Source organism: Anopheles moucheti, chromosome 3, assembly GCF_943734755.1.
Source record: "Anopheles moucheti chromosome 3, idAnoMoucSN_F20_07, whole genome shotgun sequence".
NCBI lineage: Eukaryota > Metazoa > Arthropoda > Insecta > Diptera > Culicidae > Anopheles > Anopheles moucheti.
This window is the reverse complement of record NC_069141.1, coordinates 24,947,394-25,485,229: the sequence shown is the minus strand read 5'-3', so window position 1 is coordinate 25,485,229 and position 537,836 is coordinate 24,947,394. Positions and strand designations below refer to the sequence as shown.

At 43.4% G+C, this 537,836-nt stretch overlaps 33 protein-coding genes across 40 annotated transcripts; 15 read left to right on the top strand and 18 right to left on the bottom strand.

Moving 5' to 3' along the window:
• The first annotated feature begins 50,416 nt into the window (after window positions 1-50,416).
• Window positions 50,417-53,445, top strand: LOC128304837 (dynein axonemal heavy chain 1). The gene is made up of 2 exons (XM_053042076.1): window positions 50,417-50,560; window positions 50,632-53,445. The coding sequence occupies exons 1-2, from the start codon at window positions 50,417-50,419 to the stop codon at window positions 53,443-53,445; spliced, it is 2,958 nt and encodes a 985-aa protein (XP_052898036.1).
• A 16,022-nt stretch (window positions 53,446-69,467) lies between these two features.
• LOC128303334 (protein ABHD13) lies at window positions 69,468-75,761 on the bottom strand. The gene is made up of 3 exons (XM_053040259.1): window positions 75,233-75,761; window positions 74,401-75,163; window positions 69,468-70,085 (listed from the first exon to the last, which is right to left on the bottom strand). Exons 1-3 carry the CDS (start codon window positions 75,384-75,386, stop codon window positions 69,977-69,979), a joined length of 1,026 nt encoding a protein of 341 aa, XP_052896219.1. The 5' UTR covers window positions 75,387-75,761; the 3' UTR covers window positions 69,468-69,976.
• Window positions 75,762-76,373: 612 nt separating this feature from the next.
• LOC128302465 (nuclear pore complex protein Nup50) lies at window positions 76,374-79,551 on the top strand. The gene has a single exon (XM_053039294.1). The coding sequence runs from the start codon at window positions 76,399-76,401 to the stop codon at window positions 79,147-79,149; it is 2,751 nt and encodes a 916-aa protein (XP_052895254.1). The 5' UTR covers window positions 76,374-76,398; the 3' UTR covers window positions 79,150-79,551.
• Window positions 79,490-82,233, bottom strand: LOC128302466 (DNA repair and recombination protein RAD54-like). The gene is made up of 4 exons (XM_053039295.1): window positions 82,116-82,233; window positions 81,538-82,046; window positions 80,974-81,469; window positions 79,490-80,905 (listed from the first exon to the last, which is right to left on the bottom strand). Exons 1-4 carry the CDS (start codon window positions 82,116-82,118, stop codon window positions 79,547-79,549), a joined length of 2,367 nt encoding a protein of 788 aa, XP_052895255.1. The 5' UTR covers window positions 82,119-82,233; the 3' UTR covers window positions 79,490-79,546.
• A 1,562-nt stretch (window positions 82,234-83,795) lies between these two features.
• On the top strand, window positions 83,796-90,865 carry LOC128303202 (ER degradation-enhancing alpha-mannosidase-like protein 3). Of its 2 annotated transcripts, XR_008287387.1 has the most exons (13): window positions 83,796-85,038; window positions 85,223-85,369; window positions 86,208-86,360; window positions 86,440-86,593; window positions 86,657-87,220; window positions 87,288-87,377; window positions 87,446-87,698; window positions 87,765-88,033; window positions 88,099-88,333; window positions 88,404-88,499; window positions 88,574-88,746; window positions 88,986-90,713; window positions 90,810-90,865. XR_008287387.1 is itself a non-coding variant. In XM_053040071.1 (12 exons), exons 1-12 carry the CDS (start codon window positions 84,869-84,871, stop codon window positions 89,091-89,093), a joined length of 2,412 nt encoding a protein of 803 aa, XP_052896031.1. In that variant the 5' UTR covers window positions 83,796-84,868; the 3' UTR covers window positions 89,094-90,859. The 2 variants fall into 2 exon arrangements, 1 of the variants encoding a protein (XP_052896031.1); XM_053040071.1 differs by having other exon boundaries at window positions 88,986-90,859.
• Window positions 90,866-130,456: 39,591 nt separating this feature from the next.
• Window positions 130,457-215,806, bottom strand: LOC128303488 (E3 ubiquitin-protein ligase TRIM9). Of its 2 annotated transcripts, XM_053040458.1 has the most exons (10): window positions 214,928-215,806; window positions 151,582-151,677; window positions 151,069-151,200; window positions 150,710-150,811; window positions 146,599-146,758; window positions 145,570-145,602; window positions 141,903-142,042; window positions 135,969-136,107; window positions 130,988-131,221; window positions 130,457-130,872 (listed from the first exon to the last, which is right to left on the bottom strand). In XM_053040458.1, exons 1-10 carry the CDS (start codon window positions 215,804-215,806, stop codon window positions 130,583-130,585), a joined length of 2,205 nt encoding a protein of 734 aa, XP_052896418.1. In that variant the 3' UTR covers window positions 130,457-130,582. The 2 variants fall into 2 exon arrangements, with proteins under 2 accessions (XP_052896418.1, XP_052896419.1); XM_053040459.1 differs by lacking the exon at window positions 145,570-145,602.
• LOC128303487 (restin homolog) lies at window positions 132,202-135,193 on the bottom strand. The gene is made up of 4 exons (XM_053040457.1): window positions 134,981-135,193; window positions 134,261-134,920; window positions 132,345-134,188; window positions 132,202-132,256 (listed from the first exon to the last, which is right to left on the bottom strand). Exons 1-4 carry the CDS (start codon window positions 135,191-135,193, stop codon window positions 132,202-132,204), a joined length of 2,772 nt encoding a protein of 923 aa, XP_052896417.1.
• Window positions 215,807-219,904: 4,098 nt separating the features above from the next.
• LOC128300819 (zonadhesin-like) lies at window positions 219,905-224,098 on the top strand. Its single transcript, XM_053037018.1, has one exon. The coding sequence runs from the start codon at window positions 219,905-219,907 to the stop codon at window positions 224,096-224,098; it is 4,194 nt and encodes a 1,397-aa protein (XP_052892978.1).
• Window positions 224,099-225,245: 1,147 nt separating this feature from the next.
• LOC128303841 (barrier-to-autointegration factor) lies at window positions 225,246-225,819 on the top strand. The gene is made up of 2 exons (XM_053040918.1): window positions 225,246-225,383; window positions 225,464-225,819. Exon 2 carries the CDS (start codon window positions 225,482-225,484, stop codon window positions 225,752-225,754), a length of 273 nt encoding a protein of 90 aa, XP_052896878.1. The 5' UTR covers window positions 225,246-225,383; window positions 225,464-225,481; the 3' UTR covers window positions 225,755-225,819.
• A 923-nt stretch (window positions 225,820-226,742) lies between these two features.
• On the top strand, window positions 226,743-250,685 carry LOC128301611 (striatin). Of its 4 annotated transcripts, none has more exons than XM_053038183.1 (7): window positions 226,743-226,813; window positions 229,633-230,680; window positions 246,550-246,751; window positions 246,836-247,063; window positions 247,205-247,384; window positions 247,667-247,720; window positions 248,348-250,685. In XM_053038183.1, the coding sequence occupies exons 2-7, from the start codon at window positions 230,327-230,329 to the stop codon at window positions 249,493-249,495; spliced, it is 2,166 nt and encodes a 721-aa protein (XP_052894143.1). In that variant the 5' UTR covers window positions 226,743-226,813; window positions 229,633-230,326; the 3' UTR covers window positions 249,496-250,685. The 4 variants fall into 4 exon arrangements, with proteins under 4 accessions (XP_052894143.1, XP_052894142.1, XP_052894141.1 ...); XM_053038182.1 differs by having other exon boundaries at window positions 247,163-247,384; XM_053038181.1 differs by having other exon boundaries at window positions 247,163-247,384; window positions 247,667-247,783.
• Window positions 250,686-258,125: 7,440 nt separating this feature from the next.
• On the bottom strand, window positions 258,126-260,338 carry LOC128302086 (syntaxin-5). The gene is made up of 3 exons (XM_053038810.1): window positions 259,548-260,338; window positions 259,191-259,471; window positions 258,126-259,113 (listed from the first exon to the last, which is right to left on the bottom strand). Exons 1-3 carry the CDS (start codon window positions 260,107-260,109, stop codon window positions 258,634-258,636), a joined length of 1,323 nt encoding a protein of 440 aa, XP_052894770.1. The 5' UTR covers window positions 260,110-260,338; the 3' UTR covers window positions 258,126-258,633.
• A 340-nt stretch (window positions 260,339-260,678) lies between these two features.
• Window positions 260,679-261,750, top strand: LOC128302205 (transmembrane protein 147). Its single transcript, XM_053038966.1, has 3 exons — window positions 260,679-260,835; window positions 260,961-261,102; window positions 261,170-261,750. The coding sequence occupies exons 1-3, from the start codon at window positions 260,759-260,761 to the stop codon at window positions 261,638-261,640; spliced, it is 690 nt and encodes a 229-aa protein (XP_052894926.1). The 5' UTR covers window positions 260,679-260,758; the 3' UTR covers window positions 261,641-261,750.
• Window positions 261,713-264,127, bottom strand: LOC128302204 (uncharacterized). Its single transcript, XM_053038965.1, has 8 exons — window positions 263,886-264,127; window positions 263,700-263,809; window positions 263,551-263,617; window positions 263,035-263,457; window positions 262,888-262,965; window positions 262,624-262,819; window positions 262,012-262,555; window positions 261,713-261,935 (listed from the first exon to the last, which is right to left on the bottom strand). The coding sequence occupies exons 1-8, from the start codon at window positions 264,023-264,025 to the stop codon at window positions 261,850-261,852; spliced, it is 1,644 nt and encodes a 547-aa protein (XP_052894925.1). The 5' UTR covers window positions 264,026-264,127; the 3' UTR covers window positions 261,713-261,849.
• Window positions 264,128-264,750: 623 nt separating this feature from the next.
• On the top strand, window positions 264,751-267,140 carry LOC128300815 (glutamate receptor ionotropic, kainate 5-like). Its single transcript, XM_053037014.1, has 6 exons — window positions 264,751-264,772; window positions 264,873-265,582; window positions 265,649-265,775; window positions 265,869-265,977; window positions 266,041-266,845; window positions 266,925-267,140. Exons 1-6 carry the CDS (start codon window positions 264,751-264,753, stop codon window positions 267,138-267,140), a joined length of 1,989 nt encoding a protein of 662 aa, XP_052892974.1.
• A 190-nt stretch (window positions 267,141-267,330) lies between these two features.
• On the bottom strand, window positions 267,331-269,497 carry LOC128302334 (pre-mRNA-splicing factor CWC25 homolog). Its single transcript, XM_053039133.1, has 2 exons — window positions 269,402-269,497; window positions 267,331-269,330 (listed from the first exon to the last, which is right to left on the bottom strand). The coding sequence occupies exons 1-2, from the start codon at window positions 269,417-269,419 to the stop codon at window positions 267,450-267,452; spliced, it is 1,899 nt and encodes a 632-aa protein (XP_052895093.1). The 5' UTR covers window positions 269,420-269,497; the 3' UTR covers window positions 267,331-267,449.
• A 316-nt stretch (window positions 269,498-269,813) lies between these two features.
• Window positions 269,814-270,970, top strand: LOC128302388 (translocon-associated protein subunit gamma). The gene is made up of 2 exons (XM_053039200.1): window positions 269,814-270,141; window positions 270,233-270,970. The coding sequence occupies exons 1-2, from the start codon at window positions 270,006-270,008 to the stop codon at window positions 270,652-270,654; spliced, it is 558 nt and encodes a 185-aa protein (XP_052895160.1). The 5' UTR covers window positions 269,814-270,005; the 3' UTR covers window positions 270,655-270,970.
• A 241-nt stretch (window positions 270,971-271,211) lies between these two features.
• On the top strand, window positions 271,212-275,505 carry LOC128300192 (REPTOR-binding partner). Of its 2 annotated transcripts, none has more exons than XM_053036175.1 (3): window positions 271,212-271,507; window positions 274,646-274,727; window positions 274,868-275,505. In XM_053036175.1, exons 1-3 carry the CDS (start codon window positions 271,460-271,462, stop codon window positions 275,080-275,082), a joined length of 345 nt encoding a protein of 114 aa, XP_052892135.1. In that variant the 5' UTR covers window positions 271,212-271,459; the 3' UTR covers window positions 275,083-275,505. The 2 variants fall into 2 exon arrangements, with proteins under 2 accessions (XP_052892135.1, XP_052892134.1); XM_053036174.1 differs by having other exon boundaries at window positions 274,865-275,505.
• Window positions 275,506-277,453: 1,948 nt separating this feature from the next.
• Window positions 277,454-280,239, bottom strand: LOC128304039 (uncharacterized). The gene is made up of 2 exons (XM_053041161.1): window positions 280,228-280,239; window positions 277,454-279,406 (listed from the first exon to the last, which is right to left on the bottom strand). The coding sequence occupies exons 1-2, from the start codon at window positions 280,237-280,239 to the stop codon at window positions 277,454-277,456; spliced, it is 1,965 nt and encodes a 654-aa protein (XP_052897121.1).
• Window positions 280,240-285,289: 5,050 nt separating this feature from the next.
• LOC128305051 (uncharacterized) lies at window positions 285,290-294,470 on the bottom strand. 2 transcript variants are annotated; one of them, XM_053042334.1, is made up of 8 exons: window positions 294,243-294,470; window positions 289,994-290,310; window positions 289,308-289,386; window positions 289,107-289,221; window positions 288,806-289,040; window positions 288,263-288,636; window positions 287,027-287,354; window positions 285,290-286,965 (listed from the first exon to the last, which is right to left on the bottom strand). In XM_053042334.1, the coding sequence occupies exons 2-8, from the start codon at window positions 290,102-290,104 to the stop codon at window positions 286,741-286,743; spliced, it is 1,467 nt and encodes a 488-aa protein (XP_052898294.1). In that variant the 5' UTR covers window positions 290,105-290,310; window positions 294,243-294,470; the 3' UTR covers window positions 285,290-286,740. The 2 variants fall into 2 exon arrangements, with proteins under 2 accessions (XP_052898294.1, XP_052898295.1); XM_053042335.1 differs by having other exon boundaries at window positions 288,263-288,474.
• An 11,342-nt stretch (window positions 294,471-305,812) lies between these two features.
• Window positions 305,813-381,367, bottom strand: LOC128305049 (venom dipeptidyl peptidase 4). The gene is made up of 16 exons (XM_053042333.1): window positions 381,338-381,367; window positions 342,766-342,861; window positions 337,421-337,535; window positions 337,210-337,304; window positions 334,471-334,598; window positions 332,847-333,058; window positions 331,561-331,720; window positions 316,226-316,339; window positions 311,755-311,878; window positions 310,605-310,719; window positions 309,574-309,688; window positions 308,843-309,457; window positions 308,241-308,593; window positions 308,049-308,167; window positions 307,449-307,634; window positions 305,813-305,863 (listed from the first exon to the last, which is right to left on the bottom strand). The coding sequence occupies exons 1-16, from the start codon at window positions 381,365-381,367 to the stop codon at window positions 305,813-305,815; spliced, it is 2,628 nt and encodes an 875-aa protein (XP_052898293.1).
• LOC128305052 (testis-specific serine/threonine-protein kinase 3-like) lies at window positions 341,799-342,740 on the top strand. Its single transcript, XM_053042336.1, has one exon. The coding sequence runs from the start codon at window positions 341,814-341,816 to the stop codon at window positions 342,738-342,740; it is 927 nt and encodes a 308-aa protein (XP_052898296.1). The 5' UTR covers window positions 341,799-341,813.
• A 51,810-nt stretch (window positions 381,368-433,177) lies between the features above and the next one.
• On the top strand, window positions 433,178-448,556 carry LOC128303194 (neurogenic protein big brain). The gene is made up of 6 exons (XM_053040061.1): window positions 433,178-433,347; window positions 433,840-434,006; window positions 435,562-435,688; window positions 444,667-444,874; window positions 446,447-447,228; window positions 447,355-448,556. Exons 1-6 carry the CDS (start codon window positions 433,181-433,183, stop codon window positions 447,758-447,760), a joined length of 1,857 nt encoding a protein of 618 aa, XP_052896021.1. The 5' UTR covers window positions 433,178-433,180; the 3' UTR covers window positions 447,761-448,556.
• Window positions 448,557-449,613: 1,057 nt separating this feature from the next.
• LOC128303226 (neurogenic protein big brain-like) lies at window positions 449,614-473,836 on the bottom strand. Its single transcript, XM_053040104.1, has 6 exons — window positions 473,652-473,836; window positions 470,932-471,098; window positions 469,534-469,660; window positions 451,257-451,464; window positions 450,365-451,194; window positions 449,614-450,261 (listed from the first exon to the last, which is right to left on the bottom strand). The coding sequence occupies exons 1-6, from the start codon at window positions 473,834-473,836 to the stop codon at window positions 449,967-449,969; spliced, it is 1,812 nt and encodes a 603-aa protein (XP_052896064.1). The 3' UTR covers window positions 449,614-449,966.
• Window positions 473,837-476,097: 2,261 nt separating this feature from the next.
• On the top strand, window positions 476,098-478,512 carry LOC128302064 (leucine carboxyl methyltransferase 1). The gene is made up of 5 exons (XM_053038785.1): window positions 476,098-476,486; window positions 476,553-476,736; window positions 476,832-477,183; window positions 477,259-477,453; window positions 477,531-478,512. The coding sequence occupies exons 1-5, from the start codon at window positions 476,271-476,273 to the stop codon at window positions 477,565-477,567; spliced, it is 984 nt and encodes a 327-aa protein (XP_052894745.1). The 5' UTR covers window positions 476,098-476,270; the 3' UTR covers window positions 477,568-478,512.
• Window positions 478,480-481,061, bottom strand: LOC128302062 (very long-chain specific acyl-CoA dehydrogenase, mitochondrial-like). Its single transcript, XM_053038783.1, has 4 exons — window positions 480,943-481,061; window positions 480,388-480,580; window positions 478,829-480,310; window positions 478,480-478,754 (listed from the first exon to the last, which is right to left on the bottom strand). Exons 1-4 carry the CDS (start codon window positions 481,032-481,034, stop codon window positions 478,614-478,616), a joined length of 1,908 nt encoding a protein of 635 aa, XP_052894743.1. The 5' UTR covers window positions 481,035-481,061; the 3' UTR covers window positions 478,480-478,613.
• A 914-nt stretch (window positions 481,062-481,975) lies between these two features.
• On the bottom strand, window positions 481,976-484,006 carry LOC128302063 (very long-chain specific acyl-CoA dehydrogenase, mitochondrial-like). Its single transcript, XM_053038784.1, has 3 exons — window positions 483,737-484,006; window positions 482,395-483,663; window positions 481,976-482,329 (listed from the first exon to the last, which is right to left on the bottom strand). Exons 1-3 carry the CDS (start codon window positions 484,004-484,006, stop codon window positions 481,976-481,978), a joined length of 1,893 nt encoding a protein of 630 aa, XP_052894744.1.
• A 442-nt stretch (window positions 484,007-484,448) lies between these two features.
• LOC128304425 (very long-chain specific acyl-CoA dehydrogenase, mitochondrial-like) lies at window positions 484,449-486,481 on the bottom strand. The gene is made up of 3 exons (XM_053041613.1): window positions 486,212-486,481; window positions 484,863-486,131; window positions 484,449-484,802 (listed from the first exon to the last, which is right to left on the bottom strand). Exons 1-3 carry the CDS (start codon window positions 486,479-486,481, stop codon window positions 484,449-484,451), a joined length of 1,893 nt encoding a protein of 630 aa, XP_052897573.1.
• A 510-nt stretch (window positions 486,482-486,991) lies between these two features.
• LOC128305932 (very long-chain specific acyl-CoA dehydrogenase, mitochondrial) lies at window positions 486,992-490,668 on the bottom strand. The gene is made up of 4 exons (XM_053043573.1): window positions 490,478-490,668; window positions 489,234-489,663; window positions 487,770-489,032; window positions 486,992-487,693 (listed from the first exon to the last, which is right to left on the bottom strand). Exons 1-4 carry the CDS (start codon window positions 490,540-490,542, stop codon window positions 487,553-487,555), a joined length of 1,899 nt encoding a protein of 632 aa, XP_052899533.1. The 5' UTR covers window positions 490,543-490,668; the 3' UTR covers window positions 486,992-487,552.
• Window positions 490,669-491,145: 477 nt separating this feature from the next.
• On the bottom strand, window positions 491,146-495,968 carry LOC128305589 (leucine-rich PPR motif-containing protein, mitochondrial). The gene is made up of 4 exons (XM_053043113.1): window positions 495,832-495,968; window positions 495,501-495,682; window positions 495,088-495,433; window positions 491,146-495,015 (listed from the first exon to the last, which is right to left on the bottom strand). Exons 1-4 carry the CDS (start codon window positions 495,966-495,968, stop codon window positions 491,379-491,381), a joined length of 4,302 nt encoding a protein of 1,433 aa, XP_052899073.1. The 3' UTR covers window positions 491,146-491,378.
• A 97-nt stretch (window positions 495,969-496,065) lies between these two features.
• LOC128305592 (DNA-directed RNA polymerases I and III subunit RPAC1) lies at window positions 496,066-497,166 on the top strand. Its single transcript, XM_053043115.1, has one exon. The coding sequence runs from the start codon at window positions 496,160-496,162 to the stop codon at window positions 497,141-497,143; it is 984 nt and encodes a 327-aa protein (XP_052899075.1). The 5' UTR covers window positions 496,066-496,159; the 3' UTR covers window positions 497,144-497,166.
• A 38-nt stretch (window positions 497,167-497,204) lies between these two features.
• LOC128305591 (nuclear pore complex protein Nup58) lies at window positions 497,205-498,984 on the bottom strand. Its single transcript, XM_053043114.1, has one exon. It carries the CDS (start codon window positions 498,891-498,893, stop codon window positions 497,394-497,396), a length of 1,500 nt encoding a protein of 499 aa, XP_052899074.1. The 5' UTR covers window positions 498,894-498,984; the 3' UTR covers window positions 497,205-497,393.
• Window positions 498,985-499,308: 324 nt separating this feature from the next.
• LOC128305593 (protein SCO1 homolog, mitochondrial) lies at window positions 499,309-500,412 on the top strand. The gene is made up of 2 exons (XM_053043116.1): window positions 499,309-499,396; window positions 499,465-500,412. The coding sequence occupies exon 2, from the start codon at window positions 499,477-499,479 to the stop codon at window positions 500,302-500,304; it is 828 nt and encodes a 275-aa protein (XP_052899076.1). The 5' UTR covers window positions 499,309-499,396; window positions 499,465-499,476; the 3' UTR covers window positions 500,305-500,412.
• An 8,777-nt stretch (window positions 500,413-509,189) lies between these two features.
• On the bottom strand, window positions 509,190-534,721 carry LOC128302432 (ras-GEF domain-containing family member 1B-like). Its single transcript, XM_053039254.1, has 10 exons — window positions 534,557-534,721; window positions 529,899-530,003; window positions 523,877-523,999; window positions 523,499-523,695; window positions 523,195-523,318; window positions 522,833-523,123; window positions 522,567-522,710; window positions 518,136-518,440; window positions 517,689-517,852; window positions 509,190-510,289 (listed from the first exon to the last, which is right to left on the bottom strand). The coding sequence occupies exons 1-10, from the start codon at window positions 534,719-534,721 to the stop codon at window positions 510,219-510,221; spliced, it is 1,689 nt and encodes a 562-aa protein (XP_052895214.1). The 3' UTR covers window positions 509,190-510,218.
• Window positions 534,722-537,836: the final 3,115 nt, after the last annotated feature.

Below are 537,836 nucleotides of genomic sequence, written 5' to 3'. Positions count from 1 at the left end.
GGTAAGCAATTATTAGGCGGGAGTCGAATTTAATCATTATTTAACGTAAAATTATAATAATAAAAAACGAAATCGTGCTACTGTAGGTGGGGGGAACCCTTATGAACGCGTGTAGGACGAGCTCCCCATTGGTATGTCTCTCGATCTCTGGCGCTACAGCAGAGCAATTATGTAGTTATAGTAAAACAGAAATCGAAAAGTACTATCTCGTCAAATAAAGAGAGTCAGTTTGCGAGCAAACAAACATTAAACAACAAAACCACCACACAATAACAACTTGTTTTGTGTTTATTCCGAAATATATTGTTTTCGTTGGTTGGCTGTTTCTCTTTTGTATTTTATTTGTTTTATCAAATTTTCTACCCAATTTTATTATTTATCTCTAATAAATTTCTTTCTCTTTTTGATTTTTCTCTTCTTTATTTTTTAACCTAACAGCGCATTTCTTTCTTGTTAAACCTTTTTTTAGCATATCTCTTGGTAAAGTTTGAAAGAAAGACGCCCCACAAAAAAAAGTCACAACATTGGAGTGAGTACGCAGGTGTAACGAAGCTGTGACGTGAGTACACACCTACGTAAATATGTATAAGTGAACCTTGTCTTCCCGCTGAACTAAATTGTACATTGAAAGCAAAACCGAAACCGATTACGAAGCTTACCGATCCGTTGTAGAGTAGAGCAGAGAAACATATTAAAAAACGTTACATAGGGCGTACCGAAGCACATGCTACTAGAATATTAAACCGCATCAAGAATTGCAATTGGCTGGTATTACAATTTGCATTCGCTTTTCTTTTTGGTTTGTAAAAAAGAAAACCCCGAACAGTTTCCTCTAGAAAATGAAATTTCTTAACGTAAGAGAAACGCTAAAGGATAAAAACAAACACACACAGCTCCAGACACGCAAACACAACAAAAACCATAACTAACTTCCCACAAAACCCGAAAACCGTGTACAACTCTTGCTAAAATTTCATGCAAAACGGTGCTATCTTCTACTTCTGTTATCTAAAACCCGAGCACACTTTTGTGACAATAAGTAAAAATACGATACGAATGAGTAAAAAAAAACCCGGCAAGATGCTCACGGTGCTTAGAATTACAACACTAGACCACAACTGTGCCGGTGTTTGAAAGAACAGGGAAAGAAAAACAACAGTTAGAACTCAGAAGAGGAAAACAAAACGAAAACATCAGGAAAAAGGAAAAAAAGATAAAAGAAAAAAAGGAAAGACACATTAACATTAGTCAAAAGGATCGTATTGAAAGACGTATATTTTTCTTATGAAAGTAAAACACTATCACGATTTCATCCTACTAAGGCTCGAAACGAAAAAAGGGAACCAAACGGAGAGGAGAACACAATCGTACCCGTAAATTAGAGAGCGATCGTTTATAGTTTTAAAAGTTGTGAATTTAAATCCAAACCTACCCAATACCCAATGTCTCTCTCTCTCCTTCTATCTATATCGCTCTATTTCACTCTATTTTCTTACCCTGTTGTGTTACACTGTTAAATACTCGAAGCATAAGCAGCAGAAGTCAGGATGAAACTAACGAGTTTCCGAAACTTCATACAATGCGTTGAACAGCTTTAAAATCGGTGAAGTGTTGGCCAACTGGTAGAGTGTGTAAGTAATAGTTTAGCAAACAATTAGAATATTTTCATTTCTATTAATTATTTCATATTAGAAAGCTTTATATTTTATAACTACTTTGTTCCCTGCACCAACAAGCGATCAAGCCAGAAAGAGAAGAGTTTCTTGGAGGAGGATGTTCAGTTTTGATACTCACCATAGATGGAACGTCTGTTGTGGTCAATATTTGGAAAAATGTGCAATATTGTTGTTCACCGAAGAGGCACTAATGCTTTAACGGAACAGCTTGATGCATGTGATGGAATCTAGCCTCCGGCAAGTGTACTTCACTCAATACACAGCACCGTACAGCCCACCATTTGCCGGTTGACTGAAGTTTGGGCCTGAATTTTTTACTTCGACTGCCCGGTGAAATATTTGCTCAATTTCACTCATGCATGAGCAAGTAGCGCACTACTAGGCCGCGGACCTTAACAAAACTAAGACTATCGCCACAAAACAGTATGCTCTACTGTACAATCGACCAGCAAGGGTGGCAAGCAATGGATGCATTTTAATATAGCCGTTTTTTTGGGCCTTCCCAATATCCCCCCAAGGAACCGGGAGGTCATGGTGCAATATCTATCCTGTTGTAGCACGATACCACCACCGCACGATGGTGCGATTTGCATTGATTTCAAGATTGTTTTCCGGCCTTCGGGCCATGGCCGGATTTGTTCTGCATGTTGCACGGTTCAGTGGCGATCGAGGAGAGCAGCAATTGAAGGGTTTCGTACTAGCCTCTGGAAGGAAGAAAGTAAACCCCTTTTGGGCAGTCAAGCTACGGAAACTCTTCGCTGACTTTATGCTAAAAACCCGGCCAAAGAAATGCGGAAGAGATTGTTGTTGAGTTTTGAGACTCCAACCACCGATCTCTCACCGACCCCGTCGGCGTGCTGTTCCGTTGGCACAATCGCTAAACAAACCACTGAACCGAAACCCTTTTTGGCCGGAAAAGGAACGATCCAATACGAGAATTGCGAATCCTTTCGTTATTTTTCTTGTTCCGCAAACACTGTCGGCCACTGTCGGGCTGGGTGCCTGTTCGTGATACAGCTGTGAACACAACGAACGCCCCTCGTATCCCCATCCATCATTGCGTACCCCCGCGCGTTGGCAGCATAAATATGGAATTATAAAATAAACTTTTTAATTAATGGCATCATACCCGTGGGCTCCATTCAATGATGGAGCACGCGATTCCGGTGCCATTTTTCGTTAAAGTTTTGCTTCCCCAACTAAACGCCCCGCGCTCCCTTTGAGCCAAATGTGCTGTTGCATCAATTTAGCTTGTTATTGGAAAAAGCTTGCCTTCCGGACGGTTCATACTTTGCGATGTTGTTGTAACTATTTTGCGGAAAAGGAAAACACGGCTACACGGAAGTTGCCGCTCTCGCATCGCCTGACTGTGAAACTGTAAATAATTGTACGTTGTTGCGCAGCGAAGTTTACGGCGAAATCACTTTTCGATGCAGTTTTAATTCGGGGAAAAAGGTAGAGTTTGATGAATGACACGCCGTCATGGTTTTTGGAATGGTGGAACGGTTGGAAAACTTGTAATTGGGGAGATGAAATGCGGTCGAGTTTTCTCACTATACATTCTATCGAAATATTAATCCGTGGAGATAGAGAAATTGTTCTATAAGCAATCAATTGTTAATCTACAAAGAGTAATCTTAAAAAGTCCTACTTACAACTATTTAGAACAAGAAATATGATTCTTTAGTATCAATAATTTAGACAACAGTTATGACAAGTTCTTGCTCTTTCCTTTAAGGCGCAACAACACCTTTTTTTCTCGAATGTGTTCCAAGATCCAAGAAGGCTTCGAAAAGATGATATCCAATGCTTGCTTTGTTTTATTGGCTCTCCGAAGACGTCATATTGGAGAAAAGACTGATGAATCCTATGCCTTAGGGCATCTCTCGTATGGCGTTCAGAACGCACAGTCTACTATTTACTTGAACATGGTCTGATGCACACAAACAACATTACCAATCCAATAGAATATAAAGACAAGTATAGCTAACTTTTGATATGAAATAATATGTTCGCAAATCTTATTAATCTGAATTGCTATCTTGCGAATCTTGAAGTGATTGTGTGGGGAGGTGAAAAGAATGCTAGCGCAAAGATACCGTATCGTGCCATCGCCGTTAAGAATCCCAGACCGATTTTAATCCTGCCTTACTTATCAAGCCAGAACCGAGCGGTATTATTACCAGCTGTTTGGTACAAATTTTTGCACCGCGTCACGAACAAATTGCTCCCATCTGTAGTGCGCGTCCTTTTCATCAACAATAATGATTACAGTATCGCAAACGAAGGTAGGAAACCACTCGTGGAAAGGAAATCTACCGCTGGGTGGAGGCCCTGAAAGTGAAAATTCATTGAGGCATTTTAATCTTATCGCTGGTCACCATTTCGGCAATGGCAGTACAGCCGCGAAAGATCACAGCCAGAGTCCCGTGGTGTAATTTAATTCCATGCCCCTAATTCTAAGATAAAGATATCATTCTGTGCTTTCATATTTGATCTTTTTTTCTGCCTGCTTTCTTTCTCATTTCTGGCCTCGACTTTCACTGGCCCCCAATCCAAACACTGAACAAAAACCCTGGTGGTTTGCCTCAGCTAGTAGGGAGTATGCCAACTGGATGGATGAGGGTAGATTTCCTCATCTTTTTCTTGGCTCTTTTCCCGGATTTAAAGTCGCTTTTATTTCCATTTTTGCTGTGTGTGTGTGTGTGTCCTTTTCTGCTAACGTGGACAGATCCTTATTTTAGCGTTTAGCACCAGGCACCCTACCGGTTTTAGCGTTTGTTTTGCTCCCTTGTACCACCGACTAAAGGTTGGTCTAACATTTCCAAAGCATACCGAGCCGGTGGTTGAATTGAAAGAATCGTGGAATGGAATGGGAGGTCACGGGAGGGACAAGAATTAACCACAAAAAAGAAAATCAGCCCCATGAGAGGGTAGTTAGCAAGAACGTAAAAATAAACCGAAATGATTTTTGGTCCCCCCCGGCTGGGAGGGGAAAACAAATAGCGAAGGCTTTGCGGTAATCTTTCTGGCGCGGAAGATCTTCGTAAGATAATTCTAATTTTGTGAGAGATTTTTTGTAGTTTTAGCGTAACCAGCGCAGAATTTTGCGGAACAAGCTAGAATTTGTGCATGAGAACTAATTTTGGAGTTCTTGTAGTTCTATAAATTCATCAATTTCTTACAACTTTAATGGGAAATCTTAAAACTGAATATTCCAAAACCTTTTTCCGTGTATTCAAGACAATATTAAAAAATACAAAAAACTCATGCTTAATCTACATTTTATCTCTATTTCCAATCACAAAAGATCACTAACTTTGAGCAGGAAAATTAATGAAAATATCTCAAAGCTCTAATGCAGCTCAATCGCAATATAAGCATATTGTTCTCGTTTGGTGCACTTCCCAGTATGAAGATAACGATTATCATTTCATATCATAATCGTTCCACCAAAGAACAAACAATGAAAAGGCTTTTTTTTTCTCTCCCACTGCTTACAAAGCAGTAAAGCAAAGCTTGATTGTAAGCAGCTTAAGACAATCTTCCCTTTCTTTGCTGCAGAGACACTTTTCTTCTGCACGTCGTTGCACACTTTGATCTTGGACAATCGCCTGAACGTTGGTATCTCATTCGACAATCTAGATTGAAAATCCAAGCAGCAGCAGCAGTAATTATTCTCAAATCAACGACGCGAGCGCGATTTACTGTTACTTGCCCGTTGCCTTCGCCTTTCGGACGTCAAATGGACGCGGTCTTGAGCTATGCAATTAATTTACTTTCCTTTTTTTCTTGCAAACAAGCAAATGAAAATGGACTTTTCTCACTAGAAAGAATACAAAAAGCAAGAAAAAATGCAATCCCAGTCATGATAGTATTTACTTACACAACCAAGCAACCCATGGAGCTGTTGCTGTTGGTGTACAAAATGGGGGCAACTAACGATACGTTGCATGCACTTAATCGAGTAATTGATTTTCTATCATCCCCTTTAGCTCGACTTTGTGACCCGGTAAAATCAGGCCAACCAATTAACACACACGCACTACTACCAGTAGAGGGAGCACACTGGGGATGAAATCCTTTTCCCAACGGTTCGCGTGAAGTGCTTTCCCAACCGGCTAAATGCATCACAAAGCCTCCTTTAGCTCCATACATAGTCCCATCCAATCCCACCATCATCGGTTTGTTGGCGATCGCAGCAAACCTTGACCGTTTACTGATGTGTGCTATTGAACTGCCGTGTTCGGGGCAGTGATGGAAGACTTTATAATTTGATTCCCCGCACGGATGGTACGCGCCATTTTTCTCTCAAGTTTTCCCCGAAGGGAGCGCACCACTTCCCAACCGTGGCTCTGATGGGAAATGGTCAGATACGCGACGAAGGTGATGATGATTATGATGGGATGGATGTACCGTTTTTCACACCCTTTCCAAACGAACCCGGACAGCGTCAATAGTAATCAAGAATTCAATTATGAAATTTCGCACCCATACGCACCCCCAACGGCTGCCACGGTCCTCGGCCACGTCTTGCTGCGAATAATCACATCGTAATCATTTTAGAGCCCGCCTCATACCGGCCCCTCCCTGCACTAAACCGTCCACAACTATCAGGACGATGATATCGCTCGGGAACGCGCTTCTCAGCGTCCATGCACACAAGTACACGCTGGACCACTCAATTTTCTCCGGCTTTCGACGAAGATTATGAAAGGCCGTCCTCGACGGCAGTGTTTTAGCAGCATTTTGCCTGAAACATCGACCATTCTCGAATCGATACATCGATGATGATGTGCTGTTCGCGAATGATACAGCCCGGGTCTTAAGATAATTCAATTTACCATTGTCTCTTTGCTAGTGGAGTTCTTCAAGCGTGATATCGGGTTGGCTGCAAGCAAACCAGACCGCTTTTAGCTGGACTCTGCCGGGGTGTATTCAACTGCATCCTTAAATGCTTAAACATAAATCTAATAGGTTACCGTCTTATTTAATCAAACTAAAAAAACATGTTTATGAACCCAAACGTCACACAAACAACTCAAGTCGTCTAATTCGTCCACCAGAAATCAATCACCCTGGCCCGATTTTCCATTGCCGACGCGGGAATTATTATTAATGAACCATGTCTCGATCGTACAGCTGTGTCACGACAGGCAGGACAAAAGGTTCCGCCCCGGGGGAAAAGGACACCCCACCCTGCATTAAAATCCGTACAGCCCTGCACGAAAGCGAAACATAATAATGGGAAAATCTAATAAGCGACGCAACAGATGCCTTTGGTGTTTCTTATCGATTGCTTCACATCGACGGAGCGAATTTATCGAAGGCAAGGTCTTCAAACAACCAATCCCTGCCATCCACGCCCAGACCGGGAAGCTTTTGTTCCACCGAAAAGCCATACGAATGAAGGGAATTACTTTTCCGATTAGCATAGGAAGCCATGATGTAGATGCTTTCTGCACTAGCACAATGTGGGTACGTTGGCGTTTGAATAGCTTTCTGAGGGATCCGTGCAACAATGTGGTAAATGTGCTGGAGGTGTACAGAAAAGACAGTCGTGGTTTGTTCGGATTGTGATTCTGCAAGATGCAGTGAGATTTTGTGAAGATTTAATCTCTTTTTTAAGACGTTTTGTATGCGCCGAACACGGTTCCATATGGCTTTTATAATATATTTTATCCCTTCCGGAGAAGGGCTTGAGCGGCATACGTGACCGTAAAGTGCTTCAGGATTAAAGATTGGAAAAGTTTACCCAACGGTGAATGAATCCTTGCACGAGATGGACACTACTATGCGAAAGTGCAAGTAGTGGTCAATCTCGTCTGTAAGCGGGACAAGACAAGATATGATCCCAAAGTCAGCAAGACGAGAAAGAGTGAAGAAACTTATCACTGGAGATGATAAGCTATTGCTTCGAGTTTCCGAAGATCGTCAGATCAGAGCCATTGGATTTTTTCCAATTCTCAAACGGAGTATATCATGCGGACAATTTTTATACGAAGGGATAGCTGATCATCACAGTTCAGGAAATCAGAAGAACTTGAAATATTACCTTCATGCTAGTTTAGCATTTGCCTTTTTTAATTCATACGTTATAGCAAGAATGTTTAATCTCCTTGTAGATTCTCTCATTTGGCTTGATCGTCTCAGACACTCTTTTTTATAGTTTGTTTCGTTAATAAACCCATAAAACATTAAAATTTAAACAAAGAAAAAACTCATTCACACAAATAGCTACACGTAGAAACGCTTCTAGAAGGAACTTTATCAACACTCTTTCCCAGTAGCAGAACACACAACATGAAAAGAAAATCACATGAAACAAAACATGAAATTTCCTCGTGCCTTTTTAATCAAACACTTTTCACCGACACTACGCCACGACTGAATCGGGCCGTTAATACTTTACACTAACACGCACTGCAACACACATTACTCGCTGTAAAGGGAAACGTGTTTTCTCGTGAGCCAAAACAACAAAAAGCTCTTTCCATCACTATTACTCATGTTGTGTTTCGCGAACCAGTATGTCTCTGTAGTCAGATTCCTCTTCTAGTGCTTTTGTTTAATTTTGTACAAATTGTTATAAGACTTGTAAAGGAAGAGACACAAATCCATCATCATCTCATCCTCAACACCCAAAGCAAAATATGCACACACGTAAACGTACATATGTAACAAAAAAAAAAAACAGGTGGAGAAGAAATCGTAGCCGTACTGTAAATACGATCAATGTGTATTGGAAGCAAAATGACACTCATTGGCACCGGGTGGCCACGATTTGGTCGGATTGGTGTGTTGCGAGGTTCACATTCGAAGCCTCGAAAGACACCCACCAATACGATCACGATCACGGGCTACGGTGTGCAGCGACGGAAGGCTGGTGGTTTAGGATAAGGATTAGGCTTAGAGAGACACACACCCACACACACACACGCAAATATAACTACCCATAATCACACACACACACACACACACACACACACACACACACACACACACACACACACACACACACAGCATGTGTTCGATCTGTACAGCGAGCGACACAGAGGATGCAGACAATGTACGCACTCAAAAAGGACCCGAGAATTGACGAGCTAATGCAATCTGCCGACAAGAGCAAACAAAAAAAAAAGCTGGTGAGCCACGATCTACTAAGAGACGATCGCCACCTGTCGGTGATTGTAACATTTAAAACAAAAACAAAACAAAAAGATTATTAGTAACGAAAGTAGAGCTTTGGAATTTATGCTTGGCAGGTTGGACTGGATTTACTTCAAAAATTGTGCGCAAACCTACCTACAGGGCTTAGAGTGGACGCTTTCGGTATCGGAAAGCTGCAGCTCAAACCGTGACGACCGTGATTGTAAATATGCAATAGATAGTGAAATTAACAAACAAACAAACGAAGCATGAAGAAACTCCCAAAAAACAAAAACCGCGAAACTACAATCCGCAATGTGTAAGATATGGTGTATTATATCGAGGTAGAACGCTTGTTTGTCTGTATCGGTTTGTTAACTTATCGTTTCGTGTTTCCTTTTTTGTTAATTAAAAATAATTTTGGTTAATTCTCCATAACACTGAACTGACACTATTGGAGACAACAATTTTGAATCCTTTTTCCCCGCAATTAAATATCCCCTAATTTTTGTTGTATTTCACAGTTTACTTATCAAGTTTTTGTATAAAAAGTGTTCAAAAAATCATATCAAATGATCGGCTAGTTTGCAAACCATTCGTTGATTCTGTTCAAAAAGCGTTTAAAGATCATTTTAAAAGAGGCAAACGCTCACACAAAAGCAAAATCTAATTCAAACCCAAAGTGTGAAATAACGAGCCACATGTTTGGCAGTTTGCTCATTCCAAACCCACCCGATGTGGAGCATAATTGGATGGGTGAGCGTAGAAGAGGAAAAAAAGGAAAATATTACATTTAAGCAAACACACCTTAGAGCCGTGCTCTAAAACTCGACTTGATAATCAATTTTTATATAAGACACACCCCCTTACGAGACTTATACCGGATACAAAACAAAATAAGGCAACGCAGTGAGAGTGCAGAACTCGCATCTACTGTAGAGAAAGGATACATAGCTTAGTAGTTCGTACATATATTCACCACTAGTAAAACCCAAATAGGAGACAAAACTGATCACTCCACTCGACTCCAGGAGCGGGGGTGGCAAACTGAAACTGTGCAACAGCCCCCGGGCAAGCAAAAGATGCATAACCTATCATATGCTTTCAATCCCTTTGGATAGGAAATTATGGAAGGCTGCAAAGATATCCGATAAAGGCAATGGCATAATGTTATTACTGTGTCGTAACTTTTACATGCGAGAAAGAAGAGAGAAAAAACAACACGAAACACTACTCATTCATGCAACACGAACGAACAAAAACATACATAAAAACAGATGGTAAATAATGGAAGTAAGCAAACAAAGCCGGAACATAAACAAGATGGTATTCATATCCCCCTCAACGAGTAGGCATATATAAAATCCCGACGGATAACTGATCTAAGTAAGTTGAAGAAGTGTGAAGATTAAAGAAAATGTTTATTAAAGCAGTAATACTTTATTAAAGCTACCGTAGAATGAAAATATTGACAAAACAAAAGCATCATTTAAAGAAACCTGTCCACGGTAGACGATGTTGTACGGACATGGAAAGATGACGCAGAAAAACCCCCATACACACGCTGTTAAAAAGGACCAACGCAATCAATCGTTCACCGCCGAAGTCGAATCCGCGCCTCACAGCAGGCTGCAGGTGAAACCTTCGACCGATGGTAGAGCGATGATGACAAACTAATAAAAAAAAACAAACGGTAGCTTAAATAGCAGTAGAAACGCATCGAGACGGTGGCAACGGTGTGAAAATACTATCGTAGTGTGAAACCAATCTAGTGATCATTTTCTCGCCTACTGCGGTGGGCAAGAGCAACGAAATGATGCCGCCGGTGTCCGTACGGTCGAAGCGGCTGTATGGAATCAATTTTAGAAGCGTATAATAAATTTATCAGTATCATTTTAGACGATCAGAAAATTTGCAAATTACAATAGAGAACGGAAAACAGTGTTACACCAAACCGCTGTATGTTTCACAACCAAACACTACAAACCGGGAGGGGCGGAAACTATCACAAAACTCACACGTGTCCGGCATATGTGTGTAAAGGCCCTGTAAAGGAGCACTAGGAAATAACCATCAATGTAACATAATTGCATTTATGTTTATGGTTTTACTCCATAAATTAAACTATAAAGATACAGGACAGAACATGAACAAATGAGCCACCCAGAAGGAGGAAAACTGAGATGCAATTTAAAAAAAAAAAAACTTGCAAAAATACCAACAAATCAATATCCGTTGCCCATCTGATGCACAGTTCGTTTCACACAACCAGCAAACATTATAAATTGTTAGAGTTTTAGCAGGTAAACAAGCAAACAAAAACCAGAAGAGGAAAATCCTATAGGAAGGGATTCTCTCGCACCCTCTTCAAGTGACTCGAGCAGGGAGTTTATGTGAAACTTATACACACACTACCGATTGAAGAGTATTGTACAACCCTCTAGCTAAGAATTCCACTTCACCTTACGACAGTCGAAACCTCCCTCGAAAAACACAAAAATCAACGCACCGATCGTTCACAAAAGTCCGTCAAACTGCAGCACTAAAACAAAAGAAAAACGTTACAATATCATTAAAAAAAAAACAAACAAACAAACATCACTATAGCAAGTTGTAAATGACAGAGAAATAAAATGTGGTAAGAAAAGCTCTACGCTTTGCATTGACGAAGCAAATGGGAAAACAAAAACAAACCGAACAAATGCATATTTTCTTTCTGTTTTCCCTGCTAATCCAATTCCCCTTTTTGGTAAAAATGGAAGATAGGAAGAGATAGGTTAAGAGTGCAAACACGATATAAGATGGAAACAAAACGCGGGAGGGGGCGAAGTGAAGGCTCAACACCTAGGGGAGTGGTAAATGAAAACCTGTAAGCTTCTATTGAAAAAAAAATAAAACCAAATGGAAATACTATTAAATTAATATAATTTCATGTTGATGATATGTTTTGCTTGGGGGATAAATTATTAAATGCACAAAATTGGGGGTAAGTACATTAACTGTATGAAACGTTCATTTAAGATTGGAATAATCATTCATAATAATCATAATAATCATTCCTATTCTTTACCTTTGATTGTGTAGGCCAACTGCAAGTGCACAGAGACACACACACATCCACAAAGAACGAATGATAAAAATCGACTGTGTTACATGATTTTAATCACCAAGCCTTTTGCATTTTGCCAGCTTCATATCCTGTCCTCCTGTAAGGATGATTAAAATTTTAATCCCAAAATGCTCTGCCAACAGTGCCAGAGCGCCGCCGCCGGCTTCGAGATTCCAGGGTTGTTTTCCTTTTTTCTCCCCCCCATTTGTACCATCCCTGTGCGGCACATCAGCCACAGCAAGTATCGTGCCTTACGAGAGCTTCATTCGGTGTGCTAAATCCACCATCACGCCAGAATCGGAATCATTCCGTGGTGCGCACAAGAAGCACCGAATGCTTTGCTACGTGGAAATCGTTCCACTCGAAGGATTACCTCAAAGTGTGAAGTGATATAACCATCGCTTCCATTGCTGTGACAAACGTGCCATCGCCTTTTGCTCAAGAACCTCTTGCAGAAAGTTTATCTTTCAATGCTGCTTGCTTTCCCGGCGTCTTGCCCGTCCCCATTTACACGTTCACCAGCGGACGAGTGTCCCCGTTATCCTTCGCGATTAATTTCTTACAACACCGAAACTCTTGCTGCAACCAGCGTTCCGGAAGATCGAAGATGGAAACCCATGGCTCCCTTTCCATGCTGCATTCACGAACCGGCCCGGGGAATGTGCTGGGATTTATTTCCCTCGCTTCGCTTCCATTTTCGTACGTTTCGTTTGTTTTCCACCAGTCGCAAACATCAAGATAAAGGAATTTTCACGTTCCAACGATTTGTTATCAGCTGTGGCGTCCTGGATTTGGCTCTGTCTTCTTCGTCACACCACCTTCACAATCGGGCTTTGATAGACACACACACACACACACACACATCGATACGGACGCGCACGGCTGTCCGGACTAAATCCTATTGAAAGGAGATAAAAGCCTGTATCCGAAAAACGACCAAATAAACGATTGCAAAAGGACTTCGGTGTAGCACTTACCTTCACTCCGACCAGAGATTGGCGATACTTTTTTTAGGTTTAAAAATAACTGCACGAAGAAGCCGAACTGAACTGAAAATACAGCAATGCAAATTAATTATTGTCTTTCGACTCTTAAATTCGCGATTTTCGTTTCGCAACAAGCACCATCCGAAAGTATTTTTATTGATAAAACAATACGTAAGTATAATGGGGGTGTATTATTTGAAAAACGTGGTAATTTAGGAACATTCCGTTCTATGAACTCCATCCTCACCATGTCGATCGTTCCACGCACATTATTTTCGTATCTTGCGCATGCGTTTAAATCTCCACCAGTCGATGAAAAAAATGCGTCTCCGAAATTCCATAAAAAATTGCCGTCGTCGTCGGCTGATACGAAATTCCGTACAAAACGGGCCGTTTTCAGATTTCGACACCAAGAGAGCATGTATTAGCGGGAGGTAACATTTATTCCCCTCCAGTATGCATATTGCTGATCCGCTCACGCGTGTTAACATTGCCCGCGATAGGAGAGTTTCTCACACGTTGGCCATTATTACAGGGGTTTTGGGGACTATATTGACATGTTCAGCGTGACTTTGTTTGGCTCGTTTTGGTATCTCATATAATTGTCTCATTTTTCTCTTATAATATAATATAATATAACCATTGGCAAGTTATCGTTGCCAGCAACAACTTTTGACGGTCATTCGATAGCTCCATCGAACTTGTCAACGCATATAGCATTTCCCGAACAAAGCAACACCGAGCTGGACTTGTCAATACATACGACGCCAACCCTGCAACGCACACCATCACTCTCTTCAAGATGAAGTATCCCCTCCCTCATTCGCATACCTGGCTTATCACGCAGGGGAATCTTATCACGCGGTGCTCTCATTTATCATCGGCAGCTGATCTCGCTCTCACCATTCCTGGAGAGCGACCGATACGATCGCCGTGTGTGGCTACGTGTAGCGTGGGTGTGTGATCTGTATCCACATTTTACTCAGGCGAGGGGAACTGTTTGCTCTTCGGTATGATCGCCTTGTGTGGTTTTGTGTCGCGTGTGTGTGGGCAATACCCACATTTTGCTCATACTGTACAGTACGATCCCCTTGTGTGGCTATGTGTAGCGTGTGTATGGACAACTGAGATAATCAGCGGCGGGTTTGTTTTGGTTTTAATGTGAGCAAGAATTGTTGCGCTATAATTATCACAAAGTTTGTTAAAAAGTAACGTTTATTTTCATATAACAAAATTACTTTGTTGTAAAGGCAAGATTGTAATAAAAAACGAACAAACAAACAACTGAAAATACTAACAGCAATGCAAATTAATTATTGTCTTTCGACTCTTTAATTCGCGATTTTCGTTTCGCAACAAGCACCATCCGAAAGTATTTTTATTGATAAAACAATACGTAAGTATAATGGGGGTGTATTATTTAATAAACGTGGTTATTTTTGAACATTCTGTTCTATGAACTTTATCCGCACCATGTCGATCGTTCCACGCACATTATTTTCGTGTCTTGCGCATGCGTTTAAATCTCCACCACCAGTCGATGAAAAAAATGCGTCTCCGAAATTCCATAAAAAATTGCCGTCGTCGTCGGCCGGTACGAAATTCCATACAAAACGGGCTGTTTTCAGATTTCCTACACCAAGAGAGCATCCAAAACAGGAGGTAACATTTATTCCCCTCCAGCGTGCATATTTTGTCACTTGGGCCATCACTACGCATACCATCAAATTCATCTCACTTACACTAGCGATGGTGCTCACGGGTTTGATGGTATGCGTAGTGATGGCCCACTTGACAAAATCTGGGGACATACATGTTAGCTCTTGAAATACATGCTCTCTTGGTATCGCAAATCTGAAAACAGCCGGTTTTGTATGGAATTTCGATCCAGCCGACGGAAATTTTGAGCGAGAGATGAGGGAGACTTCCCATTTCATCCATCTCACTTGCGCTGCCGATCGCTCTCTCACCTGGTTATCCAGTTGCCTACTTGAAGGTTAACGATCATACCGGTAGATAAGAATTATTCGGCTTTACTTGCTCCTTTTTTCTGTTGCCGATTGCGTTTGAATTTCTGCTTCGCATTGCACATGATTTTCGCAGCTTCGCATTTGAGTTTATCAATGTTTAGCAAATGAGTAGAGAAAAAGTCCAAACAAAATGCCGAATTGTTTATATATTTCCTTGAATTCTTCGTATTGGTTGAACAGCCCCCAAACGGTTTTATTGAATACATGAGTTTGTAATCAAATCGAACCGCTAGAAAGACGAAAGAACGATTGATGTTTTAAGTACGAGGCACTCTCACTCGTAAGCTTTGGATGGCAAACAGGTGGCTTTGGATTCACTGTCCGGATACAACTCTCGGGCCGATATAATGCCCCAAAGTGTACGATGACGCTGGTGCTACTTTGACTTCCGGAACGTTGTGTCCGTCCGGTGCAACCAATCGAGATACCTGAACGCTCCGAAGCACTCAGTACATCTGTAAACATACAACAAACATTCATATAAAGCTGTGCAAGAATATCCCTCATACAGCAGTTTCGCTTGATGCTTCATACTTTGCGTGATGATAATCGTGGTACTCGGAGCTGGGAAAGAACGGCAAATGGTAGCCACAATGATCCCGAATCGTGTTAAAGATCACCAACGGAAATCAGATGGCAGTGGTGAAGATGTGCGCCTTCTCGAGCTGTATGCCGATCATCGGCGGGATCATGTTGCTAATGATGTGCTCGATCGGATGCTTTGACTTCCGGAACGTTGTGTTCGTCCCGTGCAACCAATCGAGATACCCGAACGTTCCGAAGCACTCAGTACATCTGTAAACATACAACAAACATTCATATAAAGCTGTGCAAGAATATCCCTCATACAGCAGTTTCGCTTGATGCTTCATACTTTGCGTGATGATAATCGTGGTACTCGGAGCTGGGAAAGAACGGCAAATGGTAGCCACAATGATCCCGAATCGTGTTAAAGATCACCAACGGAAATCAGATGGCAGTGGTGAAGATGTGCGCCTTCATGAGCTGTATGCCGATCATCGGCGGGATCATGTTGCTGATGATGTGCTCGGCAGTAAATAGCGGTCCAAGCAAACGGTGCCGTCCATTCGTGGTGCTTTTTATGGACCAGTTTGTACAATGTGGCTTGAGGTGCAAGAATCGATGCACGTAGTAAAATCCTATCTCGGCAAAGCACACACACGAGCAGAACGCGCAAGATCACACCCATCGAGGGTAGCGTGCATACGTCCGGCACCGAACCACGGATTGTTCCATAGTAGCCAGCAAACGTTAACGGGATACCAATCACTGTTTGATTGACAAGATTGTCTTCATCACCTGCCACAGATCGTGCGATTCTATCGGTTCAGTTTTACCTGGTTGCGATTTGTATCTACGCAAAAATTGGCTGTGGAACAGAACTTTCACATACGGTATGCGGGATGTTTTCGCCTAAAAGTCGCGACAGTTGGTTCGCTGCAGCAGATTCTTCTACACAATCTGCTTCTACACATCGCCGAAAATCTACACAATGGAGTAGAAATCAGTCACCACACCTGAGCCACCACTTCGCATACCATCAAACTCATCTCACTTCACCTCACTTACACAAGCGATCGTGCTCATGAGTTTGATAGTATGCGTAGTGATGGCCTAGGTGACAAAATATGCACGCTAAGATTACATTAAAATAAGTTAAAAACAAATGTTTTATGTGACAAAAAAAAGGTATTTTCGACCAATTTTTCATCATTTTGCTTAAATTTTGTGCTATAAACTAGCTCATCCGTCAAATTCTTCACAAGGTTTTGATGAATGTTGGACGGAGATTATTTTGTAGGGTACTTTGTTGCTCGTAGATGGAAAAAAATAAAAAAAAACAATTGCAGCGTGAAAAGACTTTCTTGTACAATAAAATTTTTAATTTGATGTAATGTATTTATTTATAATTTAGTTATTTTTCTAGACTTGTTGCTTCACTTGCAGCGTGGAATAAATTTGCTCATCCCTATTGCATTCCATACTATCAAACCTGCGATAGCGATCGCCAGTGCAAGTGAGATGGATGAAATGGGAAGTCTCCCTCATCTCTCGCTCAAAATTTCCGTCGGCTGGTTCGAAATTCCATACAAAACCGGCTGTTTTCAGATTTCCAACACCAAGAGAGCATGTTTTTCAAGAGGTGTCCCTCCAGCGTGCATATTTTGTCACTTGGGCCATCACTACGCATACCATCAAACTCATCTCACTTCATCTCACTTACACTAGCGATGGTGCTCACGGGTTTGATGGTATGCGTAGTGATGGCCCACTTGACAAAATCTGGGGACATACATGTTAGCTCTTGAAATACATGCTCTCTTGGTATCGCAAATCTGAAAACAGCCGGTTTTGTATGGAATTTCGATCCAGCCGACGGAAATTTTGAGCGAGAGATGAGGGAGACTTCCCATTTCATCCATCTCACTTGCGCTGCCGATCGCTCTCTCACCTGGTTATCCAGTTGCCTACTTGAAGGTTAACGATCATACCGGTAGATAAGAATTATTCGGCTTTACTTGCTCCTTTTTTCTGTTGCCGATTGCGTTTGAATTTCTGCTTCGCATTGCACATGATTTTCGCAGCTTCGCATTTGAGTTTATCAATGTTTAGCAAATGAGTAGAGAAAAAGTCCAAACAAAATGCCGAATTGTTTATATATTTCCTTGAATTCTTCGTATTGGTTGAACAGCCCCCAAACGGTTTTATTGAATACATGAGTTTGTAATCAAATCGAACCGCTAGAAAGACGAAAGAACGATTGATGTTTTAAGTACGAGGCACTCTCACTCGTAAGCTTTGGATGGCAAACAGGTGGCTTTGGATTCACTGTCCGGATACAACTCTCGGGCCGATATAATGCCCCAAAGTGTACGATGACGCTGGTGCTACTTTGACTTCCGGAACGTTGTGTCCGTCCGGTGCAACCAATCGAGATACCTGAACGCTCCGAAGCACTCAGTACATCTGTAAACATACAACAAACATTCATATAAAGCTGTGCAAGAATATCCCTCATACAGCAGTTTCGCTTGATGATTCATACTTTGCGTGATGATAATCGTGGTACTCGGAGCTGGGAAAGAACGGCAAATAGTAGCCACAATGATCCCGAATCGTGTTAAAGATCACAAACGGAAACCAGATGGCAGTGGTGAATATGTGCGCCTTCATGAGCTGTATGCTGATAATAGGCGGGATCATGTTGCTGATGATGTGCCCGATCGGATGCTTTGACTTCCGGAACATTGTGTCCGTCCCGTGCAACCAATCGAGATACCCGAACGTTCCGAAGCACTCAGTACATCTGTAAACATACAACAAACATTCATATAAAGCTGTGCAAGAATATCCCTCATACAGCAGTTTCGCTTGATGCTTAATACTTCGCGTGATGATAATCGTAGTACTCGGAGCTGGCAAAGAACGGCCAATGGTAGCCACAATGATCCCGAATCGTGTTAAAGATCACCAACGGAAATCAGATGGCAGTGGTGAAGATGTGCACCTTCATGAGCTGTATGCCGATCATCGGCGGGATCATGTTGCTGATGACGTGCCCGATCGGATGCTTTGACTTCCGGAACGTTGTGTCCGTCCCGTGCAACCAATCGAGATACCCGAACGTTCCGAAGCACTCAGTACATCTGTAAACATACAACAAACATTCATATAAAGCTGTGCAAGAATATCCCTCATACAGCAGTTTCGCTTGATGCTTCATACTTTGCGTGATGATAATCGTGGTACTCGGAGCTGGGAAAGAACGGCAAATGGTAGCCACAATGATCCCGAATCGTGTTAAAGATCACCAACGGAAATCAGATGGCAGTGGTGAAGATGTGCGCCTTCATGAGCTGTATGCCGATCATCGGCGGGATCATGTTGCTAATGATGTGCTCGATCGGATGCTTTGACTTCCGGAACGTTGTGTTCGTCCCGTGCAACCAATCGAGATACCCGAACGTTCCGAAGCACTCAGTACATCTGTAAACATACAACAAACATTCATATAAAGCTGTGCAAGAATATCCCTCATACAGCAGTTTCGCTTGATGCTTCATACTTTGCGTGATGATAATCGTGGTACTCGGAGCTGGGAAAGAACAGCAAATAGTAGCCACAATGATCCCGAATCGTGTTAAAGATCACCAACGGAAATCAGATGGCAGTGGTGAAGATGTGCGCCTTCATGAGCTGTATGCCGATCATCGGCGGGATCATGTTGCTGATGACGTGCCCGATCGGATGCTTTGACTTCCGGAACGTTGTGTCCGTCCCGTGCAACCAATCGAGATACCCGAACGTTCCGAAGCACTCAGTACATCTGTAAACATACAACAAACATTCATATAAAGCTGTGCAAGAATATCCCTCATACAGCAGTTTCGCTTGATGCTTCATACTTTGCGTGATGATAATCGTGGTACTCGGAGCTGGCAAAGAACGGCAAATAGTAGCCACAATGATCCCGAATCGTGTTAAAGATCACCAACGGAAATCAGATGGCAGTGGTGAAGATGTGCGCCTTCATGAGCTGTATGCCGATCATCGGCGGGATCATGTTGCTGATGACGTGCCCGATCGGATGCTTTGACTTCCGGAACGTTGTGTCCGTCCGGTGCAACCAATCGAGATACCTGAACGCTCCGAAGCACTCAGTACATCTGTAAACATACAACAAACATTCATATAAAGCTGTGCAAGAATATCCCTCATACAGCAGTTTCGCTTGATGCTTCATACTTTGCGTGATGATAATCGTGGTACTCGGAGCTGGGAAAGAACAGCAAATAGTAGCCACAATGATCCCGAATCGTGTTAAAGATCACCAACGGAAATCAGATGGCAGTGGTGAAGATGTGCGCCTTCTCGAGCTGTATGCCGATCATCGGCGGGATCATGTTGCTAATGATGTGCTCGATCGGATGCTTTGACTTCCGGAACGTTGTGTCCGTCCGGTGCAACCAATCGAGATACCCGAACGTTCCGAAGCACTCAGTACATCTGTAAACATACAACAAACATTCATATAAAGCTGTGCAAGAATATCCCTCATACAGCAGTTTCGCTTGATGCTTCATACTTTGCGTGATGATAATCGTGGTACTCGGAGCTGGGAAAGAACGGCAAATGGTAGCCACAATGATCCCGAATCGTGTTAAAGATCACCAACGGAAATCAGATGGCAGTGGTGAAGATGTGCGCCTTCATGAGCTGTATGCCGATCATCGGCGGGATCATGTTGCTGATGACGTGCCCGATCGGATGCTTTGACTTCCGGAACGTTGTGTCCGTCCGGTGCAACCAATCGAGATACCTGAACGCTCCGAAGCACTCAGTACATCTGTAAACATACAACAAACATTCATATAAAGCTGTGCAAGAATATCCCTCATACAGCAGTTTCGCTTGATGCTTCATACTTTGCGTGATGATAATCGTGGTACTCGGAGCTGGGAAAGAACAGCAAATAGTAGCCACAATGATCCCGAATCGTGTTAAAGATCACCAACGGAAATCAGATGGCAGTGGTGAAGATGTGCGCCTTCTCGAGCTGTATGCCGATCATCGGCGGGATCATGTTGCTAATGATGTGCTCGATCGGATGCTTTGACTTCCGGAACGTTGTGTCCGTCCGGTGCAACCAATCGAGATACCCGAACGTTCCGAAGCACTCAGTACATCTGTAAACATACAACAAACATTCATATAAAGCTGTGCAAGAATATCCCTCATACAGCAGTTTCGCTTGATGCTTCATACTTTGCGTGATGATAATCGTGGTACTCGGAGCTGGGAAAGAACGGCAAATGGTAGCCACAATGATCCCGAATCGTGTTAAAGATCACCAACGGAAATCAGATGGCAGTGGTGAAGATGTGCGCCTTCATGAGCTGTATGCCGATCATCGGCGGGATCATGTTGCTGATGATGTGCTCGGCAGTAAATAGCGGTCCAAGCAAACGGTGCCGTCCATTCGTGGTGCTTTTTATGGACCAGTTTGTACAATGTGGCTTGAGGTGCAAGAATCGATGCACGTAGTAAAATCCTATCTCGGCAAAGCACACACACGAGCAGAACGCGCAAGATCACACCCATCGAGGGTAGCGTGCATACGTCCGGCACCGAACCACGGATTGTTCCATAGTAGCCAGCAAACGTTAACGGGATACCAATCACTGTTTGATTGACAAGATTGTCTTCATCACCTGCCACAGATCGTGCGATTCTATCGGTTCAGTTTTACCTGGTTGCGATTTGTATCTACGCAAAAATTGGCTGTGGAACAGAACTTTCACATACGGTATGCGGGATGTTTTCGCCTAAAAGTCGCGACAGTTGGTTCGCTGCAGCAGATTCTTCTACACAATCTGCTTCTACACATCGCCGAAAATCTACACAATGGAGTAGAAATCAGTCACCACACCTGAGCCACCACTTCGCATACCATCAAACTCATCTCACTTCACCTCACTTACACAAGCGATCGTGCTCATGAGTTTGATAGTATGCGTAGTGATGGCCTAGGTGACAAAATATGCACGCTAAGATTACATTAAAATAAGTTAAAAACAAATGTTTTATGTGACAAAAAAAAGGTATTTTCGACCAATTTTTCATCATTTTGCTTAAATTTTGTGCTATAAACTAGCTCATCCGTCAAATTCTTCACAAGGTTTTGATGAATGTTGGACGGAGATTATTTTGTAGGGTACTTTGTTGCTCGTAGATGGAAAAAAATAAAAAAAAACAATTGCAGCGTGAAAAGACTTTCTTGTACAATAAAATTTTTAATTTGATGTAATGTATTTATTTATAATTTAGTTATTTTTCTAGACTTGTTGCTTCACTTGCAGCGTGGAATAAATTTGCTCATCCCTATTGCATTCCATACTATCAAACCTGCGATAGCGATCGCCAGTGCAAGTGAGATGGATGAAATGGGAAGTCTCCCTCATCTCTCGCTCAAAATTTCCGTCGGCTGGTTCGAAATTCCATACAAAACCGGCTGTTTTCAGATTTCCAACACCAAGAGAGCATGTTTTTCAAGAGGTGTCCCTCCAGCGTGCATATTTTGTCACTTGGGCCATCACTACGCATACCATCAAACTCATCTCACTTCATCTCACTTACACTAGCGATGGTGCTCACGGGTTTGATGGTATGCGTAGTGATGGCCCACTTGACAAAATATGGGGACATACATGTTAGCTCTTGAAATACATGCTCTCTTGGTGTCGAAAATCTGAAAACAGCCCGTTTTGTATGGAATTTCGCACCGGTCGACGACGACGGCATTTTTTTATGAAATTTCGGAGACGCATTTTTTTCATCGACTGGTGGAGATTTAAACGCATGCGCAAGATACGAAATAATGTGCGTGGAACGATCGACATGGTGAGGATAGAGTTCATAGAACGGAATGTTCCTAAATTACCACGTTTATTAAATAATACACACCCATTATACTAACGTATTGATTTATCAATAAAAATACTTTCGGATGGTGCTTGTTGCGAAACGAAAATCGCGAATTAAAGAGTCGAAAGACAATAATTAATTTGCATTGCTGTTAGTATTTTCAGTGTGGTTTCATTCGTTTGTTTGTTCGTTTTTTTTATTACACTCTTGCCTTTACAACAAAGTAATTTTGTTTTGTATTTCGTTCGTATGTTTGATGAATGGGGTAGTTTTTCGTATTCCTTCCCTTCAGGAGGAATTCAGGAGGAATTTCGTACCAGCCTACAGAAAATTTGAGCGAGGTGAAGGATCCGCCCGCAATGATGGTCCAGGGACAATCCGTCCAACGGCTTCACCCCGTGGAAACAGGAACGGGTACTGTAGTGGACACATCATCTGGTTGGTCATTGGTGGTTGGTGTATACATAGGCCCCGTTCTCCGTATGCTAGAGAAGGGCCCCGAAGGGTTCCACAAAAGGGTTGTTTAACCGTCTTATCTACACTACCAATCAATCTCTATGCGATCTGTATTTGAGAAATGGTATAAGATGAAGATAAGTAAGGACATAACTCGAAAATCACTTACCCTCGTTTGTACGCACGACGCAACTTCACACGTGATTTCCATTTTTTACTCTCAACCGATACGCAACGCACGTTGATATATTCAACCACATTTCTTTTATTTCCATTTACTTGAAACTTGATTTTGTCACATAAAATCCTGTTTACTACCATCTGCTGATGTTGCTCTCGCTTGCTCTCTCTTTCGAACAGGATTACGTGTAATATTTTACAACGTTTCGTTGCTGCATTAGTATGCAACATCTGTATGTAAGTAACGAAAACGAATGAAAAAGAGTCAAAAATAATTGTCCAAGTAAATGCATTTCATTCTACCGAAAAAAACCACCATGAAAACTAATTTCGAGTGATCATTTTATGTCTTTATTAGCTGAAATACTGTTATATACACTTCGTATGGTTCGTATGGTAACATCGTACAAACCGAAATGGTCACCAAATATGTTCTTTGAAATATTATGTGAGGTTGTGTTTTTTTTCTTTCTGTTTACTTCTTTCTGCCTAAAACAATCATCCCGACTCAGTGGTCAATTCGCTGCTCGCCTCGACCGGATGCTATCTAACGGAGTCGAACGAAAACTTCCCACAGATCAATGGTTCAACTTCCTTTTTTTCCCCCATAATGATGGGACAGGAAACAGAAGAAGGAAACTTTTCCCATCCCACACCACGGTACGCCATCACGGTTACGGATGCCGGTGCAATGATCGATAAGCAGTTAATCTTCATCAAAAAAGTAAGGAAAGCGAATAATTATTTCCTGCCCGCTTTCCGGTTTCATTGCCGTCCGCCCATGACGCTCGACTCCCTTCGCTCTTTTGTTTCGGTAAAAAAAAATATTTCCACCCCTCCATATCGTTTGCAAGCGATTGGAGAGAAATATTTCCCAGCAACAACGAAAATTCCTCAAAAACGATGGAAATCTATCGCAAAACAAGGCGCACAGAAAAAGAACAGCAAAGAAAGAACGGCATCGATGGAGCAAAAAAAATAAAAACAACAACAGAAAGTGAATTCCACCGTTGGTCTGTTTGATGGCAATTTTTTTTTATTTTTGGGTGCTTATTTTTCACTTCCTTCCGGGATGGTCCACCCACCTTTATGTGGCTAAAATAAAAATTCCCTCCCATTTACGACCCACATCCGAGCGCGGGGCGATGATGAATCGCCATCACATCGCAGCCCATTCCCAGCCGGCTACGGTTGTACTAGCTCCGTCATCCAGGCAGCCACAAAGCTTCGGCCAAGATGTCGAGTAAATCTTGCGAGGATTTTCGGTAATTCCCTGTCCCCCCACTTGCTGTACCGTGCCAACTTCAGGTAACGCACACGGGGGTAAGGATTTTCCAAATCGGAAAGGCGACCACGGACGGCACAAATTGAAATTGATTACACCCAAAACGATACCGGGGGACTGATTTCCCGTCACCCGGGATCGTCACTGAAGGTTGATCTTCGTTACCTTTGTGGTGGGTTTTGTGGTTTGTCTGTTTTTTCTTGTTTGGTTTCTTCGCCTTTCTTCTTCTAACTGGCAACTTTGTTTTGGACTCTCCCGGTTTACCCCGGCGTTTCATCCGGGCAAGGGCTCCGATTATTTGGCACGTTTGATGGGCAATGGATTACCGTCACCTTACCGATGGCAACCGGTTCCGGCACGAAAGTTTATGGTGGTAATATGTTAGAAAATGAGCTCCGTGAGCCAAAACCATTAGGGCATTCAGCAATGGTGTAAGGGTGTAGGGGGGGAGTTCCTAACGATGCATCCGGTTTCGACTTGTTCGGCACAGTACGAATCGCTTCTAAACGGACCCTGTTCGGGACGGATGGATTGCTGCTGAAGGGATGGGGACGGTCCCATTAGTCGGGTGGATCCACCAGCTGGCAACAACGAGTTACAAACAGACATATCATTTTATCTACCATAAAACGGTGGCAAACATGCGAAAAAGAGATTTCAAGCGTGCTTTTACGTGGCTGGATGTGGAATATGTGTCGCTGTTCGGGTTATTGTTAAATACAACAATTCTGCGATACTTGAACGCTATTGCTATTGCTAATATATAGAAACATTTGTAAGATTTAAGCGGTCTAGTGGTTACGTTTCACTAAAGAATCGCGTAAAATAATCAAGAGCTTTCGAAGTATGGTTAAATAATTTCAAGTTATACAACTGTTCCTACAATAAAATAGTGGAGTGGAACGATTTACTGATCGTAAAGCTTAGAGTTGATAGCATCTCGTATAAGCATTCAAAACATTGCAATCAAATCAGTTGGGTAGCTCACAAAAACCCAATGGCAATGGGTTTTGGCTTTGAAACGAAAAATAAAAGCTGTGACAAGTGTCACACCGAATTAGCAGTTTCCATCAGTTCTTTGTAAAGAACGACCTTTCTAATTTTTTATTCCAAGTCTAACAAGTTTCAATACACTGTAAAGCTCGAAACAGTACGATATCGCTTGCTTGTAAAACGATCATTTCCCATATAACCTTTCATGCACTGCTCAAAAGCTCATCAACGTTACAACCGAGATGGTGTTAAAGATTAACGATGCAAAGAAAATCATCCTCCGGGTTACTTACTTCCAGCAAAGTTCCCCTCCATACCCGCACCAACCGAGGGAAAAGTTCATCAAAAGCTTGCAAAAAGAAAGCGCTTCACCGGAAAAACACATACACACGTGCAGCCGTCGCATGGCTCAGCCAGCTCAGACACATGTCCGGCGGCGTTGGCCAGTAACCGGTCAAAAGTACGTGGTCAGAATGTGATTACGACCCAGCATCACCGATGACAGCCAATGGCCGATAAAATCCGATTTTGCTACTGCCAGAAAGTCAACCGGACCGTCTGAGCGAGGCTGAATCGTGCCCGCGGCATTCGCACAGGACCCGGGGGTCCGGTCCGGTGTGCGCAAAAAAAAAACAGGGAATTGATGGAGATAGATTCGGTCCGTTGGTCGCTAATCGAATAAATTGCCGGCGGAAATAGTGCGGAAAAAGCTTTTATTATTAATTGAAACCTTTGTCACTTCCGAAAGCCCCGACCAGCGGAAGCGGGCGGCAGGTACGACCTGAGAAGGCAGCGGGATGGACAGGTCGGACAGTTGACAGGCGAAAGTGTTAGTGCCTCCGTTTTCCCACCTGAGCGGGTCGGTAAGTAATCCTGTGCCGGTTTCAACGGGGATGGGTACGCCAGTGGCCACGCAGCGCAATGGGCGGGCGGATAGATTAGTGTAGAAACATTTTCTGACCCGGCCAGAATCGGTCCGAGTGCCGTTGCTTCGAATGATACCTGCGTCATGAATTATTCAGCTGGACCGCATTAGGATCGAGCATTAGTGCGATCCCGTCCAATACCGCGGCTCGAATGGCGGCCAATTTAGAATGGTAAACCCGGTCGCGATTGATTCGGTGCGGGTCGTTTGCGTTGGCGATTGAACTTTGTTTTCCAATCGTTGCGCTCCACGGTGGTGGCGGCGGCGACGGTGGTCATACGTCATTAGACAATTACTGCAGAGTGTGCTACGCAATGGCACACGGCTAGCCAAACAACGCCGGTCAAAATGTCGAACAGCTGTGGTTAAATTTTAAATTAAACATTCCCGTCGTTTCGTCAGGTGACATTTGTGTTTTACATTGAGGCAATCGCTGTTGTTTTTGTTGTCGTCAATACAAGCAATTGACTTTGGAAAAGTGGTACAAAGTCGTCACAGATGACCCGAACGCCATGCGGGTATTAATTGAAAGAGAAATGTGTACAAACTCAGTTAGGTAATTGACATCTACAACTAACTATCGAAAGCGAAAATTAGCAAATTATTTTAAGTGAAGGCATCTTTTGCCTTCCGATTCGGTGCTTCCATTGATTGGTTGTTGTCCCATGTAAAGGTATCTTACCAAGGTAGGAAAGTAACTACCTCGATGGCGTCTAATGATGCTCTAATCATCAACAGTATTACTATTAATATAATCCATCTCTTAGACAACCACACTCTTTCGCTGATGAATATGTCCTAACGGACTATCCGGCATAGGTTCAAAGGCTTGAGGAGTTGTTAGTCCGTAGGCGCTTCGGTGAATCGGGCAGTTCCCTGGGTGTAATGTGCCTTCTGCATACGAGTGGGATTCTGTGGCAAGAAGTGGGTTCTCCATGAAGATTCTCTCCTCTAACAATCCAAAGACAACTACACTATTAGCAAAAGGATAATCAAAAGAACGTCTTCTGGAGGTGCCTTAGAACAATATCTCTCAGGAGTTCTTTCTTTACTTTACTCGACAAAAAGAGATTTTATTGTCGTTTTCGAATTGAACGATCCATATTCCAAGACTTTCAAGTGGCAAAAAAGAGTTCTTTTATAGATAGTGTACAAGCTGAACTGCCAAGGTTAAATCTAAAATCCTTCACACTTCCTGATTCTGTTCAAATATCGATAGCCAATTCCAATTGACACAATAACAAAGCTACCAGAGAGAGCTCAAACATGATATAGTTTCTTGTTGAGTAGAGTTCAGAAAGTACCCTACATCAAGATCTAGTTCTTCATACGGAAATCTAGTTCTATTTGAATTGAATTCAGTCAAAGCTTCGACTTCACTAGATAAGATCGAAAATTCCCTATAGAGCTCAACATCTATTTCGTTCGGTCCAGAAATAGCGAATTATTAGAGACCTCTCAGTCCTATCTGAATCAATTCCAGACACACCTCTGACTGCTCCAGACAAAAATCTAAAAACCCAACATTTAACAAGCAACCAGAGACAGCTTTATCCGACTGAAATGATTTATAAAGTTAGCTAAATGATTGGATCGAATCTTCCTAACATTCGCAACAGCTATTGAACATTCTGTGTACACTAAATGGTATTCACTTCGTACCCAATCTTAGCATGCGTTGTATTACATCTTCTTCAAAGCAATAATGTTCCACACAACTTTTTCCACCCAACCGCACACTCACAATCGTGCGCCGGAACCGGCTAACGTTACACCGGTGGATGAGCTGTTTTTTTTTTTGTTATTTCCTGCCCATTAAATATGAAGTGCTTCCTGCTCGTGTAAGAGTTTCATTCGCTCATGAATGCTTAACTTGCGGTCAGCTCATCCACAGCCCAGAATCGCCAGAATGGAATGAAAACAAAGCAACAAACAACATCGAAAACAGGCAACTAATATCATCCGAGCACATAAAAAAGGGCAAATCACGATCCCCCAATCCGTGAACCTACGAACTACGGGAACGGTTTTCTTCCAGCCGCTCTTGTTCTTCGCCTTCTCCGCCCATCAATGTGCCCATGCCCATGCAAAAACGGCACAATTACTGCTGGAGAGTGAAAATTATTCAACAATTCATGGCAATTCCGTTCCCACCTGGTTGTGATATGGGAAGAATTAAAATTAGTGCCCATCAACCGGACAACACGGGCCACAGAGAGAGAGAGAGAGAAAGAGAGAGGGAGAGATAGAGAGACCGGCGTACACAGTCACAGAGCCCTCTAGCTCACGCCAGTCCAGCATTCGGCGGTAGCATAAGTAATCTTTTTCAATTTACTCCGTACCGTCGGAGCCCGTGGCCGTGTGGCCGAATCGGTGGATGGGATTGAGGATTAAAAATTCATACAACCTTTGTTTCGCCCGGCACACCGAGCAGCTTCTGCGCGGAGCCGGTCGTTACATGCATGCAGGTGAATTGTACTTACACACTACACACACCGACCCGTGCCAGCATGTGGAAGGAAATTGTAGAAAGTTATTTCGGCCGTATTTTATCCAGTTAGATTAATTATTCAGACTAATTCTAACCGCGCTAACCGAGCCCGGACTCTCGCTCGAGCGTCAGAGATTGTGGAAGGATTATGGTACCCTCGGCAGACTGTACTCATGTGTGTGTGTGTGTGTGTTTGTGAGGGTCTACATATGGATGTGTAAAAGATCCTGGTTCTCTCTTTTTTTTGGCTGTTGAATTGTTGTTTCATCTCCTACACTGCTCGTCGTTCGGGGCCCGCCACCATCAGCAATAATTTGCACACTTGTATTACATCGCAATGGCATCATTTTAGTGCTTCCGGTTAGCAAACTACCTTCGCAGTACTTAAAATTTGTGCTCAAATAGTAATTGAAACTGGAAAGCTTACTACCACAGTAACCCGATGGCGAGCTGGAAGAATATTCTTCTGAGAATTTAATTGGGGGTTTTCAGAAATAAAACAAACTGCTGTTCAAACACAGAACCAGTTTGATTAGCACCGGAGTTAAGTTTGGCGTGTAGATTAAGCTAAGCTTATAACTAGCAAAATTTTGAGTAAGTGAAAAATGGAATGTTATGTTAGTAAATGTAGTCTGTTGAAGTCCAATTAGTCAAGTCATAGTCATTTTTTTGGATTTATTTCAAATAGAACTACTGAACTGGGCTACATACAAACAGTTGTGGAAAATTTCACTCTTTTTCATGTTTTTCATGTGCAGAGTACGATGAGGAACTTTGAAATTGAAAGTAACTAAGTAAATGGGGTGAAGGTGGAACAAAGAAGACGTCTCCATTAGTTTCTCATAAGTAAGTACGATAAATGAACATACTTGTGCCATTTTCGTAAGCTTCGCACGAGAGGCCCACCATTTGTTTAACTTTTTCAAATTTATTTTTAGATTATTTTCAATTTGATTGTTTTAGAAATTTTACTTACTAACACTAAATAACAATAACCTTTAACTCTTACTGCAGGCAAGAGCCGAGTCGATGTGTAAAATAAAACGGAATCGTGGGCTGTCACCGGTAATGAGGGAAATGTATGCCAAAGCGTTAGCGGGCACACCGTTCATAAACGTTCGCCAGTGCCAAGGGCATCCGATGAGTGGTTCGCTTTTCTTTCCTTTTACGTCTCTATAAAGGTAACATGAAGTAGTACAGAACTGGTGCTTCTTCGAATGAATTCAATTCCACAAGAGAAGGTGAAGTAGAGTAGTACCAAACAAACCAGAAAAAAACCCTTCTCCGGTATGCACAGCAATACACAGCAAACGATCAACATTCCGTACATTTTTACTATCATTCTGTTTGCTGTTATTATAATCACCTTTCATGTTTGTGTTTGTGCAAGAAAATGCGCAAAGACGGTGCAACACAGAAGTGATGCGATAGATGCACATCGATGCAACGCTATCGAATGGAACGTTATGCTGCGGGAGGGAAACCGACCTCACACGCCATCCGTTCATCCCGTGCAAGCTTGTAATGAATTTTAACTTTATCTATTCACTACCAAGCCCACTTCGACAAGTTCCCATCCACTCCAATCCATACAACCAAACGGGGGAGCCTGTGCATCGTGCATCATCATGGGATGCAGATCGTTGTAAGCGATTGCAGCTGAAAGGTTGCACATTGTAAAAAATAATAATAAAAAAAAGTCCATCACCATCACCACCACCACCAAGCAGAATGAAAGCAATAGAGGCAGCGCAGTAAACAATAATCACAAAACGGAAAACCATTTTCCACAGAATGTGCACATTTTCGAGAAACCTAACAAAACAGCACGGGGGCACAAAAAAACAACGGGCAATGCATTCGATAAGGCACGTTCGAGCTGTGTTTGCTGCAGGGTGTGTTTTAGACTTCGCTCCTCCGCTGTTTTCCTCCTGCCGTCCGTATGGTGAGACTTTGAGGACAGTTAAATTGTCGCCCTTTTTTCATTACATGTGCCCAACCGGCAGCCGTGGTGGCAGTGGCCAACGACAGTGGCCAAGGGGTGAATGGCTCTCGTCAGCATCAATAAAGCATGTGAACAAGCGCTCTAAATTAAATGGAGCATGTTTGAGCAAGCAGCTAAACCCCGTACAGCCCCGTCGCTTTCAGCCCTACACAAGGTCCGGTCTCGGAGCAACGGAAACACTAATAGAAACTAGCGAGAGAAAAAAACAACACCAAAGTGTGGCCAAAACCGATGGACTTTCGGAAACCATCTCTCATATCTGTGCCAAGCCAGCGTAACGCCCAACCAAAACGACCATCGTACTGGAACGGTCGACAACGGCTGGAAAACGGCTTTCCCAACGAGGGAAAACACTCCCATACACACAAACACACGAAACCCCTCCAAAAGCTCATCAAGCTCGGTTGTCCAGCTGCTTTTCCCTCCCCGTAGGCACCCAAAGGGGGAAAATATGGCAAGTCCTCGTTGTTATTTAGTTTGGTTTTATTTCTGCTTTCCACACAGTTTGTGCGCCATTTTGTGGGCGCGCGACCCGATCCGGTGCATTCGCTCATCATTGTGGTGGAACAAATTGTGCCTAGCTGGCACCAGTCCGTGAGCAACAGCATTAAAAAAAAACGCACGCGAATTCCCTACATGACGCTCTGTTTGGTAGCCGCTAACATATTTCCTTTTGCTCATCAGCATTTAGAGTGCTCATAAACGGGCTTGGGGCCACGAAGGCACCTGACGATGCTGGGTTAGCCTGATCTTTTTAGGTTGTTGTTTTTATGCGCTCCATTACCAGGGATCAGTTGATTTGTGTGCGTGCAGCAGATGAAAATGAAACGCCAAAGTTCATCGTGTTCATGTACGCTGCACGTCGGAACGCGATTGGTGGGCTATTTCTACTGAATTCTTCAGAAAAATTCATCCCCTTCCCTCCCTCGGTCTTACCTGCACCAGGTCTGATAGTCAATTTCGCGCCTAATGAATAGTGTTATGTTTCCGAGTGTTTTTCCCCCTTCTGTCATTTAACCTTTCTTTCCAACATGTCGCTCGTCATGAACGTAACATAAATTGTGTATACAGCCACTGGCAGAATTATTCACACGGAATCAGGTGCAAATTTGATGTCGTGTAAACCTGCACCAAGTTTTTACAGGTTTTGATGCAGCGTTGAGCAGTTTTTACGTAGGTTTTTAAAATATTTGTTCTATTCGTTTTATGTTTTAGCTTAGAAAGAGTAAACAACGGACATGAAAAGTTGCACTATTTGGATGGAAAAATATCAAACAGATCATTCCAACGTACAGACAAATTAATTTTAAAAATATATAGTTAAATAGAACGAGTAAATCTATAACATAACTTTGCCAATTCGAATAGTGTGGCGTAGTTGATCAGATAATAAAATTTAATATAAATTTAGTAGGCCATGCTATGGCACTTTTGTTGGCAAAGAGAATGGAGGCGCCTCGTACTTCACGAGTACATGCGATAATATTATTTTCAAAGAAAGCTAACAAATATTGAGACGATAATTACAAACTTTATTTATATTAAACTATTTCTTACATTGGTAAGAATTAATAAGAGTTCTTTTATTTGAATATAACTTCCATACCTTGCCTTGGTTTTGATTCGGTTATTTGGTAACTAAAAAAAAACGACCTGATGATGCGTTTATAGCACGAGTTGAGGATCTGCCCAATTCGGTGCAAACTCTTAAAGCTTTCTTCCAACTGCTATACTCAAGAAACTTTCGTCACCGGATTATTAAGCACGTAAGATTATATGGTTTTAAATAACATTTTCATCATGTTTTAAGTCTAGATCTTGTTCAAGTTTAAGCTTTTCAATGAAATCAACTGAAAAATTATCATCTTAAAACAGCATTACAAGCTTACGGTCTAATTATTTGTATATAGCTGCTACTATGCTCTTTACTTTGGTAAACATTTAAATTTTTTTGGACATGGTTTCCAGAACAATATTTCTTTTGTTGCGTCACAAGCTGTAAATCCTTATTCTTTGATCACTTCACCTATCATTTACTCTTTCTACCATGAAACTATCTTTTACAACCACAGAAATTAACTTATTGCACGAAAAATTTCATCAACAAATTACACAGCAAAGTTTCATGCCAGTATAGTCAAAGAAATGCTAAAATTTGTGCCATTTCCCTTCCACTAAATGCCCTCAAACGTTGACTTCCATCCGTTCGAAGCACACCATTGCAGCGTAATATTGCGTCGTAGCGAACAAATTTTCGCCCAACCAAACCCGCTGCGGTTTGGATGCGAAAATTTAACCCGTTGCCACCCAACATTCCCCAAAAAATCTCCCCAGCGCAAGTGGGAAGCAGTGCAATAATGAAGAAACTTTATCTGTCCCTATACCCTCCCGTGCCGTGGTGCATCGCTGTCGAACACCGTGCCTGACTGGCACGATTGCTGCACTTACTCAGCAGAAAGGGTAAATGTTTGAGAACCTTCTCTTTTTTTCTGCTCCTTCCATCGAACACTCGCTTGGCAGGTTTGAGTTTGGCGAGAAATCACCCTGAACCGTAGGCCGCAACTTTGCGTATGAAATTTCACTTAACCGGGCCCCGGAAGCCGGCAAATCGTTCGAGGTGGCACAAGTATGCAAACTATGTGTTCGGAGAGCTATTTCGGGCTAACTCGCGTCCAAAAACTGTCCGTTCCTTTGAAGGGATAGTGACTTCGATCGGGCACAATGGTACTTTCTAGCTATCGTTGCAAGGCTCGAACGTCCCGAGGGAGCTTATGACCAGGCCCGAAAGACAATCTCGTTGCATTTTTCAACCTCCCCCGAACCAGCAACCGACCACAAATGGTGACAAACGGTACCGGTATTGCATTCCCGTCTCCGAAATCCATCACGTGACGATGAACAGGAGCTATTTCTGTCGTTGAACATTTACAAACGGTGCGCAAGGTGGGATGGCCCGGCAGGAGGGATCTTGCCAACGTCCATCATCTTCTTCTGCTGGGTCTCAGGTTGAACGATGCAGATATGGGCAGTAGCATCGTATGACTTTCGAACCCAACCACAAATGGTCAGCTGAGCCGACTGGGTAATACAAACGACATACCTTGGACAAGAGGTCCCAAAACCCAATACGACCGCAACCGGTTTTTTCCTTTGCAACCATGCACCTTTTGCACTTGGAAAAGCTGCAAATTGGACGCAGTAACAGAAATCTACTTTGAGCCGTTTTCTTCTGTTCATCACATCACAAACACACACATACACGTCAGCTGCTTTGACCGCAGAGTGACAGTTTTTGATGGAAGCCCAATTTCTTGAGCCTAGCAAATGCAGATATTCGATGGAAATGGATTTTCCCTACCCCCTCTCCCCCACCACTAAAAAACGTTGACGGACGCTGACAGACTTTGTATTGGGGAACTTAAAAAGCGTTTCACCTGTCTCCGCTTCCGAACGCTGCTGCTGTCAACGGAAATAATTAGTTTCTGTGGGGGCTTTTGCACCTGCGGTTTACAATTGCATCAATCAGGGGGTCACATGCAGTTGCAACCAATTCAACTTTTATATTCGAAGCTACGGTGAACCAGTGATAGAACAGACTAAATGATCAACGAAATTATTTGAAGTTTAAGCTTTGTTATTTGTATTAAAATGCAAGCGTTGGAAAATGAAAGTTACGTATATTATTTTAGCAAATAAACTACAAGTTTGAATTAATAATTTATTAACTATTAATTTATCTTTTATTAATGGAGACGCCCAGTGATTTTACAATTGCACTGCTGGATTTACAACAACTAGACCAGTATCAACTACAAACTGGGCCGCTTAACCCTTATCTAGGACAAATTGTATTCAAACCTCGAATATAAATTTAGCAGGCCATGATATGACACTTTTGTCAAAGTATGTTGCTGAGCCAAAGATAATGGAGACGCCTTGTACTTCACGAATGCATGCGTAAAGATTTCAAAGAAAATTAGCGAATATTGAGACGATAATTGCTAAGTTTCCATTGCTAAGAATTTATAAGAATAAAATAGAGAATTGATAAAAATTTATAAGAGAATTAAAGAGAGAGTAAAAGACAAAACCAGACCGTTCTAACGAAAAAAAAAGGTAAGGTACAGACGAAACATGTTCCAAATGGCATCACGTAACAAAGGCAACGCAATAATAAACGGCTTACATACATACAAGTACACATGTACGAGCTACTTCATTCATCTGGCGAGAAGACAAAAAGAATGCACAAAAGGAATCATCACTTGCTGTCTTTTTGTGAGCCACGAACAAACAAAAACTCGTCGAGACATGTTGTAATGCACAAAGCTGTACCACAAAAGACAATGACTCGTTACTGATTATATAATACAGTTGCAAATGATGTACATTATCGGCTTAGAAATTTTACTTTATATATCTATTAGTAACATGATAAATTAGACTTTGACACTATTTTAAACTATAAACTTTTAATGCAAATTGCAACAAATATCAACTTTTCCAATCTACATCAACCAACAGTATGTAATACTGCAAGACACAAACTATCGAGCTCGGCGAAAGCAAATCCTATTCACACTAACTACAAAAGCCTTTTAAGAATGCGTACCATTTCAATCTCGTTCTATTAAAACGAGTTCCATCGCATGACAAGCAAATGGCAACAAAAGAGGATACGCTTGGAAGAAAAGGTATCTACGCTGGTTTTTGCCTCAGTTGAAAGACAGAGCCAAACAGGTCAAACCCAAAAAAAAAACACGCTGAATCCATGGAACGCTCCCGGGTGATGCATTATATGCGATCGCTTTTCGAAGCACGGCTTCGAATAAAAGGCGGAACGCATGAAAAATTTCCCTTTGCAAATATTGCCTTCAAGATTATGCATTCACATTTCATAATTCACCGTAGGGAAGCAACCAGAACCCACGCTGTCTGTTTGACTGTCTTTCTACTGTCTTGGCCGTCTTATTCTTATACTATCTTTGACGCAACACTCCACGCAAACGGAAGCCTCCAATTGGACGAATACGAGGACAATACCCTTGCTCACACATAACTACAAAAAAACAACATCCGATTCAAGTCAAATTCCTCAACACCTTACAGCAGCCCCGTTTTTATTATTTTTTTTGTATCCAGCAGGTGGTAATAGGTGGAGCATAAATCTTTCTCCAAAAGCGTCATCGCTCGGCCGAAGGATTCGCAATGGCGGCGGATTCGTGCCGCAGTGGCAAAACGGAATGGGGCCATTTTAAAAATGGAACCACCAGGATGGGGTTTTTATGCAAACATTGTTTACGATGCCGAGGGAAACAACCCCCAGTGGGAGAGGCGCAGACTAATGTGCAGGGGGCACGTGTGTGCAGTGGGGCATCGGTTGGGGGAAAGCACGTAAATGATTCTCCGGCAAATGGACCGCATGTCTGCCTTCTGCTTATGGGGTTGTTCGGGATGTAACTGAATGATAAAAGGGTATTGTTGTATCATCAAAATGTTACATTCTTCGCTTTCTGGCTCATTATAATAATGAATAATAAAAGATACTGTGACGCTCACGTGTCTTTGTTACTGGGGCAACAGACACACGAATGCACACATTGCGGTTCGTGTGACAGGGCTAGACAAACTTTTGCCATCAGAATGTTCTCCTCGATATTGGAAGGTGATAAGCATCAACGAAAGAACAAATGGGGACATCAAATTAATTTGTAGAGTGTGTTAAAGAAAATTGAATTGGGTAAAAGTGATTAATGTTTAATGATTTAGCTTCAATATCAATTGATCCTCGAAGATTAACAGTTGAAAGTTAAAGTAAAATTATTTGTATAAAAATTACAAAATTACAAAAAAAAACTCATTTGTTCATCACTGTACGGAAGCTACTGCATTACTTGCCAACTCCAGTTGTATTCGCCACGTGCACAATACAATACTTTCCACATTGGAAAGCGTCAAAGCCTCCCAGTTAATACTCTCCCACAAGAGCATATAAGCCTACACCATTCGCAACATTCGTGGACACAGAATGGTAATAATAGGGCCAGCATAAACAAAAGTCCATTCCAAACTAATACGTTTCAACTACTTCTACTTCACTGCGCGAGAGCAAGCCCTTCTTTCTATTTGCGCCAAAATGTGCGCACCACCACTACCAGCACTGCGCCGTTTACTATCCTACGTTTATTTCTGTACCTCGCTCTTGTGCTGCTATTTCGCTTCACTCCCGGCCTACTTTTCCCATCATTTTTTTACAGCCCATCGCCCTACTCATCATCATCATCATCATGCACGGTACCCCAGACACGAAATTGTTTATATTCCGAAATACCAGCTCAGCTCGAAGAGTTTTTCCCGAGTGTCACACCGGGAGCACATAATTTGGGTCGCTAAAAACCCACCCACCCCAGTGCTGAAGAAAAGCTGAACCGAAACAGTGCACCGCCCCATTCCTCCCCGTGCAACGCAACATACATCAAATGATATATTCACGTTTTGTGCCAGCTTTTTATGACACCATCAAAGTATGCTTTGGCGGAACGAATGGTGCGAACAAAAGGGGTGGAAATAAGGGAAGCATGGGGCAAGGGCGAATGGGGTATGGGAGGGGCATATCCTACACGTCCATCGTTTACATCCTCGTTTTTTTTGGGTTATAAAATGGTGCCCATGTGTGTATGTGTGTGTGGCCATGCTTTTAGATGATCACGAAGCGCGTGAATAAAATACGTCCTCGAAAATGAGCATAGATTAGCGGGCACCATTCGAGTCGCTTATTTATGTTGCACTCCTCGACCACACTCGTGTGTCTTGTGCCGCTTTTTTTTGTGTGTAGTTAGACTTTTTGTTTAGGTTCATTCGTCCTTGGCATCGCACAGGTGTAACGACATACGGATGGTACACGGTCATAAAATCCACTGGGCTAGAACCAAAGGCGTTCCAAGAAACCGTACACCAGACGGGACTGGTTCCATTTCGACTGACATGTTCATTGGCCTCCGATGTTGTCCGTGGGAGGGTGGATGGGTAGACAATGTGTTGGGGTGGCAAGAAGTACGTGTGTCATCCGTAAGAATTAGCCAACTTTGGATACCCTCCCTGGCTGGCTTTGGTTCTTCGCAATGGAAGTAGTGCGGCTGCGGTACGGTGAAATTAGGTAGTTACACTCTTTCACCCGGTTACAACGACAGCACGTAAAACGGATGACACTGTTCGTAGTGCTTTTCTTTGCGGCACGGCACGTCAAGCTCGCGGGAGAAGCAGCATCAACGTGACACCGTGCCAACCGCATTTCGGTTACTCATCAAGCACAAAAACCCCACGGCTAATGTACCCAGCACCGGCAAGCAAAAAAAAAAACCGAGATCTAACGTTGTCTTTTGGCCTTTAGATCTCCCACGTCAAAAGAAAGCTTTCCGTGCGCCGTAAGCGGGGAAACTCCACCCCGGAATGTGTTACAAAAGATACATCCGACATGTGTCAAGCGTAAAGGGGCGACTCAGAGTGCTGAGTGACAGCGACGATGAATCCCTTCAAGTGGCGTGCTAATACATATTAAGGTTTCAGATACCGGCCAAATCGGAGTTGAAGGATTCCCGGTTGGGTGCTCATCATTGTACTACGGGTAAGAATATTTAATCATTGCATTGAAGGATGGATGAATGTTCGGAGTTGCACGATTGTTTTATCAGTTCAGATAAGCTTAGAACGCATTTGCTATTCAACGGTCGATTAAACTAGATTCCAGTATTTCACCATAGAGGGCGCTTCACGCATTTATAGAGCGATCGAAGGAGGCGGAGATTCCCAGTCAACTATGGATAATATCCGTTGAGCTTAAGGAGTGAACAAAGCGGACAAACAAAAATGTGGTGTTATGTATAGCAATCATGCTTCCTCCAAATTTAAGGGAATATTTTTTATACAAGAGAATACATACTTTTGAATCGTTTTGTAAGTGTCTGGTAATTCCTTTAATGTTTTTTGGTCGTCGTCTCGATTCAAAAATTAATGCATATTGATTGTGCAAATAAAATATTATGGTTCAGATTGATTTTAAATAAAGAACCTTTTAAAGAATCCACATAAAACTAAGAGATTGTACAGCAATACAACAAACATAGAGAGTAAATCTCATATAAGTAAAAGTGCATTTAAATTCCTTACAACACTGCCAATCAGCAGTCTTAAAGGTAGTACGAATAAATTAACAATTCTACTCGTTACCTGGTTGCAGCATTCAACGAAATCCTTATCAAGTCGGCCACAAATGAAGCAGAAGAGGAAACACACAACTAATTGAAGGATAAAATGAAGAATTTGGTCTTTTACCACCTTCCTGTCGTGCTGCTATGAGGAAATGTTACGGAAAAACAGCAGCATATTTAATAATATTTTTCTCCTCCTACGGGGAGCCATTCCTGTGAAGAGCACGAAAACGGGAAAACGAATTTCAAACAACAGCCAGCTATCAAGTTCTACCGGCTGCAAGCCAAAAAACCGACGAATTCGCGATATGCCTAACACCGTGTTTAGGTCTCGTGATCTGCCGGGTGCCCCCGAGGGAGTATCCGGCTGTTTCCTTCGAGACGAGAGCTCCAACGATACGAAGTCTTGTGCGGTGGTCTTTGTGGAACAACCAGATAGGCAGGGTGGCAAAGGTTTCTGAAGAACGACGCAAATTCTACGCAACATGAGACATTCGCTGAAATGTGCCTCAAGCGAAACCGTGCGCTTCGTCAGCCGTTACGCTGCGTTGTCATTTACGTAGTAACAGTGAGCAAGACAATTCCCAACCAACACGCAACGAAACGATGCTTGGGTTTCCGTGCCTGGTGCTCATATTTCCCAGGGTCTTTTGCCAAAAATAAAAAATAAAAAAATCTCGTCGGATGTTCATGTCTGTAATGTTACCGTCATTGATTCCGCAACAGCACAGAAGTAATGTTATTTTAATGACTTATTTATAATTTCATATGAATTTTGCTTCTACCCTCGCTTTTGCATCGCTTCTCGCAATGGCTGCAGTGAATTTTCTCGGGAAAACATTCCTCGACGGTAATGGAGAAGTTTTCCCAGGTTTGGAAGCACACAGCGCATAAGGCAGAGGACATTCCGAATGTTTGTTTACCATTTGGTAGGAAACGGAAGCATCGAAAACACCACCGGATAGCAGATAGATAGCAGCAGCAGCAGCAAGAAGCAAAACAAAAACATAACCCCATGCTCCTGCACATGAGCGCCTCCCCTCGTATGGCTCCATAAACATAGAGAGTGATATCACCGATCCACTCTTGTAATGTACCCGTGACACAGCTCTGCTTCCGTTTCCTGCTGGGTTGGCACGTGGAATTTCGATCTGCTCCCGTGCTGGTTCACCGTATCAACGGCCGCACTGAGAGATTGGTGAGCTATGGGGGAATACGAATGGGATTTAGCCTGCGTTATTATACTTTTGCTATAAATATTTCACCATACGGCAGGCAGGAAGTAATGTTAAGGATTATGTTATAGCGATGAAAGGATCCACTGTGAATGATATCAGTAGGAAATGGAGCTGAGCGTGTCCACATCAATCGGCATCTGTTGCCGTAACAAGATTGCCGAGATTTGGACTCCATTTGGTAGTTTGTTACTGTACTTTATACAGCAACAATGGGATGTTTGGGAGCATTTGTAGTCGACTTTTTTTAGTGAGATAAAATATACACCCCCCTTGCATTAAATAATGATTATTATTACACTAAAATCCGCTGCTTTCAATGTTCAAATGTGTTTAAGGGCCAAGGTCCAAGACTTGAGTTATACGTTCTCAATTGATTTTGATAACTAACCAGTGACTTATTTAGACATTTTGATCACTATAAACATTGAGAATATCCATTTTTATGGCATGGTCCGGTTGTATATTGGTAGCGGCGTCAGTCTTCACACGTAAATTAGAACTTGACTCTGTGTGGCAGGCATACTCCTTTACAGGTTGTCTAGCCGATCATTAAAAGAAAGAGAGATGTTTTTATAATTTTAAAACCAAACATCCATCCAAGCACAAAAAAGGAGGAACAAATGGATATTAGACACTCAAACGCTCAGCCGAGCTAACCTCTGATACACTTCCTTCCCAAGTAACTCTTCAAACTACAACCCTACAAGTAATACCCAAAATTGATGTAACTAAAGCCAGATAGAGGCGTTCCTTTCTCCCTGAGTCGCAACCAAACCACCGGTATGCATAAATCCATCCTGCAAGAATGAAATTCATTTCGGGCAACTGTAACGTATCGAATATCAACCCATCCCAATGGTACAACCGGGTCTCATGTTTTACCGAAACATAGCAACAGTGCGGCAACTCAAGTGGATGAACCGTACGGCAACAGCTACTGGACTGTGCGCTGGCAGGATACAATTATCCTTCTTCGCCATTATTCAATTAAAAATCTACCCGTTGCACTTTGAGGAGTATAGGAGCACTGGGTGTGTGTGTGCTCGGTGCATTCCTGCCGGAGCATACCGAAAACAGGCAACCCCTGCCCGTAACATTGTAACGAAGCTTATTGTGTTCGATTTCGATGATGCATCCCGAGTGCCACCCAAAACAAGATTCGTTGTTTTGATCCAACCAGCCATCATAACGAATCTACTGCCCCTCACCCCAATCTCACCCCAAAACGCTCACCACCGCAAGGTGAAACAACGGAAGGCGCACAGTGAGCTGACCAGCAACGAATCGAATCGATAAGAAATGCATCGCCACTCGCCATCAGGGACCGGGTGCAAGCGCCGTCCAAGCGCGATTTGCATTTCGCATTTCGTCCCGAATGCAACACACGCGCACTTACCCACACACGGGGGTCCTCCGGAACTGGAACCATGAGCGGGAATGGGGGGCTGGCGATTTGCAAGCAACGCAAACATCTCAAACACCCACCTTCTGGAGCACCTGTGTGCACACGCCGGTACGCTTGCCCGTATGCTGATGAGACGAGCCGAACCGAGTACGTGTGGTGATGGACGAATTTACATCCACTGCCAGTCATGCAGCAATAACCGGAAGCCAATATCGATCGGTTTCGGTGAAATTCGTGGAAGAAATACAAAGTACTGCTGGCGGCTCGTCCGACACACGCCAACGCCGTCCCAAAACCGACCACCGTCAACGGGGCGGTACCGGCCGTGCCGACTTTTCGGTCGCTCGGTGGTTCGGATGTTTGTACTGACTTTCGATCTGGCTCAGCCAAAAGATTGTTGATCTAGCACAAGACTGTGTATGCAAATGTGAAAGTAAATAAAGCAACCGGGCGAAAGTCATCCGTTTCTATTGACACAAACTTGTACCATGCTTTTGTACTGGTTTCTCTCTCTCTTTTTTTTTTTCTTTACGTCATTTTGTTCATCATATCCTTTATGAGAAACTGGAAAGCTTTATTGCTTTCACGTTCGACACGTCTCGAAAGTTTGCCGGTGTGTGTGTGTGGAGCGAGATTGTTCCGGTGCGATGGGGTATTATTTGCTGCCTGATTGATATTTTTGGGGTAGATTGATATATTTGGCTGTTAGTGATCACGTATTTACCAAGATCGAAAGTTTCAAAATTGTTCTAATAAACTGTCAACAAAGACTGGAGTTCGAAGTCATAATTTGTTGGGAGATCTTTCTCAGTTTAAGTTCCTCAAATTACCCAATATGTTGAAAGTTTTCATCAACTTGAAGTGGACAAGCCGGATATACATCGACTTGAAACAGTGGAGGATCAATCCCCTTGGAGGCCCAGGGCGGAATTATAGTTGGGGCCTCTAATTTCAAAAACGATGGAGGGAGGGAAGGAGAACATTGAGGGGACTTGAAATGAGACAAGTCGAAAAGCGCAGTAAGAAGGGGCCTACTCCGCCTACCGTTTGATTCGCCGCTGGGCCACCCCAAATCCCCATCTTCGAATACAATAACGGAACCAGCTATATCACCACCAACAGCAGTTACCACTGTACCTGCACTCTTCTAAATGGAGCTACAACCATACGTGCGCCAACTTCGAGAAGCTGCACGTGGTGGAATTTACAACTACAGCATTCAAAGAGCACTTTGCCATCGAATTGGTTCGATCGCAGTGCTTCCGGGATATTCGCCATGCAACACTCAGTTATACTTCTTCGATCTTAACTTAACTTTACAAAACATTCAAGCACCAGTAGTTGATGGTGGACATAATCGATATTGTCTGTCCTGCAGCGAGTATTTATCACTCGCAATCTCCTAACTCGGATGTTCAGTCATACATATGAACGCATGTTTTTTCGCGATGAGCTGCGCCTTTGTCTCTTTTCACGTATACCAGGTATAGACCAGTGCCGGAACAACGCACCGACTGCAGGTGAGATAGGTCATGTACAGTGGAGGATCAATCCCCTTGGAGGCCCAGGGCGGATTTTTTCAAGGGGGAGCCATAATTTTGCTACGGCATTATCGGTGTTAGGGAGATGTACTTCAAACATGATGAAACAACACCAGCAAAGTCTCGGAAAGAAAGCTCCCTTGCGTACATCTCAGAGTTCTGTTGCGTAGCCCTGTAAACGGGCTTAGTAAGCTACTCTATATATAAACGTTTGTATGCGCTAAGAAGAACCATAACGCCACTACTTGGATCACATTTTCTACGATTTACGTACATTTACCATTCCTGATTAGTCCAGCGCCTGCTACGATTTTTCGCCTAAGGTACAGTTTTCAATCGGTTTACTTTACGGTAACAATCAGAGAAATTTCTTAGAAACCTGTTTCGCTCATGTTGAAGATTTAGGCGATGAACAACACAATTGTTTTCAGATTTGCGAAACCAGGAAAGCATGTTTTTCAAGAGGTGACACCTGCAGTGTGGAATAAATTTGCCCATCACTATTGCATTGCATACTAACAAATTCGTGAGAGCGATCGCTAGTGTAAGGAAGATGGATGAAACGGAAAGCATCTTTTATTTCGCTCAAACTTTCCGACGGCTGGTACGAAATTCCATACAAAACCAGCTGTTTTCAACTTTCCGATACCAGGAGAGCATACCACAGAAGAGGTAGCACCTAGTACAGCAATTTTGCTCGAAAACCACCGAAAAAACTGTTTCAAAAACTACCAGTTTCCGAATGTTTAGTACCAGGAGAGCATCCACGGGAGAGGTAGCACCTAGTACAGCAATTTTGGTCGAAAACCGCCGAAAGGTATGCAATGTTTAAAGACTAACTTTCCCGTTGGTCGTGAAAAATTTCTTCGAAAACTACCAGTTTCCGAACGTATAATACCAGGAGAGCATGCACGGAAGAGGTAGCTCCTGGTACTGCGCCGTAAGGTATGCAATGTTTATGCACTAACTTTGCAACCAACTTGCAACGCAATGCGCCGTAAGGTATGCAATGTTTATACACTAACCTTGCAACCAACTTGCAATGCAAGTTTGGTGCAAGCAAGAAACTTGCAGCAAGATGGCGCGCAAGATGGCGCCCAACTTCGTACTTGCATGCAACAAACTTGCTTGCAAACTTGCATGCAAGTTCTTGCAAGCAAATTCTTGCATGCAAACTTGCATGCAAGTTTGCATGCAAGTTTGTATGCAAGTTTGCATGCAAGTTTGCATGCAAGTTTGCATGCAAGTTTGCATGCAAGTTCTTGTATGCAAGTTTGCATGCAAGTTCTTGTATGCAAGTTTGCATGCAAGTTTATATGCAAGTTCTTGCATGCAAACTTGCATACAAACTTGCATGCAAACTTGCATACAAACTTGCATGCAAACTTGCATGCAAGTTTGCATGCAAGAATTTGCTTGCAAGAACTTGCATGCAAGTTTGCATGCAAGTACGAAGTTGGGCGCCATCTTGCTGCAAGTTTCTTGCATGCACCAAACTTGCATTGCAAGTTGGTTGCAAGGTTAGTGTATAAATATTGCATACCTTACGGCGCATTGCATTGGAAGTTGATTGCATACCTTACGGCGCAGTACCAGGAGCTACCTCTTCCGTGCATGCTCTCCTGGTATTATACATTCGGAAACAGGTAGTTTTCGAAGAAATTTTTCACGACCAACGGGAAAGTTAGTGTTTAAACATTGCATACCTTTCGGCGGTCTTCGACCCAAATTGCTGTACTAGGTGCTACCTCTTCCGTGGATGCTCTCCTGGTACTAAACATTCGGAAACTGGTAGTTTTCGAAGAAATTTTTCACGACCAACGGGAAAGTTAGTGTTTTAATATTGCATACCTTTCGGCGGTTTTTGAGCAAAATTGCTGTACCAGGAGCTACCTCTTCCGTGCATGCTCTCCTGGTATTATACATTCGGAACCAGGTAGTTTTCGAAGAAATTTTTCTCGACCAACGGGAAAATTAGTGTCCTGGTCCTGGTGCAATTTCGTTTATACTTTAAAGTCACAAAGTCGATATTCTTCTCTGCATTTAATTTATCACATAGAAAAAAATGTTTTATATAACCAAGGAAGATATTTTTGATAAATTTTCTACCTTGTAAATTAATTTTTTTTTTTGCTATAATTTAACTTTGTTTTAAAATTTTCAAAAATCGCACAATAGGCACAAATTTATTGGGGCCCCCAACACGAGGCCCTAGGCGACCGCCTACTCCGCCTACCGTTTGATCCGCCGCTGACTTGAAAGGACTTTACGAGCTAAGTCGTCCGGTGTCATTCTAATTACATGACCAGGCCATCCACGGTAGTGAGTTTAAACTCTTCGTAGTAGTGGCTTCTCTATTGACCTTTCAAAAACACGAGGTCAATAATGCGTCTGAGCATCTTCCTCCTGAATGCGGCTGAAAAAGTAAATCCCTTTTGGGCAACGTCCATACCTCAGAGGATGTGACTACAGGAACAACAGTGCATCTTTCATCCTATTGAGAGAGAGAGAGAGAGATCTTCCTTAGTACCTGTAGGTACCTTTACAGACCGCACGTACATTGTTACTCCCCGTGAAAAAAGTTTGACATAATGTCAAAAAACATAGCAAAACACTTCAAATGCTCGATCAACTCTCTGGAGATAACTCCAAAATCAAACCCAAGCTTACCTTAAATCCTTGCAGATTTGGTATTAATGAAAGATAATCTAATTCCTATCCTGTTTTATTTTACATTTAATTTGACTACAGGTATCCGTAGTCAAAATATATCCCTTGCAGCAGTTTTAACTTACAAATATTAAATAGTTAATATGCTTTAATAAGAGTAAATTGTTCTATCTGAGTTGTGTTATAGTCAGATATCGTGTTATAAAAATTACTTTAATCATTACAACATGCAATAAAGTATGCAAAATAGAAGGAAACCAAAATTTCGTAGGTCAACTTAACATAAGTTACAAACATAAAATCACAACAAAACAAGTAATGAAACAATTTGAAATGAATTCTCTTTAAATTTCTCTCGACAATTAAGGTTCTATAAGCGTACGACGTACGTACTTTGTTATAAATTTTCATCGAACTTACGATAACAATTTAACACGAATCGCACGGAAGTTTGTTGCAACTGTGCCGTTCTTGGTACTTCATCACTTCGGAGAGAAATAAATGCAACATTCTTCCAGCGCGCTAATTGTAACAATCGCAATACTTATACTCCACCAATCACATTTCACGTCGCCTGTTCTATTCAATCGTGCCAATCAAATATGTATCATTCCAACCAAATGCTCTCGATTGCTTTGCATTCGTCAAACATAATTGTTCCGCCAATCGTTCAAACGAGCGATGGAAGGAAAAGCGATGACTTGGCTGTAGTAACGTTTCCAATGCAAATGGCAAAGATAAACACAATTTGACATTTTGATGGTAAAAGTGGTTACGATCACAAAACGCGGAACGGAAACACGCGCACACACACATGAATGCCATGTGTGCGTGTGTTGGAATTTAGGCGGAAAAAGAAAGCCCGCACACGTGTCACGGCTTTACGTGCCGCGTAACGGAATCCTTCGCATATTTCCTTTTCTCCTTCTTATGCTTTGCTTCCCGAAATGATTGATATTCTTTGCCGGGAATTGCTTACACATACAGGTTTGCATGAACGACGCTAATTGAAGCATTATTATTATTCCGAGCCGTCTTGCCGCCCGCTAGAATCCTTTTGCCTTTCCCCTATGTGTGCTCGACGGTTGGACCATTTTCTTGTCGATTTCCTACGACAAGCCGGTTTTATCGACAAAAACTTTCCAAAGCCCGGGTGCTTTGAAAAGCGGGCAAACTTCCGTTCCCGTTTTGTCGTCGTGCCGACCATTGTTGCCAGGTGCGATACAAAAGGATACCGTCGAACAAACCGGAAACACCGGCAGCACTCCGATGGTGGAGAGATACATACATGCTTCCTTTGTAGATCGTTCAATCGGTTGACGTCGGTTTGACAATGGCACGATGGCCCTTTTTTTTCGTCATCGTCGAATGACGCCAGCCAACCATTTGGTGGCCACCGAAGAAAACGTGCGGTTTTACTCGAAAAATCTAAATCTGTTCTAAAATGTTGAGCCAAGCTTTTGTTGCGAAATGGAGGGGGGAGGGGGATGTCCCCTGTTTCTCGCCCATTCCCATTGCCGAGTGTGTTCTGTCAAGATGACTGACAGAGATCGCCCGAACCATGCGCCCGAATGCGCCTTCCACGAAGCGTATCAAAGCGAACAAAAGTGTTCAAAGCGCTATCTGCAACAAAAAAAGGGGAAGCTACCGCTCAGGAAACCTCATAATCGATATGAATGATATGAGAAAAGTTAATAAAACTAAATTTTCCAACTTCCAAATCGAAAATCTCTACCCACAATGACCGTGTGTGTGTGAGTCTGAGTATCCACATACAAGAGAATAGTCCGGTAAAGTTTAGCGATCGATGCCGGGTTTCCCATCAGGGTTGATACCTTCTTGAATTCTTGGCGATTTGTTTCGTTTCCATAAACCTACCACCCCATTATGATTCTTTTGCCAAACCAACACACCAACTCCCCGACGGAAGGGAACAAAACTTCTAGACTACGTTACACAAAGTCGGGTTTATCTTCTCCACAGACCCACAGATCGATGGACAGCTAGCAGAAGGGCATGGAGCAGCAGGGTTCTATCGTGCGGAAATAGGCCAGATTTCCGGTGCTGCTGCCGTGACGCTCCTTTGATACGGGGTGCTAACTGAATGGGAAAAGTTGATGCGAGAGCTTTTGCGACAAGCAACACATCAAGTGGGATTTGCTTAACACAGCCAACCCGTCCGATTCAAATGAGAAGTGAGTGTGTGAACTTTGCGGAGATGGAGGTTTGAATGCGGTGTCCAATTAGGGATGAACAATTGATGCGTTGTGCAGTAATGATTGTTATATGCAGGTGAAATTATGTAAACTTGAAAAAGATGCCGTAACAATACAAAACCAAACTAAATCGGAAAAAATAAGCCAAAATTCCAATCGAAGTTTTTCTTGGAACATTGTTTTAAATGCTCACAAGAATGCATTGAAGTTTTCAAGAAATATGAGAACTCTCAGATTCAATACTCAGGTCAAGAAATAAGCAAAGTAATTTAAGACTTGCAAATAATTAATGAACATTTTGTATTTCTAATCACGGAATACACAATAGACAACAATTTGTTGTAGGAAGCTTAAGTGATATAGCTAAGGTTAGAAGAAACAAAACATAAAATCAGATTGTATTTTAAGAGCAGTAAAAGCTCTCCAAACGATTATCGACATCGATCACTTCATCTCCAAAAGATTAAGCAATGCATTTTTTATAGAATGCTGCGGAGTGATGCAACAAGCCCCAATCTAAAACATTGCAAAAAAAAATTAAACTCAAACATTCGCACAATGATAGGTTCTTAAAACAAATCTTACAGCACAACGGAGAAAATAAAACATGCAGTAATTAGTTGCGATAAATGAACAATCATAAAATAGTTATAAAAGGAACACAAAACCTAAGCTAATAAATACAAGAAAACAAATCATCAAACATCATAACAATATTTGCGTGAAATGTCGCTCAAAATTCAATAGAATTGAGCATCTTTGCAGGGCAACATTTATTTTGCCTAACAGGCCCATAAATTCTATGAAATACAGCTAGTACCAATTTCAAGCTTAAGTCGTGTTTAATTAACTGCATTATGGAGATGGTTTTTGCTCTTTTAAATCTAATATCATCTACATAAATGAAGCAAGAAGTTTAATTAAAATCTTTTCTACTCTCCCCTGCCGAGATGCTTACTCAACACATTATTCACATTGTAAACGTACCGTTCGCGCAAAGGTGCTCTTCCGCAATACTACGCTATCTGCTGCTATCTGGCGCATTACTTCACTCAAGCGTCATTTCTATATGTTTGCCTCTATGCCTTCTTTTTACTACTGCTAATCGGATAAAGCGCACCCATTGTCAAGAAATCAACCGGGAACGCTTTACCAGCAAGCCATCCGCTTGGTGCTCTATCTAGCCGTAAGGAATTTATGAAACAAAATACAACAACACACAACAAACTCGACCAAACGAAAAAAAACAGCTTAGAACAATCTCGAGCAAAACCCAACATACTTTAACCGGGAAAAAAGCAAAAGCAACAGCAAAAAAATGACCATTTATGCGGTTGGAAAGTTTGTACCTCGCACCGGCAGCATAACCTCGGACCGGTCGCACTTCCTTCTGGGTGCCCGCAACAAAGGGATAAAGAAAAATCGCCACAACAAACACAGAAGAATCTTTGCACAGATCCGTTTATCTTTGAGCCCGCCCCGTCCTTGCTGGGGCCGCAGATATTTTTCCCAAACCGGCAGAAATGCCCCTTACGCACCCACCCACACACACACACACCGCCGGGCAAAGGAAAATATAAAATGTTTCGCCACAAATGGACAGCCTTTGATTGGCATTGTTGAGGCATGTTGTTCGGGGTTTACTTGTTCTTCCGATTTGGCCTAGCCTTCTGGCTGCATCCGGAAGGTCCGGGACCCGGCCGAAAGTAGACGGTGGGACACGAAGAAGAAACAGAAATACCGACTTTAAAGAAAACCCAAAATACACAACCGCAAAAACCAACTCAAAAGAAATAGAATAAATATTCCTTGCCCGTTAGTTCCCTTCGCAGCAATGTCCTGTAGCGCCCGGCCCCTTGGTGGCCCGGCTTGATGGGTTTGTTTCGAACCATTCGTTTGATGTGGGTGAAAATGAGAACAAACGGTAGCGCCCGTTTGTTCTTTCCTATTTGTGGCCCCTTGTGCAGAAGGTGCGTACCATGGTGGGGAAGAAAAGATAATGTTCAAGCACTAATTTAATCAAAAGATTGGGTGAATTTAAAGTAGGCCTGCTGTTTTCTTAATTCAAAAGTGTTGATTTTATGTTTAACTTTCCTATGTAGTGGCATTATCGCTTGCATTCGGCCAGGAATGGTACGGCGCGTTGTGGCGTATTTTACACAAACCTAATCCAATTTGTGATGGCACTGTGTGAAGAGTGGCGCTTTTCGATTGTTAGATGCAAAAAAAAAAATTAAAATTTTCGAAAAATAGAGTAAATATAAACCAAAACCTGCAGACTATACGCCGGTGTAAACGTCTCTTCATTCTTCGTGGACATTTTAGCTTGTATTTTAACTTCTTCGTAGTAGCCATTGGTTCTAGCTGTCAGTGGCCTTGCAGGCAATACAGAGCATTCAACGTACACGATGCGTCGGCAAACATTGCGAAGCAGCGCGCAACCTGAGCTAATCCACATGCCGTGGCACATATCCCTGCCGGATGAGAAGACAAACGCGAGCAAAGAGCTGATAAACCTGTCGTCAAACAATTTGGCCAACAACATTTCACGTGTAAGATAAAACCCATCACACTGCGCATCAACGTTGCTAGTAAAAATTGAATTATTCCTTACCAATTGCAGGCACCAAAATGCGAGAAATATCAATACATCTCCAATTTTACCCTCCAGCGTATAGACGATGCAAAGCAGTTGGGCGCAGTGTTGCAGAAGAAAGGAATTTACAACTCCTCGTTCCATTTATCCATGGGCGAACAGATTGATCTAAACTCCACCGAACATTTCTTAGCGCTGGAGATGTTTGACGATTGGGATTATGATACGTTCGATCCCGAAGCTACGGCTGTTTGGAGGAATATGAACGCACTAGCGATTCTGCCTCCTTACGCTGACTGGCAACGAGTGCTCGTTGTCAGCTATGAGCCGGGTTTAAACCATTGGGACGTGACACCGGCAGGTACGTCCACATCTTATCGAATTCCGCGCCTCCAATTGTACTTTCCCTTCGAAGATCCGAACAAGTTTGCGGATCGCAATGTCGCTGCACGTAAAACCCGTGAAATGGCCGAAAATGCTATCCGCTTTCGGTTTCTCTGTAAACATATTTCCAGTGATGGATGCTTTGCACCGGGTCGTCAACTTGCGCAAAGCATACTGCGACGTGCTAGTGAAGAAACTCATAGCGTATTTAAGCAGCTGTACGAGAGCTACCACATTGCGCTGGCTGTAGGGAAGCATCTCAACCGCGATAATTCTGCGGTAATCAAGCAACCGACCATTGGTTGCTTAGATTCAATGAGATACATCCCTGTAGCAGAGTATAACGCTGCCAGTATCGAACCCTCGTTGGATTGTTTCAGGCGCAACACTTTGCTTTGTGACCGAAACGTGTTCCATGCGTTGCGTTTTGTTAATCAAGAGTGTGAGATAGTGCGTAGGTTGCCACTGTTTATCGTAGCAAACGAGAAGCCTATCCCGCTGGAAGAGTACGAAAGGCAAAACCTTACCCAAACGAGCAAAACGGTGAAGTACCTTCAGAACACGTGGATCGAACGTTCGACCATGCATATGCACCGGCTATTATCGCGCATTGGCGAGGGAACGTACAATATAGCTGTAGCTAGCTGGAAGATCTATTCGTTAATGAAGCTGAAACGACTTGTCGAACAAGTGCTGTATCGGATGCAGGATGCCCTGCGAGATCTCCTGCTGGAGTCAACCGCTGCGTACGTTCATTATCTCGTGAACGATTGCAGCGCCATATTAGAGATTGGAGACGCCTACTGTTGGGATGGTAATCTCATCGACAGTCCGTTCGAACCAAAGCGTCCCGCTGTGTTCTATCTCACGCTCGAGATGGGTCAAGAATCTCCGCACTACTCAACCGATCCGGATGCGTTTCCCGAGACGCTGCGCTACATAATGGACGATATCTTAACGGAATGTCATTTCATACACACTATCGAACCGTCCTTGTTGCAATCGCTAATATTCGCTGAAAACGTCTTCTTGTCCTCTGTAGGGCTGCTCGATCCGGTAATTGTAAAGCGTCGAGCAGCATTACTGGAGTATTACCAGAAATCTCTGCTCCCTCTGCGTGCCTATGCCACACGGTACTCAGCATACAGAGAGCTGTTCTTTACCAACGTGAAGGAATTTGTGGAACAGATTAAGAACGCCGATAAAACATCTTCCGAGATTAAAGAAGACATTGCACTGCAGATTCGCATGCGGGAAAATTTAGAATACACTGTCCCACTATGTATTGTAATTGGGCCGTTCTGGGTCAATGTTCAACCACTACGGGAAGCTTTAATTCGCAAGCGTCTAGAATTGACCGCAGCCCTGCTTAAGATGCTGACAGAAAAGTTGCGCCTCAAGACGGCAGACGTTATTGCATGCTATAACGCCATCAATGAGCGGATGTGTGAAAAACCAGTGTCCATCGAGCACATCTACGACATCCGGGCGTATATGGAAGATGTGCCGGAATTAGTGACCCGGCTGGAGGATCGTATGCGAAGCATCCTGTACGAATACGAGATATTGGAGGGCTTTCTGCACAATCTACCGGATGCAGACTTTCAGCAGAAGTGGAACGCACTCGCCTTTCCCCGGTCGGTGCTGAAGCAGATGGTCTCGGTGAAGGAATTCCACGAATCCGAGGTGGACCGGTTCCGCAAGCAACAGTTTGCCGATGAGGCCGCCTTTACCGCCAGCATCGAGGACATCAATGCGTATATCTCCAAGTTTACCACACTGTACGATGTGTCCAAGGTGTCGGAGATGTCGGTCGAGGTGCGGCGGCTCTGGAAGACACTGCAAGAACTGATCGATCAGGGTCACATCATGAACCGCCGGCAGGAGCTGTTTGAGATGGCACCGATTAGTTTGAATAATTTATTCGAACTCCGGACCAATTTCCAAGCCTACCGGGAACTCTGGACGGTGGCGGCCGACTATTTAAAGCTGGAAGAAACGTGGATCGGCAACCCGTTGGTCAGCGTTGACCTTGACGGTGTTCGCAGGGGGTTACAGCAGACGCACGATAGTCTGAAGGATTTGCTGCCACTATTCCGGGACCAGCCACAGCTGTTGGCCGTTGTGGAGCACTTTGTAGCGGTGGTGGAAGCATTCCGACCGAACTTGGACATTATGGAGCTTCTGAAGTGTCCCTACCTGGAAGCCATTCATTGGGGCCAGCTGGCAAAGGAAATCGGCGTCAAGGGCAAACTGTCGGTGGACGTTGGGTTCGATGTGTTTTTGGAGCATGGGTTCCGGGATCATCTGGACACGGTGCGGCGGGTTGTCGTGAAAGCGGAACAGCTGCGTTCGGAGCAAGAGGCACGTTGGGCGGAAGAGGAACGCATTAGACGGATAGAAGAGGAATACAGACGTGCTCGAGCAGAACGGCGACAAAATCGAACCGAGATTTGAACGCTTACCCATAAGTAGTTTTGTACAATTGGCTGGATTTGTGTGATATTTTAATAAAGATTTGTTCACAAAGAAGTCGGTGGGTTCATACAAGCACAAATTAACATAGCGAAATGGACATTTAAATTAATTTTAACACGTCCGTTAGTAGTATGGTATGGTTGCCCTTGCTAGTGACCGGAAGATGACTATGTTATTATGACCCTAAAACTATTAGTAAAACCTTTTTTTTTTGTTCAATTTGTTTGCCTTTTTGTCTGTTTGAATAAATTATACACTGAAAGCATAAACCACTGGGCGGCTCCATCGTTATTATTGAGGTAAAAAATCTCGAAAACTTGTGCAATTTAGACAATCGTAATACAATACAAAAAAATTCAAAGCATTGAAATTAAAACAGTACCGATACAATGTATAATGTTTGTTAATTATTTAGGATTCCTATTCGTATTTCTTTGTTTAAATTTAGAAAGTTCATTAACATCATCATTTTGTTAGACTCGTTCGACTAGCAAATGCCAGAGTATACGCCCGAGTGTAACGACCCAACCAAACGAACGGGTATCGAGGAAAAATAAAAATAAAAAAGAATTTGCCAAATAAATATCACCACACACACACAGCCACACCCACAAAACGGGGTTTGTGGAAAGTGCCAGGATGTTATTTCCTCGAACAAAAAACTCATCAGACCACCCACCTTCACACCGAACCAATCATTCCCATGGTGTGCTGTGGTGGAAAAAGTTTTCTCCTCCCAAAGAAAGCACAAAAAAATAACAACCCAACCAACAAATAAGCGGATGATAAAAGTGAATGTGAAGCTGGTGGGTAATCTCGAGCACCGGGAACACCGAACCCCGCCGGGTTGGGTCATCGTCATGGCTGGCGGTGGTGGTGTAAAATCCGGCCAGCTAGTTATATTTTGGCTGAGTTTGCTTTTATGTGCCTTTATTGTTGTTATTATCGCCCGGTGGATGTAAAATTTAACATAAATATTTAATGAAAGGCGTGCGCCAGGAGCGTGTGCCGTAAATTGGGTAGGAGGAGGTGAACCGAAACCGAGGAATGGGTAGACGCAGACGACGAAAGTTGTGTGATTTTGAGGGTGCGGAGGTTGTATGACCGGATTGTTGAATTGTGTTGCATTATATTTTAATGCTATTTGGGTTCCCATTTTTTCGGTCGTTAGTTTTTCACAAGTGCTTTTATTTTTGGCAACCGTCTCTTTCCCTATTAGATGATTTTCACAATCCACACCCCTCACAACCGCTGCTGAAAGGAAAGGATTGTTGGGAGAGAAAGCAAAAGTTCAGTTTCACACACAACCATTTCTCACACAATGAAAGCGACCATAACACGTTTTAGTTACCCACTAATTAAGGTTTTTGGGTTAAAATCGAAAGGGGTTTTGGTTTTTTTTTCTTCATTGCTTTCTTTTTCTCATTTTTCTTTTCATTATTACCCTTTTTTCATGCCAGCTCTGTGTCTGATTGAGCTTGCAGCGTTGGCGTTGACCATTTGGCTCCTTATCTCTCTGCCATTTGGGTAACGTTTCCCCCGTCTTCGGAATGTGTTTTTACTCACTTTCATATCTTCATTAACTGGTTAACAACACGATAGAACGTAATGAGTTAAATACTCCAACACAAAAAATGTAAATAAAACCGTGCACCATTTAAAGGCTTAAATGGGGTTCGTTTAAACGCGTTAAGCTTTAAGCTATATCGATCGATTTTTTTTCCTTTCTTTACGTTTTTTTGTATCGCTTATCTTAATTATATTGATTTCTGCATTTTACGTTTCTTGCGTTCCTTCGAAATTATCTATTCATTGCTTAATTTGATTGTTTCACTCAATTTTTATAGTTTTAAAGGATTAATAGAGATTCTGATTTATAGATTTAAAGTTTTGTGGTTAATTTTGAAGACTTTTCCCTAGTTCATATTTTTTTATTAAAGTCAGAGTTTGGATAACCAGTAAAGCCGTTTCCGTGTTGCTCCTACATCGAAAGCAAATTTAATATGCATCAACCTTTGTTCGCGTCACGTTCGGCGCGATTCTAAAATATTCCAGCAAGAAATAAAAAACAAAACTGGCATCATTCTAATGCCGCGCTCGCTTGGCAAAGCCCGCTGGATTATTAAATATTAAACCCGTCCGAAAGGCAATACGACGCAATCTGCATCGCAATCGAGCCGATGAAGCGAGCGAATGCAAATAAACTTACATGCCAACTCGTTGCCAGTGCGATCCCAGTGGAATTGAAACCGGGTGCGCTTCGCAGAGTTGAAGAAAAATCTCAACACCAAAACGGACACACGTTCACGTGAAACATTGTGCCCCTGTAGCGTCGATGCTGGAAGCTTTCGTACCTTTTAAGGACGGTGGGTAACGATAATTATACAATTATACAATCGCAACAGCTGTGGCAGAGTCGTGGCAAGTCGACGGGGCTTATTAAATATCTTTGCCCTACTGCTCGATGGCTCAAGTCTAGCGCACCAAACGAAACGTGCCACCGCCGTTCGACTATGATTGGGGCGCCTGTTAAGATTTTCCCAAGACGCACACTGAACGTCTAACTGGCCCGGCTGGTGGCGTGGAAAATCACTCCCTACCGAACTCCCTACCGTGGGTGTGTTGAGCAACAACACTCAGAGCAAGAGCGTTTCATTTTACAGCTCCACATTAACGTTTTAGCAAGGAAGACGGGAAACAGCATATCCATAATTTCCTTGTCCCTCGCCGGCACCTACCCACACCCACGGACCCTGTTCCGATTTTCCGCGTCCCTTCTGAAGCAGAAACGCCACCCTACCATCCGGTGCTAATTATGTTAATAAATATGGGGAAACATTTGTCGCCAACCTTTCAATGTCTTTAATCGTGAACGACTAGTGCTAGTGCCAGCCAAGTTAAACTTTTCAAAAACGTGATTTTGAAGAAAATTTCATAAACACCGAAGCTGAAGTAGACGTAGGGGCGTGCGTTTAATGAGAGTTCATTGATATGCAAAAACTGCAACGATGAAAAACAATAAACAATCAGAAATATCACCCCGGAACAATACTACAGTTGGAATGATGTGCCAGTCTTTAAGAATGTTTTCTAATGCAATATATATTTAAAGTTATCAATCTTTGCATTAAAACAATTTCATTTAAATATTGAAGAGAAACAAATAAAAAGTACAGTACTGTAAAGTACTACTATGCTAATTAACAACATGGAAAAAATCCCTTTAGTAGAAGGTTTATTAAGTTTAGAAAAAGAAAATAGAACAATAATGAAAACAAGATGATGAAGACTGTAAAATGATCTTAATAAAGTGTAGAAGATTGCTTTCAATAAAACTGCAAATAAAGCTGCAAACTGCAAAAATAAATAGAAAACGGGAAACATACAAAATAATGTAATACAATTCAAAAGACACAAGATTGCAAAACAGCATTAAGAAAGAAAGAAAGAGATGAAAAAAAAGAAAAAAAACAAGAAAGAAAACAAGAAGAATAAGGAAAGAAAAAAAAGGACAAAAAAAGAAAGAAAACCTCTACTCGCTCTCTTACGCCTTAGTTTAGTTTTCTTAGTTAAAAACGAGTACAGAAGCACGCCAAACGAAGGAAATAGCGCACAACACCACCACCACCTGCCGCTTGCTGCGATTGCTATAATAAATTAATCAATAGGTGTGACGGGAATATTAATTAAAGCCCATAAAATCGGAACAAAATTAATTACACAACTGCCACCGGCACGCATTTGCTGCCCGTGCAAAAACCGGTGTCAAACGGGTATTTGCCATCGAAAACATTTCGGCCCAGCTGCCGGATGGAAAACCGCCGGTGGACGTTTGTCATTCCGAGAAGGAATTTAAGTGTTAGGCCCAACGATCCTACCAAGTGTGTGTGTGTGTGTGTTAGAATGCTTTGCTGGGGAAAGAAATAATCATAATAATCCTACTTGAAATTTTCATTTTCTCAGAACAATATTTTGCCATTGGCACGGCTAATTACGGGAGCAATATTTACTGTGCACATAAGCTGAGAATAGAGCCTGAAAACACAATCGCTTAATCCTCGATTGGGCCTTTTTCTAGCAACCATTGCTTGCTTGGCCCACAAAGTGCAAGTGCGCCCAACCACCGTCCTTTACACGTTTTCCGGACAATGTAATACAATTACACGTCTCTCTTACAAACTCGATCCCACTAATTAGTGTCTTGTGAAAATTGTACCGAAGCGGTGAACCCTCTCACCGCTCAGCAAGAAAAAAGAACTTCCAACGAACGAAACGTTGTAATAACAAATGGGAAAGTGTAAAACATCAAAAATAAGAAGAAGAAGAAAAAAACACTTGGACGACTTCGAAGAAGATTCGACCCGAGTGAACGCGCAGCCTGCTAGACTGATGAGCGAACAGCAAGAAACCCAAAGGAAAAACTTTAAATACCCATCAAAGGGAAAACTTTCCTTCGGTTCAGCCTCTTGACAAACCGTCCCCCATCCCGTCCTGTATGTTGCGGCCGTCACGTGCTGTCCGTGTTCTTTAAACGGTATCCGAAGACGGTGTCGGTTGCTGTGTACGGGATGATGTGATGCAACTTGCTCTGGTTTTCTCTTTTTTTCCCTTGCGAGAAGCGTAACGTGACCACCAGTGGCCGGGCAGGGCCGGTGGTTTGGGAAGAAATAACTCTTTTTCTCGTCAACCAAGTCGCACACAAACACGAACCCACCGCAGGACATGTTGTGTCCCGAGGATGCATGCCATGCCCCGTGGATGGCAATTAGGCGTTGGTTTGCGCCCTGCAGCATGAAGCCGAGGCCGGACCCCTGGAACGGAACACGGATGAAAATGGAATTAAGTTCGTATTTAACTTCTTCGCAACACGACTGCCGAAACTCGACGCGCTCCGGAGCTGTGTGTTTAAGATTCAATTTTCTAATTGCCGTCGTAGCGTAAGTATGCGCATCGTGTAGCACGTGCCCTGTGTTTCAGTTTGTTCGCACAGTCGCCAGTCGGCTCACTGCTGTGTATCGCTCCCTGTTGCATGAGACCAGCCAGGCTGGGATGGAAAGTTTCTCGACGAGACGAGTTTGTACCAGGGCTTGAGCCAAACTTTGGCCTGCATCGTTTGGAATTGCTGGTGCATTCGTGAGTGATGCGTTCCATTTTTGAACAAAATAAATTTAATATCATCATATGTCAGTAAATAATTAATCCAAACATACATTTTTAAATGTCCTTTTAACTGAAATCTTTCTATGACAATTTCTATGACAACCTCATGTCATCTTTTGACATTTCATAGTATATGGTCAACGGTTGCTTCGATGAATTATTGGATAAATATTTGTCAAAAGCCTCCAATGGTGTTCAATGCCCAATTACAAACGGAAAAATCGTATCGTGTACCTGGATTGGAGTTCGCTAGATGTTCACTTGGAGTTCGAATGGATAGTTCCATGGTTTCCGAGATCTGACATTTTAACTAGTGTTTAACTTAACTTTCTGAGTCCTAAGTTTCTTGGTCAATTTGAAGCATTCTGAGTTGCCAAATACGCTTCAGTGTGTAATGAGTAAGTTAAAGTTAATATAAGTTAATTTATGTTGCGTTTACAAGAGTGTAAATTAAATGACAGTAGTTTATTAACTCCCGAAACAAAAGAGCATAGATAAATAGGTATGAATCAGTGGAGGATCAATCCCCTTGGAGGCCCAGGGCGGAATTTTTCAAGGGGGAGCCATAATTTTGCTACGGCATTATCGGTGTTAGGGAGGTGTACTTCAAACATGATGTAACAACACCAGCAAAGTCTCGGAAAGAAAGCTCCCTTGCGTACATCTCAGAGTTCTGTTGCGTAGCCCTGTAAACGGGCTTAATAAGCTACTCTATATATAAACGTTTGTATGCGCTAAGGAGAACCATAACGCCACTACTTGGATCACATTTTCTACGATTTACGTACATTTACCATTCCTGATTAGTCCAGCGCCTGGTACGATTTTTCGCCTAAGGTACAGTTTTCAATCGGTTTACTTTACGGTAACAATCAGAGAAATTTCTTAGAAACCTGTTTCGCTCATGTTGAAGATTTAGGCGATGAACAACACAATTGTTTTCGGATTTCCAATACCAGGAAAGCATGTTTTTCAAGAGGTGACACCTGCAGTGTGGAATAAATTTGCCCATCACTATTGCATTGCATACTATCAAACCCGTCAGAGCGATCACTTTAGTGTAAGGAAGATGGATGAAACGGAAAGCATCCTTCATCTCACTTAAACTTCCCGTCGGCTGGTACGAAATTCCATATAAACCAGCTATTTTCAGATTGCCGATGCCTGGAAAGCATCCACGGAAAAGGTAGCACCTAGTACGGCTATTTTGGTCGAAAACCGCCGAAAGGTATGCAATGTATAAACACTAACTTTCCCGTTGGTCGTGAAAAATTTCTTCAAAAACTACCAGTTTCCGAATGTATAGTACCAGGAGAGCATCCACGAAAGAGGTAGCTCCTGGTATTGCGCCGTAAGGTATGTAATGTTTATATAGTGTATAAACATTGCATACCTTACGGCGTTTATTTCGTGTATAAACATTGCATACCTTACGGCGTTTATATGGTGTATAAACATTGCATACCTTACAGCGTTTATATAGTGTATAAACATTGCATACCTTACGGCGCAATACCAGGAGCTACCTCTTCCGTGCATGCTCTCCTGGTACTATACATTCGGAAACTGGTAGTTTTCGAAGAAATTTTTCTCGATTAACGGGAAAATTAGTGTTTAAACATTGCATACCTTTCGGCGGTTTTCGACCAAAGTTGCAATCCCAAGTTGTTGCATGTAAGATGTTGCATGCCAGATGTTGCGCAACATATGTTGCGCGACATATGTTGCAAGCCAGATGTTGTTCAACATATGTTGCGCAACATGGGTTGTGCAACATGTGTTGTGCAACATCCTGGTACTCGGCTGGTACCAGGTGTTACCTCTTGAAAAACATGCTCTCCTGGTATCGAAAATCTGAAAACAGCTGGTTTGTATGCAAAGTTGGTGTGTAAACATTGCATACCTTTCGGCGGTTTTTGAGCAAAATTGCTGTACTAGGAGCTACCCCTTCCGTGGATGCTCTCCTGGTATTATACGTTCGGAAACTGGTAGTTTTCGAAGAAATTTTTCTCCACTAACTGGAAAATTTGTGTTCTTGGTCCTGGTGCAATTTCGTTTATACTTGAGAGTCACAAAGTCGATATTCTTTTCTGCATTTAATTCATTACATAGAAACAAATGTTTTTATATAACCAAGGAATATATTTTTGATCAATTTTTTACCTTCTTAATTAAATTTTGTGTTATGAATTAACTCTGCTGTTAAATTTTCAAAAACCGCACAATCGACACACATTTTTTGGGGCCCCCAACACGGCGAGGCCCTAGGCGACCGCCTACTCCGCCTACCGTTTGATCCGCCGCTGGTATGAATAGATTTAAAAACTCGTTGTGAAAGTCTTCCTTGAGGAAGTTTTGATTTACGAACATGGCGTTTGCTGATAAATTATTTACAAACCCATATTTTGCATTTTAATCCTGCTTAAAGTTTAATGCGCACTAATAGCACAATTATTAACTCCAGCAAATTTCCATCCTATTAATCTACCATGATAAAATCCGTGAAAAGCTTGCTAGCGTTTTATGGCATTGAGAGTATGTTTTGCAAGTGAAAGGTAATTAATTTTCACTCACTCCTAACAAACTTCAAACCTCCACGGGGATCACGGACGGGGCTTAATACAACAAATCAAGTCAACTAATAAAAACCAACCAAATACGCTCCCAACTTATTTAAACCGCTCCCATTTGTTGAACAAAGCCATGAAACTTTTTGATCCTTTCACTGGTGAAGGACAAGCTTTTGTACAGCGGTGGCGGGTTTGATCAGTAAATATGGGTCGGGAATTTGTGTACCTCAATGGAATTATGATTGACAAAGAACCGTCATCCTCAACTGCACACTGCACCTGGCACTCGTTTTACAGTGCATTTATTTACACAAACACACACACACACACACACACGGAAAGTTAATTTAATTTTCATAATCAACACTAACAAATCACTACAAAGCGTTCGGGTTCGGAACTCCGTAGGTGTCCCGCTAGCGCAAACATTCGGGCCTCAAACATAACAACTATTTTGTTTCTAAATATAAAGTGGTATGGTTTTTTTTAGTTTGTTGATTTTTCCACTACAGTTTGCTGTGGCTGACGTGGTTGGTTTGGACGTGCACTTTGTAATGCAATGTTCCAACCGGTACACGACAAACTGGCAAAAACATATCGAGCTGTGTAGAGCTCAAAAAGGCACAAAATCAATGCGTCCAGCATCAAATCATCCCCCGTCAGTTGGGAGTATCACATATTTGTATTTTTTGCGCTCCCTGTTCAAAGTGCATCCTGTGTGGGCCCTCTGCCCACCTGCCACTCAGTTTGACCAGTTTTTGGTGACATATTCCACTAATATGTACGGCAAGCGGGTTCAGCTATTTTGTGGTGCTTTTATTAAAATTGATCAGCTTTGGCTGGTGCTGTTGCCCCTCCAGCTCCAGTGGCCAGCCGCAAATAATCATTGGACAAAGTTTAATTAATTGTGCATTGAGTTTTGAGTTTTGATGTATTCACAAACACTGTTTATCAGAACGCATGTTCAGGTTATTACATCAATAAACAACTTTAACTAACCGTTGTATACTCGAATGATGTTTAATGCATTAGGTGCACAGCACAGCAATTTCAACTGTGATTGTATAATTTTCAATGTTTCATACGTAGAAACAGGCTTAAATCATCCAACAATTTAAGCTCCTACATGTTATGATTAATTATGGGAGTGTTTCAAATATGCTTAAATAACTTAAATAACAAGTTTATCAAGTAGAATCAAGTTTACTGGTGTTTTATCAAAGTTGACCAGTTGAAACGAAGCTTCATTAGCTCGAAGCTTTACTTCTATTTCTATTTTATTGAAATTTTTTTGTCTGAAGTATATCGTTTGCTGTGGTCTGAAGCATATCCTTATTGCTAGTTATATTATTGTTTTATTTTAAATTTTTATAGAATGTATTAATGGGCTAGGAAACATTATTTGATTATTTTTGTAAAGTTAAATGATTGCTCCACTACTTCCATAAACCTTGGTAATAAATACTAACCCCACTGGTTTTAAATGTTTTCTTCGCGACCCATACGGCCTGCAAGTATTTTTTGGTTGATTAAACATATCGCCCAATACTTCAGCAGTTCTTCGAATCACCGCTGCAAATATGCTGCAAATTGCTCGTTGTAACAAAACCGTACCAGGGTCCACTATCCATTTCATTAGCTCTCCGCCCAGGTTTTCCCGATCGCGAAACTGATTCGATATTTGTCCCGCTGTGGTCCTGCGGTTACATTGACTGTTTGCTGTCGTTGAATGAAATTTGATTGGTTTTTAATTCTGGTATCGGATCCATTATTTTGCTCAGTCTATCCATCTCGGGCTTATCATTCGAACCGGAGGGCGTACATCGCACGCGCGGCCCAGGGCCGGGAGCGTCCGGGTGTGTCCAACCACAGAAGATGCAATCGAGATGCAACAGCAGTGTATTATGCACATTTCAATTAGATAGATCAATTCGTGCATATCCGTCCATGCGTCGAACGGGTCCTGCAGGGACATGCTGGTCAATGCCGCAACTCACTCGCCCTCCCACCTTGTCGCATCCCGCATCCGTATACCACCACTCGTAAAGGGCGCACGTGCCCTTTGCTCTTAACTGTGTGCGTTCAGGTGTGAGCCAGTGGGCCGGGCGGCCAGGCAAATCCGAAGTACTTATCCGAAGTGAATTTAATCAGTGCATTCCGTTTCGGTTCCGTGCCCCCTCCGTGGTTGCAATGCATTTCACCAACACACACTCGCTGCGATACTACTCTGTCAGGCAGAGACAATATCGGGCACGCAAACACGAAACCACCCAATTCCCGTGCTCGTGCCCTCACCGTGCCAAATGCGTAACCTTCACTAATGTCCTGCGCGTTCAATTTTGCCTGCAATTACTCGGAGCAGTGCGCTGGAAACGGTTTTACCGTTCGATGCGCCTGGGGTTTTGATAATTTTCCGAAAGGGATGGTCACCACGGGATGCCGTGCAGCGCACTCGACCAGACAAACAACACAGGAGAACCATCGTTTAGGTGGAAATTAGGGGACGCGTTGCTATAGAAACGAGCATGTTGTTGGACGCATTGTAAGTTATTCCGACATTAAAACAAACTATTAATAACCTATTTAAAAACATATTTACATTTTTAAATTGTAAATTAAATATAATCGAATAGATTCGGTTAGACATCCCTTAGTTAAAATGTGTGTGTGTGTTTGTGTTTGGGAATGTAAGTTATGCAAATAAATATAAAAAATGAAGTACATTGCACTATTCTATATAAACAATGATGCTGTTTTTAATATTTGTAATAATTTTGTAGTCATATTCGTAACACTAATACCATTTATAATTATAAATTTATAATATTTTACAATTAAACTAAATAACTAAATAATTAGTTATATTATAACTAAATAATCCAAAAATATTGAATATTTCTACTTCTTCGTTATCAGAACAGCAGCCTCATGAGGTCTAGAGGTCTGCAATTTCTGACGTTCTTTGCACTTTATTTACGCGTAGCCGAATGTTGGGAAGCCGAAGTGGGTCCTCTCTTAGGAAATGTCACGCTTATGAAAACTTGGTTACTACTAACTAGCAGTATTTAATTATTGTACAACTGACTGAAATTGAATACTCCAAAGTGAATACTAATTTGCTCAGTATGATCAGCACACAATTAACTTCTTCAACTTCCCTTCCCGAAACAATCGGACAGTGTTACAACAATCGATCAAACCCAAAAGCTCCGGCTGCCCCTTTTGCCCTTCACTCAATTTAAAGACCACCCACATCCAGCCGACCGTGTGTTGCTTTTAATCGTAGATAATTCAGCTATCATTGCCTGCAAAATTGTGGCTTCAGCGACACCGGCCATCAACAAGCAGTTGCCCACCCAGGATTCGAATAATCAAGCCAATTAGCCCGTGTAGAGTTAGAGTCATCGCACCTCTACGTCACCCAGTTGTCGAGCATCTCTCACCCATACCCGCATATCGTAACGCTTGGATAGCAGGTTTTCAATTTCAACAAATCATTTGCCTCGGAAGCTGCTACGCAAAAACATGACAGTGTGTGCCACCATCACCCGGAAACCATGCGTCCATGGGGTTTCAGTGCACATCAAACGAAACCATCGTCACCACCATTACCGAAACCTCCGTTAGAGCTCGGACCAATTAGGTGGACAGTTTGCAAAATACAATAATAATGGCACACTCCAAAACTACCGGACCCAGCGCTTGTTCAACAGTAATACGGCAGCGAAGAAAAAAAAAGCTCCCCATAGTATAAACAAGTTCGCTAACTTTCATCCCAACTTGATCCACCCGGTCCGCCCTGTGACCGTAAAGCTCTTTTCGCATGCAACGTGTATAAAACGTGTGCGGTGGTTGCATAAATAGTAAAACTATCTTATACTGTACCGATTTTTTTTTTGTTTGGTCCGTGTGTGCCCAACGAACTTTACGAAACGAAGCTCACTCATTCCCCCTTTTCGTACGAATCAGTTGCCCGTTTGTGGTCAGGACATTTGCAAAACCATTGCAGCAAGATGAGCCCAAAGAAGAGCAATACGTATACGTGAAGCTATGTAGAAAACTTTTCATCCTGTTGAGAAGTTTAGCTCCTCTTTTTTTGAGTACTCACACAAAAATACGCTTCACGTATGCCACACTAAGCAAAATCGGACATATTGCTGCTCCGGTTGCTCAGCGGTGGCAGGGCCCATTAGTTAGTGTGGAGAGAAGCGATAAGCGAGAAGAGTGGACGAGCTGGGAGGAGCGGCCTGAGTTTACATTTTACAAACGCACGAGAGATGCTAATTAAAATGCTTACTGTTGCCATTTCAAAGTGACTACACGTGACCACCGTCTATGGGTGGGAGAGTTGCCAATGTTTGCCCACCGAATCCGAGTACGGGCGGCTGATAATATTACCGGACGAACGATATTATTTTTCTATCGTGCGAAAACTATAAAAAAACACTCACACACGAAACAGTGTGTGCCGGCGCATAATTTTGCACACCAGTGGCGTACCCCGGTCTCCCGCACCGGCGGCTGACTCAGCACCAGCACTCCTGGCGAGAACTTTTTTGGGAGCCTTATTGATTTATGAGCCTTCTGGTAGTTTCTGTTGTTCGGGTGTGATCATTATGCCGGGGCTGTGTGTAGAGTTTATTTTTTCACAAGTGTAGCTGTTTTATGGCGCTTTCTCACTTTTATGGACAATGAGGGGATTATGATTAGCAAATTAAGCATGTTCTCATTTGTTTCCGAGGGCGGGGAGAAATATTTAAAACATCCTTACAGAGGGTATCCTTCGTAGAATCAGGGTTGTGTAGCAGTTACCTCGGATGTGGGACCGCCTAGTGGTTTTGTGATAGTTTTGCCGGTCTCAACACGACAGGTTGTTGTAGCCCTAACCCCATACGATTACTGGACCTCCAAACCCGGTAAGTACAGCCATACTAAGTTAACTATAGCACCTGACCAAACTTTGACTTTGGTATATTCATTGACATATTTGTCCGAAATATTAACTGAATTTATAATAAATCTTATCATCGCATGTACGTGGGAAGCCTTCAGTTCCGATTCCACTCATTTTGGTGCTTTGCCAATGACCACCGTGGTGGCAGTTCCCTGCCTTCAAATATTACTTACAACTTTTGACATTTGCTCTCTGTTCGCTAGCCACTTTTTAAGTACTTTTGTTGACTCTATCAACCACCTCGACCATATTCTCCCAGGACTGGCTTTTACGCCTCATTTCAACATTTTTAAAATGTTGATTCTATCAGTGTAAGTGTTTCGAGAGTTATTAAGAGGCCTTAGCGAAACTGAAACACTCTCTCTGTCCAGGCCCTGATGGGATACATTACATTATCCGCTCCGCTGACATTACTATTTAATCTTTAGATGTCCTCTGGTACCTTTCCAGAAATATAATTATTATTTTAAAAAATAAATTGGTTCAACCGCGTTGGACACCTCTAACGATTATTACTACCTGTCTCTTGTTTCTCTTTAATTCCTATAGGACCCGTCACAATTTTTTCGTCCTGCTTGTACTGTATTCGAAATCAGTCTAGTTAAATCACTCTATTCTTCGATCTATAATATAAGCAATTCAAATTCCTAGTCCCATATGCCGTCTAACGTTCTGTCCGAAACACCTAACTCTGGCAGGCGCTCAATGAAAACACTGCCATTATCAACACTCACTACCCTTGGTGCAGGTTTAATTTTTAAACAAAGCGCGAACAAAGTCTTTGTCAGCAGGAAAAGTGAAAAGTTGCTGCGTTTTTGGCTTCCACAACCAGTCGAGTTGAGAAAAAAAAACCCTGCCCCGGACAAAAACCTCCTTCGCACAGTGCTGGAATAGATGGATTGCACTTTCAATAACCGCCTGATTGCGCACCGCTGTCGATGCAGACCGGAACTTTCGCTGCAATAGTACACCGCGCACTGTTCCATTAATAACTTACAGGCACTGCATGGCACAAGCTCTAAAAAGCAACGAAAAAGTACCTTCAAAAGAAGCTTAAAATTTGTTCCACCCAGCAAAAGCGCCGGGCCAATTCATAAAAGTATCCAAATGGGGAGAGCTTTTTTTTTGTTTTGTTTCTACCATTTACCCAAGAACCTGTTTCGGTTTCGGTTCACTCTCGAAACGTAATGCCACTGTGCGATACTTTGACTTCGTCAAAAAAAAACATATCATTCTTTTAAAAAATATCATTCCACTTACAATAAACCGACGGTGTCGAGGTGAAAATCGTTTTCCGTTCTTTTGGATGGAGTAACGAAACCTTCAAAAGAAGTTAGCATATGAAGGAGACGAGAAGCTATTGGGCAAAAAGAAGAAGGGAAGCTCTAATTCTCTTCCTTTCTCTCTCTTTCTCTCTGTATCACGACTTACAAAGGGAAAGTTTATGCAGTGGTGTAATACATCCCCATTTCGTCTACTTCCTGGTGCAGCAACCAAACCACTACAACATGCAAATACCAGATAGATGTAACAAAGAAGCAACGGGAAAAAAAAGAAACGAGTATGAAACAAAACTGTGGACTTGCTTCACAAAAACGGATTAATTGTAATATATTTTCACCACCCGTAGGGGATGGAGTCCGGAACGAATTCGTTGCGGAAAGTTCGTCCAGCGACCGGGCGTCTCCACCTACCGATGACAATGACAATGATGATCGGGGAGGACGGGGGAACGGAAGAGATCCGTGCCTTGGAAACGGATTGGACGGGACTCTAAAAAGTGCACCTGGCACCGTAGGGCCAATGAGCAGAAGTCAGTTTGTGGATGAAAGCAGCGCACGTACCTAGTTCCGCGCATTGAAACTGGTACAATTACGTTCTTTTTGCCCTTACTTCTACAAAAGTAAGTGTTGTTTCCACTAAATAAAAAAAAAAACCACCCGAGCGAAATAGCGCCTGTAGAGGCGATTTGGTAAAATTGCTTCATTTTCCTTTTCTACAATAGGTTTGGTGCTAAAAAAAACTTTGTTTCAACCATTTTCCTTCCTTCGCAGAACGGTGTGGCTGTGTGTGAGTGTGAGCAAAAGATTCGTTCCGACAAGGCAAATAATGTTAATGTTTTCTTTTTTGTTCCTTTTCTTCTTTCCAGCCGCTTTTTCCCCGAGGATACAGTGGTGTTATGCTGGTACTTTTGTTACATCCTGTGTCAAAACTAGGTAGGTAACGCGGCTCCATTTCTTCCGACCACTTACACCGCTGTCGCTGTGAAAAAGAAAATGCAACATTATTAACAATTCAATAAGCAATATTTCTAACCACGCTTGTACCTTACCTGTGGAGCGAAGAGAAATTGCGAAAAGATTTATCTCAATGCATCAAGGAGCAGTGGAGAAAGAATTTTCTTTTCTTGCATACCAGCCAACACAAACCAAGCAGGCGTTAAACAGTAAATCGTGCTGTGAAGAAATCTTTTACATCAGTTCCAAACCGGTCCAAACAAAACAAACCCGTAAAAGTGTGTGTGTATGCCTAATTTCTCTTGTGCCACCATTCACCGATACAAATGAAGCGTACAAAATGGTGATAAAGTATCGATGGAAGTTAATTTCATTTACACTATACGCCACACCCTTAGTCGCACCATTTCCCTGTGATGTTAACTTCTGCCCTCATGCCCATGTATTTTGTAAAAAAAAAAACACAGCAACCTGCCCCACGAAACGAACGAAAAATCGAACTCAATAAATAGCATTACACGGCACGAAGCGTTAGTCAATATTTAATAAGAACCGATGCCATCCGCAGGGCCGTATATTGATTGTGCGTACAAAGGGCGCCTTTACATCGTTGCCACCGGGGATGAAATTCAATCATTGGCACCCTCACCGTACCCCAGCCTGCCGCCGTCAATTTATCTTGTCCCGTGGTGGGAAGCGTGACGCACACGCACCTAAATCTTGGCCCAAAAACAGCAACAGCACATCTGAAGCACGCTGAGGCCGGCCGGCTAAACGCAAGCTAATAAGAATTTTATGTAATTTTCTTTCGCCTGCCAGGCATCAGGTAACAGGTTTAGGGGGTTTTGCGCTGTGTGTAAAGCTGGCCATAGGCCCTTAGAATTGTTACGGTCGGAAAGAAAACTCGCGGCACAAAACCAGCCTGCCAGCCTGCCTGACCTTGGACATTGGCTGGTTGTAGCGAATCTTCCCTGAAGGAAGAAGATGTTACACTGACGCGTAATTGAATAGAGACGACTCGAACGATAGCGCACGATAACGAAACGCAAAAATGATTGGAAATGGATAAGGAAATACTTTAACGCTAATTTATTATTTTAATATTGTTATTATGCTAATGCTCAAAACTTTAACCGCTTATTGTTTACTGTCTCTCGTGGGGGGCGTGAATGATGGTGCGGATGTCCGTTACGGTTTGTTTGCAGAAATCCCGTGCTGTTCCAAAAGTCCCTCATTGCGTTCCCCTTATGGCCGCAGGCAGGTGTGTCGATGTGGCGCTTGTTGGCTAGATTCTAATTGTTTGCGGGGCGCTACAGCGTTCGCCGCGAGCAGCGTAACTTTTTGCGGTTAGGATGAACATTTCGTAGGCAAGTTAGGCACCCCGGCGACGGTTCCGCAGTAATGTTCCGTGCCGACAATCGCGTTAAGTCATCATCATCATTACCGGGTCAATTGCTAGTCTATCCATCAACCCTCCCTCAACCCGGGTATACCTATGACCCGACATTTTTGGCAAGCATCACGGTATCAGGCCTATGTGCGGTGGTGTGCCGGCTCGTAGCGCAAAACGTAAGGCAGTGGCAGTGGCCTCACACTTCCTCAATGTTTGGCCACACGTTGTGGCTTACCGGGGGCGTCTGTAGTGGTCCTTTGGTTTCTCTACACTCCTTAAGAAATTGGGCTACACCCTGGTAGTACCTGTAACGGGTAGGGGCGGAAAAAAAGGGAAACGTTCGGTAAATTCGTGCGTAACCATTTTCACCACAAAGCGCACACAATCACGGCACATTATTCATATTTAAATGAGCCCCCCTTCCCCTTCATTTTCCCCTATTTTCGGTCGTCCTGTAACAGCAAGCAAACAAAAACCCAAAATTTAACTCGCAGGAAATGTAATAAACTCAAACTCCGAAACCGCGCATACTCATGGGAGTGGTGGGTAAATCTGTGGAAACTTCACTCGCTACAATCCAGCGAAAAGCAGTCGCATTTGGCAGGTAACGTCGCTTCCTAGTGGGAGCTAAATAATGGGCAACGATTAATCATTACCCATCGCTCACCATGGATCACGCATTTTCCGGTGCAACTCGCGGCCGGAAAATCTGCCGCGATGTTCCAAATTCCCGAACAAGCGAAACTCGATGATACCCGCCCGACCCGGTGGTTGCAGGGCGCTCGATTGGAGAAGTTAATTTTCGACATAAATCATCTCATTATAGAATTAATCGCAAACGGACAGGTGCTGCTAGTGGAGCTATTCGGGCAACAAACACACTGTAAAGAGCCGTAAAACAATGAACGTAAAATAATGTTCCCTTAAAAAGGTGCTACACTGTTCTGTATCTTTTAACGTGCAATAATCTCAATTCAAACGAACTTTAACCCACACACGCCTCGCTTGGGAACCCAAATTCCACCAAAGACCAGGCGTCTCCATCAAAATGCGAATCCATTTCCAACTTTTTGTTTCTAGCTAATCTCTAACACATCAACAGAGCGTCCATTGTCCAAGGCTCCAGCTGAATAAAATGGAGAAATTAGAGCTAGCCAGTGTAATAATCTCACATCCAACTGCACCACTGAACGGCAAGTGTGTGAGTGAGAAATTCCCGTTCTCACACACAACCCCGGAGCGGTCTTCACTCTAATCCGATTACCTGATGCATGCACATTAACCGGGATAATGTGTACACGCTCGACCGCAGCCACGGTACATTAAGCGCCCAACCGTACCGTAATGGTCGGGCGATAGTACCGTCTGTCACGCACCATTATACGACGGTTACATTGAAATGTGATCCGCTCGCCGGAAGCCATCTATCGATTCGAACGACATCACCGAGCGTAGCATTCAAATGCGCGTAAGCAACGCGAAAGATGGGTTTGATGTTTTATTCACCTTCCAGAACTCGCTAAGCCACGGGCTACGGGTAAGATGCTGTAGGATTAATGTGTGTTAATGGCGACTGTTCTGGTTGCGGATTCTCTCGGACGCGCTTATGGAATTTCCGAATTTCGGAAGCGGATAAAAGGATCTTTCGCCCATACTATGCGCAACGACTGAGGTAAAGTCACATTTAGAGAAATCTCACATCCAAAGCATCTTGTTATATGATTAAAAAATACATTTATGTACTTTAATAGTTAATTATGAGTAATATTGTCAAACATATCGGTTGGAACTCTCAATGCTATAGTGGCAGCTCCAGAAAATTGGACAACTTATGGAGCCCATTGTACTTTACTCGGCACTCTTAATTCTGCGTCAACGCCTGTCTGCACTCTCCTAATCTGGATGTCCCAAGCCTTTTCCTCCTTTCCTAAATCCCTCTCTCCAAACAAGCCACTTTCAGCATTATCCATTTTGTAAACCTTTTTATTCTTGAATGACTATTATCGTCTATTCGATGTTCGATATCGCAGTATTCCGGTTCCATATTGTTCTCCGCGATTCATTTCAAAACTTTCCTTTCCTTAAATTAAGCAAACCAATATTAGACAAAACAAATTATTGATTATGTAATATAAATCCTAAAATATTAATAAAAAAAAGCAACATTCTGATTCTGATTCCCAAAATAAATAAACAATCCATTCCGACCGGAATAAAATGAAGTTAAAACAGGTTGAAGCCCACTCAAAAGTTCTGCCCCACCTTCACCACAAAAAGGAAGCCCCTGGCAACAATTACCCTTCTTTCTACAATGTTCTTTTTTACTATTATATTAACCTCTTCTGACTCATTCGCTCAATGCATCTCCATTAGAGGCTTATCATCCGGAGACGTTTGTTGCACAAAAAACCACGTGGCATCCATTATTCCTGTCACCATCGTGGGGACATAGTACGAACCGCGATTGATGATGAAAAATGGGGTTCAAGCCCGCCGAACGCTGCAAACAATGAACAATGTAAAATTAATCCCGTCAAGTGTTGTAAAGCCGGCCCTCCAACTCGTACCGAAATCTAACCATTATCCGAACCTTTCCGGAAGGCGGATACAACCATTTTCGGAAATGAGTACGAGCGCCGGGAATAAATGTGCCGAACGGAAAGCAGTACACGGATAGAGACAGGTGATGTGCGCTTTCCATTTTGTGACAGAAATTTCCTTCGTCAGCATTAATGCCATCAAACGTCACCGTGCACACCCATTAACAAACAGGATGGGGTGGCAGTTAAAATGTATGCTCCTCCCTTCCGTCACTCTCGCTTCCATCAGTCCCTTTGCACATTAACGCACACACCGCGCTGAAGGAAGGAACCCTTTCAAACAGTCCCCGTTACGTACGTGTGCGGTACGGTCCTTCCTCCTTTGACGTGCGCACTCACATGCAACTACGCGCCCGAATCGATGCCCGTTCAAGCGGAAAAAAGGGAAATCACAACAATCATTTCAATTTATGTAAAAGAGGATATCAAGTGATGTAGAATAATCCTATCAATGGCCTCGCTCTCTCTCTCTCTCGCTCTCTCGAGTGCTCGAAATACCGGAAATCATCGTTGGAAATGGTTTTGGAAGCATTCACCACGGCACGTGCAGGAATTGAGGAGGTGATGATGAGCATAAACACATCGGAGCAGAATAATACTGCAGTGTCTGCATAGCGGCGAGGAAGCATTAACAGATTGTGCGTTGACGACGTATTAGTCCCGTATTGGCCCCCGGACGTTGAACGAGACTCGCGTTGTAGCAGCGCATTGGGTGCGAATTTCCTGCCCCATTAGCAATGGAGATGGGGCCGGTTTAATTACCATTGTGTCAAAATATGCTTTCTGTTCACTGTGCCATGGTTGGCATGGTGCGATTGATACATTTGGCGAACGGAATAGTTGATCTATGATGAGACAGTGATCTACGATGAAATAGAATGCCTAAATTTGGATGAGATATCGTCAATATACGGGGCAAGGAATATAACTCGACGCTCAAACGCAATGAAGTGGACGAATTGAGTAGTAATGTAGTAGACGGCAGTGTCAGCAAATATCTGGGTTAAATAAACCTAACGAATTCACATCCTAAGGCGTACATTCATCGCATCTGTTCATGGCTCTCCAGAGATATGTCCAACATTTATCACTAGCCTGGGAACCAAATGACTTTTCATCAGCTTTCTGTGACACAATTTACTAGGACTGGATTAGTTAAGTGTAAATTTCAAAGCTTTCCAAAGCTGTTAAAAATCCCACATCACAGTATGATGCATTTCGGTTTTTAGTCCAGAGCTAAATAACGCAAAGCTCAGCTAAAATGGTAAGACGAGATTGAATTATTCATGCATCAATGAAACAAGTTGAGGATAACAAAAAAGGAGCAAACTAAGTCCATCCCGTTATTGTAGTACCTTTGTCCCGATAAGTGTAAAGTCTGTCGCAGTTTTAGCTCTTAGTCGTAAATTATCTATAAGTTAGGTTTAGGTTTAAGTAAACATTTTGTGCAACCCTGCGGCAGACATTATTATCTGGCTAAATATAAATATAAATATATATTAATCCAGATTAGATTCCAAACTAAAATTAATAGTTTGCTTGACGGCGTGTGCTTGAGCACGATCTTAAATAATATAAAAGTATGAAACACGTATTCAAATATTCAATTAACTTTGATTCCGGGACAAAGCACGAAACAAATAAAACAACTAACTATAAAAACTATATAATACGCTTGGCAAGTCGAAATATTGTTATTATATCTATGGTTAGGTAAACTTATTAGCCTTATAAAGATTATAGATAAATGTATGGGTGGCCGAACAGCGTAAACGATTCAGCTTTCCTATCGATATATTATTGCTAATGCTGTCTTGTTGCAAAAATCAATCGAAAAATGTAGACGACATTGCGTGACACAACGTCTGCATACACGCATTCCATTACAGTGGAGTCCCTTCCTTTTCCCCATCCTTGTTGCACAACTTTACTCTGCTCCATGCTTCTATGCGCCGTAAAACTATCTTTAGAACGGTCGGACGTGGGGCTAATAAAATATGAATTTCGATCGGAGACTCACCCATTCACAGCCCACGTGTCGTTATGGGATCCACCAACAATTTGCAGCATCTGTTTGCGGGTGCTGCCACATCGCGTGTGCAACATCGTCATCATCCTCGGAGGCACTAGAGTGTCGGCCAGGCCGGAAACGAACAGTATCGGGGCGGAAATGAACTGAATCTTGTCCACGGACAGGTACTGGTTTCGGTAGAGCAGCAGTGGCAAATATTTCACTGCCGGGTGTATCAATTCCACCGCCATGTCCGGTATGCTGGTGAACGTGTTCTCCACAATCACACCCATTATCTTCGAACCGTACACCGCATCAGCGGCCAGATCGATCGACACGGCACCACCGAGCGAACGGCCAAAGATTATTATCTGCCCGTGGTCTAAATCATGCCGGCTAAACAGATGATCCAGTATCGAACGAGCATCGGCAAAGAATCCCTTCTCGCTCGGTGTCCCCGTTGACAGACCGTACCCACGGTACTCCACCATCAGCACGTTGCACTGTAGCGTATGGTAGAAGCCGCTAGCGTTTTGCAACCGATGGCCCATATTACCGGCGTTTCCATGGAAGTACACTATGGTCGGTACGTAGCGACCCTTGTCGCCTGGATGCCGAATCCAGAAGGCGTGCAGTGAAACGGCATCTCGCGTCTTCAGGTGTAACGTTTCGTAAGGCAATCCGTGCATCGACGGAACGGGTATAAATATGCGCGAATTGGCCGGCAGCTCTGGATGGTACAGAAGGTTGTCTTGTGCGTGGTACAGAATACCTACAAAGGTGACCAAATAGTACAGATTAGTAGCTCGGCATCCTTTGCCGATCGAGTGCGTATATTTACCCGAAACTGCAAACAAAAGCAGAAGAAACGCAAAAAAGCCACCGTACACCATGTAGATCAGGAAAGCGGACAACAGAGCGGCGCCACTGGCGGCCCATATCCGCATCGCTATTCCGGCCAGCACCCGCACAATCTTCCAATCGCGGAATGACATTTCGGACGGCTTTGGTTTCGACGGCTAACAAGGAATTAATTCACTGTAAGGATAACTATTACGGACGCACGTGGAATACGCAAACAAAACCGTCGAACCGAATCAACACATTACGAAAACCTAGCCCGAAATTGGGCTTAGATTGTTAGCAGAATTTGACCGCTGGTTGGGATTTACGTTCGGTAACGTTTGTAGAAGCAGATGCATGGCCATCGTTTGAACGTGTGTACATGGCTTTCGGGGTTCGTACCAACGGAGTAAACTGCTCGTACAAACTGCTAACGTACGCTTACCATCCGAACATTCGATTTTCTACAGAAAAAACTAAACTTAAGTAAGAAAATGTCGTTACGAAAGTAAGCTATTTTCGTTCGATTGGTCGCGGACTGTGTGGCACGGCAATGTTTGTTGTTTTTTCGATTCTGTTCTGCAGCACGTTGACAGTAGCGCGTGTTCTAAATGTTCTAAATCGTTCGGTTGTGTACTAAAACTGTTACTTTCTCGTTGTGATTTTGCATTTCATTGTTATGTTTTTATTTCCATCTTTTCGAAACAATTTGTAGAATTTAAGTTCCCTTTGAATAATTTTTTAATTGTTTCAATGGAAACAAATCAAGTTATCGCCATTTTGTCATTCACTCTGCATTCTTTATCAACAGTTTAATAGTTTTCAAATCATTTCAAAGTCTTAAAAATTATGCAAATCAATAATTATTTAATTTTCCATCGGAATTACTCAATAAATTCAATTTTCAAAACACTTGCCGTCAATGAAACTGGCCGATTTATAGCCAAAAAATTGAGACCGCCAAAACACGCCATGCACACTGGAATTGACAATGATTTGACCGGCAAATTTTGACAATGCCATTTCTTGACGTTCCACTGCCAGAGCTCGATTATTGTTAACGCGATCGCTTCACGTTTTCGTTCTTGAAAAAGTAGGAAAAAGTGCTACACAACGCTTGCAATACGCGTCGAACACCCCGTACCCTAACTAAACCCTTTCGAAATGGCTAAACGCGGCCCGCAGTCGTCGTTAAACCATCTGAACTGGAATGAAACGGACGAACCCGAGGAGAAGGGCGAGTTTGCGAAAGCGAGCGACGATATCCTAAAACATCGGGTCATCAAGAAGGCACGTCGCCGGGTTGCAACGGATGCTGCAGACAGTACAGCACCAGCCGCATCGACATCCGTGTTTGGTGCGTTTAAAGGATTCGCCTCGACCCCAGTGGCGAAAAATGTCGACAAGCCGGATGGGGCGCCAACGTTTTCCTTCCTTTCCAGCCTCGGTGCCGGTGCCGCCAAAACGAACGGAAACGGCACGGCCACCGTATCGTCCAGCGGTTCAGACAGTAATGCAGCCGGTTCGACAAAACCAATGTTCTCGTTCGGTTCCAATCTGGGCACGATCGCTGCATCGGATGCTAATAAAAAGATGTTCACCTTCGGCACAGCAAACGCACTGAAAGCGGACAGTACGGAGGGAGCCAAAAATGCGTCATCCACCTCATCCGGTTTTGGCATATCATCGTCCAAGGATGGTGAGAAGGATGCAGGCAAGGGTTTGTTCAGCTTTACCAACACGTCAGCAAATGCCGGAACGATGCCAACCTTCTCCTTCGGCTCGGTACCACCGAAAGCGACCGATTCTCCGAAACCGGAAAAGAACTTCACATTTGGCTCTCCAATCGGCAACAAAAACGCGGAATCAGACACAACGGCAAAGTCTACCTTCTCGTTCGGTTCCATTGCAGCTAAAACGGGTTCCGGAGAGGCCGACAAGAAGATGCCCACGTTCGGATCTCCAATTGCAGCAAAAGACTCTTCCCTGAATGCCGCTTCCTCAACGGGCATGTTTAACTTCGGATCAAATGCTGCCAAATCGGACACTGGGGGTGATTCGGAGAAGAAAACTTTCACATTCGGCAGTTCTCCGGCTGCGGCAAAAGAAACGATAAACAGTTTGGGCAAAGGTACCTTTTCGTTTGGTTCCGTTGCGCCCAAATCGGACACATCCGAGACGGAAAAGAAGGCATTCGCTTTTGGAGGTTCGCCAGCTGCAACGAAAGAACCGGCAGATGCTGCACCGACCAAAAGCATGTTTTCCTTCGGATCTAATGCGGCAAAACCGACAGCACCCATCGAAATACCCAAAAGGGCAACCGTCACATTCGGTTCCCCCGCAGGGATAAGGGATACGTCCGGTACTTCGCTAGCCTCTCCAAAGGGTACTTTTTCATTCGGATCGATTCCGCCAAAATCGAACGCAGATGAGGGCGCAGTAAAGAAGCCATACTCGTTCGGCTATGTTTCTACTGGCGCAAAGGACACGGCAGTTACCTCTCCAAAGGGATTTTCTTTTGGGATTCCACAACCCACGAACAGCAATTTGGCTGGAACACCGACCAAACCAACCGAGAGTGAGAAGAAATCATATTCCTTCGGAGTTACTTCCCCGTCCAATGAAACCGCTGCGGATAAGAGTAAGGAGACGGCAACATTCGCTACGCCGAAGGAAAACAGCGATGATACGATAAAGAAAATGTTCAGCTTTGCCTCGTCGACAGCAACACCGAAAGCGGGGCAGGATACCGGGAAGAAAGATGAGGAAAAGAGAACTGTTTCAGCTCCGTTCGCAACCACCACCAAACCGGCGGCATCAGTTACTCCCCAACCAGCAGTAACAGGCGTTGAAAAAACGTTATGCGTTAGAAGCAATGTAATTGCACTGAACAAAGCATTCATTGCTTGGATTACGGAAAAGACGAAGGAAAATGCCTACTGCAGCTTGCTACCCGTGTTCAAAAGTTACGAAACATATTTCGAGGAAATTACGAAAACGGAACAAAGTTGCACGGCCGAAACCAAGACAACCACCGTTGCGGAAGCTGCAAAACCATCCTTTGCGACGTCGAAACCGGACAATGCAACAACTGCGAACACATCGGAACAAACGAACGCGCTGGCAAACAAACCAACAACCGACCAGGTTCCGAAGGAACCCGAAAAACCTAAGGAAAAGACGGGCTTTTTCTTCGGTACTTCAGCAGCGAAAGAATCACCGACCACAGTGCAGCCAGTGGTACCTGCTGCTGCTGCTACTCCTGCTTCGACCGGTTTCATGTTCGGGGGTACGGCGAAGCCACTAACATTTGGAGCATTCTCGACGGCCGGCAACACCACCAATATCACGGCGACGACCAACAACTTATCGTCGGTGTCCACCACGTCACCGTCGTTCTTTGCCGGTGCGTCCACCTTCGCCAGCAAAGCCCTGTCTCCCGGTGGGTTTACGTTTGGCAGTGTCGTTAAGCCACCGGTCCCGGATAGTAGTGCGGCCAACGACAAGGACAGCGCAGGGGGTGGTGATGGTGGTGAAGCCGATGAGGATGAACCACCGAAGGTAGAATTCACACCGGTCGAGGAAAAGGACAGTCTATACTCGAAGCGCTGTAAGCTGTTCGTCAAGGCTGGCGGATCATACTCCGACCGTGGTGTGGGCACCCTGCACGTAAAGATGGTGGACGGTAAGGTGCAGGTGCTGGTGCGTGCTGATACGAGTCTGGGCAATATTCTGCTTAACATCATCCTAAACGATTCGGTACCGCTGCAACGTTTGGGAAAGAATAACGTCATGATGATCTGCTTGCCGACACCGGACGCCAAGCCACCACCAACATCGGTTCTGCTGCGCGTGAAGACTACCGAGGAGGCGGACGAACTGTACGAAAGTTTGTTGAAGTATAAGCCGAAATAGATAGGACGCTTTTCCCCGAATGACGCTCACCCGTGTTAGGTAATTCATACAACATTTACATATTAATATAACATACGGCATACATAACAATGAAACTGATATAGGAAGCGGAGCATAGTTGTAGAGCAATCCTTTTGTGCTTGGTGTCAACAAGGGATAACACAGCGGCACAGGCAGGCAAGCGCGGCCATATCTTCCGGAATAAAAACCTTCCAACTAGACAGAGGGGGATCGTCTCTTCGACTCATCGTTACAGATTGGGTCTCCCAGCGAGGCCCCAAGAAAGACAACTCAGTTATAGCGCCAAAACGACAAAGAAAGGAAAAATTGTTCAAGGATGTGTAAAATACGTACGATTTCTTTAATAAAAAAAGATCATCGTATTGTTGGCGTTGAGTTACAACACAAAATCGGCATCTTTTTCATCATCCGCCTCTGGTTCGTTGTCGTCCTCCTCATCACCGTGTGCATTGTTTTCCTTGTCGTCGTCATCCGACTCATCCTCCTCGTCGGCTTGTTGCTCCTTCGCAGCCAGTGCCTGCTGGCGCCTCTGTTCCGCGAGCTGCTGTTCGACTACGGCCGAATTCGATCGGTGGTGAAAAACGAATGAAACACACCCGGTTATATCCCACGACTTGGACAGTATATCATCCGGAATGCCCTTATTGTTGGCGCAATGGTACCAGTGTACCAGATCCGACATGCAATCACTGTCCTCGGGCGGTAGCTTCATCTGCACGCTATTCGTACATCGTTTGCAGCGGAATATGTCGTGGGTATCGGAACGTGTTTTTTCGTCCAGCTTGAATAGATCCTTCAGATCGTCCTGTGTAAAATGACGCTCGCCGTCCTCGGCATTATCGACCACGGTTGTTGAAAGAGCTTTCTTGTGTGTTTGCCGTTGGAAGATCTTCTCCTCGATCGAACCCGTTGCCAAAAGGCGATAGATGAAGCAGGGTTTCTTTTGTCCATCGCGCCACACGCGTGCCATCGCCTGTTCGTCATTGGCCGGGTTCCAATCGGGATCGAACATTACGAGCCGGTTGGCACCGATTAAATTCAACCCACAGCCACCCGCTTTCGAGCTAAGCATGAAGATGAAGTCGTTAGAGTCTGGTTTGTTAAACTCATCCACTACTTTGCCTCGCTTCTTAATCGTCATCGTGCCATCAAGACGCACATAACCGTAGCCACGCTTCCGGCACAGCTTCTCAAACAGATCGAGCGTTTGCGTGTAATTCGAAACCAACACTATCTTATCGGTTGTGTTCGTTTTTATCGAGGCAAGCATGCAATCCAACAGCATTAACTTAGCGCCCAGCTCTGGACGCAGTTCGCGTGGACTATAGTTATCCGGCAGGATGCGGGCCGCATTTTCGAACCCATCTGCACGCTCCTGTATCTTATCGTACACCAGATCCGGATGATTGCACAGTTTCTTCAGCGAGGTGATGTTAGACAGCGCCGTTAAGCTCGCTTTTGAAGCAGATTTTTCCATTACGCTGCAGCGGATGGAGTCAGATTGTAGGAAGCTCTTGTAAAGGGCTGTTTGAACCTCGGTCATACGCACACACACCACCATTTCAAACTTCACCGGAAGGTACTTCGTGAGTAGCGCGCTGGTACGACGGATCATGCAACGGTTTACGAGGGCAGCGAGTTCTTGCAAACGCTCGCCTGCCTTTTCCCGTTCTGTGTCCGTGGAATTTGCATCCTGCCCCCGAAGAATCGGATTTTCAAACTGTTTCCGGAATTCCTGCAATTGTTGGAAGGGAAGCATTTAATTCGATTTCTCTGTCTGCAGGAATGCTGTGTGAATCTTACCGCAGTTGAACCCAACATTCCCGGGTTAACAAAGTGCAGCAAGCTGTAATACTCTGTCAGATCGTTTTGAATTGGCGTACCGGACAGCAGAACCCTTCGGTGTGTCTTCAGACCCATCAGTGCCTGATAGGTAAGGTTCTCGCAGTTCTTCAACCGATGTCCCTCGTCGCACAACACCGCCCCAACCTCGGAATTGTTCAGAATGTTTGCATACAACCGGAAAGTTTCGTAGCTAATTATCAAAACAGGAGTGCCGTGTCGTTGGCTTTGATTGGCCATGTACTGTTCCAGTTCCTTCGTCGTTTGCTCTTTCGATCCTCCATCGATCGATAGACAGTTCACGCGACATCCGAGCCACTTGCCGAACTCTTTGTACCAATTTTTTACTAACGAACTTGGACACACGATGATGGCCTTGTTGATGGTAGGTTTGCAGTCCGGGCTTTGTCGTAGCAGCGTCCACAGCAAGGTGATACATTGCAGGGTTTTACCTAGCCTTTTAATGGGCAATAGAACACATCAAGCATACCGTCTGGTAATGCACGGATACTAGCCAAAACTTACCCCATTTCATCGGCCATAATGCACCCATTGAAATCGCCTTTCGCACCGGTTACACAATCGTACATAAATTTCACACCTTCCCGTTGATGCGGTCGTAGAATGTTGCCGAGCAGAGGATCCACCACCACGTGTACCTGTATCTTGTTCTTGTCCATTTTAAGCTTATCATGTTCGGACAACTCCGGCGGACTAAACAGCACGAGAGCATTGCAAGCGAAAGGATCATGTAAGGCACGCCGGGCGGCGGAGCGCTTCATGCCCAAACATCGGGTCGAATGTTCCGGTACGTAGTTTGCGATCGGTATTTTGAACGGTTGCGTCAATATTTTCATGATCATTAGCTCGTGTTCGGACACCGATAGCTTCGGGGTGGGTGGCTGTTCCGAGCCACCCTTTTCCGACACACGCTTGCGACATTCCCGCTGGCGTTTTTGGGCCGACAGTGGGCTTTTGAACGGTGAGTGAACTGCGTTCGACGGTGCACATCGCTGCGGTACAAGGCTTTTACGCTACAAATAGAGAGTGTGGTATATTGAACGAAGCAATGCAATAAGAGGTCCTCTTACCATCTTGCTTACCATTTTATTCACGCTAAGTTGCCTTGGGCTAAACAATAGCTAAACAAATAAATAACGCTCGAAGACGAATACATCCAGAGCGGTTTGTTGTGCTTTAGAACCAGGCGTCTACTCTTTCGCGCCGTATGTTTTGACAATTGCGCAGCAGGTTCGTTTGGGGAACATTGCAGCCAACTTGATGACATTTCAATTCTTCTTCTTTATCTTAGTCGAGGTATTGTCACTACTAAGACTACTTGCCGGCTACTAAGGCCATATGTCCTAACTTTCTGTGATTACTTATGATGAAAGAGTACTTATGACAGTGGAATACTATATGTTAAGCCGAATCACCGTACATCTAGACACGATTAATTTTAAGAATAATATTGATCTTTAATTATTTTGTCTGTCGAAAGATTAATCGGATTAATCTCTTTGTCAGCTTGATTGCGCTCTACGCGCGATTCTAAACCGAGTTTATAAACGCAATTTGTGTCAACATTGTTTTATTTATTTATTTAAATTCCATTATGACGGCAATGCCGTATTTTCAAACAACATTGTTTTATTTTTCCGAAAAATCGTGTGCATTCAAAATAAATCTACAGTGAATAATCCGTGCTCTTCCGTGAAACGGACTGCTGTGAAAAAGCAAGTGTGAAAAAGATGAACGAAAGAAAATTCTGAACATCTTTTATCCCTTTTTGGTCCTAAAAACCGATTTTGACAGTCGGCGACTAATCATTCTGTCAAAAAGATTTACAGACATCAAAGATTAACAAGAGATCAAAAAGACAACTAAGAAAGTTATTTTCGATCAATTGTTTACCTTTTTAGTTAGATTTTGAGATATAAATTAACTCTTCTGTTTAATTTCCTAAAAATCGCATATCTCTAAATCTTCGTATCTCGAGAACTGCCTGTACTTTTGTCCACCAACGGAAAAGTTAGTACATACCACATTACATACCTTTCGGCGGTTTTCGAGCAAAATGGCGGTACCAGGTGCTACCTCTGCCGTGGATGCTCTCCTGGTACTATACATTCGGAAACTGGTAGTTTTCGGAGAAATTTTTCTCGATCAACGGGAAAGTTAATGTTTAAACATTGCATACCTTTCGGCGGTTTTCGAGCAAAATGGCGGTACTAGGTGCTACCTCTTCCGTGGATGCTCTCCTGCTACTATACATTCGGAAACTGGTAGTTTTCTAAGAAATAGTTTCTCGACCAACGGGAAAGTTAGTGTTTAAACATTGCATACCTTTCGGCGGTTTCCGAGCAAAATTGCTGTACTAGGTGCTACCTCTTCCGTGGATGCTCTCTTGGTACAATTGGAAACTGGTAGTTTTCGAAGAAATTTTTCACGATTGGGTTCGAAGTTCGATTGGGGAACATTGCAACCAACTTGATGACATCGCATTTATTTATTACTATCACTTGTTAAAAATTTCCAAACTGCAACACAAAAATGTAATTATTTGTTCTCTAAATGCAGCTAAAAAACAATTGCAAACCTTTTATCCTTGCACTCAATCAACGCTCCATTCAATTGTTATTCGGTGAAATGATCTGCCACATACGTTGCACCTCTTTTTTTCACCGGGACCGCTTGAGTCGCACTGTCATTGTTAGCTGTCACAATGAGAAATGGCAAAAATAATCGAAAATAACACATACGCACGCACGACCAGGAGAAAGGCTCGCACAGAGAAGAGTTCGGAACGAATTCTGTACAATTGTGAAGGACGGCATAAAGGCTGAATAATTTCAAGCCTTCTACGCTGCTCGATTGGCGATAAACAGTTCCCAGTCTGTCCGGGTTGTCCAGCTCCTGTGTACCTTTGCAACACCGACAAATCCATTCCGTTGGTTTAAGATTGCGAGTGATTGTAGTTTTCTTCGCCTGGGTTAGTGGCCGAACAACACACGGGTGAAAACATCATCATCGTCATCGTCATCACCAAAAACAAGGGCATCTTCCAAACAACAAGCCCTTCCAGCAGTGCACGTATTACTATCCTACGCTTCGGTGTGTAACTGCGTGCATTCATTTCACGGCCACCAACATGTCCGTTTGTGGTACCGTTTCCTGATAGTACGTTTCGCAGCAGTAGAGCCAAGTGGTGCGGTGTTGGCCGACGTGTACTTGTGAGTCGTGGGAAACAGGGAAGTTAATGAGAGCATGATGTGGTGGTGCACATAATGAAGATTCGAAGCTATGCTGACCCGTGGTTGCTGTGTTTGGACGGTGAAAGAATCAATCATCGGTGCAGCGCCGGGGGTGGTAGGGCTAGTAAGAAGAACCGTGGTGGTGGTGGAGGAGGAACTAGAACAAAAAAGCCGTAGCAATACAACCTAGCGCTCTCCGTATCTTCTCGACCTGCTCAACACATTGCCACACCGTATCAGATCGTTCCGTTGGTTCGCGAACGCTGTACAGCAGCATCTAGCAACGTTGAAACGAATGGTAACAGCAGCTAAGCAAATACCCGCAAACCAATAGGTTACATCGCGCCATCCACCGCACTGCGCCGCGTACTACGTCCCGTCCCGTCGACAGCGAGTGAACGAAACGTAGATTCTAGCTCACAACATTCCCGCGAGAAGGAAGGTTCTAACCTGTGTCAGTTGCGTGGCATTCGGGCTTGCGTTGCGTGAATAAAGTTGCTGTTGTGGTCCGTCGTGATCTTGCAGCTTCTTGTTCTGGAGGTATCAGCGGACGCACTGCCCAGTAGTGAGAGTGTACAGAGCAGTAAAGAATAGACATTAAAATGCGGACAGTTAAAACAGGGGGTGGGACCATCTCGCACGAGCTGCTCACCTTCATAGCGATGGTGTCGAGTGTGGTGCTGGTGCTGGCCGCCCTTTCGATGGCCCTGGCTGATCAAATACCGACCGTACCTACGCACAACATGTCCAACAAGGAGCGTAACGAGCTTAAGTAAGTAGCCTCTATCTAAATTACCTCTATCTAATAATTTGGAAGCAAGAATTTAAACTAATTCATGTCTTTCTGTTCTTTTCTTTCCCATATTGGCACTTTCGGGCCCCGGTTCCGGGGCCGGGCTCGAAGGGTAACATTTTGAATCTCGCCTCACACACGCTTCCCCACAAAAAACCACCAGAGAGGAAGCCAGGGAAATGTTTTACCATGCGTACCGGGCGTACATGGACAATGCCTACCCGGCGGATGAACTGATGCCGTTGAGCTGCACCGGCCGTTACCGTGGTGTGACACCGTCCCGAGGCGACCTGGACGATACGCTCGGGAAGTAAGTTAATTAGTAGTGGATTGGTTCGCGAGTTTGGGAGTTCATAGCACAAGGGTGCTTACGTGTAATGGGAAAGGAAAAAAAAAAGATTACGCCCCAAGCCAGAATGCGACGTGTTCCCTAGCTCCCATCTTTCGTCGTGTGGTTAATTTGTACGATTTGTTTCTTTATGCAGGTGTGTTATGCATACGCATACACACCAAAACCCGGGACCTAACACGTTTGTTATCGGGTCCGGTACGAGTGGAACGAACAATACCCTCTTATCTTGAAACGCTTTTTGGCTGGTGAATATACGCGTTGACCGCCAGCACACCCTCTCGAGCAATGCGTCACGGTGACGGCCGTGCTTTATATATTTTTTTTGCTCCTTAAAATGTTTACTCAAAGTTTTTTTTACTGTACTTTTTAATCTGTTGATGTCGTAAAACGTTTGTCATTGGTGTATTTTTCGCCTTTGACTTGAGAGAGCTATGCTTTACGATGGTTTAGCAAAAACATCACGTTAAAATCATGGTTTGACAATGAGTGTTATAGCGAATAGAACGCTGTTTTTCTTGGGAATTATGTCATTTCAAAATGTCAATGCCTTTTCCATTTCCGACGAACTAATAAACCATGCAGTTACATGTGTAAATATATGAAGCTCATTTTCCTCGAAATACACTGCAAACATATGAAAGCATGCGATGGAATAAATCAAATATTGAACCAGAATTATTTATCAATCCAGGAAAGCATTGGTTTCGTGATTAGGGGTGTTTTGTCAACAAAAATAAAAACAGTTTGGATGAACAAAATACAAGCTAATGTAATATTGTGCATCAATCCATTTAAGCTTCTCAATGACCTTGGTGGACACACTGGATACGTTGGTGGTGCTGGGTGATATAGAAGAGTTTGAACATGCCGTCAAGCTGGTGATCAAGGACGTAAAGTTTGATAACGACATAATAGTGTCGGTATTTGAAACTAACATTCGCATGATCGGGTGAGATTGGTAGTGGTTTTTGGGGGGAGGGTTTATGTTTTGCTCATCGTTCACTAATGATTTTCCAAATTCCTCACAGTGGTCTGCTGTCTGGACACATTCTGGCAGAGTATGTGCAGAAGCAGGCGGACGTAATGACGTGGTACCGTGGCGAGTTGCTTGAGATGGCGAAAGATTTAGGCTATCGGTTACTGCCAGCATTTAACACTTCCACCGGAATACCGCACGCACGGGTAAGCTAAACGGAATGCTGTCTTTTTGAATGGGAAGATATTTAACCATCTGCTTCTTCACAGGTTAATTTAAAGCATGGCATGAAGGTTGAAGCATTGCGACATTCGCGTGAAACATGTACGGCTTGTGCCGGTACGATACTGTTAGAATTCGCAGCCCTTTCTCGGTTGAGTGGCGAGCCTATCTTTGAAGTGAAAGCCCATGCGGCAATGGATGCGCTGTGGAAGATGCGCCACCGTAGCTCGGAGCTGATGGGCACGGTGCTTAATGTACATTCCGGCGATTGGATACGGCGCGAATCCGGTGTTGGAGCCGGTATCGATTCGTACTACGAATACTGCCTGAAGTCTTACATTCTGCTCGGGGATGAGCGTTATCTGGCACGATTCAATCGTCACTATCATGCCATTATGAAGTATATTAGCCAAGGTCCGATGTTGCTCGATGTGCAGATGCATCGGCCACATACCAAGACGCGCAACTTTATGGACGCACTGCTTGCCTTTTGGCCCGGGTTGCAGGTACTGTCTGGTGATTTAAAACCGGCAGTACAAACGCATGAGATGCTGTACCAGGTGATGCAGATGCATACGTTCATTCCGGAGGCATTTACGTTTGATTTCCAGGTACGGTGATGAGATGGAGAATTAGTACAGAGGAAAAATACTAATTCTCTTGTTTTCTTTGTCATAGGTCCACTGGGGTCAACATCATCTTCGACCAGAATTCATTGAATCAACGTACTTCCTGTACCGAGCCACTGGCGATCATTATTATTTGCATGTATGAATCATCATCTATCGCATAGATCGTTCTCTTCGTACCTAATATCCCGTTTTGATAATTTTTAGGCGGGCAAGAAAGCCCTAAAGGCACTTCAAAAACATGCCAAAGTTCCGTGCGGTTACGCTGCCGTGAACGATGTCCGGACGGGCAAACACGAGGATCGAATGGACTCGTACGTCCTTTCGGAAACATTCAAATATCTCTTCCTGCTTTTCTCGGATCCGGCGGATCTGATCCTTAACATTGAAGACTTTATCTTCACTACCGAAGCTCATCTGCTGCCACTCACGCTGGGACAATTAGGCAACCATACATTCAGTAAGTTGGAGAGGAAAAAATCCCTCTTCTATCGATCATCGATCACTTTTGTTCGTTGCATTTCAGATGGTGTGCGCGATCAGGACGAGCAGGTCCATATGCTCGATTACATGCGTTCCTGCCCTAGCCCGAACAAGTTATTTCCTGAAACAGTCCGGCGTCCACTCCGTGACCTCGTTACGGGAGTCTGTCCGCGCATATCGAGTGCCAAGCGACTTAGAGCGGCTGACTTTCAGGCAAGCAATACGGATCATCTACGAACAGTTTATGACATGGGCATTACGATGGTTTCTCTAGGCGAGGGCAAGGTTCAGCTGCTGCATAGCTTCCACAATGTAAGGCGCTCGCGTGCTCCTTACAATGTATACATTGTACTGATCGGAAGCCATTCGTTTTACAGGCCAAATCTCCCGAGGACGCCGAACGCGGCCTTATTTTCATGCAAGAAATGGTGGAGCTGTCGAACTCGAACTCCATCCCCAATACACAGCTGCAGGCAGTCGCTTACAAGCGGGACGGTGATCAGGTACTGTACATCCTTGAAGCCGGTCCCAGCCACTTCGGAATGGAGCTGGTGAACGATCTGTCCGTGGTGCAACGGGCTGTGTTTGCCAAACCGGCAAAGGTTTGTGCTGGTAAGAGAATCGTCGAGAAAATCGAATCTAGAAATGAAACTAATAACACTTCCCGCTTGTTGACAATTAGCACTGAAAAATGTGGACGAAATACGTGGAAAAATCGTCATCATCGAGCGAGGCGAATGCACGTTCGTCGATAAAGCGAGACGTGTACAGACGGCGGGTAAGTGTGCGAGGAAAGTTTGGTGAAATGTTTTTTTTTTTATTGTTTCTAAAACTGGCTTACCGTTTTCACAGGTGCTGTGGCGGCAATCGTGTTCGACAACACGCCAAACACGTCGATCAACAATCAGCAAATGTTTGCCATGTCCGGTGACGGTCGAGACGATGTGCAGATCCCGGTCGTGTTCCTTTTTACCAAGGAAGCGGAACAGCTTATTAAGGTGGTTAAGGAGGAGCCCAACGTGGAGGTATTTGAATAATATAATGAGTTTTTATTTTGGCGGGGCGGTCCGGTGGCATGATGGTAGCGGCGCCGGTCTTCACACGAGCGGGCCGGACCAAAATCCCATCCGGACCAATCCCCCGTAGCAAGGACTGACTATCCGGCTACGTGGTAAAATAAGTCAAGTAAGCCAGAAATGGCAGGCAGGACCAGAAGTTTATTTTACATAAATAATAATATACTTTATATCTCCACGTTCGGTAGCTCACACTAATGTCTGTCACCGGGCTGAAGGAAAAATTGGCCAAGGAGCAGCGGGCAAGCACAACGAAGACTGACACGAAAAGTAGTGACGCTAAAGCGACGCCATAGTAGTAGCAGAGCAGAGTAGAACCGTTACTAGCCAAACGTTACACTGCTGCCGTGAATCCGCGTTGCCAAGCAACGGTGTGGTAAGGCAACAGACAGGTTGTTATTTCCGTTTCGACACACTGTGTTTCTTTGCCGGATCTGGAAATTTCATCCCGTCACTTAGTGCACGTTCACATAAAGTGTACGGTTACATCGCGAAACATACACACGGGCGCTTAAACGTGCGCACATACGCAACGGGTTAGATAGTAATGAATTTATTAGCAAATTGTCGTACCACTGGAAAGAGTGCGGTTCAGAATGGTGAGAAAAAAGCCCTTCTCTAGGCTAATAGGTGAAAAGGAAAACGGATGGCGCTGGTGTTTTTTATACTTGCTCTAGCAAAAGATAGAAAAAGGTAGATACAAATCGAGCGCATGGGCGATTGTGGAGGATGAGGGATGCATTCAAGTGCATTATGTAGTATTGTGGTTTATTTCTTTGTTATTCGTTTCTCATCCTAAAACCGAAAAGTGATACATTAGTGTAAAATAGTTAACTAAAGAATGAAACAAAAAAACACGTAAAAAGGCGTAGGAACGAAATGGAAAGTGTGTGGTGTACAGTCAAAAAGCTCTTTAAACAAAATGAGACAGGGCAGGGAAGTAGCGGTCCCTCTCGAATGGGGTGATTTTTGCTTTTTTGTTAGTTCGATATTCATTCCTTTCTGTGCAATCATCTCTTAGCCAATCAATTGTCATTTAATTGTTTTATGTTAAACGCTCATCAACACAAACGAAAGTGCACAAATATAAACACACTCACTCGCACGTACGCAAACATATCGTAGGGTTATTTTTTCAAGTTGCAAACGTATTAATTTTCTCGTTGAGTTGTTAAGTTTGTGCGTCAGCTTTTACTAGTGACTTTAATTACTTACGCTCTACTACCGTTTGTTAATGTTAATCCGAGGGAAATTGTTTGAAACATTTAGAACTTTCGTATTCTATTTGTTATACATTACATGTACACGAAACAGATTTACAGCATAGAACGATGGAAAACAGATGGCAAATGTTTTCTGTTTAGTACTCCTCCACAGTTCTAATTGTTTCGTTCTATATCTTCATCACTTCTTTCTTCCTTTTTCTTCATTTGTTGCAATATTCGGATGAGATGAGCAAAAAAGAATAAACAGATAGGCTAATTGAAAGCAGAAGAATGTGCTGGAATCCGTCGTTAGAATCAAATTTTCCCAACATTCATCCAATGTGTCCAGGATGTGATTTAGTGAGCGCGAGTTTGTAAATAACTATTTTGTACGAATGCCAGGGCCAGCTCCAGCATAATGTGGGTCTGTGGAATGGGCGCCACATGCCAGGTGCATGTGCAGTTGAGCGAAACACTAGCCGTAAGTAGATTAAATTTCATGAAACATGTTGCAATATATAGCGCAGTTGATATAACTGAGCGTCTGGATAGGATGTAAGAAAGAGTCCTCTCGTACGAGAAATACGACGGAAACACGCTGGTACGGAGAAAACCCGCGATAAGGCGGTGTGTTTGTATTCCAAGCCAGCTACCAATTCCGGCGTGCGACGACACACCCACTGTGAGTGGGACTTTTGTCGCGTCCGTTCGGTAAGAGACGTAATGCATTATTGTTTACTTTTCCATTTACGGATGATGAGATTAGTTTCTGTTTGTTTCTTTCTGTTTTTTCTCCCAATTTCCAAGGTAAATAATGTTGTTTAGTTGTGTAAATAAAAACTACAATTTTATATCAAAACTAACATTCTTCCGCTGGTGATTCGCGTTCATTGTTTGATGACAATATCGATAACACTCGTACTGCAGTACTTTCCAATTTAATTTTCTTCTTTGAACAAAATTTAAATGAAGCTTTTTTGTCCCTTTCTGCTCATGTTTTGTTCTTGTTGTATAGAGTTTTTAATTCGAAATTCGAAAGAACAACGTTCGTAGTCTCGTTCCCCGGTGAAATAATTGCTAATTAAGAAACTTCCTGCCCCCGGAAGGCAAACGGACTGCAACCGGGATGTCTGACCAGGCATGTATCGTCGGGCGTCTCATTATGTATAGACTACTGTCTTGGGCAGTTTGTACAAATCAAGTCATTACCGCTGGGGCTACCAAGTACGCTTTGTTTTCCCATTACACAATGGTTGTTTCTAGCCGGATACGTTTCCTGACGACGGTCAGTCGAATCCAACCGTGGAGGATGGGAAAGGAAAGGAGCAGGATGTGTCGTTTTGTTGAGCGTTGGCATGTTTAATTTGAAATTATCTTTGTACGATAAAGGTCTACAGAAGGTAAGGTATACTTTTGGTGTGTTGTAGTTTACGTTGCTGCAGTGGAGGATCAATCCCCTTGGAGGCCCAGGGTGGAATTATAAATGGGGCCTCTAATTTTCAAAACGATGAATTGGGGGGCACTGAGGCCCTTGAAATGAGGCAAAGCTAAAGGCGCAGTAAGAAGGGGCTCCTGAACTCATTTTGAATCATCCCACGGGTAGTTCGCGGTCAAATTTCGCCAGGGGCCTCTTGTGGCACGCTTCTCAGTCGTCATTGCATTTTATTTTTAAGCGCTTTTCCTTTCGTCGAAGCCTCCGCGCATGCGATCGGACACGCCAGAAGCGAGCAGTTTTGTGATTTCTGACACCAAGAGAGCATCCACGAAAGGAGATAACATCAATCTGATCCGCACAAGGATCCGCCATGCTTGTACATGATATATTGATAACGCTTTCTCACATAATCAGTCGCTGTGATGCTATTGATCAATTAGAGATCTTCTCCTATTGGCTATTAGCTACACATACTATCAAACAAGGGCCCTCTCCGGAGAGCGATCGATAGAGTAAATAGCTCAGATACTGTGGGGAGAATCCTCCGTCTCATTTCATCCATCCAGTTCCTACAGTGCGTGTCATAACTGTACAGCAGGTAAGTTTTTTAATTAATTGGAGTAGGAAACATAGAGTGCCACTATTTCCGAAGACATTATGTATTGTTTATTGTTCAATTATTTCACAACAATTATATCTCTTGTCGTCATGGAATGTCCGGGGGTTTGAAAGGATTCCATTCATAAATATATTTCATAAATATTCCACATTGTTATTTCCATAAACATAAACTTGGGTATAGTTATGGTACGCGCTGTGCTGTTTGGACGAACGGGAAGAGATGAAAGATCAGTTGACGGATCAAGCGCTATGATCACTAGAGGGAAGGGTATAGCTATATGAAATGCTACCACGTGGTACGGAAATTTATGCTACCTCTTCGTTGATCATGCTCTCTTGGTGTCAGAAACCAAAAATTCCATCGTTTCTGAAGCATTTTCGACGGACGGAACGGCGCAAAATACGAAAAAGATGCAGGATCCGTTTTGCTTTTTCCCCCACACTCTCATGCGTTTGATAGGAATGTGAAAGGAATGTGTTGTTTTATGAACCTTAATTGTCACATTCCGGTCACCAAAGAAATTGAATTTATGGGTATATATGGGTATGTGCCTTGCCTTGTTATCACTGACAACTATGAAAGTAAATAAACGTGAACATGGTTTGTTGCTACATACTATTCAGTGCCAGTGCCAATCTTCTTATCCAAATTGCTGAGCATTTGGATTGGGTAACATTACCAACGGGTTTGCTGCGCGTACGAAGTGTTTACCGGATGCTGTACTTGCCAGGATGTGCCGAAATATTACGCCCCATTGCCCACAAGGAAGGATGCATGTTGTCTTCTTTGACGATCACCAGTTGGTTTTCTTTTAGGGATGATCGACCATTGCAATACTTGGTTCGCGCTTGCAATTGCTGTAAGCATTTTGCTGTAAGCAAGTGAACCGTAACTCCTTTCATGCTTTCTGCCCCCATACGCCACTTGTGATGCTTCTGCGAAAATGTGTATCTGCAGATTTGTAACCGAGTGTTGTGAAGTGGAGAGCGGAATGCGTAAATCCGTATGCGTATAGTGAAGAGTGAAACCTTAACCATTCATGCTGTAAGTGCGATGGAAGTTCGCTATCCCAGTCCCATGCCTTTCCATCCTTCTTAAGCGACCATAGTTGCTGCATGAATAGTTTAGCGACGATTATCGTTGGACCCAGCAAGCCGAGAGGGTCGAAGATCTTGGCTACAAAACTATCCGCTTTATCAATACAGCTGACAAAACACTCTAATGCGTTTGATAGGAATGTGACACCGACAGGCAGACATGATTAATGCCATTATGCGAGAAAAAAAAGCTGGCCAACTTCAAATTTCGCGAGGGACCTCTTGTGGTACCCTTCGGGGCCCCCTCTAGCACAGGAGACTGGGCCTATGTATACAACTACTACACACATTTTTGGGGCCCCAACACGGCGAGGCCCTAGGCGACCGCCTACTCCGCCTACCGTTTGATCCGCCGCTGAGAGGCCCCAATTATATTTCCGCCCTGGGCCTCCAAGGAGATTGATCCTCCACTGGCGTTGCTGATAATTAATGTCAACTGAATTGCATTGGTTTAAGGCTCTTTACAGTGCTTTATTCCGTTTTTATTACACTGAAAATTGCTACAATCAATTACAAATGCTTTAGATGTTGTAAAATACTATCGTTTCCACTTTTTTAAATCCCCAAAGAACGAGTTTTTCAAGACTTACACCAACGCCCCGGTCAGCGGATGGACGAACATCTTCTTAGCAGGTGCTTCCGACAGGATTTAATTAAAACTTTTTGATGAGTTATCGATTGATGCAACAGTCTCTGGCACAAGGTTGTACGTTGAACTTGAGCGATGTTGCAGGCGAAGAAAAATATTCCACACAAGCTCAAGAATTGCTTCGCTTGCTGGAAGGAATTTTATAATTTAATGAAACTTTCACATTGTGAAACATTGAGCCATATCGTTTAGTTATGTTTTAATTTTATTGCATTATTTTTGCTACACAGAAAATTATGTCCTTCACTCTGTTTTACGTTTTTTTTTACTCATTGGTTTATTGTGTGTTGGTGGAAATGATTTTTGCATTTTTGTATCATTGTTTGTAGTTTTTTTGATTACTTCTAGTTTTAAATGTTTTAGATCATATTAAGTTTAATTAGGCTAGCGAATTCATTAGGTGATGTTGATATTTTTCCCTCTTTGAATGAATCCCATTTTTTTCTTTACATTTTTCATTGCATTTTTCAGTGAATGCAACATACATTGCATGTGAGCAGAAGGAAAAGCACCATAATTTGCATGCGAAACAAAACGAACCGTGTGTGTGTGTGTGCGTGTGTGTGTAGAGTTTTCTTTGGCCCATTCACCCTATCAACAACAGGCGAAAATGTTGACAGAAAACAAACAGTGGCACAAAAGTTTGTACCATGCCTGTGTGCATTTTATTTAATTACCACAGTTTGAGAAGAACAATGCACAGAACTCCACACACACACTCACACAAACACAAAGTGTCGTGGTAAGACTTTTATTGTGCGGTGTTTTCAATAACTCAACCCGTGTGCGCGGAAAGCATCGCGTCGACAACAGCCTTCCAGTACGTACAAACAAATAACCAAAGCAGAGTTGAGGCAAAATTAATAATAAAGTACATCGCGTACCCGACCGGCCGATGTGGGTAAATATTTTCATCCATTTTACTTGTGTCCCTAGTGTGAGAGGGAGTTGTTCCAAATCCTTCGGCACTGCACTGTGTACAATTGTGAAGCATGAGCTCAATTTTAATGTTTTATCAAACATGCACATCGGCGGCACACACTATTTGCATACGTTCTGATGCACAAGCAAAAGTGGAAAAGATAGCTCCAGGGAAAAGCAGTAATAAGTTTCCACCTCCCCTCCCCAGCAGCACTGCACATGATGTGCATGATGTCGTGCGTGGGAATGAACGCCCGGAAGAAGTTTCGTAGAGACACGACCGTGTGCCATTGTACGGAACGCCGTTCATCGCAATCCGCCGATCCGGGATGAGTTTAGGCGTAGGCACAGCGCGCACTGCACTTGTGGCACATACTCGCCTTTCTTGCGCCCAGCATGCCACCCGCACCGGAATTCCCCAGACACCGGGAACGGGGTGTTTTTACATTGTTTAGCAAACTTTTCATGTCATCATTATGCTGCGCCTTGTCCGGAGTTTTTCCTCGCACGAGACTATTCCGTACACATGGCGCAAGCTGGTAAAATATGAACTGAACAGCTAAGCGTGAGTAATGCGCGAGTGCGGTGGTGGTAACTAGTGGTGTGGAGTTTGTTAAGTGTTGGCATTGAGTAGATAAGAAAGGTTATAATACGAGATGGCCCATTCACTGCAGGAAAACTAGAAACATCCTTGCTAGGACCCATTATTGTATTAAATTATTTAAAAATCCCTGGAATTTCTCTTGGAACTCCTCTCAAAAGTCTCAAACATCTCAACGAGCCCAAACGAGTTCCGTACCAATTCGAACGATCGATGGAGTGTACCATGCTTCAACAATTCCATTCCTCAAAGGTTTCGAAATTCGTTGAAGCATTGCGCCACCACAAACATGCACCTCCAGACAGCACCTGCAGACAACAGCGCCAGCAGCGTTGACGCTATTCATCCGCGCACGACGAAGGGACGTAATTTTCGGGTTGCCTTCAAGGGTTCGGGGCTACCCGGTATCTTGCTGCGCCAAAATATGTTTGCCTCTGATCGCATCATATGCACCCGGGTTCGAGGTCGCTTTCCTTTCCTTCGGGGTGTGTTTTATCTTCGTTCTAGTACTCATTCGGCAAAACCAGACGGTCGCTTTTACACGGGACATGATTTGAGGTGTTTCAATGAAGACGACGAGATGTGCTTGAACCGGTGTGGCTTTCATGGTCTGTTACTCCCGATGATGCATTATTACGGTTCTCATTTTGAGTGCTCAACATTCAGGCGCTTCATTTCTTTGATATCATATTTGAGAGACTTACTATTTGTATAAATATTCACCAATTTGCTTTCAATTCTTACCAATTTCAGGACCAATGCTCGCTCCTGGAATGTACCTCACGGGTGATGGCTTTGCCTCTCGTCCTTCTTTGCCAATCACTCGCGCCCGGGATGGGAGATTTGTTTGCCCAAACGTCTTGGAAGCAGTGAAAGCTCTCGTACCCCCGTAAGCAATGCGGAAGAATGCTTTGTGAATCCTACAACATTCCGTACCATCGTCCTTCAGTGGCATTCTTTCACTGCTTCGGGACCAAACTATGAGGTATGGCAAACCGAAGGCGAAACTTCACACAGCGTGTAATATGTACCGGTGCATTCGGCGTGCTGGAATAATTTATTGCACCTCATAGCGCTGGTACTGAAGATGAAGCATAAAGCAGAAAATCAATGAAGCATGCTATAGGGCAGGGTACGATTTTATGTGTTTCGTTTTTTCTCAGAAAATAGCATCTTCTGCGAAACTCCAGTATCGATGTATCGTTAGACGGTGGGTGCGATTGTGTGTGAAGTATTGAATATTTGGAGAACAGAGGCAAAATGGAACAGCTCTAACAGTTTGCTGGAAGTTGACGCATGAGGGTACGAATATACAAATAATAATTCATACGCGTAGTTCTCACCACATCATTGGAAATGTTTTAAAAATTCAAAATTCTTATTCTCTTTTGATGTTTGGGCTGTTATTTTTTTATTCTTGAATTTGCATTTAATCATTACTTTGCTACAAAACATTTTTTTATTCGTGACTTCCTTCTGATTGTATCTACTCTATTCTGAACTTGGCTGTAACACACTATCAACTATCAAAACTTACGACCACTAAATGAGATTCGTTCTCTGTTGGGCGCTAGATACGCTAATTGCATACTTTCAGGCGAATTTTCATTTTGACAGGTTATCAGTGGATTGCCATTGGTATGGAATTGGTAATGAGCCTCAATCAAAAATTTACTGTTTATCATTAATTTTAAGTTAATTCAAGTCATTTTCAACATTTCTCTCTTGAGATAAACGACCAATAACCATCATCTACCAGGCGCCTCCATTGAGGTCTTTAATGTGAAGCTTCTACGGGAATATTAAATGTCTTTAAAATTACATACGTTTTGTTACATTTATCAGCACAAATATTCAATTTCTAGAGCTGTAAATGATACCATTTGGTTGGAACTGTTCATTAACTGTCCGAGTTTCATGCATTTTCATGCCTCTCATGACAAAGTAATATCACTGCAATATCACGCCACATTCGTCCCGCTCTAAATCCGATCGATCGACAACATTGCACTCGTAAAAAAAAACGAAAGCAAATAGCGCCACTAAAACCAAATCGTCACCCAATTTTCAACGTTATTCCACCAGCATCACCATTACGCCACTAGTGGTGCAAAACAGTTTTACAGCGAAATCGGAGCACTTGTTGTGCCGCCAACCACCTCGCTGATCAAATCGGCTCAATTCAATTGCAAAAGTTCGACATCCGACACCAAGGGGTGTGTTTTTTTTTTCAAATTGTTGCAGCAACAAATGCAACGTGTTACCACCGGCTGCAAAAGGGACGAACGAAACACGAAACGTTCCAAAGGTTGCCGGAGCAAATAAAATCTAGCCCCAACAGCTTTTGGGCACCGAGGGCTCAAAAACCCCGAATGCAAATTGAAACACCCCCCCCCCCCCCCCCCCGTTCCCTATTCTGCCCTGCCCGGTATGCCCCGCTGTCAACGTAACACGCAGCCCAATTTTAACCAGAATTTGAAACAGTTGAACAATTGCAATTGGGGAGTTGCCTCTGTTCTGCTGTTGATCTTGGTGTAAAATTGAAAGCCACTCTGCTGTTCTGCGGGGATGAGAAGCAGGAGCGAGAGATAGTGGAGAGGATTTTATTGCGCTGAATGAATTTACAGTAATTGTCACAAACTCTCGGTACGAAAGTCAAAGTGGGACATCAGCCAAAAAAAAAGGGAAAGCAAAACTATTTCCACCCATTATACTGCCTCGTTCGTCCGAAATGTTCGATCAAAGTCAAACACGAAACTTGCCACCGCTGCTAGACAGCCACTAGCGGAATATGTCTAGCGTATAGTTTTAAATGAATTCTGGCCCGATTAAATTCGGTCCGCCTGGTCCACGGTGTACCGGGTTGACATCCTTTTGCAAATGTAGGGAAAAATGGGCTTTTCACGAATTTTCGCATCGGTGTTGGTTCGCACTGGTGGAAAACTTTCCCAACCGAAAAACTCATTCAACTATCATCAGCCGAAAAGCAGACAGAACCCAACTGGTTCGATACGGCCAAGAATTTCAATGTGGAAAACAATTTTCGGCTGGAAAACAGCCTTATCGCGCTGTTGCGGCAATCGTTTTAAGCTGTAATTGGATATTTCGCGACTTGAAATTGTTTAAGCAAACGAAATGTTCAATTAGCTGCTATAGCAAACAGATGTGTATTTACATTGAATCGAGTGTCTATTCTTAGGCATAAGATCAATAGAGATAGATAATAAATTTGATACCGATGTTATTCAATGTACCTGTTGTAGTAGGATATGTTGGGATTGCTTTTTCTTCGTACCATTAGCTTTAGTTTGGTATAAGTAGGAAAAAATAATACACTCAACTAGTGTTGTGACCAACTACCTCATTTTGATGAGCAGAACTGAGCAAAATCCTCAATTGAATGAGTTGAGAAATGAGGTCCCTCTTTTCCCCACTGTGTGAGATGGTATCGTCAACTGCCTCAACTTTTGTGAGGCTCATTTGAGAGTTGAGAAAAAGAGGGCCCCCTTTTACTCATTGTGTGAGGTAGTATCAAAGAGCCGCCTCGTTTGCTCTGAGGCTCATTTGTTGGATTCTTTCGTGAGGTCCTTCTTTTTGATGAGGCTCAGTTGTGAGTACTCTTTTTTTGAGTCCTACTCAGAGCACTAGCACCAAGACAAATTTAACTACTCGTTCACGCCACACCGAATCGTGCGTTGGCACTCGATCCCTTGCCAGCTAGACGCTTTGTTCTAATAATAGCTAGCCTAGCCTTGACTATTCTAATCATAAAAATACCTAATAAGATACCTCATCCAACAGAAAAAGAAATGCTCACTCACTCACACAAATGAGCTGAGTGAGTGAGACCTTCAGCTACTCATTGCGGAACATTATACTCAACCAGTATATGGAGGAGGCGCCCAGTCGTTCACCTCCGTGATGCTTTAAAGGTGCAATGTCAAGCGGTTTTGGCATCCATAGCGGAGGATGTATCAACTCCATCATTCCAACTCTACTAGGACCTAGTTTATTGGAGTTTTTTTTTTGACGAATTTTGACATGATTGCGCCTCGAAAGATTCTTTTTAATATGCCTTTCAGAAAACGGCGTACATGGGGAACGTGTTTAAGCTTCCGCACCGCCGTCGCTCGTGCTTGATTAATACAGGAGCTGGTTGGATGCGATGTTGGTGAGTGCGAGACGGAAACAATTCTACGCAAGATATTACTCCATCCTTTAAGTCTACTACACACAACACGAAACACAAACCACTCTGATTTTATTGCTACTGTATGTGATTGTTTGGGTAACATTTGCAGTTAGAGATTTGTATCGCAGTTTTCCAGAAAAATACTGTTTATAATTAACTGATTCATGTGTATTTTGGGTCTTCCTTATCGAATGAAATCCACTTTATGAAACAATGTAGCAACTTTACCCCGAAACTTGTTCGCTTCAGGCAGCTTCACCAGGTAGCACTTACAAACAAATCACACAATCTCACAATCCCTCTCTTTATTAATTCCCAATGGAAACGATATTAAATTCTCTAATTGTTTATCCACAGCCTTTTTTTCTTTCTTCCTAGCGCACCTCAAACAGAGTGCCGAAATGAGAAAGGAAGATCTCGTTTCTCGGAAATAGCGGTGCTATTTACGGAGTAACGCATTCCCTTTGATGTTGTACGGTTGGCTTTCAATGTTTAATTTGTCTTCTCCGGAAGCTCAGGTTTGGCTTCCGGATGTGGTACATCTGGAGCAAACGCGAGGGAAAATCCCATACACCCGATGACCGTTTCCTTCCTCACAGCGAACGCAAAAGAGCAAGAGAATATTAAAAATGCTCCAGCCGGCGATGATTACCATCATCATCATCATTCCGGTGTTGGAGCCAGGGGTTATGGATTGGTGTCCGGTTGAATTCCAATTTTAATGATGGGCAAGTTGAATATATATTGAATATCACCTCAAATAGGGGAAATATTCCAGCTAAAGTGTATCAGCATGAATCCCAGGTGGCGCTGGAGTGAGGTAAACTTTGTCCCACGATTCGTCATGAATCGTAATTTCACCTCCACAAAAAGGTCATCGAAGTTTTAGGTATTGGCATCTATTTGGAATGGCAATTACCATTCATCTTCAACATACTGGTCATCGTTTGGATGATATTAACTTTTTTCCGGAAAGCAAATAAACTGGTGACCTACGATTGGTGTCATGGTTCCGTTAAAAGAAATTCGAATCTGTGTTTTCTTCATTCACAAAGTATTCAAATCTCATTGGCCAACATTTTATTACCAGCAGCGTAATTGATCTAAGATGAATGATGGCGGCCTGTCCGGGCTGCTCGATGACGGCGTTAACGGGTGGCCCGATTTGAAACAAAGTATGAAAATTGTCCTTAGTTCGAATTAAAACGGTAAGTAAGTATTTACAATTAGTAAGTATAAGTAAGTTAGTATGAGATATGGACATATTTTAGTTTTATAAACTTGAAATTTAAGAAAATTAATTAACGAAATGATTCCTGCAAAATATTATCTCTATAACATACTACTGAACGTTCATCCAAACATAACAAAATGATTACTTTATTGCAGTTCACCTCAAACAATCCGCATGGCAAAGGCCTACGCCACCAGTGAGAAGCGGCTGTTATTGGCCGAAAAATAACAAGATATCTATTTCGATTTCACTAGCAAAAATTGATTTCGAACACACAATATACAAATCGCATGCCAATCAACGTTGCGGCTTTCGGTCGACGCGTCGACAACAGCAGAACAGAACGCACGTTGGTGCCTGCCGAAACGATGATGCCGAAATCCGATTGTATCCCATTTATATTTTAAAAGAAAGAATCTCCAATATGCCTACCACTGCATAACAAAGAGAGAGAGAGAGAGAAAGAGAGAGAGAGAAAAAAAAAGAAACAATCAATTGCAAAGCGGTGCAGTCCGTATCATAGCCGGCAGCTTCCGGTGTACCGATCGATAGCGTGCTCTTGATTTGACCAGGAAAAGTCATTTACTGTTGTAGCGTGCGTAGTGTCAAGTCCACGCGCTCAAAAGCTACAGCGATATATGAACCGATGGAGGAAAATCAAATTTTCTCTCGAACAAAACTTAAAAAAAAAACCGGACACACACCATCAAAACCACAATCCGCGGGCAACGCGGTAGGCCGAGTTGCTTTACCGTTGTAGCATTTCTCCTACTGCTCCTACTTTCGCTGTGTGTATTCGACGCAGTTGGCGTTGATTTTTCGCTTCCGGGATTTGTTTGGTGGTGCGTTTCGGTTTCGTGATACGACTGCAGAAGCGGCGATACACTCGTACGCAGCAGTAGGCGATGGATTTACTAACAGTCGGTCGAAGAAAAAAAAATGGAAAACGTGCACACCATTTTGTTTGCGACGTTGAGAATATAAGCAACAATAAGAAAAAAAAAGAGCTGCATCAAAAATAGGAAAGGAAAAATCCATCCGTGCAACCGTAAACGAACTTCGATTCGTACAGAATAGCAAAACAAATCGGTCCGTTTATGGTTCGTTTACTCACCGAACTTCGCTGGCAGCGTCAAACGCTGCTGACAAGGAATTGAATCAAATGATTGGTTTCAAAGCCGGAACTGAGACCGAGCTCCCGGATGCAATAATACTGGGCGCGTATGTACGTGCGTTGTGGATGCGATACTTAATGAAACAATACGAATGTGCTATACTACTGAGTGTTTCTTATTACTTATCAATTAACAGCAGAAATGTGCAAGGGAACTGCTTTCAATTCTTGCTCTGTTTGTCCCTGAAGTACTTTAATAAAGCTAAGTTGGTTGCAATAGACGGTAGAGTTATTAATTTCCATTGTCATTTTTTTCATATTGGCGATATTTCAATCAACCTTTCCAATATCGAATCGAAGGTCCAAGTTTAGTCAATTGATAAGACTTGTCACAAATAATGCGCGCTCGCTAATACACGACTGGCCGGACATTTAAGTAACATTTGAAGTTTTCTTAAGCTGATTTCGAGCAGGAGTGTCAATAGGAAAAAGGAACCAACTAAAAAATGCACCATGTCATACAATATGCACTAGAAGCAACCAGTATCAATTTATGTGACTTTGTATATGCAATCAAACTGTATCTCCACAATGATGCTTGTAGGATAGAATTCCACACTTGCCACCCCGGGGACTCGGTGTCACCCGGTAATTATAAGATAGTTAAAAGTTTCTCCCAGGTTTCGGTCGAAGCGTACAGACGTGGCCACCGGAATGTGTACTGAACAGCCGGAAAATTCGGAAAACTTAGCCATCTCACCCTCCCACACACAACTACCGCCCTTGCGCTCGCCGTCAACAACCGCAGTAACGAAAAATGAAACAAAAGCTCACCATTTACCATCAACGTCAGCCAGCCGTCGTCAAAATGGCTTTTTGAGTTGAAAGTTATGAAATTTCCACCTAACCGCCTCATAAACTTCCCTCTCTCTCTCTCTCTCTCTGCATCCCGACACGTCATATCACACTGCAGCCGGAATGACGTGGTCCAATTGTTTTAATTTGTTGCTCCAAAACTCCGACCATCGTTGGTGGTATGCTTGCGTCAGGAGCAATAGGTCGGACGCCGCCGGTGCCCATCATCGTCGGGCCACTCCGAGTCAGAAGAAAAACACAATTGCAGCACATTTCAATGCTGGCATTCCTTTCATCTCAGTGTATATATGTGTGTGTGTGTGCGCGTTTTTATTTTGCTTTATCTTGTTATGCTTTGCTTGTTGTTACGGTTAGATTGGGGTTTTGTTTACTTCCGGCTCACAATACAAAAGCCCGTCACTGTATGGCTATTCCGGTCCTATCAGCGCGTGGAATAGCTTTTTTTTGCAAAAATCCGTAGCTAACCCAGCACTAAATGGAAGGAAGGAAGTATAACTAATTCATTTCCTTCCGTTAATCAACCGGAAAAGTTTCCGATCGAATAGCACGCTTTTCGAGGATGCTTTCGCATACGAGGAGGTGGGAGAGGGGTGGGGAAAAGGAAAGGAAGTTGGAGGATATAGCGGAGGTAGGGGAAAAACTGATAGAGGGAGAGTGGGATAGGAGGAAGCAAAGAGAGAGTGAGAGGGGGGAAGGTATGTGTTGTTGTAATTGATTTTATTAAAAAGTTTCATTCGATGCTTTCTAACGACCTGGCGAACACGAACGAGTACACTAAAGCGCCCAGAACACGGTGGGCAGAACTGTGCTTAACATAAAATCAATTACATTATTCTTTCATCCAAGTAAGCTATTTTGTGCGATGCCTTCCGGGCTGGTGTACGACGACTGCTGTACGTGTGAGTAGCTGGCGCTGTACAATGTTGTGCACATGATTGGCTATTTGGGGTTTTATTTTAGGACAAATAAAAATCATGTATTATAATAATTGTTTTCCTTTTTATTCTACATTTTTGTTGATGTGATTAAGATGTGATTTTTTCTTTTTAACTAGTAAGATTTTTTTTATATATTCTTCCATTCACACGAAACGACAAGGCAGCACTGTTTTCCATTGTTTTGTTGCTATTTAAGCAGTTTGAAAATAGTCCTTTTTGTTTTAACAATATATAGGAATAGTTTCGTTATACACTTTTTTAAATAATTTTTACTTTTCTATCTTCTATTTTGGTGTAAATGTTTTAATTTATGGTGGTAACGTTTTACGTTACATTACAAAACGAGAAATATAAACTACGAATTGAGTGTAAATTAAATAATAAGTGTAAATAATTCGTCTAGCAGTGAAGAAAAATGTGGAATGAAAAGAAATTCAGTTGAATTCAATTCCCTAAATTAATTCGAGAAAATATATAGACAGAGTAACTAAAACATTCAACAATTCCTGCTCAATAGGTTAACACTGATCTAATTTAGGGTGCATTTGGGAGAAAAACATGTAAAATCATCCTCACGTAACATTTGCGCTAGACACTGTAAGCGATTCAAAAACTGGACCATCAACAGTACAAAGCCCACCGAAAACAAGTTAATGCATTATATCGTCGAAAGCTCGCCTGGCCGCGTTCACCAACTCGGAAGGGTCATCAACAGGAACAGGAACGCGCTGCTCCGAGTCCCATAACACACGATAAATGGTTGGCGAAAATTTTAATGGAATATGCAAATTGATTATGGAGTAAACTCTTGATTCGACTATTGTTTTTCTCGCTAAAGCGCTGTGCTTAAAAGCGACACCGGCCCGTACGCTTTACACCTTTTGCCCGAGTCCACCGTCATTCTCATGGGTAGTATTTAGCCCATTTCCCAAGCCCACATTGTGGTTCGCGGGAAATTTTGGTAAAAGTCCTCAACCCCCCCGAGATCCCCCGGACGGGTTGTGTATGGATGTTGGTGTTGGAGCAGGACGAGAAGTTTCTATTGTTTTCTGCCGGGTTTGAACCAAACCAGTCTACTTCTTCCACTTCTGTCCTGCTCTGATGACTGGTGATTGAGTTACGCCCTTAGGAAGGAGGGAGTGCCTCGTTGCTGCTGCTGATGATGATGGCGATGGCGATGATGATGTTTGTGGGTATTGCGCAAATTGCATAAGGTTAACCGCAACTGGAGCAAGCTTTGGGGTTTGAAATTCTCTCTCTCGCGCACTTTCCTTCCCCCAAGTACCCACCAAGTGTGCATGTTTGATTTTTCCAAGCTTATTGTTTTATTTCATTCCTCGCTGCGATGGGGGAGCGTTGGGGAAAAGCACGAGTGTTTATCAAAATGCAAATTTGATACCAACCAACAATGGGGCTCTAATTGGAAGCTGTGTGGAAGCTGCCCTTGCTATACAACTGAAGGCCCATAAACGGATTCAATGGGGTTTTAATCAAAATGTACTTCTCGGCTTCGGGAACGGTTTGGGCTGGGCGTGTTTTTGCTATTGATTTAGAATGCTTATTTATTTCGACGATTGTTTTGCAATGTTTTCTTTCTTTTGCCAGGCCAAAATAAGCAAGTTTTCCCATTTGGTTGCTGGATTTTTCATAGCATAATAGCAAAGCAGCATAACCGATCGATGGTCTCAACAAGTCGCTAGTCTCCGAGGTGTGTATAGTGGCGAACGAGTGTTAGCAATTTCTATAATGCATGGCGTAATCTGTTTGACGATAAATTATTCAATTTGTAGCAGTCCGTCTGTGGGCGGACTGGCGATGAAGACGTCGGCGACGACGGGGACGTTCCCGGGATAAATCGGCACCCGGGATGCTGGGCGTCTAGACAAAATAACATTATGTACCAAGCGAAATCAAACGGTACGACGAGTGGTAGCCGGGAATTGCAAAGTGCAAAGTGCTCCCTCCGAATCGAGCGTACACAGGAGCACTGGAACCACCAAAAAGGTCGAAGGCTGGATGTGTACGGGTACGGGTTATTTTCTTTCAGACATCAGAGCAAACGAAATCTTTCCCGGCCACGTGCCAAAGATCAAATAGCGACAGCAAAAGCTTCGTTTTTTTTTGTGTGGAGCAAACAATAAACCGGCAAGAAATCGATCGTAACAATCGGGTGGTACAGAAAGGTAGCTTCAATTCAGCATCAAGAGAAAACGATTATCAAACAAGGGTTCTCCGCGTACATTCAATGGGTTTTGGAAAAGGGGATCATTATGGTGCACTTGTATTAACAGATGAATTGAAAAGATAAGGTATAGATGTTCATTTAGAATGTAAAAAGTAAATAAATGAAAGAAAAAATGTTTTTAAACATTCAATTGGATATGTGGAATCGTAGAATGGAATATGGAAGAAAAATCTTTTAAAAGTACTCTTTATACTAAAAAAAAACATACCTTTTATCCTTGCTAAGGCTTCAAAGGAAGTACTTACACCTTGGAGAAATAAGTCAATTTAGTATTACTAAAACCATCTAACCGAATGCTTAAAGAGATTTTCAAAAAGATTGCTGAAAAGAAAATTACTTCAAAAAGCAACACTTTCTTAAAGATATTTTTAAACAAGCTTTATCCCGCTCATCAAACATGTGTAGCATTTTTTGTACAAAAATTGCTCAATGCGTGAAACGCATTGATTAATTCTACGAATGCGAAGCAGAATTGAATGATGTGAAGCATAAATTTCAATGGAATTCATGTAATTCAAATTACAAACAATGAGCGCTTCCAGAAAATCACTTCATGTTTACCACCTTCCATGGAAACTCTCAGCAGTTTCGATTGCATTCGACATTTGGTTAATGCAATGCCTCATAGTTCATTCAAAATTAAGCTTCCATATTCCTTATAAAAAGGCTTTTTTAAGTAATGTTATTTACCTCAATATGTCCTACAAATATGACAATAAAAAAAAACACAAACTTCAATATAAATATAATATTATTATATAATATTTGCTCCTTATTAAGCAAAGATGATCATAAACCAGCAACGGCACTATCCATACTTACCTTCGGCTTATCTAGCACCCGACCAAGTGCAAGTTCTGCTCTATGCGTGCATTCGGTGTTAAATCTACCGCATAATCCCATACAGCATTAAAGCGCATAATTATTTCCCCTACACTGGCTACGTGCATTGCGGTGATCAAATATTAGCATAAGCAAATTAGATACGAGGATTGTGTAATCGCATCATGCACAATCGGACCAGCGGATTGTTCCTTGTTCTGGCATCGAGCAAAGATTCCAAACCACACTGTTGTGGTCTTAAATGTCAATGTCAATAGTAGGCTTTTTTGCGTAGGAGTTTTCGACTTTCCGACGATCCGTTCTAAATAATACACGCTAAAAAGAAAGCTGGTTCCAGTGATGGAAAGCCCACACAAACCTACACGGCGTCCTTGAAGGTCAGACCAAAAATACAGCTCCATTGTTCCATTTGAACGATTGATTGAACGTCACCGTGGCAAATGTGTTCGCTGAGATGCGGTTGTGGACAAAGAGATTTGCCTGCATGTTACAATCTAATTTTCGTCGGAAATGTGTCGCTCTTGTCGCACGTTTTCGCAATTATGCTAATGCGTCTGCCATGCCTGCGTGCCGTGTGAGTCTTTCACTAAATCCTGCCCGAAAGGCATCGCATCTGGCAGGTTCTACAATATTCTTCTACAGCACGCCTGAAGTGAGCCAGTGAGCCGTCTCTCGATGTGCGACATATTCGTTAGCAAACCATACCTGCCATAGGTAGTGTTTGTAGTATAATAATTGAATTGATATTGAAATAGCTCCCCCTACACAGAAAGATACACTGTTCGTCAGTACGAAAGCATGATTGCATCATGATGATGTTTCCTAAGCTCATTCGCTTCATTAGCTTGCAGTTACGCACAATCGCTTCAATGCACACAATTGCCGCTGCATTTGAGCTGTAGGAAAGTAGTAGGGAACAAAAAAATCCTTGATGCTTTGTTCAATTAAAGCAATTGAGTGGTTTTATGACTACCAATCAATGTTAAAGTTGAACCGATCAACGTTCAATGAAACGGCATTAAGCACTACCGATGTTGGTAGGTAATCTGTTTTTAACGATGCAGTACGATTGAGCAGGGCATGATTTACGAGAATTGTAATGGGACAAATATAACAGTGCTTTATCAGAGATTAAAGAAAAAACTACTCATAATAGTACCTAATCCATGAAATTAAGTTCTAAATTCACTTCACATTCAGTCAATCTTCTAGATCTTCTAGATCTTTTAGATTTCTACAACGTAGAAGGATGAATCCTGATTAAATTGTTTAATTTTTTAGTATCATAAGTTTGTTATAGAACAATTTGCTATGTTAGCTTAGTTAGCTGATAAATAGATTGAACGAATGAAGCTTAAGCCTCGATTGTAATGGTAACTGAGTGAGTATAAGCTATAATTTTACATATGTTATCATTTATCAATTCTTCAGCCTGATCGTTAATTATCTTATTCTTGTTATATTTTGTTATTTCTTGAGATCTGTTCTATATGTGGCTATTTTATCTTTTACTTCCTGGCGTTGCGATCACCTCGTCCTATCACCCGGTACTCTGCCAGGGGTGTCGAAACGTCAGGGACGTCAAACGTTTCGTCATAAAAGTTCCAATTGAAGTTTAAATTTTAAAGCCTTTTATGTAGTAGTAGTAGTAGTGCCTTTTATGTTAGAGCTTTGCAAGCCTGTTCCTCAAAGACTTTAAAATATGTTGATGGACAACACAGGTTTGTTCAACTTTTATCCTAATCATTTTACGACTGTTGCTTTCCCAACCTAACAACGAACCGTTTATCCATCCTAGTAGGTGCAATATAGCAAGCCATGCCGGTACAGCAATTCAAGCCCATTCGAATGCAATGCCGGCCTCTAAAAAAACCAAACTGCTGGTAAATTAAATCTCCAATCAATTTGGAAAAGCTGGCTGGCAAAAATATTGACACCTGATACAGGTGGTCCTGCGCCAGCAAACACGAAACCAATAACGGCAAGTAAGGAAAAAAAGAGAAACAATGGAGGCAGAACATGACACAATCACGCAAGATAAATGGAATCCCATCACAGCCACGATCACACACCAAACGGTACCAAATTGATAACGAATGCCGGTAGTGGTGTGTGTCTGCAGCTGGCAGCCAGACTCGGTACGAGCTGTTCGCCCCGTTTCCATTTCCGGGCCGCTATAATGGCAAGCACAAGCAAGCGACCGAACAACAACTGCATCAACCCACCGTGTGCAGATCGAGAACCGTCTGTCGGGATTAATAGTTGCACAATTAAATCCCCATTTGTCATTTCAACGGAAACTCGACTGCTCGAGATACACACACACACACACCACCGGGTACGCCCGGGTTGCCCGGTTGCTGCGCCGGTAGCAATTAGAGATGGGCAGGACTGGCATCAAAACGCCGGTACGCCGTGCGCTGGTGCTGGCCCTGGGTGCTGGGATTAAAATATCTGCCACCGTGGCGAGGCCCGTGCCTGCTAGCGACATCATTATTTATTTGGATTAAAGTGACTTTGCTTTGCAAGTGAAGTAGTGAATTTTTCAAATTCTGCCACTGTTTTTTGTTTGTGGACGTAAGGCAATAAGGTAAGTGAGTGTTCTTTTTTGTGTTGATATTGGCTGTTGGCTGTGCTACAGAAAATCGAAACAAATGATTTGCTCAATGGAAGGTAGAGTTGCAACAACAAAAAACGATTTCTATCGGTTTTATCCCGGTTCCTGGCGCAATGTTTGTATTGCGGAACGAGTGATTAATGAAACCGTTGACAGTGAGTACTGGGAAGATGGTTTAGAGTTCAGCGACAATGACGAAACGAGATGAATTTCGGGCGAATGGATCAACAACAATCAATTTCTTCATGTTACAGACATCTCAATAAATGTGAAGGTTAAGGGTACGCAATTCATTCATTTCGAAATTATAATTAAAGGCTAAACATATAAATCATGAAGTAAGTCAATTCGGATACAGTTAAATAGTCAAAAAATGCAAAAATAGTTGAGAAAAAGATTTCAAATATGTAACATCGAATAAGATGTCGAAAACTCCCAACAACGAATAGAAAATATGAGTACAATGAAACACAATTGTAACATGAGCTAGTAAATGTTGATCTCCCTACAGGAGTGTTTTAAAATAACTCAAAAGAATTACTCTTTCGAATAGAAAAAAGATCAGCGGTAACTATCAGTATCAGTGGAAAGGACAAAAAATAAAATTAGATAAATAAAAATATTCAAATGCATGTATAATGGACATAAGCTGTTAAACAAAATTAGGTACATGATACATAATACACATCTCTAAACTCAAGGCATCTTTAAATTATTTGAAGGACAGTCGCAAGCAATTTGAATTTGGAAATTGCCCCTATTCTATGAAACATTCATTGTACTATTATCTAACAGTTAACAGATTCAAGATAAGCACTGTTTAACGGTTAAGACAACACTAGCACTATTTATTCTTGCGATCGGCTTCATCTTTGATTCAGATTTAAATCAATATTACCCTTCCACCTCGCCCACGATACCAACCAGAGAACCAGGTCAAAAACACCTGATTTTTCCTTATCTCCCAATCCACCGATTAAAAATTTCCCATCCTCCCAGCGTGCTTTATCATCATTCATTTCATTCCCCCGTTTGCGTGTGGCGGATCGCCATTGCAAGTCGGCACAAAATTTCACCCCATCAGAAGCAGCAACATATCCCAGGGCGTATTCCGGTGAGCGAGCACTGGATCGCCTGGAAACAAGGCAAGCATAAATCGATGTGGTGATAGCGCGAAGTAATTAATTTCTGGATAATTTATGATCTGTATTATCGCCACTTGCCACAGGCAGTTCCTTCACGCGGACCAGGGATTTGCGCGGTAGTGTTTTTAAATGATGAAACCAACCGCGCTCCCCGGAATTGAGGATGAATACCGGTGCGTGGATTCCGGTAGCGATCGATACGCACGACTCTTAATCTTCAAATGTACATAAATTTTAATCCAATCCATCATTTCCGAACGGAAAAGTCCGAAATGCTATCTGGGGGATGGGGGATGGGACACGACGGAACAAAGTGGCCAAGGCAGGCAGGGCAGTTGATGAAATATTGAGTGCACGCTACGCGATGCCTTTTGCTGATGGAACGCCGGAATGGAATAGAACAGGGGAACAGTTAAATCCCGTACATGGGGGATTTAAGAATCATCTGCCAACAACAGAACAAAAAATGCTGTTCATAAAATTCATATTCATAAGCTAATCATAATAAATAACATCCAAACAAACAGCACTGGGTGTGTGGGTTACGATCGACCGGAAAAAAAACACAGGGACAGCCATTTCATCAATTTGCCTCCGAGCAAGAACCCTTGCCAGTGGAAACTGTACTGTGTGGCTATTTCGAGCAGTGTCGTCCTGCGTCCGTATGGACGATGAAAACAAAAAAGGAATCACCGGTAAGGATTAAATATCGTCCTCCCTCGTCCTGTACTAACACTAACATGCTCGTCTCTTTTGTCTCGTACTCTGGGACAATGATCTGCATTCCCGAGCCCGTGCCCTATCGGTAGTATTTTCGAGGGTTTAATTTTGTCTTTCGTTGCGTACCCTCTTTGCGCTGGGGTGGATTTTTGAGTGATTTTTATCCCAAAGTTTCCATTCTTCTGCCGGGAAAACCCGGCACAGGGTGTACTTTTGCTTTCTAGGCTTTTAAGGGATGAAGGGATGAGTACTTGCAGGCCACATATGTTCAGCATGATATGATGTATCGAGTGTCTCGAGCGTGTGTTTCGCGTTGGTTGAATGCGGTTGGGTGCTAAGACACGGAAGGCACTTTTCGGAGTTGTTTATCACTTTTGAATCTTCGCTGCGCATTAATGATTTAGTAGCTTGAAAGGAGTAGATTTCACCCAACTCGGCAACAATTCGGTCCGCAGGGTGTACGCATGAAGGCTTAATACTTGTAACAAACACTTTTTTAATCACTATACAGATAATAATTTATATTTTCAGAGTGAAACCAGCAAGGAACATGGTTGAGATTTTATTAATTTTCCCGAAGAAAACAACATATAAATAGTTCCCATTTTAATGTAACTCTAAATGAAAATACTGCTACTGTAACAAACTTTAAACAGCCGAAAAATTCCGCTCCACTCATATCGATCGCAACTCCTCGCTCCGCTTGACAACGCTGTTCCACTTGTGGCTTTCTAAAAGACATTCGACAGCGAATAAAGACACGGCGCGGGCGAAAACATCTGGCGGATTATTGAAATGTTTTGACAGACCACTTCAAAAAACCGCGACCCCCAAAGTCGCGTGCGGGCCGAGTGGCTCATTAAACCATCACTCCATATCGAGACCAGCCTTGAAGACATGAAAGCTAGTGCAAATAAATAAACTCGAACACAAAAAGAAAGCCACGCGGGTAAAGTCCTGCACCAGGGTTTTCTGATCAATAATCAGACCCGGCCGTCTCGGCAACTCAACCGCACGGGACCGATAAGGGCTCGTTCAACTAAAAAAGGTGCACCTTTTTCTTTAATCTTCACTCACCACGGCCATGGTGGGTGAGGCCGGCACTGGTTGTGAAAAATTCTGTTCCATCAGTCAGAACGCGCAGTACCGGCTTCGGGAAGTTTAATTGAAAATGCAAAACTCATTACGCGTTGATAATGGTGGTCACGTGTCGTGACGGTTTTTTGGCGCCGAGGCTTTAAAACCCCGGATCCGGAACGAAATTCGGTCGGCTTTGCCTTGCCCTGGTTGAAGACGGTTTCGTTTTTGACGAGGGCCACACAGTTGGAATTGGAGGCGAGGAATTTAACGAACGGAATAAAGTGCTAAAGTGAACGCATTTTGTGCATTTCAAATATGAAACCATTTTAAATGGTTTGTTTAACACACACAAGTACTCTATTTGAGTGAAGTATTTACGCATAAACAAATCCCTATGGCGTTGTTTTTTATGGATTACTGTTAAAAGTCGTATCTCAGATCTGTTTCGTATTTATAACATTTCTTTTTTTAAGTTTTTAGTTATAAATTATATTGTATTCCACTAGAACACGTTGAAAATTTAATGTTTTTAATCAACTCAAATGGATAAGAACCCCATGTAACATCGAAGTAGGCGAGAGATGAATGTTCCCCTAGGGATTAATTGAGTGCATGTGTTGCTACGATTTACAGAAAGGCATCTAAGAAGGCCAATCGAGACTTTTATCATAAGAAATATCATGTAAGTTTTCTAGAGAACACTTATAAGCAAAAGGGGGGTTTTGTTAAGATTTACAGAAATAGAGATAAGAGCAATAACATCCAAGATACAAACAAAACACACCTACAAAATGGAAGTGTTCGATGGCACATTTATAAAACAAAATCACACCAGTGTGAAAAACGAAACATTTGAATCACTGATAAAACAACTGGCTGTTTTCCACAACACTCAAAACGATGTGATAACGTGCGCCTGATCTCAAGAAGTGTTTGGTAAACTTTACCAAACCGTAAGAAATACAATCCACACGCAATAATACCCCCTCCAAGATGCTCAAAAGGTGTTTCGTGATGTAATAAATAGAACCTTAATCTACCACCGAGGCTTTAAGCGGCCGTTAAGAAATTGACGAAGTAGAGGCGGCTGGCAGCACAAAACCTTCACCGCAAAATCACGGGTGTGCGCGGTTTCGGCGCAGGGAAAGAATACGCCCAAGTGCATGATTTATTTGCGCTATTAAACTTATCTTCAACACCGCGATTGTGCGTGCAAAAAACAGAGGAGTAGGACTGTGGAACACCGTGCAACTGTCTCTCATGGTGTTTTGCATTCGTTCACTCTCATTTCGTACGTTTTGGACCTATGGGAATGGGTTTTTTGGGCCAATTTTATTGCTCTGCTTCGAATGAGCGCTTTCCGTTCGCTTTAAAGTGATCCGACCTCAGGTCTAAAACAAAACACCGACCATAGCGACCAAAAACGAAGCGCAGACAACCGGCAGCAGCAGGTTTTGGGCGCCTGTTGAAAAATAAAATAAATTTCAACTAATTACGAATGCAAACAACAATGGCTACATTTCATCGGGCTTTTCACTTTCCTTTCTTGTGCTGGATGGTGCTGGATGCTTGGTTCTTCTCTTCGAAAGCAGTACCTAGTTCGGAGAAGGAAAGGTGTTTGCCGAAGGATACCACAACCTTACGCACGTGAAGGGGAAAGATTTTCCATTACGAAAATGATGAAAAATTACTGCCATAAAGCTGGGCAACTGCTCACCTCGACATGAAGCGAGGTAGAGGAACGAGTGCGTTCACCTGTACGTGTGGAGCTGTCCGGGCAGATGAGTAGAGTAATTTTATTTAAGTTCGTACTCCACCGTTATGGATGGTAGTTTAAAGATGCTCCAGGGAAATCAACGAGCAAGTTACTGCTACTAAGCGACTGAAGAAGCAACAAACACGAATGGATGGCCAGTTATTGCCAGTCTATTATTGCGGCCAGTCTATTATTGCGTAGGAATGATTTAAGAGTGAATTGGAATCATTTTTTAGAAACTTAAATATAATATTAAATATATTATTCTAATGTAATTAGATTATTTATTTGATTGAAAATGCTCTAATATAAGTCATAATATTTTCATTATTAATTAGCTTTTAGTTTAAACCAACTAGCTCATAGGGTATGGAGAAATATAGAGATTCTGGACTGTTATGTTCATGGATGGTTTACTTTAAAATAGTTTGAAACAAATGGCCTAAAGGAACACGTAAGATGTTTGAGTTCCACCGCCAAAAACGAAACATGATGGATCGCATGGCTAAGCCAATAATAAACGGCGGGGGAAGGTTCTGCTCTATGTTTGGTGGGACTGAAAAAAAAATAGTTATTGTGAGTTGCTTCCATATAACCTAACCACAGTAAGCCATGAACTCTACTGTCAACAACTGAAATTAGCAAATGGTAAGTTACAAGCAAATGCTTGTGTTACAAAAGGAATGCTTTTGCATCATATAGGGCTCCCCAGGCAAATGTACCCATTCGACGCCCAAAATTCATCCATTATCTTCGCAACATTCTTCGCCGTAACTTAACTTGTCATAAGTTTTCCACCCATTTGCACCAATGCACCAATTACAAAGCGTGACACCGGCCGTTCGAGTGTGTGTCCATTCCCGGTGACCTGTTTCACGCCCGGCCAACTGGCCAACTTTTTATCAACCTGCGGCTCATCCCATCGCCCATTGCACTCCTGGGTCACAGTCATAGACCACCGGTTGGGACTTAATTAATACTTCACTAAATTATATCGCACTGTGACAAATTAATGGAAACGATAAATTTTCCGACTTTCACGCGAGTCTTACCGTTCGTGTTTGGTGTTCGCTCCCAACCTTGCCCTCGGTACCTCGGTGTGTTTGCCACCTCCAGCCCCAACTCTAACCCATCGCCATCCCGCTTTACAGATCTAAGGGGTGAAGATTTATATGCATCCATGGTTCACGTATATAGCATGAAGCCGAGTTGATCCACCGAAGGAGAATGGTGAGTGAGGGAAAACCGACCAGAGGAGGACGAAACTCTTCCGTGTTCCGAGCTGAACGATAAAGAGGCAGAGCGAAGGGAGCGGTAAAGCAGACGTTGTTTGTTCAATTTACTGTTCCTTGCATGCAATTTCCCTCCCAGCTGGGGAATTGTCTCGAAGTCTCCCGGTCGAGAATGTTCCATTGCTTTGGGTGTCCTTTTGCAGGGTCATACGCCAGACACACACACAAAGGGGTTACGAGTGGTTGCCGCAATGCCATAAGGTCCGATAAGGCTTATGATTTAGTAAGTGTAAATGGCAATTTATTCCAGCGTGTTTCCCTGGCTTTTGCCGCTCCTGCTTCCGTTCCGCGGGGGGGGGGTTTTGGCCGCTCGAGAAAACTATTTGCATACTGCTGCACCATTGTTTTGGATGGAACACAGGTTTGTTTGATTTCTAATGAGGAGCCGGTTGCAACGGTTGCATCGTTTGTTTGAGTTTCTGTACCGGCAGCGATGAATGAAGGTTTCGATTTGTTGTTGTTCGAGAGGGGTTGAACAGAAGAACAGACCAGAACGGTATGGCATCAATAATTATGCAAACATTCCTCATGCCCTTGATGCGTTTTCCGGGTGGATAGGATAAGCGCGATTGTGGACGGAGAGAAAGGGACTGCAATTTCGCCCTGCATCCACTGCACGGTGAATGGGAAGATAAATTTAAATATTGGAAAGTATGAAACGGCTAAGCTACCTGGAATTTGGTGTTATTAATTCAATTTAAATCAAACCCGGCTGTGTGCAGTATGATAGCACGAGTAGCTTAAAAGTGTTTCGATCCAAAACGAATAGGAACGCATGTTGGTGCAGCTATATTAATTAACGCTCGAACAAGTTGTACACGATGCTTTTAATTTTTCAATTTATATGCCAAATAGCACGTGTGCTCACTATCAATATGAAAGACAGCAGCGAACAGCACACAACATCAACAGAAGAACATCAAAATGATTGAATTTGGTTTGAGTGTTTAACACTGAGAATTTACTTCATGGGCAATATATGGACATGATTCCAAAAGGCTCGATCGTCGGTGATGGTTTGTGCAGCAGAATTTCATCCTCATTATCTATCAACACTACTGATCGTGAAGGTAACCATCTGTGACATTTTATTTAAAATCGTGCTTATTTAGATACCCATTTCAACGCACACTAGACCTTAAAACAGAGCTAAGCGGACTGCACTTGTCAGTGTCACTGTCACTTAGTTTGACATAATGGAAGGCCTAGACGAGATTCTACAAAGCTTTGATAATCGTGGTAGTGTAACTCAATATACGAAAGCAAATGCAATGCTTATTACTTACAGTATATCCAGTAACTAATTCATCCAGAACGATATCGTCGCTTTAAACGCTGAATTTATCTCTCTTTTTCTCTATGTATTCGTTTTTCCTTGTTGCTTTCTCCATTTCCACTTCCAATATCCAATCAACAAAACAAGAAAACGAATTCCGTGCGCAAAATGCAATTAAAATTGGATACGGGTATTATGGATTTTGCAAAAAGGATACAAAAATCGTTTGGGAAACCCATATGAAATCGGGTCGGGTCAATAAAACAAACAAAAAAAGGCTCTCAAAAATGGCTGGACGAGAATGGTGTTGTTGCTGCTTTCCACCCGAACCGCGGGCAGGCACGATGGCACTAACTTTTATTACACCGATGTCAGCACCCATTATCGGACGGCCATTTATTCCACCGGCCACGATGATGATGATGATGATGATGCCGACAACAAAACTGCCATTACTGTTACCGCTTTCATTCGATTTGATTCCGTGTCCTGGGTCTGGGATGGTTGTTTTTTTCTCTCTTTCTGTGTGTGTGAAAAGCGAGTGTGTTATATCGCGGTTACGTAAACTGGCACCTGGTCGGGTCATCCAGGGCTGGTGGTCTTGGTCATTGCACCACCAAGGCAAAAAAAACCTGCCGGAAGCCGGAAGTTTTCCATTCGTTTACGGCGTTCTTTTTCTTTTGTGTGCATGACAGCAGTGTGCGGGCTGGTGGCCCCAGCCATTGACCAAACTTGACTGCAGTTGACTGTTTTTCCGCAGAAACTTTTGACAGCACTCTCTCACCATGCAATGGAAATTCGCTCGGAAGGATTTCTGCCGAAGGTGCAACTGCAAGCTTTTGCAAAACCGTCTCGGCTTCGTATTGTGCACACCAGGGGCCAAAGGATGGTATTTAATTTTCACTTCAACGTACAAAACTTATCCAACGTGGTGGTGGAAAGCGCCCGCAACGCCCGGTGCAGTTCGTTTGCAACCGATTGTGTGTGTGCAATGTTTGTGACGAACCGAACGCGAACCGTAGGCAAAATGGTTGTGTGGTAAAAGTTGTAAAAGTTTGGCTTGAAAAATGAAACATAGCGGGGGTTTGGGTAGGGTTTTAACATATTTAATTTTTAATAGACAGCTTGGGGCTTGTTACTTGACACTGTTTCACTGAGTGTTCCACCGGTGTGGAATTGCTTTGTGGTGTATAGTGTACAGTAAATATCGTTTTTTGCTTCAGTTGTTTGTTTTAAAAAAAACATGCTATAAATATGTTATCTAAATCATCAGATTTATTATTAATTGATGAGTTTTCTGAGTACTATGGGAAATTAAATCTTCTATTTATATTTCTGTTTCTGAGGGGAATCATACTCGTCAGGTGTCAGGGCGGGATGGCTCGGTGGTGTGCCGGTCTTTACACGGCAGGACTGGGACAAAATCCAACCTCCCGCAAATTGAGTCAAAATGACAGGCCTAGACCTATTGAGGTTGTTGTGCCGGTTAGGAGTAGCAGACTCGTCAGCATCCGGTGGGGAAATTAGAATGACACCGGACGATCCAATCCGTAAAGCCACATGGACATGGTCAGAGGAGACGTTTGGAGACTCAAACTAAGATGAAGTGATGATCACGGCCGAAATAATTGATTAATGATGGCGCTTGATCGTGAGAGGTTTTGGAGGGCTTCTCCAGGACAAGCCTAAAATTAGACAAAGTTTTGTTGATGTTAGTTCATTAATGCGAAAAAAAAGGATAAAGACATTGACATAAATGCAGTAATTCCTTCTAAATTCAATGCTACAATGGCTTTACTGTACTGGTGAATACACAGGTATATTTTTTTGTAAAAATCTTCCTCATTTTAGGATAAACTTATTTAAAGATAAAAGCTGGATTTAACCAATTATGAATTGAAAAAGATCCAACAATGCGTTTGAAAACAATTCCAAACCCATGGTAGGAAACATTCAAACATTAACGTGATACAGAATTTGTTTTAATTATTTGGAACATATACAGGAACACTGTTACTCAACAAAAATAGTACACCGTGTAGAACACGAACCAGGCAAATTTCCCTTTGTTGGAATAGATATTCCATTTCTAGGAGGCTTGAACAGCGTGTGCCAAAATTAGTGTCGAAAATGTTGATTCGTAACCGCTTTTCTAATCATTTGGGAAAGCGAACAACATGCTGGCTCTCCCATATTTCCCGGTGGTACTTGTCGTGCCATTACTCCCCATTCTGTAAGGCATCAGGTGACATCATTAGCACTTGGTGGAAGTACATTTCTTCCCTCTTTCTACCTTCGTAATGTGCTCCACATCCGCTTCATTTTGGTCCGTACGTGTGCCATATGTGAAAAAACTTCCAAGCGCGTCACATCCACGCGCGGTTGAACAGACGCTTGAAAAAGCATGTAAAATTTAATTGAAACATGCTGTCTCGTCGTAGTCGTCACCAGCAGCAGCAACAGCACCATCATCAGCCAAATCGTTGGTAATGGCGATGGTGGTACGCAATCGCACTCCCTTCTACAGGTTCCAACCGTCCTCACTCACTACGTGTCCCGCGTGTAAGCTTCAAGCAGCACTCAGGTGTTTTTTGGTTGGGTGTTCTGTTGAGACGTGGAAAATTACTTAAAACTTGAAAATTTAAACACTTACCCGCATGTGAGCCACATCCACAGCTGGAGCTTTCTTCACACGTGCGCAACGATCTTTCCGGTTGCTGCTGTCACACGCTCGTGTGGAACGGAGCTGTGTGGAACCAACCGACGAGAAGTGAATGAAGTTTGATTTTATGTGCTTTCGATCCATTCTGGGTTTAAGGCTGGAGGATAATTTTATGAGTCGATTTACTTACTTTCCTCGAGTGCTCTGCACAGTCGCTATTACACCGATTTTGGGTAGCATGGGTTGTTTATTACTCATGGTGGTGGTGTCATGACAACAGATAATGGCCTACTGTGATACCGACTGTTGCTTAATTTTACGACGATGCCAAATTTGCTGCACGCATAAAATTTAATACGCATGTGACGCAAGTGTTGTAATCATTTTTTGAATCGAAAATTATGTTAAGCAAGAGCAGGAACCCTTATTTTTAATAGGATTGAAAAGACAGCTCCCTTTTACCACCTTTCAATTTCTCCTTTCTTTGGGACTTTTGTGTGGGAAAACCTTTTTCATCTACAGAATCTTTAACGGGTGGGGCAGTTCCAACACTTGTACCGTATCTGTCGTTTGCTTCGGTGCTTAGCATTGGAACTGTATTTGGCAATAAATTGACAACAATATAAATAAACTCTATATGGCATATGTTCCCTTACCAAAAGGCCTCTTGTGAATGATAGAAAATATCAAAGATCGTCGTAAATGATTCTACCGTTAGATGCTATAATAGAAACCATGCTTGTCTTCACTTCCGTAATATTCGCCAGCGATTGCCATTGCGATACTCGTGGTATTGTTTTCTATCACCGACTGAACCAGTAAAATGTCCTGCCTGCGTGTTGTATTGTGATGGAGTATTGTGTTTAGTATTTCGATTGTCACAATTTTTGCAAGTTTGCAAGCCGGTAATGATGTCGATCGGTGGGGAAGATCGATGAAACGGAAACCATCCTGCATTTCGCTCAAACTCGCCGTCGGCTGTTACGAAATTTCATACAAAACCAGCTGTTTTCAGATTTCTGTGAGAGCGATCGCCAGCGCAAGTGAGATGGATGAAATGGGAAGTCTCCCTAATCTCTCGCTCAAAATTTCCGTCGGCTGGATCGAAAGTTCTATACAAAACCGGTTGTTTTCAGATTTGCGATACCAAGAGAGCATGTATTTCAAGAGCTAACATGTATGTCCCCATATTTTGTCAAGTGGGCCATCACTACGCATACCATCAAACCCGTGAGCACGATCGCTAGTGTAAGTGAGATGAAGTGAGATGAGTTTGATGGTATGCGTAGTGATGGCCCACTTGACAAAATATGCACGCTGGAGGGGAATAAATGTTACCTCCTGTTTTGGATGCTCTCTTGGTGTCGAAAATCTGAAAACGGCCCGTTTTGTATGGAATTTCGTACCGGCCGACGGCGGCAAGTTTATGCGCATTTTTTCATCGACTGGTGGAGATTTAAACGCATGCGCAAGAAACGAAATAATGTGCGTGGAACGATCGACATGGTGCGGATAGAGTTCATAGAACAGAATGTTCAAAAATAACCACCTTTATCAAATAATACACCCCCATTATACTTACATATTGTTTTATCAATAAAAATACTTTCGGATGGTGCTTGTTGCGAAACCAAGATCGCGAATTTAAGAGTCGAAAGACAATAATTAATTTGCATTGCTGTTAGTATTTTCAGTTGTTTGTTTGTTCGTTTTTTATTACACTCTTGCCTTTACAACAAAGTAATTTTGTAATTATAGCGCAACAATTCTCGCTCATACTAAAACCAAAACAAACCCGCCGCTGATTATCTCAGTTGTCCATACACACGCTACACATAGCCACACAATGGGATCGTACTGTACAGCATGAGCAAAATGTGGGTGTTGCCCACACACACGCGACACAAAACCACACAAGGCGATCATACCGAAGAGCAAACAGTTCCCCTCGATACAGATCACACACACACGCTACGCATAGCCACACACGGCGATCGTATCGTTCGCTCTCCAGGAATGGTGAGAGCGAGATCGGCTGCCGATGATAAATGAGAGCACCGCGTGATAAGATTCCCCTCCGTGATAAGCCAGGTATGCGAATGAGGGAGGGGATACTTCATCTTGAAGAGAGTGATGGTGTGCGTTGCAGGGTTTGCGTCGTATGTATTGACAAGTCCAGCTCGGTGTTGCTTTGTTCGGGAAGAGCTATATGCGTTGACAAGTTCGGTAGAGCTATCGAATGACCGTCAAATGTTGTTGCTGGCAACGATAACTTGCCAATGATTATATTATATGAGATATATGAGACAATTATATGAGATTCCAAACGAACCAAACAACGTCACGCTGTACATGTCAATATAGTCCCCAAAAACCCTGTAATAATAGCCAACGTGTGAGAAATTCTTCTATCACCGGTAATGTTAACACGCACGAGCGGGCACGCTGGAGGGGAATAAATGTTACCTCCTGTTTTGGATGCTCTCTTGGTGTAGGAAATCTGAAAACAGCCCGTTTTGTATGGAATTTCGTACCGGCCGACGACGACGGCAATTTTTTATGGAATTTCGGAAACGCATTTTTTCATCGACTGGTGGAGATTTAAACGCATGCGCAAGACACGAAAATAATGTGCGTGGAATGATCGACATGGTGCGGAAGGAGTTCATAGAACAGAATGTTCCTAAATAACCATGTTTATTAAATAATACACCCCCATTATACTTACGTATTGTTTTATCAATAAAAATACTTTCGGATGGTGCTTGTTGCGAAACGAAGATCGCGAATTTAAGAGTCGAAAGACAATATTTACTTTTCTTTTCTTTTCTTTCAGATGTTGTTTTGTTATGTAATTGTGATGCTTTTAAATGTTTGCATGACTGTGCTGTAAAACTTCTACTAAAGCAGGCGGCGATTTATTGGTTCGGGAGTTGTTTTTTTTTGTTTCTTCTTATGTCAGCGCTTCTTCTTATGTTATATGAAATAAAACGTTATTTTTTAACAAACTTTGTGATAATTATATCGCAACAATTCTTGCTCAAACTAAAACCAAAACCAAACCCGCAACTCATTGATCCTCCACTGCATTACAATGACAGGGATACAAAGATATTTTACAAAAAAAAAACTTCAAATGCTGCATTTGACGTCCATTGAACAATGTGTCCTTTCGGAACAACTCTAAACCTTTCGAGCTACCATTCGTTTCCGCCATGCCCTTTGTTGAGCACCATAACAATTTACTTATTCATACACTAATTTGATCATCTTCGGGAGCTACACCCTTCTTCAGCTTCTGATTGTTATTCCACAACCCGTGCTCTAACCTCCGGCACAATAAACTTTTCCCCATTTTAAACCCTACCCCATATCCGATTGTGTCCCGGAAATGGCCGTAGCAATTGCCGATAATTATTGCTCACCGAAAATGGCCATAAATGCCAAACCGGGCTGCTTCATCGCAGCCAACATTCATCATCTGCGGCTGACATGTGACAATTCGCAAATGTAATTACCCACATTTGCACGTTTGTGGTCCCCTCGCCGTGCCCGCCGCCGTGCCCGAAAATTATTGTCTAGTGTCATTTGTTTCCTTCCATTCTTTCCAAACCATCGTGTGATACAATTTTGGACAGAGAGAGAGAGAGAGAACAAACAAACAAAAAACCCCCTGACAACATACAAAGACCCCCCAACAAAATACCTTTTTCCTGCCGGAATCCGACATGGGGACACCGACTGGGACATCTGGAGCAGGAGTGCAACCCTCCTCTATCCGATCGTATCGAGCTCGGCTCATCCTCCGGGCAATCGCAATTGACGGGTTTTGCCGGTACGATGCTTTTGATTTATAATTTAATCATAATTACATCTCACGGCACAGCAAAAATCCCTTCCATTAGGCGGAAACACATTCCATGCTCAATCTTGCCGCTCATCTCGTGGCCACCGATAAGACCCGGCCTACCAGTATGGTGGTATCAAACCGGGTGCGGGAAGGATAGGAAACAGAACAGAACGGTGAAGGCGGGGGTACAAATTGTCCAATAAATTTCCTGACCAAACTGGACGGTATATCTTGCTCGCTGGAGGGGGATGTAAACGCCATCGAGGGTGGATTCGGCTATGGTTTTAATGTTTGCTTCTGGTGGTTTTGGCCACACCAGCGGTAGGCTGGGAGGTGCACGTTTCGGGCCTGGGCGTGTAATCTTTCGGTTTAAATCCCTCGAAAATTGTGCAGCGACAGCGATTTTGTTCGCTTATTTTGGCGGTGGTAGCAAAACAATTGCCATGCAAATAAGCAATTTCATGTGCAACAGCTGTGAGTAATGAGGGTTTATGGGATAGTAAAAGGTAAATTACTACTTACTTTTTTTCTACAAAAGGTTTTGTTACTTTAAAATCAGCAAGAATGGAGTTCGTGCGTCCTGTAACATTTTTTATTCTTTGTTCAATGTTTATTAACGTTCAAATCACTTCTTATACATTTAATGCCCTAAAGAACATATTTCAAGATAGAAATAAATAAACCTAGATGAATCAAATGACCTCAGACTGAGAACATTAGAAATTGCGAAAGAGAGTAAGTCGCCTGAAGTGAAACAATTTAAGAATTATTAGAATTTATTACAAAGATATGAGCAATACATGCAAAATAGATATAAAAATAACACATAAAACAAAGAAAAGAGTTGGCTAAATTGTGTTCAAATAAAACCCTTGAATGAATCCAAAGAACTATTCGTGCAGATGGTCTCAAAACGTTTTTATTTTCTATAAAAAAAATCAATTTGTTCGTAATGATACATCGTACCATTTATTAAGCTAATCATTTTAAACGTTAAACATCTCTCAACACATGTCACTAGCAGGAAAACGCGTCCTATACGAAGGATTGCTTGTATCTTCGCAATCATTTTCCCTTCTCAAATGGTGCAAAGGATATTGCGAAAAGAGCACCAACGCTAGAAAGAAAGAGTGAAATAAACGAAAAGAGAAAAGGAGAGAGAGAAAGAGAGATGGTGGAAAGGAAAGAAAGCTGACCTCGAAAAAGGACAGATTATTAAAAGGTACGACACATCGAGTGGAAACGATGCGGTGTTTGATTGTACCAGCCTACTACGGTTCTGTGGGAAATCGAAAATATTCCACACCCACATACGCAGACTCACACATGAGAACGTAAGAATAAAAAAAAACATGGAAAAAGAGAAAAACATGCAATTTAATGGAAAAAATGTCCCCAATATACCTCACACACACACACACACCCTAATTCTCTATTCTCATAATTGGATTACAAAACATTTTCCGCCCGTAGTGTTATGTTTTCCTTTTTTCATCTCCTTTTGGCTGACTTCTATCAGAAGTTGTTTGTGTGTGTGTCCAGAGCCCTTCCTTTTTTTGGCAGGAAAGACACTTGTTTTTTGGCTTTAATGTGACTTTGGTCCAATTTTCTGGCCTACAAGCATCGGAGGATGGTTCAGCAATTCTATTTTGACCATGGATAGGCCGGCCGTGGCGTAAGCTTAAATCTTACACCCAACTCTAAATTGTTCGTGGTAAAGCAAAAGCCAACAACCATTGCGACCGGGGAAGGGGGTGGTGTCCGGAGGCAGCTGTTGGGGGGAAAACATTACCGAAGGGTAGAAGGATAACAACAGCAACTACACGATAAAAAAGGGATGCTTACCCCGGGATGGCCAGCTTAAGGTCAATGTTATTAGAAAATTCATCCCCAGCGGCGTAAGGATTTGGTCACATTTGTTCATTTGTGCCGCCTCTTCATTTACACGAACCATCCCGAACAGAGGGCGGGAAAGCGGGTATGATGTTGTGCCATCCTTCCTTCCTTACACCCGATGATACGCCGGATGGACCCCCTGAACGGAGAACGGATTAATGTAGATTTTAACGCGCCACCCACTAGCATTACCCCGCTGCATAATTTGGTCCTATGTGTCTCCCCGCGGCACACAGCACACGCGGCACAAAAATCAACGAAAGCCGACCATTTTCAAGCTCCCGGACCCCGTGCGGAAAATGGTTCCTGCACACGCGATAAAAATGCGGGAAAATGGTGTGTGGTTGATAAAACGTAAAGCACATACACATTCACGAATGACAAGGGATAATCATCACCGGGACACGGGGCGATCCCGCTAGCTCTCCGAAACCGTGTTCGAGTGTCGCTTCGTACAACGTAATTCCCGACCAGCGTAGTGAAATGAAATTTTACGCCCCACTGCACTTTCACATTATCTCTCATCTGTTGCTTTGCACCGGACAACCAACAAGGAAGGCACCGGTACACTGCCCGGGCGGAAGGGATGTGGAGGATGTGGAGCAATGGCAACGGGGTAATGGGTTTGTACTTTTCGCTTTTCGTTTTATTGCGCGATGGTCTTAGTGCCGGCAAGTCGACCTCACCCGCCCGGTTCACAGGACGTGGAAGGGGATCATCGTCAACTCCAGCGAAGGAATTGCAATAACAGACAGACGGGACTGGCCAGAAGAGCTTTTACGGAAAATGAAGCGCATTTTCTTGCAGCAGCGTAGCAACTAGCGACAGATTTCTCTCCCATTTGCTAGCACAGGATTAGGCGTGAGCTGGGCTTTGCGAGATGCGAATGATTCTGCAGTATCTCACAGCAGTGAGCGTGACGTGAAAGCTAAAGCACAAGCGCCTGCTTTGCACAGGCCAGGGGAGAGTAGTAGCCATGTTGATTAACGTGTCGTTTAGTGAAAAGTTTACGATATTTCTGTTTTTATTCACTGGTGTGTTGTAATGGAACTGGCAGGCTGGAGCACGTACACTTCGCACATTTTGGATAACATCAGCAGCACTTTTGGAAGAATTAAAACGTTTGTTCATGCGCAATTATTGACTACCCAGTCTGAATTTTAACGTTTACTAAGGCAACAACGATCGGATCGTTTACCCGTTTCCGCAATCCTTGATTATTTTAATACTCCCTCGTCAATACCCAAGTGTTTCGAGTTTTTATTGTCAATAATCTTGGCGTGGGGCTTGATTGGGACCTCACCTTTCGCCATCATATCGATATCATCGTTGTTTGAGCTCGTAGCATTCTAGACCTCATAAAAAAATCGCATGGGACTTTTTTCACCACATCAAGGTGCTCTTTTGTTCGCTGGGCAGGTCGAGACTGAAGTACTGCTCAACAATCCGGACACCCTCAGCAAGGATCAACATCGATCGCATCGAGCAGGTTCAGAGGTCTTTCACCAGATTTGCCTTTCGCAAACTCCCTGGCCTACCTAATTACGAGGCTAGATGCCAGATGCTCAAACCTCTTTCATTGCTGCCCTGCTTTAAGACTGTATCGATCTACTGTCCCTTGCATTCCCTCCGTATTCGTCCTCTTTTAAACATCCCTTCATCGCGCATCCCTGTTGGTCGAAGCAATCCTTTGTTTCGTGCTATGCGTCTGTTTAATTCCTCGTGTCATTTTTGTTTGATTTACACCTCACTTTGTCGTCCTACCGTAACCGTCTTCGACCTACTTTGTAACTACTTCCCCTCTTTCCCTTTCTGTTCTCTTATATAGCTGCCTTTCGGTTTCGGTCCTTAAAAGAATTGATTTAATTTCGAAAAAAACTTCAATTGTTTAAGATTTTAAATATGTTTTATTTTGCTTATCATTGTGTCGTTACCAAAGGATTACAAATTTCATCACTACACTGCTGCTAGAATAGTGCGCGTATCCGTAAATGTTGCCGTCTGCCGTTTGTTATGTTTGCTTCACGAAAAGCTCTACTGTTTTTGAGTTCATTTCATACGCCTTCGAATTCTCTACCGGTGATGTGTTTTTCTTGCAGATTGGTTCCATTCATCTATCCCGCGGAATTTGCTGTTCGAAATGCTTCCGGTTACCTGGGGGGGTTTCATCTGTTTTCTTTCACTTTTTGTTTGTTTTTCTCGTTGTTGATAATTGTTTCACGTGTAGATTTTCCGCTAAAAACTATTTCATTATGCGCTTATGGCTTGATCTCACAGTGGTTACTCTATCAAGAAGCTCTTTGTTATTTTCCATTCGGGTACGATACACACGGTGTCAGGTTGACTTACGGTTATACGAAAAGCGGGCGAATACATTCCGGTACGGGAGTTTACTACAACTGCCACTGCTTGACTTTCACTATACAGGTTGGTTGATTGATTGATCGTAGCATTTTGTTCGATTCAAGTTTACCAACGTTAGCTTTGATTTGTTCCGATTGATTGATCTAATTGCATTTCTAACGATGATCGTTTATGTTTGTTTGTTTTGCTGTACGGATTTTACTGCGCTACCGGTATAGTTCAAACAATTGTCTCATCTGCTTCGTTTTATCAGAAGTTTAACTGCCTGTGAGTTTTTCGTTCGTTTTGTTGCACTTTTCTTCTACTTAGTGGAGCACATTTAGGAAAGTTTCCGTTGTTTTTTGTTTTCATTTACGGATAATGCGTATTCCCCACGATACGCGTCGCATTTCGACGATTCGAATTTGTTCGCGTTCCGTTTCCATTAGCTACTTCGAGATTTGCAATAAAATAACTTAATTTTAAAATTACAGTTCACTTTACACTTTGTACAAAATGAATGGCTTATCGCTTTCCATACTACTATCGATTTTTTCTGTTTACCTCTGGCTGTACATTGTTGGTGATTATGGCTAAGAGTGCGTGCCATTCTCCCGTGACATTACTATAGTGAATAGCCGAATCTGGTTAAAACAATTGGTTTAATTTTAATAACTGCTGCTGCAAAAAACGTGATAAGCATGTGCTTGTAGTAAGTTTGTTGAGTATTACGAGTCGTATTCGTTAGCTTCCATCGGTTTTTCAAAGCGACATTAATCTATTCCAAATTCGTCCTTGCTTCCATAACCTTTGCTTCTACTCGTGCCAGAGAGCGTTTGAGCGCAAAGGAAGAGTTACAAATGCATTTCAATTAGTTGGCGCATTATTATGTACACAGTATTCATATCATATCGATTTGTTTAAAACAGTTGCAAAAAATTAACTTTCATTGCCGTAGTCTTTGCATTGGGGATTCATATATTTAAGCCCTTTTTAAATAAAAACCCCTCCCGACTGTTGTGCGCTATAAATAAAAGGCAGTTTTTAAGCCCGGAACAACGAAAAACAAAACAGTCACACAGTCACAACGGCACCGTAACTAATGATAAATATGATTGACCCCCCTTTTTGCACATCGACTGGAAAACAATAAAGCAAGATGCAAAACTGTGCAATAATGAACCACAAATAATTGAACATCACCACATCAACCCTTGAAGCGGTTGCACCGGGACAGTAAAATTCGTTTAATACGAAACGTGCGCGTTGTTGGCTTTTGTTTGTTGAACCAATAATTGGATAAACGTAACCCGTTAATGCTTTGCCAGTGCCGAAAATTGACAGTCGGTCACTATAGTGACAAGTTCGGAAATAAAATCGACACCCACTGCGTGCCGATGGTCCATGCCACACACTCGGCTAGTGCGCTGCTGTACCACGGCAGACAATTATAATGAACGTTAATTCAATATGTGGTTCTTATACTGGGATTTCTGCTTTCCGTTTCGACTTTTACCCTTTTTGTCCGGTTTTATTCCTACCCTTTTGCCTTGCACGTACAATTTTATCGCAATGGAGTGCGAACCGTATTAATCGATTTCGAATCGATTTCACACGTCCCGTTTCTATAATGGTTGCACCAGTTATTTTGAATCTCATCCGTTGCGTGGTAGTTGTTTGCGCATTGTTTTTTTTTTTTCTACTTTCCAATCAGAGCATCATTTTATTTGCGATTATTTTATCATTTTTTGTCGTTTCGTTTTGTTTTGCTCCTTCACTGGCCCTTACCTGGCCAATTAATAAATCGCCAACGGCCGGATACCGGTGCCCAATCATTTGCGACTCGTTATATGCATGTTTATCACGAGTGCTGAATTTTTCATTCAGCATCATTTAATCATTATTCATCGATAAAAAAGAAGGAAACACGGCTGACCCGGTTAATTGTATCGTGGATTGATTTTTTTGTTGTGAGTGCTAAATGTTACTGCAAAAAATAAATAACGCTACAATACGCTGAACAAACGATCCACGCAACTAACGGTTTCGGAATGTTCATCAAAAAATGTTCAATTATAACACTTTTAGTCGTGTTTGCTATTTACTTCCCATCAGCTGTGCATCACAAAGCGCTAAAGCAGTACACGGCACAAAGCCAAGTATGCAAATATGCTGTACATTATCTTGTATCATCTCGAAGTGCAAACACTGGTTCAGTTTTGCATTAGCATAGCCGCGATTAATCGGCCCCGGTCCGTACCGGTGTATTATTTTTCTGCATTAATTGGACATAGACCGGGTGGTGGTACGGAAGCTGCGAAACAGCATCATAGGACACGTGCCCTTAAAAGTAACAATTTGCCTCTTATTTGCGGTCTTATTTGCTCGCGTGTGTTGTATGAAAACAAAAACCCACAGAAGAAGAAACTACCCATTGAGCACCCTTTTGACCTTACGAAAGCCCGTTTGGAAGGAGCCGGCACACAGTGGTAGAACGGTTGAAACGAGAATATGCAAATATGGGCTCATCTCTCCCCGATCCCAGTGGCCAATTCGGTACATTTCTATTAGCATTTGCGCATCGAAACAGCGCTTTTCCTTCCAGCGATCGGATGGTGGGGACGTTGCGAACAAAATCGTGGGCAGTGATTGAAACCAACCGATAAAACGATGGCGTTCCGGTTCGAAGTTCAACCGTGGGAGACACATCAGTTGGTCGGCGATGGAACCGCTTACATGTGTGACCGTTTTTTTTTTGTCTTGTTTCGTTTAAGATATTGTTCACATTCTTACCGACATACGATGTGTCAATGTGATTACGGTACGAATCTACCATTTGTTTTATGCATGGAACGTTCCGCTGGAGCTTTTATTAACAAGGAAGAGGGTTTTGCACAGAGAAAAAAAAGAAACATTACTCCATTCCGTAAACATTCCAATTGATCATATCCCCCAAAAAGATTATTTTTGATTTGTTTTTTCCTCTTAGTTTAAAACAGCTTCTAAAACTTACTGGTGCTTTTAGAAGAGCAACTTTCTACACGCCACATACACTACACAAACCTACCTTCACTACACTCCGGGTCAAACGTTACTACCTTTACCGTGTAAGCGAACGTGCGGGAAGGAACGTGTGAACCCCGATCGATCAGATTGCCGGGTCGGGCAACCGATTTCTAGTGATAGTCCATGCGGGGAGCATCCAGCCCAGTGTGCAGGGTCAGTGTCACGCCACGGTTGACGCTTACCGCCGGATAGAACACACCGTACAGATCGCGGAACGCTACCGAACCCTGCGGCATCTCGTTGACGATGAAATGAAGCGTGTGCCGTTCGAGGTCGAGCAACACACCGACCGTACTGCCGGTCGAAATGCCGCCCTCGACGCGCCGCTCGTGCACGCTGTTATGCTGGAACCAGGACCGCTGCCTATCGATGTACATCGCGAAACCCTTGTCGTCTTTGCCTGTACCAAGAACCGGGTTAAGAAAACAGACAAGAAACACTCACATTAGCTGTGTGCCCAGGTCGTTCCAGGTTGCAGAGCTGCGTTGCGGCAGCATCCCATCACGGCGACTTACCAAGCATCTTATCGCGGGCCACATCTAGCCGCGCCACGCCAAATGCCGGATCTGTGTCGGCAGTGTACTTATCGATGGTGAACTCCCAGTAGTGCACGCCCCGGGAAAACCCAACCGAACCGAGCGCAACCCGGTGCTCCCAGCCGTCCGCCGATACGGTTTGGTTTTCGTTGGAAAAGTTCAGCCCGGAGCAGGGACCGCCGCTAAGGACCGAATCGAATGTAAACCAGGCAACTGGAATGGAAGGAAAGTGGTTATTCATTTTGCGCGAGGAAATCGATACATCGTTACGGGTGGCATTGGTTGTAACATAAACGAGAGCCTGCAGTCAACCGATTCTACAGTATTTTGTAAAACGTTGAAACATAAATTCTTGCAACACTTCAATTCACCGCAGCTGATAATTCACGGAAAACGTCCACTTCTCGCAGCGAAATGGTACAAGTTTTTCTTCGCAGTTTGTTTGATGCTGTCCCGAACCTTCCATGCCGGAAAAACGATAGCGGCCGAAATCAGTAATATGGCAGTAGTGGGAAAATTTATTCCAGCATACGATACCCACCGTCACCACCGGGGATGCTCGGCGAAGCATATAAACATCCCTTTTTAAATTGCGTCCTGCTGCTGCTGCTGCAACGCGGCCCTATCGTACACTAACCATTCATGTTATTTACAGACCACGATCGATGTGAAGCACCGTGAAAAAGGCATTTAAGCAACAAACACCACACCTGAAAGGTGGAATGTGTACGCAGCAAGAAAAAAAAAAGTTAGATCCACCGCAAATACATCGTCCCAAAATGGCGTTACATTAAACGAAACGGGTTGAAATGGGAATAGATACGGTTGGACGGTAGCAACATGGAGTTGCGTCGAGCATTAAAGGTACGGGTAGAAGAATACTGTGGTAGCAATTTTCCAGTTCGTTTTAAGCATCACTGCATTCGATAAATACATCACCGATTGGGGAAAAATGAATGCTAACCGCCATTGGGGATATATCCTCTTCAATAGCATGAGTGATAGTGTGAGTTGCTGTCCGTCTTCAACTGAAAAATGGAATGGAATCACATAAATCCCTCTTATCTGCATTTAAACGGCGCATAGTGCTGAAGTTAACTTTAATTTGTCGGGATTATTCAAATTTATGAACGTTTTGTTTTATCATCCAAAACCACAGTCAAAGTACGGACTATTCCGGATGAAGCGTACTTTTAACTTTCTCGATTTATATTTTTCGCATTTTCCATCCATTTAATAGTTCGGCGCCTGTAACAATGCAAAGCTTAAATTTATCTTTGTAACTTCAAAATGGTAAAAAGTGTCAAATTCCTCAAACAGAACCACCCTACCGTACCTCTGAGCATCCGCTGTTTTCGAGTGTCTGTTATCGTCACTTCCAACTGACGGCAATTCGTGCACCGGGATTGATGGTCTGGTATCTAGCATGTCCGTCCAAAGGCTCGGTCGATTCAGATGGCCCATATGACTGGCGGTTCGGCTGCGGTTATCCTCATCCTGCTGCACGTTCATGCTTTGGAACGACTGTACCGACTGGTGGTTAGTACGGTTCGTCAACTCCATGTTCATCATGACCCGTGCATCCGTGATGACCTGCCAGCACTTGGTCATGCTGTTGGCCAGCACCGTCACATTACGACCGAGCACGGCATTCTTCCGCGTGATGACACTACAAATTTCCTGCAGCAACACGTACAGCTCCGCCAGTAGCAGCAACTCTATGCCGCCCTGTGCTATCTTGAACGCTATCGCCTGGATACAGTCGCATTCGCCCGTACCACTGCTTCCGAACAGTGCCATCGATCTGCGTGCCTTCAACGTACAGCGTTTGTTTAGATTCTCTTGCAATTCTTCAAGTTTTTCGAGTGAACTGTCCGGTTTGATGCGCCCAGCTGATGCATCATCGTTCGCTTCGTCGTCGGTGTATGCTTCGTCCTCCGGTTCAGACTTAATTTCCTCCGTTTCTTTCTCATCCTGCTCACTGCCCAGCTCTTCCTTGATGGAAAGTGGTTCAAATTGTTCTACGTCGTCACTGATACGAACGCTCTTTCTTGATTCCTTGGAAAGATTAATCTCCAGGATGCCTATTGCATCTTCCTCATACACGGCCAGACGTTTCCGTAGTTCAGCAAGCTCATCCTGGCATGCACGAACATCATCGAAAGCCATCGAAACCGTTGCTTCATCCGTCGCCTGAGTGTTCTGCAGCTGCTCAATCAATGCGTTCTTTTCGGCCAGCTGGGATAACAACGAATCCAACTTAGCACTATCGTCACCAACTTCCTGCTGCAGCAGAGGCATAGTGAGAGGAGCCTTATCCATGGCATCCTGTAACGTCTTTATTTGCTGTTCCCTTTCGTGCAGCTCCTTTTCTAGTGTAGCTATTTTTTCCAGTAGTTTTGCATTTTCTTCCCCACTACTCGAGATCACTGGCATCGCATTGGAGGCATCCTTCAGCCCGGAAATGATTTGTTCCAGCTGTGTAATTTTGTTGACCTTCTCTATACAACATTCTGCACCTCCACCAGAATCAACCGGAATCGAAATACTAGGCACGGAACGCACTTTTGATTGAAGTTCTGCGAGAAGAGCTTGGTGTTTGATTAGGTCTTCCCGAAGCTTTCCATTTTCCTCCTGTATTGCATTTAGTTTCTCATTTGCTGCCAGGAGCTCCAGCTGTCCCACGGCCACATCGGACGGTGAGTCACTGGTTAGCTGGTCTAGTTGCTGTTTCAGTCGTCCCAACTCCTTACAATCAGCCATGGAAGTTTCACGTAGAGCGGCATACTTCTCAGTTGTATCCATTAGTTCTCGTTGACACTCTGTTAATTCCTGCCGAAGGTCCAACACCTGCTGTTGAACTGCACTTTCCCCGGCGACTGTTTTTGTTACACTGGTACTTTGGTCTAACTCTTCAAGGTGTTGCTTTTGCTCATTGATACGTATATTAAATTCTTCGATTTGTTGTAAATGTCTGGCGCAGTTTGGACAAGCATCTGCCAACTCAAGATCTACCTCTTCATGCGGGATTCCTTCTATGATCGTTTCAGAAATGGTTGAATGAGATCCGTACGGATCATCCGTGGATTCATCGAAAAGTCGATCATGGGAAGATCGATTCAAGGTGTGCACTTGACTCTTCAGTTGATTCAACTCAAACGATTGCTTCTCATACATGTTCTACAAGGTTTGAACGAAAGCGAAATAGTTAATGCACTCGACACTAGCAACTCGTTATGCTCTTCAACTTACCACCAACATTTCAATTTGTTCCTCACACAATTCTCTACGATGTAGCTCGTCTTTAAGGTTCTGTTTTAGTTCCACCGCCCTCAATCGGTACTGTTGTGCGCGCTGGGCTTCTTCTGCCAGTTCCCGCTTCTGCTGCGTCAGCTTATCATGCTCGGCTTTAAACAGAGTTAGCTCGCTTTCTAATCGATCATAATCTTTTGCTTTAAACTTGAGAAAATTATTTTCAGCCTCCACGTTCACACGATCACCTTGGTTGTTAGCATCGGCAGAATCTGCGGCAGCTTGCAGTGCTTTAAGCTGATCCCGTAAGATTTGCATTTCCTGCTCAAGATTTTCATTGTAGTCCCGTTGGTCAATGATCATCTGGCCAATTTCGGCAAGTTCCTGCTCATCAAACTGATTCGTTTCCCGTTGCAGATCGTGACACGCACCGATCCGTTCGATTTCGGCAGCGAGCAGGTGGTTCTCTTCTTGCAATGCATTGAGTTTTCTATCGAGCGATTCAGTTTTTTCCATCAGCTCTTGTTTGATCTGCTCTAGCGATTCGATCGAGCTGTGCTTCTTTTTCACCTCATCCCTCAAGCTAAGGATGTAGTCGGCTAGATTATCGGCATCGAGACGAACTAGAATCTCTTTCGTTAGTTCTGCCCCGGAGAAGAACTGTTTGGAAAATAAGATTACTTAAGTGTGCACCAGGCATTGGCTAATGAGGAAGCTTACGTGGAGTGGAATTTTGGCAGCTTGCGATAGTGCACGATTGGCGACATCCCCGATGAACTGCGACTGCTTCAGCCCATCTCGCGACCAGGCACGGTAGTCGTAGCAAGAGCTGTACGATTTCAACACACCATCACTACGTTTGCGACTCGGTAGTGTTGGGGCTTCGTTCGGGAACGCAATGCTGAGGAACTGTCTTTGGGTGGTGTACGACATCTTTTCCCAACAGATGCAAAGATTCTGTTCACGACGAATGATGAACACTCTAGCAACACCCAGTACCCATTAATCCAAGACTACTACGTAATAGTGTCATTTCATAAAACCCCAAAAAACATTGGTTACTAAGCAACACTTTTCACCGCCCTGCCGACGAAATTACTTTTTAAATAGGCTCATACTTTCATCTCATTCGTGCAACGAGGGCCCACCAACGAGCAGGGCAAAAGTGACACTAATGAGAAGACGGTATCATTATGTCCTTGGCAAGAACACACTACTTATGTGGTAGCTTGCATACTCACCCGAAAGAATCTTCCCAAGCAGCATTCACTTCGCTTTCGCGGAGTTCTTTTGGAGACAAAAGGGCAGGCAAAAAAAAAGCAATTTTCTCCACCATAAAACAGCAAAGACACGTGCTGCACACCGAGGGTTTAGCTTCCGTGCCCGTGAACAAGTGCTTAATCTGTGTTTGCAAAATACGACCACCACTGTTGCGATGGTATGCATTTGTTGTGTTGTGTTGTGCGTCCCTGTTTGGGGAGGAGAAGTCAGTAAACACGATGCCGGGCGCCCAGCAGAGAAATGCCACACTCATCCGTCTCGGAATAATCCTGCATCCCTTGGCGGTGTATGGGGTTTTGTTTCTTTTCTCCTTCCGTTCTTATACTGCTCTGCGAACCTCACTAGCTCTTCACTTTATTTCAATCAACCACCACCGTCACGATGTGTGTGCTTAGAGCGTTACGTTGCAACAACCGAACCGACTTACCTTCTGCCGTCTGTAATCCAATAAGCTCGGAATATTCACCCTCGCCGGTGTTGTTGAAGGCTTTAACACGTGCGTTGTACATGGAATTGAAGTGCAGTCCGTCGACGGTGCAGATTGTTTCCTTGCCGCAATATACCTCCTGCAAAGAAGGGCGAAAATGTTGAACGAAGAGAAATAAAGGATGTGTTTTTAAAACAAGCGTTAGTATAAAATGCATTTCATTGCACGTACTACAAGTTATTTATACTTTATATCAATTTTATCGGGTTTTCATACTCAATATTCTTTTAACTTAGTAAATATCTTCTTCATGTAACTTTATCATTTTACGATTGTATTTTTTTTTTTTTTTGAAACACTTAACATTTGTGCAACAATCTCTAAAACGCCCACAATTGTGCAATACCGTCTGACAAGTTTGGTCATGAACTGAATATTTATGCTTCTGTCGATTCACTGTCTCCGGTTGCAGCACTTCAATTGCACTAAAGAGAGGGCCCGAATGGTACATTGATGCAGTCAGTCTTGGGCCTGGCTGGTTGACTCAAGAGGACGAGTTTTGAATTTTTAATTCCCCTCGGTTGAGCTTTAAGCAAACCTTTGCCATTCACCAACGGCACGGATCGATGTTTTTCATCATTATCCAGCGTTTCGGGGTGAAACTCGAGCACAACAATATACACTTAAGAGAGTAAAATGTGTTTTTTTCTTCTCCATTGCGATAGACGACACAGGTGACTCATGTAAATTTTATTCCTTTTCCTACTGTCTACAAGATGACTGGGAAAAACCCCGAAGTGTTTTTTTTTTTTGCAATTGTAAGCATGATCAGACGGAGTAATATGAAACAATGCTCACATCCGGAGTATGGGAGTACGACACACGGAAAGGTGAAGTTCCAACGATTCAAACGGTATGTGACTGGGGTTTAACATTAATTACCATGAATCTTGTTTTTCCGTGGCAATCTATCCTCGGAGATCTTGTTCTAGCATTTCTGGCATTCTTGACTTGTGTTTAAACCTAGCAGGATAATTAACCCTGCAGACAAGGGACCTGCTAATAATAATTAATAGATAGAAAAAGTACAATAATTGAATCTAATGGTGATCAATCAACATTGCTGTGAAGAAATAATAGCAATTTGCAGGTGATTGACGTGGTCCGACTCAAGTTTATGCAATCCAATAATATGGGATCAACTGCAACCAGGATCACTTTGGACCTTTGCAATCCAGAACCACTTCTGTAACGCAAATAGTTGGAGTCAGAACGATCTAAGTGTCTTATAACTCTCTTCGACCCTACAGTCACAGCATTTTGAAGCATTTATTACATTACCAGTGACCGGAAAAATAAAATAATTTTCTAAAATGTTAGGAGGGAAAAACAGCTCATCAAAACTGACTTTTGTTTATCAATTTCGCCACAGTATTTTAGTTGCGATATTAAAATTATCCACAAAAAAATCATAAAGTACTAAAAGAGCTATTGTAAAGATTTCAACAAGCACAAACATTAGAGTAAAACATTAAAATCACTCAAGAAGCATAAAGCGAAAAACATTTCAACATATTTTAATAAAATAAAACAAAAAAAGCTTATAGAGAAATTAATGTAAATAAGAAACAAATAAGAATATTCTAACATCTCCACTTGAGCTCAGTGCGGCCAAAAGCGATTACGACCTACTTTATCAAACATTTACCTACGTATGCGGTAACTACTATATCTACACGACACCCAAGTGCATAACCGACTCCTTGCTGTGTGTCCTCTGGAAGCAATTTTGATAAAGTGCCGTCATGGAACAACCTGCTCCCCAACAACATCCACAACTAAAAAAGAAACAACCTTTCTCTCCCGTTCGAATATAACCACCATTGGAAGCGTTATCGCCCTCGTGCTTAGAAGAACCGTGCCGTGTCTGGAAAGATGCAAAGTTCTCCGACCGCCGAACAACGTCACTTGACATGATACGGTCGGTGCATGGCCTGCAGCCATTTCGTAGCAATGTTGCTGCTCTTGTGCGCCGTTGTAGCCGTTGTAGCCATCGTCGTCGTCTGCTGCCATTGCAAAAATATTACACCAGCTACCGTCAACCGTGCGTCAGCAGAACGGACGATAGACCGGGTGGGTCGGGGCGCAAATATGGAGCCCGAATGGCATTCCATAAGATATGAAAATCGCTTTCGCTGTGGTCTCAGCTCAGCAGGGAATGGCAAGGAATGCATGGTTTGCACACACACACACACGCCCCCCAATAGAAAAAAGGAGCAGAAACCCAAAAAGGACGATTGCAGCACGCGATAGCAGTTGGATGGTTCCAATGGCAACACAATGTGTGTGGTTTTGTGGGCGCAAGTGGGTTTGTATGTGCAATATTTCTTTATTTTCCGAGCGGAATAAGTTTTTTTTTGCTCTTGTTATTCTTGTCTGCGCACTGTTCTAATGCTGATGGAGTGTCAGACCGGAACCGGAACAAAAAAGGGAACCGGCCCACACAATCATCGTGGTGTGTGGGTGTGTGTGTCATGGGGATCTCCCCGGATGAGGATGGTCCCATCGGAGTCGTGCAAGGAATGTCATATTACTCTCGCCAAAAAAATAAAGCCATTCGTTCATACCGGTTGCTATTGTTGGTTGAACGAAAAATGAAGGATTTTATGCACGGCTGCCATCCCGGGGACGTTGATTGTTTGTCGGTCGAGGTGAGAATCAACTTAAATTTGAATCTTCTTCCCAATGGGGGAGGGAGAGTTGTGAACAGATTTGTGGTGAGTTTGAATTTTGAATGAATTTGCAACAGAACATATATGCTTAGCCAGACGTTTTCCACCGAGAATTTAAATTCAGACATATCAGGCTGCTCCATCTTGTCAATGTTGTTCTTATGAAGAACACAACCAATAATATGTTAATGCATTTTTAAAGGTTCTATTTACTAAACAAATGTAGCCAATTTTCAATACTCATGTTTTATTTTCATTACATCGCCTAACATCCTCTTTATATAATAATGTCCTATTATTTCCTTCTTTTACTATCTTTGTGTTAGATAAAGTTAAACTATACTTAGAATAAAAGTTATTTCTATTAAGCTATTTTACAGACAAAATTTAATACAAACGAAATAAAATAGAGTAAGCTAGTCTTAACTATTTTTTTTTATTTGTTCATAAATCATTATAGTTTTCAGAATATAAAAAGAATAATAAAAAGCTATAATGTATTATAAAAAATGTAGCAAATTGTAGCAAATGGACGATTATTCATGAAAAGCATCAATGCTGGAACCCAATTGAAGACACAGATATGAGATATTGTTGGATTTTGATTATATTTATAAATAATATAATGTATCGATTTTTAGCCAGTTAACAACCAGTTCAACTTATTGAGGTACTGCCTTTACCGATCTTTACAATTCACTACTGCAAATAAGCTACCTTTGAACCCAAACAAGAACCATATAATAAAGTTACGTTGGCTACACGGGTGACAATTGGCCAGTAGTAGTGTTTTCTCCCATTGTTTCCCTCCTTCAGCTGACGCAAGAAAACTACCGCCCTATTACTCAGAACAGAATGGGCCACCGGAAGTGGTGAGGCTACTTACGAAACGACCGCTTTCACAGAAAGGTTTTCCCTAACTTGGCATAGGGGAAGAAAGGAATAAAAAATAGTTAACTCAACAACAAAAAAACCTAGGAGTGCTGCTAATTTACCATGTTGCCCGAGTTTGGGAGTTGTCCACTACCAACCGACAGCGACGACGATGGACATTTGCTGCGTGCGCGTGTAGTAACATCCCCCGTTTGTTCGGGGTGGATGAAAACCCCTTGTCCACACCACAATGAGAATGTTACAATTTTCCTTTCGCCCAAATACCACACGCGAACGCGAACACACACACACACACTCACCGTCGTCGTCATCTTCATTCATTTGCCACAAATGCCTTTGTCGTTGGAATGCATTAGTTTTCTGTCGTCCCAAAAACCCGGAAGCCATTTTCCCCGAGGGGAAGCATTCCACGTGTATGAACCCCCACGGGTGGAGAAGGGTGTCTCACATGGGGTCACAGGTGAGGTAGAGCGGTGGTTCCGTCCCGTAAGCGGACAGAACGTTGGGGTAGCAATTTATGTGCATTTTTGCCTCTAATGATCCGTACAATGTCGACGTACAATGTCGACAACCCCTCCACAACCGGGTTTGTTGATGGGCAGGCAAAAGGTCAATCCCTTCGTAGGGCACCGAGTTTCGGACAGCTTTTAACCGTGGCCCTCGGCTCAGAGATGGTGCTGATAATGCCACACCGATGTTGTGGCTACGGTTTGACGAAGGCACTACTTTCGAGGCACTTTCGAGGCGGTGAGAAGGCGTCTTGTTCAACTACAGCAAACTCACGTACTACTGCACCGTGCGAGGTGACACTTTGATGTGTGGCAGGACAGGCGGGGTTGAAAAAAGAAAAAGAAATGGAAACCCGTTTCCAGGATTTCGACGCATGCGAAGGATGCCAATGCCGAGCCCGGGGGTTGGTGGGTTTCCGGTGGGATTTCAAACTTTACGACACGCACCATATAATGGAATTCATTCCGTACTGGGCATATTTCCGTGTGAGAGATTTCATGTAGAACCAACCAACCGACATGGCGAGAATGCAGTCACTTTGAACGTGGTGGAGGCTATATTGTGTTATTCGAATACGTTTTATTTTATTCCATTCGTTTGCTAGACATTTGGGCTCAACTCGAAAGTCAGCTGTATTTATGTGCATTTTAAGAGGATACTATGAATGTACTAGTTGTATGTGCATAGTGAGCAGACTGAGCAGGCATGAATGAGTTTGTACACCAATGTCTCCCTAAGGAGGCCGTGCTTTGGTGTTTTCCAGTGACAGCTCGTGATGACTGCGTTTACAGAGTATGGCTGAAGACTTTTGCCAAACATAAATGGTATACCATTCAAGTGTGTTTGTCTCCCAAAGCTGCAAGTCTCTCCAAGATAGCGGTCCCTTCAGCTTGCAGGTTAGAGAGATATGACTGTAATTCAAAACTCCATAAAGAGTTGGAAAGAACTCTTTGAGGAGACTGTCAACTCACTCGCAGCGAATGAGTTATGCCACTAACACTACCATAAGTTATAACTCTCGGTTGTTATGGTTATGGAAGAATTGATAGTCGTTGCAAAGAGTTATATCATCAGGAGCTTCCTTCAAAGGTAAAGGTAGGTAAAAAGTTCGCCCTTTCACGCAACTCCCTCACTCTGAGTCAATACATCTTAGTGATTTGATCTTCCGATGACTAGAGGTTGCGATTAATAAATGAATACATTAAGCTACCGTAAAGACTGTAAGCTACTGTACGGCTTAAAGTGACATAAATCAGATCACATCCTACTTTCTTCGTCTGAAATGTTGATTCACATCAAAGACAATCGGTGAGCTTTCTCCTTTTGCGATGCAACGCTGTCTCGATTATAGCCAACATCAATGGAACTACATCCGTAACGAAACATTGTCCTCTAGTAAATAAATCCCCAAAGTCATCAGCACTGGCTTGTCTGAAGTTTCTGATGCTTCCATTAACGCTCGTATACGATAAATCCTTGCGGTACACCGTGTGTGTGCGGTGTTCGAAACCATCCGACTTACAAAGCCGATTGGCAATTGCAAAAACCCTTACCCCCGGGTGTCGTCGGATCGGCGTTGAGACATCGTTGTGGATGTCTTTCCTTGTGCCGAACACTGGAGAGTTACACAATTTCCACAGATGGAAAGCAACAGACACACACCACCGATTAGGCAAAGCATCTGTTTCTGATGTGGTTTTAGCGCTTCCTTCCCTTTTATCGAACCCAAGCAAACACACACACACACACTGCAGTTCTGCAAAGCGCAATTGGAAAATGTGCAACCGGTAACACTTACCCGAAACTCGCCTCCGTTCCCATCGTCCAGCTCGAGCACATATCCCTGTACGAACGAATGGCTTGGCGCCTGCCATGCAACAGTTACGGAGTTATTCTCGGCCGAACAGTCCTCCGGGATGATGACGGGTGCTAGGGGCACTGTGGAAAACAACAACGGGAGTATTAGCAGTGGCGGGATGATGGCGGGAAATGAAAGATGAATTATTTAAATTATGAAGCGTTTGCGAGAGCATTCCAGCGCTGTTGACTGCAGCAAGTGCCGTAAGGAAGCTGCTACATTCAACAACAACGACAAAAAAAAACGGAAACGGTGAGATGATAGTGCCGTTGAGTCGGAAAAGCTTTTCCAGCTAATGGGAAACCCGTGCGAACCGAGGCATGGAAATGGAATGGTAAAAAGTAAATGGAGCAATTAAAATTTAACGTAATCATAAATACTTTAAAACTATGCTCATCGGGCGGAAAATCCTTCAATGTGTGTTCGCGTTTTTTAATGTTCGTCTCGAGCGTCTCGTCGAGTGAAGCATTACATTACATCATTATAATACCGGGGGAGACGAATAATGCGATAAAAAATAACAGATAAAAACGAAGTAAAAATATGTTTTACGCTAGATTTAATGAAATTAAAATGAATTTGAATTCCAAGCGCTTTGCCTAGCGATTTATGGCGCCAGAATGTATAGCATGTTGTGAAGTGAATTTAATACGAGATAATATTACAAGCCTTCCAAGGTTCGTTTGATCTAAAATATTCATAAGTAATAAGACGGAAGTCTTATGCATAAGGAATTGCCTATCAGGCGAGGAAAAAGCGCCTAAAGGTATGCAAAGAATGCTACACAACCAGCAGATCGTTCATTTTTCGATGTTTCAAGAGCCGTCTACTTAGATGTGCCGTCTCTAAACCTTTCCTTCCCAAACACCAATAAAAGTGTTCCACAACTTATTCCAAAACAAAGCTTTTTAATAATTCAAAGTAATTATTCAACTTTATTCATGAAACAACAGAAATGTGTCAAAAACAAAGCTGAATGGACAAAACCTTACAAAATTAAAAATCACACCTAAATCAGGTGGACCGTCAACAACCTGCCAAGTACCGGGCCAACCCCACAATGTTGCAATTTTCAACTCAACAACTGTAACAACCACAATCTACAGTACTGTGCTGTGTCCGTTCTGGTGTGATTGAATGCAGTGAATGCTGCCGCTGACGCTTGAAAGTGCTTCTGCCTGTGCGATACGGTTCAATAATGACCGGTCAATAAATCACCAGCCACCGCCACCAGCTTGCGAAACGGAATGGTGCAAAAAATGAACCACAAATGAGGAGAAAAAAATCCGTTCTTCCACATGGAATATTTTGCTTAACGGATGGGGACACAACAAAAAAAATAACACGACATGTTGCTTTTACGCATAAAACACACACACACTTGCCGGTGCTGCTGCTGGGCGGGTTTTGGTAAAAACGACGACACTTTATGCATGGGTCGTCCGGATCCCGGTGAGATACGCACGTAATACGCAACCCGTTATACCGCTAAGTGGCAACGGAGTGCAACAATGTCGTGTAACTTCACACTTTATCACATCCGGGCATAAAACCGGAACACCCACCGAACGTATGCGGTGCGCACTCTGCCTCGTATCGTTTACGCAGTGTGGCCGGTCTCGTCCATTCTTGGCGAGAGTTTTCTGTTGTCTTTTTCGGTGACCATACAGCGCAGTTGTTATCAGTGGCAGCCGGTGGCACTGTAGGTTAGTTACGCTGTACTAAGCCCGCATGAGTGGGCTACCGTTTAGGGACGAGTGCGTTCCATTGCAGGTAAGGTTGATTGGTACAGGGAGCAACAAAAAATATGCAACACCCGCCTCTTATGAGCTTTACGAGAAGCTGTCGCATGGTCGTTAAATCGATACCGATTAGTATCTCTAACCACACCGGGAGATGTGCAAAAAGAAACCAATGCACCTCTCCATTTGTGAGTGGTCGGCCTATGGAAGAGAAGAGAAACATTACCCAAATACCCACACACACACCAGCATAGAGACCATCCTTTCCATGTTGTAACGAAAACCTTCGGCGGTGACAGACATGATCGATGAAGCTTTATTTTTCCGTCAACCAGTACGGGTGGCCACAATCAGTGCGGTTTAGGCGTTGTCAATGTTTTTGAAGTGGCGAGTGGATTTTTTGCCCGTCCGGCCGAGCCGCACATGTATGCGCATTCTCTTGCTAGAATGAGAGATTGGACCTTTGCTTTTACTGGTCTAATCAGAGGACCATGTGGCCACAACACGGTACTGTAAATAACGATTGAAGGTACAAACAGTGTAAAGAGCTGATGAACAGTGATGAAACGAACGAAAAACGCCATGGGAATTAATCCGTTTGCAAGGAAAAATCTCCATACGAATCGGAGAAGATGGAAGTTTGATGTAATTTATGGCGAGAAAAAAAAACGATGTCCCCCTCTGCCTAAATTAAACTATCTCAAGAATAAAATTCTGAATGCTAGGACAAATACAAATAGTAGCGCAAATAAACAACACGTCCTTTTTCATCCTGGATGTTAAATGTTAAGTAGCTAACAGACAATTGCGCCGAAAAGTTCGTATCGATCTATCAAACGCTCTACTGATGGGGAGTGTTTTGTGATGAAGAATTAGCAATAACAAAATAACAACACCAAAAAAAAAAAAGAACAAAGTGAAAAAACCTTCAACAGCACATTTGCAAATTGAATCCATTTATATCGAGTACATTCGGTTTAATTTCGAACAGACAGACCCGCCGAACGGGTGTCGTTGTGTTTGAACAGCCCACCGTTGCCACCGAATGTTGACACGCTGATCGAACGTGGATGGAAAGTACACCCACCACCCGGCGCAAACTACCGAAACACACATCGACCGAAGGGTGTCAAGAGGGTGTTTATGTCCACAGGGTTTGCCTCGTGTTCCTTTCTTTTTTCCCCTCTGTACGAGCTGGAGAGGGTATTAAAAGAACACGATCCTCAGCCCGATAAGAGGATCCTCTCACCGGATGTGTGCGAAACCCGGGTAGCTCTCACAATGTACGAAAACACGAGGATGTTTTTGTTGCGCTCAAGTGTTCCTGCCTCAAACAATGTCACCGCTCCTAGCGAAAGGCCTGCAACGAGTACACGCAGCTATATGTGCTTGCGTTCAGTGCTGAGAACAGAGTGCATTCGATTTTCCCCAGCGCAAGGGACACAAAGCAAATCCTGGGTCTATTCGCTTCACGTCCCTGCAACGAATCGGATTGCTAAGGCTTATGTGAATACGATGTTTTGCACAATCAGTTAACAACAAGTATTGTGCAGGCGCGAGCGTTCGAAGCTGGATTAGATTGTAGCGAGTGGTCGAAACAATTTTGAAGCGCCAATAAAGCGTTGCATGAATGGTGAATATTTGTGGCATAGAATGCTATCTAAAATTTAATAACAAAAGCGTACAAAGTACCCCCGGAATGCAATAAATTAAGCAAGATGAACAAAAAACTTCAATGATATGCTCAAACTCAACGAAACCGTGAAATTAAATCACCCCAATAAAAAAGGAACAAAAACCCCCCGCGGAATGGAACAGCAAAAAAAAACAACTAACAAACAGAGGTGTTATCTACGTGTTCTCACCTGCCGGTAGCCGTTCTTCGCCCTCCTTGGCGGCTGCATGAAACGAGTGAAGAAGGATAAGAGAAAAGAACAGGTTAAGATTACAGATACACGCCCGTCACACGGTTACAGCCACTAGCCGATTGTATCTTGCGTGTCTCCCTCCAGTAGCGAATGTGCAACTCTGTTTGCTCTGTAGCTGTGATGTGCATTTCCCATCGATCGCAACCTGAACCGGTGTGCAATTAACGCATTCATTCTGGGAGGTTTTTTTTGTAAATGTAAATTTCCTACCGACACCCATTGGTCCCAACCGATCGCGTACATGTTATTTCCATAAAAGCCTTAAAAAGCCATTGCCTCAGCAGTGCGTTTCTCGTGTGTGGCTACTTCATGAGTTAATTAAAATTCAACGTGCCATCGGGTAGAGCCGCAAATTACCGTGCCGAATGGCATCGATGTAAATCAGGGGAGGGAAAACTGTCCAACGACAGGCTTGTTAATATTAGCGCATTTCGCGACGAGAATTGAGAATAATTTATACCGACGATGCTCACCTGTGCTTGTGTTGCAAAGTGAGGTGGTTTTGATGAGGTTTTCTTTTTATGGTAACAACCAGTGACAAGACGTGCATGTTGCACATGAAGAATTCTGTAAAACTACAAAGTATTAGACATTGCGTTAGACAAGGAATTCTTCTTCCTTTTGGCTAGACTTGATCATTCCGCGATGCCATAAGATGCAGTCCTGATTTTGAAGGCTTCGTACAATAAATCAGACACTTCTCTAGCAGCTACTGTAAGCCTTACTTTAACTCTACCCAAAGCAAAGCTCCAAATCCGAATGTTGGTCTGCGTGAGAAAATCTTAATTCCGCCTTTAATTGAACACGAACTATGCAGCTCGTGCATTGTTTCGCCCAGCAGGGGTGGTTGTGTTCTGTGCGCTCCTTAACACACCTTGAATAAATTAATTCCACACCCACCGTGTGTTCTTATGGTGGTGTGGTGAAAGTCACGCCCGAACCACCATGCGCATCATGCATACTTACGCTTCATCTGTATGAAGTTGAGGTTATCGATGGCGCGAATCACCGACGAGTCGTCGAGCGTGAGATCGATAATTGGCGATACGCGTGGGGCCGCATTGGTGACCTCCTGGTGCCAGGTCATGTCCGTGTTGGCGACGCGGTTAATTAACATGGAGCCCACCTGCAGCCGGGAGTACCGAGAAAGAGGAAGCAGAAAAGAAAGGATAAGATTAATACATCAGCCAAAGCGAAAGACGTTGGAACGGAATCGTCACCCGGTCACCCCTCCGGTGGGCCAGATGGAATAATGTTTATGTTTTTTAACCCATCGACACACCAAAACCCCCTGTCGGCAACACATTTTTTGCGTTACTTTGCTAGCGAAATCATCAACAAAAAACCACAAATCGTGGGGCTCACTACTTTAAGGCTGTTGTTGCTGCCGGGGTACAACCTTTGCGCACCTTGCAACGTTTGCGTAACTGCAGCCGAAACGAAGACACCAGGACCAACTGAAGGCCGCACTGTGTTCACTGCCACAGGAGACGTATCTATTACGAACTCGATGTCTCTGTCTCTTTGTTTGATTTATTTCTTGACCTTTAGCGAACCGATGTCGTCCTCCATCGGACCGGTATTGCTCTCTATTTGAGAAGCGCCTCGCGTGTGCTTTGGGCGCGTTATGCTATTCACCTAAATTCCCTACCTTCACGAAAAGCTACGGGTACCTCTGTGAATGCGGAGCGCACGGCGTCAACGGTAAATGAAGTGTAAAAAGTCGTGGCTGCGACGAGAACTCCATATTTGGAGGAGGCGTTGAAAATGTCTGTCAAATAGTGTTGAACCACTGGTGCGCGCTGACGCCGAAGGTTAGGCGAGGCGAGGTATCACGAGTCGAACTTCAAAAAATGCTGTCCACTAACCGCACGTGAGATTTTTTTTTTGGTTTCGTTATAAAGGCTCTGAAATTAAACCACGTCATGTTGGTCGGTCGATTGTGGATTTCGTTATGAAATATGGTTAGGAATCGATGGCTGGATTTTCTCACAATAAATCAATCCTTTTGTGTGCTTACTAAGCAAATGCATATGTGAAAAATTGTTTAGTGCACTATGAATAGTCAAAACGTGTAAAATAGATGAATTTAATCTAAGTTTCTGTTCATTTTAATACTTATTGTCAATAGAAAGGAATTATTTGCATGTGAAAACTTGCTATAAAGAACACTACTTGTGTATATTAATGTTTTAACATAAACCTACTCCAAGTCTTTCTGATGTCCAGGGACTTCCAAACGTCTAAACTATATTCAACTCAGGGTAAAGCATGTATGTGATTAACTTGCGAATTAAATTAGACGCACATGATTGAAGTATTGATTACCGAGCACCCAATAAATCCTACTCGCATCGGACAGCATAAAAGCGCCGAGTAATTAAAGCGACTAATAATGTTTCACTGTCAACGTTATGCTTCACCTGAGCCAAAACCATAAACGGTTCGGTTTTCGGTTGGCATAGGCTGTGCGATCGCTGCAAAACCACAACCAAAGCGGAGGAGCCGCTTTGCCCAGCTCGGGTGTGACCACAGAAATCGATTGCCAGCTGCAAAGAGCAACATTCCGGCAAACGATGGACAACCATTAGGACACACTTGGTGAATGATTCAAGCGGAAACGCCGTGACTTGTGGTGGCGGCACACTGATGTGTTCGCTCCGTACTAATGTGCCCCGGGGGCAGCAAGTCTATCACACACCACCCCCCATTTCAAAGGGCTGGTTGTTTGGAAGGGGTGCATTCGATAATTTCTCCCGGGAACCCGGGGAGTCCAGCCGGAGCACTGCTGCATTCCCTTAATGGTACATAATGGAATGGAAATTATGAAATGGTTTGAGTAACACGCCACACACTAAACATGGTTTGGGAAGGATTTAAAAACGCTATGGCCATGAATCAATATAATGAAAATGCTATTTAAAAGTGATTTAAAACACTCCTAACTTCCAAGAAAGTACTCCTTTGGAACATAAGTATCTGCATTTAAGTATCTGCACAACAAGCGCCACCATGTGTAAAGGTAAATAATTAGAAAAAGATATGCCAAATTCAACAAACAAGCTAAGTGCGAAATTCGAAACGAAAGCTATATTTGTACAAATGTGTTAACACTCTAGCTGAGGACACCACACTCTTTAGCACTCCATAAATCTATACCACCGACACCAGACAACCTACATTATCGCTCCGCTCGCTAATCGAAACCGGAAAAGATACCTACACGCCAAACCCACACACTTGCTGCCAATTTTATCCCTCCCGGCTGCTCGAGCGCGTCGGGTTTTTCCAGTTGGCCACATCGCAGCCAGGCGATAACGGGTGGAGAAGGGAATTAAAAATGCATTTTAATTAGTCGCGAATGCGCATCACCCAGCCGAAGCGCAGAGCGAAGGTATTAGGTGGTTTTCACTGTTTTTTTTGCTTCAACCAAATCGAATGGTAAACGATTTCAGGCGATGTGTAAAACTTTCCCCCAAACAGTTCCTGCGATGTAGACTGTGGTCCACCACAAATGGTGGATCGTCCTTATGCTTATAATAGGGCATTAGCTTGCCGAAAGGTACGGATTGATTGAATGACTCCATGGTTAATTAGATGGAGTGCTATTAAAATTGTTTAAAACACTTTGAATATTTTAGAGCAGTTTGATAATATTCTGATTTATATTAGAATATTTAAGCCTTATGTAAACATACCACATTTATTGAAAATACCACAACAAAAATTCGAGAAGCAATAAAATGGTAATACTTGATAAATGTTTACCTCATAGGCTTTATTTCCTTCGGACAAGCTCATGAAACTATTCATTTCCATCCGTACCAGAAAAACCATTTCATCCGAACCACAACCGTTTTCCTATTGCGAACGGAACATAACCCAACGAGTGCGGAAGTGGTTGCCTTCTGCTTTTGAAACCCACACACAAACTCTCCATGCTTTGATGTTGTTGTTTTGGTGAATTCTATCGGCCATAAGGGCAGACAAAAACCCACACACGCATGAAAGCGCTTTTCCGCGTAAGTCGGAAACAAAAGGAACCAAAAAAAGCGAATCAACCGATTTCACCACCAATGCGTAGTGAGAAGTATCCCGGCAAAAGGATACGGCATCTCCTAACTGAATCGTTTTCCGGTACGCTTTGGTTAGTGTTTCCGCTCTCGATTCGGATGGGAAACTTTCCATCCGAAAAAACAACTATACAACCACCGAAACAACACAGAAAACCATCCACATTCGTCGCGGGTAGAATAAACAAAACGGTAGCAAAAGTTTTCCCAACAAAACCAAACATGATCTTGGTGGGGTGATAAAAGGGAAAAAAGGGTTTTTTTTTTCATTAAATAGTTAAGAGTGTAAAGGATGGAGTAAATATAAAGCAGAAGAGTGAGTGATGGAACATGTAGTTAACTAAGAAATTATAAAACTAAGCTTTTAACAACAAACATGTTTATATGATGCGGAATAATTAAATTCAAAATATCAACATTTTTAACCTATAAACCTTTTAATGTATCAAATACCTTCGTATATTTGAGGTTTCAGAAAACTAAACCTTAAAAACAGCTTTTCATACAATGTTTAAGTGTTTTTCTTCCAAAGCAAAACACACATTCGATGGGATTTTCCATTCGTGGTCTACTTCGACGTATGTGAATTCGCTCCAAAAACAAACAAACCCGATCGTACAATAACTCCAAACGTTCCCAACAATCCCATACGCCCGTGACGCTCGCAGGAACCCTTAACCATTTTATGGATTTTTCTTTCGTCCATGTGACGCCACCACTATCGCATGCGGACATCTCCGACATTGGTGGTTTGTTACATTCGTACGGTTTTACTGCAATGTTGCAAATCGTAAAAATGATATCGAAACGATGGCCATCTGAACTTGTTTGGGATAGAAATGTTTCATAAAGTGCTCGAACATTAAATTCTAACAGTACTCCCCTATGTCCTATAGGACATAAAGATATGAAGTTGAAGTTTACTCGACAAACGATGTTATTTCATTCTGTTCTTTCAAAAATAAACCGTTCCTAAAAAGATAATATTTTTTAGCACGAATTACCTGTAAAAATGCTGCACTATCCGTTTCTTTTAGTGCTTCGATGCAAAACTGGATGAGGCCGGTGGTTTGCTGAAGTTTCCCAGTACAGCTTGCCTGTTGATCCTGCAAACGCAAAGTGCAAACGTATTAGTGTTTCATATAGTGTGTAAACAAGCTACACATCTCAAACGCTATCTATCGCTTCACTATCTAAAGCACCAAACTTTCCCAACCAACCCCACCGGGATCCGGTATTCATTAGTGGGCTTGTTTTGTTGGACATCATCCACCACCGTAAAGCAGCTCGCGCGCACTTATCAATCCCGTATCGCAAATCAAAGCGTATCCCCGTATCCGGTTTACATCCAAATCGATCTTACCTTCAGTGTGCGTATTTTGGCTTCCTTATCGCTTCGTATTACATCGAGCAGGACGTCCCTTCGGGCGTTAATGGCCGCTATCAGCGCCTCGCACTGTACCGCAACCAACCGCTCGAACTCGATGCACGAATCCTGAAACGAATCGAACGAATGCGTATGAGATGTTTGTACCGAAAAGGGGGGTGGAAAACGATGGGAAAGACACACGTGGTGCCACCGAAGGGGGGGAACCTGATTTGAGGAAACAAGCATTTTCAGGCCGAACAAAGAACAAAGGATCGGCCATCCAGCCAGCATATCGTTTTTCAAACGTTGGATAGAGTATTTCCCATCGAAAAGCGAAACGGCCGGCGATGCAGTGGGATCCCCTTTCGCGGATTCCCGTGCCGGAAAACTAGGGAATATAGTTAGAGTGCGGCCTTTTTTGCTTGCACAATCGGGAAATGATATGGGAAGCTGGACCTTTGGTTTTGGGTGGGGTAGGTGGTTTCTGTAGGTTCATATAGGGCTCACCGTCACTTTATCGCTCATTCCTTTCAGTCTTTGGATGAATTCGGTTGTAGAACGCGCCTTTTCCGAGAGCTGCTGCAGATTGTGAGATAATTCAGTCTGTAAAGGTAGAGTGAAGATGTAAAATACCCACATTAATATACATATTATATGTTTTAACTATATAGTTAACTTTAATATATTTTGTTTAATGTATCATCTTCTGAAAATTTTCCTCAGTGTTTTAAATAAAAAAAAAATCATTTTTGCACCTTGAATGAATCCTAATAACTAAATGAGATGGAATTAGGATGCAGCATAAGTCAATTAGCTTCTGTATGCATTTTACCGTCCAGGAGCAAGGATAATAGCATTAAATTCATTTTCGTTTACTGAGGAAAAATGTGTTTACCATGGAAGAAAGTTATGGAATGTTTGCTTTCACAGCAAGGAAAACCGATGATAAAACTGATTGCAACCCATTGAAAACACTTTCCAACCATTCGGCTTAATGAAGGTTAGTTAGAGCCGGTGCGGAGGTAAGCACATCCTGGCACTAAAGAAGCAGTTCTGCGTGATGCTGCTAGCAATGCGTCAAGTGGATGGTATGCTACCAGACAGCATTCCCTCCTCACCGGTCGGTGTGGTGTGTGCTGAAACGAGTAATTAAGGTGCCAGACAGCATCAATAAAATTAGACCAGCCCGAACGTATTCGTGTTACCACCGGATCCGTTCACGACTCCCGGGTGCTGCATCTCTGGAGAAGATACAGCGGCACATTCCCAAGCGGTTACAGTCGCTGCATACGTTTGCAGACATTAATTTGAAATTACACGCAACCGATGTCGTCTGCCTGCCTAGCTATCTACGCACAAACTGGGGTTTGCCATGGAGGTACATCACTACAGGCTGTTGCGTACATGTCACGCTGAAGGGGTTTTCCCTAGAGCTGATAACCCCGACTACGCACTACGCTAAGCGGTTCAACCCCAACCAGGATCGACAATGAGTGAATGACATCCTGCTTCGTCTACAAAGCCGACTCCACTTGACAGGAAGGAAGATTATTCGGAAAGAATGTACAGAGAGGGTTCGAAATCTATTCGATACAGTGCCAAGTGCGCGGATGTACACACTCTGATGGAGGAACTCTTGAAATTAACGGATAAAATATGCTGTTGCTGAGTTTCGGACCTTTTATTGAGCTTGTGCAAATAAGAAGTTTCTCCAGGTCTCCAGCGCTACTTGACCCTCTTATCTGCTTCATTATCGGTACAAGAACCTCAAGAGACCTTTCTTTTACTTTATTTCTCCATGACTGCATGGTCCGTCCGGCGTACGGGGGGGATTAGTTCGGATGGGATTTTGTTCCGATCACGTCGTGTGAAGACCGGCGCCACCACCCTTGACCCTCTTATTTAAATGAATATTTTTAATGACCCAATAATAAGTTACGATGTTCGGAAAAAAATGGTCCCAATTCTTAAACTTTCCGTTACACGGGGGAACATACCAACAATGCACGAATTTTCTTTATATTCATTCACAAATTTATTCGGTTACCCGCATTTATGTTCATAAAATGCCTTCATTAATTTACATGATAACAGCCACCAAAGCCATAAAACAAAAGCTTAAACTAAACACACACACAAGTCTCTTGAATGCATAATGAACTGCCGTATCTTGGCTTCCCATCGGGTAGTAACGAGATTCCCAAAAATGTGAACCAGTTTGTGAACTGTTTGGTAACGAGTGTTCCAGTCAGCAAAAACACAACGTACCGGAAAAGTTTGGTACTGGTAAAAACTGGCACTCCAATAGTGCCGTAAGATAAGGAAGCTTCTTGTTCGGTGTGCGCGGGAAAAACTCAAACTATTCGTCGCTAGCGAAACACAACCAAAAATAAACCTGTCCCATTTTCCTCGCTGTCTCTCTTTCCGTTTCCCACGTTTGCGGACACGATTCTCATGATCTGGCATGATAAAAATGGAAATCATCACTAAACACGCGCAAAAACATCAAAATTTGCAAGGCGTGGTAAAGTCTTCACCGCTACCAAACCGAACTGGCCAGGCGGCCTGCTAATACAAGCGGCAAATACAAAAAGGTGCTACCAAAAAAGATGATAAGAGAGAACGATAAATTGTGCCAATTTTTGGACACTAATTTGCCATAATTTCTATTCTCTTTTATGGCAACATTATATCGTGTCGTTGTTTGAAGCGACTCAGTATCTACCAAAAAAAAACAAGCAACCGTCTGCACCGCTTGAACCTATCAGCTGGGGCAAATAATGGCTCCAAAGCAAAGAATGTCGGTCACATGAATAGTAAATTGTCTAATTAACGTAATTTTGTATTAACTACTTATTATACAATATCACACAAATCGTCAAACTTTTCCCACTCTTTGGTACAATTCATGATGATCGTTCAACTCATGATCACGTAGCGACTACACTCTTTTTGCCTAAGTGGGTTTATATCGTGGTGTTAAATTCTCAACTCTTCGTTCGTTAGAGTAACAGCAGTCAATCCTAATTTACCACCTCCGACAAAAGCCAACCGTTGTTTGCAACACTTTCATTATGCATACCTGTGTTTCTTAACAGTAGCTTAAGAAACCGAACCACTTTCCACCATCATAAACACACTAGTAATTAATTTTATGCGAAACATAAGAACAAAACTACACAGAAATGTAGTAAAATTATCATAAGAAAGAGAAATTTGCTTCAAAACATCTTCAGCAACAAACGAACTCACGATTCCAATTGAATCATAGTCCTTCATCCAACTGTAGCTGTCGCAGACAGCCTGCAGTGTTTGCATCTCATGATGATGGAAAGCACTTGAACAACGCACGTGTTTTCTTGCTCACCTCTTCGTATTAGCTATTGACACAAATGAAATTCTGACACACGCACCAGTGGAAATTATTCGGCATTCCAATAGTTTCCGTACGCGAGTCAGGCCAGAGTTGGTCGCAAGGTCGCAAAACGCCAGTATGTTTGTTCTTTCATGCTCCGATTTTGAGAGACCCACGAACGAAGTTTTGGGGTTAGAACGAAGACGGTAAAGATAGCTGAGCGAAGGCATATTTTTGTGTATCTTTCGTAAACTTACGCACGCGTACAGAGAGAGTTCCACGAATCAGCACTATATATTTGCCGCGTTTGAAGCTCGTTTAAGCTACCGTAACGTAACCATTCTGTAAAAATTTCTGGCATCGCGATCAATACTGAAAGCTCCAATAAAAGTCCGCAAAACTAATGACACTGCCAAACCCAATGCAGGTTATTAAAGCAAGGTTGATGTTTTTCAAAACAAAACATTTCCAAACGCATTTTAAATCATATTGGATAATATCGTAGCTATATGGCTTATATGGTTACAGTTTCGCTTCGTTCGTTTCCAATTCCATCCAAACAAAATCTGTTTTCATGCACGAACTGTTTGCGCAAGTGGCAAACGGCTAGCGTATCTGTGTACTCCCTATAAATGAATACCCCACGGGTAACGGCCAGCTATTCCCGCTTATTCGCCATTGGCACGGTGTACAATGGCACGGTTAAGAACATCGCTGTTTCTTCTGTTGGGCTGCGTGCTGTTTCAGGTAACGTTGAACCAAAAAAAAAAATAAATCAAAATCGTCCACGTTACCTACTACTAAGGTGTACTAAAATACTAATCGCTCCCATTTTGTGTGCGTGTGTGTTTTTCGCTTTTCTTCTAGCGCGCGTTCACTGAACCACGGCCAGAGTTTGGTTCGGCCGGCACGGTGCAGTCGAGTTTGACCATCAAAAACACTGCCAACTCGATCACCCCTTTGCTCGACGCACTAGACGATAAAAATACTCTTGTACTAAAAACGGACTACTCAGTGCTCGTCCAGGTACTGCCCTTAATGAAATCGCTCGGTACGCAGGTGGCAACGCTAGGCCCGCCGATAACTAATGCGATTGTTACCGGTGTGCCTAAGAGCGACGGGAACTACGACGCCGTCTTCAATCCAGTTGTGAGCGCGATCGATGCGATGCAGAACTTTATCGACACCGAGCAGAAAAACACGCGTAGCACCTTGAAAACCATGCTCGGGGACGATATCGACCATCTGTTTGGTGATGCATTTGGCAACATGGCTCTTGCACTCTCGCAGGTGAAATCTACATTGTTGCGTTTGAAGGGCGCTCTGAAAACTGCCAAATTGGCGAACGGCCGGGCTCAGGTCGATCCGTCCATCGTGACGGACGTAGTGGCCGCTGTTAGCTATTTCAAGGCAACCATATCACCGGTGGAGTTCACGGTACAGTCCACCATCGACAACATCGAGTTTGCCGATTACTTCCTCTTCGATCTGGAAGATATGAACAATGTGCTGAAAGGCAACCTCGTCACCTACACAAAGGATTTCTCCGATGCTATAAACAACGATGCCGATCTCGTCAAATCGGCAGTCCAACAGATGGAGGACACTTTTAAGCCGACGAACGATGGTTTGGCTGCTGCCACGTCGAATGTTGCCTCGTCTACCGAATACACGAACGGGGCCGCTAAGGCAGTGCAATCATTCCAGACCGGTTTCTCAACGCTGGCAACATTTAGGACCAACCTGCCGAAGGCTGTTACGGATTACCTCGCTGCGACAAACACGTACTTCACCCAGTACACAGACATCCTAGTGCCGCGGTCCTACGAGGCCATCACCTTCCTGATCAAGGTGCTGGTTGCGGGAGGTCCCTATTCGCGATTCTGCTTCTTCAAGTTTTCGCCCCGGCTTATCAACTACTACGCACTGCTGGTGAACGATGTGGAACGATGCTACAATCAGGAGTCATTCCGACTATCGTACATGTATGATGTGGCTACAGCGGTTGGCAAGCTGATCCTGTTCGATGTGGAAGACCTGATTGACAATTTAACGGCGTGCAATGCAAAGTCCCCACCGGGCCCATGCCTTACTGCTGTAAGTATTGAGCAGGGTGTCTCCTCTCCGAGCATAATTAGGATCCAAAGGGGTGGAAAACAATGGCGTCACTGTACAATAACTGTCTATACACTGATATTTCACAGATCGGACCATACTACATCGCGTTGGCGGATAAGACAAAAGCGAAGATAGCATCGTTTACAGCGTATGTAGGTTACGAGAGCACCGCGAGTGTAAAGCGTCTTGGCAGCTGCATCGTTACCAGCAAACTGCATAACATGCACACACTCACTACGGCCGTAAGCCAGGTCCAGCAGTGTCACGATCAGGGTCCACAGGCACCGTAAAAAAATGCACGATTTGTCCCGAAAATGCTTCGGGCATCGATCAGTAAGTGCGATTTCCCGACACACGATGGCTAATATAAATGATCGTTGTATCTATCTAATGTGTGTTTCTTTTTTTACTTTGTATACTCCTACATTACAACCAGTAGGTCTACTTTCAAAGCATTTGTATTGTGTATTGCACATATTTAGACTGTATGACTATATGACTAATATGAAATATACAACTTATCATTTGCGTGGCGGTTCTCCTTAGTGTTCTTTTTTTGCGTTTGGTTTAATAAGCGGAAGGTCACACTCTGGCCTGGCATCCCAAACCATGAACTGACTGTTGGACTGTATGCTAAAATAATTATAGTAAACCATTATATGGCAGATATGTATTAGTAAAGTGGTAACCCAAGGAGAAGCTTAGGATTTGTGACAACGTTAATAATAAGAATAGAAAAATATACGAAAAATACACTCGACAATACGAAGCCACATATAAAAAACCGATTCAAACTGAGCATGAGTTAGGGTTAATGAAACGTATGCTATTCGGCGCTCGACAATCGCCTAATTTACAACCCTGGATTTGGAACTTCACTGTCTTCCCACAAAAGTAGCAGTACGATCTAGTCGATCTTTACGCATAAAACAAATAAATAAGTTAAGCATCAACCGTTTTTAATACCAGAAATCAATTTAATATTATCAAGGACGAAATCATCGTATTAATAAACTTACTCCTGTATGCCTGTAGTTAAGTCGGTTTAAGTATAAAAAGTTTAGTTACATATTTTTGGATAGAAAATAAAATTTACTTCTACCTTATATTAATGCAAAACGATTTACGACCTATCGCAGCAAACATCACCAGAAGCTAGGATGAATTAGCTAGAAGGCCCCCCTCCATGTGCAATATTGTGTGTTATTTAACTACATTCCGGATGCGTTAGGTTTTGTAATTTTTGAGAAAAAACGAACACGATGAACTGCCACTGCCAAAAGGGGGCACGAAAAATAAAACTGAGTGAACCCATTTGTCAGCACATGTGGTGGGTTCATGCGTTGAACGACCATAAAGCTCAAAATCTGCCAGCGGTGCAGATGAAGGGAATCAAATTTTACGCCATTGATTAGAAGATTTACGACTATTCCCATTCATTCGAGATCCATTCCCGAAGGCATTAGACGAAGGCGTCGGAAGCGAAGGGCGATTTTCTTTGTACTTAACGTCAATGACCTTACGTACGCGGTTAGTTGATTTGTCTGAACACTGCTTTGGCTGAACCCGGAACTAGGTCAAACTGTTAACGGCGTGGAAATATTTTATCAAAATGGACGCATTGAACTTTGCGCAAATGGATGAATGCGGTATCATAAAGAGGGAATGATCAAACGACGAATAATCATGTATCATCGTGAATGAACTTCGATGCAATATTAAATCATCATAATATCAAATTATCACTAATATTAAATTATTGAATAAATTTAAATATAATACAGTATAAGGACAGATCACACCGTAAGGTAGAAAGCTTAAGCTTTCCGCCTGTATCTGTCATAAAATCCAGGTACCGGACTTAATAGTTAAGGGAGTCGTAGACATAAAGGAAAAGTTTTGTGGAACCAAAAATTGATAAAAGTTTAAAAATTGAACTTTGAATCCAATTCATTTAAAGCAATTTATAATTCTGGCCATAAAATAATCTTGTTTTTTATTGTTTTCATTAAAAAATGTATGTTTACATTTTTAACACACGACAAGCATGGCCTAATCTGGTTCAGACCAGCTACCAAAATGGTTTATTTTGACATTTGTCAAGCAGTGCACCGAAGCTTAGGAAAGCTTTTTTTTTTGCTAGACTTAACTTGGCTTGTTCTTTGTATGGGAAGCTGTAAGCGCATAAACGTCAAACTACATACAAAAAAATTGGCTCAGGGTATATTCCGGCCATAGTTAGAAAGAAATCATGTTATAATAAAAAATCAACAAATACAACGAATACATTGTAAATGCAAACTGCAAAAGGAATTAAATTGAGATGTAGAAATGAACTGAACGCAGCAGTAAAAATTGAAGAAATAAAACGACAGCAGAAAAGACGTGTCGTTATAAAATGATCTATCTGCATTCATGTTGATTTTTTATTTACTACGTTTTCAATGATATGACTTGGCCGAATTGCTTAGCAGCTTGCGTTATGCCTCAATAATTTGCAAAAATATACGAAGGCATGGCAACTGATCGAACATCGAGGAGCAAGCTGAGTAGGCGCAAAATTCATACTACAACTACATACATTTCTCTTGAGCGCAAAAGTGACATTTATTGAAGCGAAACGGTACGGCCTGATGAGTTTTTGCTGGTTCAGCGCTGATGAAATGTTACCTCCATATGCCGTAGCATTAGCATCGTCTTAAACAATCGATCGTATAGAAAAACACAATTTTCACCCAAAAATACACAGCTTCCACGTGCACTCGTGCAAACCTAATCTCCGATTCCAACGCCTACTATTCATATAATCCTGCTATTCAATCATAACCATCTCATACCGCAACACGTGCGTATACATCACAATCAAATGCGTTTAAAATAGAACACATAGAGACGGATGATTGTGTATCCTTCCGCACACAAAAAAAAAAAACACCCCCGCGTCCATTATTCTTATCGGGGGGTAATAATGAGGGGTTTGCAAAAATAGCCATATTCACTTTTAACTGCGCAAACTTTGTACCATTTGGCCGACCATCCCGACAGGGCAGGGTTCGCAGGGACCGAAAAAGGAACTAAACAGCGTTACACCCGTTCGAAAGGGCAAGAGTTCAACCATTAAAAACTTTGCCTGCCATGCTTTGGGAAGAGATTTTTATTTTTCTCACCCACAAGATGAAAGGATCGAGACAAGGGTGAAAAAGTTTTGCTACCGTTCCTTGATTCGTTGTGCGAATTGTTTGCGAATGAATGGTGGAGAAAATCGAATGGCGTTCCGAGCATTTGTATGTAGATTCGGAAGCTGTTGTAGCGATAAAACAATCATTAGTACAAGTTTTAACGATATCCATCATACATCAAATTATTATAGTTGATGAGGGTTTCCTTTTTTCCGTTTTTTATTTGGAAAAAGATATGGTAAATGTTTTTAATTGAAAAACGGTAGTAAGGATAATTCTATCTTCTTAAATTTTTCTAACTCGTAAATATGTAACTGTTATTGTTGATATTCAGCTTTGACTAAAACATAAAAATATTATTAAAACAACTGTCTTACTATACAGATTTTTACTATTTCTAACTCAAACACCTAACAATTAAATGGAAGAAAAAACATTAACTTCGCCTTTATTACTGAGAAAGGAACTACATCAAACCCGAAGTGATTCGATCAATTCGAGTACTGCTGCTTCCAAGACAAATTGCTTTTTTCTCCACTTTTGGTCCGTAAAACAATTTAACTCTCGCCCAAGGCGGGCAACACATTGACCCACCTTTAAAACCGAAATCGTCCAGCTGCTTGGGAAACGAATGAATTGAAATATTCATTTCCGTCCTGCCACCTTTTGGGGCCACGATGGTCGTAAAAACGTGAAACAATAAAACACTCTCCAGTGGCCACCACCACCACCGCACCGCGGGAAAACAAAAGTTCTCCCGCGCTGCATTCCAATGTTGTGAAAATTCTGCCCCACCAGTTCCCCCCCGCTTATTCCACCACCCAAGGTAAACACACGGAAAAGCCCATAAAATCTACGCATTCACTTTATGGCTCACTATCAGCTGCTTGTTTTTCATTCGTTTACCTTTAGCTGGGTTGTGCATATTGTCCCTATTTTTTATGTGCGCGCACCCACCCGACCCACACACACACACACAAGCGGTTGAGTATAGTGAACTGGCCATAAAATATAATTCCGCATGCTTTTTTTGTTTTGTTTTGGAACACCTTACCAATGGCTCCCCCGAGGATGGAGGGTTACTACTACCTTCACGGCCACCGGCAGGACTAAGGCATATTATATGCTCAGCTGCCACTGTCCTCGGTCTCACTGGCACGGGCAAACACGTCAGTTGATCGCTTTTGTTTCGCTTATGTGGCAAAACATCAGCTCAGCTCAGCTCTGTTGCCGACCGTGGCACAAAATCCATCGAGGGCACACACACACACAGTTCATATTGAAAGCATAAATTAAATTTTCATATTTTATTTCTCAATTTTGTGTTGCAAAAGTTGCGCGAACATATCGAAAACGCTGGTTCACCGCTCGCACTGTGGCATTCCCGCTACGCACGCACGCACGATGAAGTGCGAAAACTTTCGTCATTTGTTTTGTTTGCTCCCCCTGCTGTCCGAATGCCCGAAATGGGGGAAAAACAAAACAAAAGCGTAGCGCAAAGAAAGCGCAATCATTCGGTCGGATGTTCATTCTTCCTTGCGGCGAAGCTTAAGATACCCGTAAAGCACACACCGCTCCACGAGGCACTCTCCACTAGAGCTCGGTGACGTTATGACATCGAAAAGTTGGAAAATAAGGTACCAACGTTATAAACCTTCCACAGAAATCACATCATGGACTTCGTAACCATTTACCATTTATGCGCTACCTTTGCGTTTAGTTGTTTACACGCCTTTACACCCCCCGTCGTGCTTCGCAAGCAAACACGGCATTGTAGTTACAGCGTGTTCCGAAGGGATAAACTTTTCCAATGTCCTTTTGGTTTTCCGCCTGCCATGCCGGAAGCTTTCTCGGGCTACAATATACTCGGGCGCTACACACCTTGGCAAAATAATTCCTTCATGCATATGCTTTTCTTGCCACATACTTCCCCGGCAGGAGGACTTTTCGTGACATACGGCCGTAAAAGTTAAAAGGTGTATAATTTCCCTCCCCCGTTCGGTTTGGGGCATTGTCTTATTTACGTTTCAATGCTATTGCGGATCGGGAATGGTATTAGTGAAGAGGAAATCGAAGAATAGGGGTTAACGTTCCAAATGAAGTCTGTTTGTTATTTTTGTTCGGACCTTTTGGAGGAAGAATTCAATTACAACAGTATTTGGTACGAAAAAGACAAACAGAATTTGGTTTTAAGAGAGACCATTAACTACATATTTTAGTTTAAATATAATTTGTTTCAAGTTTAAGTATAGCCCTTTGAGGCAAACAATAAATATTTGACATTATTTCTTCATGAAAGCTGTTCGGAAATCCATTCCAATACTGTCGTTTAACAGCGTAGGAGATCAAATAAATCAAACAGAAACAAACAAATCATTCTGCATGGTTATATTTTATGAAAATACCACGATCTTCTTGAATTAATACCAAAAAAAATTGAACTAAAGTGCACAGAGTTTGTAATGGACCTGATCGCCATTAAACCGTCATTAACTGGCAACAGATAGATGAGAATTTTTTAATCCTTTTATTCATTTATTTCGACATTTCGATAAAATAGCGGTGCAATAAAATAGCATTAAATATTCAGTTAATAATTTTAAAATGTTGTTATTTTTTATGTGTTTTTTATGTGGTGGGGACGTCCCGGTAGCAGTGCCTAACTTCACACGACAGGACCGAGGAAAATCCCATCCCGACCAACATCCCGTACTGGACTGACTAACCCACTATGGGTAAATAAAGTCAAAATAAACAAAACAAGACAGGCCTAGACCTCTTGAGGTTGTTGTGCTGATGAATAAGATGTGTTTATTTTTAAAAAATTAATTACATAAATGAATTCTAAAAAATAAAAAATGAAAATAAAAGTTATGTGTTCATTTAAAAATGTTTAATTGTTAGTATTTCAATTAACATAAATAAGATTCCCAAAAAAACAAACCGAAAGTACTTATACATAGTAAAAGGAGTTGTAGAAATTGTAACGTAAAATTACAAAACACAAGCAACACAAGACACAGCAGTGAATCGTCTGCAAACAGTCCAAATGCTTGAAAGTTGATAATTAAGCACGATAGGAATATGATCACATTGACCCCAACGCGGCAATCATGCTACAATAAATTGCTCCACGATCATTTATAGCTCACCCCCGCACCCAGTACCGCACCGTACCGCATCACCCAACCACACTGATTTAAATCGACCCCGGGACAATCCGCTGATCGACCCAATTGAAATCGTGAGCATCAATCAAAGAAATTAAAATTACATAAATCGAGCAGTAAACGATAAAAATAGCCCTAGCAGCGAACTGCACCAAACAGGGCCGTTGTAACCGGTACGATCGTGTGCTGCCTGGTATCTTAAAGTAATCATAATTCATAGCATGGTTCGTTGTTTTTCTTTCTTCCTGCTCCAATAGATCCAACGGCTGTAACGGCCGCATCGATCGGCAGGCGGGAAAGAGCGGAAGGAAAAGCTGTCGAATGGAAATGAATTGACGTTGCATGTAAATTACGCGCGCGCGAGCCTATCAGCCAATGTTGACCGATGCTGAATGATGTCGGGTCAAAACGCTATCCGTTGTAACACAAAGGAGCGAAGGTAGTGAACCAAAACAACAGAAAAAAAACAAGCCAAACAACGAGACCCTCTCTCAAACGAGACCCTTTTTCCAAAACGGCTCACGTCTTGGGTGTGGTACATTTTGAGGATTGTGGTCGTGTTCGGTTGATTACCTTTTTTTTTGCCTTCATCGTTTCATTGCGCGGGAATGGGTTTTTTTTTCTTTTTTGCTTATTTCCTTTTTTACCCATCCTGGCAAGTAAATCACGCGACAAACGCCCAATGCTGTGGGCTCTTGGGGCTGTGGCGGAATGCTAAAGTAACCCAACCAATGCTTCGAATATGATTACCAGAAAGGGGAGGCGGTGGGGGTGGTCTAACCCACCAGTTTGGGGTTCGGTGATGGAGAAACGCGAGCGGAAACGAAATCGAATCGAAATTCCATGCCCGAAAGCAACGTGAACGCCACCGTAATAAGGTAAATCAAATAAAGCATAATCGATCCCGTGCGATATTGTTACAGAAAACGAAGCGTGGCGCCGCTTATCGGTGTGTCCCCACTCGGTGCCCTTGGTTTCCGTTACTTTTCCATCCCCCCTCCCACCTCGGTGTTGCCCGATACGAAACATATCAACATTGGCCACCGCACCGGAGGCAACACACATCACTCCCGCGCACACACTACACACACACCCCCCGTGGGACGATGGAATAAATTGGAATCGTGAGCAAATTTATGCTCTCTGCTTCTACTTTTTTTTTGGAGTTCAACAACTCTAACATCGTTTGGAAAGTTCCATAAGTTCTTCTGCTGCCATTTTCCCGTGGCACCCGCTGCCTACGCCGCCTTCAACTTCCGTTCCTTTCAGCTCCATGCGCGTCTGATAGCGTGTGACGGTGTGATTTGAAGGCATTTCGATAAATTCTGCTTCCATTCCGTTCTTTTCCATCTTTCCATCACCTTAAGGTACAACAGCAGCAGCAGCAGCAAATAACGAACAAAAAAACATGAATAAAACGATTCCCATATTCGCTAATCTTTTCGTGCCTTCGTTCGGGCACCGGCGATTTCGCAGCGAACCACACCACGCGGCGCGGCCATCCACAGGCAGTGTGATAATCGGTGCCGAGGGAAAAGCTGAGCGTAATTAATGGAAATGTTACCTGGTTTCATCCATTTCCACCGGTTTTTGGGGGATGGTACAACAACAACAGGTCGCGCCGGGTGTTAAGTAGTGCTCGGGGTTTTTACCAGCGGGAAGTCACTTTGCTTAAACCACCAATTTCATGGTAACCACCTTTGATTAAAACGGGGAAATTTGCTTTGGAACACATTTCGCTAATTGATAAAAGTTTTATTGCATTTCGGCGATTGGCAGCAGACTCGTAACGAGTTGCATTGACTGATGCAGAATGCTAATTGATTCGTAGTTTGAGAGGATGTTTTTTATAGTTATCTTCAATGTAGAAATACACAATTTTTTAGATGTTAGTCAACGATAGAGCAACTACATTACTTCCTAAATCAACTCCCAAGACTTGAAAGATTTTTTTTAAATTTCCAGCACTATGGCTGAGCCATGTATAATAGTGTTAGGTAATGCAGTTTTCGTGAATCTGAATGAATCTTTAAACTGAATGAATGAATCGGAATTTCTATTTCGAACACTCATGAATCCTCAGAAATTCATACTCATGCTTCATCCTCAGAGAAGTTCATGAATCTCTTCGGAAACATAAATTTGGCGCATTTTTTACGATTTCCGCGTCTAAAATAAGAAGTTTTATACAGATGAAGTTGTTATTAGCACTGCAAGCATTCTTAAAGCTAGATTGCTTAATCCCAATCGGGCTGAATTTTATTCTAGTGACAGTAATTTTACAATGCCCTTGGAGTAATCTCATCTCTGAAGAATCGTTGATTCTCGAAGATTCTCGAGGATTCATGAATTTCTGTGGATTCTCTGAGAATCTTCCTCGAGATTCATTAATCTTTTCAGTATCGACTCATGATTTGAATGACTCTTCGCAAAAGATTCATTACGCACAACACTAGTGTATAAGGGACTGTAAGAACTTTCAGAAAGACTATTGCTAATGTCTAATTTTTGTTGGACGAGATGTCCAACAGAGATCAATTATCAAAGTGATCGTATTATCACTCATCCCAGAACATAGCTAACAGTAATTTAATTTGCTTGTTATTTACTCTCAATTTCTGTTCAATTAACACAAATTCTAATTTTATTTCGCTTGTTGCCACAGCATGAAGCGGCTTGGAAGCACCAAACAAACAAAGTACCTTGAATTTAAATAATTTATTATACCTAGTTACCGATTGGTCACACCCGCGACTACCAGCTTAAGTGATCCTTGCTAGCGATGACTCTCAATAAAATTATGACCAAAAAAAAAACTGAGCTGGTCATAAAAGACATTTATAGCAACAGTCGTAAAAGCGTTACTTAAGTGCGGCTGCTCCTGCCATTCTGATAACGCAAGCCGGATGGGTGCCGGGTAGCGTTAGTTTAACGAGTCAGACCCCGAAGGCTTTTTACGCCGAGAAGCACAGTTGGTTACAGTTCGTTTCAAGTGCCCGTACACCACCACTTTGGCTGGTTGGCCGTGTTGGTTGGGATCGGCTTAAAACGACGTGTAAATATGTCGTTGATTTTTTTTACGACGAATGGAAATTATGCTGCACAGCAACAGCCACAGAGCCCCGCAAGCTGCTGTAAAGCATACACACCGTCATTTACGTCATTAATTTCCTTCGTCTTTTGAATGCCACGGAATACGCACACCAGCATCATGATGGCCGGACCATTTATTGAATCAAATATTAAATTAACTTGTTCGCCGTGGGAAACCGTAGCCAATGCGGTACGCTGATCCAAACCACACGATTCGGGACGGTTCGTTTGGGCCGTCAAACCGATGAACCACCGATCGGTCATCGTTTGTTACGATTTTGGTCCTCAAAAAAATGCCGTACGTTTCGACAGCAATGCTGGAGTGCTGGAAACATATCGAACAACAGACAGTGAATGGAAAGAGTGTGGCATTACTACCTCGATGCTGCATAACAGGGCCAACGTAGGGCACCTTGGCGTTCGAATGTTTGCCTTCTCGCTAAGCCACAAAACCAGGCGATGCATGTGATAGCTCATATTACCTTCTCGAAAACGACGATTCCATGTCTCTCGGGTAAATACTTTTAGAAATCCTTTCTGAACCATTAGTAATCTCTGTCTGAAGCATACGGAGAACACACGGAACCTTTAGTTTTCTTCCTCTAAAAACAGAAATACAAACCAGAACCCATTCCCTCGATACATTTAACACGAATTTACGCCTCACCGATGAGGGGTTTTCCTCTTCAAATTTTTCTCATCCGTCCCGACGTCGTCTTATGCCATGTGACCGCAACAAAAAGTGAGGAAAAATACAGGGAAAGTGCAGTCAGTTATTATTCATGCTTCGTCTGACGACTTCATCGAGTGCAACGGCTTCCGTCTAGCAGCAGCAACGGCAGCAGCAAAGACATACCTTTTTTTAGTTTTGAGGTTTTTATAAATCATCCCGCTGTATTAACACGCCACGCTGCGAAACGGCTGGTTTGAGTCATCCCCAAACGGGGAAGTTAAGCCACCCCAAAATAAGCCGCCTAAAATCACCCTCGGATGGGATAGGCTGGTGGTTGGTGTGGTGGTCTGGATACACGCTCTTTTTTCCCTAATTCCAGCACCGTTTTGATAGCTTAATACCCAAATGATCCGTGACCCAGGCACCGTCCCATGCACTCTTCACCCGTATCGAAACCTGGTTACATGTGATAGCAATTAGGCGCCGAAAAGTACTTTATGTTGCTGCCGAACCGAAACATGCCTCTTGACACGCGAACCGTACGAAACGCATCGTACGGCTAAGGCCCGTGGAAATGAAAGATTGGAACCCACGTGTTGTTCTTCCTTCGTAAAGTATGTTTTCACTAATGGCCTCACGTAAATGACTTTGGTTCTTGTAACGACAACATACCACAGCTCTGTTACAAACGTTCTATTAAGCAAATTGGTGTACTTTAAGTAAGATAAATGGGTGTAGTACTTGATCTTTATATTATAGTCATGCCGTACCTGTGAAAAATCTAGACAACTACACTACACTACAACTACTACATGTGATGTCCACCAAATGCGTTTCCATTCACAATGTAGCAGCACAAGCAATAGGTCGAAACAGCGCTACATTCACGCCCCGTCTCAATAGCGCTTCATCTTGCCGCGCACGGTAAAGCGGAAATATTACGACCTTAATGACCATTTGCTCCACACTCCGGTGTTCTACACAGCCGGAGGAAAAACAAAACCGCAGCATCTAAACATCACTTCCCACCTTTCTACGCTACGCCACAATAACTCATCTGCACCGCGCGCAGTGCAGCCGAAAGAGTTACAAGAATAGCGCCTATTGCCCATCCGTCCGCCATGCCAACCGCATTTTCAAACGCAACATTCTAACGCGGACCCAGAGCGATGGGTGCTTACAAAAAGGCCAGGCCGCGCTGCACATAAATATGGAAAAAAAAATGTAATAAGATGTAAACAGCCCACCGTTGGATGGCCCTTGGGAGCAAAACAAAAAAAAAAGGAAGGAAACCGAAGCACAAACACGGCGCATCATTTTTCCCGGTGGCAAACGGTGCCTCCTGTCCTTCTGCCGCTTCCTGCTGGGCACGTGTGGGCGTGCGGGCCAGGGTCATGGATGGCACGTGCTGTCGAGGGCATACTTGGGTGAGTAGCATAATAATAATTGGCGGCATCGATGGCGCGTCCCCGTTGCCCGGGGGGATTTCTTAGCCCATCACAGCCAGACAAAGTCGACACGGTCAGATCGGTTGATGGTGGTGCTGCCGCCAGTGGAAAGTTGCCATGGAGAAGCGCATCGAAGAGCAATATTTACTTGTGTCTTACTGTTTTCCTCCATCTTCACTCGCTCCGTTTTGTTTCTGCCTTTCCGTCCTATGTCCATTCAAATTATTTCCTCATCATCTGACGGGTGTGGGTGTACGCCACACATCATAAGACACTTCGCTGCACGTTTGTTTCCGGCGAATTGAGACACGAATACCGGGCGAAGAATTGGATCTCGCTGTCAAGCAAGATGGGTGAGTGTGTCGTTCGCTTTTGGGGGCCACAATATTTACTTTTCCGATGATATAGTATTTACACGATACAGATACCTATAAATAGTAGATTTAATGTCAAACATTGACAGATTGATGTGGATCAAATTTTACCTTTCAAACAGATTTAATTGTGGCACTTTGGTTAACTTATTTGTAACATGCTTCTACTGAATGAATTAATGTGATGCAAATATGGGCGACTTAAATTACAAATTATGCTACCAATTACAGCAGTATTCTTCCGCCTTGTTAAAGCAACATTGAGAAGCAACATGAGCGCCAGGCAAGAGAAGAGCAACGGATGGCAAAAATAATTACGCGCTGAACTGGGACCGAAGTTATCTTAACGCAGCATCTGACAAGTAGATTGAGATTATGGCCACAGAAAGGCAAGCTGGTAAGCTGCCGAAAAGCAGCGAATCGACGAAGCAACGATAATGAGAAGTCCGTTTGTTTGCTGCTGTTGCAAATCACAAGACAGCTACACACACAAACCCGTCCGACCCCCCCTTGCAGGAGGACCTTTCCACAATCAACATATCGCTCCTTTGGTAACTTTGCCCGCAATTTGTATCATAAACGACCAACAGACTGACCCCAACTAGGAGTGGAAAAAAAAGATTGGTTCAATCAGCCGATGCTCGTGCTCGATAGTGTCAACCGTATCTTTCATCATTTGACAGCTGATGTTGGAGGTGTTGGTTGATCGCCGATAATGTCAACTAGGCCCCCTCTCCCCGTGTTTGTTGATTTTGTTGCTTCGCTAATGGTTTTATAATCACTCGTTTACAACAAACTGTAGTTTGCCGCCTTCGTGTTTTGGAGAATGTTTCGATTGAAAGTTACAGCATGTCTTCACGTTTAGTTGTTCCAAATGGAAGTTAAATGAATCAATTTGTTTTGACTTGCTGTCGCTTCTGGTTAGTCCACTTCTCCTATCTTCACCTCCTTCTGTATCGTCCCAACAACCTCAAGAGGTCTAGAGAGGGCCTGCCATTTCTGACTTTCTTTGACTTTATTTACCCGAATAATTGGATAGTCAAGTCCTGAGTACGGGGGATTGGTCCGGATGGGATTTTGATTCGGTTCGTTCGTGGGAAGACGATCATGTCACAGGGCCGCCTCCACTATCACGATGCCTTAATATGGTTTCCAGTATCTTACCTGGAGGATAGTGAAATGTATAAATCGCTATACAGTTACTAAAGTAATAACTTACCACAAATGGCCTTTATTTACATGTCGTTTAGACATATCATTCAAAGAAGTCGTTGAGCGAAGCACAACTTCTCCTCGGTCAGACATCATACCACAAAGGAATCATCCGTGCATCAGTTATTCCATCTAATTACTTAGCGTCGTACGCCGTAAAATATCGTCGTTGTCTAAATAATAATCATTCGAGTGACCCACCAGCCCAGGTTGGGACCGAAACGGCAAATACAGCTTCTCGTCCACACGAAATTGATTCCAATAAATGTAATTAATAAAAAAACAACATTGACGCTAAATCGCTCGTTTTGCTCGCAAAACAGCAAACATTCTCTACCATTGCGTGTCTCAGTCAGAGTTCCTTCAGCGTGTGTCTGGCTCCTTCCAAAAAAGGGAATCTTTAGAAGCGTTGGCTGCTTCCGAATGCCACGACGCAAGACAACTCGGCGAACAAAAGAAAACTCCATTAGTGTAATTAAATTCCATGCAAATATTACAACCCATTGCTAATGTTTTCCATCCCTGCAAACCCCCCCAAAATGGAAGGGACCTGCCCCGTCCGTTGGCACTACTCACCGGACTCGGGGAGTGTGTGCCCAAGCGCGGCATAACAATCGGACCATAATTCACTCCGCTCGCTAATGCTTCTTTCGCAAGCGCGCTGCGTTCGCTCAAGGGATCGATGCAGTTAAATATGGTTCCGTTTATGCTACGGTGGTGATGGGCTCTTGCTGACGGACTCCCCGGGATCCGGCCGTGCGGGCGCTCTCATTGCTAACTAGCATATTAAGCCGTTCAGTAGGGGGGTTTTAGCTTTTACGAATACTCCTGGTGGCGAGCATCAAGTGAACTTCCATCCAGCGGCTAGTGAAGCTTTCTGATTTATGTGCAGCGTGTATGGCCATGAGCTGAATTACAACGCATGCCCTTTCCTAGCAATCATCATCACACAGTTCCTAAACACTAACGGCTTTGCCGATGTCATTAAGCATCTGGACATGTGTTGGAGTTTTGCGTAAATAAAACTATCAAACAATCGCTAGAAGTTAAGCAAAAATCAACACTTTATCGTAAAAGCTTAGCAGAAACTCTTAATACATCAAACATAGCTTCAAAAACAACTCACAAAAGCAAAACAAGAAACGCCAGAAGGTGATCCCAAGACACGACTGCAAGGATGAAACTTTTCGTACCACCATTTTTCATCCCAAACTTTAATCGCTTGCGGGTTTAGAGTGCAATCGTAAAAATTTCCCCTTTGGAATCAACCCCAAGTCAAATGTTGAGTATTTTAAAGCCATTCCTTTATCACAACCCATGAAATCCTGTGCAAAATTTTCCTTACTTTATGCTACAATCCGTAAGCAAAAATGTTTGCTTATATTAATTAGGCCTAATGTAAATTATTCTTTTACACTATATAACAATTTCCCAGACATTTTAATAAAACCTTACAAGAAGTTAATTTAATTAAATTTCGGATCATTCAGAACGGAAGGGACCACCTTTTTCGCTCGTTACAGCAAAGAGAATAATTAATAAATGTGTATGTCTGTTCGTTCGGTGCTTTAAGCAGGAAACCAACGTCGCAAGCAAATCCGGGAGGATAAAATTTGTTTAATTTTCAGCATTTCTGTTGTCTAGCTCTCTTCACGGCATCGAAACTTTACCATGTTACGATGTAGTGCATAAATGTGTACACTTCTTCACTGCACTTCCATTTGGAACGAGCATCAAATGTGAAGACACAGACGTACCGTCCATAACGGCCGAGACGAATTCCACGCTCCGCGACGAGTTTTACACTGTCCTACGCAAACGCGAATAAAACAGACGGAAAACGCGTTAACACAGCTCCCCACCCCTCCCCCCATTGCCGCTTCGTTCCCAACCGTTTCAACTTTACACTCCAAATGCCCCTCGGTGCCGCCCGATGGCCGCGGAACGGTGAAAACGGTAATAATAATTTTATCTCCTCTCCAGGAAATGTAAATAAAATTATGCATTTGAAATCAGTGTAAATATTATGATTTCCGACCGGCATCCGTCAGAGTACGGGTGCCTATGGACGTGCTGTGGCTGGTACGTAGCACACGCTACCAGTGCAGTGCAAACGCAACTGGACGGAAGCTTAAAAGCAGCATAGATTTCCATAGATTGCCCACCCGTCCAGGCGTGCAGTACTTCCGAAAAGACTCGCGAAGAATTCACCGGTGCTCCTTTGGAGCACGCCACCGTACGATCAATCCGCGGAAAAATGGCACAAACAAAGCGCACATCGGATGATTCATATGCAAATGCACACAATTGCAACATTGCAATTGACGGATGCACACGATCGGGACACATCACAGCGTCGAAGAACCAGCCTCCAGTAAAGGCTCGCCAATTACACAAATATTGATCGACGATTCGCGACTGTCGCAAATTGATTCAGTCATCCATCAGTTGTGAGTGCCTTTAAGGCAAACGGCTTTTGCGGCTTTTCGTGCGGATGGCATTTCAGTGCGCTGGCTGTCTTTCACACGCTGACTACGTAACTCAGGCTTGCAGAAGCAGTTTGCTCATGGTGCTTTTCATCAACGAATTGATTTGAATGTGTTTTTTGTGACATTTTTTTTGGCATGGACGCATACATTTTTATTTTTGCATGGACGCATGATTTTTAAACAAGCGAAAAATAAAGTTTAATAATAACCCCTGGCGTATTGATATTGTAACTTACTAAAAAAAATAATTTACTTATTTAAAATGTTACTACAAATTTTAACAATCAAGATTTGCATTGAACAAAGCCTACGCAATGTCTGGCGTGGGACTAACTTTATTAACTAATTAACTAATTAATTAGTTAGTTAATTAACATTGGTTAACATTAACATTAATTAACATTAACGATCTAAGCGTTATTGGACGCTCACAAAACAGGATCGGGATAATTATATTAAATTTGGGCATGAGATACATATGTTGCATTATTTACCAAACCAAACCAAATATCTTTAAATGAACAAACTAAATAAGGAAAAACATATTCAAAATGTCAGAATAATTTGAACAACAGATTTTAAAGAGGGGTTGAAATATTAAAAAATGAATAAATGAATGAATGAATGAATGAATAAAAATGAATAAAATGACAGAACTGATTTCAATCACTGTTTTTTTCCAATTATTTACAAACACTTTAAAGCAAAGTCTTTGTAAAGATTTTCTTTTCGCATGTAGATTTGTTTTTTTGGCCAATCATAAGACGCATACAATGTACACTGCATTGAACCAACCATTTGTTAAAAACTTCTCCCATTCGTGTCACATCCTTGACACATCCAATTTACAAACCAACATGTCGCAAAGCGAATAAACATCATTATCAACAAGTCTAAACAACCCGTCAAAATATGTCAATTCATTTCATCCACTCTCTGTCTCTGGCAACGAGTCTGCAACGAACGGGGATAAAATAAAAAACACACACACACCCCGTGTTTGGCGCGGCCGTCGTCTGTGTGACGTTTTGAAGCCACTCGAAAGGATCGGTTGAACTTTTGCTTGCGGCAATCGTATTATGTAATTCCCGTCATCCGTGCAACTCGGGCTCGGGTTTTTGGTTGCAATTTCTCAATTTCCGTTGTCAAAGTTTGAATGTTCGATCCGGTGAGTTGAGGTTCGCTTTTTTTGTTTGATTTTGTTGTTGTTGTTTGCTGCTGTTCGCCCCTGTTATCGATTTTGCGAAGTTTTCCGATTTTCTTCTGAACGGTGATGCCAAAAAAAGGGTACCACCGTAAAGACGGTACCGGAAACGGGCAACGGGGAGGGGCAAATTGGACAGGGTTGGCACGGTTGATCTGTGTCCTCGAGAATCTGTGCAAAATCTAGGTCTTGCTGTACCCGAAAGCCACCCGAAAGGATAATATCAAGCTGTCAACAGTGTGACCGTCGTAGAAACGTCTTTCCGTTCCCCCTCATTCTTAACCGTTCGATACATTTTTTTTCATGCGCTGTCCCGAAGTTCTTCATTCGACCCTTTACTCGTTTCGTTTTTAACCTCAACTCGGGCGTAGACGGCTGTGACAAGATGTAGCGGCAGTGTAGAATAGTGAAGCTGCCCGCAAGGCACCAACCGTAGAGCGCTGCCCTCTGTTTGTGCCATCTCAGGACATGCTGTTTTATTACGCCAGTGTCATACAGCATCCTTGTCGTTGTTATTTCATCACGGGATTAAGGATCCCGATACCGGGAGTGACGTACAAAGACGTACAATAGTTTAACCAGTACGTGATGGTGGTCATTGTTTGCGATTCTATTTCCTTCACTTATCCTTATCACCGTTCAGGCTCCTCCTCGTAACGTGCACAATGAGCGGTAAATAATCTTATTTTTTGTTTAAACATTTTGGACAAACTCAATCATTTCTTGCTGGCACACCGAAATCTCCTGGAAGTGGATCGGATGGATTTTCATCAAAGTCCTGATTGCATCCCAACCAGACAAACACAAAGAGTTACCCACAAACAATGGCTGATACAACAGTGGCGTTCGAAGGGGAGCAAGATATGAGCGTAATTTATTCACATATTGCTTCACACCACAGCATCTTTATTCAAAAACATAACGAGTACTATCGGCAGCAAGGCATCCTCTTCTGCATGCAGCAGAATATGCAATGGTTCATGTTATTACCGCATTCATTTCACCGAGATAATCTGCACCATGGCCACGGTTCTACGACGTGATCAACGGTTCTGGCTGAAACCAGAACCCTGGAAGAGGATGAGCAGCTCAGCTCAGGGCAGCCGATAGTGAAACAGTATCGTACCGGGGCCCGTGTCACTTTGTCGTCTCGGGGATCATCAGGCCCTGCGCGTGTGCATGTGCATAAAGATTATCATTTAATCGGTCGGTTCCCCGTTCCCCGTTATAGCTTCATTGTAAATGCACTCGAGGTCGCCGGACAGGCGCGGTCCGAAGCGTTGACTCACACACGCTTTTGCTAATGAAATGATCCGCACTTGGATGCACTTTTCCTTAGCTATCGATTTGTTCTTCCGGCATGTCCGTTGCTGATGTACGCGTCTCGCTCGTGGAACATGATGCCGACGCATTGCGATTCTGAGCAGTGCATTAGGTTATTCTCGTTATGAAACTAAATTAATGGCGCCTCGTGAAGAGATGGTGGCTGTTGTCTTTACCATCAGACAAGAAGGTTCTCCTTTGTTATGCTATATTAGAGCACTGTCGCTGTCGCTGTCGCTGTGGAATGTTTACTGTAGATTATCTTAAAAGAGGACACTTGGTAGGTATGTTTGCATTGAATCAATCTTGGGCCACAGGTTATTTTTATTTACTTAGGAAAATGAATATCTGAGTAAAGATCATCTGAGGATTTATGTCTCAATTTATCAAAGCACTACAAATTTAAAAAAAATCGGAAGCACAAGAAACAAACTATTTAGCCATGGGACATTTAAGGGTAGGCGACCCATCAGTGATAAGGGTAATAATTAAGCTATCACCCAAAGAGATACTGCTTCAATTTATGGATTCTGTAGGTATTTTAAATATTCTATAATTCGAACATCACTTCTACGATTTTTATCTGCTCTGACGACTTTAAAAGTTTTACTAAACAACCTACTTTATTATTAAAATTTATTACGCATCCTGTCTATAACATGGCAACTTTATTCATCCCGACTAGACAAGAACAAAACCTACATTAAATCCTATTTTTAATTCACAACACATTACCACAAGGTTACAAGCTACAGTTGTTCGGCGTAGGAGAAGACCCCCCAATGACGGTTGTAACGTACCGTCCCCGTCTCCGGATGGTATCGCATGCAAAAGACTACTTTCCTACGTTGGAAGATTAACTGTTCACATTAATCAATCAATTAAAAAAACATGGGCTGCTCGTGTGGTAAATGCGTACGATGTCAATGCTTGAGTAAATCTGCTGCTGTAAACGCTTCCAGGATGAGAATGATAAATAATACCATTTAAATTAGAACAACTTGGTACAAGTCCGCCCGGTCAGGTTTTTGTTTTAAACATTGTTGGATAACTATTTATCAAAACCAACGAATGGGATGTGAAGTCCTTTTACATGAACCCACACTCACCCAGAAAGCGATCAGTGGCAATGCAGATCGTAAAGAATCGTATTTATAACAAACATAAAATGATTTCAACCTCAGTAGGTGATACGGCGATACACTGCAAACACCAAAGCCACCCAGTTAATTCACTTAAGCTGCAAAAACTGATTCCACATTTTGCCTGCTTCCTGCTATATCTTGGTGATTTCATTTTTACACGCTCGCTTCCTCCCTTTCGGACTGACTGGCAATGATGGTGGTAATGATCGAACAAACCCAACCAGCTGTTTGTTTTCCTCTTTTTTACACTCTCCGCCTCATTGACGTTCATTGGTGGTGCTTCACGCGGGATGACATCTTAATTTTATCATCGCCTTAAGATGTTATTATTTTGCCGGGGTATTTAACGACCATTTTTGTGATTTCACCGGTATTTCTTTTTTTGCTTTGCTTCACTTTGCTTGTTTTTGCCAATATTCAAAACGTGAGACGGATTTTTTTTTTGTATTTCAAAAAAAAAAGCAGCGACCTTACCGTTTGACCAGTTTGTCCAACTTGGGCAGCTTAGAAGAGATTACGCCACTTTGCACGACACATTAACACCACCGGCTTTAACATTGTTTTCAAAGCTATTGCAGTCAACGTGTTTTTTTATTTTCGTTCTCTGTTTAATATCGCTAGGGCGTATATTTGCTGGGCCGCGTCGTTTGAAGCGAAAATTCCATTGCCAATGTGGTGAAGGTGTCGAAAATACCGTTGGCTTTTCATATCGATTGAATGGACGACAGTTTCGCCCCACGTTTAAGACGGGGCTAGGTGGTGGTGTCATTTGCGGTGCGTGAAATGGAATGGCACTTTCGGCACACACTTCTGTCTGAGCACTACCATCGAGTGCCGGAGGCTGTTGGTGGTGTATAAGATGTTGAGGCTTTGCTATAGTTGCAAAATTGACGCTCCAGAGTTCAATGCAAACTGGTGAAACATAAGAAAGAGGTGCTTAACGATGCTTGCTTGCGGTGCAATATCGGATATTGACTGTTGTCTGAGCTCCATTGTCCAGCTGGCTGGCTAGACGCGGTATTGAATTGGATAGGATTTCATACTCTTATAAGGTGCGTTATTCAACTCTCAACTCTATAAGGAGACATATTAGGAACGTTTGTTTTGTGAATTTGCCTCTCAGTTCAAGGCTAATAGCACTAGAAACTGGAAACTACCCCGCAGTAACTCACATTGAACTTTCCCCTGAAAACGTTTGGCTTTGAGTCTCAATTACCAATACCAATAAAATGTGTAAAGTTCGTGAAAATACTCCAATTTAATATTTAAGATAGTTGTCCTGTTAAATCCCTAAAAAATGATCATTTTCTACAGATTCCTGAGAGTGTATCTCTACTTAAACTAACTTACTAATATAATACCAAAATACTAGTTATGTAACTATGGGTAAATAAAGTCCAGAAAAAGTCAATACCCCAAGACCAAATAACTCATAATATATAAATACTGCAAACAATTCTAACAATGACATTAATTTGTCTAATATTTCTGTTAAATTAGCTTTATTTAGAACGTTTCCGGAACATTTTAAAAGATTCTATATTATTAAGCAAGCAATCTGATTACCCCATGAATGGTTTAATCACCCATTTCCATTGTGTCAACGATGGTGAATGTGGCCAGTACCCAAATGACTTGTTATCCCTATCGTTTTGCTATGTTATGGATGCTATTATTTGCACACGTGGCACGTGAATATGAAAATTGTTGGACTAAAATAGCTATAATGGACACTTAACTATGAAATGGAACCCGTCCTAATAATTCGACACCCACTACTACCAAAAACAGCTCACCCTTGTGCTGTGTCGCCGGCAGGAAACTCAAGAAAAACGCTCGAACACCCTTTAGCCAGCGACAACCCGCACACGCCATTGCCTGTGAAGCGTGTCAATTTCTTCAGCTCATTAAAATGCCGTTTAAACGACACTAATTAACTTTAGCTTTCGGTACGCTAGCTGCGCAACCATACCCATGGCAGACGTCCCAGACAAGATGCACGGCGAAGAATGGCGCTGTTGCTGCTTCGACGCTTTTTGGCTAAAGTGTCTCAAAACGTCTTTTCCCACCTTGCCCGGATGTGTTTAGTCAGCCGAGGCGCAACCGTTGACGACTTAATTCAATTAGCCGCTATCACATTTTGATGGCGAAATTAATTGCAAATTGCAAGCTTTCCATCAGTGAAACACCCGAAAACCTGCTCCCACAGGCTGAGCCCGTCGATGAAACCGTGCAGTTGTGCTGTTTTCGCTGCTGTCACGCTGAAATGGAGCGCGGGAATGTACGTGAACAAATGCGAAAGGATACGAGACCCGATGAGGATCCGCTGCTGATCAAATGCTATCGAATTGCTTTTCATCCCGTCGGAAAAGGATGCTGATTTCCCATTGTAACGCCACGAGCCAGTCTGGAGGGTGCCCAGGGAGGAAGCGGCAAGCCAGGAACGCTCGGTCCACCGGTGGTAAAAATCGACTGAAGTGAAATTTTCAATTTCCGCCCATAATTACGTTTTCCCAGGTGCCGTCTCACTCACTGCCGTCCAACAAATGCGTGTAGCGATGAAAGGCTATCGCTAAAAAAAAGCTTCCAGAATATTCCTTCTTCACTCACAAAAAAACCGGAAAAGCAACAAGCAAGAGGGGGGGGGGGATTGGAGAAAATGAGAAAATAAAATAAATCTAACCACGCGGAAGTACCCCAAGTGCCATCGTAATGGGAAAGTGATTGCCCCCAAGGGGTAGAAAGGAAACCATTCGGTGGCCAATATTGGGACGGTGAGCTTTTCATTCGCTAATTTTACGCACCGAAATTGGCGAACCAAACCCGAACACGGGCGGGGAGCGGCCAGAGTTATCATCTATCGGTGGTTGGGGCAGTATTGGACCGTTACATTTTATGGCAACACAATTCGATTTCATTAGGTAAGTGCGTTTTAGGGTGCGGGGCAGCTTTGCTAGGGCACAATTTCACTGCGTTCTGTCGTCGGGAAGTTATTAGAAATCGAAATCACTCGATTAAATCTTTATTGGATGAAAGCTTCATCAGTTTTCTCTGTTTTCGATCGTAGAAGTTTCTATATAAGGTTGGTTTTGCCCTCGAATTTTAAAGCTCATGTTTTTTTTTGGAAGCTTTTCCATGTTATAACATGGCGCTCTTTACTTAATCGGATTTTCAACTAAACTAAGTAAATCGTATAATAAATTAAAGATTAATAATAGCTATTATTAATGTATGAAGCGGAAAAAAACATTCAAAATATCAGGACAGATTTTAAATTACAATAAAATTTACCGAAGAATATCGAAGAAAAACAGCCAATTGTCCACCTTAACAGTTTACTAATTTTTGAAGAATGTTTAATAATAATAGAAAACTCTTGGACCCTTTTTGAAACATTGTATCCTTCAAACAACAACACTGTATCCCAATCACTCGCTCTGACAAGACCGAAATACAATTTTGTTATCCTTGATTTGGAATTAATGAATGAAAATAGAACTTAATAACTCGCCCCTTACGGATGAGATCTTGTCCCAGCCAGCACCATACTGCATGGTTCGATTTTGCCCAACACGGCGAGCCACAAATCACCACCGACGCAACAGGACCATTGCGAGTTCGCTCACCGGATGCGTTTGGTCAATATTTACCCCGCGATGCATTGCCAATGCTGTTTGCCAACTGCAGTCGGCACTCGGCAGTAATAACACCATCCGATGACGCCATCGTCGTCAGAATAACGGCCGCAGTGCAAACGCAGTGCTGTCACTAGCTGGCCGGCATAACCGAGCGCGGGGAACCGGCCCCTGTTTGGGGATCGTGGATGTTGATTCGTCGTCTAATTACGGTTAGATTCAACGGCTTGTAAAACGCCAGAGCCAGGGAATAACCGCCCGTCCGAGTGTCCGATGGACGGCCGATATGTTTCCGATCGGTTTCCGGGCTCCGTGTGTGCATTGACGCGTGAGGACGTTTTGTGAGTGTTGATGGTTTGGCATCGAAACATCGAAATGCATGCTGCGGAAGCCGTTCCATGGAGCAGCATCCGTTTTAGAATCATACCAACTCGGTGGTGTGCATTGCCATGGCAAGGTGAAATTGCAATTATATCAACCCTTTTATCCACGCACACACCCACCCACACTATTCCGGATTGACTTTACCTCGGGGGTTGTGCTGGCAAGCCGCTGATACCGCTTTACGACCTGCTTGCTGCGTAACGCTTTTGTAGCATAGCTACATAATCAATAATTAAGTGATGTCAAGTGGTATTGCAGGCACGCATTCCATAGCCACGCCACGGTCGCTGAACACTGAACGCTTGGACCCCCACAGTGCCAGATGTTTAATTGATGAGCATGGATTATGGGTTTTGATGAGCGTCATTTAATTACTGAATTTAAATATCCAACGGCCGAGCTGGGGACTAATTGGAAAATGTAGGAACGAGCAGTAAATCACGGTGATGTATCTTTTTTAAGCGAATTAAGAATAGCACCAGGGAGATCAAAAGCACAGAATTCGAATGAAAAATATTTCAACTAAGCCCTCAAGCCAAAGTACCACTCACACACATGGTATTTTCGTTCTCTCCAAGCTAGACGAAGCTGTTAAAATATTGCTCATTCATATCCTTTTACTCCACAAAACCATGTAGACCAGAGTGAGCCGATTGGAAAGCAAGGTCAAAGACAGCAATAAGCCATCATTCAAGAAACGTCCCAACGACGGTGTCAAGCGGCGTTGCATACCATGCAGGCGCACTGCACCGTAAGCAAATCACCATCAACGGCTTATCCATGTTATCCAATGGTTTATCACTGAGCTTTACCTTTTGCCGGGTGTCGCGTCGCACACTTAATCTATTTTATTCCCCGGGTTCCTACCCATTACCAACACTACCAACGCCGCAGACACGAGCATTCCAGCATTCCCACCGACCAAGGGACAGACGCGCGCGTTTCACATTCTCACATTTTTCCGATGGTTATCGAATGGATTTTTTTTATGCTTGCTTTGTGCCTCCTCTTACGCACCGCACCGCACCGCTCCGCTCCGTGTCAATATGGAGCGATGGCGGCTAATCCCTTGTTGAAACGATAATAATCAATATTCACCATGGCATTGGAGCTGTCAAGAGGATATCAAGTTTCGACACGGGGCCACCACACCGTACATTGAAACGATTCCACACTAGCCGCCAACGACGGAGCCGAGAGTGTGCCGATCGTTCGCCTTCACGTTGGCTCTTCTTGATCTTGGTTTGTGGGTCACCTATCAGCGGGGTTCGAGAGGGATTTGGGAATGGAATCTGTCACTCTGCTCCACAGATTTACAGACGCAGTTTGACAGGTTGGGTTCATTTTTTTTTTTGACTTCGTCCGTCCGTGTTAAAAAAGACCACTTTTACTTTCGGTGTATTCGGTTGCCATTACGTGTCGTATCGAATGTTGCTTTTCGGCTAAGTTGCATGCTAGTGCCTTTATTGGCCAATTTCGGTACACTTGGGTTGAGTGTTGCTCGGGAAAGCTTATTTAGTCCAAATAATTATTCGTAATAAGTTAATAAATAATTCGGCAATGCAGGAAGAACATCAAGCTTCGTTATAAATTATATGAAACGACTTCATTTATCTGATGACATTTACATTACATTTAAAAAGAAACAGTTTGTAAATATATCTTCACTTGCGGGCAGATAATAATTTCAAATAATTTCTAACGTACTAAATAATTCAGCACCCAAAACTGTCCAACGTTGTTGGAAATTTACACATGCATAACGCTGGTAACGAATTCACGGAACCATTTCACCATGTTTTCTAATTAAAGCTCAAATACATGACACCGAAACAAACAGCTCTCGTTCACAGCAACAAAGCAAAAAAAAAGAACACAAACATTAGGTTGTTGTAACAGAATATGCTCTGTGTCGAATAAAAACGCTTCAAAGCTCTTCCTGCTTCTTAGCAAAAGGACTCTGCTGGCAAAGCTGCCCGCATTTCGGTGACCGTTCTCCCCGATTGGGACGTGGGGGGCTGAAGGACCATCTGCTCACTCATCCCCCTCAAACCCAAGAGACAGTCCCACACAAGTGGATGGTTGCCCGTGAGTGGGTGGATTGGTTGGAAAAGTGATATTTTAAAGTGTCCTCAAATATTCATGATGTGGAAAGCTGTAAGTAGTAGTAGCAGGGACCTCCCCCGTAGCAGCAGTAGTAGCAAAAAATAAACCATCACATAGAAATGGACCCATGGCTCCATCAATTTCACTCCCGTTACCCAATTTTGGCTTCCGTTTCATTTCCGGTGCCATCGTGTGGAAGTGAAAATGGGGTCGGAAAAAAAATCTCACCCTCCCCTGCAGGATCCCAGCTAAAGTTGTTGTATGTGTGTGTGTGTGTGTGTGTGTGTGTGTGTGTGTGTAAAAGCGGAAAATAGCTCGTCCTTTGCACACATTTTGCACCCACATCTTACAACGTGACGCAGGAGCGTGGAAAAGTAATGGCGTTTGGAGCGTTTCGGAACGCTTTTTTTTATTTTCGGCCCGGCGGCGTTCAGCAACTTTTCACAACCTGATGAAATGAAACAAATAGTAATCACCTCTTCCGAGAATTGGGATCCACACCGTTAAGTGATACATACGACCATCGCCCGAACGGATGGGAAAAGCACTGCAGCAAAGAGCAGCGAGCCTTCAAAAAAACCGCACGACTCATCGCTTTGCACACAACAGGATATGCGACCAACACTTTCACCCTGCCCAGGCAAACAGGACATGCATTACGCGCGCGCTGACCGGAAAAATGGCATACGAACGGTGGTCCTGCCCCGTGCCGGGAGGGGGTGGAGGTGGGAATTTTAAATAGCTTCATGTGAGGAAAAATGCCAACAAACAGCTTTGCCGAAAGCAGCACGACACCTCATCATCCGGGAACAACAACGGCGAGAAAGTAAGATAAATGGGATCACTAAAGAAAGCATGGCTCGTGTGTAGCCGGAAGCTGTTAACGCAAAGTGTAGCGTTGCATGGGTTTGCATTCTTGCGAGCACGGCACGGACAAGCGTAAGGTGTCGTCCATGGGTCCATGGCGCCATGAAGAACATTGCAGTTAATATGGAATGTCGGACGGCAAGAGGCCAAACAATGTGTATTTTTTTTGTACGATGCAACGCAAACAAAACCTGTTGTTCGCAATGTGCTAAAGACGCATTTGGCAGTGATGCAACACTGCACAAAGTAGCGAATTTTGGTCACAGTTTCATTTCCATATAATCTTGGATGACGTCAGTTCAATTCCCCATACGAATGCAATTTATCAATTTATGCATCCATATTTATAAAAAAATCAACTGAATTTAGGTAAATCAGAAACAAATATTTCAAACATAACAGAATTTATATTAACAGATATGCCTTTTAATCCTATTTTGACTGCTGTCGTTAACTCCTGTCCATTTAACAAAGCTCTTATATGAAATGTTCGACACTATCATTCAAAAACTAGGGTATGATCGATCTACTTTTAGAGATTTTACTCAACTAAGTAGTGTTGTACAGTGAAAACACCTAAAATTGTGCAATCGCTATCTTCAGAATAATTGTTACAAACAAAGTCACTTAAACCAAGGTTTATTCGGAGATTCCAGATATCTGATTATCGCTAAGGATATTATAGATATCTGGATGACTAGTTGAAGAATGAAGATGACAAGATATTGAGAAAGAGATCCTACATAGGTATATAGATATTTAGTTGGCAATCCTAGATGTCTAATACATATCTGAATATCTAGCTGAAGTTTAGAGATATCTCCAAATCATTATCAAGAGATTGGTAAGTTGAAACTGAAACACACATAACAAAATAGTATTGCAAAATTTAAAATATTAGCCAAAAACGTTCGAAACATTTAAGATTCGTATTGTTACTAGTAAAAATTTTTGCTCTTCGATGCCATCTTTTTCCGGTTTACTAGTTCCCCAGTATCAACCTACCCTACCGCTATCCTCAATGGAACCTTTCTCACAATCAAACGGATGCGGATATTTCATTTACATCCACCGACTACTGCGGAACCTTTTCCGTAATTAGATTCCTTTCAAGGAAAGTCAACGAGCGACCAAACGTGCTACGGCAATGAAACACAAACATAGCGCTGGCAGCAGAAAACATAACAAGCAAAAATTACAAACTTTTCAGCCCGTGCCGTAGCCGGGAGGAACATTTTGCATCTTTATACAATTCGAAACAAGTTGATACGGCAGCCAAAAAACCATTCCCGTTGATGCTAGACGAACATCCTGTGTGTGTACCAGTTTGCCGTGGATTGGATGCAGTTGGAATTTCAATTTTTGTTGCCGCTACACAATGCTGTAGCAAAAACTAACAGGCACATTCACCTTAAAGAACGGGTAAAGATACATCCCTTACCGATAGACGCGAAGCATTCATTCTGGCGTACTAGGGCCGCCGATGTAATTTATCATTGTGTTGTGGAATTAATAAAATTGTGTTGCTTAGGGCACTTCTGATGCTGTTTTTGAGGATCGTGATAAAGTTACAGCGCCACAGCAACGAAACATCATCAAATCCTGAAGTAGCTCACCATCAGTAGTTGCCAACGATGCTAAATTGAATCTTGAAGAAAATTATCCTTCCTTTAAGACTTTTTTTCCTTCCCCGAAATGAACAGGATGGAAAAGATTTTCCTGCGAGAAGTTGGATTTTTTCATTAGAAAGCGTTAGCACACCACGCTGCAGACGAGACCAGCTTGATGCAGAGCCGTGGTGCACTTTACTACATTAATGGAATTTTAATAAACATGCAAAAAAGCAAAACACATCATCATTTTCTTGATCTAACGGATGGTGATGAGCAATGTTTCTCCGTTCACCGGTTGTTGCAAACGGCAAAGGATGTTATCTTTCAACTTATTTGCATTACCAACTGTTTACATTGCTTTTGCTCTCCAGGAAATGTTCGCTCAAAGCTTCGAGTTTTTATGAGTTTAAAAGTCGGAAGATCAGAAGAAATTTGCGATATCAACATTAGCGCGAATGAGTTTGCATGATTCATTACATACCTGAAATGAAAGAGAGAATAAAAGAAAACATATTAACACAGGAAGATATTACAATTGATCATAGTAAATATACGATATTTTAGAAGACAATTCTCATTTACTATTTCTCAAAACATTTTTCTATTCCATTTCAACTATTGATCCCCATCAAAAGCGATTCACAAATCCTCAGACGAACGGAGTACGTAATCTCATAGACGTAGCGCTTGCTTCCGATTCCGGCAAGAAGATTAGTATCGTGTTTACGAGAAATCCGTTTGTTATCTATTTTCGTTTGATCGAGCGCACGAAAGAGTGGACGTACAAAAAGGGAAAAGCAGCACAAAACACGGAAATGCTACAAACGAGTTCCGGTTCGAAAACTCATCCACAGACGGCATCATCAATTTTCAGTCCAACATTGAAGCGTCCCGTTACCCAGCGCGCGCTCTCTAAAATTACTCAGATAATCTGCAAACGAGCAGCAGCGGGCGAAAAGTGAAATGAAAATTTCCAATTGACGTGAGATGGTGCTATTTTTTCGCACTTGCGGATCACTACGGTTCGCAACACTATCCACTAGACGTAAGGAATCCAGCATCCGGAGCGAATGATAAAAGGAACACATTTCGAGACATGAATGTCGTTGAAAAGGGATACCATTGCACACGGGGATTTTTTGTTCGGAAAAAAGAAACGAAGCGATGCAGTGCAAATGACAGTTTTTCGCATTCGAGAAGATCTTTTCAGTGCAGAAATTAAATCTCCCAATGGCACACCGTACACAAAGACGTGTCGTGTTTCCTTTTTTTTGCGATCTAGAGCCGAATGACATCTCGTCGGGAAACAAGAGTATGCTAAAGATTAGTGAAAATGTTCTTTGTTTATAGGCTTTATATAGATGCAATGGACTATTTCTACAGCCATTTAAATCGCTGCAGTTAAATACAATCAATAATGAAATATGTACTTCCTGTCGTATTTATTCGAACAATCATCAAACCGACCGGATCAATTGACCGAAACCAAATAAATAAGCTAACGAATTAATCCCCCCACGAGCAAACACACACTCCACAGTACTGTCAATCCACTGTCGCACTGATCGCACGAAACTGGGTTAATTACTCCGCACACGTACGGACACTTCGACGAAAACGCGCATTGATCGGTCGGTCAATAAATTGTCATCTTAATTTATCGCTTTTCCCAAACCGGCCCAAACAAAGTGACAAATGAAGTTACTCAGCAAAGAGAGTGGCACAAGCGGATAGTGTAAAAATTGGCCTCCCCAAAAACTCCACCGTCGGTGGACACTAAATCACGCCAAACTATCCGGCCCATAAATCTATTAAGATCAATCACTCTGCAATAAATCTTTCAAACTGTCCCGTCGGCCACCTTTTCCCCAAAGGAGGATCGTACCCCGCGCACCATCGGCCGGGGAAAAACAAATATCCGCGCCCCCCTAGAGATGCACAAAGCAATGCAATGGCCGGGTTTTGTGAGCGGAAAAATTATCTCACCGGCTGCCAAACCCGCCTTTGAAGCATATTTTGAATTCTTTCAAATGCCGAAAAAAAAAACGGGACGGGAAAAAAACCCTCTCCTTCCTATCGTTTGGAATCCAATTTCGTTGAATTTCCCAATCAACCTTCCTTCCCGCTTGGCGACAGTTTGTTCCGGAAAAATAAAAACTGTCCGGATGCCGGTCGCAGTAGTGGTGAAAAACCGGTGGTCCGAGTGAGACGAGAAAACGAAATTGGATACGTTCCCAGTTTTGGGTTTTCGCTTGCTCTTTGGACAGAAATATCAAACCAGACTTTATCTTTGCGCTCGACGGTTTTAGTTTGCATTTACGTTCTTTTCATGATTTGGTCCCAGTTTTTGTGTTGGAATTAATCGTTTTCTTTTTCTGATCTAACTACTCAATTTTCCAAAGTTCAAATCAATTACTCCAAGACGTAGAACTTACTGCACACACTCACAATATAGCTACTAGAAGATGTTAATGCATGAAGAAAATAGATTTCTTTTTGCCACCAATCATCGGTAAACACATATCTGCACCCATAGACGGGCAACCCCAAAGAAAACACGTACGAGAAAAGGTGGCCAAACAGTAGTAGCAGCAGCAGTACCACCCAAAACACAAAACGGAAGCAAACGAGGAAAGGAGCTTGTTGTTGCGGTTAGAAAAATAATAAATAAACTAAGCTCCATGCATCTTCGCCATTTCTTCCTGCCCGTTCCTGTCCCAGCGCAGCGTGGAGCAGCAGCACACACTGCAAGGAAAATGGAAAATTCGATCAAACAAGCGAAACGGTCCCGAGCGCTGAGAAAAATGCCTCGTGTCGTGACGAACGAGTAATGCTAGTTTATTTTTATTTGTATGTATTTTCACTCTCCCCCCAAAAGCACCACACACATTGGTGTTGGCGTGCAACGAGCTTAGGAAATGCTACTCTGTAGGAAAACATAATTCATACCAACTAGTGTTGTAGCTATAAATAAATCGGTACGAAAAACATAATTCATTTATTGATTTTTATGTACATTCCAAATTTTATTGCTGAATTCCATGACTGCTCTTAACAATTTGTAGCCATGTAATAATAAATATCATTATTTATAAAACAATTCCGTATTATATTCTAACAACTTAATAAACATGCGCTATAACTTTGCGCACTTTTTTATGTTGGAAATTAGAAAGTGTAGTAAATTGTAGACGAAATATATTAATTAAATTATTAAATTCTTTAATGCATTCCATAAACAATGCAAATTCCTATTGAAATTAGCTACCGATCTACACATGCTTCATATATAAATATTTTTGAATAACAAAAACATTCGTGCATGGCATCATCCAAAAGGGTAAATATTGTACATTGAAACAACACTTGTTGAGCCCTTATCACCATTAGCGACCATCAGTACAGCATCCATCATGATGTGCTTTGCATTCATGACCATAACTCACCGCTCACTCATACTTCCTTTTGCTTTTACACACACACACACACACTGAACACCGTACGGAATGAATTATTCCGACAAAAGGCAAACTACTCCTCTTGCCGTGCGCGGCTGCTGTTGGGGGGCGAACGAAGAAATGGAGAAAAATTATCCACCATTAAGAGCAACCGGCAGCATTGATCCGTACAGCCGATCCATTGTTTACCTTTCACCGTGAGTAGGGGGCACACAGTACCGCGCGACCGGGTCGCATCAATCATCATTTACTCAAGAGCCGCTGGAATTGGACGTTGCTGGAAGGGTCCTCTGCCGCGCTCAGTCTCTCTACGGCGTTGGATACCTTGCCCGACACCTTCCGAGTTGCCTTGCAAGACGAGATGCGTACTATCGCTCGATGTGCCCCCCGTACACGTACAACATGGTTCGTGTTGCTCCAGGTGACTTCGGCTGGAGATAGTATCGGGCAAAGAAAAAGAATAACCTCGCCCATTATTCGTTATCTTCGTCAGCGTTCGTTTTTTATTCCACCCTTAGGCCTACGAGCATCCCAGCTCTGGTGTAGTTATTTATTTTTCAAAAGATTTATAAACAATACACAGCAGTTAAACATGATTGGATGTATTCACCCGGGGCAGATAAGAGCCAAGCAAAAAAAAAAACAAAACAAGACATCCAATCGAGAGGGAATATCGGCAAGTACTTCAACCTGCGTGACAAATCGTCCAAGGGCGTATAGAACCTCTCCACAACCTGCAGGTCTCAAACCGACATTGGATCATTCCATATTGGTGGGCTCTAAAAAATAATCTCGTCTAACCACCACCGACCATGCTTGAGAAGACAGACGAGACTCCATTTACAGGGGGTGGAGATCTATAGCGTTGATCGCAGAAATGTTGGGAGTTACATCAGTAAGATAAAAACTATCCAGCCAAGCTTTTCCGGTCGATCCGCTTAGGTGAAACAATCGAAATGCATCATGTAAAATCACCGGTGTCGGCAGCCACCGAGCATCATGATAATGATGATGAAGATAAACTAGCTCCCCCTGCCGGATTCAATTGCAAACGTGCGGAAACGACAAACATCTGCACGTGGGCAAACCCCGTGAGGAAACCCCAATGATAACCCAACATTATGAGGAATGGACGCCAACCGTATCGTTAAACAAATCCCACTCGCAAAAGCTTCGTGGACCTCTTCGCCACGGGTACGGGTTGGGCATGTCATCTCGCATGGCTACTCCTTCCTGTGGCTCCTTTGCGGACAGGGAGCGCGTAGCGAATCGAGCGGATTATTTGCTACGGTTCAATGCTGACAAATGGCACCGTCCCCGTACATACTTCACCGGGTGGGACCGAGGGACCGAGAACCGGGTAGCTTCATCCCTTTATACTAATATGCCGTCGGAAGTTCGGTTCGCTTCCTGAAGAACACTGCTAAGTTTTGAGACTTGCGTCGCGCAGAAGTTCTTCGAGTGCTCTACGGTCAATACAATATTCGATCGATCGAATGCTCACGGGTGCGCCACGGGGACGGAAGTTTTGGCAACATTCCAATCCCAAAAGGACCACGTGTGTATGTGAGAACACACATATGGACCGTTCAGGCGTACCTAACGTGACTCTACCCTTGACATCGAATGGAGGACAATGATTTATAAATCGATTTTCCTCTGTGTCGGCAAACCCAACCAATCGTGACCGAATGTGCGATCCATTAGTGATCTTGATATAATTGCACTTGAACTTATGGTTGCCGTAAGCGTTTCATAATATGTTCCCAAAAGATAACTAAAGCTGTTCATTTAATATACCGCATTGCTTTGCTGCAAAGTCAAGCTGCAAATCGATTCGAAATTGTCAATGCAATCAGTAGGTATTCTTGTTTTCTATGTTGAAATAAATTCTTATACGCAGCATTAGTTTCTCCTTTCAGATGGGTCACTTAAGTTGAAATGAGGCTAACTCAATTGAACAGATAGCATCAATAATACAAAAATATGAGAACGGGGACTTTTTGTTATTCTTATTGCTCTTGTCTTGTATTTTGTTATCGATTACTCCATTACTCCGTTAGTTAGTCCTGAAAGGAAGCTGCGTAACACTAAGGTGGTACACGTGTTAGGTTCTCCTTCGACAGCATCGAAAAATGTCATCCACAATCATGTAGCCCGGCCTTCCAGTCAATACAACTAATCATAATTTATGTATGTAGTTCAGCTTTTCTTCCCCAGTTCCCGAGCCTTCGCCTATCCCCACGGTGCTGGTAGAGAGCTGGAGCAGTAGTTGAACTTGTGAGAACTTTTTTTCCCTCCCCATCAAACAATACTCACATATTCGATCTGCGTCTCCAATTCCCACACCATTAATCTTCACTCGGTTCTTTTTATTCACCCCCCCACCACCATAGCATGTCTCTTTGGCAGCTGAAGAAGCATCACACCTATCAAGCTAGCACGCGCCTTACGCTCCATAAATCGTATCGTATTTGACTTATTGAAGAACTCACTCAGCCACCTTAGCACTCCCAAAACTCCCGCTTCCCCATTGGACGTTCTGTTTTTTAATCAATCAATCCCGCGCGAACGGGAACACTTCCCCGAAGCCCAGACACATCAAACGAAACCACACAACGGAGTGTGTCCAGTTTTGCTCGCCGTGAAAAGTTCAACGCAGAAATAGGTCATTGTGGAGCCCGGTAGAGCATAAATGGATGCATAAACAGCGCCTCATCCCGTGGGATCCGCAGTGCCCGCGCGCTCTGTAACCCGACAATGGATCTGTGGGCTGCAATAAATCATCGCCGATCAATCAAAACTGATTGGCCCGGGCTGTGCACCAGAGCTCCACCACCATGGTGGGTGGACCACCATCAATAGTGGCTTCAGCGCCTCTAAATACATCACACAATACCACCACTTCAGCGTACTGACGCGATCGATTACCCAGCGCGTTATGTTACATTCGTGGGATTGGAAATCAATAAGAGCAAATCAACGATCTGTTGAATTTAGCAATAAAGCGCCCTAATGATGATCAAATGAAATAGTGGGAAATAAACAACGTTGACAATGTGCAATCGCGCAAAACGGTGCAAGATATATAGAGCATATAAATTAGCTGTGCGTATTATTGCGTATTATATCTTAACACTTTCATAAATATATTATGAAACGTAAATGTTGAACTCCAAGTAAAAATTATGTCAGGTTATTAATAATGATAACTATACGAAGAACCCAATATAATTTACAGGGTTTAACTATTCATTTTTAACTGGCTGCCCACATGTTTTTTACTCGGATTTTTAATCGAGAGAAGAGATTAAATCGCTTCAGCCCGAATCATGTAAGTTTTTCAGCCACATGTTAATAAATCCCCTTTGAAAGATTGGCTTAGATCAGAAGCCATTTGAACTTCGTTTATACAGTGTTCAAGTCAATTTTGACAAGGGGTATTATAAATATGCGGCCAAAAAACTGCCATGAAATTAAATGCCCCCGATAAAACAATCTGATGCTTGCATTCGAAAATACAAGCCGATAGCTAGTGCCGCTGATAAAAAAAGAGTGTCGGCAGCCAGTCAAAACTGAATAGTAAAACCCTGTATAAGCACCCAATATTATTTGTTGACATACTCTAATTATACTACTTCCATCGACGTACCAAACAAAAATCAGTTGATGTGCAAATAATCAAAGAACTCATAAAAGTTTTGGAATGTAAGCTGCTGAATTTTAAAAACTATTCACTACTCAGGTGAAAGGATACCGAGTGACCATCAGACTGCCCCTACATCAATCTTATGTATTCATGCTTTACTAATAAGGATCACTTTCTAGATTCTACGTTCACTACGGGCTCTCGACATTGTCCTCAATGGTAAATTGGTTTAATTTCCAAACTGTAGAAAAAAAAAATCAACCACGTCCAGCAAGAGTCCGGGACATGAGGAACCAGGACAACACCGTGCGCCATAAAAGGTATCCTACCGGTCAGTGCGCCGCATTGGTCACGATATCGCGAACCGGGCACACGATTGACCAGGGGTAACCATGCAACCGTGGTCCACAAGAACGCTACCTCCCCATGATAAATATCGCTGTCAGCAACACGATGGGACAATCCCGCCCGCCCGGGTGGGCAATTGAAGGATAGCGACCAGGACGAAAAACGAGATCAGGCACAGCAGCTTAATGAGTGCATTGTGGCCGAATACCGCGCCGTGGTCGTGGGCAGTGATTCGATTTCTCCCCCCCCTCCCCCCCCCCCCCTCCATCCCTCGCATACTTTCTCTTCACCGTGTAAACCCTTTTTGCTAACCGATTCCGGGGCGACACATTTCTGATGCATCGCAAACCATCACTCCGTCGTTTCGGCGGTCTCGCGCGGCGTGACTCCTTCCTGGTAAAGGTATAGAACCAAGAAGAAAAAAATATATACCAGCAGCAGCAGCATACAAATCGGGAGGGGGAGAAGAAAAAAAAACTATCCCATCGTTTCGATAATGATGCGCCAAAGAACGCGCCATATACACGTGCATGCGCCCCCCCACACGTCTAAGGGCGACGACGTGCTCTATATGGGCAAGAAGAACGATGCAATGAAAAACGGTCAGCAAATTATCGATCCCATGACTTGCCTGCCCAGATCAAAAGGGAGTTCTACCCCTGTAGTGGGGGGGGGATGGTTAAGGATGGGGTGGAAAGCTTGTCGGCACAAACCGGCAGGTAGTCTCGCGTCAAGAATGTCCATGGCGAAATGAGGGCTTATGGTTCTTCTAAGCGAAATTGTTCTTTGTGTACCTGTCCAGCGAGAATGAAGCAAACAAATTGTATCCTATACGCTAGCCAAGCATGCACTAAGACTAAATGTTGTTGTCGTAGTTTAGCAAACAACTGCAAAATAAATTTTAAAAAACATAACGACACAATATTTTGTTTATATAGTAAAATATATTATCATTTTACTTCCAGAGAATACACCTTCGGTAACTAATAAATCAGAAGATTGTAATGCGGAACATGAATTTAAAGGTAAATCTTATACTTTTAAAAACAGCTCAGGTTTCTATCCTCAAATTTGACTATAAAATAACAAATAATTCTTTCTATATTGCCCCAAGTAACAAAAACAGACTCACCCAAGAATCAAAACATTGTTCAGAAACATTTTCTTTTGACATTCCAAACATTCCAACGATACTAAAAATGATGAGATATTCCGAAAGTGTCGTTCTGCAGACAAGACATCACAGGCTCACGTCTAACGATAATTTGCCGTGCACGAATTTGACGATGCAGTTGCAATTCCATTCACACGCCAGCACAAGGAGAATAACCTCCAAAAAAACCATCTCGCCTTGGAACGTTGTTTTGCAGATAGGGAAATTCGATATGCCCTGGCTGAGAATGCGTGTATAAAAAAGTGGACAATAGATACGTAACGAATTCGTCTCTGATCTGTAAAGTGTGATTGATAAAGGACAATGCCTCTCGCGGCACACAACAATTGCATCCGGTAGTGGTGCACGGTAAAGGATAAAGGATAAACACAGACATCAACCTAAAATTTTGGCTTCCCTTCCTGCGGATAAACGGTTACCAGCATCATCTCACAAAACAATGGCACACAATATCCCCCTAAACACTTGAGCGGTTAGGCACACAGGCTTACCTTTTGTTTTCCAACACACTGCCAACATTTCCTTTTGGAACCATCATTATGTTCCGCCCCGCACAGCACCGGCGTCATCTGCACGAGGCTTAACGAAGCGCTCGCTGGTGGCACACAAAACAATTCGCGCGGATTGCAGTTGAGCTGTTTTCTTGGTCCAAATTTTATCTCACCATCCATCCTCTGGCAGGCAAGATCTTGCGGCAAAACAGCGCGATAACGGACATACGTCTCGGTTCTCACGGTTCCCATGACCACAAAAGCGCGCCACAATAATCTGTCCTATCGTTGAGTCTACTCACTTCACAGCCCGGTTTCAGGTGTGGTTCCATCCGAATCCGATTGGCGATTGGCGCAAGGGCGGGGAATGGTAACGGAAAAGAAATTGTTCAACGCCACAATACCACTGCGGGTTGTGGTTAAGCTCCTACACCTGAATGTCCAACACTCATCCCTCCGGTCTAATCGCAAACTATCCCGAATAGCGACCTAATCCCGCCCGTCTACGAGGAGCACGCGCTTATGTCTCATCAGAAATGTGCATACCCAATGAGGCGGTCACATCAAACCCGATACATGGCCTCGCTTCGGCAGTAGTTCACACATGCCGTGCCAAAGATCTACGATTCCCGATGCGCAAAATGGTGAAAAGAGTGTTTGAAACGATGTTGCGCGAGACCCTTCCAGACCTTCCAACCTTCATCGCCGAGCAATTCATCGAAACTCAGCACTCAGCGGCCACCCGCGCGGCAGGCAGGGCAATATCGATTAGTGCCTTTCGCTGATTAAATTGTTAACATGCGAAAATGTCTCTATCGCTGTTCCGCCTCGAATTCGAATTCACCAGGAATCCTAGCAGGAGGTTAATTAATGACTCACGAATTTTCAGACACATGCGGCATCGATCTATTATACAGCGTAACCCAGCGTTCGCACCCCACAAAACTGGCCTAAATTGTCCCACTTTTACTTCGTATCATGGTTATCCTCATCGCCATGAATAGCGACCAAATGAATGGTGAAGTTCGTGCTATTCATGTGGGATTTGATCATCTTTCATAAAATTTTCCTTTGACTAATGTCCTAATTCTAGCATGTCTTAATGGCGCCCCCAGTACTATGGATATTTTAAATGAATTAAACAACTTCATCGAATAAAACAACTGCAAAAACACAAACAATTACAAAAAAGAGTTTCGCTAGTTTTTTTAAAAAATAAATTAAAAACTTCCCAAACTAAATGGGATCATTTGGGTCGAACAATAATTATTGGAACCCAAAGACCAAAAGACTTAACCCGCCCACTGCCGAACATTAAGCGCAACCCACATCATGCGTAGGGATTGCGTTACCCTGTACGACCAGCAAATTTGTGAAAGCGAACCACCACCCCTGGTTGTACGCCGGACGAAGCGCCAAATTGCGAAACATTGGATATTGAAAATTCCTTCCAAATTAAGGTAAAATTGTTTGCCCCTTCGCCACATTCATTTGTTCCGCGATGAAATGCTTGTACATTCCAACATTCCGTACCTGTTCATCCGACTCATGTTATGCACGTTTTAGTCCTTTTGTGCATTTTATTAACACTCACACATGACATGATCAACAAACAAAACAAAAAATTACACATTCACAAATTATTACACAGACAGGAAACGGAAGGGAAAACCATGTTGGATTTTATGGAAAACAAGCAAACCGTCGCAAAAATGCACCAGAGGTAGGTTGAGTTTTATTTTTGGTAATGTTTGCAACACACGAGCAAACATCTCGTTTCGTATCGAGCGAGTGCTGTTTGAAATGTTGCAAAATTCAATAATGCATATGTAAATCAAGCTCCAAATTATACGCTCAAGGGGTTTTACTAGTGCTTGCGTCGATGTTTCTGTGCCTAGAAAATAGTAGCAGCAGGTGTATAGTGTACGTACGCGAGAGTAGAACGATTGCTATCATTCGCTTGATATCGACCAGAACAAAACCCCTAACGTGTGTACATCGTGCCGGAAACTGCATACTAATTGCGATGAGTGCACATAATGAATACGCGCATGAAAATTAATACATGACAATATGTTAAGCCTCTGCCAATGGACACAGAAAAAAAACATAACAATAGCTGCTAATGAGCTATTGGGAAATGATCGATTATGTATTTATGATGTGTTAAACATTGATGTCGAAGCTTAATAATAGGAATTTTATAAAATATAATGATTTATGCAATAAAGAGACTTATGAAAATCTTGTTTTTGCTGTGCTGTAACGCACATACAGTGATGGAAATATGTATAAAAACAGAAATGTTTTTAACTAACTTTGAAATCATTTCAATAACTCGAGACAATAAAGGATACTTAAACAAAAAAAAATTAATGTAATACAAGACCACAACGATGGAAGGTAAATCACCCCATTTCTACGAAGGAAGATAAAGAGAACTAAGACGATTTGCAGTTTGCAACGTCTTTATTCACAAGGAATAAAAATAACAATCTTTACAAAACTGATATCTCTGGCAACAAATTTTGAACGGAGTACTTGAAGAAGAAATCAACTTAACAGGATTATAATTTTGATATGTAGAAAATATTATTAATCGTGCAATTAATGTGAGAATTTCTGTATGGTTTATTTAAATGTAAATTAATTCAACAACAAAAAGTTTGTTTTCTACCATTTGTTTCCATTTACTGTTTGCCATTTGATATTACCTAAAACATGCAAATTATGCAACAAAATTATTTCGGCTTTTGCTAAAAACAGGCAAAATGGAAACAAAAACCATAGTCCCATAATAAATATTTCCATCACTGTGTCAATGATACATAAAACATCATTTGTGTATTTATTGCACATCGTTAATGCTTACATTGTTTAAGAGGCATGAAATGAACACTAAAGAGATATATTATATTGCAAAAACATCTGCTTTACAACAAAAAGACTACAAGTAGAGATATAATTGCCACCCAAAACCCCATTCACCACCAACAAAATCAAACACTAACCAAACAATTGCATTAAGAACCACAGTCAGGAATGGTAGAATGTAATGGATAGCCCACACAACCGACCCACGGCAATATCTGCAATTATTCAGCCTTCTGCCGAAACAACTAAACAACCTTCACTCGTGCCATGCTGTTCAGCTGTCCGTCTATGGTCCATTTAATCTCGATTCCACACACACCCACCCTCGGCCTACACCGACATCCCGCTGGGCTGTAGATAATCATCTCCAAATGCAATGCACCACCGCATGCATCGTGCGGTTAAAAAGGAAGAGAACAAAAATGCTAAACGAAAATCCACAGCCCATCCATTGATGCAGCATAATTGAAAACATACAAATATGCTGCACGTTTCCTTTCCGGGGACCATCTTCTCACTGCATTGCTGGCACAATGTTGCCGGTCTTACACTACATTTCTCATGATGTGCGCCGCTCTGCTTCGCTCTTTCACATCCTCCTGCGCTCCGGTCCGGTGACCGAAGACGAAACGGTATGATGGCGCGCGTGCCAACACCACACCATGCATCCCCTATTGTGTACACACCCCGCGTGTCAATGAGAGATGCAGAGATGCGGATGCAGACCAACCAGCAGCTGCTGCAATGGCAGGGCGTTGCCGTGATTTCATACCGAAAAACCAGTTGCACTTTTCGGAGGTACCCATGGCTAGAAAGAAGGCACGAAAGAAAGATGCAAACATTTTTCCTTAAATATTAGGCCTTAAAACAGTCATTCCCCCGTCATAATGTCGTACAACATGCGCTTTAACATCAAAAGCAAAACGGCACCGACACCGGCGACAGAAAAGATTGTGCGCCTTTTCGTGTGCCGTAAAACTTGAATTGGACAAAGGTTTGCGAGCGGTGGTCGTTTCACTTCGATGATTTCACCTCCGCGTCGGGAATCAATAAAACGTCTCAATACCCGGCCAATTTTCGAATATAGATTCCAACTTTATTGCCCACAACAGCCAACATTGGTCTCCTACCGGTTCGGGCGCGTGTTGTTGCTGGCGGTGAATTGATTCATACGAAACGCAATAAATCATCATATTAAGAAAATCCGAAAAAAGAAATCATAACACCTCCCCGTATAAAGCGAACGGCCCCACGGCCAACACAAAACATCGTTGTTTCAACCTTTGTATACCGGCCGGATTTATCATTCGGTACGATTAAAACCGTTAATATGACATCATTTATGGGGCAACGGCAGGCGGCGACCATGTGGCGTTCGCCCATGCTGTCACCAGCCCGAAATGAAATGGCGCACACCGCGCGCTGTTGCCGCGCGTGCCCCGTAAAGCTGCGCGAGAGCTATTAAATCACGATCGGGGACAGAAAATGGGCCCAAACGCAATGAATTATTGGACCTCCCGGTCTTGGCTAGGGTGTATTGGTGCAGTGGACAGTTAAAAAATCTCGGGAAAAGACATAAATTCCATTAAAAACTATAAAGATAACGCAGCAGCACAGGGCCGAGTCGATGGGTTTTGCGAGATATGGATCCATATCGAACCACCCTACCCGGGCGCACGTTATGTGGGTTATTGATTGATTGATGTTTTTTTTTTTGCTGAAGTATTGAAACCCATAAGATTTTAATCAATTTTAATTAATTTTTTACTGCAATACAAACACACGCTCAAGCACGTTTAATAGGTATTGGCTCAAGCAAGTCCTGATTGGTATTGAACTACGGTATTGGGAATGTCGTGCCTGTCTCTGATAAGCACTTAACCTCAAAGCTAAATACTTAAAGTGAATTAGCTATCGTAAAGTTTTGTTTGCATCTTGAGCCTTTTGAAGTTGATATAAATGTGTTGGGGTCAAACAATTATATCGTACACGAGGTATTAGTGTTATCTAACTATTATGAACAGGAAGAGCTAAAGGATTACTGAGTATGCCCGGGATAAGGCAAATTGCAAGGAGGAAATGCCTTGTAAAATTGTAAAATTGTGTACCACTCAACACTACGGCGAAAGCCGTCATTATTTAATTATAGATAAAAAATTACCCGACTTTGCGGAATTGTTTATTAAACAGCTATCTATAAAAATGCGTTACAATCACAGGAGTTCCAGTGATTCTAGTGACAATTACACGTAAATGTTTAATGATGGTAACGAATATCGAATAGCAGTATCATTCAAGATTATTTTAATTTTATCATGAAAGTAGGTACAACCTACTAGGTTCGTTCCGCTTCTTAAAGAAAAGAACCTGGTTCCGTTCCGTTCCGAAAAAATGAACGTTCCCATCACTAATTCGACGACCAAACAGTATCGTACTTCGACGTTTGGTCCAGTACGCCGAAGATTCCTTCCTCCCAACATAAGAATTGACTATCCGTCAAAATAGTCAGTAAGACATTCCACTCCTTGCACCGATTAAAACTAAGTGTCAATTTTATTACGTAGAAAGACGCCATATTTCACTGATGAAACTACCTAATTTCTACATGATCATTATTGCAGTTACGATAAATGGTTTTAAGGGTCAATTCAATCAAAAATACAGCACCGTATTCATCCCATCAGCGTTGCTGAAACCAAACGAATTGCTTTACTACGTACGTAAACAGCCATTCCACTCCACATTAATGTTTGAAGTACGAGCAGTGATACGCAAACGGATACGGAATCCTAATTCTCACTTCATGAACGGCGAACGTGCAATAAATTGCATCGAGAGATGAGTTCTGATCGAATCGTGGGATTAGATAGTGCTGCCTCTTGTTAGCATAACCGGGAGAAGCCACGAGCGAACCAATTTAATATCCATATCATGGCGCTATCGTTCCTTATTCCAATGCTATCAATATTCCAAGAAGCCCTCGTCTCATCGAGCTGCAAAGCAAACAAATATAATCAAAACATGCCCGGATGCTTGCCGATGCCGGGCGATTGGTATCGGTGGGAATTGCATGGTCGTTGAACCACAGATTATGGGATATCCATTGCTAGGATTAATCTTTACTACCAAACACAACTTAAAACCCTCAACAAGATAAAATCCATTCAATCAACAGCACGCTTCCTCCCGAAAGGAATAAACTATTTGTATTTCGGTGGTTGTGGAGCGAGAAAAAAAGGTTCCATGCCTCGTAAAATAATCCGCACAATAAATCACATAAATCACATCACAAAACACGCTACTGGACATTTAAAAAAAATACTATTGAACGTTGCTCCACCATATTTACCCCACATTGTCCCCGTATTTGCAATAAGCTAAACTGGGCATGTTAACGTGCGTGAAATGAAAAACTTCCCCCATCCATCCACCACTGGGAAATTTTGTCTTGAAGAAACGGTCAAAACAACACCGTCACGATAAAGCATTGGCCACCGAACCGAACGGCACGGAACAGAAACAGAAGAAGGATAATTCAACAACAATGTCATCTTATCATCCATTCCGAGGTGTCTGTTTGTTGATCAACTTTGGCGAGCCGTTTCCCCTACCGTCGTGCGCAACCCGCGCGCGGCGGCGATGGACGCCGTTTTCGGTTGAGAAAGAAAACAAATAAATTACATGCCGCATCGCGGGCATGCGAAGCGCCCGGGAAAATCTGTCAAACATACCCCCAAAGCCATACACCACCGGCAGCGTTTTGTAGCTACGGCGACAACACGTACGTGACATCCTAGCAGCTACACACAACAGGACGCAACTCTCAACTTTTATCGCAGTCCTGTTTTTAAGTTCTTCGTCTCGGGGATACAGTTTTGGCTAGTAGGAAAACAAAGTACGGCTTCCAAAAAAAAAAAAAAAAATAAAATAACATCAGACCTTTATGTAATGTGGAAGAAATGCAAATGATTTTCTTTTGAGGAGTGTTTTTTTTTTCGTTTTTACCACCAACAATCGATTAGAGCGCACATCTTTAGCATAGAAACGTCGGACATCTCTAAAAAAAAGGCGGAAACCTTAACTAGCAGACCGAGTAAGCAACCAGACCGAAATAAATGAGCTGATGATCATTAGTTTTGTTCCGGGTTTATTGTAATAAGGATATTTTTTTCCGTCCACCTCCAAAGCTTGTTAAGCAACGTGTTCGCTTTTTCTTACACTCAATGCAAGGAGGACGTGCAAGGATCCTTGTTTTTTGCTTTACCCTGAGTTAGCTAACTAAATTATTTATATCCCTGCCGATGGTTTGCTGTCTGCATCCTGCAAGCCCCCGCCCGTCATCATCAGCCCGGCCTACTCGTTGAAAGATCATTACCGAAGTTCCGGATTATGCCGGCCCACCGCGTTTGCAGCCGTAGCTCCAAGCGCCTTCCTGCGAAGGATGGATTAGATGCAGTAGATCTTTTTCTTGGGCAAAACAAAATCAACATCCACACACACCTACATCTATGTACGTTTGCTTCCTGAAAGCATCGCCTTTTGTGCTGTGACCATGTGACCTAGTTCTTGGAATCAGTCCTCTCCTGGTCACGGCACCACCCGTGCTCTCGCGGAAACAATAGCACCGGAACTGGCACGGAAGCGAATGGCAGAAACGCTTGGCAAAATGCTGCTCAAAGCAAACAATATGCTTCAAACTACACAGATTCTCCGGCAGCCGTAAGTAATTGATTGGTGAGCCACTCGGTTTCGCAGGACGAGCGCCCGCCGAAGTCGGTAGTAGCGCTGGATCATTATTAAGCAATTATCGTTGATTAATGTTTGGCCAGATTATTCCGTCTATTTTGATTTTTCCTTCCCATAACACAAGCGCACGGTACGGCAGGGAGCACCGGGATGCTGATTCGCAAGATAATGAATCAATTTGGCGATTTTAGTGGGAAAGTGTGTGGAAAGGATAACGCGCTTTTTAACGATGCAGAACTAGCTTAAAGTGGCACTTTTCTTTAAAGCACAATGATTAATGGACGAAACGACAATTAAGACACGAAACGAGACGATAACATCTACAGAGCGTCCCATAATTTTATTCATAAAATATGCATCAACCAATCAATATAGAAGGATGTATTTTATTCAGCAAAAAACCCCTTTCGAAACATATGCAACATTAATGGGGAGTAATATTTTCTTTACCTACCACAAAGATTACAAGACAATAATCGTTCGGACCTATTGGAACACACACAGCAGCAGTCGTGCCCCACAATTGAAGCTCTATATTTGGGTTTCCTTTCATCCTGAACGAAAACAATTGCAATCGTTTGTTCACAGACTGCTGTCGCATAAAATATGTCCGAGCGCGAAACAAAAAAAAAGGGACAACAACAATCGCCCAACAACAACATCCGTCCCTACGTCTTACAGGAAAACGGCAAACCTTCACTCTGCTACGGTTACGGTGGTAGTAACCCACCATTCCGGGGCATCCTTTTCAATGCGAAATATCAAGCAATCATTCGTCCTATCGAACACAAACAATTTATGTTCCACGAATAATCACCCTCAAGTGTTTCGCACAGAAGGCGCTCTGCTATCCACCGGGTTCGGCTCACCATCAGCGTTTTGCCCATCGCTTTTTCTATATTCCTTTTTTCCCGAACTCTCCATTCCATCCTGGCAACAGACGCATCCGTATAACGGGGATGCTTAGCTCCCTCTCCACGACACAGGACGATCGCTCTTCTGTGCACTACCGTTGGAGGGTGAGCACTGCACGGTGACTGTGAAACATTTATGCAGCAGCGAAAAGGCACCTTTGGAAAACCACTTACGACCTAAATTTTATCCCTCCGCAGGATGGCGCACTTGCCATTGACAGCACACGGTGGCGCACAACAGGCACAACGCTGTTATGTTTTCAGAGCGGTAGTTGCCTACGAAAATCAGACATCACGAGCAAGCGAACGCAAGGGAACCAACATTCGGGGTGTTCGGGTAGTAGCAGATGTTGGTGAGCTTGAAATTTTTCATCCAACACGGGTTGGGAAATTTCTAGAAACGTGATGTAAAGAAGAATGGTGCGGGAAAATGTAAGATTGGGCAGTATTACCGATATCAATAAAATAATGATCATAAATTATAAAATTCTGATAATATGAGAGATCCATTTTACTTTTACAGGGCTTGACAATAGACAGGATACGTCATGCCTAACTTTACGGTATTGCGTGAACTAGGTATGGAATCGTGTGCAGAATTTATTTTGGATTCAAGAGTTGAAACTTAATTTACAAAATTTTACGAAATTTCAAAAAAATGAAGATCAAGAATTAAAAATTATGTAAAATAAGGGTAAATTCTTGTATTAAGTTTTTATAAAATTTAATCGTCAAAAATTTCATCATCGGTTCTTAAATCCGCATATGAGAAAAAAGCATGGCAGTATTGTCGTTCACAAAATTGTGCATTTTAGCCATAGCGAGCCATAACCATTCATATCCTATTTATTGCCAAACCCTTTAATAATTTCATAACTGATTAGAGCTGGATATCGAGCAGAAATTTAATTATTAATAAATTTTATCACGAAGGTTTTAACGTAAGGCTACTAAGGACAAACAACCAACTGCTGGTTAATTGAATTTTAGCATGTAAAATAACGTGATAAAACAAGTGGAAGGAAGGAAATATAAAATTAGCTTTCACTACAAGTACTAACGAAGTTAGAAAAGAACCTCGTCATTTCATATTTTTATGGCGCAATTCAAAACAAGAATTGTACACAACGTACACACACACACACACTGTAACTGCGGAAAATGCACCTTTTATCGCGCACTGCCGAAAACCTTTCTCTCCTTGCTCGCGGTTGCAACAACTGTGCCGCCAAGGGCTGAACAGATTTGGGATCATTGACCCCATTACCGGTGGTTCGTGCCAGCGTAATTTCAGCTGGGTAATAAAATTTTCTTGTCCACTTTCCGTCCCTTTTTTCCTCTTACCCAAGGCGATTACTCACACACACACACGCACACATGCAAACGATATCCTGAAAGCATTCATCTTCCTCTACGGGGCTTTACAATGTTCGGTTAGAAGGAAGGAAAATCAACCTATTGGTACCGGGTATTCCTTACACCGGGCAGACTCTTCTGCATCATCAATGTTCACTTTTGAGGGGCAACGAATTTCACCGCTCGCCTCTTACATTTTCCCGCAACAACAAAATATCCTCGCAACAAGAAGGGGCGAGAAAGAAGCATCACAGCCCCGGTAAACCGATGTGGAAGCGAAACATATTTTCCCGCTTTCCGTACCGTGCACAACGGCACACATGCAACCCTCCTTGCCTTGCAAGGGACAGGACACAACCGACAGGAAGATCCCGTTTCGGCGAAACACACACAACACCCGGTTAGGACCCTTTTCAAACGGGCTTCATCACAGCACTTCCTCTATTCCCGAGCGGGTGTGCCAGTGTTGGCCGTTTAGCAAACGGCCTTACATTCCAAACTTCCCACCCGGAACACGTTTTGCACCACCGCTATACACCATTCCCATCGCCGCCCTTCCTTTTCAACAAAAAAAGGACATGCACTACACACACTTGTAAGAGAGACTTGCCAGATTGTGCAGAAATAGTTGCTGAAAGCCAAACATTCATCGCCCTTTTTCGTACGTCAGGGAATAGTTGCTTGCTGTTCCCCTTGGAAGAGAGATTGGAGGAGTTTTCCCTTTTCACCTTCAACCAACGCCACCCTGTACGATTGATTTCAACAGTATCTGTAGGCGTAATCTCCAACGGTGGCGCATTGTTTATCTAAGGCCCATGAAAAGGACCTCTGGGAGTGATGTCCATTGTTTCTGCTCCTTTCTTAGCCTTTTATGTCTCAAGGAGAACTGCTTCCGGGAACCTTTTTCCGGTGCAGGTTTTTTTTTTTGTTTTGCATTGATGTGTGTCCCGTCTATCTAATGGGTTTATCTGTCCGCAGAGACATTCACCTGCCAGCTGTGGATTAATATTTAAAACCCAGTTGAGATAGGGATCCGGGGATTGATGTAAAGCACAAAGCGATTCCTTTGATCCAGCGAGGGTTAAAACGAAATGAGAGAGAGGAGGAATGAACATGGAAAGGCTGTCGGTCCTTGATGTTGCTTGAGTTTTAAACTGACCGAAACAATTGAAACTTTTTGATTGATAACAAATCAACTTTTAAATCGTTTTTTGTTGTTATTCCTACCACAAAATCTCCTCTGCATTCTCACATATAATTAGCCAAACATACTTCTGCGCATTTTCCTCTCAATCGTTGCTAATTAATTTCCGGTCTTTCGCTCAACTCATGTTTCGGAGGTGTTTATTCATGTTATATATAATCCCAACTTAGGTGTTCTGAGTTAAGAAAGTTCTTCCGGCTTTACAACACCTAAGTATGTATCTTAATGAGCAATCGTGTTGTCGTTTGTGACTTTCAATCTAAGATAGCTTAGATTTTGGATGACTTCGGGTCGATCATCTTCGCATACATCGGCAGGGTCGCTAGAGATACTACCATCATTTGGGATTTTAATTCGTCAATATTCCAACTCCAAGAACTCCAAATTTCCCGAATCTTCTATGAACATCCTCTATTGATATAGAGGTTCCTCTAAGAATTAAATTCTGAGTCTTGAATAGCCCTTTTCGTAGATCGGGAAGGTAAAAGAATAAATCTCTCAACCAGAATACTATCCCATGGTTATACCAAAGAATCCGGAGAGTCCCCAATCACCAGGAATAAGATGTTAGTCATCGGTATTTCTTGTCCACCCTCAAGAATTCGGATTCTTAAAGAGCTCCGACCAACCATTAGATGAGAACATATTTAACGTTCTACTCAGGAACTGCAGATTTCAGATTTCTCATATTGGTACGTTACAACAAACAAGTCTTCAACATTATACTAACACGGTGACCCACAGCAAACATCAAGTTGAATATCAAACAACTTTCAATCCATAATTCGCACCCGGAACCGAAACACCTCAGCAATTGCAACGGTCGCGTTGATGAACTCATTAACACTTTCAATCAATAAAAGTCGCTCTAAGCCGACTTAACCACTGATTGCTTCTTTACCGGGTTGATAGATACGAGCGGGAAAATCATTCCATCCAGAAGCCAAAAAACACAACAGACCATCTCGTCCCCCAGCATTCGCCTGCGCTCGGTTCGGGAAATTCAGCAATGGTTTTTCCATTTCCTTTAACTCTCCGAAATAGAAAACTCAATCAGACACTCTAATCCAATTATTGCAAAAGCCAACCTTTTGCAATGGGGGGGTTGGTTTTCCCTTACAGCCTTACCTTACACACGCACACTCATCCCCGTTTCGGCAGGATAACTAACAAACTAACACTCCATTTCCGCAAACAGGACTCGAATCAGCACAATTTTCCCCTTTGCCGTATCGGGTGGACCCCAATCGAAAAACCGCACCATTCTACGGTACGGTAAACTATCGAGCTTTCGAGCGCACCGTCCCTCTGTTTGTGCCAGCGGTCCTGAAATTACATCCCCCCAACCGAACGAGATCGTAAGGTACGGGAGCCTCAAATCAAGCGAAAAAAGAGATGACTAAGAAAACGGACCAGGTTTTTCTGGTGCTGGTTTGGAAAAGATCCTTATCTTGGGCTTTAAACTGCGGCAGCGCAGAAAGAAGGCTCCATGTGAAGGGAGCCCCGCCTTTCTACTTCAACATAACGTGCAACAATTCAGCGTGCAGCGTGTCCTCTTGTTACGATCAAGCGTAATGGGATTTCTTGCAAATTGTACAATATCTATTGTTGATGCCTTTCCGTGACGTTCTCGACGAGTGTCATCATTTGATGCGAGTATTCTTCTCTCAAGCAATATAATACTCAAGTGGAAGAGGCACAGACAGTATTGCTTCCAGAGCAGAAAAAGTGCATGTCTGTACAAAACCAAAATCAACACAAACTACCCTTACTTTCGGTAGGGTGCTATTCTTCCATTCGAACTTGCAATGTCGCAAAAACTTGTCTTTTAGTTAAATTATACTACCGAAATAGTACTTCCCACCTGTTTTTTTTTAATGAAAAATGTAAAGAAAATTGTTTTTCACTTCCACTTTCGAATCGATCGCCCTTGAAGAACTACCCTCACGGAAAGGAACGTAATTTTTTTTTGTTAAAGTTAATTCAATTTCCTTCTCATACCAAATACAGTACTCTGAATGTGTTTGGTTACAAAAAAAAAAGCTGTAGGGCAAAAAATACTAACCATCGGAAAAGTAACAGTGTTTGTTATTTTAAATTGGGGATGCAAAATCCAGGGAGCACAGCACGAAATGTTTAAGATGTGCTCGATAAAAAACTTTACTTTGCTTCTGCAATCAGCAAGGCCAGATGGGTTTGCTAATTTCAGTTCACCGAGGGTGCATCGCATTCGTTATGAATTGGTTTGGCACCTAGTGTTGCACTTGCAGGGGCCAATTTATTGTTTAAAATCTCTTCACTGCGCACCAACCAGGCAAGTACTCTTGAGATGTTCGATTGGTTCCGTCCGTGCATTTGCAACTGTTGAAAATTGAAACGTTCTCACCGTGAGTGATTCAACTCAGTCGTCGTTCAAACTATTCAATTAGTTCTCTCGTTGAGTGGTGCAACCGTTCCTTGCTTGTTATCGTGCGTATTTTTACATTATCGTTAATTGTTCAAGGCAACGCCTAGTTTTACAAACAAATATATTACAACCTTTGTCTAAATATGAATAAAACTTATAACTTAAGCGTTCGAAACATATAAACTATTCAACTCTGACTTGAACGACATATTCCGATAATAGAATGCTAACTACTTTAATTTACTGGCCTCTCGAGTACGCACTTAATAGTATGAAACAAATAAATTGCCTTCAAGTGTACTTCAAAGCTCACCAGCTCGAAAAACATTAATAATTTTACACCTCTCACTAATCGATGGGAGCAAATGGGACAGCTTCAGCAACTGCCACTGCCACTTAAAAAACAATCCTTTCAATTACGTACCGTGATGAATTATGATTGGTAATTTATTGTACACTGCTTTTGATTAAGCTGAAGGGGTTGACAGTTGGTTCTCGCTACCAAATCTCACATCACATTATCACGAACGATCGACCCTTTGGAAATGGACCCTCTTTGTGTGGTATTAAAACACTACAGAGTATCCATGCTGGAATCGATGGAAGAAGAGCAATTGTGTGATCGTCTATTAGATAAAACACAAAAGTTGCCATAAATCAAACAATCTTCCGTTAACAAACTTCCAGCTTCCGGAAAAACGGCAATTTCACGTTCCCCTCGAAGATTCGTTCGATTTTTTCAAAAACTCCAACCAACAAAAAAAAAACACCCGCCAACATGGAGCTAATTCTTTCCAGTGAGTTAACTTTATTAACTTGCTTCGCAACGGAGCAGAAGCACGGGCAGAAGGAACAGAGACTATCACACCCAGCCATAATCGCACATCCGCGGCCAGCGCTATATAACGCTCACGGGGGTCTACAAAATTCCCTTTGTGTGGTTTTGCATTCCGCCCGGCTTTCAGCTTTCCTCGACATCATGAAACACTTCTTGACTTCTTTGCCACTTTGCACCGACACCGACATTCAACCCACTTTTATCTCAAACCCAATGTACGACACAACTCTCTCCCCCTCCAAAAAAAAAAAAAACATGACATTAAACGCAGCAAATGTGACATTCTGGAAAACCTCGTCCTGGGGAAGGTCCTGCAGGTCCATAAAAGCCTGACCCTCAAAGGGTATTTTCGGCAGACTGCAGTAGTTGGCAGGCGCACACCACGCCACGACCACGAAACTACACCAGGCGGCAGTCCACCATTATCCTGCCACGTAAAACTTTGGCCAAATCAGACGAAAACCATACGGCCTGCTACTGCCTGCGGCTCGTCTATTTTCCTGGCCAACTGGTTTAAGAAAATAGTCCACCACTGCTCCCATAGCCACACTGTCCCAAAAACCATGAAAACACAGACCATGCCACTTGATCAGCACGCAAAACGGGAACACAGGAACAGTGTACATCCGACCCGACTCGACTCCAATGCAAACGTTCCGCCAAGCGCTAAGGACCGATTTGGTGGTGGTGGAAAAATTTATATTCAAAAGCAAAACTTTAGGCGTATTATTCTACCGCTCCGTGTCTCGTTTCTGTTTGACTTCTTGTTGTTTTTTTTTCCTTTCCTTTAAACGTCAGACCACACGGAGTAAAAGGAGACTCGGTTGCTTCGAGCCGTACATTTATTCGGCCGCTGCAGACAAGTAGCGACAGTAGGAAAACTGGAAAGGAAAACCCATGGATGTAACATCCGACTGGAGGTGATGGAAAATTGTCGACGAAAATTCTACCTCTCACACACTCTCTCTCGACGTTCCTCCAAGATCCTTTCTCTTTTATCCTGATCAATTGACTACAGCAAGGAAGGCTTCCCAGGAAACAGCCTGCGGATGGGCGATAAACGTAGCAAAATGGAGAAAAAAAAGTCCGCAGAGGCATTCCCGACAGAACGCAGCAAAATAAGCCACACCAGGACCAGAATGTAAAGTGGCGCAAAGTAGCATAGAATGGATGGGTTTGCCACGACCGTTGGAGTGATGAGCTTTTCTTTTACACACGATACATACACAGGGTTTCCGATGGATATAGTGGCAATTGCTGCGTGAAAGTGTTCTGGTTAAAATTAGTAACTCATTCACGCTGGATCTCCATCAAAAATAAATAGAATAAATTTATTTACTTCTACTGTTGGACGCTTTATATCACGTAACATCCAAGGAATTTTAGAATTTCTCACCATCTTAAACTTTATTATAAAATAATGAGAATAGGGAAACGATTTTATCAACTCACGATGTTCTTTTTATAAGAATCCCTTTATTTTCCCACCATTGAAGATGACAACTTGGAAGACAACGTTGCGCTCCGGATATACGGACATCCACAAACGGTTATCTACAGCGAACCAGCCAACGACACGTTTGGTATCGGGCCGAGAAGCGAAAATCGAATCCATCTTCACGTGCCAACGAAACTGTTCGCTTAAGAAAAGCAAATCCTTCACTTCAGCACGTGTTTCAAGCAGCAGACGAAAACGAAAACGATATTTTACGTTTTACACCATTCTCGACCCTTACATCCGGTGCAGAGAGTTAAACACACACAGAGAGAGAGAGAGAGACGCTAAGCACAACACAACGCAAGGAACTGAAACCGGAACCGGATTTCTTCATGCCGTGACGCTGCGCAGAAGTAGCCGCCACGTCCTCTGCAGTGTGTGTTGCTTGAGGAAAAAAAGAGATCCCTCCACCCGTCTTTCTTATCTTGGTGATTCAAAAATTTACATAATTTTTGTTCTACTCTTCCTGTTTTCTTTTGCTCTGTTTTCACCAATTTTTAATCCCTTTCCAGTTCCTGCTTTTCCTCCCGCTCCTTGCAATGCCATTTCGCCTTCGGGCATGCTGGAAAATGGATGGAATGTAGATACCTGCAAAGGGAGGTATTCCAAAAAAAAAAGCTGTAGCCGTATCTTCGAGGCCAGAACGTACCGAAGCGTTCTCGGGCAGGTGGTTTGTGTTTTGCATCTTTTCTTTCGTTGTTTCTTGAAAGACAACATCGACCTAATTTTCCTAACGTGAACATACACACCCCAACCATACAGAGGGACCGAGGAGTGGTGGAGACACGACACTAACTCGGTGTTGGTGTTACGGAACCGCGATTCATCTTATTTTGGGTTGCAGCAGGTCCTTTTGCATACCCCTGCTATAATTCCGTTACCACACATTCGCGCAAAACCGATATGCTGTACGATTCGCGCCGTGGGCACACGATTATGCAAATTTACCCACCGGTTTGGCCCGCCGTTTGAAGGAAGACAAATTGAATACACAAGGTTTGACCGACATAATGTCGACCACCTTTAGGCGCCAGCAAACTGGAGCCGCTGTTTTACCATTTGCTATAATGTATGGGCAGACGTGCGGTCTTGATTTTATGGCTTAAAGCGATTTCTGTTTAAATTGTTTAGGGGCAAAACTTCTTCGTTTTGTGTTTAAAATTGTTTACGGAGAACAATTTATGAAACTTTTTTGAAAAGTATCAAAAGATGCTATAAAAAATCAATGACTAGATATATGAACATTTTTTTATTGATTATTCTACCCTTTTATATTTTATGTTTTTTTTTACTGCAAATAAAAAAAAACATACACAAATCAATATTTTTACGAATCAAAACTCACACTTAGAAGACACGGAAAATCAAACACAAATTCTCGTTTGATGCCCATCTTAAATTTTAATGCTTGTATGAGCGCATTCGTTTGTGCCAACAAACCGATAGAAGCCATCCGGATACATACTCCCGACGAAAGGAAACTTCATTTTGAACACATTTCAAACAGCACACCGAGCACACACACACACACACGCGGAGGATTAGTATGCTTGCTCGGTTGAAAAAGCAATAAAATGCAAAAAAAAGGTCTCGTTAAAAAGTAAACTTCCCTTTTCGCAAAAGTACTCACACCCGGCGCAAGTACACAACGCACATGACGTAAAATCAATGCGCCATGAATTTTATGACACTTTGGTGCGAAATTGATGTGCAAGATATATATTCATGTAAAAACCCCTTAAACGCAAGTTGTCCCCTTCCCTCACCCGACTTGAAGTCGCATTGGTCCGGAGAGCTGCAATGCCTGGAACGCAAAACTTCTTCCACAGCTCACCGGGGGAAGCTTTGAGCTGTGAATAAATACATAAATTATATACAGCGAGAACGGGACCAGATTTTTGCGACCAAATAGTAACAAAACCGGCAACGAAAAAAAAAAACACGCGCCCTTCAACGGTCTTCAAGTCTTTTGCCGTTATTTCCGCGAGTGCATAAATCATCCTAGAGATCGGGTGTGTACACGGCCACGCATCGCTGGGACTGTGGCCGTGTATTATTTTTTGGATTTTGTTTGTAATCGAGACGGGAGACATGCAACACCCTACAGATGATGGAATTTTACTCCGAGCGCATAAATGCATACAGTTCCCAGGCTTGTGACGCGTGAAAAATTACGATTTGGAGTTCAGAATACGCATTGTACCATGATATCATTTATAGAAAATTAATAATATTAAGAAAATAACTTAAGTGATTGAAACTGAGCTCGCTTTCTATGCAACTAGTTATAAATTACAGTTCCTAACCAATAAAACAATAAACATACGATTGTCTTTGTAATAGAAAACATATTCCGTCCCCTTGTTTGTAGAGCGTTTAGCTACAAAGCCACCCCTACACACTCGCCCAAATTATCATCACGTGTCACGAAGTTAGAGACGTTTGTCACCGTCATAATTACAGCTTACGGTAATTGTTTAATTCGATGAGAACTCTTTCACTGTGCTAATTTTATAGCCTTACCCCCCATTCTTGCCACCATTCTCGAATAGCTTCTCAGGAGAAGAATGGAGTAACGCAAAGAGTTGTTAAACAATTGGACCCTTGAATTCTGGTGGAACGGCCTTCCGTGGTAAAATTTTCCACCCGGACTCGATCGGGCAAACCAGCGACCCCTCGCGCTTGTTACGGTTACGGACATGCTCGCACACACCCAAGACATTTCTGTTTCGCATGGTTCAACCGCCAACCTTAGACACCCGAGCGGACATACAGTTGGACAGTTCGCTACACTCCCCGAAAATTTCACTCTTTCTGCTTGAATACACAACGCAACAACCCGCCGGCCACCGGAGATAAAGCGAACGGTACCGCAATGTTGATGAACTTTCTCACGGAAGTACGCTGCGTGCTGGGATCGAACCGGGGACGCACCGTTCAACTTCGTGCCCCTAAGGGCGCGTACGATGACGAACGAAGATTAAGACGATAAAATAGGGGCACCCCATCTTGGTGCGCCCCATCTTTTTACCAAACAAGCAGAGGAAAACAGACAAAACAAGCGAAGTAATTAAACTGTCATGAACGATCAGCTCGGAAGGGTCGCGCGGATTGGGCCACAACCGGTGGTCGTGACAGGCCGGAAAGGTGTGAAAATGTCGGGAAGATATTGGCCGAAGCCAATCGAACGCTCAAGCCACCGAAACCCATGACCATTGACCATGACCAACCGTTCCCAACTCCCCTGCTTTTGAAGTACCATTTCTTCGCCGTAATTGCGACAAATCTGCCCGATAATAATGCAAACTGACAGCCAACATGGTCCAACACTCTGTTTGGTCACTCACTCATCATGTATGTTTGCGATTGGTAAACATGCCAATTTACGTCCGTTGTTATTGTGCTTAACAATACCCCGGGACATGATTATTGCTTTAGTAAAACAAATACTGTTGATGGCAAGATAAATAATAAGTAATCTTTCAGCTTAAAAGCCGCCAATAACTCCCATATTTTTGTAGATGAACACTGAGTCAACTCAGCTCAGCTCGCCTTATCATAACTATCAGTTAAAATTAAGGAAGAATATTGCTACATTTGTGTCCAGTTTCTCTAATTTGTAACAGTGTTGAATCTTCCAATATTCATGAAATTCCCTCTGAAGCTCCATCTAAAGTTCGCTGCGAACTGCCAGTTTTCTAAATGATTTTGCACACTTCATCACCTGCAAAATCAAAACAAAAATCACCCTTCTCGTCAGAAACTGCCATATCCATAGGAACACCACCGTACACATGCTGTTTGTTGACGGCAAACAAATGCAAAACTGCAACTTCCCAACCAAAAGCCGCTCCTCCGCTCCAGTATGCATTTTAATGTTTGTTTTTAAATGTACCAAAAATGCACCAGGCGTAACGCTGCACCGAAAAGAGTATTGAACCGAACGCACGGCGACGATGGGAAAGGGATGCGCGATAATTATCCATCCGGTGAACCGGTTTTTTCTCCCCAAACAAACTTAAAAAAAAACAACGCCTCACTGACGCGATGCTTAGCGGTTTCGTGTTTGAATGGTTAAAGGTATTTTTGTCAGTTATGCAAGCTACTTGCTCCCTTGAACCCCTGAACCTTCTCCCCCGAAGGTTCCCAAAGGGAGTTTAGATACCTTTTTTTTCTCGCGGCTTTTATTTTCGTTCGTGCCGATCGTACGATGGGACAACAGGTTTATCCTTTTGCTTTTCATTGTTCACTTTCCATCCGACCTCGAAAAATGCCTGCTGTAACTCTACAGTTCCCTACGCCATTAGTACGCCTCGGCGAAGTTGTCTGATCATCGCTCTTTGAATGATTCAAACTGGAGTGCGGAACGGTAGATAAAGAGGTTTTTTTTTTTTAATCCTAAATCAGGTAGTTGGTCTTCCTTGAGAAGGAAGTGAAATTGTTGATGTGGATAAACAAGAAAAAAAAACACCTCAAAAACCCATAAAACATTCTCAATGACTCATCGTCTATTTGGGACGGAGGAAATAAAAAAAAGTGGTACTTTAACGTACATAGGCTTTACCTGACCTAAATTCATTCCCCTTGCAGATAAAAGGATAGTCATACCTAGCTCAGCTCATTAGCCAAACTAGCGGCATTTCGCGATCCCTCGAATGGACATTCCATGTCAGAAGTGATGATGCAAAACCTGAGCAGTATCTTGCATAAATGCAAGGTACATCAATATTAATTAAAGTAAGTCAGGATGAAAAGGGGATATTGCATAACCTTTTTGTTAAGGGAAAGGAAAACATTCTTCTCCCTTTCGTGATGTTTGACCTCAGGAAGTTTTGCCATTTCTGACTTTCCATGACTTCATTTACCCAAAGCTGATAATTCAGTGCCAAGCAGAAGGGAACCGACTGAATGAGGTTTGATATCAGCTCTGATATCCTTGTGAAAACTGGAGTCCCTAGCACCAAATCACCGAAGACTTACTGGTGTGTCTTGTAATAATTAATGATCTTAGACAATCATAAACCAATGATCCAAATTATTATAAAAAAAACATTTATTTGAAGAACTCTAGGATTTTCAAGACATCTATGGAGAAGACTGTAATAACTGAGCAAGCTGATAAGTATGATGTCGAGCACGAAGCATGTTCAAAACCAACGCTCGAGAGTCGTAGTATGTCTAGACTGGTAATAAAAATATTATGCAAGAATTGGAATTGCCCATATTTTTTCCACCCTGCCGAGACCGACTCGAAACTAAAAACATCGATGTGCTCGATAAATAAACACATCGATGATGGTAGATTTCAAAACAAACTCCAGGTCTTCTATCTTACCTATAATACTTAAATTTCTGAGATGAAGAATTGTTTCTCGCATGTTTAGCTTCTAGCAGAACTTGGAACTCCAGATCAATAATCAAATGGCTCTTAAATTTGTGATTACGGCAAAATGGTCGACATCTTTCCACAGTTTAAGCAATCAAATGTTCAAGCTAATGTTTACGTACCTTTTGGGCTTTGCACATCGCCGTAATGGACTGCAGATCGTGTGACTGGTGCCGGTTGTCGCCGATGCACTGATTGCAGATGGGCAGCTTACACCCCATGCAGTACATGGTTAGCGGTTCCGTGTGCTCACCGCAGATCGACTCCCGCAGCTGGCAAGCGCCCCGTGGCTTCGTGAGGCTGTGCTTTGCCAGCGGTCCACGTGCCGGGTGGCACAGTTCCCGGCAAGCATCACAGTACCGGATCTCGCACTGCTCGCAGATGACGGTCGCCACCTTCGGTGGTTCGGTTTCGCACATCTGGCAGCGTAGCGCTTCCCGCTCGCAGAACCGATCCACAATCGACTCCATCGCCCGGTACAGGGGCAAATTGCGCGCGCCAAGCTCGTCGAAAAACACCAACTTCCGGCAGACGGGACAGGCGAGCGAGTAGACCGACCCACCGGAACCGGCCGGAGGGAACAGCAGTCCCTGTAGGTTCGGTGTGCCGGCGTACGAGCCGGGCCGGGACGTGCAGCAGATAACACCCGAGTCGGCCTCGCTCAGGATGCTCACCTTGTCGGCCTGGTCCTGGTCGGAGGACACACTTTCCGTTGCGCTCGAGCTGCCGGTACTCGCCGCAGACGAGGACGAATGTTGCGAGTGTTGCTGGTGTATGTGGGCGGCCGCAATCGCGGGATGGCAGGGTGGATGTCCCGTACCTGCGGCCGACGAACCGGCCGAAGACGACGACGAAGCGGTGGACGAGGATGAGGATGCCGACGATGAGGAGGCGGTCTGAATGTCCAGAGCGCAGGCGAGACACAGGGCGTGATAGCAGGGCAGCAGTACCGGGCTGGCGTAAAGCTGCTTGCACACCGGACACCGCAGTTCTTCCTCCATGCCTACGGACGACGGTTGCCGCGGCGGGCACTGGCGAACTTGGCGATGATGTTCCGGACTCGCCGGTGTCCACGGAATACGAGCACACGCAGCAGAAGCCCACGAAGGTGCTTAACCATTCAACACACTCGCAAACCTGGTTTGTGGTCCTGAAGGACACAAAACATTCACTGCACTTATGGAGAAGCAAATTTTAAAACACACACTTACACCCACCAGGATGCACACACCTGGACCTGGTGCTGAGATAATCTGGATCTCTTCTAACACTGCCTGACACACGCGTTGCAAACACTTGCAGTAAGCCCCACCTTACACAGGACTTCACTTTCACAGAGAACAGGCAGAACAGACCGGCCTGGTTGTTTTTCTTTTTACGAAGGGGGGGATGGTATACACCACACCAATCAATTTATATGCAAATCATGGCACCCCACAACACCAACCACAAACATAACGCATAAACACACCTTACACAAACTCACACTTTTCACCGAAAAAAAAACACTAATACATCCTCTCTCGTGTACAACACGAACAACATTCACCTTGCTTCTTCCAAGCCTTTTCGTGAACGATGGAAAATTGACATTACCATCACAGCGTGCGCTGCCACCCCCGGTTACTTCGATTAAGGGATCGAAAGGAGAATTTTCCTGTGGACGTTATTCCGCCTCGGTTGCTTTGCGGTTGTAACGAAACAGGACTTCAATCAACCGGTAGAGCGTTGATTTTCCACCTTAACTTTCTTCCCTCTCTTTTTGGTTGTATCTTGTGATTCTCGCTATCAGTAAACCACACACACAGGCGCGGAAAGACTCGGGAAATGATCGATAATATTATTACGGTTTTGTTTGAATTATCCTCGTCGATGCGTTTGTTTATCTTGCTGAGGAAATATCTCGGAGCGGGTTTAGAAATTTCACTGTTTCAGCACAAAACTTCAGTGAATCGGTTGCTGAGATATCACCGTCCGGCTATCGGTTAATTTGAATTCTTATCCGGTAAACACCAACTGGACACAATTCACGCAATTCTTATTCTGGCTTGTGAAAGATTTCCCTTTTCAAAACATTACCATTGCACATTCCACTGGGATCCGATCCACTGTGACGATACAGCCGGTACTCTATAGCGCAGAAACTTTGCCGTCTTCACCGGTTCCATCATAAACAGGATACACTATCGAAGAAAAATCCCGACAGGTGCAGCCACTTCCAGGATGCACCCAATCTTCTCTACGATACGATAAACTTCACCCATACGGCGCACCCCCGTTTTGCATTTGTGCGCCTCTGCTCGCCCGCAGCCCCCGTAAAACAAGGGCAGCAAGAAAATCCAAGCGCACGCGCGCTTTTTACACCGCCCGATATGCACGAATCGATGGATGATGCCTATGGCTGGTTGCGAGAGATTTTCCTGTACCGCGGCAAACGCGGCAAACTATTGTACGCTCGTGCAGCTTCCGGACACGCACAACTTGCCTCGGCGAGCTTCTTCTTACTACTGCGGGCGATGGAAAAACGGCACGGCATGCACAACAACTGCGTTCATGCTGCACTCTCGCGGCGAACCCGAACTTTTAGCAGCTGCCATCTACCGTGCATGCCAGACAGAAACAACAGGTCGGACCCGAACGGGCGCTCCCTTCTCTTTACGCCAATGGCCAGCAGGAGAGTCGTGAGGCCGATTGGTAGATGATACACCCGTCGCCTGTCTGCAAGGGATACAATTTTATAAATTTAACGAACGTGATTTGGACTTATTTGATATTAAGGTTAAAGATTCTAAAAACTGCTAAAATTCTTAATTAACTTTAGATAACAATAATAAACCTCTAGGTTTTACTCCGGACAGACTACAGCTAGGGCAGAATGGAAGAGTCTATCTACAAGTTCTAAAATATTTTGTATGGTTTTCTTAGATTTTGCAGACCTCAAACACTGTATAAACTATATTATTCCGATACACAAATGAATCGTTAAAACGGATGTATGGATTTCTTCTGTTTGGCGTTACGAGCAGACCTCAACGTGGTCATTTGCATGTCAGTTCAAATCTAGCAAGCCTATTTAATTACGTAGCCGAATATAGTCGGAGGATTGGTCTGGATGATATTCTATACCGGGTCCTGTCGTGTAAAAAGCGGCGCCGCTACCTATACACCACAGGGACGCAAGTGGTTCAGGGATAAATAAAGTTTAATAAATCAACCTTAACTACATCAACTTAATTCTATTAAAATTAATTACATTTCACAACAAGGTTAACTACGTACCATTTAACATTAGGCTGTGTCACTGCACTAGTAATTACGAGACACTCCACGAAACTCGCAACTCGTTCCAACAGTACTTTTCATGTTTCCTATCAAAACATAATAATTATGCATTCGTTGCCTTACAATAATGCGGTTTTTACTCTTAAAAGCATGATAGATGATTTCATTTTTCTGTCACTCCCTAGTACCTTCGCTTACTACCGAAAACAATGCCACCGGAAGGAAGAAAGTAGATAAATGAGCAGAGCGATCGGTTAACGTTCAACCATCGCCGCAGCCATGACACACCTTTAAAATTTATACGTTACACCAACCGTCGGCGCATACCATCTCGCTAGCACAAGAAAAGATCAGCAAGACGCCATAATCGTAATAGTATTTTTAGGTCCATTCCGCCACCATTCCGTTTGCATAAAAAGCCAATAACCGATAAAAATCTGCCGCTTCTAATGAACATATTGTTCACTGCACTCGGAAGGAAGGTGCCCTCGGTCTCACGTTTCACGAGATTTGCCGCCCAAGATAAGCGAGGGAACGTCGGGAAGGGTAGGAAGATAAAGCGTGGGTAGGAGAGACCTATGCAGCTACGTAGTTTAAAGTGCTTCAACCAGTGTAAGTCACCCAGTTCCGGGAGGTTTGGAAAAGATGCGTCACATTATTAATGGCACCGAAGCACCATTTAAGGTGAAATGTCATCATCTTCGGTTGGGGAGAGCGAAATTTAAACCGAAGGAGACCGTGCCAAGGGTAGCGTACCGGGCATACGGGACGTAAGCAAATGCACTTCTGCAACTGCGTCGTTACGCTAGCCGGACAAACATGGAATTGGATTCAGAACCATTTATAACGACCGTACAATTTGACAGCGATTATTTCATTCCTTGTTACAGAAAAAAAAGCTCTGTTATTGCTCCAAAGTCTAGACCACCCATTAAGCAGGGTGGTAAAATTCGCACAGCATTTAACAAATCTTTTTACTGCAGGGTGGGTGTGTCTTACGTGACTCTTTTTTTCCAAGTGCCCCATGCAACCTTCCTCAATTGTTACAATGTGTTTGAAAGCATCATTTAAGCTAGAATTTCAAAATACACCCACAGGAACCACTATGACCGGAATGCCTCCCGCAGACCGCTCCTAATCGGAGTGGTGTTGTTCACAAATAGAAAACTTCCACTCATCAGCGACACTATTCTTATCGCACGCAAACTTGCTGCTACTTGGTAGCGATAGTGAAACCGATCCATCCGGCTGATCGCTAACGAAGGTAAAGGCTAGACGCAACGACCTATCGATAACGCATCGCGTCCTTGGTAGCAACATTGTAAGTGCAATTTTTCGCGTAATCTACAACTAATATTTACTATTGTGAGTTCCTGTCTCTCGATCCCCCTAGAAGAAACCCGTATGGTGTCTGGTTAGTTGCCTAATCTGTACATTTGACCTGGTCCACAGAATGTGAAAGTTTGATGTTTTTGAAACAAATTAATTGAAGAGCTTAACGTCCTAAGATTATTGTTATACAAGTCTCACCCAATACTGGGACACTTTCCCATCCCACCTACCTTTCTCGACGCAACGCGTACGATAATTTATACAATGTGTTACATTGTGTTCATCCTTCAACCATCGCTTGCCGGGTTCTTTATAAGGATCCGAACCAGGAAGAACTTGCAATCAGTAGTGTCCATCCGGAGAACACTAATCATCGAGTGCAATTAATCGAACTGCTTCCCGTGATCGTGATGTAGAAAGTGATTCCGAATGCGCTAAAACAAATGAAGTGAAACAATTAACAAGTGTCCAACAATTGTGAACAAATGAAACTGCAACCAACTTACCAGCACACCTTCACGGTGGTTGTTCTGCTGCTGCTGCTTGCTGTCATACTGCCACATTACGATTGCCTAGCAACAGCGAACCATGGTAGCAAATCAACGAAACATTCCGTCAAGCGAATGATCCTACTAGATCGTACGCCCGTGCTACCGGATAGGGTACGCTTGCTAACGGAATGTATCGACGGAAGCGCTAACTGTACCCGCACCTGTCCCGACAGTTACACGCTCGATGAACGGCAGCAGTACTGTCGTCCCAAGCGCCAGGACGGTATCTGTCCCCCCGGCTACATTCAGCGTGCCGGAGCCGGTGGTGCTGGTGGTTGCGTGCTGGAAGAAATCCAATGTCCACCGGGCAGCACGCTGGAAGGTAGTCGGTGCATTGTCCGCAGCTACACCTGCCCATCCGGTTACATCCAGCGGGGACAGAGCTGCGTACGGAACAACATCTGTCAGCCGGGTTACCGGTGGGAGAGCGGACTATGTTTCCCCGCCTCGGCAAGAATCTTCTGTCCGCCCGGGTACACGGAGCAACATCCCGGTGGAAATTGTGCACCGGCAGCCTGTTCGGATTGTTGCGATTGTCGCGATGAGGTGGTGGCCACGATTTGTCCATCCGGGTACGCCAGCCAGTGGGGTCGCTGCGTCCGTCACCAGCAAGCATCGCCAGACTTAAGGATACATTCCGTCACCTATCGGCTACCGGTGGAGTGTGGCGCTGGTCAAACGTACAACGGTGGTCAGTGCGAAACGATCAGTACGGTTGGTCGGCCTGTATGTCGGGCGGGCCACTTTTACAACGGTTCGTGCGTGGAGGTGGCTAAGTGTATGCGTGGTACGCTGAACAATGCGTGCTCGTGCGAGCTCGAGCAGTACGTGGCGAGTTCGTGCACGGTGGGCAAATTGCAGGACGGACAGTGTGTGTTGGCACGGGCTCACTGTAGGGCACCGGCTCGCCTGCGGAGTGGGGTGTGCGTGCGGGAGGTGAAAAGCCGTACCACCTGTCCGGATGGTGGAGTACCGTTTGAGAAGGAGTTTTGTGCGCTGGAAGCACCACGCTGTGGCAGAGGTTACACGCTGGATGAGCATGGTCTGTGCCGGAAGGTAACACCACCTTGCGCGTTCGAGTGTGGGCCGTATCAGCGGCGCAACCGTTGGTGCGGTCTGCCAGCCAGCTGTCCGGAAGCATACACACTAAGCGAGGGTGGACACTGTGTTAGGGAAACGGTCCGACCCGCCTACACCTGCCCGGAGGGAACGGTCGAAAGGGGCGAACAGTGCGTCAGTGTGACTCCGATCTGTCGCTCCAACTTCCGGTACGAACCGAGAATGGATCTTTGCATCCGGTGCGAAGAACGGTATATGGCGTGTACGCGTGGGAATCTCACCGATGGACAGTGCATGTGGAGCGAACCGGCCTGTCCAGACGGGTACGAATGGAGAGATAGCATGTGTGTGCGGAACGGCTCCCGGAAGTTCCACTGTCGGAAGGGATACGAGCATGGCGAGCAGTGTGTGCAGGGCGAACTGTCCTGTCCGGCTGGATACGAACTGCAGGGCGAGAGTTGCATCGTGCGGGAAGATATTCACTGTCCGGAAGGTTCCTACCCGCTGGATGGCCGTTGCACCATCGCCAAGGAGTGTCCGGATGGGTTCCAATACGGATCGGACGCTTGTGTGCGGGAAACACGACGGCTAGTTAACGCCACCTCACCGACCTGTCCCGCTGGCTACGTGTACGATGGTGATGTTTGCGTTCGTCGCACGGTAGTGGAGGCCACGATCAGCCGCAAGGAGCCGCTTTGTCCCGATGGGTACGAGCGTGGACGGGACGAAAGTTGTGTGCGATCGGTGCGCACGTTTCCCGTGTGTCCACCACGGACGATCTACACCGATCGCACCGATCGGTGTTACTGCGAGGTGGATCTAGTGTGTCCCACCGGGTACGAACGCACCGGGACGGACTGTACGTTCCGTGCGGCTGGATATAACTCGCTGGTAAACTTCCTCAATCCTTGCTACGGAACGTTCTGTGGCGGTGGCGCTTACTGCATCACCCAGTGCACATTCCCACCGTGTCCGTTTGAACCCTGTGCTGCCGATGGCCCGGGACTTACGGCGACATTTGGACCACGCGCAACACGCTGCCTAACACCGGGAGCAACTGATGAAGATTGTCCACCACAGACGGTTATTGGACTCGTCTGCCCGCCGGGTTACGAGCGCGTTAACAGTTCCTGTCTCGCGTACTACGACAAGGTGTGTCCGGAAGGATACGAGCTAGACGGTGGCGATGGGTGCACACGGATCGTTCATCACGCACCCGTATGTCCGCCAGGGTACCGTCCCGCACCGAGTGCTGGTTCTTGCATACAAACCTCCTGTCCGACTGGTTACAAACTCACCGGGATCGGAATGACGTGCGAAAAGCGTGAACTTCGCTCACCGAAAGCGTGCCAGCCTGGGTGGGACTTCTTCCAGGGCGCATGCTACCGGCGATCGCTCTGCCGGAACGGAACCGTCGAAGGTGCGTACTGCGTGGAGCGAGAATTCACCCGTCCCACCTGTCCGGAAGGTTACGTCCAGCGTGGGGAGGACTGCGCAACGGAAGGATCCTGCCGGTCGGGTGGTTCAGCGCTTATCGATGGAATGTGCGTACAAATCACAGAGCCCGCACCCTGTCCGGATGGAACATACCGGCACGGGAAGCATTGCGTTTATCCGGACGCACCGGAATGTGAAGATGTTCAATACGTGGCCACCGCATGCACTTCGGAGGTAGACGCGCGAGGAAACTGTTGGCATAGAACTGCTCCAAAATGTCCCCAGGGTTTCCGGATGCGGGACGATCTCTGTATTGCGTGTCAGACGGAGAAACCCAACTGTCCGTCCCACATGACTATTGGGCAGGACATGTGTATAGCGGAACGTATCACCTGCCCCGAGGGTCACTTTCTACGAGGTAGACACTGTGTCACACTTCACGTAACTCGACCACGTTGTCCGGCTGGAGAATACACACTATGCAATGGGTTCTGTATCGTATCGTACGCGCACGAATGTAAAGGAGCCGAGTATGGACTGGCAACGTGCAGTCGAGGATATATGCACAAGGGCAGGTGTGTGGAGCCTGGACGTTGCGGGGATGCGGACCACACGCTCGTTAAAGGTGAGTGTTTGCATCGAACGTTTAGCGATTCGTCCTGCCATGGAAAGGGCTCTCGGATTGGTGAGCTGTGTATTGGCGGAACACCGCAATGTCCTTCAAACTATGCGCTGTGGGGAGGTCGCTGCTATAGTTCCCACATAGAAAATGCACAGTGTTCGGCTGGCGGATCAAGCTGTGCCGATAGCTTCTGTCAATTGGAACCACCGCGATGTGCCTCTTCGGGAACCATCTTCGATGGACATGGTTGTCGACTGCTCGTTACCAGCAAACCATCCTGTCCCACCGGAACAACACCCGATCGGTATGAGCCAAAATTCTGTCAGCTAAAATCCGAACGTGCCGTTTACAACTGTCCGGCCGAGTATTACTACCAGAACGGCGTTTGCTTGAAGAAACTCTACAAAAACCCATCCTGTCCGACGGACTACAAACTGCGCAATGGTGCTTGTGTAAAGCGAGTCTGCACCAAAATGTCAACCGGATCATCGTGCGCAATTATGTCCCCAGCGGCAAGCACGGTGGGAAGTGTTTCCTGTGCTCAATGTTTGAACGACACTGTTAGCACGATCGGCCCATCATGGACGCCGAACCGGGAAAGTGTGGATCTATGCTGTACGGTATACTCACCACGGATCTGCAACGATGCGGGTGTCTGCCACCATGAACAGGAACGGCTTTGCGGTTCCTTCTGTCTCACGGAGGATGATCGGATTTATCTGACGGTGTCACGAACGATGCACATAGGACCACGACTGTACGTTGCTCCAAACCAACGCAATGGAGTGAGTGATTATGATGAAGATGATGACGAAAATATGGAGGATAATGACGTTGACTCACGAGACTGTACGCAATGTGAACTTGGACCGGCCAATTGTCCCAAACGGTGCAGTACGTACGATTGCGAAGACGAGGACGGGGATGGATGTAATTTTAAGGAAGCGTCCACGTTTTGTGCCCAGTACAGGGAAGCGAAAATCTGTGAACATTTGCGTCAGATTTTGTAGGTAGAGACTTGTGACAGGAATAGAATTTCAATAGAGGGGTTTTTTCTAGTAACAAATTACCGGGTATGGTGCGCAATAAAGAAAACATTGTTTACTTACGTTGAAGAATGTTGCAATAAAAAACAAACCGAAACTGCCTTATTCCTGAACGAATCTCATGCAAAACTTATTCTAACTTTATAGTAAGGTAGTAAACAATACTTTGTAAAGTGACATTAAATTAAAAAGAATTTATGCCCTTATTAGACGAGAGATTTTCGGTTGTCGTCTATCTGTCAAACTGCGTCCGTGTGGGGGGTTTGACACATAAATGCCGTCCTCTCGTGTAATAACGCTAGCTTCTGCAAACATGATTTCGTCTGTCACTGGCGAATAATTTCATATTTAAATTTTTCGTTTTTCGTGGGTGGAATGAAGTTTTTAAATGTAATTTGTTATTCGTTTGTTATTCTTATTTTTAAGTTGCTATAATAACCCAAAAATGTATAGTACATTCAATTAAGATATATGATTAGCATAGGCTGCGAAATTGCAGTTTGAAACCGCAAACACTGATAAGAACTCCCGCTGATCAAAAATGGCAACGTTGCACTCAGCCGCTCGTGTGGCGTGATGGCTGGTCTCATTACCGTGTCCTCCTTTATTATTAGCGGTGTCACTTTCTGCAACAGGAGCAAGTAGGAGTCCTCGTCCATTCTGGCAAAATTAAGCCAGTCGGTAGGCTCCAGTCGCAGCTCTGTCATCATGTTTGTGTGTGATAACATGTTCCGCTTCAAAAACATTCATTTGCACCATTTTTCGCGTTTCTTCGGCATCGGTTGGAAGGCAAATAATGCCGCTACAGCCAGCAAAACGTCCTCTTCGATATCCATGCTATATGCGATAGAAAAGCTCACTCAAAGGAAAACAACGCGATTGTAAACAAACCGCCACTTTGACAGATAAACGACTGTCCGAAGCAAATCGGAACCGAGCGTGCTCGATTCCGATTTTCGGACCGTCGTTTATCTGTCAGACACGCGATCGGCAAAAATGACAGATAGACGACAACCGAAAATCCCTCGTCTAATAAGGGCATTAGATTCAGCGCCTAATCGGTTTGACGTTTGGCGATTTAACGAAAGCAATTTGAACGTAACTGTCAAAACTGTCAAGCAGCTCATATCACGCACAAAAAAAAACAACGCGGAAGCGGTCAAACGCAAAACACAAGCTCTCCAAGCAAACGGAAGGTATTTACTAGAATTGCTACAATTGTGGCGCTTGATTTGTGTTTCCACCCTCGGTAAGTTCTTCTGATTATGTGCATGCATTTTTCGTGTTTCAAAATCAAGTGTTATCTCAATTTCTTCTGCTCGCAAACAGCATCTTCATCGCATCGACATGTCGAGTACATCGCAAAAGCATAGAAATTTCGTAGCGGAACCGATGGGCGAGAAACCCGTCACAGACCTTGCCGGTGTGGGCGATGTGTTGGGCAAGCGGTTGGAAGCGGCAGGCTTCGATCGGGCGTACACGGTTCTCGGGCAGTATCTAATCCTAAAGAAAGACGCTGAGCTTTTCAAGGAGTGGATGAAGGACACCTGCGGAGCAAACTCGAAACAGGCGGCCGATTGTTACCAGTGCTTGAGCGATTGGTGTGACGAATTCCTGTAAATTGCAATCAATCAGTTGCATTTAAGCGCATTTTGACAAACGGATAGCAACGCAGAACGACAGGACGGCATCAGGAAATGTCTTCATTGGCCGTGTTGTTCCTGTTGGTGTTGAAGCGCCTTTTGTCCCTTCACGAACCCATGACTGTTGGTGAGAGCTGCAACGGGCTAATTTTGCTTCTATGTAATTAACAATGACGAATGGATTATTTACCGCAATTTAAATATTAACTATATAAAATCTCGGATAGTGTAAGTGAATGGCCTGGCATGCGTGTTTATCTGCTCCGAAAATAATGTTTATTACTCATTGTTTAGATTGTTGTGGGTGACGCCACTTTCAAGTAGGGATTTTTCTAGCATGACGACACAGCACCACGGGAATGGAACTCGGCCCCGGTATATACACTGAACAGACGAGAAAAGGTTATTTCAAGCTTTTACGTGTATTATAAAATGGTAAACGGATTTTTTTACAAAGATATTACGAAAATAAAGTTAATTTTTCAAGGTTAAAACGGAATGTTCACCAGCAGTTCGGTAGGTTGCGCACAGTCGCAGGCTGTATTGTTGTCATCCAAACAAAATGACTTTATTTTCGTATGGTTTATCGTAACTTTAACCCGCTTTTGTGATATACTCTTGAATAACGTGCTAATAGATTGCGAAAGAAGGCATACATGAAAAAACGAGAATAATTTCGTAGCATAATTTTTTATTCCAACTCGCCATTGCTGCACGCAGCTGTCAGTTCGCCATAAATTTCGCCCCGTTCAAAAATCGTCACCATCGTTCTCTTTTGCTCGCACACTTTTTGCCGCACGGTTCTGTCTCGCTCACACACTGTCGAGCTTCACTCGCGACAGCACCAAATTCGCTCGGTCCGGTGATGGTGTTGGTGACAACCGCTATCCCATGTAGCACCTAGACGATGGTGGTGTTGGTGAACCCAGTAGCCAGTTTGCTCGAAACAGGAAAATCCGTACGGAAAAGAAGTTCCATCAATAGAGCAGAGCGAGTTAAAATCGGAGAAAAAAGGCTGATCTAGTGGGGAAAAAAGGTCGGTTTGCACTTTTGGTAGTAAACGTGCACCCGAGTTTGTGCGGTGTGGAAAATTTTATCCTATCTGTTGTCTGCCAGTGTAAGAAAAGGCGTGGAAAAGTTGTGTGTGGTACCTTTCGCGATGGACCCAAATGTTGGAGCAATGGATTTACGGTAGAGGGTGTGCTGCTTTGTGAAAACCGATGTGGCGTTTTTTTCTTCATTTCGGTCATCTTCCGCAATTTCCTTTCGCCGTGTTCTTCCCGTAGAAGGTGGTACTAGGGGTTGAGAAAAATGGGTGTATGATTACACGGGGAGTGTCACCCTGTGTTCAGGCGGAGGGTGTTGAAGGGTGCGTAGAAGAAGAAGAAAAAGGAATTATTCAGATTTACGGTATATTAAGTGAAAACGAGTGTGATGTGGTGGGTAGAGTAATGTGTGGATGTGTCATGAAGAGAAGTCACCCCCTCCCAAGCTGATATCTTCTACAACTCCCGATTCCTCTGGTCGGATTGGAAGGAAGAGCAAAAAAGCTCCTATCCCAACTACGGAAGTCATTGCTGGATTCAATCGATCAATTCGGAGCCTCAGTAGCATCTGCTGCCAGATACACTTGAACTTTGATCGCAGAGTACCATGAATGAGCGAACCGAGCGCATAAAGAGTTGTGCAGAATTGCAACCCCTAAGATCGGGTGTTGAGGGATTGCAGCGCTCCAATCGTAGCAACCCGCTACGCCGTACATGCCTCGCTGTCTGTGTGTGTGTGTATGTGCGTGTGTAGAACGCGGCTCCCTAAAGGGCCCGAACATAGACACACATACACACTCGTTGGGGCAGAGTGTATTCCTCGATGTTCCGAACTCGCGCGAGGAAGCGAATTGAAACACACGCCTTTGTGTTTTTCCTTTCTTTTTGCCCTCGATTGTTCACGGCTCAGTTTCACGGTTGACACCGTGGCGCTATCTCATCGCATCCGTTTGGCATGAGCGCGACGAGCGCGGTGGTGTTCTGAGGAGCGCGCGAGGATCCGCCGCGAGTTGGTGTTGGTTAAGTGTGTGTTTGTGTGTGCGTCAATCTGGTTTTTTTTTCGGTGGTCACACATAAAACCCTCATCAAACCACTGCTCGGTGTGTAAATCTGGGCAAAAACCGATCTTGTGAATGCATTCTTCCTGAGTATGTAAGGGGATGAATTTTATTCTTGGACACTTCGCGATTTTCTAGCGATAGGATTAGGATGCAACGATTTCTCTACTATTGGTATGTCAAGAATTGCAAGCTCTGAAGCTGACGGTGTATTTTTTTTTCATCTCATGAATGACAAACGAATTCCCGACGATGATCCAGAGCAGAGTGGAGTGGAGTCGGAACATTAGTTATATTGCTCGCTTGCAGCAAATTAATGAATGGAGTCAATGCTTTCGCGCATGGAGGATTACTTTTACACACCCCATCCCCTCAGAGAGCACATACATCCCTCGGTGCAATGCGTTGGTATGTTCCTCCGACTAGATCCACAGTTTATTATTGAGTTAATTTCTAAATGTTTCGTAGAAACGTCATCCTCCTCATGCGTGACGACGAGAAACCACAGGGCATTGTGTAATCACAATGAGCACACACGACACACACGCCGAAACCGTTTCCTTACGATGCCACAGTCCAGTGTAGCGTGTGTGTTTGCTGTGCTGTGGATGTATGTGAGTGCAGCTGAACTCAGTCGCGTATTATAGCGTGAAATTCGCAATCAGAGCAACCGCTGTCGGCTTTTCTGCGAGTAGGCGTCTACGCCTCCCCATGGGTGCAAAACAACGATTGTAACATTGTGAGGATTAATATTTGTATCACTGTTGGAAGGAGAGGAGCAGCAATATTTGCAGTGCCCAATCACTTTTCAGTTTTGTGGAGTAATTCTAACCCGTTCAACGTCAACTTGAAAAGAAAGTCTTAAGCTTTTGTCGCTCCCAGAAAACCGGATCTAAAATGGACCATAAAATCATACGCATTAGACGAGAAAAAGAGGCCGAATAGTTCCCTTCTGGTGATGGTGTCGCGAGAGCTTGTCATATCAATTTGGAACATACTGAACGGCTTCTTCACACTTTGGTGCAGGCGAAGCAGTCGAGTTTACCCCTAGAAGGATTTGAGGCGAGAGCGAGTGACACCCCATCGGAGGGGTGGTTTCCACTGTTGATCGCCTACTTTTCTGCACGCTTTACCACCATCGTGTGTGTCGCGCTAATCAATACTATACACCTTTCTCTGCTAATGTGTGCTTTTTTTCTATAGCAATCCAATATGTCACAAGGTTTTTCCAGGCAGCTAGAGTCAATATGTAATCGAATTTATTTCTGTTTTTTTGCTTGCTAGCTCTGTTGTCGGAATGAAGTTGTGAAAGGAAAAGCGTGTTTGATGATGGAGCGCATAAGTGTATGTGTGTTTGTAGCTCTTCACTCAAGGTTGTGCTGTTTCTGCCTCTCTCTTTCTCGTTGTGTGGGTTGCGAATAGGTTTTCTTCTTCTGTTATCTACTTTTTCCACGTAAAATTTTGTCAGTGCGTAAGAGGTGCGTGATTTGTACTATCGAAGCGTTACGTGTTACGCGACGTTACGCACGTGTGTGTTAGTAGTAGTGTATCAGGTGGTGACTATCACAACAGCGTAGGCCGTGTGGAAAGGAAGAAAACGAATATGAATGGTTGCCATAAAACAACAGTTTCCCAACTATCCACCCATGCCCGTACAGACACTCCAGTTATTCGTATTTTTCCATTATATCGAGAATTGTTATTGATACAATATTTTGTGTGTAACTTTTATTTTAATTATCCTTTTACAGGCGATCGTGACAGTGAGCTGTAGTGGAAAGCGTGAAATCGGCGCGTGTGTGTGACCGGCATCTCCCCCCTCGGGGATAAAGGAAGTTGCAGAAAGGCACCTTCTTCCGATTGCTGAACACGTAGACGAAAATTTTCAATCGTGCGTTCGTGTGTGTGCGCGTATGTGTGCTGTGTTGTCCTTTTGTGCAGAATGCACGTGTAAAAGTGATCCCCGTTGTGACGATATTCACGTAATACGTGCGAACGCGTGAGAAGTGGCAGAACACTTGTTTTTTTTTTCTCTCTCGCCTAGCAAAGGTTGATGAGTGTACGCGTGTGCTAGAGCGTACGTGTGTAGTTTTGTAACCCAGTGTGTTCGAATGTCACATTATGCGTGCAGATTAGAGCAATAGAGTTGAAGGGCCAGTTGTGTAGTTGTGGAGTGAGCACGAGAGCGTGAGAGAGAGTGAAGTTTCAGCCGCATGAAATTGTGTGTTTTTCACGGATGAATTGTGCTTATTGGTGAATAATTATTGTTTTGCTTAAGAAAACCCCATAACTATTCCCTCCTTCTTCTTCACAAGAATTCGGTGCGTGTAAAGAATTCGGTGAGAAGCGTTGCGTGTGCGTTGTGTGAGACCTCTCTAGCGTGCGTGCGTGCGTCCGTAGTTGGAATCATTTCGTTTTGCTTCTCCGGTGAATGGTGGACATGTCATGAGAATTAATCGTATCGAAGATAGAATGGATGACAACAGTTCGCTCGGTCACCAGAACGGTGGCGGAAGTGCAGTTGGCCAGCTGGGTGGTATTGGTGGCGGTGCGGGCAGCGGCCAGGGCGGTGGAACCGGCGGGCTTGGTGACATGAGCAACAGTGGTGCCGGCAGCGGGCTGGTAGGTAAGGGTGGAGCGGCCGGCGGTGGTATGTCCGGTGCCGGGAACTGCGACGATCAGAACAACAAAACGCCGACCCAGTACTCGATCCCCGGCATACTGCACTTCATCCAGCACGAGTGGGCACGGTTCGAGCTCGAGCGATCGCAATGGGACGTGGATCGGGCAGAGCTACAGGTAAGAATGGCCAGAAAATTTTACCCTTTACTAAACCGGCTCTGGTTGTCCCGCAATTGTGGGCTTTACATGATATCGTTTAATTTCGAAGTGTTTTAGACATAATTAAGGGCATCGGCGAATGATATCTGGTCGAATTGTCTACTATCAACAACTCATTACAACACTCACGATTATTTATGCTACTGATGATATTTTTAATGGATTGACACTGTTCAAAGGACATTGTGGACCGAAATCTACATTAATAATGCATATGATGAATATTTGATTAATGATTTCTTTTCATATTTTAGTTCATTTTGATGGATTATGTTTTCTCTGCAATGCCTGATGAAAGGCCTTCAAAAGGGCTGCCGTGTAGTGATGGGTTCTTTCGAGTGCATCTACAGTTCTATCTGACTATCCGGTTACGTGGTAAAAATACGTCCAATAAGCCAGACATAACTCCAAGAAGGAATCGCTAGTTCTGTCCGGATTTGTACGAACACACTGGAGTCGTCAGAACCGCTGGAGAGAATCAATAGAATGTTAAAGGCCCCATACCCTCGGATTTCGGCCGACTGCGATTTCGACGGACTCTGGATGGTTCCACGGATTCTATGATAACACATGTTAGGAACCGGCTTGGGTTTTTGGTGATATTAGTCCAACTCACCTGTTATGTATAGTATTGCATGTTACAATACGCAATCTTAATCATAGAACAATATTCAATCCCAGTGCTTGTTGTTTCGGCAGCCAACGGTACAGAAGAAAAGTATCTCTATTTGCATCTGAAAGTGGTTAAAAGCTCTTAAATTACGACTGGAATCCAACTAAACCGAAATGGACTGGCTCTAGCCGCTAGGTGTTTGCACGTTTGCTACGCAAGATACGCAAATGGAGCGAAACCGGAGAGAAAGCTAGACGGGCAGACGGACGGCACCAAATCCAGACAGACTCCACTTCGGTAGTCAGTACAGTCTGTGCACACACGACGCACACTGAAAGTGATTACCAAAGCTGGGATTTTAAAACGCAAAACACTTTTCTTTTTTTTTTCCTCGCTACACCTTCAAGTGGATTGCGATTGGCGTGTGAGCTTCATCGCGCGGGAGTGGATGGATGGATGGAGTCCTGCCTTTAAGTCCAAAATACCGAATGGAGGAAATCGCTAACAAAAGCGAAGATTCCATGGGCCCCAAAGTTTATCCCTTTTTGCCGCCCTCCGGCAGGTGAAATTAAACTTTGAATGCCGGAAGTATGCCATCAAGAACCCTCCCTTCGCCATCCCCGTGTTGGTTGGTGAAGCCCGCTGCACACCGGATATATGGCTTAAAGAACAGTGGCGACGTCGTTGCTTACGCCATCTCAGGGTTTGAATATTTTGCCGTTTGCCGTTAGCGTTTTCTGTGGTGCGCGCTTTTGTTGCATTCCTTGCGACCACACGGTTAGGGTGGGATTGTTACGTGCAGAAATTGGGAACCGGGACAATTCTTTGCGTTGGCGCTAAAGCTTATGGATGTAATGAAAAACTTAGCTTCAACTTTGCGCTGTTGGGGAAAGTGTTTTAATATTAATAGCATTAAACAAAACGTGTGTCGAGGCCCCTGTTACGCTAAAGGTGTATAGAGCGTTATGAGCACATTACTCGTGCAAAGATACACCTGTTGTATTCGCCTTTGTGTGATGCTGAGACCTACTCAACAGTACGAAAACACATCCTCTGCACAAAATGAGGTTGAGAGAGGTCATAATTTCCATAAATTTTAAAGATGCGAATGGAAATTACCCGTTGTAGTTAACATTTCAAGCTTCAAACTCAACTTATCGCAAGCGCATGAGCTTCCCCTTCGGTCTGTCCGTCTGCTGTAAAACAGATGTGTATGTTGATCAACAGTTTCGAGCGGTGTTACACCTCCTGCACATCACGGATCATGGTTGTGCAACGATTCAGGCGATTCGGTTATAATCCAGGATTTTTTTTGTTGTGGCCTCGGTTTTGAACACCATCAGCGCGCTCCATACGGCACAAGAAAACATGCCTCTTATGGTACGGTTGAGATTTTCTTCCCCAAAATGTTGCCAGATAGTTCCAGAAAACTGGCATAACAAGATGATAAAAACCATGAACCATATCGTGTAACTCTGCGGTTATACGGTGTTTATCTGATTCTGGGACTCGTACAAGCGCTTTGCTACTTGCTCTCACCCTCACTTTTCCTATTCTCATTCTCGCCTTCCTGCAAGCTCAGGTCGCGCCATGGATGATGACGACTTCCACGGCGCCGTAGAAGGATCACATATTTTGCGTGATTGTCAGTTTTAATTACCGCAGCGCGAAGCTTTTCGTGACCATTGTTGTATTGCTGCTCCCCCCGAAACTGGAAGCACACGAAACTGGTGGCCCTGTTCTCTCCGGAGACGATTAAACGTTGTTAAAAACCGATGCAAATTAGCATTGAAAGCAAACAAATTCTTCGGTGACCACTCAACTGATTGGCTAATCGAATTGCTGGGGAAAATATGGGATCGATTGATGTGTGCTGTTGGTGCAGTGGTTGAGGCGTGGTGCTTTGTTGAGAAACCCCGAATGGGTGTGAAATGTATGCTTATTTGTTCTGTGCTAACGAGGCACCGGACGGATTAGTTACATCGTCGTAATGACAATCCTCCAGCACGGCGGAAGGAAGGAGTGATATGGCGAGATGTTGTGTATTTCAAACGAGCCAAATCAACCGCGGCCGATCGATAATCCTCGATAAGCTCTTCTGCAACGTTGGGGAGAGCCCTGCCGCAACACAATGCATGTTAGGGCTGGAAAACACAAACACACACACACACACAGATTTGTCCGCCTCCCTGTTCCTTATGGGATTGTAAGTAAGCACAGCGGGTAAATCTCACAAGGTCATTCAAGGCTGCATTTGCTGTTGTTGCTGTTGTTGTTGTTGCAGTTGGTACTGTGACCACTGACTAATGCAGGCGGCGTTTCACGGCACACGGTATTTGTGACGAGGGCTTTTTTTGCGTCGTTGTGTTGTACAAATGCTTGTCTGGGTCTGGGTCTACACATGTTGCAAAGTGTCGCATTTCGCTGTTGCCCGTTATCTGGCAGCGCTTATCACAGTACTATTACAAGCGGCCACACTCGTCACGTAACGATCAACAGTGCCTTTGCTGTGATGTATATTGATATAAATGCCCTTTTGTTCATCGTCCAACCATATGCAGAGCTCCACCCGCCAGAGGCCCGCCAACAAATGGCGCAGTTAGAACACACCGGGCATATTAAATGAGTGTTATGTTGATGGAGAGCATTACTGTATTAAGTAATGTTACAAGCTGAACGGAAACAAAACTCATTTATGTAGTTGTCAATTTTTACAATTTATTAGATGAATGGGTGAACCTTCGATAATCAAATTGGGGGTGAACCATTCTAATTTAGCCACCAGTTTTTTTTAATTACATGGAACTAGCTAACAATTGATGTTTGACATAGTTGATGGAGGGATATTTGACAACGTTTAAGACGGATAATGCCTCGTAATTTTTTCTATTTTATTATTATCTCTGTAAAATTATTTTTCTCTGCAGAATCATTGAAGATTCTTCAATTTCTCATGAATTTCAGAGGATTCTTAAATTTCTAATGGATTTTTGAACTTATAAAGTGCCATGAGTCTCTGAAGGTTCTTGACTATCTTAAGATTCCTGATTCTCTGAAGATTCTTGAATTTTTAATGGATTATTGATGATTCTTGAATCGCTCATTATCTTTTGAAAGGTCTTGAGTCTCTCATGAATAATGGATCGCCCAAGGTTCATGATGATCTGAAGAGTGTTGAAGCTCTCAAAATTCAATACGAATAAATAAGCATTAAGCAATATAGTATATGGGTTTGATGATATGTTCTGTCTGGTTGCCCAAACGCAATATTTTATTGTTAAACAAATCGTAACCTGCCCATTGTTATTGTGGTTAACAAGCCTTCTGCATAGATACTCATTCCGTAATGATGTGCTTCGTTCATTAATAAATTAGATGCCTAACAACCGCATAACATAACCGTATCGTGCTGAATTATCAAAGAAACATCACGTATTACACAGTACCCTGTCCATATGTACCCTTGCGGAATGACCTACATGCACGCTCCTACTATCGATGAAATCCAATTAAAAAGGATCCCGTTTTTGAGATAGTCGATGCGGCGAGGGATATTGTGTCCTTCGTCACCCGGTACCGTACTCGGATGTGGGACAAAGATATTCAGAGCCCGTTTCTCGTAGTTAACATTTGATACTCGTCGAGCAGCAAGAAATGAGCCTTGAAATGATTTGTATCAGATGCAAGCTTCTGATGGGAACTGGTTGCTGTGGCATGTTGCTTGCAATGGCGAGAGGGCCAAAGAATGCTCTACCTTGGTCCCACTGTAGTGCCCTTCGGTGTGCGGTGCTATCCTCCGCACATCATCCGCTTCCCTTCCCCCGAGAAAGGTGAAAACACAATGTGCAATTTTCTTACCAATCCTGGCGGCCACTTGTCAGCGTGGCCAGCGCGGACGGATGGATGGGTTAGAAGAGGGTGGGCGTGCGGCGTTTTTTGTTGAAGCAAACCCGTTCAAAACTCATAGAGGACCGCCACCGTTGCCGCCGCACCACCGTTCGCTTAGAAAACATGGACAACTTAAACTCCTTAAAATAGCTCCTGCTCTGCCGGGCCCAGCTCACTCACGGTCTCTAATGGCGGAGGGGTGACTGTTTCGAGCGAAAATCTCATTAGCGAGGTTGTGTGCTAATAACCCCAACTGCTGCTGCTGTGCCGGTCCCCATTAGGCCCCTTGGACAAATGGATTTGTTTTTACTTCTTCCTTGATCGCCTGTAGAACAACCGCGCTCCGTCCTGTGATGCAATCGCGAAACGAAGCGGAAACAAAGAGGTTTCTTTTTTTCTGAATGCTCCTCCGCGGTGGTGGTTTCCTTTTTGTGTGTGTGGATTAAATGACCTGCCTGGGTCCGGTGGTGGTGGTGGGGGGTTATCCTTTCTGCTGCGTACCACCAGCGAAAGGCCACCGAAAGGGACCCGGGACGTGAAACGTGTGCAATCCCTTGTCGAGCTGCTTACATCGTTTTCAATGCTCGTTCTTTACGTGCGCGGTGACCACCCACCACCATTGCCATTGCTGCAGTAGAAAGCGAAGCTTCCGAACCCAAAATGATACTACGATGATGTTCGCAACGTTCTATGCGCATGGAATGTTGGAATAATTTGTGAGATTTGTGAACGTAGTCAGTAAATAAAAGTTCACCCGACATCCAACCGATTGCCGAAGGGGAAATGGTTTCTTTTTTTGCATTTCCGAATGCGTTTCCCACTGCTCCGCATTGGAATGACATCCGTTGATGGTTCGGCAGGAGAAGACCGTTCGGTTCCGATATCACAATCTCGAAGGGGAGCCGGGAAGAGTACGATCGGGGGAGGCAAACATAATCGAAAGGTGTCGAACCGTGTAAAATCAATGTTTTTTTTTGTATGAAACCAGGGTCTTTTGAAATTTGTATTTCTATGCTTTACTTTGCGCTTGTGCCCTGGGTGGGTTATGCTTGGGGAGGAAAAATGAGTAATGAAAATGGTATTTTCTTCTACCGCAAGTCAAGTCGCCATTACCATCGCTGTTTCTCAAATTCATAGAAACTATTTTTCCTGTTGGTTATAAAATGAAGCTAACGTCACTAGTGATGGGTTCGGTGGAGCGCTCCCTCGGTTCCGATCCGGTTCCGGCTAGTGTGATTTCGAATCCGGAAAAAAGAACCGCCAGTTCCGCTTATTTGTACTGACCCACAGATTTTTTTTTTAGACTGGACTTGGTAATGACTGACCGAACGAGTTGAACTGACTGATTAACCCTCCCCTCTTCTTCCTCTTCCCTTTCCACCTCTTTCTAACCACCATTCGATTCCGACAGTTCCGAATAAGTCCAACCGTTCCGGGTGAATCCGACGGTTTCGATGGTTCCGAACGATTCCGGATGGTTCCGAGCGATTCCAGGTGGTTCGAAACGGTTCCGACTGTTCTGATTGCACCTCCCTTCTGGAACTGGTTCCGACAATTTTTGGAACCGTTTGGAACCAGCTCCTGTTTTTTTTTGTCAATTATCCGATTTTGCCCATCACTACTCGTGTGGTCAAAGAAGAAAGGGAGAGCACGGAAGAAAAAAATCGTTGGCACATTTTACGTTCGCCGGAACACGAACACGAGTCGCGGTCGGAATCGATCGCATGTAAATGTAATATTTTCACGAATCATCGACCTCGCCGCCACCGCCGTGCCTTATTAATAAGGGCAGTGTCGATGAGGCACTCTAAGTACCATGAATACGAGTTCCTACCATCGAATGGTAAACAGAAATGTGTGCAAGTAGGACTAAGGTTTCTTTTTAGTTCAAATCTATTTTTAGTACACTATGTAAACTAAAAAAGAAATATAGTTTATTCTAAAAACTTATTGCATTCGAGTTCTAAATTTTTATAATCACGATTTTATCTTCTGAATCATTCTTTAAAAAAGGTTTTCTGTCATACGCCTCTTTAATTGATTTACACTACGTCAGAACCAAGACGACAACAGATGGTTTAGCTGGTGTAAAGTAGCGGTGGAACTCATAAAATCACCATCTTTATGCTTTGCTTCCAAGAATTTGACATTTCCATCGCGCTTTTGGCCCATCAGCCATCAGCTCACAATTCATCTTTGCGTGATTTAGCTGGATAAAATAAGCAAACGCAATGATCGTTCGAGCGGCTGTTCTATAATTACTATTTGCTACCCGAGCATTCCGAGGGGAACCTTTTGTTGTTTGACACCCGTACACACGGTGCATGTGATTTTGGAACCGTTTTGTTGTGTGTGTATGCTGTGAAGTTTTTCACCAGGTTTTTGCTGCCCAATCCACCAAACCCCCCTTTGGCCGCATCCTTTCTCTGTGTAAGCAGTTGAAGTGCTTGTACGACACACCCTTAATATTAGGAGCTCCGGCACCCCTTTGGTGCAACCGGAGAGGAAGCGGAACGTCTTTGTTGGCAATCCTACACGCGCCAACCCATGATCTTCGTGCCCATAAATACCTGGAGTTTGTATGTGGCAACTGAAATGAACCGGGTGTGGTCTAATGTTTACAGGCAGGCAAAAGATGCTGTTTGTGCTACATTAAACAAGATCTGAATCTCTTCTTATGTGCGTGCATCGAAGCGAGCGGCCCGTGTACCCGGGGAGAACTCGTTGAAACGATCCTTAATTATGTTCTAGTGCTGAAGAAATTGTCAGTATTGGTCGTAATTATATCTCCCAATAGGGTTGTTTTATTCAATTTTAATTGCAATCTGCACGATTGAAACGAATTCCCACTGAGATGCGGACAGATAAAAATTCATTGGCGGAGGGATTTTTTTTATTGTGGCCATTTTTTTTTATTCAAGAAGAACGGCCAGGCCGTATTGGTTAGAACTAAAGGTAACTTAATCTAGTGTACAATCCACATTCGTTTGAAGACATTTCCTTCTCCAAACGGTGAAAGGTCACCTTAACCCGGCTGTACTCGGCCGATTGTGGCCAATTATTGTTATGTGAAACTATCAACTTTTCGTATGTCCGTTCAAAATCTGCGGTCGTTTTCTGTCCAAATTACGGTTATATCGTATTACATGTAGTCATTACATTTTGATTCGAATCAACGAGATTTGTAAAGCTCGAAGTCCCTGAGTTCGTAGATTCTGAGTTGGTCCCACCGTTAGTAAAGCAGAACGAATTCTTACACATAAATGTGTCTTTAAAGTTGGGTTTTGGGCTCGGTTTCAGTTATGATTCGTGGCATATTTTTGGATGAATTTCTAAATTTGCCTTTGTCTAATCCGGTGGATCCTGTTTCTGTTCCTGTTGGAGGTTGTGAGGCTCATGATACACAACTTCTGTGCTGGTCCCACCGTTAGAAAAGTTCCTTGTGCCCTTCCTATGAATAGTTTGTTTCGACGGGACTTTCGATACGTTTTCGTTGTCTTTCTGGTGGAAATTTCCACACCTTTAACTAGCAACGCATTTGAATAATCTTTGCTTGGGTCCAACCGCATATTGCCATTAGATTCTTCCACTTTTCGGTTCCTTAAATTTCCTCGTTCGCTTCAAGGCAACAACTCTCACCGCATCAGATAAGTGGTGGTGGCGCTGGTGGCAGCAAATGGTTAGATAAAACAGTGGAAATTTTAGTCAACCAAAGGAAAAAAAGGAGTAAGATACTGTGGGTATAAATTTGATAGGAGAAAAATTAGTTACCGACCAATCCCCTATATGGCGCTGCTCTTCATAATTACATGCCCAATTAATTTTGCCGTGCATTAATTTTCTCTCTTCGTTGCACAATTTGAATAAATTAATTCCACTGTGAGGGGACAGAAGATGGCCAAAGTGTATGAAACGCAAAAATAGCTACGGGAGAGGGGGGGAACTTAGCGGGACGTGTGTGCGTGTGCGTGTGTGTGTCGCTTTAGTGGCCGGCATCTAAACATCATAAATTTAGAACTTGGAACGGTGCATCATCATCCACCACCTTGTTCGAACTGGCTGCTGGCAGTGGAGTAAACAACGATGGGGAAAACGGCGTGTGGTGTTGTTTGATGATCATATTTCATTTTTCGCTTCCCTGTAGCGAAGTGCGTTCTTTCTGTGGCCAGCCAGCCAGCCAGTCAGTCAACACCTGTGACTCTATCGGTGTATGTCTTCGCTCCCGACAGCATCACTGCTATCCGGGCAGCTGAACGACCTGATCCTTTAACTGTACAATCCGGGGACCAGCTATCGTTGGTTAAATCTCAGTTTTGAAGTTGAAGGGATGGGGATGCACAAAATAAAAACAACCAGCCCTTTCGCGTAGGATGTAAAATGGATCGCAAATCAATCATTCGCAGAATGTGTTACCCCAAAATTGTTGGAGTCGGCGGGCCGCGCCGCCGCGTTTTATCATCGGCCGCCGCCCTTTTGCTTTGAGGGACGGATCGCAATGTTGTACCCTTTTTCCAGGAAACATTTCATCAAACAACAACATCCCCCCGCCCTTACATAATGCTCGGTATGCGCATTCACCCCAATGTCCAGGGGCCGAAATCGAAATATTTTCTCAAAAATTTGCAATCGTGAAAGAATTTCCATTTTTCACTCTAGTTTAAGTGCTTAATCGTTCTAGTATTGAAACCAAATTTGTATAATTTGTTTATTTTTGAAAACAAGAATGGCAATCGAACCGAACGGGCCAATTTTTTTTTTTTTGCTCCTAAAATCCCAAATTCTTCTGCTCTTATTAGAAGGTGACCTCCCGACCGTGACCTTTAACATATGCTTTGATAATAAATGTACCCCGGTGTATCGGTGTACGGTGAATGGTTTGCGCTCACCGAGATGAGTATCGCACATGTATCTGCCACATGGTATTCCACCCCTCCCCGCAGACCAGCGGGGCCACAATTCAATTGGAAAAAGTTCCACAGACATAACACACTGTTGGGGAACGTTTGCGTGCGTGTGTGTTTGCTTTTGCAAGAAAGGCAGCGAAAACATGGCTGGCTGGTGCGCGCGCTGGTAGGAAAGAAGGCAGTGGTGGGTGAGCCAAGCAAGCAAAATCCGGACAGAAATGTGTGTTTAATGTTTATTTTATGGGTAAAGAGCGGGTCACTGGCGGGCGGGTATGAAAAAACGATTGGAATGTGTGTGTTTGTTTTATAATTTCTGTTCACTTATGACTTTTGCGCTAGGACACCCGGAGGTACCTAAATCAATCACATTTGCTGCAAGACTTCCAAACAGGTCGCAGGTTATTCTTTGCTGGGTTTTGGGTCGATCTAATCGAATAATGAAACTACCGCGTAGCTGTTGGAAGTTTTTTTGTTATGTTCTTTTTCTGTGCGCAAAATTATTAATTTACTATTATTTTTTTTGTACAGTGCATACCGTAACTGTAGAAGAAAACGAGAAGTGGTAGATTAAAATGCCATTCTGGTGGTGGTGGTTGTTCTAGTCCTAGTAGAAGTAGAGGCATTACGGGCAGAGGGTGTAGTTATGTATGAACATTTTTGAAGTGTTGTTTATCCATCATTTTCATAAAAAAAAATAAAAATGCAATAAAATCCTGATAATATGACATATCAGAGATCACCACTCTCCACCAACTTGTTGCACATGGTGTGTGCAAACCTCCCGAAAAAAATATGTAAAACTGTTTGTAAAAGTATTGATAATCATACAAAAATGTTCAGAACTCAGAACTTACTAGAACATCGATTAATGTATGTAGTTATATTTTGTATTTCTTGTTCTCACACAAACAAGTGTTCGTATTGTTATGTTACGCACTGTACCTCTCTCAGCTCCCTGAACATTTTGTCTCATTTTACGCAATTTTCCTTACCTTTGTGTCACGTTTTCGTGGTGACTCATTGTACTAAGGTTGAGCGGTACTTTAATCAACTGCAACCCATTTACATGTAGTTTACACTGCTTCCCCATAAACCTGCCCCCGATTGCAGGATGCTACTAAATCGTGCTTCGTCCTCCTATACGGGGCCCCCTTCGGTCTTCCAAATTTTGCTACCACGCGTTTGTTTGTATCCACTTCCGCATATACACCTTCGCCACCACAACGCTTATACAACACCACGAGCAGAGCAATGGGCGATGTGTGGATGTTTCTTCTAGCCCGGAGTTAATTTACGGAGGCATCGCAAGCGGTGAAAATTATTTATTTTTATAAATAAACGCATTTCACATGCAGCAGACAAGGGGAGGGGACTGTGAAGCGCATGCCACCCATCCCCGCCCTATGTTGTGCCGGTTCTGCAACGGGAGATGCTCGCGTGTTGCATGTAGCAGCATCACCACAACACACACACACACACACACACACACACACACACACACACACACACACACACACACACACACACACACACACACACACACACACACACACACACACCTTCAAACGTTCTCGATTGTGTGTCTAAAATTATAAAACCAATTCAATTTCTCCCGTTGCGCCTTTCAAACATACACACAGCCACTTCGTTGGGTCTCGGTATCCGCCACAGGGAAGGGATCGCTTTCTATAGCGGCGATGAAACTCTGTTCCTTGTCTCGTTGTGTCCGGTAACGGTGACGGTGTGTGGGCGACTACTTCCCGCTTTCCGCCGAGTTGCATCCCCATCTGCTCCCGAAATCGTCCCTCAATTTTTGCATCCCTTTTGGTATGATGTTGCAATGTGCGCGCTCCGATCATTAGCGTCAAGCGGGGGACCACTGCCGCCGGGAGTAGGGGTTGTGTAGGTGCACCGTCAACGATTAGCACACGCTAGTGCAGCACTCGCTTTTCAATATCATGGTCATGACCCAACGTGACCATCGGCACACACACACGGGGTTACAAGAGGTTCGAAGTTGAGACGGATCCACCACACCAATCTCCTCCCCCCCAACCGTCGAGCATGTTAACATGTTGCGGTGTTTCGGAATGAAGGTGATGGATAGAAAGCAAATCGTCCACTTTTTCGACGGCGTCGCCAAACACCACCACCGCCAATTCCGCCGCCTTAAACAGTGGTGGCGATTTGTTTTGATGACATCCAATGAGTAGTAATTACCGTGGGATCGGACCGAGAACTATAGCAGTTCAAGTGGCGCGGTAAGTGTGTTGTCACTGCTATCATACGGAAATGTATGCAAATTTGTTGCAAATCTACTGCACGAAACAGTTTTCTGTTTTTACACATTGTTACATTAATAATTGTTACGAAAATGCGATACTTATTATGTGGTGTTTAGGAAGTCTATAAAGGTTCCTTCAATGTATATTTATGTTGGTTTGATTAGTAAGCTCTTGATTTAATTTTTAAAGAATTGAGGTTTGTTTCAGTTGAAGACATCGAAAGAGTTTCCAAGATTTTTCTCTAATACTTATTTGATGATTATGTATGTAGAATTTTACTTTAATCCCAACATTACTGGACATTAGCACCTAGAACCATAACTTTCAAAATTGTTTCAGATAGTTTCGAGCTGTGTTACGAGAAATAAACTTCAAATTAGTGGGCGGAACTCGGAATCGATTCCGATTTCCGGAATCAGAATCGATTTCGTAGAAACGATCTTTAATCAGGTTAAATCTCAACGGAGATCCAAGCGATTCAAACCAAACCGGTTCCGGAAATAAAACATAAGAAATAAAACGATTCTTTTCAATAATTTGTGGCGCTGTGACTTTCAAAGTCGAATCAAATCATCAAAGTCGATGAATCGTAGCTCGTTGGTTATTTGTGTAATTTTTGCCTCTCAAGCCCCAACCTCAAAACCACACCGAAGTCGCCAAGAAAGAGAAATCATAGCACACATGCGTCGGCACCGAGAGACAATCAAAGACCGCATCCACATATCAATCGTATGTGCCTGTAACGATAGGGGCGGACAGACAATTCCGACGTAACGCATACGATTATTAGCTAACCCCGCCGCGAACTGCAATCAACTCTTCATCATTAGATATCGATCCTGTAACGAAAACGAATTTCACCCCGGCGCGCGGGTAAATTGCGGGGTGCCGAGTGCCGAGCTTACTTTCGAGCGGGAGGAACACACAGGTTCGATGTACGCGAACGCACTGACTGACGGTGCGCTTTGACTGTGCGTGAGGAAAAACTCCCTGCGCCACACGCCATGAGTGGGCAAACAGAAACGTCAAAACAAATAATGAACTCACAAAGGGAGATTCATCTTTTTTGGTTTTGGTTTGTTTGTAGAAGTAAGTCCCCTCTGCAAAACGATTAGCACAAACGCAAATGTCTCCTGGTTCCGGACTGGTACTACATCATCTACTTATGCACAGAGCCATCGATCGTCGTGCTATGTGTTCCGATGGAAAAGTTTCACTCACTTGCAGCTCGAAGCGGCGCAGCATCATCACGGTTGAAGTGTTACGACGGTTTTTGTTTGTGCCGTGCGCCAAATCCTGCGTTATTGGCGTTTCCTTTTTGGGGGGCGGCGATTCGACATACGGCAGGTTTCTTTTAGGGCAGTTATCCGTTTTATCTGGTGCAATTTTATCACCAATCAGGCTATTATTTGGCCTGCCTTCATATCAGCGACCGTTCGGCGAAAGTACGTCTTTCGGTTTCGGGGTGTGTGGAGTACAGAAATTGCAATACGTGAGTCAAAGATTTCGAAGGAAAAGAAATGAAATGCGTACCTTGACTTAACCACCTCTAGAGAAACAGTAAATCCATTGCTTTATAATATTGGGCTTGAACTCGCCTTGATCTGTTGCCTATGTAAATCAGGTTTTTATATAAAGGATTTTTTGAACAATCTTTATACGTTACCGACCGATTCTGGCGCATTGGGAGTACCCTTGAGGAACATATAGAGAACCTGTTGTTGAATCAACGACGACCCCGTCTCTAGCAGAACAATCCCAAGAACAAGCCGTATCAGTTCGTATAGTAAAAGCTTCTCTTTAATGCTGTCACTGCCAGGTTCCGGCCAAATCGTCTGTCAGTTTCTGCACAATTGTGCTTGCCTGCTCTGCTACTACCCCCGAGAAGTGGCGTATATAAATAATAGAAACAAACGCAGAAAAAAAACAGGAGAGAGATAAAGGCAGAGCAAAACTACAAAACAGCTGGTTGTGTTATTGTTTGTCGCGGCAAGCGCCAGGCGCGGGCCAAAGCAACGCATCCCCGAGCGAAAGTGTGTGTGTGTTGGAAGTTGGGGCTGTATATCGGCTGCCCTCCGTCCTCCACCAATTTTCTTCGCCGTTCCGTGCCCCCCCATTCAATGGTGCTCAAGTCCTCCCACCACCCACAGGGTGGGCTACTACCCTGTTAATGGGCTCCGATGCGCACACAATGCTATCGCTCTTCAGCGCTGTGGCGCTTCAGTGTTTGATGGTAAAAGGTGGAACTATCACTGGTTATTTGTTTGCTGTCGGTACCATTGTTTGTTGTGCGCGTTGTTGTAGAACTACCGGGGAGCTTTTGTTTGTGTTTTGCAGCCCGAACTAGTGAAGTGGCAGTGACCGAATTGTGTTATGGTTGTTGTTTCCCTCGGTGTGTGCAAATTGTGCAAACGGAATTGTGCAGCGAATGAGAGCTTTTTGGTTGTGTCCGTTCGCAATAAGGAAGAAGTTCGAAGCAGTTCTGCAACAAGGATCTGTACGGACACTGGGGGCTGTGTTGCCGTTACGTCGCTCTTGTGTATGGCGGAAATGAAACATTGTTGTAAGGAAGGGTGTGAACTGTGCCCACGTAATACTGTAGCGTATGGACACTTATATAAAGCATAAAATGTATAAAGATCATGATAAAATGTTACTTCACCATCATCACCACCATGTAGCTTGTTCGGCCATTTATGTTGGGACATCATAACTGGCCGCTGATGGAAATGGGGTTTCTAAAAACAGGCACCACATAAAAACGTTCATATCGCGCTCACCACACAACGTTCTTCTCCACATGTTGTGTGTGTATAATGGAACTGAAATTTAATTATCGTAATAAATAGATATATTGCCCATACTCTCGATTGTGGATGTGTGGACCAACACGCTCTGGCAAAGGATATACAAAAACGGAACGAAAAATCCCACCACAAATGGGATTTGCGAGTAGCCGTGGCTGGGAAGTGGGTCCCCATTTCCCCCACTGTTGGGATGGAAATAGCTCCACACGGCGTGGACCAATCGAAAGTGGAACTTTTTTTCTCCCCCCGTCCTCCGTTGCATCCTGTCCGGGGCAGAAAACACTGACCAAAAAAAATTATAGTTTCGTGATATGACCATGTGGGTGGTAGCTGTATACTTTGGCTGTTCTTCTGCGTTGTGTGTCCTTGCTGCTGTGACACATTGTAGAAGAAGAGATCACCCTCAGCGCTGTTACTAGCAGGATATGTACGAACAGAGTATCAATGCAGTAACAGGCTTGTGCTGGATGAAACGTTTTGTTTGTGTTTCAGAATGTGAAATCAAAAGAATTAGCTTCAAAACAAATAGAAATATGTTATTTGAAAATGATATCTCATACAGCAAAGCACTGCGATCTCGTTTTGTTCCGTATAATGTTTGCGATCGTTTTGTTACGACGATCTGTATAACATCGTTTTATTCTCACCATCCGTACGATGTTTTCTCACATGCTAGTTTTGTTTTGCAACAACCCCCAATGAGACCCTCGCCCTTCAGAAGAGTGAGTTGGAGAAATGGGAAGACAATAAGACGGCAGATATCGAAAGAGAAAATACCCACGGATATAATTGCCGTAAAAGCAGATACAGTGTGTGACATGTGTTCGCTGACGCTTAAATCGTTCGTTCCCGTTACGCACCACAGGTTGTTTTCTCCCTTAAATCAAGATCGTAGTAGATCGTATGTATGTTCTTATTAGTGATGGGAACAAAAACTCGATACTGAAGAGAGCTGAGTTACAATAAATTAAGACTGAACGCTTTAACTCACTCTTCTAAGAGTTGCTCGTGAGGGAGTTGCTAGTCGCCGTGAAAAGCTTTCTCATTGAACTCACTAATTCACTTCTCTCTCACAATAAGATTCACTTCTCTCTTCTATTCAACTCACGTGTGAGTTTTGTTGTTCAGCAGAGATTCAAATTAACTCACTCATCAGCAATATTTAACTCATTTATTCGTTCTGATTTATTATGCACAACACTACACTCTTATACAAAATTGACTTTTCGACCGAAAAGTGTAAAGCGCAAACCAGTGCCAATGGTTAACCACTTTAAGTTGTTTCTATTTCACTATATTAATCGTTTTATTTGTCATTTTTCTCGTTTAGGCAAAAATTGCAGTGCTGGTGGGCGAACGGAAGGGTCAGGAATCCCTCAAATCCGATCTGATCCGGCGCATTAAGATGTTAGAGTATGCACTTAAACAGGAACGTGCTAAATTTCATCGATTAAAGTACGGCGTCGATCCACCAATGAACGATATCAAACCACCAACGGATGAGCCGGGTATTGGAACAGAAGTAGCTCCCGGTATGTAGCGCGCACCATTTACGCACCGCAGGAAACGGTGGCAAAACAGTAATTAACTATTAACGTATTGTATTTTCGCTGCAGATCCGGAGGTACCTTACAGTTCCGTGTCGAACATAACTTGGCGGCAGGGTAGGCAGCTGTTGCGTCAGTATTTGCAGGAGATTGGCTATACCGATACAATACTAGATATACGCTCGAACCGGGTGCGCTCGCTGCTAGGGTTGAACAATAACAGCGAGCAGGAGGAAAACGTCAATCCGAACGTAAACGGCGGGACGGAATCGAACAAGCGGGCCAGCGAATCGCAAGGTAACGTCGTAAATGGTGGCATCGCAAAAACAAAAAAAAAACAGGCAAACATGCCCGGTCGCTTGCGCATATTAACTGTATGGTAAATTATGCCCACAGGACGCCGAACGCCGGCTAAAAAACCATCCTCTGTAACTGAAGCGATGATACTGGACTCGGAGGCGGCGGTCATCGCGAACTTTGAGTTCCTGGCCCGGGAGGACGTGGAGATGTCGGACGACGATGATGTGTCGGACGAGATAGACCTCGTCGTCGGGGACAGCGACGATACGGACATGAAAACGACCAAACGGAAAGCCAAAGGAAACACTTTGAATGACGGTGAGTTAGAATGAGGTGTTGTTATGCACTACCACCACCATCACCGGGCGGGTTGCGTGGAAATCCTCTTTTACGCATCACAATGATCCCTCCCCCCAGAGCGTATATGGCAGTGTGTGCGTGTGGTGTGAGGCAACACTACCGTTTGTTTGTACTCCAAATTGTTCGTACTAAATTGTCTTCTTTAATCTTTTTCTTCTTCTGGGCTCTCGTAATTATCTTCGTTCGGTCGTTTATATTCTACCTTGGTATGAATGCCTTTACTGTTTGGATGTGTATCAGATATGGATGCAGAAGCGGATGAAGTAATCAATGAGTTGAATCCATTAACAGAAGGTGAGGATGTTATTATGGAGGACAGTAACAAAATCGGGGTCGCCGGAGATGATCTTTATGTTGGTGAGTGAGATTGCCTTGGGGAAGCGGTGGACGGGAACGGCTCGGTTATACGTTTGCTGATAAAAAGGACATATGTTGCTTTTATGCTCTGTTTATATCGTTCATCAAATCTCAAGACGTTGAGACGGAGCTTTTCGTGCATGCTACGAGCTTGAAAGGGGATTGTGTGGATGTTGAAGTTATGTGATACTTTATTTAGCTTTTGATTTCATTAACGAACAACGTGATAAGTTCTTGCAATGGATGCTTTATGCTTACTTAAGTTTATTCGTTTGGTTTGTCGAATAAATTGCTTATTAGGACTCATATTGATATTTTTCTACACTATTTTTATCGAATTGTAACATCTTTAGTTACGTTACGTGTTTTTTTTACTGTTGTTATACTTCATACCACCATACGGAAGGAGCATTTGATCGTCACAATAGACACCTCAACATACTGATCATCTTCTACGATCGTCACAAATATGTCAGGAACAAAATCATTCAAATCAAGGAAAGCGAACCCGAAATTCTGGTACTTATTATTCACGTTCGATCTTGTGTTACTTTGTCTCTACAGGATACAATAAAACTGGAATGCCACGCCATCCGACGATACCGGGCATAGGCAACGATGAGGAGGTGGATTCGTCACTCGGCGAGCTGGCTCAGCTGACGGTAAACAACGAGACGGAGTCGGCGTACGATGTGTCCAACTCGAAGGAGCCATACCGCAAGACGTGGAACGCCAAGTACACGCTTCGTTCACACTTTGACGGCGTGCGGGCGTTGGCTTTCCACCCACAGGAACCGGTCCTGATAACTGCCTCTGAGGACCACACGCTGAAGCTGTGGAATCTACAGAAAACTGTGCCAGCGAAAAAGTCTGCTAGTCTCGACGTGGAACCCCTGTACACGTTCCGCTCGCATAACGGGCCGGTGCTGTGTCTCGCAATGTCGGCAACCGGCGAGCAGTGCTATTCGGGTGGGCTAGACGGTGCGATCAACTGCTGGAATCTGCCGAGCTCCAACATCGATCCGTACGATAGCTACGATCCGGAGGTGATGCGTTGCACAATCGATGGACACACGGATGCCGTCTGGGGGTTGGCCGTGAATCATGCGAAGAACACGCTCGTGTCCTGTTCGGCGGACGGTACCGTTAAGCTGTGGTCACCGTCCGGCAAGATCCCCACCAACAGTACCACCTTCACGTCCGAGACGGAGGGTATACCGACGTCGGTGGACTTTGTGAAGGATCAGATCGACCGTATCGTGGTCGCGTACAGCAGCACACACTGCATCATCTACGACACTGAGACGGGCAAGCAGGTGGTGAAACTAGAGGCCAGCCAGGAGATGACCGGCAATCTCGGCAAACACATCAACAAGGTGATCAGCCATCCGACGCTGCCGGTCACCATTACGGCGCACGAGGATCGTCACATCCGGTTCTGGGACAACGGTACCGGTTCGCTAGTGCACTCAATGGTGGCCCATCTAGATGCGGTCACCAGTTTGGCGATCGATGCGCACGGACTGTACCTGCTATCTGGTTCGCACGATTGCTCGATCCGGCTCTGGCACATGGACAACAAAACGTGCGTACAGGAAATTACGGCGCATCGGAAAAAGTTCGACGAAAGCATACTGGACGTCGCCTTTCATCCCTCGAAACCGTTCATTGCCAGTGCCGGCGCTGACGCCATAGCGAAGGTGTTCGTTTAATATCCTCACCGACACGTGACACGTGAGCAGCGTGACTTGTATGTTAGTGTGTTGTGTGTGCGTGTACGTACGCGAGGCTTTGTTAACGAAACGAAGGGCGGTGAAATCAAGGTTAAGAAATGCGTTATGAGACTAGCGCCCTTATCAGTGCGGTCGCATAAGTATGTGTGTGTGTATGTTTAGTTTTTAAATCATAATTCTGCTATAGTTCTTTACACTGACAATTGTTTGTTTTATCCCAAATGCGACAACTGACGTTCGAAGCAAACAAATCACTAACACTCCTATAACAACGTTGTGTGGACACAAAAGCGTATATCGGTAGTTCCAACGATGTTAAATAGTATCGAAAAGATAGCGGAAGCCGAGTATGGAATGATAGATGAGCGGCAAATGGTTTTTGAGAATCAGACACGTGGATGGAGATGGCACGGGAGTTGCAGACGTAAGGAAGGACGGAATCGAAATAACACATCGGAAAAACAAGTGCTATTCGATATGAATTATGCTCTATTAGTTCATGTAGGGTACGGCCTACTCTCGCTGACGTAAATGTCCTAACGGGCCATCCGGCATAGGTGGTGAGGCTTGAGGAGTTGTTAGTCCGTAGGCGCTTGTAGAAGGATGTAGATTTTCTTTAAAACTCAATCTTCAAATCTTTGCTATAATCTCTCTGTTTATTCAACGCCATGGTCTTCCCACTGACCATGGCCCACTGACGGGCCGGCGTCTTCATCGAATAATGGCTTCGACACAGAAGCAACTGTTGGCACATCAGACATTTTATACTGCTTCTCGCCTGATTTCTGGTGGTAGATGAAGCTTTTGACTCCTTTTCCCATTGGGACTCCAGATGGGCATGATGGGCATGATTTGCATCGTCTCTGTAACGCTCTAGGAGTCGACATAGTTGACGACTCCCATCGAGTCCTGACTGAACAGACCATTCTCAAAATGTAGGGTACGGCCTACTCCGGAGAGGTTTAAGCCCAACTAGGTCGACTTGGGTTGTCTTTTTTTCTCGTCTTCACTATTTGTGATCGCCCCGGAGTGTCGCATGATAGCAACCTTTTGTCGAAAAAAAAATCGATTCCGATAATATCGATACGCCGCACACACACACACACGTACACATACACACACGGGAAGAACACAAGTAATACAAATATACAAAGAACAACACTAAACAATCGATAATGCGTACTGTGTACAGAAAAAGGGGGAGGCATGTGAAGATGTCGCAACCTTTCTCCCGAATATTTCCGACAAAGTCAAACGGAACCTACGCGTACTCTCGTACTCCCTGAATCTTTTCGTATGTTTATTAATTGATCAGTACACAAATCCGTACAGTTTGTTATGGGTGCCGGATTTCATTGCATCAGTTTAATGTTCATTGGCTTTTGGTTGTAGGTTTTACAAATTTTGTTTTGTTGTATTAAGCAAAGGTGAACAATATAACTGGCATGAGGATCATCGTTTAGTGTACATGCAACTGAGAACAAGTTTTAGTTAACTCTCCTTTCTAATTAGTTTCTATGCAAAGCTCAGTTTCAACTGCACTTTCGCGCGACAACATACACACTCTCATACAAGCGACAGTTAGACTAAACAAAATATAATCAACAAAACGGACGCAAACAAATGATGAATCGAAGGGCTAACAATACGAAGGAGGATAATGAACAATACACCGGTGCCGGAATCGAAGGTAAAACTAGCAAGCGATTGATATGATGTGCACCGAGGGAAACGTGCAAGAAGAGAGCAAATTCAGGTACCCTCCTCCCAGTACAACCATGGCACGGTAAAATGGATCGCAAAAAAAGTTTCACACCACAAACAAACCAACGGAAGCGTACATGATAACCATTTTGCACTAGAATTGTTAGAGTAACGAGAAGGGCAAAGAGAAACACACAGGTGCAGGCACTGCAACAATGCTGATTGATTTGATATTTCGTTCGACACAGGCTGCGATTGGAAGTGGATAAGCATAAGATACTGGGCCGTATTTAACTGCGTAGAAGAAAAAAAACATGACACGTTTAAGAAGAAAATTCAAACAATGCTCCTGCTCCCATCGTGTTTTATTGCGTGCTTGCAAGATATTCATTAGCGAATCGCTGACAAAAGTCCTAACGAGAAGATTTAATCTTTATCCAATTAGGCATAATCGGATCGGAATGTGCGTTAGATATATCTATATATAACAAAAAATAGAAGTCATGCAAGTATATCATATTGAACACAGATTACTACCCCGTTCGATTCGTAGTTATGATGAGGATCGATGGTAAGGAAAACAAGCAAAAACATGCGTCTACTTACAAATGGAGCCACCACCCTCACACGGTTGCCCGATTTGCTGGTAATATCTGCACCTCATCCGTTTCCAAACTCGTGACAAAAATCCTAGCAAAACACGACACCTAACAACACGGTTTAAGATAATATTAGTAACGAGGTGCCCAGCAAATTAGCATCGACATTTGAAGGACACATTGCAATCAGATGTGTATACAAGCGGCGCCATGCATAACCATGGACGCAGGGAACGCGGACGAAAGGGACGAACCGCTGTAGTCGTGTGTGTTAGTAGAAGCAATTAAACAACCACACATTCAACCGCTAGAGCGCGATCGCGCTGGACAAACAAATTTAATGTCGCGCGCGCGCGTGCGAATACGCATACGATATGATATGAAAATTGTATTTATTTTACTCAACTCTCCTCCCTCCGCCCCCCCCCCCCCTCCCCCCCACGACGACCCCATCCCCCCAAAACACACACACACACAAACACATGAGCAAAGAAAACGGAAATATGTTGTTAAAGATTTTGATTTATTAATAAAGTGTAGAGTAATTATGATTTCAATCGTTCGTTATTGTGTTAATAGTAGAGCCAATAGGGGGTTTTTTTATTGTTTGTTAGTTTGTTTTGTAGTACACATTTGTTATGTCATTTTTTAATTTCTTGTTTTTTTTTGTTTCAGCCAAATAAAACAAACGGCCGATATGGCCTAACTTTGTTCAGCGCTGGCCGCTGAAATCATAACAACACAAACACACAAACGGAAGGAAAGGAAGCGCATTGTTAGCAGTAAGCGCAGATCCAAACGATGCGAAGATCGAAACGTTTCATACTTGGTACGAAGCATATGTCTAAACCACCACCACGTGTGTGTAGCAAAGCGTGTGTTTGGGGCTGCTATTAGTCGCACCAAACACAATAACCCAATTAACTAAGCTGAGCATATATATAGGGCGGGAAAGCGCTTACACAATCGTCCGAAAACTTTTTGCTAATTCCGAGAGGAATATGATAGTACTTAGGGATAGTGATCATTAACAGCGCGATCGTACGGAGGCACACTAATAGCAATACAAATTTTATATGAAAGCAGCAGCACAGTAGGCAGGGGCACACACGGACGTTAACAAAGTGGATCATAATGTAATACATAACACTTGCTGCTGCACGATCTACTACATAACACTGCATGCGACGCAGCAAATAGCGTGTAGGGTAGAAAGAGAGGAACTTTCCGCTTAGGAACTAGCAATGGCAAACACTACACCACGAAAAGTCTCCCTTCAGTGCGCAACGTTCATCTCCAATCCCAATAACTGGCCCAATGAGTATGGTTTCTGTGCTTATATTACATAAATAAGAAACACGCAGCGGAATAATCACCCTTGCCAGGTTGGAATCGTTTCCGGAGCAAGCTAGAAGCTTATTCTTCATTCTGTAACTCACTCTCTATTTATCCATCGATTAAAAGAATGATCGTAGAAGCGATCGACGTCGAATTTGCACAGCAAATGCTGCCTTCTCGGTTTCCCATTTTCTTTTCCGACTAGTGACACTATTTGCTATCAGACGAAACAAACAAAAAACGTAAAACGCAGGGCTAATAAAACGTTTGTAAATAGGGTAACATTATGTTGAAGCACAGCGATGAACTGAAAGCCCTTCAGCAAAGGCAGTGCGCATGGTCCAGCAGCACGGACAAACACGGACGGAAAATAGAAAGCAAGCTCTAAATATGAACCACTCGTAATCGAAAAGTAGCATTTCAAAGTGTAGCAATAGAGATAGAAATAGCGAATAAAAACAATGGGGATTACACTCGTTGTTCTTGAAGCAACCCCGACGGAACACAATAATACCGTTCGAAAACATTTACATTAACGCGCTCTTTCTCTCCCTCTCTCTCTCTCTCTCTCTTTCTCTCTTTTGTTTGTTTGCCAGCAAACACCATAAAATGATATTATCATGGTGGTGTAAGACGAGATGGTAAAAAGCAATAGAACCGTTTTATGTTTGGCTAAATGTGCTTACTTTTTCGGTAACCGCTTTATATTATAGATACACACAAAAGTTAGGGTGTTTTTAGGGCAAGGCAAAGTTGTGCAGGCGTCAATGCATTATTTTTTTGAAATTCAACCAAAAACCCCCAAAACCGCAGCCCATCGGAATTAATCGTTAAACACGCGCAACACACAGAACAAACAGAAACGTAGCAGCAGTGTGTGCGTGACTATTGTATCACGCATTTCATTCCCTTCCTTCACGAGTCGTAATGATAATAAGTAGATATATAACGAAAAGAAAACCTTTGATATGAATAAAATTCAACCGCATTACAGAATTGTAGTTTATTTTAATAACGTACCAATAAAAGTATAGGAAATCCAGCGCATCACGTGCACTGTGGCTGACGGGCTGGTGAAAGATTGAATTGCAAACAGGAGAAGTAGGCGGCGCAGAATGATGTTCCGTTGCAATTTGTGCAAAAGCATGCACTAAAACATCATCATTCGCAGAGATGAAATGGAACAAGTAGCACCTACACACGCGGAACGGTGCGTAATACAGTTCTAGAACGGTAACGGAATGCAATAAGGGGGCAGCCAACACACTACCGGACCACGTACGTTTGTCGCTCGTATGCAAAATTATCCCTATTATCCTATCCGCCAAAAAGGAAATAAACCAACAAAACTGTCCACTGGGAGGCGAAAACGTAACAAACGGAAGAAGCGAAGCGAACAAACTTCACTCATCATAATAACTAGCGAATCCTGTCTCTCACTATCGAAACGCAATATTTAGCAATGAAATTAAAAGCGACTCATACTCATCTCACTCTAGTGAAACCATAAAAACACACACCCACACACACACACACACACACACACACACACACACACACACACACACACACACACACCTACAAACATCTTATATGATGGCATACTAACGATTGATATATGGGGCACATCCTAGCAAAAAAAAAACAATAGAAAGTTAAGTGTCCTGCAAAGCACGTACATAAAGCGATAAGCAGGAGCAGAAGAAAAGTGGAAAGCGGAAAACAGAATGAAAATATGCAACACAATAGAAAAAGAAAAAGACAAATAAAAACACAAAAGTGTAGCAAAAGCAAACAGACAAAAAAGCTAGCGAAACTGCTACAATGTTTCAAGGAGGGAAAGGCGTTAAAATGCTGTGTAAAATCGCTAACCTTAGAGAGAGAGAGAGCCTTACCGCGATAGTTTCGGTTCGGGGTTTGTCCGCGATCGATTTTGCTCGATACTGATGGGAGTTACTAAACATAAAACGGAAAGAAAGAAAGAAAGTAAAAAACGCAGTCAACAAAAAGAAAACATTAAACATAAAACAATACCTACACAAACCCACACACACACACAAACACACACGTGCATACTGAATGACAAAGTGGATCATTGTGTTTTACCTGTAATATATTGTATTTAAACGAAAACATGTACTAATAAATTGAGTAATGATAAACGTATAAAAAGGAAAGAACAAAACCAACAAAGCTAGAGGGGGGAAAAAGTAGCAGCTAATCTTTAAAAAAAACGGAAAAACGAACAACAACAACAAGAACGAAGAAAGGAGAAGAAAAGTGCTAACAACAATTGCGAACCAATATTGCCAGTGCAGGGGGTGTGTCGTGGTAGTACGTCCGAGAAAGAAGAGATAACAGAGGAAAATGAAATGATGGAAACAGAAGCATAAAATGATCGTAGAGGGAGAGAGAGAGAGAGGGAGGGAAAGCGAAAACATGTAATAAAAAGCGCCCGAATCGATGTGATGCAATTGGGAGAAGTCAAAGTCAAGTGGAAAGCAAAGACAGACAAAAGGATTTGGCAAAACCAACGTAAGACGATCAATTTCACTTTACACTTCACTCCATTCACTCTGGTGGACCCCAATACAGTGGAACATGGCACAACAAAAAGAAAGGTGGAAAACCACTAGCAAACAAAGCAGCAAAAACAGAAAAAAAAACCACTCACACACAATAGAACGAACGTAGTAGTACACTAGCATTATATACATACATCGTATCAAATGCCGTATTAAGAAGGGAAAGTCTTTTTTTTTTGTTTTTGGTGGGAAAGCTTCGGCCGAGGGGAGCGAAAAGGCGTTAGTGGCGGCGACAGAACACGTGAGAAAACACACAGGGGAAATACAGCATTCGAGCTCTCCTTCGAGGAACATAATAAAGGGGGGAAAACAAAAAACCCCAAACACAAACAGTGGCAGGAAGGATTGGGAAATGCTGGTAAATGACATTAAATTTATTAAAGTTTAAATAAATGGACTAAAATCAAACTACGGGGGAGTAATTCATTGTTTTGTTCTTTTACCCTTTTACTAAACTTTCTTTTCGCTTTACGATATTTTTTGGATGCGGGTTATCAGTGGAGGATCAATCCCCTTGGAGGCCCAGGGCGGAATTATAGTTGGGACCTCTAATTTTAAAAACGATGAAGGAGGGCGGGGGGAGGGGGGGGGCATTGAGGCCCTTGATATGATCTGCAACCACATTTGTCCAATTTTCCTTTGATAGTCCCGGTGCAAGAGTCGGTTCCTGTCGCGCGTCGATCGATCGATCCGCAAAACATCTTTCGTACGGATTGTCCTTGGACCATCATTGCGGGCGGATCCTTCATCTCGCTCAAACTTGCCGTCGGCCGGTACGAATTTCCATACGTTTGTATGGAATACATACTTTGTTGTAAAGGCAAGAGTGTAATAAAAAAACGAACAAACAAACAATTGAAAATACTAACAGCAATGCAAATTAATTATTGTCTTTCGACTCTTAAATTCGCGATTTTCGTTTCGCAACAAGCACCATCCGAAAGTATTTTTATTGATAAAACAATACGTAAGTATAATGGGGGTGTATTATTTGATAAACGTGGTTATTTTTGAACATTCTCTTCTATTAACTCTATCCGCACCATGTCGATCGTTCCACGCACATTATTTCGTATCTTGCGCATGCGTTTGAATCTCCACCAGTCGATGAAAAAAATGCGCAAAAACTTGCCGCCGCCGGCCGGTGCGAAATTCCATACAAAACGGGCTGTTTTCAGATTTTCGACACCAAGAGAGCATCCAAAACAGGAGGTAACATTTATTCCCCTCCAGCGTGCATATAGCTGAACCGCTCTCGCGTGTTATCATTGCCCGTGATAGAAGAATTTCTCATACGTTGGCTATTATTACAGGGGTTTTGGGGACTATATTGACATGTTCAGCGTGATGTTGTTTGGCTCGTTTTGGTATCTCATATAATTGTCTCATTTTTCTCTTATAATATAATATAATATAATCATTGGCAAGTTATCGTTGCCAGCAACAACTTTTGACGGTCATTCAATAGCTCTACCGAACTTGTCAACGCATATAGCTTTTCCCGAACAAAGCAACACCGAGCTGGACTTGTCAATACATACGACGCCAACCCTGCAACGCACACCATCACTCTCTTCAAGATGAAGTATCCCCTCCCTCATTCGCATACATGGCTTATCACGGAGGGGAATCTTATCACGCGGTGCTCTCATTTATCATCGGCAGCCGATCTCGCTCTCACCATTCCTGGAGAGCGAGCGATACGATCGCCGTGTGTGGCTATGCGTAGCGTGTGTGTGTGATCTGTATCCACATTTTACTCAGGTGAGGGGAACTGTTTGCTCTTCGGTATGATCGCCTTATGTGGTTTTGTGTTGCGTGTGTATGCACAACTGAGATAATCAGCTGCGTACCGTCGGCTGATACGAAATTCCATACAAAACCGGCTGTTTTCAGATTTCCGACACCAAGAGAGCATCCAAAACAGGAGCTGACATCAATTCCCCTCCAGTATGCATATTGCTGATCCGCTCTCACGTGTTATCGTTGCGCGTGATAAAAGAGCTTCTCACACGTTGGCTATTATTACAGGGTTTTTGGGGACTATATTGATATGTTCAGCGTGACTTTGTTTGGCTCGTTTGGTATCTCATATAATCGTCTAAAAAAGCCAGAAATGGAAGGCTTCAATATCCTGAGAATGTCGTGCCGATAAAGAAGAAGGAGTTTGAATACACTGCATACTTCTCTTGCGTAGCCGTGTAACCGGGCCGAAATAGCTAGTCAAATAGAAACAAAACTTTTATATATCCAAGGATATATAGCATCCAAGGATATTTGCGACCAATTGTTTACCTTTTTAATTAGATTTTGTGCTATAAATTAACTCTACTGCTAAATTTCCAAAAATCGCACAATCGGCACAAATTGTCTGGGGCCCCCAACACGGCGAGGCCCTAGGCGACCGCCTACTCCGCCTACCGTTTGATCCGCCGCTGCGGGTTATATTGGTAAACTTTTATGTTTTAAAATTAATATATGCATTTATTTTTTGCTCCCGTAGGACAACGTATTACATGGTCTGTGTTCCGTGTTATATACAAACAATTGATTTACTAATACACAATCTTCAACCTTCTTCCCAATCTCCACCCATTCCCTCAATAGCAGATCCGTATGTTCCATTCACCTCCACATGTGAGCCATTTGCTTCTCTTTTTTTTTTTTGGTTTGCAAAAAGCAGAAAAAGCAATAAAATCGGTAAAATTTGCGAAAAATAAAGGTAAAACATGTACTACAAAAGCTCCCGATTTGTTTGTCGCCGTGAAAAGAATTAAATTTGTTATAACACCGTGAAGAAAACGTAGCTACTTTACATCGATAAACAACAGGGGAAAGCTGACGACAGGGATGGGACAAAACGGTTCATATCAACCCAAACACCGCGAACCCTACGCCAGGAAGATGACGAAAAAGATGAAAAACATTATCAGCACGCCAAAGATCTTGATCATTAGCCAGCGGTTCTTGGTGACGGATTGGAAGTACTTGAGAATTTCCCCGTGAGCCGCCTCCACGTTTAGCTCGACGTCCTGCAGATTGCTATCGATGCGCTCCACCATCTCTTCCTGCTCCTTCACCATGTGGGCAAGCTGCTGGAAGATGCCACCCAGCTCCACGATCGTGCTTTCGATGTTTTGCATCGTTTCGGCTCGTTCCTGGACGTAGCTGTCGGATTCGTCGTACAGTACGAGCTGTTGCTGCTGCTGTAGCAGAGGTGTCCGGTCGGAGCTGGAACCACCACCGGCCGCTGATGCACCACCCATATCGATACAGACCTGATCCTGCTGTTCCTGCAGCAGCAAACTGCCTTGCGTTGAACCTCGCATCGTCGATGGAGGCAATCCACCCGCCATGGGACCTTGGCTGAACTGTAAAAGAAAACACAATCAGATTTTTTTTTTGTTAGTGTGCGGATGAAACGGATTCTGAAAGACAGTTCCCTTACCTGATCGCGTCGTGTTTTCTGTTGCTTTAAGTTTTCCGTCCGCACTTCCAGCACCTGCTTGAAGTCGGAACTCATGTTCGCCAGCTTTGCCTGCAGCGCGACAACCATATTGGAGGAATGTGAAAGCAAATGTTTGCCGTTCGTGGATCGACGTTGCGATTTCGAGACTTCCTGTAGCCGGGCAATTTGCTGATTTAGCGAGTTCAGATCGCCCTTGATGATGTACGTCAGCTCCTGAATTTCGGCCGGCCGATCATCGAACAGGGTTTTTTTCTTCGCCACTGAAAAAAACAACGGGAAACCGTTAACAACGGGAAACCGTCCACCGCACAAACGGAACGTATGTGGAGAACTTACGCAGCGTTAACTTTTCCAGTTTGGTGTACGTGCTGGCAATGTTTTTGCCAATGTGCTTGGCAATCATCATAAACTCCGAGTAGCTCTGCATATGTTTTGCTTTTCGGGGATCCTTCAAATTTACTGCCCGCTGTATGTTACGACCCTGCAGCGAGCGGATTGCACTCGCAAACTCCCCGGAACGGTCCCGTGCCGTCATTGTGAACTCCGGTATTAAGCTGTCTTTAGCGTTCGAATTGTCTCCGTCGTCGTCGTCGTCGTCGTTGACGATCTCGTTTGATCGGTCACCCGTCCAAAAGCCTGCAGCCTTCTTTGGAGGCACCTCGTGCCAAGCGTTGCGAGGTTCCGGGTTCGGTGGTGCAGGCGCTACGGATGCAAAGATTCGTGACGATATCGATGGTAACCAGCTGGTGGCCGAGGCTGGCTGTGGATACTTCGGTTTTTCCTGGATGTCTTCGACGCGCTGATTGTTATTGGTAGGTCCGTCGGAACCGATCGTTATTACAGCGAATGAATCACCCGTATCGTCAGCACCGTATCGACGTCTTGCCCTTGATTGCATCGCATAATAGCCCTACTGTGCCAGCACCAATCAAAACATCCATCAATTTTTGCCAGGGACAACTTGGGATGTTGGATGAATCTTCACTGTAACAGGGATGGATGAGACTTTATTCTCGCACAAGAAATCACTTTTCTATCGTAGGCACATCACAGAGATTAGGGATTTTTGCTTCGCGGCACACGAAAAATTGGTGTTTTTGAGTTTATTGGAATGAATGAAATCAATTGTTTTGCTCAGATTCCATGTAAAATGACGTGGAAAGGAAAAATTACAATTTTTGTGTTTTTCTTTTCGTGTGACATTAGAATCTGCGGTTACTAGATACAGGTCATCGCAGACAATTTTGGGCCATTTTTATTATCATTAATTTCTAATCACATCTGTTATTAGAAAAATAAACGCATTTAATTGTGTTTTTTACATTTATTATGCAACTATTTCGGAAAATAGCGTCAATAAATGCGAATAATCGCTGTTTGAAATGTTGCTATTGGCGATGTTGATCTACCTGGCTGTACAAATCTTGCGTGCGCTAGGAGAAATGTCAAATGTTTTTACGAGACCCATGGTCCGGTTGTATTTTGGAATCGGTGCACCGTGTGAAAGTAGGAAAATTGTAAAATAGAACTAATTTTCGGCTCACAAAATGACGCTCTATCACTTTGGAAACTGTGCAGCACTGGTGTATGTGCCGTACTACTTTACCTACAAATACTCCGGACTGTAAGTTACTCGTTAGCGGCCAGGCAAAGACATAAGTTCCCCCAAAGTAGCTCTCCGCCTAGCAATAATTTGCTACTTAATTAAATTATGTACCATCTAAAATGTGTCCCTCTTTACCCGTACAGCTCCGAATATGGCGCCTTTTGGAAATGTGTTCAGGCAGGTGGAATATACGTGTTCACACAGCTTTGCAAAATGCTTGTATTGGCAACATTCTTCCCCGATACGGACACCTTCAGCGAAGGAGCACCGTTTAATTTCATTGCTGTAGGTATCCATTCGCTGTTCGCATGTTGAGTACATCCAGTGAAACATGTGTTAATCTGGCTTTTAGGAATTTCTGCGCTGCAGCGTCGATCTGGTTGACTTCCTGGGTCTCGCGTTCGTGCTGTCGAGAATTCCGGGCAAGGGACACAGCAAACTGATAACCGCCGGTTTGGGATGGGCCACCGCAGAAGTTATTCTATCGCGCGGACTTATGCTATGGGTTGGCGCTAGGGGTGCGGAGTTTTCCTGGATCTACACACAGAAGTGTCTGGAATCGAATGTGCTCCTTGTGCAACATCTGTCGACCGCTACACTGCTGTGGCTATTTTCCCGCCACGATTTGGATAAAAAGTTCGCTCCCATAGTCGTGCTGCTGCTGGTGGCCACTTCATACCGCGGTGTTTGGTTGGAGGGCACCCTGCACGCCATGTCCGCCGGTCCTTGGCTTAGTTTGGCTCTGAAGGCTCTCATTACCAGCTGCATGGGTGTTGGTACGCTGCACATCTATTCGGGACTGGCGCAACAGATCGGGTTATAAATCGGCTGCCGCCTGCTTAGTAATACTATCTCTGTTCAATAGTTAAAAAAAAACTATAAAGTGTGTAGCAACTCCTACGTACTGGAAGTTATTAATTGTTTGAAGTTTTATTCATATTTGTTCAATTGAAGTTCTTTCCATATTCCACGTATAGTAGAAAATCTAAAAAAAGGTTTAGCGTTTTTTAGCAACTCCTTCTTCAGTGCTAGTTACTTCCAGTTTATGTACTTATGTACACTAACAGGAGTTCTGTTTTCGTCCGAAGACACCCGAATGATCTTGTCCTTCGAAAGTTCTGTGAAAAGGAGAACACAACATTTTGCTCAGTGAAAAATACACTTAACGCGTGAGTTAAGTAGAGTTTGATTTACCTAGAAGCTTTGCGAAGAAAGTTGCAGCAATCAATCGATTACCCATTTTGGTCTGTAGCAACTTGAACGGTATGGAATCGTCTGTCGACTCAGCAAACATAGCGTCCAGCAGCGTTTTTACAGCGTACTGTGAAACGACGCTTTGGTCATTCTTATTCTGTTTTACTCCGCTTGATGAAGGTTCGCAACTTTGCAGTATCGCCCATTGCGATTGGGTCCCGGTGAAGGACGCTAGGAAAATTTTCATATCCGACGACTTCATAGGCCCAAATGAGGCAATATGTGGATTTCGGCAAGATTGTTCTGGTGCTAAATCTAACACATTTTGCTGTTTTCCGCCAATCTGTACCGTGGATTCTTTGTTGACAGTTAATTCGTTCATATGATGTCGCCTTTTCTTGCCCAAGTCATGGTAGTCGTCGAAACCTTGGTTGCGCTTCCTGGACGGCTGTACCTTACGATCGAACTTCGAGCTATTGCAGCAATCACGCAATGGTTTCGTGAAAAGACTATGCAATCTATGTTCAGCAAGTAACTCTTGGCACTGTGTATGAATAGGTAACAGAATTAGGCCGATGTAAAATATATGCATTCCGAAAGTTAGCTACTTACGCTAGGTCTAGGCCTTATAGAAATTGACGGATCGGACAATGCTCGGTGGAAATATTTACTATTAATTTGTGTGAAAGCATCGATGATCAGCCGTCGTTTTTGTCCCATCTTACACTTCTCTATAAGTGTATTCTGCTTTTCAACTACATGCTCCACAAGCAGATTGTGAGCGTTATCGCCATCCTCGTGCACTGGGCTAAAAAAGGCACAAGAAGGCAATAATGAGTATTAACCTAAAAAGTTTAATGAATTAACTACACATACTCTTCACAGGTATAGGTGTCTTTATCATAAAGAGTTTCCAACGGCAGGGGTTCTAATGTGTCTTCTAAAGCTTGTTCACTATGAAAATAACGAGAATCGCAAAGTAGGTTATAAAAATCGAATCGAAATCATTACAGCCATGCTTACGTGTAGCTGCTCGTATTTGGCATATCGAAATCTGCATCTACCGAGAGATCAATATCCCTCATATCGTCTAAGGTAGCCGGTTCCGGATGGATTTGAGCAACCGAATCTTCTGTCAGTTGATCATTGAAACAGAGAAAATCCATCATTTCTGAGGGCAAAGTTTCGCCAAAATCATTATCATCAGTTAGTTGAAGTTGGGTTCCGTAGCATTCCGATTGCATATCGTCGCGCATAGTGATGTCTTCCACGTTTTTTACCGTGGTGGTATCGTTACACGACAGCGAATAGATGACCTCTTTTTCAGTAATTTGCTCCTGGATGTCCACATCGAAGTTGACAACTTCTAGATCCAAATCCAGTGGAGCTGCAAGATTTTTAACTACACCGGTCTTACATGCTAGCTGTACCTTCAGCTTTCTTACTCTATAAAGAGATTGACAATAAAATTGGCGGCCAAAAGTTGGTTCCCATCATCTTGAAAAGGAAAACGAGAAATGTTTAAAATTTTAAGCTTACACGTTCTTTTCACCGTATCCGATACGGTGGTTCAGCGAAGACCTCTGTTGGACAGCCAGCACTTCAGCTGCAAAGATACCATTGCAAAACAGATTTCAGATTTATTGCGTGCTAGGCATATGCAGTAGATCGTTATTCTTCATACATACCCAGAATTTCCTGCGAATGCTGCAGAAGAATCTGTCCCATTCCGCACACAATTTTGGCATTCACTTCGAGTGGCAGACTACGGCTCTTCACGAGTCGTTGAACAAATTCGCTGTGGGGAAAGATTAGAACAATACCAAGAGCGGTACAACGTACATGCAGCTGTGTATGCGCTGTTTTTAACTAACCTCAATTTCATCACATCCACATCCTGGTTCCGCATTCCCAGCGAATGCTTAAATTTCTTCACACTTGTACCAGCAGTATAAATGCGCGAAAAAACCTCATCGTCTAACAACACTAGCTTGTTGTTTGAATGGTTTGCCATTTTTGTAACGCTGTTATCGTTCTCTTAGCGAAAAGAGATCGAACAGGGACAGTTAAACAAACGATACACACGCCGTAACAAAACCGTGACCCTCCGTGCTGATGCTGTACTTCCAACTGACCACCTGCCCAACTTGTACGCACCAACTGACCTGCGTATCTTCAGGCGGTTGCCAATGGTAACCACCATAGTTGTCATAGCAACGGCAGCGACAGAGTTGCACAAGCTTACATGGGAGAAAGGGTTCATCGCATAGTTAAGGTTACTGGTTAATGATCTAGTAGCCAATCATTGTATCGTAGTGTTTGAATCCTCTTATTGAAGCCTCTGTAACTCACACCAATGAGCAAACAGTGATACCAATAAACGAAGCAATCTGAATGCAATATCGAACATCAGTTATATAAAGAGTCATAATATGTAATTATGTTCACAGATCTTTGAAGTACTCCAGAAATTCAATAACTAATATAACAACAGTTGTGTCATATAACAACACAACATATGCCGTATGAAGACAACACACAAACATCGGATCCCAGGATTGGATATACGAATACTGGTCCCATTATGTATCGCCTATCTGATCCTGATTCCCATCGACCTGGCCATTGCTTTCATTACAGGTGCATGAGATCTCCTTTAAGTGGCCCGATTGTGTAACCGGAGATCGCTTATAATACACAATTTATTAAACAAACATTGGTCCACACACATGCATCCTTATGAGCAAATATCGCATGGAAGGTACTCTGCGCTTAAAGTTTATGTAATACACGAGGACAACATCATGACTTTTGAATCGGCTGTAAATTGTTAATCTTCCGTACATGGATTGTGTATCCAGCGTGTGGTATAAATGTAACGAGCTCAACGAGCAACTTCCAAACTTGTTCAACGGTTGTCGTCATGGAATCTATACTTAACTCTCTGCAATTCAACAGTGCCTTGGAACTGTTTCTGAAAACACTTGTGTTAACGCACCTTTCTGATCATTATAGTGTGTGTATCATACGTGGAGTTCAGGAAGATGTCCGACTGGAGTTCCCAAGGGCCGCCGTTACGCTCGCACTGGAAGAATTCAATACCTCGCGAAGCTTTGAAGCGCTGCTAGTGAGCTCCATTAATGCGGGATGCGAGGGATTTCTGGTCATGGAGGATGCATTGTTTCCGTTTTTGGATCGCTTTCGTTCCGCTCACGAAGCTGCATACTTCCGTGCTTCGAACAAACGTATAATAGCCGTTACACGTCTTGGTGCACCGGAAAGAGAACGATTACTACAGCAGGATACCCTGGAAGTTACACCGAATATCTTGCTAGTGACTCCAAATATATCTTTCGGAACCGTTGATCTATATACGACACATCTGTCCGCTGTAGAGCCGAGAGGAATAACAGCGAACTTGGGGTTGATTGAGCAAATATCTGTAAAGAAGGAGATGGGATTGCTGGCAGATTCCGTCAAGATATTTCCCGACAAGTTGAGTAATATGCAAGGGAGGCGTGTCCGATTGTCCACCTTACCGTATCCACCGTGTGCCGTTGCCAATGAAGTGGTAATATGCCGACATCAAACTTGAGCTGTCCAATGTCCGCTTTTAATTCATTCACTTCTAATGCAGCCCTTCGGACAAGGAAATGCTCGCAGTACGGTTCCGGCAAACTATTCGTTACAGGCGGACGGAACGGAACTATTAATGATTCTGGAGCTATGCCGTCGTCACAATTGTACGTTAGAGATCGAACTTGGTAAGTTCACGGAGAGGTTTATGGCAATTTTTCAATAATTTCTTACTCTTGGAGGATACTCTTTTTCTTTTCTTGGGCCACAAAACAAAACAGTTGCGAATTCAGAATGGGGTCAGGTGTATCCGAATGGTTCATCCGATGGTTTAATTGGATCGTTGATCGATCGACGTTCCGATGTTGCTGTGGCAGCAATCTATCGTTGGTAAGAATGGCTTTTCGGGAATTTTCGAATGGCGGCCGACCTCTACATATTTACAGCTTGCAGGTACAATTGGTATAAATACGTGACGATGTCGGCGTACACCGGTAGATCGGGAATATCATGTCTGGTTCCACGGCCACGACTCTTACCATTTTGGCAGACTCCCTTTCTATCCTTTCCTGCGAGTCTTTGGCTAATGGTTTGTGTGTCTTTCTGTGTGGGAACGACGGCAGTTTTCATAACGGAACGTGCCCGGCAATATGTGCGTCCTCCATGTGGAACGTCCGGAGAACGATATAAATTGCCTGATGCCATCTTCTTTATGCTCAGCCTGTACGTGGAACAGTCCGTTCCATTGCCGAATGATACGATGGCGGGCACGATTCTGTTGTCCTTTCTGCTCTTTGGAGGTTTCATGGTCGGTAACAGCTACGCCGGTGCTCTTGCGAGCGTGATGACCATACCGCGGTACGAAAAGTCCATTGACACCCGTGCCGACTTTGTGGCGAGTGGTATGAAATGGTCCGGTCCAACGGTTGCGTGGATGAATTCCTTGCTAATGGCAGAACAGCCGGAGCTCGTTACGATTAGGAATAGTTACGAGGTCCACGACGATGACACGCTGGCCCGGTTTTCTCACACCCGCCGCGACATGGGATATGTGCATGAGCGGCTCCAGTACGGAAGCTATGCGCTCGAGTCCTTCATCGATATCAATGCCACACGGCTGTTGCAGCCACTGAAGGAGGACGTGTTTTGGGAACAGATCATAACGGCGTGCAGCAAAACTTGGCCATTGATGGGATTTTACGATGACTTAATATTGCGTGTGCAGCAGAATGGCATTTTACGATATTGGGAGTTGGGGGTAAGGTTTACGAAGGAGCATTTGAGGAGTTTTGTCTAAATAATCGTCTCGTCTTCTTTATATTTTGGAAATTTTGCAGAGCGTTATCCGAAATATGGGACTTGAAATTCAACGTAATCTAGCGAATGCACGCGTTCATGACGCTGATCATGAACCGGTCAAGCTATTGATAGCACATTTTCTCGGCGTATTTTTCATCCTTTTCGTGGGACTAACACTAGCAATGGTGACATTCATTATTGAGCTTTTGGTTTATCGTACTAATGCGGGTATTGTAGGGCAAGTTGAAACCTAGAATAGAGTGCAAATGAAAATAAAATTATAAACTGAAAATTGACTGATTTTTCAAACTATTTTGGATAAAACTTTCAAATAACTTCGATCCTCGTTCCACCAAGATCAATAGCGATCATACTTTCTAGACGAGCGATAAGACATTGTTTTGTTATGAAGTTAAGTACTTATTTTTGGCTGTTCAATGATGCTTGTTCTGCAGCAATATACCATCCCAACTTGGATATTTTCGTTAAATTTGAAATTTATTTATAATTTCATAATACAAAGTACGATTTTGTACCAAGATTCATAAGCAATTCATTTCCACTCATCGCTTCACGAAATTTCTGTCCATGGCACCATTCGACCGTTGAATGTTGTTGCGATTCGATCGGATGCGCGATTCGACTGTTTCACTGGCGGCCGCACGCTTAAATTGCTTCGTTACGAACTCTTTATCGTACTCCCGGCCAGCCGACGCCGACTCCTCTCGGTGATCTTCCGACTCATACCGCTTCACGTTTGATTCCCGTTCCTTTTCGCGCCATTGTGCATTGCTCATCATTGCTAGACGCTTCTCCTCTAGCTCCTTCTCACTGAATGTTCGTTTCGTTTCCTTTGGTTTGGTCCAGCTTGGTTTCTGCTTCGATTGCTCTGCTTTTATCTCTTCGCGCTTGTACAGTCGCACTTCTGGGCGCGACGATGAGGTATCCAACTTTTCGCCGGAAGCGGTTACGAGTCCAAAGTTTCGTATCTTTTTGATCCGCCTTTCATCGTCGGAATCGCCAGTGAACGGTCGTGATTGTGTATGTTGTTCCGCTGCGTCAGAATCGGATGATGATGAACTTGAAGAAGGTGTTCTTCGTGGTTTGGTTGAAGGCTTCGGCTTCACTGGAGTACAACTTCTTCTACGCGGACTTCGGGAACGGGATCGGCGCTTAGTGTCCTTCGTCCTTTTTCTATGCGTTGATGTCGATCGTGAACGGGATCGACGCTTCACATCCTTTTGGGGTTTCTTTTCCGCTGATACCGACCAGGAACGACGACCTCGGCTGTTTTTGTCTTTCGCCGTGTAAACTTTGCGCTCTGGAGATCGATTGTTGGATCGTCCTGGTGGTGACTTATTCCTGTACCTATCACTACTTCTATCCCTCTTTAAATTATTGCGCCTTCGATCTGTTTCTTCAGATGAGTCTCTTCTGCTTTGTCTCACTTCTCGTGGCCGATCGTTCCTTCCGTTTCTTCCCTTGTCTCGGCTCGTTTCTTCACGGTTGTCACGTTTGCCACGATCTTCACGCCTTTCGTGATGATTAACACTACGCTTTCGCGATTCTCTTCTATCCGCATCTGAAGAATTGGAACTTTCACTCCGACCGCGTCGCTGTTTTTTCTTCTTTGTACCACTGCTGCCCATTACATCCAGCTCTTGGGATAGTTTTGCATACTTCATGCTGAGCAATTTGTCAATGCTAACACCGTCTTGGTGTTCTCCTGTCACTTTTTTATACTTCTCCGCTAACAACTTATCCAAATCGGCGCTTCGCTCGCTATCACTTCCTGATCCGCTACTGCCGCTGTGCTTTTTACCCTTCCTCCTCTTCTTTTGGCTTTTCTTGCTTTTCTTAGCCTTTTTATCCTTTTTAACTTTCTTTTCCTCCGAATCTTTTAAGCTTTGGTCGCCTTTTAGCAACCGATGCAGCTCCTTTAGTTTAACCGGATTCTGAAGAATTTTCTGTCGGGATTCCATCTCCTTTTGCTTGATCAACATCAACGGATCCTCCATGAGCTTCCGGGCAAGGTCTACCTGATCGTTGCTAAGCACATCCTTGTGCTGTCGGATGGAGAACGGTATGCACTCATGCTCGACGTGATTTTTTGGCTGTGCAACACCGAACGTGGAATTGGACGCTTTTTCCTGTGCATCCAGCTCTTCGAACGTTTTGTCGATGGTGCGCCCGAGTAGATATTCCTCTCGATTGACCAACTGTGACGGTCCACGGTACATCCACTCGAGCTTCTTATCACTGTCATCGGTTGGAAGGATGCCTGATTTTTGTCCGATACTTTTTAGCTCTTCCCGATTCCGTTCCTCGTCGATTTCGCGACGCAATTCGTTCAGACGACGCTTTTCGGCCGCTTCTTGCTGTTCTGCCTTCCATACGCGCTCCTGGTTTTTCATCGTGTTCGGGTGCCATGACTTCTTCGTGTTCTAATAATTGGATTGTATCATAGTATAGTTAAAACAACATTCGTGAATTGCTGGCATTATGCTTCACTTACCAGATCGCCTCCACCCATTTTGAACCACTTTTCATACAATATTTAATCGATGGCAAATGCGCGTTCCTGGCCTATTCCGAGATATTTGGATTGTTTTGTTTTCATACTGCTTGACAGCAACCCTGCCTGCTTGACAGGTGGTTTGGGACATTATAATTGCCAAGGGCACTAGAAACACTTTACCTAACGGTGATGAATATTGAGTACATTTGCTAGAAATTACGTGATATTATTTTTACGACATTCTGTCATTAAAAATCTCTATTATTTCCTCATTTAGTATTTTTTATTCAATGTGATGTAAATGTATTTGCGCCCTTTGTGCATCTGGCAACCCTGTGCCATCTGTCAGATTTGGAGCACCAAAATGACAGTTACGATTCCACATCGCCAAGAAAGTTGACACGTTTCGTTACGTTTACGTGTTTTTTGGTCCTGTTTCTTCGCGTAGCGGTCCATCGACGCAGCTTTCCGATTGTGGGCATTCGTTGCGGCTTCATTGGTTCCACAGAAATTACGGTACGCACCGTGAATAGATCACCTGGTATCGAGTGCAGTAAATAGTGTCGATTTCGCGAAGAATCTGTCCAAGTTAAATTCTAAAATGGTTGAGGATACGAAAGATCTAGGATTCACCAAGGAGGAGGAATTGCTGCTACAGGATTTTAGCCGGAATGTGAGCACCAAATCGAACGTACTGTTTTACGGCAGTGCATTCATCGTATCGGCGGTGCCTATCTGTAAGTGGAACCGGCTTAAATGCTTTCCAGCATGGGGAAACGTTACTCTCATTTATGATTTGCTGATTTTCGTGTTGTACCACACTTGCAGGGCTGTTCTGGAGAGTGCATCAGATGGAACTGCTACCGTCGGTAGTGTTCTTCGTGATTGTCACCGCATTGTGCACGTACCTGTTGGCTATGGCTTACCGTAACACGAAGTTCACGATGAAGCACAAGATTGCGATCAAGCGCGAGGATGCGGTGACCCGCGAGATGACCGCACAGCTGGCCGACGACAAGAAGATGAGCCGCAAGGAGAAGGATGAGCGTGTGCTGTGGAAGAAGATCGACGTAGCGGAATACGAGGCGACCACTTTCTCGATCTTCTACAACAACGCTCTCTTCCTGGCCGTGGTCATTTTCGCCAGCTTCTATCTGCTGCGATCGTTCACTCCGACCTTCAACTACATCTTCTCGATGGTGGGTGCCGGTGGACTGTTGGCCCTGCTGTCGACTGGAAAATCGACGTAAATAGGGTCGTAATAGGGCGCCGGAGGGATTCTGCACGCACATTATACAGTCTCCTTGTTAGCATCAGCGAATCCATCGTATGCTGGTGAACGAACAGGCGCAATCAATTCTCCCTGTTTATTTTCCCAACAGCAACAACAATAAGACTCACATAAATAATTTAAACTGCGAGTGTGCCCGTTTTGGTGCACGCATTTTCGCACCGTTACGAACTGAGACATTCATTCACTGCTACACTGTACGTTGTATGGTCGCCGTTCGGCTAAACAAAAATCATTCGAAGCATCGCTCAGTAAAGATTAAGTTACTAAAAGTATCTGCAGAGTTATGGCATCAACTTTACGAACGAAACAAGTAACATCCGAACAAAAGTATTTAACGTCGAAAACGTGTCAATTCGTTCATCGATTCCGTATCACTTTCGACGAACAATGCCGAATTGCTTAATCGATTATGACGCGCGGACGAAGGCGCACTGAAGACACGCACACTGTGACGCGTGTGACGTCATGAGCCCTTTTCAAAACAAAAGCACACACTTCACAACATTACGCAGAAGGACAACAACGTGAAAAACGCGAGCTTCCAAAGCCAGTGAATTTTGGGAAAATTCTCCATCCAAAATTGGTGCATCATTCAGAAAAAAGTGCAACGAAACAGGTCGACAATCTTCTTTGGTCATTGTGAACGGTTTGGTACAGTGAAAGTGGAATATATTTAGCGAACTTTGGTTGCGTGTTTACATTCTCTGCGAGCGAAAAAATCACCATCAATTTGTCGCCCACTTGAAATTGAGCTCTATAATATGGACTACGAGGAGTTGGCAACGATGGTGGAGGAGCAAAATCAATCGGTAAGCCCCAAAATGTGATCCCATTCATGTGGTAAAAACGTGCCCAAGGTCTAGTGTAAATTATGTTTTGCAAGCGGACGGAAATGACGATAAAAACAAAGATGGCGACGGCTAACAGCAGCGCGTGAGGTTGTTTGTTTTGATTTGGGCTCAACGTGCGGGACCTTGAGATTTTAATTGCTGTTCTCCGCATTTTTCGTGGTAGATTGTTGTGCAGTGTTGTGACAATGGTCTAGCATATTGTTTTAGGCATACAATTTTGTAGCAAGCGTGTATGTTTTTAGCCTATTTTTGATACGCTTCCGCAATGACAACACCAAAGGTTCGTTTTGCTACCCCTTCGCGTGGCCATGACGTCATTGATCAGTTGACGAAATGGTGCTTGGATTTCTATCTTTCTCTCTCGCTCTCTCCCTCCCTTTGTTGTACACAAGCAGGCGCAGAGAAATAGAATGTAGGGGATGAAGCCACCCTTAAGAAGGGTTCGATGACCAGCTTTGTGCAGGTATTCCAACAAAGGGTGCAATATTTAGCTGCGACGCCATTTCTAGAGCGTCTTGGGCTTGGGGTGCTTAGATGATTTTGATTTTATCTCAATATGAGGGATAACAGTTTTGGTGTATTGCTTTTTAGTACAGAATTTGATTTGGGAACTTCACCACATGTTATGAACAAGAAAGTGTCTAATAAAAACGTAGGTTTATTTAAGGAAAACATTTTTACGCATTCTGAGCGTTCATAACATTAAGTGTACGTCTTAGTATGTCAATTACTGTACCATTCATCTGATGCTTTCGTGAAAAAGATGCAAACAAAGCATCTTTTAAAATGGCAATTTTCACAAGTATTTTCTCACCCCTGGATTTGGCTACGCAATCGAAACCATTCTCATTCTCTCTTGGCCACACCGATTTCCAATGCGTAATACACCCTGCACACTGCTCTGCTCCCTTCCGAAACAGCCCTTTGCTCGGTCCTGCTCTCTTTCTGTAGCTCTCCCACTGTCTCTCTGTCCATCGTAAATGTTTTTGTTGAGAGCGAAAAACAGGCTGCAATTCTAAACGCAAATTACGTCGTTGGCCTTAACCGAGAGAAAACCGATTTCGCTTGTAGCGGGCGGCATGTAGGAGGAGGGGGAGGGAGTACTGGGTGGACAGTTTACCGCCGATTCGCAACTTGAATGGCGCAGCATCGTCGTTCTGTTGCCGTTGGTCCGCTTTGTGGGGAGGGTTGTTTCGTGGGGTTCCGCCGTTCCGTGTAGTGTGTTCCGCGCGCTTGAATCATCCGTGTCGGGTTGGAAACGTTCCTGGTGTGTGTGTGTGTTTGTGTGCGTGTTTATGGCTAGTGTCCGTACTGGATAAACCGGGATCATCCAGGACCGCTGATTGCAACAAACACCTGCAAGAGATCCACGTGCAGTGAGCCGCGAAACCGATTGATCGAGGAAAAGGATCTTCTCCCCTCAAAACGCACGATCGTGTCTCGGCTTGGGAACCATCGGGAATCGGAACCAAACACTCCTAGGTTTTATACTCCCGGCACCCATAATTGTCCATAGAACTCCAGTGTCCTTTCTACGTGCTTTCGTTGGATTTTTTGTTTGCCATCCGGCAACAACTAACCTACACACAGGTAACTTGGTTTGCGGCTCTCCACTGGGGGGCTTTCACGTGGAGGGATTTTTTTGCGTCGTGCCTGTTTTTTTTTGTCGTATAAATACAGAACCAGAATTTCTGCACATAGGAGATTAGGAGATTTGCTGCCAGACGGGGAAAAATGTCCTCCCTTTTGCTCTCACCCGGCTATCCTTTAACGATCTTTCTCTCTAAATCCGCGTATGTAACCCGCGCATATTTGCCGAACTGCCCTTCCCGTACCCCGCTATGCCCCGTCCCATCGGATGAGAGGTAAAGTTGTTGCGTCTTGTTGAATTACGTCGCAAACCGTCATGTAATGTAATGCCACCCGGTATGTGAACATTTTCCAAAAGTCGTACAAAATACCTTAACTTTTGTCTCAACAACGTTAAATACCTTGAGTAAAGAGAGCACATAAACGCAAAGAATAGAAGGATAAAGAAACCGGAATGCTGAAGGATTGGACCTATTGTAAGGAATGGATGCAGGATAGGTGGCGGTAAGAATCACCACCGATGCGTAATAAATCGTCACCGTCGAGAGCTGTTGCGTCTCGGTTGGTCAAACTGTGCAGAAAATGTCAGTCGTCTCTCGTCTCTAGAGGTGTGTTAATGACGTCGCTATCGTTCACCAGTGCTCGTTCTGTTATCCGACCTCTCTAGTGGATTGATAATACGTTTCACTTCGGGGGGCCACCGGCATGATTTATTAATAGTGCATTGCCAAGGGGTGGAAAACATGGGGCTGGGAAAACTTCGAACTGCAACTGGTGTTGTTGCAGGTTTGTGAAGATCATTCGGAACATTTGTTCTGTAATGCCATGCTCACATCGTTTATGCATTCTATTTTCGGACAGTTTTTAAACATAGAAAGAATTTAGAATACTTAAATTACTTTAAGACTAATTTAAACGATTTTCTCGAATTGTGTTCTGAGTCCTAGCCAGAGCTAACCCTTCAACTTTGTAGGCCTAATTGTTGTTTATTAACAGCGGTCCTCGTTTGACAGCAGACAGCGGGGCGAAAAAGACTGTCGAGAGAGAGGGCGAAACGATACGTCGGTCAGGCTTAGGGCCGTTCATCCGAACCGCTCGATCCTTCGGAGGTTCGGATGAATCTAGGAAGGAGTAATGACCGCTATCGGGAGGAAAGAAAAAGGATAAAAGTGCGTGCAAAGAGGCACCAGGCCTCTTTTTATCGCAGAAAGCAGAATTGAATTTTTTAATGTTTTAAAATAAAGCTAGATATTAAAGAAACTTCTAGCTTTCTTAATCGACGAAAAGGGCATCGTTGCTGGACGCAACACTAATCGTGGGTAGATTAGGTGCAGTACATTGTTTCGTACAAAATACGAACAAATCGCCTTGTTCAACAAGTTCTCACAGTGTTGTAATTGTATTTAAAAAATGCCATTTGTTTATATTAACGTTTGATCATATTCAACTGTTCCTCGTATACAACATTTGACAAATGGTTGTTTGGTTTTGTCTTCTACTTCACAGGAGCGTAAGGAAAGTGGAAAACGAGGTCGCAAACCAGGTCGTAAGGTATCGACTGAGAAGATCGACATGAAGGCTAAACTCGGTAGGTATAATAAACGCTCAGTACGCAACGGTGATCTGCAGAGAATCTTCCTTCCCTATAAGCACCTCCGAGCAGTTGCCATTAGTTCTAATGATTCTAATATTTTCCTTCGCCATTTCATTGCTACCACAACCAAGCAGAACGCAGCCGGCAAAGTGCTCGTGAGTGTCGTGCCCGCAAGAAGCTTCGCTACCAATACCTGGAGGAGCTGGTGACCGATCGCGAGAAAGCCGTGGTTGAGCTGCGCCACGAGTTGGAGAAGCTGTACAATTGGGCGCTGGAAGTTGAGGCCGGCCGTTGCCCGGACGGTTTGCAGGAGCTGCTCGAGGAGTTGGGCGCCATGAAGCAGGAATAAAATGGCCACCGGCTTGGTTTCGTCGTCGGGTTGTGTTTATGTTTAATAACGGATAAAAACCAAGTACCGATGCTTCCTTTTGACTGAGCTTTTTGGGTTTCGGAAGGTAGGCCTGCTGCTGCGGTGCTGTATGAAGTACGCGAGCAAAGGGCAGCTCGCGCGCTGGCCTTCCATTTCCTTTGCATTTGGTTGCACATAAATATTAGTACACAGCTTGCTTTCCTTCTTGTATATTTTCTCCGTTACGTTTGAGTATTTCTGTTCGATGAGCATTTTGCCAAAAAAGAAACGAGCTCCAGTGTGCGGAAGAGCGGTGATTAAGAAAAGCTACATAAAAAATGAAAAAATAATGAAAGTAAAGCAACAAAACAAAAAAAAGAAGAAGGAAGTAACCCCAATCTGAACATGACCTAAAGACACAAGTTTTACAAATACGAGTGGAAAAAAGCCATTACCTTTTTTCTCGATCTGAGGAAAGTGTAAATGAAGTTAGCAACCCCGTACACAAACTTTATTCAGTTGGTGTGTATATTAATGCGTCTAGTTTTACGATAATAGTATGGTACAAACAAGAAAAATCCACAAACATAGGTTTCGGATAGGCCTGAAGGCAGGTGATAGCAGGTCAAGATTCACCCAAATGCTAGGTGACCCGTATATACGTTACATATTAGGCAGGTTTATGGTTAAGTGCGTTTGTGTTAGATTTTACTCGCAAAAAGAAAATAAACAGCTCACTAGAGGAAGATGGTGTTATATTTTGTAATTTGCCAAACCAGGAAAACTGCACTAACGTTCCTGTTCGTGCAGTTAAAAAGGAAAGTTAGGACTCGTTCCGTGTTGTTTTTGCACCACGCTATGTGAAAGAGATTTATCAGCTTCGATGTGACACATCTATGTACTGGTAACATTGCGTAGAAGGTGAATAAATGATCATTTTGCTTAAGGAAAGAGAATATGAAACCAATATTTTTGTACGATATATTTGTGAATTTTAATAATAAACATAACATTTCCTCCATCATTCTAAACTTTCGTTCTACATAATTTGAAGTTTGCTTTAATTTTACCTGCAGCTATAAAAACAGGAAAGCAAAGCTGAAGAACAATTGCTCCTTGAGCTGCATTTTTATTTTTTTTAACAAAACAATATGTTATAATAACAAATCTGAATGCGTAACGATTTAAAAAGTAAAGAAATTGGTTAAAAATTTAAATTCTACATTAGTTTTAATATTTCTTGATAGATGGCGTTGCGAACTCCCCCTGCAGCGCCCCTCGTGGTCGATTTTGGAAACAATATTAAATTTAAATTTAAAAATTGAAGTTTAGGTTTATCTTTTTGGAGTAAGAGCACATCTTTGGATGAAAAAATGGAAAAGAATTTAGCATAGAATCACCAGAACACATCAGGGAAGGTTTGAGACTTGAAGATATTTGTGATATGCAACCAGAAACACCAGAGAACACGGAATGTATGATTTTTTCTCATTTTATTATGCAACAATAGCATCAATTCTACTGCTCAGCGTACAGTGTCTTCAACAGAAGGAAGAATAATATGTACAATAATACCGGTAAAAGTCCGAATGTTAAAAACATCACAAATCCTACCAGCTGACAAGCACAGTCTCATGCATGAGGCTACGCACTTAGCAGCATGGCCCAGCTCTGTGCGTGAGCCTTGCCATGGCTGGTGAATCGCTATAAATTCTTCAACATTTGCTTCCTACTACCTAGCCATCCTTCTTAGCCTCTAGCGCAACGCATCTCCTCGGGCCGCAGGTCGTGAGCTGCTGCCGTTAAGAGATGCCTTACTTAAAATTTGGTTCCGTTAGCTTTTTTTGAGCAATCCGCAAACTCCGAATTGCTATGCGCGCACGCGTGTGTGTGTCTATGTGCAAAGATGGACAGGATCAGGAACGCAGGGAACAAACTCAACTGAAGCGGACTGTTTCACAAAAACAGACCCCATCCGTGATCCGTTCGCACCCGCCGTTAATTTCCCGTTTGTCCCTAGCGTGGACGGCATGTTACAATTGGCATGTTATATGTAATGTAAAAACAAAGGTAAAAAACAAACACTGGTTACTTTTAACAACACGAAAGTACACAAAAAACACAACATAAAACAACAAACAAACATTCGCAACGGGTCGGATGCAGTCGCTCACGTTGCAAGGCTGCATAAATAAGGAATGCTCCAAATTGGTACATTTGGAACACATTCCGCGGTTTAGCCTGTAAGGTGTGCGCATTTGCGTGCATCGTGTTGCAGAATTGCGGTGCTAATGTGTTTCTTGTTTGGGTGTCAGTCTCACAAGGGGGGGGAATCAGTCAGTCACTCCGGAAGCTGGACACGATCCATCCACTATCTGGCCGTTGGCAGCGAGAAGCCGGTGGGCGTCTGGTACTGGAACGGTGCCAGCTGGAGCAGCTGGAATGGTTGCGGCTGGGACTCGAGCTGGAAGCTGCCACCGGGATTGGATGGTGCTGTCAGGGCGTAGGTAGCCTGCGGTTGACCGAACCCGGTAGTGTGATGGAGACCGGATGCGGCGCCAGCGGATGGTGGCGTGACCATCACTTCCTGGTGGTTCGAACCGGAACCGTAGTGATCGGACCCGCTGTGGAGTCCGTACTGGCCGTACTGGCTACCGTCCTGACCGGTCGACTGAGGTGCCGTACCGTAGTCGGCCCCCTGAGAGGATTGGCTCGGGAAGGTAGATGGACCGTATTTGGACTGTTGGCCGTAATGGATGAGCTGCTGGTTGAAGAAGCTAGTGGCATCTGGACTACCGTACTGTTGTTGCTGCTGCTGCTGTAGTTGTTGCTGTTGTTGCTGTTGCTGGTGATACTGCTGGAGTTGATCCTGGTGCTGCTGTAGAAGAGCTTGCTGTTGCTGCTGCTGCTGTTGCTGCTGCTGCTGTGCTTGCGACTGATGTCCGGAATCGCCATGGTAGATGGTGGTCTGCGTGTAGTGTGCACCATGATCAGTGCCGGTGCTCAGTGAGGAGTAGGACGCACCCATACCCGTCTGTCCCTCGCTGTTATCCTCCGTGACCGGGGCGCTCGAGGGCTGTTGCGATTGCTGTTCCGTCTTTTTCGATTTCTTGCCCTTGCTCTTCTTATATCCGGTCTTGGTCGTACGGCGGTAGCTGTCTTCCGATCCGGCGTACTCTTCGTGCTGCTGCGACTCGAATGGATGTAGTCTCGTGTTCGAGTAGCTCGAAATGTCCTTGTCGAAGGGGAACGGGAAGGAGGCCGATTTCACTGGCACCGGGTAGGGAACCTTCTTCTCCACCGGGTAGGGTTGCGGTATGTACACCTTCACCGGATACGGGACCTTCTTTTCCACCTCGACCTTCACCGGCACCGGGACCTTCTTTTCGACCTCAACCGGTACCTTCACCTCGACCGGATACGGAACTTTCTTCTCCACCGGGTATGGTACGGGCTTTGGGACTTCGTACGGCACCTTCACCTCCACGGGAACCGGAACCTGCACCTGCTTGTACACGGGGTAGGGCTTTGGGACGTGGACCACCTTCTCGACAATCTTCTCCACCGGATACGGTTTGTCAACGTGCACGATCTTCTCTACCGGGTACGGTACCTTCACCTCCACCGGATACGGTTTCGGTACGTGAACCGGTTTTTCGACGATCTTCTCCACCGGGTACGGCTTCGGAACGTGCACGACCTTCTCCACGATCTTCTCCACCGGGTAAGGTTTCGGGACGTGGACGATCTTCTCCACCGGCACGTGCACCACCTTCTCGACGATCTTTTCCACCGGGTAGGGTTTCGGCACGTGTACAATCTTCTCCACCGGCACCTGGACGACCTTTTCCACCGGGTACGGTTCCTTCTTGACCACCGTCTTGACGTGATTGTGATGGTGATGGTGATGATGGTGCTTGATCTTAATCTTCTCCTTCACGATGTTATGTTCGCCATAGTCGTAATGTTGGCTTTCGCCCACGGCCGCGTCTGGTGCGTCCGAGGTCGTATCGATGACGCCCTTGTCCGAACGCGTCGTCAGCTCCGGCGTTTTGCGCGTCTGCGTTTCCGGGTCACCGTCCGCGCCGGCGGGCTTCTTTGACTTTTTGCCCTTGGGCTTACCGAGAAAGATGTGGATCTTCTTGCCGGTTTGGCGCTTCTCGTGCTTCTTCACCGCCTGCCACTGACGATCTTCGGCCGGTGTTTGTTCCAGCATCGATAGCCCTCCGTCATCGTGCCCGTCGGTGTTCGGGTGCAGCTTTCTGCTTTCGAACTCCAGCGCCAGTGTTGCCGAGATGACGACAGCCACCGATGCCACCAGTATCTGGGTGTGCACAAATAAGAATGCAGATTCAAAGGTTATTCGAAGTGTAGTTTAAGTTAAGTACTATTTAGTGCACTGTACATCAGTAATAGTGACCACACAATCCAAAGACATTTATCGGACTAGTCATGTCAACTGAGTCATATTAATTATTGGTTCCAAACAATTATAATTATATATCTGGTTTAATACCATGAGCTCCGAAAGATATTTAAGCATAATCCAGCCAGACTGCTTCTAGCTTACTACACGAATCCCGACAACTTTGCCACTAAAATCGTGAGGTCATTTAATTTCGTTTATCAGAATAAAAACAGTCGAACATAAATAAAACCTTATGAGAGATAAAAGGATAAGATAAAATTATCGATGCACGAGAGATCTTCATGTTCTCTGATGTTTTCCTTATTCACGCTATTTGCAGATCAATTCAGATATCCATATTCATCGGTCTTGTTGGATTCATTTCTCTCTGAGTACATAGCTGAGTAAACATCATAGTTGTAGTAGATCCAAGAGTCACAATATCACAAATAAACTATCCTTTTCACGAATTCCTTTCATAAGTCACTTTGTATGATACTTTTTAAGCAGTTTATACTTTGTCATATATCTGCTTAAGATCACTGAAGTAGATATTCACATCATATTCAACACAATGTTCCATACACACATTCCATTGCACTATTCAGTTCTTGATTAGCAGTGGATGTCATTGGATAATTATCATTCTCACTACACAATCTGGTAAAATCACAACTGCCTCGTAAGGCTACACAAAATAAAGCTTCAAACGAAGGCACCAAACGCAAGATCCTTACCGTAAACTTCATTTCGATACACTTATGGATGGACGGAGAGTACAAAGTTTACTGGTTGAATGTTCGACCAGCGCAAGCCTATTTATATATTAATTAACCAACCCAACCGTATCCGTGGCGGGTTTTGGCCTCCGAGGCACTGTTTTGAAGTTCGGCCTGTTTCCCACCACCCAACGCCGGACTGTTCCAGAAACGAGTGTGGTGGGGGGGAACCTTTTCGTTGGAAAATTTGCTGAAAAATTAGTCGAACAACCACCAAAGGGGGAGTTCGTTTGCATTGGACGCGCGCAATCTATGTTGCGGGCCGTGTCCGGATCGGTCGTGCAATGTTTTCCGGACTCGCTTTTCCATGCCATCACGAATGGAGAAGGCACGAGACGGTGGCGGGCAAACACCTGCCCTGGTGTAAGGGAAATTGTTGTTGCCATCACGCTCTCCAGTAAAAGGGCTTCCATTTTTAGCGCCAATTAAAAGCACCAGCTGCAACCAGTGCACCCGCGGTGCAGGTGAGTATACTTTCGCTTTTCTTTTCCTATTTCCATCCAGCACACAGCCGGTTACATGGTTTCGCGTGGATAGGGTGCAGACGGGCGACGACGCTTTGCGCTGGGGGTTGCCTTCTCCCTCGCACGAAGCTACTTTCTTTTGTTTTTCGTTTGTCAGCACCTACCAACCGGGGGCAGGGCGAATGCTTCTTTCCGCGCGTGCAAAAGCTGCGCAAAATGGCGGGGATGATGATGATGAATATGATGAGTTCGTGTGTTGTGGTTGGGTGTGCAAATCCGCTCCAAACAGGAGGAAATGCACGAAAACGATGAAACCAAGAAAAAAACATTTCAAACAAGCCGGTAGCGCAGGTAAAGCAGAGGTAAAACACAGAGGCGGACAAAAGGGAAAAATAGATTGCGGCTGACCGCACGAATGTGCGAATGGTTATGCAGATAAGGGGAAGCCGGTGCCTACCAGTATCATAGGGGGTGGTGAACGTAATAATAGCACCAGAAAGCCCTTTACAGTGCAGAAGATTCTCACTGACGGATCGATTAAAATCCAACACATTGACCCAATTAAAAATGGAATTCGAAATCCAGAATTTTACTTGGCAACCAAAGAGCAAAGATAGTTCGTATTTTGATAACAAGTACAAGTCAGTACTTACTTACTTACTTATTTTCTTACTTACTTACCTACTTAATTACTTACTTACTTATATATTTTGTCACTTACTTACTTACTTACTTACTTATTCTTCTTGAGTTTTTTTCATCTCATCTTTTTTAAGTTCATATCGTTTTCTCTTGTGAATTTACCTTGATATTAACGTGTTTTATCATTGTCAACCATTTTTTAATAAACTATTTTTAATTCTACATTTTATTTCTTGGTATTTCTTTGGCTGTTAATGTATCAGTCAGGAAAATTTCAGCTCTATTTCGATTTTTATTGTTATTTTTCCGAGGTAGTCTTTCAAGTAATTAAACAGACAGTTAAGTTACTTCCCTAACACCTATCTCAACGTCTTGAATATAAGTATTTTGGTAATAAAGGGAATATAAACATCGTTATATGACTCAGACCCATAATTTACCGGTAGTTCTTTTCAACATGCTTCAAATAGTATTGCACTGACCGGCCATAGTTGTATAGAGTTCAATTGAATCCAACAAACACTCCTGGTTTCTCTATTGAAACCGAAGAAGCTCCGTTTGCGCTTTAAGACATTCAAATAACTCATTCCATGCCGCGAGAAATAGTAAAATAATTTGCTTCTTCCCTTTTCCCACCGGCTGCAAGTAAGGCTGCATTTAAATGCACCCCCCGAAGGAGCTGAACACACACATCGCTTATTGATCGGTAGCAAGCGCCTTTGCCATGTCTGCACGTTTGCGCGGTGGTTTAACTTACTCGCGTGAACTTTCCTGCGTGCGGGTACGGTTTCGTGACAGTGGCGGACCACGAACGGCAAAGCCCTAGCGGACGAACGAGCTGTCAAAGTAAAATGCATCGCACGCCCTGCAGGTCTAGTGCATCGTGCAGGCCGTGCAGATGCATATGCACAATACGGGGCGGGCCGTTTTACCGCCGTAAAGTTCGATCAACTTTCGATGTTTGAGGAAAGAAAAAAAAAACCCCGAGAGGAAAATGTTATGGAAAATTGCAAAGATGGCTACGCTATTCGAACGAAGCCTACAAAGGTTTGAATAACGTATTTATTTGAAGTTAGTTTAGTATAGCAGTAATAGTCTTCGTGTACTTAATACAACAGCTTGGGTCTTTGGCTTCTAATGTCATGAGAAAGACACCAGACAGTCTAAAGGAGATTCATAATAATATAAGTTGAAGGTCACAAATCAAAAACCGAATAATCGAAATAAAACTAGTAAACTCCCGATATAAGCAGGTCTCAGCTGGTTTTTCTGGACTTCCTGGAATACTTTGACTTTCTCAGTACTTCGGTAACATGCGCGCTTGCCTGTTCACATTTCCGAAAGCATAAACGAGTAGATAGAACGTGCGTTGCGTGTATGGAAACAAATTCGGTTAAGTAAGAGCCTCGGCAAAGCAGGAAGACTTTGCTAGCACTTGTTCAACCTGTTGCGTCTCACACTTGCAAATTAGGCGGCTTCCATTGAAAGTTGCTAGCTTCTGCCCTCCTGTGTGATGCTTAAGCATTGCGTGCCACCCGATCTAACTGCCCGAGTGCGTTTTGATTCACACACTTCCCGGCTTCTGTTTTTGCAGTCGCTTCCCACACGGTTCTGGGCTGGAAGGCATACACTCGATCGCTCACAATCGAGAAGATCCATCCGATATGGAACAAACGAAAACAACGGCTCGAGCTGCAAAATGAAAATGAAACCACATTGGGTGGTACAATGCATTTACCTAACAGTGCGGCCATGTTACGTGCGTGTGGAAGAAAGTTCCAACGGCGGGGTGAGGCCCGTTAGTAATCAGCATGTTTTTCTTTTGCTGTAGCAGCTTGCCGCGCTGCACTTCCCATTTCAATTATGTGTATCGTGGAGTGGAGATTCGCTGCAGTTACTCCCCGTATGCCTTGCCCATCGTTGCTACCCTTTATGTTATTGTGCGTTTGGGGACAGCCACTATAGACAATTGGAATACATTGCGTTACCCATCGACGTGTGCGTGCGTGCAGTTTGCACTTTCTGCAGGGTGGGTGCATTTTGCTGCAGTTGTTTTGCATAGGTGAGATTTTTCCGCTTTTCCACCCACCAGTACGACCATGTTACCATGTTGTTGCCTTGTAGCTTGTCTGTACATATTGCGCAATTTTACTAGAGAGAAAGAGAGAGAAAGAGACAGGAGGTTTGGAACAACGATGGCATCAGTGCAACCCTGTCGGGGAAGTGCCCGTTGCGGAGAAAAATAAATATGTCTAGCATAATTGTTAGTGCGTTTATTTTATTGCGCCCATCGGGCGGAAGACCGGTGGGCGGGTGGCGAAAATCTGGGCACCCCGTGCCAACCATCAATTTCCTCGGTGCCATTAAAATGTGGAAAAGCGGTACAGTGGCTTCCTGCTTCCTACACACGCTTTAGCTCATTAGCGATGGTAAAGCGTTTGTTTAGGGGCGAACATGTTAGTGCACCCCCGGACCGATCCGGATCTATGGCCCAAACCGGGCAACAATGGGTAGGTAAACCTAATTAATGTAGTATTTGTTATATATTTTTTCTGTTTGTTATAGAGGATAACGAAGATACAATCTTTTTGTTGTGCTTGTGTGTTTTTTTTCTGTCCATGGCAATAACGTGATGGATGGGAGTCATTCCAATCACATAACAATCTGGGTAAAATGTACAGATAATAGTGCGCAACCGGCTAATTGAAACGCTCAAATAATAATCTCATTTACACTATGTTTGCGTATGGGATAGTAATGGGAAATGATGTGTGTAACTTCATTTTTAACCATATTTTAAAAGCACATAATAAAGTGGTGAACAATGTAGGCATAAAGCAAGTGGTCCCTGTTTTCAAAAAGGGAGATGGAAAAAAACCACAGATAAAGATATTTTAAAGCAGTTGATTTTGTTTCAATTCTATGTTGATGAAGTCTTCCCGAATGTTGTTTCGCCACGCTGCCGATCGGTCTTTGGACGCCAATTAGACGTAGTTGTTTAAAAAGCCCACTCAAGCCGTGAATGTTACATTTGGAGGATTTGGCAATCGATTGAACTTACATTTTATACAAATATTGCCCACTAAATATCTGATCGCAGCTGAGGGTAAGGAAGGAACTTTGATAAATTGCATATCTTGATCCCAATCCGATCCGCCTAACGTTACCCGACAGGCGAACTGAGAAGACACTAGTGAAATATACTTAATTTTTAATACATCTTAACCCTCTCATTGTTCTTTCATTGTTGTATTTCTTCACACGATACCTTTGGATGAATGTTTTTATTTTTGGAAGGCACTTTCTGACCGATATTCTACATCATTGGAACTTTTGAAAGATAGAATATTTTCAAATGGTGTAAGGAATTTTAAATAAATTCTTCATGGACCTGATTTCCAAGGAATACCTTCATGAGCTGGAGGACATAAAGTGCATGTTTGTTGTTAGCGTTCAGTGTACAGCAGAATTCGTTATTCAAGAATGACCAAGATATTATTTATCAGCATCATTAGTAGTAGATGGTTGTTCGTACTGTTGAAGAATAATGCCCTCTTCGTCTAAGTATATTTTGAATCACTTCGGGAGCACGGTGAGGTCCCTTTGTCATCTCGGTCGTCCTCTTTAGATGCACTGTTGCTGTCATACTGAACTGAAAAAGGCTCGTTGTTCTGATCTTTCTACTGAAGGGAGAATAAAAGATAAAACACATATTGGCTGTTGATAGGAGGTACTCGAAGTGCTTCATGAAGTTCTTTACTTCGATGAGGAGCCTCGAGAGTAGTTGTTTGACTCTTTTCGTGATGATTGTTTCAATTGAGTCGATAAAGGTATCGAATTTACTCTGTGTATAATAGCATAGCTACAAAAGACTTTGCATATTCATCAGAAAGGTACAGAGCCCACACTTGTTTCGCGTAGCAGATAATATATTTTCCATTTTTTTGTTTGTTTTTGTTGATACAACTTGGTAATAAACTATAGCATTAATTGATTTGTCAATTTTCACATATAAAAAAAAAACAAACAAACTTACAATTCTCCTAACGATTAAGTGGGTTTGTAGTAAATGATGCAAAGAATTTCACTTTTGACTTTTTTGGACTAAATATTGTTTGAATAAATTATCCCTGTCCGACTAACATAACGCCACTATGCATTAGCGTTACAGCTCGTATTACGGAGGTAACTGAACAAAACACGGTTAAAAAATTGTCTTCCTTTCGTTCGTACGCATCTGATTGGCGGTACAGGCTGATAAGCTGGTACGATAAGCTGTTGCAGTGGCGGTTGGTGTTATGCATCGATGTGCAGCCCTCCATTCACTGCTGCACACGACTAGTGACTAGGATTATGCTTGTGCCCTTTATGTTTCGCGATGCGTTTGCCTGCATCCCGTTCAATTAGCATGGTTGCCTAATTTTAACCACTGTGTGATCGTCTTCCTTTTTTGTTGGCTTGTTTCTTGTTTCTTGTTTCTGTGTTTGGGTTTACGCGATCACACGGCTGGATGGCACTGACGTTAGGATTGTTACGAATGCGACAATGAAACCATTCAACAAACGCAACATGAGTTGCGTACAGGAGTTAATTTTTGCACAGCAATACACAAACCTAAGAATGGCGATTTGGAAATCAATCGTTTCGTAATTGGTTGATAAAGAAAAGGAATCATAATCGCCATTTGAGGAGAATAACAAAATCCTTTCGAGCAATAAATAAGGTTGATAAATAATGGCGGCAGCAGAGGTGAGTGCCTGAAATAAATTCCGATCGAATTAAGATGAGCAAACATACACATGAAGGGATCGTCCCTGATCGTCGTTTAGCGCTTCGCTAGAATGGTTAAATAATTTCATGCTTTAATTTGTTTGTTTTGTGACTTAAGCTTCTTCTTTTTTTAGTGGATTTTCACCATCTTGATGGAATGTAGTCTGATCGCTTCGTTAGGTTTGGTTTTTTCCACCCTGTTACTTTCTTTTTCTCTCTCCTTCTCTCTTTTTCTCTCTCTCTCTCTTTCTCTCTCTCTCTCTCTCTCGAACGTTTCGAATAAAGTGATCGTATGCACTCCCAGTGCTTGTTGGGTTTTTTTTTTTGTGTTGGTTAGCAAAAGTTTACTATCAATTCTTTGTTCCGTTCGATTCGTCTTGTTCGTTCGCGACGGCCCGCGGCCGTACCCTACTCAGTGGCGCTACCAGACTTGCAGTCCATCAAAAAAATAAAATAAAAAAAAACATAAAAACTCAAAAAACGCATTTAAATGTAAACAGCCCGTTTACCCGTGGGCCATGGGTCGTTTTGGTTTTGGGGATCGTTTCCGATCGTCGGTGCTGCGTTGTAGTAGTTGGTAGTAGTCGGCGATCGGTTACTTGGAGGAGGGATAATAGTAGAGGACAGTGTTTCCGGGTAGCTGCCAGTGGGACGCCTGCAGCTCGATCAGTTGCAGCAGTGTGCGCCGGATCGCTGGTGCTGATGCGGCGGAGTTGAGGAACGCATCGCGAACACCGGCCAGCAGGGACTCGAGCTGCTGCGGCAGGTGCGTCTCCAGATCGCGCCCAATACAGGTCAGCACAAAGAACAAACATTCGATCTACAAACAGTAACATCGCAGTGATAAGAAGGATGGGGGACGAAACCCTTGTGTACATTACCTCGGACAGTGACCGGACCGGTGGTTGTACGCAATCTTCGCAGCACTTGCCGAGGACGGTAAGAAGCACCAGCGGAGGCGGGACACCGTCACACTCGGTGCGAAGTTGCAGCTGACGCCGCTTCAGCTGGCAGAACATCTCCGTGAGGAACGCCATGAACGAGGTGAACCGTGGACGGGATGGGTTCTTCGAGTTTTGCATCGCGCCGAGCACCTTGTCCCGCTCCTGGTACCACTGGCGGCAGGTGTTGAGCAGTGCCTCGAGAAATGTTTCCTTTTTCTCCTTTGCAATGATTGAAATGCACAGGCGCGATATGGGTAAGGAGTAGCTGGAATAATGGAAGTGAAGCTTTACTATTTTGGTTGTACATGAAGTACATTGACAGTGTGCCGGGAAAAAATGTGATGTTGTTTACTTGAAGTTCACTTGAAGTGATCGGAAGTGCAGTTAAGTTTTGGATTGATTTAAAAAGGGTTTGACCCTACTGCTAAAGTTCTTTATCACTTCCTGAAGGAATAAGTCAGCACAGCAGTTTCAAGTTCGTGTTGTGAAAATCGTGAGAAGCAATTCTTCTTCTTCTTCTCTCTCTCTCTCTCTCTCTCTCTCTCTTTCTCTCTCTCTTTTTATCCTTATTTTTCTTCACGCTTTTCTCTTCATGCCGGCCATTTCTGGCGTACAGGACTTATTTTATCATGTAGCCGGATAGTAAAGTCCTTTGCTACCGGGGATTGATCCGGATGGGATTTTGGTCCGGTCCTTTCGTATGAAGACCCACGCCGCTACCATTATGCCACCGGGTAGCCCGTTAGAAGTAATTGCAATACTTGAAACACAAAACGTCCAGGACGTCTGGAGGTTGAACGACTGCACTTTGTGGGAGGATCACTTAAGAAACTCCAATCACTCCAGGATCACTTGAATATCCTCTGATCCTCTGATCTTTTGATGTCTAATGTGAAGCCACTTGCTCTTTAAAATCGAAGATGTACCTCACTATCGGAGTTTATCAAAGTACTTGATTGCCCTATATTCTCTGTATCTTTGGCGATAATTTTTCAAGTAAGAATATCTTATCCTAGACTGTAAAAGGCCCCCAAAGAGATGGAGAATCTTTCATATTCCAGGTGTACTTCAGCTTTGTGTCTGTTACACTACATCACTTATAATTCCGCCTAATATGTCGTAGGATTTTTTTTAATTGACAATAGAAAAGAATAAACCCTCTCCGTTCCTTACCGACGTCCATCGACGGCACGATGAAGCAGCTGTGCGGCGAGATCCATCAAACAGCGCGCATTCAGCTGGTTCGGATCCTCGATCGCCCGGTTGATGGCGGCTTGCACCTCCGGCGAGAACATACCGATATCGCTTCCTTCCGACCCGATGCCTAGCCCGAGGCTGGCCAACCCGCGGGTCAACGTATCCGCCGACGAAAGGGACTTCGAGCGCTGCAAAGGGGCCAGATTCAATTGCGTGTTGTTATTGTGGTTGGCACCGCCCGCAGCGGCACTGCTGTTGATGGTGGTGGCATGTGGCGTGTTGCTGCTGTGTGCGTGTGCTGTTGCGTGAAGCATCGGTTCCGGCGCGAACTTAACGCGTGGCCCGCTGGACTGCGAAGGATGAAGAGACACGGTGCGGTCGACATGGAAGGGCAGAGACGACATTTACGTTTTACAGTAAGCGATGCAGTAATGATGGGCTGTAATGAGAGCGTCGCTCCTAGGTCCGGGAGGCTGTCCCGTCGTGCCACGGTTCCCAGCTTAGGAGGAATGGACTTACGTGAAGAATGTTGCTGCTAGAGGGTGAATTTACCAGCGGCATGTGTGACGGTTGCAGCTGCACACCGACGTGGTGGAGTGGCGCATGGTTGGGCATCATTAGCGATCCCCTCGGGACGGGACTGCCGATGCTACCGAGCTGCAGTGCGTGATGCTGCCGACCGTGCATACCACCCAACGGCATCGCGACACTTGACTTCGAGTGCTGCAGGGAGCTGCTGTAGATGTTCAGCGACCTGCACCAGCGGAGGATCGCATTAGTTGTTTGAGAGGAAAAAGTTTTCCTTCATCCGCCCGCTTACCTTGAGCTTTGCAATGGAAACCGATGGTCGTTAAGGGGAAGGTTATTCATCTGAAATTCCTGCGCGTGCACGTTCAGCTTGTTGTTCATGCCCGACAGCCCGTCCAGGCGACCCTCTAACCACCCCCCGAAGAAAAGGATAGCAAAGGGGCAAAGAGGTTAGAATTTTACTGCCGAATTGTAATGCTTGAATGAAACCTACCGCGCAGTTGCTGTTGGGCATGCTGGTGGGCCTGACTTTGGGTGAATGCCAAACTGCGCCGTTTGTTGCTATTATTGATCTGCCAGATGTGAGTAAAAGATCGGGTTAACACATGATTGTTTTGCCTCAATGCGTGAAATTTCATTTTTGCATTAAATTTTAATCAAGCTACATTGATATTGATTTACTATTAAAAAATTGATATCAGAGTTAGATTAATTGAACAGCTAATTAGTAAACGTAACAAAACATGTTCAGAAATGGAATGATGGTATATGGAAGTGATCGAGGAAAGAGTCTATTAAGCAATGTGCCATCGCATTAACAAGTCATGATAAGTTAAAAGATTGTTAATAAGTATTATTTTTTAACTACCCAAAGCTAGAAAAAGTTATAAAAATCAAATACATATATTAATAAATTAATGCTGGTGCCATTGTCCCAGAAAGCAGTTGTCCAAGCAATATCAAACAATAATCTCTAATTTAGTCTGCCGAAAACATATTAGAATAAGGTTTTACCTCGAATAGTTGCTAAATAGCCAATTTTGATAAGATTGCAGAGCAAGTAGAAACCCGATTGGAAAGGAAAGTAAAATTTTGTTAACATAATCTTAAAAGACATTTGAGCTAGACAGGGTTTAGCACATTTGCTTTCCTCTCGAACGGAAACTAGGCTTATCGTACCTGGTGGCTGGAGGTGCGTATAAAACTTCGCTCTCGTGAAATACCCGGCGAAATATAGTCCTGAATTTTGACACTCTTTTTCGTCGACGTATTTTCGTTCTGTTCGGCCATTGCTGGTGTCTACCTCGTCCTCGGGACGCTGTTGATGGCGTGCGTGCGTGGGATAAGACTTCTTGGTCTGTTGTCTCCTTTACTGGGAAGTGTTCTTCAGCACTGTTTATCGTCACTGATATCGGATGCACACGATTCAAGTGTGTTGCGATCAAACCAATGGAAGGCACATCATTTCGTTTGGGTTTGTTCGGTTCAAGTTACAGCTGTTGAAGTGAAAGGATAAGGCTAAAGGTTACTGGGAAAGTTGTTCGTTGGGCAATGGAAACGACTCGTAAAATCATAATATTTCAATATGTAAAAAGCACATTATTGCACTCGCATTGTTTTTCAATGTTGGCTTAAACTTAAAAGGAACTATTAGCTCTTCCTGCTTAGATAGTATAAACAATGCACGGATCTTGGTCCGAATCCGTGTATGGGCGTGCGGTATGCTTGGTAGACAATTCATAAGCAAATGCCTCATTCATCTAGATGTTTATTATTCATGCTTAGCTACACCCTGCTGCAGTCGCTCATGTCTTCACGTCAAAGCGCAACGTCGAACCGTCGAAGAGAGACGATTACCATACGGGCGAGAAATCAAACGGGGCGTTAGCTTTCCGACCGCCCAATGACTGGTAAGGCCGGTTGCGCCTCCCGTTACGCTCTGTCGCGATCGCGATCGTGAACGTTACGTCATCGGTGGTGTACGTCCGTCCGGAAACAGAAATAAATATTATTCAAAAATATTCTCGGCCGCTTCTCGCGCACGGTTTGTTTTCTGTTCTTCCTGTACGGCCACTGTGCACGATGCGTGCACGGTATGAGCGCGCGTCTGTGTGTGCGTTCATGCGCACGTCAATCGTTTTTACGCCAGAGTGTCCATTGCAACATACGCTTGGACGCACTGCTGGTGGCGAATTTCGCATCGGTCTCCCTGGCGTGGTTGAACTTGAATTGTTTGTGACCCCAGAATCATCATCCGTTCATTTGAGTCAGACAGAGGGTAGAGTTTTAACGTTGCACCCGTTGGCTTATTAAAGTGCAAGTGCATCATACACGTAGGGTAACGATTGCAAATCGGGAAGCAAGACACATCTACAGCGTGAAGGTCGGTTTGTACGTAATTCGGTACCGGTGGGGTGAGTTGAGCTTGCAGCAACTAGTAAACATTTTCACCTGTTCGTAGGTGTTAAGAGAGTTATGTTAAGTTAATTCAAGGTGATCGAGGTGTCGCAATAAAAAAAAACCGATGCGCCGATTGACAGGGTATCATTGTTTGCATTATTTGCATATGAGTGGGATGCTTTGGAATAGCTGGAACCTGCTTGCCTATCGCTTTAATGTGAATAGTTTATTTAATCAAAATTAGGACCGGTTTTCGCGACATTATAAACATGATTGCCATTGTAGAAAAGAAGCTAAAACATTTTATATAAAGTATAATTAAACTGGCTTAATACTCTTAATAATAGCATGAATCTCTTCAGGGGGTGTTAATTTGAATGATTTTAATTGTTGAATAATAATGTGACACAGAACTGAAATAGACAAATACTAAACTGAGGTTTCTATAGTCATAAAACTTGATAAAAGGGCGCAAAGATTTATCAAATAACTGTTAAAGTTTCTAAAAATTGAGCCACTAAGAAAATATAAAAAAACAAAGACGAAAACGTTAGAAAAAGGAAAAAGAGAAATAATAAGAGAACAGATAAAATAACGAAATAAGGAAGGCAATGAAAAGCAAAGATGAAATACTAGAATGAAACAAACAAAAAAGAAAGGAAAAATATTCTTTATATGTCTTCTCCTTTCCTAATTCGTTATTTTATCTGTTCTTTTATTCTTTCTTTTTCAACTTTTTCTTCCTTGTTATTCAATTTTCTTATTGTTTCTACTATAAAAATAAAACTCGGTAATATAGAAAAAAGAGCATACCAAGAAAGAAGAAAGATAAATTTTTAAAGAAATGCTGAGTCTTATGCGAAGCAGATTTTTGTTATTAGTTTTTTTACCTTCCCATTTTTCTTCTTTAGGAACATAGGATTATTTTTCTATTCTTTACTTCTTTTTTGCTTGATGTCCTTATACAGTTGCAAAATGCTTATCTAAAGTAATATTATTTGTTGGATTTTTTCTACTTCTGATCTCATATTTTTTGTGAAAATTCCATAATCTCAGAGGTTAATGGGGATTAAATTCTAATTCATTTCCGTAAGACATTAGAGCCACTACCACTGATCCACTGGTTTTGGTTTTGTTTAAATAAATTCAAGGAACCACCTATGAAATTAAATTCAAATTTCAAACCATTTAAAACAAGCTAAAATTAAAAGATGTTTTTTAATGGTCTTAATTCCGTATCGTTTAAAATTTCATTAATTACACAATTCGTTCCGTTCATCTGGCACGTGGCGCACTAGCCTAGGGCTACCATTTTATAAACAAACTATTTGTCGAAATCCCGAACAGATCCATCGTGGTGCATTTGTGACTGTCAAAACAAAAAAGCGTTTCCACCATTGCCACCGGGCATCGGTGCATCGCCATTAGGATGCACCGCAGTACCAGTTCCACGGGACGGGATCACACATCAGTAGCCGTTTGTTTACACGCACCGAGGTTTTACAACTTCGATCGAAACACACTGCACCACCACCCACACGGTTTATGTACGGTACACGATACGACCTGAACGCCGAGAGACAGCAATTTGTTGTTTTAATACAGAGCTTCACTGTAACACTCTTTCGGTTTTGTTCTCTTCTTCCTTCCGATCCGTGCCGGAGATCTAGCACGACTTTCAAGAGCAACCACAAACCACTGGAACACACCACTGGGGCAGTGATATGTTGATCTTAATTAAATCCACTTTTCAACGCATCTACGCCTCACGAGTGAAGTCGCTCCACGCAAGACAGTTTCGGGTCGGCAAGAATCAAGACCAGTTGCCGGTCGTGTGCACTAGGCGTCTAACAGCAACAGCATCGGTTTCGGTTCGATCGACCGATGACATCACCGCAGATTGCCAGCAGCTGATCGTGTGCCCGTCTGGATAGAGCGATCGCGACCCGTGTGTGGGTGGGACGGGGTTACCGTAAGGGTTGGTCGCGAGTTTAGAGAGCGTGCGCGTGCTGCGTTTGATGAAAGTTTACCAGCGCACCAACTGTATCGATGTACGCCGTCCAAAACAGATCGATTTTCTAAAACTTCCAAACAAAAAAACCCGACACCCGGCATTGCTGCTGCTGCTGCATGAATGGTGTACATGTTCATCGCAAACATGCCCCAGCCCCGGCTTTGCGCCGTGCCGTCGCATCCGTCGACGGGTGCGCGGGGTTTATTATTAGCCGACTGACCGTGCCAGAACTCGCCGATGTGTATTTTGGTTTAGATGTTTTCGTATTAGGCGACGATACGGGTGCGTCACCAGAAGGGGTAGCAAATTGTTCGTTTAAATAAAACGCCAACACCAACACATCGCAGCCACTCGCACCAGTGCTGCACCGTTATCTCATGCACGGGCGTAGTGCAACTGTCATCTTGTTTAATTATCGCAGCTAGATACCAACGATAAAGCTTGATCGCGTTATGAGTCGGGAGCGATCGGGGCAAAGAATTCGGCACACCATCACATTCGCATGTGCTCTGTCGGGGCACATCGAGCAAACGGTGCGCGTTTGATTCATCTCACGGAAATATCTCACTCGCGCTGGCTGAATGATGGTGACCGTGTCACTCACGACGTACACCGCTGATTGGGCCCGATGGCAAATAGTTAAGGCATGGAATTATTCACTTCATGTAATATGGCGTCCCATAACCGCCATAGGCGTTTTCTGCGGTGACATGTATGCGTGCGCCTGGTAGCTCGTGAGCAACACTCGTCATCACACAGGCATTTGCGCTCTCGCCATTTTCTCCTCCATACACGGTCGAATAAAATGGATAGTAAAATTCACGCACCACTTCAATCTGATCAATTAAAAACCTCAATGCATGCACTCTTTTCGTACCACCTCAAAACTAATGACGACATTTCCCGCAAGGTAGCTCAACCATTTTCGTTACGCGAATTTTCTTCTGCTCACCACTCACTCAACAAAAACCACACCAAGCGGGAAATTCGCTTCGCGTAAGGGTTCACGCTTACCGAGCTAACGCACACGCAGCTTCCACTAACTACGGCAAGGGATGACGGGATTTTTCCTTCAGCCCCTCTTTAATGACACCGCACGGAGTGATCTTCAGCAAAACTGATCGGGCAGGGATGGTCGCGCGCACCTCGCTCGTGTGTGAACGACGGTGGTGACGGATTTGGTTATTTCTTTTTCGGAACAGTGTGTGTATCGTGTCGGAGTGGTGTCGAGTTTCTGAGCCGGTCCGTTTCGATCGCGGATCGTCGAAGGTGCCTGCGATGCTCGGCTTCGAATGGATGTCGCGCACGCTCTCGTGCTCTTAGAACCGTGCGGCCTAGACTAGATGTTGATGGGAGTTCTGACCGAACGGTGAGAGTGGCTAATGCGATTGGCGCAGTGAGCACTTCAATGCGTTTCTTGGAGCATTTTAAACTATCATTCTTCAAAACGAAAAGATCCAACAAAATAACTACACATAAGCCGACAATGCGTTATATCACTAATCGTTATATTATAAACGATTTTCTATCGCCTCCGTCTTGCCACAACCGAAAAGGTGACATTTATTGCACGAGAATTGACGGTCGCCGGATGTGAGAATATGTTTTGCTCACATTGTGTTTTATTCTCATCGGTTCTAGCGCGTTGCTTTTGTGCTCTTTTCGTTCTCTTGCTTGAGGTTATTTTCGCGCATCTTAGCTGGCCATGCAATGCCATGTCTCGTGGAAGAGCTCGCACAGCTTTTGCATGTGCGGTAGGGGACGTTGGACGTTCTACGGCTGTAGACGTTGAGTAACCGATGACTAATCAAGCGTGTTGACAATCGGTTGGGGTGTGCTCGCCCTCTCGATATCATGTTGAATATTCTTTACCGTGTTTGTTTTAAAAAGCATCGTATCAGAAAATGTTTGATTGCAGTTTGATTTTTGCAATACGAAAGGGTTTGTAATAAATATTAAATTAATAAATAAATAAATAAGAGGAGCGGCCCGGTGGCATGATGGTAGCGGTGCCGGTCTTCACACGAACGGCCCGGACCAAAATCCCATCCGGACCAATCCCCCGTAGCAAGGACTGACTATCCGGCTACGTGGTAAAATAAGTCGATATGGCCAGGCCGTTCTAACAAAAAAAAAAAAAAATAAATGAATAAATAAATAAGGAAATAAATAAATATATAAATAAATAAATAAATAAATAAATAAATAAATAAATAAATAAATAAATAAATAAATAAATAAAAAAAATAAATAAATAAAAAAAATAAATAAATAAATACATTAATAAAGACATAAATTAATAATCGTATAAAGAAATAAATAACCAAACCAAAGAAAATAAATAAGTAAAGAGATATATAAATAAATGATTCAATTGATAAATATATAAACAAGTATATAAATGAAATAACCCATTACTTAATTCGACGACAAAACTACTAGGATATTAAATCTCCTTAACTCCCTGGCGATCGTCGCTATCAATTGTAATTTCTGTGAGGTCTCTTCACTGTCAGAGTCTCCAGGAAACAGGTACAGGCAGTCCCCGAGATACGCTATTATAGCGTATCTCGAATTTCCGCGTAAATCGAATCCGTTAGTAAAATAGTTTATACTTCAAAGTTAGAAAGACGACTCTCTTCTCTGCACTTAAATTAATGAGAAAATCACTTGTCTTTTTGCTAGAAGACTTTAAAATAAAGTAAAAACAATTGTTTCATTTATTTTAGACTTTTTTAGATTTTTGTTTAGATTTTGATCTATAACTAAGATATCAGATTTACAAAAATCGCCTGTCTGTACTTTGATTTGTTACCTTAATCCAGAATTCAATTTTAAGGCTTCGCGATCTACGTCGCGTACTTAGTCAATCAGTCGGAGTCGCTTCGTATGGCACTTTACGAACTGGAGAGTCTGTCTCCATGCTTTATCTTCTTTGCGAATGTTAAACGGATCGTATCTAAAATCTATCTCGTATCAATTGAGTTCGAACTATAGGCTGAGATAGCTATCCACCATGGTCATCATTAATTGCACTTTTTTACTAAAGATTCAACAAGCGCTAGATACTTACCCCTATTTGCATGTTGTTGTCATAACCCAAAAGACACGTACCGTGTGTCATTGAATTGTCCGATGAACCCTTAAATAGAAGATCAAACGTGACCAACGTTTGCAATGAATGTACCTATTAGAATCATTGGTAGACCAACACATCAACAGAACATGCAACTGAAAGGGTGATCCTCAAAAGAATGGAAACCAATCCAATCCACCGTATCAGCCGTTAATGTGTTGACGAAGGAAAAGAAATACGCAAAAACCATTCGCCATGAATTTAAAATATCTTTCTTTATTGAACTCGCGCAATTAGTATCCAGTTTGCTTGTGTTTGGTTGTTGTTCTGGTTTTGCTATCTCACTTTGCTTAACGCCAATCTAGCGGGCCGTTCCCGACATTGCGGTGTGTTTTTCTTTGCTTTACGCTTTTTTTTTCTTTCAGTGATATCATAATAACTTACAACTTACTGGCTTTTGCTTTCTGAGTAACAGTTTCAGGCTATCGAGACTTGAAATGGGACTTGTTTTGTAAATACTTAACCATTCTGGTTGTGTGTGTTTTTTTTTGTTGGAGTAGTTTTGTATGTTGTTGTTGCAGCATTATTTGCCTTTGATTTTGTGTTGCTGTTTTCTTTTCGTTTTTTTTTTGGTATAGTTTTGCTTATTCGTTTCGGTTTCGCCGCTCATAGTACTTCCCCTTTCCTTCAACTTCGTCCTTGCTATAGCGTTAATTCGAAACCGAAGGTAAAATGTATATACTAAGTTTTGTTCTCTTATGGGTTTTTGTTTCATAAACATTTTGTTGACATGTTTCTTCTTCGTATTTAGCATTTCCGCTTATAGTCAGCTTACTACTTTAGTTGTTTGCTTTACGTTTGAATTATTTCCTTGGGTCTGTTTTACTCGTTAAATAGCGACTTATGCAGAACGTTCTATTTTAGTCCAGTTGATGAGTGTAAGGATGTCCGCTCGCTCTATGTACAGTTCATGCTATCCACCGCGTTGTAAAGGTGGTCCTCTGTTTGAGCATTCGTGATTTTCGAATTGGGTAGAGTTCATAATTCATAACTTTTATCTACTTAGTACCGAATGCAGCGGATGGATAGAACGCAGGCTACGCTGATATGAGTGGACGAACAGTTCACCAAAACATTGCCAAAACCGGGCAAACGGTAAGTTATTGCGTCATTATCGAAACGGTTAAATTCGAAACGGTCCCCGAAACAAAAACACGCTATTGGGAGTAGGAGTATTGCGAAGAATGCATAACAGTATACGCCCTATGGTCGGGTCGAATGGTCTCACAATTCCAACTACGGGTAGGGTTTGGAAAAGTTCTCACCTAGGCGAACATTGAGGATACCTTCACTTGAAAATGGAACAATACGCTCCAGCTACTTTCACTATTTTTGCAATGAAGTTTATATGTGTAATATTCTGCTTTTTTAATCCAACGCACCAACGTTTTCAAACGCTCCAGAACAGTGATGTGGCTGTGTAGGTGTAGGTGTTGTTCGGTTTGTACATACTGTTTGTTTAATTACCCAACGTTTGACCACCGCCACTGTTTTATCGGTAAAAATTAATTTAATTATATTTGCTCAATTTCTGCTATCGTTATTAATAATTCCCTTATTTAGTACGTTCTACACTGTTGATTACGGTGGATGAGTAAAGTGTGCCTCACGCTCACGGCTCTCTCCAAAACGGGGTCGTTCTCATTATGTTATAAGGTTGTCTCTCGGTATAGAGCGTAATTTAAAAGGCAAACGGTACGAAAGTCTAGGACCTTCTTCCTAGGAATGAAGATCCATATTATTGCTAGAGTGATTTGTTTTTTTTGGGGTTTCATTTTTCATTCATCTCCATACTATCACGAATCGGGAAGAGGGATGTAAAGATGAAGGTAACGTTTCCTATACGCCTACGACGGGGTTCGAGAACGAGCACAGAGCGTGGAATTGCATTTGATTTCACGCAAGCGTGTTTAAGTAGTGTGTAATACGTTCACTGATTTTTGTTATTATGTTACACGAGTTTTGCTTTTGTTAATTTAAATGTATGTCTATTTGTTTTTCTTTTTACATTTTAAAACAATAAATACCACCACATTTGTCTGGAAAAATGGGTTTTCCTCCAACTTGTCTGTATTCCGCATGGTGACTTGGATGCAACTATCACGACGCGCGTTCTGTGTACACATGCAATGTTGGGTGCAATAGTTGGGTCTTACTTGTGTGCAAGCTAAGCTTTTGAATTCGTTCAACGGTCGTTTTGCTTTCGTTTTTTAATGTTGCACTTTCCCATGCTGTTTTCCCAATATGCATTGTTCACCAAACAGCGGTCGTGTATGACGTCACGTCCTCCCAATCGCATCCGGTCCAGGTTTTTGTTCTCTTTGGTTTCGTTTTAATGATATCTTTATATTTCTCCCGTTTAGAATTGTTCTGTTGCACGCTGATGGAAAGAAAAACACGGGGCGCACACCTTTGCATCGGACCTTTGTTAGTCCTGCGCAGCGTCCTTTCGTTCATCAATCGTTTTGATCGCTTAACAAAAACAAACCCCAATCCGTAAAAAGAAAAAAATAACATTATGATGTATATTAACGTTCTTAACTATCAAAAGATTGCATTTCCCTTTTATACTTGTTTGCTTTGTACAGAAGATGCGCATCGAACTGCATTTTTGTTATTCGTGATTGGACGCTTTAAAACAGGGAAATGTGGCTATTTTTAATTCAATTTAATTGAGTTGACAAATGTCGCTAAACAAAACTCCATATCATCTTGGATGCTTTTCTTACCGTACTAGGAACACAAACGTAGCTTAATTAGAGAACAAAAAAGCCAATAAGCTTTCATTGATTTGATCATTTTGACAGATGGCTGTAGGACGAAAAAAAAGGATATATGTCTATGCGAGGAAGGTTCTACCTATATACACCATTACCCACTCTTGTTTTACTCCTTGATGCGGCTCATGCGTGTGGCTCAAACGAATAAGATGCAAACACTTGAAGAAGAACATCGAAGGCAGCTACTTAACGACTACGCACACCAAAAAACACACCACACATATTCAAGGACGCGTCCGCTTTGCGTCCTGCTACATGGAAACAGAAGCCCGTGTTTAACCGAACGCACTGCGCTCGTGGTGCTTCCTAAGACCCCGGCACTCAGGGTTCAAACATCAAACACTAGCCTGGTACTATAAGAAACTCGAGCATTTTCTTTTGGTTTTTGCTAATTGTACATGCAACTTACAGTACTACAGCAGCTTAGTATAATTAATTTGGTTAATTTGTTTTGTTTTTTTCTTCTGTCCCACACTATGGGTACACTGTATGCTACAAGTTTTAAACTCCGATTTCTTTTTTTTTCAACAATTTTTTACTTTTGCTTTGTTTGGACCCTTAATTTATTATGTTCCTATTCGCTACCCACTATTCGATCGTTACGGAGCGGTTTTTTTTGTAAGGTCAAGAAGAGGAGCGCTTATTGCTAGAGGTCTTATAATTATTGTATTATCGGTTTTGCTTTGTTTAATTGCTAGTAATGTTTATTTTGTTTTTTTTTGTTGCAAACTCTAAACCAGTATCACATCAAGCACAGTAAACGATCTAAAGGAAAGGAGTGAGTTCCGTTTCAATGGCAGTATTCGTGCCGAAGAAAACGAAATCGGAGAAAGTGTGTTGTGTGTATATATAGAGGAGTATTATTGCGGTTCTCTACTTATTAACATTTTAATACCCGATCTTGGATAACGCAAGCCAGGAAACAGAGTGGATAGGAGAGTGGTTGTAAAGGTTAAGAATAAGAGATGCCATGGTTGAGATCTTTTCCTTACAAAACCTTTTGCCCGATCGGTTTTTACAATATAGTGACTCATAGTTAATGTTCTTGTTGCATCATCATATTACCCGCAGGTTTTCTGCCAGAACACTACGTAAGTGTGTTGAATGCAATGATTGCCTATCAAACCTATCGGGAAGCGGAAAACGTGCCTACTAGTATCACTGATATGGTTGAGAGTAGTGGAACAATACGCGAATGGGACGAGTTTGAAAGTGTATGAGAAGGAAGGTAAAGGTTTTCGGTGCTGAAATGATATCGTTAAAGCAACTCATAGACATCTTTAGAACCTTTAGACACCATAGAGAATAGGACAAAACAAACCCCCTCACAGCAAGGTATAACTTTACTCGTTACAATTATTTCAATCTCGATCGACTAATCAATCTGTCATAACCGAGCGTTATGAGTAATGTGAGGCGCTGAGCGTATCGCATCAGGGAAAAGGCATTAGAAATAAACGGGTCGTAACATTCAGCAACAGCACACAGACAGGAAACAATGTGTCTTACGTAGTAAACCATCCAAAAAGCATGATTTGTAAAAGCCGCTTGGGAAGGAGCTCAGACCCCATCCCCATTCAAAAAGTTCGTTAAAAAGGTAGAAGAAAAGTACCCCTTTTGCGCGTCCGGGAGGGGGGTTGAGGGCAATTTATTTACGCAACAAACATCGGCCTGTGAGCGTTATTCATTTGCTTCATTTTGCTGCATACCATCAGCGCGTGATTAATGTTGGTTGGTCAAAATTGTTTCCGAAAGTACAATGATAGCCCACATCCTTACAAATCGGAGGAGCATGACTGTTTTGTGTATCTCTATTTTTCTTTCCCTCCCCCTTGGCGAAGCACCCGCTCAAACCGGGACGCAAACGCATGATATATGTGAAATAATGTGGCAGTATTGTGTGAGCACTGTATGCTACCGCTAATGGAATATGCCGTGCCGTGAAGCAAAGGTAAAACTCATCCTTTTTGGAAAGGCTTTCACCGAAATGGAGGATGTTTTTGGCCTGGGAAGTTTCATGCGCGGGATAATGATTTCCACGCATCATCGTGTGTGTATATGTTTTTTTTATCCTTCCTCTCAATTTCCCTTCGAAAATTCGTAACGGTATTAAAAAGGAAGGCAAAACAAGAGAAAAAAAACCGGCGTGGATCAAATCCCGCACACATGATGGAGACGCCTGGTGGCGGTTAAATTTTGTGTTTGAACTTCACATCACATCCTTTCGTGGAGGGGGTTCTCCCGACCTTTCACGGTTTGCCGGGATTGTTTGTAATCTGGGCAACCCGTAGGCTTCCATAGTATTGTTTCTTGAACGCACACTTACACCTACACACGGTTACAGGGTGTTTCTGTCTGTGTGTGCGTGCGCGCATAGGCGCTGCCATTGAGGCAGATGATAATACCAGCAGAACCGGTTGAAGTTTTGTTTTACTTTTGATGATTTACACTGAAGTGCGATCCTCGCGCCGGTCATGCTGGAAGGCTGCAAGGTAAATAATAAAGCATCCAAACACGCATCGGGATTTGACGATCCGTCTTCGGGTGATGGGACCGAGGGGTTTTATGGTTGGGTCGTAAAAATGTTTCGTCATACACACTGCCGGGAGGATGGTTTTGAATTTACCTTTTTCCATGTAGTTGTAGGAAATAACTAATAATTTATTATATTCGCTCGTAAATAAGGGTATGGTTTTTAGCTTTGGCAACATATTTGCTTCGGTAATATTTAAAAAAAATTAAAAACTTTATCCGACGGTTTGTCGTGAAGATGGCAATACCTCATGTTACCTCATGCGTAAAATTGTTTCATCGCACACAGCCCAAAACCAAAATCTTTCCTGCATTATCGTGAAAATGGATGAGGTTTTAATTTTGCATTAAAAAAAACCTCCGCTCGGTTTCGGTCGATCTACGCTGTAATGAAAATGGCGTCAAACGGTATATGCCTCATGTGTTTGGAGTGATTTTAAAAGTGCGTCACGGTCAGAGACTACCATCAATCGTCTACCAGCAACGAGACACAGCCCCTTTCGTGTTGTCACCACACATACACACACACACACACAGACAAGCCTTGTAATATTGGGTGGTCGAGCGAATGTCGAGCCTGCCACATGTAACGCTCCAAGCGTTCAACAGCGTTCGCATAAATTCAAATAACGCAGTCGAGATAAAAAAGGGAAACAAGGAGAAAACGAGTAATAACACAACCTAACCTCGGGATTGGTGTGTTGGTGTCGCTCTAGGGAAGAGCTTTGCGTTTAATCTACCTCCGCGTTCGATTGGTAACGTACCGTACCGGGGCGTTACATCCATCCTCCCCCCGGTAGTCGTCGGAATGTTTGGAGTTTGGAGAAATTGGCAATTGTGGCACACACCACTACACGGTGCCGGTTGTGCGGTTTGCCAAATGTATGAAATCGAGCGGAATCATAATCGTAAATTAATTTAACACCCATGAAATCTGTGTCCTCCGAACGTCGCCCCGGTACTGGGGGGTTCGGAGAAAATTGGATCCTCGCTTTCATCCTGGGGAAACCGCAAAACCCATCGCTGCCCTTGGCAAAGTGTCCTTTTCTCAACAGATGGTTGCTGCCGGGCTGCCCGGATGGTTGGGCTACAGGAACGCGCAAGGATTTGGTTCCGGTGCCTACGCTAGCATGAGTTGTTGCCACCGGGTGGTTTTTCCCGTGATGATACCATCGGAGTGTTAATTAAATTTAAAACAACGTAACACAACGTGCCGTACCCCAAAAAGGGGGTAAAACGCTTTTCCTTCACCGTTCGGGTACCGAGATGGTAATGTGTGCAAATAGCAAACAGAAAAAAAGTGGAAGTTGATTCGGGTGCCTCGGGGTGTCGAGTGTGTTGTTTTCGCCCGAATAATACTGTAGGGACCGCTGTCCTAGGTTACGATAGATGGGCACGATTAGGACTTTGGACGTTCGCATAGGCTTGATTCGTGTTTGTTCCGTTGTGACGCAATGGCGAATGTGCGATTGGAAGGAATGGAAAGAGGCGAAAGCTTATCTGGCTGCGGTAGAGATAACAATTTACAATTATTTGCTTGCACGGTAAACAACAGTGCATGGGATTGTTTGATATGGCTTTTGTTCTAATGTTATTGCTTTAGATGTTGAGCTAGGATGTGATTAAAACTCAAAAACGGTGTGAGGATGTGTTCAGTTTGTTTTTTAAAATACTAGATTGAGGAAAAAGAAACTTATTTGAGGTGATCGATATTTCGATATTTGACAAAACCGTCGTCGAGAATGTCGATAAAAACAAAGTAGTCGCAGCATCAGATAGGAGCTAAAGTTCGACTGTAAAACGATTTTAAAACACTTACACGAGGTTGAACTATGAAAAATGTTCGATGTGCTCGGGTGCTACAACAGTTTTCATAAAAAAATGAATTAATCTGTAATGTCATTCAAGACAACTAAAATTGACACATTTTAATTTTGAGGATGACTTAGGATTAAAAATGGATGAAACACAACAGTATTATAGGAAAATAATTATGATGAAGCAATAAAACAATCATAATCATACCATAAATACGTGCAGGAAGGTATATGGCCTATGTTATGAGTTGTTGCCAGAAGCTCAAGAAGCGACAAGAAGCCAAAGTAATAAGATTTCTTTTTCCCCAGTCTAATATTAAAATATTTTAACAATTACCTCTAAACAATAATGACCGACAGAAGCGACCTCGGTGCATGGAAAAGTATCTCCATCTCACCGAAATGAACTGCATAAGAATCGGGATATCTCTCGTTATCTCGTTTAGATAAATTTACAAACACCACTAATGCATCCACATCACCTCCCATCAACCTGTGGCGCACACCTCTGTACACTTCTTGCCAGTATAATAACGCCCAAGACGCCATCTTTCTTTGCTAGCTTAAACCCCACCGTAACGTAACGGTGTAACGCTGCTGCTTATTAATTGTTATTGCACGTGTTTGTGTGTTCTTTTAGACCGCATCCTCGGGGTCATACGCGTTGGTCGCACTATCACACGTTCGTTTTGCTCTATGTACAGTATTGTTTCTTTTTGTTTTATTATCAACAAGGAAAATAGAACGATAAAGTGAGAGAAAGAGCGTAAGAGAGGGTTTCGAAGGGGTTTTTAAGGGTTCGATTACCCACGAGTCGCCGAGTAGGGGGGGCCTTTTTATTTTTGCACGGTGTTTCTTTGCCAACTGGGCAATTAAAAAAAAAAAAATTGAGTCCGCGCTTTCATGTGGACGCAAGTACTGTAATACGTTGACCCCTTACCTGGTGGCTTAACAAGGGCTTATTAAGGTGGCCGTTGGCTTTACGCACATATTTGAATTAGTGGTTTTGTTTCGTAAATAAACGCCGATCGATCGAACATTGCTCGCTTCTGCATGAATCGTTTAAGTGTTTCACAACCATATTTTTTGCCCGTTCTCGCTCAGCTTCAGTTACTTTGCAAGGGGTTTGTTTTTTTTGCTCCACCTTTCGCTTCTTTTCTCTCTTAGTGCGTTCATATTATTGTATCGGTATTGTTACATTTTTCAATTAGCAATGCACACCTCCGTTTCTATTACGGTACAGATTTGGAGTGTTGTTCTTTCTCCCCAGTCGGCACGGTAGACAATTAAAGTCGTACCGTGCAAACTCGTCAACCCCCGGTATTGAAGCGCAAAAACGTGCCAACCGCCGACTACTGTGCGAGTTCCTTTCAAATATGTGCCTCCGTGTGTCATGGGACCCGTGCCGTCCCCCTATTCTGCAACGGGGCCGCGCGTACTAATGTTGCTCGCGTACTGTTTGCGTACCGTCTGTGACGGTGTGCTTTGTGGTGCTCGTGTATAATGCTGGAAATGGACGTACCACGAGCAGTTTTTAATGATGCAGTGTATTTGCTCAGCGAAGTGAATGGAAATGGTGTTTGAATTTTGACACAGCGCCGGCGAAAGGATGTTGAACGCCCGGCCAGACCAAACACTCCGCATGGGCTTTCCCTATAGCATCTCTTCTCCGCTTTCTGTGTGCTTGCGTGTGTACGACAGCACGTGCGAGTGGGAGCGAGAGAGCGGAGGGAGAGAGCGAGATTGGGTGTTGAAAATCCTACTTCAGATACTACGCAGAAATTGGCTCAACTACAAGTTTGTGTGTAACGTATTGTTTCCTATTTGTTATTTCGATTCCTTTCTTTACTTTCACTAGTGTGTTTGTGTTTGGTTTTTGCACACGCCTGAATCTTCTGCTCTGGTTGAGGAGCTGGGGATGCCTTGTCCGAGGGTACCACATCCCGACGGTGACGATGGGGATGCTTGTTGTTGGTACGGCAGATCGATCAGGGTTGATCCGGATGGTCGGTGTTGCAGAGGCGTTGTGGTAGGCGCTCGAGTAAAAAATTACTCGCACACCAAAGAAAGACTCCGCACCAAGAATCACCAAGGATTCATCATGTACGACTGTTCTACAGCACCGATTTTTTTTTGCCGCTCCACTTGGATGTCCTTGGTTGTTGTAGCCATCGTTTCTTTGTACCATTTCCGGCACCAAGGATCCGATTTTGCGCCAGTGAGAAGTAAAGAAAGGAAAAGGTTTTGCTAGAGAAGAGTGAGAAACTTTTACATGAAACTTGAAGCTGAATCAGTAGCACCGAAGTAATCAAGCAAATATTAATCACTGGAGCCACCATTTCCCAGACCAGGCTTTACATCCAGTGGTACCTAGAAGCAAAAAAAAGCAAAAATACACGACATGAGAAACGGAGAGTGAGAAGATCAAGTACACGCTAGTCGTAAAGAAAAAGACCAACACCGAAGCAAAAACAAAGGGATATTCTTGACGGAAGCAAGTAGGCGAGGAAAAGGCGTACCCGGAAAAACGAACCACCCAACGAACTTGTCAGAATAGTGCTTTTTTTGGGGGGGGGATTGGGGGTTGTTCGATAAAGCAGAATGGTGTGACCGTTGAGGGCAACTGTCGTTGAAATGATGCGATGTCAGTTTATTAGAGCGGGCGGGTCAACTTTGCGGGCAAAAATGGCTTAATTTATCAGCATGTTTGCTCGATATCGATCAACCAAAGGCGGTTGCCGTCAGGCATTGGGGTGTCCTCTACAGACCGACTCCTACCGAAATGCTTCCATTCCAACCTGCAGACAAAAGGGAGGGTTGCGCAAGTGTGAGCACATTATTATTAATGAAACAACTGGCAGGAGACTCGACGCTGGAGCCAAGCAACTGAAGTTCGCCGGAGCACAGCAAAACCCGAGCTTTCACGGGGAAAAGTTTAACTTTCGAAGGAAGTCGTCGCGCGAGCACCCGCTTGTGTGTGTGTGGTAAGATCCGGAGTTGGGGAAAAATAAACCTTTATTTACTCTGTCTTGTACGCGGCACGATACGGAACGGTTTCGCATCGTATGGAGTTGCGATTTTGAATGTTAATTAAGGTATCCAAAACTCATGGTTGCCCATGCTCCAACGACCAGCGTTAGGGGGGTGCTTACGTGACAAACAACAAGGCGGCTTTCACCGGTCCGGGGGTTTTATGCAGTTTGATCGGTTTGATTGAAAATAATTTATGCATTTACACATTACATGGGGAGCGTTTTTGTGAAATTAATGTCCAAAGTTGTACCATGGAAGGACCGCTCCCATTTGCGTTACGGTGGATTTAATGGAAGGATAAATAGGGGAGCAGATTAGGAATAAATGTTTTAATAACTGGTCAACTTGTTGGTGTTGGGTTATTGTTGATATTGCTTTCGTTTGGGTATCGTTATTATAAATACGTGATTGACCTTGAAATAGCAAGCCTTGAGAACTTGTTCGAAACGAAGTGTTGCAAATCAAAATGGACAAATCTGCATCTTTATTGATATTCCGAAAAGGATTCCGTTGGAAGTATTATGGCAAAGCGCAGAAAGTCCTGCTGCTTTGCTAATCAAAAGCGAAACAATAATGTTTCGCGGTTTTTACTACGGCAAGTAAAGCCAAACTTCTTACATTCACAAATAGCGCAGAGTCATTTACAATTCAGATGGCGCCTGTATACGCCCGTACAACCATCGGCCAAAGTCTCGTGAACGCTCGTAAAGTGTACGGCGTTGAGCATCAATTTACCGCTGTTAAGAATAGTAAAGCCTCCGATGCTTCACCACCACAGCCCAGCCTTCAGTCCGGCCTTGGTGCCCATTAATCGCGCACCAGCGCGGTAACACCGGGCACCGGGAGGTTTTTCGTAAAAGATTTATCCGGGGCACTTTCCACTCAATCTCGGCAGCAACACCCCCCCACCTGGCTAACTTACCAGCTTCCGGAAACAGTCCTCGAGGAAGAGCGTCATCGAGCGGTAGAGGTGCTTCTTCACGCCGGCCAGATTGTGGCCCTCATCCGGGTATATCAGCTGCTTGAACAGTGCGCCCTTGCTGGAGAGCGCCTTCGAAAACACCATACTCTGCTGGAAGTGCACATTATCGTCCGCTGTACCGTGAACCTGCGGAATGGTATGAGTCGAATGGGTGAAGAAAGGCGAAGAAATGGTTGATTAAATGTAATGGCAGCGGTTTGGTGCGCCTTTTGCTGTGTCCGGGGGGCGGGGAGAGGGGGGGAGGTTTGGAAAACATAAATTTGCCCGAGCGATGACGGCATGAAGAAAGGCATTTTGCCGAGTCGCTTCTCTCGTTCGCCAAACACCCGTGGCGGGTGTTGTCGTCGAACCCTCGGGCGGCCGTTAGTGGCGAACGTTCGATGAAGGATTGCGGATTCCTTTCCCGGTGTGGTTGATAGCGCCCCGTAATCTAGCACGCTCTATGGCTGCAATCGATCCTTTCCATTTTGTTGGGAGCCTTTTTGTTGCTTTCCTGCTGTAATATCTAATGCCTAATGGACGTCGAGCGGAGTCGCTTACCATGAGAAACTGCTTGTCCCGCAGTTTTTCCGCGTGCTTCGACAGATCACTATCCTCGTAGCCCTTGTAGTTGTCCGTTACGTTCGGCATGCCCATGTACCGTTCGGTGTACGTGGAATCTGGAAGTGGAAGGAAGACGATGCGATATGAGTTATGAGTCGGTGGTTTGGTGTAAAGCCGGGTCGTCCGTACCGTAAAGCTTCCAGTTGGTGACGGGAGCGACACTAATGCCACACTGGAACAGGCTGGTAGGGCTGGCCATCGCAAGTGCCGCCGTGTATCCACCGTAGCTCCAGCCCCAAATGCCGACCCGTCGCTTGTCGACAAAGTGTAAACTGTCGCGCAGATATTCGGCCACCTCGAGCTGATCGGACACCTCGACCGTGCCGAGCCTTCGGTAGACTTCGTGCAGCAGCTGATAGCCCTGGCCGCTCGATCCTCGGCCATCAATTTGCGTCACGATGTAGTCCTTCGTGCCAGCGAGATAGGTGTTCCAATCGACACGCCACTTGTCCGTCACCAGTTGCGTACCGGGTCCGGAGTATCTGCCGAATAGACGAGCACGTCATGGATGATGGATGGATGTCTTAAGAGTTCGTTTAAAAAAGTCTCTTTCAGGTCATTATGTGAAGAATTTCACTACTCTTAGACAATCGAATATTGGGTTCGTAGATTCACAAAATTGGATAATAATGATGAAGAACTTTTCCTCACTACTTTAAGACCTCAAGGAATCTTCAGAACTAAATGGAAGATTGAAAGAATTTCATAGAGATATTATCAGATTTACTTACACGTGCACTATCATCGGATAACGTGTGATCTCATCCTCCCGCAGTCCGGGCGGCAGGAAGAGTCGCACCTGTGCATGATATCCGCCCGATATCATCACCGGGAAGGACTTAACCTGCGGCAGTGCAATTTTGCTGATACGCTCCGCCAGCGCCGTATTGTTTTGCAGGTAGTACAGCACCTGCGTTGGGCTCTTGACAATGTCGGGCACAATACGATAGATGGCGCTGAACGGTACAATCGGGCCGAGACATTCGATCAGCGCGTACTCGCTATTGCTCGGCGCAAAGATGGCCGTAAAGTACTGACAGGGCATCGGGGGCATCGGGGCCACCACGTCCGGTTCGGAGGGTTTTCGCTTCCGCTTCGAGGGCGGCGTTGTCATCGGCACCTCCACGTACTCCTCCTCCTCATCCTCTATGTCTTCCCAATCGTCGTTCCACTGTTGCTGCACACGGTTCGACGCCTTGATGGTGACGTGCGCATGCGAGTTGTGCTGATGGCTACAGGTGAGACAACGCGGCGGTCTGGGCGATGTACCCTGCTTGGGTGGCAGGGACGACGCCCGGTACAGATGCTGCTGGGCGGGGGAGTGCTCCGGGATGCCGAGGTAGTATCTATAGGAAGGAAGTGGCCGTGCAAGTGGAGAAAATAAATAAAACCGTTCATAAATTACACCGAACCGCTCCCATCCCGCAACTGCGGCAGTTTTAGCGGAGTTCGGACAACTTACACGAAGTTATTCGCCTGATCCCAGTGGAGAATTTTATTAACCTCGAACCGGCCATGCGTCAACGGTATGATGCGTTTTTTGCCAATGTGTACGTGGACCAGATGCCGAAAGTGTCCTGCGGCAGGAAACGGAAGCAGCACGGGCAGGGTAGAGGGAGAATATCACATGTACAAGGATAATGGAGTGGCTGAATAATGAGGCTAAATCCTCGAGGAAACTTCGAGAGCCGGAACCGAAACGGATCAAACGGAACATCCATCTTCGGTTCGTTCGTATGTGCGAAAGAAAGGTTGCGTGTGTGTTTATATTGGGATGTTTTTACTTTTATTTGCAGTCCACCAGTCGAACCTGAGTGAATGATGTGCCTGTCCGGTAAAGGAAAACGTATGGCTTCTATGGTACACCGGGGCTAAGTGTATGCATTTGCGGTACAAATTGGCAAGATGACATATCTTTGGCATTAGTGTGTACAACGGCAATGCATTTAGAGGGTAGTTGTCCTGTAGCAATGGATGGCTCGTCAGAAGCATCATTTAGACTTCATTGGTAATATCTGATTCTTAAATATTCTTTTGTATAAATTCAGCCTAACAAGGTGACTGCAAATGTGTTATTTAATGAATATTATTTACTATTAGATTACATATTTAAAAATATTTTTAAATAAACTAATTATGTCAGGTATAGGTTTGAAATTTTGAGGATAAACTTACTTAATTAAACTTAAATGAAAAGCGGTTGTAAACGGTTTAGTCTATTTTATAAGCAAGAACGAAATTACTGTAACTGAGCTAACATACAAATTAGTACACAGCTCCGGAAAGTCATGAATTATGCAAAAAGCTTAAATAATTAATACACACACGAGCTTCCGTAGAGTATCGGAAGCGAGCGGACTCTCATCCGCTAAAGGGATCTGGTGTCTTAACATCCGGTAACATCCGGTTCGTGGTGTGGTAAAAGAAAAGCTCACATTCACATACGCACACAAAATGAAATAAAAAATCCAAAAGCACACATTCAGCACCTACCTGCGGAACCATCGCGCAACGGTGAGATGGCAATGTACGAGCTTCCATTAAGGCTGAAGAACGGCACAGACATCTCGTCGACCCAGCCACGTCCATCGCCACTAATCCGGTGTGTCTGTAGCGGTGGGCAGAAGGGAAGAAACGAAACGGCAGGGAAAGCAATGAGTTCGCACTCGAATAAATCCTGCTTAATTCACAAACATTGCAAAGTGGATGATGTCGCTTTTTAGTGTCTGTCCATTCATCGGTCCTTACGGGTCGGTGGCTTTGATCTTACGGCGTTACGGGTTAGTGGTTGGGAAATTGCAGGTACCCCCCACGTACCCCACCATTGCACCCACGGTCCGACGCTAATCCTTCGTACGTAGTGAAAGGAAGCTTTTCGTCGCTAAAGCTCCTTACTTTACAGCTTTCCTTTCGCGCAGGAAAACTAACACACACACAGAGAAAAGCGAAGTGTCATTAGGTTGTGGTTTTTCGTGGTGAGATACAGCGGATGAAATGGGTACGGTTTGATTGGCCGCTCGAATCCATTTTACAGTGTTCTCCTGCTTTCTCACCTGTCAGGCCACCCCCTGGTCGCGCGGCCCGGACGTGCTGACCAAAAACGATGGTCAGAGATTTATTGTTTCAATTTCACAGTTGAAATGCACTGCGGTCACTATCCGAGATTCACACGGGCACACGGACTTCACTCTCGATTGTTGTTGAGCTTTTTCACATTTCCACGTCCCACAGTTTCGTACGAAACATTCGAGCGTTTCACGTGCTTGCGTTTATGGGATCGTTTGAGGAAATGCTGGGACACTGGGACGATGATTTTGCTCTTCAAACAACCGTTTCGCTGCGGAGGCCCCTGGGGGCGCTTAGTGGAACGACAGACTGGATGTTAAGTATCTCGGTGAGATTTACCCGCATGCATTTGATCTGTGACGCGCTGGTGTCGCTGTTGCTAGTTTGCTTCGTTTGTTACGCCGTCTGCGACCAGAGATTGGAATAAAGCCATTCGGTGGGATATCTCTCCTTGCCCACAATATGGGGTGACCCGAAAAAAAACCCCCGACAAACGATGAAGGCAAATGATTGCCCGTCGTCCCCCGTTGGGGGAAAAAGGTGGGCAAAAGATAATGCTGTTTGGAAGACAAATTACCTCCTGACAGTACCACATCGGGCTTTTGCACAGCGTCACGACCGACAGGTTCTGGGGCCGGTTCATCCAAACTACGCTGACCTCCGACGGTGATACCCAGGACGCGCTGGTAAAGTAATGCTCTCTGCGTGCGTGGAAGAAAGGCAAGTAAACAGATGGGACAGATCGTTAGGTTAGGGTCGGTTATCGGAATCGAATAGATGCAGTAGATTAATAGAGAAGGAATGAAGTTGCTGACAGCCCTGAAACATTGGTGTTTGGAGCGGTGATTGAAAGTTTATTTACCGCGCTGTGGCAAACAAAAAGAAAAACCAAATACATTAAATTGAGCAACAAAGGAACTTTAATCCTTATCCGTCAATATTACGACCAAAACGATACGTTGTAACACATCTACTATTTTATGATGTCCTGTGCAACATTTTGCCCTGCTGGAGACGACTTTGTTAAAAGATATTTACCCAAAACTGCTCACTAATTCATTTGCAACTTTGTTCATTTAGCTAACGAAAATTTGCGATGCCATGATCAATTGTCGAAAGCGCGCAATAGCAATGCGGCACCGTGGCACCGAGGAGGAATCTTATGTAAATGAACGATTGCCGCTCGATTTCTCGCCGGTCTCCCATGGGCGAATGTAGGAAACTGTGCTGATGGAAACTTGTGGATCAATATGCAGCCCGCGTCTCTCCCTTCATCGCGACGAGTGAAATATTTCAATTGAACGGAAAGTTCGTAATTGTGTTTGAGTTTTGCACCCGCTTTCGTTTACGCTGCAGCGAGTGTTGCAAGTTCTGTGTGCACAGCAGATCGTAATAATCTATCGTAATATTCTATGTGAAAGATTGTGTTACAAAGCAGCCTGTTATGTGGCGCTGCAGGGATAATAAGCAGGAGAATCGAAATAGACTTTGTCGATATTGCGCGAGCGTTTTGGGACACAATTAAGATGAAAGTTGTATTTAATTTAGTTAATAAAGATTTTTATATTATGACAACTTAAATTTTACACACAATTTATTTAAGGTTTTATAAGCATTCTTTCACAATAGACAGATTTCTTTCACAGTCAATTAGTTTTTTCCTCCAAGTTGTAATATTACAACGCTTCTTCTTGATCCGATTATTTAAAAACAAGTGATAAAGATCACTAACATTATCGTCTTTCATTTGATCTTGCAACAGTTTTACGCCTTTTGTTAACCAATTTAATCGACTTCTTACACCATTTGGTGGGCTTTGCTCTGAAGCTGAGATAGAAATGCAACATATTTTCCATTGCAAACAAAAGCCCCCCGGCCGCAATGCCGTACAGGTAGAGCAGAAAAATCGCTTTCAGTGTGTCTGTTTTAAGCACTCCCGTTTGCTCATCAGTCGTAAGCTTACGAACCATATCATGCTCGAGATGATCGTACCAGCTTTGGTAGTGATTGCTAAGACCGGCTTGTAAAAGATGCTGCCGATAGGTGCGATACTTCCGCTCCAGTATTGTGTAGGGATGGAAAGTGAGAAACTCCAGCAGCGGAATCATAGTGTCGCGCATGAAGTAATACCTGCCACCCAGAGGATTTATCTGAAAGCTTGCAAACACTCGATGAGAGCATGGTACCAAAAACGCAATTCGGTCAGATAAAGCATCATGCCTGTCGTAATACTTTTTCAAATCAGTAATTGAAAGCACGCGATGTTTTAGCTCCGGAAAGATGGTAAGTACAAACTGCAGCACGACCGGGCGTGTAATTAAGTAATAATCAACAGCAAGCAACTCATTCAGCGTGTCAATGCGCTTCTCAAACACGCGCAGTGCGATCAAAGACAATATTTGGCTCTCGTAAATTGTGTGGCAGAACATTACGAGCAGGGCAAGCATTACGATCAGGATGCGATCGTACCCGCTGAAGCGTGCCCAACTGCCTGGCGCTTCGCCGAAAAAGAATCCCACGTTTAGGGAGATCTTTTTCGGGGAAATAATTTTGACCAGCAGTATCATCGTGATGCTAGCGACCACACATATCCAGATGTCGTAGTGGAACGGTTTGATGAAGAAATTGATCAAGCTGATCACATCGCCGAGCGGTATGTGCACGCAGATGCCACCGTATGTGGGAATGCCGTAATATTTCCGAGCGGCCATACCACCGAGAAATGCCTTCGACATCGAAACATCTCCGGTCCCATTTTGAGCGAAAGGGTCCGAAATGATCTGCGCGATCACTAGGCGATACGTAGCGTTCTGGTGGCGGACAATGTCGTGCATCAAATCGGTTTCCACACCAAACAGCTTACCGCCAATCAGCAAAGGTTCATAAGCAGCGGATACGATCGAATATTTGTAACCATGCAGATCGACCAAATAATCGGGGAATAAGGATGAGAGGTTAGTTTCATTTGCCACCAGCGTTCGAGTGTGGTTCGTGAACGGGTTGATGGTGAGCATGCTAAACGTTGCCGAGTGTATATCCACACCCAAAAACAGTACCCGATAGAGTCCAAGCTTTTTATACACATGAAGCACCGTGATGAGGACATGCTTCCTGTTCGATGGTGCATCACGCTGGTATAAAATCACTAGATACGCGTTGTGATCCCAGGACGGTTGCTGAGTGTAGCGGAACAGCTTGTACGGGGGCATATCGTCAATGATGCTATTCTTGAATACGACACACACTTTTGCCTTGTATGGTACACGTTTTTCGTTAACCATTCCACTCTGCACCGATGATTTGTCGCTGAAGATTAAAGGATTCCGAAAGGTGCTGTTCGATCGGAGTAGTTCGGTAATGAACGGAGCGGCAAACTGTTGTCCAAAGAGATGAACGATGATAATGGGCTGTGGATCTTGCACTGCAGCGAAGATAGATTCTAGTGTATGTGTCACTTGTTTTACTACCAACGGTTCTTCCACCGGGTTGAGTTTAGTATGTCCAAAAGCTAGCGCTAGTTGGATTGTTATAGTGAAGAAGAACAGTGCGGCACGGTTGTCCATTTTTACTGATGTCAAACAAAGACTCGGTACGAGTTTATATAGTAAGCTTGCACATCACCATGGTCTATGTTTTGCTTTAGAGTGCCTGTGGCTCTATTATGTTATTATTTTTGATGTGTCGATCTTCGTAACCTATTATTTGTTCTGATGGGCACACTGTATAAACGTATTTTTTAACATAGCGTACAATAATGCGTATTCAAAATTGTGTAGACATTAAGGCGCGATATGATATGCACTGTTTTTAAAAGCATATTTTCCTGAACAGCTTTATCACTGTCTTGTGTTCACTATGAATCCAAATAATTGTACGAAATAAACACAATCTATGCGTCAGTCGAAGGAATAATCACTATTATTAACTATTACAAATAATAAAAATAGACCCTTCGGCTCGAAACTACTCGTATACAGTCATTTCCCGACGTAAGTGATAATCGATTTATTTTGTATGTAGAATTGAAGTTTTTATTTTTTAAATTTTAAATTTTCCCTAAAATACGTTACATTGTAACATTATAAATATTAATTTTGCAAAAAATAACTCTAATTGACGAAAGAAACGTAACAATATTAATTATTTATGTCCTTTCTTTCCTGTTAAAATGTTAAAATAAGAAATCGATCCTTGAATACTAAATATAAATGATATTTTAAAGGAAATTCGAGTTATGCAAATTTTTCTGGCACGCATTATTCGCGTAACTCGGGAAAAGACTGTATATAGATCGCGATCACTATCGCCATTTGCCGGAACTAACCGCTACTTCCCTGACGTTTAGGGGTGTCAAACTGCTTTCACAGCTACTGCTGTCAAACTAACAGGGTGCGTAGTATTATCATACAATATAGTCAAATCCGAATTCATAGCCAAATATAATGGCCACAAATCCACGCTATGTGGTCCTAATCTTATAGGAGACTGGATGCTAATGCTGAATAGAAAATGTCCTATATTAATGCGTGTAATACGATTTGTATACTTAAGTATTCAGCATTATGTGCACCAAAATCCATTGGCCATCCAATATTTTTATCATTGGATTTTTAAAATTTTTTAAAATTTTGTTTCATGCTGTTAAAAAATTCAGTGTTTAAGAATATTTTATTGCGTCAAACTGACGTATGACCGCAGCTGTATTCTTCTAAATCTCAACGAATTGGTGATGAAATATTCATCCAGTTTCAAATGATCACATAAAAAAGATTATCCACTTTATCCCCCTGTTTTGTTTTTGTTATGATTTCAGTGCAAATGTTTGTCTATTTTACCCATTACGTATGCTATGCACCAGCAAGCGATTTACATATTTTTCAATCATTTGTTTGTAATAAAAACGCAAAAGTCCGAAGGGCACAAACAATGACTCCGAACAGGCTGTAAAGTGCCGCGGGAAGTGATACGCAGGAGTTTTTATAAACTTCGATGAAACTTGTGCATGAGTGTTCTTTTATTCGTTCTTTTGTACCCTGGAGTATACTTACTGATTGAGCAGAATCGGTGGCGGAGTAAGCTTGTTCATGCGAATGGTTTTTGGGTCGGTCAGGTCGGCAACGTTAAGTGTGACCGTCGGATTGCTGGTGCCCGGTTTGGGATATCTGTGGACGAATGGAGGAGAAGAGTGGTTTTCTCATTAATATGATCCAGTGCACGCGCTCATCGCCATAAAAGCCTGCTATAGCAACGGTTAAGATTATTGTTGAATGAGTAAGAAGGATTCGGAACGGTATGATGCCAATGTTTACGACAGCTACGGTACGATGGGAAGGATAAAATGGTTTACCCTGTGGATCACACTTGTAAATGCTAGCACACACCACCACCAAAAACCAAGCCAAACAGAAGAAAACCAACGAGTCTGACTGCCAATGCGTTACAGTAGCAATGTGCAAGTAAAACGACTCCCTCATGCACTTCCAATGCAGCGGTGACTGTAGCAGGGAAATGGGAAAACCCTTCAGCCAAACGAAACGGAAGTGCACATTTTAAAGCTTAACCAGCGAGGCAAACGAAAAACGATGAAAAGTTGCTCCATCGAAGTTGGGAGCTACTTTTATGCCTTTTTTTTGCCGCATGCGAAAAAAAGGCACCATTTGAACTTTGCCGTTTTGCTTCCGCCACTCACACAAACGCCTTGCGCGCGGGTAACATGGTTTTAGAAAAGTTTATCCATCCAGCTGACTGCAGCATCCCCCCCCCCCATGTGCTCACTGTGCTTCGGTTCATTTCGATACCGATAGGGTAGGCGAACTTGAATGGGCGAAATAGCAAAATGGCTGTGATTTTATTGCAGTTTGCAGAAGCGTCCCTTTTCGCATTCCTGGTTCGGGTTTGGTGGGGGCCGCGATAATAACCGACGCAGATCCGGCACAGCAACGCAAGCTATCAATTTCCAGCACAACTTTGCACGCTGCCATTGTTTCATTAGTGTGCGACGAGTTAATTTTTACATGGCCGGTTTGGCCATAAAAAAATATGTTTTTATTAACTAAAACTTAAAACTAAGTCTTAACACTATTGAGTTCCTAACCAGACCTGCACTGGTTGGCTGCTTAACTAGAACTTCTTCGTCTGAATGCTCAACTGGAACTATGTTGCCTTTGCTTTGTTTTGCGTGGATGCCGGTTGATCTTGGGAACGGATGTTTATGTTGAATGCGCGTTGTCAGCTCTCTTGGTGTCAACGCGATTATGCTCTTTGTTCGATGTAACGCTGCACGGGAATTTGTTTACGCTGCGGCGCAATCTGTTTACGAAACGCGATCTGTTTATGAAGTGCGATCATGGCTGTAGGAATATACGTTGCGCTATGTTTTATGCTGAGTATGCATTATGCTGCTTTTGTGTTGAATATGTGTTGTGCTGACTGTTGTGCTAACTCCTCCCCTCTTAATTACTTTGTCCTCAAAGTTTGTGCATCGCATGAAAACTCAATGGTATTTCTTTATGCAGGTTTTTATCTGTGAGACTTCTTGTGTCTGGTATTTGAACTTCTATTTTTTGTTTACGACATTTAAGAAACACGTACAATATGCCAATGCCAGTTACAATTACGATCGTTGTTGTTCCTATCGATCCGAATAAATGCAATTTGAATTCCAGCGACTCATTTTGTAGATTAATGGTTTGCAATATTCTGCGGTTTTCTAATGTAATGTTGTTCAAGAACTCTGTAGGTGGATTATCTTCAAGGCTGGTCTCGTTGACTATCAATCCCAATGTTGAATGATGAGATCTTCTAGGGATGATGACTTCTGTATTGGAAAATATCTCGTCATTAATTTTTATACTGCAATTCTCGAACTGTATTATAAATGAACCATTTAAAGATTGCTTTGAGTCGCTGCAGTTTGATGTAATTTCAGCCCATGCATTATTGATCAGAATATTTGCATCGTTTATCTGTGTGATCAATTTAGCTGAATATACTTTCTCATATTGGCATTCTGAATTTTCTCCTTGTATAAGTTGGTATACACATTGCGTAGGATGTTGAAGGTTGCTTCCTTCACATAGATAATGAATACTTTCTTCTTGGCATGGTTTAATGACTTCGAATACGTGTGTTTCGTTTCTTATGATGAAGTTCTGTTTTAACATTATTCGTTTCCCATTTTTTACTATTGGTTCGATGAAATCATACTCGTAGATTTGTGAGGATATTCTTGGGAATTTTAGCATATACAGAACATGTGTCGTATTCATCGTGAATTGCGCTACTGATTGAGCAAGAAGTTCTTCTGCTGTATTATAATCAAAACCGTTCTTCTTCAGGAATTCGTTAATCGTTTGTAAGTCTTCGGTGGACAATAATTTGCTGTTCGGTATTCCGTGTTTGGCTGATATAATGGCTTCTTCGATAGTTTCAATCTGGTCTTGCAAAATATCTAAATTAGATAGTATTATTAGCTGTCTTGTTTCTGTTGCATATGCTTCATATCGTTTCGCTTCGTTTGTTAGCACTTTGTTAGCAATATCGGTTACTTCTCGTAGTCTTCCATTCAAAGCTTCGTTAATCATTACTTGGTGATTGTTTTCTTCGATGAGAGAGTTCAGCGTACTGTTGATTATTTCAAGATCATCGGCATCAGGGTTGCCTGCTATCCATTTCCAAACTTTCCCTATAGTGTTCCATCTTTTTTGTCTCTTAAATGGTTTTACCTTCTTGAATGTTTCTTGTAACTTCATAGCTTTAATCTGAATTAACTTTTCTAAAGATTCTGTATGTACTTCTGTGGGTATTAATTCAATGGTTTCTTCAATCATGTTACTTATATCTATCAAGTTTATCGGGTGGATTACTCTTACGTATCCCATTCGTATTTTGGCTTCTCCTAATGGTATAATCGCTAAAGGATTGTTTGATACATCGTGTATGTAGATCCTTGCCATTACGTTGCTTAATAATATAAAAATGTATCTGAAACGATATAGATTAATACATGATTAATTATTTGTTTTTCTTAAGTTCACTTTATGAATTTTTCGATCGTTAATATCGATTACGTAGGTAGGATGATTTTCCTTGATTCTGATTATCTCAAATCTCCTAGCTCTTTTGTTATTTGTTTTAGTTTTTTCATAAGCCATTTCATTCGGCATATAATCTTGATATTTTTCTTCTTTAATCTTCTCTTGTTGCTTTTCATATATTTCGGCAATCATTTTATCATTTTCGTTTCTTTGTTTAGTTCGTTCTTCGAAACTCATATTTTCATTATTCTCTCCTGTATATATATTTTTCGGCGTATTCTTAATCACGCTATGTATTGAATTATTATACTTATACGTTGCCTCTTGTATCAATGTCTGCACACTTATATCTGGTTTCGTTGCTTTAATACATCTTGCTAATTCTCGAATTGTAGAGTGAGCTCTTTCCACTTGTCCGTTCGTTTCTGATCGATTTACTGGTGTTTTAAAAATTTTAATTCCTAGATTTAATATTGTTTGTTCAATTATATTTGAAACAAATGAACTTTCATTATCCATTACAATGGTGGCGGGTATATCCCAATTATACAACAATTGTATTAAAACTTCCTTTATGTCTGCTATTGACTTTGATTTTATTGGCCTCATTTTCAAGTATTTTGAAAATTTGTCTAATGAAGAAATAAACAGAAAACTTGCATTATAAGCAAAAATATCAATATGAATTATTTCTCCTGGATACGTGGGTATTGGTGTTTTAACAGCAATGAACTTTTGAGGTTTCCTATCATATTTTTCTGTTTTACAAATTTCGCAATTTTTAACATACGACTCTGTTAATTTTCTCATTGTAGGAAAATAAAACTTTTTAATAAGTTGTAATGAATTTTCTTTTGAATTTCTATGAGCAAAATTGTGAATATTTTTTATTTCTTCTAATTGTCTTTCTTCTCCTGTTAGATCTTGTAATTGTACCTGAGAGTATCGGCATTTCATTGTTTTTGGATTGAATAATTTTTTATACACTTCTTGAATACGATTCATAGTTACTTCATCGGTTAGTATACCGTTAATGATGTTAGGATTTAGGAATCTTTTTAGTTTGTCTGTTAAGAATTCATTAGTGAAATCTGATTCGTAGAAAATATGTCTTTTAAATTTTGGGAACGGTGTGATTAGTTCATACGATGAATTGTTAGATATTTTGAAAATTAATTGATTACGATAAACGTTAATAGGGGCTTCAGTAGATAGTATGTATGTACTGTCATCATCATCAGCGGAATGCTGTGTTGGTGTTAGCGAGTTAATTTGGATTCTAGATAATGCATCTGCTACGATGTTAGTTTTTCCAGGTTTGTAGCGTAGTTCATAATTATGTTCCTCTATGAACGCTTTCCATCGTTTAAGTTTTGCATTGTTATTCCTTGGCGACATTGCGTATGTTAGGGGTTGATGATCGGTTAGTATTATTATTTTTGCACCATAGATGTAATTTCGTAGGGAATGTAAAGCCCAAACTATAGCAAGCATTTCTTTTTCATTAGTAGCATAATTTTCTTCGGTTTTTGATAAAGTTCTGGATATAAATGTTATTGGTTTTTCAACATCATTGAATTTCTGTGACAGGACAGCTCCGAGTGCTTTGTCGGATGCGTCTGTAGTCAAAATAAAATCTTGATTGAAATCGGGGTAAGCTAAAACGTCTTCAGATGATAAAATTTCTTTAAGAGTTCTGAAAGCTGATTTTGCGTCTTCATCAAATTTTATCGGAAAATTTTTCGATTGATTTTTTGTTATTTTGCAGTGGCCTTGGCCATCCTCCCCTCTTAGGAGTTTTGTTAGAGGTTTTGCTAAGGCTGCGTAATTTTTAACAAATCTTCTGTAATAACCTGAAAGTCCTAAAAATGCTCGAAGTTCTCGGATAGTTTTAGGTTCGGGGTATTTTTGGATACTTTCAATTTTTTTCTCATTTGGTTTTAATCCATGTTCAGAAACAATGAATCCTAAGAATTCAACTTCTGTTTTCAAAAATTCAGATTTATCAGGTTGTATTTTAAAATTGGCTTCACGTAACGTGTTCAAAACAGTTTCTAAATTTTTCATATGTTCATCAAATGTTTTTCCAAAAACTATTATATCGTCAATGTACACATGACAAATTTTTCCAATATGTTCTCTAAGAACATCATCCATGACCCTCTGAAAAATTGAAGGTGCGTTTTTTAGACCAAAAGGTAGTCTTAAAAATTCATATTTTCCATTGTTTATTGAGAAAGCGGTTTTTTCTACATCTTTTTCTGTTAAACGAATCTGGTGAAATCCAGATGCTAGATCGAGTGTTGTATAATATTTATTGTTACCTAGATTGGCAAGAACTGTCGAAGTGTCAGGGATAGGGTACCTATCGCTCTTTGTTTTAAGATTCAGTTTCCTATAATCGATCACAAGTCGATATTTTTTTTCATTAGATGCATCAGTTTTTTTGGGTACTATCCAGACAGGTGAATTATATGGTGATCTGGATGGTTGAATTATGCCATTATCTAATAGTTTTTTAATTTGTGTTTCCACTTCTTGTTTAAGAGACAAGGGGTATGGGTACGTCTTACAGTAGACAGGTTCGTCGTCATTCGTTGATATAGTTGCTTCGATTTTTGTTGTAAATGGCAACTTCTCATCAGGTGGCTGAAATAAATCTTGAAACTTGTTGAGAAATGAATGTAATTTTTCTTTTTCTTTACAATTGAGATGTGTATCTCTTATTTCAATCCTATTAACTTCTTGTAATGGGTAAAGAGAAAGAGGTATTATGTTGTCGTTAATTATCAGATTATCTCTGTTAGTATCGATGAGTGCTCCAATTTCTTTGATGGTGTCATAGCCAACTATGGCATCAAATGTTTTTAATTCCTGTAGATGATAAAATTTGGCATTTACATTGGAATAAGGGGCAAAAATTTTCGCTTGTGAATATTTGGTGATAAGTAAATCTCCTCCTACTGATGAAACAAAAAATGGTTTAGTTACTTCGTGTGAAATTTTCGCATGTTTTGGGTTAATGAAATTTTTATTGGATCCTGTATCAATTAGTATTCTTATTTGTTGTCCTGCTTTACCATTGTATATAAAATATGGCAAAGCTGATTTCATTCTAAAAAATTAAGTTCGGCTTCGTGAGTTCCGTTGGATTTTTCTTGTTTTTCTATAGTTTTCAAATATCTTTCGTATGATTCGTCGTTGTCATGGGTAGTATTTGTTTCCATGTTGAAAAATCTTTGTCTTTTAAGTGGTCGAACATTACCGGAATTTTGCGGTCGGTTAGAATAATTCACTTGTTGCGATCTGATTGATGGATCGACTTCCATTGGCTCTGGTTTATTCGGTTGGAATGGATTTCTGTTTTGTTGATTCCAAACAGGACGCGAGAAAAATTGTTGTCTCGGTTGATTATTCCAAGCGGGACGCGGTAAAAATTGTGGTCTCGGTTGATACGAGTTTCCAAATTGTGGTCGAAATTTATGTGTCATCATTGGTCGTTGCCAATTGTTATGTGCTCTTGGTGGCAAAGGTGGAGCTGGTAATGGTATCAAATTTCGCGGTGCTGTGGGAGTATTGACCAATCTTGGTTTAGTCCACATTTTACGACATTCTACATTTTGGAATGAGATGCAGTAACTATAAGCTGCTGCTAAAGATGATGGTTCATAATTTCTTATAAACTTGTGCACATCTCCATCAAGACCTCTGATGAAGGAATCTATTGCCTTTTTATTGTATGTTTCTATCAGAGCTTTTGAAGCTTCTGGATGTACAAATCTTTCATCTGTTTTTATTTGGTTTGCAATCAACGAGAGAAGTCTGTTCACTTCATCATAGAATATCTCTAAAGATCGTCCTCTTTGTTGGACGCTCATCAATTGAAAATCTAGTGTCTCTAGATCTCTCTTTTCTCCATAGTATGTAATCAATGTTCGTTTAATCATGTTCCAATTAATTCCGACATTTGACGCGACTAGCGAGTCATTGGCTTCGCCTCTTATCTTTCGACGAACGAATTTGCAAATCATGTGGAACTTGTTCTGTTGTTCCACTGTATGGATAGGTGTTGTTTGATACAATTTTATCAAACCATCTACATCATTGATCCAACTATTTAATTCACTTGGATCACCGGAAAATGTTGGTAAATCCTTAACTACTCCAGGAATCTTTTCGAATGATTCTGGGTTAACTGCACTTCCGTCACTTTTATAAAAATAGAGTGGTGGATCGCTAAAATCTTCTACGACCACTGTTTCTACTAATCGTGCCTCCAAGGCTGCGATTCGATTAGTTAGAGCTTCCATTTCGATATTTTCCGATTCACTTTTTCTTAACTTTGACTTTTTCTTATTACGTTCTGCCGATTCTATTCTGGTGGAAAACCGATGTAGGGATTTCATTAAATCCTCCAGTTTGATAATTTTTTTCACAATATCGGAGTTATAAATCGAATATCGAATTAAACTTTTTCACGAATTAATTTCACTCACTTTTAAACGAAATAATTTTTATGTTTTTCTCACCTTTATAGCTTTTGTACTTACATTAATAGATGCATATTTCCCTCCTGTGATGGGGCTGTTTTATCTTCACCTCCTCTTACGGGGCTGGTTTGTCTTCACCTCCTCTTACGGGGTTGATTTCTTCACCTCCTCTTACGGGGTTGATTTTGTTGTTTTGACCTCCAGAGATTTCCAGTGACTCCTTCCTTCTCGGTGTGTTGGTGTGATCCTTTTCCTCCGGGAACGAGTTGTTAGCTGCTTCCGGCTACTCGGGCACCTGTGCACACGGCTGCAATTTGCGATCGGGAAAGATGTTGTCGCGACGCGGTGTGATTAACACTCTAACGTGATCACTACTCGGTACTTGCGACACTGTGTTTTACACTCTCACATGAAAACTACATGCACTGTACTATACTTCACTAGAGGTCCCTATTCGGGCGCCAGTTAATTTTTACATGGCCGGTTTGGCCATAAAAAAATATGTTTTTATTAACTAAAACTTAAAACTAAGTCTTAACACTATTGAGTTCCTAACCAGACCTGCACTGGTTGGCTGCTTAACTAGAACTTCTTCGTCTGAATGCTCAACTGGAACTATGTTGCCTTTGCTTTGTTTTGCGTGGATGCCGGTTGATCTTGGGAACGGATGTTTATGTTGAATGCGCGTTGTCAGCTCTCTTGGTGTCAACGCGATTATGCTCTTTGTTCGATGTAACGCTGCACGGGAATTTGTTTACGCTGCGGCGCAATCTGTTTACGAAACGCGATCTGTTTATGAAGTGCGATCATGGCTGTAGGAATATACGTTGCGCTATGTTTTATGCTGAGTATGCATTATGCTGCTTTTGTGTTGAATATGTGTTGTGCTGACTGTTGTGCTAACTGACGTGTTTTGGGTCGAGAGCGATTGGGTCGAATTGAATCATAACATTTATGGTCGCGAACTCGACGAACAAACACGGCACCGGTTGGGGAATTCGGCAGGCATAAATTAAATTTAACTTACAGAAAAGTGGTGGCGTTTGGTACATTATATTAATAGCAATCCATCCGATGCAGATGTAAGGAGCATAAATTTTGGACGAATGGTTTTTCCTATTGTTTGACCTGGAAGAGGTTGCTAAGTTTTCGTGCTGTGAAGGATATTTGCCTTTAAAATTTTACGAAACGTAGCCACTTGATTTTTCAAGTGTTTGGGAATCGTAAACAAAATGAAGAAGCACCAATAATGAATAGCAGTAATTTTGAAGTTTTATTGATTTTGATTACTCACAATAAGAATGTATCATGAATCATGTACAGGACAACAAAACAAACAACAAATTCACACAGTTGGCGGAACATTGTTGTAGGACAGAGATGTTTGTCACGAAACGTCTGCTTGCAAGACTGTGCATGCTCGTGTAATGTAAATATTTGAACAGTTTCACGTATTCCTTCAACGAATAGATCATTCGCTCTTAATTTTCGTTCGTAAGGGTATTGTTGAGTTTGAGTTATTTTCCAATTAGCGAAATAAAGTACTTGATTCGGCACCAAATAGCTCCAAGGGTTTGAAGGCAGTAAATTACGATCATTACAAGGTTGAGCTTTTGAAAATGGGAAGAGTGTCTCCATAATATTTCCAATTCTGATGTGGGTTGTAACGTTTTCTAGATAATTTACTCCTTGTTTCATCCTATTTGTATTGCCAGTGTAAGAAAAAAGATTTTAATGTGATATGAAAGAGTTTAATATGGCTGGTGAAAAGTACTCCGGAAGGTGTTTAGTTTATTTGAAGTTGGAAGGTTTCAGTGACAGTTCTAGCATTCAACATTCGGCTGAAAGACTAAAGGAAGCATCAGGAGAACACACAGGAGAACTATTAATCTCATTAATAATTAGATAGCGCACAGTTGGTTGGGGGATTCGAGGGAAGTGAATAAATTATTCAACAAGTGTAATAGTTCCTGAGCTGTGTAAGAGTGAGGCGTGTTATACTCTTTACACACTCACCGTTTATTGAAATGATTTACAACAAGTGATCATAGATAAGCGATAAAATAGTTTGTGCAAACCTTTTTGAAGTTTTCTCTTTCCTGTAGCTGCCTTCGACCTTTTAAAGATTCTTGAAAATATTTCAATGTCCAACTTGAATAAATTTCCGTCCTTTAAAGCACAGCTTACTTAAATCTGCTTCATTCGCGATTTGCCCATGTGGAGTGCATTAACATTTGCAGCTCTCTGTAGCACGTCGCTCGATAAAGTTAATTAACAACTACCAAAACCCTTTCGTACAACTACCGTACTCTGTTCGTTAGAAAATGTAAAAACAAACACGAACGCACCAGATGTGACAAACAAATTTTCACCTTCGTTAACTTTCCATCACATTTGCGCATTGGAACATTGCAGGCGATCGGTGTGTGCACCGGTTGATGCCGGTTGGCACCTTTTTGTGTAGTGTAAAGCTGTAACCTAACGATTATGTTTGTGCTGATCATTGTTCCGGAAATGAACACGGGCATAACAACAGGGCACGGTGGCGCAACGCAGCAAACGGGAGAGCGTGGATAACGCGATAAAACGGTGTGGCCGATAGAGCCGGATCAAGTAAGTGTATGAGCAGTGTACGAGTACTCTACGGGTTAAACACTAGCGAGCTTTAACAGACTCATTTTAATGCAAGTGAGGATTTACTCAAAAGTTGGATTTCAGTTGCCGTTTGGCTGACGAAGGAATTATAATAAGCAAATTTCGACTATTATTTTAATTATAATTAATCAATCAGATATTTCATATTTTATAAATAGGTTTTACTATAAACAAATACCACCATGGAAGAGCTTTACGCAAGGGCAACATATTCACAATCACAAATCTTTATAAACAAAAAAACAGCATCCATTGGTAATAACTCGAAATGGAACAAATTATATCACATTTTATTTTCTGTGTCCCCTTTCATCAGCAATCATAATCTTCCGCAGAAGGGTGTTTTATTTGTTCTAACATAGCGCGAAAATAATGGGTATCATCAAACCAATATCACGACATATGCCGGAAAAGGCTAAACACGAATGATAAATAATCGTTTGGTTTCTATATTGGATACCCATTAGTTTTTGCAGATATTAGACCAAATGTCCTGGACAGCATGCATGCATGCACATTACGAGTCCATTTTGTTATGTTTGTGTATGTACTACACCAGCATTGTCAGTAGCTTATCCTTCCGCTGTGGCCCCACCCGTACGGATCAGCCAGGGTGCGATTTGTCAAACGTAAATCGCACAGATCGTTACCGAGAGCACATTCTGCGCATTCCACCGAGAAACGTTTGAAGCTTCTGCTGCAGGAAGCTTTGCTGCCCGCGATTTGTCCCTGCCGACCCACCCCCGCAAGTGTTGGTCATTTTTCATGTGTGTTATTTATGGATTTCCATTCAGCAGCATATTCTAAATAATTCACTCACATATGTCATTTCCGAGAGGTAACCAAGGGTTACTTGGATGGAAAAAGGGCTCAAATCGCTAAGGCGAACCGCTGGGACCCCCCGATGAACTGCTCAGTGACAATGGGAGTACGGGAGTAAGGAAGGAGTTCGAATGAGTTTCCTTGGCGGGAAGCATCCCAGCTCACGCGAACATCAAGCATTTGTTTGTGGATGTTTACAAAAAACGAAACAGGGGGGAAATATACAAAGAAAAGTCTTCGAGAAGAAAGGATAATACCCGTTCGGCAGGGAAAAGGCTGTAGTTTTTGTATTGAAATTCCTTTCTCTTCCGTTGCTGTCTTGCTTACGGTCCGGGAATGTTGCTGATGATGGGTCGTTTTTCGTATTTCTTTTTTTCACCGATCAGGATCACGACCCTGTTCAAGGTTGTATCGGGCTTACGGGGCTCCCTTTTGGTTCGGGCTCCGGTTTCACACGCCGGTTTCGGTGAAAGTATGCAGCGACCCATCATTCCACCATTGTCGAATCTGATTGAGGAATGCAAATAGAAACTTGGTGAAGAATAGCAAGGAAAAGCAATAACAAAACAGAAGCGTTTTTCAGGATAAGATGCGAAAAAAGCGATATTGATAAGAGGAAATTTACTAAACTGGCACAAGTAATTTTACTCCCAGCTGAACAGTGCTACATAAACATGAAATTAAAGATTGCCCGCATCTGAGATGTTTTTATGTTTTTGCTTTATTGTTCTTTCCTGTTTGTAAATTTACAAAGAATAGAATGAAAATAACTGTTTAATACGCAACAAAGCGCATTGTTTAGTGAAAGCTCTTGAGTGACATCAAATGAAAATTAAATAGCTGAATAAAGTAGAGTGAAATTACTTTCATCAAAAGTAATTTAATAATATACTTCAAAATTTCAATTTATCAATCATCCTGCTTTGGTTCGAGTTTACGAAATAAGCATGAAGAAATAATTTATTTTATTCAAATGATACAGTCCTGTGGAGGTTTAGAGCGCATAGCTTTGATGAATTTTTCAGATCTTTAAGAACCATCATCTTGTGAATATTCTTTTGAAGTTTTAAATGATAATTTAACCAACAAGTCGTTGTTTATCATAAACAACTTATGGGCTAGGATTAATTTCGGGTTATCGATGACGCAGACCAATCAAAAGTTTAAATTACAACGTCGATAGTGTCGTTTGAGTTATCGATTGTAATACAGAGCAGGTTGAAATACTTTAAATGTACTAAACATCAAATTTGTTAGAGTTCTGCATCATCACTTCCGGGAAATAATACATATTTTGGAATTGAAGATATTGGGAAATTTAAGATACGAAAACATAAATTTTGAATTAAAAATATCTTTTAAATATTGAAGTCGGTAAGTGCCCAACACGTTTCCCGTATTCAACATATAAAATACAAGACAATAGAGACCCCATGACCAAACGCGATGTTAAAGTGACTTACAAAGGTTAAAAGTAACTAATAAAATGGAAGAAAATTTTCTCCCTAAAATCAGCCCTTGAATCACCCAGCAAAACTATTACATGCCCAGATTACACAATCGATCTTTAACGTTTCAAGCCGCCCAACATCCATTCTACCCGTCAGAAAATACGCGAACAAGCGTACGGAAAGGATTGTGGGCAAAAGTGTATCCACCACTCGATGTGCTAAGCGCCGAGAAGAGGCGGAACAGGAAATCATAAGCAGCGTAAACGACGTCATTTAGGACTTCTGTTTTATCCTTTAATGGCATCGTTTGGCGCTGAAAAGGACGATGCGCAGCAGGGCGATCTGCAGCAGAATCAATTGTGATCCTTGACGTTCCAAAGCAAAGTTGAAAAGATTTTGCCTTTGATTCGTTTTTTTCCCGCTGTTTGTTGTTACACTGCTTAGGTGATCGCTTTTTTTGGAAGCATCCCTTTTTTTACTCGACCGGATCCCAAGCAACGAGACAAAGTGGCAAGGATAAGCGTGGCGAACACGCTAGGACCATTCATCCATACGCTGGGATACAATGTGATTGTGTGCTGGGCGTATCCTTGCACGAAACAGGAGAGGCGTTCACGTAAAGGATTTCAAGTTGCTCGTATGCAAAAGCTCCGCTCGGGAACGTTGGGCGGATTGGATCGGTGTTAGTAAGCATCCAGAGTAAGAGAGGCCGTGAAGTAAAGTAACACGCCCGCTCATCAAATGAAGGCCTTGCTAAAGAAAAAAAAAGAGATAAAGGAAGATGATGTCCTTGTGCGCGGTTGGTTGCTAGCGGAAGGGATGGATGTGTGAAAAATGGCATGTCCTTCAGCGCTTATGCTTTTTATGCTGCTTTCCGCGGCAAGTAACACAGCAAGTACCGCTTTAAGATGAGCTTCACCGATGAAAAGCTTTCGCATATAAATGAGCGAACGGAGTGAACGGCAGGCGACACGGTGGCCGGATTTTGTACCGGATGACGAACGGATGCGAGCATCAAAGGATGTAACGGGGAAGGCATCTGGCTGTCTGCGTACCGGAAGCAGTGAAACAGCGCAGTGCACAAGAAGCTGTGACCAAGGTCGGGTAATGTGCGTGGGTAATGGAATCATCAGTTTGGTTACCGTGTGGCAGTGACGCATACCACCTTGTCGCAATGAAAGCATTTTGGAAGTGCAAACAGCGGAAAGCAGACGAGACTACAAGAGAATGTTTTCTTTGCAGCGACACAACGTACGCTTCACGCCACCATTTTTCCAGCGTGTAAATGGGAAGGAAATTGAAAAACAAAAAAAAAAAAGATCTGAAACCACCGTGCAGAGATTCGCGCAAGCAGAAGAGTTTGGCGAAATTTTCACATTAAAGATCATGTCCTGACAATTTAAAGCGCCACAGAGCGCCCGATGAGAAAGTTTGCGAAAGAATTCTTCGAGTGCCCGGAAGGTAAAGCGCATAAAGAAGCAGATAATGGTGAAGGCAGCTGTCGCGTTGTTGCAACGTGTGTGGGGATGGTGGTGGTTTTTCCTTTTATTAGCCAGCAATCGATGTAACAAAAGCGAAATGGTTCAACGATGGCAATGAAGATAGTGGGGAAAATGTTTGGCGTAATTGAAATCGAACAGGGTTCCGGAAGAAGAGACCGATTCCTTATCAGCTCTACGGTTCAAACTCTTTCTGGGCATCTTTATGTTGTGAGCTTGCAATTGTATATGAACCGGGGAGCACAGTGAAGTAGGTAGAAGATGGAAGAAGCTCGTAATGGATATGTATTTCTCATCACTGCCAATTGTAAGGGATGTTGCTTGCAATGAATGGTGATCTTTGGCGTGATATGACATTACCTTCCATCAAACTGTTGGTGTTTTTGGTTTGATGATGAAAAGACCTCTCAGATTCACAATAGAAACCATTTTATTTTTCAGATTTTGAGTTTTTAAAGCAAAGTTTAATTTAATACATTGTGTGTCCGTGTTGCGCGTGACATTCGTCTGCGTCACAGAAAGCTGTTGTATAACAGTCACTTGTCACCAAATATATTAAATTCTTGTGTTTCGTTGTCGTTTGACGTTTAATGGGGATGGGCAGATAATTTGAAATTATGGAATTGTTTCAGGTTGCTTTATGTTTTATTTACATTTCCATTAAACCTAAAGTGGAATATCGTAGAAAAGTTTGTTTTTTAGTAAATTCATTTTTAACTGATGTAAAAAACATTCAATCTTTGCGTGGGGTAATAACAGTTAAAGTTGAAAATTGCAAACAAAATAACCATCAATCGTTTAGTCGATTGTATCAAAGGGTAGGTCGATAATCATGACACATGTAGCACGCACAAAAGAACATCTTGAACGAGTTGATAATGTGCGGAATGATTTAAGTAGCTCATCCGGCCAGAGCGAGTTAGTTCTGTTCTGCGCTGGGTTTGGGGTTTTTGGTTCGTATTTCTTTAGCGGCAGCAAAGGCAGCAACCAATGCGATTGATTCACTAGAACTTGTGCGCTAGAAGACGCATACGTGACTTTGATGCTAATGTTACTTCTAACTCCCGGGAAGATCATCGAACAAGTTTTACCGCTTACTCGCAATGGTGGCGCGAAAGGCACGGAGCATTGTAAATATTGACCGCTGGAAAGACTTCCTCGCCACGGTGTGTTTGGGTGCGTGTGTTGGAGAAAAGAACCATCCCATGGCTAACACTTTCCAACACATTACAAAAAACAACCCCAACCGCAATTAATAGGGAAGCTTTCCAACGTTTTATTCCGGACACCATCGGATGGCTTATCCTTTGTGGGTAATTTATATTCTCTTTCATCGTCTTGGCCCTGATTCCGCTCCGTTCGCGGTGCTTTAGCAGGAAGGATATAACAGCGACGAAAAAAAAACACAAACGTTGTTGCCGAGCACTTACCGTAGGGAACGAATCTGGGGGTAGAGATTGATGTCACCGTTCGCCGTGCCGTACCAGGCAAACTGTTGCTCCTGCACGAGCGTGTCGTTGAAGGTGGTGTACAGCATCAGGTGGCCATCGGTGGACAGCCAGATGGCTTTGTTGGTGTGCAGAATTTCCTCTGCGTCGATACGGGTCGGGAAAAGTGAGAAAGTGAGACGTTAGACCAAATGGTAAGTTAATTAAAAATCACATAATTGCATCGGAGAGTCAATGTAGTAAATGGCCAGCGAAAGGATAAAGGTGGCTCGCATACGATGCATTTAACCTTCCCGTTGAATTCCTTTGCGGTAGCAACGGGAATTTGTTCTATGGCAAGCAAATGTTGTTATTGTGCTGCTGTGTGTGATAAATAAATTTAGACTACAATAAAGGGAGTATTTTTAAAATTTCAACTCAATATGTAAAGTTATATTGTGTTTTGGATGATTTAAACGATGATATAAAAAAAAACAAAGTAATGATAATTAAACGGGAATCATGTCGATAACGATCAACGACAATTTACGATCTTTACATTTTCGTTTGATTTGGTGTACCAATAAGTTTCCAGCGTCTTATAAAAGGTGACGCATCCGGTACGTTTTCTACTGTCAGTGTAGGAAAATAGACATTCCTTAGGTGTGATTTTTAATCATTTATTATCTGCACAACTTCATCATTTTTGTCTCTAAATTTTTTCTCTTACGCATGAATGTTTGTCAGGTTCGTTTGAATGTACTCTACGTAGGAAGGAAGCTTGAATGATTATTTTACATGTCTGGAATATTTGATGGAATTAGATCAATAAAACACCAAAAACATTTAACGTTGAGCTTATGTTTAATTCAGCATAAATGAAATAAATGAAACGAAATGAAATTGAAATTTAAATTGATTTTGCTCAAACAAAAAAATGGTTGCATGGCTATTTCAGGACCGCATAATAACCGATAAAACTCAATGTTTTTATATAGATTCATAAAATTATATACTTTATTCACAATAAATTATACTTGAATAATCCTTAAATTTCATACAAATGTATGAAAGAGCGACAAAAAAAGAGACAAAATTAAGCGGCTGCACCTTCAAACCTCCGAACGCGAATCACGGTAAGCTGGGAAGGATATGGTAGGATCTTCAGGATGTTTAATATTACAAGGTGATACGGAATGGTCAAACCATCACCAAATTAACAAAAAAAAAAGACAACATGACACGTGAATGGCTACATCTCCATCAAGTTTAAAGATTGTTCAACTCACCCTCATATAGCCAATCGGGCACACCGTTGTAAACGATTCCGGGTATGGCGTTCCTCGTCAGCCGGTGGGCCTGCCCAGTTCGGGCCGATGGTCGATAGTAGATATCGTAGTTGAACACCAGCACGATGGCTTGTCCCTTGGGAGTGAATTCGGCGTGCAGCAGGAACGGCCATTCTTCACTATTCGCAGTGAGCGTCAGTGGTATCGTTTCACTGGAATGAAAAGCCATTTCAAGCGAAACGGTTTAGTTGCGTTCGTGTTGCATCCGGTTGAAAGTGCATCCGGTAATTGCATCATAATTGACCGAGCAGGCTATATACTTAAGGACACTTAAGGCTTTGATGTTTCTGGTGCGGCTGTCCAAGGTAGGTCAGGTTAGTTAGTGGTTTTTGTGTGTGTGAGTGCTGTGCGTGAGGGGTGCCGTAGGGAATTGACGGGGTGTGGGCTTTACAACGGACTGTCCATCAGCATTAGTGAGGTTGATTATGAAATGTGACACTTTTGAAGAACTCGTTCTATTATTTAGCTTTTTTTAGCGTGTTTGATCTAGTAGTTTATTACCGCACTATTTTAATTATTCAACCACTAGATGCTTCAGCTGCGTAGCTGTGCAATGGACTGCGGAAAATGAGTTTTCATCTGCTCCACTCCGTCACATGTGATGTTTACCGACTGAATCGAAACGGCAATAAACCACCCGTTGGGCCAAATAAACAGCTTCCACTCGTAACACATTATGCTGCACCGCAAAGAATCAACCTCGGGTCACAGCTGAACGGTGGCCCATCCGACATGCTGGGTTTCGGTTTACGATTCCGACAAACAAAGCATCGGACAGAAGAAAAACAACGAACCGTTTTTCGCCGTACCATCCCGGGGAAGCGCTGTGCCCGGGTACGGAAGCAACAAAAATCAATGAATTATTGTCCAATCAGTGAAGCAAACCGTTTCGCACCGGGCGCGCCAACCAGTGTCTGCGGATGTCACGTCACTTAAAGGCCACAAATTGATCCAACAGCGTGAAACAATTTTTATTTCTCCAGATAGCGATCCGGCGAAACGGCCGGGAACGGTACGGCACGACAAACTGGATCTGGACTGTTCGCACTATACTGTGGCAGCTGTCAGTTGGGGCTTCCGGTTTAATGGGCCATTAAAAGCACGTCATCACGAGTTTTCCGGTCCGGTTTTTCGGGGGATTGGGTCGGAACCTTTGGGAGGATTTTTTTTTGTCCATGTTAGCCATCCGGGCCAGCGTTAATTTTTCGCTCTCGGAATACTCGACGTCCATTAAAGCTCTTCCCATCATTGGTCCATCATAGACGAAAAGGGGCTTCGTGGATGGACGGAAGCTTTATAGGAACGGAATGATTTTCCGAACAAATCAAACATCCGGATGCATTGCACCCCGGCACCCGCTGAAATGAGTTACGCTTGAGGGTGATCCTGAGCGTTTGGGACGTCAAGGGTCTAGAAGGGTTAGTGTAATATTAGCGTAAGGGTTCGATTTTATAGCACGAGTCCTTTTATCCGTCCCTTCCGTTGCGTTTTTCATGTCCTGTGTTATGCCAGAACGTTTAGGGTGATTTTTTAATTAATGCCGAAAGTAGCAGTGCCCGCTCACCTGGTAGTTATGTCGTAAACGGTGTACTGTGCCAAAAACGAGTGCCGGAACAGCTTGTTGACGTTTTGCGCCAGCAGTAAGTACCGTTGATCGGCCGAGATGGAAAATTTCACTGGCGCAAGGGTTTTCTGTGTAGAAGAAAGCAAATGACAGGTTATTAGTGTTTGTCGGTGATCAAAGGCATACTGTGCAGGTCCGCATTGTTGAAGTAGTAGTGTACAGGGACAATTGATTTAATTACTTTTGCTGTAACTAATATATTTTTTTATCCGACCAATTTTATTGTAGATACAGTAAAAATAAATATATAAAAGCATAAATGGAGAGAGCAAATAATATTTATTTATCCTTGAAGTTCAATTAACACAAGAATACATAGCAAGATGAGAAATAGTATTGACATATTTTAAAACATTTCTCAACCTCTTTTTTAAAAAATATTAATTACATTTTAGCTCCTTACCATTCAAGCTTGTTTATGTAATAAGCCACAGCTTTAGTTTCTAGCTTACTAGAACAGCAAAGTTAAAAATGTATTTCAAAACAGTAGTGGACATCTTGTCCTTATTTAAATTACAAATTTACAAAGTTTGTAATACAAATACATCCCCCAATCTGGCTTTGTTCACTTAAACATGGTTTAAAAATGCTATTCTCGCCTTCCTATACTTCATCAGCTCCTTATGTTTCATCTCCAATCCCATTGCAAATCACCAAAAAATCCCGCTGGTAAAATTATTCTGATGCCAATATTTTTCAGCGAAAATAAGCTATTGCTGTAAGCGCAAAACTTCTTCCAGCACTTCATGATGCTTTGGGTGCCAAACCTTATCAGAGCGGCGTGGTACAACTTGCCGAACGAACAGCTGTTCGGTTTTGCAACATTCCATCCCCAACAACGTCGTGGACGTTGGGCGAATCTTGAGTGCTGGTGAGACATCTACTAGAATTATAACAAAAAGCAACTCTTCGGAGTGCTTTTATCTTGCATGGTGTATTTTTTATTTATTTCCATTCGGGTACGATATAAACAATACATTTTCGTCATGCTGGCGGTTGTTGGCAGCAGCGTGTGTTTCGAGTATGCTGGGCAAAGTTTCGGCCGGGCTGCCCATTGCCGTGGGTTTACCTTTCCGTGGGCACACTACAAGAAGGAAAGTAATTGAGAAAGTTTTTGGGGTAAATGTACTTGGGATGTACATCATCGAGGCGTGGGCCTGATGTTGGTAGTTGCCAGAGAAGAAGAGAAAAAAAAGCCTACTACGATGATAGTGATTTCCTGGGGCGCTGGGAGTTTGTGCAGTAGCCGCCCCCATTTTTACGGCTAGTTGACAGTTCCCTTTTGGGTTCTGGGGGAAGTTCGCACATAAAGCACAAACTTTCAGCACGAGCCTACTTGATAGTGCCCGCAGATCGGGCACGCAAAACCGCGCCCACAGTCCCCGGAGGGCCGCCGCTCATGCAACAACACCGTTGGTGGTGGAAACCCAACTTTTAACGCAGTGTTAAAATATTTCGCGTCTGATCTTTATTACGCGTCAAGTTAGCATTCAGTCCATACGCTTGAGTTTGGTGGAGTTTGGTATTTTTTTCTGGGGATTCACTTGCGTCAGTTGGTTTGTATCCACCCAGCAGGCGAACGGGTTGAACGGGTTGCACTTTGCAAAATTGGATTGAGATTTCAACCCTGGGACTTTCTGTTGGCAGCTGTACAGGGCACACTGTTTATTCACCCATCAGCACAAACAAGTGTTTCTGGGGCGGAAAAAGGGGAGTGTCGATGAATAATTGGGGAACGACAAAGAAACGGGGTTGGACGCACTATGGGGTGGGATGGCAAGAAATGATCATCACTGTGATAAGAAGCTTTCGTACTCCGCCGAGACAACGAAAATAACATCGCGAACAAACGCTCAACGGTTCGGTCTGTTTGCTCTAATCCATTACATCCTACTCTACAACGTTTCGTTTTTCGGGGTTGAATATTTTCCCAGCCATTCTACTTTAAGCTGCTGTTTGCCCAAATTTGTCCCTTTAAAGTGATGTAATTAAATTAAGCCTTCCCTCGCCGTTGCGTCGCCACCGACCCTGCAGGCCGATACCGAGGCTGACGGTGTTTTGCGGTACGAAAGCAGAAGGATTTGTGGCTTGTTTAGCAGGTACAGCCGGTTTCATGGGCCTGTTTGTGAGCCGTGAGAGTGGCACGATTAATTACAATTCGCCCCCAGTGTCCTCGAAATGGTGTCACTGGAAGCTGGTGGCTTATACTTTTGGTGTGCGGTACTAGTCGATTCCAGCCGGGAAAACCAGAAAAACTGTCGTGATGGAGGCCTAGCTTTGAAGCGTTTAAGAAAAGAATGACAGTTTTGCCCATCTAGCAGCTGCAAATCAGATTTTAGATGATGAGATTAGGAGCTTGATGTAGCTCGTGCGCCTCGTTGGCTGTTTCCGTTGATGATACTGAATCTGACCATCGAAATGAGCGAACCAAAGTCTCTTGGTAGATTGTGTGTGTGGTTTTGATTGAAATCTCATCTCAGGAAGATTAATGGATGTTGTTAACAACATGAAATTGAATTTACGAATTCTTTAAATGGTTGCTTCAAACAGGGAACCGCATCATGTGCAGGGTTGTCTCTATAGATAAACTTACATGGTTTTGCATAAAGCTTATTGAAAATCCTGACAAATACCTTGCAGTTAATCAGTACCCACCGACTAAACACCACGCCGACTTACCATTGTCGTGTTAGACATCAGTACCCGTTCCGACAGATTATTCATGTTGAGCAAACTTATTTCTCCCCAGTGGTTTTGGTAGAGGAATTCATCGGCTATCATCGGGTTTCGCATGAACGGCAAATGAACGCAGCAGCACATCCGGAAGGAAGAAACCGTTAAGCAGATTATGAAGCGATCGGAGACATCGTACCACCCTTGAACAACTTACGTCCAATCCAGCTGCCGTTGAGTTTCTTCGGTGCGTACTCGCCATCGATGATGTCCTGCAATCGTATCCGCTGGCCCTTCACACGGGGACCTTCGTCCGGGGGAGTCAGCAGGACCTGGGCGAGCGAATGGAATGGAACAGGGTATAACGAGTTAGTGAGATGGCTGATATTGAGCTTCCGTAGGGCATGAGGTTTAGACTTCGGTAAAGTGTGGTTTAGATGAGTCCACATACACGCAACCTCCGGCCAAATTGACATCCAAGCGTCAATTGATGTTTGACCCGAAGTTGAAGAAGATGTCCATGGAGTGGTGGGGGGTGCGTTGAAAGCCAAGGGGTTAAGTAGCTTAGGTAAGGAAAACTATTTGAACTATTCGGAGCACTGGCAGTGAGGTACGGAAGCGTTGTGGCATTAAATGAGTTGTTTGATCGGAGATTCCTTGACCGAGAGCTAATCCGAAAGGTGGTTAGGAGTCGCATATTTTGATCCTTTTGCTGAGAATAAAGGGATGAATAAAGTTATAGGGAAATAACTTGAAAAGGGTAAAAGGAAAACAGAAGAATTTTTACCAAAAGTTCATTTCCGTAGGTCAAGAAGCTTTGTTTGGAAAAGGATCTTTGAATTATATGTTTGAATATAATTTAGTTTATGATGTTCAAGGGAGATGGAAATGATAGACCAATCTTGCTGAATCGCTCCAAGAGTACCATCGGCCTGTATTTGGAAACACAGAACCGTGCCAAACTTTGCTTTGTTCATGCTACAATTGTGTAGAAACTCGTCACGTGTAGGCTCTATCGCTGTCATTAGGATTTTTGATTGAATGTTGTCACAAGCAGAAACAACGTTGCAATAGGTTTTAAGCGAACGACGAATGATGTTTCTAATTCTGCACTGGGCTGAGCATCGTTCAATTGGATCGCATTTGAATACCGCAGCATTGAACGAATACACCAAATACGCAACCGAATGCACAAACAGGCTTTCGACAGAGCAACACCGACAGAGCAAGCACACTTTGAATTTGAAAAGGCTTTCACGTAAAACTATTATTGCAACACTGTACAATCATTGTGTTGTGATGGTACGTTTGAGTGGCAATCATCACAAAACTTGGCCCAGTTTGCTGTTAACAGTACGATGCATTCGATACGTTTTTAATATATTTTCATTTGCATACCTTAGAAGTAATTAAAACATTTTAATTGCGTACCTTGGTGCAGAAATGCTGCGACCGGCAGCACTCCACAGCTGTGTGCGGTGATTTCCACTCGGTAGAAAGTGTTTAATTGAAAAAGGATTCGAAAACTGGGTCGGTGCAGTCGTCAGGTAGTACGAGGGACAGTTTTCTAACAAAAGCCCACACCAGATTTGCCCCGGACATATCGTGGTTCGTGGCCGAAGAGTGCTAGCAAAGAAATGCAAATGATGGTGATGCAAGTGATGGTCGAGCGGCCGTAGCCAAAGCTGCTAACATTCGGTACGGGTAATTCCGTCACGGACAGATGTGCAATTGTAGAGTGCAGAGATTTTCTGTTTTGCAAGCATGTTTTTCCCGTTTTGCGAGGCTTAACTTCAAGGACTGTCTTTTCTACTTGCTCTGCTCTGCTTGCAGGTGTAATAGATGGTTTTATTGAAGTATGTGATGGTATGTGACCTGCGCTTCTTGACGCGACATGTTTTAAACATTGTGCTTTTTATTAATATTTATTTAAACATTACTAACACATAGTAACCGAACACTGTATAGCTTAACAGTACAAAATATTATTCATTAAATTTCTTGATTAAATGTTCATTGAAACAGTAAATAATGTGAAAACCCTATGCTTCACACAGTTCGGCATGTCGCATACGAGTGTTTCAGTGGTGCATATCAAGTGACTGCACTGGAATGCAACAAAAACGCCACTCGCTATGCGCAAGGAAACATCAGTGCCAGTGTTCGTGTTGCGGCACCAAAGTGCATGCTCGAAGCCAGAAAGCAATTAAATATAATTTTCTAACTGCAAGCCGGCATCGAAACGTGCCCGGATGACCGATCGTCGAAGCATGCCCCTGGTGATGTTTGTGTGGGATGTCGATTCGCTACCATGGCGACTGAGCGAGAAAACATTCCATTGCTTTACCATGCGTTTTTCCCACCGGTTGGAGCGCACTGCCGCCATTAAAACCGAAGCCGTAGAAGTGGTAATTAGACTTTTGGGGAAAATGTTTTATGTTTTAATAAATTGTAACGGGGCTTACGTGTTGATATGTTGACTGGTACACCCGTGAAACGAGCGAGCGTGAACGGGTTTAGTGCAATTTGCCACACAGGTTGGAGAAACTAAAAACAACCACTACTGAAGGAGGCTCGAGGAGAATGATGTCAGACACTTTGTTTTGCTCTTTTGGTACCCGACTTAAGATGATTGACGTTAGGAAAGGGAATCGGTACCCGACTGCCGGACAAGCGAAAAAGATTGCGATGCTACTCCCTTATTTTTCGTAGCGCAACGATAACAGTTGCAGACAAGTCAAGCAGAACCGATGGAGCGCACTTCGTGGAAGGACCTCGGAGGTTTCGGTCCGTGCTTCATAGAAGCGGCTAGATACTTGATAAACGGTGTGCGAACAATGTACTCAATTATTTACGGAAGCCTTTTGGTTGGAGCTGTAGATTTGTTGTTGTTTTTTTTTGCTACGGGACTGCTCGGAAAGGTCGAATTGAAGTGGAAGCGGATCGGTTTCCTGATCGGACAACGTGATACGAAAGAGTTATGCACGATGGCACCAGATGGTTGGTTTTGTGGAGGCACCCGGGATACCGAATTGCTTGAGAATTCGTTGGAATGGACTTAAAATTGTGTAGGAATTTGAAAAACGTACAAATTTCACTTCTGATCCGAACCGATGGACAGGAGATAAAACAAAATGTTTGGAGGTGTATACAAAATGGGAAGGGGTAACACAACATCTTAAAAACAGAAGCGGTTTGTTGGAAGAAAAGAATAAAACTTTCTGGGAAATAATTCACACGGTTCATGTAAAGGATGTTAATTTTCCCTGAGACAAGAGAATTTTGAACTTCAAAATCTGTAAAAGAAACACCAAAAAGGGTTTGAAAATGCGTTGTCTTCACAAACAAATTCACAACACTTCTTTAATGTTATGCTTTGAATGTTAACATGAATATCCATCATTGGCTTGATGGATAGTTTGCCACAAATTGGCTTTAAGCCAACGGCCAATTCTCTAGACGTTATTTTCCGTGTGTTTCACAATGCCAAAGGATTAAGGTTACGATCGTCAACTCTTTCCACCCTCCTTCTGTTGGTTGTATTTTCCGCAAAACTTTACCTTTTTTTGAGTGGATAAGGTCAACAGTAATCTGCCAACTTGGTAAAAACCACTCGAGCACGCCGTGCAGTGACCGTAGCCGGCAAAGTATCCTCAACCACGATGCGACATTCCAAACTTTAGCGTGGGTGGACCAAACGGGATGTGCAACCGAGGGTGTAAGGAAATTAACCACATCGTGTCAAGTACCCGAATGGAAGGAATTGGGAAATAAGCTCGTTTTCGACAGGAGGGCTTCCGCACATCTCGGCTGCCCGTAGTGCGACACTTCGGGGAAAAATGGCAAAGCGAAGCGGTTTCGAGGGTTATTTTTTTGGTACAAATTAAATTATTCGGTATATTGAATTTGGCGACGGATCCAATCGTCACGGGAATAGAAATAGCACGAATTCTAGGGTGTAGCTATCGGATTCAAGGTCGCATCGGAGAATTGCATTAGTGTGTAGACGCACGCGTGTGTCTAACGGTGCGAGCTCGAAGTCTGGGATGAATGGTAACGAAGGTGTGACGAGCCACATAAATTGGATTCCATGTGATGCATTTGGGTTTGGCCAAATCGAAGGAAAAAGGCTATCGAATGACAATGGCTGCTCGTGTGGAAAGGATTTGGTATGTTTGATAATTTAAAACAGTGAGAAATAAGGAATGTTTTGTACAAGCGAGTGGAATTTTACACTGTTGACGTGAATTCTTTTCCTCCAAGCTATGGTTTCATGTGGAGAGATTATTTCTACCACAGATGATTTAAAGTTGATTATTGAGGATGCCAATTCATAACAACTTTGGGAAATGAGTTTTTCATAAATATCAAACAAATAGTGGCAGATAAGGATGGGTTAAGGATGAAGGATAAAAGTGTTATCCAGAGGATGATGTTGTAATTACCTACTTTGATAGGTAACCACCACTACTCGCCAATAAATTCAGCTTTAAATAGAAGCAGGCCATGAAGGGTAGTTCAACGAGAACAGCTGTACCAGCCACATCACCAGCGTACTCAAGCAAGAAGAACGCTGGTGTCTAATTTGGAGCATTCAAAATTTCATCGGAATGCAGCAAAATTCTAAATCCAATCCGCCCACAAGTGGTGGACCAAACAGTAGCCGTGAGGCTACCGGACCGGTCGCTTGCTGGAGCCGGACCAGAGTGAAGAACATTCTCAACTCGAAGGGCTACATCATCGGACAGTGCATCGGTTCCGGATCGTACTCGAAGGTCTATCAAGCATTTTACCGACCGGCACGGTTGGAAACCGGTCCGGGACACTCAATAGCCTGCAAGCTGATCGATCGACGCCGCACCTCGAAGGATTACGAGCGATTGCTGCCACGGGAAACGGTGGCAATGCTGACCCTCAGCCATCCGCACATCGTGTCGGTGATGTCGATCCAAGAGTACGGACCGTTCGTGTGCGTGTTCATGGACTACTGCCGGCACGGTGACCTGCTGCAGTACGTGCAGGAGCGCAAACGAATCTCGGAGCGTCGTTCACGGTTGTTCTTCCGCCAGCTGGTAGCTGCCGTGCAGTACATGCACGAGCAAGGCTTCTGCCATCGGGATATCAAGTGTGAGAATGTGCTGCTGGCTAGCCCGTCCTATTTGAAACTGACCGATTTTAGCTTCGCGAAGAAATGTAGCGAACCGAAGGGTGCGCCCAGCGAGCTGAGTTCAACCTACTGCGGTTCGATAGCGTACACCGCGCCCGAAGTCCTCAAGGGGATTCCGTACGATCCGAAGGCGCACGACATGTGGTCGCTTGGGTGCGTACTGTTTATCATGGTGTCCGGTACGATGCCCTTCGACGAGAGCAACATAGCCGTCACGATTAAGCATCAGGAGCAAAAGCAGTACGGTTACCCATCCGAAATGAAGCTAAATCCCACGATCATCGATCTGATTGACAGGCTTATCGAGCCGGATGTGAGTGTGCGTGCTACCATCGGGCAGGTGGCCAAAGAACCGTGGGTCGTCGGTTAGTGTGCAGGGTGTCACGGATACTCACCACGGATGTCACGATCAGCGCCAGCACAACGATGATAACGAGCAGGGCAATCAGGATCCCTCGCCAGTTCCGCTGGTTCGGATTGGCCGAGACGAGCTGCAAGAGACAGAGAGAAGAAAAGAGCGAAGACGCAAAACATCCAATTAGAATGGGGCATTTGATTCATATCGGCGGTTTGCCGAGTGGGAATTCCCTTTATGGATCTCGGAGACGTTTGGTGGGTGCAGCGAATGCCGTGGTGAAAGTGGATTAATTAAAAGTTATGACCAGGAAGTTCGGAATGGATTATCCCGAATCCCCAAAAAGACAATAAAGCTTAAATTGGAATCTTTGTGAAGGTCAAAACAGTTTTTCGTTTCGTAGCACAATAAATGAGGCTGGTTTTTTGTATTGAATATTTTTTTGTAGCACTGCATTGAAGGTTTCTTTGCAAGAAATTAAGAAATACTTAATAAAAAAGGGAAAAAAATTATTGCACAACCAAGATTGTTTAGCGGTAGTTTAGTAATGCTCATAAGTTTTATATAATTTTATGAATTTTCTCTGTTTTGTATGGTTTTTCCTTTTTGAACATTCTTTTCATTCATCTACCCATGTTTTACAAGGTCTTGGAAACTTCTTTCCTGGAAATGGCCAAACTTTTAATCCGCTTTAACGAAGGTCATCGCTCGTGATTCCGAATATTTCGCCCGAAGTGTTATCGATTTTAAACATCAGTGTATATCTTATATCACTTGTACATTTGGTTTCTGGGAGACGAGATTTATTTTTTTGAAACATTTCGATATTGGATTATTATACTTTAGTGATGTAACATAAAACTCATCTAGGAACGAATTGTGTTAGGGAATCCGGGTGTAAAGTAGAATTTGTACCATGAATTTGATTGCGTTAATCATTTCGATCGAGACTCGTAGTGTGTTGGAGAGTTAGTGGAGGTCATCCTGACTGTTTTTAAGGTGACATTTTACGATACACAATAACTACTTGTTATCAGTTGCAACACTGTAAGATAACAAAGTATACAAAACACCCCGCAGGAAAACAAGCGGTTAAGTGATGTTTTCCTGCAAAAGATACATATTTCGATGAAGAAAGCATTATGTGTCACGTTTTGGAACGAATCGATCGATTAATATCGCTCCCATACCTTATTCATAAAACACACTGTGAGTGGGTAAACATTTATCACACAAACGTATTCGTTGCAAATGTTATACCATCGCATCCATCATGTTCCCCTTTTTCTTACGCGCGGATGCCACCGGAACACTTAAGCAGTTAGCATTTTTCGGATCAATCGAGCTCGTACGGCAAATGGTCATAAATAATCGCAAAACGTGATCCATCAGATGGATAAATAAACCTCACCCGTGTACCGTGTGCGAGAAGATGCGCACAACTCTTCCTGCGAACCATTGTATGTTTGCGCTGTTTGGGCTGTGGCACGCGACGGGGAGTGAGTGTTTGAAAAATGGTAATAAAATAAAGGGATGTGTGTGTTTGTGGTTTTAGTTGCTTTTTTCCCCGAAGTTTAATTCCCCGAGACTGTGATCACGATTTGCGCCGAGTGGTACTCAACGAGCAAACGTTTGTGGGCGCTGCACGTTGCTTGATTGATGGTGTTTACTGGCCGAATTGGATGCGTTTTGTGTGTCCACTGATGTGAAGATGAATTGCGAGATGGTGAATTTGACTCGGCAGAGTAAACGTTACACAAACACCGACGTCTAGAACAGAAAATTACCATTATTCTTGCATTCATTGATGCATTAAACGGCGCTAGAGAGAGAGAGAGAGAAAAAGATGCATCAAACGGCGATGAAATGAAATAGATCCGTTTATTAGCAGCATGAAGACGCTTCACTGGTTGGGGCTTTCCATTTTTTTTCAATTGTATAATTCAACGTGGATATCTCCCCTGTAGGGTCGATCTCGGAACAATTGTGCCTTCGTGCCAGTACTGTTTTGCTACATTTCGTTCATCTCTTCCCTCATGCATTGCAAGCAAGTCTATAGTTCGGACTTTTTCTGCTCTTTTCTGTTAACTTACAAAGGCATTTCACTCTGAGTGAAGCTCCCGGAAGCGATAGAAGACGAGAAAAACAAACACTCTCGATGAGTGGAACTGCAATGGATAGGTCAGGAACGGAATAGAATCATTGCCCAGTGATGATGATGATGATGATGATGAGCACAAAGACTGCTGACTTAGACTGCTGCACCGTTCTTGCTTGGACAGCTTCGACTCGGACTCCGCGCACTTCCGGCAAAAGGATGTACCATGAAGCGAGATTATTGAAATTAAAATCCTTCCGGGCTTAGTGTGCCGTCGTTGCCACTTTCTGCATTCCCCCCCAGCACACCGCGTCCAGTGCCTACCGCGTCTACAAAATGGGGTGCGAAATATGAATGCGCCCGTGCACGATTGACGGCAAGATCGAACCGTGGTAGAATAAATGATGAAACTTAATCCACCTCGAGCAAACAAAGCCCACCATCCCGACCGGTGGGGATTGATTTGACGGGAATAATAATGCACCGACCTGACGATCGGGCTGGAAGTGATTGAATAAAGCCCAATCCGGTAGGGGGCGAATGAATAATTCATGCCAATGCTGTGGCAGTGTGAAGAGAAAGAAGGGAGAAAAGGCGCTCCATTTTTAAACTCGGACTAGTACCGAAGCGCATATGTAGAGAACAGCATATCATTTCAATGCTATTCATTGCAATATGACAGTGAAGCTTTTCTGGGATTTTATGAAGGTATCATATAAAAATGACTTTTATAGCCCTGATAACTTTAAAATTAATTTAAAAAAGATCCATCTTATTTGTCTTAACCTTGGTTACATTTGTTTTTGATAAGCAATAGAAAGTGACATTATTGAAAGATAAGCCCCTCGCTTTTAGCAGTAAGCCACGTGATTAGTACTTTAAGATGTTCTGATAGTACTCGTTTCTTTTTTTTATTCTCTTTGTCGCTTTTTCGATTACACCTCCCCAACGAAAAAAAGGTGTCACGAACGGTCGCGGTGAAAGTTTTGAGCCTGGACAAGGGTTTGCGTTTATTTTATTTAGGAGACTGACTTCTTCTAGGGTCTTTAAACGCAGCTCCCGTACAACTTTTGAGCTTGACAGTTTAACCCCGTGCAAAAGTTGACTATTCGACGGCAGGAAGGCCACCGCAGCCGTGTACTTTTGCTGCTAGCCTTGCATAATGAAGGACACTCGTTTTAATTTTCCTTCTACTCACCCCGACACCTGCTGCTGCTGCTGCGGCCGGTACACTTTTAGTTCACTCGTGATCACCTTTTTGCCGTTTACGGAATGGATAAAGCGAAAGGGAATTTTTTCACCCAAGTGGGGAGATTTTCTTTCAATTTTGAATGAGCTTCGTTTTATTTTACTCGGCAAAAATATTCTGGAGTCCATCTTCCGGGGAATGTAAAAATGTGGGAATGTCTAGGGGATCAGTTCGGTGTGAGGCACGAAGAAATGGATTTCAGGTGTGGAAATATTTCAAATAGAAAATCGCTACATGCACATAAATAATACAGCTTTTGTCGTAGCTGCTATAAGCTAGACAGCTAATTTGAGAAAATTAATGAAGCTATTCGAACAATGCACCGGGTGGATGGACATCGTGCTGGGTAACAATTTATTGCCGCCCAAATTACAAATCTTCTTCTCCCAAGCAAACAAATTATGAACCGTATGTCGATGGCACAGTGTTCCGTGCAACTAGCGCACTCCTCTGAAAGGCACAGATTAATTTTTATGATCCTTGAATTAGTCTTCATCATCACAGGACCAACCGCGGCGCAAAGTTGGGTCGTGTCTTCCGCCACATTCTCGGCGTGTCGTTGCGATAACTTTTGCTATAGCCGGCAAAGCCTCGTAGTGTGCCGTCCGGTCGAACAAGTCCTTCGATCGGCACCAACACCCCAAATGGAAAGCAAACCACACATCGAAGCAGGCCGTACGGCTTCACCCGAGTCGAATTTCCTGGCACGGCAAATGTTCCAATGTGTTTGAAATAAATTTGATCATTGGATTAAATAAATTTATTCCAGTACGTGATCTCTAGTTTATCGGCAGACACGGGACTGCATCGTAAGAGCGCTTTGGCCGTGCTGGTTGTGTATTACGGGCGCAAAAAGGCACATCCTGCAGGTTTTGCTAGGCATGGCAGAAGAATCGAGAAATCGAATAAAAAATTCACAGTTCATTGCATTTGCTCACGGGAATCGGTTCTTTCGGGACGAAACCGGTGCCGTTGGGTGTTGGATGGGGGACAGGATATTTCGCCCAGTCGATTGGGGAAAATGCTAGGACAATTTATGTGACGTCTGCTTTCAAATGTGTGGTTAGTGTTGTTTGCTACCACTGCACTGGGACTTTTAAAAATGGATTGAGAAATGTGTTTATTTCACTGACTAAAAGACTTTTAATTTTGGGAACACGAACTGCGACGTTATAAAATTAAGCTTTAAGACGACTAGATGCGATATTTCCGAACCCTAAAGCGAGCAATGGTTTTCGTATTTTTGTACTCCAATTTAAAGCACGGGAATTGAATGTAACAGCGAAAAGTCAACGCTGTTTGCTTTGTGGTCGTACTGCTAAGAAAACCGTGCCAGGCAGCAATCAGCAAATGCGGAATTCGACTCCCAAGCAATACGCTAAGCATTTTCCATTCGACCGAATGGAGCTGTGAGGGACGAAGGTTTGTTTACCTGGTTGGAGAACGATGTGCTTTTTTCGCTTTGTGTGGCAAAGGGAACCAAATATCCTTCGAAATTGCATCATCGTCATCATCGTCCAGAGGGTGGAGAGAACCATTCTGGGTGTTGTATGCTTTCAGATGTATAAATTTTGTTCATCGGCAAAACGGAAATCTAATTTAACCGTTTGGTTCAATCTTCGGTGAGTGACTGCAAATGAGCGGAAATCGTTGGTTATTGGATGAAAGCTTTGCAGGGTGTCGTCTACTGTGTGTCAGAAATAGCTGCACGATGTTTTAATGCCAGTAGATGGCGTAAGATTTCATTCACTAAAGTGATATTAATATAATATTTGGGATTATTTTGAAATTTATAGACTTCCAACATGAACTCGGTGAAAATGTACCGTTTTACTTAACAATCGATCTTTTACCACACTTCACAGATATAAGCTACCCTCCGACAACCTGAATATTTGATGCAAAAATATCTGATTATATCGATTCGCACCATTCGTAATGGGAAAAGTGGCTGGTTGGTTTTTCGCTGGAACGGCACCTCCAATCACGGACCCGGGACGTAAATTCCCTTTACACTTTGGCAGAGCCTTTCGGCAAGTTATCAGAGTCGAAAGATAAAACAGATCGACTTGCGCTTCGACCTTCTCAACCGTAGCGACCCCAATTGCACGACCGCCTCGCTCTCCTGGCACCGTCCCGGCTCCTGGTCCGCTCCCACCGGACGGAAGTGGTTTTCGCCCAAATCGATATGATAACCGGCAGCAGTTCTTCCGCCCCCACACGGCCGTATTTGCGTGCGAGTGTGAACCGTACGACACTGGCATAATCGAAATTCGATTGCCCAACATTCGGCGTGAAGGCATCGGCATGACATCGAAAGCAGGCTGCCCTTGGAGCACCCAATTCCAAGGAACAGGCGTCGTGGAGAAAGCGAATGGCAATGCAGAGGCAAACAAGCAAGACAGGATAACTGTTTATGGTGCCCGAAACTTCAATTACATTGATGGGATTAAAATAATTCCGCACGTAACCGTTGGTGGGAAGCGGTGCTAAGGGACCAGAAGACGGGTCATCAGTGTTGTCCCTGCCGATTACACACACCGTGTGTGTCGCTTGCCTTTCCGTCACCATGTCGCTGGGATGGCATTTAGCTGCAAGGTTTATGGAACATGTACACAACCGTTTTGTGCCATGTCCGACATTCAGTAGGGGTGTCACGTTGGGTGTCCGAAATTGGGTCAACCCGATAAGGAAGGGTTGCACCGGATTGATTGATGCCGTTGCTCCGGCGACGGTCGATAGTGTTTCGATAAACCTGCATTAAGATGTTACGATAAGTTTATTGAAGGAAAGGAGATTTACGCTTGTTGAACATGTTTTCGCCTGCTTCGATGGATGGATTAAGCAAAGACACCGATTCGGAAAACACTTTCGGACTGAAAGTTGGAATTACAATTAATTGATTCGATGATTGAGCGCTGGTGCTTAACGGCGATTCTCTAGTGTACTGTTTGCAGCTGTTTGATGTATTGAAAAGAATGCGGAACTTAATTAAATTTCCATCACCAGTCGAAAGGTGGATTGGATGGAAGATAATTGAAATTGGATTATGATTTCCACAGATCAACATGACCATTTAAATGGCAGAGAGTGGAACATGGAAAACTTCACTGTTTTCAATTAATTCCTAGGCTGACTTTAGTGTGTGCGCCTAAAGGTATGCAATATATTTTCTTGTATTGAAAATGGCATTGGAAAATTGGTAGCATAAACGTAAATAACAATCAGTTACCTTTTAATACTAGCTTACAGCTTGTTGCATTATCATTTTGATATTAGTTATTGTATATATTGTGTGTTGGGTTAATTGTGTTATAATTAAACGTATAATTTCCGTCAATAGCATGATCGCAGTGTTAATTGGAGACAAAACCTATCGGGTACAGGAGTGCAACAATTTCCGCACTTTACGCCCATAAAAAAGAAGCTAAATATTGACAACTCCATCACCATGCCTCGAAAAAGGTTCTTGTGTGGTTAATGAATAAAGGATTTCCTGCAGGATTTGAGAGGCAGTATATTTCTAAAATTACGGGAAAGCTTAATTTAAATAACATAAACATAAATGGTTTGGGAGAACTTTGTTTAGGTTCCGGTCACCTGGTAAGGGGCAATCCAGAAGGGTATTACGGTCAAGGTATTTGTGTAAGTCTTATTGAACATAGCATTTTAAAACACTTAATTATTTTCAGTTATCTCTACGCAGTCAATAGAAAAAGTTTAATGTGTGACACTTTAAACAAATGCATTGTGATAAGCTGCAATAACAAATTAAACTAAGTAAACATAAATATTATCATATTCCACGCTACTCATATAAACGAAAACATCCTACTCAAAGTTCCGAGAGCTAACCAGATCAATTAACATCGTGTCAATAAGTAGTTCTGGGAATTGTGAGCGACGTCGAAACACCCGTGCCGCGTGTAGAAAATCAAGGTTACGTTCTAGGAAATCAGCATGCTGTGTGCCACACTCGAAGCGACATGTGCGAGAGAGTAAATACAACATCGTGATACATCGTTCGTGAATTATTTCAATATTTAAATTGTATTTCTCCTTAGCGCACGAGGGGATTGGTGCAGCAACAAAAAAAAAAACCCATCAAATAAACGTCAGAAAAGATTGTGTTCGCCGGCTTTAAAATCCTCTTCAAACATTTGTTCGCGGCTAGTGTGAGTGGTTGTAAAATATTGGTTCGGTTACGTCGTCCATCATTATTGCTGCGTGGGATAATGGCTCACTTCTTATGGTATCTTTCACCACCGTCGGAGAGAGCGTTATTGTTCCAGCTGAAGAAGTGTTGGCTTTTGTTACATGACAAATTAGCTCTAGACATTCGAGCAGAGAAAGCAAAGAAGCAATCATGGTGGTCGTACCATTCTTCATTAGCTCGGAAAGGGAAGGATGTCTAGATATCATCATCATCTATCCCCGTGTGAAAGGACATCGCTCGTAGGAGGGTATGTAAATATTGTGTGCGAAAATATCTGTATCCCTCCGATTCCGCTTTCGCTCCCTTTCGCAACGACCATCACACGGTGGGTGTTCTTGTTTGGGCTAATGTTTATTGTGAGGATAGATGAGGCAAGGTTGTTTGTCCTGTCGATCCTCTTCAACGTCTAGGGCCACTTATCGCGCTTCCTTCAGATTGAAGCATCCCGGAAACCACGTACCGTGCACGGAACATGCCCGACGTGCCGATCGCTGAGCGCTTATTGGCCCGAGCAGTTCTTCATCGGCACCAAATCGGTGCTCGCAAATGACGCACTGATCGGGATGACAAATTTGCTCGTGCTACATTCTAGATTCGTTGTACCGTCCGGGGTGTGTGTGGACACAGGGCCATGAGCAGGAAAAGCGCGCGAGTGGTTGGAAAACAGCTCCATCAAATAAACCGAAACCACGCACCAACGTGCTCCAATGTCGGTGCAAAAGTGATACGGCCGGTCTGGAGTCGGAGTGATTGCTAGAAACATGGCTTACGTTACGTTGGTGTATAAGAAAAATAGAGTGCAAGAAAGGAAAACGAACCTCGGAGCATACGTTATGCATAACAAGGTTTGATGCGGACATGGCGTGTGGGTCGTCCCACACGCACACGCATAATCGGGATTAGCGTGGGATAAACCGGTATGATATGTATTTGCGAAAGGGATGCATCCGCTGACAGTCTGGTATCTGGTACCTGGCCAGTGCTGCGCAATAAAACTCAGGCTTTGATCTGGTGAAGCGCACATCGCGCGCTTCACGTGCCTCAATTAAATATTTACGTGGAAGGAGAGGAATGGTCGGTGAATGGTTAAGGTTTTATCTTCCAGCGAACCCCACAAGGCCAATACTTTGTCTGAAATGTTGCACCCAATGGTGTATGAAGGCGATAAAATAAGTTTGTAATTTTTTTTGAATTTAGTAAATTTAAACATAGTGGGGAGTAAGCAATTTGTTTAAATTTGTACGGAGTTCATTACTTATAAAAATCATTTAGTTTAGTGGGTGTTGTGTTCTAATTCAGACGAGTTTTTACTTATCCAGTTTTATTCTTTTACGTCGTATTTTCCAATTTTCAATTCAATTTTTCAATTTTACTCTCTTGCTCACAATACCATTATTTCTACATTTTTTCAAAGAAAGTATTGTTATCGTTGCGCATGAGTGGATTCAGACAATTCATTGTTCAAAAGCTAGTTAGAGAAAAAACACAACAAATCGGAGAATGATTCCAATTTTTTCGTGCTTCAGCAGCCTTCATTAGCACAATTGTTACGGCAGATGCTCCCACGCCACAAAGGCCACAGATTAATGAATTCTTTTGCACAAAACTCATTCATTTTCCTGTTGCTGTTAGAAGCTACATCAAAGCTCGAGCTGGAATCCGTTTTGCTTGTTTTTATCCTATCTTGCCATCATGATTGCTGCCAAAGAAAGAGCAAGCAAATCATGGGAAGAATGATAGGCAAGTTGATCTCCTGCGGTTTAATTATGTTGCAAAATCAGAAGAACTACGGCAGACGAGCAAAAGCGTGGCCAAATGAACTGTGTGCTCGTGCGAGGCTAACGATCACGCGCACTTTGGCTTCTTTCGAGCCGTGACAACACGGTGACAGTTACCTAATGTGAAAATGATGTTCGGTACACTCTACGAATGCAGTGCGGTTGAATCTTTACGTTACGTGCTCCACGTTTGTGCTATTGGGTTAGTGGATTTCGAATTGTTTAAAAAACACAGACCAAACATAATTCACTGAGAGAATGAGAACGAAGCTCTGATAAATGGATTGTAAAAAGATCTACATTGTATTGGTTGTAGCTACGAGAAAAGCAAAACATGGTCAATATTTAGAATTTTTCTATGCTAAAGAATGCACTAAAAGTAATAAAATTTCTCCTTTGTGGTTTTTTGTTTTGTAACCAAAATATTGTTTTGTACAAACTTGTACGACAAAGACACTTTTATTCAGATTTCTATGTGTGTGTTTGATGGGCTGCAAATAATTGAGCATGGCTTGCTTTTTGTGAAGTACTAGGCGTCTCCATCGTCAAGGTTATAGGATAAAATAAAGTTGTAGCGTTCATGATAATTTTCTTTCCTAGCTTTTGTATATGTCTGTTCAGCCAAATATGCACGGGTTTAACTCAATACAATGAGGAGAAGCCATTCGAACATAGCAAGATCAAAACAAGCAAGTGCTTTAATAATTACAATTAAATATAATAAAGTACCAGGCGTCTCCATCGGTCACCAATTTAAATGATACTCTTTACAACCTCATTCGAGCTTTCGTATATATTTTTTGATGGAATGTGATTGAAATCGTTTTGTATTATTTTTTTTAATGCAGAGTATAATCTTCTTCTTCTTCCTCCAACCAATGTCATGTGGCACCATTAATGTGCTCTGATGATGATTACCATACGCTTTTGTCACCTGAGGCTGGTTCAAGTTTTCCTGCAATCAATCTTCCTTCGTTAAACTCGCTTACACGCTTTTCGCTGCTGTAAGCAAGTCAGCGGCAGAGTATGTGGAACCGAGTCCTTTCGGAGTTTACATACTGCTTCCATCGAAGCACTTTACTCACTTGTTGCTGTGTGTATGTGTGCCAGGAAATGAGTTTCTCACTTCATTCTTCGAGAGCGATCCAATCAAAAGCCAACGCTCGGTTCTTCCATTTTTTTCCTCACACTGTTCATACCATCGACTAGATGGTAAGGATCAAAGGCACTGGTGGCTGGTTCCGGTTATTTTTTTCTAACCGTAATGCAATGTCACAAAGCTTTGCTATTTTGCTGGCAGTTTACTCATGCGGTGAAAAAGTAGTAGGAACGCTAAAGGGCATTGTTACTGTCATGAAAGTAATCATAGTTTGATGAAAGTTCTTGTAGTTGGTTAGCTGAACTAGCTGCAACGTTGATCGGTAATCGATATCAGAGAAGATAATGCTGTGTAGTGTGATGGCGTTTTAATTTGTTCCTGTTCTGAGAAATAAAGCATCAACATTTCTCACTCACAGGGATTGTACTTGTTTTCATTCGATGCTTGCAGTTTCTGTGACTAAAAGAATGCTTACAAATATCATCAATAGCTTAATAATTTGAACTTTGGTTATTCAATTTTTATTTAATGGGAATATTCATCCAAACCGTGAAGTTTTTGGATATAAAGACTCAAAAAGAAAAGAAACTTCAAGTATTTCATTACATGGTTAAGGATGCGAGACAAGTTTTCGACCTTTTAAACTTCAGATTTTAAATGAAACTTTTTCATTCCTCGTCTATCTCAAACCATCTTGAAATGGGACGATAACAGTGAGCAGCATAAATAATTGGCATGAAGTAATGTGCACATTTTATGTTTGCTCAACGTTGCATGGATCGTTGCACTTTCTTCAGCAGTTTTCAGTACTATCTTGCGTGCATCGTTCTCGGGTGTGCAATGTCAATGTAGCATGGTTTGGCGTATATTTTATCGTTCCTAGTGTATTCGAATCAACCTGAAGGTTCTCTCCCCCGAAAAGAGCGAGTGCACATGAGCTTGATTGTTTTTATCCTCGCCTGTGAAGGAGTACAAAATTCAATGAGCACGAGAAACATTTGTTATCGGGAAAACTTTTTCAATTGAGGCACGCATAATAGACCGTTGGTAGGAATAAAACGAGAGAAGTGTTCTTAAGCGTAGAAACTATTGCAACATTTTTGTTTTGTGGTATTTCATCGAAGGGAAAACAAGGTAAAATGTGCAAAGAAAACCTGGAAAAAGATGTTGCTGTACATACGCTGTGCACATCAAGCGGTGAAGCTTAAGTAGAAGTGAGCTGCTTGCAAGAATGTTCTCTATGTGCTGTAACGAGCTGCGACATGCACTTAGCGCAAAGTTTTGGCCCAGTGTTTAGTGACATTTTAATGAGGAAGCATCGTGCTCTTTGAAGGCGTGTTCAAAGTTAATGCTGCACTCTACAAGCAAGAAATAGTGCTCATGAAATTTCATGCTACGCCTCTTACGACACACGAAAAAAAAAATAGATTTCTACAAGGAGTAAAAGTTCCAACCCCAAGTCAGGGTTCTGACGGTAGTGAGTGTAATAGTTTTTCCTCCTTTACACGATGTTCAATACCCCATAAAAGTGTCATTTCGACCATTAACTGTCCACCGTCGTACCGACGGGCATGGGGTCAAATTAGCTAATGACTTCCCGGCCGAGTCCGTACCGAGTCGCCCTGCACAAGGCAGCATTCATTAACTGCTACCAAATGCGTTTGGAACCGAGACGGGAAACATTTTCGTACCCGCAACGAACTCGGGTCCGCTTCGCCGCATCACAGCTTGACGTTTGAATTCTCGAGCGCGTTTCCTTGCCAAGCATCATTATCACTAAATTAGTGCTGTGTAGTGGAATTAATTTAGCTTCCCCGTCGCTGCACGCGTGAGTGTCCCTGTTCGTGGAAGATGCCGGCACTGAACCAAGCGCACTGCACAATTGCTTCCAACTTTGCCACTTTCGCCACTTGAAAAATGGTAGTTCGGAGATGTGTCTCATTGGTGTTGGTACGGAATTCTTTTTGAAGAAAATGGGGAAAAACGCTGAAGAACTCACAATTACAATGAATAACCATTACCTCGGATATCGTTCGTTTGATAATCCGATGCGAAGTGAAAAGAAAACACAGTGTTGTTCGAAACCCATCCGGAAAATTAAATGAATTTCAACGTAAGAGGGCATGCAGCAGCGTACAAGGTGGTTTTGGTCGAACACATTTTAACATCTTCATCTGCTCAAACTCACACTCTAGTAAAACCTTGTGCAGCTGGTTGTGTAAGGTTAGGAACAGTTGTCTTTGTTCTGTTCGGTAGTGGATTGACGGCGTACTTACGAAAGGTTTGCCAGACACACCAAGTTGTAAGCTTGCAGAGAAACGGCTAGATTGAACAGAATTTAGCGGTGAAGCTGCCGATACACGATAGCAATTAAAAGTGAAAATTAATAAGAACAGAAGTCCAGAAAATTTACATTTCTATCTCGGCTAGTAATTTGTTTAGGAAATACGCAACCAAGAGTTATCTAAATGTGAAACCGTTCGTTATTAGAAAAGTTTAAAATTATTAATTAAAGGAAAAGTAAAATTTGTAGGGAAAAAGAAAACAAATAAAACATACAGAATTAGAAACAGCAAGAAAGAGTGTGAAAGATAAAATGAGAGCAAGATGGTAATAAAGGAGATAATTACATGAATAAGAGAACGAAAGATTTCTCGTCTCATTTGTTCAAGATTCACTTTTATGGAGGCTCCTCTCTCCATTTACTTTTATGGAGTCAGTATAACATCCTTGATATAACTCTCAACTCCTTCCTCATTCATCTTCGCTTAGTTTTAGCTTAATTTTAGGTCATTTTACATACATTTGGCTTAAGATATGAACTCCTAAACCACTCAAATAATTGTTGTGAAATTATGCTTAATTATGTTCACTAAATCAGCTTAAACTTTTTATTATTTCGACAGTTTTTGTATGCAAAAAAAAAAATTTAGAACAAAAACACAAATAATTATTACAATATTTACTGTATGAAACAAATCAATGTCAATGAAACGTCTAGTGTGACTAAACCAACCAAATATTGGTGTTGCCAATGTTGCTACCGTCAACGCGCGCTTGTTTGTGTTTTCTTTACGCATATTTGCAGAACCCGTTCCGTTCGGTCCGGTAAACTAATGTGGACAAAATTAAACTATGAAACGATACTTCTATTTTGTTCCGAACCCATATTTACGCTTCTGCAGCGCTCCCTCAACCGGAAGATCCAAATAAAGCGAGTTCCTGCGATGGTGCACAGCAAATCTTTTCCCATTGAAGATATCTGCACCAGCAGCAGCCAGCCGGGGATGGAGTTTCTTTTTGAAACGTTCCCTTTTTGCAGTGCAATCCTTTGCTGCACCGATCCTTGATGGCATGTACAAATAATTAAACAGTGTCCTCAGCCCGGCGGCTGGGGCCCTTTCGAATAGCTTTCCGGGTCAGTCTCGACACAATCCCGAACGAAGCGAACGTTCTTAACCCGGTTCGGTTATCACCGAGCTGGTGCCCCCGGGTGATCTCGGCCACATGCATGTTTTTGAGCGCATCCAGGCAGAAGATGCTGCCGGTTCGTGCTCACATGGCAACAGCAGCCACAAGCAAGCCAGCGACCGGGCGTCTTGCCGCAATGCTGCGCTTGCCATCCGATTCCGAGAGCAGAAAAGGAATTCATTAACACCGACCGCTCGACGTTTGGTGCCGATGCCGTGCCGGGGACACGTTCGCCATTTTTGTTCCCATGTTTCCGAGCATACCGCCCCGTTCCGGGCCTGCTCTCCTGTTGCCCCCTCGTGGGGAGAAGGAAGCAGAATGCGGCACGGTCATGTTTGCTCGATTCCAGGAACCACTTAGAAGTGATTTGCAGCAAAATGGTGGATGGTGGGTGCGTGAGTGGCAGGAGTCAACACAATTGCCGGCGCTGCCTTTGATAGTGCATGAATGCAAATGTTTGCCCAGCCGCTGCAAGCATTCGAAGAAGATAAACTGTTTCCATCGTCGAGCGTTAAAGCGTGATGAAGATGGTGGCATTTGTAATCAATGGATGTGGTGCATTTGTTTGTGTGTGTTTAAGTGTATTGTAGCCATTATGTTAAATAAACAAAACAAACGGGTTGCGTTTTATTTGGATTGTTTCTTCTGAATTTGATTAAAGCAAAATATGTTATTGGTACAGCACATTCCAAATAGCAAATAGATCAAAGTAAATTTTTAGCAAACTTAGTATGTGTTTTATTTTCCAATCTTTGTATTAAACATACTTTTTGCAGCTTAACAAATCAACTGTTAAGCTGTCAAGTTCTAACTGAATATTTTCCAATACATTTTTATATAAAGTATAAAAACTATTAAAATGAATTTCATTATGAATTTTATTAAAGCCTAACTTTCCTCTTCATATTCAATTAAATATCTATTTGTTTTGTATTTAATTTTGACCCTAAAGTAAATTTAAGTCGTTAAGCACTATTTTATAACAGTCATCTTGAATAGATAACACTTTTCTGATTACAACACCAATAATGCTATCTGTCAGTTAATTTCAATTCGATTAAAGCCTGTCCAATCTGCTGTTTGGGTCTCTAGTAGACGAGGTACTTCGATCAATGGGAGGAATTAATTAAATCATGTTCCATAAGCCTGGCCCTGCGATGCAATTTGGCGTGTTCTATGCTTTGCTGCCAGGATGTTCAACAAGCCATCAAACTCGACTTCTTGGCCGTTGTCCATCAGCATGCCGTAGCATTTTGGAAGCACACCAAACGATGAATGATGGACCGGATGGGCCAGCTCTCAGCCGAATGGCAATCATGTTTCCGTTATGCTAATGGGGCCCCAACTCTTAACGCCCTCCATTCGCTTCCCCGTTTGCATGTAATGCGCGTGCAACAGTGGATGGATTGGCCTGTCAGGGTGTGTATTTTTTTCCCCGGCTGGTTCAATTAGAAATGCAAAAGCGTCCATCAAGCGTCGTGTTGCTGGTCGTTTTTATGGTCCATCGTCGATGGGGTGTGTGTGGCCGAAAATTCGAACATGCGTGTGCGAGTGGAAAAGCTGGCGAACGTCTCACTCCAACCTGTGTAACGAAACAATTAATTTCCAATTTTGATGATCGAGACCCGAGGTCAAGTGGTAGAAGGTCGTACAAATCTCTACCGTGTATACACTCGATGATGCTTCCTTGATGTTGTCTGTGTAGTGTTTTCCGTCCGACGGGGGAAAAACACCACTTTTTATGTCACGTTCCTTATCGAGACAATGGTTTGAATGCGTTCCTTATCGTACCAACCACTCGACACACTCGTAGCAGGAATGCTTAAGCGATTGCGCCTTCCAGAAAGTGACCCATTCATCCTCATTTTCACGGGTTGTGCTACGGACGATAAATTTCGTTGCACATCGAGCGGACGGCATCAGCTATCGGGGTGCCATAAAACCAAGCGCTTTATGACGCTTTCTCGGTTTGCTGGCCCCCGGAACGTCGGTTTGAAAATTGGGGAACATCCTTGTGCGTTACGTCTTCGCTTGTGCGCGTGGATGAATAAAATTCATTCCAAGGGCACGAGAACAGGCCACGCATAACCGTGGGTGTCATCAAAAGGATGAAGCCGGGTTGCGGTACTACGCACCTGAACGAGCGCTTTATATTGCTGAAGTAGGTGGAACGAGCATCCAACGACAACGAGTTGCCAGCTCAAGAGGTAGCAAAACATCGAGCAAGAGGAATGGAGGCAAGAAAAAAAAAACAACACTGTAATCGAATTTACCCTGAGTCAACAAACAGATAAATTCAATTCCGAGCACCTTGCCTTTGCAGCTTGCACGGCAAAACCCAGCTCGAAGCCAAACCGGTGTGCATAGCGAATAAGTAATGCGTAGCGTGATGTATTTTTCATTCGCGTTCATTTGCATAAGCTGCCAAAGTGACGATTCCTTCGGGTGCCGATCGCGCGGTCCAATAACTGTGGGACATAACGAGTTATATTTCGGTGCTTAACTTTACGTGTATTTGATTTACTACATCTTTTTTTTGCGTGTGTCTTCATCTGGGAGAGGAACATTTTGAGATTGTGTGCGAGCTGCATGTATAATTTTATGGGACTTCATCAGTGTGGAATATGTAAAATCTGGTTAAGTACACCTCGTATACCTGGAGCACCGGCTAAATTGTGAAGTGAACCAAATTTAAGGTTGTGCTGCACTATACAACTTCATGGAGAGCACCATTTTATGTTTCAGCGCTAGCACTTCGGATTAAAAGAAGTATTATCGGATGACGAGTAGGAAGGAGCAGAAGCAAATGACTCCTTGCCACCATGGCATCTAAGAATACTTATGATATCCGTCAGTCCGTCTTTGTCTACATAAAGAATAATATTTACTTTAGTACTGATTGTTTCATCCAAAAATTTGTTTCAATGTCTTCTTTAAGTATCGTCAATGTGTTTCTTGAAGGTCGTAATACGGAATTTAAAGATTCCAAAGCTTACTTTTAAGCTTAGCTTTAAGGAACAAGCTGGGTTGAATTTTAAAAGAAATTTCAACTGGAATCAGCCTGACGCTGAGCTGTTCGATATACAACCAGCATATCACAACAAATCCAAAACAGTCGCTCCAGAAAATTTGATGTTGAAGTAAAGTGTGTCCAAATGTCGGGTACACCGGTGTTCATAATGGTAGCTACGCTGACGACCCACAATCTTCCGCTGGCAAAATATATTGTCTTAAGTGTAGCAGGTGTTTGCTCAGCGCGTTACTTTGCTCGAAACCATGCCACACCGTTTGACAGTTTTTGGTCCACAAGTGAAATAGATTCTCGGCCGGTAATAAACGCGAAAGTGACCAGCGAAAACAGATGCCATTTCGAGTGAAATTGTGAGCTTAAAAGTGTTATATTTACGATAGTCAGTTGTGCTATAGAGTTTTTTCTTTGGGTACAGAGTGTAAAGACACGAGATTAAATGAAGGAAAAAAATGTTTTCATTTAATCTTATCAATATAGAATTTATTTCACGAGAGCCAAAAAAAACCCGTACATATGTGTCGAATTAGCAGTCACTTGGTAATGGCATCGTTACCATATGCCTCGTCTTTAGATCAGCATCCGTCCGATCTAGATTGTGCACGATTTATGAACGTTTCAACACATCGCTCGAAGCAATGAAATAATACGAAATGCATAGAATTTTTCATTCGTTGTTCCATTTTCCCGATCCAGGTGAGGATTGTTCTCACAACGCACCATCAACCGGGTGGAATCTGTCGGAGGGGGGGGAGCGAGTGTGGTACGTGTGTGAGAGCAATCAGCTTACAGGGACCAATTGGTACGGCATGCAGCTGAAACAGATGACACGTGGATGTGCGCGATCCTGGGAGCATGATTTGGAATTCCGTTCCATTACATCGGGATGGACATTACGTTAGGTGGTTTATAGCCTTTGGCAATAACTATTCAGTGGTTTAAGGTATCCCTTAAGTGCTATCAAAGGAGCCTGTGGATGGGCAGAAAGGACGTTTAACACACATCAGCTAAAAGTTGACATACTAACAGTGCTTAACGGAGCGATAGAAAGCAATCAATTTTCCATTTAAAGCTGAGCGTTGCTGAATTGGTAAATTCCAAACACCGTTGTAATGAGGTATTAAAGTTTATGATTATTGTAATTGGGGTTTTATTTATTCAACAGTTTTTTGCTCCTTGCTCCTACTATATTGTATTTCAATGTATAGTTGATTTCAGCGTTGAAATAATGCATTGGTTAATCAATGCTGGCCGGAAATTGGTCTTTATCACGTATGTAGCGTGCTTAAATAAATTAAGGCAGTTGGTCATCAGTGGTTCATTGATTGCATGTACTGCACGTGTTGTATGCGTTTCGTGGTGCACGTGTTAATGCAATACTGAGGCACTTTATAGAACATTTTTGCTTAACACGCTTGTACCAAGCAGGGGTTTTTATACGTTTGTGCGCATTATTAATTATGCTTTCATTCTCGTGTTGATAGTAGCAGTAGCGTAGACAAAGTAGTGCACATTAATAGCAGATATTGAACGCATGTTTGTGATTGTAAAATATTAAAATATCTATTCAATACTGCTATAGCGGTAATAAACATAGTTTACATAGTAAACCACTTAAGAATTAAAATTAATTCACGTCCCTTGTTCATTAAAAGCGGAACGGTCAGCAATTCCGGCACGGTGATTTACCAAAACCACACCAGCCGGCAGTGTTAAAACACTCTATCCCGAAGTTGCAACCGCCCAGTTCCACATGATCCCGGCTTATCGCGCACGGCATCCCCAACAATCAGATTATGTGAAACCGCCGAAAATGGATCCGTTTAGCTGTGCGAATGTCACCACAAATCGGAGACATGCGTTACGTGTCCCGACTGCGAGATACGAACCATTGTCCACCCGGTCCACCCGGAAACCAAAGCGTCGCTAGGTCTACTAGGCACACCAGTAGGCCGGCGGGTGACTAAACGCCCGCGTACGGTACGCAAACAGAATTCTTGGCCAGCCGACCAAACGTAAGCTTGACCACGGGCAGTGATGGTAAAGCGTGAAATTATTATCGCTCACTTCCAGGGCGCACACCACCGCACAGCACAGTGAATCGTTTAGCGTCTATGTACGAACCAGCGGTAAAACGTATTAATTCACTAGGACGTGTGCGAGTGTGTATGTGTGTGTGTAAGCGTTATAGGTTATGTTATGGTTTAGAGCACCTAATCCAGCGTCCCGGTTCGTATGTTTGACAGAACGTATTCATTCACGTGAGACATTATTGTACTTAGCGGCCAAAAATGATTTTCACGCACGAGTAGGTTAAGCGGTTTCATACGCGCGTCATGGGCAAACATAAATCTGGTTGCGAATAAATATCGCTGTGTGAGTGTTTGTGTGTGTGGGAAATTTCTTGCACTGACACATTGGATAATGAACACGTGTTTGTGGAATATAATTGACTCGCGTGCAGCTGGCTTACGTTGGCTTTTGGGCGAGAAACCCGCCCAATACTGCTGGAAGGATATTTCAAAATTATGTGCTGAAGCTAGGTCGCTAATTTCGTATCAAATATTTTACTCCACCGCAATGTGAAGTATGCCGGTGCGATTGACGTAAAACACGAAATAACAAAAAAAAACTCTTTTATGAAGATTTCCACAACATTGCGTACATTGTTTTGGGATGGTTTGCCCGTGTCTTGACAGTGACATTTTGAAACAAATGTTAGTACGCCCCTTTTAGAAATTGTTCCGCTGTGTAACAGCTTAATCGCAAAGCTACCCACAAACTCGTTATTTCATAAGCAGTTACCGTGGGTTTAGCCTGCGGAAAGGAATACGTCCACCTACGCTGTGCCGCACGAGAGAAATTCTCCTAAAATGTTTGAACAAAACCGACCGAACAAGGCTGAACCGTTTGGGGGGAGCCGTTTGCTCGGTTTCGGTTCACTGTGGCGTCAATCATAGCGGCATTTTACCTCGTTTGCCCCAGTGGAGTGGGGAGGGTTAACGTTTCAAACAAACTTTTACATCCTTCCAGTTAGTATTTGTTTGATTTGGTTCTAACACCCAACAATATGAGAAAAGCGTGAGAGATGTTACGGGCAAAACAATTGTACAGAAAATTTGTCCAAACATGTGGTAAGAAAAAGGTAATTGAAAATGTTATTTTACTGCACAATGGAACGCATTCAACTAAATAATGGATAATAAATAAATAAATTCCTTATTGATTCTTTATGAAAATGTAGAAACTTATTCCATTATCACTTAAGTTAGTAGTTTATCAATTATAGTAAGAGCATTTACGAACATTATTTAAGACAACTACCACAACCGAAAATATGTACACAATACCCGTCCAAAAATTGGAAGCAAATATGGAGAAATCTACACAATAGCAATATGACAAGCAACCAGAAAAACCTTTACTTCTATTTAGTTCACGGAAAGGTACACAACAATGAAACGCTTAAAAAAATGAAAATTAGAAACTCCGAACTATGTGAAAAATGCAATGAAATAGAATCGCTAGAACATAAATACGCAACTTGTCCCATGATGAAAAAAAAATGGGAAATTTTTCTAAATCTAACCAAACAATCAATTTGTACAAAAACTCAAAGCTGGGAAGAACTAGTTTTCCCTGATACCACGAAGAAAAGAGCAATTCTCAAACAATTTATTAATTACATAAATGCAGTTAATCATAACTCCGATGTAGACATAAGTGAGGAATTATTAAGTATAGAATTTTAGACTAAGATATTTTATATTGAAATACAGTTTTTGTTTAAATCTTTAAAAAAAAAAAAAAAAAAAATTCCAGCTCTTCTAAAATATTTATGAATTTATCAAAGAAAATCGCAGTAAGATGTGTTGTAATATTAATTTTCAAGTACCAAATAATTCTACTATGTGAACCATTTAGACATTTAGACAGAGGTTGACAAACATTTTATAGAAAACCACCCCTATATATGCAGCTTAGCTGGTTTATAGGGGTTTAGACTTGTTTCGCTCGTCATAAAATATGCGATGATTCATCACACCGCATTTTTGTGGATGCTACAATCCAGCATATGTCGACTAGGTAATCTCTACAAAACAATCATATTTGAGACCTGCTCAAACGGTGCTATAAAATGGGCTGAAGTTTTAACACAGTCATAATAATTACCGAAAACTTTAACTGAAAGAAAATGGTTGCTAATTCATTTGATGCCTATTCATACATTTGTGTATATATTTTAATGATATCGCTAGCCTACTGTCAATAATTGGTGACTAATAGATAAAAATTCATGCGTTAGAGACAAAATTTAGTGGCAAAGACTGTTAGAAAACGCTGTAGCGACCCCTTACTCGAATGTTATCAATCGATTCTTGGATGGAAAGTCCATTTTAGATTTGTTACCAGTCCAGCCGTGCGTGAAATCTACATCGTTACCACTGCAGCAAAGGGGCCACTCCAAGAACAATCGTGTAAACTAAGTTATAAGTTTAACAAACCACTCTTTCCTCTTCCTCCACCATTGATCCAGTTCCACGGAAACTTCCCATTCATTTCAGCTGAAGTAACACTACGAGCGCTAAAACTTCATGCACAAACATTTCCCTCCCAATAATTGAAATTGATGGATAATGGAACTCCCCGTTGAATCACGTTCCTTTGTACCTTCATATCCTGCTCGTACTGCACGCGAAAATACTCCATCACTTGCTAGCAAACTGACAAGCAGGCAGCAATGTGTTGTTACAGCTGATGAAACTGATGAAACTTTTCGTGCGTTTTAGCTGTGGTGAACTTTTGTACCACCATCCATCGGTATCATTGTTGCATCGCAGGCAGATCTAAATTATCGAAGGAAACCACACGCACACACACAATCACAAACATCGTAACACACTTCATTCAACACGATTCCGATTCGTCGAATTTCTGTTTGCAATCAAACTGTTCGAAACTGTTGCACTTACATCCGACCACTGACGTATGCACGACTGCACTGGCGCACACACCTGTGGATGCAAACGCAGCAAAACTTTGAACGCGTACAATGCAAGTGTATTGTCCATTGGCACTGCATTCAAAGTAAGGGCTTCGTCGGGCTTGACACATGTGACTTGCAGCACGTGGCGATTTGCTGATGGATGAATGTTTCGATGTTCTGTTTGTGCAGTAGTTCAATGTGACTGGATATTGATTTACGAGGAAAAGCAAACAATTGGAATGATCAGATTGTCCTTCAGGTTGAACATTGTAATTTAGAAATAATTACTAACGATTGTTCCATAGTATCATTTTTATTAATGCCATTTATTTTATTTAGAGATAATTTTAATAACACATGTTACTCATAAGCCTTAAGCCATAAGGAGTCCTTGAAACATGTGGTAGGACTCCATTACAAACACATATTGAATGTTGTGCAACATTTAAATTCCAACACGACATCATTGGTACTATTTTTCCCCATTGTGTTACGACTAGGTCAAACTTGAAGGCTATTCGCTTTCAGAATCGATAAAGTCAACCGTTTGACGGTCACTTATCGCAATCCATTTTCCTTCTCCACCGTCTGAGCATTGGTAGGCTAATACTCCAAGTAGTAGCATTTAAACGTCAAAGATCGCCTCGAAGGTGAATATATGAAGCCCGAAGAAATGGCTCACCGGTGCAGCCTTTTTAAAGCCATTCGTTACGTACACGAGCTTCACCGGGCGGAGACCATTTGCATAAGTAAACCTCTTAAACCTGGCTTAAATAATGTCACACACCCCGCCGGATCCCATTAGATGTGCATCGTGTGCTTTTAAAGGATGAAGAGCACAAACATTCATCTTACCCGACAGACAATGTCGACACGGGTCGTCGGTACATTGTAGTGTGCAAATTAAAAAAAAAAATAAAACGAGCGACAGGCGTTCCGGTGTCCAGTGGAGCAGCCGCTCGGTTTCATTTCCTTCCAATATCCTGACGGATGGGGCTCTATTGAATTTCCACGGGCTGGCCACCATTCATGATTATGCCCTCCCTGAATGGTGAACCACCGTACGGTTAGGGTAATAAATTTGCTCCACTTGCTGAGATGTGCTGTACTGGTGCTCTCCTGGCGCTAGCTGGGTGCACGGAAAGCAATGGGCTTTGGTTTGCGGTTGGCCAATGCTGTCCTCCTTGCATCTGGAGCACTTGCAACAATGGTGTATTGTGGTAGGATGCATCTTATTCTACGGTGCAACGCGAACCATACTGTTCGGTGTATGCTTAATGCAAGATTCTGTCGCTATTCTGAAGCGTCGTAAAAACGATTCCTTCTTTGGAGAGGAATACTTGCCACCATGGGCGGTGAAGATTAAAAAAAAAACATCTTCAGTGCAAGATGCATGGGCGGCGAAGATTAAAAAAAAAACATCTTCAGTGCAAGTACCTGTTCAACATGTTGCATAATAAAATAGTTTCATTGTGTCTTCACTGCACATATTCCAACTTCCTATGAATCTGATTTTACTGATTCAGATGTTTGTTTTAGGGGTTGAAAGAGAGAAACTGGCATGAAATATTATAATCGAAGGTTTACGTATTGATGGTCTTCTATTTTAAAAATGTATATTCCAATGTTAGAGTCAACATTTAACGTTGTAATTTTCAAGGTAATCAAAGATATGAATATTATTATCACAGTTGAAAAAAATGTATAAATTAGAGCAATATTCAGTGCATATAGAAAAGTGCTTGCAGTTCTGGGGTGAGTAAGTCTGTTCTATTGTGAGCTATTATTAAAAGTAAGTAGCAAGTAGCATCGCACTACGATACTTCTCAAACAAGACATCCACTCAGCACGAAAGCGTTCTTCATGGCTGCATTTCGCACCGTCCGATCGCAAATTGGAACATTGTTTTATGCGTTTCTGTTCGATCACTGCAGTAAAGAAAATTGCTGATCGTTTCTTTGTGATTGATTTGACATCTTCTGCATGGTGCTGTGTGTCCGTAGTCCGTAAGCCGATACCATCACGCACGCAAAAGGCAGTCACATTTTTAGCACCGTCGTAAATTTTACAACCATAAACCAGTTACCATCAAGGTTTATATGTTGGTTTGGATTAGGCGACGAGTGGACAGATTGGTCGCCGGATTTTCGTGCCCAGAACGGACAGCCTGACCACCGTGCCAGCGTGCCAGAGTTCCGGAAGGCTAGAAAAGTAATTCATTAGACAATGGAACAATCTCTTTTCGTCGCTGTCACTAAGTGAGAGAGAGAGAGAGAGAGAGAGGGAGAGCAAGAGATTGTGTGTGTGTGTATCTTTGCAAATGGCTTGGTTCGAGTCAGTTAGAGATTGCATAGCATTAAACTAAGCTTATCTTAATCGGCTTTCGGATCTACTGTCGGCTGGCCACTATGTGTCGTAACATCGATGAATTACGGTTTAGAGGTTTCGTCCAACCGGACCAGTTATTGCGGCCGAAAGCTGTTTGTGGCGTTTTTTTACGTAAATAAATTTACCCCAGGACAATGAATTTTGGTTAAGTGTTATAGCGTAGCACTTTTTTATATTAAGAAATATGTCTGCTTAACGATACACACTAAATATTTATTTCTAAAACGTTTTCTTTGCTTATAAAGTAAAACTTTCCCTTGTGCTTGTATGAAACACATGCACCAAACGTTCCATCTGCATAAATCTCCAGGCAAATAACAAAACTAATCCTATCCGTATGCATAGCACAACACAATTGGACCCATAAAAACGGACAGGATATTATTTTTCTTCGCTGGAAGTACTGTCTCACTCGTTGCTACTCGTTTCTATTCAAATGAATTTAAATAGCTGTCAACGGAAAAGCGACCCCTAGCAACGTCGAAGGCAGTTGGCCATGAGAAATGTGGTTTCAGTTTTCTTTTCCCACTACTATTCCGCTTCGCCAACCACCCGATGCCCGATTGCATGATAAGCCAACAGGGTTCTCACTGACCGCAATAAGTCGAGCTACTTCAGTATCATTCTGCAGTTCTGCTCGTATTTACATCGGAAAATCGTTAGCAATGTGCTGGCAACGTTTTGCTGTTTTGCTTTTGTCTCAAGTACCGTGCCAATCACCATCCGGACTGGTGAACTGGGGAAACGTTGATTCCTTCGCTGCGAAGATAAACATCGGTCCGTATAGCCAATAAACTTCTCACCGTGACCAATCGAGCTTGTTGTTGGCGATGTGCTTTCATTCTGCCTGGCCAACCGGGTGATGATTGTGGCTTAATTTATGCACAGCTCGTAACGAAAGCTTACCGCCTGCACATGCAGTCGTGCCGACACTGTTGACAGGGGAAAAATGTGCCATTCAAAATTACACCAACTTTGTAGCTGAGGCAACCAGGTTGTAACCGGAAATGGTTGCATGTGCAAATATACACATAAACCTTTCCGGTGAATGGCTGAACGATGAGCGGTCGCCCCTACAGGTGGCTTGGATAACGGTAACGAGATGGGAAATGGGGTCGAGTCACGAACTGTTGAACGATGACGATAAGGCAACGGCAGTTACAAGGATGGACTAAACTGTTGCTTAACGTTATCGAAGTCGAGGTGAATTAATGTTTTTCGTTTTCGGAAAGAAATGATTTTATTTGATTTTATTTTCTGCTATCTTGTGAATAATATTAGTACATTGTTTTGTTTTTGTGATTTTTATGGTTGTTCGTAGCGGCTCATAATACACCACATCCTGCTGGTCCCACCATATATCCAGCATGATCTTCTGGCCTTGAATATTCGGTTGAGACATGATCGAAGTATTCGTACATGTCTTTAAGAGTTTCTCTTGTGTTTTTACAGGATCTTCATTGATTTCCCTGATTTTGAACAAATTACTCCTGATACAATGCTCAAAATACATCTTTGACGATGCCTTTAAAAGTGTAATTAGTTTGACTTTGAGTCATCTTGTGAAATAGATGATAATATTTTTGATTTGATTAATTTGATTCAGGTTTTACAACATCATTCGAACATTCTACAATGCACGTAATTATTTGCGATCACAAAAATAATGCTTCATTTTGTTCTGCTTCTTCTTTCATGACCTACACTGTAGAAAAAACCATTTCGTTGCGATCCGATAAGCCTTGTTCTACCGTGCCCATCAGCTCATGTGTTCGCGCGTAAAACACTCTTTCGGTGCTTCATTTTTCAAACGGCACTGCTGAAGAGGCGAAAAGTGCAACCGGAAACCACGCTGCCACCACGCTAATGCGCAAAGATTGACGTGTGCGGTGTGTGATATGGCGTGGCGTGAAAAATGTAAATTTAATTATTGCTGTAAATGATTCAATCATTTATGCACGGGCTTTCCCCATGAGTGACCATTAACTCCAGCTTTCGCGCACCACTTTGTGGGGCCACTGCTGGAAGTGCTGTTGCTGTTGAACGTTGCGTGCAGTAAAGGACTTGGGTGGGAATGGAAAAAATGGCGGCATGGCAATTGGATCTTTTGCAGGCGGTGAAGTTATCGATAATGCAACCCCATTCGTTGCGGTACATGCGATTCCTGTTGATGGATCGCTTCCATCAGTCCCTCTGATTGGATCATTGGGATGGAAGAAAAAATTGCTAGCGATGGAAGAGAGTTTGTTTCAGACTCGATCAATGACGATACATCATTTAAGCGAAAGCGATCGTCCACACAAACCGAACCAAAAAGGCACCAAAAGACTGAAAGCAACGAACGAAGAGAACAATTTTCCCGCCCCAATCGAACGGCAACCGCGTCGATTTTGCCGTCTCATTAAACCGTGCTCGGGCAAAAGTTTTTATTTTCCCCACCCCATGCTCCATGTCTGGGTCCGGCTTGCGTTCGGACATTTTGCGTTAACTTTCGCCAATGTTCGCTGAAGATGGCTGGCCGGTGGGGAAAAATGGGAGAAAAAGCGATTGAACGTAATGATAAATTGATTCGTAATTAATTTTCTCAGCTTCTCGATCGGTTGCGCGTACACGCGGGGATGCGTTGTTTGGCTTCGAGCAAAGATGCGAAAGACTGCTTTGGTTCGCTGAAAGGAAGAGTGCACTGCAGGCTAGAACAGTGTGCAGCATTTCCCAGCACGGTCGGACGATGGTTGGCGATCGATGTCGATTGAACGTTGCTTAATGTTTTGGAACAGTTTGAAATGAGTTGAAAAATATTAATCGACACCCGACAACGAAAGGAATAGTGCTCAGTTGTACGGTAAATTGATGTTGTTTATGGTATGTATGTCGCTGGGAATTATCCCTTCTACTTCTACCACGAAGGGATAAACTGTCATAGTCATGGTAAGTATTAAAATAACCATCGACACAGGCATTGCTTCTTTGTTTATTGTGTGAGTGTTTTTCTTTTATATAGTGGTTTGCAAACATTAAAACCTTTGGTAGAAAATATGGCTTTATTTGTTTTCCGTATTTTTTATCTTAATGTTAAACCCATCCCTATTCTCCGCTTTCCCAATTTATTGATATTAACCCGAAAGGTATTCAACCCCATTGGCGAGAAAGCAAAGCCAACCTTTTTCCTTTGGCAGAACATAAATATTAGCTCTGTGTTTGTGGGTCTGATAAAGTCCGCTTGGTGTGAGAAAAGAACTTCAACCTTGTTTGGGAAGAGCGTAGAAATCTAACGAACAATATTTAAGTGAAACTCAACGAAAGGGTTGTGAAAACATGTTGTTTTAAAGCTGATTCATGTCTTAGTCGATGCAGTCAAATGTATTTATTTCGTACCAATCAAAAGAGGTAAATAATCACACTCGTAATTTATTCATAGCAAGCAAACAAGCCATTTGAAGAACGATTTTAACCCTCGACATTGGGCAGTAGGATCGCACCAAACGTACAGCAACATGAGCCGTACATCACGGCGAGCCGTATCGGAGGAGTTGTGATGTGCGCGGGGAAGGCCGTGGTGAAGTGTTAAAAAATACTACCAAAACAATTTCACCACACCATCAAGCGTAATGAAACAGCTTGAAATACCCGATACACTAATTGGATGCTTTAGCCAATCACGTCTGCAATGGCAAATTGATTGGCATGGTAACATTGACCGCGTTCCGGGAACACGCGGTATGCCCCACGATGGGGGCACGAAATCCACGAAAGCATGTAAATAAGACCCCACGGACGCGATTATCTCAATCGAAATTGGAACTGAAATGGCTGGGGAGCGTTTTAAATTTACGAGTGCGTTTCGGTAAACAAAACGAACGCCACAATGCACACGAAGTTAACATGGGTTCTACCCATCACGACGGGCAGCGAGTGTGCTTCAACCGTCGTCTAATCTTCGATCGATCGGTAATTGACCTTTGTGGCCAGATTGTGGTTCGATGGCCGATTGCATTTTCCCTCACTTCCCGGCCGGCGCAAGTATCTCATTAGAATTTATCGATCTCGCTCACAGAAACCGATTGCGTACCGCTGGTGTGGTGTTGATGTTTCCACGTCACCAAGCTGCTTCCCGGACTTACGCACAGTGTTGAACGCGTGGATGAAGTTCGAGTTGGCGAGTGAGAAATTACATTGCATTGAGCTAATTCTATTAGCGGATACGCTTGTTTGGTGCAGTGGTCCGCATAATTGATGCGCCGGTTTCGTCTTGAACTTTGTGCCCCGTAATTAACATTAATTGTGAGTTTTGGGTTAGGCAGTTAGCAGGCTATGCGTAAATGATAACCGTCGGTTTTAATGAGATTAGGCTACGAAATCATATTTGGCGAAAGGCATGATCCCGGATGGAATATACCTGCGCAATAACTTTTTTGATATTATTAAAAAGAACAAGTCTTCGGGATAATAAGCAGATTTCGTAGCATTTTCACTGTGATACTCTGTAGATATCGTAGAAATGAATACAGCCTAACTTTTATATGAATGATCCAACTTTTATTAATGAACGATTTAATTAATCTCATTAAATCTAACTGAATAAAACTTCCAATACAAGAAATGGATGCGCCTCAAGTTGTTGAAAATGATTAAGGATGTGGAAGAGTGTTTTCGTGTCTACAAGTAACGATATCATGTTATATTCTCTGGTTAATGTCAATGACCTCAACCGACACCTGAACTATGAAGATTTCATACGATATCCGACACCGATATTCATCAGGTCCACATTGCGCAGCGGAATTCCGTATCGTTTGAGGACCTCTACCCCACACCAAGCCCAGGACAAAATATTTCTATTGAAACAATTCTAACAGTACTCCACTCGTTGTCTACTTTTAGAGCTCCTATCCCTCGAGATCAGGCGTCACCAAGCTCAGGCAATCTTCATTGCTAGTCTGCTTCTCGGTATGACTGATGCACCTTCCATGTTTCTCTTCATGTCCCTACTCGTCGCACGTGCCATGGCTGAAAGGATCTCTTCCTTTCTAGCCTTCGTCATTTCACTGTCTATTCTGACCTCCTTTTTTGTCGCACTCCTCTTGTTAATGTTTCTTCCTCTATTGTTTTTTTTCTCCTTTCTGCGTGTTGGTCTTTGAAGTGTTCTTTGTTAGGATTAATTCAGTATGTAAGATTCTTCGTAATTTTTAATTTAAATCTTTCGATATAGCTCTTTAAGGCAATTAATAAATATCTGCCATTAAACATTAAACAATTCAGCAATTCTGCCATTACTTGAAAGAAACAAAAATCAAGAAAAAAGTTTTCCCATGATTCCTGCTAATACAAAATAAAATGTCGCCTAAATCAATAGCACAAAAGACGAACTAAAAGCGAACAACTATTGTGAAGTTGAATGAGAGAAATGATTAAAAAGTTGAATGTTAAACACAAAATGCCAAGAGCATCATTCGAAGCCTTCTGTTGTCCTTTAAACGAAAGACATTCAAACAATTTAGCCATGAACTGCGCTTTTGTTTCATTGTTTACTTTAAAACATTCTCAAGCGGTCTCATTTTTCAAGCCGATTTCTGCACAATTTTAAATGCTGAATGCCGAAAAATGTCTTTCCTCAACCGGCCCGTTGTTAACAATGATTGATGAGCTTTTATCGAGTGTGCTAACTAACCTTTTAGAGAAGAATGCTAAACTCGGTCCGCTGCTCGACACGGACACGGTTCAGCAGACATGCTAAAAACACCACCAGAACTCGGGGCTAGCTTATTGTTAGTGAAACAATTTTATCCAGCCTCCCGGGTATGTCAAGACCAAAACTGTACAGTCGGGCTCGAGGAGAAAATGAGCAAGGAATGATAGAAATTGTCAGCGAAAGGTATAGCAGGTGGCCGTTTTTTATGGTGGGGTCAGGTAAGTTGGCGGTTTTCGGGTTGCCGGTCTCATCGTCCACAGTAACTGACTGGAACATGATTGATTAGATCTAAATTTGAACTTTTGCGTGGTCCGCACGAACACCTGGCCCGACCTTCTGTCTCGATACAGCTGATCGGTCGGTGGTGCCTCGTTCACCCCTCGAGCTGCCATGGCGTATTGTTTTGCAATCCACTAGACGCGGGGCGGAACGGGTGCCATTTCGTGGCCCTTTTCTATGGGCTGGGAAGGGTTTTTCATTCGAGGCTTATTAGGCACGATTTGGAAACAGTTGCGACGGGGTGGAGATAAACAACGATTGATCACTGTCAGGAAGAATGAATTTGAAGGCAAGTTGTAAGGGAATCCGGTACGTGGCACGGAAATGGCAGTGGGCCACACTACTGGGGAGTTTTCGCAAGCTCGGTGCACTGTGATATATTTGCTTGTATCGTCAATATCTCGTCAATATTGACCGAATAGTCTGTCGTTTACTTTTAATCAGAATATTTTAGGCATATTGACAATTCCTGGTCGGAATCGTGGTGAGTTTTGGGCATAAAGTTCAATCAAACTCTGTTTCAATCTTCTCTGGCATGAATTAATTAAGTTCATTTTTAAATGTAAAATATTAAGTTTTAAATAATATTCTCAACATATCACTGAAATGATTACTTTGCGTTAAATGATTTAAAGAAGTGGTGGTATGAAATATTTATTACATCAGTGCGTTCATTTTGGTATCTAAATCCCCTCCTAATTTAACGGTTTAATTATGAAAGTTCAGCCATTGAATGTCAATGCAATGTACTTAAAGTCAAGCGGAAAATAAGCCTTATAATCATCGAACACGTCACCCCACACGCGCGCGCCCTAAGTATTTCCCCACACCGAAAGCTTTACATTCAATGAAGCGACAAATGAGTTTTCCCATTCTTTTTTCCTGTTGAAAAATAGCATCGATTCATGAGGGTTGATAATGAGGAAAACTTTTTTTTTACGAAAATCAAAACCAAAATTTGTAAACAGTAAATACAACAGCACCAAATGAGGGTGAGAGTGGATTAACAAAAACACCAAACCGCACGATACAAGCCCATAGACATTATGATGGGATACGAAAACGTATTGCTGGGGTGGGTTTCATTTTTCTCCACTCGTTTTGTTGCGTCAGTGTATATGAGTGGTTGGGCCGGTAGCGATAAAGTAACGAATAAAGAGAAACTTCAATCTCAGATAGTGCGAAACAGAAAATCAAATCAAGCCAAAAAGCACTACCGTAAGTACGGTGCGGTCATTGGCAAGGTATTGACACCTACCGCATACTGCATAAAGGTATGGTTTTGCTTGACTGTGTCCCCAACCACCATCACAGGGAAACGCATACTTTTTCCCATCGTTGGGAACCAGGTTGCGCAGGGTAGTAAAACAGTAGCAGTAGCTGTCCTTCCGGTGGATAGACAGGTTATTTCGTGTTTGGCCGGAAGGTAGAAGCTGCAGCAGTTGATAAATCGATGTCGAAACAGGTGAAAAGTATCGAGCTGCAACGTCAACGTAACATGTTTTGACACTTCCGGGACTAGCGGGACCAATGATTTAAGGCTCGTCGATCGTTAAAGCAAGGAAGCCAACTAGGGTCGGGATCGGGCAAACGATGTGCAAGGGTAGCCGCAATAGGAGGTGAGGTAGGGTTTTGCAGAGAAATCAATCCCCGCAGGAAAAGTTGGAAATGAAAGTGTTTGAAAATCAGAAAAAAGGGGGCAGGAATCGAAAGCTATCGCAAGGCAGGCGAATGTTAAAGTCAACATTAAAGATTTGTGAATATAGTTTGACCTTGTTTTGGATTTAAGAAGCGTTAATTCTCCCCATGACTCTGTTTTCCCTGTAAATTTTCATTAAAAAAACAAAACAAGTCTAAAGTAAACTCTAAACTCTCTCATTGTTCTTTGAATGGTATGCATTAAATTTTCACCCTCGAAAACAAAACTGTTGTGGGCATAATGCTTGACGATTAATTATTAAGCGTTTGTTTAAGGTCTCCATTATTATGTTCAAAACAATGGACGAAAAACTACTCTATTTTATGACCAAAGCGTTACCGGGTTTCTCCGTACGCGTTCACAAAATGGAGAATAGACTTGCTATTGTGCTTAAACCGTAACGTGCCGCAATCGTACGATGGAGGCGCCTGGTAGCCCTCAGAGCGGTAAACATTTTCGGCAGTACTATTTTTCCACCGAAAATGGTTCTTTATTTGAAAAAAAAAAAACAAAACCATTGCTCAGTGGTGGGTGTAGTGAGCATGGAAAAACAAAAAAACGGTTCTCCAATCAAATGGAAGAGTAAACGTTTTTAACTTTTCTTTAGCTTAACTGCAGGAGCGTTAAATCATGATAGGAAAAGACCCGCAGCAGGCGTGCCGTTTGGCTGGAAGTATTACCATCGCTAGTGCCTCACGGCAGTACGGCTTTTGGAGCGAATGAATGCTTTTGGCTGCATCCGATTTACTTTCCAGGCTGCCTCTTCCGGAATCTTAAATGCAGTGTAATATCTATTCATTGAGAGTTGGAGGAAAGATAAAAAGCGATATAGGAGAAGCATATTTTCCCATTCATTCCAGCACCAGCAGCAGCAGTAGCAGCACCATCAGAGCAGTGCATGGTTTCGTTTTATGATAATCGCAATGCCTGTGGCTTTTAGTTTCATCCTCCATCCCGTGGTTAGGCTACAAAAGTCCTCGGTTTGGGTCTTATCAAAATAAATTCACTCCCATATTTATACCGTTCCAGATCAGACTGCCGGGAGGTGGAGGGAGTTTCTTCAGGCTCCCTCAGTTTTCCACCGTGCTTCATGTTTGGTACCGGCTGTGTGACAAACGCTTTAAAACAGATTGGATTATGGGCCCAACAGCGTTCACCCACATACCGACCAGCCGATCGACTGCGGTCGGAAGGTTTCGGGGGTGTGCCGTTGCTTGCCCATGGCGGGAACTAGTAGATAGACTTACGCTCTATCAGAAAGATTATGCTTTCCCATCGTGAAAGTGAAAAAGAAGCTGTGGTATGAAAAATGAAATTTAAATAGCATGCACCATTCTCTGAACTGTATGAGGCGATGCGGGATGCGACCGGAGCAGCAGCGTCATGATGGCGAGGCCGCTGAGGATGATTATCATTATTTGAAATATTCATGAAACGGTTGGTTGGTAACGCGGTAAGCAAAGCGTCACAAATCGTTTCGCACAGAAATAGTTTCAGCAATCGCCACCGCCAATGGTTCACAGTGTAAAGTGGCTTAAATTTTTGACTCATAAGTTGTGGAGGAGGTTTCCCTTCACGGATTCCCCGTAGTGGAAACTATGGTTCACCCAAATACGGTCCCGACCGGATGTGTTGGTAAGGTTTGATTAAGGAAACCATCATCATAATCATCATTACGATCAACGTCATCGTTGGCCGCGTGAGACAAGTGTCTTGGGGGTGTGTTTTTTCCACTGGAATTGAAGCGAACTGGAAGAAATCAAGTAGGCTTCATTTTGTAGAACTCAAGCCGAAAGTTAATTTTACAGTGTGGCAGGTTTTGCCGTTGTTTGTGCTTCATTTCTGCCGTGCTTATACTGATACGGGTGAGTTCAACGTTCAACGCTACCCAAGACAGGTTGTGGATGTTTTTCACATCAGAAGTTTTTCTCGAGGAAAAAGCCATACTCGACATCAGCATATTTAGTTGTCAAGCTGTTCCTGTACGCATTCCCATGAAGTGGAGCTTGCTGTGCCCATTATAACGTAATACCGGTGACATTGTTTTACCATCGTTCGCGAGCGGTATGTGGATATTGTTTTCCATTGCGCTTGTTTTGAGTTTTGAAGTCGCTGCTTCCGGAAGTGTATGATTGCAATTCTGCAACAATGTGATACTCCTCGCGTTTGGTAGATGGCAAGTATGTCTGGGAAAGTTTCGTGAATGAAAAAAAAACTTTGTCTCGTTTCACCTAGTTTTTTTTTGTTGTTGTTTGCCGATGGAATTCGCGAGCAAAACTTCAGGTTAGCGAAAAAGGTTAGTGATGATTTCTTGATATTATTTTACTTCTTCAATCCCGGGGACGACAAAAAGTTGTTACAAAAGTTTGAAGCTCGCCCAGCTCGAAGATTGTGCAGTGATCGTAGTGAACTTGGTTATAAAATGCAGACCAGTGGTGTCCCAGTGGCTCGAATCCGGTGCTGTGTGAACTGTTTGTTTGCACATTTCTTGAGCTGGAGTTTATTTGCTTTTCAATTGCGCTGTCCATTTTCTCCTGGGCGCCTGTGGCAGTGTGTGTCAACGCGGACGGGACAGTTAGGTTGAAATTGTCGGACGAACAGATTTCAAGCAGCGCTGGTTTGCTGGTGGGAGGGTTCTTTATCGCTTCGTGGACGGTATTTTTTTTGTTTTGTTTTGCCTATAGTTTGCACTTCACTGTGCAAACTTTTTTGAGAAGTTTAATTTATCAACGCAACGTGAAGAAGATTGCAGCGGAGGATAGAATTGCTGTACATTAAGATGTACGATGTTCGTAACTGGTAAAGTGGCACTGACAGCAAATAATCGACCGCAGTTGAGTTGAAAGTGCAGCACAATTTCTCTTCGCTTAATATTGCACTGATAAGCACAAGTTTTAAGACAAAGTATTTAATTAATATTTCAATAAGCAATCAAAACGAAACTTATTTATACAGTAAAGATACTTCAAGAGATCAAGAGGTTATGGGACTTTATAAGTTTATCCTATAATGATGTTGATTCGGTTAGTTAATTTCCTTCAATAAGAAGATGGACTCTTGCATAGTCTAGGGAGCCTTAGGCTTTGAATATTTTCTTCATTAAAGAAATTCGATTGACTAAATTCACCAATTTGTTAGAGAACAACGCTTTAAATTGCTGAGTTTCCCTTTTGAGCGATCCAAATGCAATGCTATTTAATGTTAAGATATTGAAAAGACGTTGATAACCTCAGCAACTTGATCTTATCATAACAATGATTTCAAACGATCCTTGCCCACAAAGATTCCCTATGATCAATAGCGCTTTATATGGTTGCAAGATTTATTTTTTATTTCCTTAGGTAGTATTTCTTTAACAATATTTAGCCGTGACTGTTGAATAATTATTCAAATGAAGTGGAGACTTTGAGTGATGAATGATACGTTTCATACGTTTTATCAATAATTGGATAAACAATTGATTTTGACTTATTTTTCGCGACTCCAAAAAGGTAAACGATTTCGCCCGACCTCAACATCATCGTGCTGCAGTTCATTATAAAAGTTCTGCATACACTCTTCTCGGAAAAAAACTTTCTTTTATATTTCAGGCTCGTGCACGGTACTACACCGTATACCTTGTCAGCCAAACATAACATAACGAGGGCGAAAAGGTGAAGGATGATACAGTTTGTGGCAGTTGGAATTGACATTTGACTGGCAGCACGTCACGGCCAGGGATTTGCCGCTATCATGACATGGCACGCACGCATGTAGGTTGATTCATCATCCGTGCCGTCAGTCCGAAAGGTTTTTATTTTATTCATTCGATGCCACATGTACGTGGATCGAAGTACGGCAGAACAATCGGTTCACTGTACAAACGTGAGATGCGTAAAGTTCATTTGGAAATGAGAAGAAAACGAGAAATCTAGCTTGGGATCTGGGGAAATTTGTTTAATGGTAGTTATGAAAACTGAAATTCAGCTAATTGGATTTCAACGCTGTTTCTTGGCAGTGGTTATCGTTTGAGACGTACCTTGAGGTGTATTTAAAAAGTTCACACAGAGCAGTATTTATACGAACAGCTCACATCGCTAGAGTTCTTTTTTCTTGTGGAGTAAAATTTCATTAAATAAAACTGGCCTTGAACTGGCCCAGCAACACCATAAATGTATACAACCTCAATGAACAAGTTAATTTAAAACATGGCCGGCGTTAGCCCTACGATGCAATGTCCATTTCTTGGAACCCACAAGGGAAGTAAAATAAATGATTAAGCCGTACCAAAAAAACGAAAAGGCAGTACAGTTCCTGTATGAAAATTATGATTTTACTTTCTACCCAGTCGCCAACAGGAACTTGCCACCGACAAAAGCTCCAACACCGGTCCCATCCGGTGTCGATGACTGGCGCAAAACGGTTTCCACCCTTGCAAAGAAATATGCCGGCAGCGCCTGAAGGGGGAACCAGTGCAATGATGGATACGATAAACGCTGGAAAGCAATATTATGCTTTGTTGGGTTGCGTTTGTCAGACGACCCCCAGGAACCCGCATTCGTGGTTTATGATGCTCCAACCGACCATCCAGTGTACCGTCGTTCCATTCGCCGAACCGAAAAGGGACGAACTGCGCGTGTATGTGCTGTACGGCGTGAGAAATGCGAAATGTAACAAGAAAAGGAAAACCCCGAAACTCCGGAAACTCCAATTCACCGGAATTGTTGAGTCACGGAGCGCTTCCCGTGCGCTGTTGCTTATCGCTTATCGCTGGATACTTGCTGGATAGTGGTGAGAGAACAGCGTAGTGGTGGCAACAGCAATTATGTGTGGGGTGTGTATTGCGCGTGTATGTTTGTACAGTGATGGGTTTGTTTCTTGGGAAAATTAATGGCCCGCGGGGGAGAAGCACAAGACATACACGGATACAAAGGCACACACACACACACACATACACACACAATCACACGTACAACTGGTTCCGCACCAGGCCTAAGGATTTACTGTCCGTTCACGCAGCTCCACTCTCGACAGGACGCGTAGGGTCCCGGGCAGGACGGAAGTGAAGCCCGAAGTTGAAATGAAAAATGTTTTACAGTAGCAATGTAACCGCAGGCCTTTTTTACAACAATAAAGGTATAAAAAAGAAAACGAGCAACGGAAACATGCGTTGTTGTGCTTTTCTCCGGTTTTATTTGCCGAACGATTTGGGAGGAACATTGTCGGAATGTACATTTGTTTAATTTTGCGGATCATTCGGTACCATTTAAAGTGGTTTGGTTTTTACTTGCGAGAGAAAATAAGTGGCGGAGGGTATGACTGGGGAATTCTTTGCGCTATACGCATTGCCACCTGGGCGGAGTACCTGTAGAGTACCTTGGGGCTGATGATGTTGATAAATTATTTGCCGGAATTAAACATCTATTCTTCATTTCAAAGACAGTCATTGTACTGCAAAAATTTCAAATGCACAGGAAACGCTCCAAGATAAAAAAAGCGAGAAGAACACTTGAACAATTGAATTAAAACGAATTATCCGTCTAAAAAAATCAAATTTCTTGGACAAATGCGGATTTTGTATTGCAACAAGGTACAAAGTACAGGATTACGACTATAAACATGTTGCTAGTGGAGAAGAGTATTAAAATATTGGACCGAATATTGCTGTTCTATTTGAATGATGTTAAATAATAAATTACAATATAAAAAAGTTAAATAACAATATAACTTAAAGTATTAACTCGAAATACCTAATGATACACATCAATAGTGATGGATCAAGTAGCCCTTTCGAATGAGCAGAGCGACCCGCTCTCGCACACCTCAGTGAGCAGTGAGGGCGAGGAAATTCTTTAGTGTGCGAATCATCTTCCGAAGGGCACGCTAAGCGCTGAGCGATTAGTAGCGCTATGAGAAGCGCTATTCGAGGAGGATTAAATATGATAAACATTTTAGCATATATTTTTCTGATTTACATTGCATTTGAATGTCCTTTTATTTTATGTCATTTATTGATCCTGTTTCGCAGGAACATGCTACCAAAAAATGTTTAAATTATTTAATCCTCCTCAAATAACGCTCTTAATAGTTCGAAAGCTTCCTTCTAGCGTTAATCGCTAATTCCTCGGAGCGCTACATAATTTTAAATACTCATTTGCTCTCGACCCAACACTACACATCAATACGAATGTCTAATGACACACAGCAGTTTATGATTTTTATGTTGCTGTTATGCGAAATTTATTTCACAAACTGGCTCTCTTTCTCTCGCTTCCTGTATCCTGTTGTTTTGAACAAACAACCCCATCAATCACAGACCCCCAAAAACCCCGTCCAGGATGTATCCAATTAGTTTATGATCCCGCTTTTTTGCGTTGGGAACAGCAGGAAACCGTCGACTGTTCATTCAATTCTAAGCCCTCACAGAAAAGGATGCTTCCTTAATCCCTTTCGCGAGATTATCGGTTCGGTAATTTGAACAAAATTCCTTTGAACGAAATTTCTGCTCCATCAACATAAGATCAGCAAAGGGTTTGGGGTCGAACGGTTTTCTATACAGTCCGGTTAATTATTTCAAAGCATCGAATCGTAAGAGACGATACTTGCTGGTATCACGCTCGAACGTACCCGGTACCGGAAAGAGTGCACCTACCTCGTCATCGTAGTTATCCGCTTCCGTCATTGCGCGTCTCGGTTCCGATGCGTTTCGTTCGGTGGCAGGATACGGACGCTACGACGAGCTTCTGCTGCTGCTGCTGCTGCTACTAGCAATATCACACGCACTGGTAAAACCGTTCGACGGATATCCCGAAGCAACAGAACGCGCTCGTTTGCGACGAACACCACCCTCCGCACCCGGTGGGGTTGGCACGCGGGAAGTGCTTGAGATTAGGGATGCTTTTAATTTATGGCAATTCGGAATCGAGCTTCACGGCTGGCAGCGCGCCAAAAGCGACTCCAGCCACGCCTGGAACGCTTCCGGGCTGCGTCACGGGCAGCAGCACAAGCACAATGCTCACTTGCTCACTTTTGCTTACTTGTGGCAATAATACGGCACGGCACAAAACACACCCACCCTCACAACACTTACACACCTACACAAACTCACGGCCACCGAAGAAAAAAACAACAACAACACCAAGCTCGAGCTTATCGTCAGCGGCGGAAGAACCAGTGCGCGGTTTCAATTATAATTATCCATCAGGGCGTGACGATTTTTGCACTGCTTTTCTATAAATATGTACTCATTTATGTTGGGCCACAGTCGCCGGAGCCGCGCAACACCAACCAACAAGCACCGGGGTACCGCTTTTCATCACTTTATTTTTCCGCGCGATTTACGCGCAACTTTTCACCGTTTTCCCTACGGCGACGGTGTCGGTGGTGCCGCTGGTGATCTTTCGCATTTTTCGTGATGTCTTTATCATTGGAAGTTGCTCAACCGCAGCCCACAGTGGTAGTGGGATTTTCGTAACTGTTTGTGGGGAAAGTTGGGGAAAAAGTTGTTTATTTGTGTGTGTGTGGTTTTTTTTGTTGTTTTCGAATAAAAAAAATTGAAGGGTGGGAAAAGTTTGTGTGCCTCCAAGCACAAGTTGGTGTGAGTTTAATACGGGCACAATATAAGAAAAATTTTCCCATTGAAACCGTGAAAAGAATATTAACAAAGGCATAAACTCTTGTGCCAATTTAATGAGGTATGAATACAACCAAAGCGAAGCGAGCAAAACAATGCAACAAAAGACGCTTAACTGTTTAATTACACAAAAATGTGAGTGACATTGTTCGTATGTCCGTTTTGCAACAATGGAACTAATGCAACACATTCAACTGTAGAACACAATTTAACTTCTGATTGGACCGTATTGCGCTTTGATTGGGCTATACCAAGCTAAACTAACAAGCGACCGAGTTCAGTTGCATCGCACCAAGCAACATCGCCTTTTATGCTATTTTGGTTGCAAGCTGCTACAATTTTCTTGCTGCCGAGTTGATTTAAAGAAGACGAACAAAACGAACGAGGGAAGAAAGTTTTCTCCACGACAAAACCGTCATTGCACAATCATCCGCTTCGTCAGTACGATTATGTGTCTGGTAGGGACCGTCTCGCAGTAAGCGTGCACTAAACTGTGACCAAAGATTTCACTTCCGGACGCAATTCAATTGCAATTGTGTGCCGGACTCGCTCCCACTTTCCGGTCCGTGTTCCAGGTGATGTTGCTTCGGTCACGTCAGATGGTACGAAGCAACGATTGCGGTTGCCTTTTTTTTTTGTTGGTCCCATTCCTCCGTTCGTGCTGATGTTTGTTGTTTATGGTTCCCGTTCACGTCCGGTGCTTCTGTCCGGTGAACGATTCCATTCCTTTTTTTCGTCCCGTACCTGGTGCTTTTGCAATGTAGTTTTCTTGATAAATTCATTTCATTTTAGCTTTGTTTTATTGCACCGTAAACACAGTAGTGGCACTGGTGAAGCAGTTGCGGAAACCAATCTTAGGGAACGCTCTGTAAATGAAGACAAGAACCAAAGCAGTTTGCATTAGATGGGTTTGTTTCGTTTTAATTACATTTGTTCAGTTTTTTTATATATTTGGTACAACATAGTAAGAAGAAATGTCATGTTTTTTTTAATGTCAAAGTCGTGATTAACAAATGAGAGAACTTGATTTTCTATTTGTATTAGCAACGGAAAGTGGATTAAAATAATCATAAGTAAATTCGGTAATAACAGCTGCATATGAGCTTCATATGAGTTTTCAGACGCTTTAGTTGATGATTTTCTTCGAAGCTCTTAATCTTGTTTGAACTGATCGGTATTTATCAACATTTTAGATTTCTTGCAGATTTGGGAATATAATGGGGGAGCTTGTGATATATATATACTTTAGCAAATTAGTAAAATAATATTGCTTAGAATTAAAGGTAATGTAATATAGTACACAATTCGTTCTTCATGTTCGTTTGAAGACATTTCTTTCTCCAAACAGAGAAAGGTCACTGTTTTTTAATGGAGTTTTCGTTCATTCAAACCACTTGTAGAAAGGCCGTTGTTTTCGACAACAAAGAGATTATCGAACAATATACCTCCAAGGTAAATCAATGCAGTTGTCGTATACACTAACTATCGACCGGAGCTGCACCTCTCTACCGCACCATTTGCACTTATTTAGCAGCTTATCCAGCTAATAAGTTTTTTTTAACCATTTCACCACTCCGGACACATTCTGGAGCATATTTAATTAGCTGCTATGAAATGTAGCCTCGTTCAACTTGTTTTTCCCAGTGCACCGCGTGATGAAATCGACAACAATCATCATTGCTGCCGATTCCCATATACTTGTGCTCCTCCCATTCGGCACCCACCGAACGTGGTAAAACGATTTCGAGCAATATTGAATTTAAAACCAATTTAGCTACGTTTCCGTTCACCGTACGGTCTCGTGATCCGGTATGGCAACCGGATGAAATATGCTACCCGTGCGGCCCTGTTGCATGATGCACAAAACAAATTGCACGCATTTGTCGTTCGCTTCACGGGTTAGGATACCCGAAAACCCATTACAGCCACCCACCGTCCCTGGCCGGCATGACGACCATCCGCGACGTGGTACATCCGTTTGCACAGCTTTCGAGAGCACAACTTTAGACCGGTTCGGACAGGGACCGGACCGCATTCAATTAATCATGAGCAAACCAATTTTAAAAGCTTGGACAACAGCACCGGCGCCGAGTAGTGGCGTAACATTAGAGACCAGCGGCAGCATATGGTAGCAATGTTGCTGAAAACACTTAGCATCCATCGCACATTCATTATTAGTGTTCCGGAATTTAGGATATTAAAATAACTGGCAACTGAGCGGGGAGAAAACATTGGGCGAAATATTTGCATGCTGAAATATTGATGGCATGTTGGAAAGTTTGGAGCATATCGGAAATTTGATATTGTTTTTTTTTTTAAATATAACATATCGATAAGTTTTAAGTATTTAAGGCAATTTTTATGAGTTTAAGTTTTAGTTCAGCTGAAGTCATTAACTTTAAAGTATTTACATATCAATCGGAAATTATAGAAAATGTTTCTCTTTTCATACTTATTATGAAAAAAATAAGAAAATATAAATATATATATAACAGCGTCCGACACATAAATTCGGTAGAAATTCACAGAAATCGAAGGGGTGTATTAAAGTCCCTCCAGCCACACCGGTACGCCTCTTCACTACACGCAAAGAAAAACATTTCTCCCTGCTCGGTTCATTTCATTCAGCGCGGTTTCCGTTGCGTGCCTTGCGATAGCTCGAAGAAAATGAAATCTCTCCCTTAATAACTACATACAATTTATTGACATTCGTTTCGCATTAGAGGGTGGCAATACGAAAGCGCTAGCCGAACGAGGACAGGTGGCACACAAGCAAACGGCAGCACAAATGCCGCCGTTCATCATAAAGCACGGAACCGTGAGCGGTACGCATGTACGGAGGTACGGTCGGGCTCTGTATAATATCTAAATAGAATTCACAATAAAATCGAATACATTTCCGACAGCACCACGGAACGGAAGCTTCCGGGAAGCAGCTGTGGAGGACGCATTTGACCCAAGAAAGTTGGCCGACTACTCGTGTAATCCTTTGGCTCGTCTCGTCTGCCTTCCATGTTGAAGGAAACAAACAAAAAAAAAGGCAACGGTGTCAATATACCACACCATCCTCACAGAGAGACGTGGGAGTGAGTCTTCCAGCAATCTCACATGTGCACAGTGACAGAAGAATGAAACGTTCCGTCCATGGCCATACCCAAGAAATAACCCGTCCCGATTGCGTTTGTGGTAACGGATCGTACTGGTGGGAAAACTTTACGTTCCTTGGAATGGGATACACGTGAACGTCTGGCTCCGAAACGTACGTACGTTACTAGCGCACGCAGCACGATTCCGCCGGTCACCAGTTCCGGTAGACATTTGGATTCGCAATAATAAAGTTTTGCCTTTTTACACGCCACATACACGCAAGGGAAGGTTACTGTTAAGCAGTGGCAGATGAGCAGCGGCAAGAAAAAAAGGGATCCACAAAAGTGAATAAATCGCTGATATACGTTCGTGTAAGCCTGCCGTCTGCTCCATGAGTGTGACATCAGGGAATACGTTCCGTTCCTTTCAGCACGAGCGTATTGCGAATGTCCCAAAAGGCGACAAAACTTCATAAAGTTGCTGAATATATTACCGCAAAGTAAGCTCTGCCATGGAACACTTTCCTTGTTCCCTCCCTAGACCCGGGCTAGATTTCAACTCGCTGCGACTCGGTTTTATTTCTAACAAACGGATAGCCTTTCGTTTGCCACCACCATTTGACATGTCTCCGATTGCTAGGATCGCTTAGAAGTGGTAAGTTCAATAAAAATCAGTGTCAGAGTGTGGAGGCCGCAGCCTTTGAATGATAGTGACAGAAAGTGTCACTTGAAGCATCAAGCGATCGGTGGAAGGGATCCGAGCAGCGTTGGACTACGAAGCAGTCGCAAACCGTGATGGTACGACGATCAAAATGCTGTCAAGCCGTTGCACAGAGCGGTTGTTATATCAGCGCCCATTCTGTGGGGGGCATTCAGTGGGTGGGGCGCTAATGGGCAATAAGAGCATCGAAAGAGTTTTTATTTATGTTATATTTTTCTTTGTTTGACAACAGAGAAGAGGGAAGAAAGTTAAATAAATTTTAGAGGAAAAATGAAGTTTAAAGAAACGCTGAACATATATAATTTTAGTAGATAAAACTACTCTCAACACTGTTAGTGTTTCTGATAAATTTAGGGTTAATAAAATCATCGTATTAATTTACTGTTGTTTAAAGTATATATGCTTAACAAAAGCCACCAATGTGGGATCCAATAATCTATAATATTTTTTCCATAATAAGGATATTGATTATAAAATACGGCATTGCCGTCATAATGGAATTTAAATAAAAAAAAATAATAAGGATATTGATTAAGACGATGAATGATTATTCATAATTGGATCTACAACTACTGTACTTTCATTACCAATAACTGGCAAGTTGTTACTCTTAGTTGTAAGCAATACGCCCTGGCCGTCTCTGAATAAATAAAAAAAAATCTGGCAAGTTATGACTTTAAACAACCATAACTAAAGCCTTGGTTACACTCATGAAGAAAAAAGTCAACTTGAACAAGCTTATGGTTAACTTTTTGTTATTTGAATAATGTGCTACTGTATGAACGGCATAAACCTTGTTACTAAAATAAAAAAGATTGGGCACATGTGCTGTGAATACCATCTCATCCCTTGCGTACGTTAGGACTGACGTTAGGACTGGTTCTGTCCTGTGAATTCCGTAAAGTACTGGGCGCCTCCACCGTACCATAAGGCATAGCAATACTTTAATACAACATATTTCTTTATATTCTTTTCAATTTGCTGACGTTATGTGTATCCTAGCGTAGGATTTAATTTTATGTGTCTTAATTATACTCTCCTTGCATGATCGCTTTCCGTGAAATGAGCTTATAAAATCCGCTCCATTGTCCTGCAAAACTGCATGAATTATGATGTACTTAACATAAATGGTGCATAAGCAATGATAATTTATCAGCAAAGCACCGAAACTATTCTACCATCATTTGTTTGCCTTCAGTTTTATTTCTAAATCCTTCGGTCGCGTGTTTGGGTGAAGTTTCTCTAACCCACCATCAGCACAGGCAAACGAATGTTACATTTGCTTTGAACAAAATCTTATAAACACCAACTGAATGCCGTCGGATATGCTCGACATGAAGCGGCTCCGACCAAAAGCGGCTACAGCTTAGCCGTGAGTTTGTATCTCCATCCCAAATTCCCTCCGACCGTATGGCCGCACCACTGTCTTATGGGACATTTTATGTGCAATCGAGAACGGCTACAAAAGGGCGGCAAATTGCATGTCAATTATTCACGATGGGAAATGTACATTTTCACCTTGCGCGCCGTAACGATAGTCACGGGTTTGGGATTCACAGCGTACGCCTGGTGTGGGTTGATACAGGCACGGGAAATGTGTACAGGGTGTTGCGCAAATAAGACTTCTACTTTAGAAAGAGGAGTTTTATTTACAATTTAAGGAAATTTAAAATTAATTTAAGTAAATTCAAGAGCTCTATGTTTCATTAGGTATTTCCCATAACTTACAATGAAATATAAAGCAGTGATGATTACAAATTTGTTACTAACATTTAAATAAAATAATATTTTCATGTGTGGAATACGTTTCGTCGAAAACCCCTGTTAAAGGCTGCCCCGTAGGTAGCGCCCTGCGGCCATTCATTGTCAGTTGTGTTGAAAGGAAGAAAGCAGTAGTTGCAGATAGTTGATGGGCGTGTAGTATATTTTATTACTCAAACTAGAACCGGCAGAGAGGAAACATTTCTTCGGTCGTGCAAAAATCCATAAAACGACCTGTACTTGACCGTGGGAACCTCCGATTCGAGGGCCTACGCTCTTACGTTGTTGCAGCATACCGTTGGTGTTCATTACTGAGGTGGAGGACGCGTTTTTCTATCCAAACCTAAGTTTAACGTTCTCGTCGGCCGGTCCACTTGGCAGCGCCTGAAGCGAAATTGGCAGTACAGTAACGAGCACATGCGAGTGCCTTCTTATTTCTGCCACAAATTGGAATAATTTGGATGTAATTGAAACAAATCTAATCCGTATTTCTACGGGCGAATGTTTCGTGCACCGGGAATGTTTCATTGCTCTATCGGCGAGGTTGCCGAGGGGGCCGTCTGCTCTATACGCCGGAAATTGAGGCCATAAAAGGACGCCGGAGCCCGGAAGCGTGAAGCGCTCGTTGGGTGTGCTAAGGTAAAAGCACATCAATATCGTACTACGACGGAATAGGGAAGGTCAATTCAGCCGAACCGGGTGTTGCCGTGTGCGTCTGATCGTTGCATAAATTCTCCCTTTTGGATGGTGGTTAAGGAAAGCATGAACGCCATTGCAACGAGCTTGGTGAAACGAACCGTTTTGAATTTATCACCGTCTCCCACCGGCAGCCATAACTCATGCATTGACATCATACGGCTGCTACACGCCGAATGCCTTGTTCTGAGGAAAATAAATATTCCTCGATGCGTGCGTATGTGTGTGTCTTCTTGGAGGCGACATTCGTTGACAAGGCGGACACGTGATGAGAACGCCAACCGGTAGACCATTCATTATGCTGCGAACCGATCATCGTCCTTTTCCGCGTGAATCCTCTTCAATCTGGAATGTCGCAGCGGGTAGTAGCACGGGTAGTACATCCGGGAACTAAATTGCTTTCACGACACCGCCGTGTCTGTGTGTGTGTGTAGGGTGGTATGGAGGGTGATCAGTGACAGAGAGCTTCAAGGCAAGGACGTACCAAGTCACACCACCACAAGAAAACGCGGGAATGCGCGGGATGTGAAAGCAAATTAGAAATAGTATCCGACAACCAGCCTGATCCTTTTCGCTACTCATACACCATACACATACAAGCACACAAATACACTTTTATGCAGAACGACAACAAAAAAAGCACTGAATGTCCCGAATCCCTGCATTCGGTAGCGCGAGTCCTTAACGGCAGTAGGAGTTGGACGAGTTAAGCCGGAGTGTTACAAGCAGACAAGTCCTTTTCGCCACAACAACCCAACGACCCGGCCAGTGGGAGGGAAACCAAACATGGCTTTGCCTACCATCGTATGAAGCGAACCCCTTCAGTGCCACCTCACACGACAGGACCTTCCCACGGTAGGATGTGGGAACACGTGATACTGAGATGATGGTTAGTTGGATAGGAAATGGGGAATACTCTTATCACGGAGCAACACATTCTTCGTCCCAAAACCACAGCCCCTAGTGTCGCCCACCCTCCCCCTTTACGAGACAGCTCACCCCGACAGCTAATTGGACAGAAGGTGGAAAACTTTGCAGTCCCTCCGCCAACCGTTCCACCCACCCACTGTCCACACTCGCCTTCGAAACCGCAAACGCTAGTACGCATCTTCCAGTTCCCATCGCTTCCAGCCGGTAATGCAAGTGTTTGTACTTTAACTTCGTACATCACTCGTCACTTTTTACGCCATTATTCATCTCTCGCTTGCTCCTGCTTTTCCCACCGCACTCGGATGGGTGGAAAATCGCACAGGACAGAGCAGCGCTTTTGCAACCTTTTTCGTGCCAGAGTCTTTTATTTATATTTAGGTCAGTTTTTTGCCCTTTTATCAACTGCGTCATTGCTCCGGAGTCCTCCAGCTTTCCGCCGGTTGCGGTTTTTTTGTTTTGTCCTAACGGCCCGCCAGCCATCGATGGCTGGTGTGGTCGTATCGATTTCACACACAGTTTTCACACACCACAAAATGGGGACCCCTTACCACTTGGCACACCTTCAAAAACATAAAAGCGAACCGTAACTTGGTCGCAAGGGAAGAAAAAAAAACGATATGTTTCATGAAAAAGATAAGAGTGTCCGTCTTGCACCAGCACTAGCCGCACGATGGGAAACGAAACAATTGGTCTTTTAACTGTGCCCGCCGCACCGGAGGAAGCGACGAAACCTAACCGTTGTATGACAGACAGTAGTGTGAGGAGTAAAATGAGCCCCCATTTCTTGGCCGGCCCTAGTGGACAGTGTGTACGGCTTCTTCCGCAGTGCTGCACCATTTGGAGCGACGCGCAGATTGTGCAGCCGTTGCGCCGTTGCGGCCCGGTGCAGGTATTGATTTCCAATTTTAAAATTTATGTCAAGCTAAACGACACGAACCCTTAACGATGTTAATGTTTGCGGACGTTTTCGATTGGTTCATATTCGGATCGAATACACACACACACATGCAGTGCTGCATTTTGTCGCATGTGGAAACGATGGGAAGACAATCGTGTGTCTTTTTTTCGCTTTGTTGAATGTTTTATTAGCTCGTTACGGCTAATGTCGTATGTGTGTGCATAAGAAATGTGAAAAAGATGTGCTAAACATGATAACTGGCTTGAGAGAATAATAAAACGGTTTTTGTTGCGTAATTCGAGCCGCATTCATTAAGAATGAATTTAAAATTGAAGAAAAGATTATGTGTTACAAGGGAAAATCAATACATGACAAGTTTTGAAACACTTTTTATTATATCATTTGTCATTCGATTACACTAAATTTAGCCAGTTTTCGGGACTAACTTCCCATTTATCTAATTGTAATTCGTTTAACTTCATAATGTTTATATTTTAGTAGATTATTTAACTTTTTTTGTATTGCTTTGTCGTGTTTATTATGAATATGTTTCAGAAATTATTCATGAACCAATGATTCAAAGCTTCGTAGACGACGAGAAACTCCGTTCTAACACTAGAATTCCCTGTCCAATCATTTTGAAAGGAACGCTTCCTTTAAATCATATTCATTTTCGTAGTTAAACAATTCTACCGTAGTTGATGCATGACTTCAACTACTGAACTGTATACTGTTGAAATTGTTTATAAAGTGACCATCACTACAAAAAAAAAACAGTTTACAGCTAGGGAGTTTTAGTGTTTAATTTATCATAACACCAGAATATGTTATTATGGTAGGTTAAATATTATTCGTACAGTCTCTCTTATTCATAAGAGATCAAATAAAGATGTATTAAGGTAACATTTCCCATGTACAATGCTTCCACACCAGCTGTGCATCCTGACCAGAAGCATTCGACAACTTCTTATGCTTCGCTCACCTTTGTAAGCTCTCTTACAATCGCCTTCGCCCCTTGACACAAGGATTTGTTGCGCTGATTTTATGATATCTTCACTAAACAACACTTCTATTTATACAACATAAAACCATAGCTAATCATCTTCATTAGTGTAAACGCTTGGAAATTTTTGTTGACGTTAGCGCGCTCGGAATATTGGTTCGCTACCGATTGCAGCGAGCGCCGGTGGTGACATTTCGCTTCCTTCCACATTAACCACCGTTCGTGTGTTCGGTCTGGAGAACGTCACCATAAAAAGCTTTACGATATTGTTATTGCCATCATTACCGACTGTTGGCGCCGCATGGCGATGCATGAAGTATGATAGGAAAGGCAAAACTGTTGTTTCTTTTCACGTGAAACAATCTCCCAGTGGCCGAACTACGGTTCTACGGTGGGCCAACGGCAACCATGGTTTCAAATCGATGGCGTTGAAAAAAGAAGCACACCACAAACAACGACACCGGAAGTGCCAAACCATGATCCAGCTCAAGAATTGGTTGACATGCAAGAATCCTGCGTAATCATTGCGGGGTTGTGCTCTGCTTTTTTTGTATATCCTACTGTGCGACTAGTCGAGTACGAAAACCAGTTGGTCATGCGGTCGAAACAGTGACAATGGTGGCGCAAAAAACCGGATTTGGAACGATGTCGGGACGCGTGGGCTTGCTGGACTGGTGAACTGAAACCAGTTGAATACAGGCGGCCGGATACCGGTTTGAGTGACGGTGGGAGCTTGGTCCGAAAAATACTTCCTGTCACCAGGGAGCGCTCGCAATTTATTAACTCCGCGCGCTGTTGCCAACATTTGACCAACGCCAGTTTAATGACCTCTTGACATTCTGGCTGGACGGTCGGTTAGCACGGTGCTCAACCGTCGCACGGAGTGCTCATTAATGGGATCGTTCATATTCATGGCCGTTGGGCTGAATGGGGCAGGATAACTTAAATTATGGCTACGAAAGATCGGTCTAAGTAGTGGCGACGGTGCAATGACAATTTCTTGTGACCGACCGGATGTAATGGCGAATTGTTTAGTATGTACAATCGATGTAGCGATATAATAAATAAGATTTTACGTGAGCCAATTCATAATTTTTCACTACTCTGGAGGAGTAGAGCCGACCGCATACGTTAGGCGCCATGAAAGCAACGAGGTTTGAGAGTTTGTACTGCAAAAACCAGCTGATGTACGTCATTGAGAAGGATTCGGTCATTATGATATGATTTATCCTGAGAATATCAGATTCTTTGTGTATGTTTGGAAAATAGCTGCCATTTCCTCTGCATGATGATCATGATGATGAGGATGATTATGATAACCTTGATAGAAGTATCTTATCCTAACTACTTTTCTCTGGAAGAGCTGCTTTACTACTGTCGTTCTACGTATTTGCAGATACTCTAATGCTTAATTTAATATTTTAGAAGCTTTTGCCTCATTTTAGAAGATATTATTAAAACAAATATAAAGTCATTTGAGGAATGAAGACGAATGCAGTATTATTTGAAGTGTTGTAAATCTGGTTGCATTTGATGATATTAATAAACAAAAATTTCCAGAACTACCCATTTTGAGGGAAATTCTAGTTTTCTCGCAAAATAAAATCAAGTAAACAAAATAGTCATTTAAGCTACATAAAACCCATGGTTCACATTACTGCAACGCTACAACAATCCACAAGAATTATGGTAATACTAGCTGATCCCTTCACATATTTTCGACTTTGGTTCTAATAAGCATAATTTCCACCCAGTCGTGGAATGTCCATGGCAGAGCTGCGTACCGAGGCGAGGCAACGTGTGGGAGAACATCGCAAAATAAATTACAAACTTACGTTCAGGATTTGGCGGAAGGTACGGTTCATTGGTCCATCTCCCTGGAGCCTTTCGACCCGAGCCCTAGCCCGGACCCGAAGCGGAACATGAAGCCTAGCATTGCTGTTAGCATGAATTTATTACGATGCTCTGTTATGTGGTTGAACATTCCGCAACACTGCAAGCACTCGGTGGAGCAACATTCTCGACCGACCAGGCACAGCGATACCAGCAACTCCCAGCGAGCCCAGCACAATTGGCATTTCGGACCGGGCCGGACCAATGTTTTCTACAGCATTTGAATGCCTATTTTTGTTTTCTAATCAACGAAGCCTTTCGTGTTCTTCATTCATATTTGAAACCCGGCAGCCCGGGTTGTGATTTTTTTTTGCAAAGGTTTGTTTAGCACATCTAATATACGCCAGAGAATGCGAATTGTTGCAAATGACTTTGTTTTGAACAGAACAACATGCAACATTTGATGTTTTGTTGTGCATGCTTTAATGCTGTGGGAGCTATGAATTGAGATTAAATTTCAATTTATCAATAAGAGGCGTCTACTTTAAGAGGTTAACATTGTACTAAACTGTACTGAATATATGGATTTTAAAAATTAAAATAGAATATAGAAGATCTTTGAGGTCAGAAGATGATTTATAACAAAGTCACATTATTAATAAATTATACGCTTTTAGTCATTTGGACCAATTAAGCCTTGCAATGATTTGTGGTAGAAACATTTATACCATTTAGTGAGATTTATTTTAAAAAAACTACTTTTTCCACTTCAAACCATAATTTCTTTTTAAAAAAATCACCCTAAATTGCATCATTTATTTCGTTCATTACTCGAAAGATTAAACAACATTTACGGCCTCCCATTAAGGGTAGCTGGAAAATTATGTTAGGCACCATAACCATCCCATGCCGCAGCAAAACCTCCGAGACCAAGTTAAAACTTTTGCGATGAATTGCAAGCTGCGAGTGAGAAAAGTGCTTACGCTGATGCTGCTTCCTGCCGTACCCGCAAAAGGGTCCGTAATTCATACCTGTCCTAATTTAGTTCTCGCCCGTGCTCACCCATTACACATGCACCAGGCCGGGCGTATTTAACGTAAGCCTCGGTTTAATCTTTCCGCAAGCATGCGTATCAAGTTGCGATAGTTGCCAATCTGTTAGCGCTTAACGTGTGCCGTTGGCTTTGCCACCGTTTTCCTACACGCCTCGGAGGCGGGCAGTTTTGAAGGGCAATAAAAAGTCAATAAAACAGCTATCTTTACCAGCAATTTGGGTGGAATGCTTGTTTGGCTGACGATGTTTAAAATGTAATAAAATTACTGAAAACGTGACGGTTGTTTCATTGCGCTGTATGCCCACCGTTTAGCACGAGTGTTTGCGCCTGCAAGTAACAAATGATCAGCTCTGTTTTTTTTTGTTGTTCCTCGCTCGGGCACCTTAATCTTAGCCCGAGTATCATGGTGAACATGATAAGCAAGCAAAATGGCGGATGCCCACATTTATGCGTAATCCCTTTTGAAGGTCATGTCGGCCCCTGAAAGGGCCTCCGAGCGAGAAAATGTGAGAGAGAGTGGGAGACGTGGGTATATTTGGGAATACTTCTCACACCTGCCGAAAGTAGCCTTTTGGCCCAGAGGGCCTATTTTCGTGAAGAAGTCCCACTACTACGAGAGAGTAGCTATTTTCAATCTGTTCCCACTGTTTTCATCGCATACGTCCCTTGAGCTCTGGCTTTTTTTTCTCTTGGACAGCATCTGGACGTGGGATTTTCCGTTGTTTCATCCTCTAATCCTACACCGAAAATGCTCAACATTTCTGTAGTGGTAGGATCTTGCGCAAGCGGAAGGACAGCTTTCCTCGTGCTCGAACTCGTACACGGTTTGGGAGGAGAAAGGTCCGACCGAAGAACCGTCATCCGCCGGAGACGACCCACTTGACGAGTGAAGTTTGTCTATCAAAGCACACACACACCGAGAGGGAGAAAAAAAGGAAAATGAACATGAAAAACACAATCCTTCCGTCGACTTTTCGGGATACACACACACATACACGTGACAGTTGGTTGCGAGTTGCTGGCGAGAAGAGCTGGACAATGGTAGCAACCTTTTCGGGAGGGGGGTTTAACTGATATGGCAGTGTAGCAAGCTTCTTTAATCAATAAAACCATCAGCTCCAGTGAAGCTGATGTTGATGAAAATCCAATAAAACTTCGGTGACAGAACGTCATAAAAAGTCAGTCAGCCGTCCGGACGATGCGTGCGGGGGCGGTCACACGCCGGTTGGCGAGGATATGAAGCATGATAATTACTTCGGGATGACTTTATCTACCGGACCTTTTGGCAGGAGGGTTCCTTTTCACGGCCAAAGGTGCGCGACGGTCGCGGGTTTTAGAACGCTCACAAAAAGATGCTCCCGAAAGACGCCATTTACCGTGCCATCGTTGGGACGAGTGGTGATGAGTCAGCGATGGGGCTCACTATTCAGCGTGGCCCATTTCGGTCCATCACCGAGCAGCACCCGTGCAGCAAGTCAACCGCAAACAGGGCGAAAGGTGTTGACTAGCGTTTCGGAAAACTTTTGCACCCTTTTACGGCGGGGCGAGGGCCAAGCTGTATCGTTGCGCATTCATCCCTTTGTGATGTTTGAGTAAGCTCGGGTCGATCTGTCGGAAGATGGAGTTGAAAGTACCAACTCATCGTTTATCGTATCGAACCATCGATGGTCCGACGGATAGGATAGTGTTTCAGCTTAGCGGGCTGGAAGTCTTAAGTGAGCTTAGTTCGTATAAGTTTTCAGCATGTTTTTTCGTTGTGCAATGACCAAGACGAATGCTCAATCTTTCACACTCGAAGCTGGAAAGGTAGTGGTTTGCTTAAACATCAATCATCTTGGAAGAACTATCATATGGGCATCGAAAGCTAATTTAAAATACAACGATGCTTCTTACTATAAATAATTAATTATTTTAATAAGTATTAACTAGTATTAATAATTAAATAAAGTTGTACCAATTGTGTCAACCTCAATAATATTCAATTGAGCTACTTTTTGTTGCAACCAACTATTTTGAAACGATATTCAACGATACAGCCATCATCCTACCACTACAACTATTGACGTGACAGTCGACATGAATAAATAAGTCTATGTGTGATACAACAGCATTATACATTCAGCCAAAACCGAAGTGGATTTACCTTTCATCCTCCGTACGCGAACGCAATTGGGCTATTGTGGACTAATTTATTTAACGGTTTTCACCGACCACAAATCTGGTAGCCTTATCGCATTGAAGCAGATTGATTTTCCTGCTCTATTTTCCTCCCTCCCTTCGACACACATACACATGCACACACTTATACACATTTCGACTTCACATTATGCGATCCATTTACTAATTGCTTCATTACTCCACCGACCGAGGCAGATGAGGTGGGATGGAGTACAATGCTCTATGGAACAAAGATAGCGCACAGTGTGGTAACGTGCAGCGAGTGGTTTTTTTTCCCCCATTTGCGCTAGAACAAGTGAAATAGAATATTTCCGATAATGTTTCAATGTTGTAATTGATTGCTAGCGTTACTTTTGATGTAGATGGCGAAGTGAAAAGAGAAAAAGAGAATCGCAATCGAATCTCGATCGCTGGCGGTAGAACCTGTCAAAGCTGTCATATAATGCTACACCATCAAATTAATTTTCCAACACCAAACGGAGGAAAGCTCTCAAATTCGTTCGAAATGTAATCGCGATCGCATGAGTGAAAAATAAGCGAAGAATACTGAATATAATATTAGAAAATTCCATATTTATTGTACGTTAATTTTAGCTGTTAAAGAACAACATTTATGGAATAAAATAATACTATGGAAAGCATCGCTGCTAGTAAGAGTGGAGCTTTCATTCGCTGTTTAATTTAGTGATTTCTTAAAATAATCCATTTGTGTATTAGAAGTTTAATATATAAGTAGAGTAAAGCTAAAAGCCATCTTTTTGAAAATGCTATTTAATCCTAGAAACAACTTTAAAAACGATTTGCTACGTATCTCACTTCGACTGGTTTTTTTTTAAAAAGGTAGAGAATAAAGAAAGTTTATTTTGCCATGCCACCGATCCATCCCAAACCAACAAAAAATGTATCTCATCAAGGCAGACAGCGAACTTAATTCTCATTTGCATATGACAACACACTGCACAGCGCATACTAATCAATCGCCTCGAAATAAGAGCGTATTTTCGAGGGTTAAACTCGGAACAAAATTTTTTTAGCATTTTCCTGCAGCTATTTTGGATTAGCTTTCGTGGCTGTGCGTTGATTGCTTGGAGAGCTTTTCAATGATGGTTATCCGAACGACTACAATCTGTGGCTATGCTTTCGTACGTCAATGACCATTGCAGCGGAATCGCAGGGAATGCAATCTGTTCGCTGATCTCGTTCGAGCCTCATCGATCAACAAACTGAATGGATGACAGACGCCGTACCATGCTGCGATTGAACACATGTTTGAGTCATTTTCCGAAATATACGGTTGTTCGATGGTCTCCTATGTCTCCCTGGGTAAGCCTTGTGGTGCGGTACTTTTTGAGATAGAATGGATCGGATCGAAAAAGGACCCAATGTTCGAGTCTTCCCTTCGCTTCCATGCATGCGTTTCATCGAGGTTCGTATATTAATCACTTCACAATTCGATGGCACAATTGCGAAACAGCGCCGGGCACTTGATTCATTGAAAAGCTCCACTGACCGTGACCAGTGGAGCTGGCAGTGCCTGGACTCGTAAAACAAAAGGGCCAATGTTTTTGCCGAATCGTATTGCGAAACAAATCGCTGGACGGAATCAATGAACGGTGAATCGGTGCTGCCCCCGGAACAAATATATCATGACAGTGACACATATTATCTGCAACATTTATTATCTCACCATGTCATACGTTTGAATGGACGCGGAAGTATGACAATTTGGGAGAATGGACACCAATATTGTACAGGTGACTAGTTCGGTGCAGCAGTGAAATACAATACTTCAGCCAGACATTGTCATTGTCGTATTGATTTTATGTATAAATGTCTCTTTTTGCTCAAGCATTAACAGCAGCGCCCGGCAGAGGTGGCATTTTTCGGGATGTTTATGCAATAAACAATGAGGCTAGCTGTGGTACAGATTTTACATGCCACCGAAGGCTTTCGTGCCCGACGCTTTGCAGACATAAAAGGGCAATAAACAATTGTTAGGAAATGCAAAACCATATTGCGCTTTTGCAACAGAATGATACATTTGATTGCAGCATAAAATGTACCAATTGCGTTTTTATTGCTTGGCGAAACTTTTTGTACCGAAACAACGCGTATAAAGATTTGAATTGATCGTATCCTGAGTCAGAAGGATTTCATTTGTGTGTTTCATTGTTTTAATAGTCTAAGGTTAAAACACCTATAAGTTTTATTGATTTCATTTATGTATCAATTAATACCGTTTACCACTTCGTGACCTTGCTGTTTCGAAGGTATATGCCCTTTAAATGCTTCAATATCAACTATATAATTTGTTTTTTTTTTATGGAAAATTTTATCCTGTTTAAAGTACTGCTGCAAGAAGCCAGGTGTCTCCATAGCGTGTTAGGTGAATCCACAAACTACCAGGCGTCTCCATTAAGTATACCGCGCTTTCATGAAGTACCAGGCGTCTCCATTGTGAACTGGCTTTTTGAAACAAATTGCGATTCTAGCTTTTTTATTTTTAGCTTTTCACACAAAATCGTTTAAAAGGAAGTTTTTGTAACGAGGGTTTTTATTCGATAAGATCCGATTACCGTCTTTCAGACCATTTCACATGGCTCGCAGTCATACCGCCCCTAATAACATAAATATCTCTATTCCATCAATTCCTTAATCTGATTCACACGTAATAATATTATGTATTAAGACTCATAATCGTTTGACAAAGAAACGTTATGACTTCTTATCAAATATAACAGTCGGTACGCCCACTAAACACACCCATAATCGATTAAGCATCTTCTTTATCAAATGTTGATTTGTACGGATTTTTGTTCACCGCCCGTTTTTACCAATAAAGACTGAGAGTGTTGAAGGAAAAAGGAAAGCTGTTCATAACATCATTTACACCGATCCCTAATAGCACATCTTTTTCTTCTTAAGGCTCTAATTCAAACTTTGCACAACACTTCCCTGACTCTTTCATCAATAAAACGGGCCGGGCATCGTATGCCAGCAAAAACTACGACAAAATTAAGGAAAGAAAAGAACCCATCTATTGTTGTTGCAAGACCATAGCCCGAATAGCCAGCGGTTAAGACGATCAACCATCTATGGGCGAAAATGTTTTGGTTCAATTTCCCCACACCACTCCTTGGCATCTACTGTCGGAAACCTTCGATTTTCAGCTCGACCGGAATGTGCGAACGTTGGAAGAATTATTGTAATCGCACCAAAACGTATCGATTGCCAGACACAGCGCAACCTAACGATGCTTTTTCTTACTGGGTTCTTTGCACGCTTGGCAAGGCTGGAATTCTTTTGACCACATCACACTAACTCAATGCGCGCCTATGAAACGGGCTACGTTTAGGTACCGAGCAGAAGGAAAATAAATACATAAAACATTACCTTCCAGCGTTTCCCATACCCAACCTGTACTATTACGAACCCTGTAAACATCGAAACATAAACCGCTACGCAGAAGCTGTTCTAAATTAGCATATATCGATCAGCAAACTCCGTTAATTGGCCGGGACGAGCGTCTTGGATTATACACATCAAGAAAACACAAAAAAGAAACTGTTGATTGTTTGGACTGTACCTTGCGGCTGCTGACTGTTTTGGGTATGGCTTTGACTTTGGCTTTCAAAGCGGACCATTCTTGAAGGCCAGCATCGTTCAAGGTGAGCACGATGGGTAACAGGTTTTATGCCACCGATGTTTTGATTGAGAACCCAACAGCTCGAGGCATGGCCACGGGGAAAAGCCTCACAAAAATAGCGGATATAAATATGAATAACGTCACACAATAAACAATTCGAACCCGGTATGGTAGGAAACGGGAGAAGAGGTCAATCGAAGGAATGCGTTCCAGGAAGGGCAAATATCATTATAATCTTCACTGTACCTTTTTTCTCCCAGCAGCCTGCCTTTTGAACACTAGCAGCACCAGAAGAAAGGTTGCTTTATTTCAAATATGATTAAAGGAAAAATAGCTGAAATGTATATCAACAAGCTATGTGTAAAAAATTGTCTGTAAGGATGTTCATTAACATCAAGTTTGTTGTGCCTTTTGTTTGTCAAGCAATGGTTTTCAGTTTCATCCTTTGACGTACATTCGTGTCAAAGACTGTCAACTGTTAGGACGCTTTCTCGCGGTGCTCCGTGATTTTTTGCTGAATTCTCTGTGTTTTCTGTGGCGTACCACGTTGTAATTGACTCTAACCGTTTCGTAACTGTTTCCGATCGCCGTGCTACTGTACTGCTCCGTCAAATCCGTGTTTTGTCATCACAAATCCGTGCTTTTTCGTGTCTTCAACGATTCCGCGCAGAAAGCAGCGATGGCCGATATTTGTCACTCTTGTGCTCTAACGCTTGAGGGTGCCGACAGCATAATGTCCTGTGCATATTGCGAGGCTACCTTTCACCGCGAATGTTGCAAGCTGCCCCCCGCGTGCATCGACGCAGTTCTGACGCACATCGACCTGCACTGGAGTTGCTTCGGATGCACCAGCATCCTTAAAAACCCGCGCTGCCGTTCCGTTAAGGAAATGGGAGCTCACGCCGGCTTTCAAGTTGCCATTGCCTCGGCTGTGTCAGCTATGGGTAAACTTGTTGAGCCAATAGTTGCAGAAGTCCGTAGTGGCTTTAATCTCCTGCATTCGAAATCATCACCACGTACGCGCTTCCATGGTGTGCCGCCTGCCCCTGGCAGTAAACGTAGACGGATTGTTGAAGATTCTGCTTCACCTGAAGTACAAAAAGGAGGCATCAGGAATGTAAACAATCATGTCGACCATCTTTATACAGCATCCTCACCTAACACTAACACTGGCACCGGTATCACTCCGCTAACGTCATTGCCAGCAGAACTCATGGGTACTGACCTGGAGTCGTCCCCACTAAGAGCAGTGGCTCTTAAGCCACGTATGGATCGGATCTGGATCCGCCTATCCCATCTCTCCACTGCTGTTACCGTTGAGCAAGTGGTTGCCTCTGTACAGCGCCGTTTAGCAACAGATGACGTAATTGCATTTTGCTTAATGAGGAGGGGTACAAATGTGGACACCTTGAGGTGGCTGTCCTTCAAAGTGAGAGTTCCTGCATCCCTTCGGGACAAGGCCCTCACTCCGTCCAGCTGGCCCGTCGGCGTGGGTGTTCGTGAGTTCTTTCAATCCCCACGCCGTGTATACTCACCATCACATAATGCCGTTGATCGCTGCCGCCTTATACACACACCTGCTGCCGTTGGCCAACACTTAGCAGTACACACACCAACATCCACAGGCCGCCGTTTCGCCACACGTAGACTCAGTACTACTATCCGTTGCACAACAAACACACCTCAGCTTCCTCCTCCGGGACCCGTTTGCTTGCAATCGAGTAACCGCATCTTGGTGGAAACTGCCAATAATGCAAATTCGACCATGGTTGACGGTCCTCTACAAACGAACCACAATACCAGCTCCAATATGCGCCAAGTTACACTTGATGATGCAAATTCGACACTGATTGACGGTCCTCCACAAACGAACCACAATACCAGCTACAATATGCGCCAAGTTACACTTGATCGCTTCTTTCGCGTGTAAGCGATCATTATCATCAACACTGAGCTGTCACACATCAACGAACTGCATCGTGCATCCCACGCCAAACACTGCGTTGCCACGTATCCTGTCAGCGGGAACGTCACAACGTGTGCGCTTATCTTCACGTGCAACGAATACTACGCATGTTTCCATCCCGACTACGAACACTGCCACACTGCTACCACCACGTGAACTCACGGTGTATTACCAGAATGTCCGCGGTTTACGCACTAAAACGAAAGATTTACACATGGCACTATGCGAAACCGATCACGATATTATAATAATGACTGAGACATGGCTAGACGATTCCATCCCAACCGCACTTTTTTCGGATAATGGCTACCAAGTATATCGTTGCGACAGAAACCGATCTAACAGTGCTTGCTCACGCGGCGGAGGTGTTTTGATCGCTTGCTCTTCCTCGCTCTGTACGCAGCAAATAACGCTGGGCATTGATTCGCTCGAGATGCTGGTCGTCAAAATACAAGCTCTAAACACACACATCATCATCGGCGCAGTATATATCCCTCCGAGTCTAGCCACCTACACTCACACATTGGATACTCTTAACAAGGTTGTAACAAGTCTTTCGTCGTGTTCGAAAGATGATGATTTGTTATTCATCATTGGTGATTTTAATCAGCCCGATATCATATGGAACCCTCCACTACCATCCGACATGGATAGCATACTTCCCCAAGCTATGCACTATGAACCAGTGTGTCAATCTCAGGCCAATTTTATTTTCACTGATGGAATGGCCAGTAACGGGCTCAGTCAGCTCAGCGGTGTGAAAAACCACTTGGGGCGCCAGTTGGACTTAATTTTTACTAATCTGACAGCTACACTTGCTACTACGACAATAGGACATTCGGATCCTGCAATCATCTCACCTGACTGCCACCATCCGGCTCTTGAATGGACAATTTCTGTTACGACGGCTGAATCGCATACTGTAACTGACAACGCACCGCGCTTAAATTTCGCCAAAGCTAATTTTGCCGACATTGAATCCCGCATTACATCTTTTGCTGCCGATTTTAAATGCTCTAACTATAACTCGATAGACGATGCAGTTTATGCCTTCACTGATTTACTGCATGCGACGTTTTCCATCAGTGTTCCGTGCTCGCGACCAAAAAAGGCTCCAGTTTGGGGAGATAAACATCTCAGAAAACTGAAAAAGGCAAGATCGGCAGTGCTTCGCACTCATCGGCGTTCAAGAACTACATGTTCCAGGATCCGTTTTGGCATAGTATCAAATATGTACCGTCGATATAATCGCATATGCTACGCCAGGTACACAGCCTCAATCGAACGCAATCTTTCGTCCAAACCTCGCAGTTTTTGGAAGTTTGTCAAAAGTAAAACCAAAATCAATTCGATTCCGAATGTAGTATCTTTTGAAGGGATCGATGGCACCTCTCCTGATTCGATCTGTGAGATATTTGCACGCCGATTTGAAAGCCAATACGTCAGTGTGACCACTGACCCCGCTAACGTTGCCGACGCCACTGCCGACACACCAGCTGATACACTGGAACTAAACCTCCCACAAATAGATATTCCTACAGTGGTCGCGTTTATAAACCGACTTAAACCGACTACTTGCCCTGGCCCAGATGGTGTTCCGGCTGTCGTCCTCGTCCGCTGCTGCAATGCTATTGCTCCAATTTTAGCAAACATCTACAACACCTCTCTTCAAACGGGAATATATCCCAGCTATTGGAAATCAGCTCTAATGGTGCCAATACACAAAAAAGGTGATCGTTCACATGCAAAAAATTACCGGGGTGTGACATCCCTTTGCGCTATGTCGAAGGTGTTTGAGCTCATGCTCCACCACTCAATGCTGCCTGCTGCAAAACAGTACCTATGCTCCTCACAACACGGTTTCATACCCAAACGCTCAACGTCCACGAATCTAATCGAGTTTGTCAGTTTCTGCAAAAAAAATCTGGACTCTGGGTTCCAGGTCGATGCCATCTACACAGACCTGAAGGCGGCCTTTGACTCGGTTTCCCACGCTATTCTAGTGGCTAAATTACAGAAGCTTGGTTTCTCAAATGGTATGGTAAAATGGATAAATTCTTACCTCACAAGAAGATCTTATCGCATTAAGCTAGAGAATAGCGTGTCACGAACCTTCACCACTAATTCCGGGGTCCCGCAAGGCAGCAATCTCGGACCATTACTGTTCCTTCTGTACATCAACGATGCTGCTTTACTACTAGCTGATTTCAACATTCTGTTATATGCCGATGATGTCAAGCTGTTTGCCGCGGTGAAACAGGTCTCAGACTGTTCTCGTCTTCAAGTGGCAATCGACACATTCAGTTCTTGGTGCCGTCGAAACTCACTGCTACTGTCCATCGATAAATGTCAAGTAATGTCCTTCTCAAGATGCAGATCTGTCATTCTCTTTGACTACAACATTGAGAATAGGTTATTGCAACGTGCGGATAGTGTTAGAGACTTAGGTGTCGTTCTTGACAAGCAACTTAGTTTTAGACCCCATATGACAAATCTAATTAACCGTGGTAATCAGACGCTAGGCTTAATGTTTCGTGTGACTAAAGATTTCCGTGATCCCATGTGCGTAAAAATCCTTTTTTGTTCGTTGGTCCGACCAATCCTAGAATACGCGAGTGTAGTTTGGTGTCCCTCAATACATGCCTGGAGCCAACGCATCGAAGCGATCCAACGGAAGGCAACCCGGTTTGCCATTAGGCTTCTTCCCTGGAGAGCCAACGACACACGCCCAGACTACACAGCACGATGCCTGCTCTTGGGACTTCAGCCATTGGCGGTACGACGGACAATGGCTCAATGTATGTTTGTTGCTGGCCTCATCGGTAACGACATTGATGCACCGGCCCTTCTTAGCTCCATTAACTTTTTGGCCCCATCCAGGAGACTTAGACAACGGGAAATAATCAAAACTTCGCGATATAGAACCACTTTCGGTCAAACAGATCCCGTAAATGTGATGTGTACAGTTTTTAACGCTAATTACAATGTGTATGACTTTGGTATTTCCCAACCGGCATTTCGCGAACGTCTCCGTTTCTGTCCATCAATGTCCAACTCGTCTTGTTAGGTCCGTTGTCTCTTTGTCACATTACCAATTAAGTATTCATTAAGACACGTGCATGTCCGATGAATTAATAAATAATAATAATAATAATAATAATAATAATAATAATTAAGTATGGGCAATATTATCTTTACGTTACCATTCCGTAACCAGATTTTCTATAATAAGAAGTTCCTGGATTACTCCCATTTGTATCATATACATTACGCGTTATCAGACTTTTGTAAAAAAATTTTGTTTTAAATTTTGAATTTTGTAATTCCGGGTTTTTTAAAAGCAATATGCGACATTGATCGGCAAATATTTGTCTCTAGTATATAGTCAAGCAGCTTCCCTTGGCCGGGTTAGATTGAAAAATCTATTATAGCCATATGTTGTCTACCATATGAAAGAAAGAAAAAAGAGTTCCCGTTTTTGCCTTTGTATATTGTTTGGTTATTTCCTTGAACCCAATCAAACTCTTGATTAAGTAGTCGGTTCTTTTCAATTCCATCCAGCAACGAATCAACTTCCCAAAACAGCTAAGCCTCTTTCACCATTATGCTGCCCGACGAACCGACACAGATGGTCAATGTCACAAAATGGACCAAACCGGATCCAACCTTTCCCATTTCACTCTTGCGCCAAACTTTACCTATTTTGACTGTTAAGGATTTTTTACTCTCATTTTTCGTTCCCACCGTACATTTGCATAGATATGGTGGAGATAGGCAATCGTCCATTTTGTCATGGGCTTTCTTGTTTTGCGTACGGGAACTCGTCAAAATTCTTCAAGAAAAGAGCATAAAAGAACAACATCATCCTGCCGGGTGCAGGTAGGCTCGATGTTGAAGGTCCAGCCAAAAGTTTCACTTGCCTTTTCTTGTGCATTCGTGGGCAACGTCTTGGCAACGGTACGGTACGGAATAAGCGCTCAACCATCGGACCGTTACCCTGTACAACGGTTTGCCCATTTTGCTCAGTACCACCCACCGTGCGCTCGAGCACGTTTCACGCTGTGATTGAATTGAAATGGTGAAGAAATTCTTTCCACTCAAAAGACTCAACCGTCCACCATTTACTATCCACTGGCAAAAAAAGGAAGGGGGCAAGAGGTCCACAGCAAATGGCTAACATACAGGGGGTCGCTGGTAACAAAAGTCCCGCCGAAGGTTCATGCAATACTCAAAACTTTCGGATGAATAGCAAAGGGGCGGTTGGGAACGAAGAATGTACCAACAATTAAGATAACCGCGGGAAATCGTACCGCCCACGCGTCGGAAATGGTGAGCGCTATGGTGGAACATTTATGGATGGGAAATGCCTTACCTTGTCACGCAAGATTTCATGCCGGGCGGTGAGTGATACGAAGGACAGAGGAGGTTGCGTAGCTGGCCGGAATCATAATTCTGCCGTCATCAAACGTACAATTGCCACTGATTTATGAACCAATCACGCAAAGGTTCTATCGGATGGTGAATGAATCGTATCGGAAAGGTGCCAGCTGGGAGAAATCCCGATACCTAATTGAATCACGCTTTCAACCTCGACAGATAGGCAATATAAGGGCACCATGTCAACGCTTTTGCGTGGAGTTTTTCCGTCCTCGGCAAGGTTTGGATACTCGTTTTGAAGTTATGATTGTGCTTTTATTGGTAAAATTTTCAAATTTTCCTTGTGATTCACCACACCATACATGTATTGTTTTTAATATTATATTTCACCGTCTAAAACACACACATAATAATCTACTCAGAACAGAGAAAAATTCGCTATTGAATTCAAGCACCATGAAGTCGTGCGATATCGAAAAGCACAACCCAACGCACCGAGCTACTTCGCTGACAGCTCTGATTCAAAAGGAATCAGTGCACCCAGTCGTTATCGAATGCAGCAGGAGGTAAAGACACCACGCGCTAACAAAACACACACGCACACGACAGGCAATTGTTGGCCACCCTTTATTTGCCGAACACCAAACGCAATGCAAACGGGCAGTGGAAAACAGGTTGACAGCAGTTGCACTAATGTGCGAAAAGTTTGACAGCTGATTAGAGAGAGAGAGAGAGAAAAACAGGGGATGAAGAGCATACGAGAAGCGTGGGAGGTTATCTAACCTTGGGGAGAGCGTACAAGTGTTTCACATTGAGAGTTGGACCACCGAAGAGAGTAAGTCAGCACGCAACGTTGTTCCTGGTTTCACTGAGAGCAGGTAGATGATGTGTAGTGATTTCAGGGAATCGAACAGCCTCAACTCGCTACCGTATTGTTGATTTGTGTCACTTGCGAATAGCTGTACTACACGCTTAGTTTATAAAAGTCATAACAAGCACGCATAAAACCAAACAAAAGTAAGTTGTTTGTCGTAGACACGTGAAACGATCACTCCTAACAGAGCCACAAACATCCGGCTGCAGTATCTATCCACAGTACACAGTAATACGTTCGGAGATATAAGCGGGAAACATTCACACAACCACTGATAACGAAAGATTTACACTGCTATTGATAACACACTTGAACGAGGTACCTTTTGCTGGTGTGGTTTATTACGCGGATCACTTCCAGCTAGCACCGATTTCCCGGGAACAAAACTTCTGCTGTGAATGCTCTCAGCCTCCAGAAAGCCAAGAGTACCCAAGATGCAAACGCAGATCTTGAGAACTGAATGCTCACACGGTTACAGAGAAACTAAACCATCAGCAGACTGGCTGGCAGCAGCTGAGCTCCAGACTAGTACGAACACGGGTTCAATGAGTGTAGGTAGGTTGGTTTGTGCTCCGAAACGGTCGGTTCGCTCTTAAGAGACTCCATTAATCCCTTAAGGGTTAAACATTTAAATATAGAACGTGTGATTTCAATGTCTATTTCCGAGAAAATAATTTAATAAAACTGAACAAATTTGTTAATGAAAGAGTCTTCCAAGAATTTGCAGAAGAATAACATATAATGACTTAAAGCTGGTTAATAAAAGCAAATACAATGTGCAAGTTGCCAAGTAATTCAATTTTGACCATTTGCGTAAAGGAAGAATTCCACTGTGCTCACTGTGCATGCCACAGTTCTCTCTCGTCCTGACACCAGGATAAAACGTTAACCTAGAAGGATAATACAACAATGCGCGTACACACAGTCCCACAAACACACACAGACAATGTACTAGGATGCGTCATGCGCAGCAGGCAGGCCCACACAGCCCCCAGGCTACATTTCCTGGTGATCCATAAATCCACACCACAATACAACGTGCTCGTCACATGGAAGCGTTCCACCGCAAAGAGAGTGCCATTGGTGAGAGAGCGCGCGAGTGTGAGAAAGAGACATTCTCACGGAATGTCACAATCACTTCGAGATTACACAAACAAACCTTTTGCTGGAGAAAGTCGCAAGATTGCTCTCGGGAAAATTGTTGGGGGAAAACTATCTCAATACCAAAACATTAGCGTACCAACACATGCATTGCTTTCGTTGAGCTGTACGTAAAACAACATTTTGGAGCTTTCTTCCCATGTGTTGGTGGTGCGTTTTTGCGTGCAGAAAGCATACCTTGGCAAATACCTGTTGGGGGCTTTTATTTTATTATGACAATAGCGATGGAGATTTTCTTTTTCTTCTCTTTCTTTCACGCTCTCTCTCTCTCTCTCCCTCTTTCTTGCTACTTCACTCTCGCTTTGTTGCTTTCATTTATTAGAAGCTGTATGCAGTTGATCGTTCTGGCATGAACAGATGCGGTGCGCTTTAAGAGGTTCTTCAGGTGTTTAAAGAATTTCGCAGAACATAAAAATTGTACGTTGCGCGCGGAAAACAAAATGTCAACCCATCTTCTTAGCGACCGTTCGCTGTCAAGGTAAAATGGAATTGGACCCGTCTCTTCCCACGGTCCCACACGCAGCTTCTGCTACTGGTGATGGAAGGTTTGCTGATATTTTGCCTTCTTGCAGAGCACCGGAACGGTCCCACTCGCAAAGGACTTTCCGAGTACAATTTTCCACACTTTTAAATCGCCAACAACTCTAGTTAAACAATCGTGCCCGTGCACTCGACACTCGTACCGAACTCGCACCGGGGCTTTGGAGGGAAACTCCTCGCCACGCACACTCCATGCTCGTGTTTCGAATTACATCCGGAACTACTTGCACGGTTGCAAAACAACAACAGCAATGTATGGAAAAATCTCTCGAGATTCAGAAACCAGCGGTGGGTTTCGCATGACATTGTCGAGAAAATTGAAATCACTCACAATAAATAATATCCGCCAACTGCATGCTGCTGTTTCCTGGAGAGAAATATCAGCCAATGGGGTTTTGCCCGTACGTAGCGAATGTTCTTGTTTCGTACGTTTGTAACGGAAGCACTGTACGGGTGAGTTGAACATGCATTGTACAAATGGTTGTTCATTTGGGTTGGCTAGGGGAGTTAAAATGGAATATGAAAAACGAAGGTTATATCACAACAAAACATCATTCCTCACTATGTTCAGCTTAATCTTTTCGAATGATTGACAACTTTGACGATGAATTATTATTAATTTTTTGGTCTAATATTTAATGTAATAAAAAATATTAAATATGAAGTTTTTATCATTAAAACTTTTACGAGTTATTAATAGCTAATCTCACAAACATCTGATATTCAACAAATTCCAAATAATTCCATAATCAGCAATAAATTTAATAATTTACTAACACTCAAAGCATGGTTGCATCCTTAACTGATTCCGATAAAATAAAAAAAAACTTTTCATTAAAGACGGAACAGTTGAATCTGCCCATGCTGCATTCTGCATCCCCTCTTTTGCACCGTCGGCAATAAATGCAAAGCTCAATGCAAATAAACGCTGCATAAATTTGCATTCGATGATTAATAGCTTAAGAAGCAGCTTCTTTCACTCTGAACTCGTTACGTTGAAGCATGTCGCTCAACTGCAGAGGAATTTTCTCCTGAACTGAATTACCCCGACGAAGGGAGCAAAAAAAAAACGTACCCAAGGGAATGTTAGTTTTACGGGTTTTGTTTTACCTCATTCCATATTTCTACCGACCAAACCGGCAGCATGATAACGCAGCCAAATCTTAAATATCGGTCGCTGTCAATAGTTAGCTGGCCAACTCTTGGTCCCTCGAGTGCACTAAGTCTTTTAGCAAAATCTCTCGAGCAAAGTCACTTCAGAACGGGCGTTATTCACGATTGCTCTTTGGCGCTGTTCTACCATCAGCATCTTGGAAATGTTGAACGTTTGCTCTTGATTTTATTTACCTTAGCGTACTTTAAATTACTCTTGATAGGATGAGCGATATTCTGTTTCGCCTTCGTTCTCCGTTTCGAATCGATCAGACAAGACAACGATGCGAAGATATCTTAGAAAGATGAAAATATCGATACGAAATTGCATTACCGTTCTTTTGATTGGTTCCGAGAAAAATTTATCGTATTGATCTGTGTTTACGATTTACCTGATTGATCATATTAAAACGACTCCCCAGAATAAATCCCAGCGAACAGCACATGTTTGACTAATAAAAGTTAATGAATCTCTGTCCGAGTTGGCATTCCGAATACATCTCTAATCGTTAACATCCAGCAATCGGGTTGTGTTGTGTTGTTCCCGTTTCTTTAGATATTCTGGCAGATATACAAGCCGAATGCGAACCGGCCTAATACTATCATATAATCACGCAAAAGGTTTATCAAGATGCAGCTACCCGGCGTTCGCATTCAACCAACCCGGCATCTTTTGCTCGGCAAATAAAAGGTCTACGCAACTTCTCTCGTGTCTGCCTCACGAACCGTCGATGATGATGATGATGATGATCACGATGACGCATCGTCCTAAGCTTCCCATTAAACGGTATCGTTGCCGGTCCCATTTTGCGTGACCTTGGCAAATGGCCCACATTTTCCAGCTCATTTACATTGCCATCAACTTGCAGCTGATATGGACGTGAGTGCGTGAACGTGCGTGAATTTAACGCAAATGTTTATGCGAGATGTTAAACGTTTCATTGTCTGCACCTTGTGCGAAATGTATGTAAATGGATTTCTTTTTTCTCGGTACACTGCTAATCGAGATCTTGGTTTAGATGAGCAAAGATTCTTGAGCAAACTTCAATGTGTTCTTGCCACAAAGCGTAGGGAATAATTCTGCACGACAGTGTGTCTAAATGTGTTTAGTTGAGTAATCGACTTTCAAAAAAGTTGGTCAAATTTTTCTCGAAGAAAGGCCAATCGTTAATGACTTAAAAATTACATATCAAATCAGATTAAAACAATCATCAAGATATTCATTTTTTATTTATCAATTCCAGTTTTATCACATCCACATCAATTTAAAGCTAGTGGAAATTCATAAAAAAATCATCTTTAAAACTCTCTCTCAACTAACTTTTCTGATTGCATTTGTTACGTTAGATTGTCTTGTCCGCGGCATCACTTAAAAACGCATCAAATGGGAAAAAGTACACTCATTTACCACAGCCACAAGCGCGACCACTCAGTGAACCATTGAGCCATCGCTTGGTATGGAGGGGGGACGGTCGTAATGATACCATAATTTTATCATTTTCCACGCGGACAGTTTTGCTGCACTCCGCTGAAACGGTACTGCTGTTTTTCCTCCTTTCTTGCATTATTGCACACAGTTGCATATTGAGCGTTGAGGTTTGAAAATGATGCTGAGTCTGCTTTTTTATTAGTGCTTCGTGATTCCATTGTTGGTCACTTGTTGGGGGAAATTGTACATTTGAAGAGAGAATGTAGTTGAGGGCAGAACGGAATGGGATAAAACTATGTTGATGATGATCAAATTAGTCTCATTGTAAAACAATAATGCGAGTATGCAAATTCTTACTGGATGTTGTACATAACATTTTGATGCACAACCTATTTTCCACCATAGCTTGTTGTGGTGTTTTATGACGGCTTAATATATTATACATATTTTTATTTAACTGTCACGACAAACGATCAAAGCCAATGGTAGTTATTGTTTTGCTCATCCTACCTTTAAATTTGCAATCTACATATTTAAGGGCGGAAGAAATAAAGCCCGTACTTCCTTGCCTTTGAAGCTCAACGTACATGTTGTTCGTTGCTTACCTCGAGGGGATTCCGTGACATTTTACCCCCAGGCAGACACGTTAAGCGGGCCAAGCGTGTTACATAAACCGAAACCGTGCCACCGTTCCATTCGCATACACTTGGCCCGACTGACACTGCCGTGCCCTTCCTGCCGTGCTCCGGGTGGATGTAAATGGTCTGCTGCTTAATTTGCACATCATCGTCAACTTTGCACCTCTGCATCAACATCTCAACGGCCGAGAATGCGAATGGGTTCACGTACCAAAAATAAATACCCGGCTGCTGTAGATCAAACGGGCGGACGACGCACAGGACGGAGCGTGGCGTGGCAGCGAGAGGGAGTTTTATTTTTTGTAAATTTATTCAGCACATCCGAAATCAACAACGAGTAAGGGATGAAGCAAAAAAAAAAAAAAACAAAACGCCACATGAAACCATTTCGGTACATTTTTCCCACAACACGATACGGTACGAAGCCCAACGTACAACCGGAAACTTGTCCATTCCGGAAATGGGACGGATGGGGATTCCCCATGCACGCTGTGTCGATGCAATTCGATGCATTTCACACCACAGACAATCGGGGCCAACACTTCGCTGTAGCGGATGAGGTGGTACGTGTACGTGGCGCTTAATACGAAAACTTTTCGCATGCCATTTTCGAGAGTTGAATTTCGTTTGACGCCATGGGGCTCGTGCTTGGGGAAATATTGGGTATGTTTGTTTCTGTTACTGTTTCTTGTGTACTGATGATGCTAGTTTCCTTTAAAATATTGCTCTATTTTGCATACTTTTATCCTATATTAGCTGTCTTATTTTAGTTTAATGTTTGGCCAGAGTGGCAAAGAAAACTTCAATTCAGTTGAGCGTTGATATCCATACTCAGTTGAGATATACACTGAGATGCTTGAAAACCGATTAACTTAAAGGTTTGTGTCTAAACAGAAGAACTATCACATATTTTTGATTGGATGTATTTCAAGTTGGGAGTATATTTATTCAAAAGTATGTGAAAAATAAAGTTGAGTTTTAACACAAAAATAGAGCTTTTTTCTCAAGTCCATTTTCGATTACATGTGTGTCAAGTTCACCTACGTTTTTTAAGAAAAAAACATTGGAGTACAAAAAATCTAATAAATACTGTACATAAAAGATACTTAAATTCAGTGTTTGTTGAAGCGGATTATATAATTTTCGATTCATGACAAAGTGGATAACGTTTATAGTTGGAAAAGTGATTTTCGATTGAAAATTTGCCATACTTTTAATTAAATTGGTGAAACTTTCAAGTCAATCGGTACCCAGTACTGATAATTCACGGAATTCGTATAAAATTGGATGAACTCTTTGGGCTGTAACTTCGTTAGCATAAGAGGCAGAGATCTTATGCTTTTTGAAGTTCCCCTTTTTTTGTTAATTTATTACTGATATTAAAAGCTGAACGCAACACATCCTGTAGTAAATGTTGCAATATACAAGAATTATACAATTATTTTACCAAAAAAAAGTTAACAAAGCCATAAAATTATCATTTCATAGCATTGGCAATGCTCACCCACTTCTATTTGGCAAGCACACGGCATAAGTTAAACAACCCTCTGTGACGACTCTTTCCATTCAATATTGCCCTTCAAATCCCCCCACACCTTCACGAGTGATTTACAACATCGCCATGAAAGTGTCGCACCATTTCGTCAATCGTAAAGTTTCTCATCATTGCACGTCGCTAACTTCATCGTTCTGTCGCCTAAAGTACCTTCTTGTGTGTGCTCTTCGATAGTATCCAGATAGTAGTTCGATAGCGTACGCTGCACACCTGCCCGGTGCTCGATGTCAGCGTAGTTTGTCAACGTATGTACCTGCTTACCGGAGAGCTACGTTTTACCGGTTCTGGCTCTCATTCGGGTGGCCTTTATGCATGCATCATTGTATCGTGTATGATTCGTTTCGATCCAAACCCAATCAGTGTATATTCGTGTAGCACCGCCTAAACGCAGTTTGCTCCACGACTCATCCACCCTCAACCACGCTACGGCGAGTTCCGGACGTGAGTTGGCTGTCAAAGTCGAGCCGTTTTTCATCTGGCCCACACTATCGCAACGACCCGTTGACGAGGAAAACTAGCATGAAGGTGAAAACTGCGTTAATGTATAATTCAAACGTGATGCGAACCACCCGTCCCGTGTCGGACAGGAAGTGGCTGCCGGGCGTGTCTTGGTTGTGGTTAAGCTTTGAACTTTCAATCGGCGGATGGGTTTCGCAAAGCATTGCGTTACGTGCGCAGGTGGCACGTTTCGTCAATTGAGCGGTGAACCATAAATTCAAGTTGCCGTTTGCAAACTGTTCTCAGGAGCGACGAGTGCCTGTTGAGACCGAACTCTGCACGGCGAACGGTTAGTTTTGGCAAGATACCGGCCGTACGCGTGTCGTCTGTTGGGAACTATCATCTGGAGTACATCGTTTCGGTTGAGATATCTTTTCTGTACGTACCAAACAGTTGATATCCAATTTGTGGACAACGTTTGTGACAACTGTTTGAGAAATAAAATCGATTGGAGCCAATAATTTTCGGATAAGTTCATCTTCTTGTAAATAATCTTAATAATAGTGTTGCAACAGTATAGAATTGTATTTTAGTATGATATCAATATCAGTTGCAATTTTACTTGTTATATTTTAATCTCTTTTGGCCATTCTCTTCAAATATAACATTATTAATACTTAAATCATGATTAAATCTTTCGATATAATACCTTTTCTATTTATAATGCTATATAAATTGCATTATTATAGTTTTCTTGTGCACCTATATGATGTAAAGCTTTAAGCTTAAACCTTGCCATGGATTTTCCAAGCTTAATTACTAAATCTTGCCAAAACAATTTCCCACAGAGTCAACTCCCTGGTGTGAATATCCTCGGGCCCATATTTTAATCTCTGTTTTAATATGATGCGTTCGTAACTCCTGCTGAGTTGCATCCCCACTGTTCCACCCCACGCTCCCATTGTTCTATGTGCATACATACATTTCAATGCTCTGCATCGAAACCATCTGCCAACCGGAGCTTCTCAAATCGCCCCCATTCTACTACACATCCACCCATTCAATTACGCTACAAACTGTGCAATTACATACCTAACACTGCTCGTCTTCTTTCATTCCCCCTTACCCAAGAAACCTTGAAGATGCGTGACCTCACTTACCATTATTACTGCCATACCGTTGGGTCGTACCGCGTGCGACACCAAGTTCATTTCAATAAACCGAATGTTGGCTTTTCTAATTAAAACCTCCAAAAATCTTGCTCCCATCCGAACGGAAAACCCCTACCTTTGATGCGGGTGTAGTGTCGGTGATAAAAGTATTACAACGTTTTTTGGTGTTCTTCTTGTGCCCGCCGTTCCTTCAGGGCCTTTGGAATGTTTATACTTTGTTGCACAAAAAGTGTCTTAAGATGTCGGAAAAAAACACATCGAAAAACAACAACCCGTGCGCTTTCTGCCTCTTTTCGAAAGATAACCATCTTCAATCCAATTACAATCTCGACACGCTGTCTGCGACGTTCGCAAGGTTCTAGAGTTTCTACGACCAGTTGAAAGTCCTTGAAATTCTAGAAGATAACAAACAGTACTATTGTTGCTAGTAGGAGGGAGAAATGTAACGAAATGCATAACACACACACACACACACAAAGAACTCATCACATCACAAACAACCTCTAAAGGTTTCGAAATACACGATGTGCACGATCTCCTGTTCCAATGTAATGGTGACTTTTTCTGAAGAATGGAAACCCCATTTGTTTTTCCCACGGCTTCCGAATTCAATCCGACAGATCTTGTGGGGTTGTCGGAACCGGAAGCAGGCGCTGAACAGGTTGATCGTACATGAAACCCAGCAAAACCTATGATAAGGAACTGATCCATTTAGTGGTTAGCATCCATCAAATTTCCACAGCTTCCTTGGATTTCTTTTAAACTTGCTAGAGAAATGTTTTCGTGCTGCAAGTACAGACACTGTGGATAGATTGTGAGTGGTTTTTACGTTTCATGCACATAACGCACAGCGAGGAGAACAAAATATTCTTTCATTGGAAAAACAATGTAGAAAGCACGCTTTTAATCTCTGTTTTCGATTCAGCTGCGAGGCGAGCTATGCATACCTCGTACCAGCGTGGTTTTTTTCCTACTCGTGAAAGCTTTCCCAGTACGCTGTTCCTACTGTGCAGCTGTAACCTTTTCACAGTGCGCTGCTAAGTGTGTTTTTCACGTGGTGAAAAATATGAAACGGAATCCGTTTTTTACGACGTTCGTTCTCTCACTTTGCCACCTCCAAAACGAACATTCAAACATTCTTTCCACGGTGCTCCAGCACCAGCGACAACCGCCGCTGATGAAACGCGTCAGGCAAAAAGGAACACGAGAGACTGCAGATGGGAAATGCTTCAAAATTATAATTGTCTACCGGTGCCGGTGGTTTCGCACCATGTTGATAGTGATGGTGCGAACGCAAAACGCACCAAAACTGCCACCCATTAGAAGGTCGGAAAAGAGGAAAATTGGTGTTGATGAAATAACACCGGGAAATGTTAGCTTCGGTAGGGCTAGAGGAGATGGACGGACAAAAAAAACCGCAATTCACATTTTTGCATGCACTAACGCGGAAAGAAATTTAATATTTGCTTTCACAAAGGCGTGGTTGTCGTTTGGTGGTGTGTAATTTTGTTATTTCGAACATAATTACTCGGCCAGCGGGGAGGACGAATCGGTGCCGATCTCGTGCTTCGTGGATCGAACCACATTTTCATGGTACTTAGCCTCAGGCAAGGACTAACAATCCGGCTAAATAGCATCAATGAATTTTGAAAACAATTCTGAGCATAGCCAATAGCAAAAAAAGGAACATAATGAGTGGTTGTATGAATAATTAATCTAGATAATTAAAGGATTAATTAGGAATTAAAGTGTAATGTAAATTAAAATATTTTCCAAATGGCATTGAAATGAAAATTAAATTCGTGATCGTGTTTGTTGTACTTCTGTATGTATATTCGATAGTAAAAAGAACATCCTGATATTTACTTGAATGAATCGTTAACCTTAATAAGCGGCAACCTAAATAAAACTACTCCACGACTATTCGGTTTTAATTGCTGTTAGAAGTCGTTAATCTATTATGTTTATAACAAATCATTATATGTTGTCAGATATTCATATATCTGACGATAATTTATTATCTAAGTAAAGTAATATTTCCACATTTGTTTGTATTTCAGAAATAATATGCTTTATATCACGTTACAAGGTTTCGAATCATATAAGGGTACATTTCAACCGTTTGGGGGGAATTTCGCAATTCATTGGGGGATGTTGTTGTATTCTAACGACACTTGTCATTCATTTTTCTGGATAATGTTAAAAGAAAATTTACTGCAATTTGTATCGATATCATGGTAACTCAAATTAGGGTAATTAAACAACTACTAAAAAAACACTACAATTACCTCGCAAGATCACACGATTAATAAAATTCTGAATGCTATTTCCTTTTGAAAGTATTTGGAGAACTACAAGACCGCGTATAACAAAATCATCGCTCACCAGAAGTGATAAACTGATTTGCTTTTCTTATTTGCAAATTAAACCAGAAAATTTACCCGTTCTAACTTTCCTGCTGCCAGTCACGTCGCTCAAACAACTTACCATCGCCGAATGGCCATTGTACGCACGAAAAACCATACAATTTATTCAAATCTGCTGAAATCTGTCGAACGAAATGTTATGCAAAATCATTATTCTTGAGTTGAAGAAAGCACCCCATGCCCCATCGGACATCCGGCGAAGTCTGCAGTGTTGAAAATAATTAGCAACTCTCATTACACGCCAACTGGTACCCTGGCTTGAATAACATTTCCCAAGCCAAGGTCCGGTCGAACTTCCTTGCTTGCTTGCTATGTATGGGAACATTTCTTTTTGCTTCCCTTTGCACTCATTCCATGCGCACCGTTCGCATGCATATTTTGGTCAGCCACCAGTGCGACTGGTGGACAAACTTTCCGTCGTTTGCTTTTGTAACGCTATTGCACACTAAAAAGTATGGCTTCTGCTTCCTCGTTTTGTTTGTGCTTGTTTTGTGCAGCTTACTGCAATGAGTTTTCTCTTGCAGTTCCATTTTCCACGCTGTGTAGAATTTGTGGTACGCATTCGTTAGCACCGACCACTACACCAACAGCCAAGGATCAACAAGGAATGGAGAAAAGCGAAGTTCCCAATTTCTTATCATCGCACCCACGCTCTAATATTTGTCAATTGAAGCGCCACTCGTGAACTTTCACTCTCGTCGTTGGTAAATATTTAATAGCGTTTCCGAAAAACCTTGGCCTATACGTGCATGCGTATGTGTGCTTTGGAACATGTTTGGTAGGGAAGAAAATTTCCCTGGCCATGATAGCGTTATACACCGTGCTGGTTCTTATCCTTATGCCCGAAATAAGCGAAACCCACCATGGATTGCAAATATTAGCTGCGAGATGATTCTAAAGCAGAAAAAAATGAATGGAAAATGTGAAAATTGTGTAGCAGGCAGGCCAAAAAAAAGGCCACTACACAATAAACACCAACGCTTACCGGCGATGTGACTGTGGATACTCGTTATTTAACAATGTTTGGCACGAGTTTCCGACGAGAGTCCGGCTGTTTGCACGCTTGACAATAAGTCCCCGTTGCCGCAGGACTCGAAGTTTAATCGGGGGCCCTGTCGGATACGGGAAGAAGTTGTTACGGTAACTGTTTGTCTGCTTGCTTCGTTTGGTCAAACAAAATCAACAGACAGTATAGTTGTCCGTGTGTTTTTTTTTTCCTTTTTTTGCCTTGTTCGATGGTGGTATTCAGATCTGATTAAGCCATTTAGTTCCGGCCTGCTTGCTCATTAGGAAAATTGATCACTTAATTATGGGCCGGTGATGGGAGAATGTCAGGATCAGTTGTGTGATGTACTTTTTTACTGGCACTATTGATTAATGTGTACCTTCACTTTAAAGGAACAACACGAACGTACTCTGTTCAATTGTTTATTTAAAAATTATCTTCTTTTTACAAGTGGTACATCGGATCACACATCTTAACACATTTAAAATCACTGATTTTATTTCATATAGTTTTAAATAAAATAAATAATATAAGAAATATAATAAGTATATGCCACATGAAGAACAAAATAGTAAGAAGATTAGCTTCTAATTAATACAATCGACAAGTTAACTAAGTTTGTATATTAAGGATTTAATATCGTACACATTCCTTATCTACTCGATCGTATAGCACCTCTAATCGCAATAGACATTATCACAAGAGAGTCTATCCCGAATTCCAGCCCACCAGTTTGTCGCGGCAGGTGTTTTGAGTGGAGAAGTTTCTTCAGACTTGTAGATCAACGTTATTGTCGGTTTGTATTTGTTTACTCCGCTCTATACGGAAACTCTATGAAATTAAACGGAAGATTAATTATTTTTTTTTTGTTTCGTTAGAACGGCCTGGCCGTATCGACTTATTTTACCACGTAGCAGGATAGTCAGTCCTTGCTACGGGGGATTGGTCCGGATGGGATTTTGGTCCGGTCCGTTCGTGTGAAGACCGGCTCCGCTACCATCATGCCACCGGGCCGCCCCAGAAGATTAATTATTCATGGCAAATAAAAATAAGAAATAAAACAAATTTAAAGAGCAAATAAAGTTATTCCATTATATAATTGCTAATTTAGTATACTATCTCATAATCTTCAAGCTACTTGTGTCCTTATTACTTATTTTAACTATCAATGACATAATTGCATGGTAAATATCACGATGTCCACCAAATAAGCATACCCATCATGACGGTATGGTGCTCGCATGTAATGTGGGATCCATAACCGCTAATTAATGTTGTCTGACTTGCAAATGAATGCGCTCGAAAGGCTATCCATACCCCTTTCCCCCGGGTTTGCGTGACAATATTAGCATACCGCATTACGGCTGCACGCGTCAAAACCACAAGATCGACGACGAAGAAACCGATCGACTTTGACACCATCAATCAAACCAATAACGAATGGCGGAGCGAAAACCCCGCAAACACGGCCAAATACTCACACACCTACCCTGCATTTGCGAACGTGAAACTAATTGCGTGGAAAATGATAAACCACAGCGCAGATGATGTAGTACCAAGGGTTTTGGCTTTGAGCCTGAATATCCTTGTGGCTATCTACGTGATAGCATTAGTTGTTTATTTACTTTTTGCCATAATTCCTAATCTACCTCTCATTTCGTTACGCACATTAATCTCTTCCGGCCAGCAGCGCACATTATGAAGAATTAGTTTCTCATCTTAGTCGCCGTCCCGGCGGTAACCTTTCAGTCGTAAACTTTAATCGCAAAGATCGGGGCTGGTAGTTACGGCTATCAAATGTTGGCGGCCTCCTTCACCTATCACCTTTCACCGAACGACCGGGGCAATATCGTTTCATTCTATTAGACAAACGCTTGTATCCTGTGGATCGACATCCACAATACAGGAAGTGCCATTTTAAGAACTCGGCGAGGAAGTATCCAGTGAAGAGCTCTGCAGGGACCACCAATTCTTCGAAGACATTAGCATTACGTCTATCATCTGCTAAACGATGCCATAATCAGCATAAACATTCACAACCGGTCCGAACCATCCGTAAAATGAAGGCAAGAAGCAAATGAAGCAAACAAAATAAAACTACATTGACGATACGAAGGGAAGGCTAGCATAATGTGTACATTGAAGACCTTCCGGTCAAACGTTGGCACAATGATCTTCTTTCACTTTTTATTTGGCGAAAACCTGCCAAATGCGGCAAATCTGGCGTAACGTTTTGTGTTTCAAGCCACCAGGACACTTACAGCTGACCTCCCTAGAATCTGAAACCTGATTTTTTGATTGTTGGAAATCATTACCGGCGCTGTTTGCGGTATGCGGTACCACCATTGGGTGGTAAAGCGGCCACCGACAAAGCGCCAGCGCGTGTGTAATATGAATTTCATGAAGTCAAACGAACTGGAACATAAAAAATACGCTACCAGCGCCGTGCGAATAACACAGAAAAAAGTGCGTAATACCATGGAGAAAGTGACCAAATATTTATGCTGCGATTGTTTGCTTCCTTCTTTTTTTTTGTCTAGCGTTTCAGTGGGGGGAGAGAAGCTTAGAGAGGATCCACCCAAGATCCCCCCCGACTCGCATATAACTGTGGCGACTGTTTTAATTTTTCGTTATTGTACCGAATTTGATTCCCGCTTGTGCCGGTTTGTTGTGTAAAAAATCTCTTTTCCGACGGTGGTCTGTCTTTTGTTCGGTCGTTAGGTCAAGCTTCAATGAGAATCTGTTTATTCTAATGCCGTACCGTACGCATTTGGTTAAAACGACGTACTTGAACGGTTGATGAGATGTTGGGCAGAGTTTGGGAGAAAGCAAAAGTACCCCGAAGAAGGGCTACAGCGCGCAACGATAATGATGGGTACTCTTTTTTAGAAGTTTTTTTGTTTGACCTCATGATAATAGTATCATTTGTTATCAAGAGGGTGGAAAATTACGATTGAGAAAGAAGAAGTTTCAATGAAACCCTAAAATCTTCCAAGATACTATTTTATGCTACTTTACAAACTAGTTTATTTTTGTATTTAACATTATAACATTAATGAAAGGAGAAATGAAAAAAGTAAATCTGTATTGTAAATAATCTTCAATTTTAAGTTAATTTTTATAATAGCAATACTTTTTACTTTTTACAATGAAACAGCGGACCATGCCATAATCTTGCCATAATATAGCGTGCAACCTATTGCACACAATAAAATGTAGCACACGAGCTATGGATATAACAGTGGTATTCAGAATTGTATAACACTTTCGTTAGCAAACCGATGGTTAATGTAAAAATTTAACTTTAGAACGTTGTGGTAAAATAATTTTATAAATAAAATATTAGCAAACTATTGAAGCACCTTCAAATGCTAAAATGCATCAAATAGAACGATATTTCCATGGAAATTTATACAAATTACACTCACATTACGACATTTCTATGTAGTAATTAAACGGAATATTAAAATACTGAACATTCATACATTTTAGTTGTATCGTAAATGTGTGACTTATTTACTAGAATGTATTGGCGTAACTATAACAACCATATCAACTATATCAACAATAAAAGATTGCTTATTTCCATATTTGATCTCAGCCTTCTATCGTTCTCATTTTAGTTTCTTTTTTTCATGTTCCTATAATGACTTTATCGTTTTGTTGATGAACATTTCCTCTTTCTTCTATTTTCTTTGCAACAATTAACATTAACAAATGCACCCTTTGCATTGCACCCATTCTCTCTGTCAGTGTTTATCATTTTAAGAAGCTTAAATATTTGATAATTTATCTTAAATAAACATTTTGACGTTAGGACTTATCAATATTAAAAACGTCCTTGTTCAGAGCGCAGAACACAAAACATTCAAATATTCAGCTACAATTTGAATTTTGTTGTTGTTGGAAAAATACATTAAGATAATCTTTCTAATAATATTTTTCAGCTGAATAAATTCCAATAGAAGGAAGCTGTCGGTTGATGCTACCGATGGCATCTCGGTGACCTATACCAGTTGGTGTGAAAAGCGGACTATGTGTTTGAACTCGGTGCTTCCAAGCTTTCCCAGGCAGTTGATTTTGTCGAATATCTTCTTAAGTATGCACACATACGCTGTAAAAAAATAAAACAACAAAGAAGTTTTTTGAAAAACCTCAAAAAACACCTGGCGTTCGGAGTGCGTACGTCTGGCATGCTCTCGGAACGCGCGACGCCAAGCCCACCTCAAGCCTCGAGCGGCTTAAATCGGGCACGAAGACGGTCATGCGACCGCCGTCAGGAACGTTAAACAATATCCAATCAAATTAATAACAACCGCACGGGAAAAGGATTCCGCCACAGCTGGGCCGGGTTAAAGAGAGAAAGAAAAAGGTTGAACCGTTCCTCTTATCCTTTTGCATTTGTCACGCTTTTTACTGCCTCAAACACATTCGCCCGTACGGAGTGAGAGGTGAAAGAAAAAAAAACTGTGCGTGTACAGGCAGCAGACAAAAACGAAAGATTGTTGAAATAAACAGCAAGCATCAGGCAAGATCCTTTTCATAAAAGTGACCATACAAAAAAAAACGAACCGAAAGAACCGAAGCGTCACGATCGAAGTTGGGAAGCCACAAGAAATCAAAGGCCACCTTCCGGGCACGGCAGACGCCTGTGGCAATTCGATTTTCTTCTTCACTTCAACTGTTGCTTCTGCGTTCGGTTTGATGATCTCTGCTGGTTTAACCCGACACGAACGATCCACACCGATCGGTTTTTTCTCTTGGCATTTTGGTAGGAAGCTGTTGTTTGCGAACAGCACTCCGGCCACAGATGGTAATGAAATGAAGCACCTTCTTTAAGATCTTAACCCGTGGAAGCTTCAGCAGGCCAAACATAAAACGCTTCCTAAGAAACGTTTACCGATCCGGGTGCATGTATGGGTGCGTAGCTTAGTGGTGAACATAATAGCTGACGGATGAGTGTGACCTCTCGGATGGGACGCGCGTAACCGTACGAATGATGTCCTTTGACGTCGAAACCTTAGGGTCCTTGCTTTACTTTCCGACGCATAAGAAGGAAACTTTCACAAAGACACAACGGAAACAGAAGACATAAACTAGAAAAAAACGAACCCAAACGCCCAAGTGCATTGGATTCCTTGGTAGGGAGATGCAGTTTGCATTCCTTTTTAACTATGTGCTTCTTGTGAGCATATTTCACTCATCGCATCCTTAGTACAGAAGTGATCTTGAATCGATCCTTGAATTTTTCTTTCGGGCATTGCTTCTTCTATCTGCATGCTGTGTCTTACACGTAATACGATTTAGTCCTGTCCCATTTCATTCTTTTGTTTTATAATCTACTTCACTTCACTTTTCCTAGAGATCTCCTGTTGAGTGATACAAAGCGCTATCTGCAAGTAAAAGTAGATGTCAATGTATAAAAAATCTCAGATCTTGAGTCTGCCTATTGACGATACATTATATTACTAATTATAATGCATTTAAATATTGACTATATTTTAATCTAAAGCTTGATATAAGATGATTCAAATTCTTGCTTAAATAGTCTTCATACGTTCGTCTAAATCAAACTTATTTCGAAATAAGTCTAAAACCCCTATGAATATACTCCAACAAAATCACGGAAGCACATAAAAGGTAAAACCTTTCATTTACATCGATACTTCCTGGCAGATGCACTCGTATTCGATCGACCATTCAGGATTTTAGGCCAATATTTGATTCCCTCCACACCTAAACGTACTCAATATGTCGTGTTTCGCATCCGCATTCCACTACACTACCGAAAAAAAGGTCGTGGAGGTGTTTTGTAACTCCATAGGAATGTGTTTCGCCTGTTTCATGCCGGGTTCCGATCGAAGGATAAAATATCTATGCTTGATACGTATTTGTACATGCAGCCCGTTCCCAATCTGCTCGTCCTTTTCCGCCTCCCCGAGGGTAGTTTGATCGTTCCTTTCACATACGATGCTGATTGAAATCTGCTGCACACCCTGCCCGAAGCATGTGCAGGCTGCTGCTGCAGTTCCGCAGCAGGTGGTGCTGGTGGCGGTGATGCTGATGCGTCAGTGAAGGAATTTTCGCTTCCTACAGTTCAAAACGAACGCATGACAGAGGAAGCAGAACTTAAAAATGAAGAGAGATGGACAAAACCAATGGCATAAGATGCAAAACAACAACGACGAAAAAATCTAACCCAAAATCCACCAAACAATCGAACGAGCAGCATGAAAGAGATCGTGTATAAAATCCCAAAAAAAATAAACCAGTCCAGGAAACACCTGCCCGTGACGAAAATTGCTTTAAAAATGTTTTCTTTTCGTTGTTTTGCCTGCCTGTTGAGGCGCTTTCGGCGATGGCGCGTGGTGCCGATGTAGAAAGCTGACGGCAAGATGTGATCGACAATTGATTGTGGCGAACAAGACAGTTAGGGTGGGGGAGGGGGGGGGGGGGGGGAAATAAATGTTGCTACATGTCTGCTATCAGCATCGCCCAAAAACCAGATCGTGCCTTGGCCGTCAGGCAAAGGTATGCGAACTTTGCAAACCCAAACGTACGAGAAACGCTAAAACAAGGAAGCCCGTCACTCTCAGGATGGGGCGTCATTAGTGCTGTTCCTTCAATGGATCGTCCTTTACTTACGAGCCTGTCGAGAGTAAAGCAAATAATGTGGCGATTTCACTGCTGCTCATTATCGATCATCCGTCGTGTGATGCAGATCGTTCATGCTCATGCGCTGTGTACTTCTGTAAATCGGAATGAAATTTTACAGCCAAATTCCGACCGTTCATTAATGACACGTACCGAATGGTGTTTTAAATCCGGTTCTCTTAACTGTACTTAGGTTTTGAGAAAGTTATCGCTATGGAGCAAGCTTCAAATATTTTATATGAGTCATCATATATCATATTCATTTTACATTTATTTTTTTCATCATATTATTTTTACAGGAAGGATCTCTTTTCAGTATTTTATTGATATGTTTTTGATGTAGTCATTCTAATATTTTATAGGCATTTTTTTTTATTTGTCTAACTTATCTTGTTTTTGTCCTATTAATCAACTTTACTTTTTTATTATTATCATTTACTTAATTCTTTAAAGTAAAAGTAAGTTTTTTTTCTTTATCTCTTTAATTCTATATTTTTGAAAATTAAATAATTTACTAATCTTTTGCATATTTACAACTTTAATTCTACAACCACCCAATTATGCACAAAAAATTAAATATATTCAATTATTATGTTAAGATATAGATGTTCTTGTTATTTTTTAGACTCAATTTCGTAAAACATCATATCAATTTATCGAAAAAACTCAATGTTATACTGGTTTTAAGATATTCGTAAGTACATTTTCTGCTATTTCTCTTTCAAAAATTGCTTTTCACATCATCCTTCCTATTTCGGCACACTTCCTTTAAATCCACTTCCTTATTATGTACCAACAAACCTCATTTGGGATGGGACCAAAAATCGGGATACGATCAACTTGCACCCAGGATTATTCGTATTTTCCCGTCTGCACCTACCATCCCATCAATCCGCCCACCGGATCGTTCCTGATGCAGGTTTAGCCACCGTGTAAAACGCATTCCACCGGTTGGTTGGCGGTATGGTTTGGTGCCAGCTTCATCCCATCTGTCATTACTTTTATGACGGTTGATTATACCTGCCCAAAGAAGTTTGACCGTTACGTTGCTTCCCTTCGTGCAGTCCCTTCCAGCATCCGCTGCATCGCATTCCGTTCATGTGGGACGGTACGTGTTCGGTACCGATAACGCCATGTCGTACGCATTGCCGGTTTTCCATTCAATTATCGCCGACCCGATCCGAATCGTTTAACCTGCGCCATCTTCGGGACACTGTTTTATACGCATTCCATGCCGAGCACTTTCTGGAGCTGCAAAAATCGAAGCGAGTTCTGATAATTGTTATGCTTGATTACGCTTAAATTTTGCGCACTGCAACAATGTTGCAAACGAGTTCCACGCGACCGATAAAGCATCACAAACGTTGTCCCAACTTGAAAAAAAACATAAAAAATGGGAATAAAAATTGCATCGTTTAACGATTAATTTGATGGTTGGTAATGTCATTAACCAAAAAAACTTCCCAAACGAACAAGATCGTGCTGATCGTGAATGCCAATGATAAGAGAGAGCTAATGGACATGGAGATGAAACTGTTGAAATATGCGCAACCGGCCCACAACTGAAGCATCGAGAAGTCAAAACCAGTTGAAGGAAAAGCGAGTTGCAAAAAAATGTGGGTAAAAGAAATTGGGGTCAATCGTTTTAATTACAGTTTTCACTTCAATTTTTACAATCGAACGTGATGGACTTGTGGTTTTCCGCAAAAACCAATACGGGTTTATACAGGTTTTCCTTCACACGTTTTCAACGTTCTGCCAAGAACCGGGTAGGACTGGTTCTTGACTCCACTCACAGCCGGCAGCATTCTAAATTGACTTGTTGAAATTTCGTACTTCCTCGTTCTCGTTGCTCGATTCGTTCACCAATTAAATGCGAACCATTAAACACTTAATAAACGCATTTACTCATTTATATAGCAAAAGGGCAATGGATGGAGCCATCGTTTCTCCAACCCAAAAGGTTCCCCCCGAAAAGATATGAATTCTTGTTTAAAAAAAAACGTTACATGTTGAATATTCCGTTGGCAAGAAGAGACTCAACAAGAAGCATTACCAACGATGTCATCTTGCACGATGTCAAGTTCAGGACCAGAACACTTGATCGATTGTCACGAGAGAAACATTCACCCAGCCCTGAAACGAAGATGATGAATGATCCTGTAGTGGTGTAACTTTCCGGTGGTTTCCGGATTCCGTACTCACTGTATATCTTCTTTGGGATTCAATTTAAGGAACAATTTGAAAGTTTTCAGTCTGTTGGAGTTCTTGTTGCAGAAATAGCTACCGCCGTGTAGGCAACTTTCCAAAAACCATGCCTCACCAGACTTTAAATCTATGAATGCCTTCCATAATTTGCTTCAGCTATTCATGACGTTGTACGGTAAGCCACGGTATACTCTCACTCCAGCTTCAAATCCACCAAGCAAACACATCCCCCGAGTCACCGTAGAAACCACTTCAACGGTGTACCGAGAGAACTTACCACCTCGTAACGGATCCGATCCACGGAATACACGTAAGTGTCCCAGAGCGTCGTGTTCCGCAGGCAAATCGTCGTACCCCCTCGGCAGGTGTGTGCCGCATTAGCTGGGTAATCCTAAGTTATGAAAATGCTGCCATCGAACGGGATCCGCTTGGTGAGCAAATAGCCGACCGGGGAAAAGCTTTGTAGCTTTGCCGCTTCCGGTAGCAATGGTGGGCTTTATCTCGAGGCTTGAGGTTCTTTTGGTTCGGCGGTTTGGAAAGTGTTTCAACAACTTGCATTGAACAAACATTGCCGTAGAAAATGGTGTAATTGAGCAGCGGTTTATCGATTTTTCCATGCTTTTCGCTGAGAAGATATTGGCCCCAATAAGAGGTGCGAACCACACTTACCAATTTTGTTTTGGAACATTAACTCGTTGTTTTGTTTTTGGTTCAACCACGTTGTTTGAAGCTTTTGTTAAGTTATTGCTAAATCTAAAACTTATATTCTTTTGAAAGACGTTTAAATAGATGCTTGAACCTGTACGTCTGTAAAGACTATGGAGGAGTCGTTTCTCTGAATAATTCCTCCAGCTGTATGATGACCTTACATTCTATTAGTTACTCTTACAACACAGTAAGTAGGTCATCTTGCGATAAATAATCCACTCCACTCAACCAATTAAGCTTGTCTAGATCAATCCCAGCATTAGAGCAGCATCTTCTCTAAAAGTCTAGTAAAGACATAAAAAGTTGAATTTATCGACATTTTTGCTGTCTAAAAATACCCAAATACAGTGTCTGCCGTGAAGAAGACTAATTAAACAGTCGTAAAATGGTCATCATTACGTTTGACAAACTTTAAAACAGAAGGGATTGCCCAAAAACCCCACGCGAAGCTATTAATTTGATCAATACGAGCGACTAATCGTACGAATCTTTCGAGTAAGTTCGAGTAGTTTAATATCATCCAATGAAGCAATAGTCGGTTCAATATCATAATAAATCTCTTTTTCCTTTCAATAGACATGTTTAACACCAACAATTTCCTGTATGAAACACATAATACTGTACAAATCCCTCGCTCAGTTCAGAGGATCCTTCCTCTGCCCGAGAGCCTATAGGAGCCCGTTTATTTGGTTCCAACATCGTTTACCGGTTGATCAAATTACATCTCACCACACGTGTGGCAAGGCTTCCCATAGCGAGTGGCCATCCCGCAGCCCAGCAGTTGTCCATTTGGGCAGCTGTCTCGCATCAAACGATCATCTACAAAGACTTCGGACTCGGGGTCTTGCTCCAGGAAACCCAAACTAGTGACACGTGCCCTACTCACCCACAGCCAACCGGAGAACAAATAAGCGCTCGAACTTGACGTAATTTTCTGGGTGCTCGAGATCGGTTTGCGCCGATCAAAAAGTGTACCATCAATTAAAGCTTTCGTTGAAGTTTAAAATAATAATCAAACGCCAACTGGAAGGGTTTCGGCTTCACCGTCTGCTCGGTTGGAATAATATTTTTTATCATTATGTTTTCGGTTTGTTCTCAACACAATTTGCTGCCACCTTTGCGCGTTCCATCTGAGTATATGCTTGTTTTAGGGGTGTATAGGGACCCCGGTAGATAAATGATCCACTGAGCCCTATTAAACCCGTTGGACCGATTTTCGACTTCATTTAGCTTGGTCTTCATCATCCGTTGATACCACATGGTGGGCGTAGCAGGAATCCTTTTGAACGGTTTTTAACAGTTGGATGCATTGAAAAATTATTGTACTGTAATTTAGGTTAGGGACCTGCAAAACTACCCTGGTTGTATTGCATCAATCTACCATTATTCTAGCATAAGCGGTTGTCTTTAGTTTGAATAACTTTTTTTATAGCAAAAAAGTGCAAAGTGCACATCAAATGATTGCATACAAAGGGAGCAATCTGAAGGAAAATTGGCGATCAGGATGCAGTTTAGCTGCGAAAACTTGTAACCCCTAATTTAAGTTGTCAAAGTGCAAAAAAGTGCACCCAGCATTAACCTGATCCTCACACCAAACCAGTTTTTGGGCGCATTGTGCACCATTATGCGTATCTTCCAGTCCCTACACAGGCAAGGCGTAGTTCGGATGCAGTTTCGGGTACGGAGCCCGCCCTTGGCAGAAGAATCGGTAACGCAAACGAGGGGCGCCCAAACAAAACATTGCCACCAAGAAGAACACCAACTCCGAGACGATGCTATGCTATTCTTTGGTTGAATTTTCCCGCACAAGAAATCTTATCCCGCTTGGCAGGAGATCCGCCAACGGACACACAAACTCGACAACTGATCCTCTGGAAGCATCACCAAACGGAATCCGACAACTTCAGGCACGGCCTCTAGTACCGAGGTTGAATCTGATCGCACACCTGCCGTTTAAGGTCGAATCGTAAAGCGGAGCAGCTTAATCGCACCGTCTCTTTTGGGGTCTGTGTTTTGCTTCTGTGCCATTAGCCAACATGCAACGACGCATTTTCGGTGCTTGGTCGTGGATTGGCATGTCTGCTACGGTGCACCTACAGCATCGCGCCCTCAGTTTCGACTGGTGCAACGAACTTTCGGCGCGACATTACATTTATCGTACATCGTCGGCGTAGCGCGTTTTATCAGCACGGTTCTCCGTTTCAACCCCCGTTTTGCTTTGAAATTGCTTTTTTACAACGAGATCAATTCGCATGCGAATGATGCGAATGGCAATTATTTTCGTACCAAATAATCATAAACCATCGTTCGGGAATTTGGCATTGATTTGTGGCACGATGTGCATATTCGTCCACATTCTGCACGGGATGGAATGGCATCCCTTTTTGCCCTCCCGAAGGGTGAAAGTCATCCTCCACGATCGATGGAGCGAGGACAGTTTTATTATGCAAATAGCTCGACCCGGTTGCGCGGTGCAGGGCGCGGGTTGCGGCTTCCTTAATAAATTACGCGTAATTATGCATACCAGCCGATACATTTGAATATTAGCCACGTAATTGGTTTCACTTTTGGGGGACTGCCGTGCCGAAAAGCATCTTCAACCGGCATCATGATGAGCCGCACTTCACTTTCCGGGAGGGACTACAGGACTTTCTAAAGGACGAAAAGAATTTGCCATATGAAAAAAACACACACAAGGCAACAAGTTGCTCAAATCAATCGTAATTGAGCTGAAAGAGGTTCTTTTATCTGGACGATTTGAATTGCATTTAGCGGAATGTTTTATTGTCTAGATCGTTTAGAGTGCGCAATCTGATGCAATATCCCTGAAAGCATGGATATTAGGCTTATAATGGTGGGAAAAGAATACAACATGCATTTGGTTTTTGCATATGGGAATACATTCTTATTGATATTGTTTACTTTATGGCGAAATCCATTGGAAAGAGTTACTTCTCTCCTTCATTATGAAGAATATACCGTCTTAGGGCTGCTTATCTGGCGGACTGCTTTTAAATATACGCTTTTTTACCCAATATGTCATCGAAAAATCTGTGGAAAATTGAATTTTAAAATAGAAAATGTATTCAATATTTTTAAAACAGTCAGCGAAAGAAGAAAATAATGAATAGTTAATATGGAAAGACCGTATCAAACACTTAACGAAAAACATTTACTAAAAACTTTTATGTTCAATGAAACAATGCCAATTAATTTAATGAAAATAAAATCAAATTTCAAAAACTCAAATAGAAAAGTAAGTGCTTCGATTTTCCATCCTGGAGCACACGATCATCGCGGTGCATTTCCACATTCCCACGGTTTAATGTACGCATGAATAGGATGCTGAGCGTAACGACAACATTTTAACTACTGCACTGTACGTTCCGCGCCGTATGGTTCAAAAAGATGGCATCCAACATTGAACGAAAACAACAAAAATCTCCATCATTTTTTTACACCGCAAAGTTAGACAGCCGCCAAACATCCACCGAACGACAGTCAAACTAGCCGCGCGATCTGTGTGCGGGCAGAAAATTCGGAACACACAGGCACAAAAGTATGTTTTTGAAAGAAAACCCAAAACGAAAAATAAAAAATCGTTTTGCAAAAGCAAATGGGTAAAACAGGCAAGAAACGTACAACTTTTGCGCTAGTTAAATGACGACCTCTTTTGTTAGTTTTGTGCTGTGGATCTGCAAAGCACCAATGTCACTGATGCAGGCGGTGCAATATCGCAAATACACAGTGACGGCACAGTTTTTTCCAAAAAAAAAACAACCCCTTGCCTGCCGGTGTTGTGTTTTCGTGCTGTTATGCATTTTGAACATTTCACTTCTCAGCTTATTCATGCTCGAAAGGACCAGGAAACGGTACAAATTGTTTATCTGTGTGTGGGTTCCTAAAACCGTGCCTGACGCGCACGATGCATTTGCACGCGACGAGAGGTAAGAATAGAAGAAAAGAATAGTATAAAGCATAAAGCATAAACGGCACAGAGAGATAGCAAATCCCTTACGCGTGTAAAGGAGAGCGAAGACCGAAACAAAATCTCACCCTTTCTCTCTCTTACTCCTTTATTTCCCTCTCTGTTCTGTACACTCTCCCAAAGCAGCAAGAACAGAAAAAAACAACACCCGACGGAAACTCGATGAGGGTTGCTCCGGCAACATCGATGCCGGCTTGGTTGAGCATGATTTTATGCTGCTCGGAGCATTCACAGTTGTGCGCTCGGTACGGAAGGACGTGTTGGGTTTGGTTTTTTTCCCCCTTACCAGCCAGTGACCAGATTCGATCGCTTTCGGAATGTTGCGAATGTGTTCCCGGTCGGTGTACGGTGTACTGTGACAGTGTGTGCATTAAAGTTGCGTGAAGCGCCGCGCGCCATCCTGGGACCATTTTATTCCCCGTGCGCTACATTCAACAAGTGGTTCGGTGATTTGAATAAAATAAACTAAAACTGTGCCCAAGTAACAAGTGGTTCCACAAAACGATTGCTCCCTCACCATGCGGACAGTTTCGATGGGCAGTGCGAATTAGCGTGGCAAGTGTTACACAGTTGCGGCCAATTTGTGCGAACTACAAACATTCCCGTGCTGTACACCCTTTTCCACGCCACACTAATTGACCCCAACGAGAGGACGGGGTACGATTGCGCGCGCCACAGGGGTGGGATTGATTTGATTGAGTGATTTTGCTGTCTGTGTTTGTGTGTGTGTTTAAGTGTGAACCGTGTGCACGGTACGAACCACCATGGCGGACGAAAGCCTGCACGTACCGGACACTAGCATCGATTTCCATATCGTACAGCTGTTCGAGCGGCTCGAGGCGATGCGCAAGGAACCGGGCCAGAAGCTGTCCCGCTCGTTGCAAGGCCGCATCAACATGCATACCGAGCTGCGCAGTCTGGAGCTGTGGAGGTAAATAATTGGAAAACGTTACTAAGCAACAGGACCCAAAAAACCCTCCCAAACGGATGTAACCCATAGGCAGACAAACACCTTATCTAGCGTGATGCGTATGGAAGCATAAAATTATGCGATAAGCAATCGTTACGGCCATACGAACGGCCGTTAGAACTGCTCGTTTAGCCAAAGCGTCAACACACACTTAAGCCAATAAAACTCAATGTACAAACCGTTCTCCGTTATTTTCGATCTGAAACGGATAGCAAAAGGGCCGGAAGAATCTCTTCTTCTGCGCGAGACTTGCAAATAGGTGCATCAAATATGCATACGGACAGGATAGTGAAGTTTTATGCTCATTTTCCTTTTTTTTCCGATTAAAATACCATCCCTTCCCTTATTGATTTTCCTCAAGATTGAATTTTAAATTTTCATCTCCATTCCAATATTGAACACCGTTTAATGGACCATCCGGATTTTCCATTGTTGTTCCACACCTTCCCACAGGTCTATTACGTGTGAAAGTTTAGCGTCGTTCTTCTACGTCTTTATCGTGTGCGGTGCTGCAGCGGGTGCGGGCGTTGGGGCGAGTGTGTCCTCGGTTCTGCTGGCCACCGCCCTTTCCTCCGGCTTTTCCATGATTGCCTTGACGCAGTGTTTTTTACACATTTCGGGTAAGTTTTCTTTATTTGTTGCAGTTCTCCTGCTAATCTACATAAAACTTTCTCCATTTGCAACCCGAGTGATGTGACCGGGTCGTTGATGTGGTCCAGAAGACCCATCCGTTCCATCACAACAACACCAACGGGGTGTTTTTTTTTTTTTCAACACAATTAAGAACAACATTCCTTCCAGTGGTGATCGATGCCGGATCGAGGAGGGAGCAGCAAAAAAAAAAAAAAGGCTGGAGAAAGTAGCCAACTAATTGCGCACAGTTCGATGCACAGTGCAACGCAAGAATTGTACGAAAAAACAACAGAAAAACGCAATTAAATGACCCGACGCTGCGTTTTGGGTCGTGTGCCATGTTCAGTTCGGGGACTGGGAGCTGGGTCTCCATCGGATATGGGTACCGAGCTGCGTAATCATCATTAAAGCCATTGGACATAAACATGAGACAGCTCCCAGCAAACCACGGACAACACGGTGTAATCGAGTCTCCCCCCGTACAAAAGACTATAATTTCACCTTTCGCCTCCCTTCACATATGTTTAAAGGTGCCCGCCCCAAGAAAGCCTCAGTAAGAATTTGGTTGCTTTCTGCTTAAATTCCACACTTTTTCGCGGTGTAATTTGCCGATAACGTAGCCCAACGTCGGAGGCTGAACGCACGCGAGGAAAACGCGAAACGTGCGACAAACATTCCGAAAGCATTCTCCCAGCCACAAAAAACAAGAACTAGCTGATACCAGCAACGGGGGCATCCTTTTTCCATCGTCCCGACATGAGGATGTAATTTCTTCTCGCAGTGTGGGGCCATAAAGAACGGCCAGAACGCCGAGAGCGTAAAGCGAAATGTGCACCCATCAGCACAAAAGCACCATCACCGTTCACATTAAACTGCAGCACGCATCGCCTGTATGGACGGCGAGAAGAACCGACACCGAACCAAAGAAGATGAAAAAAAGGAAAACACGAAGCGAAAACAATACCAAGGAGATGCTCGAACAAAAAAACACACACGCATCTGCCAGGGTTTGACGGAGTACAGCAACACCAAGAAAGAAAAAAAAACGGCAACGGAGCGAAAGAACCGTCAAGATCGGCCAGTAAAATCACCCGAAAAACGATGAAAACGACGGTACGAAGTTAGAACCTGTGTGTGTTGCCAAATTTTACTTTCTTCGCTTAGGCCACTGCGAAGGGATCGTACGCTCATCGAATCCCTTTGGGCACAATAAGGCTTCCTACCTTCGGGGTTCATCCATGCTGCGCTGACGCTGCTGATAAATCTTCAATTTCGCCTTTGCGGAGTCTCGTGTTTTGTCTCCTAGGAGTTATGGGCACGGGGGTAGAGCAAGAAATAGAATAAACCACCAGAAGGCGAATTCTTGACAGTATTCTCCACCATGGGTCGATGGGTAGATCGAGTTTAAAACTGTTGTTTCGATGCCTTTCAAAAGTGCGCGCCAGAATACTTTGCCGTTTTGATATGGGGCGAAGATTGATGATGGATTTAATTGCATATGCTTATGTTGTTGTTTGCATCTTCGTTTGTTCCTTTCTTCAGGTGCCCACATTAACCCGGCCGTCTCGATCGGGATGCTTGTCTCGCGCCAAATTTCACCCCTTCGTGCATTGCTGTATATCGTGGCCCAAAGCGGTGGATCGATTGCTGGAGCAGCCCTGCTGTACGGGTAAGTACACTCCTATAGCTCTTAATAACCTTGATGCATGTGCCGCTTGACGAATCTCCATCTCCTTATTCGCCTAAGTCTTCAATTTATTGGGGCCCTCCGAGCCGAACAAAAAAAACTCACTTAAAGCTGTTTCTCAATTTTAAGGGTCAACATAACCTCGGTCAAAATCCGCTCGAAATTTGTTGGCCCCGCCAGCCGGTGTTGTTGCTCGTTTACTTCCAACCGGTGGTGGGTCCTTCGGCCAATGATAATTTATGGACCCCGTAATCACCGGCAGGTGATACATTCTTCGCTCCACTCTTTGCGCTTTTGTTTTATCTTGCACGAGCTGGTTTGTTGTTTGTTCGCCAATTTCTCTGGGCGTTTTATTTTACGTTTCACGTTTTCGGCATGTGCAGTGCTTCGGGTGCTTCGGCCTGAAAATATGCCATTCGCGTCACAATCCGGTGGCGGATGAAGGCGGCATCGAAAAATGCAGTTTTTTCGTAAGTGCACCTTTAAAAATTGTAGCCCCAAAAGGTGGGGAACGCATGCAGGCTCCAAGCCGTTTGACCACACAAACCAGTGTCGTTGCACTCTTGATGGGGCTTGCTACATTTAAGTGTAATTAGGACGATCGTGTCGGGGAAAACTGTAAGAGTCGAGAGTAACAAACCTCAATGTGAACGAACTCTGGTTGGTGTCGTCGTAAATTTTACTTCTGGCTTAAAACGATATAAAAAACCCCTTTTATTTATATGAAGATACATGCGCCCGATTTGTGCGCATGTTTTCCGACCATAATTGGTCTTTTTACTGTGTGATTCATCTTAAAACCGAGCATAATCCTCCAAATTGTCACCCTAGACCCGAGGTGCTAACGATCGATCTATCTTCATTAATCTGTCAGCTGGTATGTTGAGGTTATGCAAACGGGACACAGCCACGCATAGACACAGTCATGGCCATTCATTTTAACCGTTAACGATGGCCATTACCAAATCAAAACAAAATCCTTATTTATTGGGTCACAGGGAATGTACGGTGATCTTGTTTTTCTTTTAAATAGAAGTCTATGCTGCAGATTCGACGCGATCCGTTCCTGATCGGGCGACCTGCTGGCACCAAAATCACCAAGCATGTTTATAAACATGCTCCAGTTATAGTTTAGTGGCAGCAATTTGCTCGCGGCCTGTCAACAACTTGCGTGAGACCTGGTGACACCCTGCAGGAAACCCGCTCAGGGGACATTCATTATGTGCCGGAATAATGGAACCATGCGGGTCGATAAATTACACCAAGTGCATCCTTGCCACCATCTTTCAAAATTAGACACGCTCTGGAGAAAGCATTAACGGTGTGTGCAACGGTGCACTCTTCAAGGTATTTTTGGCGGGATTCGAGCCCATCGAAAGCAACCAGTGGTTGGGTGTCGCTGCTGCTCGGTGCACATTGTAGGAGGCGGCCATTTTGAAGAAAAAGACACAGAAAAGCAAAGAACAAGCTAAATAGACGCACAAATCCTGCTCAGGGATGCTGCTACATTCGCTGCATGGGAATGCAGCCGACCTTATTCTCTATCTCCGATGTATAAACACCAGCTCCGATGCAGCTGTTGCCGGCGAACTTTGCCCGTGCAGCAATCACAGAAACGCATCGCCCAACGCTTGGTGCGAATGGGGCGTAAAGAAGACCTGGTAGGAGAAAAAAGGCCCTTGCGTAGTGAAAAAGGACCTTTCCCATTCCTTATGACGAAGACTACGGACGGCGCAGGTCAAAATCTGGCTCGTTTCCTTCCAGGACCCAGGCCAACGATTCCCATTTTTTGTTGCCTGTGTGTTGGAAGGAAAAAAACAATCTCTTGCGAAGGATGGTTTCGTGTTTTGGGTACGGTCGCCTTCTGCTCGCTTTTTGGACGGAGCTGCGCACGGCGCATAGTTTCTGTGGCAGCAATCTGTTGAATGTGCCGGTCCGCCATTCGGCTGGCTAGATGAGTGATGCGATTCGAAATCTGACGCCATCTGCACATCGCATTGAGCTCGATATCCGAAATCCCAATTTTCGTTCGTTCGCTTCTTGGAAGTAGCATGGAGTTCCCAAGGAACAAACAATGTTTGGACCATGAATCGTTTGCTGGTAAAATCAGTTGTTCGTCCAAGGATTTGTGTTATGGTTTAATTCTGCGCTGTTCAATAATGCTCCAATCTTCTTCCAACGTTGGCCGAACAGGAACGCTTCCCAAACCGGGTGCCAGGTGTTTCGCGCTGCCCACCATCAGTCGGGCAATGAATCCTTGCCCCAACCGGCCGGACAATCAACTCGATTCTTCGCCTTTCCCTCAGCTCACGGACAGCTGTCCGCAGCGATCGGAGTTCGATTTTTATCAAGATCACGTCATATCGATTACCCGCGCTGAGCTGCTTCGCCCGGTTGCAGTCACGATTAAGGCCATACGCACACGGTACGAAAATGCAGTCGCGCATGCTTCCATCGCTCTGCGTCGAATTAAAGCACCTCAATTGCGTTAGGGGGTCGTTGCAGCTGAAAAGTCAACGGAAGAGCACACATACACCATTCATCATGAATTGAGGAGCGTGCTCGTAGCTTACCGGACAGGGACCGCCACCACGACCCGGTCATTATAATATTCCGTCACGTGTATCAAAAAACACAAAGTCCACAGAAAACCTTCCAAAAAGCGCTTTTAGGGGCCACAGAATTAAAGTATTCTGCTTCCTCCCGTTCCCGCTTCTTAGGAATAATTTGACCAGCCAACCGTACGGAACACTGCCGTTTGCTTGTGTCTTGAAGACACACACGCGACGTGACAGCTGCAACATGTTTTGGGGTAGCATTCGTTGAAGGTTTTTTTTTGTTCAATGTTGTGTCCCTCGAATAATCTGTCCCGTGTCCTCTTCTCTGATTTCTTGGCCTGGGTTAGGTTGCTCTTTTTTGCCGTTGCTGTGCAGGCCAGAGCAAAACCCCCGAAACTACCATCTACCAAACTGCGTATTGTGCGCTTTGTTTGACCGGTTTGGTAAATCTATCCCCAGCAAGCGGTGGCGTAGATAGCGCAACAAAACATCAAGAATTGAATTCTTCTACAGAATGCGGTTTCATTATGAAGTCTTTCATGCTTAAAACATGATGTACGAGGAAGGAAGCATATGATTTCCATATGCTCTCATATTCGCTGATAGTGTTTCGAACTAACGACGGCGAACATGAGCGTCAATTATGAGAAGATGCTTTATAACTGGAACGATATCCCCAGGAACAGCATTCAATCTGTCATCAGACGCGCTTTGTGACCTCTGCCGACGAACCCAGCGCAAGGTTCAACCAATCCAACAACGTCCTCCTATCGTCACATCATTGATCGTCCCCCATTTCCAGCAAGACGACAGCGAAGATGACACACTGGAGACATTCCAACAAGTCGACGGTATTCCCACTTGATGTGTCCCAGTTTCCTTCCACCAACCAAGAGGGTGGCAACGTGGCATAATAATTGGTTTCGATGTAAATTAAACACTCTCCATTTCAAACGCAACGCAATGGAAACTGTGCCCACAGCGATGGGGAAACGGTTTTGTCCAACCGAACTGTACCACTGCGGCCCAATGTTTTATCTTCATGGGAACTGCATCCGTGCGGCAGACGGGGCGTTTTCGAGTGTCACTCATCGCGTCAGTGACTTTTTCGGGCCACAGAATGGAAAGAGTTGCAGGGTGAATAGTGTGTCCCCGTGCGCCTATGTTGCAGTCATTAGCAAACCAGGGACGAATCCTGGGAAAACCCCCCGACCGTCTGCCATTGTCGGGCGTTCCACCCTCACGCTGTCTTTAACTGGCATGTGAACATGTGTCTTAAATTTGTTGCTCTGAAAGGAGCGGTAGAGGGCTACATACATTTTACAGCACCCATCACCATAGGCCATAGGCAGACAAGTGGGTTCCCGCCGGCAACTTCCAGCATGCGAGTGACAGAAGAAGAAATGTGGTTTATAGACTGTTGGCTGTTGGCTGAGGATGAAATAGAATGAGAAACCACGGGTGCGCGCTTTGGTGGTGATCTTTGCACTAACCCCGAGGTCTTTAACTGGCAGCTAGTTCAACTCACTACTTCAAAATCCCGACCAGACTCCAGAAACTTTCTGTGGAAAATGTTCCAAAACTGAGCGGGTGTCTTTGTTCTTTCTTGCTTCCCCGGTTGGCAGTTTTAGCAGACTAATTGATCGGATTGGGCACTTTAAAAAGGGCAAATCTTCCCATAAAACATAATGCATAATTAATGGCGGCCGTAAGGAAAACGGTTGTTGGAATAACCGAATCAAATATGGTTCCTTACTTTATATCTTTCCTATCTGGGACGCAATTTCCCGTGTGCTCAAGGATGCAAGCAGGAATAGCAAACCATCTACCTGTTTTCATTGTGTGCGCTTGCCATACACTTGGCAGCGGAATGAAAAACTCCACGGCCTGGGGTTTTCGACCTCATGGGAAAATCATGCGAGTGCCTCATCCTCGGTGTTACTGTGCAGGATTCCACTGCTGGAAGCTTTAAGCGTATGTACCATATTTTGTTTTCCTCACGGCCTCCTTCGTTCTGTTGATTTTTAAATACAAACGCAAACGTGAATGCCCAAACAGGAAACGGGCATGTGAATTCAAAGGGGACGCTATCCTTCGCAAAACCAGGTGCAGCACCGGTGCGTTGTACAGCGGCAGCATTTTGCTTTAACGGCTCAAATGGCTTCGAAAAGGAAACTCCTACGACGAGTTGGTCTGAGTATTTGCTCCAACATTACTGTGGCCCGGCGTTGGTAAGGCTACGTCGGGAACAGTCTGGTGCTGATGCTTTTTTTTTGCTGGCCTTTTCTTCAACAATGGCACCAGCGGCGGGCAATGGGACACTCGAGCACAGGACGCTTTTTGGTGACCTGTCCCACGCAAGTAAAGAAGGCAGCGTAGGCCTTTCCTCCTGACTGAACCAGTCTCGATGCTGAGAGAAAGCGGTTGGTGGTGGCATTGCTCGTGCTGTTCAGTTCAACTTTACAATGGACGGTGCTATTTACCTGGCCGGCTCTGCTACTCGTTGCTGCAAGTTCAGCAAGGCAACGTTGTGCACATAAAAATGGATTCTATTTTTAAAAGATCAACCCTGCGGCACAGAACAAGCTAACTGACGATTCGAAAATATTGTCCACATGCAAACCTTCCCGCTTCACTTTCTCACGCCGATTGCTCGGTGATTCGGGCAAATCGTACAAATGATTACTGGCTTGATAGAAACATATTTCACGGTCGCGGCACTTAATTTGCATACGACCTTAATCTGTTGACAATTTTGCAGTTGCCGAGCGCGAAATTTTCTGCAAACCCCAGGCCCCGCAGTAAGGGAACACTCGATCGCTCGAACTGTGAAATTTTATTGCTAATTTATGCATTACCCCTGCTCATCATCAATGTAGCCAGTGGATCGAAGTGAATGGTTGGCCAATTTTAAAAGCTGCCGCTGCCTTTTGCAGCTTTTGTCCAACGATGAGAAAAAGGGGGAATTGACACGAGTGTTAAGTTTGGTTGCGGTTCCGTTTGCAGCAATTAAGTTATTTTCGGGTGTGGAACAAATTTTCGAACCGCACGCAGCAGACGGGAAGTGAACAATTTGATGGGACTGATGCGCCACCGGAATACGATTGGAAGTTCTCGCTTCTCGCTACGGCAAGCGGGGTTGAATGATTTATTCCGTCGTGACTGTCTGTTTGGTGGTTCGGTTCTTGCCGGTTTGGTGACATGCTGTTGACGTGATCGGCGTTCCTTTCTTCCCGGCGCCGGAAGATCTGCTGCGAGCCGGTTGAACGTGATTCGAAACGCAAACGATGTCGACATAGTTTTCTGGTTGCACCAAGAACAACAGAAATATCGACATTTGGCTGCAATGATCACGGGTCGAACGGGGCAAGTGAAAGCATCGCCCTCGCTGCTCGGTGTTTAATCGACCGGCGTATTATTTGTGTCACAAACTACAGAAAAAATCGCTTCCAATTCCGAATGCTTACGTCGTGCCGTTGCGGCAACAAAAGAGTGCCAGATTAACACCCATGCCGCACTTAACCTTCGCGCGCAATGAGCTGCATTCACAAAACCTGCTCGAAACGCATCGAAATATATTCCCGATCATAACGATGGCCATAAATCTCTCGCGAAACAAGTGGCCTCGGAGGATGATTATTTTTTATGGCCCACCACCGTACTCGTCCTTTTTGCTGATTAACGTAAGCCAAACAATAGACTACACTGCACTCTGTCGCCCGCCCAAATGGTTTGCTTCCTTTTTTGGGTGTTCGACGAGGGTTTCCGACCGATTTTCCTCGTGGAAATGATACACTTTTCCACCCAAAAGAAGGAAAAAGTCCGGGCCCAAAAATCCGGGGTGTCCTCCCTGTAGGGTTTATCCTTTTAGCCGAACATGTGAGACCCGTGTTGGTGGTGCCATATGCAAATAAATAATAACCACAATCACCGTGGGCGCAACCCGCGTATTCCATCCGATCCGTTTGTTATTGTTGCTTCTTCTGTGGCCCTTCGGACGAGCGGACGGAATCGGAAGGGACGGTCGAGTGGCTTAGTCACACGATTGGGTTAGAATGAGGAAGTGATTGCCGGGTAATAACATCTGCATATGCCAACAATTATGCACTTCCGAGGCAAGTGCGGAAGGATTGTCCAGGACGGAAGGCTGCTCCGGGAGGGACTCCTGGACAGATGTGAAGAAGCCGAGGTAGTTGCGGTTTGAACGGAAGAAACACTGCTGGAAGAATGCTGGTGTGAGGTGGAAGTTCTCCGAAGCGGAAGCAAGCTAACGAATCAATTATCCTTCGAGCACTTCAAGTCATCGACAGACGCCTGAAGAGCATGATGGATCCGATGCCATTCCGGACATTGTCGTTTTTGTGCAGCGAAATGGTTTTGTCGTAACAAAACGTTCCAATTTCGATCGCTTTCGGTGCAATTACTGGAGAGTGACCCTGACAGAGAGAGAGACCGCGCCTTTATTGATTGTGATCGTAAAAGTTTCAGCGGTTTTAAAATTGATTGCTCATCGGGAAGCTGCAAAATTAAACCGATTGGCCAATTTTTGTCCTGCACTTCCGGCCGATGAGTCGAGTGGGAAACGGAACAGTGTGCTTGTGGTAATAACGACGCACTTGTCCCTCGTGGCGGTTGTGGACGATCGCCATAAAAAAGTGTAACAAACTGCTTTGACCTGCAAACCCACTGCGGTGCCGCTTTTTATGTCTGTGGTGAGCTGAAAAAGGGGGAAAATGGCAACATTCACACTTCCGAACACACGCCGCGATTTTTCCATCGCGCCCCTAGCGCCGTTTCCGAACCTCCGAACAGCAACAGAGGTCACAGAAAAACAAACAACTGTTCGTACTATTCCCTCGTCCTGGCCAATTTTATCCCTCGACGCACTCAGCGGCAACAACCCTCCGGTTGTATGAGGTTAACTCGCACCCCTCGGATGCTGTGGCAGGGGAAGGAATCAGGACAACTGAGGAAGAACGGAACTGTTGATCCTCCGATCGCAGATTACGACACTGGCGGTTGTGGTGTGAGCCGGAACAGTTTAAACTCCCTCCGTCTGGACATGTATCAATTACAACGATGAACTTTAAAATCCACTCCTCTTATCTCAGTTCCGGAGGGTTGCAAGCACAATCTCGAGTGCAAAAAAAACCCTCTGCCTTCTGGACTAAAATCAAAACCGGAACTCGTTTTTTTCTATCCGTGTGCTACCAAAACTACCCTCGGCGCAAACTAAAAACTGTTTAAAATATCACACAATCGTTGTGGCCAGAGGGGAAAACACACACTTGCCAAAAAAAAAAAACAGCAACTCAACGTTCCATCCTGAAAGGTCCCGCGAGTCTTTCCTGGTGTGCAGTTGTGCGTGATATTGTAATTGAATTAAATTTCACTTGTTGTTCATCCCATCGGAACTGGATTCGCCCCGCTTCCATCGCGCAAGTGAAACGATAATAAATTACAGTTTTTTGTTCTCTTTTTGAGTTTCAAAGAAAAAAGCGACACTTCCAAACTGCAGGATCAATTAGAGGGATTTTGGAAACATGTGCATGTGGGTCGCTCGGTTGTTCGGTCAAGTGTGCAGGATGGGCACAGCTCAGTTCAGCTTTGTCCTTTCTGGCCCTCGGGCAAGCCCCGGACTCCCTGCCCGGACTTTTAAATTGTGATGTTCAAAATGCAACGTTCTCACGGAAGTTTGTAGCCTTTTCCCTTTCCGTAGCACAACCCCAGCGAGTTAGGTTTATTGATGTTTTACCAACTGGCAAAACATATTACCACAAAACAATTATCTGCAATTTTCATCCAGTGCGACGAACTCACAGTTGGAAAATGGCACTTGAAAGATGGATTGTATCTCCAAAAACAGTCCTATGCCTCCTGCCGTTGGTACCTGCTGGACCACCCTCTAGGAAGGGTTTGCTAAATATATGATTCTTTTCTTGCTGTTTTTAAAATTATTTTTAAGAACAAGGTTAGATGTGTGTCTTCCTCGTAAACACTTTACACTTATTATCTTTCGGACATCTTGCTCGCCTTTCTCAAGCAATCATTTATACGCGCAAGAGCTGGTTTTGCTTTAATTGTTGGGAAATTGCCGTAAAAATCCCAAATCTCCCCCTGCTGGTGAACAAGTTCTCCGCTACCTGCTACCACACTCTGTGTTGAGTTAAATAAACGGACAGCTTCCTCGACGTAGAAAGGATTTTCCAGGACCGTTTGACCAATTTTTGGTCCATTATCCAAATTACCTGACATCCCGGATCGGGGCCCTGTAAAATTGGGCACTACCTTCGGGTCAAAATTATCCCGGCATGGCAGTGAAAAGCCGATACCGTGTTGTCAAGTTTTCACGTCCCGCTTCATGTTTCTAACAAGTTGTTTCTTCTCTCGTACACCCCACAGTGTCACCGTACCCGGTTATCAGGGTAATCTTCAGGCGGCCGTTTCCCACAGCTCATCCCTAGCCGCCTGGGAGCGGTTTGGCGTCGAGTTTATCCTGACGTTTATCGTCGTGCTGGCGTACCTCATCTCGACCAGCTCTTTCAAGAAGTACTTCGGCTCGTCCGCGATCGCCATCGGCGCGGCGTACAGTGCGTGCAGCTTCGTATCGGTAAGATCAAACGCATTTGAAGCTTATTTCCCTCCCCCCCGTACAGGGTAACATCACTTCATCAATTTAGCGACGAATTCCGCTCCGAATATCTTCTTTCGACGTCAAGGACGCTAAGGACAATGTTGCAAACTTCTTGCCATTGGGCATACTGAGCAGTTTTGCTTCTCGTTTTTTTGTTTACGACCGAGATCGTAAATGCAGCTCGTCGCGGTTCGCTCGCTGAGCTGATCCTGCGAGGATAAACCGATAAGCGCCCATTAAAAAGTGAACCTCAAATGGACGAAAAGGAGAAAAAAAACCTTTCCGGAATGGACCCCGTCGAACGATGTTATCGAGAAACAAAAATCCACTATTTAATGAAGATATCATCGTCGCCCGGAATGGGTCAACTCACCAAAGATATGCTTCATTGCTCTGATAACGGTCGAATTTTACACTCCCGCACCGTAACCCAGGTTTCGTAACGATCGGTTCAACATCGCCATGGCTACAAGCATGACAAACACAAACATAACCCGAATGATTGCTTTCAAAGAGTCGTTGAGTCCCTCTGTTGCCGGTTCCGTCGTGCGCACGCACAACCCTGATGGGACCAGCATTAAAGGCGATAAGCGATCAATGTATGTTCTGCCAGCATTAAAATTATGTTGTATGTCGCCCACCCCATACGAACATTGCTGTGCAATGTGTTTTTTAAAGACCGTTTTTTTTGTTGTGTAGCTCGATCTTTCCTTTTGCCTTTACCTTTTTTTTCTCTTCACCGGTGCATCGTTAAAACGATTTCCGTTTTGAAGTTTGATTAAGGTGGAATGAACACGAAGAGCGGCACGATGCGGCATTAGACAAAAAAACCATTTCATTCGCCATCAGGTCCCTCGCTGGACGGATCTTCCTTTCCATTGTGAAAGTATGAAATTTGAATCTGGATAAAACACCTGCCTTGGGCTAAGCAACCTTCGGCTACGGTGCGTTCTTTTCGCTGGATTTTCGCTTTTCTCCATTCCGTTCCGTGTGCACCGTTTCGTAATTCCATTCGTCCATTAGGTGTATGTTGCTGTGAGCGGTTTCCATCCGACTGCTCCTGGGCGATACGCAACGTCTCACAAAGCCTCACTGAACCTGGAGAGGTGTCAGTTTGTACATTAAAAAACCAAAAGAATAACGTTTAGGCAGGTAGACAAAACGCACGGTTTCACAATCATCACCGGATCTTCGTTCGAATGAAGCGTCCAGGTCCTAGGAGAGGCATGATTCCAGCGCGGCACTTCCTTGAGATACTGGATCCGCCTGACGCAGAAGGAAGGATATCCTTCTCAAACGGTACACAATTGTCCTGAATAGGTCGCTGTATGCTAGCGTTTGTTTGTTCCTTTGCCAGGTAGGCCGAAGGATTCCTTTGTTCGATCAAACACAAGATCCTGTCGGAGAATTGCGTTGTGCGTACGAAACCGTGTGACCGATGAGCAGTACCAGTAGAAGATCTTCAATCGTATTCTGTAAGATGTTTGCAGGACAAAGGTCGTCTAATGGGTTTTCTTTCGTTTCTCTTTCGACTCTTCACGTTTGCAGATGCCCTATTTAAATCCGGCTCGATCGCTCGGCCCTTCGTTTGTGCTCAACAAATGGGACAATCACTGGGTGTACTGGGTAGGGCCGCTGGTTGGCGGTGCCGTGTCCGGTGTGCTGCACGAGTTCATCTTCAGCGCCAAGCGTTCGGCGAAGCGCGCGAAGGACGATGTCGACTCGAGCCTCAACTCCGAGGACGACATCAACTACGACATGGACCTGGAGAAACCGCAGCAACAGCCACCGCATCAGGGCAAGTACCACCAGTACCGGCCACCGAGCGGCACCCTCACCGGAAGTCAGCAGCGTTACTGCCAAAGTATCTACACGGCCGAGCCGACCTCGAAGGTGGAGCGGGTGGAACCGATCTACGGTGGCACCAAGTCGATGTACTGCAAGTCACCACCGTTGACGCGTGCCAACCTGAATCGTTCACAGTCGGTGTACGCCAAAAGTAATACCGCACTGAACCGCGAGCTGCCCGTGCGTTCCGGACCGCTCGTACCGGCCCAGAGCCTTTACCCTTTGCGCGTGTCTGCCGCACCGCAGACGCACCTCCAGAACCAGAACGTGCAGAACCAGCTGCAGCAGCGGTCGGACAGTATATACGGCATCCGCAGCTCGATGCGACAACCGGCGCCCACCGACGGGCGGATGGGGGCCTCCCAAATGCCACCGCAGATGGCACCGCTGGGTGATGGTCAGGGCTTCCAGCCGATCTACGGATCGCGCAACAATCCCAACTGCTCCACCGATGCGCTCAAGTTCGATCGCGACCCGAACAGGTAAGCTTAATGGCCGCCCGGTACGAGAGAGTTGTCCGAACTTTCTGCTAATCGCCCACTAATTTCCCACTGTGTAACTGACAGTTCTCTCCTTTGAACTTCGTTTTCCTGAATTCTCCAACGCAGCCGCGATGATACGCTGAACTCCAAGTTCTCCCGCGGCACCGGAGCGAACCGGCCCGAATCGATGTACGGTGGTGCTGGGCAACGGCGCATCCATTCGGCACAGTCGGACGATAGTTCGTACGGTTCGTACCATGGTCCCGGACCGGCACTGACGCCACCAACCCGGAATGCCAGCAACGGCAGCAGCACCTACAACCCGGTCGTAGGTACTGTGCTGCCAAACTACGAACGGAAGACATCCTCATCGTCTGCGTCGAACCAACAGCAGCAGCAGCAACAACAATCTCAGCAGTCACGTGGTGCGGGTCAGAATGGGTCCAGTATACAGAACACGAGTCTACCACCGCCACCACCACCACTACACCACACGATGCCATATTCCATGCATCCCGTGAGACAGAATTAGACGTAGAAGAGACATAGAACTCCAATTCTCCCAGAAATACCCCGAAACTCACCCTAAGCTAGTTGCTTCAAATGACAACAATCTTCATCAGATTTGAGGCTAGAATGTAAGTGCTGTGAATGAAGCAAAAAAATGCATGCGTGTGTGTGTGATTGTGCGTGTACGAGTGCTATTTGTATTTGTGTTCCCCCGTCGTGTGTGTGCCCGTTTGGTGCACACCGTTTAATGTAAGGTAACAGCCTGGTACGCACAGCAACCCACCGTTGTTGGTCCAGATTGGCGACAAGCTTTTCTTCGGAAACCCCAGTGAGCTAATGTGTAGTAGCTGCGATTGTCCGGCATCTGACAACCGATGGTTGGCTATTGATCATGTTTAATTGATCCGACACCATCCCGGTTTTGGGTGACCGCAATCCATCTTTTTCTAATATTTAAACGATCATACAAACCCACGTCCCACTCTCAACTTGGCTTTCCCATTTATCGATGGACCTGCAAAGGTCAGGCGCGACATTCGATAGCCTAAGCTGGTTTCCACTTGCTATTAAGAGACTGAATTTATCCTAACCTGTTCGTTCGACTGCGCTCTAGCGGAGTACACCTCATATGCCATATAATATCATGTATCATCTTAATCTAAAGTCTGCGCGAAGAGAACAGAGAAGAGTGTTTGACAGGTTTCACCACGCATGCTTCATACTATTCCAAAGCTCAGACTGATCAAATTGTGGGCAGTTCGTTTTCACGGGAGCGTACGCACTCCAGTTCCGTAGTACAAATGTATATAGATAGACGGTTTCGATTTTGTTTTCCATTTTTTTATGTTTTTGTGGTATTTTATTTTAGTTTTTTTTGGTGCATAGATGCTAAGTTCTAGGGCCACCTGTTAGGTACATCCAAACCGTTGGCATTGACACGAGAGTACGGAACGGAATAAAGGGAAAGGAAACCCAATGCCATGATGTTACTGAAATATATCGACCATTTGTCAAACTTATCAGCCAATACAATGCATTGTAAGGAAAAGTTGAAATGTTCATAGATTTATCTAAAAGAAAGTATTATAACGCATAATGCGGGGGGGGGGGGGGGAAACACAGTAAAAAGGGAAAGCACAAACAAAAGGGTTCAATCAATGGTACAGCCCTTATCCGTGTTACAGCCCTCTGGTGTTTTGAAACGGTTTCTATGCGCTGTACATATTTATTTGTGATTAACCTAGTAAAGATTGTAACACCTTTAACAAATTGTAGTACTCATCGAATTGAAGCTAAAATATATAACAAACTTTTCAATAAACTGTCGTCGCAAATGTTTTGTTATTATATTCATGTGAAAGAACCTGTGGTATGTAGTGACAATCAATTTATAAATTGATTTTAATTGTAAAACTTTTAAAATATTGTTTATATATTTTTCTATTAAGTACATATAAAACATTCCACAAATATTTTTAAGCAAAGAAGCAAAAAATTCGGAACAGTTTGATAAAATTTGTTGGTTTTTTTATACTACTCAAAAATCTGTTCACCATTTTCCCTCAATGTAACTGATCCCTAATTTGTAAATTGCAATATTTTGTGCCAAAAACAATGAAGATTGTATTAATTAAACTGCAAAACGTTTCAATTGGAATAATGCGCACTGTTCTACACTTTAAAACTGTCCTACGGATGTGAATCATCTTAAGCGCCTAAAGGTATGCAATGTAAACATTTTCGTCTTTAGAGCGCATTGAGTGAAATCGATCTTTCAGCGTATATTCATTTTTTCCTCGTTATTATTACGGATATTGTAAGAAGTTTTATTGTAAATCCAAATTCACACAAACGGTGGCAAGTTTTAACCATGATTACACTTTATTCACCATAAATTCTTAAAACACAGTGCATGTCAATACAATAGGTTTTTGGTTGGCTTTCGTTGCCTACTTCGGCTTATTGTTCAGTCTTCACCTACAACTCATACAGGAGCGGGTGACATGCTCTGGAACTGCCATAAATTACTACACTCTACGGGGCTTTCTGTGGATTCGTACTGTTTTTCCTTTCTTTATAAATAACATGCTTAGATGTCTAATAGGATCACTATCTGTAAATTGCGCGTGTGACAGCAGTACAACACACGCAAAACTTGTACACTTAACGACTACGACACGAGTTTCATTGGTGGATTAGACGATTTGCTGCAACGATACTTCACGCGTTTAGCTGCAGCTCATAAGCGGTGGCGGTGGAGGCGGCATGCTCGGATCGTGTATGACGACTCCCCGGTGGCCGTGCGGGTGTGGCAGCGTGCGCGAGCTTGACGCCGGATGCAGCAACGATCCACCGTAAGCACCGTGCTGGTGGTCACGCGTGGGCGGCGTATTGCCCTGCCCATTTCCGTGGTACGAGCCGTACGAACTGTCGTCCGAATGTGTCGAATGGATGCGCCGCGTGGCGGCGTACACCGACTCTGGCCGCTCGGTGCGGGTTAGCGTGTTGATGACCTTATCGCAGCTGAATTGGAAGGAGGAGGTTCAGAAAAGGGAACTATTCGTTAGATAAAAGAACATTGCGTCAGTTGGTGCGACATTAGGACGGTGCGCTCGGTGACACTTACCCGGCCTGCTCGTGTACATCCCGCAGCCCATCGGCGGAACAGCTGGGATTATTGCGTACGGAGTAGATGGGCTGAAACGCTTGGCCGGCTTCCGAGTGGCTCGGTCGGGGCGCTAGCTGCTGGGTAAGATGCTCCGCCAGTTGCTGCTGCTGTCGAACCGTATTGCGTAGCCCGTAGATACTCTCCGATCGTTGGTGGAGCTGGTTCTGCACGTTCTGGTTTTGGGTGTGCACATGGGGCTGCTGTTGTTGCTGCTGCTGGGTCACGCGCAGTGGGTATAGACTTTGCGCGGGAACCAATACGCCGGGGCGCAGTGTGGCCGTAGCAGCAACCGTGGCCGGGATCTCCTGATGCAGCGCCGTGTTACTCTTCGCGTACACCGACTGCGAGCGGTTCAGGTTCGAACGAGACATCTGCGGAGACTTGCCAAACATGGACTTGCTAGCGGCACCGTAGATGGGTTCCAGCGGTTCAATCTTTATGGTCGGCTGATCGCTGCTCGCGTACATACTATGGCAGAAGCGCGACGGCAGCGTACCGCTGTGATGGCGTGCGTTTTGGAACTTCCCCACGATACCTTGCGTGGCCGCCATCTTGCTCACGTCCACCGTGTAGTTGTTGGGTTCGTCGGCCGCGACCGCAGACACACTCGAGCTGTTGGCACTCTTCGCCTTGCTGCTCGACTTCTGCTTCGGTGTGAACACAAACTGATGTATCAGCCCAGCAATAATCCCGCCAAAGAACGGCCCAATCCAGTACACCCAATGGTTGTCCCATTTGTTCAGCACAAATGATGGACCCAAGGAACGGGCTGGATTAAGATAGGGCATCTGGAAGTTTACAATGCTTCTGTTAGTATAATGCGTCATTTAAAGGGTTTTCATCATGTTACCGATACGAAGCTGCACGCACTGTACGCCGCACCGATAGCGATCGCGGACGAGCCGAAGTACTTCTTGAAGGAACAGGTCGAGATGAGGTACGCTAGCACAACGATAAACGTCAGGATAAACTCGACCCCGAACCGCTCCCAGGGTGCAAGTTGTGCACTGTGCGAAACAGCCGCCTGAAGATTACCCTGATAACCCGGAACTGTTACGCTGCAAAGGAGAGAAGAAAATTGTATTAAACATCCGGAGGGAAAAATGTTTGTCAGGATTTATAGCAACCTCATCGTGGTTTAATTGCACGGAGGGTTGGTATGGGTCATTTGCCGAGATCGAGAAGGTAAATGCGGCTAAGCGGGAATTATCCTTTTTCTAGATGTGGCATGATTTGCATATTGGAAGATCAAACGATAATCAATGCTTATGAGGGCCATTGTGTCAGAAGAATCAATAAGCAAAACGGTAGCAAAATCTCCGATTCGGTTGATGACGCATCAGTTAGCGGCTTAAGCTGTTTTTTGTAAAATTTCTCTTACATAATAATCTTCTGGATATCATCCTCAACCTGTGCTCAATATCCGAACTGCTTTTAAAAGAAGCATACGGCGCAATTAGGCGTTCAATTCATACCAATTCTCCAACAACTGTGCCCACGGCGCGCAACTAGCAAACAGCCTTCATCCATCATCGTGGCTCGCCCACCGTCACTTGTCACGATGAAAAGTTTGATAAATCGTTCCGATATCCGGTTCTTCTGTTTTTTTGGTGATTGTGGGAGCGACAACAAGTGGAATTTAATTCAATTACAACACCGTAACACAACCTTAAAATTCATTACTCATAGAGCCAGTGCCCGGTTTGGCAAAGGGTCTGTGAGTCCTTTTCATTTTGTGGTTGCTGTGTGCGCAATTTTAGACTCTATTGTGCGTGACCGAACTCGGACAACTCGGAGGGTTGTACTGTGGTTAAAAATCCAATGAATAAGAGGGGATAGTTTTTTCTGTTGTTCCGAAAACCAGTTCCGATTTGCCAGAAGGTAAAGAGCGTACTTGTACAAGTTGCGTGTTATGCAATTTGAGGGCATCCTCCAGGGATGGGAAGTGGATTTTAAAGTTCATCGCTGTAATTGATACATGTCCAGACGGAGGGAGTTTAAACTGTTCCGGCTCACACCACAACCGCCAGTGTCGTAATCTGCGATCGGAGGATCAACAGTTCCGTTCTTCCTGAGCCTTCCCGATTCCTTCCCCTGCCACAGCATCCGAGGGGTGCGAGTTAACCTCATACAACCGGAGGGTTGTTGCCGCTGAGTGCGTCGAGGGATAAAATTGGCCAGGACGAGGGAATAGTACGAACAGTTGTTTGTTTTTCTGTGACCTCTGTTGCTGTTCGGAGGTTCGGAAACGGCGCTAGGGGCGCGATGGAAAAATCGCGGCGTGTGTTCGGAAGTGTGAATGTTGCCATTTTCCCCCTTTTTCAGCTCACCACAGACATAAAAAGCGGCACCGCAGTGGGTTTGCAGGTCAAAGCAGTTTGTTACACTTTTTTATGGCGATCGTCCACAACCGCCACGAGGGACAAGTGCGTCGTTATTACCACAAGCACACTGTTCCGTTTCCCACTCGACTCATCGGCCGGAAGTGCAGGACAAAAATTGGCCAATCGGTTTAATTTTGCAGCTTCCCGATGAGCAATCAATTTTAAAACCGCTGAAACTTTTACGATCACAATCAACAAAGACACGCTCTCTCTCTCTGTCAGGTTCACTCGCCAGTAATTGCACCGAAAGCGATCGAAATTGGAACGTTTTGTTACGACAAAACCATTTCGCTGCACAAAAACGACAATGTCCGGAATGGCATCGGATCCATCATGCTCGTCAGGCGTCTGTCGATGACTTGAAGTGCTCGAAGGATAATTGATTCGTTAGCTTGCTTCCGCTTCGGAGAACTTCCACCTCACACCAGCATTCTTCCAGCAGTGTTTCTTCCGTTCAAACCGCAACTACCTCGGCTTCTTCACATCTGTCCGGGAGTCCCTCCCGGAGCAGTCTTCCCATCCTGGACAATCCTTCCGCACTTGCCTCGGAAGGGCATAATTGTTGGCATATGCAGATGTTATTACCCGGCAATCACTTCCTCATTCTAACCCAATCGTGTGACTAAGCCACTCGACCGTCCCTTCCGATTCCGTCCGCTCGTCCGAAGGGCCACAGAAGAAGCAACAATAACAAACGGATCGGATGGAATACGCGGGTTGCGCCCACGGTGATTGTGGTTATTATTTATTTGCATATGGCACCACCAACACGGGTCTCACATGTTCGGCTAAAAGGATAAACCCTACAGGGAGGACACCCCGGATTTTTGGGCCCGGACTTTTTCCTTCTTTTGGGTGGAAAAGTGTATCATTTCCACGAGGAAAATCGGTCGGAAAACCCTCGCCAAACACCCAAAAAAGGAAGCAAACCATTTGGGCGGGCGACAGAGTGCAGTGTAGTCTATTGTTTGGCTTACGTTAATCAGCAAAAAGGACGAGTACGGTGGTGGGCCATAAAAAATAATCATCCTCCGAGGCCACTTGTTTCGCGAGAGATTTATGGCCATCGTTATGATCGGGAATATATTTCGATGCGTTTCGAGCAGGTTTTGTGAATGCAGCTCATTGCGCGCGAAGGTTAAGTGCGGCATGGGTGTTAATCTGGCACTCTTTTGTTGACGCAACGGCACGACGTAAGCATTCGGAATCGGAAGCGATTTTTTCTGTTGTTTGTGACACAAATAATACGCCGGTCGATTAAACACCGAGTAGCGAGGGCGATGCTTTCACTTGCCCCGTTCGACCCGTGATCATTGCAGCCAAATGTCGATATTTCTGTTGTTCTTGATGCAACCAGAAAACAATGTCGACATCGTTTGCGTTTCGAATCACGTTCAACCGGCTCGCAGCAGATCTTCCGGCGCCGGGAAGAAAGGAACGCCGATCACGTCAACAGCATGTCACCGAACCGGCAAGAACCGAACCATCAAGCATTCAGGCACGACTCACGGAATAAATCATCAGACTATTTCCGTTTCCGTACGAGTCGACTGACCCGCTAGCACGTGGCCTGCTTGGGACTTTCGCTGGGGAGTTTTAATTCTATTATTGCGAATGAAAAGAGGACAGTTTTGCCTATTTCATTAACAATTTGTTTGCACTCAAAATGACTTAATTGTGGCGAACCGCATGACGGAGCGAACCGTCCCGTATTTCTTTTGTTATTAGGAGACGTGTTTCTCCCTCCGCAGGATGGTAGCAAATCAACGACCGACATCGTTTTGCACAACCACAACCGCCAATTCAAAATCTTGCCTTTGCACTGCACGCAAATGCCGAGTAAAACCCGCAAGCAAACATACGTCCCATGCTGTGGGACGCATAAATTAGCAATAAAATTTAACAATTGCAACCTACACGCTTGGCAAAAGTGTACAGGAGTTTACGCGGAGAAAAACACATGTCCAAACCCGTACCATCATCATCAAGCATCGTATGGGAAACGGAAAATTGATCCGCCAGGCGTCCGAAAAGTTTTGTGACGGGAAATATGCAAATTGATTGCTTGCTGCACTGCAAAATTGCCGATGCAAAATTGCAGCTGACGATGAATGGACCGTTCGCTATGCTGTTTGGGTGCCCGTGGGAAAAATGAGACGCTCGCCCGGTTTCGCCATGTCGCTTTTCCTCGCAAAAGAAATGGAAAAGATGACAGAAGTGAAAACAATAGGCCAGGCACACGGATTGGATGGGAACATCCTGCATCCTTTTACGCGCTGGTACCGCAGCAACGGCGAAGCAATTGGTGCAAGGAACTGGACACCGCACATTAACTGCCGAACGACACACGCAACAACCAGCGCACTGGGTGCACTAATTGATAAGAATTTCATTAAACTTTAAATTTATTTCCACCATTTCGGTACACCGTTCATTTGCATTTTTTTTTGCCGTGAAATTATGCATTGATGGAGTAAACATTCGATGGAAGCAAAATGTCAAGAATGGATCATGCCACAGCACGCGAAGAAGATAAATGACGAAAAATGCAATGAGAAAAGGGCATTGAACCCTTTTTTCGGGTGCTTGGATCATAAACATTAAATGCATATATTATGTAGAAATTAATGCATATAAACTACGGTTGTGCGGTAATGTTGCACAAATTGGTTAATTTGACCGTGAAAACAGTTATTTCGGCTGTTGGTCCAAGTTTTGGGCGAATTATTTTTGGAAGTTTAAGAGAAAGTTTCGAATACTTCTGTGCAACGTGACAAGAATTTTAAGCTGAAGCGAAATATTTAGATGTTGAGAACTGGACTTTTCACTTTTTGGGTTTTATTTGCAATTCTGTATAAAGCACTCCCAACTGATCCATTCGTAATTTTGGAAAGCTTTAGACAAAATCGAATTCAACTTGCAACAGTTCGAGAAAGGTGCGAAAATTCTACATCAATCTCTTCATGGCCTACTTCGACTTTTAAAATGCAGAAATGGTTGCTACTTCACTACTTCACCTCAAATAATTTGCAATAGTTTGATAGAAAAACATATTTTGTAAATCGAATTCTTCGTAAAAACTTTTATAACTTCCCAAAATCATACACTAGAAGTTAATTTTATAACAATGGCTTCTCGTTTGCTATACTATTTTAATGTTACTGTTAATATTTTCTAATCTTTCATTAAAAGTTGATATACAGGTAAAATAAAATCTTGGAACCGTTTTCTATTTTCTATTTATATTTTCTACGTTGAAAATTGTGTATCAAAAAATAATTAAAAAATATATAAACAAATCAAATTCAAAACAACATAATTGATTACAAAAATATTGCATCGTAAATAAAATGCTACACATCCATAACTTATTTATCTTTTTTTACACTGATCTTCATTTGATTATTTATTGATCGAGTTCAAGTGCTACGCTTCCATAATGGGTGTGTATGTGTACTTTAAACACTTCCCTTTCGTCACTCAACAAAACAACCCCATTTATCGAAAGAAAAGTAAATAAGCACGCTCTACTCCCACGACGCCGAACAAAAAAGAGCAGGATCAAGGACACTTTAATGAGCATGTTTATGTTAAGATCGCGTTGCACGATCCCGATCGCAGACAGTAAAACAAACATCGTACTGCGGGTCACTCATTTCCACAGCACACATCGACGGGACGGGAACGGGACGATGATTAAAATATTGATCGATTGATCCAGACGTGCCATCCATCGGTTTCCATCCATCCTCGGTTCATCAAATCGCACGTAGGAAAACATATGAAATGGGTGCATTTCGGAGTGCACGTCTCCACCCGTCCACCCTAGCAAAAACGGAACGAGTGAGGGGGGAACGCATCTCAACCACGGCGCACGACAGGCAAGATGAGTACTTTTGCTCGAGAGCTTCTCTTTATTACTGAAAAACTATGTAGCACAACATCGTGCCGGTACGGTTCGTCAGTTCGATGATGGTCGGGCTTCTCGGGTGACAAACCGTAGACGAACGAGGCCTCATCTCGGTGCGTGTCAGTTGACAGACCGTTCCCGAAGAAACCTTTTCCGGCGGATGGGCACGGTGCCAGGCGTGCATAATTATGCGTTTTACTCAGCAACTGCAAATGTCCCCAGCATAATCGGGATGCTGCCTGGCCCGATGATATTCTATACTTCCGGATTGCTCATGCATGTTTTGCTGCACGGGGTTACATCTTACTGCCGCCCCTTCGCATTTTTGAGCGCGGTTCAAGTGGCACTCGTTGTGATTCGTTCGTTTTTTTCCTTTCTTCTTACTCAAATTATTCCTCCAGAAAAGTGTTGTTTTCCATCACAACCGACCGAAAAAGGAGCAACACCAATGTGTGAGTTTTTTTTTATCGAGAGAAAATGCACCACCGAAGGAAGTGTGCATTGTGCACTTTCAGCACACGTGCACACTTCCAGGCCCTATGCACGGTTGGGTGCATGTTGGGATTTCTTTTCCCTCCCCATTGTTCGATGCCTTGGGCATGCCGCCCCATGCACGTTGCTTCGGCCACCCTCAACCGCCCCCAGCCCCGGGATGTGCATTGTGTTTTTGTTTTGCCGAATGAAAAACGACACGAAAAATAGTGGAAGCAGTGCATATAAATATTTTCATCAGCAACATAATTCTTCCGAAATTCGGGCAGCGTCGAGATGGTTTTGCCTTCCCTGCGGAAGCGGTTCCGCTCGAGAAACGTTGCGGCGAATTGAGGTCGTTGCCATGCGTTAGTGCCATTTTCACACTTGCACTCGTTTCTTATGGAAATGCTGTATAATTTACTTTAGTTTTTGTGTTTTGCACTAGCAATGGAATGAAATGGAATGCGAATGTACACATCTCTAGCAAATGTACAATTGCGGACGGATTCTGTACACTAGTGAGTTCTAATAAGGTTTAATATTATCGGAACGGAACAGAATCAGGTTATTTTTTTTAAAGGAACAGAATGAAACTAGAAGGTTCGTTGAACCTACCTCCACGAGAAAATTTAAATAATCCTTTATGATATGATATGATATGATTTTTACATATTCGTCGCCATTTTTAAACATTTAAGTTTCATTTACAGTTTGTGTTTTACAAACAGTTTTGAATGTAAATTTGTTACTATGAATCCTTCACAATCTATAACGATATTTTTTATGAGAGCTCTGAAAACGTTATTTAATAGATGTAGAAATTTTAACAAACAAACTGAAGAAGTAAGGAAATGAATGTTATGTCAAGATCGCATGATCTTTTTTAAAAATGTAAAAAATACGACGTATATTAAACGATGTAATATTCGTATCGAACGCAACTACAACCATTCACGACCATTATTTTTTTTATAAACGTAACAACATGATTGGTTGTTGTAATGGTTTTCTAAAAAAGGGTATCAATTTTGAATAAGATCATTAAAATTCATTTAGTGTCCAAAGACCTTGAAACTCAAGGAGCTTGGTTGGGAAATTTTAAAGCGTCCACGGAATAGTTCAAATATATCACCAAATAATTACCATCATCATTCTAAATGAAATAAAATTTCGATCACGAGAAGATCGCGAATTAGCCAATAAAGGACGAGACTTTTATGAATGAGGTATAATGAAGAGACCTTTTAGAATGACAACAAAGCGTACAATAAAAATTACTGCTTCTTCATTTAAATTTTCTTTTTCATTCGTCTCAACTTTGCATTATTTCAGTTTTATAGATAACTTTAACTTTAACAATCAACCTTTAAAAAACAAGCGATCGTATGTATCGGACGGTAAAAGTTATTCAACATATTTCGATCAGGATATATAAATTTTAATAAGAAACACACCAAGGGAAGTATAAAATATTAAGAATGTAAATGTAATCAAAATGCATGTTGTGGTCATTTTACTGTTCCAAAAAAGGTACTTATCAACGTACATCTCTTCCCTTTCGCTCGGTCGCTTGGTTACAAACTCGCGTGATGGACAGACCGCTCATCGCTGCAACCCCCAAAACGCACCCTCCGGTTCCCTCAGAACCATCCTTTGGTGACGTCGACTGCATTCGAACATGCCAGTGGCACCTTGTTCTGGGAGCTAATGATTATTTACGAAAGAAAGTGGCTTTTCTCCATTAGATTGCCGTGCTCCGTAATGCATTACGATCGACCCCCGGTAAGGTGCATCACTCGCTCGCACGGACCCATTAACGTGCAGTTATGATGATTATTGCTTTGGCCGTACCCGGGACAACCTGAGCACACACGCGCTCCTCAACCCGATCGTCCGGTTGCGATAAAAAAAACAGCCCAGCAGAAGCCCAAAACGTACCACGAGGTAATTACATTACGTTTTCGGGTTTACATTTGCTGGCCGGTTCGGTTTTTTCGGAAAAGAAAAACGGAAGGATAAAAATACACACACTCGCACTGTCCATTCCTTCGTTGCTTCATTCCATTGCGTTTGTTTTTCACTTTTGCTTTTGGTGGGTTTATAAAAACGTGGAATACGAAACACACGCGTACAAAGCGTGCATGAAAAATGAATAATGCGCACACCGGCGATGGACACGGAGGATGTGGCCGTGCAGGTGTCACCAGCAACCGGAACCATTTTCGTTGGCTATCAACATCCGCCACAAGACGATGGACCCGTGTCAAAATGGGTCGGACACATTTCACTTTGGACCGGATTGGACACCATCCGCCCATCCTGGTTCTTGCAGTTTGACCGTCAAGGAGTATAAGAAAAGCAACACACTCCTTGTACCTGTACCAAGAGACGCTTCCTGCCGTAGGTAGCTCTTGCCCATCGCACATTATTTACTTTTCAGCACTTTCGTCCATCATCATCGTTTTGACCGGGACCGGGAGCTACTTCACGCAGCCATGATCTCCACGTGTTTCGCGAAAGCGCTTCCTGCATCCCGATACACGCGCACCGATCTGTGCGTCGACCAGGAAGATGAATGGTGTTGGATTACTTCGCCTGTCGCACGAACGCTACCGGATGAGCCGCTTCCGGGTGTGTTTGGCAGGGCACGGGCTCGAAACGCACACGGGCGAGCTTGAGCAACTTGTTCGGTGCTTGCTTCCGCTTTCTCCCGGTATGAGGAGTTGTAGTATGTTTTTTTGTTGTTCATTCATTCCTTAATCTTCCCGTACCGTTCTTGACATACTTCCACATCGCACCGGCGGAGAACAACAAAAACACACTCTCTGCCTCGGTTCAATGATAACCGTTTTTACATACGGACTGATGTGTTGTGTAGCACCTGGTCCAAAGTACCTCATACGACCGTGTGTTTGTGTGTGTGTTCCTTTTTTATAATTATTTCTGCATTTTTTCGCTAGTTTTGTGGGAAATAAAAAAAAGGATTCTCATTCCAGTGGTGGCCGACGCATGCTATCCTTCTTGGCTTACAGCCAGGTGCTGGATGCTGGAACACCGCACCGGTGTTTAGTGGCATGTTGCACACACACAGGAAGAGGATGCTGGATTTAATAACAACAACCTGACGTTGTTGAAACATAAAACTCCCTATATGCCCTAGTGTTTAAGTTTTTTAGAGCATTAGAGCAATAATTAAAATTCTACAAAATGTGGAACATTGCCTTGGAAAACCTAATTCTGCAATTGAAAATATTTTCTTGCCGAGGCAAATATGAGTTTGAATTCTGAGTCCGAGTTCTGATGTGAAATCTTTTTGATCACTTAAATCGTTGATCTTAGATTTGACCTGGAGTATAACAGTAAACTTTACGGAGCATCATCATAAAAAAATCAAAAGGATAGAAAATGCTACAATTGAACCATTTAAAAGAAAAACGATTTATTAAACAAGCTACACAAAATGTGGGATAAGATCAGTGGGACTTTGTCCAAAAAGTAGTTGATTGATTTATCATTAAGGTTTTGTTATACTAAATAAGTATGGCACTAATAATGCTGCTTTATCCGCTCAGTAAATCAGTGGAATCCATTCATACATCATTTTTTATAAGCTCAACAATTTCAACATGCATTGAAAAACGATCCCCGAAATGACTTATGGTTCCATTAAAGTATGCTTTAATTGAGTTTGGGGAAAACGGCCGAACCGAACGGGGAAAAAACTATGTCTGCACATTGGCTGCTGGCTGGGAAAATCATGACTACCCCAAGTACGGCATAAATCATACCACAACTCACCATCCAGTGCGCCATCCAACTCCAGCCGATGATGGAATTTGAGAATTTTTTGAAAATTAAATTGAAACCTAACAACGACGCACACAGCGTACCAGTTGCGGCAGTTGGCATCGTGCAGCAGCATTCCAACAAACTTCGTAACATCCCGGCAGATGTGTTTGCTGTGGCGGTTCCATTATTTATGCCTCGACTGTGTCATATAAAAAAAACATTCTGTCCAACTCACACAAAAACCACTCCACAACGCGCGCCTTGACATAATGCGTGTGTGTGTGTGTTTTTAGCTCACAAAATTAGTCTCTTCAATTTCGACGACTGTTAATAGCGCCGGAAAAGGATGGGTTTAGCTTTCTACGCAATCCATTCATTTTAACTCTCCCGTGTTAATCCTCCCTCGTAAGCTGGGGTAATAGTAGGCCAGGAAAAAAAAACCTACACCTTCATAGCGGTGTAGATGATTTGTCTTTCTCCTGTGGAGACTTTTTTGTCTCATCCCTTCCCGGCATGTCTCACGTTATATTTCTACACATCTCATGCACTGACAGCAGATGATCACCTTCATCCTGCTCGGCTATGAAAGGAAACTCATAAGCGATGCAGCTTAACCTTTCACATTTCTACCACATTACATTTGCTGCAACTTTACACTGTAAAAAACGAAAAAACGAGTGAAGGAATTGAGCTTCCTTCATGAGGACGAGAAAATCTTAACCCCGAAAAGAATTAACCGAGGAAAATATAAAGAGGGTCGGGTATTTTTTTCCCCCGAGCACTCTTTTTATTCCAACCCTTTCTTCCTCTCTCTTACTCTTCGTTTTGGGTGCCATTCCACGTGGCAGGAAATATTTATTAATAGTTCAGGATCTCCCAGGTTCGGAACCCATTCACCAGTGCCGGGCGCTACCAGCATGCCGCATCTATCGCATCTTTAAGATGTTACTACACCCGAAAATAGGCAGCCATAAGCACGGACACGGAGGAAGCTGCTAATGATATCCAAGTAGCACCCGGCCACGCGCACATATCAATCTAGATCATCTCCGCCCGAAGTGCATTCCGCTGCACGTTTCGGGTTATCTCCTTTTAACCCCGCCGCTTCTCATCATCAGCTGGGTTCGATGGCTCGAGAGGTGGTAGTCAAATTTGATGAAAAAAGTGCTGCATGAAAAGCTTCCTTTCCCGGCCGGGGAGGAATGTAATCTACTGCAGTCTACACACCAAGAGTCTGCTTCCGCTTGGTGTGAATGGTGCATAATGTGCTGTTTAGTGAACGGATGAAGAATTCTGATCCTGGTAGCTGCTTTAGGCGGCTTTTATAATATGTTATCGTTATTTGTTGATACGAGCAACGTGCTTGTGATACGAGCAACGTGCTTGTGATACGAGCATCGATATCAAATCTGTTCAAACATTGCAAGAATTGCAAGAACCTAGCAGTCGGACTTTTGGGTATAAATTTCATACATTAATATTAGACAACCGCCCAAGGATATTTAATGCTTAATATTTTTCAATTTTTAATATATAATTGTTAGTACCAGGATCAGGACTTCATATTTACAGAGGAGAGCTTTAGTGCTATTAAAGCTTTAAAGAGCCAAGACTATTTTGTAGTTAAAATTGTTGAGTTGCTCGACTCGAAAATGTTCATCAAGGCGTTCAGGACATCGCTAATCGGGATCCCTTCTCAATGTGGAATTCTCGGCAATGAGAAGGCAGATTCACTGGCCAAAACAGGCGTCAGAGAAGGCCCATGTCCCCCAGAAAGGTCCAGAGATGGCCATTCGGAGGATGTCCTGACTAATATCAATCTGGCAGAGACAAAAAGTGTTGCTGTGGGGTCGGATTCCATGATGTGGACCATCCTCTGTGGTACTGCGTGGAATTCGAAACCGCCAGACCCTCCATTATACCAATACGAGATGTTTGGCTTGTAGGAACATGGAGTTCATTAGGCTTATCTTGAGGTCTACTCCTTTGAGTCCTATCACAGTAGTCCTTTGTATCCTTCTCCAATTTCTGGTTTATGTTGTATTGTCTTTGTCCATAAATGTTTTAGGTAGTGCCACATTAAGCCGATGAGGGAACAGTCGACTTAATAATAATACGACGAAAGCCGTCACAGTGGATGAAATAAATAATAATTAAATACCATAATTTTAGATAATAACAAATTGGAAATAAGAATCAAAATGGAACAACAATTCTCGAGTTTTTCAACAAATGACTCAGGCAAAAGTCTGCGACTATTAACATAAATTGAAGGTACATTTACTTCTAATTACACAACTAATGCTTGAGAAGAAATCCTGGTATTCGTTTACGCAAATCAGTGCATTCGCTAATAGGATAATTATTTTTAGAACATTTAATTAAACTTGCTACGGATATTAACCTTGAAGTCTAGCGAACATCTCTGAACACCACCGAAATGTCACTGCAAAACAAAAACAAAACAAACAAACAATTCTCTACCAAAAAACCACTCAAACCATGCTTCCAGTACCCGTAAGAGACTTGATTTTTCCCTTGAAAATTCTTTGTGTCTGGGCTGGGCAGACAAATGGAACAAACGTAGATCACCCGAGCAACGCACCCGTACTGGCAGGCGCGCGAACATGGCGAGTTAATTTTGGCAGGATATTCATGCGTGACATCGTGTGGTGGCGCAGCGTGCGACGGCACTGCCGAGACTGTACTGTAGCACCGTGCAGCATGGGTTTTATTTGTATTTCATCTTCGCCGAATGAAACATGGCACAATTTTTCCGCCACAAATTCCCTCGACAGGGACATACGGGCACCAAATACGCGCACGCGAGTTTGCGAATCGTAAAGTACAAAGAGCATTGTTCCGTTAATGCATCGTTGGAAGGTTTTATTATTGCTGTTAAAAGCTTAGATTTAGCGCCAGCGATGAGAAGAAAGCATAGATGGAGATTGTGTAGAAATGAAATTTGGAGGTTTAATCTTCACAGATTATAGATTTTTTTCATACAAATTTAAAAGTTAGTAAGATGCTTGAGAACACGATTAAAGATCAACAAATGGTCAGAACGATTTTCACGAGCTTCAAGGTTTCAATGTCGGATTTCGAACAGATTAACACCTCACCGGAAGTCAAACGACTGGATTATCCCGAAACTGACACTTATTGATCGGATTATCTTGGAACCGTAACTTTAAAGATCCATTTCTGGAACATCATTCGGACAGGCTAGATTTCAGTTTACATTTCCTTACTCCACTCTCAGACATTCATCTTTCTCAGTACCCGTCCGCTAGTATTGTTCGAATAAATGTGATATTAATGCGGTTTGGATGTGAGTTCGATTTGGCGCCAATTCCACCACCGCACCAACAATATACTGCAACAACAAAGCCACAGAACAAACAAAAAGGAAAAAAAAACGGTACACCCCATTGCCTTTTGTCTGGGCAGACAGACAGGAGCCATCGACGCTAAACATGCGACCAGAATTGCATTCGTGCCGCATCAACCGTACAGCGTTGTATCGTTCACCGGGAAGATTAAAATCCATCGGCGCCATCGGGATGTTTACAATGGTCGTTTAAGCCCAAGGGTCCTACTGTTTACTTTTCACACCGAATTGAGCGCAAGGTCACCGGTACCGGTTGCGTCAAAAACCAAACCATTCAAATGGCCCAGTCCCGTAAGATGTTTGGCCAGCGCAATATGGGAAGGGCAAAATCGAAGATAGAACGTATTACGTCGTCAACTTTTGATCCCTGTTGCGTGCTGCTTCCTGGCGATCGTTCTACGAGGAGCAGATAGTTCCTTCAACCCTAAACAATCCCTATCCCAATGGTATTCCTATTGTGCTGCTCTGGGAAGGATGCTTCAGCCGAGATGGAAACCCATCCGTCCCATCTTTAGGGCTACCATTTTTTGGCGCTATCCATCTCCGCCAAAAGACGCCAGTGGAACGTAATCTAGCATTGCGATGCATTTTTCCACACCGTAGAAAATCTGTTTGTATGCTCGGCTCGAAAGAACAATGGCGCCCAGACCGGATCAGTGTGCGGCGTGTGGCGTAACCGGGGATGGCAAATGAAGAACCAGACAACGAAGGATCCGAGCAGCGAGCAGATGTTCGGAAATCGGAAATCCTCCTCCGAAGATGTTCGCCTACCATGCAACAGGCAAAGGATCGGATTTGATCGGTCGAATTTTCATGGTTCGAAGAAAAATGGCGACCAAAAAAAGCAAAAGGCAGACTCCCATGCAGAAGAAACGGTAACATTTGTGGTTCGCGCGACTGCGATGCTCGTCCCAAGATGCAACAGATTGAAACACGAAGATGGGTCCCATTTGGCCACGCATGACGTCCCGGCAAGACCTCCTGCGCATGTGAATCAAGCAACGTAGCGTAGGTTTCGAAGAATGGTCTCAAAAGCAATGAAAAAGAGAGAATCCATCAGCAAACTGTTGCGCATTCACCGAGAATCTGGGAACTTCGAAGCGGGTAAGTTGATATATACACACACATAAAGCAACACGCGCGTTTCAGGCCACAGATATTCTTCCGTGTTGCTCAACCAGAAACCACGCGAATGGTGAGAGCGAGCGAAATCTGACACCATCTGGACAATGCAAAACGATGATCGCGACGTTTCCAGCGTGGCAGCAAAAAAGGGCTTCTTGCCGTTCCTTTGAGGGTGGGAAGATTACGTCGAAGACGCTGGCATCCATCCACCGTAACACATGCCCGCTAACAAACCGTTTCGTAATCATGCTCACCTTTTGTTCGCGCGTCCACATGCGCATATCCTTGCTACCAAATGCTTTTCCCAGGGATTTTCCCACTGACAGATCCCGGGGGTCTGATCGTTTCCCGGGTAAAAACCCCTTTTTCGCTTTTCGCTGGTAGCGCTTAATCCTTTTGCTTTCGAACCATCCACTGGCCTATCCTTTTTCTTTCCTACGCTTTGTTCTATCGTCCTTCGGCTGTTCGGACACTTTTTATTCTGCATACAAGGGGAATATCCTAGAACCACCTGGCCATACAAATAGACTCCGGCCGGGAATCGGTTGATTGGCAAGCGACGCTATTGTTTAATTGTCCCGGCATCTACCTTTTCAATGCGACGAACTCTTCTAGCTCTAGTTCGGATTGCATTCAATTGCATCCGTACTCGAATGCATCCAGTCCACGTCACTATTGACAACAGTGGAGAAAGGAGTCTAAAACATCCTGCCCGATCGTGCCAGTTTGTCTACCGAATCCGATTGTTTGCCTCTAAGCCAACCAGCCAACAGCCAGCAGAAACGGGTAAAGGTGCAACAGATCGAGCCAATTGAAACCGGAGCAAACCGCGTAACCCAAAAACCCTTTGCGCCAAACGGTCCCGGGGCAGTTGCCAACTGTGCAATAAAAACCAACGTCACTAATCGGCGATTTGGGTTGCATTTGCATCTATTGTACTTATTGGGATTACTGCATGCAGATTGAATAATCAGCTGTAGGGGTTGACATATGCAGTTTGATGGACTTTATTGATCATACGGATACAAACGGAACGAGATCTTTAAATGCAAGGATCGAAAGAGCTCACGATCGTACCCGTATGTGTGCTTGATGCGTTTATGGAAATGACATTTTATTGCCTATACCTCTGTAAGTTTCCATGGAAACAGAACAGACCCTTTAATATCCCTTTTATTATTCAGTACGACACCTTCTTCATAAGCACAAGCATCAGAAGTGATCGTGAAATAACGAAAAATAACCCCTGAAGAAGTCTCAGCCACTGTGCAATATTTAATGAAGTATTCTATCTCTAGACGTAAAGAATAGCCACAATGTCCCAACAACCGATTCTACAAACCAACAGTGGTCAATCATTGCCACTGTGTCATCATCAATCTCGAACTTAGTCTACTGATCCTCTCAATCTGACATATTTGTTTTCCGACATCAATCGAAGAATTCAATCGAATTTTCCCCCTTCGAAATATCCTGAAGACGAGCAAGAATGCCTTTCCTTCCAAAGCTTCAACACCAAAGACACTGTCCATACGACAACCCCGGTGCGCAGCGTATCAGAACACATTGTATGCAGTCGCCGTTGTTTGCCAATATCGCTTCGGGCGCACGCACGAAAGCAATTCATCACTGCCATACCGGGTGCATCTTGAAGACGTTTCGCACAGGACGCACACGACCGGATGGACACATGCGGACATAAAGCATGGTAGCAAACGTGCAGCGAGCTGCATCATCATCATCATCATCATAATCGAAACGCACCCTGTACCACCCGGGGAGACACACTCCAAGCGCCGCAAGACGGTCCCGTACATGCCCGTACGTAGTGTCTGCCAGCAAACAATGTCAAAAAGCAACCACAAATGATGGCGAAGTGCGCAAAACTGGCACCAACAGTGGTCCGGCGGTGGCAGCTGCCGTGCGCCGAAAAGACTGTTGGCAGTGTTGCATTGTGCAGCAAAAAGCTGTGCGCCGAAAGTGTTTTGTTTTTGGTGATTTAGGATGTGCAGTAACTCACCCAAACCGAACCATCTTCGCTCTATTCGAATAGCGCTACAGCCAGGACACTCGTCAGATGGTAGATTGGTCAGAAAAAAAGGGAAACATTTTTAAAAATTACTTTCTCATCATTGAAAGATGGACGAAAAAAAAAACCAAAACAGACGCTCTTTGATTGAAACTTGCCTTCTCTAATGCTGATCCTGAGCATCTTAAGGCATCTCAGCACTCCTACAACATGCTTGCGGGATACCACGATGCACGATGGGAAAGAATCTTGATGCAAAAGACAAAAAAAAAACTAATAACGCCTTAAGAGCCCTTGCCGGTGGAACGGATGCGCAGATGGTATAGGACAGAGAACGCTCTCCAGGCATCCCTGGTAGAGACCCTAGAGGATCCTGAGAAGTCCGGCGAAGAATAGCTACAATGTATGCAAGCATGCTGCAGGAACTTCCGTTCGTTGTTTGGAAAAATCAAATCGTAACCATTGGTTGGTCTGCGTCTCAGCGGTAACATCCCGTTTCCGGCCCGTGTTTCTGCTGAGCAGCCGGTCCATCCAGACAATTGCAGCATATTTTAGTGCAACTGCTGTGGTGGCATGGAGGAAAGGATGATCGTGATCGAGATAGGTTGCAGGATATTTAGGACAAATCCTTCCGGTCTTAAGCAACTCAAGCAAGGTCCTTTCCTGCAAACAGGAAGATTCTGCTGTGGGAATTGTAGGAGATGTCCCAAATATGGATCAACTTCAACCGAAACATCTCCACACGATGTTTACCCAAGAAGAATCCTCAAACACCCCTGCTCCCTTCATCAGGCCAGACTCTTCTTTTTTGTTGGAGTCTCTCGCTGCATGACCCCCTGCACACAGACGCTCGCTTGAACCGCATCGACTTCATCGGTGAAGCAGCTTAAACCCCCATATGCCCCCATACACGTTATCATCATTATCGAGCAGCCGAGCCGGCGCATGGCGTCACCAAGATGCCCCCAGCACGTTCTGGAATGGTGGCACTTAGGTTCGCAGTTTTTTTTTTGTTTTGCTCCCTTTCCTTTGTTGTTTGTCCATTCCATTCACGGCTCCATTGCTTTTGCGCCGAGTTTTCTAAACTTCCCCGGGCCAACCCCAACCGGTGCGGAGCATGTTGCACCGAAAGGTGCGCCACAACCGGGTCCACACACACACATCGGCGATGGTGGAAGCACCTGCCCCGGAGCAGCGCGCTCGCCTTTATCATCCATAAATTATCATCAGCAACAGGGGGCTCCACGGGCTGGCAGCGCAAATTGAGGTTATGCCACAAACACCGGGCACAACCGTACCGTGTATCGCTTCGGTTCCGTGCACACGCGCCACAAGTTGGGAGCACGTGCTACGTAAAGGGGGGGGGGGGGGGGGGGGGGATCATCATTTGCTGGTTGATTCTGTCGCCCCTTGCCGTACTATTTCCAAGTGTTTGCTTGAGTTGGCGATGGGCCGTGCGGTGTAAATAAGGAGCATCACGAGAAGGAAGTTGGTGGTGGCATCCGGTTGGTATGGTTGGGATTTTTTAGCAAAAACCACCTCATGCACCTGGGGCGGCTCGGGCCGTTTGTCTCATAAACGGTGAGGTTTTCGATATAGCTTTTTTCATTTTGTATTTGAAGCTTGAAAAGAACCCCTTTCCGGGCAGTGGTAGAAATGCTACCAAGGGAAGGCACTCGAAAGGAAAGAGCAAAACGCCGTACAGTGGGAAGCCCTTTTTGTTGGTAAGGGGTAGAAATTTAATTGCTGTATTAGGTCAGTTTGGGGTCCCATTTTAGAAGGCCTTGACCTTGATCTTTTTCAGGTGGATCTTGTACCCCTCCCCGATGTAGCCAGGTTGATTATTGTCATAATCAATGAATTATTTGTCCTAACTATCTTCTCGAATTCCACAATAAGTTACGAGAAGCTCAAAAATTCCTCACGAATTTCCAAAATAAATTAAAGTATTTAATCTATGGTCTAACAAAAAATAGACCTGCACTGTCGGTCTCTTAAACCTAGCGAAAGGATAGCATTACTTACCCGTACAGCATGGCAGCACCGGCAATCGATCCACCGCACTGGGCCGTTATGTAGAGGATGGCACGGAGCGCTGATATCTTTCGTGTCACCGCCAGGGCCATGGTGACAGCTGGATTTATATGTGCACCTAACCAGTGAAAAGGGGAAGGGAGGGGGGGGGGGTTGAGAGGGAGGGAAAGAAAACAGAACATACAGTCACATACAGGCGGAGATCGCATTGCATTCAAGCATTGCAGCATTACCCGTCCGGTAACGGTCAGTTGCAAAAGATGCACGGTTTTATGCACTTGTTGATTTTGAACATCCCCCATTTATGAATGTTTCCCTTTTGCTGTTTCGCTTTTCTTTTCTTTTTTTTTTTTTGTTTGGCCCACATGCACACGTGCCCGGCGCAGCTGGCGAATAGCTGGCCGGCGCTTCAGTAATCAATTCCGGCAATTGCATTGCACGGTGTATCGTCAGCAGCAGACACACACTGGCCTCATTCTCGGTGCCCAGATGCAGTTTGATATCTCCCCGCCAGAGCGATCGATATCTTGGTCCACCGGAAAACTGTCCCCTCCCCTCCCCAAACACACACTGGCACAGAACGAATCGGATGAAGATATTATTTACCGATAACAAAAAAAAAATGCCAACCGCGATACCGCGAACGGATAATTATTGGTTGTGTACGGGGTGGGGTACAATTGCAGGAACTACAAGCAAGAAGCAAGACAAACACAACAACAACAAAAAAGGTAAATAAAATCGATAAAATATTGCAGGCTTTTGTTTTCCAATTTGGGGTCCTTCCGCTCATAATTACACTAGCGCGGGGCTGCGCACTGGACGGAACCAACCATAAATTGTGCCCATCCAGATCCATGCTGCCAGTGACACAGCTGTGGTAAATGACTTTCGAGCAACCCGGAGCGAGTGTGGGCGAGAGTGAATTAATAAATTACCACCAAGGCAACCAAAGGCTCGAATGGTCGAAAAACAACAAGGAAAAGCTGTACTGTGCCGCCTAGATAAACACTGGAACTTACTGCTTTGCACGGCAAAGAATGGTTTTTATTTTTTTTACATCGTAATTAAATGGACTGTTGCTAGAATATATTGCTCGAAGTAAAGTGAGCATCTTCGTCTAGTGCTGATTGCTACCCAACCCGAAAGATGCGTCGAGTTCAATTTGTTATTCTATTTTATGTAGATTTGTTAATTTATGTTGGGAATTTCATATTGACATGAAATTAGCCTTCTACCCGGCAAAGGGATTCCTTGATTTATCGACTAAAAGAAGAAAAAAAAATCATAACCTCCCCCCTTAACCGAAGCGCCATTTCGTTGGGGGAAATTCCCCTTTTCCTCCCTTAAGGTGCAATGCTGGAATGCTTTTATCGCACCAAAACTTACCTGAGACGTGCAGAAAGCACTGCGTCAGTACGATGACGATCAGTCCGGAGGCGAGCGATGTCGCTAGCAGTAGTGAGGAAACGCTCGCACCGACGCCCGCACCAGCAGCTGCACCGCACACGACAAACACGTAGAAGAACGATGCCAGGCACTCCGACGTGACCGATCTGGGGTTGGGAAGAGAACAACATTGGGTGAATTTTCGGTTTTTACTTTTGGCAAATCGTACGGTAAACATTTGCATTTCCGGTGGATGGTGTTGTTATCTGGCTGTAAAGACACGGTTGCATTTTCACACCAGCGCGCCAGCGACAGTGTTATGGTAGCCCACAAAAGGTGCATGTTTTACAAGACCCATGTTCTCCTTCCCTTTTGTATGCCTGTTGCTACCCCCGGGGAAAAACACACACAAATAAAACACGGCTACTAGGATTTTCCTGAGGATCTTAGACGAATACCTGAAATCCCACCATTATCATCCAAGATTGTTGCCCAGATGTTCGTGTCTGCTCGACCGGCATGATGATTCGGGGTGTTGAAGGACGAGGATGATAAATTCTTTATTTCCCCGGCGCACAAAAGGGAAACCACCCCGCAAAAGAAACGAACTGCATCGATCATGGCCGCTGTCGCACTGTTTGAACAACACGCATCCGATGCGATGCGGCCGAGAATGGGTGATGATGATGTCCCCTTATTATTGTGGACGATCATTAAGATCTCCGTTGATAGCCAAACATGCAATAATTTCTCGCACTCAGCAGCGCATTGGGGGTGAAAATTGGCAGTGCTCGCTTGCACGAGGAGGGATTTACGACTGGGAAAACATTTTCATGGCTTGCTAGGATGCATCGGACAGTTACCGTTTGCCTAGCTTCATTCGCTCGGGGAAAGATGGACCCGCTTTGGGGGAGGTCTGACGAAAATTCCATAAAATCGACACCACAAGGTCAACCGTTTCCAACTAGGGGGGAGCGCATGGCGCGCTACCCATAACGACAGATGATTTGTTTCGATGGCCGCACGATCGTGCGCGATCTTGCAGGAGATGAAGCGAGTGTGCGTGTGTGCGTGTGTGTCATCTTAACGGTCATGGTGTTTTTTTTCTCACGTCCTTAGTTAGAGTTTATTTTAAGATATCCTTTAAACATTTTCGCCAAACTGGTATAACTGCTCGCCGCACACATTTGTTACACATCCGTCATGCATTACGATGGATTTTTTCTGTGTATTTTTTTGTTTTTGGGTAGATTGCGTTGTAGTGGTATGGTTGTTTGGTGTCGTTATGATTTTTTTCTTTGTAATGCTCCCTCCCGTACCCCAAAAACGCCATTACTCAAAAACAAGTTGAAGAAAAAAAATACGACACCGTATTGAGTTCCTCAGGTTTGCTTTCGAACCAGCAGAGCGTTTTTTTTTTTGTAATGTCACAGCTTCCAAAAAACAAAAAAGTTTCGAAGAAAGAGATGAACCATGAAAAGAAACACGATGCATGTTTTACGATGCAGATGTTTCCCGGGCCATACGGCATCTCGAAAGACGCGAAACCGTGCGCGCGACATCTTTACCGATTGCGCGTCAGCTAAGCCGAAAGCCGGTAAGCATCCGCTTTAAGGGGGGGTTGTATTTTAACGAACATGATCGTTTTTTGCTGTTTGTTGTGGGTTTTCTTAAGGACACGTTTGTCACAACGGAAGGTGCATTGGAAAATGCTTCGTACTGGTAAGAGCTCTTTGAGGCGAAAGTATTGTAGAGTTTTTGGTCTTGTTTTATTTTTGTTGTTGAACGGTAAGGAATGCAAAGAACTTTTGAAGTAATAACAAGGAGCTACTCAAAACCGGTTTTTCCAACAACGTACTTCTTAACGTTTAAGAAACATTATTCCTGAATGTTTTATAAAAAAGATAATACACAAAATAATGGAATATATTGAATAAATCAGCTACTCTCTGAAGGAAGTGTACCTCGTGTTAAGTCTTTTAAAAACTCCCACTTTAAACAATTTGTCGTAAGCTAAAATTCAATAAAATTAAAAACAGACAAACATTGGACACTAAACTCATGAAGCAGAGCGTTAAAAATACCCCTTAAAATACCTTTCATTGAAGGAAAATAGTTTCCTTTTGCCTCGAATACCAACAGCGTTATGTTATCTTCGGCCAACGACCGCGCCGCTGTCGATCATTGAGAGTGAAATTAAATTTTAATAGACCTATCATAACTTCCACGGAGTGTTGGGATGGTGTGGTGGAAAATAGTTTTTATTTTACTCAAGTGTGCATGTTCCAGCACCATTAGATATTTATTTCGGTAAGCCACACTTAAGCAACCCGGAGACTCCAACGGCCAGGCATTGGCGAGCCAGTGATCCGGTGAAGCGCGTCACCGATAGCATTGAAGAAGGCATGTGGGTGAAGGTGAGGGATAAAAACACACCGAAATACAACACAAGGCACACACAGAGCTACCATCATAACACTTGACTGCACCTTGTCCACATGCTGGGGGTGGGTATTCCGGGCGTTCCGGACGAGCGGAAATGATAATTGCCTGGTACAAGTGATTAATTAGCGACGTTTTGTGTCCCGGTATGGTTTTAATTGATTCTTTGAACGTGCTGTACGAGCCGGTGGGATGGTTTGGCAGAATTAGACAAGGAGAATGTTGATGCTGGACGAGCAATACCTGCCAGAAGCTTACAATCACAATGCGATACCCACCTCCATAGTTCCAGCGTGCGAAGTTCCTTGTGCATGTTGGCGCGTCCCTGCACGGAGAGCGATAGCTTCGGTCCGGGATCTTTGCGCAGCGTTTCCAACCGCTCGAACAGCTGGACGATGTGGAAGTCTATGTTTTTATCCATTATGTGACACTGTGGCTCCTCTGCCATCGCCGATTGATTCATTGTAAAGTGTGATAAATTAATGAGCAGCTAGTCACTGATGTCACTTGTGAATCCGTGTGTTTTTGGGGGTAATCACTGAACAAATTTAGCTTCACCTAGTACACAGAGCAGAGTTTAATCACTGTTGATACAATATTCACCACTAAACACCGATAAGCACTAGCATCCTTTCAGCACATTCACTGTAGCCACATAAGAGACGGTGTGATCACCACAACTCGCCACAACGAAGAACGAGCCAAACGGTACCAGAACACGTGCACACACGGTCGCTGCGTTGCGTGTTATGATCGTACTGCCTCGAGAGATGCCGGTTTGCCGCGGAGCAAACAACAAAACGCGTGTGCTGCTGCGCTGGTCGGCTTTGGCTGATGTTTCTGCTCGCAGCGAGCAACATAAACGTTCGGAGCGCACGAACACCACCCGAAGTGTGTGTCGTGCTCGCTCAGCATAATTTTATGCTTTCCTTTTCTCCGTCCTTCCGCGCTACACACCCGCGGGGACTGGGAACGTACGGTGGGGTGGTTTTCGCTTGGACGGTACGGACTTTCCTGACCTACAACAGCCCATGCTGGCTGGCTTTGGCACACCAGTCAGGATGTTCTCCCTTGTTCGGCCACTGGTCGCGCGCGCTCCGGCTCGATACGTGAGAGTTTTATTTATGGCGTCAATATTTTAATTGCTTCATGATAGAATGGGTCACTTTTATGCTTGTACTCCCAGCTGAAATTCCCTTCGGCTTTTGGCTAGGATTCGGTACATTCGGCAGCGATGCATGATTTATGACGGGGGAAGATCCCGGTAAAGACGTATTGCGTATCCGATGCGCCTTCTTTGCGCTGTGTAAACAATTCTCAGTTTTCAACACACGTTTGCTGCCTTTTGTTGTTTGGGGGAGTTTTTTTCTAATGTATCCGAAGCGATGATGTCTTGAGGTCTTGGGGACACATTTAAGGAATTTAATGGTAGCGCAGTAGGGACAGTAGCTGTCCCAAGCCCATTTCTATTGTGCATCAAAACAATCAAAGGGTGATAACAGCATTAGCGAAGCATTAGTAGACTTCAACTAAACCATCGTTTGTGATGCTGGATTTGCTGACGATGGATGTATTTTTAACTATTCTACACATCTAATGCAGTCAGTAAGCAAACAATGTAAACGATCTCTGGATGATCTATGTGATAATCGTAGTGCTTAATCTAATCCAAGGGTAGACCACCCTGTAGTAAGGGCCACCTATTCGGTTACGATTTCATACAACTAAGGTGGGGTTTTTAGCTAAACCGGTATATGGCTCAGATCACTCTCAATGTTGATTGAAGATGAGAACTGGGTGTAGGAAGCATTACTAAGCCTTTCTGCTAAATACATCGTTCAAATGTTCATGATCACATAGTTATATTCATTGCTAATATAGAGATTGTTCCGCTGTTACGTATTTGTCTGTATAGAATTTGAATTCGCGGTTATTATTTGAATAACACCATGAAACACGTGATAGCAAATGAAGAAAAGTAGTTGGGAGGAATAAAGACTGACGCCGTCGAACCGCATTAAACGGACGTAAAAACCCCGATTAAATACTTACCACTAACAACATACATACCACTAATTAACGATTAACATACCGTTAACAACAATTAGCCAGTGCAACAAAAATAAAAGTTGGAACTCTTGCGCTGCTTTGCGGTTCCATTTGGCATAATTTGCATCCCAATAGCACCTGACCGCTTTTGAAGAGCAATGATAACACAACGTAAATGTCTAATGAAGAATAGGTTTCCATTAACATTTTTATTTGCATAAATAGTTAAATACAGCTATACAATATAACTCCATTTGTTCATTTCTCGTTGGAGGAGAGATCGATTGCTTTGTTTTTTGGAGCTTTTAGACTGTTTGGTCGGCTACAATTACTATCATAGGACCAGGTAAAATATGTAAGGAACTGTTTGAAGATTTAATACAGTTAGACTAATTAATCAACGAACTATAATGAAATAATAGAGAAAATAAAAACACATTTCGGCGTATGGTTCGAGTATCAGTGTCCACCCCAGCCAAAACATAACTATGGGTTATATTTTGTCCAAAATTTTACGCCCGATTTTGACATGTTGTAAGCAACCGAAGAGTGCCAAATGTCATTGAAAACTGTCAACAAAAATCATTTTCCTGTGCGAAAAACTTATCTTCTATTTGTGGTTTGTGAAAAATAGTTCAAAGGTTTGTTTATGCGTTGAAAGTGAGCAAAGTTTCAATGCAATAAGTTTCAAACAAAGCACTGTTTACCTTAGCCGTATGAAGTTCTTCGGCGAAAGTGTAGTTTAACCATCCGAACATACGCTACATTTGCAGGCGGAGTCCTTCCGCAGGATACAGCTTTTTGCACCAAACTATCCTGTGCAAAAGTAAGAGAAATCGGAATAAAAAATGGAACCACCGAGTTTCCATCCGTGCGACGAAGCGGTCATTTCGACGAACGATGATGCGAGCAACTGCAAACGGTCCGCGGTGAAGCTGGGCTACTGGAAGGACGACTTCATCGCACACTTTGTGCGCAACCCGGATCGCAAAGCACCAGAAATAAACCGGGGCTACTATGCACGCGTCAAGGGTATTGAGATGTGCATTGAGAAGTTTTTCAAGGTTAGTGTTAAATGGCTGCCAGTCGGTGACACGGAGATGATAATATTATCGCATTTCCTATTGCAGAAAACTGGAGACAAATGCCAAATCGTTAACCTGGGCTGCGGTTTCGATACGCTGTACTGGAGGCTGCGGGAGGCCGGCCACATGGTGACAAACTTCGTCGAGCTCGACTTTCCCAACGTTACCTCCCGCAAGTGTTACCAAATCAAGCGAAACAAAATTTTGCTTGAGAAAATTCACGTTGAAGGTATTTATAGTAGCGCAGGCTTCGTGAAAATTGCCTAGCCAAACTTTTGTTTTCGGTATCAACCTTCTCCGACTGACATTTTTTCTCAACACCAGATGGAGAAGTGCGTCTCAGTCCGACCGACCTTCACTCGACGAACTACCACATAGTAGGCGTGGATCTTCGCAACATCGAAGAGGTCGCGCTGAAGCTGCAACAGTCGGAGATTGATTACAATGTGCCGACCATTTTCCTTGCCGAGTGCGTACTGGTGTACATTGAGCCACAGAACTGTCACAACCTGCTGAAATGGTTCGCCGCCAACTTCAAGACGGCTGCATTCGTGAACTACGAGCAGGTCAACATGAACGATCGGTTCGGTGAGGTGATGCTGACCAACCTGCGGCAGCGAGGCTGCAGTTTAGCCGGGGTGGATTCATGCGTGTCGCTCGATGCGCAAATTTCCAGGTAAGCGAATACGCTCCTCACATCGACTTGGACGATCAGCACAGTGTTTTATCGTGCGTTTACGATCGATTACAGATTTCTGCAATGCAATTGGCACGGTGCCAGAGCGTGGGATATGGTTCAAATTTACCACAGTATTCCCGCTTCCGAACGAGCACGAACCGAACGGATTGAGATGCTGGACGAGGCGGAGCTGTTGGTGCAGCTGTTTCAACACTACTGCATCTCGATCGCCTGGATAGGGGATTTATTTCAGGACATAGAGATCACGTAAGCACCATTTGAAACATCTCTGCCTACTTCATTAAGGTACTGACCATTTATTTACCCTTATCCCAACTTTTCAGTGTAGAAAAACAACTCTCTTCACTGAATATAGATTAATCGGTATAAATCGCAGAACTGGTGGTGCTGCTACTGCTGCTGCTGTTGCAACGAAGTGAGGACATTTTAACATCTATTATTGCCAATCCTCTACCGATAACAAAACGCCCGAGGCCGAACCTCTTGTACCATGGAGGGACAATCTACAATCAGAAAAGAAACCTTTGCACATTGATCGTATTTTAACGTTTTTTGCACAGTTTCATTGTTCGTACCGGAACTGTCTTCTTCTAAGGCGGGAGAAGAACACAAACGACAGGTAGGATAATTTTTATAGAAGCGAAACCTCCCGTTTGGAAATGTGTTTCCATCGGACCAGTGAGGAATCCGTCAAAGTTAATCGGGATTAAGTATAGCATAGAGACGATCTTCATCCTAGTGAATCGATCATTTATATTTCTCTGATTGTAGTATAGTTAACAACAACGAACAGCAGAATTGCTTTTCCTTCCTTTTCTATCTCCATTATCATCCCCTTTTTCCCACCTTTCATGGATAGCCTGCAATGGATCTAGAATTGTAGATAGGTTGTAACAAATTGGACATCATCTGCACAAACATTTGTGAACAAACTCCTCGAAACTTCTCCAACTCAACGAAAGTATGAACAATGGAATCATCCTTTTACGGCATCATATAGGACTATATAGTCTTTCCATCTCTCCCTCCCTCATATGGACGTATGATATGATCCATTTGCACATTACGTATTCCTGTACGAACTTTAGGACAGAAATTAAAGATGAAAACTTAAAAGTTTGTAGCCAATGGATTGGAACTGTAGCAGTTTGAAGGTTCGGAATTGGTCTCATGTGTTCCTTATATTAGAGTGTGTCAGCGAATGTTGTTATTATTTATTTTAAATAAAGTAATCTAAATCAAACGTCGTGTCAAAAAAAAAAAAAACAAAAGCAAAAAGTGATCCTCGCTCGGTTTAATTGATTTCCGGCACGCATTGCATCTGGTAACAACGCTTTTTGATTTGGGAGCAGTGGTTTATCACAATGGGAGTGTGTATCAGTTGGGAGTTAGAGAGTGTTATTTGCCTACACAATTCCAACAGGGTTCGATTGAACGATTCCCTGCTGGGCACAGATATTCTTCGCAATTGCGCTCATCGTGTCGTAGTTCTTCAAAAACACCCCGTTGCTTGCCCTTCGGATGTTAATCCGCACTCGATCGTTTGCCTGTAATTGAAAAAAAAAACATATTAACGGTTTTTACATATTCTACTTGATTTCTTTTGTTTGCAGCTACTTACCTCCACACACCAAGCCTTCGCCATCAGTACCTCATGTTCCGCCGACGGATGATTCTCGCGGATAGACTTCGTAGCGCGGGAAAGCACACACGACATGGCGTAAATGTCGATCGCCGAATCAGCCAACCGGATCAACAGGAACTGCTGATCGACGATACCCTTCCCGTGCTTAATCAACAGCTCCTCGATGGTCTTCGAGAATCGATCGATACTGTCCGCACACAGCGCTGCCGATTCCTTCAGCGGCTCAGCCACGAACGCACTCAGATCCGTACCACCGTACCCGATGCTGCGTACCGCACGTCGAGAGCCTTCCTTGAATATGAGTCCCAAATTTGCGGTCGGATTCTTGAAGGCACGCTGCAGCTCCTTCAGATGCGATCCCGCATACTGGATGCCGGTGAGCGTAACGAACAACCGCAAAATATCGTTCGCTCCCTCAAAGATGCGATAGATTCGAATATCTCGCAGGAACTTTTCCAAACCGCTCGCGCTCATAAACCCGTTCCCGCCTAAAATTTGAATCGCTTCGTCGCACACATACCAAGCTGCCTCGGACGCAAACACCTTCGAGATGGCCGCCTCCAGATGGTAGTCCGTGTGTCCCGCATCCATGTTACCGGATATCATGTACCCCATCGATTGACTCACGTACTGATGCATCGCCATGCGGGCCAACTTTTCCTGCACGTTGCCAAAGTTTTCAATCTTCTGCCCGAACTGGACGCGCGTGGTCGCATGTTCGGCCGCCTTCCGGATGCAGTGTGCCATCGTGCCCGCCAGCGTACCCGACATACCGAACCGTCCATTGTTCAGAATATTCATCGCCACCTTAAACCCATTACCCTCACCGCCGAGCACATTTTCGACCGGGATCTTCACATCGTCAAAGTAAATTTCGGCCGTGTTGGAACACTTGATGCCCATTTTTTCTTCCGGCGGTCCGCTCGTTACGCCGGCGAATTCACGCTCCACAATGAACGCGGTCACCTTGTCACGCTTCTGGCCCGTCTTTGGATCGGTAATCTCAGTTTGCGCAAACACGGTAAGCAGATTCGCCAGTCCACCGCCACTGATCCAAATTTTCGACCCATTCAGCACGTAATGCGATCCGTCCGCTGATTTCACGGCCCTGCTGCGAATGGAACCGGCATCGGAACCGGAACTTGGTTCCGTGAGACAGAAGGCAGCAATCGTACCACCGGTAACGACCTTCGGCAGGTACTTCTGTTTCTGCGCCTCGGTTCCGTACAGCAAGACACCCTTCCAGCCGATACTTTGGTGTGCACCGAACACCACCGCCAGGCCCAAATCCTTCGCACCGACCAACTCACCCATACGGGCGTAACCGGTGTTCGGTAGGGCTAGGCCACCGTACTCTTCCGGGGCCTGCATACCCATCAGTCCCATCTCCCACATGCTCTGGAACGTTACCTCATCCGGGCCGCCATTCTTTTCCGCCTTGACTGGATCATAGCCATCCTAGAAGCAACAATGAACGTGAACTGTGTGTCAGTGGAGTTGTGGTGTGACAAACAAACAAGCAAACAAAGACATACGAAAAAGCGCGTGACCGGATCAATCAACGACCCAACCATCTCCTTCTGTTCCGGCTTGAGTGAGTCCGGGTAGGGGAACACCTGCACTGGTTCAATTTCACCCCGGAACAGATTCGCCATGAAGGAAGTATTGACCGTAGCGGCCGGTGAACTCCGTTCCTTCGGTTTCGACTGTGGCGATGCAGAAAGCCATCTGTAAATGAAAAATGGAATTTAGTATTCATTAAAATTGCACATAATATCCCCCGGTACGCAGTAGAGCAACGTCCGCATGCGTCACTCCCTTCGAGATACGGTCACCAAGGGATGGGGTGTAGTAGGAGTTGGCGCATTATCTCTTCTACCCTATCAGTTGAGCCACGCATAAGTAACCTTCTTCCCCGGTCCAAAGGTCCCCATTTGCCATTGCGCCAACTCACCGCAGTTTTACGACATTCATCGCGTCGGATTTACGCGAAGATCCGCACACGATGCTTCGGTTCAAAGTCCAATGTTGCACAAACCGCACCGAGACACTGCTGATTGACCGACTTTCATCCGTCAACCGTACCTTACCTTTTGCTCAACACCCAGGACGTGGCTTCATTGCTATCACAGGCCAACACAGCACCCCGTTTAGACACGACCAGTCGATGAAAGCGATGCATCCTGTTTTATCTTCAAGTGAAACACACCAAAAGCGGTACTACTGCCAAGAACGAAAGGCACAGCAACTTGTTGTTGTTCTACGTACGTTCACGCCAGCGGCTAATACGCGAATAATGCTGCGGAATTGTTTCGTTGATGACATTTGCGCAATTCTCTCGCGAGTTTCGCTCTGCGCGTATGAAAGCTCTCCCGCGGTGTGTTTAGGGGTGCGAATTGAATGAAGCAATGTTACTCACCCCACGCACATTGTTGTTTACCAACATACGTGCGATCATTGACACTAGAGTGGCATGGCGACTGTAAGTCCAACTAAAAAAAAACTCAGGTTTTGGAGGCTTCGAATATTGTGAAATTGAACTGTACTAAAGGGGTACTTCCCTTCATGAAGTTTATGCATTTCTGATTGAAATTTGAACTTCCAACTGCCAAGAATACTAATTCTTCGTCATAAATTGCGTTGCTTTACAATCGATTCTTCAACATTCAATGCACTCACTGCATAAATACCCCTCCCTAATACTTGCCTGCAATACTGACTGACGACGGCTTGTTCATTCCGCGTGACAATAACTCGTCCCAAACGCAACATTGTTTCCCCCAAAAAATCCGTATTCTTCCCAATGTCCGATTCACCAACCAAATACGACGGTAACCACGAGACTGAACCTGATCGTTCATTGCATCCAACTGTAGTATTTAACGTTTCTGCACTTTAACGCACTCACACTCTCGGTGAGGAAAAACTCACAAGGAAACGTGCACGGTGGATTATAAAGCTGCACACGCAACAATAACTTGAAGGAAACGATAACGGCAAAAACCAGTTACTGGCCCTTTGATTTTGTGATAAAGCACCACCATCACCGTTACCGAAATGATAAGACACCGGTTTATCATGCTAAGATATTTATCATTTATCTACAAAGCGACGTCAAACCGGTTAATCAATCTCGAGCGGATTAGTGTGCGGTAGACCGCGCCGTTCCGAAACGTTCCGTGCGACCTGCGCCAACTTTTGATAGTGTTCCTTGTACGTGCCGGAATGAATGCGGTTGATATTGCGCTGGACGCGGGCACTTGCTTCCTGGCACCAGATCTGTGCCATCAGTAGTTCGTGCCCGGCGGATGATAGTCCCTTGCGGGAGGATCGGGACGCACGGGATAGTACTGCTGCCATCGTGTAAATGTCGATCGCACTGTCTGCAACCCGTGCGAGCTGGAATTGCCGATCGACGATCGCTTTACCGTGCTTCACGAGCAGAGATTCGATGGTTTGGCTGAATGCGTCCATGGACTGAAAAGGAAGATGTTCGCATATTATACAGGAGCTTGTTTGTTCCCAACAAAGTGATTCCTTACCTCAGCACACTGTTTGGCTGCATTCCGGAGCTCACTGGCAACGAAGGGACTTAAATCCGTCCCACCAATGCCAACGCTACGTCCCGCGCGCTTTGTTCCTTCCGCAAAGACCACTCCCAAATTACCGAGCGGATTCTTTAGCGCTTTCTGCAAACCGCGCAGATCATTTCCCGCCTTTTGAATGCCCGTCAGAGCGATAAACATCCGCAGCACATCGTTCGCACCTTCGAAGATGCGGAATATACGCATGTCCCGTAAGAACCGTTCCAGGCCACTCGATTTCATGAATCCATTGCCACCCAACAGCTGGATCGCTTCGTCACAAACATACCAAGCCGCCTCGGTACAGAACACCTTACTAACAGCCGCCTCCAGATGGAAGTCCACCGAACCTCTGTCCATGTTACCCGCCACCATGTACGTTACGCTCTGCGCCACGTAGTGGTAGGTCGCCATCATCGCCAGCTTTTCCTGCACGTTTTCAAACTCAATCAGCTTGCGCTTGAACTGGACGCGATTGGTCACATGGTCGGTCGCCTTTTCCACGCACGTTTTCATCGTGCCGGAGAGCATCGCACCCAGACCGAACCGGCCGGAGTTAAGTATGTTCACCGCAATCTTAAACCCATTGCCCGGTTCGCCCAGCAAGTTCTCTACCGGCACTTTCGCATCGTCGAACAGCACTTCCGTCGTTACCGAGCACTTGATGCCCATCTTTTCCTCCGGCGGGCCCGTGCTAACACCGTCAAACTGGCGCTCCACAATGAACGCGCTCATCTTGCTCTTCTTCTCACCCGTGCGCGGATCAACGATCTCCGTTTGGGCGAAAGTGGTGAAGATGTCTGCGATGCCACCGCCCGAGCACCAGAGTTTCGCACCGTTCAGGATGTAATATTTGCCGCACGGGCTCAGGACGGCTTTCGTTTTCACCGAAGCTGCATCGGACCCGGTGCCGGGTTCGGTTAACGCGAATGCACCGAACACACGCCCGGTGCTTAGCTGGGGAAGATATTTCTCCTTCTGCTCCTTGGTGCCGTACATTAGAATGCCCTTGGTGCCGATCGTCTGATGGGCGCCGGCGTAGATGCACATGCCCAGATCGTAACTTCCCGAAATTTCCGATAAACGCACGGACTGTGAGTTGGACAGCCCCAACCCACCGTACTCGGTCGGGATAAAGGGCCCGAGAAATCCTTGCTCCCACAGCGCATCGACGACCGCCTTCTCCACCGAAGCCGTGGCATCGTTTCTAGCTGCATCGTTTACTTCCTAGAAAGGAAGGAGCAACGCACATTACTTTGATCGTCGAAACGAAGTTCGTCTAGCAGCATTGAACCTGTACCTGATAAAACTTAACCGTGGGATCGATAAATGCCTGCACGTATTCGCGCTGCTCCTCGTTCAACACTTCCGGGTATGGGAACAGTTCGGACGTTTGCAGTTTCCCGCTAAACAGATTCATCACAAACGATCGATTGGGTTTCTGCTGATCGTTCGGTTGTACTGCTGCAGCCGGCAACGTACTGCTGGTGGACACATTTCGCACTGCTCCAAACAGTAACGTCCGTCGGATATTAGCGGTCACTGCAACGCTCGTACAAGCTTTCAACATTATTACGGTGGAATGGAAACTACGTGTTATCCGGTTAGGTGCTGTTTCGGAACTGAACCGTCCCCGCATTCGAAAAGTCCACTTTAAACCCTCGTTCCGCAGGGTAGTATACTGCGCATTGTGGCGTCGTTGTCGAAATTCCATGCTTTATCGGATATCAGATACTGCACGGGGGGTTGAAGAAAAACTTCATTATCTGCGCAAGAAATATCGCTGTCTGGAAGTGAAGGTGTCTACAGCAGAGAGGGCTTATGAACTTACTTCAATCCCCCCACCGAGAGGTTAACCAGGGGAATTCCAAAATACAAGGGTCCCACCAGCCCGAAAAGGGCATGACATTGTTTCGGAAATCAAATTTGTATACGGAGATGTTGAGCTTTAAAATATTGGTGAGAAGCGCTTACAGGCACAAGGCAGAAATTAAAAGTGCAACTTTCTTTCGTTAATCTATTTCGATTGGATTTGTGAATGCTATTCCTCGCTGGGTGGAAACGTGTTTAGCTACGATCGCCATACGTCGATAGTTCTCTTGAAAGGCTGCCGACTGGATTCGATTTATGTTCCGGTGGACACGGTCACTTGCCTCCTTGCACCAAATCTGTGCCATCAGCAGTTCCTGCTCCGCTGATGGAAGCTTTGCCTTCAAAGTGCGTGTTGCCCGAGACAGCACGGTAGCCATTGCGTAGATATCGATTGCACAGTCGGCAACCCGTGCGAGTTGGAACTGTCGTTCAGCAATGCCCTTGCCATGGATTCGGAGAAGAGATTCGACACTGTTGCTAAATACGTCAATGCTCTACAAAGAAAGAGTGTGTTAAAAATCATAAAACCACTTACTGAAGAGATGGCAACTTACCTCAGCACACTGTTTGGCTGCATTCCGGAGCTCACTGGCAACGAAGGGACTTAAATCCGTCCCACCAATGCCAACGCTACGTCCCGCGCGCTTTGTTCCTTCCGCAAAGACCACTCCCAAATTACCGAGCGGATTCTTTAACGCTCTTTGAAGTTCCTGAAGATCCTTTCCCGCCTTTTGAATGCCCGTCAAAGCGATAAACATCCGCAACACATCGTTCGCACCTTCGAAAATTCTAAACACACGAATATCTCGCAGAAACCGCTCCAAGCCACCCGATTTCATGAATCCGTTGCCACCCAACAGCTGGATCGCTTCGTCACAAACATACCAAGCCGCCTCGGTACAGAACACCTTACTAACAGCCGCCTCCAGATGAAAGTCCACCGAACCTTTGTCCATATTGCCAGACACCATGTAGGTAAGACTTTGCGCCACATAGTGGTAGGTCGCCATTGTGCCCAGTTTTTCCTGCACATTTTCAAACTCAATCAGCTTGCGCTTGAACTGTACCCTGTCGCTTACATGATTAGCTGCCTTTTCAATGCAAGCTTTCATCGTGCCGGAGAGCATCGCACCCAATCCGTACCGTCCTGAGTTAAGTATGTTTACCGCAATCTTGAATCCACCGCCCAACTCGCCCAACACGTTCCCTACGGGCACTCGAACATCGTCGAGAAACAGCTCATTCGTGACGGAACACTTCAACCCCATCTTGTCTTCGGGAGGGCCCGTACTAACGCCGCCGAAGCTGCGCTCCACAATAAAGGCGGTCATTTGGTTACGTTTTTCACCAGTACGCTCATCGGTCACTTCGACCTGCGCGAAGGTGGTGAAAATATCCGCCAGTCCACCACCCGATATCCACAGCTTCGATCCGTTTATGGTGTAGAATTTACCGCACGGGCTCAGGACGGCTTTCGTTTTCACCGAAGCTGCATCGGATCCGGTGCCGGGTTCCGTCAGGGCGAATGCACCAAAAACACGCCCGCTGCTTAACATCGGTAGGTACTTTTGCTTCTGTTGTTCACTGCCGTACAGAAGTATTCCTTTCGTTCCGATGCTCTTGTGTGCACCGATCAGTAAGCTCAGGGCAAGATCGTAACTTCCACTTATTTCAGCCATCAGTACCGATTGTACATTGCACAGGCCTAAGCCACCGAGTTCCGGTGGTACGTACACGGATAGTAGTCCGAGATCCCATAAAGCATCGATCGTTTGGCTGTTCACGTTGCTGGTGTCGTCGTTCCGAGTGGCATCATTCACTTCCTACAACAAAAAGGGAATAATTTATTATGATTTCTTTGCAAGAAGCTTTTCCTTGCGCTATTACCGCAACAGATACAAACCTTAAAAAACTTGTGCACCGGATCAACTAGGGCTCTCGCGTAATCCTTCTGCTCTTTGTCAAGCGGTTCCGGATAGGGAAACAGTTCGATCGTTTGAAGTTTCCCCCCAAAGAGATTCATCAGAAACGATCGATTTGGACGTTGACTATCCGACAGAGATGAAGCAGCTCTCACATGGATACTAGTACCTCCTGCTATTGAACATTGCACCAACTTATTTACTACATTCCGATGATCGAAAGCGCGAACGATGGTACCGAGACGTAACATTTTAAGTCAAAGGTTCAGCCGCAACTGAACCGTTCTGCCGGAGCTAACTTTAGTAAAATACTGTCCCCGTTATTACGTCACTGCTTATCCTAAGCAGGATTTATCGAGATACTAAAACAGTAACATCAAAGCAAAGTTGATGATCACTTCACAAAATCGCCCGTCATTTTCAGGGTCGCTCACCTTGATAATGCGCAGATACGTGCATACGGTACAAGTTTGGTTCGTGCAAAATTTTGCACATAAGCCAGCGCGCATCAGTTGCCGATAAGTGACCGTACTTTGCACATTTCTTGACCGTGTTGTCACTTATCACTTGTGCGAACACTTCTTCTTTTCAAATTTCCGCAATATCTAGCAAGGAAGAACCGGTGACGCATGTTGTAGCTCATTTCCGACTGACTTTGGCACCATCTTAGTACGGTATTTCGATAATTCGGATACAAAAATACCTCTAGAATTCAAAAACAAAATACTGAACATAACGTTTAGAGGTAGAGTTTGCCATGATTCGTGTATTGCCCGACCACCTTCATATTTTTAAGTGGATCTTACGTTTTTTTTCAGTTGGCTTTGTCGCTGAGGCTCATCAGTTGTATGTACATGTTCATTAATCCTAAGGTTCGTTACATTAATAGATGGAGCTTGGTGATTTTTGCCTTCCACACACACGCAACATAACTAATAGAGAAACAAAAAAAAACATATCTAACAGTGGAATTGTGTCAGTAACTTAAGGTTCGTTGGGGCACTTTCAACAACATCAATTTACACCTTCTGCACATAAATGGGCTAACTTGTTGTACAAACATAAAAGTAGAAAAGATTGTCCTATGAGTAAAAAGAGCGGTGAAACAAAATAGAATTATACTATTACATCTACATAGCACCTTGCTACAACTCATCTCCTGCCAATTGTCCTGATTTGGTTCTGCTGGCGATCACCGTACAGCAGATGGACAATATTGTTCGTTTGTTGCACCACCTTCATCATCGATTCACTTGAAGAAACTTTCCGGGGCGAAATGTTAGGAATCTCCTGCGGTGTCGTTTCGATGGGAAACCTTTTCCTTACTCAATATCTAGCGGATTGTTGTGCGCGATACCATTGTTGGCGCAAATGTTTTTCGAAATTTGCGACATAACGCCGTAATTTTTCACGAACGAATCGGTGTTGATTTTGCGTATATTTACTCGCACACGATCGCTGGCCTGCAGGTGGGAAGAACAGCGATAGAAACATTAAATCCCCAGTTTGTTGGTATCGCGGTAGGCGATCGCAACTTACCTCGTGGCACCAGGCTTTCGTCATCAGAACTTCGTGCTCGGCCGAGGGAAGATCCTTGCGCACCGAACGTGTTGCTCGGGAAAGAACTACCGCCATCGCGTACGTATCAATGGCCGCATCAGCCAACCGGTTCAGCAGGAACTGTTCGTCCACGATCTTCTTGCCGTACTTGATCAGCAACGATTCCACCGTCTGTCCGAACAGGTCGATGCACTCCGAACACTGCTTGGCGGACTGTTTCAGTGGATCCGCTACGTACGTGCTCAGATCCGTACCGCCGTACCCGATGCTGCGGATAGCACGGCGCGATCCTTCCTTAAAGATCAGTCCCATGTTCGTAGCCGGATTCTTGAAAGCACGCTGCAGCTCCTTCAGATGAGAGCCAGCATACTGGATACCGGTGAGGGCCACAAACAGTCGCAGAATGTCGTTCGTACCCTCGAAGATGCGGAAGATGCGCAGATCACGCATCACACGCTCCAGCCCACAGTCCTTCATGAAGCCCATGCCGCCCAAAATCTGGATCGCTTCATCACACACATACCAGGCCGATTCGGACGCAAACACCTTCGAGATGGCCGCCTCCAGATGATAATCCAACGAACCCGTATCCATGTTGCCCGAAATCATGTACGCCATCGACTGGGTAGCGTAGTGGTGCATCGCCATGCGGGACAACTTTTCCTGCACACCACCGTACGTTTCAATTTTGCGCCCGAACTGGACACGGTTCGTCGCATGTTCGGCCGCTTTCTGGATGCAGGCTCGCATCGTACCGGATAGTGTCGCCGCCATACCGAACCGTCCATTGTTGAGAATGTTCATCGCCACCTTAAACCCATTGCCCTCACCGCCCAGCACGTTCTCCATCGGGATCTTCACATCCTCAAAGTACACTTCGGCCGTGTTGGAGCACTTGATGCCCATCTTGTTCTCGGGCGGACCGCTACTAACGCCACCAAAACCGCGCTCCACAATGAACGCCGTTACCTTGTCCTTCTTTTGGCCCGTCTTCGGATCCTCGAGCTCGGTTTGCGCAAACACCGTCATAATGTCTGCAATTCCACCGTTCGAAATCCATATTTTGGACCCGTTCAGCACGTAGTGTTTGCCGTCGGCGGACTTAACCGCTCGACAACGGATCGAACCGGCATCGGAACCGGAGCTGGGTTCGGTAAGAGCGAAAGCGGCATACGTCTTGCCGGTTGATACCATCGGCAGATACTTTTCCTTCTGTCGCTCGTCTCCGTACAGCATAATACCCTGTTGTAAATGAAAAACAAAACAAGCCGGCATGTGATCGTGGGTGTGATTGAAGGACATTTCAATAACATCAAATCTCGGTTAGTGGGGTTGATTTGGGATCAGCATCCGAAACATAAGCAAACGTTATGCCCCATAATTGTTGCTTATCAACACGCGCGTTATCACCCTCCATCATCGCGAGCACGTGTGCACACGTACCTTAAATCCAATACTCTGATGAGCACCGATGAAGATGCCCAGACCAAGATCCTGCCCACCGATAATGTCGCACATTCGGGAATACTGTGTGTTGTTTAGCCCGAGTCCACCGTATTCCGGCGCCACCATTAGCGAGAATGCGCCCAAATCCCACAGCGCTTCGGTGGTTTTTTCATCGATCGATGCATTAACGTCGTTCTTCACCGGATCGTTTACCTCCTCGAAGAACTTGGTTACCGGATCGACAAACGAGGCAATGTACTCCTTCTGCTCCGCGTCTAGCGCTTCCGGGTAGGGGAAAACCTGTGCCGGTTGAACTTGGCCACGGAAGATGTTCGTCAAAAAGGACATGTTTGGTCGTTTGTCCGCCTCGGACGGTGCAGCCTGTTGAGCTTCGGCCTGCTTGACCTGTGGCGCAGCGGAGAGACATCTAAAAGTACAAAGTGGACAGCATTGAAAAGAAGAATTCTATGATGAACGAAGCATCTAATCTGTGGAAGAATTGCTGGTGTTGAGTCATCGCTCGATGTGTTTCTGTCAGAACGCATCGACTAGATCGTAGTACACGGTGCAAACAAAGAGCTCCATTTTTTACATCCCTATTGCTAACAGCTCAATCGTTCTGAGCTGATATCTTATCACCCGAAACATTCGTGCAATGGATGGTCAATAGATTGAAAAGGGAACCCGACACTCCACACCCCAACATGAAAGGCATTTACGTGCACGAAGTCGAAACGAATGGTGAGGAAATGCATTTTAGAAAACAAAACCAGTGCCAACTGCAATATTTTTCACGCCAGGCGGGAAAGTCGTATAGAAGCAGCTACACGTGAACGCAATCGGCATGTCAACATCATCGTCATCATCATCATCAACCAACCCCTGCCTGCTGGGGTTGTTTACGTAAATGACGGCGAGACGTTCCGAGTACAAAGTCCATCAGCGAGTTTCTCGTGCGAACTCGCTCTTTCTATTTCCTTTTGTAGCAAGAGAGTTCTCGGGAGCTGATATGCCCTAAAGCTTCTGACCTATATTCACAAATTCCTGTTCCAATTCTATTTTTTTTTTGTGTTGTTGGTGCCGTGCCTTTATTTCACAAACAGGAAAATGGTACACCGTAAGCTTTCAAGGTCACTACTACACGGTTGTACGGGGAAAATGTGGCCCGTCGTTACTCAACCACGCGTAATCTCCTATCGGGGGAACTATTTCCACTATAAATAGTTTTTCTTCGAACTTACCTTCGAATTTCGATGCCCTTAACCTTTTGCGTATTTCGCACCACCAACTGGCCAATGCGAATCATTTTCTATATGTGATTAGTATATTACACTGCTCGAGATTTCACACAACACGCGTGCACGCGAAGGATGAACAAAGCGATTACAACTTGCGATGGCGACGAACGAACGGGAAATTCTTGCAATTGGTGCGATGTCGTCCCTTTTTCTACGACGTGTTTACGTTCCTTTTGTAGCGATGACAGTTAATGATGCGAAGGGTGGCAATACACTGGGCAATAGAGAGACAGTTTTTCGAAAGGGTGATCTTAATTAAAATTACAAATATAATAATATTATTTGCATATGTTTTATAGATTTAAAGGAACTTTTTAAAATGCATAAAAATATTGTTTTCGTTCGGTTGGCTTCAGGACTGCTTTCTATTGTCAGTGTACAACCCTCTTAATTGCCTTGTTGTAAGTGTCAATTGCATGCGTTACGTTTTGGCAGCGTTAGCCGTTACATTTGCACGTGGGAAACCGTTGCTGCATCGCGCATTCAAATCGCAGTAAGATAATGCATCGCATTATCTTACTCTTCAGAACTGTTAGTGTTTTGTTTGTCCAACAATTTTCCTATTTCGGCATAAAAGGCACAAACAAATAAACACGACCCATTAAGTGCTACTTCGAATTTTATTGTGCTCCGCGATGTGAACACATTTCAAAGCGAACAGCGAAACATCAACTATATGCCTATTCGCGTACATATTCTATGCTCTGACTAATGCTTGGGGTGATTACAATGTGTAGACGATGAACCGCTTCCTAACGTCCAGTATCTTAAGCTTCGTTTGAGGAAAATCCGGTCTATTACTTACGGCTAAAAACACAAACCAGTCGAGTAAGACCGGTTTACTTTAAGACAAATTCTTACTGCTGGGTTTACTGCTAGATTTTGTTGCTGATGCTGCTGTTTTGGTGGGTTCCTCGTCACTACTGCTTTCACTGTCACTGTCGCTGCTGCTGGTAGACGACGGTTCATGTGCTGTCTTAGCATTCTTTGCCGGAATGGTGTGCGGGAACGATTTGCCCTTCGCCGCAAGTGCTTCCTGTAGCCGCTTCAAAGCCGTCCGATTTACGTTCTCCAAGCAGGTCACTTTAAGACCATCTTCTAGCGCTGCCAGTGCTTCTTCAGGTTTTTCCTTTGCGACCAGAATGTCCACCATGCAACTGTAGATCAGACCCTTACCCTTCTCCGAAATGTTCGACTCGCGCAGATGTTCAATTAACCGCCGACACAGTGCATCGTCCTTTGTGTCTCGGGCCTGTTGGATGATCTTTTGGAACATAATGCGGGAACTGTTCGTGAGGTGACGGTTCCAAATGGAGGATGCCTTTTCCGTTGGTCCAGCAATGAAGTAGTGTATCCAGAGAGCGTTCACCGGTGCCAGCAGACCCCATTTCGCGTAGTTTTCGGCCAACTGTTCGTAACGCTCGTGCAGTTCCGGATGTTGGATCAGAATGCCGGAGGCACCACCGATCGGGAAGTGTTTCGCTGCTTCAATTGCTTCCTCCTTATCCTTGACCTTCTCGATTACGTTCTCCAGCTTCCGTAGGTACTGGTCCGCATTGCCGTTGGAGACGTTCGCATGGCATAGTCGATTATCGAACGAGATCAGTCGCTTCAGATCGTCCGTGATCAGCGAGCCGATACGATCGAACGTCGCCACATCGCCACTGATAGCCAGCTTGTTCAGAAAGTACTTGAAGGTGCGCGGAATGGGGAACAATTTCTGTTCCAACAGAGCAAGCACCATGTTGGACGCTTCCGTGAGACGATCACGATTTATCAGTGCTTCAATGATGGCCGATTGTTCGGTGAGATTTGGTGTAGTTGCAGCTGTTTTCAACGGTTCGTATGCAAGAAGGATTTTGTCAGGATCGTTCGCTTTGATGGCTTGCTTCAATTCACGCAATGGACCATTTATCTGGGGACGCTTCGTGTTGCCTTGCTTCGCGGAAGGTTCTTTCGCAGATGTGCCACCTGTCCCGGTTTGGCCACCCTTCGCCTTTGATTTAGTTTGGCCTTCACCGGTCGGTACAGGTGTCTGTACTGGTATTGCAAATGGAACTTCATAGCCATTGTTCTTTAAAAATTCTCCCAATTCCGTCAGGAACGCATCCGAAGGTGTAACGTTTTCTTCCTGCATGCGTGTCCACAAACCAAGCGATTTCACCGCATCCTTCTCACCGATGTAACTCTGCAGCAGCTTATGGTATATTTCGCTTCGGTCGATATGGCTCAGATCCTTCGTCGCTTCCATCAATCCTTCCAGGCTGGACGTTTTACCCTCCTGCTGGTAACGTTCGCACGCCGTCTGTATCCGTTGGTAGCGTGTGCGTAAGCCAGGCGTTTCGAGTATCTTCCGCGCCTGTCGAATGCGCCCACAGTCGACAAAGGCGAACACGAGATCGTACAGACTGTTCACTTCGCCGTGCACCTCCGTGCTGAGGTCGGTCAGGCGTTGTAAATTCGTGGCATCCTCCGCCTGTATCAGCCGACAGGTGAGTTCTGTTTTCCATGGCGTTAGACGATGCCTTTGACATATTTCCGCGAACTTGCCCATGGCCGAGGGAAGATCATCGCGCACCAGATGCACCTTGATCAGCGATCCGAGGAATATGTTTTGCGGCGTGATGTAACCTTTGCTCATCAGATGGTCAAACATTTGGTTCACCTGCTGCACGTTGCCCTTCTCGGCAAGGGTGTTGAGCAGACGCCAACAGGCGCTGTTGTACACAAAATCTACCTCCTTGGTCTGGCTTTCGTCTTCGGTCGGTTCCGATGCTGTGGGTGCATTTTCGTCCAGGAAGCGAATTGCATCATCGAACCGTTCTCCCTCGAGTAAACCGTGCGTTAAACGTGCGATCTTCACCCGATCGAGCATAAAGTCCGGCTGTTTGGCTTTGACGCTTGCCAGCAGTTCGAATGCTTCCTCTACCTTGCCGTTCGTAGCGAACATGTCAATCGCCAGCCCGTAAACTCCCGGACTAACGACGTAGTTTTCACCCTCCAGCTTCTGCAACACTTCTTTCGTTTTGGCGATATCGTTCGATCGAATGACGGAACGAATCAGCTGTGACTTGATGGTGTTGGCGTTCTCCTTCCGCGCCTCCAGATCAACAATAAGCCGCTCGAGCTGAGGCACGGATAGGCTCGCAATCGATGTCTTTGGCCGCTGTTGGCCCTGGGCCGGTGAGCGATCCAGCTCGATCGGTTCCAAATCTCCCGCAGCTAATTTCGCCAGCATACCGGATATTTCCGCCGTCATTTCGCTGCCCATTCGCTCTTGGATTTTCCCCGCCATGTTATTGCTGATTGATAAACCTTGGGACACGAAGCCGGTAAGAATCTTTTCCATCACCTCGACCCGTTCGGTTTTGAAGGTGGACACGGCGTCATAAATCAAATTTCCCATCGTTTCGGCCTGCATTGCTTCGATACTGTTTCCACTCTCGCCATCCGCTCCTTGTTCGTTTTCCTCTTCCGTGGAACGTGCACGCTTCAGACCATCGTACAGCGCACGAGAGAAGCGTACATAAGACTCAAAGTCTCGAGAATGGGCAAGCGCTTGTACGAGCGGTTTACGATACACACCGGGCGAATAGTATGCTCGATACCGGGAGGCGATGTTAGCCGCTTCTTTGAGGTTGTTTCGTTCCAGTGCAACGTACGCACAGCTAGAGCTGGCAACGGACGGCGAGATACCAGCACTGCGCAGCAGCTGTATTACGATTTCGCTGTTTGTCACCGGCAGGTTCGGTACGGCATATTCACGTACCGTTTCACTGCTAGGATAGATGTTGAATTTATCCGACATCGAGCGCAATACGTTCAGTACATTGGCCGTGCGTTCCTCCTTCGTCAGGTCGGGATCGGTACTGCACATTAAGGGCCAGAAGAAGTGTTGACGGATCGGTTGATTCTGCTTGGCCAGTTCCTCCAGAATGGCGAAACTTAACTCTACCGCACCACCCTTCAGGGCCGTCTCGAGTGCAATGAGGTAAGCTCGATCATTCATTCCACCTTCCTGCAGTTCGTTGCAAATCGCAATTACCTTTTCCGCTGGTCGTTTGGCGCGTACTAACTGTCGTACTAGGAAACTTCCAGTGTTTGCCAGCTCACCGTCATTCTTTGAAGCTCGGGGCATTGTTCGCAGCAGTTTCATGCATACTTCTTCATGGCCTCGGTTGATCAGCCGAAGGATTACGTTTACAGCGTCCTGGTTGTAGCCGGCCTGGCGCCGAATCTTTTCGACCAGCTGATCCACTTTCTCCGGGTATCCATTGGTGGTGAGTGAGTAGATAATTTCCAAAATGTCCTTATCGAGCAGAAACACTTCCTTCTGCTCGCAGGAATCAATCGTTTTGCAGATGAAATCAATATCCCCCTTTCGAGCGTAGCCACAGAGCAGTGTCGTGTACGTGTCGGCGGATGGTTGAAGGCCCGCTTGACCCATTACGGCCAATATTCCCGTTGCCGATTCCAGATCGCTAAAAGATTTTGAGGAAAGGAAATGTAAATAACATCGCTCGGGTTGTTATCAGTCAAACGACTCTACTTACTCTGCTTGAGAATGACCCATAATGAGCGCATTGAAGACGTACTCATTGACGGGCAGTTGCTTTTCGCGCATAAACTCTAAAATTCGAGTCGCACCCTCAATGTCACCCTGTTGGCAGTAGCGTGAGATCAACCGTTGGTACGTGACACGGTTTGGTTCGATACCCAACGATTGCATATCGGCCAAAAATTCCGTCGGTGAGAAAGGATGCTCATTGTCGAGATACACCCGCAGCAGAGCATTGTAATGGGACACGTCCATAGCAACGTTCAGGTTCTTTAACGTCTTCCATATCTCCTGCACAAGTGTGGTCCGTACCTCGGGCAACTCCTCCGGAACAAGATTACCTGTTTGATTGTAGAAAAATAGTTTAATTTAGATTCGTTTGCAAACACTGAAAAAACTAAGCCTTACCACAGCATCTGATCACGAGCAGGGACTGTGCGCTGGTGGCCGATCGATTGATGCGGATTTCTTCCAGCACCTCCTCCAGGTCCCGCCGAGAGATTCGACCCGAACGGCGCACATCTTCGTCCAACCGCTTCAAGGACCTATCAAGTCCATTTTTACTCTTGGTCGCTGCTGTTGCAAAACCACTGAAAACAGAAAACCAATGCTTTAATGTAGGCTTTTCAAACAAAGTTACAAGACCCTTCCCGAAATGGACCTCGACATGTTGCGTAATTGTGCCGGCGGAGTCCGGGTTGGGCATTAATGTTTCCGCTTGGGAAAACCGCTACACTACCTTGTGAAATTGCCGCACAAACACTGCGATTGCTGGACGAAGCTGCTTTCCGTCTCCCGTGCAGTGCTAAACACTAAATTTCGTGCGAAACCGGCAAAATATCGCACAAATTTGCTCGACCGCAGTATCGAGGCCATGTTTTCTGATGAAAGCGTGCACGAACAATGTGTTTGACAAAAGCTACACTTGTCAAACAGGGTTGAAGAAACGTCAAAGTGCACGCTGTCACAACATTGTGCCGGTACAAAAAAGCCCTCCCCGGCGTGTATCAACAAAAAGCACGTGAAATTGTGGTAAAGTTCTGTAGGTATTTTAAAACGTATTCACAATGACCACTAAACCACTACTCTACTTGGAGGAATACAAGCTGAAGCAGGATGCGAATGATTACGGGCTGGCCGACGAGCTGTGGGACTTTGAGCGGTTCAAGCAACAGCTGCAAATCGTCGTCGTGCGATACGCGGAGGACGAGCTGGAATTTGACATGATTGGTGTGAGCTGTGCCGTTGCGAACGTGTTCCGTCGTTTGATGCTGAGCGAGGTGCCAAGTATGGCGATCGAAAAGGTTCACATCTACAACAACACGTCGATCATACAGGACGAGGTGTTGGCACATCGGTTGGGATTAATTCCGCTGCGTGCCGATCCGCGCATGTTCGAGTATAAAGCCAACGAAACCGATCCTCCGACGGCACAGGACACGCTGGAGTTCGAGCTGAAGGTGAAATGTACCCGCAAAACGAAGGATGTAAATGAGATGACCAATAACGATAATATGTACAAGAATCACAGCATCTATTCGGGCCAGATAAAGTGGGTTCCGATCGGGAATCAATCGACCGTCTATACGGAAACCGCCGTAGGACCGATCGATGATGATATTCTTATCAGTAAGATGCGTCCCGGGCATGAATTCGACATAAAACTGTTTGCGATGAAAGGTGTCGGTAAGGATCACGCAAAGTTCTCGCCTGCTGCAACCGTTTCCTACCGATTGCTGCCGGATATTAAGCTGAACCGACCTGTCGCGGGAAATGATGCACGGTTGCTGCAAAAATGCTTCTCACCGGGTGTGATCGAGATCGATAAGGATGATCAGGCGTACGTGAAGGATGCACGGTACGACAGTTGCAGTAGGAACGTGTACAGATATCCCCAGATTGCGGACGCTGTAACGATGGCTCGTGTACGGAATCACTTTATATTCACGGTGGAATCGCTGGGTGCCCTCAAGCCGGACATAATCTTTGTGGAGGCGGTGAAGGTACTAAAAAAGAAGTGTCGGATGTATTTGAATGAGTTAAAAGGGTAATTCGATCGTTTTCGATATTCGTTCTACGGTAAAATAAATTTGTTTAAATTTAGTCAGCGTGTCTCTGAAAAAAAATTTCATCATATATTTAGTTAGTTACTTACTGCATTACTTTTCATTCGTTTTTTTTTAACAATTCGAAAAGACGGTGTGCAAAGGCAAAAAGTGCAAGTCGAATTTAAAATTGATTTATGTTTCACCATTTCGTCATACACAATGGCAAATTCTTTCTCCACAGTAAACTTTCCGTTTACAATTTATTTCTTTTGCTCCCTAGTGGTGGTTTCTGCAAGTTGAACGCATCGCCTCCAGTTGCGGACATGGTCCCTAATCCAAACCCTAACCGATTTCCGAACGGATCGCTGCCGGCCGTACTGGCCCCGGTGTTCAAGCCGAAAAAGTTCGTCTGTCCGAAGGCACCTCCTTTGTTTTGGTCTGCCCCTGTCAGTCCTGCTCCTGCACCTGACCAGAGCGATGTGCCGGCGCCTGTTTGTCGCAGGGAAACTCCGAAGCTGACATTGCCCATTACGGTCGAGAATGGGGTCGGTCCGGAAGAGATATTGAGTGCAAACTTGTCCGCCACATTAGAGCCCTCCTTGGTACCTTCGCTACTCTCAAACACGTCCGTATTGTCGCGCAGAAGGTATCGCCTTAAATTAAGATACTGTTCCTTTTGGGTTTCAACTTTCTGGTGCAGTTCGTGAAGACGACCCGCAAGCGCCACAAAGCTTTCGTAGATCTGCTGCAGGCAAAGCTTCAAATCTTGGGGCGTAAAATATTGTGGTGTCGTAAGCGAGTTCATGTGTTTTTCCGTTAGTTCTACCTGCTGCTTTAGATTGATTAGGTCAGATTCATACTTTTGGATCAGCTCGATGAAGTACTGCAGCGGCAATGTGTTTTCGAACTGTAACCCGGCGGGTGTTTCCTGCGTACGCTGTGCCATGTCCGCTTGACGCGTAATGCCGGACGTTTCGTGTCGTAGCATTTTGATTGCGTTCTGATTATTGTTCACACTGTTCGATAGTTCCGCCAGTACGCTGGTGAGGCTTTTTATTTCGCTGGACACGTTCGACATCTTCCGCGCGGAGGAACGAGCGATATCCGAGCCGATGGTTTTCTGCTTCTTGATGTGTTCCTTCAGGTGTTCCACGGTGGTGATGATTTCCTGTGGGACTTGCGATTCCTTCGCCTTCGTGTTGTCATTTTTACCTTCAACCGATTTGGGCTGGTTGGCATTTATGTCTACCCCGCCTAAGCCCACGTTGGTTGTGGTGGAGGTTGTTGGGACTGGCGCTACCGTGGTTGTTGATTTGGCAGCACCGAAAAGACCTCCGGTGGCGGTATTTCCTAGACCGAGTGTGTTGGTCCCACCGGCTGTAGCTGTCGCTGCAGTTCCGAAGTTAAGCGTTGGCACCGCGAATGTTGACGTCGTTGTTGCCGTGGCTGTAGTACCGGCAGACACGCTCAGTCCTCCGAAAGGGCTTGCGGTCGTGGCGGTTGTTCCCAGGCCAAACGATAGTGGTGCTGCTGCCGTTGTTGCGGCTGGCTTGCCAAAGCTAAATCCAGGCACGGCAGCAACCGTAGTCGTCGTAGCGGCAGCAGCAGTCCCGAAAGAAAACCCTGTCGCTGGTGCTGCTGCGGCAACCGGGGTAACAGAAGCGCCTGGAGCGATGCTCGTTGTTGCTGCTGGCGTGCCGAACGAAAATGCCGGAGCCGACGTTGTTGGAGTACCGAAAGAGAAACCAGACATCGTTGCAACGCAGGTCCTTTATGTGGTTAGAGCCGGGAAACTACACAAATACGGAAAATTTAGCAATTTTCCGGAGAGCAAGTTTGTTTTCCCAGACAGAAAACGAGGGAAAGCAAGCACCGAGAGATTTACTGTGCCTAGCGGTGTGAAACGTCAAACCGGGATCATCATGGTGCACCTAGTGGTGCGCGGTTACCGAAAATGGCAGCATTTATTTTATAAATTATTTGTACGTTGTACCATGCATTACTTAACAAATAATTTCAATATTATTACCAGTTAAGTTGCTTAAATTATCAGTAATAAAATATCCTTATGGAAGATTATCAGCGCAAGCAAACAATTCTAATCATTCCATCCTCCCTCTCTAGGCACACGTGTGTCATTGCTCAGAAATGTCACAATTTGCACGTAACAACATTGCCGGCTCGAGGAAAACAGTGTGAAATAGTTACACAAATTGTTTAAATGAGTGTAAATATTTAGTGTTGTGCGAAAAGCTGGTAAAATTCACCTGAAGACTCGTGACATACTTGAAACTAACGCCAGACTATGTTTTGAACATTTGCAGGGGTACGCCAATATGTCGAATATGTTGCTAAGATTATCCAGCCGAAGTTTGCGCGAGATGAGTGGGAGTGCCGGACTGTTTGGCACCGTCGGAACAAGCCTACCCAATCCGGCAAGAGTGTCCCGGCACGGTTGCCTGTTGGGCCGGTTTCAGCACACAACCCGTCAGTCCGATCCGATGAAGGGCAAAGGTCCGATCACGTGGAAAAGTTTTGCATTTATTGCCACTGCCGGTATCGGTGTGCTCGGGTTCATGTGGTACGTGAAGGATGAGAAAGAGCAAGCGTTGTTGCGCGAACGGAAGCGACAGCTAGGCAAAGCAGCCATCGGAGGAAAGTGGGATTTAACCGACTCGGACGGCCAACCACGCAAATCGTCCGATTTTCTAGGCAAATGGTTGCTGATCTACTTTGGCTTCACGCACTGTCCCGACATCTGCCCGGATGAGCTGGAAAAAATGGCAGCCGTGGTGGATAATCTGGCAAAGGACAAGGATGCCGATCCGGTGCAACCAATATTCATCACCGTCGATCCGCAGCGCGACAGCAAAGAGGTTGTGGGCAAATACGTGAAGGAATTTTCGCCGAAGCTGCTCGGTCTGACGGGAACGGTGGAACAGGTGGCGCAGGTATGTAGAGCATTCCGTGTGTACTTCAGTGCCGGTCCGAAGGATGAGGACGAGGACTATATCGTGGATCACACGATCATCATGTACTTGGTGGATCCAAACGGTGAGTTCGTCGATTACTATGGACAGAACCGTGATAAGGAATCGATAAAGAATTCCATCCTGATCAATATGACAAAGTTCAAGCAGATGCACAAATCGTCTTGGTGGTAGATGGTAGCTGATGCATTACGGTTTGTGTACGATAAGATATAGTAGCGCTGTGGCGATAAATCATATTTGTTAAGTTGATTAAACACTCGGCAGCATGTCGTCCTAATACCATAACGTTAAACACATTTATTTAGTTTGTCGAAAATGTTGAGAACCTACCGAGTAATAAGGATGAAAGAAGGAAATAGTTCTTTACGTACAGATTTGCATAACCAATCTTCATTTTATTATCATAATTTGATCAAAGTAAAATCATTCAAGCATTGTTAAAATATAAACGAAAAGACAAACAAAGAAAAAAGCGATTTAAACCCGATAAGGCAGAACTTGCATAAGATAACGTAAGGAGGAATGGCGAATAGTTTTGTGCCTCCCCTGTGAGTGAATGTTTGCCAAGACATCAAAGTGCGCGGTTTACTATTATGCCAAGAGCTAACACACTTCGTGCCACGCTAAGATTTAACCAGCATAAAACATAATCTACTTTGCAAAAGTTTAATTAAGACGCGAAGAGCAAAGTTAGAAGGTTTACATCTTTGTTTGTGTTTTAGTTTTTCGTCCATGCTTGTGTCGAACCACCTCCCCGGTGGCCGTACCGGGCGCCGCCGCGTGTGGCGTGACTGTGGAATGTGCAACGCAACGTAGAAAGGATTACGTGTCCGTCCTGCTTGGTATTTGTGGTAGCCGTAACGATGGCACCGTCCGGGGACGTGTTAAAACTTAAGTCTACGGTGGAAACACTTCCAGTGGGGTGAGGCGGGCTGTTGATGATCGCTGGTGGAATAATGTAAACAATAATAATGGCTTTGATCGTTGGGATGTAAAGTGCGCGCATGATGCTCCCGGTTGGTAGTTTGTACCCCGTCGGGGTCGCTTTTATCCTATCCCGCCTTGCCTGTGACAAACACTATCGTCGCATGCATTTACAATGACAAATTTTTGCCACGAAGTGTGAAACATCGTAAGAAGACTTTCTCCACCGTACATGGTCTTATGTTTCGACTTACAGCAGTACTAACAATAACACGTTACTGTGTACTTGGTAGAAAAGTTTTCATCCTTTTTTTTTTGCTGAGGAGTTTTGTATCATTTTTTCCTTGCCTTCATTCGATGCACTATTTACGTATTTGTGCAGAATCAACCTCAAGCAGTAGTGCAATGCTTAAAAGTGCAGCGATCGAAAGTGCGAAAGGCAAAAGGCACTGGGGGGTAACATGCGGACATGGGAAGATTAAATTAAAACTTTCTCACCCTTGTTGACTGTTGTATTTTGGGCGATTTTTACCTCCTCTGCGCCGGTGTCCTACCACCGGGCCTTCTCCTTTTAGCGGATGAACTTTTGCTACAACATGTTCCGGCGCTTCTTGTGCTTCAGAACAAGTAAATGTTAACCCATCCGTTCTGGATGTTTTATGGTTTGGTAGGATGTGTGTGTGAGCGTTTTTTTTGCTTGCTTCTATTCTTCTGTTTTACGTTTTTGTTGTGCAGTACTTTCTATACATTCGAGTTCTGTTTCAACAGTTGGAGAACATATTCGGTTCGCACCATTCTATTGTATATGGCTTGTGTGATTCACAGTTTACATTGAAAAACTCGAAAGACGGAAATTACATTAAAAAAAGTTAAGTTACGTCTTAAACTTAATTTATAGCTTAATAGTAAATAAAGTTATAATAAATAACTTAAGGCAGGGAGTCTATTTGGAGCAGCGCCCCGTTCGTCCATTTTATTATCACTATTTAAATACTTTTTCCTGCATAGCATATTTCTTCAAGGCCCCATACACGGCGGGATCCCATAAGCGTCTGCATGCTACGCACACCGTTAGATCCGCCACTAGATAAAAGTAGTAAACGGAAGTTATCCTTAAGCCAAACTAACCCATGCAGGTACAATGAAACTGTAGCACAATTTAGCAGAAGAAACTGAAAATATTTCCTTCCCTGCCCTATTCGGTTCTTTAAAACTAAATTAAAGTGTGGTGTGGAACATCGAACAAATGGCTAAACAAATGCAAAGTTTGCGTAGTTTTGCTAAGGATAGGTTTGAAAACAACGCTCAAATAACAGAACTGGACCTGCCGGAACGCGCTTGGAAAAGAACGGCGAAAAAAATATTAAAGTACCAGCAAAAAGAAAGTTTTACCATTTGCAATTGTAAGCTGACCGACCGAGAGTAAGAGAAGAAACGTCTCTCGTACGTTCCGATCCGCAAGGTAGGCGAATTTATCAACGCTACGTCCGTACGTCCGTTTGTTCATCCGGAAGAGAACCGGTATCGATAGCCTCTGTACAGCGAAAAGGTGGCTTGATTCGGAATGTTCGTATTTTTCTTCTGCATTACAGTTGGGAGTTTTCGGGCTTCCGAATGATCGGAATTGGGCAGAAGCCTGCCGCGCCCTGCTCGCAGGAAAGGGACACGAACCTCAGGACGGAAACAAAAAAAAGTTGTTTTTAGAATTGCAAAAGTTGATTGCTGCTGCCATGTGATGGCGTGGCGTAAGCGGCTGTGCTTTTCGCCGCGTGTAAGAAGCGCGAACTAGGGTGGGAAGGAAATGGCGTACGTTTTTCTATCTATTTATTGGGAAAAAATGCATTACTCAGTGAAAATAGAGGGGGTAGCAGAAACAACCGGCGAACCGCGCACGAGAATGAGAGATCGGAATGTCTGAGCAGCATGATTGTTGATAGTGGGCACTGCCTTGAGCATGGCCGTATCGATACCGGCTCTTTGGAGGGTTTTTTTTTCACTGTTGGACTTTCCATTGAGTGACGTTTTATTTTTTATTGCACCGAGCGCGCGGGAGAGATATGGTAGAAAGCAGTGCAAAAAAAAACAGTGCTACAAATCGAATGGCGATGCTCGGGAGCTTGTTGAAAGTTATCGTAAATTGAATTTATTTCAGCTCACCCTCTGTGTACGATATCGAACATTTCCGCTGTTGTGGCCCAAAGCCGAATTGATTTTGTCGACATTTCTTGCACTTGTCCCTGATCGCACTGGGTCCACCGCATCGAAAGATCGTTGGCTTTGGTATGTATTTTTTTTTTCTTTCGGTTTTGGTACAAGCTTGTAAGTGTCCTTGGTCATGGTCATGGATGAGGGTTATTGCTTTACCGCACCACCCGGCGACTGCTGCTACCGTTTTCATATTTTCAAGACATTTCGGGCTTTATTTGACAACGGTTGAAGTTAATATTAATTTTTGCTGTCATGATGAGATTAGGAACTTTTATTATTGTTCGATTGGTGTTTGGAGATTGGTGCGTATCCCGGGTTTAACTTGGCCGTAGAAGTAGCAGCGGTGGTAACCGTGGGGTGATGCGGCAGGATGGTGCATTTAAATGCGAAATAGCTTTTTGGCGTGGTTTAGTTATTCCGCGAAGGGTGACGAGCCTTTCGTATTGATGATGTTGGGTAATGAATTGCAACAAAAAACTTTTTATTTAGCATCTTTTGCACTGTTATAATTGATGAGGTGAAACGGCGACGGTTTAGACGAACATGACAAAAAGAAGGCTTGCTAATAAGTTATATGAAGTAATATATATATTTGGTGCGATTAAATAAATGGTTCAGATATTGGAAGAACTCTGCACGGCAGAACCGAGCTTCAAATCAGCGGGAGTTTAAAGTTTTGAATTCCTCGATTCTATTGAAATTCCGTTTGTAACGCTATTGGAAGCTTAATTTTGTTCCAACAATTGGAGCCTTCATGGATTATGTAACTGGCCTAATAAGACTTCACCTCCTGGATAGTCTGGAATCGTTCTATTTGCATATTTAAACCTCCCGAACAACACCCGAATATAATTGTTTGCACTATAACGAGATTAGTAGATCTCATGATCAAAACAGATCATATCAGATCATCAGTCTCTTCTTGGTGTAACGACCTAGTAGGCCATGTCTGCCATTTCTGGCTTACTAGTCTTATTTTTACCACGTAGCTGGATAGTCAGTCCTTGCCAGTGGGGGATTAGTCCGTATGGGATTTTGGTCCGGTCCTGCAACTCGTAGATCTCTTCATTGTCGCAGTTCCCCCAACGTCCAGCCGGATATCCGAAGTGAAAAGTTTGTTTAAATGTACTCTTTTCTGTGCATAGTTAAAACCAGTGTCTGATAAAACCAGGGGAGTTCCAGCTCTCTGAAGCGTACAGTGAATTCCTTAGAATTAGTTGTGTAATCTCAACTTCAACAGTCATGAAAGGTACTATGAATCGCACAGGTAATGTAGATCACAACAGGACTTCATTCAAATTGAAGTTTTTTTTAACAAAATGCTTGCGTATGAAGCAACTTAAAGTAAGGAATTTTATAGTATCTATATTCTTGAGAATGATTTTAAATACTGCAGTTTAAAATTGATCACATAAATCCGAATACACGTTCGTCTTCTCGTTTTTTTTTTATTTAATAGACGAAATTGAAGTTACTAAAGATACATCAGTAACTATTGGGTGTTTCTTCCTGGTAAATGAAATAAAATTGCTGTGTGTCTTAGTATTTAAAATCAACTACTTATCAACTGCTTATACATGAAAATTTTGATACTTAGATGGTTTACTTTATTTAAACATTAAATTAATTTTCGGAACATGTGTTAGAAGCGTCTGCCCCGTTTAACAACTTTGTTTATCGCTGAAACACAAGTCAAAGATAACCAACAATGGTACGAACCTATTGTCCAGAGACCCCGAACGATCATGAGGACTTCATATTTGTGACACGAATTTGAAACACTTTTGCATATCTTTTATATTGCTCCTAGAATTGATTTGTTGCATCTTTTGTACCGATCGAGCGTAAACATCCGGGGCGACATTCACTGCGGCTCCTTCAGATCCTTCCCGTATTTCTCCCCCCCCCCCCCCCCCCCCCCCCCCCCCTATCCCATCGTTTGATTTGTTGCGATTATTTATTCGAGCCATGCTTTCGGGGTATGTTTTAGCCGGTTGCCGACCCTAAATCATTCGTGTTTCAGTGCCAGCTGCATCCCATGGCCGAGTTGGAGGAGAAGACGGTCTGTCTTCTTGCTTGCCCCTCCCCTCCCCCCCTGGCGCCAGACACCATACACGGCACAGAGTGCAGAAATTTGTTGTGATTAATTTTTATTGCACAAATTCTATTTCATAAATCTGCTATGCTGTGGCTTTTTACGAAACCTACCCTACCCTCTGGTGGCGGTATGCAATCCGTAGCAGTCCCGTGCCATGGCTACTGGGATAGCTGACACTGTATTCCATTTCCGGTGTGTTGCACTGTGTTGTGCCATTGATCGCGGTGGCAGTAAATGGTAGCAGATGGTAGATGTTTGTCTTTGGTACGGGGGCGAGTGTGGGATGGGAAGGATTCCAGCAGTGGCCAAACGTAGTCTCTTTTTCTCATCCCACCGGTTGGTAAAAGTTTTTGTGGCACTCCTCAGAGAAGGAGGGGGCGAATGCGGGTGAAAGTTCTTGGTGGAGGAGAATGATAACTTCCTAAATTCCAAACGACAAACACACACACACCCATACAGCACACGTACACGACACCAGCCTGGTCCGTTTGGAGTTCCTCCGGGGATTGGGGTGTAGTTTTCATCTTCATTTTCGCTCGAGAACAGCCAGAACATAAACATCATCTTGGGGATGGTGGCGTTGAGGACGACCGTTTGGATCTTTCGTGAGCTTTCTTGTGCTTTTATCTGTCTCTCTCTATCTCGTTCTCCCTCTCACAATGAGTGTGTGTTGGGATGAAACACAACCACGACCATGGTTGGATGTCCATCGGTATGGGGCGCAGAAAGTGGCCCTCCAAAAATCCCGAACAAAACGAGTGCTGTTAATGGGTCAGGCCCTACTCCCATTGCCAGCGGAGGGGGGGCGTCGGTTCTTTATGCTGAACTTTTGCTCTCACATCATACATACACAATGGCGGTGTAAACAAGTCACCAGTTTCGGCTTTCGGTCAAGGGATCCCGGTATCTCGAAGGTCCCGACCGGAGTGTCGGCAGTGTATTCGTAAATTTTCTACCCCTCCACCTTTTACTCGGCGAGATAGGGGAGAGAGAGAGAAAGAGAGTGAGTGAGATTTGGCCATCATGACATGTACTGCAAATGTTTCCCTTTTTAGCTAATCGGTGTGCCCGTTCCTCCTGGGTGAAACGGCTCGAAAGCACTAAGAGGAGCTTTTTTTGCACTTTACACCAGATTTATTCCTCCGATGGCACATTATGGTAACTATCGTCTGAACTTAACGACAGCCAAAGAACGGATTGTGCTACACGGTCCGCACGTTTGCGTGTTTTGCGGCCAGTTGTGAAATGGGTTTCGGGGCCTTCTCTCACACCACTTTCCTCTCCCCCCCTCCCCCGGGTAGGGGTTTCCGGCTCATCTTCATTAAGCTTGAAACGACGACGAGTGGTAGCTAACGCTTTCGGGCTGTTACTTTCGGGGTTTTGCTTCCCTGTCCGGGTGAAGCTCATTGGGCATTGGGCGCCCCCATTCGGATCTTGGGAAGCTTTCTTATATAGCTGTTTTGCTGTTGTGCTGTTGGTTGGCCCCTCTCCCGTGTTGGTTGCGCCTAATGGACAGCCATGAATTGCACTGTTCGAAGTTGGTTCCCAGCAGCTAGAACGGTTCGGTACAGCGGGGCAGAGCAAGAAAGCGTATCTTGCTGCCAACAAAGGGCGAAGAAATGCCGTTGTTCTACCCGCGAGAAGGACCAGCGAAACAGCTTTCGCTGTTGCTGTAGCAGTCGCATTTAATGCCATGTTTTATTGTGCAATGCGTGCGCCATAAAACATACGCCAGGCGCTTTACGGCTTACAGGGACCGATCGGGGCAAATGGGCAAATGCGTGTGTGCGTGTGAGTGGCCACCGTGCCACGATGAATCGATCGTTCGCTTGAATTGTGCAAAAAAAAAACGAACCTCCCCATCGCAATGATGTGCTTGTTTGGCAATCATCATAAATTTTTTAACCCTTCCACGGGGGTAGGTTGATGGGTGCCGCGAAACCACCCCTGCGGGTGGGTGTTTTGTTTCCTTCTTCCTCGTTCGTTTTCCTCGTGTCCTTCCTGGCGGGGGCATTTTCCGGGCAGCATTTGCGGTACCGGAACGGAGTGCAACTTTTTCAATAACCAGGCGCATTATTCAGTGCGCTCTGCTCCCCCAATTCCCCTCCATGTGGGTGCTCGGAAGGAATTTTAATTTCCCTGCCACACTGCCATACTCGAAGGGTGAATGATGGCTTGTGTTGTGTATGGCCCCCGTTAGATCGGAGGTGAAATGATAAACAAAAAAAACCAACATAATGATCTTGCTCTCGTGTGCGTTTTGCTGGTTCGCGTCTCTTCTTTTTTTTATTGACAAATGGTTTCGCAGAGGTTAACTGCATACAAAAAAAGAACGGCTGGGCATATTATGAGCATTCAAATAAACAGATGACGATGAGCATTAGCATTGTGCATAAATAATGCTGCGACTGGAATGGTGGTGCAATGGTGTATTGGGTCGTTTTCATACTCCGTTTCGTTTGTGTCTTTTTTATTCCTGTCTCCTTCTGTCATCCTCTTGCCGTTTTGTTTTGCTGGTTCGCGGTTTGGTTGGTTTTATTTATGAGCTATTTCGCTATTACGCGGTCGGCTATGTCGGTGGGATGTAAGTACAATTTATGAGATTTATTTATCGCTTGTAATACTTGCCTCTGATGTGGCTGTGTGCTTTTGTAGTTATCGAAAATATTTCCCACCAACAGGGAACGCTTTTGTTCGTGCGTGTTGATGGTGATATTGTGTGTGTGTTTTTTGTTTGAAACACTTTTGAAACCATTCAATATCGTGGAAAGTTCTACCTCCCCAAGCGGCACACACAATTTATGAGCAGCATCAATGTCCTACGGTGGCAATCGGGGTCGTATTCGAGCAGTAATCGGTCGATGTTTTGTGGCGTTTCGTTTTCACTTCACTTTCACACATGCACCCTTCACTAGAATGGCTTTATCGGAAGGGAATCGACCATAATTCGAACGACGCGAGTCCCGCGAGTGAAGTGAACGCAAGCCGAGGGCGAGTCGGAGTTTAAAGTGAGCCACGTTTATTTCAATCGGCGAGCGAAGGTAAACATTAACAGATTTTTACAACGCTATTCTCTATTGACTGCGACCACCATTTATTGTTTGAGACAAAAAACTGCTGGAAACGTAGTGAAAGTGGGATTTTTAACTGCAAAAAAAGCTTCATAGTAAATGCAGTGATGCAAAATAAGACAAAAGAAAAAGATTATTATTTCGTTCAAAATTTCTTTGAAAAACACTTTAATGAGTTACCTTAAAGGACTTGATGAAAGTGATTACAGATAATACTTAAATAGTTAAAATAGGGACAAATTTAAACTCAAAAGCGATTTCTACATCCATAAAAGTCTACCATTTTGTAAGTGATTGAAATTTTCAACTAGGTTTTTATATTTTCTTTCATAATATTCTCATTTTGTTTTGGATAATTTTTGACGATTTTCTTTTATTGGTTAGCTTTCACAAAAACGAACTATTTTTAAAGCTTTCGAGTGTACTTTAAGGGAAACATTGAACATGAAAATGAACACCGAAAGGAAGCAATAGAAAACCTTCTTAGTGCTTTTTAACCAAAAATCAATTTGTGTAATTAAATTTACAGTTTCGGATTTTTTAAATGTACTGGTAAATTGCAATACATTACACACTACATTAAACTTACCCGGTTCGGTTCCTTACGGTGTGTGAGATTATTATCCAACACGGCACAAATCCGGTGCACATAATTACGGATAATGTGCGAGCGCGTGGCTTTGCTCAGATCAATTAAAACGATTTGTGGACTTTGCGGGTGTTTTCGATAAAACGATAAATTTTCTTTAATCATTTGCCATTTCTCTTTCTACTTTCATCGTTGACATCGTTAGAGGGGCGATCGTTTTTTCGATCCTCCCCAGTCTCTGGTTACAAATGTGGAACCTTTCTTCTGAAACGAATGTTTCCCTACTTCGGTAGGGCACCTTTAGCATCAACCATCACCACGCGATAACGCGATATAAATCGAAACGGCAGTAAGATAGAAATGATAAAAACGGAGTACCTGGTCCATCGAGCTGGACTACAATCAACTTGTGTGATGATGATACAGAAAAAAAAGGCAAAACCTGCGAGTAAAGCGCAACGGTGCTCGAGTCGTGTTGCTGCTGCTGTTCCTGTAAGCTTTCGATCGGGAACGTTGTCGGATACTCATACTCCCTTTCCCCGAAGACAATCATCCGTTTCACTGACTTGGAAATATCCGCTCATCCGTTTATCACTTCCCGTTTTTTTTTTCTTCTCGCAATTTACACACATTTTTTTTTGTGTCTCCCTATTCCTACATACTGCTACTGTACTACGTGTGTGTCCGACGGTTTTTTTTTGCTTTCACTTCCATACATCTGCCCCGGAGCGTTCATTCTTCACCCATGGATGAAGATTTTGTTTTATGGGTAATTGGAAATAAAATTTTATTCCCTCCATTGTTTGGCCCCCACGGGACTGCCCCCGGACCGTACGGTGTGTGTGTGTGTGTGAAAAGGAAACACTAACTAATAAACCTAGCTGACGTATGATACAGTGGGACCGTCGGACCAACCCCGTTTGTGGGGACGTGAGTGTTCGATGCAATTTGCGCATCAGTTGATGCACTCGATTTCCGTTCCCGATGCGCAATCGAATATCGAAATCCACTTGCTGAGAAACGGCATGTTCCTGGTGTTTGCTGGCACACAATCGTATTCACTGTAGCGGTCCACTAACATCCAGCCCCAGCCTGGCCCGGAACACTTTCCCGCTTCCCGGTTGGTCGGTGGAACGTAGCCCATCCGGTACTGGAAGATGAGCAGAAGTGGCGGCAGCAGAAGTTGCAGCAAATGCTATGCAACGTCGTACAATTCCTTCTCGGCCGGCGTCGGTGCTTCGCATTCGAACGATGCCAGCATCAGCTCTGTGAGAAGAGAAGAGACCGGAAATATTATTAATAAAGCGAAGAAAAGTGTAATTTTCTTTTCTACGTCCTTGGCAGCGATGACCATTGAGGGGCCCTGATGCTTCACGACGAACCGGAGCCATTCAAATCTCGTAAAGATAACCGGAGAAAGGAGAAGCCACCACTGTGCCGGTGCACTTTCAAGGGGTTACGAATGCCAAACAGTGTACGGTCGTTTTGCAAGTGACCAGTGTGGGGTTTGCAATGTTGCCGCCCGCCAAGTCACTTGGTCGTCCACAGTTCATCCCGGAAGTTATTCCACCGGGTGAGCACCGGTGGACGACCGACGTCATCGGCCATTATTATACCGTTTCGTTCGGTGTCTTGGAATGGCATTTTTATTAACTGTTCCAGCATCATCACTCCGGGCTGCGAACATTCTCTATCCCGAAAACAGTAAGGACCCCGGACGGTGGCGTCCATTCGCTTCAAAGACTGATCATTCTTTCGGGAAGGATTGCAGTTTGCTCTTTCTTCTTCGCATTTCTTTGCTCGCTGCCAAACGCCATTGCGAGCTGCAGGACTTTTACCATCCGAAGCACTTCTTTGTTGAGTGGGTTTGTTTTTTTTCCATCTTTGCTCATCTTTCTTTGCTATCTCTGGTTAACGTTAAATTAAATTAAGCTTGTGGTAGAGAAAAAGCTTTCCCAGCGCTTGTTGGTGTTTTAAGGTTGGGGTTTCACACCCGTTGGGAGAGGAAAAGCACACACACACAAACGATCTGATATTGCAGAAAAACAAAAGTATGATACTTCGTCCTGTGAAGCGTGCAAAGAAGCGAGCGAAAATTGCATCTACCATCGCAACGGAACTTCACGGCAGAACCTGACTCCATATCAAGGTGGTAGTGTCTTGACAGGCTGGTGGAAGGTAGATGGAAAGATTGATAGTTTTCCCAACTGTCCATCGAGGTTTTTGCGGTATCGTTTTGCGCAGTTTCCCTGAAGATTGAGCGTAGATAACTGTGACAATATAGGAATGTAAAGTTGAGCTAGCAAAAAAAAACTAGAAAGTGTGTTAGTGTATCAGTGGTCGGTCACCAGAAGGAAAAGTCCATTTATCAGATAATCAGAAGTCCGAGCAATCACGTTGACCATGCGGTTGACGACGGTGATCGTCGGGCTTTCATCGGCCCGGGGTAGGGGGGGTATTTTTTGTTCGTTCGACGAACGATCCATAGCGTGGGATCAAAGTTGCGATAATACCAACTTTGATTAGTTTCGTTAGGTTGGTTCGGTAAAGCGCCATTGAACGAGATGAATAGATGGTGCCGGTTTGGTGGTTGGATGCAGCAAAACCACCGTATGCAATTGAATGGAGGATAGCGCTGTTTTTTTTTTTCCTTTCTTCCAAACTCTGGCATAAAGTTATGGATTCACTAACAGCTGTTCCTTGCCGACAGCTCATGAAAGCTGTTTGAAGGATCTCTTAAAGTCGGAACGTCCAGTTAGTGGCCTGGTGGAACACCACAAACACACTTTAACACATGGAAAGCACACACTTAAAAAAAGGTTTCCTGGAATGAGGATCATCTTTCAAGCAGCAACACAAAAAAAATGGCCTGGTGTTGGAAGCTTTGCGTGGGCACTGCTTACGTTTCGGCGGTGGTAATTTAATTCGGTTTTGCCGAAACGGGACACGTTGTTAGTTTATTTTATTTCTCCTTTATCACTCTTTTATGTTTTTATCTCTTTCTGTTTTGTATTTGTTTCTTCCCCTTGTTGCTATGCATTCCATCAACATTATGTTTTGTTTTGCTTGCAATTTGCTGTCTATTTTCGTTGATTATTCTAGTTTCGGGGTGTATCCTTTGCTTCTTTTTTAATTTCACTCGGAGCAGCAGCTTTTTTCAAGTTTGCGCGGGTCTAATTTAACTCGATTTGCTGAAAAATAAATGGGAACAGGCGAAAGCAGTTGAAGGATGGATGATGCATATTGTCTGCCGGCCAAATTTGTTCGCCATTTTTAGTTTGCAAATTTTCCCACCCGTGAGCCCACCCGTTTTGGGGGTTTTGCCTGCAGACGTGATGATGGACCGCATTCAAATGGAGTTGGGACGGAGTGGGCTATTGTGTTTATTTTTATGACTCTTTACTGCTAATCAGATCCGATGCAATTGGGTTGGAGTTTTATGGCTGTTGAAGCGGGTTATAAATTATAATCTATTTAAGATGCTATTTTTTATATAAAAAGCGTTATAGTATGCATATGTGACGGTTCGCTCGAACGCGAGGGAAAGAAAGTGAACATTCAAAGCTCCCCGACCGGATCAATGCAGTTCAAAGAAATATTTGAACCCCGCCTTGTAGCCCGCTGATGGATGTTATTAACTATTTTGCATGGAATGTTACTTATCCCTCTGGTGGCACGGTACGAGCAACGGGCTGAGAATGTGTACTCTTTCAACAAAAGCTCGCTGCTCAGCTGCTCAGACCGCCGCCAAAGTGTGCCGCGAACGACGAACACGGTGATAACACGTTTACGGTCTTATTTTGTCGTTTTTGTGAAGTTTTTTATTGGAATTCCAGTGAGTGAAACTTTGTCTCGCGAACGCCAGCTAGGCGGAAGATGGTGGAAGGTCGAGAAAATTCATTGGAACCTCCTTCGGCGAAAGTTTTGTGACCGAGGATGAGCAGCTTCCGTCGATGGTATTGTATAGTTTTGCTTTATGGTGCCCATAATCCAAGGCAGTTTCTTTGTTGTGGGGCGTGGAAGTGGAATAGTATCAGTAAGTGAATCTTAAAGTGTCAATGCCATTTGTTGTGATGATAATCGAGGTCTCGATGGCTTATGAATTAAATACTTTGTAAAAGTTAAGGTTGTGTCAACGAGTGTCTTATTATATTACAGTTTATTGTAGATAGCTTCAGGAAGGTTAAACACATATCAATTAGGCAATAACTCAGGCGAATGTTACAACTTCAAATGCATTAGTGATAGCAAATTGTTAGTCGATTTAGGAATTCGCTTGAAATTAACTCCAATGAATCCACACCGGAATGTTCCGGACTGTTCTGGATGGTTCTGAATGCTTAAGAGTGTTCCAGACTACGTTACTTAGTCGTTTTACGACTCCAACTCCAACGAACCCACTCCGGATGGTTCCAGACTTCTCCGATTTCACTGAGCCACTCTTTACTGCTCTTATTACTAAAGACTACTCTTAACTACTCCGATTACTTTAGGGTATTTGCAGTAAAACCTAAGTAAATCTGTTTTACTTTGAATCAGACATAGCAATGGAAATATTCCTTAATTCTGATTCATTTGCTTCGCGATCTCTGTAAGCTTCCGAACAATGGTGAAGTGTGAATAGAGAAATTGGACTAAAAATATATCCAATACCCTCTCTGGTCTGTGAAGTTCGAGGTTGAAGTTGATCTCTGTTGGATTTGAAGATTTCCGGAGTTTTATCAATACTACTCCGGAAAAATAAGACTTTCACCCATCTCGAATTTATTAGAGACCACCAAATTGGGTAGTAAAACTATCTGATGTCTTGCAAATGCTCACTGCTTATCACACCACGAATCAAGAGGTCTAATGTCTAATCTAATCTGTCTCTTCCAGGTCTGCTGCTATCAAAAACATAGTCCAGTATGTGGCAAACTTCATGATGCAATCAATTATTTACTATATTTGTCAAAATAGATTACTTTTTAAGTTCTATAACTCGAAATCCGTCAGTTAGATAACATACCGCTTCAATTGAATTAAATTCCAAACCAAACGATTTCCAATTTGCACTAAAAGATTTTTTTTCAGCGTTAGCAAAGTTAGTTTGTTACACAGTCGTCCGAACCGCATCGCGTCGGCTACGAATACGGGGGTTCCATAATGAAAAAAACAAATACCATTCCTCCCTCCAACCCAGTGTAACATGAACCAAAGCCGTCGGGTATTGCAAATATTTAACAATGGAAAGGGAATTAAAATCCAATTCCGGTTCCGGGTGGACGGGATCAAATTTCATCCCGACCAGCGCTAGGGTAGGCGTGCGCTTTCGCAAAAGCAGCACTGAACGGCAGCGGAAGTGATATGCTTTCCGGGCACAACCAGAACCAGAACCAGTAAGCGATCGGATCGGCTTTGTTTTGTCGATATGTGTGGTGCACATCTTCAAAATTCGAAACTGGGAGGACCGCGACGAGGCCCCACGACGGTTTCCGAATGGTGTCCTTGTTTCTAAGCGATGGTATCGGCTTTTAGGTAGCGACTGGCCACTGTGTCCAGCAGTGACACCATTACTCGCCACGGTTGGCATTCCCAGCGGGATGTTGCTAAGCTGCCACCGTTTGCTGTTGCTGCTGAAAAATGCATATGCACACGATATGCAGGTGGTGCGGTGTGCCTGTTTCAGAGTTGGCCGGATCAACGTCCCGCGTCCCCGCGACTCGGGTTGAGGTGTGAATGTGTGCAAGGTGTTAAATTCCCTCACGTTAAACACTGCACGGTGGTGGACGGTTTTCGGCTCATGACACGTCCCGTTGCAGCTGCAAGGAACCTAGCGCGACCAGCGCACGTATAGAGGCTGAGGGGCGATATTTTCTTGCGCATTTTTACGATTTTGGCGCGCGCGTTGAACGAGAAAATCCCCGCACCCCGCTAGTGGCGATCGTTCCGAACGTTCAACTGTCCCCGTGGGTAAGGTGGACTTATTCATGAGCTTAGGTAAATATGCGCCGGATGTGGGCCCAGTTGGTTTGGAGTAGTGCTTTTTTTGTGTGTTGCTGCTGGTGTTGCTCGACTGGCAGTATCTTTTATCGTTGCCCAGTTTCGTGTCTTTTCGTTATGGTATTGGCTAAGGGGGGAGGTGTTTTGTTTTTTTTTTCGTCAACACTTTCCCATCTCACCACGCGAAGGAAACACACCGGTTCCGGTTTATGGGGTTGATGTTGAATCTAAACGAATTTTTGTCCCAACCCCACGGGTAGCGATTGCCATACTCTCGGTCGCTTTGTGCTGAGGGACGGCACTTTTTTTTTATTGGACCTTTTTACAGCAGAAATAAATGCGAGTGGATTCACATTTGGAACGGCAGTGAAGCAAAAAGCATATGCTTGTGAAAAAAGGGGTGGAAACCACATTGGCTGTTTTGGACAAGAAAAAATAAATAAAATGCACACTGCTCTCTCGGGGTGGTGGTTTGCTTTTGCGGTTGCGGCCTGTACATGCCAATTTTCGTCCGAACCTTTGCTCGCGACGATATACAAACAAGCGCAAACGGCGGCGAAACCACCGTTTCGACGCTGGACACGAACCACTCGCCTCGGTCGGTTCGTGCACGGACGGCACAAAACATCATCGATAAATGCATATGAATTGATAAAATATGTGTTTCGGAAGCGGAATCCACGTTGGTAACGACAGGCGAGATCGAAAACCACCCCGCACGGATGGCGATTATTTGTCGTTGCAATACGGGAAGTTTTCTGCCGTTTCGTTTCTTTGCCGAGCGAGGTTCATGTTTGGTGAGACTCTTTTTTTCTGTTTGACTTCGCATGTTTGCTACGCTCTAAGCGGCTTGCGTGCTTGCGTATTAAGCTTCGATTTTTAAGCTGCATCACCAGATTAAGAAGAAACACACTGTGCGACTGTGTGTGTGTGTGTGGTCACATTCAATTTGTATGCGCACTAAATGGTCGCTTTTCCGGGTGGTTGGCAGTAGATCCGATGGAGAAGAAAGGTGTTATGAGGATGTGAGTGTGTATGAGTGGTGATTTATATTTTTGCTTTGTTGTACCCATTTCCCAACGGCCAGCAAATATCCTTTTTTTTGGGGGGGAAAACGTTTCAGGATTGTGTGCCTTTTTTTGTTTGTATCTGCTCATAAAATATGCTCCTGTCGGTCGCGGTACGTTTAGGGATGAACGCAATCAGCACTGACAGCTAAAACGATAGCTTGTTTGTTGGCGCGGTTTTTGCTGCTTTTTCCTGTATGTGTGTGAGTGTGTGCTGAAGCGGCGCTTAAGTGTTTGAAGATCAAACAACCGATTAAATAGCAGTTATTTAGGAGATGAAAGGGTTGATTTATGAACATACGCCAGGGTTCATAAATTGTAAATTTTGACTAGGCAATTCAATTCACGCGCTGTGATTGTCGAGCAAATTAGTTTCAAAAGGTACAATTTTTAAACGTGAATTTGACACTAAATCCGAATACTTCATAACCAAAGAGTGTCTGCACGTTTTAATTTGTGATTTCGATTTTTAGTGGAGGCGCCTGGTAATTTGAATGAATGAATCAGGGGGGGATATATTTAATTTTTCGCTCGGCTCTACTGTCAATCAATACCACATTTGTTTGCAATTGAAACAAAATTAGCGTAGACTAGCGAAGTAGCGAAGTAGCGTTAAACTATTGTTTAATGCATGTTATTTTACAAATCAGGTCTATTCATTTGTTCATGTTGGTGCCTTTCTACAAAAATTAAACTATCAATTGCAAGAAAAAAGATGAAATGATAATAAAATTAGGAATAAAAAACTCTTCCGCGCGTAGTTTTGCTTGCATATATGAAATAATTTATTAAATGAGCAAAAAACTTTTTTTTCAGCTATTATTTTTTACTGATGGAGACGCATGGTGTTTCTCCATATCCGAAACATTTGGAGCTGCAATATTACGTTAAGTTGTGAATAATTTTAAAACTGTTTGATTGAAATGGAAAATAATTATCAAATATTGCTCTTCAATGGGGTTAATTTAAATCACTTACAAAAAAAAGCATTTAAAAAAAACTGAATTATAAACCTTGATGGAGACGCCTGGTGGGAGACTCAACGTGGAAGCAATGTCAACTTGCATCATTTAAGTAACTTGGTTATGCAACGTGAACATTTAAGCAAACATGAACAAATGGAAAGCGATGCAGCCCGTTGATTGAATTAAATTTGATTGATCGCCAACCCGACAGTAGTGTGATCAACCGGCCGTTCAATATTATAATGTCACAGGCGTGTTATTCTGCAATCGCTCCATTTATAACCACATGCGACACGTTACCGATGCAACCGGAAGCCATCAACGTTCAATTACATGAAAATGAAGCTGAGTGTGTGCAAAACGAAGTAAACGAAAAAACATTCAAATTGTGCTCCATCGATCAATTGGTCTCTGATGTAGTTGAGCTGACATTTTCTGACATTAGGGACGGTCACGGGTATTAATTTACAAAAATAGCAACGGACCCATACGGACGACGAGCGAAATGAAAAACATCCGGTACTGCTTCATGTTTCATTTTGCACCGGTTTCCACCGAACAGGTCGATCAAAAGCCAAACACACTGCTGGAAGGATGACCGTAGAACAAACAGAGAGCACAAACGGCGAACAAATACACACAGATGCTTACCTGTTTCGTTGAGCAGCTTACAACTTTGCATGAACTGGCAGAGTGTCGCGTACTGTCCGACGTCCGGTAGCGTTTGATTGACCTGGATCATGTGCTTGGTAAAAGCACCGACGATGGCTGCCAATCGATCGAATGCTGTCATGTTTATGTGACCATTCGGCAGCCTACAGCCGTCCAATGTTCGAGCACAGGCAGGGAGATGAGGTTATTGAAAGGAGAAAGCGAGATGGAAAGAGAACAAACGAGGTAAGATAAATAGTACACTGGTAAACAGTTCCAGGCGATCCCATGATGACGGACCATAAATGTGAGTAATTTCATACACTAGCTGACATTCGTTGGGCTAGTTGTGTGTCAAACCGTTCAAATGAAGAGTTCTGCAGAATTCCGTTGGGAAAGCCGGAACATTTGCAGGTGTGTTGGTTGAGTGTGTGTGTGTGGGCTCACCTTACGCAACAGTCCTCTCTCGCCTTGAGCGCAAGCTTGATGATGTCGACAAAAACCGGAATCACGACCCATTCGTTGGACGTCGATCTGGTCACCCCGCTTCCGGTCGCGACCGATGCCGAGCTACTCAATGTCGATGGTTTGGAAGATCCATCGGTAAGCGTCGATTGCAGCGCGGAACGGCGTCCATCGGTGCCACCATTCCCATGCTGTTCCGTCTGTTTGCTCCAGAGGCTGCCGCAACCTTCGGCGTGCCGCTGCATACAGTCGAGCTGTTGGCTCGTTGTCGAAGACAATTTGCTCCACTGTCCGGCACACACAAGCAGCAGGCGAGTGAAACAATGCAAAGACAACAAAAAAGAAAATAAGTAGGAGCAGAGAAATAAAAGCGAAAAACGGTGCATTAAGACGAACGACGAGCGGGTGACGTCAGCTTTGCCATTTGGCATCCACCGAACGGGGTCGATCAGGGCGTGGCGTTGATGGGAGAAAATGAAACTAATTTGTCCCGGTTAATTGAAACTTGTCAGCCAATGCTGCTGACGATGGGAACATTCGAGGAAACAGGGTGGGGTTTATCGAGAGCCTTCTGCGTTTCGAACAGTTTTTCCCCTATCATGTCGTGATTCCAACAGCAGTTTGATAGTGGTTGGTAGTGTGAGAGCTTTTCAACACCGGGACGCCGCTTGCTGTGGTGGACTTTTTAAGTGTCACCCTTGACGTGTAACGCAGCGTTGGTGGGAGTTTTGTTTTTACTTGCGGGGGCTTAAGGGGTTTTTTTTTCTATTCATCTTCCTTCAGCCATATTGATAGTGATTTTAAATGGATCCTGGAAAATGGGTTGGATGCTATATTCATCACGTTTCACTGTAATGAAAGCTGATGGAAAAGGTTATTTTAGGAAAAAAATGCCTTAAAAACATCAAAAACTGCATCCAGCATAGTAGGCAAACAAAAAATGGATAAAACCTAGTGATGTGTGAAAACGTAAGCAAACTTTTGATGTCCCGTTCAGTCAAAATAGCCAAAAGGACTAACATGGCGCATTTCGTACAATGTAAACAAAAATACGATTCCAATAATCTATTTGTTGGAATTGAGTTAGTCTTTTAGTGATGGCAAAATGAACAAAATAATAATATAATAATTAGTAAAAACCTTTCTGGGTAAGGGTAAACGAACTTCATTATTATTGCGTGACTTCCAGGACTTTATTAAACACGTTTCTGATTGTTCGACTTTGGATCGTGTAATTTGTCCCACCAATAATGCCACTCTCGATAGAAGACTTGATAATGTTTTTTTTAAAAGTTAAATGATCGATTTTCATCATCTTCTCTTGATCTTAATTTTATTTGTTTGTGGGTGTCGTACTTAATAGACCTTTAACCAAATGCAATCAAGTTAAAGTATTCCTAGTTTGGCCTTTTGTCGAAAACGTATGAATCTGGATGGAAGATCCATTAATACTTCCCAACTAAGGCGAGTTCCTACAGACGTGTGTGGCCTGGCTTTGTCCTAATGACCAATACAATACTTATTCTATTGACCAATCCTTACGAATTTAAAGCCAACGTGTGGATCATATCGTCAATCATCAATATCAGTAAGAAAACCAGCGTTGATTTCAATTGTTTCCTTTTTCCCTGAAAGTATTTCAATAAACAGACCTGTTGGGCAGCATACAATGGAATGTAAACTACATTCTAATTCAATTTTACTTCACATTGCAATGTTGTTCCTGTATTAAAAAAACATCTTTTGGGATGCAAAAAAGGAGCCTAACTCGATTGAATTACATTTCGATTACTTTCAATTAATAGAATGGAAAGTAATGTTATCGAACGCCAGTATCGACGGAGTTATGCATCAGATCAGGATGCAGTGTTGTTCGGTGTAAGCTCACGTTGCATGGCAGCACTGATTGCATCGTAATTGTCATAAAAAATGCACTAAACGCCATTGGACAATTGCTAGAACGAACCGTATGCCCGTTCCGACACAAACACACACCCATACAAAGTTTCGCACTATAAAATAGAGTTGTTTTAGCATTATTGGATTTCCTTTGCCTTCTCCAGAGCCTCCCCGTCCTTGTCGTGGCATCGTCCGCACTTTGCTTTGATGTCCGCATGAAAGCAGCTAGGGCTGCAGCTGCCAAACCAATAGATCAGCATACGCTGCAGTCGGGCTGCTGCTGTTGGAATATATTGCGCGTTTGTGTGCGGATATGGGTGCTTTTTTATTTGTTGATTGGTTTTTCGAGGCTGGCCCGGAAAGCTTGTTTCCGATCGTACGCGATTGCACCGCAATCGGTTCGCAGTGGGATGTAATCTTGTTGATTTATTTTTTGTTTGTTTGTTTCGCCTTTGTTTCAAATGCCTCCACTGTTGGGGTTTTGCTGGGAGCTGTTGTTTTTTTGTGTGCTCACTTCGCTACGTCTTCCTGAAATGGTGTGGTAAACCTTTCCAATATCCGGTAGAGCGTACCTTGCGTACGGAATATATGTCTCCCAGCAGTCGATACTGGTGGTGAGTCAACATTTGAGAAAGAGAAAAACGATAAAACAATGCACTGCATGCACTACCACTCTGCACATGCAATGGACGTGAACGGAAGGCACCGAACCAGATCAGAATACTTTCGGCTCAAGTGCACTTTTACAAACTTCCGTTCGTACTATCTTCGTTGCCTTCTGAGAAAGGATTGCAGGGAATGCAAACAAAACAAAAAAAAAAGCACACAGGCAAAATGGATCGGTGCGCATTGCTTCACTTGATCCCGGAGGTTTGCGCAAATTTTCGCAGAATCCTTGCAGTGCCTTTTACAATTGATTGTAAATTATAGCACCAACCATTCCCTCGGGCTATGGGTTGGAAAGTGATTTTTCTACCCCGCCTCCACACGCCATGGTCACATTTCCAGGCCGGTGCGTTTTTCGTTTAATTAATTTTTATGACTCCATTCGTACGCGGTTTTTGCGGCAAGCATAATCTGTTTCGAGTGATTTCGATCGAGTGGCCGGCCTTAGCACCCGGAACGGAATCGAGTGGTTTCCGTTCCGGGCTTGATTGGATTACAGTTCCGCCCGATGCTTGGTGGCGGCTTCATTAATGCGCTTGACAGGGATTATGCGTTCGTTTGTAGGAAAAATTTTATTGTAACGCTAGTGGCTTATGATTTGCTGTGAGCTAGCAAAGAATTGTCCTCAGAGTTGGAAGAAACGTTGGGTTTTTTTTGATAGGGAAAATTGGATTTTAGATTTATAAAACTTCCGCTCAAATGATAATTGTAGAAGTGGTGTAGATACGTTTCCTAACAGGATGGTCAATATTTTTCCAATAACCCATCGCTTGAAGCAAACAAATCAATAATTTAAATAAATTTGATACAATTTGCATATTCAAAAGTTCTAAAAGTTTCTATCAACGAGAGAGCTTATTCCAGCTAAAGGTGAACAGAACCCATAAGCGACCTCGACTTTGTCAGTGGAACACGATGGCTTGACAGAACTTGACGGTGATGATGAAGCAAAAGAACTCAGAAGTATCTCAGAAGATGAAATAGAAATCCTTCCTTCGTATCAGATGCACAGGGAAACGGGTCTTCAGTCCCAGACTGTTCCAAAAGGGGCGCTAGAAAATAAACGAAACTGAAACTGAACACGAACCCGTTTTGGCAATTGTGTATTAATGTGACACTAGCAATGTGAGAGTTGTTGGCCTCCTTATATGCTCTCTTTGATATAATGTCACTTTACGAGGAAAAGAATTGTTCTTGAATAATGTCCCAAAGGTAATTCCAACCTTCTTAGCCATATGTTGGAATAGGGGATGGCACTTATCATCATCATAATGCTATTTCCCACCTGTTTAGTTAATGCAATGCTTAAAGGGACTTTGAGTTCATTTCTTCAATGTTGTTCAATGATGTTCAATGTTGTTGAAGTCATTTCTAAATTCTGATCTCATTGAAGTGGAATGTGAGATGAGATCGTTGTGGTATCCTTCTCACGTTATGTATTTTTAAAGTCCTTCAAAAAATTCTAGATCAACTTGAAATGGCCTTAAATTCTTTCCTGGAATAGTATAAAACATATTTTGGCATATTGTACGAGTTGAAAATATAGTTTTGAAAATAACTGCCAAATACTATTTGCGGCATTTAAAATGGTTTAAACTTCTTAAATGTAATACCCGAAAGTTTTAATGACCAGAAACGTATTTATGCATCTTCCGTAAGCATGATCGTATCATTCGTTCCATCCAAAGGCTAAAGTTTTGAAGCCAATCGCAACGATGCACACTAGCATTTCATTGAAGAACGCATTCCGTTGCATTGCATTTGCCAACAAACCGCAGCGGAACGATGGAACCACCCGCTCGCGCAAAATGGCACATCTCTTAGCTGGAATATTGTTAATGCGCTTACCGTGACTTGCAGCCGGGCGACGGGTGGCAGATCAAACGATTCCAGAATGGCCGTGGCGCTGTTGTAGTTGCCAACGAGCAGACAATATTGGGCGGCACCGCTCCACAGCTCGAACTGTTTGTTGCGATCCAGAATGTTTCGACACTGTTTCGCGGAAAAAAGGAAGGAAGAGTTGATAATCAAAATTGCCTCGCGATCGGTATGCATTACCGGGTGTGTAAATATGAAAATGCCACACACACGGACACTAAAGCTAAAGAACGTACCTTCAGTATCTCGTTCGCCACCAGCAACCGCAATCGGGCGGACCATTCCAGGTAGCTTTCCAGGTTGCAGGTTTTCTTGCCATCGAGTGATGTTCCGTGACCGGCGCCGGATCCGCCGGACAGGCCCGTCGATGCCGGTTTCGGCGTAAAGTCCTCCCGGTTGGGATCCTTCAGCAGGTTGGCACTGCACTGGACAAACTCCTCCGGACCTACGTGCTTGGCGAGGTTTCGCTCGATGCGGCACAGTAGCTGGGCTAGCTGCGTTGCCGTCGGCCAGCTGATCGATTCAGTCTGCGGGAGTGCACGGAACCAGCGGAATGTGAGCGACACACGATGCGCAAACCGAACGGATACGGACCTACCTTATTGTCTACGGTTGATTGATAGCTTCTGAGCTCTTCCTCGTGGTTTTCCAGCTCGGTAAGTCGAGCCAGCAAGGCACACAGTAGTTGGGGCACCACGTTCGCGAGCTTGGTGTCCGCACATCTGTCGAAGCGGCCGAAAGCAGCGATAGGTTAATTAGGAAAATCCGTGGCATGAAAAAAAACAGAGAAAGAACCAACAGAAAAAAAGGAAAACGTGAAAATTTCCGATAGTTAATTCGGTGAGCGATGGCCATTATCAATCACCGAACCAACGGAACTCAGCTGGTCCGGCTGGACGTACCTAGCTACGATATGTTTGACGTGATTCATCATGCGCTCGTCGCGGAAGTCGTACGGGAACATGCGCGTCCAGACGCCGAGCAGGGGCACGATGCGCTCGAGCGGTTCCGGTTCCGGTATCGATTCCAGCAGCTTCCCGAGCAGCTCGTACGAGCGGATGAAAAATCTGGCCGACAGCAGGAAGGAAAACACGTAGTCCTGCAGTTGACGCACGGGAGGATGGGAATGAGTGGGAACGGAATGCAAATGACGCACAATTAGATTTCCACCCGACAAAGGATGACGCAGAACGTCTACTGCACGAGCAATGCATTCCTGCTGTGTCTCGGTGGGGGCCGTCGTGGACGGCCTAGAAGGGACAACCGGAGGTGCTGCTTACCTGATCGAATTCTTCCACATTGCCAGGCATCAGTAAATCTATTAGCGATTCCAGCGGACCGGAAACAATGGTTCCGTTACCGTACATAATGCCGCCCGTACCGAGACTGCCTAGCGTGTGCTGCTGCTTTCACGTGGTGATTCACGTGGCACAAACCGATGGGGGGGGAGCAGGTTGTTTATCGTTCGGGAGTTCGGGAAGGCGTACAATAAGAAAGCATAGTAAGCACCATTATGAAGCGAACAGTTTGAATGAGTGTGGTGTATTGAGCATTGAGAATGGTTTAATCAGGGGGATTGCTTGGTTTTTTCTCTCTTCTTTGGCCAGAAAGAAATCGTTCCGTCGATTTGTTGCTCTAATTATTTCACGGATCATTTAAAGAAACGGATAAGAAGGAAATAAAAAAAGCTGTAGTAGACAGCCGAATGGAACGAAAAACAAACCTTCATCCACCGGCGCAAATCACATTTACTAAGGGTAAAAGCGTAAAGTCAAAATCGAATCATCATAGGATTCTTATTGTACCTCGTTAAAATACTCGAACACTTAGCCCGATGGGATATAATTTACAGATCAAGAAGCTTACATTTTTATGTGGTTGAAAGTGGCTTTCAATAAACTTCCTGTTTAATGCGTTTCAGCTAAAGCTCTCGCGATTGGTTTGATTGTTGGCTTCATTACCCATACGTTTAAACGGTTTTCCCGACTTTGTTGATATGCTCATTAATGAACCTTACTTGACCTAATTCCATTTTGCTTTTCATTGCGTCAGTCCTAACATTGTTCTAATGCCGGTTTGGTTGTACTGTTGTACTCATTACGTGCGGATACTCGAGGGTGTTGCAGCGCTATAAATGGCTTCGTTTCGTTATACGCACGAACTAGAGGAGATGAAAACACTTCACAAAATGCTGCTTGCTTTAAGGCACTGCCGTACCGTACATTAATGGTCATTAAAGACACTGTTGCCGTGGGTTTAGATTATTCCGCTTTGATGAGATCTCCCATTGTCGGTGCGTAGAACAATAAAAGAATTTTTAATTCGATTCTGATTCCGGAGAAGCAAATTTAAATTAAGTTTTAATTTAAAACCACCGGATGGCGTAAAAGTGAGCTTCAAACTCTTAAGGCATATTTATAGATCCGAAAGACCTTTTAAATTACCACCAAAATGGCTTGAAAATAGAATGGAAATAAAGAAAGTTTTGCGTGTGTCCTTTCCTTCGTTTCACAGCTCATTCGAATATGCGGGCCCCGTTGCTTCAACCCCCGAATGATTGGCCGAGAGTTTCTCCGACTCGGGAGTGTAAAATTATGTTATTTATTACCCGCATAACGGTGTGGTTCGGATTCAACAGATATTACGACGCCACCCATTATTTCCACGTCCGGCGGTGATGGTTGCAAAACGGATGCAAAGTTTCCGTTGGTTACAGTTTACGCTAGAGTAAGCCCAATACTCGGACACGTACTAAGGAAAGGGGAAAAAAATCCAATGAAACTGTATGCAAAAGCATTCGAAAGCAAACCCACACGATACGTTGAACCCGTTTCTACTACATTAACCGTGAACAAATAACCATCCAAAAAGGCCCCTTCAACCGTCGATCGCTTGCTGGATGGCTATTTTGGATGGGCTACAGATGGATCATAACTGTTGCCCCTGAACACGACCAGAGCCACCCGGGGATGTTTGTCCCTTTTCGAAGGGGTTTTTTGTTTTGCTGCCGGTTTCGCCTGTTTGTCCTTTGCCGTCTCATCTTTCTAATTTAAGTGCCGGTGAAAATGGGATCATGCGGCATTGATTGTGGCGCCCTTGTGTGTGCGTGAAGCATCGGATGGATCGATCTGTCGCTCTGTGTGGAGAATGAAAAATTTAATTACATCACCAAGGTACCCGGGACGACCGCATAACGTCCCGAAGGGATGCGATCGGTGCGCGCTAATGGAGATGGAAATAAAATCCATCAACGGTGTGAGACGCTCAGAGACAATCGGGTGTGTCCTTTCGGAACGGTCCGTGCCCGACGTGGAATCCATTTCAATTTTAATCAGGTCCGCTTGGACGGTTTGCTCGAGCGTAGTGGTGAGGAAAAATTTCTCTCCCAACAAACGGGGAACTCCTGCTGGGTTCGGAACCCTGGGACGCTGGGAATTACGTCGATGAAATTGATTTCCTGACAGCTATAAGCGCTCGTTCGTTCGTTCGGCGGCCCGTGCCGAACGGTGCCGACTGTAAATGTATCGATACTCTTTATGCTTCGGTCATCGCGCACGATGGCGGTCTGGCATAATGCGTTTTCCGAGAAAGCGTGGGAAAATGGTGTCCGCATCCGCAAAACACTCTTGCGGAGGGGGGGGGAGTTCGCGAACGGGCCAATGAGCCTGTGGCGATACGCTTATGGGAAACCATGGGGAAAACTCGAACGAATTGTGGTCCCGACGTTTAATCAACGGAAGTGTGTTTTATGGTCGGCAAAACGTATTTATTACACCTCCCTCCCCCCTCCCCATCATTTTGCGCGTGTGGCAAAGCAAATTTGTTTGTAATAATTAAATTGCAAAGTTCTTTGTCAACTATCAGTGTTAATCAGCGAATTGAAAATCACTAACGGTTTTGCTCTTATCTTGTCAAATGTCAATAAGTTTGATTTCAATTCAAAGGATAGCAGATTAAATTTATTGGAATTCAATAAAATAATTTTTGTTGCCTCACAAAAGATTTTTTATTTATTTACTCTGGAACGGCCAGGCCGTATTGCTCCTCACAAAAGATAATTGCAAATGAATATTTAAGGTTTCGATATTCCTATACTAACCATCTGTAATTGTTTTAATCGCGTAATTAAAGGTTCGACATAATAATCAATTTTATGACAGGATTCTTCAATTTTCCATTTTTCATTTAGTCGGTAGACAAGAAAATGTTCCAATTTTATAAATTTATTTCTAAATTAGTTTTTTTATTAGTTTGCTATCCTCTCAAAACATCGCTTCTAATAGTTAATAGCTTAAGTATCACATCTTTGTCAAATGTAAATATTTGAATATATCTGGTAGAATATTTTGGAACTACAGATGGAGCTCACAAGAATCAAAAACTTAGGCTAAACTTTGAACAAATACGATTAAAGAGTACAGATTCATGCATTTTGTTATGAAACTGACATACAGTTTGTCGACATCTTTTCATTCGACTAATTAAAATTACAATAACGCTATTATTTTATTCACAAACTAAATGCATCCAGGAATATAATCATTTAAAAATGGAAGAAAGGGAAGATCTTTTCAGTGTTTCATTTAATTATGACCACGTTTTACACCACTGTGCTCGGTGTCGTTTAAAAAGGTCCAGTAAATGACAGAGTCATCATCGGTCATGTCGTTTGGTACGTAGCGGACACGAGAAACTAAACAGGAAAGATCGACGGAAGCAGCTCTTTGGAGCTCTCTGTTGTAGCAGAACGGTTCACTCGCGTGTCATCAATCATGGATTTGATTTGAAGTTCAAGAGCGACTGGAGTGTGATTTTGTTGCTGCGAACGATCTACCGAGCCCGTGTCCGTGTTTGTTTCCTTCGTGTTTTTTTTTGTTTTGCGTTGGCATGCACTATAATAAATATGTATTTAGAGATCGAAAATCTATGACTTGCAAAGAACGGACGCGTCTGTCATCGACGTCTTTACTTTTTTGGCCGCCCCTAGCGGAATGCCCCGGGGGAGGGTGTAATATGTTCCTCGGAAATGATCCGAAATACGGTACGTCGCTTGTATGGTGAAGAATTTTCCGTCGGATGCGGGCATATGAAATATGAATGTAATGCTGGAACCGTTCGCAAACCGCAGTGTAATCGTATTTGTAAGCTCCTTTCGTGTAACGCACACCTTTTCCCATCCCGAAACGCGATGCGATGTTTCATTTGCGAGTGGTAGCACAACTTTTCCTGCCGAAGATTTAGAACTAGAAACAAAAAGTTCACCCCATCCCCGACGGTTGCGCCTCGGGTTTTGTGTGTGTTAAACAGGCGTGTGTAATGAATGTGTCATGAGGTTGTCGGCCGTCAAAAAGCTAAAGACATATTGGAATGTACCGGGTGGAGCATGTAAGCAAACTGTGCATACCTTATTCATGGCCCAGTTTCGCCTTGCGGGAGGCGAAAGCGAACAAAAGCTCTCGCCTTGCCTGCCCGGTTGGTGGAAAGCAGCAGGAGCAGTTTTCGTTCTGTGTCAAATAAATCTTAAGAATCTGCCTTTGGGGCAACATTCCTAGCGGCACTCCTTTACTCCGGGAGTTCCGGAGAAGAGTTTGACCGGAGGGCTGAAATCGTTGGCCCCACGGGACGGTAAGGGCACGAAGTGAACCAAACTGTATCGAACCGGACGGTACGGTCCCCTTTGCGGTGCAAGACGGTGGGCCAGCGACAGAAACTGCTGACAACTTGGTGAAATTGGATTTTGGGGGATCGAGAAGTCCGGAAGAACTGCGCTGGTAGTCTACCGACTACCACCAGAGTACAATGGGAAGTGCCGGGAATGCTTACACAATATCGAAACATGATATTGGTTTCCGTCCGTGCGTAGCAAAATAGAATACCGAAATAGCAGATATTAATTGGGAAAATCCTATTTTCTTCTCACCCTTAACGGTGAATCCATTTCGTACGGGAACCGACCGATTCGTGGAAGTGTGAACCGACGGTGACGGCCACACTATGCTACGTGGTGTGTTTCGGGTGGGGTTTTTTTTTCGGTGGTATTAACTTCAGATGAGTGATAATGCTGATATTTTATCGTAGTTTCCCCGAGACCGGAAAGCAAACCGGGACCGCAAAGAGGTATCCCCCCTCCCGGAGCCCGGCGGAGCACGGTGGATGAAATTTTGCCGACCTGCGGCTGATGGAACAGTATTATGCCGAATGAGCCTTAATGGGAAAAGTTTCATACTCGGATTTGCTTTTGATATGGCTTAGTTCTTTCGAAATTCGGATGGAAAATATGGCCGAAATAGAGCAAATTCGTGTTTGCTGGGGCTGGATGCTGGAGCGGCCCGGTAGAGAGATCTGTTTGCGCAAGGTATTAAAGACCGTGGCAGAAAGTTAAAGATTCAGCAGCGCGAAAGTTGAGAATTAGTAGAATATTTAATCAATTTGGGTGCTGGATGGACGAGAGTCTGTTTTGCTGCGGCCAAAAGCCAATGGGGAGGGATTATGGGTTCCTGCCGCTCGGTGGGGTTTGTTGGTTTGATTGATCCAAAACATTTTAGGAATGTTTCAGAGTGGTTTTAGTGCTAATGCAGGTATGGTTATGGATTAACGATGAGGATTATGTTGAATCTTATTAATTTAACATCACGGTACGTGATTTATGCGTTAAGAATTTATTTGCTTATGATAAACGGGGGTTTATATGTAATTAAACCCGGAAGAAATATAATATTATTCTTCGTTGTTCTTTTATAGCATTCGGCGAAATTTATAGAAAAAGAATACTTCATAAACATGACAAGCAAATGCTTATGAAAATCGAACAAATACACCCACACACTTAATATTCGACTGACTCATCTGATCCGCTTCTTGGAAACCTATCTGCTGCGGTGAGTGACTGCGCCACCAGTAACATATCGCTTCGTGTTACACCTGTCAAGCACACCCCCCCCATTTGGATAGGACTTTGGCTCACAGTTAATCGCTACACAACATTTCGATTTCACGAGCAGTTTTTCAATTCTCGTACATTTCCGGTGGCGCAGACCAGCGAGAGAGTGATGTTCATTCGACGCTTATTTACGGCTTCCAGCCCCGGGGCCGGGTTGCGTTGCCCCCTTCGGGGTGATTGTTGATTGTTGTTTGGAGTGAAGGAATCCTGATCATGATTAAAATTTGGATTCTGCTCCACAAGCGTATCACGTCCCCTGGGGGAGGACCACGGATGGTTGGGAAAGTTGTGTTTTCTTTCTCTCTCATTCTTTGACAGCTTTAAATGTTTGACGATGGTGAGCTTTCGCACCCAAAACTTACCGCAAGGGTTGGCGTACTTTCGCAGCACACTTCCGGTTGCTCGGACGACTTCACTGATATCACAATAGTATCGTTGGTGCTTTCGCAGAAGAAGTTCGACAGTGCCTGCGGAGAGAAAACCGTGGAAGAATCAAACACACAAAGTAAAAAAAAAAACCCAAAGCATTATTTCGAATACGGCTAATTGGAGATTCCCGGAAAGCGGGTAAAGTAACATTTAGTGGGAAATTTATAAACATTGTGAAATGTTGCTGGTTCGGAAGCTTGGAGCAATACGTCTGGAGGTGTTTTTTGGGCTGGGGGGATGAGCGCTTGAAGTGCCGTTTTAGGGGAGGAATGGCAAATAATTTGAATCAAATTTCTTTACCAGCACTTTGAATCATGAGAACGGTTTTAAAGGCAGTAAATAGAAGGTCGTAGCGTTTGGGCCCTTTTATGGACAATTGTTGAATAATAAACTGATGGAGATGTTGGATCGATGCAATGGGCTTTTTCCGATTTCTTGAATTCGTAAATTTAATAATGCTTTATTGATATTTATTTTATGATACTTTGGATAGTTTGTATAAATCTTAATTGAATTTATATGATATCTTGGAATGTAATTTATGAGTTTAAATGTTTAAGTGTTGACTGATGTAGCGAAGTAAGAAGTAGCTAAGAAGAAAGTAATTAAGGGTAGTTTGTATTGGGGCGGTTTCTTGGTATTAGGGGTAGCGGTGAATAACAAATCCGATGCCAAATCCAATCATGATTGCAGTCCCGTACGCAGAACGGGTAAATAATATGAAGAAATTCGATGAATAAATGGAAGGATAAGACCTTCTGAAGTTGCGAGTGCCAAAATAAGAAAGGAAGCAGCGTCGCTCAGCCAAATTAGTAATTAAATGAATAATGCCGATTAGAGCCGTCTATATAATATTATTTATTATCTTTTTACACTCGATCTGAGTTCTAATTATGAGTGGATTATGTCCCCAAAAAACGAAGGGATACGTCGCAACCAAGGTATACAATTCTAGTCACATGGAAGCCACAGTGGAAGAGCAAAATATGTAGAAAATCGTGCATCGTGTAGAATATCGTTATATCGTCCAGAATCGTTCAAGCTTTTCCTGCTGTAAACACCAAACCATTTCCATTTAGTTCCCAAAAAAGCCTAGTTTTTGCGAGCAACATTCGAAGGTACCAGAGAAGTTAAGGTGGAAAATCCCCTTTTAAGCCTGAACCGTATACCTTTCCTAGGGCACATTATTATATACGAGGAATGGAACAGAGGATCTGTTCCGTTCCCAGGCTAATAACGATATCACTCTAACCAACCCTATCCTGTAATGTTTAGCAATGAAGCTTTCGTTTCAAACTAATACGAGCCCCAACACATATCTGCTAGCGAGATATCTTATTCATTCGCTTCATTAAAAACGTACAAATTGCTACCGGGGCGCACGGTGGCCCACCTATGCATAATCCATGCTAATAACGGAATCATCCTATACAATATTCATGGGCATTATTTAAAACCAAAAATCTATACGGCATCGGTAGTATCATTTGAATAAATTAGTCCGTACCTCATAGCCATTTGTGTTTGTGTGTGGTGCAGTACTCGATTGCATCGACTGTGCTGCCGGGTTGTACCCCAAAATAATCTCTATTCCACGCCACAAAGTTAACGTACAGGGCATGATTAAAGCGACCGTATGGGCAAACTGTTTTAACAAACGAGCACAGTGCGTCATGTACCCTAATGTGGCGTAGCGAATTGTGGACAAAATATGAAATAGTGCCGGTGACGTAAACGTATGTACACAGTTTTCCGCCTATGCCTAGCCGGATAGGGGAGTCATTTTCCATTCTTTCCACGAGATTTACACAGTTGCTGCTGCCATCACGCTGCTGCATTAGATTGTAGATGGGTCCGGCGAAGCGTATTCTAGTCCTGTTTGGCAATAAATCGAATCGAACAGCCATTTTTGTTTTGCAAAAAGTTCATTTCATGAATGCATGAAACCCAGCCTGATTGCTTACTTAGGAATGCGGAGTCGGTGATACTGCCAGTGCAAACGAGTGGATACAGTAATAAAAAATCACGAACATAAGGATAAAGCCAAGCATCCATGATTCATCATTGGAAAGTTATTTACGTATTCACGGCAGGATCCCGCCGGTAGGAATACAGTGGATATGCCTGTTTGCATTCGTTTCCTTTTCTCGGTTCAGCAAAGGGTGTGCTTTTCTCTTCGCCCAGCAATGAACCGGCTGTACGATTGTGCAGCCCAATCACGACTAATTTCGTGAAAAAAACAACCCTTTGCCTGGTGGCGAACGATGCGCACGGAAGGCGTCGCGTGGCCATGGGTGAAGCTGATGTGGGAATTTAATTACATGCGCTACCGTCTCGTAGGAAAATGTGTTTCGAATGTGGCGAAGGGAAGCATTTTTTTTGGGGGGAGGGGGAGTTATTGAAGCGCAATGTCACTTTTGCGAATTGCGTAGCATGCCATGATGGGGAAAAGTAATATTTCTGCGTGCAGGTAACACCACTTCCCTGAAGCTGAGTTCAGCGGAATGTTTTTCCCAGTAATGCATATTTGTGGCGGTGGTTTTTTGTTTACAACACACGCGACTGGAATTCCAAAATGCAACGTTCGTAGAAGAGGATGGTAATTCCACTGAGGGCATTGGTCATGATTATTCATGATATATTATGTTTGTGATTGGAATAGGCAGGATGCTTATCGTACTGGGAGCTCGTGGTTGATGTCTACTTTGATCCAATGCGCTATTTATCAATATGTTTTGTCAATAAACTATTCAATGATTGAATGATAGCCTAAAAAAACAACTTCACTTAACGAAAGAAAGGTAAAAATCAATCAGCTTTTATGAAACAGGCTTAGATTAACTAAGAAATAGTTTAACAACCTAATCATGCAATCAGGTTATTCGCAATGTTTGCCGAACTAGTTAGAGTATTAATTAATTTATATGCGAAATGTTAAGGTGTTAATGTAGGTGTTACGGTATGTGGGTTGATTCTAGCCTCTAACAGATTTCTCTTTCAAGATAAACTTTGTTATCCAAACGAATTCAGCTTACGGTTTGGACAGATTGCTAAGTCATTAATGTTTAAGCACACTCCAATTTGCTGATTAGCAAAGAAAAGTTAGAAATGAAGACATCACCATTAGCGAAAATTCTTGACGCAAACAGGGCTTACGTGTAGTTTGGTAGGTGGCACTCAGCAAATCTCTTCATTCAGCGAATGAACCTTGAATAGCATCGAATAATTGTAGTTATCCTTGCATCCTGGCGTTCGTATGTATGAGGAGATGCTATGAAGCTAATTTGAACTAGGTCTATATTTTATTATTCTATGCAAATTGTTCAACTACAACAACCCACTTTACAGTAAGGTGATCGACATTACGCCTAGTCTAGTCAATATTAAAAATTCATCACTTTTTTGGCACTACAATCTTCTTTCTTTTTGGATTGTTAGAGGAGAGAATCTTCAAGGAGAACCAACTTATTGCTTGTATGCAGGAGGTACCACACCCCGGGAACTGCCCGATTCACCGAAGCGCCTTCGGACTAACAACTCGTCAAGCCTCAGAATCTATGCCGGATGGTCTGTTAGGACATTTACCTCAGTGATGATTCTTCAATCTTAAACTCGTTAAAGTGATCAACATAATAGCATTTGTAAAAGTATTTCGAGTTTCAATTTCACGCCAAAAGGCAACATCCAAATAGTTGTGCCAACTTTGAGAACATTGATTTCGTTTTCAATTTCATCACATTCTGTGTCTTGGGCCTTCTTGGAAGGACTTGCGTTGACTTGATGTTGTTGTTGCGACCGGGTTTACTGCTTGCCTAGGTGGCATTTCATGTGATTAGGCGGACGGTACTTTTATCCGCACAAAACACACCTGCAACCGAACCCCATGTATGTCATCCAAAAGGGGGGATTTGTGTTGTGCTGTGACCCGATGCAACAAAACACAGGCGAGGCAGCAGCACTTTCAACGAGCCTTCAAACTAACAAACGCCAGTGAACTGAACTGATTAGTGGTACCGTTAGCGTGGTGACATTTTCACCCAGCCCAGCCGAGAGACACACCTGCGCAAGGCTTTCGGTGCGGTACACGCAGTAATCACCGAGATGCTCGTTTCTTATCATGCCGTTATTACGTTCAGGCATCCGTTGAATGCAAACGAGACTCCCGGGCGTTAGTTGACTGTGGCCGTACACCTGCACGAAAAAAAAGAAAAGATAAACCTTTCATCCCTCTTGACACGGTGCGCCGGCACTAGCCCGGGGAGGGCCGATTGCAAATGCCTCAGCGTGAACGAGTTACCCTCGCGGGCAGCGGGTAAGGGCCCGTTTTTGCATACTTCAAACACGGCTGGTCGTACGTACGTACTATCTTCAGCTTTTTTATACACCTGCCGCTCGACGGGCGCTGGGCTGCTAGATTTGTTACATATTCACATGACCTCCACCGGCATAACACGATCATCGAGCATCCCGCATGTCCTGCTTGAGGACGTGAGCACGGTTCCGGCGGTGTGGACCACCCTTCCGAATCAGTCCCTTTGGCCCAACGGCGCGGGCAAGCTACCGCGTATCTTGTGCGCGAGATCGCAATTACCTTTTTATCTTTGCTATTATCGTCGGAGTCTTCATCGTCGTCCTTCTTGCCGCCCTGGCCCGGCCGGTTGGTGCGATTGGTCCGCTGGCGGCGTGCTAATCCTTGCCGGCAGCGAGTACCGCATGCGACTGCTGATAGCTTGCTAGCATAGTAGTACATAGCCATACGTCACGTTTGTCCGCACATTTATGGGCGTGCGGTAGAGGTGAGTGTGTGCGTGCGCCTCTATGTGTGTGTGTTTGTGTGGAGTGCCCCCCGGAGTCGTGCGGCGGAAACAGTTTGGACGATCCTTAACCCTCGAGGCACTTCGGTGCGTACAAATCGGGCGTCGTCCTGGTTTCCGTTCTTTTCCGCTAAACTTCGCTCGGCTGTCCCATGCCGTGCGTCCTCTGTGCGCAAGCCATGGTACGTGGATGGCTGTGGCGTACTGTAGACCGGGACGGTAAAATCGGAACACTACTAAACATGGATGCTTCCTGCCGCTGGTGGTGCTGTCTCAGAAAAGTTTCGCTTTGCATCGGACAGTGGTGGAGAACGTTGCTAAACCGCCTCAGGTACGCATGCAGCAACCATTTGACGGGAGTCCATTCTGCGTATCTGCAACGGATAGGCTGTGAGAGGGGGTGGGAAAACAAGAGAAAAGCTAGTTTTAGTCGTCTGGTATGTGGCCTGGGGCGCTAAAGTGAAATGAAAGTGCCTGGATGAAATTGGAAGATTAAGAGATTTGACGGTGAAGGTTTGCGACGGATTGGGAAGGGAATGAGGGTTTTTATTTTTGGGAGGGTTATGAGCTACTTACAATCACATTCTGCATACTATAGACGGTTAGTGTTATAGATCTTGTGAGTACTTTAATCGTAAAATTTGTTTCATATACCAGCTTGGTAGCTTGGCAATTTAAATAGAAGTGAACAAAAAAAATAGATAAACTTTAAAGAAAGGTTGAATATTTAACTGAAACTCTGGATTTCTTGAGGACATAAATCTCACAGCTAGTTATATGAAATTACTGAGCGTGACACGTTTTTGCCCTTCTTTTATCATACAATTTTGTCGCAATCATTTGATTTTCTGTATTGAAGGGAAGAAAATCAAAATAATACGAATTAATGTAGGCAATTTCCGCGACCTCCAATCAGGCATCCTAATTAATTATCCTTTTTGTTCGGGGTTTGGAAAATTTAATTCCTACCCTTTCGCAGCTGTGGTTGTTCTCGATTGGTTTAAGCGTGAAACGCAAGAAAATAAGAACTATTTCGCATTTCCAGCAGAATGTACTCTCTGGGTGAAAAGAAAAATACTTCATAGCACTTGCAGCAATGCTTTAATGTAAGTGGAATTCGTATTGTTCTGATAGCCTTTTCGCCGAGCAGCTGTCCCGGCCAGCACCATCCACCATCAAAGAAATCCTCTAAAAAGTGTTCTTCTCAAGTTTATTTACATTTCCGTAACGGACCAGAACGGCCGGTTTGGAGACCGTGTTGGAGAACATTCCAAGACCCCGGACCCCGACTGGCGGTGGGAAACGGATGATGATGGTTCGGTTTTATTTTTAGAGCGTCCTTTGAATTGTGTGTGCGTTTTTTTGTACTTGCTTTTCGTTCTTTACTTCGTTGTGTACTGTGCAAACAAAACGCCCAGTATCGCCTCCTCCCACCCCTTCCGAGACGGCTGGCAACCGTGGACGAAGTCCAATTTAACATTAAATCCCCAATGAGCTGGAGGACAAGTTTGTGACACGGTTCGGGAGAGCTTTGGAAGGATTCGAGTAAAGTTTGGTGGATCACGCTACCAAAATGGCTCGCCATTTTCTTCTGCAGCACAACCGTAAAAGGTGAAAGTTATTTTTTCAGAAATTGTGATTTAAAATTCGTTTCGTTATTTTTGCTGTGTGTGTGTTTGCTGTGTCGACTGATCATATGATCTTGTACCGGGTGGGCTAAATTAGGATTTACGGCGGAGTAATGCTGTATGCTGTATGAATATTTTTAGAAATGTTACTGCTTTTGATTCAGTAAAGGTGAAGGGTCTTGTTTTGAAGTTTATGGATTTGTGATGTGTATACCATCACACATGGAAAACATTGGTTCATTAGTTACTTAAAAAAAATACTTAGGAAACATTTACTAAAAGTAATGAATTTTGTGGTATCCGAAATTAACCGTTGTAAATATTTGAAGTCTTTTTCCTTAACAAAGACAATTCTCTATTCAAATCTCTCCGATTCAACGTAGAACTCGGACATGACTCTCTATTCAATTAAATATATGGCAGATCTGAATCGGAAGACGAAACTGGTACGTTATAGGAATATTTCTTCGAAGGATCTTTTGCAGTTAAGTTATTCGGGGAGTTACATGAAAATCTTTTCAGAAAGCATTGTATTTGTCGAACGTTAGTATACAAACTAGTTTTAATTTAATTTAATTTCATTTCATATGTAATTTATTGTGTGCCTTAAGGGTTTAACAATTTATTAACTAACTTATAACTAAACGAACTTGAGGTAAGCTGACAACAATGAAGTAAGAAATCCCGTGAAAGGAAAAATTAAAACAGGGTAGAAAGGAAAGGAAAAAAACGAAGAAACAAGTAGAAAAGAAAGAAAAGAAAGCATATGAAAGGAATAATAAAATACTAATAAAAGAAGCAACAACAGAAAGATAGAAAGAGCAGACACAAAAAGGAAAAAAGGATAGTAAGGAGGAGGAGAGAAGAAAGGAGGAGAGCAGAGCAAAAGGAAGCAAGAGAAAATTTTAATAACCAAAAGAGCCAGAGACATCATTGAAGCTTCTGAAACAACCAAGCAAGGGATCGTTCTGGGAATAGCTAGCGCAGGACGAGGACGACAATTTAAAATTATAGTTGTAGTTAGTAATTAGTTGTATAATTTAGCTGTCTGAACCCAACAATCATGGATATCATCTGGATATAGACTTTGTGGAAATTTAAAAACATTTGTACTCATCACTAATTTCAAACCAAACCGCAGTCGTATTTTGCACTTCTAGAGCCCTCTAATAAGATTTGTTCACACCGCGTGAGTGTTGGTACGCAAACAGACGTGTACCACATAATGAACCATGTGATTATCACCGGCACACTAAACGTCAACCCGAACGTGAAAAGGTTGTTCACTAGCGATTTTCCATTTCCAACTAGCATTCCCGTCCGATTAGACCAGACGATTAGACGGTTAGTTGAATGTCAAGAGTGCCAGCAAAGGTAACACCATCCCAATCCCGGGGCGCATGCAGACTGGGCGATAAATATGCAAGCC

Bases quoted from the DNA above. Each gene is read 5' to 3' on its own strand.
- LOC128304837 (XM_053042076.1), top strand. From the start codon at position 50,417: ATGCGTCGGCAAACATTGCGAAGCAGCGCGCAACCTGAGCTAATCCAC. The intron at 50,561-50,631 runs GTAAGATAAAAC...TACCAATTGCAG, and splicing joins TGGCCAACAACATTTCACGT to GCACCAAAATGCGAGAAATA.
- LOC128303334 (XM_053040259.1), bottom strand. From the start codon at position 75,386: ATGTCATTCCGCGATTGGAAGATTGTGCGGGTGCTGGCCGGAATAGCG. The intron at 75,164-75,232 runs GTAAATATACGC...TCACCTTTGTAG, and splicing joins GCTTTTGTTTGCAGTTTCGG to GTATTCTGTACCACGCACAA. The intron at 70,086-74,400 runs GTGAGTCTCCGA...TACCCGTTACAG, and splicing joins GACACGTGGGCTGTGAATGG to GTACTACCAGGGTGTAGCCC.
- LOC128302465 (XM_053039294.1), top strand. From the start codon at position 76,399: ATGGCTAAACGCGGCCCGCAGTCGTCGTTAAACCATCTGAACTGGAAT.
- LOC128302466 (XM_053039295.1), bottom strand. The intron at 81,470-81,537 runs GTAAGTTTTGGC...GCCCATTAAAAG, and splicing joins ATTATGGCCGATGAAATGGG to GCTAGGTAAAACCCTGCAAT. The intron at 80,906-80,973 runs GTAAGATTCACA...CAACAATTGCAG, and splicing joins GAATGTTGGGTTCAACTGCG to GAATTCCGGAAACAGTTTGA.
- LOC128303202 (XM_053040071.1), top strand. From the start codon at position 84,869: ATGCGGACAGTTAAAACAGGGGGTGGGACCATCTCGCACGAGCTGCTC. The intron at 85,039-85,222 runs GTAAGTAGCCTC...AAAAACCACCAG, and splicing joins AAGGAGCGTAACGAGCTTAA to AGAGGAAGCCAGGGAAATGT. The intron at 88,500-88,573 runs GTAAGTGTGCGA...CCGTTTTCACAG, and splicing joins GAGACGTGTACAGACGGCGG to GTGCTGTGGCGGCAATCGTG.
- LOC128303487 (XM_053040457.1), bottom strand. From the start codon at position 135,193: ATGTCGTACACCACCCAAAGACAGTTCCTCAGCATTGCGTTCCCGAAC. The intron at 134,921-134,980 runs GTAAGCTTCCTC...TTTTCCAAACAG, and splicing joins CTGCCAAAATTCCACTCCAC to TTCTTCTCCGGGGCAGAACT. The intron at 134,189-134,260 runs GTAAGTTGAAGA...CAAACCTTGTAG, and splicing joins AACAAATTGAAATGTTGGTG to AACATGTATGAGAAGCAATC.
- LOC128303488 (XM_053040458.1), bottom strand. From the start codon at position 215,806: ATGGAGGAAGAACTGCGGTGTCCGGTGTGCAAGCAGCTTTACGCCAGC. The intron at 151,201-151,581 runs GTGAGCCCTATA...GATTCGTTTCAG, and splicing joins GAATGAGCGATAAAGTGACG to GATTCGTGCATCGAGTTCGA. The intron at 130,873-130,987 runs GTAAGTCGCCGT...TTCTTGGTACAG, and splicing joins GGCCCGCGATAAGATGCTTG to GCAAAGACGACAAGGGTTTC.
- LOC128300819 (XM_053037018.1), top strand. From the start codon at position 219,905: ATGAAACTGCAACCAACTTACCAGCACACCTTCACGGTGGTTGTTCTG.
- LOC128303841 (XM_053040918.1), top strand. From the start codon at position 225,482: ATGTCGAGTACATCGCAAAAGCATAGAAATTTCGTAGCGGAACCGATG.
- LOC128301611 (XM_053038181.1), top strand. From the start codon at position 230,327: ATGAGAATTAATCGTATCGAAGATAGAATGGATGACAACAGTTCGCTC. The intron at 230,681-246,549 runs GTAAGAATGGCC...TTTCTCGTTTAG, and splicing joins TGGATCGGGCAGAGCTACAG to GCAAAAATTGCAGTGCTGGT. The intron at 247,385-247,666 runs GTGAGTTAGAAT...GATGTGTATCAG, and splicing joins AGGAAACACTTTGAATGACG to ATATGGATGCAGAAGCGGAT.
- LOC128302086 (XM_053038810.1), bottom strand. From the start codon at position 260,109: ATGCAATCAAGGGCAAGACGTCGATACGGTGCTGACGATACGGGTGAT. The intron at 259,472-259,547 runs GTAAGTTCTCCA...TGTTTTTTTCAG, and splicing joins ACTGGAAAAGTTAACGCTGC to TGGCGAAGAAAAAAACCCTG. The intron at 259,114-259,190 runs GTAAGGGAACTG...TTTCTTTTACAG, and splicing joins AGAAAACACGACGCGATCAG to TTCAGCCAAGGTCCCATGGC.
- LOC128302205 (XM_053038966.1), top strand. From the start codon at position 260,759: ATGACGCTCTATCACTTTGGAAACTGTGCAGCACTGGTGTATGTGCCG. The intron at 260,836-260,960 runs GTAAGTTACTCG...TTACCCGTACAG, and splicing joins ACCTACAAATACTCCGGACT to CTCCGAATATGGCGCCTTTT. The intron at 261,103-261,169 runs GTAGGTATCCAT...TCTGGCTTTTAG, and splicing joins CACCGTTTAATTTCATTGCT to GAATTTCTGCGCTGCAGCGT.
- LOC128302204 (XM_053038965.1), bottom strand. From the start codon at position 264,025: ATGGCAAACCATTCAAACAACAAGCTAGTGTTGTTAGACGATGAGGTT. The intron at 263,618-263,699 runs GTATGTATGAAG...GTATCTTTGCAG, and splicing joins GCATTCGCAGGAAATTCTGG to CTGAAGTGCTGGCTGTCCAA. The intron at 262,820-262,887 runs GTATGTGTAGTT...TGCCTTTTTTAG, and splicing joins GACACCTATACCTGTGAAGA to CCCAGTGCACGAGGATGGCG.
- LOC128300815 (XM_053037014.1), top strand. From the start codon at position 264,751: ATGAGCAAATATCGCATGGAAG. The intron at 265,776-265,868 runs GTAAGTTCACGG...AAAACAAAACAG, and splicing joins TACGTTAGAGATCGAACTTG to TTGCGAATTCAGAATGGGGT. The intron at 266,846-266,924 runs GTAAGGTTTACG...GAAATTTTGCAG, and splicing joins TACGATATTGGGAGTTGGGG to AGCGTTATCCGAAATATGGG.
- LOC128302388 (XM_053039200.1), top strand. From the start codon at position 270,006: ATGGTTGAGGATACGAAAGATCTAGGATTCACCAAGGAGGAGGAATTG. The intron at 270,142-270,232 runs GTAAGTGGAACC...CCACACTTGCAG, and splicing joins CGTATCGGCGGTGCCTATCT to GGCTGTTCTGGAGAGTGCAT.
- LOC128300192 (XM_053036174.1), top strand. From the start codon at position 271,460: ATGGACTACGAGGAGTTGGCAACGATGGTGGAGGAGCAAAATCAATCG. The intron at 271,508-274,645 runs GTAAGCCCCAAA...TCTACTTCACAG, and splicing joins TGGAGGAGCAAAATCAATCG to GAGCGTAAGGAAAGTGGAAA. The intron at 274,728-274,864 runs GTAGGTATAATA...ACCACAACCAAG, and splicing joins CGACATGAAGGCTAAACTCG to CAGAACGCAGCCGGCAAAGT.
- LOC128305051 (XM_053042334.1), bottom strand. From the start codon at position 290,104: ATGGCCGAACAGAACGAAAATACGTCGACGAAAAAGAGTGTCAAAATT. The intron at 289,222-289,307 runs GTAGGTTTCATT...GGGGGTGGTTAG, and splicing joins TGCCCAACAGCAACTGCGCG to AGGGTCGCCTGGACGGGCTG. The intron at 287,355-288,262 runs GTAAGGAACGGA...CCATTATTCCAG, and splicing joins CGTGCCGTCGATGGACGTCG to CTACTCCTTACCCATATCGC.
- LOC128305052 (XM_053042336.1), top strand. From the start codon at position 341,814: ATGCAGCAAAATTCTAAATCCAATCCGCCCACAAGTGGTGGACCAAAC.
- LOC128305049 (XM_053042333.1), bottom strand. From the start codon at position 381,367: ATGACGGAAGCGGATAACTACGATGACGAG. The intron at 334,599-337,209 runs GTAAGTCGGCGT...TCTTCTACACAG, and splicing joins TGATGTCTAACACGACAATG to AAAACCCTTGCGCCAGTGAA. The intron at 307,635-308,048 runs GTAAGCGACTCC...ACCATTCCGCAG, and splicing joins GGGACAAGCAGTTTCTCATG to GTTCACGGTACAGCGGACGA.
- LOC128303194 (XM_053040061.1), top strand. From the start codon at position 433,181: ATGGCGGACGAAAGCCTGCACGTACCGGACACTAGCATCGATTTCCAT. The intron at 434,007-435,561 runs GTAAGTTTTCTT...TCCTTTCTTCAG, and splicing joins GTGTTTTTTACACATTTCGG to GTGCCCACATTAACCCGGCC. The intron at 447,229-447,354 runs GTAAGCTTAATG...TCTCCAACGCAG, and splicing joins TTCGATCGCGACCCGAACAG to CCGCGATGATACGCTGAACT.
- LOC128303226 (XM_053040104.1), bottom strand. From the start codon at position 473,836: ATGAATCAATCGGCGATGGCAGAGGAGCCACAGTGTCACATAATGGAT. The intron at 469,661-470,931 runs GTAAGTTTTGGT...TTCACTGGTTAG, and splicing joins GTGCTTTCTGCACGTCTCAG to GTGCACATATAAATCCAGCT. The intron at 451,195-451,256 runs GTAACATGATGA...GTAAACTTCCAG, and splicing joins GTGCGTGCAGCTTCGTATCG to ATGCCCTATCTTAATCCAGC.
- LOC128302064 (XM_053038785.1), top strand. From the start codon at position 476,271: ATGGAACCACCGAGTTTCCATCCGTGCGACGAAGCGGTCATTTCGACG. The intron at 476,487-476,552 runs GTTAGTGTTAAA...TTCCTATTGCAG, and splicing joins GCATTGAGAAGTTTTTCAAG to AAAACTGGAGACAAATGCCA. The intron at 477,184-477,258 runs GTAAGCGAATAC...GATCGATTACAG, and splicing joins CTCGATGCGCAAATTTCCAG to ATTTCTGCAATGCAATTGGC.
- LOC128302062 (XM_053038783.1), bottom strand. From the start codon at position 481,034: ATGCATCGCTTTCATCGACTGGTCGTGTCTAAACGGGGTGCTGTGTTG. The intron at 480,311-480,387 runs GTATGTCTTTGT...TGTTGCTTCTAG, and splicing joins ATCCGGTCACGCGCTTTTTC to GATGGCTATGATCCAGTCAA. The intron at 478,755-478,828 runs GTAAGTAGCTGC...TTTCAATTACAG, and splicing joins CGAAGGCTTGGTGTGTGGAG to GCAAACGATCGAGTGCGGAT.
- LOC128302063 (XM_053038784.1), bottom strand. From the start codon at position 484,006: ATGTTGAAAGCTTGTACGAGCGTTGCAGTGACCGCTAATATCCGACGG. The intron at 483,664-483,736 runs GTACAGGTTCAA...CTTCCTTTCTAG, and splicing joins CCACGGTTAAGTTTTATCAG to GAAGTAAACGATGCAGCTAG. The intron at 482,330-482,394 runs GTAAGGAATCAC...CTTCCTTTTCAG, and splicing joins CAGCCAAACAGTGTGCTGAG to TCCATGGACGCATTCAGCCA.
- LOC128304425 (XM_053041613.1), bottom strand. From the start codon at position 486,481: ATGTTACGTCTCGGTACCATCGTTCGCGCTTTCGATCATCGGAATGTA. The intron at 486,132-486,211 runs GTTTGTATCTGT...TTTTTGTTGTAG, and splicing joins CGGTGCACAAGTTTTTTAAG to GAAGTGAATGATGCCACTCG. The intron at 484,803-484,862 runs GTAAGTTGCCAT...CTTTCTTTGTAG, and splicing joins CAGCCAAACAGTGTGCTGAG to AGCATTGACGTATTTAGCAA.
- LOC128305932 (XM_053043573.1), bottom strand. From the start codon at position 490,542: ATGATTCGCATTGGCCAGTTGGTGGTGCGAAATACGCAAAAGGTTAAG. The intron at 489,033-489,233 runs GTACGTGTGCAC...CATTTACAACAG, and splicing joins ATCAGAGTATTGGATTTAAG to GGTATTATGCTGTACGGAGA. The intron at 487,694-487,769 runs GTAAGTTGCGAT...TCCCACCTGCAG, and splicing joins CGAAAGCCTGGTGCCACGAG to GCCAGCGATCGTGTGCGAGT.
- LOC128305589 (XM_053043113.1), bottom strand. From the start codon at position 495,968: ATGGCCTCGATACTGCGGTCGAGCAAATTTGTGCGATATTTTGCCGGT. The intron at 495,683-495,831 runs GTAGTGTAGCGG...TTCTGTTTTCAG, and splicing joins TTGTGCGGCAATTTCACAAG to TGGTTTTGCAACAGCAGCGA. The intron at 495,434-495,500 runs GTAAGGCTTAGT...ACAATCAAACAG, and splicing joins GCTCGTGATCAGATGCTGTG to GTAATCTTGTTCCGGAGGAG.
- LOC128305592 (XM_053043115.1), top strand. From the start codon at position 496,160: ATGACCACTAAACCACTACTCTACTTGGAGGAATACAAGCTGAAGCAG.
- LOC128305591 (XM_053043114.1), bottom strand. From the start codon at position 498,893: ATGTCTGGTTTCTCTTTCGGTACTCCAACAACGTCGGCTCCGGCATTT.
- LOC128305593 (XM_053043116.1), top strand. From the start codon at position 499,477: ATGTCGAATATGTTGCTAAGATTATCCAGCCGAAGTTTGCGCGAGATG.
- LOC128302432 (XM_053039254.1), bottom strand. From the start codon at position 534,721: ATGGCTATGTACTACTATGCTAGCAAGCTATCAGCAGTCGCATGCGGT. The intron at 524,000-529,898 runs GTAAGTTTTGGG...ACGTGAAAGCAG, and splicing joins AAAGTACGCCAACCCTTGCG to CAGCACACGCTAGGCAGTCT. The intron at 523,124-523,194 runs GTAGGTCCGTAT...GCACTCCCGCAG, and splicing joins AATCAACCGTAGACAATAAG to ACTGAATCGATCAGCTGGCC.